This window comes from Zonotrichia leucophrys, chromosome 7, assembly GCF_028769735.1.
Source record: "Zonotrichia leucophrys gambelii isolate GWCS_2022_RI chromosome 7, RI_Zleu_2.0, whole genome shotgun sequence".
Lineage (NCBI taxonomy): Eukaryota > Metazoa > Chordata > Aves > Passeriformes > Passerellidae > Zonotrichia > Zonotrichia leucophrys.
The window spans coordinates 12,715,245-13,178,475 of record NC_088177.1 but is presented as its reverse complement, the minus strand read 5'-3'; the positions used below and the strand labels follow the sequence as shown (position 1 = coordinate 13,178,475).

At 43.1% G+C, this 463,231-nt stretch overlaps 14 protein-coding genes and 1 long non-coding RNA gene across 49 annotated transcripts in view; 7 read left to right on the top strand and 8 right to left on the bottom strand.

Moving 5' to 3' along the window:
* The window catches only part of LOC135450711 (maestro heat-like repeat-containing protein family member 6), a 10,309-nt gene extending 3,490 nt beyond the window's left edge, over positions 1–6,819 (bottom strand). For 2 of the 7 annotated variants that reach the window (XM_064719138.1, XM_064719145.1), the window contains exons 1-5: positions 1,391–1,834; positions 1,092–1,156; positions 854–1,000; positions 546–694; positions 1–288 (exon numbers count right to left, since the gene is read on the bottom strand). The exon at positions 1–288 is cut by the window's left edge and continues 288 nt beyond it. In XM_064719138.1, coding sequence (XP_064575208.1) covers positions 1–288; positions 546–694; positions 854–1,000; positions 1,092–1,156; positions 1,391–1,496 — 755 coding nt within the window. In that variant the 5' untranslated portion in view covers positions 1,497–1,834. Of the gene's footprint in view, positions 289–545; positions 695–853; positions 1,001–1,091; positions 1,157–1,390; positions 1,835–2,377; positions 3,277–6,720 lie in introns of those variants that run through there. The other 5 variants (XM_064719139.1, XM_064719140.1, XM_064719141.1 and 2 more) reach the window with 5 other exon arrangements.
* Positions 6,820–41,422: 34,603 nt separating this feature from the next.
* Positions 41,423–106,278, bottom strand: ADARB1 (adenosine deaminase RNA specific B1). Of its 2 annotated transcripts, none has more exons than XM_064719136.1 (11): positions 106,174–106,278; positions 88,282–88,318; positions 79,798–79,872; positions 73,186–74,117; positions 66,469–66,583; positions 64,489–64,657; positions 63,834–63,982; positions 63,054–63,222; positions 54,132–54,313; positions 48,767–48,945; positions 41,423–47,258 (listed from the first exon to the last, which is right to left on the bottom strand). In XM_064719136.1, exons 3-11 carry the CDS (start codon positions 79,823–79,825, stop codon positions 47,082–47,084), a joined length of 2,100 nt encoding a protein of 699 aa, XP_064575206.1. In that variant the 5' UTR covers positions 79,826–79,872; positions 88,282–88,318; positions 106,174–106,278; the 3' UTR covers positions 41,423–47,081. The 2 variants fall into 2 exon arrangements, with proteins under 2 accessions (XP_064575206.1, XP_064575207.1); XM_064719137.1 differs by having other exon boundaries at positions 79,798–79,868; positions 106,174–106,257.
* Positions 106,279–116,495: 10,217 nt separating this feature from the next.
* On the bottom strand, positions 116,496–156,359 carry SLX9 (SLX9 ribosome biogenesis factor). Of its 2 annotated transcripts, none has more exons than XM_064718722.1 (6): positions 156,286–156,359; positions 154,222–154,327; positions 124,069–124,137; positions 120,925–121,078; positions 118,439–118,507; positions 116,496–117,088 (listed from the first exon to the last, which is right to left on the bottom strand). In XM_064718722.1, the coding sequence occupies exons 1-6, from the start codon at positions 156,334–156,336 to the stop codon at positions 116,962–116,964; spliced, it is 576 nt and encodes a 191-aa protein (XP_064574792.1). In that variant the 5' UTR covers positions 156,337–156,359; the 3' UTR covers positions 116,496–116,961. The 2 variants fall into 2 exon arrangements, with proteins under 2 accessions (XP_064574792.1, XP_064574793.1); XM_064718723.1 differs by lacking the exon at positions 156,286–156,359 and adding an exon at positions 155,693–155,842.
* A 3,983-nt stretch (positions 156,360–160,342) lies between these two features.
* Positions 160,343–172,170, top strand: ITGB2 (integrin subunit beta 2). Its single transcript, XM_064718832.1, has 16 exons — positions 160,343–160,449; positions 164,829–164,974; positions 165,285–165,373; positions 165,677–165,860; positions 166,058–166,228; positions 166,799–167,040; positions 167,364–167,519; positions 167,739–167,834; positions 167,973–168,062; positions 168,234–168,374; positions 168,610–168,794; positions 169,465–169,709; positions 169,932–170,151; positions 170,284–170,498; positions 170,590–170,756; positions 171,045–172,170. Exons 2-16 carry the CDS (start codon positions 164,890–164,892, stop codon positions 171,105–171,107), a joined length of 2,349 nt encoding a protein of 782 aa, XP_064574902.1. The 5' UTR covers positions 160,343–160,449; positions 164,829–164,889; the 3' UTR covers positions 171,108–172,170.
* Positions 172,171–172,974: 804 nt separating this feature from the next.
* Positions 172,975–182,364, bottom strand: KMO (kynurenine 3-monooxygenase). The gene is made up of 15 exons (XM_064718253.1): positions 182,234–182,364; positions 181,075–181,144; positions 179,580–179,677; positions 178,255–178,344; positions 178,028–178,076; positions 177,376–177,463; positions 176,410–176,575; positions 175,918–175,989; positions 175,121–175,242; positions 174,497–174,644; positions 174,017–174,074; positions 173,823–173,905; positions 173,482–173,583; positions 173,338–173,397; positions 172,975–173,185 (listed from the first exon to the last, which is right to left on the bottom strand). The coding sequence occupies exons 1-15, from the start codon at positions 182,285–182,287 to the stop codon at positions 173,018–173,020; spliced, it is 1,428 nt and encodes a 475-aa protein (XP_064574323.1). The 5' UTR covers positions 182,288–182,364; the 3' UTR covers positions 172,975–173,017.
* A 1,370-nt stretch (positions 182,365–183,734) lies between these two features.
* C7H21orf58 (chromosome 7 C21orf58 homolog) lies at positions 183,735–192,837 on the bottom strand. 4 transcript variants are annotated; one of them, XM_064718663.1, is made up of 9 exons: positions 192,790–192,837; positions 192,483–192,548; positions 191,739–191,796; positions 190,288–190,355; positions 189,165–189,308; positions 188,221–188,335; positions 186,429–186,559; positions 184,876–185,015; positions 183,735–183,824 (listed from the first exon to the last, which is right to left on the bottom strand). In XM_064718663.1, exons 2-9 carry the CDS (start codon positions 192,543–192,545, stop codon positions 183,809–183,811), a joined length of 735 nt encoding a protein of 244 aa, XP_064574733.1. In that variant the 5' UTR covers positions 192,546–192,548; positions 192,790–192,837; the 3' UTR covers positions 183,735–183,808. The 4 variants fall into 4 exon arrangements, with proteins under 4 accessions (XP_064574733.1, XP_064574736.1, XP_064574735.1 ...); XM_064718666.1 differs by having other exon boundaries at positions 184,876–185,012; XM_064718665.1 differs by lacking the exon at positions 192,790–192,837 and adding an exon at positions 192,698–192,769.
* Positions 192,838–195,305: 2,468 nt separating this feature from the next.
* Positions 195,306–265,404, top strand: PCNT (pericentrin). 12 transcript variants are annotated; one of them, XM_064717662.1, is made up of 54 exons: positions 195,306–195,449; positions 200,987–201,184; positions 202,642–202,692; positions 203,475–203,651; positions 204,386–204,529; positions 206,785–206,949; positions 207,237–209,672; positions 209,782–209,874; positions 210,086–210,262; positions 211,229–211,484; positions 213,255–213,313; positions 213,489–213,663; positions 214,233–214,369; positions 214,898–215,009; positions 215,942–215,974; positions 217,576–217,840; positions 218,083–218,170; positions 218,715–218,931; positions 219,813–220,051; positions 220,946–221,412; positions 222,527–223,103; positions 223,737–223,970; positions 224,900–225,064; positions 226,678–226,824; positions 227,367–227,518; positions 228,821–229,035; positions 229,455–229,681; positions 231,309–231,471; positions 231,931–232,074; positions 236,142–236,371; positions 236,836–236,955; positions 237,479–237,499; positions 239,552–239,779; positions 240,990–241,160; positions 242,325–242,477; positions 242,868–243,038; positions 243,300–244,400; positions 246,216–246,743; positions 247,431–247,527; positions 247,987–248,141; positions 250,951–251,148; positions 251,390–251,563; positions 252,184–252,379; positions 253,426–253,639; positions 254,134–254,284; positions 256,437–257,153; positions 257,738–258,015; positions 258,271–258,370; positions 259,901–260,065; positions 260,793–261,028; positions 262,145–262,233; positions 262,932–263,094; positions 263,589–263,716; positions 265,021–265,404. In XM_064717662.1, the coding sequence occupies exons 1-54, from the start codon at positions 195,396–195,398 to the stop codon at positions 265,062–265,064; spliced, it is 13,395 nt and encodes a 4,464-aa protein (XP_064573732.1). In that variant the 5' UTR covers positions 195,306–195,395; the 3' UTR covers positions 265,065–265,404. The 12 variants fall into 12 exon arrangements, with proteins under 12 accessions (XP_064573732.1, XP_064573734.1, XP_064573730.1 ...); XM_064717664.1 differs by having other exon boundaries at positions 207,237–209,696; positions 211,292–211,484; XM_064717660.1 differs by having other exon boundaries at positions 207,237–209,696; positions 229,470–229,681.
* Positions 265,405–267,910: 2,506 nt separating this feature from the next.
* On the top strand, positions 267,911–345,317 carry DIP2A (disco interacting protein 2 homolog A). Of its 6 annotated transcripts, none has more exons than XM_064718381.1 (39): positions 267,934–268,171; positions 290,920–290,991; positions 298,880–298,999; positions 305,160–305,279; positions 309,388–309,633; positions 313,035–313,163; positions 313,727–313,846; positions 314,732–314,929; positions 315,786–315,877; positions 316,154–316,264; positions 316,997–317,120; positions 317,367–317,476; positions 317,928–318,030; positions 319,025–319,089; positions 319,404–319,497; positions 319,925–320,044; positions 320,769–320,883; positions 321,770–321,909; positions 327,996–328,132; positions 328,594–328,674; positions 328,873–329,000; positions 330,066–330,180; positions 331,325–331,526; positions 331,702–331,802; positions 331,934–332,014; positions 333,043–333,166; positions 333,429–333,550; positions 333,864–333,975; positions 334,180–334,289; positions 334,394–334,524; positions 335,035–335,203; positions 336,416–336,586; positions 338,645–338,674; positions 339,081–339,142; positions 339,757–339,814; positions 340,514–340,588; positions 341,113–341,287; positions 342,829–342,952; positions 343,320–345,317. In XM_064718381.1, exons 1-39 carry the CDS (start codon positions 268,075–268,077, stop codon positions 343,570–343,572), a joined length of 4,737 nt encoding a protein of 1,578 aa, XP_064574451.1. In that variant the 5' UTR covers positions 267,934–268,074; the 3' UTR covers positions 343,573–345,317. The 6 variants fall into 6 exon arrangements, with proteins under 6 accessions (XP_064574453.1, XP_064574455.1, XP_064574454.1 ...); XM_064718380.1 differs by having other exon boundaries at positions 267,935–268,171; positions 331,702–331,811; XM_064718383.1 differs by lacking the exon at positions 309,388–309,633 and having other exon boundaries at positions 267,911–268,171; positions 331,702–331,811.
* Positions 342,535–353,521, bottom strand: S100B (S100 calcium binding protein B). 5 transcript variants are annotated; one of them, XM_064718390.1, is made up of 4 exons: positions 353,414–353,521; positions 352,363–352,515; positions 351,744–351,899; positions 342,535–343,559 (listed from the first exon to the last, which is right to left on the bottom strand). In XM_064718390.1, exons 2-3 carry the CDS (start codon positions 352,498–352,500, stop codon positions 351,759–351,761), a joined length of 279 nt encoding a protein of 92 aa, XP_064574460.1. In that variant the 5' UTR covers positions 352,501–352,515; positions 353,414–353,521; the 3' UTR covers positions 342,535–343,559; positions 351,744–351,758. The 5 variants fall into 5 exon arrangements, with proteins under 5 accessions (XP_064574460.1, XP_064574458.1, XP_064574461.1 ...); XM_064718388.1 differs by lacking the exon at positions 353,414–353,521 and adding an exon at positions 353,275–353,407; XM_064718391.1 differs by lacking the exon at positions 342,535–343,559 and adding an exon at positions 347,842–347,981.
* Positions 353,522–357,744: 4,223 nt separating this feature from the next.
* On the top strand, positions 357,745–367,217 carry LSS (lanosterol synthase). Its single transcript, XM_064718624.1, has 22 exons — positions 357,745–357,822; positions 357,926–358,103; positions 358,178–358,316; positions 358,394–358,502; positions 358,895–359,016; positions 359,307–359,403; positions 360,152–360,287; positions 360,470–360,578; positions 360,861–360,979; positions 361,356–361,453; positions 361,562–361,589; positions 362,143–362,199; positions 362,382–362,453; positions 363,463–363,513; positions 363,648–363,797; positions 364,121–364,217; positions 364,396–364,501; positions 364,727–364,792; positions 365,197–365,277; positions 365,562–365,732; positions 366,036–366,114; positions 366,201–367,217. Exons 1-22 carry the CDS (start codon positions 357,806–357,808, stop codon positions 366,390–366,392), a joined length of 2,274 nt encoding a protein of 757 aa, XP_064574694.1. The 5' UTR covers positions 357,745–357,805; the 3' UTR covers positions 366,393–367,217.
* A 4,996-nt stretch (positions 367,218–372,213) lies between these two features.
* LOC135450308 (maestro heat-like repeat-containing protein family member 6) lies at positions 372,214–377,171 on the top strand. Its single transcript, XM_064718353.1, has 14 exons — positions 372,214–372,296; positions 372,388–372,534; positions 372,694–372,842; positions 373,100–373,247; positions 373,445–373,632; positions 373,722–373,859; positions 374,208–374,322; positions 374,496–374,633; positions 374,887–375,063; positions 375,190–375,345; positions 375,500–375,601; positions 375,872–375,974; positions 376,062–376,118; positions 376,854–377,171. Exons 2-14 carry the CDS (start codon positions 372,418–372,420, stop codon positions 377,057–377,059), a joined length of 1,794 nt encoding a protein of 597 aa, XP_064574423.1. The 5' UTR covers positions 372,214–372,296; positions 372,388–372,417; the 3' UTR covers positions 377,060–377,171.
* A 1,853-nt stretch (positions 377,172–379,024) lies between these two features.
* Positions 379,025–386,464, bottom strand: NUP35 (nucleoporin 35). Its single transcript, XM_064718867.1, has 9 exons — positions 386,364–386,464; positions 385,484–385,654; positions 383,426–383,553; positions 382,073–382,133; positions 381,329–381,470; positions 380,895–380,964; positions 380,676–380,804; positions 379,675–379,842; positions 379,025–379,320 (listed from the first exon to the last, which is right to left on the bottom strand). The coding sequence occupies exons 1-9, from the start codon at positions 386,395–386,397 to the stop codon at positions 379,243–379,245; spliced, it is 981 nt and encodes a 326-aa protein (XP_064574937.1). The 5' UTR covers positions 386,398–386,464; the 3' UTR covers positions 379,025–379,242.
* Positions 386,465–387,257: 793 nt separating this feature from the next.
* On the bottom strand, positions 387,258–394,189 carry DUSP19 (dual specificity phosphatase 19). The gene is made up of 4 exons (XM_064718761.1): positions 393,874–394,189; positions 393,739–393,785; positions 392,302–392,454; positions 387,258–388,419 (listed from the first exon to the last, which is right to left on the bottom strand). Exons 1-4 carry the CDS (start codon positions 394,091–394,093, stop codon positions 388,198–388,200), a joined length of 642 nt encoding a protein of 213 aa, XP_064574831.1. The 5' UTR covers positions 394,094–394,189; the 3' UTR covers positions 387,258–388,197.
* A 4,699-nt stretch (positions 394,190–398,888) lies between these two features.
* Positions 398,889–401,533, top strand: LOC135450427 (uncharacterized). The gene is made up of 2 exons (XR_010441069.1): positions 398,889–399,098; positions 401,166–401,533. It is a non-coding gene; the product is annotated as an uncharacterized LOC135450427 (long non-coding RNA).
* A 7,545-nt stretch (positions 401,534–409,078) lies between these two features.
* NCKAP1 (NCK associated protein 1) lies at positions 409,079–462,518 on the top strand. 4 transcript variants are annotated; one of them, XM_064718232.1, is made up of 32 exons: positions 409,079–409,289; positions 419,711–419,728; positions 420,867–420,977; positions 430,545–430,631; positions 430,830–430,886; positions 431,874–432,016; positions 432,103–432,193; positions 434,211–434,348; positions 435,000–435,048; positions 435,530–435,686; positions 436,322–436,378; positions 436,995–437,091; positions 437,353–437,459; positions 438,532–438,664; positions 439,938–440,019; positions 440,415–440,473; positions 441,056–441,201; positions 441,707–441,839; positions 443,492–443,611; positions 443,868–444,007; positions 444,709–444,840; positions 447,089–447,307; positions 447,789–447,919; positions 448,344–448,441; positions 449,467–449,560; positions 450,178–450,260; positions 450,727–450,807; positions 451,617–451,710; positions 453,263–453,379; positions 457,237–457,346; positions 460,135–460,224; positions 460,866–462,518. In XM_064718232.1, the coding sequence occupies exons 1-32, from the start codon at positions 409,182–409,184 to the stop codon at positions 460,980–460,982; spliced, it is 3,399 nt and encodes a 1,132-aa protein (XP_064574302.1). In that variant the 5' UTR covers positions 409,079–409,181; the 3' UTR covers positions 460,983–462,518. The 4 variants fall into 4 exon arrangements, with proteins under 4 accessions (XP_064574302.1, XP_064574300.1, XP_064574304.1 ...); XM_064718230.1 differs by having other exon boundaries at positions 430,539–430,631; XM_064718234.1 differs by lacking the exon at positions 419,711–419,728.
* The last annotated feature ends 713 nt before the right edge of the window (positions 462,519–463,231 follow it).

Sequence of the window (463,231 nt, the reverse complement as noted above, 5' to 3'; positions counted from 1 at the left end):
CTGGTGCCCCTGAACCCTGCCCCCAAGGCAGGTGTCAGCCCAGTGCCTGAGGCAGGCAGATACGTTGCAGTGGGGGAGAGGATGGAGAGGCACTGGAGCAGCAACCTGCGTACAAGCAAAGGCCAGCTATGGAAACTCACAGCCAGGGCAAAGACATCCTTGTTGTCCCCATCAGCTGTGTACATTTTCTGCATGGGCCAGCCGTCCATCACACACAGCAGTGTGGGCAGCACCTTTTCCGTTGACGTTCCTGACGAGGCAATGGTCTTCCACATGATTGCAGCAGCTCTGCAGGACCAGAGCTGGGTGTCACGGGGGTCTCAGCCGGGGCACTCTGGCCTGGGCAGCCACAAGGGCCCAGATGGCAGAGCCACAGTGCCCTGAGGGGTAGGCAGGGAGCACGTCAGGAGGCTTGTGGGCTGGCAAGGCAGGGCTGGGAAATGGAGGCTCCAGTGGCTCCTGCACCTCTCTGCCTGTCCAGCAGAGCCCGTTGCACTGGCTGTACCGGGCTAGGCCTGAGTCCCCAAGGAAGGTGGGCCCTGTACCTGTCACATGTTGGGGCGCACCGCAGCAGGGTCACTGCCACATCAGTGGGCTGTTCCTCGGTCAGCCGCAGGATGTCCATGAACAGCCAGTCGTCTGGAGGCTCGTTGGACGCCAGCCTCTGGTGCATGTTCCTAACAAAGCCTGGCACCTGCACGAGGTACAGGGAGACTTGCAGAGCTGCCAGAGCAGCAACTTGCCCAGCTTCCCCTGAGAGTGCTTCCCTTGCCACCACACTGGGCCGGGCCTCAAAGGCTTGAGGCGCCACGGCACTGCTGGGGACACCCAGCCCTGGCCACGGGCTGCTTACTTGACTGGGAGTGGAGACAACTCTCTCCCCAAACTGATCCAGGCTGGGAGCAGGAGGTATGCTCTGAGGGGCTGTGGGGCCAGCCTCTGCTGCACCCTTGGTGAACATGCTGATCATCTCTCGACACCAAGTGAAGTTTGTGAGCTTCTGCAAAAGAAGGAACAGGGAAGAGAGGCCTGATCCATGCAGTGCTGCAGTGCTGATGCTCAGCTCAGAAGGAGGGGATGGCTCTCAGTACCTGGCGTACAGAGTGCCAGCAGCTACGGGCAGGATCCAGCCCTTGTGCCGGGTCCTTGGCTGCATCTGGCAAAGAGCAAGGAATGCCAGAGCTGAGGAGCTGCAGGAGAGGCCAGAGAGCACAGCCCAGCCCTGCAGTCTCCCCAGGCAGGGACAGCCCCAGGATGCCCCAGGCTACCAGGGGGTCCAGCCCCAGCCCCTCTTCTGCCCTATCCATGGGCATGTCCGCAGGGAAGGGACGGGATGGGGCAGGGTGGAGCTGGCTGCAGGCCAGCCCTGTGGCCCAGCTCTTTCACTCACTCTTCTGCAGCAGCTGCAGCTGCTCCAGGTCAGCACGTCGCTGGAGTGCAGCACCACAAGGGCAATTCTCCACCTTCTTGGGTGGGGTGGGAGGTCTCTCTGCCATGTCTATGTCGGGATTAAGGGCAAGTGGCAGGACAGAGGCCTTGGGAAAGCTGCAGGGCAGCGAGGGCTGCAGCTGTGCCTTGAAGAGAGCTACAATAGGGAAGGCTTAGAACAGCTGCAGGACACTAAGTCCTGCAGCCTGGCCTGAAGGCCTCCTGCCACAGTGACAAGAAACATTTTGTAAAGGCTCTGGTCAGCAAATCTGATACACTGCCCTTCAGGGCACCTGCAGCGGAGAAACCTTGGGAAGGCTCTGGGTCACCGAGACCCCCAGTGTGGCCTCAAGGTGACCTCCACAGAGAACGCCTGGAAAAGCGAGGAACAACGTGGCTGTGTGGGGACTCCTCACAGCACTGCTCTGTTCCACAGCGTGCTCCGAGCACTGTGGCGTGGCCGTGGCGTCACCAGCACCTACAGCACGACGTGTCACAAAGGGTCACCCTTGCACACTCTGTCCTGTTCCATCCCACGGTGACCACGGTGCACTGTGTTACAGAGAGCCCCAGGACACACCTCCACGTGCCCTGGGGACACCCCCACCCCACTGCGTGCTCTGAACAGTCTTTATAAATATCAACTCATGGAATATAAACTTATGGAATATAAACTTTTTCACTTATGCCTAACCAAAGATTAATGGCTGCAATTCACAAACAAAATGCACATATTTCATCAGCAAACAAATACACCATACTGAATGATAGAGCTACTCTGTCCCCCGCTCCCACTGCTGGTTTAATAATTCTCTTCTTCTTTTTACAGTTCTTTGTTGTATTAGTTGGTCACTGCAGGCCTCTCTTGCCTTGATCTCTTTTCCATGTAGATGAAACAATCTATTCTTCACTTGGTATGTTCTTTCCCATTGTGTCCCCAGTGGCTCACCTGTGCTCCAGGTGTTGAAATCTGTCAGGTCTGGACCAGGCAGCCTCCCCTGCTGCTCTCAGTGCTGCGCTGGGCTCCGTCTCCAGCTGCACCTCGCCCTACAGCCCAGTCCCCAATCACTTCGGGTTACTGTGCACATGCCCACTACACAATTCTAGAGGGCTTCTCTTACATATTGTCTGTGCAGTTCTGACTCTGCCTCTCAGAGCTCCATGCTGCTTTTGTTCCAGTGCTCATGGAGCAGCAACTTAGCAAAGCTCCCCCCGTACTCCTCGGGGGCCATGCCATTGCTGAGGCACCAGCTGCTGCTGCTGCTGTGGCCAGGCCGTTTCCCACTTCCATCATGCCACTCCTGTGTCCTGCTGCACACCCTGCCCTTCAGGGGGAACCTGGCACCGTCCTGGGTTCCCTCTGGGCTGTGGCCATACCTTGGCAGGGGCTACAGGGCTTGCTCCAATGCACCAAATAAGCAAAGCGTACAGTGTCCGCTCCTCATATCCAGCACTCTTCTTCTTGGGGGTGGTGTCTCATACATTGTCCAGGTTTCTAGGCTCTCAGGTCTGCTTGGCTATGATTGATCTGGATTTTTAGGCTCTCTCTACAGTTCTCTACCTGAATCACCATGGGATCACGTCGGGTTCACCCACTGTTTTCATCTTATTGTGAAGCTCCCATACCTTCTGGGTGATTTCTCATGGACAGCCCCTCGCAGCACTGACTCCTTCTCCTTCACAGCACAGCCAACAAACTCCAAGTCTCTTCTCAGCACAAGCAACCAACTCCAACTCTCTTCTCACCCAGCTCACCCACTCTTGTAGCACTCTTCTTATTGGACACAGCTGTGGCCTATGAAGGGCAGGCCTGTTCCTAATCTTTGCTGATGAGTACAGCTACAGCTCCTCAAAAAATAAGGAATGGGTTAGACCTCAGGAACATAATTTATTTTTACTATTTTAAAAATCCTTGCTGGTCTACTAAAATCCCTGTGTTTTAGCATATATATGAATGTAGACATTTTAGTAAGGTTCTTTACAGTCCATGATGGGGCAAGTGTCTCGGGAAACCTTCAGTCTGGTACAAGAGGATAATTTGGATTAGTTTTATCACAAAGAGGAATTCAGCATGAACTACTGGGTGCTGTCAAAACTGCTGGCAGTTGATAACCAAATCCCATATAGTGTAATTGCAGGGTATTGTTTTGGCCAAAGGTCCTTATAACCACTCTAATGATGGCATTCCTTTCACAATGGCATTTATTTAAAATACCACAACAAAATGTGCCCAGTTAGAGAAGAAAAAGATTCTCACTTCTCTTTACCACAAATCAAGTCCTCGCAAGAACTTTCTGATAAGGAATGACATGTTTCAAATGCATTCTTCCCAGCCAGAAGTCAGGATGGAAATTCTGAATGCATTTAGGCACTGCTTCAGGACAACAAGTATTGGGGGTTTTGTTGGTTTTGGTGTAGTTTTTTTTTTGTTTGCTTGGGGGTTTTTGGGTGAGTTTTTTGGTTGGTTTGTTAGTTGGTTTTTGGTTTGGTTTGGATTTTTTTTGTCAATTTGAGGATAGAAACTTTTTGGACTGGTTCAATATTTCTTGTATAATTAAGCATTTTTGAGGCAGGTACAGCCCCCAGCCAACCTCCCCCACTGCTCTATGCACTGTAAAGAGCCCACATGTGGAGCAGGACTTGCCCACTGTCACTTTAACCAAGATATTCACCCTATTTGTACCAGTGGACTCTCAGAGTCAGCATTAAATAAAGTACTTGAGAGATTATTGTGGAGGAGAGACTTTTGCAATGCCAAAAGCAGACAGATTAAAAGACAGAAAATGTCTTTCAAACTCAGCTGCTGTGGGACTTAATCTTTACCCATTTTACATTCTCCTTATGCATTGTCTTTTACAGCTTCTCAGCAGATATAAAAAACTTTGATGATTTGATAGAAATACACACACACACACACACATATATATATATGTAAAATCAGGCTGAGGCCAAAGGTGGGTGAGCTTTGAGTGATGAGAAGACTTTGGTTCCAGTAGAGAAATTCCAAAATTGTCTTTAATGGATCTATTTCAGAATTAAAGTACCTAAGATATTGGAGATACCCATGGACTTAATTTGAACTTCAGTATATGGTTTGAATCTATGCTGGAAACTTTTTTGATAACAGAACCTCTCTTCCCTCTTACATCTTCTTAAATGACAATACTTGTAAGTATTTGTTTATTTATTGATCCCTAGGAAACAAGGGATCACTAAATAACTACTTAAAATAAAATTTTAAGTTCTCGGGCACTAAGTGCCCAAGGGTTAATTCAGTAACTATTGCTCACTGGGTGACCTGATTTCAGCATCTAACCAGGAGAATCACAATTGTTTTGTCACTGAGGCAGGGTTTACTTCTGAAAGGCCAGCAAGCGTGTCACACCCAGCATACTCAATTTCAGAAGACAGCAAAGAGAAAAATCAGATTGTGCATCAAGGCAAGATTTTGAAGCTTTTTGTCTTGGTTAAAAGAGAGAACAAGTGAAAGGGACTCCAGCACAGAAAATTACATGATCGTGCAACACCACCAGACTCAGAGGTCACAGCAGGACCTGTGCTTCATATCTGCCCCTTGACAGGGGTGTCAGTTTTTAACAAGAGCTGTGAGAGATGGCTTAGCAGCAGGTTAGTCTCATGAATTCTTATGCAGCCTGCTGTTGTAAAGGAATAGCAGCAGGCCTGAAATCAGAAGGGTGAGTCAAATTGCCTGCTCTTTTTGTATTTTTTTCTGCCTGGGGAGTATGGTATTTCTCATGGTTCAGCCTGGTCACTGCCTTCACTGAACGCTGAATTGTAAATCCAGATACCCCACAAACAAGGCTCACTGTGCACTTCCTCCACAATGCCATCTCCCCTACACACTGTCCCTGTATCCTTTGTCTTTCAGTTCTGTTAAAGTTGGTAACAAACATCCCTGTCTTAGAGCCCCTCACAGCCAGGACAAAGTGCCTGAGCTCAGCAGAGCAGTTTTCAGCAACTGGTGTTCTGGAACAGGTCATCTGCTGCTTCTGCAGCTCTTGACCATCCCGAGGGTGCTCAGGGGCTGCAGCACCACTGTGCTCCATTTTCACTGAAGGAATTGACACAAGAACAGATTCATGTCATGCCACTTGCTGCTCTCACAGCCTTTGACTGAAAAACCAAGGCTCAAGTGCCACTGTGCTTGTACTCTATCTCATTTGCCAGGAAATTGGTAGAAAGGCACAAACTTTCAGTTTTCCCCATGTTCTGCAGTTTGATTCTTGCCAGTTTTGAAGGGTTTGGTTTTTTAATACAAGGAGAGGAGAAATAGTAATCAGAAGGAAATAAAGATATCACAGCACTTTGCACATGAAGGTATTACAGCAGTCACGAGAAGAAAGATTACTCTGGTAGAGAGTGGGGGAAAAAATAGAAATCCCAAAATTGTCTTGAATGGATCTATTTCAGAATTAAAGTACCTAAGACATTGGGGTTACCCATGGACTTTGTTTGAACTTCAGTATGGGGCTGAATCTGTGCTGGAAGTATTTTTGATTACAGAACTCGTCTTCCCTCCTACATCTTCTTAAATGTAAAATATTGTAAGTATTGTTTTATAAAAACCATTATATATGCATAAAAACCATTGTTATCAAGGAATCTCACTCTAAAACCATAGTTGACATTCAATGCTTAGCCTTTACATGCTGCCAAACCAAGACAGGAATGTAGTCCATTAGCTTTCTCAATCACTAGTATAATAAGGACCAAGGTATAATTAGCTGACATTCCAAATCAATAGCTGGACTATGAGCAATTTATGCTCTACTAATTCAAGAAAAAAATAACTAAAATTTACTCAGATTTATGCTCTGAATGAACCAAACCGCTGAAGAGCATTGGAGTGTGAGTTGTTCATAGACCAAGACCAGACAGGCAAATTTTAACCAAAATAAATGAGAGGCATTCATTCATGCAAAGCAGGATTTAGAATGGAAACAAGAACAAGGCCTCAGAAGATGGGCACTGTAACTAGTGGAGCTCAATATGGCACTGATGGGATCAAATTCTACCAGGGCACTCTTCAGCATTAGCCAAAATTAAAACCTCCACAGGATGGTCAGAGGACTGTGCACTGCATTTTAATTCCATTGCAGGAATTGTTGCTGACTGGTACAAAGTCTTTGTTCCTGTGGATTGCCAGGGTGAAGGAGAAAGAAGCTGGCAACGATTCTGTTTCCCCATTTTATCCAAAAGACCCATCAGGGTCTCTCAGACCCAAAGCTGCCATTTTACAGGAGCAGATGTAAAAACCCTACACCAGCTTACCTGGAATCCACACAACCCACTGCACCTGCCTTCACCTTCCCTTACTCATTCCTCTTGCTTGCTTGTAGATATTTTTGTTTCTTTCTTCACTGGTTCTCAGAATAGTCAAGATTGCATGCCAGCCTCAAATATTTACTTTCAGAATAACCTTGAGGAGAAGGGAAAAAAAAAAAACTCCAGACATTTTGTGGACAAAAAGATTTTTAAAACTTTTCACAATAGTTTGCATTGAGCTTACTGAATCCACTCTCTCTCATGTGATTGACTCATTATTCCCCATCAGTTTCATCAGTGAAAATGATTTCCGATATTTTTCAGGAAAAAACCACAATGTCAGTAGGGCACAGTCAAACACACAATCGCTGTGAGTAGCTCAATAGACTGAATTACTCTTGCACGATTCTCTTTGCCCTGCAAAGAGACATTTTGCAGCATCAATTAGGTTCAGCAAGCATTTCATTTAAAGTCAAGAGCTGGGAGAATAATGAATTTCTTTGAAGTCTGATGACAGCCTAGGCAATAGCACAAGCAGAAAGAGAAACAATCTGGAAAACTCATTTACATAAGAAATTGTACCAGCTGACCTTTTATTAGATTTGATCTTGTGAAAGATATCACTAGATGAATTTATCATTCTCACAAGCAATTTCTCATTTAATAAGGGCTATTTGCTGCAAATTATGACACTGGGCTCAGTAACTCCCTAGTAAGGGTCAGTGAGAACAGAAATGATGAATGTAATGGACAAGTGCAGAGTGCTCAGGTCCAGTGAATTTCACACCTCATCTATATTTAGTGTTAATTTGCAAAAGGAAATGTCTGCTTGCTACCTGGAAATATCAGAACACCAACAGACTTGCCAAAATCTCTCTGAGTACCTTCAGTAGTTTTTGGATTTTCATTTTGCACAGAGCTACCCAAAACATGAGGAAATTGAAGATGCATACATGTATAGTCACATATCTCTGGTTCTTACAGGTGCCACAGGACCCTCAAACAATGATTTTTTAGGGGCATTGATGTACAGCTTTCCAAGAAAGTTTAAGTAAGGAATATGCCAGGAAATGGTAACAAATATCAATGTGGAAAGTTTATATTGTTACTCTTCAGCATTTGGAAGGAATAGCACAGAGATACTGGAAAAAAAACCAAAGGTGGGTAAAGTGAGCAGCAAATTTAGGGGTAATCTGAAGAAAGAAGTCATGGGAGTGACAAAGAATAATTTGACTCAATGGTACAAAACAGATGTCTTAAAGTTACTGGGGGAAAAAAGAACCTGATAGCAGTGAAACAGAAACATTTTATTTCCAAGATAGTCAAAATATACCCTTTTGCAGCAATCTCCTTGTGGGTCTTTAGCATGTTAAGTTGCAACACGAGCAGATATTTCTTCTGTGATTTCATTGCGGCTTTCAGTAGCCTTAAAATGAAATAATTTTTTCTTCACAATAGCATAATTCTGTGACTATGCCAACAACTTCAGCTGAAAACAGCTTTCCAGACACTGCCACATCCAAAATGCCGTTGTCAATAAAGGATGAAACCAACTAGCACTGATTTGTTTCTCCAAAAAACATCAAAGGGCTTCCCAATTAATGTGCCAACTCTTGAGAAAAATAAATTTCCATTATTCAGAACAATTGCATGTTGTAAACTTATCTTTTTTCCCCAATCAGTTTATATTGTCTTGACAATGAAACATAGTCATTAATGAGTATTTCTGGAACAAAAAGAAAAAATTAAACCTTTGAGCATGTTTTTATAATATAGCATATACAGACATATAAATAGAAATAATATTTGCTCTTGTTTTTAGTTTTCAGATTACAGAGCATTTGGTAATAGTTATTAGTGTTGAGGACCTTCTTGCTTTGCAGCTTGAGATGTTTTGGTCCTGTTTCTTGGGAGACTGTGTGCAAAACCTTTTTTCCCTTGTTTTTTTTTTTTTTTTTGGGGGGGGGGGTTGGTTTTTTTGGGGTTTTTTGGTTTTTTTTGTTTTGTTTTGTTTTTTTTGTTTTTTTTTTTAAGGGGAAAGAGAGAGTGAAAGTACTTTTGTTGCACCAGGAGTAGAGGCACTTTTCTATCATGCTTCCAGCATGGAATACTCATAAGCAAGATGAATCCTAGTTTCATGAGGGTATGAGTACATATTTCCTATGTACTATTCAATCCCCTTTCCAAACATCTTGATGCTATTTGCCATTCATCTCCAGCTGAACTGTAGAAACTACATCACATCATGAATGATCTTGCACCCCATCCTGTGATTTTTGCAGTTTGTTAAAACAGTTTATTTTCTGTTTTATTGAAGCAGTTTGTTTTGACTTGATTAAAAGCACCTGCAGATCCAGATATTATTTGTATTAAGTTAAATAATAATAATTTAATGTTTATTTTTAATATTTATCAGGAACAATAAAAAGCTTATGAGAGTATTTATATATATTTATATTCACACTTTGCTGTGTATTTCCAGCATTCATATGAAAGTGGCAGATCAGTTACCCTGCAAACTCATCCAGACCAGTTTTACAACTTCAACAGTAGCCAATTATTTGTCACAACCAACTTGGTTTTGAGACTAAACAAATGAGAAATAAATTAATTAAATTATAAGAGTGGTCAGAAATGCTACATCCCCTAAACCTGAGATTCTGGGAAAAAAATCACAGAAAAAATTGTTTCTACAGAAAACGGAACACTCGTCTGAAAGCCCACAGCTGCCAGAATGGTTTGTTTTCTTGAACCACTATCACAAATGATTTTTACAATTCCTAGGAAAGCTTAGCAAAGTTTGGGTGAATATTCAGCTCTGCCTTCCAATAGAAGAGTTGACAAATATGCAGCCTGGACACACACACACATATCTATGTATGTGTACATTTATGTGCATCTTTCACCAGAGAGATGAATCCTGCAGTCATAGGGGCCAGCACTGCCATTCCAGCCACAGGAACCAGACATCAGACCCCTCTTTGGCCACAGTTTCCACTCATAAAACTGCTCCTATTGCAGATGCCAGCACCAACAGAGTGTTCAGAAATGTTAATAAATACACTGAATTAGAAAATGTCCCTATATGAACAATGCATCTGAGCTAGACAGATTAGAGGATTAAGTTTCCCACTGCAGCAGTTCATATTATGGTGACACAGAAATGTCAAGGATGACAGAAGTTACTACTGAAGCATTTGAAAAACTGAATATAAAAACCATGAGTTTAAAGCAAGAGGAAAAAAAAATAATAGATTCACAAATCAAATTAAGCAAAACAGTGAAGTAAATAAATTATGAGTAGAAATTATTCAACTCTATTGATAAAACTCATTAAAAGGTCAAGTCTCAAACAATTCTGTGTGATACACCAAAACCAGGGGATTCATTTCCTAACCTGCTGAAAGGGGCATATGGGATAAATTTCATCAATTTACCTCTTAGCAATTCAGAGCTTTCTGGAAGTATGTTTGCATCTTGTAAAAGCTGAAGAATGTTTCTGTATGAGAAATCTAGTTATTTCTCTTGCTTCCAAAGGATTAGAGGTGGCATGGGGGGTGTCCATCAGAGAGATCTTCATGTAAAACAAACTCAATTGCCCAAACACAGAAATATCCTGTTTTAAAACCTCATCTTAATTCCTGAAATTGCCTTCCTGTTTGTTTTCATTGTCTTTACAGTAAAGCTAGTGTTTATTCTGTCCTGAAATTAGTTTTTAAGTACTAAATAACTATAAAATTAATTGCACATTAAATTAACCACATTGGAAGTAAAGTCTCATGTTTTCCCAGTATCACCCATGTAATGGAAAGAAAATCCTGCATGGATTATTCTTCTTGTTGGTTATTGCACCTGTGAGGCTGGAGAAACACTTGTGACCTTCAGGATACTAAAGATACTTGATGTCAAACCCAGGGAAAAAGGTAAATTCGCTGCTGATGTGGAAAAGGGGATGAAAAATTGCAGTTAATGGAGTCAGTTCCCTCTGAATCGGTCCCTTTGCACTTGCCAATGTTTTTCTGTCAGGTAGAAGAATGAATTTTAGTCTACAATAAATCATGAGATGCCTGATATCTTCTTGAGGGTCAAGTGTTGCTGTTTGTAGAGGCAAGTTGGAAAGAAGTTTTCATTTTAAATGCATCTTTAAATGCAGCCCCTCACGTGCACCACCAGCACAGGCTCAGTGTTCAACTTTCCAACCGGAGGTATCAGCACCTTCTCCAAAATTCAGAACCCAGCTCCAAAACTGAGGTTTTGCCACTAATATTTCACATTGCTTTGGGGAATTACATCCCAAGAGAAAATAAAATATAAACATAGCCTTTATAAGCTCCTGCAGTAAAGGCAAATGATAAAAATACTTCCTCAGCATCCTTTTCACACACACAAACAAACAGCTATTTCCAGCTCCCCCTTGACACAGGCAGTGCCTGAAACCCACCAGCTGTAATTCTGCCAGATCCCTGAACTGTGCCCTCCTCTGGCTTGGTGAGTCAGCACCTGCTGTTCAAGGTAAAGAATTACACAAGAGGTTGTTTTCTTCCAAGTCTGAAAAGGAGATGGAGTGAGTGGGTAGCTGTGAATTTTGGGTTGGTCTAAGTTTTGTTAAAATTTTTGCTTATGATGGATTTGGTTTGGTTTTGTTTGCTTGCTTTGTAGGGGGGTGTTGCTGGGTTTTTTTCCCACATAATGAAAAAATTAATGTTTTTCCCTTGAACTGATGTCTCTGCACTCTCTGGTCTTTTTGTTTATTTATCTTTGATTAAAGAGTATGTGCAGTATCAGATAAGAACTGATTTTTTTTCAAAAAAGTCCAATAAACAGGCATTTAGAATGCAGATGTTTCTGAGCCACCCTGTTGAGCACCATTAAATTCACCTTTATGCTGCAAATCCACCATACCAAACAAGCAGGGATGTGCCAGTAAACTGAACCACAAAGGATTTGCTGTCAAACCTGGCCTAATGACTGTTATTTATATTTTAAATCTTTGGAAGGCATAAACCAAACTTACTTGATGCTATATATGCAAATGTGCTATCAAATACTGGTGCCTTTTAGATTACAAAGCACTTATTTTCCTGTGGTGTTTTCCCCATAATCTAGCCTCAAATAAAGACATCAGTAATTTTGACTTGATTACACTATAATTATTTAAATATCTTTAATTTCATACACTGGACTAATTATTGTATCTGTTGTTATCATTAAAAGAGATTGTTACAGATGATGTATCTCATATATTCTCCCTAATTGAAAAATGCAGTTCTTGAACAATAACAGTTGTGAAAACAACAGCAATTCTGTTTAAAGGCTACCCTGGCAGTACAGCTGGAATTATTGCAAACAAACTGCAGTGAGGCACCACAATTAACAGCAGAGCTCAGGGACAAGCTGCTGACAGCTGACTTGGTCCTTTTGCCAAATTTCTTTTTCTTTACAATGATCCAATAGACAACATTGGGATTTTGCCAGGCAGCCCCCAATGCTTATTATTTATAAAAGTGTAAAATATCCAGGTTTTATCCCAAGTAAATTCTGTATAGTTGTCTTGTACTGAAGCCTCTCCAGATCCAGGCCCCCCAGAAATGGTGAGCAGAGGGGCAGGATCACTTCCCCCGGCCTGCTGGCAATGCAATCACCTTCTCTATTAAAAGGTGTGCTTTCTCCACATGACCTTTTCCTGTTGGCAGATTCTTGCTGGATATGGGAAGTGAAGATGATGCCTCAGGTTTTAGCTTTTATATGTTTCAGATTCTGTGCTGCTTTAATGTGTAGTTCTGAGCTCCATATTAGGGGATGGTGAGCTCTCTTCACAGAGCGGGGAGACAAAACAATTCCTTCTCTAGCTGGGGACCAAGGACAAATGACCCAAATCTCAGGCCCAAGAGCATAAACAATGTGGAATGAAGACAGAAAAACAAGAAGGATGGGACTTCATAACCTAAAGCTATAATTGGACAATTAACTCCAATATGCAAATGGACCAGAACTTCTATAAGGGAGAGACCCCATGACCAGTTGTCCCTTTTGTGACCATTTGGGTTCATCTTGGGTGCAGCCCTGGCTGGGCTCTTGTGCTGCCCAAGGTGCATCCACTGAGGCCTTTTAATAAATCCCTGCTTTATTCTTTAACTCTGCCTAGTCTCTGTTCTAGATCATCCTTGACAAGGCACCAAAGAGGGATAGAACAATTTGCCAGAAAAAGAACAATTCACTCACCTTTGGACAGATGATGGCAGAAGTTGTTTTTTCACAGATCTCCCTAAGGGAGAACCAAGAGGGAAAATGTCAGACAAAAAAGCTTCCATGGAAAATATGAGAGAATTGTGACAAAGTTTTAAAAATGGAGACCTAGACAATACAAGCAATTGCAGAAAATGAGTGAAGGAAATAAGAGAATGGGAATGTTAACTGTGAGAAGAAGAACCACTGAGGAGAGGGAGCCCAAACACTAGGCAGACATAAAAGTGAAGATGGATGAATTTCAGATTTGCCAAACACCAGCACAGCTCTGAGAAAGAAGTTCAGGTGCTGTGTACCAGAATAAAAGAGGATGGAAATACCAGATGAAATGATGATCACTGTGAATATAGAGTGGCATTAAGACTGAAAGCTCTTCAGGGGAGAGATTGCCTTTTTATTGTGTGCTTTAGCAGAAGTCAGGAGGATTTTTAGCATAACTCTTTTCTCCAAGTGCTACTTCAGTACAAATAATTAATAACAATAACAGTCAAAATAATTCATAATACTAATGACTTTACAAATTATCTTGTGCAGTTCTCAAGGGCAAGTGCTCCCTTCCCTCAACTCACTCCCCAAAATTCACCAGTGAATGTAGCTACTTCCCTTGACAGCTCATCTTATCTCTCTCTTTTCCTTATTTCAGCTTGAATTATGGACCAATTAATATACTTTCTACCTTATAAGTGGAGCCACAGTCGGCTCTGTGCTGAAGCTGACTGCATGTTGCATTGAATTTGTAAAGAATATCCTTCTGGCTGGCACTCAGCACTGCTTTTCCAAAGCAAAGTTTTTTGGATAGGTAAATAACAAATGCTGGGTTTGTCAGATCTCTGGAACGTTGTCATTCTACCATGGATATTGCAGTGTCTGATTACCACACTCGTGTTAATATCTCTTTTTAAATGTAAGCTCTCAAGAAAATGAGTTTCCCTAGGAGCACATTTGATCATTAACTTATACTTACAATTATGGACCAGCTCCAGTCTACTCACTCTTCCTCCACGCTGGTGTTCCTTCCCAACACACACTTTGGGCAGGAACAAAACCTTTTAGATTCCTGCTATCTTGATTTCTAAGTGAAAACATTCTTAAGGTGCAATTTCTCAATAGAAAAAAAAACAACAAAAAACAAACCACCAAACACCAGAGCATATCATCACCTTCCCCTGCAGCCCTTTTGAAGTGAAGTGGACAAGCAAGGATTTCTCTTTCTTTGCTGTAGTCATGCCCCTGTGTGAATGAGTGTCTTCCCAAAAGCCACTTGTCAGAGAGCACTGTTGTATTTCATCAGAGCAATTTTCACTTCTGTAGATGAAATTATTGTAATTGAAACAGAATCCATGCAGATTAAAGGGCAGGCAGGCTGATCCTCTCCAAGATCCTTCTTCATGGTTCTCTCCACCCTCCATTCTTGCTATCTATTGACTAAGATGTAAGATTAGATTCAAGGGGAAAAAGGAAATTGGTATTTCCAGAAAATAAGGGTTTTTCTTTGCTGCTGCATTTTCTAACATTGCAGCCTCTCAATTCTTGAAAAACAGGTGGACACATTAGAAGAGAACCAGGGAAGAGAAACTAATTCATGTCAGCTTTCAACTGGTCTGTTGCTATTTCACCTTTCTGCTAACTGTGACACCAGCACAGAGATATTTAGAGGCTTTAGTGGTTTTTGGTAAGGCTAGAAAAGGGTCTGGTATTTCTCCAGCTCTATTTATCAGCACAAGCAGAAACAATAGATGAGACATCCATCTGTAGACAGAGCTTCCTTAACAGAAGTGACTTGAAGAGACTGAAGGAATGTCACTGTGCTGAAATTCTGTTGCCACCTCTGCAGTTCTGGGGCCACTGCCACCACATTTGGAATTTAATGTACATGCTTTTAAGCCACAGATTCATTATTTCAAAGTAAAACCTCACCACTGTCTCTAATGAATGCATTTTTGTGCTAGCAGCAGCTTCACTGCAATACTATTAACTTTCACTTGTGTGCAAACTGATCCTGTCTCAGCATATTTGAATGAGCAAGGCTACCCTGTAACTGCAGTTTTGTTATAAATCTAATAAATAATAATGCAAGGTGAAATTACATTTGCTCTTTATGCTGTCATATCACATCCATCCCATATGGAATTATTTGTCTGCTCTCAAACGAGAGAGCAGCACTCATCAAGCTGCTCTCCAGTTTTTCCCTTCTGTACTTCTAAGTAGTATTCCCTAATACTGTTGGGAGAGCTAAAAATGGGGTTGGGGGGGAAGTGTGTTGCCTAGGAGGCAAAACATCTTCAATGTTCATTAAAAAATAAGTGAAAACAACAAATCTGCGTCAACTTTCCTAAAATAACAGCAGGGTGCCAAGGCAGGCAGGAGTGCTCAGAGACAGCTGGGCCTTGTTGGAAAGGGAGGGGGGAGAGACAAAAACCAAAATCAGCATTCCTGTGCACCGAGAGGATTAATTTTGCACATTGTAAACATCTCAAAACAGGTCCCACAGTGTAGAACACCATTTTAGACTGACCTATGATACAAAAACATTTCCTACACCAGGAGAAACATGACCTGGTAGCATGTTCTAGCAGGTAACTACAGCAAAGCCAGGCTGACAAGTCAAGAGGGACCTTTCAGCTGCAAGGAGGAATGCTTCTATTTCGGGAATATTCTCAACACAGGATCTGCTACATCACTTCCAAAACCAGCGTGTGATGCAAGCCTCCAGTGTGTGATTGATTTGAGACCAGGTCAAAGCTGTCCATGGCAGCCTCCCAGGTGCACTGGAGGCACTGAGCAGCCCCTGGCTACTCTTCAAAGGCTCAACAATTAACAATACATCTGATAATGCCACATTAACACCTGTAATAAAAAAAGGAATACCAGAAGCTGAAAAGTGAGGGACAAAACGAAACCAAAAAAGCAGCAAAACAACCCAAAGGAGCAAGTTCCTTCGGAAAAGGGCAGGTTGGTAATCCAGGGCTGAATATGGGGATAAAGAGAAAGAGAAGCAGTATTGCAAACATTTTTATGGAAAATCCTTTCCTTGGGATTTTTCCTCCTGAGAAGCTGAAAGGCCTCAGGAAATAAATGTAAACAATGGTTATCTGCTGCTGTGGAATGCAACAGGTGCATCTGTGTTTGGCCCGTGTTGGTTGTTTTTAATTAATGGCCAGTCACAGTCAGCTGGCTCAGACTTTCTATCCGAGACAGAAGATTTTGTTATCATCCTTTCTTTTTCTATTCTTAGCTACCCTTCTGATGAAATCCTTTCTTCTATTCTTTTAGTGTAGTTTTAATATAATTTTAATTTAATATATATAATAAAATAATAAATCAGCCTTCTGAAACATGGAGTCAGATCCTCATCTCTTCCCTCATCCAAACCAGCGAATTCTGGGAACAGTTGAGATCAACACCTCACTTAACAGGAGACACAAACACAGAGGGGTGATTTTTACATATAGGACCACTGCAGGAACTTCTTTAAAATACAGATGTCCAGTATCCTCAGCTCACAGCAGAACTCTGCAAGCATTCTCATCATTTTTTCTCATCCTGAAATACTGGAAATTATCCATGCAGGCCAAACTGAACCCAAGTGATCTGCTGTGCAAATAAGGGAGGTGAAGGCCATGTTCCAGAAGAAAAGGTTCTAGCTGGTTAGCTAAATTACCTGATTAAATACTTGTCTCCAAAGATTCTATGCTTAATCCTGTTGATATTTGCATGGTGATAGCTGGGTTTTAAGATTTAATCTGTCTGAAATAAAGTGAATAAAATTGGGTGATAAATCTTTAAAAATCAAGCTGCAACTTCTATCTCAGTGATTTTATCCTTCCTTTGGGACTCAATGCTATTTGATTAAATACTTGCCCTTTTCTCTCTAGTTCATATTATACTCAATTCATTATGACGATTGCTACAATCTGTGTAGCCCTAACTGTAAAAAAAAGCCTCCTCAATAAATCTTCTCTGCATTGTTTGTGCCAGGTTCTGTAGTGCCTTCAGGACATGCAGGAGAGGACAGTCTCAAGCACGACCCAGCTTGTGAGACCACTGCCCATCCCACCCCTGCTCCAGTTCTGGGAGAGTCAAGGAGCCACCTGTGGTGAAGGCTATGAAAATGACAGCAAGGAAAAGGCTCTGAGCCAAGGGAACAACAACCACCTGTGAAAAACCCGCAGAGGTCATTAATAACTCACTGTTCTACAATTTATGGTGAATGCCCGTTTCCTGCTGCATGGGAAAGAAGGAAAAGGGAGGAGGACTTCTAGAATACAGTAGATATTTCAGTTGGAATGAATCAGGTATATAAAAAAAATAGAGTTTCAGAAAGAGAAATCTTGGAATATTTACCCTGAAAATTTAGTTCAGATTTATTTAAATAAAAGAGACAGAAGAAGTCCTACTGAGTCCTGCAGCAGTGCTGCTTAGCCAAAGCATTCAAAATTCAAATCAAACCATTAAAAGGATAAAGAATAATGTACAACAATGACTTTTGTTCACTGCTTCAGCTTTGCTCAACAGATTTGAAATAGACTTAAACAGCTGGTATTCCATTATCTCTTAAGTTACTTCTTTTTTATGGTGAATATGTTTTCCTAACCATAACTGGGATGTGGTAGAAAGTTGAGCTTGAGTGCATGCATTTTATCAGGAAATAGTGGGCTGCATACACCTCTCCCTCTCCTTTTCTCAACAGATACATCAGCTGTGCTGCTCCTTAACAGGAAAATCAAATAAGTAAATAATCTGATTAATTTAGTAATGCCGCAGGCTTTAATATGTGAGATTAAAAGACTTGATTTCTTAATATTAGGAGAGTATCAAATAAGTAGGACAACTCTGCAAGCCTCTGGCTTGATTTCACTCTTCCTAACTAACTTTAATCAATCTCTGCAGCCACTGATCCATGATTGCTGCACTGTGGGTGAAACAGCAAGAGCCTTTTGCCTTGCTCAAAGTGTGGGAAAAGATCCTGTGCACCAGAGGAGTCCGTAAACATCCCGTGGGCTTGCTGCAAACTTGGTGGAGGAGTTGAAAATCAGGGCTGTGCAAACTAATTGGTCTGTACTGACTGCTCCAAACACAGTGTGCTCCAATTCCAAGGAAGAGCATGGAATAAAACAATTCCCTGAGTGATCATTCCCAAAAGAGGAATCTGCAGCAGCAGCATCCCAGAGTTGTGCTGGCCCAGGGACTGCCAGCCAAGGGGCAAAATGGCAAGGAAAGACAGGACTTGGCTCCCAAGGATCAAGCAAGGAAGGAGGGCAGGCTCATCCAGACACCAGGCAGCCCAGCTAGGCACTGAATGCCAAGTGAGCCATCACCTTGATATTCCTTATTAACCTATACAGGGCAAGAGGAAGATGGGAGGATTTTAAAGTATTTTCATAATTTTTTAAGTATTTTCAATTCAAAGTATTGATTTGAATTTTTAAGTATTTTCAATTCAAAAATTCCAGCATTATGGACTAATGCCTCTTGGGCCTTCAACAACTGTGGGAAAGCTTAGCCTGAAAATCCACCAGAAATCCAGCCTATCCATCCTAAAAGTCATTCAACTGTACACTTGTAGCACTCTGTCCCTCACCAAAGATGATTGGTTTAAACAAAGCCTTGTGCCCAAAGCAACTACAAAGTTCCCAGTTTAGACCAGTTCTGTGCCTGAAGGCTTAAATTGCAAGCATAACAACCTGAAAAAAACAGGTCTTTAAGGTCTTGCACATGTAAATTAGTCAAAAGTACAAAAAAAATCAACTCAGCTAGGGAGGACTAATTTTTCTTTGCCTTCATATATTTTATTAATCAGAGCCAGTTTAGCAGGGAAACACTTCCAGAAAGCACATCAGTCAGCAAATCTGACACTGCCTCTCAGTGAAAGGCCAGCTGATGTCATGCTGCAAATTAACCCCTTGTATCACAAGCAAGAAGTTGCCTCACTTGGAGGTGGTCAGGGCCTTAAAGGCTGAAGGAGAGCCATCCAAACCCCAAACCCTTCACACGTTCTGTAACAGCCCACAGGAACACAATTTAAGGAGATTTTTAATATTTATAGACTGTGGTTTCATGATTACAATAAAACCTATTGCACTTTTGGGCCATCTCCATTGTTGAGGTCTTCAAGTTCTATGAGGACTTGACTGCATCTCTTCCTGAACAGGGATTAAGCAAAGTCACAGCTTCCCTAAAAAACTGGTTCTGTTTGTAAGGACATAAAGAACTGTTTCATCCATGTGTATCAAATCCAGCTGCTTCCTTCAGCAAAAATACACATTACCTCTGCAATTATTGTAAAAATTCCATTTCTTAAAATTCTAGCTTCTGATCAGAGCATATAAAATTACTTGATTTAATTTAAACCCAAAGGAAACCTCAAGATCTCAGCATTTCTGTAGCCAAAACCAACACCATGGCACCATCTTCTGGGCACTTGATAAAGCAAGCTCTGGAAAAGCCAACACTGCCCACAGGTACAGGCTCTTCCATCCTTGAGCTCATACCGAAGCACTGTGTCAAAAAAGGTTTTTAAATCTGAAATTCTTCATATCCAGCTGTTTAGGAAAATATTTTACAAGTTCCACAGCAGGCTTAGGAGAATTTATATACATTTTCAGTACAATTGTATCACCAAAAAATCCTAAAAATAAAATAAAATAAAATAAAATAAAATAAAATAAAATAAAATGCTCAAACCCTGCAGGTAACATGAATCTCCACAAGATCCTCAATGTGAATCCTAAATGAGACACATGGATATATGGATATACATCCTGCCTTCAGGAGTAAAAACCCCTACTGTCTTGAAGGCTTTTTTGTTTTAGCACAAAAAAAAAAAATCTGATTTCTAGCCCATGTTTTGATGCTGGTTTTAACCACAAAACCATATCTGGCTTGAAACTCCAAGTCCTGACACAGTGACACACTACATCAATCTATCCAAAATGCAAAAGAAGGGGAAGCGGAGTAGGATACTTTTACATTTAAATTTGTCTGCTCTTCCATTTGGGTTAGCAGTTCTTTTCATATACAACTTTTCTGCTGACAGAAGGAAACAACTGCACTTGGAATTCCATAAAAAAAAATGCCTGTTACCTGCTTGTTCATTTTGTGTCTTTTCTATCCCTGAATGTTCTGTCAGCAAGTCTGTAAAGACATGAAGAAAGTAATTCCTATATTCAGAGATTTTACATTTCAGTTTGGACTTTTGAGGAGCAGGAGTGGGCACAATTACGGAGGATGAAGAGCAGAAAAATCTGTTGAAGACCTTCCAAAGACCACACCATAAAGACTGAATTTCCCTGTAAAATAATTTAGGGATCACAGCAATTGAGGCTACAAATGAAGCAGTAATAGTTGGGATTTCGTGCAAGTTCTTGTTTGTATTTGTCTGTCTTGTCCCTAAGCCAGAAGTTGGTTATGATGGTGTTCACAAGGGTCTGAAGTTGAGGGCACAGATGAGGATCTGACTCCATGTTTCACAAGGCTGATTTATTATTTTATGATATATATTATAGTCAAACTATACTGAAAGAATAGAAGAAAAGATTTCCTCTAAAGGCTAGCTAAGAATAGAAAAAGAAGGAATGATCACAAAAGCTTCTGTCTTGGACAGAGAGTCTGTGCCAGCTGACTGTGATTGGCCATTAATTAGAAACACCCACATGAGACCAATCCCAGACCCACCTGTTGCATTCCACAGCAGCAGATGATCATTGTTTATATTTCGTTTCTGAGGCCTCTCAGCTTCTCGGGAGGAAAAATCCCAAGGAAAGGATTTTTCATAAAAGATATCTGCGCCTGTCAGTGGCTCAGATAAAATCAATTTTGCTCCAGCACCCTGGAATTCCCTTCTGGTCTCTGGGGAAGCCATTCTTGGACCAAAGCCACAGCTATCAAACTCACAATCTCTGCACAGTGCTAGCCAGGGGAACGATTGCACAGTGTGAAGGGGCATCTCACACCATTTCTCAGGGACAATAGACCTGAAAACTACATTCCATTTGCTCTTGGTGAGAAGGGTTCTGAACAGGGAGAAAAGCACCCTGCCTGGCAATTCCAGGCTATTGTAACAGATGTCACTGAAAATAATCTCCTGCAGTTCTCCTGACACTGCTGCCCTGGATTCCTCCTCCTTGTTAGAGATTAAAATGGCTGAAGTCAAACTGAAATATCACACTATTGCAAAAATCTGTTTGGGAATTCAAAACCCAGGGATGACTGCACTCTGCAACAGCTCTGATGCCCTACTGACACTTGAACATCCTTCCTTCCCTCCAATCTCAGCAGTAAAACCAGCTCTAGGACTTTGCTGTGTTTTTGTTGTAGCTGACTGATTTCTGCTGAGTGTCTTTGCCCTCTCCTCCCCTCCTCCTTCAGTTGCACCAAGCTCACAGGCAGAAAAAGAAATTTAAAACAAGGAGAAAACTGAGATCCTGGCTCACCCTGCCTCACGCAGGCAAGGCAGGCATGAAAATCACCCTGAAAATTCCAGTCTCCACAATCTTTCAAGTGCCTCCTTGAGAAACTCTCCAGTGACCAAATTGTTCCTAGACCTGCTGAAGCTTATTAAGAAACACCTCTGTAAGCAGAAACAAGACTGCTCTGCCAACTGCTTCATCTCAGTGGAGAATTTGTTGGGGATGGATCCTAATTGGCTTCTCCATAATTCAGTCCTGACACTGGCAGCACACATGGAGAGGTCTCCAGAGGCTGAGCCCCTGCTGCTGCTGATAGCACAAAGAAGGGACTTGAACATCCAACCAAAGCTGCACAGCACTGAGTCAGCTAGTTCAGGACCTCTACAAAATAAACTGGATAGAAAATCAAGCCATTCCCACTTTCTGTGTATATCTGAATTCACGGTGCACACCAAACACCAACACGATGCATGTTGAAATCAGAGCCAGAAAGAATAAAAAAGCAAATAATAAGTACAAATAATAACAACTTCTTATAAGAATAAAATACAAAGTGGTTTTGGCTTCTCTGAGCTGGCATAGCATCAGTTTGGGCTTGTTAAGTGCTCAGCTGAGAGGCTGGAGAGCTGGGCTCACTGCTCCTGCCCCTGACATCATGCTCTAAAACAAAACCATTAAACATTGTAAGCATTATATTTCATTACAGGAGGCATCATCATGGGCATAGGTGTAAAAAGCCCCCTGGACTCTCAGCATGCAGCACTGCTGCTGGGAGACAAATTTAGAGTTAAGGATAATGGGGAAACACATGGAGTTACAGCTCTACTGCATGCAAGTGCATCCCTAAGTACCCAGGAGAGACCCAGGTACCAAACACTGCCCGAGCTCACTGGGGAAAAAAAAAATCCTAATTTTCTCTTACATTTGCTCTGGCTGCTTGCCAAGGGGTTGGAAGCAATTCCTGCATGGATTTCCAGACTTTCTAGACTTTTTATGTTCATATATATGCATATAAAATCTCAGAGCACTCAGTAAGGTGCTTGGAGTGTGATCAGCACAGACTGGGAAGGAAGCCAGCTCCCAGAGGCCACAGTACATGCAAAGCAGACCCATTTAAACAGAGATTTCATTCTTCATCTGCTTAAGATAGGGCTCCATTTAGCTGTATTTCTCTATTGGACTTTTATATAGACATAATATACACAAATATCTACAATACATATATTAAACAGTTATGGCTTGAAACACAGAACTGGCATTCTCAGCAGAAGAAAAAAATACTGCTCATCAACTGAATTCTTCCAAAGAAAAATAAAATATACTCAAAGGCATGCAAAGGCCATTGAAATAATGACAGAAATCTCAAAGTGGTTACCAGAGGAGATGTACCAAGTGCTGAGTGAACACAGGTTTGGACCCTGTTTCATCCCCAGGGCACGTGGGCATTGCCACACTCTTGGCAGGTTGAGCTGCCTTGAGTGGCACAGATGAAATTCCCAAGTTTCACCTCCTCTGCTTTCCTACTAGACTTTAGAGTATGTTATATCCACACTATGACATTATAGTATTCTCTTTAACATGCACAAAATTGTCTTGCACAAAGTTATTCTGATCCTCTTGCACCAAAGCAGAAAATTAACTCCTCTAAGAAGCTGCACTGCTCTGTTGTTGAAGTCATCTTTTTATGATAAATCCTTTCCTTAAGATTTTTACTCCTGAGAAGCTGAGAGGCCTCAGGAACAAAATGTAAACAATGATTATCTGCTGCTGTGGAATGAAACAGGTGGATCTGTGATTGGTCTCATTTGGGTGTTTCTAATTAATGACCAATCACAGAGAGCTGGCTCGGACAGAGAGTCTGAGCCACAAACCTTTGTTATCATTCTTTCTTTTTCTGTTCCTAGCTAGCCTTCTGAGGAAATCCTTTCTTCTATTCTTTTAGTATCGTTTTAATGTAATATATATCATAAAATAATAAATCAGCCTTCTGAAACATGGAGTCAACATTGTCATCTCTTTCCTCATCCAAGAACCCCTGTGAACACCGTCACACTCTGTGACTGTTTCAAGCCTACAATATCTAGAAGTTTGTAAGAGCAAGATGCTTAGGAACCCCATAACCAGCTTATGACTTGCCAGAGAGAAGAGGAACTCAACCCTCAGCTTGAGGGAACAGTTCTGCAAGATCATCCCCAGCAAATACACCCCAAAACACAACAGAGGAACCTTGGTGTAGGAGACAATCACAAATTTACCCATCTCAGAATTCACTTTCCTCCCACACTCTGCCAAAGGCCAGCAACACCTCAAACTGCCGCAGCTGCCCACTGTGTGAGCATGAGTCCTAAATCTTTCCAAAGCATCTCCAGGATTAGTCCAGCTTTACCACTACATTGTCCAAGCCAGGTTAATTCACTCCTTTACATCTTTACACACCTCCACCCCATCCCCTCTGTACCTCTCATGCATTTTGATAACTAAAAATGTAGAGTTTAATATCTTCTTATCCATTGCTCTATTACCCAACATGAATCATATCTACTTGTTGTACTGAAGGGAGGAAATTTGGTCAAAGAATAACCTAGGTATGAATTTCTGCTCTTTTATATGCAGCTGAGTCCCCGAGTGCAATAGAGAAACAGCTAAGAGAGATACTCAACCACAAACCCATTATTTCATGGAGTTCTCTACACCCAATTCCTTTGCAGCTACAAAAAATGATATTTTATTTTAACTGGAAGGGCAACAAAATTCAGAGCAGCATCCTTCAAATACCACCATGGGGATTTGTTCTCTGAATCAGGAAGAGGAGGGGCAGTAGAGAGAGGCAACAGCCTGTGTTTCTTTTTCCTTAAACACCTAGAAAGAAAAATAAATGGCCCCAATGGCCAGTAATTTTCCTCTTTTCCAAGGAACTCGGAGACTAATATGTCACTTTGAGACAAAAGAGGCTTTGGCTGCAGGCTCGTTCAACACACAGAAAATTAGTCTTATTTCTGGGACTCTGTTAAGAAAGCAGCCTGCCTCTGCTCATTTCTCTCAATTTTGCTGTTTCCAAACACACAAGCAAAGAAACAATTAGCTCAATGGGCTACTACTGATTGATGAAACTTAGAAATTAAGTTGTACTGCGAAGAAGATACTCTCACAACCCAAAGCTTAAAACTGAGGAAGGTTCAAGGTGAATTTATGCTAAAATATATCATATTTCAAAAACCAGAACCCTAGGTTTTGCCACAGATTATTACAGTTCATTAAGAGCATTTTCATAGGACAGCAAAGATGAAACATGGAGAAGAGTCACTGATTGAATGAGTATAGATCCCTGACCCAGCTATCCATAAAAAATAAAAAAAACCACATCAAGGCCTTCATGCTGCCCAAAAAACAATCAACTCCCAAGCTCTTATTTATCTAATTAGCCTAGAGAAAAATTATCCAACTATAACTATTGGATTTGGGCTGCATGGGTCTTGAAAATTTAGACATTAAGTTGTGCTTTGAAGGAGATACTCACACAACCCAAAGCTAAGAACTGAGGAAGGTTCCACCATCTTCACGGGGAGTTTATGCTAAAATATATCATATTTCAAAATGAGAAACCTAGGTTTTGCCACACAGTTTATTAAAATTTTATTCCAATTATTAAATTAGTTATTAAATAATTAAATTGGTGTTATTAAAGTTGTGAGGGAAAGGTGCTCGGTGCTTTCACCAGCTGCTATCCCTTCCTGTGCCCAATGCAGAGCGCTGGGAGAGCGTTCATGGAAGGAGCTCCCTTGGCAACTCCTGGCAGATCCCATTGCAGCAGGAGCAAGAGTGTTTCAGGCTTAGATGGAGGGGCTTTTGTAGCCTCCATGTTTGCAGAGCAGAACAGGGGGTGAATTGATTAATCTTCATCAAACAAGCAAACAAAAGGACTGGATAACCTCAATTTTAAAGCTGATTGTTTTTCCTGGCTTTGTTATAAACTAGCTACTCCTAACCCAAGGAAAATAATGAGATCATCTGCTGTCAAGCTTTAATGAGAATGCTTTATAATAGTCATTTATTTAAAACTTTATTAAAGTTTAATTAAAATTGGTTTTCTGCACCCATGTTTCTGCAGAGCAAGCATCTGGATTTGTGTTCACATGCACAAAATGGGAAAATAAGCTTTGGAAAGAATGGCTGTGGGATTGCATCTACCCAAGTACATTCCAAGTTTGCAGGAGGTGGATTTGTTTTCCTCCAGATAAACTAGACAGAAAGTACACAGCATGAATTGCATTGTGAAAAATATCCATACAGTTCTTGCTACCCCTACCCATATAAATAGCCTGTTCCCTGGCTATTTATATGTACCATATTCTGTTTCTTACTAATGATCCAAGAGAAAGTTTAAATGGGTACACTGAGCACCTCCATTTTGTGGCTCATATTGCAACAAAATGAGAATTTTACTCTGCAAGCAACAGTCACACCAGTACAACTTTTTACTGCTCTCTGTTCAGAGCCTCATAATTCCTGGCATCCATCACCGCAAGATTTTGGATGCTCCCAAAAGCATCCTGAAGGTCACTATTGACACATTGCTGAAGCTCAAGTATTCTGTCTTTGGCAAGCACAGAATCACAGAATCAGTGCAGTGCAACAACCAGCAACACTCATAAAACCCAACTAAATCTTTAATTCTTTCTCAAACAAAAGCAGGAAGGAGGCTGAGGGGTTTAGGATTCACAACACAAGCTGCAGAACTCTTTGCAAGCTGCCAAAAGGTGACACAGACACAGACTCCATGCAGGGGCTGAGTTTCATCAGCACTCCTAAAGCTGCTCTGAATTTTATAGAGTCAGATCCTAACCCAAAGTCCTAAAGCAAATCTAAGGGACTTGTTCAAATTTATTCACTTGTTCAAATTTATTCCTTTGGGAATAAATCCATTTGTTCCCTGGGCCCCAGCTGCCTTTAGTGGATATTTCTGGTTTCCACAGCTCTGCTGGCAAGTTGGTCACATTTTCAAGGAGTACCTCAAAGGGATTTTTATTTAAAATTACCATTATTTCATCCAGTGCTACAGATCTGCCTCGAGTGGCACAGATGAAATCCTCCAGTTTCATCCACTCTGCTTTCCTTTCATACTTTAGACTATGCTGTATTTAAAATATAATATTATAATATATATAACTCAGTACAGCTGTTTTTACAGTTCTGACAACCTCTGCTCCCTCAGTTGTATCACTCTCTAACTTGCATGTTAATATAATTTTTTTTGCTTTCTTTTTTTTCTGATATATTTTATTTTTTGTATACAACCAAGCCATTTTTACCCAAGCTGGCAAGAGAAGTGGAATGGGAAGTAAATTCCTTTTCAAAGCAATTAGGACATACCAAAAATAGTAAGGAAAAAGGTGGCAAAGTGCAGCACTGTAAGATTTTGCTTCAGTAGAAAGACAGAAAAACAGTGGCTGCTCGTAAAAATGCCAAGTGAATTAATGTTTCATTAAAGAAAAAAAAATTCCAGTGGCACAAAAGACTAATTTAGGTGTTTAGATGCCACACAGTCACTGTTGGCTATTCCCACAGATAAAGGGTAAAATAAATTCATGGTCCGGTTGCCTGTACATGTATTTATTGCACTTAAGGCAGCTGCTCTGGGATACTCAGTGCCCTTTAGAAAACAGCTACAGCAAAAACAATTCCCTTCTCTCCAAACAAAGTTACTTGAGAACCAAGAAGCATAATAAATACTAATCTTCATGACCCATAGTCCTGACCTAAAGACAAGTAATGTAGGGCACGAAAAACATTCATCTCTTGATTTTCCTAACTCAGACGCTTTGTTCATGACGTATGGATTGTCACTTTACCTAAAATATATTTCTGTGTTGTTTGAAAGACCTTGGAAAGTGGGATAGCTGTTTCAGAAAAATTTAAAAAACTAAGAAAGAACAAAAGGCATGGGATGGGATGAGAGTTATTTTGCTCTGCTCTTTTTCTGGGCTACAGATGAGCACCCAAAGTGCTGAAGGGCAGTATTTTAATACAAGACAACAGCTGTAGCATTCCCTGACCTGTTTCCAGGCTGCTCAGCACAGCCCAGCCCTTATTTATCAAGCAGGTCACCCTTTCCTCCAGTTTAATAAAGACTTACAGGGCAATTTATGGACCTGCATGAGAGCTTTGTATCAGTAGTGTTTCCATTTGTGCCTAGAAACTTCCAGGACAGCAACACCCTCACAGGGCCATGGTAAAACCTTTTGGTCTCATGAATTTATCTGTTTGGTTGACAATTACAATTTGGTCTGGAATTACATCACCCACTTTTGAAAAATAAATCAGAAAAAAAGAAAGCCAAGTAACCCCTGTGGTACTAGGAAGCCACAGGATATGAAAGGATGTGCTGTACACACAGAACATTTCAAATTCTTCCCCCACCCAGGTCATCACACTTCCACTCTAATTTTCAGGCTTTTTCTCTAAAGAGGTCTGGGTCAGGACTAACTTCTCCACAGAAGCAGGCTCATAAAATAGCAACAAGGAATATGAAAAGGGAAAGCATGAAATGGAAATTTGCAGTCATCTCTCACATCAGTAGCTCACCTCTCAGTTTTCTCAGCCCTACTTCCCCATTAAAGGAATTTTCCTCCCCTGTCTACACATAATTTATACACTTATTATGCACGTAATTATGTGCATAAATTATAATGATTTTAATTGCTCTATCTTCTTCAAAAAAAGACATACACACTATTTATGCATGCTCTCTCTCCATGTAAGCAAAGTGTTTCTCAGCTCTGGAATTAGTTACAAACAACTTGAAGTTGTACTGTCGAGTGAGAGAATGCTAAGTGTGAGAGAACTTGAATGGCTTTGAGGCTGATTTCACCTGCACACAGCAAACAGGTTTGCATTAAAGTAGATGGGTAAATCTTTGTTCAAGGAATTCTTTATGATGCTTCAACTTTTACCAAAGTTACCAAACTTTTTTCCATTCACTTCCCCCCACGCGCTGTTTTAGCAAACGCTTTGCAATCTCAAATCAATCCTGGATCTCAATAGTTATTCACAAAGCCATGCAGGAAAAAACACGGTGAATTTTCACTTTGAGAGTTTGCAGATGTGATTTCCCCATAGAAATCAGTGTCTGAGAACTGCAGGGGTCAAACCCCACAGGAGTCAGTGATTTACCCATTATTACTTTCAGTGGGGGATGAATTTTTTGCTCTGTTTAAAAAACACTGTGTTTGAGCAAAGAGTATTTCAGGAAATAAATATTGCTGGAACTGTTGGAAATTAAACTCTTTTTTTTCCCTTCTCCTTCATTTTACATTTGACACATATTACTTTTTCTAATGTTACTCCCTTTTTATCATTGTAGCAATCTATAAAATTAGAGGGTTTTGGGAAAGCTGCAAAAGGCAGGCCTCAGAGACAGCAAAACTGGGGTTAGAGCTAAGCAGCAGCCATGAGATAGGTCAGCAGAAAAATTATGTAAAATGTAGAAAAGTAGGACAGATAGAACAATGGTCTGTGTATTAAAGCTTGTCTAGAATAACTCCCTAAACTGCAGAAAAGTTTAGCTAGTGAGATATGAGGAAGTTCTAAGCTTAATAATGGAGCTCCATGCATGGTGTTTTAAGGTTTACAAGCAGATATTGCATTCAAAATAAAGCAAACATTATTATACCCAGAAATACATGTTCTTATAGTAGTTAAATAAAACTACTGTCAACATGCTTTTGCGTAGTCAAAAAACTTATAAAGTAAGTTGTAACATCAAATTCTTAATCTGCTACCTAAAAATGTAAGTTAATAACATCTTCCCATTATCATAACCATGTAATAAAACTAATGCTAAAAAATAAAACAACTCAAAACACATTCCTAACAATCCCATCCCATTCATAATTTATACATGACCCCAAACCAACAATATATCATGACTATTTTTGTCAAACACTGTTGGTATAGCCATAGGATTCATGTAGGGCCAGAACTTTGCTGGTAAGCACAAGCTCAAGTTGGTCTTCCAAAAATAAGTTCTAAAAATCTTAATTTTTTTTTTATTCTGTACTGATCTGTTATAGAGAACAAACTATTTGAATTGTTTCCCACCTCACAAAATACATTCCAGAGATTCCAATTTCACTTTCTATTTTAAGAAATGCACAGGATTTGTTTAGAGATCATTTTGTTTCAACACCCCAGTTGAGGACTGCCACTTAGAAAAGTGGGCAACTGTTGACAGGAGCCACTTAAGCTGTCACACACACACTAATGAACAGCTGTGTGCTGTAAACCTGATGAATACTCGGTTTCTTTTTATAAGTATTGATTCCTGAAGCTCACAGTGTTTCCAGCTGATGAAGGCACAGCAACAGTTTTCCCTCCCAGGACCTGCATCAGTGGGCTGCACCACTGGTGGAGATCCAGGCATGTAGTCAGGCTGTTTCCTGGCTCCTGGCTCTGCACATGGAATGGGAATTATGTGTTTGCCACCCGTGCCAGCCTGCAGCCCTTGGGGGAGAATGGCAGAGTCAGCACCAGGAGAGAAAACACTGCAGAAAATAACCCTGGTGAGGATTTCCATTCTGATCCCAAATGCTGGAACTAATGGATCATAAAGAGCTAAAGATGGGACAGAGTTTGTTTCTACAGTCTGACCTGGTCAACTTAAAACATTGTTGGATGCATTTTAAAAGTAATTAGCTTGAGAACAGACCCTGTTCCGTGCCCTTTAGGTGTAACAACCTTGTACTCAGATTGCAGACATGAAAAAAAATGAAACACACTTGAGTTTCAACACAAACCACTTTTATGCTGATTTTCACTCAAGACTGTGTGTCACAGACATCTTTTATGGAAAATCCTTTCCTTAGGATTTTTCCTCCTGAGAAGCTGAGAGGCCTCAGGAAATAAATGTAAACAATGGTTATCTGCTGCTGTGGAATGCAACAGCTGGATCTGTGATTGGTCTCATGTGGGTGTTTCTAATTAATGGCCAATCACAGTGAGCTGGCTCAGACAGAGAGTCTGAGCCACAAACCTTTGTTATCATTCTTTGCTTTTCTATTCTTAGCCAGCCTTCTGATGAAATCCTTTCTTCTATTCTTTTAGTACAGTTTTAATATAATATATATCATAAAATAATAAATCAGCCTTCTGAAACATGGAGTCAGATCTCGTCTCTTCCCTCATCCCCTCACATCCCTGTGATCACCGTCACACCTGTGATAAAATCTCTGCTTCACATGCATTACTTTGCATATTTGCAAACAAGTTTTCACATCTGAAAACCACGAAAGGACAGGTTAATTCTGCACATGAGTGCATGCAAGCACACGCAGGTTTTGTAATACCAGTACAGGTAGCACAATATGCACCAAAAAAATTTAAAACCTTTATATCTATTTTCTTATCAAAAGATTATATTCTAATATTCACTGGTGGTTTTTTCTATTCACCAAGACATTGATGCCTAAAGTAAGCTCCAGGCTTTCTATGAAGCCTACACTAAAGTCCATATTATTTAAACCTGTCATCTCAAAGCAGCATATCCCTGAATAATTGGCTAAATGAGGATACCCTAAGAAATTACACATTAATAATAAAGCATTTAATAATAATAAAAAGTATTATCTGAGACAGTTGTCAGTCTGTTCCACACTACAAGTGCAAAGCAAAAATAAAGAAATACATAAGCAGTATCCAAGGGATCCTTTAAAAGAGTGCTAATGGACAAAATAACCTAAAGATTTAATTTGTTAGTACAAGAATATATTAAAAGAAAGTCCTCAATGAAATAACTATGAAGCACTGGAACTAAGGCCCCTCCAGCAAACCAGCCCAACTCAGTATTTGCAAACTGGTGAAGGCAGAAACAAGGTAACAGAACACAAACCACATTTTGAATTATAGGTTTTTCTATTCTCTTGAACACTGAAATGTTTTAGAACTCAATAAGTGAAGATTCTATTTTTATAAATGTACTCTGCATTTCCATGAATAGAAGGATTCTCCCTGCAGCACCAGCAGGACAAGCAATTAAGGAATGAGCTGATCAACCCCATTATGTGACAAGGGACAACATGAGACACTAATTAGGTCAGCCCCACTTCATTTGTCCCCAATAAAACTGTCTGGTAGGCAAGGGGTTACAAGTTGTAATTAACATCAATTATTAATTAACCCATTACCCAGCTTCTCATTTGGGCCAAATGTAGGTTTCCCATTTTAAAACAAAATACTGAATTTTGTATTTCATCACTAGCAATACTGAGACATTTTCTTGATTTTTCTAATACAAAAACCAGAGGGTTTTTATTTTCATCATAAAATAAGAACAAAACAACTGCTTGTTTTTTTAAGTTGCATCCATTGCAGCTTGCATCAATTTTGTGAATCAACTTGAGATACCCTGTTGCTCTGTTTTAGGGTTTTGTAGAAGGAAATGCAGAAGGAAAAAAAAAGCTTAAACTGCCAAAATCTCATGAAAGAAAATATAAACCTAAATGGCATCACTGAAGTGATGGCTAAAGGAGTCTAACAATACAGAGATAAGGATACAGAGATAAGGAGACTAAAGGATACACACACAGCTTATATTACTAAGCCCAATATTGTAAAAAAACTTAATTTCATCACCACAAATATCCTAATTATCACTCCCAAGCCAACTTTTTCATTTTGCAATCTTTAAAATTTATTTTTAGAAAGAATGTTTTAGCTGGATCTGACTCTTTATCTCTTCCCAATTACCTAGGACCTGCAGTCCAAAATCAATCTAATATGACCACTTTCAATAGCACCTAAATCTTTAATCAGAATTTTTTGGAGTGACCATTGGATGACACCCTTTGTTCCACTCATACTTTAGTGGGCAGAAGCAAAGCTTAATCTACGTGACCAAAAAATGCCAGGGGGAAAAATGTGTGAGCAGGCACTCAGCTGGTCAGGTTACCCCAACCTCTGGTGCCTTTTTTACCTCTCAGAAAGTTCTTTCTCATCCTGAGACCCTTCTGCAGAGCTCTGTGTTTGAAACCACACTGCCTGAGCAGAGACCATGGGAAATCTCACCTGCAGCCACCACTTTTAACATTCCAGGCAAACACATTTGGATCAATACCTGGGACAGTGTGCCAAGCCCTGCAAAGACTTTGGTGGCAGAGATGCACACTTGGATTTTCTACAGGCCATACTCCTTCCACCAAGGTGCTAATTTTAAGCTTACACTCCTTATCTTTGGGAAGAAAAAATATTTATATAGTAATTTAGAAGAAAAAATATTTACATAGTAATTCAGAAGAAAAAATATTTATATAGTAATTTATACATATTATTAAAACCTGAGGAGGAAAAAAAGGAAAAAAAATTAGAGATTTTGGTGTATTGCTTCTATTTATCACCAAAATCACAATCAACCAAATCATTCCTACCTAAGTTGGGAGGTTTTTTTAAATAAAAAATAGATTTTTCATACATGTATTAGGATAAGTCTGGTTTTTGTTGAGTAGCTAAGCATTTAAATCTCAATCTGACAGGACCTCTGTTGGGAGGGAAAAACCAAGTTTCTCTTCCCCTCACTGGGAGAAGCTGCAGTGTGCAGTTGACACTTCAGATGCAGGAGGATTTCACCGTCTCCTCTGTGTAATACAATATTTCCTTGTTGTCTTTTACTGAGAGATCTCTATTGCTTCTACAGGAGACTGGGATTTAACTTTCATGTATGTAATACCTGCTGCCACCCCATAACTCACCAGCCCCTTCTTTGCTATTTCTATTCTCATCTTGGCTATTTCTATTCCCCTTTTTGCTGTTATGGCACAAACCCGGCTGCACTGGAGTGACAACACTTGTGTACAGCTCTTGGTGCTGTCTCATTTGAAGGTGACAAGGTAAAACATCATTTCCACCCCTCTCAACACACTTGGGCTCCTGTTTGCAAAATCAGGGGGAGCACAAAGTAGGGGAGCAGGCCCCTCCAGCTCTGTGTGTCCCAAAGGAAAAAGTGCACTGACACAGCCTTGGCCACAGCTTTATAGCAGAAGATGCTCAACACCAAGCTCTCTTCAAATAAAATTAATTTGCTTGTTCCATAGTGACATCAGCAAGAAGGGAAGAATGTTTTTTGGTGCAGTGCTAAACCAGACTCTGATCCACACGTGCCACTCTAGATCCACCCTGTAATTCTTGTGAAGGCTGACCTAGAACAGAGGCTGGGCAGAGTTAAAGAATAAAGCAGGGATTTATTAAAAGGCTTCAGTGGATGCACCTTGGGCAGCACAAGAGCCCAGCCAGGGCTGCACCTGAGATGAACCAAAATGGTCACAAAAGGGACAACTGGTCACTGGGTCTCTCACTTCTATAAGTTCTGGTCCATTTGCATATTGGAGTTAATTTTCCAAATACAGCTTTAGGTTATGAAGTCCCATCCTCCTTGTTTTTCTCTCTTCAGTCCCCATTGTTTGTGCTCTCGGGCCTGAGATTTGGATCATTTGTCCTTGGTCCCCAGCTAGAGAAGGAATTGTTTTGTCTCCCTACTCTGTGCAGAGAGCTCACCATGCCCTAATATGAAGCTCAGACCCACACACTAAAGCAGCACAGAACCTGAACAATATAAAAGCTAAAACCTGAGGCATCCCCCTGGCTCCAGCGCCTTGACCTTTCAGCCCAATCATTCCCATGTCTGTAAAAGGAAGAGCCCCATCTCCATCAGTCCCACCAATCTCCATCAGTCCCACATTTCCAGCCCTGCAGGCAGTGCCTCCTCCCAGAGTCTCTGCAGTGCTCACCACAGGCATGGGGACAGGAGTGGCAGCCCAAACCAGTGTGACAGCAAGTGCTGGAACAAACCATTCGGTGCTCCGCAAGGTCAGGTCCTCCACACGGGATTTGGAAGGTTTAAATTTTCAGATTTTGAATATTCCTACTGAAGACATCCTTCAGCAAATAAGAGAGGAGGTGCCTGGATTCCAGAGATTCTCCTACAAGAGCAAGACCCTCCCCACACAAGAGTGAAGCTCTCAAAACCCAGGTTTTAATGGTATTATTAAAACAATAAAATGTACCCACAATTCATTTAACACTCTGTCAAACTCACCAGCCTATTTTAGTCCTGTCATTTCATAGCTGGAGATTTCAATTTTAAGATTCTCACTGATTTCAGGAGACAAAAGTTTGAGAAAATTAAACCCACAGAATATGAAATAAAATACTGTAAGGCTTCAGAAAAGAACAATTACACTTAGAGGTGAAATATAATGATTTTTTTTGGCTCTTAGTGACAGCAGAGAAAAAAACCAATATAGATGTATATATGGAGTTAATATCTAATGATCCAGTGAATCATTAGTCCCTACCTGAAAATTGAAGTCTATATATGCAAAAAAAAAAAAAAAAAATTAGGCATTGCCCTGTCAAACACATCCCATGAGCTTCCACTCAGGGCAAAGAAACAGAGAGGGCAATTTTGATCATCTTTCTTTAATAGCACCACAAAAAGGGGCACTAGAAAAATGCTGAGAAAATGTTCTTGAGCCCTTTCTCGCATATGCGGTGATAAGGCTGAAAGCGAGTAAATTGATGCAACCTCATTTTCCCCATGCAAGGCATCAAGGTTCAGAGCTGAGTGCCCCCTTGTTATATGCCAAAGCTAAATTTAAAGGCAGAATTTTAAACTGCTTTGGGGTAGGTCTCTCTCTCAGTGAATTTCTTCTGAAAAGATGCTTGGCAGGTGGGAAACTTCTGTTACTGTGCTGTTGTTTGCTCTGTGTTATATAAATACACACACACAGAGATATCCTAAATAAAGAACTGTTGTTCCTTTTCCTTCATTTTTGCCTGGACCAATGATTCCCTGACTCTCTCACACACAAAAATCATTTATCAATGTTCATTAAATGCCCATCCAGGGCCAGATGCCACAAAAGCCTCCTAGAAATAAATGCATCTACACAGCTGCTCCTGCATCACAATTTGTTTTGCCACTACAGCTTTAGTTCTCCTAAATAAATTTGGATTTTTTTTCCTAGGGCTCAGAATGCCACCACCACCACAGTAAAAATAGGAGTGAGTTAAAACAGGTACCAGTGCCATAACTGTGGTGACAGGAGCTGGGAGATGTGGTCCTTATGGATCCCTTCCAGCTTGGGATAATTTATTATTTTCTACCTTCAGGACTTTTCCCAGTGGGAACTCTGCTTAGATCTGGGGAAAAAACCCAAATATTTCAAGGCTCAGCTAGGAAGATGATCAGAAACATCTAAATTTGACCATCACTAGCTGAAGGGAGAGTGAAAACTGTCACCCACTGCACTAAAACACCCATTTTCCAGTTACTCATTGTGTGTCTATTAGGCTAGCTGTCTCCATAACAACATAATTAAAAGTACATTTTAAATTCTTCATTTTGCCCATGTTCATGAACAAGATTAATTTTTAGAAAGATGCTCTTGCAATGGCTGACTTTTGTTGCAGTCTGGATTGATAACTATTTTTGAGCAGGAGACAAAAATTAATCTAGTTGAATTAATAATATATGTTATTAATGTATTGAAAGATCTAAGCAGCTTTAAAATTTGATTTTACAGTGGGTTTTTTTGTCATTACAGACAACTTTGTAATTCAAATTCTTTCAAGCCAACCATACAGGAGTTTTGGCAAAAGAACAACACCATTTAAGTGTTAACACTATTTAAGTGTTACAGTATTTAACACTATAACACTCACCAGCACCTAAAAATTACATGGCTGAGATACACAACAGAAAAGAAAAACAAATATTGAAAAGTTCTCAGTTTTTCATACTCAAACATTATTTCATCCTTGCAATGAATATGTTGATTGACAGATTTCTGCAGTAAACTATACCAAAACCTGACGCAATAAACAATTGAAACCATGAAACAAAGGCTGCTCAGGACAATTTCTCACTTTCCTGCTGCTCCTAAGGAAAAGAGACTCCAGCTTCAGGCAAAGAACTGGAATGAACAAAACCTCACAATTCATCTGTAGAGATCAGAATTTTGGGGTCACTTTAGCTGCACCTGAATACAGCAGCAATAAATTCTTTATTGAAGCTGAATAAATTTATTTATTAATTTATTTCCACTTACAAGGCTGACAAACTTGAGAAACCAAGATATCTGCCGACATGGAGAACAACAGAATTTAGAGTGAAAAATTCAAAACATCACTTTGTTGGTAGAAGAGCAGCTCATGGACATTACAACATATCTGAGTCAAAGCATTCCTTAATAAAGGCAAAAAGCATTTTACAAAGCTTTTATTCTAAGATGTTTAATCCTGAGCCTTCTCACCTGCAGTCTGAAATGCAATAAACCAGCTCCCAAATCCAATTTTTTTCTGGACTAGCTGATCAGCCTAGTGTTCCTAAACACAGTTAAGCAGCACTTTTTTAAGGCTCATCTGTGAATTAAAAGAAATTTATGCAAGTTTTGTATTTTTACACATGCACACAGACTGCCAGAAAATAGATAATTATGTTTATACAAAAAAAAAATTTATGGTATATTCTGCTGAAATATCATTTGGTCAATGCACCCATCTCAAAATGGAGATGAGCGACCACTGGTGAGATTTTAAGAATGTTTGAGAATTTTAAGAATGACTTCATTGAAGCAATATTTAGAAGCCTGAATTAACCCATTTAGTAAACTCATCTTTGTCCTTTTTTCTACTTCTGTGCAAAAGCAGTTCTGAAGAGCTGCCACACGGTGGAGGCAAAAGCCAATAATTTAAAAATGAGAGGCACACACGGGTCACTGTAACATTCTCTCTCCCTTTATGTTGGTGAAAGTGAATTACCAAAATAATCACTCCCTTTGAAAGTGACCAGAAAGCTGAACTGAGAAGAGGTAGAAGGGAAAAATAATAAATAAACCCCAAGATTTTACCCAAATAATCACTTCAATAGTAGGGAAATCACCGTTGAAACAATTGAACAATCCCTTTTTCAAATTAAAACCTGCACAGATCTCTGTACCAAAGAATGGTACAGAGGCTCTGGGGAACATGTTTGTGAAACAGACAACAGAAAATAAATATTCATAATATTCCTTTCAAACTGAAGCCATAATACTACAACAAGTGTCCTGGGCAGTCTTACAAGAAACTCCATGTAAGTAAAATCAGAACTGCCTTTCCTGAGCATGCTCCCAGCACCAGCTGAAGCCCTTAATTTTGGTTTTAATTGATAAATTAAATCACATCCAGCCACAGGCAGAAGAGAATCCTTCCTGCAAAGCAGCAGGTACACTGTTAAACTGTAAAAACTGAATTTTTAAATGCAATTCTACCTGCCACCAGTAGCTATCCTAGAAAAAGTTGGCTTGAAGAGCTTCCAAGCACTGCAGAGATTTTACACAGGTGTACACTTGTCAACACATGGACATTTGGGTAATTAATAACAATCTCAATGAAATTTAAAAAACAAACAAACAAACACCAAACAAAAAAAAAAAAGAAAGAAAACAAACTGGCCTTTTTGGGGAGCAAAGGGCCCAATCTGTTGGCCAAACTCTCCTTTTAGAGAATTTTTCTACCTCCTTGGGGCTCAGGATGAGACATTACCAGTAAACTTGAACAACCAATAGAGGCTTGGGGTTATTATTATTATTGGCTGTAATTTTTCTGTGCATACCAACAAAGTCCCAAGGAGAAGGCCAAGGGTGGTGGGGAGATATTTAAAGGCTTTAGGAGGGAAGGTGCTGTTTTCTTCCATCCTCCCAGCTGCAGAGAATGACACCAACAGGAACAGTGGAAGCCGTTTATCCAAATCTGGCTCTGAGAATGGCAACTTCTTGTGGGTTTGGACCACATCTGTGCAATGCCAGGACTATTTGTGCCCAGCAGGATTCACCTTTATCAGTGAGGAAAATAACTTTAGCCTCCTAAGTTGGCAGGATCCATCAAAAGAGCACCACTGTGTTATTATTCCATAGGTTATTCAGGAAAATCTCTGGATCCTTACCTTGATGGATAATTTCAGCTTCCCAGCTGTTAGCTGGGACTGTCACAAACAGACTCAAAGCAGCTGCAGCAGATTGAGGTAAAATTCAGCTGGCAGCCTGAATGTGGCTCAGAGTTGACCCAGTGATAACAGATTAGAAGGAACAATTAATTCCCATGGGGATCCAGAGTTCATTACAGAGAGATCCTGAGGGATCAGTGCACTCCAGAAATCGCCAACCAAGTGAAATCTAGCAAGGAGAAATGCTGGATTTCTGCTCTTAAAATGCTGCAATTCTAGATTTACACCCAGATTGAAGGACAAGATCCTCACCAAGAGGAACTGGAACACACAGGCTGCACTGGGTTTGGCTGGCAGAGTTTATATTTGTTCACAGGAGCTGCTTTTGCAGATTTGAGCCCAAAGCAGCGTTGACAAGAGAGCAATGCTTTGCTGTTGCTGAGCAGCACTTGCACAGCATCAGGGCCTTCTGTTTCTCACTCTGCACCTGCAGGAGAGTGGGTGGCTTTGTTGGGATGCTGAAGGAACAGAGGCTGATAAGATCATCATTATCTTTCCATCAGGTGTCCTGTCCTGCTGTAAGAGCAGTCAGGGAGGATTATTTTTTATATTCCTCAGGTGAAAATAAAGCACAAATGTGGCAGTATTGTATCTGAGAACCTGAGAATTCTCTCTATCTGAGAATTTACCATTGCAAAATGTCTCTGCAGAAGAGGGAATAGGAAAGAGAGAAGGGAAAATTGTGGAAGCTTTGTCAGGTGAAACCTCCCTGGTACAGGGCTCCCCTCTATTTTCTGTCTCCTTAACACGTGGCACATGTCAGGGCTTTCAGCATAACCCCTAGAGTAATTTTCCATCCCGTGTTACAAAATAGATTCTTAACATGTTGAGGCATAAATAAAACTCAAATTAGCCCCTCTCATCAGGGTCTGGTGTGTAATACAAACATTTGTCCTGCCACAGTCCTGTCCAATGATCCAAGGGCTCTCCCTGTCCCAGGGCTGTAGAAGCCAGCCCCTGCTACCACACAGGGCTGCTGCTGAACCCCACCTTTTTGGATGGTTCATCTTTTGTTGTTGTGTGGTACAAACATCCACAAGTGACAGCTGCCAGAAGATTCCCACTGCAGTGCTTGAAACATCCATGGAAAAAGCACATGTCCCTTAAAAAGCAGCCTGGCAGCCTGCACAGCCATCCAAGGAGGACAATGTCTCTTGAGGCTCACCCCTCTGTGGCTCACGGGAGGTTTCACTATTTCCAGCCATGCACCTGATGCACTGAAGAGAGGGGGATGAATATCCTTTTATTTTCCTGCTGTGGCCTAGGAAGGCTCAGTGCTGTGGGGCCGTGCGAGCAGAGGCCTCAGTGAATTGAGAGGCGCCTGTGCAGCCACACATCTCGCCCTCTGCTGTCCTCTCAGAGTGTGCAAATCTCCTGGTTTCAGTTCAGCACAGGCTCTGGGAAGGAGATAATTGGCATTTTCAGCAGCTGAAGTGCTCGTGTCTGGGCTGATCTCTCAGTGGGAAGAGCTGAATCAGCAGCAGCACCAGCAGGTCCCACCTCTGCGTTACCACTGTGGCAGGGCAAACTGCAGACATTCTGGCCATTTCCAAAGCCTTGAACTGAAATTCAGAGCCCAACTTGTCCATGAGAGTGACAAAAAACTCCATTTAAACTTACCTCGGTACCCACAGGCTTCCAATAGTGCTTCCAATAATTCACCACTCAGCTCTCCCATAATCTTCCCATCTGCTACAAATGACAGATTTCCAAGCAAAACAGAATAATCACAACTTGACCTGCAGGGGAAGAGCTCCTGCGCCCTCCCTGTGCTGCCCCTGGAGATCACTGCCCTGCACCAAGCACCAACAGCTGAACTGGTGCCATTAACCCTGGTGGGCTTTGTCACCTGGCTGTGCCACAGCCTGGGGGAACATCCCTCAGCCAGGAGCTGCTCTTGGCACTGCTGCCTCTCCATGTGGTGGCCTCATCCATCATCCTCCAAACTGTGGCTGTGCAAGTGCTCAGTGACAGCACCACAGGTGCAGTCAGGTTGGAAAAGGCCTCTGAAGTCACCAAGTCCAGCCTAACCCCATCAAGCCAGAAACCACTTTGATGCTGACAGAGTTTCCTTTAGGACATTCCTTGCTGTTGTTCCTAGGAAAGGTCACAGAATCCCAGAATATTCCAAGTTGAAAGGACCCACAAGGATCATGGGAGATTACAAGGGGCCTTTACTAAACAGGTGCATCACCCATGCAAGGATCTCCCATCTTACCCCTGCTCCCAATCAGGAACTGATCTGATAAGCTAGATGATGGCTGAAGGCTTCTCTCCATGATAGCCCCACAAGCAGCAGGCTGAGGAGCAGAACTCTCTTGGATTTGACTCTTTTTTAAGATGTATTTGTTCTATGCAAGGTAAGTTGGTGCCCCTGCTTCCAGGGTGACAGATCCAGAGGGGCCATGTGTCCATGGCTCCCTGCCCCTCCTCAGGCAGTGCTGCAGCCCTGGATCTGAGCTGGCATTCCTGACTGAAAACTGAGAGCAGGATTCTCCAGAGGCGTTCCTGAGCAGGATCCAAGGGTAGCACGTTTGGAGCAGAGCTTCCTGCTCTGCTGAGAGGTGCTGCTGAAGGTGACCACCAGGTGTTGGGGCTCCTGCTGTCCCAGCACTGAGGAGCAGTGTCCCAAGCTGTGTCCCCTCCTTGGGCAGTGGCAGTGCTGGCACCCACAGGGCTCACCAGCTCAGGGTCCAAACCCAACAGCAGACACGAGCTGGGGTGATAACCCTGGTGAGCACCTACAGGTTTTGGGGATCCCATTTGGGATTTGAGTGCAAAATGCCACTTTTGAAACACACCAGAGGTGGCACAGCCCTTCTCAGACCCTGCCACAGGCCATGTGTCCCCACTGGAGTCACAGACCTGTCACTTGCCCTCCCCTCTCCCATGCTCCTAGCAGCTCTTCAGGACATAACCAAAACCACCACCTTTAGGGCATGCCCAGTACCTTGTGACATTTCACTCATAGCTTTGCTGTCACTAGCAACACTGACATGAAAAAAATAATAATGAAACTTAGCAATTATATAGCTCTTTATATTTTGAAATCTCTGTACAAACATTACTTAAACAAAGCAAGGTAGTATGCAAAACAGTCATTGCTTAAAATAATCGACCAAGGGGTTGTGCTTCAGCAGTGACACTGGGAGGACAGAAATGCTGGAAGGAAAGTGACAAACCAGAGGTATAACAAGGTCTCCTCTTCAAATTTGGGGTTATGAATGGAGAAAGTGTCAAGGACAGTATCTGAAAGTGTTCTTTAATAACCTTACACCAGGCAGGTAAAGCTGATGTGTTTGCACTGTCACACAGGGAAGAGTAACTGCTCAATGCAAATAATATACAGCAATATTATACACAGGGATGTATAAATACATATTCACATACACACACATTGCATCTTAAACCTGTTGAGGACATCTCAGCCAAACTGCAACAGAAATGATACTGGTATGATAGTGATGAAGATATTACAAACATAAAAACACGGCAGTGACACCAACTGTGGAGCTTCCCCTCCAGAGAACAGGTATTACTTAAACTGCTCTATCTGCTGAGGTGGCTGCAAACACAGCAGATTTCTCAATTCCTCTCTTCTGGAATGACTGAAGAAAACAAAGCACAGCTACCCACAAAACTCATTGCTGCAAACACAGACGCTGTGGGTGCAATTAATTACCCATTCTAGTGGGAGAGGCCTTTGGCTGAAAGGTGCAGAAAAACACAGAACATGGACATGATCCAACAAGGAATGTGGGCCCTCCCTGGGCCCCACAGCCCGGCCAGCTCCAGAACTCCAGCCCCAGCTCAGTTCCTGCAGCCCCTGATGATTGCTTTGCATTATTCCCAGGAAAAGCAGTTTTATGGGAAGCCCTGTGTGGGCTCGAGCACACGATGCCAGTGGATGCACTGAGGAGGGAAAACTGCCAGAGTCCATCCCATTTTAGGGACAAACACCTGCCTAGGGATGAACCCCCCATCCTGCAGCTCCAAACACCAAGCCTGCCTGCCCAGAGACCCACACAACTTCTCCTACAGGGAATCAACCCAAAATTGCTGCAAATCCTCCAGCTGTTTGCACAAAGGAAGAACAGCAGGCCCAACGAGCCTCAGATGGACACACAGAAACCTCTGTGCCTCTGCTAGCTCCAGCCCCAGGATAAACACAACCTCCTCTGCCAACAGGAGCACACAAAGTCCAGGTGGAAACATTGAAGCTCAACTGAAAACACTTAGTAATAGAAAACAAATTAAAAAATGGACAAAGAAACCCAACAAAACCCAGGCAGTGATTCTGAGACAGAATAGTTATATTTTATACATTTTATTTCTGTGGAGTCTTAGGTTGTAAATAACATGACAGATTTTGGTTCTGACTCTCTACCTGAATTGCAGCTCTCCTTCCTTTTCAGTAAACTTTGGGATAATTTTCACAGTGGACAGTTAATGATGATGAAATTGGAAAGAATTCAAAGTGCAGCTTCTCTGCAAGCATGAGCCTTCCAAACAATAATTTAAGGAATGGACATAAAACTATTTTGAAAACTACTGATATCTAAAAACCTCAACATTTTACTTATGTGGTGACCATGACTAAGCAGTTCTTAGAACACATTCTCAATTCCTAGCTAGTAATTCTTCTAAAACCAGAGCTTGGTTTCCAAAGGCAGCACTACTCCCTGACACAGGCTCTGCCTCATGCTCCCAAACACTCAGAACCAACAGCTTTCACTTGAGCACATATCACTGAGAGCACAGGGAGTTCTGGGGTGTTCCTTGGCTACATGCACTCTTGGGCATCACAAAATCATGGAATGGTTTGCAAGAACCTTACAGCTCATCCAGTTCCAGCCCCCTGCCATGGATAGACACATCTCTCACTGTCCCAGGCTGCTCCAAGCCCCATCCAATCTGACCTTGAACACTTCCAGGGATGGGGCAGCTTCTCTGGGCACCCTGTGCCAGGGCCTCCCCACCCTCCCAGGGAAAAAATTCTTCCCAATATCCAGCCAAAATCTAATGTCCATTAGTTTGTAGCCATGCCTGTTACCCTGGCACTCCAGGTGCTCTCCAGCTCTCCTAGAGCCCCTCTGGAAGGAGCTCCAAGGCCTCCCCTGAGATTCTCTTTTGGTGAACAGCCCTGTCTCAGCACATGCCACTGCAATGTCACAGTGAGACAGCCACCACACACAGAGTATCACCACACAATATCAGAAAGCTTCAGAGTAACTCCTTACCCCTTCTGAAGGCTTCAGGCACCTGCCCATACAGAAAAACACCACACCTCTTCAGCAGGCTCCAGGCATGTGCCCTTCTTGTCCTTCAGCCCAGCCTTTTATCCCCTGCTGTTGCTGCCCTGCCCCTGTGTGCCCTCTGTTCCCTTTGGTGGTTGGTCAGTGCCCCTGGGCACTCCATGGCTCGTTCCCTTCAACAGCATTCACCTGTCCTGCACAGCTGTGCCCGCTGGGGATGAGGCTGGGCCAGCCCCAATCACCACAAACTGTGTGCCTGCACAGACATTGCAGCTCTCCCAGCCCATCTCCAGAGCTGCACTGATGAAAAGCAATCCCAGTTCCCTGACCCTGAGCCTTTCAGCTGCTAGTTCTCTTACATTTAGAGGAACTGCACACAAAAATCTTCCTCTCCAGAGCTGCCTGTGCAGTGACCAGCCATGAAAAGATTTCTCCAAGACAAGGAGAAAATGGAAATTGCCAGCTGTACAGAAACCTCACTGCTGTGCATCCCTAAGGCAGCAGAGCCCCTGTTCCCATCTCCAGGTGCTGCAGGGGCAGAGCCAGCTGGACACCCCCACTGCTAACAAGCTCCTACACAACAACACTCACACAATCAGTAAATAATCTACAGTTATCACCAGTCCTGAGTACAGCCATAAGCAAGATTTCAAGTGTTAACCTTTAGGCCCAGATTTTCTTACAATGATCCTGCAGAACATATACATATAATTTTTTTTAAACATCTATATTTAAAATTATCTATTTACCTAACCTATAAAACTTTACTACAAGCCAGACTGCCATCTGGAGAAAAAAACACCTTAAATTCAATTTCAAGTATTCATCAACATTAAAGTTGTTACTCTAAGTCCTTTGAAGATCCTGAGACAAATACTCAATTATGCAAATATTCAATCAAAATAATTATATAAATATTCAATCAAATATAAGGGAAAAAAATAAAAAGTAAAAGAATAGAAGCAGCTCCCAGAGCAGCAGTACAACCTCCCTGTGCAGGCCAGCTCCCACCTACCCAGCCCAGGCTTTCCAGAGCCTCAGTCTCCAAAAGCTGGTTTCCTACAAAACCTGGCAGCTGCCAGAGGCTGAGGTGTCTGATCTTTATTGCAGCCACTTGAGATTACCTACATGGCCATCCTTCCTTGCCCAGTAACACTGATTTCCAGGGAGCTCTCCCTACTTCCTTCCACTGTGAGCTGCACAAGAAGGAACAAGGGATTGAAGGAAGCCAAGCAGTTTTTATTGACTCCTACAAGACAGACTACCCTGGACAGCTTCTTTTTAAAATCCCAGAATTACCAACAAGAGAACTTTTCCTCACAAATAACCTGGCACAACTCCTTTGTCAAAAGATTCTGGCATGGAATATATTTCCATTATAGTTTAATGTTAATAGTTCATTCCAACAGCTAAAAATCTAGGTCTATAATACTATTTAAATATTTTGTTCATATTTCTGACTTAATAAAAAAAATAGTTTGAGCTACTACTTTCCTAGTCCTCGAAAAAAATCAGAGAGATGCCAACTTCTGAATGAGTCCCTTAAAAATGTGTATTTCACCTGAGAGCAGCAATGACTCCAAGGAAACACACACAGTTTGACCACCTTTTCCTCAGAAAAAGAAACACGTTCACACACCCAGTTACAGCCCCAAACAGAACTTCTGCAGGGTGACCAAGACAAGGTCAATCCCAAGATTGGTGCCCCAGATCTTGCAGAATCTGACCACATGTAACTGAATTCCTTTGTTTTGGAAGAGGTCAGTCTGCACCTGGATTGGATGATGTCTCCAAGGGCCTTGCTGGCCTGCAGAGGCCACAGGAGTGCTCTCAGCTTTAATGAGAAGCTCAATGAGGTGACTGAAGCCATCACAAAGGTGAATTAATCCAGCCCTTCTATTGCAGCTTCCTCCCCAGCATCTGGAAAAGGCAATAACCTCCAGAAACACCAATTCCCTGAGGGAGCCCTGGGTCACAGCCTCTCTTGTCTTCCCAGAGGAATGCTTGCTTTTCCACAGCAGCACCCCAATGCACTGTCTGCACCTCAGTGTCTTCCTCCCAGGACATGAACCTAGAGACTCCAACTCATGCACAAGTGATTTTCAGGTCCTGAAAGCTGAGAACAGGCTCCTACTCAAGCAGAAATGCCTTTGGATTCATGATTGGTGTAAACCCACTTCTGGCTAAAGTCTTCAGCACCCCAAGGACTTGCTGGCCCCAGGGGCAGTTCATCAAACCTCAGTATCTCGCTTCCATCTTACATTTTTACATAAAGCACAAGTGTCCACACCTCCAGGAAAAACACTTGTTAAAGGAACAGTCAGAACAGATGAACACACGTTTGAGGGCAACCTACCTAATTAGCTTCATGATGCCCATCACACATGTAAAGCCCAAAGGCAAAAGGGAATCTCAGACACAACAATTTGGCTGAAAGCAGATATAACTCACAGGAAATAAGTTTTAAGAATTGGTTTCTCTGTTACAAGAGTTTCTAGAGGAGAGCAATTAATACCCAACAAGTAGTCACTGGTTTTGGCAACTCAGGCTTGGTGCCCTTAAAATGAGCAGATTTCTTTAAAGCTGTTACATTGCTGTTACAGTTAAGATTGTATTCAGATGAGTTCCTGGGAGACACAAATCATCTACTTCTAAACAGGCTTCTGCATGTGATAGACTAAACTTTTTAACTTACAAATAATTATTTTGATGTTTCCAGTTTACAATGGTAAAAAAAATGAAGACTTCACAATGGGTATAAATGGGAGGTAAATGTATTTTTAAAAACAGAATAAAAAGCTGCATGTTAAAAACTGGCTCACAGACTAATAAATACATACATCAAAGACATGAAATTTTCAGCAGCTGGTTTTAAAGAGCAAGGAATTGGGAAAAAAAACTAGCTGTCCAGACTCCATTCCGCCTCTGTGGTCTATGTACTAAAAATATCTGCAGTTGAAAAACAAGTTAACAGAGGAGTAGAATCAGCTTTGTCACCTATCTTCTTTTTTAAAAATTAAGCTACTTCCTAAAAGTGTGGTGTAAAACCTAGAGAAACTATTAATTTCTTCATGCACTTGATGACATTGAATTATAAAAGAAATTATTTTAACCCAGAAAAAATGAGTCATTGTATACAGTAAGGACAGCCTTACTGCAAGTTTTCTACAGTAAAAGTATTTCTAGAAATACACCAGAAATTACTTTCCTATAACAAAATATACAATTATGTGTTGCATCATCATTGAGTTTCAATACTTAGGCAAAACAGAAACAGCTACTGTGAAGTTTCAAAGAAAACCCAAAGAAACCCAACTCCAAAGAGCAGAGGGATGTTTTGACGGCTGTGGAGATGCCAGAAAGCAACGCTGGACACCAGGAATCTCCAGAACAACTCCCCTTCCTCAGTGATGTGCAGTTTGTCAATCAGACTGTGAGAGAAAACTGATCCTGTTCTATGGGCTTCTCCACCCAGGCTCCCAGTCCTGCCTTCAGGAATGCTTTAAACAAACACTCTTTAGCAGTTTGGTACTCCGTGGCTCCTTGCTTGGTGTCGTGGTACAGGTTGGGCTTGAGGACCTTGGAGCGCAAGCTGGAGGAAAGCTGTGGGGTCAGAGACAAGACAAGGAGAGAGACAAGACCCCATTAGGCCAAACAGCACCAGAGTGACTGAGTATTTAAACAGCTAATATGAAAACAAGGTAAAGATCCATCAAACAAAACCCTGAGGCCAAAAAGCCACAGGCATAATTACTGGAAGTTTTCTTCCTGAGAGTAAAGAGTGAAACTTCAGTAGTGAAAATGAGATTATCCTTCCAAATAAATTAAAATGCAAATGCAAGCTCAAAGGAAACAGCATCCTTCGCCTACTCAGCAATAAACCAAGGAATATGCATTTTGGACCAGACAGCATCACATTAAAAACTAAGTTAACAAACACATTGTTCTTCTCTGTTACTGCATGAGGCAGCAGCTACCTGGCCTCAAGTTGCACCAGAGGTTTAGATAAGATATTAGGGAAAAAAAAATCGCTGGAAGGGTTGTAAAGCATTGGAACAGGCTGCCCAGGGAAGTAGAGGGCTCACCATCCCTGGAAATGTCCAAACAACATGTGGATGTGGTGCTAGAGGACATGGTGTAACGTGAAAATGGTGGTGGTGCTGTGTTGATGGCTGGACTTGACCATCTTAAGGGTCTTTTCCAGCCTTAATCATTCTGTGGCTCAGCTTAAAACAAGCTGAGATACTAGGGAATTCATTAGATATTGGGGAATCAGGTATTAGGGAATTCATTAGATATTGGGGAATTAGATATTAGGGAAAACACGAGGCTCAGCTTAAAACAGGCTGAGATATTAGAGAACTCATTAGATATTACAGAATTAGATATTAGGGATTTCATTAGATATTAGGGGAAAAAATTCACTGAAAGGGTTGTAAAGCATTGGAACAGGCTGCCCAGGGAAGCAGTGGGCTCTCCATCCCTGGTGATGTGGTGCTGGAGGGCATGGTTTAACGTGAACATGGTGGTGGTGCTGCATTGATGGCTGGACTTGACCACTTTAAGGGCCCTTCCCAGCCTTAGTGATTCTGTGGCTCAGCTTAAAACAGAGATACTAGGGAATTTATTAGATATTAAGGAATGAGATATTAGGGAATTCATTAGACACTAGGGAATTAAATACTAGGGAATACATTAGATATTAGGGAAAACACAAGACTCAGCTTAAAACAGGCTGAGATATTAGGGAACTCATTAGATATTAGAGAATTAGATACAAGGAAAAAAAACATTAACTGAAAGTGTTGTGAAGCAACAGGGTGCCCAAGGAAGCAGTGGGTTCGCCATCCCTGGAAGTGTTCCAATAACATTTGATGTGGATGTGGTGTTAGAGGGCATGGTTGAACATGAACATGGTAGTGGTGTGTTGATGGGTGAACTTGACCATCTTAAGGGTCTTTTCCAGCTGTAATGATTGTGTGGCTCTGGCAGGAGGCTCAGCTAGTAACAGGCTGAGGAAGGCCAGAAGCACAGCACTTTTCTGAGTTCCCAAAGCCCACGCAGGTGTTCCCCTCAGCCCTGAGCAGTGTCAGGGTGCCCCGGGGCCGTACCTTGGCGTGGATGCGCATCCAGCGGCTGTAGAAGGCGTGCTTGCAGAGGCGCGACGCGCGCCCCATCTCGTCCTTGCCCGTGGTGGCATTAATGACCTCCAGGCCTGAGTCTCCCACTGTCCAGTTCACACTGAAGTTGGGGGCTTTCCCTGGCTGGCGGGCCTCTGCGTTGCTGATACCTGAAAGAAAAGTGGTGTTTAATGATGACAATAAATACAAATGCTTGGCTTTTGGTTTTGGGTTGGAGGGTGAACAGTCTTAGAAGCAGATCTTATATTTTGAGGGTTTTCTCCTGCAGATTTCTCCCTCACTGACAGAGTGACATCTCACTCTCATTCTGGCTAAAGTGGTCTCTAGTTCTGTCCCTCCCAGCAGGGCAAGTGTGCACTGCTGGAAGAAGCAGCCTCCTTGGCAGGGGAGGTCATGGAGAGCTCTGTGGCAGGAGTTCATGGGGTTCACCTCACTCCCAAATGGATGTGAAGCTATGAACCCTGGAAATGTTCATGGCCAGGTTGGATGGGGCTTGGAGCAACCTGGGATAGGGGAAGGTGTCCCTGCCCATGGCAGGGGGTGGAAGGAGATGGGCTTTACAGTCCTTTCCAACACAAACCATCCTGTGATTCCACTGCAAGCAAGCCCCATGCTCAGCACCCTCCACAAAGCCAGAGCTGGCAGACATTTGGGTCTTCCAGCACAAATCCACCGTGTTCCAGCTGACTCCCCACTCCACAGGCCCAGTGCTGCACACTGAGCCCAGAGACAGGGAACCACAGGATTCCAAACAGGACTCAAATCACTTTGCTCAGGTGTTAAATTAGGTAAACATCTTCCAACTATGGCTCTACCTGCAGGGATGAAGAAGCAAAGCCACCACAATCCAACCCAAGTGCAAATCGAGTCTGGCCGCCTGCCCAGGGCAGGATTTATTCCCCACAACACCCCAAACAAAGATGGACTATACAAAATGAAGGTCACAGAAGCTGCTGCCATGCATGTGTAACTCCTCAGACATTGCAGGGGTGGCAAAACTCTGTTTAAGATGTCTCAGTCACCTCACCAGGAGAGAACAAAGCACCAGGGCAATTTGTTCTTTCTAGTAAATATAAATCCCACTTTTACTTTAAGGCAGCTCCCACTGAGAACTTATTTCACTGTTAGGCCAGGTCCTACACTTAATAAAATCTAAAGAATTTGTGGAAACTGAACATGAGCAACACAGCAGGATGCACTTCTGGCTGCTATCTGGAACACAACCCAATTAAGCTGGACACCTGGGAGCAGGACTGGCTCACCTGGCTCAGTCCCATGGCACCTCTGGCCCAGCACTGAGAGTGGACAAGGTCAGAATGACCCAGCAAAATGCAGTTTGCTCCCTATCATCAATTCCTCATTTAATGAACAAAGAAACCCTCTGAAATATAAACTACTGAAGCTGTTGTATTTTTAGCCTTGGTTTGGATCAATCTTGTCACTATGACTGATGAGAAATAATTAACTGAATAATAACAGAAAATAACTACTATTCCCCATTTTCTTAAAATATAAGCTGAAAAATGAGAATTGGCACAAAAGTTGGTTTCACCAAAAGTACTGAGGCAAAAGTGCTAAGAAATTGATGCCACATGACAATTTTTTTGTCTTTTTTTTTCTTGAATCACATCTGTGCTACTACCTTTTCTTTCATTCCATACACTATTAAACAAGTACGGGCATCAGACAGAGGTCATCAAGTACTCCAAAACGCTTTGTGGTATCACAACCAGTCCCACAAACAAATCAAATAAAGATGAGAAAGCTGAACATCCAGCATGCACTACATTTCCACTGCAATTATATGATTCTATTCCTTGGTTTTTGATGAATTAATTAAATGTTTTTAAAAACCACCAAAACCAACCCAGATTTAGAATTTCAAATAGATTTAATTAATAACAACCCATTCAGCTGCTTGTTTGCATGCAAGAACCCTGGAGAGATGTCATTGTGATGGTGGATCACAAGTAGCAGGGGCAGCGAATAAAGGTCATCTCAAAATCAACGCATTTGATAAACTTTTAGGTGGGTCCTATCTTCCCCATCAAAATCTAGACATGAATACAGCACAATATGCTTAGATTAGAAACAGAAAGTTAGGATAGAAAATCAAATATTTTACTCTTCTTTCAAAACTCATAGAACTAAAGCTATTTAGAGAACCTTGCTCAGAACTTATTGTTGAGTATTATTACAAAGGGATATAATAAACAAAAGCAAAGGTCACAGCTCTTGGTGCCACTGCTTATATAAATAATAAAGTTTGACAGTTCTTTGAGGAGAGAGCTAAAACAAGCTTCATGAAAAAGGACACAGGAAGCTGAAAAACACCAATGTGAACAGGAGGATAAGGTACCAAGGGAACAGGCAAATAAAAAATCACCAGAAGTCCTGCTGAAGGATTTATTTTTGTCTACCTTAAAAACAAATTCACTAACTTGGATAAAGATGATCTCTTTGGGAAGAGTGAACACAGCTGGGAGAGCCTCCAGCTCAGGGCAGACCTGGGATATGTGGGGGGGAAAAATGGAGGTAGGATCATTAATGATACTAAATTATTTTTAAACAGCAAATAAGAGGAGCAACGGCAAAAAGTAGCAGAAAAAACCTGCCATACTGGGTGTCTAGGCAATAAAAAGAGATATTAAAATTATTCACAGATAAATATAAAGCAACGCATATTAAGAAAAAAACCCAAAGCAATCTTTGACAAGGAGTGCAGGACTTGGAGCTCTATATTAGAATTCAGGAATGAGATTTTAGTTTCTAATATTCAGCCCTACCAAAAGGTCAGGCCAGTCACCAACAGCAATCAAAGTGAAGGTCAGGAATTATCAGTGAAGGATCAGGGAAGTGAACAGAATATATGCCAGTACAGGGAATAGTATTGCTGCTTTACCCTGAATTTCAGTTACTGCCCTGGTCTCACTAGCACAAAAATGATCACAAAAATGTGAAAGGATCTCTGTGCAAGGAACAACAAAGCAGACTAAGACACTTCAGCTTCCTTTATGTAGGAAGGAATATCTGAGAGGTACAGAAAACTGAGTGTCATGACCACTGCTTATGGCCTGGATCTCACAGAGCACTGAGGAACATCTAATTGAGGAAATTAGCAGAAAGGAAATTCCTCTGCACAAACCTTGGCACATTCCACAGTTCTCTTTACTCAAGGAGGCAAAAAGTTGACAGCATTTTTAAAAAAAATGGGACTAGGAATGAACAAATGAAAGGTGTGTTAGGGATTTCTAAACACAAAGATCTCAGTACCTGACTCAGATTTCAGCCCAGGTGAAGTCCTCCATGCCCACCTCCCACAGTGGCTCCCCCTCAAAAAGAGTTTGTGCAGGTCACCCTGCAGGTGGGAAACTTGATATTGGCTGATTTATCCAACCACCCTCACTCTGACTGAGAAATCAAATTTTTTTTCAGATTATTCTACAAATTTACAAGATTCAAACCTGTCTTCTCTTCAAGCCACCTCTCAGGGGAGAGCTCAACTGCCCTCAAAAGCTGAATCCTGCAACCAAGGCTGCCAAGAGTCAGCACAGGAGGGAGTTTTCTATGAACAGACAGATTTCCTGCATCCCTCAGGTGAAAAACATCTGCTCTGGTATGCCTGTTCCCCACTGGAACTGAATATATGGGGATGTGTTAGTGCTGGACAGGGCATTTCTGGGCTCATGGTTGCATTCAATGATCTTGGGGTCTTTTACAACCTTAATGATTCTAGGATTCAATCTGCTGCCAAAAGGGCCACATAAAAGTCTCTTATAAACAAACAAAGATTATAAAAAGACAGTTTTTAGCAGTACAAATAGTATCTCAAAATAATTTTCACTTAATGCAGGTGACCCAGCAGACATGAAATTTGCTTTATTAGAGGAAGAAAATCTGTTTTTACAGTACTTTCTCAGCTAAACAGGCAGGACAGTGGGGCAACACAGGTATTTCTGTTCTAGCTCATCCCCCTGGTGGAAATAAATCTCAGAGGGGTGTGTGTGTGATACAAGAAAGAACACAGAACTGCAGACAGGTATTTCTGCCATGCTTCTTCTAGGTAAAAATACACTGAAACATATGTGAATCCAAGAGCACATGGGGAGCTACACAAATGCCCCAGATGAAACCAACAGCAGAGGTCAGAAAATCACCTTTCCAGACTGAACCAGTAAAAGAAAATACATCAACATAGTTCTCTGCCCAAGCTCCTAAAGAACCTTGCTGTACATTTTTGAGATGTGTATTTTTGTGAAAACTCCACAGCTGAGAACATTTCCAGACTCTCTCTGCTGCACAGCAAGTCCTGGCTCAACTGTTTAAACAGATGGTTCTCTTTCATGGGAAATAGATGATAGCACCATTGCAGAAAGATGATTTTCAAGACGACAAGGTACTGTTACATGCTGTGAAAAGGATAACAAAAATGCTTCTCACCCTGCCACAAACCTGCTGTCTTGAAGGACTGATAAAAATTCCCCAAAATCAGGCAGAAACAGTCCATACACCAACTACTATGCCCATAAAACTCTTAGATATTTGGTACAGTGTTGCAACTGTTACTTACTTGCTAATATAAGGACAAATACATTATTTAACATTTTTATACATCCTAGTTCAGAGAATTCTTACCAAAAATTATCTTTCTTACCTAAAGAAATCCTCATTGTTCACAATGCTTTTTTCCCCACTCCCTCCCTAAATTTTTTTTAAAAATTCATGTCAAGCTTTAAACATGCTTTAAAATTATGAGCTGCTTTTTTCTTCCCTGGAAAATAAACACATGCCAAAAGCTAACCTCTACAGAACAAAGCAATAAACACAGTGAGTGAGAGGGAGGACGAGATTTCAGTTTTAAAGCTTTCAGAGCATTACTGAAACAAGCCATTTTTGAAATTAAGACAGGTGAGGTGTTATCTCTGTCCATTCTGAATTGTGAATCACGTTGGCATACTGAGAGATGAAGGGACCACTCAACAAAAATGTGCAGTGCAGGAGAAGTGACAGTGAATGCTAACACACTATTCCACAGGTGGAAGGAGATTTCCCTAAGCCCTCAACTCTGCTCACATCTCCCTGGGCATGCTCCAGACAGGCATGGTGTGAAAACTCACCCCAAGTTTCAACCCCCAGCTCTTCCCAACTTTTAAAGGTCCTTGCTATGGTATTTCTAACTGGGTGTCTGTATTATATTTTGACCACAACTTCGCTATTGCAAGCAGCAAGCAGTTTACTCACAGCACACAGTTTGCAAGGTTTTGAGAACTACAAAATCACAAAGCTACTGGAACAGACTTAGTTACCGGCACGGCCTTCTCCATTAGATACTTGCCACTAAGTAAAGGTCTGTTGAGTGTATAAAGAGGTGGTAGATCTTCTATCTCTGCTATCCTCTGGTAAACGGCTCTGGATAGATGATCCCCATGATATAAACTCCCCAAGATGATGCTAGAGAAGTAAATTGGCTCCACAAAGAGGCTAAGTAAGGCTCCTTGAATACCCAATACGTTCCACCTAAGAGGGAGGGAAAAACAAAACAAAACAAAAAACAAAAAAACACTTTCTTTTTAATGAAACAAGTAACATCTGCCAGACATAACAGCAGTTAATCACAATGGACCAGACTTTCAACCCTTCCTCCTGACTAGCACATGACCATGGTAGATAAGCTGTGACACCTGCCAGAATTTCAGAGATCAGCTTAGGGGACACTCAGTGTAATCCTGAGTAAAATGACCTTAAACAGGAGCAGATTCTATAACTTGTACCCCTGCTGACATGTCTGGTGATGCATTTTACAGCACTCTAATGCCAGAGACGGACAGGACCATTCAATGGGAGAAAGCCAAACTGAGAAATTATCCATCAGGAACAGCAGCTGATAGCTGCAGAAGACACCTGGCAGGGAGAAGAGCATCCTTCCCAGAGCACAACAAGGATTCTCTGCAAGACCTCCATACCTCACCACCACAAGGAAAAGCCTGTCCTTCAAACCCTGGCCCAATGGCAACACCCTGCTGACAGAAAGGGCATGTGCACTGGCTTGCCATAGCCATGGGCAGGGACAAAATTGAATATGAAAACTGAAAACACAAAGAATGCATACAGTCCTTGCTCCCCTTAGATACTTCACAGACTCCAAACATAAATCCCTGTCTGAGCACTGGGATTTACACTGCATCAAGTCTGGGATATAGAATGCCTAGGGGTAAAATACTGATTGTGATAATTTTTTTAAATTGTGCTCATTTCATAAAGTTTTGGCTCTCAGTGTCTCTGTAACTGTCACACAAAATACTTTTGAAAACCTCAGCATCTCCTGCAGAGTATTTTCACTGCCTTGCTCTGAGGAATACTGAGGCACAATGAAAATAGCATAACTCAGTCTTGGAATCTCAGAATGGTCTGGCTTGGAAGGGACCTTAAACACAATCTAGTTTAAACACTGCCATGGGCAGGGACACCTTCCACTACCCCAGGCTGCTCCAAGCCCTGTCCAACCTGGAGCTGGAGTCCAACTGCAAAAGCCAGACACAAGCAGCAGGACAAGTTTCCTTTGGTGCTTGGATCAAACAGAGGAGCACAGAATGGTTGCCCTCATTAAAAAGCCCATGCTACAGCAGGCTGCAAGGTTCTCCTAGGGAAACAGGGAATTCAGATGCTGCTGACAGTGTTTCCTGCAGCCTGTGGTGGGCAGGATACACTTCAGCATCCTTTTAGGCTAGGAACTCCACACCACAACTGTTTCACTACTGCAGTAACTGAACTACACTTCAGGACTTGCAACATGCTTCTTTTTTTAATATAAAAATGGTAAAACAAAGATTATCATCCAAAGAAATGATTTCTTTGCATATCTTTAGTGATGATGAAAAAGGAGGCAATATTCATTAATTTACTCACCCATCATTAAAAACCTGGCCTTAATAAGTGAATAAAAATACTGTGCTAAAATATGAAGTGCATTTTACACAGAATAAAGCCATATTTTTTAGAAGACTGAGAACACAATCAACAACCAAGTGTCAGAGGAAAGATATCAAGTGAAAATTTTTGCTTCCCAGGACCAATATGCCTTTCTGACTGCTACAGACACAGGTAATGCTATGGAAAAAACATCTGGAAAGAGAAATCAAGACAGCGTTGCAAAGACAAGGCACATCCCATTTTACATTACATGATCAGTGCTCAAGTGATGATAGACATTTTAAAATAGGCCAAATCACTCCTCTGGCAAGCCCTTACTTCCTAAATAATCCCTCAGCCAGACCCTTTCCCTTACTTCTGACTTCAGTATTTCCAGAGCTCATGTTTTGCTGCTTCCTCCCACAGCTGGTGACCTTCTATGGTGCAGAAAATGCAAGCTGACATTTGTCTTGTCAAGTTCTGGTTAGAGGAGGACAAGGAGTGAGGAGAGCTGAGCGAGGCTCTGCAGAGAGGCCTGCATGAACTGATGTTATATATCAAGTGTATGAACTGTTTTTCTGGGCTGTGCTGAATCCCCTCTGGCCCCCAGCACACACTTGTGCTGGGCTCAGAGCAGCGGGGCTGTGCCAGCACTGCACAAACCACTCACACAACCAAAACTCTTCATACTCAGTAGGCAGGGCTGGGTGGTGGTCAGGTTTATAAAACTAGCTTTAAATCTCATGGTTATAGCAGAAGAAAATTTACTTCTCTACAGAAATGTATTGTTGTATCAGGAACTGGTTATAGTGCAGAGACAAACATGAAACCCAAAAGAATCCCATAATCACTAAGGCTGGACAAGCCCTGTAAAATCATCAAGTCCAACCACTAACCCTGTCCAGCACCATCCTGCTCACCTCTGTTCCCAGTTGCCACACACCTTCCAGGGACACTCCAGCACTTCCCTGGGCACCCTGTTCCAGTGCCTGGCCAAACATTTCCCCAATATCCAACCTGAGCCTCACCTGGCACAGCTTGAGGCCATTTCTTCTGGTCCTGTCCCTTGAGACCAACCCTCAGCTAACTCTGCCTCCCACCAGGGAGCTGTGGAGAGCAAGAAAAGCACCCCTGAGCCTTATTTCCTGCAGGATGAGCTCCCTCAGATCCCTCAGCCTCTCCCTGGCAGATTCTTGGTTGTGTGCTGCAGATCACAGCAGAGTGAAAGTCTCCCTGCAGTCCTTTCCTTCTTTCTTCTTGTTCCTTTTTTATCCTGTACTTCTGTCAAGCAGTAATATCTCACTTCCATCAGCATGTACACTCCAACAACTTTTATGAATATAAACTGAGAAGGAACCACCACCACACATCAGTTTTCAAAAGGCCACAGGCATCACCTCCAGAAGTGGTAAAACTGCCTCATCCTCCAGCTTACAAACACAGACTGTCAGAACTCACACCAACAACTGCTGCCAAAATAGCATTAACCTTTACTGAAAGCAACATTGCTTTTGGAATTAAGGGGCCAAATGCTGTATTTCACTACAAACCATGCAGTGCAGAGCAGAAAAAGAAAAATGCACTGCAGAAAACTTCAAGTCAGTGTTGTCTTTCCAGTGGAGCATTTAAACAATTGAATTTCTTTTTCTTCACATTAAAAATAGCATCAGAGAAGAGTTAAGTGAAGTGACCCAAGTCTAGCTTACAAACCCAACCCTGGGTGCTAAAGAACGAGCATGAACAGAACACAGGAATGCTGCATCACATCCACAGATACTGAAATGCCTAAAGTAAGGCATGTAAAGCAGAGTTACAGATGGGAAAGAACACTCAGGGAAATTCTCCCAATGTAAACCTTCTCACTGGAAACACCTGCAATGCTTGTCTAAGGTAAGCAAAAAAAAAAAATTGTCTTATGACAGTATTTAGCATATTCTGAGTGTTCTGGTTTTAAGTTACTACAAGAATTTTCTCTGACAACCTCCAAAAACTTTACCTTAAAGTAATGACATTTAAAGTGCAAGCTCTTGGATGGGTATAAATAGCCACAAGATTTACATTCCAACTGCTAACATTTAAACAGAGGTGCCCTGATCTGAGCTGGGGTACAGCTAACTGTGATTCTTTCACTGTTGGAGTAGAAGGACAGTGTGGGGAAATGCTCCTTCAGACCAGTACATCCCAACACCTTTGCAGATCAATGCACATGGGCTGTGTTCAACTCCTGTCCATTTACACAGAGGGATTTATTTACTCTGTGTACTGTGCCCACCTGATGCCTTATAGATGAGCACCTCAGTGGAAAAAATCTGAATTTTAAATATTTTTCACACTCACTGGTTTTCTTATTCTATATGCACTGCTGTATATCTTGTTCATAACAATCTGGAGGACGGATGCACTTTCTCAACCTTTCTGCTGTTCTCTAGCACACTGCACTAAAAAAGAAGGTGGAGAAAGCAGAAACCAACACCAAACCAAGAGGAGTCCTCTCCTCCTTGCAATGTTGGACCACCACCTGCTCAGGGGTGTCTACAGTGGATTCCTAAAAGGTCTGTGGATTTCTTCATGAAATGCAGCTGATTTCACAGCTCTTGACACATGAGAAGGTAAGCAAAATTTAACTCTCAGCAACCCTTTCACAGCATGCTGGTAGCACCTCTTGCCAAAAATAAAACCAGTTAAAAACAAATGTGCAAGATAAAAACTCTCCTCTGAACTTTCCAAATGCAAGAGGTACAGAAATTCTGTTATTCACATTATTTTGACAAAAGGCAGAATTGAGGGAGGCCTAACAGGAGTAAGTCATACATCTTGATGTTAAAATCAAACATTTTAGTTACTGATTTTCATGCAGAGAGGAGCATAGGGCAGGGGAGTCACTATGTGTGACCCACAATGGTGTCCAGTGGAACTGGTGCCAAAATTCATCTCAGCAAAATAAAAGTCCTGCAGCTACTCAAACAAAGGCAAAACCTGACAAGTGTTTACAGTTCAAAGAGCTTCCATATCAATATTATTTATAAACAACAATTACTATGAAGATATGAATATTATTTAGTTGCCATTTCATTTATCACAAGTTTTTACTTGCAGCTGATGGCAAGTGAGAGAAAGTGACACTGTGGAAGATTTAGCACTATCCCAGAAACCACTTCTTCTGGTATGCAGAAGGCACAACTTGAAACCTGATTTCTCTCTGTCTCCTAAAGAGATTAATTCTGTGACCACTGCTCTTCAAGAGCCACAATTGTAAACAGGCAGCAGTATCTTGACAAGGAGTGAGAGCTTCTCTTAAATCAAGTGGCTGGGTCAGCAGCCCACACTACAAAGCATAAGTGCAGGAAGTCTCTGGTCTTTGACAGCAGCTCTTCTCACAAACACCATTCAGATTTGCAGTTACAGGCAGGAAAAGTCCTCCCCTTGTAGCTGCACTGAGGCAGGCAACCACACAGCTCTGACTTGTCCCAGCTTTTCTGGCATTGCCTGGATTTGCTGCCTGCATGCTGTTGGAGACTGAAGTGTTATAGTTTATGACTTCAACATCTTCATGAAGGACCTTTGCCTATTACAGCAAATTGTGTAAAAACTGAGAGAAAACCACCAAAACCCTGAATGGGGGCCTGGAGTGCGTGTTGATAAGATAAAGTGACTCAGGTCTGGGCTGGGGGATGAAGAATACATTCCCAGAGGAATGGATCAAGGTCAGCACAGCTTGGGGGTGGAGAGCACAGCCCTGGGGCCATCAGCTGCCAGGCTGGCACACACCCTGCACCCAAGGCAGGAGGGAGGAGAGGTTTGGGTGCGTGGTGACAAAGCCTCTGCTCGGAGGCAGCAATGCCATCCTCTGCTGTGCAGAGCTCAGCTGTGGAGCCCTTCCCCCCAGGAGAAGCTGCAGGACAGCTGAGGGGTGTCATGGCCCATCAAAGCCCCCCAGACCCTGCACCAGACCCTGCACATGCTGCAACACACCCAGAGTCCTGCAAGGGACAGTGTCCAGCTGGCCCCCTGCAAGGGAGGCACCTGGGCATCCCCACCTGCCCCAAACTGACATTCACCCACTGCATTCTGTACCTCTCAGGGCTGCAGGGGACCCTCACCACCAAGACCAGATGGAGGGGAGCAACAAGGCATCACTGGGACCCTCAGAAGGGTGATACACTCCTACCTAACCCCTGTCACTCTCCCCCCACCCCCCATACACACTTCTTTCTCTATTTCTTTCTTTCCTCTTTCTTTCTCATTGCCTCTTCTACTATTAAATAAAACATAGCTATTTTCTGGCACCAAGATCTAACCTCATTTGGTTTTAATCACTTTTTTGGGTATTTTTAGAACGTTCAAAGTTCTGCTCCTTTTACACTCAGAGACTTAGTTTTCTTTGTTCTTCTTGGTTTAAACCAAATTGTAACACATGTGAGCTTAGCTGAGAGGTTCCATAATGGTACACCTTGGGTAGTCATTTCTCACCACCTGCCCTCAGGTATTTCACCCCAGTGCCACAAAGCCACCATGCACTGCAATTCACATCAGCTACTGCACCTGGGTTAAGAACTGGCAAGGAGAAATGCTCACTTTTGGGGGAAAAAAAAGAGAAAGACTGAGTTACAAATGTCTGTTTGGATTTCCCAAATCTCTGAATGAGCACAAAAGGCCAGTGAATGGGTATGTGATGTTCTTTTACACAAAAATTTATCAGAAAAATATTTTCTCTTTTTTTAAGTAGAAGAGAAACAATGACTCCCCTTTTAACAACTCAACTGAGACAAGTTTTTCTCAGCTCCTAGAGCTTTTCTAAGAACCTGTGATAAGGAATTTTGTGCTTCTCAGCAGGACATTAGCCATTAACTGGAATGTTTACTGAGAAGGCAAGTAGTTATGTGAAACCAAAAACATGGGCAGAAAAACACATCAAAAGAAAAATGACAAAAGTCAACATTGTGAAGTAGCATGGCAGCAGGCCAGGATAATTTAAAACAAATGCATGTGTATTAATGTTAACTCTGGTTAGAAACCACCCTAACACCTTAGTGCAGAGCCACCAAGCTCTAACACACCAGGACAAGAGTACAATTAGGAAAAGAGTATCTTGTTTTAATGAAAATAAAATCCTGCTTCCAGTCCAAGTGGGATTACACTCATGGCCCTCCCACATTTCTTACAACTGTTCCTGGATGTTCCTAGCAGGTCTAGGAGGGTGCTGGGCAGCACACTGCAGCAAAGCACCCAAAGGCTGCAAACAGCAACTTGGATTATCCAGGTAATCCACACAGATGAAGCACAAGTGGTTTGATACAACTGCAATCCCACACCCCAAATTCATCCACGTCTTTCCCAGGCTGTGACTTGTGAACCTCCGGGAAAGCTCAGTGGAAATTCCAGTGTCTGAGGCATTCTGCAGGACTGACTGCTGGACACTATGGAGCAAGGCATTCTTTCAAATGCAAATGGACAAAACATGTCAGGGCAATGTTTAAAAAAAAAAAAAAAAGGAAAATTTGGGCCTCCTTACCCGTGATAGAGTCTTTGTTCTGTGTCAAGGGGTTCTATTTGCTTCCTTCACTGGCACAAACAAAATTATTCCCATTAGCCCCAAGGACAGGAGACAGCTAGCTATGGAAGCGAGAGATGGATTCTGTTCTGCATCACACAAAATCAACAAAAGAGTCAAATGTGCTCTAGCCCAACAACTGGCTTCTTTTAAATATAGTTGCAATGACAATGTGATAAAAGAATGTGGTTGGGAAAAGCCCCTGGCATGAAATAGGGGATTTATTTGGTGAATTTTACTGAAAGTATTATAAAATAGGCCAAAATTTGTAGAATTATCTTTCCCCAGCTGCCTGTCCTACCTTCTGAAAGGCACTATTCGATTATGTTAGGGGTATTTAAACTAAAATAAAATGTCTTTCTTCAGTAGAGATGCTGATTACTTGAGACAAGACTAAGTGAACAAAGCCATTATATAACTTTCCTCCTCTATTTTTCATTTGGCATACGCAGTTCACAAGAATAGTTCCAACTTAATATCTTTATTAAACTTTAAATCAGGCTAACAGTGACTTGAGAAAACAGTAAAGCTCTTTTAATTAAAACAGATATAGCATACATATCAATGAAAATAACCAAAGTATCATTAGCTGGAGAATTTGGCATTCCTCATCTACTCTGCAAGAGCACAAAGGCTGCAAACATGCAGACTCATTTAAAAAATTATGATGTTGCAACTCTCCCATCCTTCCAATGCTTGTTAAAGCTACTGCTGATTTTTTTTTGTCCATTTATGATTTTGAAAACAAACAAGAAAAATCTTTCAATCTTTGTCAAAAAGAACAAAGGAATTTGGAAAAATTCCAAAAAAGGAATTTGATGAAATATAAATTAAAATAACGATCTGGAAACAAAATATTTAATTTCAATAAAATATCTAAACTAGATATAAAATTCTAGAGTAAGAACTAGAAGAGCCCATCAATTAGGATTTTTTTAACAGGGACACTTTTCACCATAGAAAATAATAAAAATCTAAACTATGCACGGAAAATGTAGCAATCTTTAATATCATGGAATGGTTTGGGTTGAAAGGGACTTTAAAGCTTGTCTCTTCCATCCCTGTGCCATGAGCAGGGACACTTTCAACTAGACCAGGTTGCTCCAAGCTCCATCCAACCTGACTTTGAACATTTCCAATGATGGGGCAAGGGCATGTATCATCTGAGGAAGTTATCCAAATATAAGTAATGCAATAGACTTATTGTACTGTTTTCCTAATGCTATACTACTTTAGGGGGAAAAAATCTAAACCATTCCTCTGCTATTCCCCAGTGACAGAAATACAAAACAAAGTTGTCATGACTTGATGTGGCTGGAATGGTACAGAGTGACTACACCTTGCCTCTGACACCAACTTCGGGTGAAGAATGAGAGCTTTATCACAGGGGTGACAGCCACCCTCACACTGTGTCCAAGCAGTGAGATAAGCCCATCAATTCCCTGCACATCCACTGTGGGTACCAAGCACCCCTCCTCGGAACCACAGGATGGTTTTGGATTGGAAGGACCTTAAAGATTTCTCTTATTCCACCCCTCTGTCACAGGCAGGGACACCTTCCACTAGTCCAGGTTGCTCCAAGCCTCATCCAGCCTTGGCCTTGAGCACTTCCAGGGATCCAGGGACAGCCACAGCTTCTCTGGGCACCCTGTGCCAGGGCCTCAGCACCCTCACAGGGAAGAATTTCTTTCCAATATCCCACCCAACCCAGCCCTGCTTCAGCTTAAGGCCATACCCCCTTGTCCCATGCCCTCCTCCAACAATAACAGCAACAAACCCAAGCATTCAGAGTCTCACCTGGCTATCTTGTCACTGCAGGACATGGTGAGCAGCCTCTCCCCTTGCAGCACCCCATCCCAGGTCTGGATGGTGGTGGTGGAGCGCACAGGGATGGTTCCTTCCCCAGACTCGATTTTGGTCCGGAGCTGCCCTCTGGCTTTGCGGTTTGGATGTCTGTCCCCTTGGTCTGAAGGGCAAAAAACACTGAGCATCAGCTGAGGAACCTTCTCCAAGGGTTTGACATTAAAATCACAGTAAGAAGGACTGACTTGAGGGCTCTGCCTGCAGTTACTGCTGGTTTGCACCACAGTTCCTACTGCTCTTGGCAACTTAGCTACAGCACCAGACACCTCTCACAAGTACTGCCTTCCAAAACACACCTGCAGTTAAACCAAGCTTTCACCAAAGGAGCAGTAGGAAGCAGGCAGCTCTGGAGCTCTGTTCTGTGTGTTACAGAGTTAAAATGAAGTTAATGGGCAGACTGCGGAAGGGGCAGGCAGAGAACTGCTGTTAGGGATGGAAACAGGGAAAGGGGATGGTTAGTTCTGTAGGAATACTTGCTGACTCACTGGCTTATCTCAGTTAGCATCAGCCTCTTCAAGACCACAGGGCTCATCACTCTATACTGAACTTCTACCACAGAGGAAGAACAGCTCAGAATTTTTTGGAAGAGATCTTTGTCTAACACACTTCTATGCTAAAAGGAAAGAAGACACCTAAATTTTAACCGTGCCACTTGTACATGCCCCAAGAATAATTCAAGCTCCCTTGGGTGGAAGAGGAGGACTGCTGCCATACCCTCTTGTGCTGCCTCATGGGGTGAGAAAATCCGAGCATCACCACAAGGAGATGTGCTGATATAGAGGTGGAACTGCACATTCTCCTTCAGCTTAAACCCGCCTTGCTCTGACCTGATGAAAATGGATTTTTGCTGATCTTCTTTATTGCTGAAACAGAGAAGAAAGCTGGAGTCAAAACTGACATTAACATGGAAATAGGCATAAGCTGGGCAGACTTAGCAGGCACTAAAAACAAACACAGGATGGCTGAAATTTCTATTATATAAATCTAACAGTTGTGACAATTAAAAAATTAAAGGACCATCGAGACAGGAAAAAAGAGCCTGTGGCAATCACAGATGTCAAGAGTTTTCAGACACTTAAATGAAACATCAGCAACCTTTAGCTCACTTCATATTATTCTGATTTATACATTTACAGCTTACAAAATGATTGCCAATTATTTTCCTTGTCCTCCCCTCTCATGATTGACACCTCACTGAATAAATGTTTTGTTCAACTCAAACTTCAGGGCAAAGGGCACGAGTTCTAAATTCAACATCCTAATGCAACAGGACAAGTGCTTTACACTGAAATGATGAAGACACATGTTTTCCACAGAGACCTTTTCAGCTCTGTGGGATCAGCTCATCATCTTTTCCCCTCCAGCTCACCTTAGGTAAAGCTCAAGTTGTGTGTACAGAAATTTCAGCAGACACCGCCGAGCTATGATTTCTGCATGGCAATCATTTAATGCAAGACCACGATCACTCATGTATTCACCATTGATGCATTTTGTTCCTGTAGAAACACTTATTACCAGGGCATCTTTCACATCTGTACCTGCAAAATAAAATTTCAGAAAGGAGAGGCAATTAACATCACAATTAATGCACTGAGTGATCTTCTTGCAAAACCCAAACAAGGCTTTTTTTCTTGGTGGTTTGCTTCTTTAAAAAAAAAAAAGAAATGTTTTCTCTTCTGATAATTTATTTAAAAACAAAAGCTTCACTCAGCCATACCTCCCTGCACCAGCACCATCAGTGGTTTTATGAGAACTACTCTTTTCGTGTTGGAGCTCAGACAAGTTAAAAATTGAAAACCTGCAGGTAGAAAGAGCTGCTTCAAGAAGAATTATTAAAGCCTGAGATCCAAAATGCTTTTTTTCCTGAGACTCAGGCAGACAAAACTTTCAGCTTTACCTTCTGGTCACCTATGCAGATATTCACAACCACTTGAGAAATCTGAAGGGCACTGGTTTATTAAAGCAGCAAAATATTATGGAAGGGTATTGAGCCAAATACAGGAAAAGCAAGACTAGGGGAAAAAGAAATATAAATGCTTAAATCACTGTAAAGATTACCAGTATAATGCGTAGTTCTTGGTATTAAACCATTCCATGCAAAAGTATGTTGGGTAGGTGTCTTCTAAGCAGAGAAGTGCCTTTATCACTCAAAAAACCCAGCTGGATGAAGGACTAAGAAAGATGGGTCAAAATGCCACTTAGCAAAACACTCAGGGTTAAAAAAAAAAGCCCAACAATTTAAATGAACCTGAGCCCAGCTGGGCCCTCCTGCCCACAGGCCAGAGGAGAAGCACCAAGCTGTAACACAAGGCTGTGCCATGGAATCATTGAATTCCAGGTGTTCCCCAGACACACGTTCATGGCAACATATTTTCTCATTCTGTGTAAAGCTATTTCTTCAGTTTATCTAAAGGCATCCACATGTTTAGTTAAGCTTTAATTCTTTGGCACATGACTCTTCTTGGAATTGCACATACAGGGCTGTAAATAGCATAAAAACCTGTTAAATATCACAGAACACAAATAAATGTCACAAAATAAAATAAACAAAACTACAGCATGTCCCTCATGTATTTGGGGCTAAACCAGTGTTAATAGCAGATGGAGGTGTGGCTGTTGCTCAACAGAGATTGAGGAACATCAAGGCTTCCCAAACCTCCCAAAAGCCTGTGTGAGTGGGAAGGCAAGAGACGAGGAGGGGACACAGCAGGGACAGCCCCAAAATGAACATTGCACCAAGGGTTCACATGGATTGAAGACCAAGAGAAACCTTAATGTGAGGAAAATCAGCAGCAGCACGGCCACAGATTAGCTTAGGGCAGAACTTCACTGTTTTGGGTGATCTGGACAAGCAGAGATCTCGTGTCAGCCACGACACCACTGCTGACACGTGCACACCCCTGCCATCTGCCAAAACATCAACTGCTCTCTTCAGATATTTTTGCTAAAATGACTAACATAGAGCACTAAGAATAAAATGGAGCAAGAATAACAAGTGCAAAATCTTAAAACCTTGAAAAGAAGTGTAATTCTTACATAATGTGCCCAAATCAGGAATACCAATGGGGAATTTCATTTATTTTCCCAAAGCTTCATGATTAACTTTAAAACCTGAATTTTGTGAGCTACTCAGATGTCTCAGGCAGAGGACAGGAATTCTGTGGAAAAACAAGTATTTGCAGGTCTAATTTTCCTGTAAGTACCTGAGATTTAATGACTATATTTAGTCCACCTTCAAGATTTAACAGTAAAAATACATTTCAATACTGCTTGACTGAAAAGAGTTTACTAGATGCAAACAGAGCTTTCATATTTAAGCATTCAAGATATTACTTTTTTTTTAATTTACCTGTTGTCATGACAATTCCAGCAAGGACTTTTCGACGTGCATGTGGAGATGAGAAATTTTCTGTCAAATCACTGAATTTATCTACAACCAAGCGTGCAACAGCATCAGCTAACACCTGTAGGACCACACAGAAATGCACATTAAAAAAAAATTAAGATGAATTTTAAAGTTATAGGAGCATTAAGTTATAAAGATTTACATTTTTAAAGGATTGTACAAAGCAAATGAAGTGAGTTTTTATTGTTCACTTCAAAAATTGACATTGAGGTGTCCCTTGCAAGTGGAAGCAGAGGTTTGAGTGCTCCATGTCTACCAAAACAAGGTCAGACAGTGCTAAGCAAAGCACTGAAGCACCTAATGCCATGATCCTGATGAACATTTGAGGCTTGAGAGAACAACTGGATAGACAGATAAATCTATCCTCTCATGCTCAAACCTCAAAACTCATCATTTCTGTATCCTCAACATTGAACTTGACAATAAGATTGAAGTAAAAATCCATGTCCCTCAAATGAACTTTTTATAACAATCTAATTCCTTATCTAAGTATTATATAAACAAGGACAATTTTGTTTCCAACCCTAGTGTAATGCTTCCTATTTTTACAAGACCTCTACAAAGTTAGGAATAGAAAATACCAGTGCATAACCCCAAATAAGCTATCTCAAAATTAGGAAAGATTTCTGTCTTTCAGGAAAACTTGAACTTTAGGTCAGGCTGTAAGTGGGGCTAACTTCCAAAAGGAAGGAGAACTTTGAAATAGCAGTCCTGCTCCTGTTGACAGACAATTCAGTTCAGCACTTGCAGCCAATCTCACCTGCTGTTTTCAAGGCAACTGGAACTGTAACTGCTAGAAAAAATGAGTGAAGACCAAATTATTGAATTTTCACCTGAAAAGAAGCTGAAGCCAAGGCAACCACACATTGATAACCAGCAGTATCTGAGATGTCCTAGGTGTGCACACCTGGCCCACAGCTGCACGTGCCACAGAACACAGGAATTGTGTCACACCCACCAGTGCCATTCACATGTCCAATGTGAGGCACTGGAACTCTGGAACTGAGAAGCTGTGGCAACTCAGAAACTCTATATATTTTTCAGGAACACAATTTAGCTCAGACATCATGAACATGTCTGGTCAGGCACTGATTTTCAAACACAGTCTTTTTGTTGCTGGACCCAAAATTGGGTTAGTCCATGTTCTGCCAGCACCACAACCACACAGCTAAAATCAGCATTTAATTGTCCTAGTACTTACCTAATGCAGAAAGATGAACTTTAAGGTAAATACACAAAAGAAAAGGCAAAACATTGAGTGGTTTTTAATCACCCTGGTCTTAGAAATGGAAAATTAATACACAAAAGGCCTAAATTAAGCTCCCTGCAGCCATGAGGGCAGATCACTGTATAGTCAAGACACAAATTCCCCATTGCAGTGTTTTATCCCTAACCTCACTGTGTAGTGATGGATATTTGTTTCCCAGTTGCAAGTTTCACGCTCTCACTTCTGTAATCCATGTATTTTCTGCTCTGCCCTACACTGTGATGTGCTGGACAGCACACAGTAAAATCATGCTGAATGACACTGTGATGGAATTTAGATACTACAGAAACAAACTATTCCTGATAGCAAATGCTTCAGGTCACTTCCAACCCAAACTATGCTATGATTCTATGCTTAATAGATGCTTCAAACCTGCTGGCATCCAGGAATAAACCATGTGATTGACCTTTTCTAAAGAAGTGGTGGTGACTGGTACCTGGAGGTTCCAAGTCTGGGAACTGAAACTGCCCTGTGTTTCTGGGATGCAACCCCAGGCCACTGTGCCTGCTAATGCCACTGACAAAAGGCTCCCTGAGCAGCAGCTGGATAGTGAGCCTGCATACAGGCTGCATCCATGAGCTTCCTCCAGAAGGAGCTGCTTTTTTTTTCACAAAACAAGCAAAGCAGAGCAAACTGTGGTGTTGGTACACAAAGGAGCACGCAGTGAGTTCCTCCAGGAGGATAGAAGCTGGCACTGCAGAACAGGAGCTGCATCTCACAGGGCCTGGAGCTAAGCTGCTGGCAAGGAAACCTAAAAATGCTTGGATGAACTTGGAGCTGGACACTGGGGAGGACTCATAAGAAGAACTAAGCAGAAGTCAAGCAATACAAAATGAATCTTGGAGATCCAAACAATCCAGGATGAACTGGAGAGCAGAAAAAAAAACACTGCCTAAAAACAGGCACATATGTTAAAGTTTTCTTATTTCTATTTGATACACAAATTTCGTGACAACAGCTGGGCAGTGAGGAATAAACACTGTTAAATGCCTACAGATGTAGTCACTGAGATTGTGGTCTTTGGTAAGAACACTCCCCCAAGAAATCACAAAAATTATCCCTCTCTCCCAGGCAGTCCATTACATTGCCATAGTTAAGGGCATGGAAGAGAAGGGAATAATGCAGCACCAGGAACAAGACTTCCTGGCCAGAAATGACATCCTGCTGTCCCCATCTCAAAACCATGGACTTGAAGCTGAGTAGGGATCTTTCACATCACATTCTGCTCTACTGCCTTTGATATAAATAAATGTTAATTGGAACAGAAATTGAACTCATGTCTCACCTTCCCTGTGAATGCCCTAACATCTGACACACAGTTTCTCTACCCCCGCTTCTGCATTAAATCATTATTCCAAGTTGAGTAATTCAAAAAAGGAAAGACCCAAAATAGCTGACAGTTGGCTCAGTAAGGCATGTGAGCTCCAAATTATTTTGGGTGCGTTGCTCCCTTCTCTGATGAATTTACAGTAAATCCACTCCTTTTCTACACACACACACAGGGCTGGTTAAATACAGATGTTGCAGCAATGCTGTAGCAGAACCACCCTGATCCTTCACATCTGAAAAATATCCAGGAGCTGATGAAGTTCATGTCAATCTGGAGCTGAAGAAGACCTTGGAGACCACCCAAGATGAATGCTGGTGATGCCCTGAATGGTGGCAGAGGCAGCAGTGATAGCTCACAGCTCTCACAGGAACTGACTCAAAACATCTCAGTCCTTTGTGCTCTTCTTGGATCTCCAGGGACCCTTCTCAAGCAGAAATACTCTCCCTTGGTTTGTTTTAGTTTTTTTTCTTATCCTCACAGTTTATGGCTTATGTAAACTTCTCACTGTGGGTAAAATCAAGGTCCTCCTTTTTTAACAGTGACCAGCACACACAATTCAGAGAAGTTTCCTGTAATGATTTAAACAAACTTCTGCCTGGTTGTAGAGTCTTTCACTGTTTATGCTGATGCATCTTGTATATTTCTTCCAACTCCACAGCAATTATTCTAACATATACTGTATGATATTCCCATAATTATATTCAAAGTATCTTTTTCCCAGATTTGAATCCATCTCATTCTTATTCTCCTGTACACACTCAGCAATCCACTGCTATGAACTGCCTAGAACTCCTCAGTACCTCTCCAGAAGCAGCTTCCCCAGATCTCCAATCATGCTCATAACTATTTGTCTATCTTTTATAAATTTGAATAATTTTTCATACTTCCCCTTGCCCCACATGGAACCAGGACTAAAAAACCACAACAAGTAGAAGTAGACATTCAGAACTGGTTCTCACCCCATTTCTCCTGCTTAACATTTTGTTTCAATGTCTGCCCACAACTACAGAAAGGATAAATTGAATTAGGTGAATGATTAAAAACACTTTCTCTAGTCATGTTTTTCAAACTGATCTCATTTGCAGCTACACTGCTCACTTGTGCAGCTCAACTTGCTTTCTCTCACCACAGTCAAGCTTTCTAATTTAAATGAATGTTTTTAAACTTCCATGCATACGACTTCCACTTCCAGCTCTCTGCCCACCTTGACTAATCATTTATCTTTTTAAGTAAACAGAGGAAACACCATCAGGAAAACCTCCATATCAGCTTTCTAACATAAGCCATTAGTGTCCTCAAGAGGTGATCCCTCCAAGCAGCAGGATCCCAGTGTCTGATGGAAACTGTGCCTGAGTGACCCCAGCAGCCTGGACTGCTGCAGCTTTGAAGCATTTACTGGGAATTACTGCTACCAATGTGTTCTTCTCTCAGTTTTACACCAAAGCACTTGGTACTGGCCTGAGAACTTCTTTTAGGGACAGCACCATGCCATCTTTGCCAGAGGTGTGAGACCCCTCCAGAGAAGGCCACCAAGATGCTCCAAGGCTGGAGCCCCTCTGCTCTGGAGCCAGGCTGGGAGAGCTGGGGTGCTCACCTGGAGGAGAGAAGGCTCTGGGGGACCTCAGAGACCCTTCCAGTGCATAAAGGGGCTCCAGGAGAGCTGGAGAGGGACTTCAGGCAAGGGCCTGGAGTGAAGGAGAAGGGGAAATGGCTTCCCATTGACAAAGGGCAGCTTTAGATGGGATATTGGGAAGAAATTCTTCCCTGTGAGGGTGGTGAGGCCATGGCACTGAGAGGCTGTGGCTGGCCCATCCCTGGAAGTGTTCAAGGGCAGGTTGGACAGGGCTTGGAGCATCCCGGGACAGTGGAAGGTGTCTGTGCCCATGGTAGGGGGTGGGAATAAGATAATCTTTAAGGTTTCTTACAACCCAAACTATTTTGTTGTTCCTTGATTTTTTTTTTGATCAGTTCACAAAGCAGAGCTAATCATAAAAATATTTCCTTTGTTTTGGAGAGGCAAACCCCTATAATGCAAGTGTGACAACCTGTTCAATACCAACACACTCACTGCCAAGGTGCATCAAATGCACAACTGCTGAGTTTCTCATTGGGACATTTCTACCCACTCTGAGGCACACGTTGAGTGTGTTCCTGGGTTTAACTCACTTTGCCAGCACAGAGATGTTCCTGACTGCAGGGAACCTTCCCTCATTCCATCTTCACTGGCAAAACCACACTGTACTTCTTTTATTTCCCCTAAGCACTTGGTATTTGGTTTTCTCCTCCCCTCACATATTTCTACTTTTCATTTTTTCCAACCCCATCAATATTTTATTTTTTCCACTGGTTGTATCAAAACCTATCCTCATTTGCATCATTCCTGCACTCTCCAGTTTTTGTGATTTCACTCATTTTAGGATTATCTCTGAACCTAACACTTTTTTTTTACACAGTAAACAATGTCTAAAGTAATTAAACAACTCACAGACTTCCAAAAGAAGATAAATCAAGCAGGATCTGAAAACAGCACAAATGCTTAAATCATTAAATACATACCAGACCAAAATCACTAATATGCAAAAGACCTAATGTAATTCACTAACAACTAATTATAATTCAAAGCAAAGCAACACAGTGAAGTGCCTGATGACATCCTGATGACAAGCTGATCAAAAGCCCCTGAATAAAAAATTACTTGAAATAGGGTCTAAGTGAGGCAGCACCCGTGTATCATCTTTTTCCCAGCTCAGCTTGGGTTTTTCACACTTTCCTCTTCCAGTTTCAGTTTTCACCATTTTACTGATGCAAGAACTAAAAACACATGAATTAGCAGCAGTGAAATTTTGTCTGGGGTCAAATCTACTTTTAAAAGCAGAGAACGCAGTCTAAAATCACTGAATCTACTCAAGATATTGTAAGTACCCAAAGCAGCGTGATCCTGGATTTGAAAATGAAAGAGACATTTATCAGTAACACGGTAAGTGTGGAATATTAAAATGAAACCATATAGCAAGCTCTAAAACATGAATAATGTCCATATATTTTGAAAAAACAACATACTCAAAATAGTCTCATTTACTTATACTCTTTGACCCCACATTATCAAATTAGAACACTATGTTAGAATTTTAATGAAATCTACAACACTGGTTTTGAGATAGGAAAGGTCAAAGCCTCGAAATTCCCATAATAAACAGAAAGTTGAAAAGAATTCACAGACAAATATTTTAATTTACATGGGCATATAGTATCATTAAAAAGACCCAAGAGATGCAGTAGAAAGACAGCAGTCAAACAATTATTAGTGTCGTTAGACTGGGAAGAAACAAAAACAAGAAGAGGAAGAATTTTTCAGCATTTAAAAACCTCAAAATTAGTCCATTCTAGTGACTTCAAATTTCTGATCTGTGTCTGGTATGTTGGATACTTGCCCTCAAATAGTTCATTAGCTATTTGAATTCAATTATTTCTTAGCTATATTTACTTGCCTAAGTAACTTCCATATGCATATTAATTCATTTGCCTAGAGCACAACCCTTCAGATGAGAGCCATTTAACCACACATCCTGGATACAAGCACATGGAAATCAGTGGCAGTTGCAACAGACTCACTAAATCTGACCTTGACTCACAATAATTTTTGTTTGCAGGAGAGAATGATTTTCTTCTCTGCTAAAAACCATTGTACCAAATAATAACTTTACTTAAAGCAGTGATTCTCACTTGAAACCCATCTAAGTCTTGCTGCCTGAGATGAGCAAGATGTGATTCAATCTTTCCCCAGCACAAACCGTAATTCAGGCTGGCACTGGTGCTCTCTTACACAACAGAATCAAGGCTGAAAACATCAGAAACAAAGCCTCTGGTCTGTGCAAGAGAATACAAATTGTCAGCAGCTGTAATAGTATAAATCACATCATGCAGATACACACACATATATATAGACACACATATCTACAGAAGCAGAAATGCTGTTCAAACTGATTCAATACACAATCTGACTTCTCTTGGTCGTTAGCCAAAGCCATCACAACACAACACAAACACCCAAAGGGGTTCTCACCTGTGGCAAGTGTAACTGCAGCCCCTCGCTGGGAATGGGCTGCCGAGAGGGAGTCTGGTCCAGCTGCATGTTGAACAGGGAAGCCAGGGCTGACTGAGCAGCCCGAGCTTTCGCCAGCTTTTTGTTCCTTCCCGACCCTTCGAAAGTCTGTCCGTCCACGGCCACGGCCATGACAAAGTTCTTGGCGTGGCTCTCCCCGCTCTCCGACAGGAACTCGTACTTGAGCCCGGGGCGCAGCTCGTTGAGGATCATGACGGGGTTCTTGCCGCTGGCCGTGGGGTAGGGGGAGGCCGGGGGCAGGGGGGACTGGGACAGGCTGCTGGCCACGGCGCACGATGGCAGCCCGTAGTCGCCGCCCGAGCCGAAGGAGCCGTCCCCGTTGGAGCCCAGGTAGAAGGGAGCGTCGGAAGGGACGGGCGTCTCGAAGCCGTTGAAGAGGGTGTCGGGGAAATCGGCCTGGTCGGACGTGAAGTCCGTGTTGACCGACAGAGTCCTGCCCATGGCCAGGTGGGCCTCCGAGGCGTTGGGGAACTGCACGAAGGAGCGCAGCGCCTTTTCGGCAGCGTGGAGCTTGGCTTTCTTTTTTGTCGGGCCAGACCCCTCGAACACCTGCCCGTTGACTTCCACCGCCATCACAAACATGGGGGCGTGCACCGGCCCCGTCTGCGAGAGCAGTTTGTATTGTAAACCGGGTTTGATCTCGTTAAGCTGCATCAGGGCGTTCTTTGGCAGAACGGGGCCGGGCGTTTTCTTCCTCTTCTTGGGGCGGAATTTGGAGTGGCCATTGTTGCCCTCCTCCAGAGGCCTCTTCCTGCTGCTGCTGCTGCCGCCGTTGGAGAGCGGGGTCCCCTCGCCAAGGCCCTGCCCGGCGCTGTCCTTGGGGGGAACGTTGTCCACATTGCGGTTTTCTTTAATGTCGGTGCTGCTCGAACCTGCGGTGCCCAGAAAGAGTAACTTACAATGCCTTCGGTGCAGGATCTTGTAAATGCAAAATTTATAGATTCCTTTATCTCTCTTTGTAACTGGTTAAGTGATGTGTGCTCGCAGGTTAAATATTTTTGGCAATGCAACTGGACATGATGATAATGTAACACAACCTCTCAATAATTCAAGAAATAACACACTCAGTCTTCAAACCACACACCTGATACAACTGCACAGCAAAAAATCACTACAACTTTTTTTTTCATTTTAATTATGCTAGAACCTAACTTTTACTTCTAAGTTATATTCAGCCTCAAAAATACTTTAAATCAACAATATAAGCTATAAGAACACATGCCCACAAAACAAACAACTACCATTAGTAAAGTAAAAATGGATGCCTAAGACCACAACTCTGAGCCAGATATTTAATCCTAGTCCATCATCAGTTTAGTCATGTCATTTTTTCCCCACAGTAATTTTAGTTGCTTAAACTGAAAAACTACATAAATAAAACCTTTGTTCAGAGCAATGAAAAATTAGGCAGCTCTTTCATAGGTACCATGACCGAAGAGTGTTTGAATGCTTTTATTTCTCTTTAGCTATTCCATACTTTTCAAATTCAGTGAGTTGTTTATGTCTTTTCTAAACATTCATTTCATCTCATCTCATCCCAATTTTCTCAGGAACTACAGCTGCCCACTGTGCCAGCAGGACCACAAGACCATATATTTCCATACAGCCTTCTATTTAAAAAAATCTCTAATTCATCATTTACAAGCATAATTCCTTGTCAAGGAAACTGCTTTCATGGAGTTACAAACCCAAAAATTGCTAGAGATTCTCTCTAAGGCCATGTAGAACAGAAGTGTGACCAAAGCTGCACACTCATTGTGTCATTAAAATTAATATTTTAATGGGAGTGCAGGGAAGACAATATAATAATAATGTAATGATTTGTTTTCAAAAAATGTAAGTTGGGGTAATGATATGTCAGAGATATATATAAGGAATTGAATTTGCTCTAAGTTCAAAGACCTCATCTTCACCCTGATAAAGAAACTAAGGAAATTAACTATTGGTGTTTTCTACTGGCATTTGTGAATGAAAAGGCAAATGTAATAGACCAATTATTTTTAAATCTCCTGTTCCAAAACTTGAATTTATCTCTATTATATCTACACTGACTCAAGGTGGTAAATGGTCATTGAAATTAGAGCAAACCAGGTGGAAGCTCTCTCTCAGTGATAAATTCCAGTCATGCTTTCAGGCTTCCCTAAAAATCCCCTACCATGCACACATCACTTCACCCAGGTTACAAAGCTGATGGAATGGTTACTAAATTTTCATTTATAACATCCTCCAGCAAAAGCTCGATAGGTTACTCCTTTCGGTGCTCCAAGAGAAAAAAAGGAAGGAAAAAAAAAAAGATCAAAACAAAAAGCCAAAACAGGAACACATTTTGTTAAATCACAGCAGCACAACAAAGAATTGTACAGTACTGATTATGCAATTAAGTCAATTAAATTGTCAAGAATCAAAATTCTGAAGCATTTCATTGCTAGAAATCTTCTACATTTAATCTAGTATCTCTTGTTCAGCAATATACATATTGCCTGGAGAATGAAGGCTATAAGGCCACAACTGTCAATACACAGTGTCCATGCATATATTCTTTATAGAAATATGTATTTATGGTAGAGGAGTCTAAGGACAACAGAAGAAATTTTTAAATCTTTCCTTACAGTGAGTTTCTCATCTAAAACGCTGCTTTTACTGGTGGCACCAGATATTTGTTATCAATCACCAAGACTTTCAGGCTTAACAGAAATCATTGACTTAACACTAATTAATGCTCTCTGGTTTCACTACTTTTCATATGAAAACCACTACCAGTGCCTGTGGAGGAAAACAGGAGTTGAACAGACTTCAGCTGCACATTAAAAGCTTTTCCATGTAAGCATGTCAGCTGGAGGAACTCATTCATCAGGCAGGGGAAACAATCTCCTGACAGAGAGGAGGGACTTGGAGGGAGCAGGAAATAAACTTGCAGGCTTACCTGGAATTATTAAGAGAGAAGGGAAGAAAACTACTCCTTGCCTGAGAGCTACTAGGCTTTGCTAGCTTTGGAGAACCTGCAGGGTGGAAGAAGCTTGGAGAGGAAGAACACAGGGAGCTGATCTGAGTCAAACCAAGAGACCAGGAAAGGAGCGAACTGTGGAGCTGATCCAAATCCAAATTTGTGATGGAAAGGGAAGGACTTTCTGTGCAAACCAAAACGAATGTGCTTGTTTCAACCCACAGAGCTGCAACACTGCAAGGGAAGGTCCCTCCCTCTCTCAAGGGTGAAGGTGTGCTTTTGGTCCTTTTGGTCAACCTGTCCAGCCCAGGTTGGGGCGAATTACCTGAGGGTTTGGGAAGATTAGTCAAAACGTAACCTGTCCAATCAGAGATGCCACCTCCCATCTTGCAGTTACATGCAGTAACTCCTCCAACTCATCTCCCTGGATGCCTTTTCCAGGCATGCCACCCTTCCAGGGAAGTCAGGAATGGCCCTCCAGGCTCTTGCTCACCTTGCCCCGTTCCCCACAGGTGACAGGGCCACCAACAGACCCCAGGAGAGGGCATCACACCAGTATAAGGACACTTAAGTGACCATGCCCATGATGGCAGGGAGCCACATGAGCTTTTTTTCCCCCAAAAAAAAGTTTTCTAATGGCTTTGAAAGACCCCATAAACCTGAGGTATCCACCATGTCCTGAGCAAGGTGCTTCACCACTTCATCACAAATGAAAACATCTCCCGTTTCTTTCTTTGATCCTCCACCTGCTAGTCTGACTGCATCTACTGGGGTTTATTTGCTATTTTTTAAAGTTTGATGATTCTAACATTAAACACCCCATGTTGTGCATGATTTTACAGAAATCTCAAATATTTCCATTCTTTAAATATAATTCTTCAAGGAATTAATGCTTTAGAGAGCCCTTTGAAGTCCATCACATCTGCTGTGTATTTAAAGCAGCATAAGCACATACATAAACACTTAATGGCTGAGATCCTGTTTTCTTAAACATTTATACAACCCATGATTTTAAAACTGGGTATTTTTCATGAGATTGGTGTATTTCCTAGACATTAAAAACAACTGGCAGCTTCAACTATTTGACTTATGTCTGTGGAGGCCACCTTAGTAAAAATCATAGCTGACATCAACAATTTGAGCAGAAGGACAGCCCTGACCTTCAGATTTCAGCTGGGCACTTACAAACCCAAGGACATTTGAAGCAGGAAAAAGGCATGGGAAATTCTTCATGCCAGTAAAGAAATAAATCTTCTGTGGTGGTGCTCTGGTTTACTTTTGGGTTTATTCCCTGTAATTAAAAGGTGTCTGCCATTAAGATGCTTTATCCATTTGGGATCTTCCATTTCTGCTTTCTGAGAGGCAACACTCCCCCTGCTCTGTCTGATCTGGAACACAATTAATTAAATTTAACTCTTAGCTGAACCAAAAGATGGTTCTAGCCACCCCTTATACTGCTGCTTTCATTTAGTGGCCTGAGGAAATTCTAAATAAGTAATTTTTTTCATTCAAAAACAAGCAGAAAAAAACCACATACTCTCTTCACAGCACCCTTTAAAAAAAGGAGCAAATACATCAAAGATAAAGGTCAGGAGAGTCACATGCTTGTGTTCCAAGTGTCCAGAGTGCAGCCACACAAAGCAACAAAAAACAAATAACAACATTCTAAATAACCATCTCTTTCCCCAAATATCTTGTAGCGTCTCTATGACCAAAGGTTAAAGAAGGAAAACACTAGAAATTGAAGTCTGAAACACTGTTTTCTCAGGGATATTAATTTATTAATGTAAGACATCATCACTGTCTTATATTTCATCTGAACCCAAAAAGAAAATCATCTTAATTCTGGTTCTGCAGAAGAATTCTTGTTATGCAACCACAGGCTACAAAGACTGCATAGCCCACCTTCCTTTCCTTCAAGAACCTTTTCCCAAAAGCAGTTACATAAAATAATAAAAAATTAAATAGGCTATTTCTAACATGCCGCTTCACAATTTTAAGAGATATAAAAGTAAAGAGAGATAAAAAGTAAAAAAATATATCTCTGCACAAATCAAAGCAAAGAATTTAAGAATTGAAACTTTGATTTCTGACCTCCCCAAATCAGATGATTTAACATTTCCAATTCATGATGTTTGTGTGGGCACACAAAGGAAGGTCATCTTGCACTTGAAATAAACTGGGCTCAGCCAAGGTTCTGACATCTCAAAACTGAAGTCATACAAATGCATTCCCTAAACAGTTCCATGGAGCCAAGCTCCTGACAAAATAACAAATTCCTTGAATGGCTTCCCATATTGATGCACTAACACACAAAAAAACCCAGAAGCAGACAAAAAGTTTAGTGTTTTTCTTAATGACACAGAATTAAAGAATGCCACTATACAAAGAAATTATATTTCTCCAGCTTAGGAAGGCATCTTCCATTCATTCTCAGCTGTACCACTATTGAGCAAAGGGATGTTTTATCAAAAAACCATGAGAATTATCTAATTACACTTTCTGAAGGCCTCTATAGGGAAGGCACCTTTAGAAGCAGTTAAAATATCCATGTGAAGTAATTTGTTATCAGGGAAAAGAAAATTATAGCAAGCATATTGCAGTTGAGTTCACTGTTTCACTAAAGAAAAAAAGATTGATTCTATTTCAGGTATTTTTTGCTTTGGTTTTGGGTTTGATTGGTTTATTTTAACATAATGATCTAACTTTCTCATCTCCTTATAAAATTCCTCTAACTTGTCCAGACTGAACTACAACTCTTCTGCTCCAAAGCCAGTGCTGAGCTTTGTCACCTTTGCCAGATGCACTCTTTAGCCACTGTCACTTGGGGGAAAAAGAAGCATATTTGTTATAACATAATGTACAATTATTTACAGTCAGGCACAGCACAGCAGCAACAGAACAATTCTGTGAGTCACAGGAAAAACAGACAGCTGAAAAGCAAATAACAGTAAAAATATTTCAGAACAGTTCAAGAAGAACACTTTTCTCATAAGTTATTGGATCTTAATTATACCCCAGAGTTAGCAGTCTCACATACTTGGCTGCATCAAGTACACACCAAGATGATCACTTTGGCTATTTTTGTGCTTTACAATCACTTCAGTAATTCAGCAGCTCAGGGTTGGGACCATCACCATCTAAAAAGAATCATCAGCCCATGTGAGACCTGCACAGAGCTTTTCCAGCTCCACCTTTGCTTTCTCCTTTCTCCTTTTCTGCTCTCCCTTGTTTATACTGTACTCTTCAACTCCATCTCCTTCATCTCACCTCTCACTCCCTACTGGTACTTTACCCTTGGCATGGGCACTACTGATATTATCCCTCCCTTCTTCACTGCTGGTTCAAGAGAGGGAAATATTTTGATTAGTCAGCTGCTGTAGGAAAAAATACAAGGTATAAAGTATAATACAGAAGGTATAACTATATTAGCACATTAAAAACACTGTTAATGCAAAAGCTCTAATTCACTCTTCTTCACTGAAATTTAAAGCATCTTCAATTCTGCACCTGAGGTTTCTTTGCAACTGCCCCTGTGCTTGAGAGAAAAAAATGACTTTCAGAAATTATTAGAGAGTTTATTACTGTGTAAAATAAACACATCTTACTCATGTTTTCTTCATCGTCTACATCCATTGTGAAATATCTTTGCTGGTTTCTTGGCTGGCAGAGACGGCTTCTGTCTGGAAAACAGGGAAGAGGATATTCAGGCTTTAAGGTACCAACTTACTAGGTTTAAAACTTATTGTTAATAAGTTTAAAACATCCTTTAAAAGCAGCAGCCCAGGCCCTGGCTTAGCATTGGGCTGTTTAGGTAAATCCTGACCAAAACTGGATTTACCCAGCTGATCCTTCGTAAAACTGCGATGTTCATCAGTGACTGAAATAAGCAGCCCCAATCTGCCAAAGGCCAGAGTGGGATGATGAAGACCACAATGAGATCTCCCCACAGTCTCCTCCAGGCTGAACAAGGAGAGCCTGGAGGAGATGGCTTCCTATGGCTTCCCCTCCAGACTCTTCACTTTGTTCACAGACTCCTTTGGACAATCTCGAACATCTTCATGGTTTTTTTCCATTGTAGTTCTCAAACCTGTCCCGGGGACTCGAGGTGAGGCCATGCCAGCCCAGAGCAAAGTGGGACAATCTCCTCCCTTGCCCAAATGGGGATGCTGTGCCTGATGTCCCTCCTGGCTGCCAGGGGACTGCTGACTCCTGCTCAATTTGCCATCTAACAGGACCCCACAGGTCCCTGTCCACAGCACTGCTCTCCAGCCTCTCATTCCTCTCATGGCCTGGTCTAAACACACTCAGAATCCAGCATTTCCCCTTGTTATTGAACTTCCTATGACTGGGGACTGCCCACCCCTAAAATTCATCAAGGTCTCTCTATAGGGCCCCTATGCCCTCAAGGCAGACAACAGCTCCTTCCAATTTAGCACTGGCAGCAAACGTATTTAGTATTCCTTTGATTCCTGCCTCCAGGCTGCTTATCAAGATGTTGAAGAGCACAGGGACAAGGACAGAACCATGTGGAACCCCACTGAGACTGAACACACACCTGATGTCACCCCATCTACTTATAACCCCTTGTGCCCAACCCAAGGCAGCACAACATCAGCCCACTCCACTGTAACAAGAGGAAATTTGTTGACTGTAATCAACAGGACTTGTAAATAATTATCACCTCAATTAGCACATCACAGCAGCTCCAGTTACTCCTGCAGCACCACTTTGTACTCAAGGATTAAGGACTTGACAAATTGCTGGTTTAACTTCTACCAAGGAGATCAGTGAGCTCTCTAAGCCAAGCTAGAAGGGAAAAAAGCGGTAGAGCTGCCCCACACTTCCACACCGTGCACAAACCCTCCTGAGGAGCTGGGTTATCAGCCTGGGCTCAGTACCTCGCCCACAGCCTGAAGGAGAGAAAAGGCAAGCTCCTGCCTGCTAAAAGCAGAGGCAAACAGAAACGCTACTTGCATTTTTTTAATCATTTCAGTAACTGTGCTGAAACAGATTCTGAAAGCAGCGAGGAAGATAAACAGCCAAAGATAGCTGACAGAAGAGCCCTAAGGCACCTAAGAGATGCAATCCTACAGTGTTACTGCAGCCAAATGACACTAACACTCTGTTTTAAGCTTTAACCACGTGTGTTTAGGAGTAGACTACTCTTGGCATATAAAGAATGATCACTTTTTTTTCTAATCTTTTCTTTATAAAAAAAATGCACGAGTCCAGTTAGCAGCACTCAGTCCTCCCTCCAGTCCCCACAACTGCACCAGCACATCACTCTGGTAAAGAACAGCAGAGTCACAGAACCACTAACTTCAAGACATTCAAGATCAAGTCCACCCTGTGACTGAATATGAGCATGTCCACTGAACCAAAGCATGAAATGTCTGTTTGTCTCCTGAGCAATTCTAGGGATGGTGATTCCACCACTTGGCAAAGCTAAGCCTCCCTTACTCTAGCACTACAAGACTCTGTGTGTTTCATACAAGTAACTGATTTCCATTATAATTAATTTCTAACAACCACCCACTGCAAATCAAAAATAGTTGGAAGAGAATGAATCAGGTATTTAAAGAGTATGAAATGACGTGCATGTCCCAACCCCAGCACTGTTCAAGGCCAGGCTGGCGAAGACCTTGAGTAACCTGGTGTAAATGGAGGTGTCCCTGCCCACAGCTGGTACTGCATGATCTGTAAGGTTCATTCCAATCCTTAACTTTCTACAATTCTGTGAATCATGTGTAAGGGACAATACTGAGCTGGGCAGACAGAATGAACGCAGTACACACACCTATCTTCCAAACGTCCTCTCACTGTAATCCATAGGTTTCTCCTTTTTTTCACCTGGCTAGAGGTGAAAAAGGTAGAGGAATTGATAGTAAGAAAAAAGGTTTTTCAAATCCTTCCATATAAAATAGGAGCTATGTATGCCCTCAGAAAGACAGGGGAGATGTTTTCACCAAATGGACTGAGCCCAGGCTGCTCACTACAAAAAAAGCCTCCTCTCCTGCCAAGGCATGCTTGATTATTCTGCAGTCATTAGTGATTCAGTTATCATTTCACTTTGAAAAATGAACAGCATTTCAGGCTTCTTTGACCTTCCAAACTTTTATTCAAGCAGCAAAACTGCATAAATAAACACATTCCCTGCCTGTAAATAACCCACTTAGTAAGTGACATCCAGGAACATCTCAGGTCCTACAGACACAAAGACACCTCACGAGGCTGGGTAATGGTCAGTGGCATCTGAGCAAGGACAGCTTCCAAAAGGACTCCACTGAAGCTTAGACACCAAGCATGATAAAATCCTGACATTCATTCCTAAAATCCTGCTATAGGATAAGGGATACAACTACACGAACACTCTCAGCACTGGAAAAAACTTTTATTTGGGCAAAAAAAGTCTAAGAGTAAAGGCAAAAGTTTAATTGCTGCTCAGAGATAAACAAAGCTTTCAAGAACAGCAATAAGGAATCAGTGCCATAAATACAAAGGGATTTGGGTCAGTGTATTTACAGCAGGTTATGTGTAGAATGGAACTGTGGCAGAAGCCAGCTCCATGGTTACAGGGACTGTTTTCTCCCAGGTATACTGGTAAAATAAATTGAGGGTTTGACTGCATGTTTGTTTTGTTCATAACACAGAGCAACAAACCTGCACCCAACTCTCCCCTAAATTCACTCACTGAAGCCAGGGGAATCTGCATAGCACACCCTGAAATGCTCTGACTACAAAAACCTCTTTTCCTAGGTGCATTAAAAGCCAGCCATGTCAAACAGGAAAACAGTATGTACATGTATGCTAATTTAACTGGAGCCAGGAAAAAGTAAACTATTAATCCTCTCCTGGTTTTGAAGTCTTTCATTCCTGTAGAGTATTTCCAAAGATAGAAAGAACATCAGAAGTACTTAAAAATGCAGCAGCAAACACAACAGAATTTGCCTGTATTTCCACAGGAGACTACTTGAGAGATTTTTAGGTAAATGTTAGCTATAGCAAGTACACAGTACACAGGAACTTAGAGAAAACCTGTTTTTCTTCTGTCTGAATACCCTAGGTATTAACTGCATGCAAAAAAGAGTTGAGAAAGACCTTAAGAGTTATCTTGGTTTATTCTCATTACTGAGAAAAAACCTAAATATGTCTTGAAAGGGAAATTTAGCAGCTAACAACACTTTACATTCAGCAAATGGCATATATGGAAAAAATCCCATTAACCTGAGAGATGACACAGAGCTGTTAGAAAACAGCCTAAGTCAGAAAGCTGCAGTTTTAGCAAGTTCCATATTTGTTCAAAAGTCCCCTCCTGCCAAACTTTGAAAGTCAAGTGAAATAAAACATTGGAAAATGGATTTGCTCAAAGTATTTCCGACAAACTGGATTTCTTATGATTCCAAAGTGCAAACAGTGAAGTTGCACTTAGCAAAGAGTTTCAAACCTCACCTGAAAACTACATTTACAACACCACCAAGTCTTTTGTTCCAGCATTTAAATGCAGCAATTAAAGCCCTACCTTTCCTCTCAGATCGCCTCATCCTCCTGCGCTTCCTGTGCGCTCGGGCCACGCTGCAGAGGCTCCCCATGCCCAGAGCCATGGCTTGATGTGATGCCATGCACCCCTGGCACCTGTGCCACCCCTCACCCTTCCCAAAGCACCAACTAGCTATTCCCAAAAGGAGATTATCCCTGGGCTTCCTCTCCCAGCCCTGGAAGCCTGGAGCGCACTGATGCACAGCCCAGTGAACAACATGAGCAGAGGATGCAGCTCACCCTCACCCACTGCCAGAGGCACGTGTGACAATTAACCCTTGGTCGCACAAGGGGCAAGGAAGGACAGTGCTCTGAGAAGGACTAGATCAAAGGCATCCTTACTCCTAGGTGTGGAAAGGCACAATTCATTTTAGTTTGTTATTAATAAAGGAGGGCAACTCTTCAGTCTTGTAGCTCAGAAACAAGGAGAGACATAAGCAAGGAAATATTTACACAGCCCAGTGAATGAAACAAGATGCTTTCAGCATCCTTTACAACCACTTCTCAGGTTCCCATTTCATCCACTGCCTCAAAAGGCACAGAATGCAGTTGGAAATAGTAGGAATACAAAAATATACCAATCTCAAATACACTTTAGTCACAGATTTTCCATACAAAGGTTTCCATCAGGCCAACCAAGAAGCCTCCCATTGTCAACATTATCTGTGATATTTTCCAGCTTTTTCATAAACTAAAAAGTAACATGTCACATTATGGGATAATCATCCGGTTTCCCCATTTGAGTGACCAACAAAGATATGTTGATCCTGTAGATCCCACAGATCATTAGCACTGGCTGAGGATATTTTATGGATATGCAGAGGATATTTTAGGATATTTAGATAATTTGATGTTTTTAATATATTTTAGATATTTAGATTATTTGAGGATATTTTAGGACATGTAGATCATCAGTACAGGCTGAGGGTTGCAGCTACCCTTTAATCCTGCCCTCAGATTAAACTTCACAGGACAAAAAGCACTTTGCAGCAGGGAATGCCTGCAGCGGCAAGCTCCAGTCTGTTACTGCAGTGATGAGACCTCTCTGACCAGACACCTCCAGCTGCTCTCAGACCTTCATTTCTCAGTACATCAGGAACACAGCTCATGACTGAATCTAGATGATCTCTGGTACATGACTTACATGCACCATCCTATTTTGACAACTATCCAGACTGGCATTTTTTGAAAAACACTGCCAATGGCATCTTAAAGTAGGAGTACTTCACTAGCCAAGCCCAACACGCTCCAGCTCACCACTGGAACTGGGCTGATGTGCTACCAGGGAGCTCTACCTGCTGGCACTCATTCCCAGATCCCAGATAACACCTTTTACATCTCCAGACTGTGATGGAAAGCACAGACTGAGTGACTGTAATTATTTCTGTCTGAAGCCTAAGCACTAAAAGCTTCCAACTTCCCCACTACAAAGGAACTGAAGTTCTACTTCAGCATCCATGTTATTAGACACTACTTCTCATTCTGAGAATGAGGAAAGAGTGAGAGGATTATTTGAGCTCAGTTTAGACTGAATTTAGAAAGAAGAACTAACCACGGAGGAACAAGCCAGAGTCATGGCACAGTCACATGATCACCACTAAGAAAATCAGGAGGAAATGAGTCCCATCAAAGAGCAACTCCCAAAACTAGTGCTGTGCCTAATTTGGTGTGCTAATTAACTGGTTTTGTATGCTAATTAACAGTTTCAGGCCCAGTTTCACATTTCAATACACAATAAGCTGTGTGCGGCAGACCAAGGACATGGAGAGTGAGGTATCTACATCTACACAGCTCTGAAGGAACAGCAACACTGACAAAGAGAGAAAGGGAAAAAACACCCCTGAGGGGCATGAGAATTCATTCTGCATCTTTGAGAAAACAGCACAATTTGTAAAATGCAAAGAGCAGCCTGTGCAACTACTGAGTCTTTTACCATAATTCCTTCAGCTGCTCAAACTTTTACCACCTTGTTCTCGGCACAGCAAAGCTTGAGATACATAGAAATGTGTATTTCTCCTTCCTTTTGGGGGAAGAGTTGCTCCATTAGCTATCTGAAGTCAAAAGTGATTTTGCTTTTAATAATTACTTTATCTGTCCTAAATTATCAGAGATTTGATTCACAAAATTTGGTGTAAAGACTGAAAAGAGACTTCTTCAGGTCACCTTTGTAGCTCCTAACTCTACCAACACCTGCTCCTCAAGGCAGTGACTCTGGGCTATGACACTCAGGAAGGAGGCCTAGGACAAGGCCTTGAAGGATGACAGCTTTGAGGAGAGAAAAGCTCTCTAAAATCTGACTATTGGCTAAAGAACATAGACAATGCCCTTGGGAAAGAAACTTGGTGACCTGTTGCAGGTGTAACATGAATAACAGTTTCAGGAAATAAAAAATATCATAGCACTAAACCATAGAGAGTGGTTTGAGTTGGAAGGGACCTTAAAGTTCACCTCTTTCCAGCTCCTGCCATGGGCAGGGACACCTTCCACTATCCCAGGCTGCTCCAAGCCTATTCAACCTGCTCTTGAACAATTCTACTGATGGGGCAGCCACAGCTTCTCTGGGCCTCACCACCCTCACAGAGAAAAATTTCCTTTTAACTTCTAATCTAAATGTATCCTAGCTTAAAACTATTTCCTCCTCTTTTATCACTGTCTGCCCACATGAAAAGTAATTCTTCCTCTTTTTATAAGCTTTTTTGGAAGTTCACAATGAGGTCTCCCAGAGTCTTCTGCAGGCTGAACTACCCTGTAATAACCAATCTGTAACATGCATGAAGTTAAATACTCAATATCCTTAAATATCTTATAATGTCCACATGATTAGACAAAAGCAGGTTGAAAACCAAGTGCAAGGAAGTAAATGCTGCACACAGAACAAAACTGTGGCATTCAGTGTTCCTGTGTGTGCTGGAAGCAGTAAATCCTGTAATATCTTGTATTTCACAGATCTGACACCCACTGAGGCATCAAGGAGAAAATGGGCTGCCTTCTCTCTAAAGAAAAAGCAGTTCCCAGGTGGAGTTTGGGACTTACCCATCTCCAATACTCCCATTTCACCTGCATCCCTGAACCAGGAGTGCTGAGACACTAAACAACTCAAGCATATTCCACCCAAATTCCAGAGATAAACCAACCCAGGCAAGATCAGAAGCAACACAGCAAGACTGATGGAAAACTTCAGCACCTCTTCAATTCTCCTTTTTAAACAGGTATCACGTGAAAATCTCCAAGCACCAAAACATCCTTGAAACTCTCATTTACTTATAGATTTGGTACCCATTATCAGCTTACTTTTCATACTCTTTGAAGAAATGCTCATACACTGTATTTTTTAAGTGCTTTTAAAGATTTTTTTAAATTTTTTGCTCCCACAAGCAAACTGGGTATTTTTAAGCACAAGGACAATATTACAGGCCAACAGCAGTTTTCCTTTTAGTTTTGTGCACTTCAGCAAGAGGAAATATAAATTAGCATCAACTGCTAGAATTAGTAGGAGCTAAAGTACATCCTGAAAAGCTGCTCTGCACAGAAAATTCCAGATCCAGAGCTGCTGGCTGGATCATACTGGGAGCCCCAAGAGCTCTGACATAAACCCATACTGGAGTTTATTGGTGAGCTTGGAGTCTATTCCTCACGTGATTAAATCCATCCCAACAGCACCATCTGCTGTTACAGAAATTATTGGGGTTGCATCTATTGACCCCTCAACCAAGGAAGTTTAGAGCTCTGCTCCCAGTTAGAAATAACTTAGGAAATTTGCAGATTTTTCCTTTTTACCAGATTACTGTTAGGACTGAATGCCTCATTTTTCACAATTTTTTTTTCTGAAGGACTCCTCAAGTACCTGCAACTGTCAGAAATGTATTTATGACGTGCTACCAAGGCAAAAGTTATAAGTATTCAGAGAGGAAAACTGAGTAGCCTGGACCTCCCAATAAGTAATATTAATATTTTCAACATCATTTAAAAGATAATTGATACAGCTACCCAGTGCTAAGGAAAACAATAACTAATTGGAAGAAAAATCTAAAATAGTTTTAAAGGAGGTCAAAAGAGACTCAGATATCTTGAAGCTGTTTCATAAAAAGAAAAAAAAAAACAGTCATGGAGGTAGACTGATGTTTGGGATTAGGAGATACACTTACAATTTGGGCTTATTTCCCCTTTTCCCACCAAAATCAGTTTTTAAGCTTTGCTCAAACACTCTGCAAACCTGCAAGTCCTACATGCCAGCTCTGCCTATTTACTTTAATAAATAATTACTTTAATAATTAATATGCATTGGATACAAACTTGCAGCCAGAGGGGTAACTAAATTTTTGTAATATCAACTTGTAAACCAATATCCTGTCTATTTTCAAGCTGCTGGTCCAGTAATTGTGAAACTATTTAAGAATCCAAACATTAATAAATGTTATAGATAAAACAAGAAAGTACTAAACAAGTGTTCAAATACATTAAAATGAAGTTTCTCCTCCTCCAAGTTATGAGCCAAATGCATCAATGAGAAAACAGAGAATCCTGCTGCATGTTTGCAAATACAGTGTGCTTACCTTTTTAACTATTGGAGAGACATGCTGATTCTGCAACCTGCAAGAAGAAGAAATCCAGTCAATTGCTTGGTTCTTTAACAATTTGTGCATTACAAATAGTAACTCCTGACCTTAAAAAGGGACACATTTCTGATTCTCTAAAAATAAATAATCCATACTACAGATACACAGTCCCAGACCCAAGTCTTATGTAACCCCCTGACCATTCTGGACACTCCTGGTTGGAAAAAAAGAAAAATTTAAAAAGAAATCAAGACTCAAGATGTCTAATTCTGGATGTCAGAAAAAACATCCCTAAGGTACAAGCAGTTATGTAGCAGAATCCAATCTGCAATCTCTGCACCTTCTAGGAGAGAGGATCGGCAAAAAAGTGGTAAATAATGGTGTAAAAACAAAATAAACATTTGTATTATCACACCCAACTTATCCTGAAACCAAATCCAGAATTCTCATCTTGTTAGATTTTTTTTTTTAATTTAGATCTTTGGTTCTTATTTTTAGGGAATGACTTTAATCCATAGAAAAGGCCCCTCATACAACAACCCCCTTTCCAAACACCACTTTCTTGATCCCACTGACATCAGGCTGCATTTTCCTGCACAAAAGGAAAATCCCACAACTACCAGCAGTGAGGTGGAAAACAACTGGCAGATGTAGGGTAAAACACACACACACCACCACTTTTAAGGTCTCTTCCAACCTAAGGTCTCTTGCAACCCAAACCATTTTGTGATTCTGATTCTGAGGATGATACAGGATAACAGGGATGATGTGAGCAATTTTATTTCCACAAACAAGCACAGCTGTTGGACCAGGCACAGACAGCTTTAATTTAACACACCATCTCCTAATTCTAAAAAAACACTGAAGGGGCCATAGCAGTGTGAAGCTAAGACTATTCTAAAACAGTTCCAAAATCACAATCACACAGCCCACGAGAGGGTGCTGGTACCCTGCAGAATCCTGCACTGAATTCAAGTTACACAGAGCACAGCTACACAACACAACCCAATAGCTACACATCTCTTAGTCAAAAAGGGATCTGACATAATATTTAAAGTCCATAAACTAGCATATTGCATTCATTTGACCCCAGCTTTTAAGACATTTCAATGTCAACACTTCATAGTGGCATTTTCCTATAAAAATAAAAAGATTCATGTAAATACTACATTGGTCTTATGATAAAGCAGGAAAAACACCCAGAATACTGAGTTCAGAGTCAAAGTCACAACCTTGTGTTCCCATACCCACAATAAAAAATTCCAAACTCTTGGAATATGAGCTATAAATTAAGTGTGATGTGAAAATGTATTTGGAGCAACAACCACCAAAAATGGGTTTTAAAAACAAGGTTTGATAATTCTCTTCCTATGTGAGCATTGCTTAAAGTTACAATTAATCCTGAGAAAACACACTGCTAGTAGTTTTTATATTAGAATATCCTTGAGTTAATTTAGATTTCAAATTATCTTCCTTATACACAACATTACTCCAGTCGATAATTCCTTAAACTAAAAACAATCCATGAAAATTGAGACTTGAAGTTCACCACTGAGTACCAAAAGTCCTTACATATTGACAGGTGCAGTGAATTTTACAGAGAAAGAATCACCCAGGGTAAGAACTAGGGAAAAAAGGCTTATCTTAGTAATTCTTTTTGTTATACTGTGAGCAGTAAAGACAGGTGGAGCAAAAACAGACTTGTAACACCTTAAACCAGTAAAAACTATAAAAAGCAAAGAAACCAAAAAAAAAAACCCCAAAAAAATCCAATTCTTTGTCCCTTACTTGTGAGTTAATTTATCCTAAAAAGTTCAGAAACATGTCCATGATTTCTCCCGGGGCAGCAAAGGATACTTGAAAATCATCTGAAGAACACGACATGCTGGCCATTTAGGAATATTTTCAAACACTGACTTTTTAAAGATCAGCTGAAAATATTTCAAGGCAATGAGAATCACAACAGACATCTGAGGTACCACCTCAAGACATAAACCTGCAAAACCCACCCAAACACAAGGCAACAACTTGGAGGCACTCAGCACCAGCCCTATAGTCAGGATAAAAAAACCACCACTTCCAATCTTTCTGTATTTATTTTCCTATTTATTTTACTTCTCACATGTTGAAAAAGCAAAGTAATCTGCTGAGCCATCTCAACTGCTGATGCATGTTTTTTCATACACCAAGCATGAGTCTCCACCCTAGACTATAAATGCAGTTCAACAGCACAACTGCAGAACTGGGATTTCCTCTGAAAACATTTTCCATCTAAACATGAAGAAACAATTTGACATCTATGATGTACTTACTTCAGTTTATCAGTCTGAATCAAAGAAATAATAGCCCAAATCCAACCCACACTCCCTACAGCCCTTTTGAACTGCTCATTTAAAATTCTAAAGTAAACTAAGAAAGACTAACAACTGAGCAGCACAATTAAAAATAAAAAAGTTTATGGAAAGAAAGGACATGTATGTTGCAACTGGAAAAAGAAGTACAGCTTATACACAATACAAGCTGTCAGCTGCTTCTCCTTCCCTTGATATAAAACAAACTCTTTTGGAACTTACAAACAGGTACACAGGACACTGAAACAAAGTTCACTGACACTTCAAAAGCTATGAAAAGTCAGCAGCTATTAAGCAACAGGAATCCATGGATAAAATAAAAAACAGAACGCTACTCCATCAAGTATTATCCAAGCTTTTACTGCAGCAAACAAACAAAAGGATGTTCATCATTTATTCTAAAACACACAGTTACCCAAAAAATGTTAAGGAAGAAACACAGTATTTTTCAAACATTCTCTCACCAAAAATAATTTCACATATTTGCATAGTATCAGCAAGAAAGTCTAACTTTTAATTTTGCCATCTCCTATATCTGAAAAATCATATTCACTAGTGTGCTGGTACATTTGGCATCCTAAAGCCTCAGTAATAAATTTTGATAGTGAAACAACATTATTTCAAAACTAAAGGTTTTAATGCCACTCCTCTTTTCACAGGATCATCCCATGGATAAGAGCAGTTACCTTAGAAGAGAAGGTGACTGAAGCCAAAGGAATCATTAACATAAGCAAAATTACCATAAATGTCTTCAGGGGAGCTGAGGCTTTAATCTTGTTGTTGATGTTTTCACTATAGCTAGTGTTTAAATATTTACATTACTCATTTAGCTGCTTTAAACATTACTCAAACTGTAACAGTCCAAAAGTGCAACCTCCAGACTAAGCAGCAGCTTTTAAAAAGCAACAGAATTTAAGAAGTCAGTTGTAATTTCTCTGTTTGGTATTAGCAGCTTTTAGACAACAGCTAAAATAGAAAAGTAAGTTATTTTTTACTACAGACAAACTGTAGATAAGAATTTAAGCTACGGGAGTAGCAGAGACAGGACAACCCACCCATCCCACCACATTGACCACTTCTGACACTGGAAGATGCCCCACTTTGGAGCAGATGTTGCTGCACCAACTTGATAAAACTGCTGAAAGCTCTTCTCAATGCTACAGTGATCAACCAGAGTTTTCAGCTTAAAAAAAAAAAACAAACCTGTAAAACGCCCTTTCATTCAAAAAAAATACCTGTAAAACTTCCTTCAAGCTTGTTCTACATATGTGCAGCACCTACTAGAGGAATGCAAATCTTTCTTCCTTTGAACAGCGGCAATATTTCCCAGCCTTCACAACAAGGCAGATTTGATTGTTTTCAGTCCTAGGGCAAAGATTAGATTCATGTGAACACTTTGTACTTAGCATTAGTCTTCAGAAAAATGCCTCAGAAATCAATGTTTAATAAAAGATGCCAAATAATTATCACTCAGTTTAACAGTGCTCAAACCCAGGAGATTATGTTGTGCATTGAGGATGTGTATTTTCTCTGGCTGGTGCCTGGGAAGTCACTCTCCATAGTCTTTATTTGAAGTTTATCACTTCAGGAGTGCCAGAAGAAGGCACTTTATTCCCAAAACAGGTTGGGATGGCTGTGCCACTGCCTCCAGCCTCCTGGTGTGACAGAGGCTGCTGACAAAGCTGGGAGACAGACTGGCAATCAGCAATGGTGGGACCAAGTGTGCATGCTAAGCCATGCCTAAAGTGATACTCCCTTCACTGGGAGCTCCCAGACCATGCCCACAACCCCAAGAACCAATGTGATTTAATCCTGGACTTAAAACAGGACACCAAGAGAGGCCAAGTGTTACCTCTCAGCACCTGACAGAATACCAGTGACATGACAGAGATTTAAACCACCTCCCCTGCTGAAAAGATCCAAGAGGCAAAGACACAGCCACACTTAAATCACTGCAGGAAAAAAGATCCAATCCAGACAACAAATTTCTTCCATTTTGTTGACCAGAGGCAACTTGACTGCAGTATTGCCCTGAGATGAAGATAAAACAGTAGAAGAGGGTGTTGCAATTTCAGTAAAGAGTTCACCAAGGTAAAATACACAAGCTGGAAACAAGGCTTAACACAGCCACTGATTGTGCGCATTTCATACAGTGTCAGAACGGTTTGGGTTGCAAGGGACCTTAAGACAATCTTGTTCCAGCCCCTGCCACCAGTGGGGAGACCTTCCAGGGCAGGGACACCTTCCACTATCCCAGGCTGCTCCAAGCCCTGTCCAACCTGCCTTGGACACTCCCAGACATGGGGCAGCCACAGTTTCTCTGGGCACCCTGTGTCAGGGCCTCTCCACCCTCAGAGCCAAGAATTTCTTCCCAATATCCCATCTAAAGCTGCCCTTTGTCAATGGGAAGCCATTCCCCCTTCTCCTTCACTCCAGGCCCTTGCCTGAAGTCCCTCTCCAGCTCTCCTGGAGCCCCTTTATGCACTGGAAGGGTCTCTGAGGTCCCCCAGAGCCTTCTCTCCTCCAGGTGAGCACCCCAGCTCTCCCAGCCTGGCTCCAGAGCAGAGGGGCTCCAACCTTGGAACATCTTGGTGGCCTTCTCTGGACCCACTCTAACTGGCCCATGTCTTCCTTGTGCTGAGGAGCCCAAACCAGGACACAGCACTCCAGCTGGACACTCATGAGGACAAAGGGGGAATTGTGGATTTATCCTCTGACTCCCATTCTCCAGCAGACTGCAGCTCAGCAAAAGCTTCCCCATGGGAGATACAGCACAAACTGCATCTGCTGTGCACAAAATGCCAGAAAGCACAAACTACACCAGGGGAAAAAATAATGGATTGCACAAGTGCACCCACCAACAGCCTTTTTAACAGGCTTAATATTATTTTTAAAATAAATGTTATGCAAGTAACGTGGATGAGCTTTAGAGCTCTTTATTCCTTTAGCTTTAACCGGCACCTTACAGGAACTCCATGTACAGGGAATTTAAAGACTGTGAAAAAAACCCTGAATCACGCTGTTTTCCCAACAAAGGACTGGGTTAGCTGGAAAACATATTTCCAGGTCAGTTGTTTTCTTGCTGCTTCTCTATGGACATTCATTCTGTGCTCTGGGCAGAGCTGGAGACTGCAGAGGAGAGATGCAGGGATGGGATCAGACCACAGCAAGGACTCTGGGCACGTGGTGCTCTCACCCCACCACAATGGACCAGGAAAAGACACCAAGTGTCCCAGTGCAGCAGGAGGCCAAAATAACAGTGGCTGCATCTTACACTGTGTTTTCTCCTCCAGAGAGGCAAACTCTGAGGCTGTCCCAGAGAACAGCATGGCAGCAGCAAGCTGAACTAGAAGCACCCCATGTTTGTGACTCATGTCTCACTGACAGTCTGCATCTCCACAGTGGGGACTTCCAGGATTTTGATATCTGTCTCATCCCTGCAAGGTTTTAGGAAGAACAAGCCACTGGACTTCTAAGACTATGAAGGTGTTAGATTTCACTTTTACAGTCACATTTCTGCTTTTCTCCTACAAAAATATGAGCAGATTTGAAGGACTTCAAGCTAACTTTTGATGCACCTTGACTCCCCGCCAGTCTTCTGAGATCCTGGAAGCTTTTCCTCAGGATTGGCCTGCAACTGGCTGTCAGGGATCTCTCTTGCAAAAGACTGACTCAAACTGCCCCTTCCTGAGCAGTTCCTTGAGTTATTCAACAGCAAGTTATTTTATGTGAAAGAAAGAAAAAATAAAAACAAAAAAATCCCAAAACAAAACAAAAAAACCCCAGCACCAACCACACTTGTGATGTAAAATCTGAGTGCCATCACCGCTCGGCTGTGTGGGCAGAGTGTTTGCCATCACAGAATATTAGACATTTTTCAGCCACGTTGTGCAGAAATGGGACTTACCACCTTCATATTCAAGAAACTGTAATACATCCCAGAGCTTGACAAGACAAGCAAGGAAAACACCCAGAAGATTTTGGATAGGGCAGGAGCAAAGTGAGAGAGAAGGAAGATACTGGCATGACCAGCATGCTCAGGACCTGGGGTCTATGGTACTCACACATGGAATCACAGAAGCACTAAAGTTGGAAAATACCTCTAAGATCATGGAGCCCAGCCCTTAAGACAGAACCTCCACATTCACAAATGAATCTGTTCCCAGGTGCCACATCTACACAACTTCTGAACGCTTCCATGGGTGGTGACTGCAGCCTGTGCCAGTGCCTGGCCACCCTTCCAGTGAAGAAGTTTTTCCTCCTAGTCAATCTAAACGTGCTCTGGCACAACTTGAGGCCATTTCCTCTGGCCCTGTCTCCTGCTGTCTGAGAGAAGAGATCTATCCCTACCTGGCTACAACCTGCTGTGAAGGAGTTGCAGGAACAAATAAGATCCCCCTTGAACAAAAATCACATAAGAGGACAACTGGATCAAAATTTGGAGGGTGTCAAGACTCAAGACTACATCAGAGAGTTTTGATGTATTCCCCCTAAGGGCTGAGATGCTGGGAGGTAACTCACACATTAATTTTCATTAGCCTTTTTGAGTTCAGATAAAAATTGATAAATAACAAATGATGTTCGGTTACCTGAAAAGCTGAGTATTAAAGTTGTTCCTGATAGCCAAAGGAAACAAATGGGAGTTGAAATACTTACACCTATTTTATCTACTAAGTTATTTATACAAAATAGCCCCAAAGAATCTCCCAGCAAGACAAACCTGAAAATACTTAGAGAGGAAGAATTCATGAATAAGTGATGAAAGTTGCAGATCATAGAATCCCAGACTGGTTTGGGTTGGAAAGGACCTTAAAGCTCATCTCATTCCAAATCCTGCCATGGGCAGGAACACCTTCAAGTATTCCAGGCTGCTCCAAGCCCTGTCCAACCTGGCCTTGAACACATCCAGGGATGGAGCAGCCACAGCTTCTCTGGGAATCCTGTGCAAACATGACCCTGCCCAACATTGCTACCCTTTGCAAACCAGCATCACATCACAGCAGAAGGCAAACAGAAGGACTACAGGGTGACACATGGCACAGGGAGCTTGAGAGAAGCACCCTAAAGAGCTGCTCAGTCAAGAAGAACAAATCAGAGTCTGCCTGTACAAATGCAGGAGAAAAGGGAAACAGTTATCAGTGCTGGAAGGGAGCACAGCACAGAATCAAAGGCAAGAAACACTGGATGCTTTTCAGGCAGAATTGATACATGCTGCAAATGCTGGCAGAGCAAGGACACTGGACTAGCCCCAAGCACATCTATCCTCCACACCCCTCAGAAAGCACATCTGGGTGCCCCAGGAGAAGGGCAGAGCTGGCAGCCTCCCACGTGTGCCACAGGCAGCCAGCACCCACCACCAAGCAGCCAGCAGCTGCGGAGGAAGGATGGCAACTCCAAGAGACACCAGCCCTCACCTGGGACATGGGTGAAGGACTGAAGAAATCACTTGCCTGGGATTTTGCTGGACACCAGAGAGCTGTGTTTTCCCTTCTCAGCTGTATTTCCACTCCAGGCAAAAGTGGAGCCACCCTGGATGCCTGCTGCCATCCCCCCATCCCACAGGGCACACACACACCTGGAGCAGCACCACCACACCCTTGCTCTGTCTCTGCTGCTCCCAACGCCTACAGCAGCACAGCCATAAGGCACAAGGATGACACCACCAGAGAAACCACCAAGACTTTAAAGCAGCAGAAGATTTCCAAGGAGACCAGCACTGCTTCTGCACAGCCTGTGATGCACCTGCCCCAGGTAAGAGGATGGAAAACCCCCATTCCCTGGCACACCAACCCAGGGGGGCAATTAACTCAAGACATAGCATTACCTTCAGGTTCAGGACAACAAAACCACAGAGACAAAGAGCCATTTAAGGCCATCAAGAATATTTAAGAGAGCTCAGCCACAGAAGCAAAGAGTCCATCAGTTCACATGCCATAAAAACTCCATGTTGAGTGGAATTTGGTGACCTTTTACTATAGTTATTTTTAGACTGAAGGTTTTATTCTGGACAAAGTACTGAAGATAAAGTATTATACATATGCATGTATCTTTAATATATGCACATACTGCGTGCATTTTCTGTGAAGTAAAGAAGCAGCTACTGATTCAGAAATGCAGGCAGTTGGCTGTTCCCTCAAGGATAACCTATGCACTGTGAACATGCACTTTACAAGAAACCAGGTCTTAGCTCCAGGAGGTGAAATTCTGCAATAAGAACATCAGCAGCTTCCTAAGATAGATCCAAAAGTCATTTATTCAAAACCACCCAACTGCATACATACTAAAGTAGTATTCACTAGCAATGCTGCCAGGACAACTGCTGGAGCAAGAGGTGTTTGGATACATTTTAAGTACCACTGGAAGTAAAAATACCCATTAATACAATTTTTGTATTATTTTTTATTTTTACAATTTATGTCCAATTTGGACTACAGCAACATGCCAAACCTAGGCAAAAAACCCCATCAGAAGATAGTAAGGAAGGTCTGTGACCCAGGGAGATGCAAAAATACCCAAGCTAAAGCCATAAATAATGCTGAGGAGCTCTGCTGTACTGAAAGCTACCAGCAGAAAAATTCCTTTCCCTACTTTCTACCACAGCATTCTAAAAGCTATAACCTTGAAAATATTGGCTATTTCTCTTCAGCTTTAAAAGCAGCCTGCTTCAGCTAAGCTGTCCTGCAGGTCAGGTGATGCTCTGGCAAGAAAGCAACAGTCAATAGCCATATTCCTCAACAGAGCTTTTATTACAATAATCAAATGTACTTCTAGTTCCTTCCACACTCACTGAAAGCCATCAAGAGCAGTTACTTAGAAAATGTTCTCACAGCCATTGGGGAGCCTCGCTTAAGTCTGGAAAGCAAACTTTAAAAGAAAGCAAATCTATCGAACAAAGGACTGAAGAAAGAAAATATTGAAAGGAGAACAAGCCACAGCTCTTCTTGAGGTTGTCCTGTGACAGGGCCAGGAGCTGGACTCAATAATCCTTGTGGGATCCTTACAACACTGGCTATTCTATGAGCCCTGAATCTGAAAAAAGGCTGCAAGCCAGCAAGGGCATCACAGATGCTGAGAGAAGCTGGGGGTGTTCACAGCCAGGCTGGGCAAGTGGCCCCAACAGAGTCGTGGCCCACCTTCAGCTGAGCTGCTGACTGAAACCTGACTGAGCTACTGAGAAAAAGCATACAAGGAGGCCAAGGGAGATGGAAAATAATCAGCGGGGTTGGGAACACTACCCAGTAGCACTGGGTATTATCTGGGCTGCAAAAAAAAGCCAGCTAGCCATCGTGATCTGAAACACAGTGATGAGAGAAACAACAGTACAGAGTTATAGGAACACTAGCTATATTTGCTGAAGTTGTTTATCTAGACCCATCCAATATAATAATATTTACAAAATCTATGGAATACAGTCTGTATGGTGTGTTATGTACCGGGGATGCGGCAGGAGCAGGAGCAGGACGAGCCCGTCCCTCCCTCCCCGCGGCACCACCGCCCGCAGCCCGGCGGCCCCGGCCCCGCTCGGTACCACGGAGAGCTCCTTCCCTCCCTCCTTCCTAAGCACCAAAGCTTGCCCACCAAACAAGCGCTCTCCCTTCCAAGCAGGGCAAAAAAAACAACAAAACCATCGCACAGGCTGTATCTGAGGAATCTGCACATCTGCACGCAGAAAAAGTTCTATTGACAGCACAGAAGTTATGTGCATAGGAATGATGTTGCTGTCCAAATATATGAATAAATTACCATCTTGGCAATAAACACAAGCCAAAGCTCAAAAGAAGTATTTCATTTCCAGGCAAGTTCATTCATAGATCTTACTAATAGTGAACCTGATTCCTTCAGAAACTCAGGAGCAGCAGAAGGAAAAGCATATAAGAAGATTAGGTTAATACTATATTTAAACATATGTAAGGACAGTGAATGAAATTGTGATTATTCACTCATTTAATTCAAGAAAAACAACCCCTTACTAAGAATAGCTTTCAGGGGATAAAAGAAGATAAACTAGGCTGCACCAAGGAAAAAAAAACAACAGAGCTACAGTAGTACTCACTATCCCTCATTATCCATATTTGTCAGCACTGAGGTCTGGGGAAATCAACTTGGATACAAAAGCATCAAACAGAGACAAACTACCCAAAGGTTTCCAGACTAATGCACCCTTTCCCCCAGTTGGGAAGCTTGCCCAGCTCATTATCATCCTCAGGGAAAACAGCAGAGTTGCAAAAATCTGCTATGTTAAATGCAAGAGTTTCGAAGACACGAGAAAAAGCAGATTTTGCTGATTTGATGGAAGGACCTGACAGTCCTCGTGAAAGAGAGGGGGGAGCTCCCACCAATTCCAGCATGTGTGGTAGATTATGGAGTGAAGACAGGATTTTCTCCACTTTCACAAAAGATTTTCCGGGAGACTGCACCCCTTTGGCAGAACTTTGCCAAAAGCACAGGCACACACTCCCAAGCAGCCCTTGCTGCTTTGGCTCACATCAGCTGAGCTTTTCTGTCTCATGCTCTTGAGAGCTGCTAATGCAGTGAAGGGCCCCGATTTAGCTTCTTATTAATCAAACTCTGAACAGCCATTAGCAACAGAAGCACAACCCAATCACAACCTTAGAGCAGTGGACATTCCCCTTAGAGCTCATCTCTGCACTCGCCCTCCTCCAAAGGGAGCCTGTGCAAGCTGTCCCCCCTCAAGCACAGAGGCAAAGACAGGCAGGATTGTCACAGAACCATGGAACTGTCAAGTCTGGAAAAGCCTCAGACCATTGAGTCTAACCAGGTTCACCACTAAGCTGTGTCCCTGTGGGCCACATCTACATGTCTTTATGGACTCAGAAGCATGTTCCCAGCTCCAATTAAAACACTGGCATACACACCCGAGCCACAACTGCCAGGATCACTGGTTTGAGTTAAGCATTAATTTCCAGCTCCTCTTTGTTATCAAAACAGAGTATCACATGACATCAAACTGCAGAACACCACTTGGCACTGGTGAGCGGCGGGAGACAAAAAGCATCTGTAAAAATATCACTACAAGAAGGTCTGTATAATACACAGTAAATCCCAGGAAAGCCTATCTGCTGCCAGCACTGCAAGGATGGTTTTGCTGGCTGTACAAGTGCTTCTAAACCAAGAGAGGGGCCGCAGCCCCAGAGAAGACATCAAAGCCACCACGGCTGAGAAAATACAAAAATCGTGCCACAGAGCTGCTCTGAAAAGTTTACAGGTAAAAAAAAACAGGAATATGTTCTAGTCCAGCTGGAAAAAAAAACTCTGGTTTAACAAAGAGTAATGATTCTGCAGTTGCCTGTGGCTCCACACCTGTGAACAACACCCAGACTTTGTGCAGACTCCACAGGCAATAGGTCCAAGGGGCTGCACAGAGTCAGCATCCCAAAGGTGCTGCTCAATCAGCTCACCAGTTTCAGCTACCAAAACTACCAAAATTTAAAGGAGAAGGCCACTATTTGTGCTCTAGATCCAGAAGCTATGGCAAAGGAGTTCTCTCCCTACTTGATACACCTTGGTAATTTCCATACTGCGGGAAACACCCATACTACAAAGTGCCTTCCAGGCGTAAACTTGGCCAAAGGCTATCATGGTTATAAAAGTGAGTAAGCACCCAACAAAAGAAGTTATCTCCTCCTCCTTTGATCTCCCAGAACGATCTACTCGTGCATATCAAGAGCAAGCTTTAAAACCTGGGCAGTGGAGGAGGGCTGTAAGCCTGGTTCCCTCACAGAGCCAGTTTTTTTACAAGTTCCTCGCAAACAAAGCAGTTCAGCCATCGGCTTATATTAATTCTTCTCATTTTTTAGATATTTAAAAATACCAGCACTGATCCTTTAGCTGTGAAAAACATGGCAACTCTAAGGCCAAAAGCAGCATTCAAATGTGTTATCTTAGTCCAGTTTTGATCAGAATGTTTTAATTAGAGATCCTACTGTGTTCTTACTGGGAGCCATCTAAAGAGTTTTAGAGTTGTTTTATTAAGTACTCGGTATCTGTGCTCAGTGTTTGAGGTGAAAAAGCACCATCTGACAAAGAAGGGCCTCTGTAAATAAGCTTTTATAAAATTTGCATCTAAAGAAAGTCAAAGGTATCTTCCCCCTCTAATAGGTTTCCAGTAGATGATGTACACACACTAGAGCATAACTAAGCAAGGAAAAAGAGAGTGAAACCTTAAACTTAAAGGCTCCTTTGCTAATAAAGTTGAAGAGCTGAGTTAATCTACTTAAATCAAAATTAACCTCATTTTAGACACACTGAACACTTTCAGGAGAAGCCTTCAGAATGGCAGAGACAAGTATTAACTACCTTTGCAAACCTCAAAACCTACACAGACCACATGAGAAAAAAAAAATCCTCCTGGTTGAGGCTGCCTGACAATTCCTATGTAAAAACTTCATATTCACATTACATGTGACAAATGAAAGAAACTGGTGTTTAGCATACATGCTTGTTCTCTTTTTGATCAAATTTTAAGTAGTTCATCTCTTTTCAGAGTTGATATGACAAAACTAATAGCAGAAAGGAGGAGCCACTGGTAAATTGAGTTTGGAACAAAGACAAATAGACATTGGTATAGTACTCACATATAATTTTACCCAAGGCCCATCATAAAATTATTTATGCAACTTAAAAGTACCATAATAACAAAAGCACCAGGAAGCAAAGTAATCAGAAAGTACCTTCTGCCATGTAGCACCAAACTCACCCCCAAATGAGGAATATTTCTACTTTAAATTCAAAATATGGTATATTCCTCACATGTTTTCTCCAAATGAGGATACTCAGGATACTCTTCACCTTACCTAGGTCCAAGAAGTCCATTCTGTTAAAATCTCTGTAAAATTAACTAAACCCAAAAATTCCTCTGCAATCTGCTGAGCAGCCCTTCCTTTTGCACCTCTGCCAAAAGCACTCTGCATGGAAAAATCCTGACCCCAGTGCTTTCCTACACCTATAAAAGGACTTTATTCCAAACAACTGCAGGAGCCTTTACAGGGAAATTTAAAATCTTTGCTGTCTCCCTCATGCTTCAGCCCCCAGGGGCAGGGTGAGGGACTGTACCCAAACCTTTTGTTTTGTTCCATCACCTATGATGATTCACGACTGCTCCTTAGATCACTCATCTCCGCTTTCACCAAGGAAAACAAGGGATACTTAGGGAAATAAGGACCTACCTTTTACTGGAACTACTTATGAAACTTGATTTCCTGTTTGTCTCAGAGCTACCACAGAGCTCCTCTGATGTCCAATAATATCTGCACTTCAGCAACAGCTTTTCTTCCAGCAGAGCACTCATCTGAGATTTCCCTCCTCACAGGTTCTTGTGCTCTCACAACTCAGTACTTACCTGGGACAAATCCACTCTCCTGCCAAATCTGATGGACTTTTCAAGGTGTTAACTAATTTCATTCAAGGGCACTAACCATGCCAGGCAATGGGAAATTGAGCTTTGAAGCACAGGAAGATAGCCAGAGTTCCCAATAAAGACAATTTTCATGAAGCAAACCTGAGTTAGAAGTATAGACAGCTCTCAACCACAAAGAGACCTACCCTTGGAGCATCAGGGAAGACATTTCTCCAAAACAAAAACAAAGCACCCTTCCTCTTCAAGCACATAAAGCTTAAAAAAAAATAATTTAAAAAATAAAGTGTAAAGAAGGAACACAAGCCACAAAGACGGAATTATAATACTGCACACAGGAGAAGCTCCCTGGCACTTCCACAGATGCTCGGCATTGCACAGAAAAAACCTCAGCAACAACCAACTTGTACCAGCACCACCAACTGAGGAAAGCAGTGCAGCACTCCCAAAGCCCTGTAAGCAGGTGATACTCACAGAGGAAGCTCTGGAATGGGGTTACAGGCACAGGCTGGCTGTGCATGCAGGGGACAGCAGTGAGTCAGAGCCCCGGGCAGGCAGCACTGACTCAGCCCGTGCTCCTGCTGGGAACAGAAGCTCAAGGTAACCCCGGCAGCTTTTGTGCAGGAGATGGATTCCCTTGCCTTGGGGACAGACACACAGCACAGCTGACCCACAGGCAGGGAACAGGAAAGGATCCTGAATCCTCTGCAACCAGACATTCCTAAGAGGATGACTGTACCGAGCATCCTCTGAGCTCACACAGTAACAGCAGTTACATTAATTTCTTTGGTGATTTTTTTACCTTTATTATTGCCTAAATGGACTCATGTGCTGCTGCTTTGGTCAGCTACAGCCTCAAATAGTCATATCTGGTTCCTACTAGCTCCCACAGCCTGCTGATGACCTCTTTAAGGACTTAAATTGCAAAAACAACTATTTCTCATACCTACCATACAAAAAACATTCACTAAAAGGATTTAAAAAATGTTAAACAGCAGGAAAGAGAAAAAAACCCAGCCACGCTGTCTCCAAACAGGAAAGAAACTTTTGCTTTAGAATGCCATTTCACTTGCTTACATAATCATTTCACCAAGGTTTTTTTTGGGCTTTTTTTTTTTTTTCTGGTCAGGCAGCATTTCTACTATAAAGGTATTTCCTTTCAAACCAAGATACATACATAACAGCATCCACTGATAAATACAACCCAAACATACAGTTTCAATGTTCAGTACTTCAACATAAGCTGAAATCCACACTGCAGCAGCTGGATGGCTTGAGTTTCAAACGTGCCAAGCACCTACCAGCTCCAGAAGCTGCAGGAACAGCAAGAGCTCTGGTTTGTCTTCACCAGAGCAGATATCTCAGGCATCCAAGCAAAGACCCTCAGGTTCCTGATTTTGAGTGCAAGAGCCTAACAAGGCACTCACTGCAGGCACCTGGGGACAACCCACCTGAAACCACCCTGGCACCAACACCCAGCCCAGGGAAACATTGCAGCCAGGGGAACATTCCCCACCTGAAACACAGCCAGCACTGCCATCCCCAAAACCTCCTCAGGGCACAGGTGACACTGGCAGCACGGACTGCTGAGAGGGCATGGCACACTCAGGGTCTGTCCAGGGCTCTCTCACAGCAGTGTTGGCCAGCATCTCTGACTGGGTGACTGGGAACAACTACCGGCAGCAGCCTGGGGTTTGCCACGTGTAGGCATCAGTTTGCTAGGGAATGGAAGAGCCTCACCTGGTCCCAGTCCCAAACTGTCTGAACTGGTAAGCCCAGCCACTTAGGCTTTACTCACTTAAACCTCTTAAAAGAGAAAAAAGTCCCTTTTAGTTAAAAGTTCTCCAGAAGACCTTTGTGCTCACAGCAAGCAGAGGCCTGCCACTGAGGGCTTATGGGACTGCACTTCCATTCCCAAAACACAGTCCACCCACAAAAGGGCACTCAGCTTCTAACTGAGCAGATAAATCTGGATAACTGGGGGCAGCATCAAAGGGGGTTGGGGTCCATGAGCAGTGTGAGCAAAGCTATGAGACACTCCTGTTCCCAACACTGAGCACAGTGGTACTTTCTCAGAAAACACAGAGCAAGCACTCCTCCTGCTGAAAAAGTTGGCTATTTTTTCTCTCTCGAGCTGAGGAGCCAGTGCTCCTCAACGTCAGCAACACAGCAAGCTGGCAGCTGAAAACACACCCCAAAAAGCACGTGAGAGCCTGGGCTCTGACAAAGCACCCAGCAAAATGTGGGAACACTCCTCGTGCCACCCTCGCTCCTGACTCCTGACAGCAAGAACAGTGTGCTCACACAGCTGCACCCTGAGACACTTGGAAGGCACCCCAGGCAGGAGCAGCACAACCAGGATCACACCCGAGCCGCTCTGTCCCTGTGGAGTCAGAGCACAGATGAACGGGGCTCTGTGCTGAATTCATGATGGGCAGTGCCCCAGAGTGCCATCAGCAGTGATGCAGTCACCTGGCAGAGCCCACTGCTTGCCATCTCCACCTGAGCATGGATTTCATGGGAAAACCAGGACTGCTCAACCTTGGGAAGCTTCTCTGTGCAGCTGTGCCAGCCCTGAACAGCAAGAGTTACTGAGCCTTGCCTCTGGTCAGTGCATACAACTGCATGGAGTAAGGGCCAAGAAACATAGCTCACTGCAGAGGGAAAAAAAAAAGTTAGAAGATTTGGCAAAACCCCCAAAGGCATCTATCTTGGACATCCCAAAAGTAACAACAGTCATTCAAGATATGACTTGTTTATACTACGAGGCTCATTACACAGAGGCCTGCCTATTTTTAGAGGTAGATATTGCTACAACTGAGTGCTAGATAAACCCAAACAATTATTTTCAAGGGGTATTCCATCACTAATTATTCTAAACATCTTGTGCGTCCAGGAAGGTTGGCCTGCTGCCACTCTCCAGCATAAAACAGCTCCAAGAACAATGCTACAACTTCACTCTCAGGAGTGACAATAACTCACAGAGCAAGCAGGGAGCCTGGGAGAGCCCAACAGCTCCAGTAAGCTCACCACCACTTGGATAAAAAAAAAAAAAACAGTAAGAAATGAGACCCTGATAGTGTTTATGCTAAAAAATTACATGAAGTTGGTTTTTCCTTTATATATCACCAAAAAAAGGAGATAAAATTTTAAAAATTAAAAAGAAAACATTTACGCCCAGGCCAAGCATGGCTGATGGTGGCTTATCCATCAATTCTGTGCATTCACCAGCCTGAGCACAGAGTCCTGAATGCTCTGTAGACCTCTCTGCCACGACCAGTGCTTCCCTACCTGAGTCCTGAGAGGTGCAAGGTGAAGATGGGCAGAGAGCAGGAGCAGCCCAGACCAGCAGTGTCCCTCGGGCACCAGACAGGCGCCTTTTGGAAGCCTTTTATCTCTGTTTTTTTAAGCAAACCAGACTTTGAAAAGCACAACCACACGTATCACGACTGCAGTTTTGCTCCGAGAACAGCACAGATCCAACCGAATCCCAAAGGACCAAGGAAACCCACCGGGGGCCAGGGCAACAGATGGAGAAGGGCTCTGCGGGGTTATCCAGCCGGGAAGCAAAGGCGCTGGGATGTGCAGCCGCGTTTCACGCCCGAGCTGCTCTCCAAGGACGCGCCGCCTCCCCACTGCAGAGGGCGGGCGGCGGTGCCGGGGGCGGCCGGACCGGGCGCCGCCGGAGGAGCCCGGCGAGGAGGGAACACCGGGAGAAGGGCAGGGCGGAGGAGCACGGCGAGAAGGGAACACCGGGAGAAGGGCAGGCACCCCCCGCGGCAGCGCCTGCCGCGCACAGCGGCTCTCCGCTCCCCGCGGCCCCGGGTTGCCGTGACGAGCGGCCAGTGACGCTGGGGAGCTGCCCCCGGCTCGGGCGGCCGGGGCCAAACTTCCCGTGGTGCCGCCACCCCCAAAATGGCCCCAACGCCGCCGCGGCCGCTGCCCGGGGGAGCCCGCCCGGGCGCCCGCCCCCGCCGGGAACGGCCGGGCCCCGCTCCGCGCCGCACTGCGCCCCCGCATCGGTACCTCTGCCGCGGCCCGGCCCCTGCCGTCCTCAACAGGTGCGGGGCGGCCGGGCCGGCAACCACCGGCACCTGCCACCGCGTCAGGACCTGGACAGGTCCCGCGGGGCGCTCCCGCCCCGCCGCCGCAGCCCGGGCTCACCTGTGTCCGCGCCGCTGCCGGGCCCCGCCGCCGCCGCCGCCGCTCCGCCATGCGCGGTCCCGGCCGAGCCCCGCGGCGGCCCCGCTGCGCCGCCGCCGCGGCTCCGTGCGCGCGCCGCCGCCGCCGCCGCCGACGTGCAGGCCGCGCCGGGCCCGCCAGCGGCGCGAGCCCCGCGCGCGCGGGGGCGGGGCCCCGCGGGCGGCTCCGTCGTTCCCATTGGCGGGGCCGAGAGCGAGCGGGGGTGGGGCCGAGGGCGCTCGCGCGCGGCGGAGATGGCAACGGGGAGGTGAGGGGCGGGGCCGGGCGCCGGGAGGAGCGGCGCTGATTGGACATGGGGGGGCGGGGCCGACGCGAGGGCGGGGCCGCGCGGTGCACGGTTCGCGCCCCACCCCCCCCCGCCGTCCTGCACCCACAGCCCGTCCCGGCCGGGCCCCCCCGCACCCCGCACCGCACACCCCGCACCAGCCTCCACTGCCGGGACACCCAGCACCGCCCACGGGGCCCAAGCACCCAGCCTCTGCCATTCCAGCGTCATCCTGGATGCGGTGTCCGTGTCCGAGCGCATCCCTGCGCGCCAAGACGAGAAGGCCAAACAGTGTTTTCCAGAAGGGAGGGAGATCGCCACCCAAACACCGTCAGTAAAGTTCATCAGTGCTCCCACCGCGTGTATGGCTCTTGATGTGTGGTAGGGCATCAGCCTCCTGCGGAGCAGGGACTCCGGAAAGGATTAAATAACTGCGTTAAACCTGGGCTGTTTGTGACAGCAGGCTTGTGGCCACCTAGGGAGCAGCTTTCTGACCTGCATTCTGCCCTTGACATACAGTCATTATAATGGATTGGGTTGGACAGGACCTTAAAGCTCATCCCATTCCACCCTCTGCCACGGGCAGGGGCACCTTCCACTATTTGCACCAAGCCCTGTCCAAACTGGCTGGAACACTATAGGGATGGGACAGCCACATCTTCTCTGGGCAACCTGTGCCAGGGCCTGACTACCCTCACAGGGACGAATTTTGTCCCAAAATCCAATTTAAACCTACTCTCTGTCAGTTTAAAACCACTGCAGGCCATTGCAGTTTAAAGACATGTGCAGGTGCTGAGCCCAGCTCAGCCTGTGGGATGCTGCAGGACACACAGGAATGCAATTCTGGTCTTGCTCTCCCCAGTGTTTGTGGCTCAGCATCTTTACCCCACCAGGGACTGGGATTCAGGCTTGCAAAAGCCAATTCAGGCTTGCAGACTGATACCACTGCTCATCTGTGCCCTTCAGAGCACTTTCATCATGTCCCAAAGTCTCATTCCTGGCCACAGTTGACTACAGACATCAACTGGTCAGAGAAATCTTAACCTTCCCACCTCTCTGCCCCTTTGAGGTTACCTGGCCACCTTTTCAGTGAAGGAATTTTTCCCAATATCCAATCTAAACCTCCCCAGGTACAGTTTGAGGCCTTTTCCTATGGGCCTAGATATGTGCTGACACGTGTTGCTGCATCAACCACCTTGGCATTGCTAAACCTTTGTGCTGAGAAGATTTCTCACTGTTTCTCCAGAGTGTTTAGGTCCCTTCAGTGCCCAGCACAGGCTCCAGGAGCAGCTTCATGGCTTCTTCCTTCTCTCCCAGTTCCTGGTGAGGTAGAGATCCATGCAGGCAGAGGGTAAAGAGGAGCAGACAAAAGCCAGTGCTGGGAACAACAACCTATTTTTATACTTCCTTCTCTCAAGGCACCGCCCTTCACCTCTGCCCTGCTCAGGAGCAGCAGGAAAAACGGGCAGGCAGCTTTTGGCTGCTGAAGCCTTCACCTCTGGGAATGCCTTGGGAATGCCTGTCTGTGTTTTCTTACCCCATTTTACACTCAGGAAATGTAACACCAACTATTGCATTTTCCCCCTGCCTTAGGATCAGCACTGAAGCCAAGAAACAAAACCACGTTCCTCAGTTCCTCCTGTGTGTCACCAAAGTGGTTGTGTCCCACCAGGATGTTGGGAAAATCACTGCCAGACACAATCCTGTGCTGTGTGCTCTGGGATGACCCTGCCTGAGCTGGGAGGTTGGACTGGGTCACTTATTGTGGTCCCTTCTAACTTGACCCCAAAATGTGGCAGGGACAAGGCTGGGGTGGGAGGGAGAGTAGGTTCCCAAGCTCCTCATCCCACTCAGTGGATCCCACCATGGATTAGCTGGCTTCCTGCCACTGTGGAATGAAAGGGGCTCCCTCCCCAGACAGCACTGTCCTTGCTGAGCTGAGCCACTGTGACTCAGCTGCTGGTGCTTATGAAACACCACAGTTTTCCAAGTAATTCAAACCTTGGTGTGGGTTTGTTGGGTTTTTTTATTGGTCGGGGTTTTTTGGCTTGGTTTGTTTTCTGTAAACCCACTTTATTAAATGAATGGCTCTTTAACAATGGCTTTTTCATCCAAGTCGTGGGAAATTGGAAATATTAGGCTGTCACTTGTAGAAGTGAGCACAGCACATTTCAAACTCCATAAGTCAAAAGCAGCTCCACGGTTTCCACCACTCTGACAGAGATTTTCCACCTCGGAGAAACCTGATTTGCAAACTGGTTTTGCTCCTTGGAGTCCCCACATGTGCTGAATACATCCCTATGTGCTGAACATATCCCTGTGTGCTGGTCCTGGTGCACAGTTGAGCAAGGATTTGGACTGATTCTCCATCCCATACCCACCAAACTGGAGACACACCTTCCATCCAGCATGCCAGCTCATACATGGTTAAGGTCTCCAGACTTCTGGAGTCCTTAACCTCACCTGAGGATGTGCTGGATGCACTGCCAGACCCAGCACCTCCTCCACCATTCTGTGCCACCAACCCAGCAGAAGCTGCATCCCTGAAAAGCCCTGGCAGCAGATCCAAGCTTAGGAGTTTCTCCCTGCTGTCGCCATATGATCCTCAGCGGGGCAGCTGCCAAGCCTGGGGAACCTGTTTCCAAATCCATGCTGCAGAAAGGAGGAGGGAGGATGTTTAACCCACTCCTTGCTGAATGGCAAGCTGGCAGGGCTGTGGAAGGACAATGGCATTGTCACCAGGGTGGTGGCTGCTGCTGCAGGACAGCTGGGGAGCACAGCTGCCTAATGAGAGATTCAGCTGCTTCACAGATGGTGTCAAACAGGAATTTCTAAGGCCAGCACATGCTTCAAGGCAGTCTGGCAGCTCCTCCTGCAGTAACCTGCTTGTGTAGACCCCTGAACAATGCTGAGGTGTGTCTTCAATGCCTACACAGTGTCCTGAGGTGGGTCTACAGGCAGGATGCTGGTGCCAGACTGCCTGTGAGCAGGCACATCAGGTGACAGCCAAGCAGAGTGCCCTGCCTGATGGCATCCATGGGAAGAGCTGGATCAGGGTAGCCCCAAGACAGAGAGGTCCCACACTAGGCTGGGAACACATCCTAAAGACAGGGATCTCCATATCCACAGGGAACTCCATCCTCGGGGCTGGAGAAAGAGTGACATCCAATGCAATGTCACATGAGCACCAAGGGTTCTGGTCTTTTCACCCCACCTGCAGGGACCCCACTGCGGTACAGGGCAGAGGAAGGACTCTGGCTCCTCCTCATCCTCTCACACCCATAGACATAGGGCTGTGGGGTGCCACCCATGGCAAAATGTGCCCTTGGGGTCACAGTGGGCAGCCAGGACCGGACACCAAAATGCAGACCTGCCTTGGGGACAGTCTGAGCACTGCCCAGCAACAGGTCATGAACCAACCTGCTCAGTGACCAATACAAAGCCAATTTTTAAACCATGAGCATCCAGGGAGGTTCTGGTCACAGCAGATGAGCTCCAGTGTAGGCTGGCTGTTACTGCTCAGCTGCAATGCCCTGGCACCAAGACAGAGAGAGCTGACCTTTTATAGAATTGTGACAAGGAGTGGTCAAAAAAAAAAAAAAAAAGTAAAGTTAACATTGGGAATTAGTAGGAGGAAAAACTGGAAGCAAGATCCAGAAAATGCTATTCAAGTACAAAAACATCTCTGGCTCAAAAATCCCAAGACACATGAGAAGCTGGAAGATGCATGGAAAAGGATTACTTGAATTGGTTCACCACTTCTGTTTACACTGCTCACCAGCAGCAGCAGCATCCAGAGCTCACCCCAGGTGCCTGCAGCATCCACTGCTTGTCTGATGCACCTGCACTGCACACTGAGCAATGATGAGCATCCCCGTGTTCTCTTGGAGCCCACCTCCAACATCAGCATCGTGGGCACAGCACCCCTAAAGCAGCACGAGCTCTATTTTTACAAAGAGGGCCAAAAGGTGGGTGCAGGAACACCAACAGAGTTGATGTGTCTTCCCACAGTCGAGTGGGAAGAGTTAAGTGTCTTCCCACAGTAACACCTCCTGCTCCCAAAGCAAAGGGATTCATGAGGCACTGTTCTGCCAGTGAAGTGGAAGGTGTTTAGATGAACCATCACACTGGTGAGCAGTGATTACATGTACTCAGGACAGCTGTTAATGTATCCAAAACAGCTGTAAACACAGCCAGGGAGCACCAACACTGCTTCCAGCCTGGAGGCACCAGCACAGCTCCAGGCCGTGGCAGCAGGGATGTGGGTGTGCTCATAAACCCACCAGGCTGTCTGGGCTGACAGCTGGGACACTGATGTCCCCATGGCCCTGTCCCACAGCAGGGCTCTGAGCTCCTGCCGAGCCTGGGGACAGCAGGGAGCAGGAGTAGCAGCATCCCCCAGGGATGCAGCTCTTCTTGCCTCTCCCCTTCCATGGGTTGGCTTTTGTCCATTGACCCCTCAAACAGTTCCTGCTGAAGGCAGACACACCACACTTTAAACACAGATGCAGTGTTCAGCTGAGAATGGTCCGTCCATCCCCCCAGCCCCGGGCTGGCTGAGCTGGAACAAAGAGGTGCCTGCCCAGGGCTGATTATCTCTGCCTTCATCTCCTTCACTTGGGAGGATATCCTGGTATCATCTGCTTTTACCTGCTCAAGGCCTGACATTTGTTCCCTTTCTAGCACCTTCCTGTTTGGGACATTTCTTTGTCTAAGCTTCCTCTCCTTGCTGAAACCAAGTCCAGCGAGCATCAGGCAAACAATGTGTTGTACACCACTGTCAACATCCTGCAAAGCAAACTGCATCCCACCCACTCCTTGAGCAGATAGACCAGCAGCAACCCCCTAGCTATGGCTTACTCAGTCTCAAAAAGAACGTGCACTGCATCAAACCACAGAAATTCTCAGTTTAGGAACACTGAGCATGGATCCAGACCCCACCCACCATCAGGACAACTGTGGCTCCCCACACGTTTGGGGATGATGAGCCACAAGGAGCAGATGCAGGCAGACCTGTGTGGTTCACGTACAAATCACACTGAGTTCAAACAAGGTCACCAACACACCCCATCTGATACAGAACACCGAGTGTTAAAGCACAGAGAAACCCTTAGATAACATTTTATGCATCCTACTTGTAATCAAGAAGTCTGGAAAATCTCAGAGAATCCAGATGCAAAGATCTAAATCTTAAAAACGCTGCTAGCAAGGCACTGTGTTTTGTTTGCACTATTTAAATATGTTTGCACATATTTAACTTATTTCATAAGGAAAATTGAATTGGTTAGGGGAAAAAGAAAGCCACCACAAAAATCCTTGTCCTGCTGTCAGCAACATCACTCCTGATGCCAGTCCCAGTTTGGGTTGCCAGAGCACCCAATGAGGCATCAGGACCAGACAGAGAGAAACCACAGAGCCACACACCAGCTGCCTCTCCCAGCAAAAAATGTCTGGCCGGCATTAAATTGCTCATCAAACTAAAAACACAAAGCCAGGTTTAACAAAGCAACCATGGTGCAGAGCACAATCAGCAGATCCCAGATAATTATCTCATTGGGAAGAGTCAGCATGCAGGGCATGGCTTTTCCTTGCAAGGAAATGGTGAGTATGGAGATAAGGGTGATCCAATTAACTGGACTTTATGGGGATTTCAAAATGGTGTGTGGCAATGCTCTTAAGCACTTAAAGAATACCCAAAAGCTCTTAAAGAAACTCAGCTGCCATGGGATAAGAGGTAGAGCCCTCCTGGGATTAGTGACTGGTGAAAGGTGAGGAAGCAAAGAGCAGGAACGGCTCTCAAGGGAAGAGAGAGCAGCCCACCTGAGTGCTCTGAGAAGGCCAGGACACAGCACTGACAGCACATCCATGCAGCATAGCCACCAAGGGCAGGGCTGCCAATAGGCAAAAATGGTGAAACCTGTTCTTCTGGCCAGGAACAAGTGGGGCTGAGCTCTGAAGAAAAAGCTGGATCAAGTGATTCACCTCTGTGCCTCTCTTATGCAACACCTAAATGAAAGGAGCTGCTGGTGCCAATCTCATCTGCTTCCAAACCATCTCACAGCTCAAATTTGCATGCAGTTGCATTTCCTTGGGCTCCCTCAGGCTGCTCCTGCAAGCACCCACCTGGGTTGGTTTCAGGGGGTGAATAAAATGCAAAAGAAACAGATACAACTGTGGGAAATGTAAGGACGAGCCAGGGAAGAGGGCATTTGGGAAAGGAAATAACCCCACACAGGGAAAGCGCTCACTGCACATGCTGGAGCACGCAAGAGTGGCAGGACGTCCATAGTGCCAAGTCTCCGCTCTGCCAGCCCTTTCTGGGTCAGAAAGAGCAGGAGACACTGGAGTTTCAGCTGTCTGGAGCTCCCTGAGTGCTGCTCAGCAACACTGCCCACAGTACGATTGTTGAGGAATGTCACTGTGCCTGGAGGGGTGTGCTGGCACCTACAGGCACATCCCTGGCAAGGTGCCCCAGGCAGACTCTTCTGTGACTGGTGACATGCAGGGTTATGGAAGGGTAAGCAGTGCAGGTCATTTTTGTGAGCTGGGAGACAACTCCTCACCCCCAGACACCAAACCTACAGATACACCCCTGAATGACCCACGGGGCCTCAAAGCTCAGACTGAGCAGTGGCTGTGGTGAGGAAATGCATGGGGAGGCAGTCAGTCCTGCTGTGCCCTAGCCAGGGAGCAGAGGAGAGCAACCATACTGCAGCACAGACCCAATGCTCCCAATATTCCCACTGTTCCTCACCAGCTGCCACTGGCCCCCCAAGTACAGAGTAAGAAGTGTAGCTGAGGGCTGGAGTTGCAACAGGTCATGAAGTAACCTGCTCAGTGACCAATACAAGGTCAGTTTTTAAACCATGAGCATCCAGGGAGGTTCTGGTCATGGCAGATGAGCTCCAGTGTAGGCTGGCTGTTACTGCTCTCTGCTCTAAGCTGGACAACCTGGGAGTCACCTCAAGGAGCCCATTGGGACAAGCCATGTGGAGCCCAGAAGCCACAAGGTGTCCGTGGCAGCCTGGGAGGCAGCCAGCTCCACCCCAATATCCACAGCAGCAGCAGTGCCTCAGTGCCGGGGCTGGCAAGGCTGGCAAAAGCCATCTCACATGCTTAGTTAGCTCCAGGGTTTAAAGAAAGCCATGGGCACATAAGGCAGCTCGCGGCTTCAAACCAAAGGTGCTCTCAGCCCAGCAAAAGCCACATTTTCCACAGGCAAAGGGGACTTGGATGAGGTGTGTAAGGAAAACTCTCCAGGGCAGCCAAGGCCGCAAGCGGAAGGAAGAAGGACGTAGGCTATGTGCTCACAACCCAAGGGATTTCCTAGGGCTGGACTGCGTCTGAGTGACTCACTGCACCTTTCCAGGCTGTGCTGCTGCCCTGATGCAAGCCCTGCTCCAGCAGCAACCAGCCAATGGGCCATCACAGGTACCATGGAGAAACGTGGGAGTAGAAGAGCAGGGATATTAAAAACTATCCCTGCACACCAACAACACTACCCAGGAGCTGATGGGAAGGGAGAATCCCCTTCCACCCACTGCTTTGTGTGTAGCTGAAAATACCCACTGGCACCACCAGATGGACAGGATACCCTGGCTCCCACTTGCAGGCACAGCCTTCAAAGGCAAAATCCCCAACAAGAAAGAGAACAGCTCAAAAAAGTAGCCCCAAATTTCTGCAGAGCTGAGCTGAGATGCATTCACTGCTTACTCACTTCTTGCCAAGTCTGGAACTGCCGGGTTGGGCCCCCACCCACCCCTCTGGCACAACTACTCCTTACAGCTTGGAAGCTATTTTTTTCCCACCCTGCTATCTAAAAAAGAAAAAAAAAGGCGTGAAAGCTTTTATCATGCTGAAAACACGCCAACTGCGAAGGCGACTCTGTGTCTCAGACGCCTGTTTCCTGGCAGATTTTAAGTCCTTTGCTCAACTGCTCGGATGGCGGGGGCAGGAGATGCCTGCAGCAGCAGCAGGCTGTGAACTGGAGCTCTAAACACTCACATGTTTAACTGCTGCTAAATTCCTGGGGGACCAACAACTCCAAACACAGGGCTCAGAGCTACACACACAGCCAAGTGGGTGCCAGCCCATCAAGGGCCACCAGGCTGGGTACAGGAGGCACTGAGGGGGGTCACTGGCCCAACATCTCCATGTGGGGACAGCCACCAGGCAGTAAAAGGTTGGGGGTCACCTTGCTCAGCACCTCCACCAGATCAGTCACCCCTTTGCTTCCCACATCGTGAGGCTTCAGCTCTGTTGGCTCCCAGGGGTTTGATGGGAAACAATGGGACCCAGCAAGCAGGATGAGCAAGGAAAAAGTGCTGGACAACTCCACTGCTGGTGTCCAAATTTCCAGTGACCAGCTCTGGCTGTAGCCACCTAAAGGCGCTGGGAAATCCACCAGCAGCCCAAGGGGTGAGGACCCTACATTGCTGCCACCCCAGAGAGACCTACCCACACAGAGCCTTTGATGGCAGTGATGCCTGGAGTGCTTGGAGCTGGTTTTGCAGAGGTGTATCCAAGTTTTGACTAGGACCCAGGGATTTTTTCCATACCACCTCATGTGGGACTGGCTTGGAGTCAATGAAAAACATAGCAGCATTGTCTGTCCTCATTTATTGTCTCAGGGTCTGGGTGAGCATTGCTGCACATCAATCACCCCCCCTCTTTTGTACTCTTTTATTAACATTGTTGCTGTTCCCATTCCTTTTCTTATCTCATTGCTGTTTCCAGTTTTCCATCTTCCTTTGTACTTAGAATCACAGAATGAGAGAATTATACTATGGTTGGGTTGGAAAGAGCCTTAAAGTTCATCCAGTGGTCTATGGGCAGGAACTCTTTCCACTGTCCCAGGTTGCTCCAAGCCCTGTCCAAACTGACCTGAAACACTTGCAGGGATGGGGCAGCCACAGCTTCTCTAGGCAACCTGTGCCAGTGCCTCAGCAGCCTCACAGGGAACAATTTCTTCCCAATATCACAATATCTTACCCAACCCTCTGGCAGTGTGAAGCCATTGCCCCTTGTCCTGCTCCTCTCCTGCCTTCTTTGAAGCCCCTGTAGACACTGAGGGAGGGGGGTGCAGGCTCAGTCTTCCCCAAGTTTTGTCTTGTCCAGGCTGAACAATCTCAATTCTTGGATGTCTTTGCCTTCTTCGTCTCCCTTTCTGCACAAGAATGGCTGTACCAGGGGCTGGCCAGCCTGAGAGCCACAGAATGGAGGATGGGCAGAGTCAGCATCTCTCTCCCCGTGGCCTGTGCCAGCAGGAAGCTGCTGCCAGGCCCTGTGGGAAGAGGAGTGGCATTGCTCTAACAGGCAGAGTCAGCAACAGCGCCCGCACTGCCAGAGCCAAGAGGCACCAGACAAAGCCTTTGTTCAGCAGTGCCAGCCTGGAGACAGAACACAGCAGCACTGCTACTGAGGCAAGGCATGTAGGATCAAGGTGCCAGCCACCTCCAGTGAAGCTGGTTTCAGGCACTAACCTGGGGCAGAGTCAACTGCAGCAGGCTGCTTTCCCAAGGTTAACAAGCATCAGTAAACTTTTTTTACAGTGCAAAAGACAGCACTGGTATTTTTGGGTGTGAAATCAGGATCATCTCTAATAAGGAATGGCCCTGCCTTCAGCTGTGCCCCACAAAAATTCACTGGGGTTTTTTGAACATTGGTGTTTGGTAAAGGAAAAGCCTTTACCAAAGGCTCCAGAGGTTCCCAATCCCAAAAATGACTGGCTGAAGTTCACAGCCTGCAGGCTGGACATGTATTGGGATGCCTCCTACAGGGCAGGCTAAACAAGGCTCAAAGGCCAAAAGGGATGAGCATCACTCACAGGAAGCCCCTCCAGGGCAGGAGGAAGGCAAGTCCCTGATCTAGACATGATCTGTAGTCATTTGTCATTGCTTGCAGCAGTCTCCTGATCCACTGTACACATGGAAACAACAATCATTTTACATCATTTTTCCGGAGAAAGAAACTCATATTTCAATTCCTATTTACCAAAACAAGAGCCAGACAAATTCAGTGCTGTATCAAAGTATGTTTTATTCCAAAGTCAAATTTCTCACAGAAAACAATCTCCATGAACAGCAGCACTGGTCATGACAAACTCCAAAAGCCTCCAGGGCTCGGGGTCCTGAACAGAGCAAGCAAGAACCTCTTCTCAAAGTTGTCAGGGAGAGAGGGGGAATGACAGAAAACAGACACATGGCCATTGGGCACAATTTCAGAAACCATACCTGCTCCCAAGAAGAGCAAATGTACCAAGACACTTTGCAGGGAGATTACTGCCTGCCCAAGAATGTCTCAGAACACCCTGTGAAGGAGCAGCTGCCCCTGTCAGGAGAGAGCTGCATTATTCCTGCAGACAGAAAGCAGGGCTCTTGGTTTTCATCATCTGCTGAACCGCTTCCAAGGAGCCAAGAGGCTGGGATGTGGTGCCAGCGATGTGCTCCACTGCAGCCTGTGCATGTCCGGGCCCAGCTGGAGCTCTACAGGGCTTCCCCTGCTCCCCCCTGCCCCAGCCTCTCAGAGAGGTGCTTGCTGATGGCCACGAGGGGGTTGGCTCTGTACTGGGGATCGCTGATAACCTCTTGAAACCGAGCCACTTCCTCCTCTCTGAGGAAAGAAAAATAACACACCAGTTCTCTAAGTGCCTCGTGTGAAAGGAACTGAGCAGATAAGGACCCACTCATAAAGTAGCAGATTTCTGCTGAGACAGAGTGATCCTGAGCGTACATCTCAGAGAAAGACAGTGCGAGAATAAACCTCATTTAGCCAAGGGCAAAGCTCAAATTGCTGCCAGCTTCATGGGAGCCAGGGACTTTGATCTCATGCCACAGAGACACAAACAATCCTGACAGTGTCCAGCATCACTTGGGAATGGGGTTTTTTTTAGAGCTTTTCCCTAGTAAACTAGAAACAAGAGATTGTGGATCTGGTCAATCACCAGGAATGAAAATTACTTCAGATTGCACCAGCACAACACCAAATTCTCTTTCGAGAGCCCCTCTACTGACTCTATTGCTGAACATTGAGCCTTGGTAATCCTACATGCACCACTAGCTGGACACCATGACAGAATTCCCTCTGCATGCCTGGTCACAGCTGCTTCCTGGGGAAATGGCCTCGTCTCAAAAAGCAAGCACACAGGGAGGGATAAGAACAGAGCAGGAGTATAAAACAAAACCCTGTGAGTTTTCACACAGCCACATCCACTAGAGCATCCTCATCTCCCTCAGACTGCCAGGCTCTCCACAGCCCTGCCAGACAAACACTTGGTAGTGCTCAGCTACTTCCCTCCCCTTCACAGCTCCTGCCAGAGAAGCAGAGAGAGGAGCCAATGCTCCTGAAGCTTGGCTTGGGGTATTAAGGTGAAGCTTAGGGAACCTCTCATCCAAACTATTACCTTGGGAAAGAAACCTCAAGATGTTCCTCCAAACTTTTTCTCTCCCAAGAAGCACAGACTTGCCAGGCCACCAAAAGCAAAGCAAGGCAGAACTGAGTGAGAAAGGCAACCAGCACCAGCACTGGGTGTTTCTGACAGAGAAGGTATTCATGGACAGCAGTGCTGCATCTGTAGCCTGACTGTTCAGCCTCAGTTTGCAGCTGAATGGCTCAAAACTGACAGAAATCCAAGAAATAGTAAAGCAAACACTGCCAGATCACAGAGCCTAGTCCCAGAAGAGCTGTGCTGAGGGAAAACTAAGTTATTGGTGGCAGTATAAACTATCCAACAGATAGTCTGGCAACTCCTTATTCCTTAAGTCCAGGAGTTACTTGGACACATTTCAGTTCTCCATCCTTGTTGATATTCAAAAGCCATGTGGACTTAGGTTTTGAGCAACCAGTTCTAGGTGACCCTGCCTGAGCACAAGGGTTGGACCAGGTGACCCCCACAGATCCCTTCCAGTCTCAACCATTCCCTGAGGCTCAGCAGGAACTGGACACTGACAAATGGGTACTTACAGGAGCTGATGTTTCTGAGCTTGTTTCATCAGACAGAAGTCTGCTGGTGCTGCCTTGGCTTTTATGTGGCTATGGAGAGAAGAAACAAAACAAGTGAGTGTTAGGGCATTAATTTAGCAATGGCTGTGTGGATGGAAAGAGTCCAGGGATTCTGCATCTGCCTCTCCAGAAAGAGCAGCTAATTAATTATCCTGCATGGAAATTCTCCTGAAAGGCAATTATTTCCATAGCCAGGCATTGCAGGGAAATGCAAACTCCTTCCACCTGAGGCTGAGAGAGCAGGAGGCATTACAGGAAAACCAGACCTCTCAGAGCCAGCACTGGTCATTAGCTGTCCATGCCCAGATCCCTTTCTGCTTATCACTGACCTCCAGGTCAAACCGATCCCATTGCTTAGAGCCAAGATTCCATGGAACCTCCCCTCCCCAGCACACATGTCACCTCTGCATAGCTCATGTTCCCTCCTGCTGACTCTGCAGAGCTCCAGCCTCCACAGCCACCCTGGCAGCACCAGGGATGCTCAGCAAGAGGAGGGAGCTGCCACCTCTGCTATGTGCTAGAATGCAGGATGGTGCACTGTGTGCAGAAGAGGCACAGCAGCAGGTACAGATCTGCCACCTCTCCATGCATTCCTTATCCCTGGGCAAAGTCCAAGGGGACCAGGGGTGTAATGCCATCCCTCGTGACGCCCGATGCCAAGCAGCAGTGGAGATTTACCACAAAGCCAGCACTAAGCCCCAGCAAGGGACACACAGGAAGCACAGAGAATGTTTTGGGGACTTGTGGTGCACAACAGGAGCTGCTGGTAGAACTGGACATTAAGGAAAGGAGAAGAAATTGCCATTTTTCAGGATTACACAGATACAAAAATTAAAAGAAGAAAGAGCCTGGGGACCCCAATTTGCCCTGAAGTAGAGGCCCAGCACACAGGCCAAGGGGGAGAAAGAGGGCCTGAATCCCACCTCTCTGTTGGAGCAGGAATCAAGGAGGAATATTCCCATACTGGTGGGTGCTGGGGGTTATGGCCACCCCCACCTGAACTGCCCCAAAGGTCAGAAAACAACAATTTCCCACTTCCTGTTCAAAACAGCAGGATCTGTCTCTTGTTACAGGGACCTCCTCTTCCTACTTCTCTCTCTGGCATACTACCCTCCATCCTCTTATATTGCCTTTTTTTCCCCCTATTCTTTCTTTCTTCTTACTCCCCTTGCCTCAACATTGCTTCATGTCACTCATTTCCATCACCCACTTCTAATTCAATCAGTTCCTGCTCATTTTCCTCTCCTCTCCCTCCCCTCGTTCTTAAAAGCTCAGCACAGGAACAACTTCTGGTCCTAGTTTTCCTGGAATGGTCAGGAAAATCCTTTCTCAAGCTGGATGGCAGCCCTTGGTCACCAGAGCAGGGCTTGCCAAATCTGTGTGTGCCACCAAGTCACCATGGCAGTCCCTTCAGAGATGAGCAGCTCTGCACAGGGTGGCAAAGCCTAAAGAAAAGTCATCCTGGGGTACATTTCCTGCTGGATTTCCCCTCAAAATCACCAGCATGCTGCCTGTTCACTTGGACCCTGTTAGCAGCTCAGCTTCATTACACTTCATTGCCTTCATTCATTATAAAGCAGAATAAAAACCTCCCTGTAATGCGCTTTTACCCTGCAGGAGATCAAATTCCTGGAGAATCTAATCTTTTATTAATACTGCTGACAAATCACCAGAGTATTACCCTTCCTTTCTGTAATGATTCAAATCCTATAAAGGCCTCCTCTGATTATTTCAAACACTCCTCTACAGACATTTGGGCAGCCAGAAGGCAGCAAGGGGAAGAAGAGCCTGTGGCTCCTCCATGCCAGTACCAAGGGGGGCTGGTTTGGGGTTAGCAGGTCACAGGCAGGGTAAGTGACATCAGCCCATGTCAAATTCCCACCTCCACCGTGCCAACTTGGGTTTCTCAAAGGAGAGGCTTTTGGCAAAGGTCTGGGACAGGGAGAGAGAGAGCTGACAGTGCACTGGGAACAGCCAGCTCAGCCATGCTCTTGGCCAAAGTCACACTACAAAACAAAGATTCTGGTCACAGCACAAAGGGCACTGCTCAAAGGCTTGAAGTGCCTCAGGATAATGCCTGGATGGAGGCCTGGAAGGATGGAATGCCAGCCTGCAACACCACAAGATGAGGTTATCAGGTGAGCTCAGCAACATGACAACATGGACACCCACGTGCCACTCCTGCAGCTCCCAGGACATCTGGATGCTCCCAGTCTGTCTCATGCCAAGCTCCATCCAAGCAATATGGCTCCCCTACCAGCTTTGGGTTCAGAAGACACATTTCATCTTTTTCTCTTGTGCCAAGTAAAGCATAAAGATGGTTAAAACAGAGTTGCCAATGAGACCCTGTTTTCCTGACCATGGCCTGCAGCTACAAGCTGAGCTGAAGGCCCCTCCACCCTGCAGGAAGAAGGGAAACACACAACCCATCCCCAAATGGCACCAACCTTTTGAGAGGCTTCCTTGCCCTGCCTCCTGTGGTCAGGTAGGAGAGCTCAGGCAGGGCTTCCAACAAGGGCTGCATGTCTCCCACCACAGGCGTTGCTTTCCGCTTCGCTTCAGCTTTTTGCTTTTTCTTGGCCATCTTCACACTCTCTATTTCTGCATCACAAACAAGGCATTACTGCAAGAAGGGGAAACACCTGCAGGAGATAACCCCTGAGCTAAGAAATTCATAAGTTGTTCCACCATTTACAACAGGCCAGAAGTGATTTAAACCAGAGAAAAAATGAACAAAATGCAGCTGGGTCACGCCCTCCATTGATGCATTTGCTTGTAACTACACACATCCATTCTGACATTGCAATGGGGAGTGAAATTCACAGACTGTGTTTCCATCCTTTACACTGTTCATTGCTCACAGCAAAACAGCACAGGAGTCCTGGTGTGGCAAAAACCACACTGATCTTGCATGGAATTGGGAAACAAGAGGGGAAGAGACAACCCAAATACAGTGAACTCCAAATCTGGCCTTAAACAGGCACAGCCCCCTCTCTGTTGCTGTTGGGACCAAACAGTCTCCTAGGAGAGGCAGGAAAGATGGACTAAATGTCAGTTGTTTACTTAGTTTGAAAAGAGTCAAGGCTCCACCTCAATGACTCATGGTGGAGTACAGGCAGACAGATGCTGGATAAACTGGACCCTTGGAAAAGCACTGCACCAAGTGGCAGATGCACATAGCCTTTCTCAGGACCACGTTTCCTGGTCTCTCAGCAGCAGCTCTGACAAGGGTGTGGGCACAGAGAGCTGCACAAATGTTCTATCTGGCTCCTTCTTTGTCTTAAGAGGTGAACATTAGAAGCCACAGGCTTCTGCCTCAGTCCTTGAGGCTCCCTGATGTGACAAAGTCCCACAGCTGCCCACGCTTCCCAAAGCCAGCAGTTTCCAGGGTGAGCACCAGCAGACTATGTCCTTTAGGACAGCCCACAAAAGCCCAGCACTGCTACAGGCCTCCAGCTGAACTCCAAGATGCCCCACCTAACCCACAAGTCCCTTGGACAACTGCAAAGATAAGATACAAACTCCTTGTGTGGATGTGACAGTGTGCCAGAAGCCATGGGGCAGAGCTGGTGACACAGGGAGGCCAACAGAAGCCAGAAGTATTTTTGGTGGGAGCACAAAAGCAGCCAGTTCCACTTACAGACCACAAGCCTGGGTCTAATCCTGCTCCCACAGTCAAGGAAACAGAACTCCAATTCAGTGGCTGCTCCTTTAATACCTTTGTCTTGCTCATTCTCCAGCTCAGCTGAGTAGAAGAGCAACAGTTTTTCATGAACTGCAGCTCTGCTGCACATGGATGTTTGTGACAAATCAGGATTGGAAACACTTCTCCTCACAGCAATCCCTGCCAAGAACACAGCTTTCTGTTCTGCACGACTTCTTTTTTTGGTCTGGCTTTATGAAGCTGACTACTTCAGTGCTTTCATAAACAGTATGTGCTGAAAATTTTCAGACACCTGATTCTGCGCAAACATCCTAAATTCTTTTCCTATGAAGTCTTGTTCAGATGAGGAGCCATGCAATATATGTATTTTTAAATGTGCATACTTCTAATGTCTGAAGCATTACTTAAGTTTTTTCCCCTCTCTAGTCTCTCCAAAGATTACTTATTGGAATGGGAGAAAGTTTTGCATTTGCACTACTGGCTGATCTTTGGTTCCCAGGGTCTTGGCATCCAGTGTCACAAAAGCAGCCCCGGGACAAGAAGAAACAACAAACTCTGATTTAGGAAAACAGAGATGTAGTGATAACTTCAGCAGTCCAAGCTGGCTTCTCTTTTTGGGGGACAAAAAGCTCTTTCTCCACAAAGAACTGGCAGAGTTTTTAGGTACTACTGTGCCTGTAAAGCACTTTTAACATCAAATATCTGCCAAGACAGGTAATTTAGCCTGGAGTTTACTGTCTTGGTGTTCTCCCCAGAGCAAAGTCTCCGCATTTCACTTCCAATCCCTCATCTTAGTAATTTCAAAGCCAAGAGAAAGGGAAAGAGGCCACAGCAGGGCTAAAATAGCACACAGGCTCTTGGGAGAGACTGATGCTACAAAGGCGTCAGGGAGGGCTGGAATAAGACCCTGTAGGGATCCTGCTCCTGGGCTTTTCCACAGCAGCTGAACTTGACTAGCAAAGCCATCTGTGTTTTGTGTCCAAGCAAGATGTCCAGGCACTCAGAAGCTGTTGGCTGGTTGTTTGGGAGGAGGCTTCCTTCCACTCATGTGTGTTAAATTCATACCATTTTATCCAAGAAGAGTCAGACACACCTTCAGTGCAGCTGGTGAAATCAAAGGTTAACGAACTTGGGCTCAGAGCTCAGGCACAGAGATCATGAGGTGTAGCAGAAAGCCACATCCCTCTGCCCCAAAAATAGTCTGTGTCCAACTCTGTTGGGCAAGAAGGTGTTAGGAGCAAAGCCTGTCCCAAGAACAGCTTCAGGTGACACAAGGAACCCCTCTGCCACACTGGGTACAACTGCACAGTCCCCTCCTGTGTTAAGACACCCAGAGCAAAAATAGGCAAAGAGAAGCATTTCTGCCATGGGCTGGGTTTGTTTAGCTCATATTTCAGTGCCTCGAGACAGGCCAGACTGTCTAAGTGGGTTCACTGACCTGCAGCATGTGGGAAAGAGCAGTAACACAGCCAGCAGTGTCCACAGCTCTCCCCTACTGAGGGGGCAGGGGAGCCCACTGCAGGGTCTCTCCAGAGGTCTGGGATTAGCTGATGGCAGCACAGAGCTCAGCTCCAGCCTCTCCTGCATCCCCACAGCTCCTGGGTGAGGAGGAGCTCCACCAGACAGCTACTCACATCTGTACCAGAGTTTTAAAAGAGAAAAATATGCTCAACTTATATGGGCACAGTGCCTTTCTGCATAAACAAAGGGTTTATGTAGTCACATGTATTACACATGGTAAAAATCAAAAGCAGAACTGAGGCAATGACTAAGTCTTGGTGCTAAACACTGAGAAACAATACCTGGAACTTTTATGCCAGTGCTGGGGAGGGACAAAGATTTCTGAGAAGCATTCTGTCACCCAAACCCAGAGTACAGAGATCCATCAGAACTATGTTTTATAATCCTGTGTCACAGGAATACTCACTCTGCAGCCATCTTTCCCTCCTCAGCTTCATCTTCTCTTTTTTAGAAAGTATTGTTTTTTCTTGCAAACCTAGAAGAGAAGAGACATGAGATTGAGCCTGGCTCCTGCACAACAGATTCTGTTCAACCCTTGAAGCTTTTGAACTTGCTGCCACAGCAGGCAGATCCAGAGGCTACCCTGCACCCCAACTTCTAGCCAAACAAATCAAATCTGCCTTGCTGTGAGTTAAAAAACAACAAACAAATAAGCCAATCAGATCACCAGCATAGGATCACAGAATGGTATTGATTGGAAAGGACCTCAGACCTCATCCCATTTCAAACCCCCCTGCTGTGGGCCCCAGAGCAGCTTGTTCCAAGCCCCATCTAACCTGGCCTTGGGCACTTCCAAGGATAGGGCAGCCAGTTTCAGCCTGTGCCAGGGCCTGCCCACCCTCACAAGGAGAAATTTCTGAAATATATCCAGGGTAGCCCTAAGGAGGAGCTGGTCACTAGCAACCAGTAAAATAGACTAGTACCTACTATTTACCAAATTCAGTATTTGGAAAGCAGCTGTTGAGCACAGATATCCAATATAAAGTAAACTATCATCACAAATGTTTTTACTGGAGATCTGTTGCAAGTGCTATAAAATTGTATCTTATCTCACACATTTAACCTAAATTGAATTGAGCCAACTTTTCTCCTGAAATGTGCTGGAAATACCAGAATTCCTATAGAGTAACAAGCTCCCTAAAGATCCCACCATTCACCTTAGCTTATTCTTAAATGTGGAAAAGAAAAAGCACCCCTTTTTTCCCTTCCCAAAGAAAGGAATTCAATACAATTATGAAAACAACTCACTGAGGATAACTTCTCTGAAGCTACAGATCCTTTGGGATGATTTGAACAAAAGCATCCTTTAATAATTTCTTAAGAACAGAACAAACCTGCTGGGGCTAAGGCGACCTTCCCACAAAACCAACAATCACCACCATGTTTTGAGTTTCTAAGACAGGGAGAAAGAAGCTGGAGCTTCCACAGCCTCATTTCCCAGAAAAATAAATTCCCAAACAGCACTTAGTAAAACCACATTTGTTGTGGTATCAAAGCAGATGCTGAAAGAATAAACTGCATGATCCAATAACCAACTCTGAGTTATGCCCACCCCCATCACCCCACATTTCTGTGGTTTCAGGGGAAAAAAGGATGAATGACAGTCAATTATCACACACATATTATTATAATGGAATTATTATCCTCCCCAGTCATCTGCAGAAGGCTGCCTGCACAGGACACCACAGCTGCTCCAGCCTGCCCAAATTTCAGCCATGGCAATGCTGGGAAGATCTGCCCCTCATCTGGAAACACACTCATGACTTCACTGGAAAAACATGGCCTGGCAGCATTTGTTAATGAAAATAAAAAGGCCCAATTCAGCAAGCTGGCCAACTCTAGTAATAACAGCAATTCAGGTTTGGGTTGGTGTTTTTTTCCCCAAAACAGTAGTGGAAATACTGAAGGAAACACAAAAGCTGTTTTCCTGGCAGGAACCCAACCTTGCTGCTGGCCAGAGCAGGGGGGAAGGCGGCCACAGACAACCAGAGAGTGCCTGAGGGAAAGGAGCTGCATCCCTCCTCTGCCAGCAGCCAGTTCCTGCCCTTTTCCATCACTTGGCTCCCTAGACACTCCAATTTCCATATCCCAGCCTGCCCTCAGAAGGCTGCTCAGCTGCTTGAGGGTGCAAAGTTGTGTTTGGCAGCTTCCAGTTGTGATGTCGAGTGCCAAAACCGCTGCAAAGCCACTGGAGGACAGTGAAGGCAGAATTCAGCTGGTTAATTAACAGCACAGGCTGTCCCCAAGGCAGCCTTTTGTTTTTATTTAGCTTGCAAGCACCTCTGAGATCAAGCCAAACCACAGCTCCATTTTAATTATTTTCCTGTGAAATCAGAAGGGTTTGAATCCCCCTCTCCAGCCCATTCCACAGGTAATTTAACAACAGTTGCCCCTTTGAAACCCTATGAATGAAGGAAAGGTGAGCAAACCCCATTACATTAACTAAGGATAATTTCCATGCTGCAAACTTGACAATTATTTGTTTTAGCAAGAACATGCTTTCTTCTTTCTTCCCTCTGATCCGTGCAGTACAAGACATGCCAGATACAAAGAGGTTAAAAGAAAACCACAATAGCTTCTTGCCACCTACATCAAGCATTTGGTACTACTCCTGGCAATCCTCAGGATACTGCTTTCATGATAGAGAAGCAGATTTTTGAGGATGGCTTCCTTAATTTCAGAAATCTTGAGGGTTTTTGGTAAAGGATTCAGACTAAAAACAAAAATAGAATATATATATATATATACAGACACATAAATATGTGACTATTTTTCATAAAGAACTCCTTAGACTAAATACATCTATAAATCCTACCTTAGAAATCCCCATTTTATCCTTTCTAGGCATTCAGAAAGAAGCTGGAGTGAGTTAAAACTGTAACACTAGAGGCTTCCCTGCCCCAAGATCCCACTATTTAATTTTGGCTCTGCAGCCAGGAAGGTTTGACAGTTCCAGGAAACTCCATTACTTGGAGCATTTGGCCATTACCAGAAATATTCAATAAACCTGTGCAATGCCACATGGACAGAGGAGGGTCCTTCAGCACCAGGCATTTGCAAAGCTCCACCTGGGCTATGAGACATTAAGAAACAACATGTAACATTAATTAATATTCCAAAGCCCCAATGATACATAACAGTAAAGCTGTTGCTGCTCAAAACAGTACAAAACTACTCAAAACTACAAAATAGTATTTTGGCAAACTCAAGTTAAATAACAACAGATGTTTTAATTTTAGCCTCAGTTGTGTAATAGCAAGAATGAGCATATGCCTACAGCTGTGGGATGAGTTAATGAAGAAAGTCAGACTATATCCAAAAGCAGATATTGGGTGTGGCTTGGGGTTGTTTTCTTAAATTACATAGTGTCACTTGTAAATGGTGCACTGCTCTTGTCCAATGAGGAGCCTGGGAAATGGTAAGGACAGTCTCCTGGGGCACAGGCAACAGTGCTGTGACCTGGCAGCTGTCACTGCATGACCCCTGAGGTGTTCCTGTTCCTCTAGGGCTGAGGGACAACACTGGCCAGGCAAAAGGCCAGCCAAGATGTCCTCTGGCAGAGAGAATGCTCCACAGCTCCCTGCCCTCATCCCACTGACAGCTCCCAATCCGTGACCTCCCACTCCCAAAAGCTGACCCATTGATACCCGTTGCTGACCAAGGCTTGGGGGTGGAAGGACGCTGTACCCAAAGTCTTTGCCCTCCTGCTGTTAGGGGAGACCCCAGGGACAGCTTGGTACCTGTATGTAAGGGGCACAGAAAACACATCTGGGTTTTGCCCAGTCCCAGCCCTGCTGCACCCTGAGCAGGCCTGGGATCAGTGTTGGAAGAAAAGGTGCCAGCTCCTGCTGGGCCAGGGCAGGTTTCTCCATGGATACAGCATTTGCTTTTCATGATCTAAAACAAGCTCCATTATTTTCGTTCACACTTAATTATACCAGCATGCACGTATTCTCCCTGCCCCAATGTGGAAGGTGCGAGAAATGACCCTCACTTTTAAAATTTAATTACAACAAAGGACTGAATAAGGAAAAATCACAGTGCTGGGAGCCCCCACACCATGACTACCAGCCATGTGGCTCCTCTACAAAATAGATGCTCTGCCTTTTATATCTTTAGTTCCTCTGAAAGTTTTGTCAGTCTACTCTTTCCCTGCCATCCATTGGTGGAGACCACTTTAACATCTTGATTAGAGGTCAGGTGTTATGTTAGCTCCTGGTAACAAGCCAGCCTCCTCTAAATGTCATGACTACCATGGCTATTACAAGGGGGGAAGAAGGAAAGGACTATGGAATGACATATTACAACAACATCACTATACACCTATAAAATATCTGTCTCTTAATTGTGAGAGCCAACAATTACATGACTTATTCATAACAACGGCATCCTACAAGAAGTGGGATCTACCTTCTCTGCCCCTTCAGATGCCCTGGTTATCTGAAGCACAGCCTACTTCCAAGCCTGGCTTCCCCCTGGAAGCCCAGAGCAGCGGTGCAGCTCGTGTCCTCACAGCAAGGTCATGGCTCTGCCAGGCTGGGTAAACATCCCCAGGCTCCAAGCAGCCCCAGCACGGACACAAGGCCTCCCAGGCAGCCCAGCTCAGCCTCAGCTCACAGGGGCACTCAGGGATGCTCCATTAGAGGGGGAGCACATCCCCTCAGGAGGGGACTGGCAAGGCACAATGTGCACAGCAGGCTGTGAAAGGCGACCTCAGAGACAAAGGCTGTCCTTACACACGCTGTCTAAAGTGCTGCTGCCACACTCAGCCCCTTGCACAAGGTAAAATCATCTCCGTCTCCTCCTCTGCCCAAGGCCTTGTCCATTTTAGCTCCTCATCCTTCATGCTCTCAGCAGCCCCTCCTAGAAGAGATTCAGCCCCAGTCACAGACAGGCACACAGAGGATGCTCAAGGTGGCCCAGTGTGTCACTGCTCCTAAAGCCACTTGTGCAGCTGAAGGTTATTTTTATAACCAAGGCTGAAATGCCACAGGGAACCCGGGTTTCTGAGCCAAGAATCACAGAGTCTAAGACAGGAGCTTGGTGTTGCTATTTCAGGCTCAGGGAAACAAAGAAATCATAGAATGGTTTGGGCTAGAAGGGACCTTACAGACTAACTCATCACAAACTCCTGCCATGGGGACAAGTAAAAAGAAGAAAGGAAAATAAAAGGACAGGTGTCAGTATTCCCTGACATGGAAAACTTCAAAGTCCACAAAACAAATGCAGAAAGGCTCACCCACAGAAAGGTGCCCTGGGAAACACACGCCATGTCAGGGACACTCCAAGATCAGGTGTGATCCCCTTCAAATATTCTCATTTGTCAAGGAATGGCATGGCAAAAAAGTTGACTTTTTCCTTGCTATCACTGGCATGTATTTCCTCTCTGTGTAGCCCCATAAACAACTTAAATACCTGTGATCACAGTGAATTTAATTTTATGCCCAGCAGCTCTCAGCAAGCTCTGCTGCAGCTTCCAGCCTTACAAAAGGCGACTCAGCCACAAGAGCAGCAGAACCCACAGCATCAGCCTGGGAAACACTCAAAAGGTGTGGATGTGGCACTTGGGGACATGGCTTAGGGGCACACCTGGCAGTGCAGGGGGAACGGTGGGATTCAGTCTTACAGAGTTTTCCTAACCTTAACAATTCTATGACTGTACGAATGGCAAAGCCTTCCTTCAGTCAAGCTGGTACGGGCAGTTGTAGATGTGCAGCATCAGATTTTGCACACAGACAAGAAACCTGACTATTCCAACATCTTGTCTGAACACTGAGCAGAGAAACCCCACCAGAGGCTTGTGAGAGCAACTCCACAGCCCCAGCCCCATCAAGAGAGGTGAATCAACAAAGTTTTCTTTGCTTCCACCACCCCATATATAAGCCCAAGAGAAACATCTCCAGGAAGTGCAGACAGTGGAGCTGAGGCCAAATGCTCCTTCAGGCAGCACCAGGGAAGCCTGGACCCTCCCTCACCCAGAAGAAACAATACTGACTGGCTCAAGATAACCAACAAGAGTTGGTGAGCTTGTTCAGAGGCATTCAGCATTGCCATCCAGTTAAAGCAACTTCCTCTGCTGCAATTCAGACACAGGGGAAGCTGCAGGAATACCTATATATAAAAAAGGATATTTACTCCTCAAGATGAGACTCCTGGGGGAAAGCTTCCCTGGGAGCACAGGCAATCCTCACTTCCCCAAAGAGCAGCCTTGCCAAAGGTGCAGCACCCGCCCTGGCAGAAGTTTTGCAGATACGCAACACGTGACCCTCCTTGGGATTGCAGCCACTATACCTGCTTCCCTGCTCCTGCAGGTCTGACAGCATCTGCAGTGCCTCTGCCCCACATCTGGATGAGTGAGGCCACATCTGGAGTGACAGGTCCCCTCCTGGGCTCCCCAGGATAAGGGGGACACACACTTGGGGGAGTTAATCCAGGTAAGGGCCACTAAGATGATTAAGGAACTGGAGTGTCTTTTACTTGAAGAAAGGCTGGAAAAGAGGCCTCAAAGGAAATCCTATAAATGTGCATAATACCTGGCGGAAAGGAACAGGAGGAGGGAGACACACTATTCCCAATGGTGCCCAGTGACAAGCAGCACACAGTTTTCAGGATAACTTTCATGATTTTTTTAAATTGTCAGGAGGTTATAGAGCCCCCAGGTCTCCACCCATGGAAATATTCAAAACCTGACTAGACACAGCCCTAAACAACCTGCTTTATCTGGTCAAAGTGGACTGCCAAAGTGTGCTCCAGTGACTCTGCAGCACAATTTGAACTGGCAACAGTCCTTTCACAGAGGATAAAAATGTGTATTTTAGCAACAGAGATACAGACACCTTAGCTATCTGTGTGGATGTTGCACTTAATAAAGGGCAGTGAGAAGAACACAGCACCATTTCTATAAAAGCCAGAGCAGCAGCCAATCTCTGGAATGAGATTTATTCTGAGACCAGGAGTAATTCATGTTTACCAATGGGTAAAGTCTCTCCTTAGGGCTTACTGAGGGAGGCAGAACACTGAAACATTACTATGCTTTTTGACAATGCCTTGCGGGCCTGCATTTGAAAGAGATTTTCCCCAAAATATCTTTTCCTTTCCTGCTAATAAGATTACCTTTGACTATCCTGTCCTTTGAGAAGCTTTAAAAATCAGTAGTTCAGTATCTCTGCAGTATTATCACAGTGAAAGATCTAGATCTGAAATAGTTACACTACTGGATTTTATCTGGTGCTTATTTACCCAAAAAGCACTAACAGTTTACCTTAATTTCCTTGTCTTTTAACTGCATATTAACTAGCAGACAATTAAACTGGCATTCCCTAGGCAAGTTTTCCAGCCACTGGTTCCTATAACCCCTCTCATACTGTTTTGGCACCTGGTGTTTCTTTTACCTATGCCTTTCAGCACCTTAGGGGAGGCAGCTCTGCTCAGCTGTACTTGTTATTACATTCCCAGTGGATGGATTCAGTGGAGACACTGCATTTTATCACAGAATGATTTGGGCTGGAAGGGCCCTTAAAGATCATCCAGCTCCAGCCATGCCTGCCTCAGGCAGCATTTTATGCTGCATTTCCCCTCAAAGCCAAAGCAGGGGCCTGATGGGGTGCTGGGGAAAGGGGAGAGAGCAGACAAAAATAGGGAAGAGAGGGAAAGAAAATATGGATTTAAAGATGCTCAGAGGACAGAGGGACAAAAGCACAGAGGGACAGACTTGCAAGGCAGACAGACAAATATGTCACTGTCAGCTGGCACTGCAGCACTGGCAGCAGACCAGCTGCACACAGGAGGGGGTATGAGACATCACCCAGAACGAGATGCGGAGTTGTTTGTTTCTCAGCAATTACAGCAAACACCAGGATCTGTTAGTGCACAGCCCCACCTTCCCCCACTCCTACACACAATACATTCCATGGATTCATTAGTTTGTTTGTAGATGTACCCAGTTTTCCTCAATTCTTGGAGCCAGGTTTAGCATTCAAAGCCACCTTCCTGGGAAAAACAGGCCATGGAGGGATTCAGACAGATTGCATCATCTGGAATCATTTCTTTGACTGAAATGAGGAAGGACAGGCAACCAGACCATGCTCACTGTGCAGCTTGGTGAAACAAGTGCCTGCAGGAACCACTCCCTGCATCATCTGACAAGGCAGGGATGCAGCCAGTAGCAAGAGCTACAGCTGGACCTTTCCTCAGATGGAGATGGAAACAAGAGAGGCAGGAGCAATCCCATGGCTCAGCCTTTCCATCCTACTAAGCAGACAGTGCACACTTGACCTGGTGGCAAAGTGATACCTTGGGGAAAGAAGAGAAACTAATAAAACAAATAAAATAACGCAGCATTTTCAGCTGGTCAAAGGAAGGGATTGTCCTACTCTGCTTGGCACTGCTGTGGCCTCACCTCAAGTCCTGCGTGCAGTTTTGGGCACCAGGGCACCAAAAAAGACATCAGGCTGATACAGAGTTTCCAAAGAGGGATGCCAAGGATGGGAAAGGTCTGGAGGGGAAGCCTCATGAGGAGGGCTCAGGTCACTTTGTTCAGCCTGACAAGACTGAGGAGAGACTGCACTGTGGTCTTCAACATGCTCCTGAGGGCAAGCAGAGGGGCAGACACTGACCTCTTCACTCTTGTGACCAGTGACAGGACTCGAGGAAAGGGCAAGGAGCTGAGTCAGGGGAAATATAGGTTGGATAGCAGGAAAAGACCTCAAAGATCATCAAATCCAACCACCAGTGCATCTTCCACCATTAGGCCATGTCCTTAAGCACCACACACATGTTCTCAACACTTCCAGGGATGTGAGTCTACTACTGCCCTGGGCAGCACCTTCCAATGCCTGATCACCCTTTCAGTGAAGAACTTGTCCCAGTATCCAACCTAAACTCCCCCAGTGCAACATGAGGCCATTTCCTCTGGTCCCTTGCTCCCTGGAAGTAGAGCCCAAGCCTCACCTGGCTGCACCCTCCTGTCAGGGAGGTGTAGAGAGTGACAAGGTCCTTCCTGAGCCTCTTCTTCTCCAGGCTGAGTCTCCCCCAGCTCCTCCCCATCAGCCTTTTGCTCCAGACCCTTCCCCACCTCCACTGCCCTTCTCTGGACACATGAACAATCTCTCCCCACACACGCTGAGGTCAGGCTTTATGATGTTTTACACCACTTGTGGCATGGGGGAAGCTGGCAGGGACTGTTTCAGGGTAATCACACAGCTCCTATAAAAAGCTGCCTTTGGCCAGAGGTTTTCAAAGCATTTTAATGGACAGAATCCAATGTGTACTGGTAGCAAGACATTGCAACAGAGAAACATTTTTTTCCATATTAAGCCACATATCCACAATGGATCCCCTCTGTAGGGCTAAGGGTGGGGTGGGAGTCAGAGCAGTGAAGAACACCAGGGAGCAAGGAGCACAAGGTGGAATTTTTTGCACTCTCTGTGATGTGGAGGCTTGGCACACACACACATCTTCCAGCCAGCAGCTACTCAGCTCCTCAATCAAGTCAACCACTGGCAGATAGTCCAGAAGCAAGATGTTAACTGGGATTAGTCCAGCCTGGCTGCCCTCAGAATTGACCACTGAGGTAGTGTAAGGCTTCTGAAAATTTATTATCAGCAGAGAACGACGAGCAGGAACAGGCAAGAAACAACAGCTCCAGCAAAAGAGCAATGCCCAGAGCACCACTGGTCAAGGGATTCATAACCACTAAAAGGCAAAAGGAACACCACTCCAAGGTCCATGTACACCCTTCCTCTCAAGACACACACTATGACAGCCAGTAGGTAACAAACATTACTGGAATGACACACTCTTACACATAATTAATATGTTAACTCATTTGACTGCTGAATGCTCAGTGATCAATATTTAATTATATTTCCAGGCAACAGTGCCAGCCAGAAACTGCCCTGAGTAGACTCTGCAGATATGTAACTCCAGGATAAAAAACAAAACAACCACAAGATCAGCAATAAGTGGGAGTTACATACAGGAGCTTCAGCAGCACAGAGAGGAGAGAAAAGATCACATCACAAATGTCTCCACAGCAAAAGAGGAAGAATTAAGCATGAAGGTCAAGAGAAGACTGTCAAAACTGGCTGAAATCATAGTTTCAAATGACAGGAACATAATGATGAAGCTCTTGCAGAGAGAAAAAGGAGAGAAGTAGGAACAGCAAGGGAAGGGGCAGAAACAAGGATATTACAGGAAGGTGGACACCCACAGGACACCATTAAGTGTTCAGAGAGGTTTGTCTTCCAGTAGAGAGGTCAGAGCAAAACCAAAGCCCATCTGGGCAGACAGGGAGAAGAGGAGGAGGATCATTTCTGTTCCTAGCCTGGTGACCCGAAGCACCTACTCACTAAGCCCTCTCTTCTCCACAGGGCACATGAGGCACAGATTGCACAGATGCTCTCCTTCCATCAGCTGAGCAGGAATAAGCATTCAGGAGCACAGCAGAAGGCAGAGAAGAGCTGGGAGAAGAGAGAACTCCCCCCTAGCATTACTTCCTCAGTGTCTAGTTTGCTAGAAGGGCATCAAGTACTTCAGCAACTTCCATTTGAGAAGCAATTGTGCTTATGCCAATCAGTGTTTTCCAGAAAAATCTAAACCTATGACTTTTGAAACGTGACAGCTGATCCAAAAGTAACATCCAAGCCTGATCTCTGCACCCCTCTATCTCCTGTGGTAACAACTCTTCCAACAGCAATATGGACTTGGACAAAGTAGGAAAAGACTAAAAAGTCTCAAATTTATTCCTGAAGTCTTCCCTTCTTCACAAGTGTCCAGAAACACAAGGATACAATGAAAGCACATGGGCAAAACCATGAGAAATCCTTTGAAGAGCCACAGAAGTATTCTGCCCAGCTAACAGTTTCCCTGCCTCTTCTTGGAAGATTTGCTAAATTAGCACCTAAAGGGTGTACTGCAATCCAGACCTGAGGAAAAGGATTTTCTGGATGGCCCTGAATGCACCCTTCTAACACTGGCAAGCAGCTATTCTCAGGCTGCCTTTTCAGCAGAGAGGATACTCCATCAGTAGGAAGGACCACCCTGCCACCACTGTTCAGAGAGCTGCACAGCTCAAGGACAAGGAGGCTGAAATGTCACAGCTCTGCTTCCCTCCCACCTCCTCAAAAAAAGTTGCATTAATCAGAAATAGTGATTCAGCATCCACAGTCAAGCTGGGATTTAACCAAAACACCTATTAAGTAAAAAAAAGTCAGCAGTCAAAAAGCCTGAGAGTATTCAGCCACACCTATATAGGCAGCCCTCACCCTTGGCTGGGTGAGGAGGAAGGAGCCCTCATTTCATTTACTAAATTCTCTGTTCAGTAAATCTGTTTTCTTGGCAAACTGGCAGCCTCTTCCACCACATGCCTGTACAGGCAACACCTCCAGAACACCACTCCAAGGTCTCTGTGTGCCAGTGCTAAAGGGATTGCAGACACACTCTCAGCTCCTGCAGTGATGCTGCCAGGATGCTTGGGGGATGCTTTGGGGAGCAGGGAAGGGGTCTGCAAAGCGCTGACTTGCCCCAGGGAATACTGAATGCAATATTGGATTGCTTGGCTCTAATGGAACTAAAGTAAAAAAAAAAATCAACTGTAATTGACTTCCATGTTAATGACACAGAGGCAGGGCTGCTTCCCCTGGAAAGATCGACATGGAATGTGAAGCAGTATCAATACCATGGGCAGTATCAACACATGACATCTGGAAACTTGGCACGGAGACAGCAGCAAGCAAACTCCACAGCAGCTCAGGGTGCTGGTAAATGAGAGCTTAGCTTAGCTTATCCAAGCATTTGTTGTTGGTTCTTCCACCCTGCGTCCTGCACACAAACCCAACTCTCCTGCACCAGGTAATTTTCCTGCTTCTTTAACAAGCTGAGCCAAACCAAGGGAGATGTGGTCAGGAGCACAGGGAGCTCTGGGAGACAGCTGGACTGATCTCTCAGCCTTCAGTCCCCAGGTCTAAAGTACCCACAGCCTCTTTCAGACAGAAGTTAAAATTCACCAGTAGCAGCATATCTCTAGGGCAGCTGATGCCCCATTCCAGCCTGACATCAATGAGCACACAAGCACTCCCAAGTCCTCAGGACAGGTTCACAAGCAAGGACAGAGGGAATGTCTGCAGAAGCTCTCACAGCTGGAGGAACAGGGGCACTCAAGGGATTTGGACCTGGTGGTACCTACAGCTCTCTACCTGTGCAGTTCACTAGTTTTTTGTAATAGTTATTAGGCCCTGGATGCTTTAAGTACCAGCTAAGCATTTTGAGGAAGGTGCTGCTTTATACTCCCAAGGTTTTCCCTGCTGGCTGCTGTGAAAAGATGGGAGTGCCCAGTTTGGATCCTATTTTTGCTCTGACACAGCACACCAGCTCCTGTGCCAAGCCTTCTGGGTGGGTAGGGATGATCTTGTCACAGTAAGAGATTCAGCAGTGACAGCACCAACCAAGCCATGAGAAACGAGAGAAATGTGAAAATCATTGGTAGACTCACCCCAACCCTCACCCTGTAAACACAGTTCTCCCACACACAGAAACCATAGAGAAATAAATGTCTGACCATCAGCACCAATTCTTACTCTGATTGCAGCAAAAAAACAGAAGCAGCTTCAGAAATAGCTCAGGGGTCAACATCAAGCAGCAGGTTTTGACCTGCTCTAACACCAGCTCATCAACAGCCTGAAAAATCTTCCTTCCTCCCCTATTTCACCTTCTCCTTTAGCTACAGATTTCTTAGCTGGGTTCTGCCTCTTCCCAAGGACCTAATTAGAAGAACAGCCAGCCAAAATGCAGAGGCCACAGCTCCAATGGGAAAAAGGCAGCATGTGGCATGGGAGAGAGGAGATGACCAGAGGCAGGACTTGGCACAACACCTCAACTCTGACTTTTTGATTTCCCAGCCACACTCAGACATAGGACTCCAGAAAAGCCCCTGTTGCTAGACAGAAGTAAAGGAGGGGAGCAGCTAGCAGAGGACTCCTACATAGAAACCGGGATGCACACCGAATAAAAAGCTCTGGGAGTGAATTCTGTGTCTCCCACATCTGTCTGTTAAACAGTTACCATGAACACTGCTACAGCATCTTTTCCTTCTCTTCTTCCCCACAGACTGAGTTAAAGCTGTATAGTTCAGCCTGCTGTGCCTCCCCTCTCCTCCTGAGGTCCCATAACTGTTGCAGGAATGAGCTTTCCACCATGCCTACAGTCCTCTCATTTTCCTACTCACTCTATAGGGGTACTGGGATGTCAACACCTCTGCCCAAAACCCAGAAGGGAGAGCTTGGTAAAAGGTTAGCCCACCAAGACTACACAACAAAAACTATCATCTCTGGACTATCAGAAAGCTGGGGGTAAGAAGCTGTTCAAGGCCATCAAGGATGCAACAGCTTTCAGACACATATAACCACAAAGTGCCTGAAATGGCTCCTGGAGAGATGCTGACATGAAAAAATCATGCAGAGATGTCTGGACACTAGACTTTCCCCCACAGGGACCTCAAGAAAAAGAAGAAAATACAGCAGATATGCATAAGATTTGGAGACACACATCTCTGTACCCTGATTGCCACAGCCCTACAAGCTACATGTTGTGTTTGCCAACAGCAAATTGCTGACTGGTCCCAGGCACATGACAGGGCATAGGATACACATAAAACCAGTGTCACTCCCTCAGCCACTGCTCTGCCCTGTGTGGCCCAGAGCACACAGCCAGGGAGGAATATGTGCCTCTAAATGCAAGATGCAAACATGACAGAAACTTTCCTTCAGAGCTGCACACGGGAATTTTACAGGAATAAACAGGCACAGCTTGAACTGCAGCGTAAGCAAACAAACAGAAGAAAACAGAATTAGAAGAGAAACCCAGGAGAGGACTCAGTGCACTGGTCTGCTTTATGAACGGGCATGAGGCGAGAAGGAAGGCTTGGGGGAACCCTGCAGTGTGCAGAGACCTGGCTCCAGTCAGACCCAAGCCAGGAGCACAGACAGTGTCTTTGCTGGGACAAAGGGGTAGAAACAAAAGTTCCAGCTTCTTCTAAGGAGTTCCCAGTGCTTGACCCTGGGCAAGAACAATGGCAAGTTTAAAAAAGCCTTGCCCCACCTTGCTTTCTTTTGGATGAGCTTTCAGTGCTGCCCTAGTTAATCCAATCAGTCCCTGACCTTTCTAACAGATCCCTGCCTCTGCTTTCCAAACAGTGGCATCCCAACCACTTGGGCTCAAGTTACCCTTTCCTGAAGGCAGCAGAGTCAGCATTTCTACTGCTTACTGTATTCTTGCCCTTGTTTGCTTGTTGAACTGTAATCTCTCCTCCCCAGGGCTAAGAAGCCAACATTTCCAGTCTTGGCCATAGGCCTTATTTTCCAGACAAAACCTGCATATTCTGTTTTGAAGCAAGAAACACAGAGCAAATGCCTGGTAGCTTAAAGAAAAAAAAAAAAAAAAAAAAAAAAAACCATGTTACAATTCTGTACTTAACCTGAGATAGCATTGCCAGCAAATTCCTGCCATGTGCAGTGGACACATTTCTTTCCCTGATCTTTTTCCCCCACCAATTAATTCCATGATGGATCTGAAGGACAGCAGGAAGCACAGCAAAGAAGAAAGTCAGTACAAACTAATGACTTCAGAACAGACTGGGAAGATATACCAGTTTTCTGGCAGTTGCAAAAACGTTACAGGCAGAATAGGCAAAAAAACCCAAAGCTTAACTTGTACCCTGTAAGTTGTACTCAGTTCCAGCAGGTCTGCCATAGAATTGTATTAAATGCATCTACAAGGTCAAATTCTTAACACTTTCATTCCAGTTTTTAAATTGCAACAGAAATACTGCAATGACATCTTTATGCTAAAATAGTCAAGGGGCAGGGTGACTGCATGAATGTATTTGGGACTGGGATCAGGGCAGAAACAGAAAATTCCACTTTGGCACTACTTAGCTGTAGCACTGGCAGCCTCTCTGCCCCATCTCCAGCTGTAGCATCAGGAGACAAAAAAGAGCCATTTTTTAGCACTTCCAGCCCAAAACTGCAGCACCCATTGGCAGCCCCCTGGCGCTGCACCTTGTGTGGCCAGCCACAGGCAGAGGCTGCACACCAACACCTCACCAGGCACTAACAGAAGGCACTTTGAGGGCTTGAACTGCAGCCTGCTGTCCAGCAAAGAGCACCACTGAGCTAAGAACATACCAGGCCTGACCACAGCTGGGTGTAATGCCCAAGTAGAGAGTGCCTGCATGCAGCACCTCCAAGGAATTTTTATTTTGGAGGATCTGCTTCCAATCCACGTGGGCACCAGAAATTCAGAACAACCATGTGCAAGGGGGTCCTCCAGCTTCACTGCCATTTTACTGAAAGATCTCTGCCCACCTTGAACCCAGCATCTTCCTATTTGCTTTTTCCCCACTTATCTTACTGGAAGACACTGGGAACAAGTTTAATCTCTGGGGCAAACCTATTTGATTAAACTTCATCAGCTCCTCTTTTTCTCAATTGATCAGAGCTCTTTTCCAAGCAAAAGAGCTCTGATCAATTGAGTCATTGCTCATATTTCACACTTTTGGCATCAATGCCAAAAACTTGATCTGCAGATAAATGTGAAAGCTCAGGAAGGCCAGCACTGGCTGCAGACACTGTGTGAGCTCCTATACCTCCTCTGAGGTGAGGTACATGGGCTTTTCCTGCCCCTGTGCTAAGGAAGCTCAGTGAACCTGGCATCAAGCTCACAGTCACAAGGACCTGGGCAATGCCTACACACAGCAGAAAGAAAAGCAGAAGGAGAGCTTCTAGAGACACTTCCTGACTGCTCCAATCAATTCCTTTTATGCAGTAATTAATCTGAACCTTACTCAGAGCTTTAGGACCATGGCAAAATCTCCACTGGGTTATTTTAACTGTTGATTAATTCTCCTCTCCTGGCACTCCTCCTTGGATTCTCTAACACGCCTGGTCTCAGGCTCCCTGTGGCATGAGTTACTTTTCCCCACTCACAACACTCCATGCATTGACAGTGAAATGAAAAAAGTAATCACATGTCAGAGCTTGCCCTCGATTGTTAAGTCTGTGTGGCAGATTAGCGCGGTGTGGTCCCCTCCCCATGCTGCCCTATCTATTGCACAAGCATACGTCAAGGAGTTAATCCCACCATCTGCAGCTGTCAGGGCTCCTACACTCCAGGAAAGCCACACACCTGCACTCTGGGAGCCCTGAGGAAACAAAGTCCAGCCACATCTTCTACCACTGAGCAGACACATATTAAATATAATCATACTCCTTTCTTTTACCCAATAGTCTGTTTAGGCAATATATACAAAGTAATTTTAGATTTAGACATAGAAAAGAGCAGCACAACTCAACCAGTATAACACCAGCAGACTCTCATTATTTACATCATTTAAGAATTATTAGCTCGATCCAGTCACATTCTGATCAGTCAGATCAAACATCACTTGCACCATAAGTGGTTTTATAAACTGCTGCACACACAGAGGATAAAACACTAACAAAGTAAGGAGGGTGAGAATACCCAGGAAAACTTCCCAAATAGCTCGTGCCAAGCATATGTTTGATCTGCAGCTCCCAGCTCAGTTGGGCAACACCTGACACACAGGATTAGCAATGCAGAACACTTCCCATTCTTCCCTTTTTTAGGGACACGTAGAGCAGATTTCAAAATTGGGAAATATTTCAAGAATAGAGCTGGAAAAACAACCACCTGGAGAAGCACAAGGCATAATATCCTTGCTCTTCTGGTCTGTGATTGGGGGGGAGATGGAACTCAAGTCTACTTTCAGAATCTCTTGCAGCTCAGCATCTGCTGAAGGCAGGCACCCCCTCCTGCCCCAAGGAGCACACAGCCTCCCTGCTCAGAGGGTTTATGCCTAGACCAGAAACAAGATGGCTTTTCTACCACAGCACTGCACAACTGAGTACCATGGATAAGGAACTGTTCCACCACAAGGTCAAGACTGAAGCTGCCAAGCAGGAGCCCCTAAAGGACAGATCAAGGTGATCCTATGACTGCATGAAGCCTCTGTGGGATCATAATGGCACCTGGATCTTGAAAGGGTCTCACTAGCTCTAGCATTCAAACATGACACAGTGAGCTACCAGTTCTGATGAGGTTTTTTTTTTCACAGCGGTGATGTTGATTAAACAGTTCAACAAGCCTAACCCATGGAAACACTCATTCCAGGTGGTGCCCAAGCATGTCAGGTCTCCTTCCCTCTTCCTGGGAGCGCAGTTCCCTGTAAGTGGAACTGGTCCAAACACTGCTTCACATCTCTTCTGGCTGCTACTGCCACTTCTGGTGGCTGCTGCTTTCGTGCTGTCTCAACTGCTCTTCTGCTTCAGCTGACAATTCAGAGCTCCCAAAAGCCCTGAGGCAGCAACAGGATCACCAGCTCTGTCATCTTACACAACACAGACACACAGCATCCTCCCCCCTGGACAGACCCACATCCACACCCTGCTCCCACTCCAGGAACACGGGGCACCATCCCATCACCAACAGACCCCTGGGACCCTCACCTCACTGCAGACCTCCCACAGAACTCTTCATCTCCTGACAAAGTAGGCTTCCCCCTATCAGGGAGCTCTTTGACCCACAATGACTCTCACACAAGACTTGTTTTTCAGTAAAGGTCTTAGAGCAAGTCTCTCTACTCCAATATACCCATTTGGCTCAGTTAAATGCAGAAGAAATCTTTTAAAAAAGGAAAAGGTGTGATCCCCTCTAAAAGAGGTAGAAGCTGTTTTGTTGGGTTTTTCCCCTCCAGCCCATCACCTCTTCACCTTTACTTGATTTCAGCCCTGAAGGTCAGCACCAGTACCCCAACTTGGAATGATATTTTCCTGGCAGAACCTATTTTAAAGCAAGCCAAATTTTAAAGAAGTGACAGGGCTCTGCCACTTGGTACTTGATGCTCTTGCCTGCCAGCAGCACAGGCAGACAATAAAGTCTCATTTACACTGTCGGCACTGGCATCAATGGGTCCCAGCCCCATCCACCCCACACAGATGAGATCAGCAGCTGCCAGCACAGAGCTGTGCAGAGAACACCCAGGAGGTTAAAAGAAATAACAGGGGATGGCAAAGGAACAAAGTACCATGAGTAGGTGCTTCTCTGACACTCCTTGTCTGCTTTCAGAGCTGCCAGACATTTGGCATTGCCTTGATCACCTCAGGTCTGGGACTGCAGCAGCAAACCTTGAGATTGCCCATAGATGCCCTCACCTCTCATTCAGTGTCCCCATGCTTACAGGGCAACAAGGACTGGCATCCCTCATGAGAAGAAAGAGCTCCCTGAACCAAAGAGCTACACACCCTTTACCAAGCACTATCTGCAATACTTAGGCTCACCACACCCAAAAAACCCACCTATTAAGAACACCTATAACCCCAACAAAATAGCATGTTAGCTCCCAGGAGAGACTTCCATTATATGAGGGAAGGCAGCAATCTTCCTGCATTGCACAGAAGATGCTGGCAGGAAGAGTGCTGCTCTGCATGAAGAAGGCTGTGGCATGAGCACTGTGCCTGCTAATTTCCTAATATGGATCACAGTCCAACGGAGTTAAATCCACACGCCCACAGACTCATCATGTTTCTCACTTGGTGTAAGACTGAGTTTCATCTTTTTACCCTGCTGACAGGATATTAATTTTACCTAATGGCCCAAGAGCTGCCAAGAGCTATGAGCCATTGTTCACATTTTTATGGCTTTGTTCAGCTTTGCTTCCCTGATGAGGAGCTCCCCATTAGCCCTGACTTTGCTGAGGTGTCGCAGCATGACGTGAAGAAATGCCAGCTACATGGTGGATCCCAAACCAGGAGTGCAAAGCACAATCTGGACATCTCCAGGAGGCAGGACTGATTCAAGCTACTGTGCCAGGAACAACATTTTGACAGTATCAAGAAGGTTGTTCCATCTCAGCAGTTTGTGGGTTTGGATACTGCCACCCTAAAAATAATTCAGGGCAGAATTGTGCCACAAAACCGTCAGCAGCCAAGTACATCTTGCTTTGGTAGAGCCCCCATGCATGTGAAGAACACGAGGCACTCACAAACTCCTGAGGGACCTGTCCCTTTGCACCTCTGGGTAGAGAATAGGGAGATGAAGAAGCCTGCAGGATGGCAAAACACACTGTGGGTAAGAGAGAAAGGTGTTGTGTCTCCCCCTGCCAACCCAACCTGCTCCACCATGTCAGGCCAAGGAGCAAAAATTAGTTAATGAAGCTTTGCTTCCACTGAGGACCTTCCAAAATCAGTCAGCTGTTGGAAACCAATGTCTGACGCTGCTAAACCTAAAAAACAAAACAAAAATTCCTGCCATTCCCGCTGTCTTGAACCACCTTCCCTCTCCCAAAAGTCAACAACATGCCAAACATCTCCAGTAAGATGTGCATGGGAGATGCTCACTCCTAGCCAGGACTTGCACCCAGCTCTTCCAGAGGCCTGAAACACCCTGGCTACAAAGTCAGTGCTACAGCCGCCTTCTATGAATGTTACATAATAAATAATGCATTTTAAGTATTGTGATGTTGGACTCCAAATCCCAGCCCCACTTAGCCTTTAAAGACAGTGCCACAATTATTTATAGTATTTACATTCCAGAGGATGGTGGGGGGTGGACTATCAGATCTCATTTAAAGATTACTTTTGGATGAAGCAAGACTGGTTCTTTAGCATTTTCTTCAAGCAGAAAAAGGTGGCAGCAACAGCTGGAGTGCAGCAAATAAATCCATAAATGCATATGGACATATAGGTCAAATAAGAATTAAGCTGAGCAAAAAACAAGTTAGCTGTGAAATATTCTTTTGGCTGTTTTTCCACATACTGTGCTGACCATTTGTGGTTTAATTTTAGAGAAGCTCTCTCTCATATAAGCCTGCAAGCCCCCTAAGCTTCAAAGAAGCAACTTTTACTATAAATATTCCATATCTCTTTATATGGGCTAAGGTTTTCATATGGGCATTGTTGTTTTGTACACTTAATGCACCAGGAAAAACTGAAGTAGGAACTGGAAAATTTTGTTCTATGCCCTGCAGAGATGAAAAATAATCAAAAATATAGACCTGACCTAGAAAAAGGAAGAGTTATTCTGCTGCCCTCTAATGAGCACATCTAACATCTGAAAAAGAACACTCTCAAAAGAGATCTGTTCTGCTCTGCCACAGCTATGTCCTCTTGTGCTACAACACTGTCAGCAATGCAGACACAGCTGGAGCAGCACCTCCTACACTGCAAGGACAGGCAGAAGAAACACCTAGATGGGCCCACCTAGATGTTCTGTACTTCCCTGAATTCAAACTGGAGTCTGTGGCTGTGTCCTGCTCTGCTCCCTTTCCTTGCCTGAAGAGAAGGAGGGGAGCAGTTCCTAATTCTGACCTTCAGGACACAAATGCCTGTGACTTGATAGAGGCACACACCTGACCTTGTTACAGGTGTACAGGTACCACAGACATGTGGAAAAATGACTTGCTTCAACACCTGTGAGCCTTTCCTAAAAGCGAAGGAATTCAGTTTTCTACAAGAGTGTCCCTGCATCTGCACAATGCTCAGAAGACTTGCAGTTGAAAAATGCAGTAAGGAACCACCACGGGGCAAGGTCTACCTGGTACTGAGTTTCATCTCAGTTTTTACTGAGCTACTGTGATGCTGTGGGCTGACCTTGGCCAGCTGCCCACCCAGCTGCTCCCTCCCTCCTCAAAAGAGCAGGGGAGAAAAATAAGATGAGAAGTCTGTGGGCTGAGGTAAACAACAGGGAGATCACTCAGCGATTTCCATCACAGGCAAAACAGACTTGACCTGGGGGAAATTAATGTAATGTATTGCCAACTGAAGCAGAATCGGATGATGAAAAGCCAACACTCAAACACCTTTCCCCCACCCATTCCCTTCTCACCTCCACTCCTTCATTCTGGCTTTTTCATTCCCAGCTCCCTTGAGCAGAGCATAGAGCCAGGGAATGGCATTACAGTCACTTTCTGCTGCTCCCTCCTCCTCACGCTCACCCACTGGGGTCCTGGTGACTGGAGCACCTCCTCTCCTCCTTTTCTGACCCTGGTTTTTATAGGGCTCTCTCACTTTATTCCTCCTCCTTAATCATGTTTTCCCAGAGACAGCACCACTGTGCCTGGCAGGCTCAGCTGTGGCTGCACTGGGTGCACTTCAGCTCTTTGGGCCTGGCTGTGCTCAGAATGTGACAGCTCTGGCTTCTGTCCTGCCACCAAAACCCTGCCACTTACACCCAATACAGGCAAACAGGCCAATGTCCTCTATTTTGGAGAGCTGAAGAACTTATTATAACTCCCACACAAACAGTATCTAGACATCTGCATGCTATTTGCATAAATAAAAACCCACTCAGGTACAGACACTAAAACAACAAGCACACCTGCAGCTGCAGAGGAGCACACCCAAGCCCAGCCCTACCCAAGCCCAGCCCTGCAGTCACAAATTACTGGCAGGAACCAAAAGCAATAGCCAGAGGCTCTGCTGAGCAAAATGCAGAAGTGTCGCTGAACAAAGCAATTCTGAAATTGTGATTTCTGACAAGAGAATTCCTGCAGTGTGCTAAAACCTTCCCATGTCTCCCTGTTGACAGGCACACCAGGTTATTTCAACTCCAACCACATTGTGAAATAACTGCTGCGTGCACAGACACAGCCTGTACCCACTGCAGCTGGGAATGTCCTCTCCATGCTAAAGAAGCCCGTTCCTGTTATATAAGAACACTCAGTGACCTGAATTTACAAATAACCTTGGAGAGGAAAATAGACATAAGGAAAAACAAAGTGAAAAAGCCATGGAGCTAGGAAATGCAGCAGAAATCAGCCCAGAGCATGGACGTGCACAGCCACACCAGGCACAAACAGCCACGATCATAGGAGCCAAAATTCTCTACATAGATCTATTGATTTGCTGTGGGTTCTCCAAGCAACCAAAAACACAGCACACATGGGCCAGGGAACAAGTTTGTATGCCCCATTTTCCCTCAAATTTCCTGCCTGGGACTCTGCAACACCACATTTCATTGGAGCTGGTTATCACTATCACTATGTGCCTTCCAGCACACAGTCCCTTCTTGTCTGAAGAACTGCCTGGACAGCCTGTTCTCCTGCAGCAGGATTTTCCCCAGAATTTTCTGTGGTTTGCCTTATGGAACATTTGCAGTACTGCTAGTTCAATCTAAATCTGTCCAAATTATCATATCAAACAACCCAGAATATTCCAGTACCCACTGTATTCAATCCTTGCATAGCTGTGTTTCCCACATTTAGCTCAGAGAATGTATATTTACTGTGTTAAAAGCTTCATTAAAAAAAAAAAAACCACCCTTTCTACAAGCCACTGACTAAAAACCTAAGCCCAAATGAGATGTTATTACTAGTTATGCCACATATGAGCATCAGCAGTGCCACTCTGAAATGCTGAAGGGAATAAACAGATCTTCAGCTGACATGTACATTTTCACCCAAGCATAAAGAAAACCTCAGTCCATAAACTGCTCACAAAGACCAGAATAAAGGATAACTTGCAGGAAAGAGAAAAACACTAGAGATCCCACTAGGTCTGAATGACAGACATGAGATTTTGAGATGTCCCTGTAACACAGCCTGTAACTCAGACCCACATTAGCAGGGCAGAGATTTAACTCAGTAAATCAGAAATGTGATTTATATAGCATAGAAGTAAAAAAAAAAAAAGAAAAAAAAAGAAAAAGCAGCTTTTCACATTGGCATTTCCCAGAGGGGTAAGGAGAAAGCTCACTTATTCCTGCACCTCAGAAACATAACAAGTCAGAAGGGGCAACTCAGAAGAAGGAAACCTCTCATGCCATCCACTCTTCACCAATTTCCTAACCAGAGTATTTATTAAACTCCCAGGACACATATTTCAGAGAGACATTTGACAGCTTGACACAGCACCATACCACTGCTGGTGACAAGAAAATGGCTTCTAAAGCTATCAACCTGCCCTTTCCACAAGTACTTCCTCACTCCTCTTCAGATTTGCTTTCTCAATTCCTGCAGTGCTGAGCCAGCCCTCTCCCATCCCACAAGAGGTTTGCACTATTGGAACTCGTGCTGGGAGGCCCTTTTGGCACCAGTGCAGAGCCATTCCACCTCTCTCTTTGTAGAATTCATCATTTTATAACTTAATTATGTTAAAGCTTTAACATTAGTCCAGCAAAGATAGGGATTTCAGTTCATAACCCTCTTTTGTAACACCACAGCTGCAGCACTCTCCTGAGCAGCGCTGATCTATTTTTGTGTAAGGATGTCCAACCATTTTAAATTCATTTCACAGGAGAATACCAGGCTAGATCAGCATCTTTTTAAAGCTCCAGGAATCATGATCACCCAGAGCAGGACAAGGCATGACATGCAACTGCCATGCCCCACCACTGCTGGCCAGGAAAGCAAAGGGGCACCCTGGCCTCAAATTCAGCAACCCTTCAGTGGCACAAGGCACTGCTAAGTTTGATTTAAAAAACTCATGTTTGAGCACCCAACTTTCACAAAGCCTGGAAGAAAACTTAGCAGAACAACAGAGCAGCACTGCAGGAGCTTCTCCAAAGAAGTCTCCAATCCCTCACTGAGCCATTATCCTCCTCTCCATCCATCCAGCAGCATGGAAAGGCTGCTCCAGGGCAGGCATGTACCTTCCACCAGTGCTACTGGTGAGCATGAACCAGCAGGCACAGCCAAGGAACCAACCATAATAAGAAACTAGAGCAATCTGACACATCCTTCAAACTGCTAGGACTCATTTCAAGCTCTTCCCACTGACAGCCTCCTCCCCTGGAGCAGCCTGCAGAACATTTTGGAAGGCTTGGGCTCCCTGGAAAAATGTTTGTGTTTGTGTAGTGCTCAACCACGAGCTAATTGGAGTCTTTTGGTTTTTTAATGTTGATTTCAAGAACAGAGACTTAGCCACAGCTAGAGGGAGGGAAAGAAAACAAAAAATTTAATTGGTTCCATAAATATTAGCACAACTGATTCCTGTGATCTGGCAGAAGGCACTCACAACATGGAAAGGCTCTGTTTGCAGAAGGGAAGCAGAAGCACTGAAAACAGTGCAAGCTTCATAGGCTCATTTACTGCTTCTCAATTAATTGCATTTACTTTAATTAAAGTGGAGCTTCCCACAGCTATTCTCACAGCCAGCACCACACTGCACAGACAAATTGTTAAAGCAACATTAAACAGCACAGATTTTTAACCTTTTTTTAAAAATTATTCTTTAAGGCATCAATGTTTTTAGCTTTCAGTAGGATCCCCAGTCCACAGCAGGTCTGTTCTCCATTTCAGCCAAGCCCCACAGCTGTTCACCACTGATACAGAATTTGCTCAATCTGACTGCTGAAGGAAGACCCCACTGACTTCAATCCTTTGGACCACAGGAACAGAAAAACCTCCCAGCACTGAGGCAGGTTGTTGGGAGCTACAGAATCTGTCTGAGGTGTCCTGCAGGACTGAGGCCATCTGACCTCACTGGAGAGGCTTCCCAGATGACAAACCACTACCTCAGCTCCTCCCAAACACAGTGCAGCTTTCTAACAGCCTGTCACAAAACTCTCAGACACCAAATCTGCCCTTAAAAGGTGATCTGGCATTGTCAAGATGAAAGCAGCTCCTAATGATGCAGTCAAAAAAAAAATAAATTTCAGCTGAACAGCAAGGCAGAAGCAATGTACAGTAATTTGCTACCCAAAGCAATTTACCCAGATAAGGTAAACTGCCATCTGTCACTTCATCAAGATACCAGGGTGGCCAGCCTTGAGCCTGAAGGAGAGGTAAAGAGTTTAATCCCCACACAGCATTTTCCCTTCCCTGGGACCTTTTCCTTTCTTGCAAATTCCATTACTGGAGGTTTCAAACACGCTCACACACAATGTCAGAAGCAACACCAGCTTGTGCAGGGAAGGTTTCCCTTTGAGCTGAGACCTGCACATTCAGTCCTGGGACACATCCTGGACTGACAGGATGACACAAAGGTGACTGCAGGTGACACAAAGGACACAGGCACACTGCAGAAGGAAGGGGGTGGAGGGAGGAGGGAGCTAAAGCAGGAATTCCCAGCTCAAACACCACACCAACAGCTGCTCCTTCCAGGGCAGCACCCACACACCCATCAGGTATTTCCAAAGGCATTAAAATGCTGTCAGTGCTACACCACCAAGGGCATCACTGGCAGCACCAGGGAGAGCATTTCAGCCCTCCCCAAATTGACAGAGCCCAAAGCTTGGGCAGCTAATAACAAAGCCAGATGGAGGAGGAACACCTCATCACTTGGGTCTAGCACAGCACTCAGGCATTTCCCAGGGAGCTCTCAGCAACACGTTGGAGGTGCTGCAGGCACTCCCTGCCATCCCCAGTGCGAGGAGCAGCCCATTTACACCCTCCTATCCCATCTGAGCTGTGTTACTGTGGGGAACAGCTTGAGGAAGGCGTTCTGCACAAAACAAACACAAGGCAGGCCTGACAACTGCCAGCACAGATTGAAAAGCTGAAGAAAAGCAGCAGCAGCAGAATTGTGAGGATCCAGCAGATTTCCACACCAGAGACGTGAATGACCAGCACAAGCAGATTTCAAAAGCCCGCAAGCATGCATTAAAAAAAAGCAGCAGAAGTTTAGAACTAATATTCAGAACAGATGCATTCATTACAACAAACAGGATTGATTTTTATTTTATACATCCAAGTATGCCAGAATAGTAAAAAAAACAAACAAGACATCAAATCTAAACAGATGAGGGATGAGGACAAAAGAGGAGGAACCTTAACATTTGAAGCTAATAAACATGCAGAAATCCAATAAACAGACAGGAATAAACTATAGGACACAAAGATTGGCATCCTGTCAAGAGCTCCAGAAGAATAATGGGGGCCTGGTCATGTCTGCAATTTTTCCACTTCAGGGGTAACCACAAGTCTAGACACTGCAGGAACAGCAATACTGTCAGAGGAGAGGTCTTACAGGGACTCTATAACATTCTGGTACAACATCTATTAAAAAAATACTCAAAACTGGACAGTAAATCATGCTGCACGAAGCTAAGGCAGGTCCTACCAACCTACCAACCACAGCTTTGCTGCTTCTCTTGGAGGCTACAAAAGGAGAACAGAATTGGACAAGTGGGTGCAGAGCCCAAGCAGAAGCAGATAAGGTGACAGACCCAGCAGATCTGGAACTCCAGAGCAGAAGATGAGGTACAAACCAGAAGGGATCTGTCAGTGACTCTGCAAACAGAGGCTTGGTATCAAAAAAAACTCACAGAAAACCTCAGAAGGGAGCAAAGCAAGGCTGTACATAGCCTGCAGACCCCAGAAATTCACTGCTGTCAGTGAATTCCTGCTTAGTCTAATTTGATCATCTCCCATCTCCACATTTCTTTGGGAGGAGAAGGGAATTCTTTCTTTGTCAGATGCTCAGTCATTTCCCTCCTCTACATCCCTGTGGGCCCCTGACAGTGCTGCAAGGCAGTCCTGGTCTTCAGAGCTGCTCAGGCTCATCACCTACCTCACTCTGTGCTTCACACCCTGCTATAGAATCACAGACCCACAGGGTGGCCTGGGTTGGAAGAAACCTGCAGAGAGCATGTATTTAAATCCCCTCTTTCATCTGTCATTATCTCGGGTTGCTCCAAGCCCCATCCAACCTAGCTTTGAACACTTCCAGGGATGGGGCAGGCACAGCTTCTCTGGGCATCCTGTGACAGGGCCTCATCACCCTCCCTGTAAAATGAGAAGTCTGCATGTCCAACCTCAGAAATCAGGATGATTTTGCAGCAGGTTTTGCAAATGTTTATGAACTTGCTGTCGTTGCCCTTTTGTTTTCTCAACAACACAGCCTGTCACCGTTCCCTTCAGGAGCAGCTGAAAATAAAGCAGGAAGCTACCAATCCAGTTGTTCATATCATTCCACAAGTGCTTCATCACCCACTCCAAAAAAAGAGACATTCACAGGCAACTGCTCAGCCAGAGCCGAGCTTGAATAGGCCCTTACTTCAAGGAGCAAACGCTGACGAAGGAAAGCTAAAGAAAACAAGAACAAATGAGCAGCAGCAGCAACCCTGATATGACAGGCCATTACTTCTGACTTGGTAGGAAACATTTAATTCCCACGCCACAGAGGCTCACCCAAATGAGATTTATCCTCTCACTGGAGGCACAGAGGTCCCTGCATGGATTAGATTACGCAAAGCCTCTGGTTTACATGACGTCAGTGGCTAAGTAAACTACACTGACAGGAAGCAATCGCTGAGCACAGGGGAACTCACGGAATGAACTCCAGCATTCCCAGGGATGGCACTGGCTCCTGGTACCTACACACCAGTGGAAATCACCTGCAAGCTGGTGTTAAGCTGAGCTAATGATTCAAGACAAAAAGCAGAGCAGGGGAAAGCAGTTGCAGCAGGTCTGCTTCACAGCACAACACAGCTCAGAGCTACCATTTATTAAAGTACTTTCCTTTTTAGACCACTGGCTTTTTATATCCCAGAACGCAAGGCTCACCTACAATGAATTCCATTTTGGTGACATTTTTCATTACAGTTCCACCCTCTCCTTCTCCTGCCACAAGGATTACTGATGCCAGAACAGCCTGTGCTGGTACCTCACACTAATCACAAGCACACTGAATCAGCCTTGTACCTAAAGGCAGCAACACACCACTACCATGAGCAGCAGATCCTTCCACAGGGCACCCTGCCTCAACAGTCCTCAGAAACCCCCAGAAAAGCCAGGCCTTCAGCCAACAAGAGCCAACACCACCAGTTTATCCTCCCACAAAAAGGGCCTCACTCCTTTCAGCCCCAGCACACACAAGCACATGTGTTAACTGGGATAACCCTGCTAGAGACTCTGGGCTTGGCAATTCACACATCATGTTCCTCCCTGTTCCCTCAAAACCACCACAGCCAAAAGAGCAGCAAAAGCTGCTCACTTACAAACTGAGGAAAACTGTAAGGAAAAAAAATGTAGAGAGAGGTGTCCTCTCTTGGTGGCAACCACAAACAGCCCTCAAGGCCCAGCACAGCAGTGGATTGGTTTCCCACAGGACTGCAGCCCTTTGGCTCTGACACATCAAAACAGCTGTTCCAGGTGAAGCCTTTAATCTCATTAGTCACCATGCTCTGCTGTTGGTTAGTTAGCCCCTGAGATGGTACACATAGCATCAGAGACCTGCCTACACCATGGGTTTATTTAGAGCACAACAATGCTCTCCATGTTTTCTTTTCCTCCTACTTTCCAACATCCAACTGGCTTTTTTGACTGCTGTCGAGCTCGATGCTGACATCCCCTAAAACCTAATCCAATTCCAAGATCTTCCTCAGACTTGGTTTTATTTGGAAGAGAGTCACAGCTTAAGACCAGATCTAAACACAAAACACAGATACCAGCAACCTTGGACAATGTGAATATATCTCACATTATCTCATGGGTAATCTGAGATATATACACACACACAGGACAAATACCTGTTTTCCCAACTGCCACACAGCAGCCTTGGCAGAAAAAAAAAAATCTTCTGTAGCTGTGAAAAGCACAGGAGATAGTGAGCCCACCTACAGTCTGCCAACTTGACCTTCTCAGAGCTTGAAAAGCAAGTGGGAGGGAAGCATGCTTTTGTCTTGTTATTAAATCTTAAAATAGCAACGTGTAGGAGAATCCTACCCTCCTGCCCTGTGCACTAGGCTGAGGGGGAAAGGGAGGAAGAGGTGGAGGGAGGGTTAGAGTCAAGTTGAACTTACTGCAGAACAGGCTCTGAGCTGACCAGAGACGCCAGGAGACAAAGGACAACTGTCTAGAATCTCTTTTCTAACTCAGTGGTGTCTGCCATTGTATGCACAGCCTAGTTACAGTTCACTGAATTAACATTAAAAAATGAACTGATTTCCATAACGAAAAAAACCTCTACGTGGCCCCAGAGTGCAACAACAAGAAAGGACACAGCAGCTTGGGGAGGTAAAAAAACCACTCAAATCCCTTTTTGCCTGGTTGAATTGCAGTTTGGAGCCCCCAAACGAGCAGTTATTTTTAGCTGATCATCTGGAGGGCGCCGAGCAGCAGGGTCAGCAGGGCTGTGAGCAGGAAGGCAGCACAGAGCCCCCAGAGAGGCAGGCAGGCACTGCACATCTGCAGCATCAGCACTGCACGGGGACCAGCAGCACAGCTCTATTTATAACCCAGACATGGAGCCTGCAATGAAAGGCTGGGGCTGCAGCTGCCAGCCCCCAACAACACGCTGTCTGATTTAATTAAAGAGATGGAAACGTGCACACACACACACATATAAATGCATACATGTCCTTTTCCCAGGAGAGTGACCAACAATGAGCCCAGTGTTTCAAGAACAATGTGTTTTGGCCAAGGTTCCTGCGCAGAGAGCTGGCAAATGTGTCCTCACACAACCTCCCCACTTCCTCACTCTGTGCCCAAATGTCACTGAGGGGCAGGGTAGCTCAGGCAACCACTTGCCCTTGTGTGATTGATTTGTTTATGGCCCTGGACAGGAAAACAAAGTCAATGCAGTATCTAGCCACACAAACAAAATAAATTAATTAGCAAAGAAGGTATTTGGGAGTCACATGCACTTTCTGCACCAGGACAGCTTGCTGTGCTACCAGGCTCTGTCTGGTAGTTTGTTCCTTCTGGGATTTTTTTAAACATTTACATGCAGTTTCTGGGGGGCTGGGATTCAGGTTTCAGAGAAATTTTTTGAGACCTTGCAGACATTTAGAAGTGAAAACTGCTTTCAGGTACAAAGCTCTGTCTCACAGTGAGCAGTCAAAGAGAGCATTTCCTTCTTGTGGAACTGGAAATCAAAGGGCTCTATCATGCCCTCCCTTTCCCCCCCCTCTCACTTTCCATACTCCCTGTGAGTTAAGATGCTCCTGCCTGGGAACCCACAGGCCACAGACCCCACAACAGCAAAGGGCAGAAGACTTGCTGCAGTCAGGCTGCTCTGAGTGAAGCACTGCTGGCACACAAGGAGAACTGGCTGACAAAGTACTGGGTTACCAACAGCAGCTGCCCACTTGCAAATTGAGGAAAACTATGAGGAAAAACTGCAGAGAGAGGTGTCTCCTCTTGTTGGCAACCACAGGGAACAGCCCTCAAGGCCCAGCACAGCAGTGGAATGGTTTCCTACAGGACAGCAGCCCTTTGACACATCCAAACAGCTGTTCCAGGTGAAGCCTTTAATCTCATTGCAGTAACCACACTCTGCTGTTGGTTAGTTAGCTGTTGGCTGGTGGTAAAGCAAAAGCAGGCACAGAGCAAGCCCAGAGCTCAGGGTAAATCCCTGGCCCTGCTGTGCTCTCAGCCCTGGCAGTCTCTGGCTGCACCAGGATATCCCACAGGGATAACTAAGCACATCCATGCAGAAGCCCAAACAAAAACAAACCTCTCCTAAGAACCTTCAGAGGAACACAGGAAGCAATGTTTGCATTGTAGCTCCCTGAGCTTTCTGGGACAGACACTAAAAGCCACTGCAAATACAGTCCCCAGTGTCTTGGCTCACAACATAAAGCAGCACTCATTCAAAATACAACAAACCTGTTCTGGAGGAAATGATGCTTCTGGAGTCCAAGTCAAGCTTCTGTACTAGGGTATCAGGGTCAATTTTCAGCCCAGAAAATACACCAGAAGACAAGTCCCAGTCCTAATGCAAAAGAAACAAAACAGGAATCAGTACATATACAACAAGGCAGCACTTGTCTAAAATAATTAAAAACCAAACATAGCACCATCGAGATAAGAACAGTGGTAGTGAGCAGGTGTCTCTCTTGAGCAGGCAAGGGCACAAAGGCACCCTGCTCCCCCCAGCTCTTCCACACAAAAGGAAGTTTCAAAAAGTCTCATTTTGAACTGTTCTGTTCCTAAAATATTCCTGCCTCAAGTCAACCTTGCGTCACTCAAGTGCATTCACTTCCATGAGGAACAGCATCCTTAGGAAAAGACAGATTTATTACAGGTACTGAACAATACAGATAAGCAACAAATGAGAGGATTAGGGGATTAAAGCCTAGATCAATGGACATTAGGCAGATCCAGTAACTACTAGCAACTCACCAAATCTTCAGCATCATGCTTTAGGCATGCAACGCCTCCCTAAGATCTGCAGTAGCTACTCTGTTTGGATTGGAATTTATTACTTTAGCCAACAGTATCTACCATCACCAACACTTAACTTCAGTGGTATAAACCCAGCTGTATTCAGCACAGGCAATTTCCACAAGAAAAGCTCAGGCACATAAAAAACATTTACTGGTGTTGTGTCCTTGCTGTGAGGGGGTGGCACCTAATCCATGTACTCAAAACACAGCTGGGGAAAACAAAATATCCTAAACAATTCAGTATAAACAGCTCCATCTATGCTAAACTAAAATGGAAGGCACGCACTGCAAGACTCCCCTTCTCTCCCACTACTTGTTGATAACAATTCCCACTGCTCCACACATGGCAAGGCAGCCCAGGCATCCAGGAGCAGCAGCAGCAGTGCTGAGACACCCGCATCACTGTGGGGACATTTTAATGCTGCTGCTCCGGACCAGTGGCACTGCAGACTGGCACTGCCATGGTGCCCTGTGCTGGAGCAGCCCCTGGCTCCGTCACCTCCGCGCCGTGCCTTGCCACATGCTGCTAGGCTGAGGGCAGCGTGGGGAACAGCGGCTGCCCAGCAGCACCAGGGCTTCCTTCCACTGCCCAGCAGCACCAGGGCTGCCACAGGGCCTCCTTCCACTGCCCGGCAGCACCAGGGCTGCCACAGGGCCTCCTTCCACTGCCCGGCAGCACCAGGGCTTCCATGGCCCACAGGGACCCGGCCTGTGCCATCTCCTCAGCCGCCGCATCACCGCGGCAGGCACGGAGCTACCGACGGACACCCCCGCAGCCAGGCCAGACCCACAGCAGCCCCAGTGGGGTTTGGGCCCTGCGGGGACCGGTCCTTTACGCAGGGGGAAGGCAGAGGAGTCACTGCGAAGCAGCCGCCGCCAGCCCCCACCCCGCGTGTCCCCGCCCCCGGTACCTTCCCGGCCGCCGCGCTCCATCCGCCCGCGGCAGGGCCGAGCCCGGGCCCGGGGAGCGGCGGCGGCGGGTCCCGGGCGGGCCGGGGGGCAGCGCGGTGCAGCCGCGGGCGCTTGGCTTTGCCCACCATGGCGGCGCGGGACGGAAAGGGCCGGGCCGGGCGGGACCTTCCGGCTGCGCCCTCACGGCGCCCGGCGCCCCGGGAAATTCGCCTTCCTCCGCTGCACGGGTGGAGCTCCGGAATGGCCTCCTCCGCTGCCCGGGCCGGCCCCGCAGCCACGGCTTGTGCACTCCGGGGCGTAAAGGTGGCAGCGTGCGGATAATCGCCCTATAGTCAGTTGCCTCCTGTCAATTGCCGTCCTCTGGTCAGTTGCCCTCTGGCCAATTGCAGCCTGCCCAGGTGGTTCCTGTGAGCAGCCTGAGCGTGTTCAGCGGGCTCAGGTTAAACCCAAACACTCTGCCACGCATCTTTATACGCCTCTGTAAGAGCTGAGAGCTCTTGGTAGTGTTGGGTATTATACAATTAAACTCGTTTTATTTTGTTGATCTGTTGTCATTATAGTGCAAGAGTTCCATATTTCTAGAGTTTTGTACCTCCTCGATGTTTCTTGCAAGCAGCTGCTCTAGGCGCTGACTCTGACACATCCTCTCAGTAGCAAACCAACTCTGATTCCCCCTCAAGCAACCAATCCACCCTTTTATAACACTCTTCTGAGTGGGTACAGCTGTAGCCTGTTAAAGTCAGGCCTGCTCCTAAACTTTAACAAACCCAGCTGCAACTCTTTAGGGAATAAGATTACTTGCTATACTACCTTTATTTACCTATATTCTATTCCCCTACGTCGATCAATTACTTGTAAGCAACGCCCACTTTTTAAGTTTCTTCACAGGCTCTTTCTTAATGTTACTTCAATCATTAAATCACTGAAACCTTTAGTTGTTTAATCTTGACAAGCGCCAATAAGCAGAGCTAAAGTGAGCTGAAGATTGGACCTCTGAGATCTTAAATTTGTGGCCCTTCAAGGACATGAGTAACCAGAAGATACCAGAGGACATAGAAGCCTGGAAAGTTGGAGAGTCCCTGTCCGAGAAACAGATGGAGGACTAAAGAATGTGACCAAATTAGCATGAAGGGCAGGAAACCACTAAGCAATACAGGATAGAATACTAATTAATGAAAATTATGTAATTTACATCAATTTCTATAATGTATTTATATATAGATAAATAATATTATCTATAATGTATTTGTATATATATATCTGTATATGTATGTAATGTATAAATAAGTGAAAAAAGTTTTGTACTGGGGTAAGTGTGAAATGTTTTTAGCCCCACACATTTCCTCCTGGCAAGGAATAAAGCCTTACTCACTAACACTAAAAAGACAGTTTTACAGTGAGTCTTATTTATCTCAACAATTTTGGAGGTTTCTTGGTAACAGTAGCACCAGCTAGCGACCAGACTGCTGCAGTAGGACAAAAAACAACTCTAAAACTTCCTGCCAGGTATTATTTCTACAGTTGAAACAGTAGAAAATACCCAGCAAGCCCCTAGGGAGGGCCAACACCTGCCAGACTGCAGTCATGGGCCCAGGTGGGCACCACAACAAAGCAACCCAAGCCTCAGCTGCATGTTTCCACACACAGGAGGGGGTGAAATGCAAAGCTGCTTCTCCTTGCTGCAAGATGAATAAAAAGCTCCAAGCCTGGAGCCACAGCATGTTTGATCTTAACAAGCCCTGACAAGTGCTCCCCGGTTAATGCATTTTCGTTTTCCACATCCTCTGCCCTCCCCATTTTCCTCCAGGCTGTGTTTCCCAGGGCCTGATACTGGGCCACAGAAGTGCACAGCTGTAAGTGCACTCATTCCTTGTGGGTGCAAAGGAAATGAAGGGAGAGGCCTCTGGGAAGGTACTTGGAAAGATCATGGGACCGTGGAATATGCTGAGCTGGAAGGAACACATCAGCATCATTGAGTCCAACTCCTGGCCTTGCACAGACACCCCAACAATCTCACCCTATGACTCAGAGTGGTGTCCAGCTCTCCTGGAGCTCTGGCAGCCTTGGGACTGTCCAGTGCCCCACCACCCTCTGGGAGAAGAACCTTGGAAGATCCAACCTAAATCTTGCCTGACAGAAGTCCCTGCCATTTCCTCAAGTCCTGTCACTGGTCACGAGAGAGAAGAGGTCAGTGTCTGGCCCTCTGCTTCCCCTTGAGAGGATGTTGAAGACACGGAATCAGCACATCAGCATCATTGAGTCCAACTCCTGGCCTTGCACAGACACCCCAACAATCTCACCCTGTGACTCAGAGCGGTGTCCAGCTCTCCTGGAGCTCTGACAGCCTTGGGGCTGTGACCATTCCCTGGGGAGCCTGCCCAGTGCCCCACCACCCTCTGGGAGAAGAACCTTGGAAGATCCAACCTAAATCTTGCCTGACAGAAGTCCCTGTCATTTCCTCAAGTCCTGTCACTGGTCACGAGAGAGAAGAGGTCAGTGTCTGGCCCTCTGCTTCCCCTTGAGAGGATGTTGAAGACACGGAATCACGTAATGGTTTGGGTTGAAAGGAGCCTTAAAGATCGTCTGGTCCCACTCCCCTGCCTCTAGATCAGGTTGCTCCAAGCCTAGTCCAGCCTGATGTGGAACACTTCCAGAGATGAGGCATCCACAAGATTTAATATTCATCAGGGATAGAAAGATTTCATGTCCATGGGGAATAGAAAATAACAATAGGAAAAATTCCCTTACCCTGCTCTAGACTGGGTGAGCATCATTTAGGCCCAAAATGACAACTCTGATCATCAAAATCCATGACTTTGGGGAAAAACCACTGTGACGGTGCCCAGGTGGATGCCCAGCTCCCCACCCCAGCTGCTCAGGTGCATCCTGTATAAACCACAGCAGTCCTGCGGTTAGTGGTGGGGGGAAACACAATCCACGCTAGTAAAAATAAAAAGATGAACCAATAAAAATAAAGGCAATTAAAATAGGAAAGGGAATGTTTAGCAGCTTAAAATGCTTACAAAACAGGCTGGGAAGCATATGTGCTGTGCCCAAGCATATCCCCAAAGGCTGCCCACCCCCTTTACCTGCAGCATTGGAGGCCAAAGCTGCAGCAGAGCCTGAGGAGCAGCTGGAAGGGACTGGGATATGCCAGCAAGCTTCAGCGTTGGCTGCAAGGACCCATGGAACACCCTCTCTGCTCCCACTGTTCCGGCTCCAAGGGCTCACAGCTCTCCTATCCCCTTCCTGCAACCTTGAGTGAGTTGAAGCAAAGTGGTTGGACAAACCCCCTGAAACAACTGAGGAGAAAAGACCCGCACATTCAGGGCCTCATGCAACACAAGAGGAAAATTTCGGCAGTTCATCTCAGTCAACCACACTTCCTTCCCCCAGATCTGCAACCCCCATCAGTGGCAGGAAGCTCCACCAACCTTCCCAGCTTCATCTACCGCAGCTCACGCACTCCAGGCCTGGGGAGTGCTCTGCAGCATCCAGCCTCAGCCCTCCAGGCTGGGTGAGCATCCCAGCTCCAGCTGGCTCGCTCGCAGGGTCCATCCCCACCATATCCTGCATCAGATGCTCCCATGCTCCTCTCCCACTGCCAGGACTGCTGTGATGCTTTCCTGCTGCACCTGGCTGTGATGAAAGCAAGCCAGGACTGTGATGGTTTCTTTAATAAAAGCACCAATCCACAGAGCATCCATCCAGGCTGGGAAATTTTCTGCTGGCACTGCAATCTCTCTTCTTGCTGCAAAAATAAACCCATAACTGTAACACAGCAGCAGGAGAACAGCATCAGCATCTTATAAAGCCTCAGGTTGCCCTTACCATGGCAGAGAATTGAAACAACATGGTCTGTCATGTCCTTTCCAACACAAACTCTTCTGGGATTCCATGATAATGCAGAATGGTGATTCAACATCAGCTTGCTTGGAAGGAGAACATACAAAACTATTAATAAAGACTGGCGTTAATTAGTTTTTAAAAAACTCTACAATCCTGTATGTTTTCTAAATTACTTCCTTTTTTTTTTTTTTTTTTTTTTACCATAGTGCTTTGAAGAGGTTAAGAGAAAAATGCCAGGAGCTGGTTCCTCTCTGCTCAGGGAAATGCTGCTGCTTGGAGGAGTTATTGAAACTGGCACAAAATCTATAAAAGGCTGCTTAAAAAAAATTCCCCACACAGCCCTGATCTTTGTCAGAGGACAGTGCCTGCATCCTCCTGTCATGTAAGGGGGCCTCACAAACATTTCAGAGCCCAGCCCACAGTCTGAGAGGAGCTCCCCATCTTCTCCACACCCAAAGGCTGCCAGTAGCTCCCAAATGAAGTGGTTGCCCCCACTCCCAGCAGGAGTGTTTTGCTGTTTGCCCTGAGGTCAGCGCTGGTCCCCCGCAGGGCTGTGAAAGGTGAAAAGTTCTCGTAAAGCGTGAGGTTTTGGGTGGGTGCCTTTCCTACGTGCGGTGGGAGGGCTGCAAGCCCTGCGTGTCCCACGCAGACCAGTAGGGCAGGTTGCTGTGGGTTTTCCAGGTTGAGTGGGGCTGGCTGGGGTGTTTGGGAAACACCCCCTCCCACAGGCACCACTCTTGACTTCCTCTTCCCCTTGCTACTGCAAGGCAGAAGTAGGAAGGAAAGACTGGCGTACGTCACAGAGCTAGCTCCTGATGCCCAGCTACGTTTCCCAGCCGAAATTGAGAAGCTGAGACCCTCCTCATCCCAGCCCAAGTAGGGAACAGAGACGAGGGCTGGAGGCCAGGCAAGTACAGCATCTCAACTTTTATGCTTCTGTTCCTCCTTTCTTGGGGGGAGGCAGGTAGGCAACAAAGGGGGTTTGTAGTTCTGGTGTTTCAATGGCATATTTTTATTATTCCTGATCTAATCTTCGGCCACTTGAGTTGAGGGAGCTTCAGGGAGCTTGGCACGGCACCCCTGCCTGAGGCGGGTCAGTCTGGTCTGTACCAGCTTTGCCTTTGGAGGTAGCACTGAGCCTGGAAATGCAGGTGGTTATGGTGAGGATGCCAGACCTCCAAAACTCCCTTTCCTCAGCAGTCCATGGGCTCAGAGAGGGTGCAGTGTGCCCTTCCCACGGCCTGACACATGGCACTGGGCAGGCTGGCACGGGCTGGGTGCTCACCTGCAGCACCAGGGCTGGCGCTGCCACCTTCCCGCCCCCTCCCTCTTGCTAAGGAGATCTCCACCCCTGCCAGCTGCTGTTGCCGTGGAAAGGAGGGAAGTGGGGTGGCAACATGGCATGGATGGCTGCCTGGAGGGCTCAGCGCAGTGTCCCCGCTTCCCGGGTGTCCCTGCACCCCTGTGAGCCTGGGGGAATGGCTGGGACAGGCAGTGAGACCCTCGCTCTTCACCCCCATCCCTGTGTGCTGTGCACATCAAATACTCTGCAGGCATGTGAGCCTGGGGAGGGCAGGTCCTTCCCAGCAACTCAGAGGCTCCTGGATGCAGACGGAATGCAGGGCCCACGCCAGGTGTCAGGGAAGGCAGCCTGCTCCCTGGTTTTGATGCTTTTCCAAGTGTCACAGCTACAATTCCCAGGCTCCTGGCAGGTGAGGAGCAAAGGGAAGATCACATGTGGTAACATCATATCCTGTGGCCAGTATGGGCGCTGCAACAAGCTGTGGGAAATATCTAAATGGTGCATTTTGCTCTCCTAGCTGTCACATCCTGCTTCGCAGTGGTTTTGCGCTTTCTTTCTGCTGCCGCTGCTGCTGAGTGATTTCAGCAGGTTGGAGGGTGTGGTGTCCCCAGGGCGGGCAGCCCCTTCCCACCCGGGACCCTGATCCTGACAGACCCAGCAGCACAAATCCCCTCCTTCCTTCCTCCTGGGGCAGGGCCAGGCTCACAGGGGCACCTCTGGGACCTCAGAGCCAAGGGATGCCACAGACCAGGCAGGGGCTTGGTGCTCATGGGAGAGAGCTCACCCCACAGATGTGTCCTCTGCAGGCACTGGAGGCTGCTGGAAGGAAATATATATAAAATAGATTCATATTTCCTATAACAGGACATGGGAATAGATATAGATATAGATATAGATATAGATATAGATATAGATATAGATGATATAGATATAGATACAGATATAGATAGATATAGATAGATATAGATAGATAGATAGATATAGATATAGATACAGATATAGATATATCTACTTATGTATACTTTTTATTTATTTAATTGTATTTATTCTTTACCTATTTAAAATAAGTTTTTATATATTTATTTTTATATTTTCCCTGAAATTTTCCCATACAAAATATGTATAAAAAGACATATACGCGCACACTGAGTGTGATATTCTGCATGAACTGGGAAAGACCTGTCTGTGACCACCTGGGTGGGATCTGTCTGCATCACACAACTGAGTGACAGAAAAATCAGCCTCAGACAACTGATATCTACTCTCCCATCCTCAGCATATCCCACTCCTCTAATTTCCCTTCTGTGCTTGGGGTCTGGAGCTGGTCAGATTGCAGGGGTGGAAAGGAGCAGCTCTGCTGGGTGCAATCAATACCTGGCATCTCTGTCACAGCATGATGGTGACCAGGGATGCTTGGCAGTGTGGAGGAAGCACCCATGGGCTCTGGCACTAGTGGAACTTCCCTATTACATGTGGATGATGCAAACACCCCCTAGGATACTGGGCATGGGTGCATATCCTCCCTTTTTAGCAAAGCCCTGATGGGAACTTGTGGCTAACAGACTTCAAGACTCATCTCTGCTGTTGAGCACTTGTTTTATTTATGACAACAGGATCACTGCTGGCATCAACACTTCCCCTTCAGCCCTATTTATAACTCCCAGCTTGCTCCTCCGTGCAGCACAGCATCCAGCTCCATCCCAACACTGCAGCCCCCAGCACGTCCTGAGTGCCAGAGTGCCCAGATCTGCACCCTGCCCACGGGCAGGGCAGCAAGGACAGCACCCAGCATTTAACCTATGCACCTTCCCCGAGGCCACCCTAACATCTTCTGGCACACAGAGCCCGGGGGGACATCTTGCCCTAAGGCAGAAGGTGGAATATCCTGGTGGCTTCTGCAGAAGGCTCTTGCTGAGGAACAGGCTTGATCCCGAGCCACCCAAGGCATGTGGTGAGGAGATCAGAGCTCAGGGCCAAGAAGGACCCTGCTCCTGAGGTGCAGCTTTGTCCCCCTGATGCCACCATGCAGCCCTGGCCAGGAAGCAGAGCCTGGTGGCAATGTGTCCTGCCCTTAGCTGGGTTGCTCCATCTTGGCGCCCCACTCCCCACCACGGGATGAAAGTGGTTGTGAAGTTCTGCAGTTCTGCTCCTTCACACCAGGGCTGGAGGATGGGCTGTGTGCACCCCTCTGCTTGCCTGAATTTGTGGGAAAGAAGGAGAAAAAAGGAACTTCACAGGCAGAGCACATGCAGGAGATGAGGGGTTGGTGGTGACTGTAAGTCTGGCATGAGCTGAAGGGATCATCAAGGGGGTTGGAGGAAATGCTGCTGAGGCCCATGTCAGCACCCTGCTCTGTAGAGTCAGGCTGAAAACCTGCTTTGGCCTCCTCTGAAGGCTGTAAGGAGGCAGACAAAGGCAGAAGCCCCATTTGTTCTCTTTCAAAGCCCTGTGCTCGCCTGCCCACACACCACAGAGTAATTTCCCTCCGTGGCAGAAGAGAAGAACTGTTGAACTTCCTGTTGTTGCCCTCTCCAAGTGTAAGGATGTGCTTCACACTCTTGTGACAAAAGCAAGAAGCCACTGTGAGGGTGAAAAAGGCATCCAAATGCAGCTTACAACATGAACCCTACTTCACAACACTTTATAGCAGCTAGCACTGGGGGTGTGTTGAGAGTATTTCTGGAGTTTGGGAGCTTTTTTTAAGCCAGTTTTAGGGTTGCTCTATTTTACAAGATGAGCCTGTAAGCAGGAAACTCTAACCTCCAGCAAGAACAAGGAGCTCACAGAGCTCTATCCCATCACCACTGCACACTTTGGCATGGCAGCAGGAATTGAATGCTTGGAAACACTGGGCAGGTGGAAAAGCAGGAGCTCATTGAGTCCATGGGTTTGTTCCTTCCTTGAACTTCTGGTTTTTAGCAGAATCGGAGCCTAATTAGGCACATTTGGGGTGTCAGTCACTGAGTTCTACAGGAAACAAAGGCAGGACCCCCTTTTCTTTCCTGCAAGCTCAAACTCTGCAGGCAGGATCTGGAGGTGACAGGAATGTGTTGGGCCAGTTAAGCACGGGGCATGTGTGACACACAGACAGGGACATTGCAGCTGTGACAATAAATTATGCCCTTAAAATCTTACCATGGGGGACTGTGGTGGTGGAGAGCAACTTGCAGAGCTCTTTGTCCAGAAGGGCTCTGGCCGCCCACCACAGGATGGTCTTGTGCAGATGTGGCACAGTGAACTCCCAGGCCATGTCTCCCCAAGGGTTTGGCTGGGTGACCTCAGCAGTGCCCCTTGTTGGCTGTGGAGCTCTGACAGGGACTGGATCCAGGGCAGGGTGGGCTTCCAGATGGTCCCAGCTGTAATCAGTGATGGCCACCACCCTTAGGGTCCTGCCACATCTCAAAATCTACAGCACAGCTGGGCACCAAACCTCACTGTGCAAACATCACCCTCTGACCTACCTAGACTGTCTCTCTGCCCTTGGGAGGAGACCAGACATCCTTTCAAGGCTGTCCAGTGTCATCCTCAGCTGGGGTGGTGTCCTGGAGAGCTGATGAGCTAAGACAGCACACGCTGATGCCTCAGAAGGGCATCTGAGCAGCCCTCACATACAACCTGCCTCAGTGTGTTCTGACGGTTTCTCTTGTGCTCTCATTTCCACATCTCTCTGATCTGTTTTATTTGGTGAGCTGACAGGAAGGGGTGATGGCAGGAGCCAAGGAGTGGTTCTTGTCTTACTCAGGGCAGCTATCAGAGCTATTTTGAAACTGATGACCTGGTTTCCAGACACTGTGTCTAGTATTGCTATAAAACGCAATGTCTGTTGTTCCTTTTACTTTTTTATTCCTTTTTCTTCTTTTAACAAATTCCTCTTTTCTGACTTCCCCATGTTCCATGTTGCAAGGCCATTGCACGGTCAGGGTTTGCTCTGCTGGGGAAAGGTGTGACACGTGACAGTGTTAATGAGTGTGATCTCAACACAGGTTGCCCAGAGAGAAACTGTGGCTGCCCCGTCCCTGGGGCACATCCCAGGTGGTCTCAAGGATGCCTTTTGTCCTGCAGAAAATGCCTCGGGGCTGCTGCCTCCTGCTGCCAGCAGCGACCTGGGTGCTGCTGCTGGTGACAACAGGTGAGCCCGACCTGCTTCCTCCCAGCACCTTTCATGGGCAGTGAAAAAATGGGGGGATCCAAAATGCTGCCCAACAGCAGGGGGAACACAGCATTGAGAGGTGTGCAAAGGCCATGTCCTTACACTTCCAGGAATCTGGAGTTAACACCACCAGCCCAGCTTAAGGACAGCAAGGCAGCTGAGGGCCCTTCCAGAGCCCCCAGCATTGGTTTGAGAGGCAGGGCAGGCTCAGGATAGCATGGATGTCTGGTGTTGGTGTCTCAACACCCCCAGCTATCCCCACACCAACTCTGTCTTCTTGCCTTTCTAGCCTTTCCCATGGAGTGCCCCAAGATGAAGGTGGGGACGTGCAAGGACTGCATTCAGTCTGGTCCTGGCTGTGCCTGGTGCAAGAAGCTGGTAGGTCCATGTAGCCTGTCTGGTTGTCACCCCTCAGCAGTCAGCTAACGGGCATCAAGCCAGTCACCCTGCCTGCCTGGCTCTTCCTGGCTTTACTGTGGGAGTGTTTCATGTCCTGAATGGAGGATGGGGCCAGGAGGGATCCACCAGCCATGACCTGTCTCTGTAAATACCCGTCAAAGCTTTTCTTTTCTCCATCAATGCCCTGGAGACCTGCTTTGGGGGCCAGGTAAATCTTGTAAGGTCCCTGTTCACCCCCTGCTGCTCTGATTTCTGTTTTCCTGCTGGTGTTGTCACACACAGAATTTCACCAAAGCTGGCGAGCCCGACTCCATCCGCTGTGACACCATTGAGCAGCTGGAGCAGAGGGGGTGCCCAGCCAGTGAGATTGAGTTTCCAGGCAATGAGATCAGAAAAACACAGGACAAGCCCTTAAGCAGTGAAACACAGCTGACTCCACAGGAGGTGCACCTGAAGCTGAGGATAGGTATGCTCTGCCTGGTGTTCCCAACTCCCTTCTTCTTGTGGCTTGCCAGCCCTTCCACTCATCCCCAGAGTCACCTGAGACACAGAAGCAGGTTGCAGCCTGCATTTCCACCCCTTTTCTTCCAAGAGAGAGGAGGGGTGGGTGATGGCACAAGCTGGCACAACACAGCAGCTGATCCTGCCATCCCTGTCCCTCAGGCCAGCCTGCTGTGTTTGAGGTGAAGTTTCGCCGTGCCATGGGGTATCCCATTGATCTCTACTACCTCATGGACCTCTCCTACTCCATGCTGGATGACCTGGAGAACGTGAAGAAGCTGGGAGGGAAGCTGCTCAGGGCGCTGGAGAGCACCACCCCTTCTCGGCGCATTGGTGAGTGGCGTGGTGTTCACAGGGCTCCCAGGGGGAGGGAAGAGATGAGAATGTTGACTCCATGTTTCAGAAGGCTTGATTTATTATTTTATGATATATAATGTGTTAAATTTATACTAAAATTATACTAAAGAAGAGAAGAAAGGATTTCATCAGAAGGTTAGCTAAGAATAGAAAAAGAATGATAACAAAGGCTTGTGACTGACTGAGACAGTCAGGACAGCTCACTGTGATTGGCCATTAATTAGAAACAACCACATGAGCCCAATCACAGATCCACCTGTTGTATTCCACAGCAGCAGATAATCATTGTTTACATTTTGTTTCCGAGGCTTCTCAGCTTCTCAGGAGAAAAAATTTTAAGGAAAGGATTTTTCGTAAAACATATCTGTGACAGGTGAGCCTGTCTTCAGCCTGGCACATCTGTTTGGGAAGAGCTGCAGGGCTGGAGGGGGATGCAGGGAGTGGACAGCAGGTTGTCCTCTGCAGGGCAAGGGACATGGGCATGTACACTGGGGCCAGCAGATTGCCCTGTGCCCTGTCCCTAAAACTCTGGTCTGGCTGCCCTAGGGTTTGGCTCCTTTGTGGACAAGACAGTGCTGCCGTTCGTGAACACGCACCCTGAGAAGCTGAAGAACCCCTGCCCCACTAAGGGCACCAAGTGCCAGCCTCCCTTCGCCTTCAAGCACATCCTGTCGCTGACGGACAACGCCCAGCAGTTTGAGAGTGAAGTGGGCAAGCAGTTCATCTCAGGGAACCTGGATGCCCCAGAGGGAGGGCTGGATGCCATGATGCAGGCGGCAGTGTGCGGGGTGAGTCCTGCACCTGCCCTCTTCCAGCAGCTGTGCTCAGGCAGGAGGGCTGCTGCCCACACACACTCTGGAGAGGGCTGCTTTTCCCCTGTCCAGGTGGGCTCTGGAAGCACATCCTGCCTGAGTTCTGATCTGGCAGCAGGGCAGGTCACTCCAGAGAGCATCTTACCCCAGAGCCTCCTAACCCTGATCTCCCTTTACCCACCTTCCTCCTGCCTCCTGCCCCACACTGTGGCTGACACAAGAGTGTGGAAAGGGTGCCCGCTGGCACTGTCCTGCCAGCCTTGCTCAGGGACAGGGGCCACTCTGTGTGCCACTTGCAGGACCAGATTGGCTGGCGCAACGTGACCCGCTTGCTGGTGTTTGCTACTGATGACGGATTCCACTTTGCTGGAGATGGCAAGCTTGCAGGCATCCTGACCCCCAATGATGGCAAGTGCCACCTGGAGGACAACATGTACAAAAAGAGCAACGAGTTTGTAAGTACCCGGGGGCTGTTCAGCATCTCCAGCACCCCCCACCTCCCTCCCTCAGGCAGAAAAGACAATGTCATGTAAAACAGCCTGTTACAGAGACCAAAACATCACCTCAATCACCACAAGTTGTGCTGCCACACCCAAAGTGTGTGGTGTGGTCCCCCACCCTCTTCTGCTGGTGGGGGAGGTTGTGCTGAATGTGATATCCTTCTCCCCATCCAGGACTACCCATCTGTTGGCCAGCTGGTCCAGAAACTTGCCGAAAACAACATTCAGCCCATTTTTGCTGTCACCAGTAGGGTGGTGGATGTTTACAAGGTGAGAATATGTCAGATGGTCCAGGTGCCTCCATCCCCTTCCCAGGAGGATGGACACAGCTGTGTGTGTCTCCTGGTACTGTCTCCTGCTCTGCAGTCACATGGTGGGAAGTGCTCACCTCTTTGCTCTCCACTGCAGAAACTCAGTGAGATGATCCCAAAGTCGGCAGTGGGAGAGCTGAACCAGGACTCCAGCAACATCATTGAGCTCATCCAGGTGGCCTACAATGTAAGTGCTGGAGTTCCCACCTCTCCAATGACATCACCTGCATTTCCAGAACCATCCCAGGCAGCTGAGATCCTGACCTGTGGTGCTCTCTGGCTCTTTTTCCTGACCCCATACCCTCTTGGTTCGGTCTGGTTTTCGACTGATGGCACTTTCTCCACCATTTTTCCAAAGAACCTCTCCTCGCGGATCATCTTGGACCATTCCACCTTGCTGGACACTCTGGATGTCAAATATGACTCCAAATGCAAAAATGACAAGGACTCCGTGGATGAAGCAAGAGGCAAATGTGACAATGTCAAGATCAATGAAGAGGTATGCTGTCCTGTACCGGGAACAGAAGCTTGCACAGCTTCTGTTGCCCATCCTGTTTAGTGACAGGAACCCTGGTTGCTCTTCCAGGCTTTTTGTTTATATTAATTTAATGCCAAGAGTGTCCAAAATGCTGTGGAATGTGAGAGATCCTCCGTTGTTCTGGGTGTACATGTCCTCAGCCTAGGTCAAATACCACACTGACAGCTGGACCTCTGTCCTACTCTGCCCTTTCTAGGTCACCTTCACAGTGAAGGTCACAGCCAAGGCATGCATTCCAAACTATTCCTTTGCCATCCGGCCCCTGGGCTTCACAGACACCCTCACTGTCCACGTGTCCAGCAACTGCGACTGCCACTGCAATGACCAGCCTGACCCAGCTGCTTGCAGTGGGCAAGGCAGCCTCGAATGTGGCATCTGCAGGTATGTGCTGTCCACCCAAAACACGAGTTCAAATTCTGCCAGAGCTGGGGAATTGCTGGGAGAGGGATTTTCGGCCAAGCCAGGGCTGGGCTCTGTGGCTTTGCACAAATTTTTTTTGTTCAGAGAGGTGGATTTGTGCATTCCCCTTGCAACTGTCCCCTGTGTACACAGAGGCAGGGACACAATGAGCTGGCTCTTCTCTTGGTGCTGTTTTCCTAAGGGCCTCAATCTATCCAACGATCCACCCATCCATCCCAGTATCAAATTATCCACCAATCCATCCACTGAGCAGACACAGATTTCTGTAGAAATCTCTCAAAATCCCATTTCTTGGCTGCAGTTCTCGCAGGTCTTTAAATGTAATTATTGCTTCATGGCCTCTCAGTGACAAGGAGAGGAAAAGACTGGGTTTCCTCAGGAAATACTCACATCTCCTTGGCAAGCGCTTAGAAATTATAAATGTAACAATAATTTATTTGGTGTTGTGAATATGACTTGTGGAAAAGCAGCATTTCTGAGGTTTGCTCCCTGCTCCAGCATGGCATTAGCACCAACATGCTGTCATCGCTTTTTGGTGAGGCTGTCCCAGATTTGCTGCACTTTTGCAGAGGTCTGGGCCCTGTGCATGGCACATCACTGACCCAAGCTTGCTCCCCTCCTCTGGCGGCAGCTGCAACTCGAGGTACACAGGGAAGAACTGCGAGTGCGACACCAAAGGCAAGAGCAGCAAGGAGCTGGAGAGCAGCTGCCACAGGGACAACAGCTCGGTGCCCTGCTCGGGGCAGGGGGACTGCGTGTGCGGGCAGTGCGTGTGCCACACCAGCGACGTGCCTGGCAAGTACATCTACGGCACCTTCTGCCAGTGTGACAACATGAACTGCGAGTTCTTCAACGGCTCCCTCTGCGGCGGCCCAGGTGATGCACCAGGGACGGCTTCTGCACTGCTCACAAGAGTTCAGTGCCCAGGGAGATGTGGCCTTTGTGTGCCATAACCCCAGTGGGAGGGTTTGGGGCTGCTGGGTCACACCACACCAGCCTGTAGGGCCTCCTTGAGGTCCTCAAATGGACTCTGGTGTCGTGAGCGCAGGGTGGGTGGCCTGGCTGTCTGCAGGACCTGAAGGATCTCTTCCTCTGCAGCACGTGGGCAATGCGACTGTGGGGCCTGCAAGTGCCAGCCTGGCTATGAGGGCAGCGCCTGCCAGTGCCAGCAATCCACGGAGAACTGCCTCAATGCCCGCAGAAATGTGTGCAGCCTCCGTGGGACCTGCCACTGCAACCGCTGCCAGTGCACGGGGGGGTACCAGCCCCCCTTCTGCCAGGAGTGCCCAGGCTGCCCTTCTCCCTGTGGCAGATACATGTGAGTGATGGGCACGGGGGCCATGGGGATCCCCAATATCCCAGGGATGCACAGGCAGGGTCCAAAATGCCCAAACCCAGGTGAGAGGGTCTCTGCCCCTGCAGATGTGAGCTCCAGCTGCTTGTTTTACAGCTCCTGTGTGGAGTGCAAGTTCTTCGGCAGCGGTCCCTTTGAGAAGAACTGCACCCAGGCTTGTGCCAACATCCATCTGCCTACAAACTCAAAAGACATGAGCACAAATGATAGGAAATGCAGGGAAAAGGATTCCCAGAACTGCTGGATGTCCTTCCATATGGTGCAGGAGGATGGAGAGGAGATATATACCATCATCGTTGATCCTGAGAGAGGTATCCCATCCCCGCTCCTCCTGCTCTGCCACAGACAGGCTGCCAACAGGGCTGCAGCCTGACACCATCTGTCTTTCTGTCTGTCCCACAGAGTGCCCACAGCCTCCCAATATCCCACTGATTGTGGGTGGCACCATTGCTGGCGTGCTCCTCATTGGCATTCTGGTCCTGGTCATCTGGCGGTTCCTGATGGAGCTGCTTGACCGCCGGGAATACCGCCGGTTTGAGAAGGAGAAGACCAAAGCCAAGTGGAATGATGTAAGAGAGCCCATCCGTGCCAGTGGGGGTTCTGGGGTGCCCAGATCCACTGGGGAGGGGACAGCAGGGGGGGACATCCTTTCCATGTAGATCTGAGCCCTCCCCACTGCTCATTTTTCAGCCCAGCTGGATTTTGCCATTTAGGGGCCTAAATATCCTGTGGATAAATGTCCTACAGCCTAAATATCCTTCTTCCAATGCTCTCTGTGCTGTTGGCATTGGGATGGGTGGGATGGGTAGTGCTCTGCTGGAAAGCCCAACACAAGCCTCTCTCTTCTCTCCCTCCAGGCTGATAATCCCCTCTTCAAGAGTGCCACCACCACTGTCGTCAACCCCAGGTTTACTGAATGAGGCAATACCTGGCAGCACTGGGATGCACTGTTAAATAAGGAAATGCCAAGCTAAGGAAAGCTCAAACTAAGGAAAACAAACAAAAGCCCCCACCCCTTCTTGTTTATCCTCATGGTTTCATCCCTTCTTCCAAGAGGCCCCCATCATGTCAGGTGCTGCCTGAGGGACTGCGCCCATGCCAGCCTCCTGGCCCACTGCTTGATGATTGTGTTGGTGGAGCTGGTAGAGGGGAACACCACAGGATTATGCAGTGGCTTCTGTCCCATCTCCTGATGCTAACTTTGCTTTCTGGCAGCAGTCTTGGACACTGAGCCCCAAAGCCAGCTGAGAGCGCAGAGTGCTTCCAGCTTTGATTTTGAGCTGGGATTTCAAAACTGCCATCTCTCTTCTGCTGCAGCAGGATCTGCCTCCAGGATCTGCTCCATGCCTTCCCCTGCTGCATTGGTCTCCACCACTGTGCAATGTTTTCCAGAGAACTCACTGCTGAGTAGGACAGAAGGGGTCCAAGCAGCTGCTCCAGAGGCTGCAGGGATATTATGGGCCCTGAGGGCTGGTCAGCACCTCTGCCTTGTCATGAAGAGCAGCTGGAGAACATGCACTGGATCTTTTTCCCAAATCACCAACTGCTTCCTGACACCACTCAGATCTACCTCAGGCAAGGTTCTGCCTGGGCTTCTGCATGCTTGTCTCACCTCCATCATGCCTTGAAGTCCTCTGCACTGTAAGGAGCCACTGTTTGATCTATGACACTTGATCTGTGATCTGTGAGCACCTGGAAAATGAAGGTTGGAGGTCAACCATAGCTTCTTCCACCCCTTGGGGCATGATCTTCTCCCTGCTTTGCCAGCGTGTCAGACATACCAGGAGCCAGCTGTGCAAAACACCTGGCAGTGCCCAGAGCATCTCCAGCACTTATCCCAAGCACACAACATAGTGCGTCATTCCTGTGAAATGGTGGTACAATTCCTTGTCTGCTGTAAGTTTGGGATTAATTTACAAAGAGTTGTATTGTGTTGCATCTTTGTTTGCTCTCTGAATCAGTTTAATAAAGATTAATATATAAATTAAATACATCTGTCCTGCTAAGAATTAGGTGCAAGGGCAGCAGCTAAAGCATTCATTGGAGAAACTGCAGTCCCACCTTGTCATTGCTGCCACTGTTTTCCATAAATAGAGTGCCTGGGAAAGATCCCAGCTAGAGAAGCAAACTGTTTTCTACACAATTTGCCATCTGTGCCATGAATGGTATTCCCACTGCAATCCAAAACTGACTCACTGAATAGTGCAGAGCAGTGTTTGTCCCTGCCCTTGTGCTGGCAGCTGTACACAGACCACCTCAAATGAGATTGGCAGTGCCACATCAGACCAGGGGTCAATTTGGGCCATTTTATTGTTCTTAAGCAGTGACTGTGAGGGTCTAGGGCAAAATAAGAAGAAAGGAAGTGTGTCTGATAATCCTTCTAGTACTATCCCAGGCTGCAGCTATTTTTGGCTTCAGGACCCTCAAAATGTCGTCTTGTTTTTGCTAAGAGCAGCAGTTTGCAGGCTGGGACACACTGGTCAGGTCACAGAATCATCAGATCATTAAGGTTGGGAAAAAACTCTAAGATGACTGACCATCTAACCACTAACCCAGCACTGCCAGGTCCAACACTAAACCATAATTTCTAAGTGCCACATCTACACACCACATCCCTGAAGGCCAGGCTGCCAAGGGTACACACCTGAGCCCTGGAGAGGCTTTCTGGGCACTGTGCCTGCCAGGCTCCTCTCAGCTGGCAAAGGGAGAAAGGCCAAACTGCTTCCAAGGGGCTGCAGGAGCCAAACCACATCCCAAGAGAAACAAAATCACCCAGCCGAGCCAACAGTCCGTGCCTTCATTTTTATTACAGCAAGGAGCTCCCATACATTTAATCCACTCGTGTGCCAAAGGGAAGATTTCCAATATTCTTCAGATAACGGGGCCAGCCCCACAAGTCTTCCAGGCAGAAGTTCAGGTTCCGTGCCAGATACTTTATCAGCAGGTAGGTGCCACCCAGCCCTGCTGCCCCCACTACAAACAGCCCTCTGTTAATCACCTGCAAGTGCAAAGAGAAACCCCAGCATCGTCACAGGCTGGCCCCTACCCTGCACCAGCAAAGTCATCACTGATGAAAACATCCCACCACCAAAGCTGAGCAGTGCTGGTGTGCAGGTAGCCTGGGGAGGGTGGGCACCAGCCCTGACCAACCTTTGTCTGCCATTTCCAGCGCTGAAGGGCCTCGTGGTAGCGAATTCTGGTGAAGGTCACCTGGCAGGGGGTGCAGGACAATGTCACCAGCCCAAAGCCAGGCAGGAGGAGCTCACAGAGGTGGGGAATGACAGGCTGGCTTACCATGGTGTACAGAGGGACGATGGTGGAGGGCATGAGGGCGTGCAGGAGGTTGTCCACGCGCTTGCGGAAGATGAACCACGTGGAATTGACGTGCTCGCGCATCTGCAACAGAGCAGCAGTCACCCCTGTGCAACAGCTTCTGTCAGAGCTCCCTGTGCTTTGCCAGCTCTCCTGCTGTCCTGGAGGGGATGCAGGGCCTCCTTAGCCCCAGTGACATTCCCAAGGAGCTCTGAGGGTACAGCCTGGCAGGGTGACAGCCCAGCCCTGCCTGCTGCGCGCATCCTGAGAGCTCTGCTGTGTGCCTGGCCCTGGAACCACAGGCCTGTGTGGGGCTCACCTACCTCTATGTAATTGTACATGGCTAAATCTGAGATTGCATGGTCATCTGGCACCCTCAGTCTGGAGAACTCGGGGAGGCAGGCAGCTGGGAGAAGAAATAAACAGTTCACAGGCAGCTCCCTGTAGGGTACCCAGCTGCCCTCAGGTGCAGAGGGATGTTCCTCTGCTCCCTCACGTCCCCAGCCACATCACTTACCGAGGTCATTGTTGAACTGGTCCATCAATTCATCAAAGACCAGACAATCTTCAAAGCCCTGGGAGGAATATTCGGGGGTTACCAGGCATAAAGGACCCATACATTCAGGAGAAGTGCTCTCATGGATGCTTAGCTGGTGTAGCTGTTCGGTCCCACTGACCACAGCTTCAGAGCAGGAGTTTTACTCCAGGCCCCTCTGACAGGGGTCTTGATAGAAATTGAGGGGCTTGCCCTTCCCAGCTGCCTGGACCCCCCTCCCATATAATCCTCTGCTCCATGGGAAGGTGGCATCACCACTCTGTCCCCTGTCCTTCCCAGGAGCACATACTGATGGGAGCTCAACCCCTGCCAGTGCAGAGGACATCAGGCTGTGGGACAGGCCAGCCCATGAACTCTGCAAAGTTAAACACTAAAACCAGGCATTTGTGGGTGAAAGGAGTGGGATCCCCACCAAGAGGGACAGGCCAGCCATGAACTTACTGCATTCATGCCCTGTCCATAGAAGGGCACAACAGCATGAGCAGCATCTCCCATCAGCACGCACCGGGAGGAGAGGTGGTAGGAGGAGCACTTCACAGAGATCATGGCCTGGGCTGGCAGCAAAAAGTAATCGTGCTTCAGCTCTTGCCTTCAGGTAAAACAACAGATTTTGGTGTGTGGGACCACGAGAGAGAAGAGCAAGCTGTGCCCCCAGCCAAGCTGAGGAGGCCAGGCCACAGACACTGTCAGCTCTGCTGTGCAATCCCCAAGCCTGTGCACTAGGCTGTTTGTGCTGGGAAAAATGTGGAAGTCAGCATCCCCACTGTGGACCAGACATTTTGTCTGCAAGTTTTAAGTTCTGCACACAAGTTAATTAATATTAAATCAATAACTTGATTACTGACATCTTGGTCCTCTCACTACTGTGAGTAGTGGTAGATGTTGGTCAATGTGGGAAGGACATACCAGAGAATATCAGAGTTTCTCAGTTAATATGAAGTCCTGGGATAATTCATTTTAAGAGGAAAGGAAACTGCCTCATACTGTTGATATCATCCAAGAAAAAGCCCATCCCATAATAGATACCTGTGTTGATGGGTGAAAAGGGGAGATGGGAGCACTTACTCTCCGATGAGGGGAATGGCATCTGGGAAGTAGGTCTGGAAAAACCCCAGCACTTGTTCTCCTGTTGTGAGCTTCTCAAACTCCTCAAAGGGCATGAAGAGCGTGCAGGTGAAGGACTTGTCCTGCCAGACAGGAAAAAGGGTCAGTCAGAAGCCCAGAGGGCAGAGAGAACACCTGAAGCAGCAGCTCAGTGCCCAGCCTGCCACCTGGCAATCACAGTGACCCACTGGCACAGCAAGGGATGAATGTCTGGCCACCCCTTTTTCATGGTGGGCAGGCAGAAGGGTCTCAAGGGTCTGGAGCACAAGTCCTGTGAGGAACAGCTGAGGGAGCTGGGGGTGTTTAGCCTGGAGAAAAGGAGGCTCAGTGGAGACCTCACCACTCTCTACAACACTGACAGGGGGATGTAGCCAGGTGGGGTCAGGCTCTGCTCCCAGGTAACAAGGGACAAGAGAGGACACAGCATTAAACTGCACAAGGGGAGGTTTAGACTGAGCATTAGGAAGAATTTCTCCACAGAAGGTGTGATCAGACATTGGAGTGGGCTGCCCAGGGAGCTGGTGGGGTCACTGTCCCTGCAGGTTTTTAAGGAAAGACTGGATGTGGCGCTCAGCACCCATGGTCTGGCTGACAAGGTGGTATTGGGTTAGGGTTGGACTCTGTGACCTCAGAGGCATTTTCCACTCTAATTGATTCTGTGTTTTGGTTATCCTGACCCTCCCAATCCCTGCCACCACAGCCATTCATCCCCACCAGCCCCGTGCTGTGCCCCAGGAGAGCGTGGCCTGGGTTAGCACCATGTTGGGCAGTGCAATCATCATGAAGGTGTTCCTCGGCCAGATGTGGAGGTAGTTTGGTTCCATGGCAAACTGAAAGAGAAAGAGAATAAAAAAGAATTGTATCCTTGAGCAGCCCAGGCTCTGGCTCCCCTCCACACCACCACAACAGTTCCCATGAGAAGATGCAACAACAGGGACCCTTTCTGGTCCCTGGTGCTTTAGGGAGACACAGAGCAAGGGAAAGAGAAAAGGGTAAGAAATATGGGCAAAAAAATCTGATGTTTTGCAATCTGATGTTTTGCACTCCAGGACAGGCTCTCTAGGATTTTTGCATGCAGGTACCCACGCTGGCCCACTTTTGGAAGAGGAAGAGATCCCTGCCTTATCTCAGTAAAAGGTTTGATCCCCTGCCTGAACCCCAGGTGAGAAAAGAACTCTCCCAAAGCTGCTGCAGCAGAGCCACAGTGAGAAGGGGGTGGGATATCCAGCCTGTGGGACAGGCACACTCACATCTCCATCCTTGGGAGGGATGGTCAGCTCCATGTAGCCATGAGGAATGTACTCGTGGCTGTAGTTGAAGCGTGTTTGCCTCATGAACTGTTTCCTCACTGTTGAGAAGGCTCCATCACACCCCACGATGAGATCATAGGTCACCTCCAAGGTCTGCTGGTCAGATCTGAAAGCAGGACAGTACCTTGGATCAATCTGCTCCTTAGGGCCCCTTCCCACCCTATCCATTCCATGATTCTGTGGTTAATCCTCTGGTAACTCCAGGCCAGCTCAGCACCACTGTGCCCAGAGGATCTGCCTTTTGCAAAATGTATTAATTAAATAAATTAATTAAAATGTATTAACAATCTTATTGGATGGGGGGAAGGTGGGATCTCACTGCCTGGGAAGCACAGCATTAGGAGGAATAATTATCCTGTTGTTTATCAAAAGCATAACTGTGCCAGGTCAACTCAGCAATGCACTTTTGGGATGCAGAGCCTGCAGCACCCTCCAGGAGGATGAGGGCAGGACCAGAACCTCTGTGAAAGGCTGTGGAACAAGCACATGGAACCTCAGAATGGTTTGGGTTTGAAGGGACCTTAAAGCTCAGCCCGTTCCAGCCCCTGCCATGGGCAGAGACACAACACCAGGGCCTGGAACATTCCCAGGGATGGGGCATCAGCAATTGTCCACCCTCCCTGATGAGCAATCTGTCCCTGAACCCAGAGCCATGGCGTCTGGTAGTTTATCCCTGCACAGGTCAGGAAGTGTGTGCCTGCTGCCAGCCTGGGGGTGAGGGAATTGCTTAAACCTTCCTCAGTTTCCCCATGAGGGAATGCTGCCTTCATGTCTCTCCTTTCCAAAGCTTTGCCTGCACAGTGGTTTCAAAACTGAGATTGCTCAATTGTTTGAGGTTTTATGAATGATTAAGCAGAAACCAACTGAGCACAGTTAGTGCTTGATCCCACTCTTGCCCGGGATTACCTTTTTATGGATAATGTCCCCAGCTCTGCATTGCACCCGAGGAGCTTGTGTCCAAAGAACAGTTTGGTGTTGGAGTACTTCTCAGCAGCTGTGAAAAGAAAGGACAGCTAAATGTAGAGGGGTTTACTGTGACTGCAAAAAATATTACCAAGAGATCCCTAAATTATGGGGATTTTTGCCATTACAGCAAATAATTTGCATGTTGCATGAGGGCCAGCAGGCAGGGCACACTGGGACTGGTCAACCATGGTATAAACTACATGAAAAATGCAAGGAATCCTGCAAAGATCTTTTTCTTCCCCACAGTGACATGAGTCGTTGACTGCTTTACACCATCAAGTTCAGGATGGGATGAGGTGCCTGCAGTCAGTGGGGAATTTGCATAAATTTGGTCTGGTCTGATTGGCCACAGAGCTCCAATTTCTGTTTGTCTCTGTACAATCAGGGGTTATGGAAAATGCCCCAGTCCATGACAAGGCTGAGGAGGTCTCTGCTGCTCAGCTGGGAACCAGCGCAGGTTTTCCTCTGCTCGTTCAGGTTTGCACTTTGTGAGATCTGGGTAAGGCAGCTTGGGGCTCAAAGTCTTCTAATCACCATAAATCCCCAGCAAAAAGTGTGTTAGAAGAATTTGCAAACAGAAGTGACCACCCACCTGTCAGCAGCTCTTTGTTTAAGTTTGCTCTGTCCACAGAGAGAATGTACTGCAAGGCAAGCAAGCAGAAAGCTTTGCTGAAGGACACTCTGCGTGCCCAGAGAGGAAATCATTCCCTTCCCTCATTCTCCCCAGCCTCTCCACATCCATGAGCCCCACGCTGTCCATGACATAAAGACACAAGTGCTAACAAAGTCCTCCTGTGCTCTGCAAAGCAGCTCCAGTACCTGGTCCTTCTTCCCATAAGGGATGGAGTATTTTTTCCCTGAAGGCGTGTGTATCCTCCTTGCCCTCATGGGAATGCCCTTGGCCACAATCTGAAACAGAAGGAAACACAACCCACACTTCTGGTCAAAACTGTGGGGTTTTAGTGCAAATTACAAAGCAACATCCCCTCCAGGGAGAATGGGGGGGGCTTTCCTCACACATTTCCAAACCACCAGGGAAATCTTGAGCAGGGCTGTCATGTCAATTCACTACACTTTACTGAGATTACTTATAAGCTCATGCTCATAAAAATCAGAGGGAAATTGTTTTTGGATAGAGGGGACATGAAAAATTCCAGAGTGCTGGACAGGGCAGGGGATGAAAGCCAAATGATACCCTGGGACTGGGATGTGTGTTGTCAAAGTGTCCTGGATCTCTGCAGGGATCTGGGAGCAAGAGATCCCACCAGTGCCAGCAGCTGGATGTTAAATGGCAGCCAGTACCCTGCAGGAGAGTGCTGGGCTCCCAGCCAGGCGTGCTGGGCAGAAAGCAGCGCGGATGGATTTCAGGGGTCAGCCCAAAGATCAAGGATTTCTGGGAAAACACAAATCCGGGCATGCCAGTGGGGAAAACAGCTGCCTTTATTGCATCCTGCTGCATTGCATCAGCTCTTTTGGGAGCCCATCTACACCTGCCCTGCTTGCCCTCTGCTCCAGCAGGGAGGGGAGCAGCAGGGAGGAAAACACTGGAAGGAGCTTGGTGTCCCAGGGGTGGGCAGGATCCTGCTGCAGATGTGCTGTGAAGCAGGGGAGAGTGAGACAGAGTGGAAATTCTCCAGAGTGGAAATCCATTTTGATTTAGGTGAAATGTACATCTTTGAGTCTGTGGCTAGAAAACAGAGCTATGTAACCTGACTGCAAAGCCTAGGCTCAGAGAAACTGATTCCGTGAAGGACAGAGATAAGAGAGGAGGGACAGAGGGTGATAGAGAGAGACAGAGACTCTGCTGTGAGAGCAGGTCAACCTGACCTAGGAATTCTTTGGGATAAAGAAGAACTAGCAGCAAATGTCACTCGAAATTCATAAAAATGAATATGTATGAACCTATGGTGAAATTGTATGCATATGTATTTGAGAGGGGGATAAAAAGAGACCTGAAATTCCCAGAGGTACTCATGGGTTTTAAGGAGAGTAATCTCCACATGCATCCGGCACTGTAATAAACATGCCGGCCTGACAACTTTCACAAAGTTGAGGAGTTTTTAGTTATCTCCGCAAAACAAGAGCCAGACTGCAGTGGCAGAGGGACAAGAAAGGACAGAGAGCAAGAGAAGGTGGCAGAGTACCTGCTCCTCCATGCCCACGGCTCGCAGGGCTTGGCGTCCCCGGTGGGACAGGGCCAGGTTGATGCTCCTGCCCCGGGCAAAGCTGGATACTCGGATATCTGCAGAGAGACACAAAGCTGGACACTGGGATATCTGCAGGAAGAGACATGGAGCCACTGACAGCACAGCCTGCTGGGGGGGAAACATCTCCCAAACCCCCTGCAGCAGCAGCAGGAGGGGTACGGGGAGTCCAGCCTGGACCCGCCGTGCCCCTCTAGCCTGGAAGAAGCAGCAGCTCCAATCCAGCAAAGGGAATGGAGGATACCAACTATTGTCACAGACATCTTTTATGAAAAATCCTTTCTTTAGGATTTTTCCTCCTGAGAAGCTGAGAGGCCTCAGGAACAAGATGTAAGCAATGGTTATCTGCTGCTGTGGAATGCAACAGGTGGGTCTGTGATTGGTCTCATGTGGTTGTTTCTAATTAATGGCCAATCACAGTCAGCTGGCTCTGACAGAGAGTCTGAGCCACAAACCTTTGTTATCATTCTTTCTATTCTATTCTTAGCTAGCCTTCTGATGAAATCCTTTCTTCTATTCTTTTAGTATAGTTTCAATATAATATATATAATAATAAATCAAGCCTTCTGAAACTCAGAGTCAGATCCTCATCTCTTCCCTCAACCTGAGACCCCTGTGAACACGGTCACAACTTTGTTCATGGCTGATCAGATGGAAATGTCTGGGCATTGGCTTGTTCCTTCTGCCATTTGCCTCATTTGGACTTGCTGGGATGTCTGGCCAGTGCATGGGGCAGAGCCTGCTCATCCCAGTACGTGTATCAGTGTAAGCAAAGGGCCAAAAGCTGGACAAGGGCAGTAGGATCCATCCAGCCCAGAAGGCAGGTAAGAGCAATCAGAGGCTTTTTGAAGCTGTGGAACTTCTGGCAGCATTAAGCTGTGCAGCAGAACTGCCTGTTCTGATGTCTATCAGGGCAGGAAGAGTTACCACAGGGTGTCAGGCACGGCTCCTCCCTCCCTGCACAGCACAACTTGAGTTATTTCCATGGTATCATTCCCACCTGCCCCTTGGCTTGCCACCTCTGCCCAGGTCTTTTTTGTCTGCCAGCTGGCAGATACTGAAGATGAACAATTTCTCTGCCTTTGAGCCAGTGGCTTGGCTCCAAATCCAAATTTCTCTTTTGTGGTGCCTCATGGATCTGGAGGCTCCATCTCTTCTTCTGACCCAGCACTGTGCTATAATGCTTTCTGCAGAGACTAGGCTTCAAAAGTGGAGATCTGAATCAGTGTTTAAGCCAAGAACATAAAAAGGGCATAATTTCAGCAGCTAAAAAGTGGGTTCCCTCCACACAAGATGAACTTCAAATAAGTGCTCCTCCCTACCATTGGAGTTCAAGGGGAGAGAGAAAAGAATATCCCCAAAGTGCCACTCTTAGCTTTCATTATTTTCTTACCGTTCCAGTGAGCTCCCACAGTAATGACCAGGCTGACCTTACCTTCTCTGGCTTCATAAACATCAACGTGGAAACCTCTTCTGGCAAAGAAGCAGGCATTCAATGCACCCACCTGCAAGACAGGGATCAGGAGGGGTGGATGAAGTATCTCAGGGGTCCCTGCTGAGATGCACCAAAGGAAAGAAGTGATCAGAGGATGCAGTTCAGCATAGACAGGGATGTCCTTTGAGCAAGAAACTCAGATTTTTTACTGGAGAGCAGTCCTCTGCCAGCCCTGTGTGTTTGCAGAGTCTCCAAGGCAAAAGCCATCCATGAAAACTCTTTTTATAAAGTCATACCAAGCTCAGGCTTGTTTACACACAGCAACTGAATGCAGCAGGGCTCACCTCTTCAGCCAGAGACAACAGGAGCTGGTGCAGGCAACTCCAGCTCCTCTCTGGACTGTGTTTACCTCCCTCACCGGTATTCAGGGCACAGCAGCATTCCCTTGGGAACACAGTGAGGGAGAACACTACAAATATATCCTGTTTGTAATTTAAATGATTTTTAAAAATTTAATTTCCACTATGAATTGTTGTCAGCACTACAGCCTCTTCAGTCATCACTCTTTTCCAAGAAGCTAATGGCCAAAAAGTCCAGGGAGAGATGTGGGTGCTGCGATGCCCCAGGCTGTCATAAAATCATTCATAGAATGGTTTGGGCTGGGAAGGATGCTAAGGACCATCTTGTCACAGCCCCCTGCCATGGGCAGGGACACCTTCCACCAGCCCAGCTCACTCAGAGCCCCATCCAGCCTGGCCTTTAGTGTCACACCCCTCTGCAATTAGCAGTGGATGAAAACCATCCCCAAACAAAAGTGGGCAGAGGAAAGCATTTCCTCTTAGACTGGCATTTACTGGTTTCAGCTCTTGCCAAGCATTTCACATCAGAGCTTTGGTTATAGCCAAAATCAGCCTAGGGACAGGGCAGCCCAAAGAAGGATTGGAGTTTAGGGTACCTGGGCACCACTGCTCCAGCCACCCCCAAACCCTTCACCCAAGAGAAGAACAGGAGCCTCCCACAGCAGGAACTCCCTCAACACCCCATCATCTGACTGAGGAATGACTTGAAGGAAAAGCATTCACCCCCACACCCAAGCAGTGTTTTCACAGCCCCAGCTCCCCAGCAAACAGCCATGCAGCAGCCAAAAGGCATTTCCTACCAGACCACCACCAACAACAGCAACTCTCTTCCCTCGTGGGTCCCAGGGCTCCATGCTGGCTCAGCCCCTGAGGCTCAGCTCCTGCTCTGTCTCTGATCCCTGTGCTTCTCCCCAGCCCCAGTGCCCTTGCCAGCGGGGAGGGGAAGGGAAGGGAAGGAATATGGGTGGCTGAGTCATGCCTGGGCTCTTCTCCCCCCCAATTCCCATTAAAGTTTAACTCCCAGCCCAGGGACTGTCAGGGAGTCAGCCTGGGGTGTTGAGATGGCAAAGTCAGGCAGTCAGGCTGCTTTGGAAATCGCAAAGCAATCCTGCAGTCTCCAAGGAATGCACACAGAGCAGGAGGAGAACTTGCATGGGCCAGGCTTTTGCTGGTGCTTCACTGGGATACAGTGACTGCAGAAGCACTGGTGGGACAATGTGGGGTGACTTCTGGAACCTCTGCTGAGGGTGAGATGTGAGCCACGCTGCTTTCCCCGGAGCCTCATCCCATCTTTGAGGACATCTTTGATCCAAGGAAGCTGTGTGTGTGTGTGGCTCAGGGTTTTGGGGTGGGATGCTCAGAAGAGGCTCCATGCCTGCTCTGCAGAAGCTTTCCAGGGTTTAAACAAGGCTGTGAGGAGCCATCTCTGCAGGCATCATTTCACATGGAAATGCTCTGCTGAGCCAATGCAGTAAACATTGCAAAGGGAGGAGCCAGTTAAAGCCAAATACAATAATTAAACAGCAGACAGTGAAACTGCAGACATTTGTATCACCAAGTAGAATTTATCGCTAAACCTGCCAGGCCCCAGCAGATTTGGCTCAGGGAATCACTAAGGTAGAAAAAGTAGAAAAACCCTCTAAGAACATCACCCCCATGACCCTAAATGCCACATCCATGTGGCTAACACAGACCTACAGGGATGGGGCAGCACTCAAATGCTTCCCTGGGCAGCCTCTTCCAATGTTTTCAGTCAAGAATTTCTCCCTAATATTCAATCCAAACTCACAACTTGAGGCCATTCCCTCTGTCAGGTAGAGAAGTTGTAGAGAGCAGTAAGAACCTCAAAGACAACAGAGCAGAGAGGGCAAAGAGCAAGGCAGGCTTTACATAGTAAATAAATTATTCATTAATTGTTTTTGGAACACAGACAGCTTCCAGCAGTGATAGTTACTATCTTTTCTTCATTCCAAAATGAAGAATTGAGGTCCCTGGGTTTTCTTAATCAGGCTCACTCACAAACTGCAGCAGGCAAACCCAGTGTACAGATGTTCTCCACTCTAAAAACAGAAGGTGGGAATATATTGACAAAGTGCTATAAAATCATCATTCATCTTTCTATATTAAGCAACACCAGGCTGCTGAGAGCATGAAAAAGTGTTGCCTGATAAAAACTCCATGTGAGCCTTTCAAGAAGTCATAAATAAAACTAAAAAGAACAGGATAACATGGGCATGGATTAAAGCCTGTCCTCTGGGGAAAAGTAAAGGAGGGAAAAGTGCTCAAGAATAAGACATGTCAATGGCTGAGGAAGAACAGCAGGATTTTATTGGTTTTAGAAAGGCTCTGGTCCACTTGCAGAGGGTCCTGTACTGTCAGTATGTGGGCCACCTGCAACAAGAAAAATGGAGTTATTGTGTTTAGTAACAGCCTGTAGTGCTGCAACTGCAAAAAAACCAAAGTGTTTGGTCTCATACCTTGTGGTGGCAGGCAGCTGAAGAAGAGGAAGAGCAAAGTTTAAAGGCCATGACAAGGCCATGACAAGCCCTACTGATTCCTGCAGGGAATTGCACTGATCCTGACAGGAGGCAGGGGTTCTTTACTGGCTCAGATTACAAACCCGTGCCAAGGGGAAATAGGTAGAAATGCTCATCCCTTGTAATCCCATTAGGGAAATAATCTGTTCAGGAATTCAAATCCCCTGCTAAAGAGGGCTGTGCAGACACCCCTGCCAGCAGGTCACCCGTGCCCTGTTCTCCTGTTCACTGAGGCTCTGAAAGAGCCATGGACAGGAATAAAGGTGGAGCTCTCAGCGTGTCCCCATGTCACCCCCACCTTCCAGGGTCTAGAAAGGGGCATTTCTTCACCAGCCTTGGCATGTAAGGACTTCCCAGCACCTAGGAAGCCAAGCAGGGCAGGCTCAGAGGAAGCACAAAGCAAGTGAGCCCCTGGAGGAGCTGGCTGTGCACAAGGCTCAAGGGCTCTATGGATTTGGGAGCATCCTGGGGAGAAGTTCAAGGCAGAATTCATCCATTTCTGCACTTTAAACCCACCCCCTCCAGCTGCAAGCATGAATTTATGGCAAAGGCTCAGCACGATTTCTGATACTCCCCTCCCTCTGCACCATTTCTCTTAGCTGGTGGTTTGGGTTTTTTTTTAATTTTCCCAGGAATCTCTGATTAGCAAATGTCCCAGCAGTGCTTGGAGAACATAAACCCTGCTGGGACCTTTAGGACTTCCCCATTCCCTCCCCATCCCCGATTTATGTGGCAGGTGAATGCTGGGTTCACAGGGACACCCAAAAGGCAGGGTGGGAGACACAAAAGGCAGGGTGGGGGATCTCTGTGATGCTCCCCCTTGTCAGATGCCCACATTTATCCCCCAGACTGCCCTGGCAGCCCAGCTGGGCAGGGGAAAGGGCTGCAGGAGCATGTTGACTCACAGAGGCTGGGCAGAGGTGCTGCTCCAGGGCTGTTCTGTGCTGGGGGGCACTGGGAACACCCCCGTGGGAGGGTAATGGTGGTGGTGGTGCACCACAGGCACCTTGGGCCTCTCTGCTTTCATAGCAAGCTGCAGGTCCTTCTTGGAGAGAGACAGACAAAGGGTGGCTTGGGAATGGAGAAAAATGCATTGGCAATATCCATAGAGGCCATACTACTTTGCTGGTTTGGATTTAAGTTTGCATAAGAGTTTTGTCATCCTGATTTTTTAAGATTTTCCAAGCCTTCTGATGTTTACATTCTTGTAACAAACTTTCTCACACGCTTTCTGTAAATAACTCATTGTTTTGCATTCTTTTATAGAAGAGGAGAAATTTGATAGACTGCTGGTTTGTCCAGCGTCATTGGAGAGGTGGCACTTTCTCCCTCCAATCCACTGTCACTTTTGGAAATCTATAAATGTTGAAGTGAGAAAATAAACTTCCCTTTTTTCACCTTGATAACAGCAGTGTTGTTTTGTTTCCTATAGTGACAGTTTTAGTATGTTTGGTACAGCAGTGCTTAGTGGTGGAGTTATTTTATTTAATGCACAGTAGTCTACAGTTAATTTTTATTATTTTAGACTTTTAATTTTTTTTATTATTTAGATTTATGCACAGGTAAAATGAGGCTGTTGAAGGGTGAGTGGGTTTTGCTGACTATCTTTTGCTTTTTTAGCTTATGGATTATTTTGTAGGTGGGGATTACACCATCTGGATTTGTTTGGTATTGTTGGCAGTGCATTGTTGAGGTGGCAATCGGCATTTGTTGGTTTTTATTTTTAGGAGCTTTATTGTAGATGGATTTTTTGATAGTTTGGGTAAGGGGTTTAATTGCTTGGCGTTTTTTGTTTTTACAGTTATATAAATATTATGTATTTATATATAATATTTATATAACTATAAAGTTATATATTATAATATAATAATATTATAAATAGTATATGTTATATTATATATATTAATATATATTATAATAATGTGATATATAAATATAATATAATATAATTTATATATATAGACATATATTTATATATAATATTTATATAACTATAAAACTATAACTATATAACTGTTACATATAAAATTATATATATATATCTAACAGTTATATGTAACTATATATAACTATACATGTAGTTATTTTAAATGTTTATTTGAGGTTTTTTGGGGCAGAAACCTGTGCCCCTCATGGAGGGGGGCAGGGTTCCACTCAGCCACCCCTTGTGAAAGGAAGATTTTTGGGTATGTCTGGAAAAGAGTCTGCAGGTTCCACTACAGAAGGTCCAAGAACACTTGGTGACTTCAATTTTCACCTGATCCTCAGACCCCAGTCCCCCCAGTTTATTCCATTAGTCAATGCCAGGGAAATGCAGCATGCCAGGATGGCCTGCAGAGGAAGGTGGGCATCAGGGCATGCTCTGCCATCTTTCCTAAGGTGCAGTGTCCTCCCCAGTGCTCTCCTCTCCCAGCTCTCCCCCTGTGTGCTTTGGCCAGGCCTGGGTGTTGTTTGTTACCTGCTGGGGGACATGAGCCATTGCCCCCCCAGGCTGTGTGAGCAGGGCTGGCGGCAGAGCCTTCAGCATCATGTTCTGCATCATGATCTGGTGCATCTGAGCGTTCTGCATCAGCATCATCTCCACCATGTCTGGGAAGAGAAAAGAGTAAGAGCTTTATCCACAGCTGACAAGCAGCATAGGCAAAATTATAGAGTCCTTCAGCACAGAGTGGGCACTGCCACAGAGGCAGAGCAGCTGAAAGGGGGCACATTGTCCTGAGCTGTAAGGTGTGTGTGTATTTTATTTGCCATCTATTAGGAGTAGGGCAGTTCTCTTCTGTTCATTGGGCAGTTTCTTTTATCTCTTCCACAACCCATCCTCCCTCCAGAGAGATCTCTTCTATTAATAGGCCACTGAGTGTCCCTGCACGGCTGATAAAAATTACATCACCCCATTGTAAGGTGCTCCACCCAGAAAGAAGAGCCAAACATCCCTACCTAAATATAATCTGAGACTTACAACAACAGAGATAACCTTTTCCCACTAAATTCCCAAAAGAACAACTTATCTCCTCCACTAGATTCCCAGAAAAATACCAAACCCATCTACACCACCACCAGACATTCAAAAACAAACCTACACCCTTCTACAGAATCACTGCTTTGACAAAACCACATCTGTCACTCCAAGAAAACTACAGCCACCATTTAATCAAAACTCCTACCAACACCCTAACCAACAGTGCCAAGTCATATTCTACCTCTGTCAGTAGCTTCTTTTCTAGTCTTTTTGTACTATTATTTTAATTTTCCTAGTAAAAATCTGTTATTCCTATTCCCATGTCTTATGTGATAGTGCAGTGCCACCTTGAGTGAGAGCCCACTGGCTCATGGAATAGAAAAGTTTGGAAAAGACCACTAACATCATCAAGCCCAAGCCTCAATCACTCATTTCACACACATCAAATCTCCTTACAGGATCTCTGGGATACAAAGGACTTGTGCAGTGTAACTAATTCACGTGGGGAGGAGTGAAGAGGGAGAGGGGAGAAAAAAAGAAGGGAAAAAATAATGAAGGCAACTCTCATTTTCCTTTTTACTGATCATACAAAAAGTAGTTCATATGTAGCAGCTTTAGAGAAGTCATGAGTGGATTTGGACTATTTTGGTAACGGAAATATAAACTCTGATTCAAAAACCCAGACACTTGGATGTAGTATGGGCTGGGAAATACTGCAGTTCCATGACTGGAGATTGCTGGGTGGGATGAAACTTTGGCTGAAGGCTGAGCCAGGGAAATTGTCCCAGGTTTTATTTCATGTATCGTTTCACAGTAGCATCCACCTATGTTTAGAAACAAACTTTTATTGGCATTGCACTATATTTAGAGCAACACTTTCAGATGTTGTGTCTTGTTTCCAAACACAGGGTACAAACAAAAGCCTGAGGAGATTGGACAGCAGGTTAGGAAGGAACAAAAGAATAAAACCAGATTTTAGAAGCCTGTTTGCCCATTCCGGAGTCACCCCTGTGAATGTCTTTGACTTTGTTCATATTTCTCAGTGCCACGTGTTGAGCTGTTCTGCTTTCCCAATCTCCCCTAGAGTTTGCAGTTCCTTTTTCTTTAGTTTTAGCGATAAGAGTTTCACAACTGAATGCTTTCACAACTGCTACCCATCCCACTTAGGAAGCACAACTCCCCAATCTCCAGCAGCTCATTAAACAGCACATCCCTAACGAGCTTGGAGCCCATGCCATGTCCCCTGCCAGGCCTGGTGGCAGGAGCTGCTGCTCTATGGAGCGTTTCTCACCTTCCTTGATGCTCCCAGGACGGGGGGCTGCCAAGGGCTGGGCTGGGGGGATCTGGGTGATCACAGGGGAGGGCTGAGGCAGCTGCTGGATGATGGTGGCAGGCTGAGCTGGCATCTGCAACAGGAAGGGAAAACGGACAAGTCAGGCTTGGTTCTGGCCAGCTCCCCTGTGACGGTGTTCACAGGGGTCCCAGGATGAGGGAAGAGATGAGGATCTGATTCCATGTTTCACAAGGCTGATTTATTATTTTATGATATATATTATATTAAAACTATACTAAAAGAATAGAAGAAAGGCTTTCATCAGAAGGCTAGCTAAGAATAGAAAAAGAAAGAATGATAACAAAGACTTGTGTCTCAGAGTCCAAACCAGCTGACTGTGATTGGCCATTAATTACAAACACCCACATGAGACCAATCACAGATCCACCTGTTGCATCCCACAGCAGCAGATAACCATTGTTTACATTTTGTTCCTGAGGCCTCTCAGTTTCTCAGCAGGAAAAACCCTAAGGAAAGGATTTTTCATAAAAGATGTTTGTGACACTCCCCCAGCTATGGGAATAGCAGTCATCTGCCCAGGCTTCAGGAAAACTCTGGGATCCTCATGGAGAAGCTGTTGGGGCTGTGGGCTGCCTGAGCAGGCAGTGATGTGCATTAGAAAGCGGCTGGATGCTCAGGCTGGAGTGTGGGCAGCCCTGCCACTCCTTTTGCCATCTTGCTCCAAGAGAAAACCACTCCCATTGTTAATTTTGGGGATTATTTGCAAGACAGCAAATAAGGTTTTCCCTTTTTTACCTTTAGGTTTCACTGCAAGGGTCCCATCAAAGAGCAAGAGGGATGTCTTCCCTTTTTGTGGGATGAGCAATCCCATCCAGCTCCCAAATGATTGCCAGCTCAGACTGGCACAGTGCTGGTGGTGTTTTCTAGGAGCCAATCCTTACTGTCTGCTGGATAATCCTTGGTGGCTCCACTGGAGAAGCTGGAAAAGGGATCTGGTAGATTTGTGGCAGGGCAGCTCTGTGGTCATGGCAGTGTCCCCCATCTGGTGCAGGTGGCTGTGAAAGCTCTTCCAGAAGGTGCTGCTCCTGCAAAGTCATGTATTTTTTTTTTATTTTTTTAAGGAAAACCTGGACACAGCAAGGCAGACATTATGGTTATGCTCCCTGGACTAAATGGGATCAGCCCCTAGGAACCTGCAACAAGGACACTGCCAATGCCTGCAAAAGCGTAAAGAAAGTTTTCCTTGCCACAGATCTTGAAACATAAGCAAAAAGGATTGGGGGGGGGAATGCACAGCACAAGCTGCCAAAAGTCTGGGAAAACATTTCAATAATAGTTGGTGATGGTGTTCACAGGGTTGAGAGAAGAGACGAGGATCTGACTCCATGTTTCAGAAGGCTGATTTATTATTTTATGATATATATTATATTAAAACTATACTAAAAGAATAGAAAAAAAGGATTTCATCAGAAGGCTAGCTAAGAACAGAATAGGGAAAAATGATAACAAAGGTTTGTGTCTTGGACACAGTCTGAGCCAGCTCACTGTGATTGGCCATTAATTAGAAACATCCAATATGGGCCAATCACAGATGCACCTGTTGCATTCCACAGCAGCAGATAATCATTGTTCCTGAGGCTGATAAACATTTTGTTCCTGAGGCCTCTCAGCTTCTCAGGAGGAAGAACCCTAAGGAAAGGATTTTTCATAAAAGATGCCTGTGACAATAGTTGGTATCCTCCACAAGCTAGGAATAAATAGCAACTACTGTTGTGTCTATTTGGCATCACTAAAAATCCCTTCTTTGCCTTCTGGCACAGAAAGTTTATGGTGCAGCAGCTCAGGAGAAGCAGAATGACCCCACTGCAGTGCCTGGAGCAGGTGCAAGCTCCCTCAGCTGTAGTGAGCAAAGCCAAGCTGCTCTCCAGGCTCCTTCCCTGATTAGCTGGCCCAGCCTTTATATCCCAAAGCAGCAGAGCACTAAACCCTGCCCAGCCCCAGAATTAAAGGCCAGGACAACCCTGAACCCACATCAGCAGTGGGTGTGCAGGGAATTGCTCTTACCCTGAGCTCCTGCAGCAGATTTCTCCTTTGCCTCAGGGCACTTTGGAGCAGGTCCTGAAGTCTGTTCCCTGGAAGAGGAAGAGTCTCCATTATCTCCCCAAAGGATCACAAAGACAGAGCTATTACAGCACCTGTGTTATGATACCAATGTGGAAAATGTGTTATTGGATAGCTGGGTGTTGCATATGGGTAAAAACCTTACAAAACAAGAGCTTGTTACCTTTTTAAAATCATGGCTCAGGAATGCTACTTGGCTAAGCAGAAAAGGACTGTGGGAAAGTGACTGAGCTGAATCAGGGGTAGAAAATGAAGTTAGATAACCATGATGTGCTCACACTGTGGTGCATGGTGGTTGGTTGGATTATGTTTGTTATAATTTTAAACTATGTAAAGTAAAGGCCTAACTGCTCACAAAGATCTGGTTTTTGCAATAAAGGGACTCTCCTTTGCACCTGCCTGGGGACTCAGTGTTGCTCTGCTTCAGCAGCTTGAGTTCCTCCACAAAGGGCTTGGGCTGCTTTTCTTGTTCAAATACATGTGTGGATAATGACTTTATGCCATGTGCAGCCACAGCTGCTCAGCAGCTCTACAAAGGCAAAACCCCTCTGAAAAGAAACTCTTAAGATTGCTCTTTAAAGCCTTCTTTTAACCTCCTGGTTTAGGAATCCATTTCAGGCTGAAGGTTTCTAGATGTGCCCTGTGCATGCAGAGGATGCCTGTCTGTAGTAAAAGCTCCATCAAATCTGGTTTGAATATCAACTTTTCTGGTTCCATTTTGTTCTGCATCAACTACCTTTTCAGTTCATGCCACACCATGGCTGATTTTGAAATGAAGATAAGCAAGAATGTTCTCATATACCTTGGAGCCACGCCCGGCATCTGCTCTGGAAAGCACCATTTTGTATTTTGAAACTGTAAATTGTTACAGGGGATTTTTAAAAGTGTTTGGCCAGAGCATGAGAAAATTCCAAGTACCTGTGCATCACATCAATGAATGGGAACACACAGTACAGTCCAGAAATATCACAGAGCTTCTCTTGGTGGCCTTGAATCCATGGACAATATAAACAGTGCATGTGCCATGCAAAAAAATTAAGCGTTCCTCTTGCCTTTTCAGAGTCACCCAAGCCAAGGAAATTACAACAGGGTGTACTCCTAGGTGTAAGAGCTAGGACAAACTGGATCCACATCACTTTGCTCCAGCTGAGAGGCTAAACAGGATAAGATGAGCCTTTGCTGGGCAGGAAGGCATCTGATGTGAGTGCTCAGCTGGTTGTTCACTGCCCTTGGTCAGGAGAAAAAAAAATAGCTGAAGAAACTCAAAAGATAAAAAGCAGTTAGCTCACAGATGAAGGGAAGAGAGGGGATCATCTCCTGAGGAACTCATGCCTGAGAACATAAGCAAGCCCTTTCCAAAATATGCCTAAAATTAGAAGAAATGCTTCTCTTACTTGCAGCTGGGAGAGACAAATCCATCTTCTCTAGGTTCTCCTGTTCATTTTCTAGTCTCTGTTGGCAGAACCATAACCAGAACTGGTTATAAGTCAGGCAGAAGAGCTCACAAGGATTCCCAAGCCTATGGCATGGGCTTGGGATGGAGGAAATAGAGCAGGAGTGGAGAAAAATGGTAGTTCTTAAAGAAATATGAAATGTTTAATTACAAATCCAGTTACAGTAAAGAAGAGTGATGCTTCCAACTGTCCAGGCCATTTCAGACCTTAAAATTGATAGCATAGTGAATCAGGAGACAATTTATTTTGAAGGGCAGAGAGCTGCATCATATGAAGAACTTGATAATGTTGAGTTTGGGCTTCCAAGATCTGGACTCCTGATTCAACAAAGGTCTGACCAGGCAACACATCTTATGTGAAAGCAGCCATGAAATTGCCTTAAAATAATCTGAGATTTTCTTTACCCAAGATTTACTCCTAAACTTTGCCTGTCCCAGCTCAAACTGGCTTTGAGCTGACTGGTGACATCTGCCATAAAATCAAAGCCAATTTAATTTACTGTAGGTCCATGTAAACTTGCAGAATGTTATTTATGAAAGTGACAGTGAGTAGTAGCACTCCTCAGAGTATCTCAATAGAGTTAGACTATAACATAATAAATTTATGTTAAAATTTAGTGTTAATGCTTCAACATGCAAGAGCAGAAAGCAGAGCAAAGGTGACCCTGCAGAATGGTTCCCTTACCTTTTCCAGGAGTTTGAGTTTCAGCCGTGTCAGCTGATCCAGCACTGAGGGATCTGCCATCATCTCCTGGAAGAGCAGGCAGGCAAATCAGGTTAAAAAGCTAAACAGAGGCAGATGGGTTTTCAGCATTCATTTTTTCCCCTCCAGAATCTTCACAGAATAATTCCATTATTAAAAACCAATAACACAAGATGAGTAGAAACTGAGAGAAGCACCTAAAAGCTTCAGCTTCACTCCCAGGCCAGAATGACTACAGGCTTTCACAAAATCACACACACAGCTTTTCCTGCCATTTCTCCCCACATACTTCTGTGCTGCAGGTTGTGATGCTCACAGGAAGGCAAGCTGAGACTGAATATTTATTTTTCTGTTCCTGATGGTTGCTATCCTTCCCCTGGCAGCATCACTAAGCCTGTGCTCTGTGTTGTTAGAGACTTTTAATTAGCACAGAGTGTCTTGCCTGGTTGCTAAGTTTATAGTGTCAACAGGTAACATAAACAATTTCATCTCCAGGCACAGGAGCTTGTGTACCTTGGGTAAAGCAAATGCTCGGCACATTAGTGGACAAGAGAAAAAAAGAGAAATAAAAGCCTATGGTTCTTTGAAACAAGGCCAGAAAATCCTCTCACGTGCCAGCAGCTCTCCTGGGAAACATCTCTGAGCCCATTTCTGTACTTGCAAAACCCAACAAAATTTTTCTCTGACATCTCTGACCCTGCCATCTGAGCAGCTGCAGCAGCCTTTGACAAGGCGTTTCCTATGTTATGCCTGCAAACTGCATCAATGTAGTTTGTTTCTGTGCTTCTGGGAAAGAAACCCATCCCTTTTTGATTGCTGCTGAATATTGAGCTGATTATTTTACCACCAACTGGTTTAGTGCAGTGCCCCTAAAAGCTGAATTTCTAGAGCCTTCATTGCAGTATGAATGGAAGGCCACAAAATAGTTTGGCAAAAAGAACCAGTTATGAGTGTTGCATTAAAAGTATAGCACCATATACTGTGTGTATGTAAGTATATACACATATATATGTGTATATAAGTATAGTGTGAAGCAGCTGAATTTACTAAAGAGGAAATGAAGAGAAGTTTGTGCTTGATGTGACAGGTATCCCAGAGGAAATCCAATACTGGGGAAAAAAAAATTAAAAAAATTAAATTAAAAGGCACTTTGCAGCAATCCTGCTAAAGGATCTCTCTTTCCCTTCTTTTCTCTTTTTTCCACACTTGGTCACATTGTGATCCTCGCTCTTGGGATATCTTACAACCTTTTAATTAATGTGGTGCCAGGAATGTGCCAGCCACACACAAAATCTGGCTGGAAGGGATCTGGAGCTAACACTGAATCCCAGAGAAGGGATCACACTGGAGAATGAAAACTCAAAAGAGCAAAACCAGACAAATGTAATCCTACAAAAGAATAACAGGTGTGTTACATGCCCCTCACAGGACATCATTATTCTGCTCTATTTAGCAGGGCTGAAGTCACAGTTTGGACACCATGCTCATTTTTGGACATGGTGGTTTAAGAGGGAAAGAGAGTCCAGGAAATAAAAAATAAAAAAGGGTGCATTTAAAAAATGTAGCATCTAAGGAAGGCTTTAAAGAACTGGCTTTGTTTAATTAGTAAGTAGATGGTGAAAAGAGGACAGGCCAGCGGGTTTTAAATAAATGAGAGGATACAATCAAAGAACAGGATGGAGGTGGGGGAGAGGGGTTTGTCTGGAAAAACACAAGCATTTGGCTTAATGAGGAAGAGAAAACCTGATAAAAAAATCTTCAAGAAAAGAAAGAAAAAAAAGAAATGAAAGAAATCCTCATTAGCCACTAAGGGAAATGATGGAGCAGCCATTGAAACAAAAAAAACTTTCACACAGGTTGTTTATGAACAATTCACTAAGACATTTAATCATTCAGACTTTGTCTTTTGGTACTGCCCTCGAGGCAGACAGGCTTTTTAATGCTTGCCAATCCAGCCCACTGCTCTGAGTAACACTTTTGACTAAAGCCTGTGTTTTTATAATTCAATTATTTCAAAATACAAAAAAGCCAGCAGTGTTGTAGCTTCAATAAAGAGAGGAAAAGGGAGTTGGTACATTTGGACATCTGGGGTCTTAAATTTATGGCCCTTCAAGGACGTTGGAGGAGATAGAAGATTCCAGAGGAGACAGAAGCCTGGAAAGTTTGAGACAACTCATGTGCAAGGAAATCATAAAGAGATTAAAGAATGACAACCAAATCAGCATGAAATCAATAACCAATACAGCACAGAACACTGATTACTGAAGAGAATCATGCACCTTAGAACCAATGAACATTAATTTATTTATTCGCTGAAAATTTACAAATAAACAAAAAGGCGGGAAGGAAGCCACCAACCCTCCCAACACGTTATTGGCTGCCCTTAGCCCCGCCTCCATTTGCTACAGCCCTTAGCCCCGCCCCATTACCCTCCCTAGCCCCGCCTCCATTGGCCACTGCCCTTAGCCCCGCCCCTCCATTGAGCACCGCCCCTAGCCCCCGCCTCCATTGCCCGCTTCCAAATCCGCGCTCTCCATTGGCTGTCTCCCGCGCTGGGCGTAGCCGGCGGCCCTTTTGAAAAGGCGCTGGACGCTCCCATTGGTGGCTGCAGCGGGAGAGGGCGGGGCCAGCGATTCGCGCCGGCTAGCCCGGGGTATCCCAGCAGCCACTTAGCGGGAGCGGGCGGAGCCCAGCTGAGAAAAGCCGTCGCCATTGGCCGGTAGCCTTGGCGCGTCATGATCTGCGGCCAATGGGCGCGGCGCCCCGCCCCGCGCGGTGCGGCTGGCGCGGCGGCGGGCGGGGAGCGGCCCGGGGCGGCCATGACCGACGCTGCGCTGCTGCGGCCGCCGCCGGCGCCGTGAGGGCGCGGGGGGCACCGACCGGCCCGGCCGCCGCATGGAGGCGCAGGAGGAGGCGCGGAGGCGCAAGCTGGAAGCAGGCAGGGCTAAGGTGAGGGGAAGGGGTCCCGGTGAGGCGGAGGCTGAGCCCGCCCCGGTGCGCTGAGAGCGCTGTCGGGCCCTGCCTGCTTGGCCTCAGCCCGGCCCGGGTCTCTCCGCTCCCCTGTGACTCGGAGCTGGGAGCGGGGTGCCGGCCTGGGGGTCTCCCCGGTTGGGCTCCACGGGAGAAGCCGTGCCCAGCGCCTGCGGGGCAAATCCCGCTGCACAGGCATGGGAACATTCCCTCGGGTCAGCACGGAGCAGCTGTGAGCTGTGCATGTGCATTCAGCCTCTGCTCTCGTTGTTTCTCCTCCCAGCTCTCCCATTTTTGCCCAGGATTCAGTGTTTGTGCTTGGGATATGTAATATTGCACTGGGGATTGAGGATCCCGAAGAACAGGTGTTGTGTTATTGCTCGGCTGGCTCACTCCCTTGCCTTGGTGTCCGCAGGGAGGGCAGAGAGCTGGACTCGCTTTGGTGCCTTCCAGTCACGCCAGCAGCAAACACTTCATGAGCCTTGAACATTCAGGTGTAGTGTAGGGACTTGTGTGGAGCTCCCAGGATGAAGCTGATACATAAAGATAATATTTAGCGACTTGTGTAGAGTTATGAGGCTGATACATAAAGATAACATTCTCCGAGTAATTGTTACCTGCAGCCACGTGTTTAGCGCTGGTTGTGTGCTAACCCGGTTAGATCAACACTTCTTTGTTTTGGTAATGATGTTCAAGGAACTGATTGGAAATGCTTGCTTACTTTCAACATTTCTGCTGAGTTTTGAGCTGGTTTTGTCATGTTTCCCTTCTGGCTGTCCCGGCTGAATAAGGCTTTTTAGTTTTCACCATTTCAGTAAGAGTGGAATGGGAGCTATAGACAGGGTAGGGGGAAGTTTGCACCCATCAGATCTTTTCAGATCCTGCCTTTTCTGCAGGGACCCTGCCTGGATATCTGGCCAGGTGGCTTGGAGCTGTCCTGTGTTTGTGTTTCAGCTGCTTTCCACCAGCGCTGTGCACAAAAAAATCCAAGAGAGCTTTTGTGGAAGGCAGCAGAGCTGGAGCTGCAGCCTGGTGCTGGGCAGTGCAGCTCCTCCATCCCTGGCCTGGCCCTCCCTGATGCTGCCATGGATTGCACACTGCCTGCTCCTGCTCAGCAGCTTCTCATCTGCCTGCCTTGCCAGCCTTGTGCTGTGCTGTGAAAACAGCTGCTCAAGACAGAGCTCTGAGAGCAGGCGTTCCTAAGGTTGAAAAGTTACCTTAGTGTGGCCCAACCTGGTTAACATTTCTGTTAACCTACAATAATTCCAGGTGCAGGACCTCTTTGTGATTAGAAAAATGTGGCAGACTTGGCTTGAGTAAGTTATCAGCTCCCACCTGTTGGAAAACTGTTGTTTGCCATTAAAAAACAAAAAAGCAGAGACTTGCCTTATGTTTCAAGTTATACCTGCAGAGCCAGGATTTAATATACTATATTTATACTATATTTATACTATATTTATACTATATTTATACTATATTTATACTATATTTATACTATATTTATACTATATTTATACTATATTTATACTATATTTATACTATATTTATACTATATTTATACTATATTTATACTATATTTATACTATATTTATACTATATTTATACTATATTTATACTAATTATATAACTATATTATACTATATTTATACTATATTTATACTATATTTATACTATATTTATATTATATTTATACTATATTTATACTATATTTATACTATATTTATACTATATTTATACCATATTTATACTATATTTATACTATATTTATACTATATTTATACTATAATGTTATACTATATTATACATATTATACTATTTATACTATATTTATACTATATTATACTATATTTATACTATATTTATACTATATTATACTTTATACATATTTATACTATATTTATCTATTTATACTATTTTATACTATATTTATACTATATTTATACTATATTTATACTATATTTATACTATATTTATACTATATTTATACTATATTTATACTATATTTATACTATATTTATACTATATTTATACTATATTTATACTATATTTATACTATATTTATACTATATTTATACTATATTTATACTATATTTATACTAGTGCCAAATCTCTCTCTTCCCATTAAAAAACAAAGCCATCATTAGCAGCCCCATCAGTGCTGCTGCTGCACAGAATGCTGAGAGGAGAGGGAGAGTTGCAGAGAGGCAGAGATAGATGTGGTGCTTCCTCTGCTGATGAAAATATCACAGAGATCTATTCCCTGGCTGGCAGACTGTGGGCACCAGACAGCTTCCAAAAAGCTCCCAGGTGACATTTCCCCTTTTTGATTCCTCTCCTTCTCATTTTTCTAGTTTTCTCTGTGCTCCCCTCCTCATGGATGCAGCACAGTTGGAAAGGGAAGAAGCACCATGAGCAAGTGCAGGTTGTCTCTCCTAGAGCAGCTTAAGGTGATGCCATCCCTGGTGTGACCCAGGGGTGTTCAGTGCCCACCAGATCAGCTTTCTGAGCCATCTCTGGAGGAGCTGCTGGCAGCAGGGGACAGAGTGAGGCTGGCTTGTGTGAGAGAGGCCTCTGTTGTGGCAACCTGTGCAGTGATGTAACTGCAGTTGGATGCTGCTTCATCAGGAGGTGGGAAGCCTTGAGGGGCCCCTCCAGAAAATGAATTATTTCATCTTTAGCATCCTTAGATTTTAGTCTGCTAAGCAATGACTTGGCAGAGAAATTGTTATTATAATTATCTAGATGTTTTCCTTTTACCTGCACTTGCATGATTCTGTTTCATATAGGAATTTAAAATTCCATTTTTGAGATGCATTTAAGTTATCGCCTAATAATTTTAATAATAATGCCAACTGTTGTATTTATTGGAGATTGTAATTGGCAGCTAAGTGCTGACTGTGTCAGATCCCTCAGATTGCTGTTTGTAACAAATGCACTGCTGATAGCCAGGGCAGTAATTGAGAAACACAACAAGCTATTCAGAGCTGCTTTTTTCTCCTTGTTTGTTTCTACCTCACCTTAATTAGTCTGCATGTTGATCACCTGTGCCTCTCATTACAGAGTTCCCTGTGCCATACCTCAGGTGTGGGAAGTTTTGCTCTGCTTCCATTTTACAGTTGGGACCTGAAAAATGAGTGCAGGTTTTCCAGGAAGTTTTCTCACCTCATCATTTTGAGGGAGGTTTAGAAAATACTTCTTGGTTTTGTCTAAGAGCATTTCTTGTTTGTGTTTGCTGTATCCAGGAGCTGGGCTAAGGTTTATTTGAACAACCTGTTTCTGTTTGGTGCTGATGTGGTTTTCTGCTGTGTTCTCTCTGGGTGTTGGTTTTGGTACTAATTTCTGAAGCACATAAAGTAATACATCAAATTTTAACTGTCTGGTGCTGGTGAAATGGAGTTGCAGTGCTTTGGTACCTGCAGAAAGGTGTCCTTGTGGGGGACAGTGCTCTCAGGGTTCCTGTGGCAATGCTACATCTTGGCCAGAAGTGAAGCTTTCACCTTTGCATGTGCTTCTAGAGAGCAAAAGGAAAGCTAAATCATTCAAAACAGACAATGAGATCTCACTGTGCTGAGGCAGAGGCTGTTGTGTCTTGCTTTCTTCGCATTCACACTCAGTCCTTGGTGCTGGCTGTGAATTTGAGATTCTCTTACAACAACACTTAATTTCATGTAGCAGATGAAAGGCTTTGGAAACCTGATGTTGCTCTAAATAGAACTTTTCCCATAAATCTGGAGCGTGCCACTCGACACACTCCAATAGTTCCATAAAGTTTTGGTGTAGTGAGATATTTTTGCATGGCATGTATTATCATTTTAAATGTTTAGTGCATGTGAATGGGACAAAGTAAGTTTTATTTTCTTTGGCCTGTGCATTTAAAAATGTAGAGTGTTTAGGTGTTCAGTCATGCCAAGTCTTGATATTTTAATGTGAGATTCTTGGTCTCCCTTCCTGAATCAGTAGCTGCTCTCTGTAATTCCCAGTCTCTCTGCCTTTCCTCTTTTCTCCTTGTTTTACTCCTGTTTTCCCTTTTTCCCTGCTTCAGCAGTTTCCTGTACTCTCCATTTTCCTGCAGGTTTCCTGCTGCCCCGTTTCCCCATGTTATCAGGTTAATGAGTGCTGTAGCTATTTCTGACACACATTGCCATCAGTAAGTGCTGGAGCTGACACCTGGTTTCAGAGGATAGTATTTGTGTCTCACTGCAGCTTTGTGGTCTCTTCATTCTGCTTGTTAGCAAAGGCACAAGTCTGGCAACCTTCACTTAATCTGCATTTCAGTGTTACTAACCATAGGAATTACAGAAGGTAACCTTAAAAATTAAGTTTTTGTACATAAGAATTTTATCAGCTGGTAAGAAATTGATGTTTTTCTGCAAATGAGCCATTTAAACAGGCTGCTGGGTGTAGCAGATGTGTAACTGTGCACTTGTTGAATAGCCAAGCTGTCAGCTAGAAGTTCCTGTAAGGAGAGGGGACTGAACTGGATCCTTTTCACAAACTGAATGAGAAGAATGGAACAAGATTTTTCTGCAAGGTGGCTGTTTGACAGGAAAACCAAACTTTTAAGCTGTGGCTTTTCATATGAATTGCAGGTAGAACTTGGCAGTGATGTTTACATCCAGTCATCAGTTAACACTGTTTTGTCTCATCACAAGGATATTACACTGCTCTTGATAACCTGTGGTTTTAACCTTGAAGTCTTTTTCCTTATCAGAAGGATGTCTGGATTTCTGCTGTGTGGGAGATGTTACTTGGAAATGCTGCCTAAACACAATACTAGAGTTGAAAATAACAATAATCCTTTTTAAGCTGTTTAGGGTGTTAGGGAGAGTTGGGTAATAAATTGTCAGTGACATTCTTTACAAGTCCCTGGGGCTTTGTAGAGCTGTGATAGCCTGATAAAGTAGAGCATCTGATTCTTCAACAGAAGAAATTAAAATGACCTGGCTTAATTGATTTTCTATTTATGTACTGGAGGCTGCTTTCTGGCGAAGAAGTTTTGCTGTGTTCTCTTAAGGGGGTGGCAGGGAAGGAGCATTAAAATCAGCGGAAGTGAATCCTCATCTCAAAGCTTACGCTGGCTAAGACCTGTTTAGATGTATCTGTAGGGGTGTGCTGGTGCTGGCACCATGACAAGGGGCTCCTTGTTTTTGCTGGTCTTGCAGAAAAGCTGCTCAATTCTTATTTTTTCCTAATGCTTCTATTATATTGATAAGTCGTTCATTTACTAATTTGTCTTGCTGTAATTCTGGGTTCTTATTGACACACAAAGTTTCACTGAGTAAAACTTTGATTCTTGTGTGGAAATGAGCCTTTAGTGCTGGTGTGAGATTTGTTGCTTGATGGCACAGTTATCCAGTATGTTGTGAGTTATCCAGGCAGATAAAGCAGTTTTTCTGCAGATGTATATAATTTCTCAAGACAGGAGCTCTGTCACCCATGACTGTGTTAATCTTGTGGTCCTGCTACTTTTTCCTTGCTTACCTCTCCCTGTACCTCTTGCAATCTTTCCTGAACAGTTTGCTCACTTCAGACAGCGAAAAGCAAAGGGCGACGTCGCGCAGCCGCAGAAAAAGGCGGCGAAGAGGAAGGGCTCGGCTGTCCACACGCATGACCTTCCGAAGGAAGAGCACCCAGTAGCAGCCAGACATGCTGGGAAGGGCTTAGAGGCTCAGGCTGGAGACACCAGCCTGCCAGAGGCACCAACAGAGGCACAGGTAAATTTTAGTATTTCTTGCCTTCACTCTGCTCCATTTGCAGGTGGTTGTTTGACTCCATTGAGTGTTAGCTCATGGGCCGCTAGCTGCTCCTGAGAGGTAAGGGAACTGCTGTTATTTTCACTTAGAAAAGTTCACTCTCTAACAAAGTCATCTCATTTAGTAAGACATTACATGGCCTGGGCAGCTGTTATTGCCCAGGAGCTGTTAGCCTGCTAAATTCAAGTTTTTACTGCCATGGACTCCTCTTTGGGCAGACCTGCGGTTATGTGGCTGTGAATTCATCAAATGGCAAATCTGGATTGGGAGATCAACAGATTAAAAACTGCCAGGACCTTGTAATGCAGAGGATTAATTTGGTTTTGTATCATTTGGCTGGCTCAAATATGTTTAAATGTTTTCCGAAAAACTATCTTTTATTCCAGCAATTGTAAAGCCAGCATAGATGTTATTTCTACAGATTTAAGGTGTGGCTTTTCTTGTGTCTGATGCATTTTGGTATGTATGTACTGATGGCTCTCTAAAGGTAGTCATGTTCTCTGTGGAAAGAATTTTGTGCCTTCTGCACCAAAAAACACCTTTCCAGATGTTGGTGTGTTTCCACAACATACCACAATAGCACCAAACTAAAGTGTTTGCAAGCCTGCAATGATGTGGGATAAAATTTGTGTGTTATCTTGCTTTCTGTTGTGAGGGTATCCCTGATGCTTTCAGGATACCTTCAACAAAATGTTAGCATTGCAAGGGCTTTTATGAAGCTACACACTGAGGAAAAGCATGTTGTTTTGTCACTCAGCCATAGCAGTGTCCTTGCTGCATTTGTGTGAACTTAAATTAAAAAAACAAAAATCACTTACTGCTGCTAAGCAGCTTTTTTCAAAATAGCTGGCTGGTAAAGCAGCTGGAATTCTAGGTTACCTGGAGAGGGTGCCTCCAGGGAGACAGTGATCATTGGGAACTACTTCCAGCAGACTCAAAATGCAGGGAGAGCTGTGGACTGCCTTTTCCAAATAATGCCAAAATAGTCATTTTGGTCTTGTTCTGACTAGGTATCAAACTGTTAAATCTGTGTGTCAGAAAAAGGTGTTGCTTTTGTGGTTACCTGAATGGTTTTAGCATGTTTGTTAATCTATCTCCTGTCAGTTTACTAATTTTTAGTACTAGATTAAAGGTTGCTCACATATTTACCAGCTCCAACAGCAGAGGATCAAGTATTGAATCAGTGTTGAGGCTTAGCCCTAAATTTAAGTGGATATTTAAATACTTGTGTTTGTTTTTTTGCAGTTTAGTTCATTTCACCATGAAAGACCAGCTGGATTTACCATAAAGTCAGTTTCTCACAACACAGACCTTTCTGGCTCATACTTAAGATGCTTCCAAAATTATTCTGTTTTTCCTTATTTTTATTTAAAATAGCTATGATTTAGTGTTTGGGGTTTTTTTTGTTTATTTACCAGGGCAGCACTGATTTGTCTAGCTGGGAGTCACTGGATGATCATGCAACTGAAGTAAGTGTGAAAAGGTGTATCTTTAGTAAAAGGTCCTGAATAGCTGAAAAAGACTGATAATTGGCTGCTAAAATGATTAATTGAACATGGTTATCAAATATGATGAAACTGATGTGATTTCACTATTTTATAGTATAAACCAGGCATTTCTCTGTGTGTGCATTTACTGGCTGTGAAAATTGGGTTTTGTAAAATCAAAGCCTTAGCCCAGAGAAGTGGGAATGTTTCAATGCTTCCAATTGATACATGGGTTCATTTTTCATTGTTTCATACAATACAAACAAAATGTATTCAAAATGAAGCACAAGATACTGTGTTCTCTGTGGTGATTGTAACAGTGTTGCTCCTAAGAAACTACAGAAATTTCATTTTAGTTGAAGAGCTTTACATTGTTTCTCATTTGGGTGGACTGTTCTCCAGCCAGATGGATGTAAAGGCTTTGTTTAAATTAGTAATATTCTGCTTCCTTCCTCACAACTGGAGGCATTTAAATCCCAATACATGTCAAAATGGCATGTTGCCTTCATTTGGTGCTATAGAATCACAACACTTTACTTTTGTGCCTTAAGCTATCATTAAATGTATGATCATTTTTAATTCAAAGTTTTTAAATCTTAAGGATTTTGTATATATAATGTTTCTATTAGATACAAAGTCCCAGCATTGAGTTAATTTTAAAGTAGAATTTGCCCAGGACTTAACCTTGAAGCTGAATTTGTTTTCAGATGAATCACAAAATGATGTTTTTAGTGAATAAATGCATTTCTGTTTCCTTGATGAAGAACGCTGGGATAAATCCTGCAGAGTACAGCGAGGCTGATGCTCAGGTGTGCCAGGGGAGGATAGCTGAGCTGGAGAGCAGGCTGCTGGAGAAACAGGAGGCAGTGGAGAGACTCACTGTGCAGATGGATGAGCTGCAGGACCAACTCACCCAGCACAACGATTCCATGCAGCTCCAGGTGTGTTCAACAGAGCTGGAGAATGGCATAATGGTACCTTTTTTGAATCCTAAAAATATTTCAATCTCAAAAATCTGTTAGTGGGAAGTACTTCACCTGGCTAACATGTACTGCAAAAAGAAGCGTCCTCTTCCAGAATATTAAAAAAATATTTTGCATTCCCTTTCTCTAACAATTCTGTGTAAAGGTAAATTATTACCATATGCTTTTTAACACTAGTTATTTTCCCCTTTATATGTTCTTTTTCTCATTCTAGTATTGGGAAATCAAGACATTTCCTGTTGGTAAGAAATAAATTGCAAAGATAAATGTGATTAACATAAAATAGGATTAATGTATCCCATCTCATTGGCCTCCTCTCACATGACTGAAGGGAATTGCAGATAGGAAACAATTTAGGGGGTACTAAATATTCATTGTGTCCTTTTTGAAAACTTGATTGCTTTTTACATCAATGAGAGCTACAAATTTGGAAGTAAAAATACCAAATTCATTGCTGGCACCCCATAATTTGTTTTTAAAATCACTTTTGGTTAGGTTTGTCATCTCTGAGATCAGTTTAAGACTACTCTTCCTTCATGCCTGCCATCATCTTTGGACACAAAGATTTCTTTGGTTAAAACAGAAATGTGACTATGGACTCTGTAATGGCTCTGCTTCAAGAAAACCTACTTGGTTCCAAATGTGTTAAGAATATCTTAATGTCAAAAGTGCCCTTCTTGTGACCCCTGTAGGAAAGCACAGTTCAGGAGCAGAATGAAATCATCAGGAAGTTAACCAGCTGCCTCCAGCAGGCCAAGAAGGACCGGGATGAGCTGCAGGAGGAGGCTGCACGTGTGGCTGGCCAGATCCACGATTTACAGCTCCAGTTACATCAGGTGTGCCTCTCCTCCAGTTTGCATGTCATTACAGAGACTGCAAGAACAACTTGAGACTGTGAATGTAAAAACCTTGAGCTGGTCATGTAGCTCCTTGTAGTTCAGTTTGTAGCACAGCAGTGAAAGTGGTTTCAGGGCAGGGCAGGGTTTTTTCCTGGTTGCTACAGAGAAGTCCTGGAAATAACCTCAGATTTTCCACTTGCTTGTGTAATGTTTTGAAGGTCATTGCACTTCTTTGTTCATCACATAAGCCCTTGTTAGGGAATTTTGCACAGTGTTGTTGGTGGTATTATGGGTTGAGTGAAAGCGTTAGACAAGCCCTGCCTTAGGTTCAGATTTTTGGCAGCAGCTTGAATTCAGGTGAAGCACACCTAAACAGCTCTGGCTGATGAGTTTGTAAGAAGTGCAGATCAGGTTTGTCATTAATTGAGTTATTTACTGAGTAGGCAGAAGATTAACAGACAAATGGCCTTAAACAGGTTAAAACAACTACTAGAAGATTACATTAAGCAGTGCAGAACATAAAGGTATCTCTATTATAGCTAGCAAAGAAATACTATAGATTAGGAGTCAGTGTAACTTATCACTGAACTGATGAAGTACAGAGATTGCTTTCCCTCAACCCCCAAGAGAGTGACCACAAAGTGGCATCCCAGCTTTGGGGAAGGCCCCACACATTTCTACACAATGTGCACAAGACTTCTGCCTTCTGAAAATTTGGTGTAGCTTTAAGGGTCTGTGAAGTAAAGTGTCTGTCAGTCAGAAATTCAAACTCATCTTCCTTAAACCTCTCTCCCCAAACAAGATGTTTATTGTCAGCTGGGAATGCCACCTCCATAGTGCCAGAAATATCTCACTACCAGACAGATGTCTGGCCTGAAATATTTCACCAATTAGCAAATTCTTGTGAGGGGGGAGATGCCCTGAGCTCTTGCACCAGCTGATAGGCAGAACAGATAAGCCCTTCTGTGGTGGGGGAATGTCCTGCCACAAGTGGTTGGTGGCCTGTGCACAACTGCTGCTATACAGTTTGGGCTTGCATGTGATCATTTGTCCTTTGCCAGAGAAATGTGTGAGTTTCTGCTTGGGCAACTGGAACATCTCAGCTGTTAGACAGAAACTTGCTCTGCTGAGGCCATGTGACTTGGCTCAAAAAAAGAAATTTAAAATGACACAGTTCAAGCAGCCTCTCTGACACATAGGAACCTGCTTCAGTGCAACAGGTTGATTATGGATCTAATCTATGTATACTGCAGCCTTTCTCTGCTTTAACATGTATTTTTTAAAGTGCTTTATTCTTTCTTGGTGATACTCAGCGTTCCAGTAGCTATTCTCTTTGAACCTATGTATTTGTTGTCCTTGGAGCTTTGTAGTATATGCCAAAGAGAAATGTTTCTGTGTATTAACTGTTTCAGGGTTGCAGGATATGGGATTACAAATCTTAAAAATTTTAAAAATAAGAACTGAGACTTTTGAGTCTGGATTATTTTAATGGAGTTTCTTATGCCCTGAAAAATGCCTGCTAAATGAAATTTAGTAAAATAACAAAAAATACTGCTTTCTATCTACAGTTCTGGTTGCAACAGCAAAATATAGTAAAAGTTAAGGCTACTCAACAGATGTTTGGGATTTGCACCATAAGCCATTGAAAGACAAGGATCAAGCCTCAATAGCATTTCAGGCATATTTTAAATAAGTTTAGTGAGATGATGCACATTGTGGAAGGATGTCAACTTTGATATCAGATGAAAGCACTAATACTGTCTTACATATTCTTTCTTGGTTTTAGCAACATACTGAGAAAAACATATTAAATAAAACATATTTTATGTTATCCTGACTGGAGAAATGTTTTCCTTTGATTTCAAGGGATGTGGAAAGGAAAAAACAACCTTTAGTAATGAGCTGTAAATCCTTTGCAGAGAAGGTTTTGCTCATTTTCCTCTTCATGGCATGTCCAGTCCATTGGGAGTTCTGCTTTGTATTGGAGGAATTCAATATGATTTATTATGCTAGATTTATAGGTTCATCATGTTAGAAAAGTCACCACAGGGATGAATTATCTAACATTTGCATCTTTTCAGTAGGTAATAGTATCTAAAACATGACAAGTGTTGTCTGCCTTTTTAGGATGATTTTTATTCCTTGAGAATGAAAGATTTACGGTAAATAAATAGATTTGTTTACAGTGAGTCTTCTGTATGGGTTGTTTGGATACAAACTTTCTCCTGACTGTGAGTGCCTTTTGTGTCCAGGTTACTGAGCTGCTGAGGAGTAAAGGTCTCAGGAAAAAGGAAGGATTAGAAGCCCAGCAGCAAATGTCCTTGTTTCAGGATCGTCTCAGAGAGCAGAATGCGCACTTGGAGAGTCTGCGTGAGAAAGCACATGACCTGCAAGTACAGCTGGAGTCTTCCCAAAAGGTAGAATCTTCATTTTTTAAAAATTATTTCAAATTTGATGATAACTTGAATTTGCTGTACTGACATATTTTTAAAAAAAACATTTTTTTTATAGAAATTTAGAGAGATTGTGATGACTGCCATATATAATTGAAACAGCTTAATGTCTTGTTCCTTTAAGAGTGTAACTGGTAGTGCCATAAATAGAAACCTTAAACTTAAATGTTATTTCTGAATGCAAATTAAAAACATGAAGCTTAAGGAAATGAAATCATCATACACTTTATATGTAATATTTTCTTTTTAAGAATACCAAAGATAAAGAAAATCTGCTTGCCCAAATGGAAGAGGATATGAAAGATACAGTGCAAAAGCTACACAAAAGCATAGATGAAAAAGAGCAATTTATTAAAAGTCTTCAAGATCTACTGACATCAGAAAGATCTGGCTTGTCTGTACTACAGCACACACTTTCTCTTCAGGACTCAGAAATAACAGAATTAAAAAAAGAAATTGCTTTATCCAAAGTGAAAGAACAGCAACATATTGAAGAACTGAGAATCAGTCATGAGAAGGATATTTGCAGACAGTTGGATAACTTGAGGAATGAGCTGGAGATGTGCCACAGAAGAGAGATTGCCGAAGCCAAGCAGATCTATGAAAAAGAAATTATTTTAAAATATAAAAATGAACTTGAGCAGTTCAAGAAGGAACTCTATGCTTTGAATTCTGATGAAAACATTCAGAATTTGAATGGCATAATAATTGACTTAAATGTAAGGCTTCAAGAATCTGAAATTGGTAAGGAAAGTTTGAGGAAGAAACTAGAAAACCAACGGGAAGACTTTCAGAGGGAAAAATCTGAAATAGAGACTAAATACAAGGATGTAATTGATGACCTTAAGTATCAACTTTCTTCTGCAGAAGAGAAAGCAAAGGAAGCCCAGCGATATAAAAAAGAAAAACAGTCCTTGAATGAAGAGATTCAGAAGCTGAATTCCTACATCCAGGAATTAAGTGAAAAGCAACTTTATGAGGCTAAAAAATGTATAGGTGTAAGGCAAAATCATGATGGAGAGATTGTCTCCAATAAACAGTTACTGGAATTGAGGGAAAAGCAGGTTTTATCAGGGAGGTGTCAGCTGCAGGGAGTGGGTCTGGAGGAGGTTTGGGACAGAGCATGCCAGCTGGAAGGCAGGGATGAGCCAGTGTATCAGCCAGAAGTGGAGTTCCAGTCTGACTCCTCAAGGGATCAGTTAGAAGAAACAAGGAATTTAGAGATCATGAGGGATAATGGAGGTGGTGAGGGGGAGAACCTGTCTGAAGAACCCTTGTCAGAGCTGGGGCTTCTCAGTGGTGATGAGGGTATATTGGATAAATACCTCATTGCCACAGAAACTCCAGAGGACTCCTATGGCTCCAGCTCTTGGGAGGGCCCTGCCATTGAGGAGGGCAGATGCAATATGTGTGGGTTAGACAGCAGTGTGCTCCTAGAACCCAGCAGAGAGTTTGTGTCTTCTTCATTAAACTGTAGCCTTGAGGAGGGGACCTGTCTCAGTGCCTTGGCTCAGGACCTTTCTGGAGAGGCAGAGGTGGGAGCAGAGGCCTTTGTTTCACGTGTGTCAGATGGCTCCCTGCAGCAAAACAAAACTGGGGAGCACGGTGACACAGAGGATGAGATGATGTGTTTGGCAGAGAGACATCTGAAGCCAGCTGAGCTGCTCCATCAGGAGGCAGCCTTGGAAATGCCTTATCAGGACACCCAAGGAGCTGTTGGAAACTGGGAAGAAGCCATGTCTGAGCTCTCTCATAGGCATGCAGAACTGGAGGAAGAACATGAAGCACAGATCTGTTGTGAAAAAGCACTTCAGAGAATGGAGAAGGAGAAAGAACTTGCAAACAAACACATGCTTCTACTAAAGCAGCAGGGTGAGGGTGGAGGCCAGCCATCCCTAACCCAAGGGTCAAACCCCTCTGTCTGGCTAGAAATGGTGAAGGACCTCCAGGAGGAAAGGGACATGTTGGTGATGCAGCTGCGAGCTCAGGAGCAGTCAGTGAGAGATGCTCAGGGGCAGAACACAGCTGCTGGTTCTGGGACAGGCCAAGGGCAGGCTCCTTTTGGCCATCAGCTGGCAGCTCTGCAAAGCCAAAGGGATGGGATGCAAAGCCAGCTTGATGCTCAAAGGGCTAAGAATCAGAGAATAGCAGAGCTGTTGAGTCAGAAAACCATATCTGAAGAGACATTGCTAAAAGAACTGGAGTTGCTCAAAGCTGAAATCAGTAATAAAGAAGAAAATTTAATGCTTTTGTTGAAGGAAAAAACAGCCTTAAGAGAGAGACTATCCAATGTGGAGGAGGATCTGTTGAAAGCAGAAAAAGCATTAGCAGAGAATGCTGGCATCATTGAGGACCTTGAGAAAAACATCCATGAGCTTAATGCTGAAATGAAAAACATCAAAGAAATACAGCGGCGTGAAAGACTGAGCTATGAGGACAGGTTGAACCTCAGCAACCAAGAAATTACTAAACTAACTGCTGAAATAAAGGAAAAGATTACTGAATACAGTGAGGAAAAAAACCAGTTGACTGAAGAAATTACCCAGTTGAAAAAGGCTCATTTGGAGCTTGAGGCTCGCTTGCAGGAGTCCTGTCAGGCTGCCCAGGAGGCTCAGTCCAAGCTGGAGAAGCATTACAAGGAGGAAATGGATAAGATGGAGACTCAGCACCTTGCTGAATTAACTGAAGTGAGTTTGGCACATGAGAGAGAGGTAGGAAACCCTGGTAACTGCAGGAGTCGTGGGATTTCTGAATGCTTAAGGTAGCCATTGCAAATGTTTGTATGCCTGTTTTCAGATTAAAGAGTTAAATGCTGAAATAAAAGACAAAGTGGAAGAGCAACAGAAGTTGGAAGAAAAAAGAAAGGAAGAGATTGCTGTGATAAAAAAGGTACATGCTGTAATTTGGTTTATTTTGGAAAAATCAAATAATTTTGCATTATCATGTAAGCAGTGTAAACACTTTAGAGATGTGAAATTCTATTTATGGGGTTTTTTAATGTTTTTGATTTGGGGGCAGGAGGATAGAGAATTCTTGCTCCATAATTAGGGCTCAACAATCATATTTTGAAGGAAGCTTTTCATCAGAGCGTTCTCTGCAGGTTCATGAACGGGAGCACGATCGGGAGATCGCTGAGCTGGCTGCCAAACACGCAGAGCAAATGGAGAAGCTCCGTGCTGAGCTCAGGGAGGAGCAGAGGCACCTTTTAGATGAACTCCAGCAGCAAATGGCAGCCACACACAGAGCAGAGCAGGAGCAGGCTCAGCTCCAGTCCCAGGTAAAACCAGGAGATCTCACAGTGATTAATACAGTTCTTAGCTGGCTTGATGAGCTCCAGCATAGACAGAAATCAGGGAGCCTTCTCCTTAATTTCTGTGGCTATTACACATGGTGCTGCAACCAAAGGAAAAGCAGTTTTCTCTTGGCAGGTGGTAGTAGATATATTTTAGAGGAGTTCTCCAGAATCCTCGCTTTATATTATATTTCAAGTATTTAATATATATTTTAATATATATATTAATATATAATTATGTCTTAACATTCATTCTGAAGAAAACTGGTTGTTTAAATTGATGATTTTAAGAGAAAAAACAGCTTTGTGATTTTTTGTCTTGGCAAGTTTAACAAGCTAATTTTATAAAGGATATAAACCCCTCCCACTTGTTAATTATCCCACTATTAATAATTAGGAATGCTACAGTGTGAAAACCTGACTTTTACTTCTATATATTTCTTGTGTTTTTGAACGTTTTCACTAAATGAAAGTGGAAATGGAAAGAATGGTCTAGTGTTAGGTGTGATTACAACCTGTTGGTACACTGGGCAGTTGACTTAAGATTGAGAAGTGGTGAATTTTATTTCTACTTCTGCAGTATCACTTAGAACTTTACTTTGCTAACAAATTACAACCAAGAGCAACCATAAGGAATTCTTTCAATAGACAGTGACTTCGTGGGGTGAGCTCGTGTTCTGCTTTGATGTGAGGAAGTGGACAGGTACAGGATATTTTGTAGGAAATGAAGAGGCAGATAAAAAGCCTTTTCACATTGCACTGAAAACTTTAAAATATTATAGTAGCTTATTTTAAGGGTTCCTTTAAGGGTCCCCTTGCACAAAGAAACCCTCTCCGAGTACAGAAAGGCAAAACTTAGCTGTGTTTAACAGTGAAAACTGGAACTAGTGATGAAAAAGCGAGCACATGTCATTAGAGGGGAGGGAGAAACCCTTTTTTACTCCACTGCAGACACTGCACAGCCTTGAACTGGAAGCTTTACGCCTGACCTTAAACAATATGCACACCTCTCAGCTGGAGCTTACACAGTCCAACCTGAGGAAAGAGAAGGAGACTGCCCTCATGGAGCTGCGCGAGATGCTCAATGACAAGCGTGCTCAGGAGGTCGCCCTTCTGCAGAGCCGCCACCAGCTGGAGTGGGAGAGGATCAAAGAGCAGTGTCTGAAGGAAAAAGAAGACCTTGAGTCCAAGTATCAGCAAGAGCTAGGTATTAAAAGTGGGGAATAAGTGTTTTCTTACTGCACAGGTTCCTGTCTTGGTGTGGAGCTGGCCTGTGAATCTTGCCCTCTAATGTGGGCAAGAGTGCATGTTTTATATATGAAAATGAAGCTGTGCAGACCCAAGTTGAATTGTTCTTAATCTATGAATTAGTGCTAAACTGAGCTACTTTCTTTCAGGAGGCTTTAAACCAAGTTCTCATAAAGAACTTGTTCAGTGCAGAGAATAGGCTTATCCCTTATGTTTTTTAAGGTTTTTCTTGCCCTAAGTCAGCACTCTGTTATCTTTGAGAAGGTATGTGAATGCTTCCTGGCTTACCCTCTCAGTGTTAGGAAGGAGTTGGGAAGGAGCTGAAAGGCTCAGTGAGAACCTTTGACCTGCACTTCATAAGACTGTATTTTGGCATAAGCAAGAAGCAATTGCACCTCATAGAACTGAAGGCCTGCTGAGGATGCTCTTGGCATTGTTTGGGAAATTTCCCTCTTTGCAGGTCAGACCTTTTTTGACCTGTATGGCAGAGCTTGAGGAATTTCTGGAGGAAGGTGAATCTTGCAGCACCTCACTGAAGAAGTTGACAGAATCACAAGCTGGTTGGGGTGGAAGGGCTCTCTGGAGATCATCAAACCCCCTACTAGTGCAAGTTCCCCCAGAGCAATTTGCACAGGATTGTGTCCAGGCATGTTTTGAATATCTGCAGAGAAAAAGGCTCCACAGCCTCTCTGGGCAGCCTGTTATGGGACTCTGTCACCCTCTCAGTAAAGAACTTTTTCCTTGTGTTTAGATGGATCCATGGGGAACACTGCTAGTTTCAGGCCTCCAGCCAGACTCTGCACTGCTCATCACACCCTTCTGAGCTCTGAAATTAGGTTTAGAAACCATTCCTTTAGTTGTCCTTCCCAAAGAGAAAGAAAACATTCATTTAAGGGCGTCTCTTTTTGACCTGAAAGTAGGAAACCATTTGTTACCACCAGTAGTGCAGTGAAGGGACAGCACAGTGGGATCTGGGAGCAGGAGGAGGTCAAGATGCTGTTCTTTATATCAATGCTCTTAAACTATATTTTAGTATTGTAACTTAATACCAGTTTTAATCTAAGTTTTTCTTTCCCCTGGAAAAACTTGAAATAATGGTTGCATATTATAAACTATTAATTATAAATAAATCTAGGTAATGTTGCTGATAGGCCTTTACAGGGTTCCTTCAATTCAAAAAAGGGGCCAAACAAGAAGCTGGAATTATTCAGGGGAGAACTTGAAAGGAAGAATCTGTTGGTGTCAGTGATAACTGAGCAGAGAGTGACATCTGTCTTGCAGTCTTTTTTACTAGACATTTGTAGAAGAAATTCTTAAGTTTTCTACCTGCTGCTGCTGCATGCTACTACTTCTGTCTTTTCTGTGCTCATGGTGGTGTGCAGTGAAATGTTAAAATGACATCAATATTCCTTTGAATCTTTAGAGTTATTTTTCTTTTTAGTATCATGTTCTCTGTAGACTTAAGCAGCCTTTACTAATTAAATTGAACTTTACTTTCTGAGTTGTCTTTGCAGCTGTAAGTTCTAGAATGCTTGTTTTCTAAAATGAAAGTGAACTAGTGGGATAGAACATAGCAGCAGGTGTGGCTAGAACCCAGCATCTTATCCTGCTCTATGCCTGCCCATTTAAGTCCTGAGTTTAATGTTGAAAATTGTAATCTCATTCATATTTCTACTTACTATTTAACACTGTTTTATGTAAACTTATTAATAAGTATTTTATTTCACAGTTGACCAGAGAAAGAAAATAGAATTGGAAATGGAAGAGACACATGTCCAGGCATTAGAGGTACAAATTCTGTTCTTTATATGAGAAAAAAAGAAAGGTCCTTTCAGAAAGCAAGAGCTGGTACAAGTCCCAGATCTGCTACAGATTTATTGCCAAGGACAAATAAATGGAGAAAAAGAATCATGAATTTACTAAACGTGTTTGCTTTAATATAATGCATGTTTTACTCTCTTAGATTCTCAAAAGAGACTGGGAATTGGAGTCTGATAGACGTTTACAAAGTGTGTGTGAGGAGCTGTGTGGAAAACATCAGGCTGAGATGATTGCACTGCAGAAATCTCTGGAAATGGATCTGGAGAAAGTCAGAGCAGAGCTGGGGCTTCTTTCTGTAGAGAATGTGCAATCTAAAAGTAAGTATCATGCTCTGGGAGGCAGCTGTTTTATTGAGCAGAGACATTGATTTTACAACCTGTATGAAAGCAAATACAAGCTGTATTTATGTAGCCTTATTTAAAAACTGGGAGAGTGGTATGAGACTGTCTAGACCAAGTTGTAAATTAAAAATTATTTAAAACCTGCATAGCATTGTTGCATTTCCACAAGGTGAACATTAAAGGGAGGTGCTGTTTTGTTCCCATCTGAAAACCTGTTCTGACAGTTGCTGAGTTAATCAAAACTGTGGTTAATATTAATAGAAGCTTTTTCTAACAAAAAAATACATTTGGATTGTGGAAAGTTAAGGCTTAATGGAACAAATGGTTGTCTCTTGGCTGACTAACAGTGTGGGATGCACAGAACAAGAAAGCAGTGCATGGAAATATTTAACTTGCAAATACTTTACTGTTCAAGCATTTCTGTGATTCCCTGAAAGCTTATGCTGAAGCTAGAGAGAATACATTTCTGTTTTTGTTGCACAGAAGTTGTGCAGGTTATTCATTAGCTGAGATGAGGGAGTAACAGAACTAATTTTGAATTTTAGTGAAATGTATAGAATTGGAGAGGCAACACCAGTTAGCCATCTCAAAGTTACAAGAACAGCTGCAGGCTGAACATAATCAACTCCTAGAAGACATAAAGATGAAAAGCCAAGAAAAAGAACAGGATCTTCAGAAGGAAGTAAGTTACATTTCTTGAGCAGTTCAGAGTAGTTGATTTCTCTTTGTTACAAAAACTAGATCCTATGCATATTGTTTGGGTGACCTGTTTGTATTTAGGGATGTTACTGAAAAAGCAAAATGCATCATGAAGCAGGTAAATACTCTGGGAGTTTGTGTAAGAGTTCAAAACCTTTGGAATGCAGTTGCCTTGGTGCCATTGTGTGCCATCTCTTTATCTAGATTTATTTGCCTAAATTTATGGTTCTCATATTTTATTTTTATCTGGCTAATGCCTTATTTTTTTTGCCAGTGGAGATACTTATGGCAGCAGGAACAAATTCTTCCCTCTCAGAGGAGTGGGTGTAAGAGTTGAGATGCTGCTACTCAGTATCTGATACTGTCAGGAGCTGAGTGGTGTTGTCACTGTTTCCACCTAGTTCTGACAGAAGTGTCTCTTCAGTGTAAAATAAGCCCTGAGAACAGAATTGTTTAACAAGTTGTGGTGGAATGGTTGTTTTTTTTTTTTTAACATGTTTTTTTTTTGTAGCTGGACCAGCTTCAGGTCAAGCATGAGCAACTCAAGGTTCAGTCACAAGAAGAAATGAGGCAGCTTTGGTCTCAGCTTGACAGCACCCGAGCAAATCGGCAAGAGCTAAGTGGTATGTTCATAACTGACACATTTTATTTGATTTTTTGCCTCTTCATACAGAAGGACACATGATTGACACAAAATGCTTTTAGCTGTTTTACCAGAAACACACAGGAAGGCCACAGTGTCAGTGGGTTGTAGCCCAGTGATGTGTCTGTAGGTTGAGGTGAGTTGGTGTCAGATAACAGGTTCTGCAGTGTGAAAAAGCATGGTATGACTGTGGGGGAAAAGCTTACTCCTGTGCTTTTCCTTTCCCTTCTCACTCCATTCCTGCACACTGTAAAAATACTTCATGAAAATGAGAGGTTTTTCATTGAAATGTCAAATTAAGTATCATGTAATTAAAAACTGGAGAAAATGCTGGTCAGTGCAGTAACATGCTCCTGTTTGTATTTCTGTTTCAAGAGTCAGGTGTATTAAATAAAACAGCCTGTTTTGCAGTGTAGTGGTTGGAGATGACATGCACTTCTGACATAAAATATAACATGTCTTAGATATATGTGCCCAGACATTTATAACACATGAAAAAACTTGTGTGGAAAAGGAAAACCTAGAGACCATGACTCTGCCAGTGTTCTTGTGTTGAGCCTCTAAAATGAGGTTCTTGAGTTCTGCTGGAGTAGTTAGAACAGAAGGCACATGTAACATACTTCAAATCCTGTTTCAGATTTTCTGAATAATATAACTTTAAGTAGCTTTTGAGCTGTATTAGGGTTTGGTTTGGTCATACATGAAATAAGTAGCTTTTTCTGTTAGGCAGACTTTACCTTGACTGTTTCATCTTTTTGTTTTGGTATTACAGAATTATAGTACATAGCATTTCATAGTATTGGCTTGAATTGTTCTCTGTAGCCCTGACCTTTAACATTTCATGTTTTTCTGTGTTACTAACCATTCACAATCCCATTCTTTGGACCCTTTCTGTTTTCATCTTTCATCAAGGTGGGGAGACCAGAATGCAGGCCCATGGCCCAGGTGAGGATTTCTTGGTGTGTGAGATCTTAAAGGTGTTTTGTTTTGCCCTGCTGCTCTTTGAGTGCTGATTTGACCATGCATTTGGGTTGATGGTGGGATTCAACCAAAGCAGCTGCATGATGGGATTGCTGCTCTGGTGTAAGAATGCCATGCCAGTTCAAAACAATGAAACATTTTTTTGGGTTAATTTTGTGCTAGTAGACTTTGCTGGTTTGGCAAAACCTACCTATGTCAGATTGGACTTCCCCTGCCAACCTCATTGATGGTGTCACTTCCTGTCATTTGATTCCTTTGGTCCCTGTGCCTGGCAGCTTCTCCCTTTGGAAGCAGGCTTGAACCATGGATTTACTTTACAGAATCATGGAGTGGTTTGGGTTGGAAGAGACTTAAAGATCATCTCATTCCAACACCTACCATAGGCAAGGACACTTTCCACTGTCCAATCCCCATCCAACCTGGCCTTGAACACTTATTTCTTCTCTTACTCTTTCTGTTGGCGTTTGCATTGTGAGCATTTTTTCACGCCACAGATGCATTTTCTGGTTTGGTACACAAAACTACGTTGTGACAATCAGTTGTGTTGCTCCTGCATGGCATCCTCTGTTTCCATCAACTTTTCTAAGTTTATCTTGTGTAACATAAGCAACTGCTTTTCTCTGGGAAAGTTGTTTCTTTTCAAGGAACTTCTCAAAATTTCTTCTTCTTGAAATGTATTTCCCTGCTCAGTTGATTGTTTGGGGATTTAACTAACTTGAATTTTTTGGAGACTTGAGCTATTGGGAAAGCTTATCTCTCTTGAGATTTTTTTCCCCTGTTACCTTTTAACTTAGCTAAATGCTACTGCTGCTTTAATACAGAGGTGGGAAAGAAAGCTCCCAGAGGGCTAATGAATGAAAAGGATGCAGTTCTCACTCTCTGGAAGGAGGGCAGCTTGCTGAACCACCCTTGGTAGCTGCTTTTTACTGCATTCCTGTTGTATTGGTTGATTCTTTTAATCCAGTCAGTTCAGCCTCTGAGCACATGATGGGTAGCAAACCATCATTAAAGTATCATTTTATTTTCCTTCCTGTGATTTTTGGTTTTCTGCATAGTTTATGCTCAATTTGGTTTTGTTTGGGTAGTTTTGCCTGGAGCAAATTAAATGCTCTTGAATAATTTATTGTTTCTGGGTGCTACAGCATCAAGATGTGAAGATGAAGCAACAGTGCAGGACTCTGCTTGTTACCAGCCTAGTCCTGGACTGCAAGAAAATGAGGAGAGCTAGCTGTGCTGGTGATTTTGATTCTTAGCATGAGGATGGTTTCTCTGAATGCAGTGTAACTGAGAATGTCTTCTGAGGAAGGAATTTTTGTCTGTCACAAGTTCATTTTTCCTTTCTCATTGCTGTTTGCAGTGAATGGTTCTTACCTCAACCTGTGATCTCTGCCTTTTGTGACTCCCATTGAGAAAGGGAGTAGCTTGTGGTGTTTTTAGTGGAAAAATAATGGGACAATACCATTCCTAAACCACTGACACTTGGCAAATAAACCTGATCTTCACAGAATGACTTGGCCTAAAGAGATGTGTTCTTAGTGCTTGTGTTGGTTTTGCCTCTGTTCCAGAGCTAAAAGAGCAGCTCCTGGCTCGAGCAGCACAGGTAGAAGAAATAGAGTGTTTAAAACAGGAGTTTGAACAGCAGCTTCAGCAGAGAAACAGGGAGCACAAAGCTGAATTGGAACAACTGAGACTTCATTTTGAAAACAAGTTAAATGTTGCTGAGGAAAACTACAAAAAGGAATTGACTTTGTTGCATCAGAAGCCACAAGAGCTGTCAGACTCTTCGCTGCCAGAGTTGGAAATGAGTCAAGATCAAGCAGGGGACAGCAGGTGATCTGTTCTTTTTCCTTCCATTTTGTGACAGCATGCTTCCATTTTATTTTTCTTTGGCATAAAAGATGATATTAGCATCTATTGGGATAGAGCATTAGGTGATGGCCCAGTCCTGAGCAGTTGTTCGAGTGGCTCTTTGCCTACTTTGAGTACTTTGCCTACTACACCATAAATCATCAAGTAAATTTCACTTGATCCATGACATACCATAGTCTGAAACTTTCAAACCCTTTTCTCAGGTCTTCTGTCGCACTTTTTGAAGAGACTGCTGAGAAAGAGACAAGTGTTGCACTTGACCAGCTAAACCAACAACTTGAACAACAACAGGTAAGATTTTTGATATATTAAAAGTTCTACCGTTCTTTACATTACCTGTATGAAAATTGATATCTAAATCCTAGCTCTTGCAAAGAGAAAATTAATTATAGGTGTTTAGTAGGGCTTAATTATTTTTGACAAGAATGTTGTGAATTACCAACTTGAAATAGTTCTCAGCCTCAGTGAGGCTGTAGAGTAGAACAGCTACAACAGTGCTCTGGAATTTTATGTTCTGTTTGTGTTATCCTGTGCTGGGTAAGGAACTTAGCAGTTCTTCTACACCAGTGCAGAATTTGTGGTGTTTGTTTTTTATCATGCTGTTAGTAATTGTTCCTGTCCTGTTCTCTTCAAGCCAAGATGCTAACTGACCCCTCTTACATTTATGCCTCTGTTTTCATGCACCTTGCTGTAACTGAAGATCTCAACACTTTTGCTCAACTTGTTTCAACTTGACTAAGAGTTTGGAAAAGGAATTTTGCTTTCTCTTATTGAAAGATTCTCATCATGGTTGCTTAGAAGCTAAAGATCTCTTCCTAACCCTTTATTTCTGTAGGAAGAACTTGCCTGTTTGCAGCTACAACTTACAGAACAACACAGGCATGAATTGGATTCCTTGAGATCCTCCCTTGCACTTCAGTATAAAGAGGACCTGATGAAAATGAAGATGGATCTGTCAGACAAATATGCCACAGAAATTGAGGCCTTGAAAAGAAAGCATGGTTTAGAACTTGAGCAGCTCCATGCCCAACTTTCAGAACAACAGTCTAAAGGTAAGATGGCCTGACAGACTGGGAAGGGAAACAGTAAGCTGCTTGTGTGGCATATATTTTTCTTTAAATAGGCTTATCTGAGGAAGTTTGCAACTGGTTAGTTTACCCTAAACTCTGGGGAACATTTAACAGATGTGTTAATCCCTTTTCATCGAGCGCTTGTGGGCACATTGAGGTCACTTCTGAAGATGTGGTCATCTGAAGTTGTTTACTCTATGGTAAAAGCTACTAGAACTGGGGAGCAGTTCCTAAAAGGAGTTGATCAGGTTTCATTTTGGATGCCTAGAAGGGCACTGTCACACAAACATTTGGACTAACAATAAAAACTTAGTTAGCTAATTTAACACAGATGATTATAATTGTGTTCCACAGTATGTTGGTTAAAAGGATTAGTAGAGCTGTTTTAATTTGCACTTATATTTCTTATCTTAAATTATTTCTTTTTAATACTTGAGAGGATGTCAAAACTGCTTAAATTAGAATGTTCAGAGATTTGTCCCATCTGACTTCTGGGGAAGTGCCTTGTATAAATATGATGTGCAAAAAGAGGAGATAAAACTTCCATAAATCTGCCATTACGTTGCCCAGAAAGAAGTTCTGCTTCTCTGGCAGCTGCAGATAAGGAGGGAGGTCCTGCCACAGGCTTTATGACTATTCTGTGTATGTTAATACTGGTGAATTCCCAGGGTGGTGATGAAATGGAACAGAGTATAAAATCATCCAGCTAAGGGGTTCTCCTTGTCCTGTATTTAACTTGGTTACTGATAAATTGCAGAGCCAAAACCATTCAGCTTTATTTCTATGCTTCAATAGGAGCTGTTAAAATAAATTCCAGCATGTCATTTTATTGTGTGGCTTGGATTTTTTGTTTTTCTTTCCAGAAATCACCAAACTGTGTCTGCAGAGTGTTCAAGATGTAGCACGCCAGGTTGAGGTGGAGGTGGCTGAGCGAGTGTCTGTGCTGGAGGAAGAGCACAAAGCCAAGCTTGCTCTCTTCAAATCTGAGCAACAGCACATTGCAGAGCTCTCAGAGGAAATAAGGCACTTAAAGGAAGAGCTTACAAAACAAAAAGATTGTTCTGAGCAGAATGAAAAGCATCTGAAAGAAGAAATGGAGAAGGTAATTTGTACTGCAGAACTGTTTTGTGTAGAGTTGGGCAAGCTCCAGCCTGGTGGGAAGGCCAAGGGAGGGAGAAGCAGCACTTGAATTTCAAAGTCCCTGGTTTGGGGATAGCAGCTAAAACTTTAAATGGACTTGTCTGGATAGACATAAATGTTGGAATACACTTCTGTTCTGGGGTGTCTCTTGTACCTCACAGTTTAGGAGTTGAGGCAGTCATACATGGTAACGTCACTCTTACATGTTAAATCAGCTGCTCCAGCTGAGGATAAACTTGGAATAAATGTTAATTGATTGCTTAAATTGCTCCATATTTGAATGCTTATGAGAATTAGATTGGTGAAGCTCTTATTTATCAAGTCCTCCTTTCCACCTTCTTTAAAGAGGCATGGATATATGATATGTATCTTTTTCCAGGCTTATCAACTGTTGGAGAAAGCCAGAGACAGTCTTTTTTTGCTTTCTCTAATGGAGCAATCATTTGCTGCTTTGGCTTCTGTTTTTGTGCTATATGTTTATGTGGCTTTTAAAACAAGTTTAAAAGTTTTTATTCATGCCTAATATAAACACCTAAGATGCCCATAGCTGTATAAGTTGAACTCCTGAAAAGAAGATAAGTGACCTCAAGAGAAATCAACATAGAGTACCATATTAATTCTAGATTTCTGCCTTAATTTTTTCTTATCTTCATAACCCAAATTAATTATTAATAAAGCATTGAATTTAATCCATGTCAGTTTATAAATGGTCATTTCAGCCTTACTTTCATTAGGAACGAGTAGTTCAATACAAGAATTTAATCTTTTCAAGACCTTAAATGCCTGAGAGTGTTCACACACTTCAATTTGGTTTTGGTGGTTTATTCTTTTTTCTTTGGAATAATTGTCTTCACAGGTAAAATGTAAAATTGCTGAGGATCACAAAAAGGAATTAAGAGAAGAAGTCCAGAAAATAGAGACTATGTACAAAGAAAAAGAGAAGAAATGGCAATGTGAAAGTGAGGCCCAGAGAATCCTAGCAGAAGAGAAGTTAGCACTATTGCACACAGAACTGCAAACCAGAGCAGAATCTGAGAAGCAGAACTTACAAAAACAGTTTGAACTCCGTGAAGCTGAAATGATTCAACTTCAAGATCAGCAAGCTGCCAAAATTCTGGAGCTGGAGAAGCTGGTGAAGGAGCAGCAAAACAACTTGCAGCAGCTGGAGGACAGCCTTGCAGGTGCCCAGGCTGTGCAGAAAGCTCAGCAGCAATATGAAGCTGATCTGGAGGCAGCCAAAGCCCTCATGGCAAAAGAAATGGAAAAGGCCACACTCTGCCTGCAGGAAGAATGTGCACTGAAACTCCTGGAAGCACAAAACAAGTAAGTTTCGCTTAGAACTTCCCTCATTGTTAGAGCTGCTTTGTCTTTAGACTTCATGAGTGATAGTGCAAGGTTGTCACTTGATGGCACTATCTGTAAAGGCATTTCATCTAGTCTAGCAAATAAAATGTAGTCAAGTTTTGCCTGCTAGGAGTACAACAAAGCTGGAAATCAAATACCAGCCTTCAAAGAGAAGTGTAGTAGGATATATAAGTGGAAAAAATCTCTAAATGTTTTTAAACAATTGGAATCAAAGTCAACAAGCTTTTCCTGGTGAATTAAGCTTGTGCTAACCATTGAATGCTGAGGTTGATGGGGCCCCCTTTGGTATTCTTAGTTCTGGTTAGATGCCTGGAACTCCTGTTTTTCTTCCCCTTCCTACACCTGTTGTTTCAAGTGAATCAAGGGAAGTAAACAACCACTTGTTGGTATTTGAATGCATTGCTTCAAATTTATCCCTTCTTCCCTCCCCAAAAATATGTTCACAGAACAAGACTGGAGAAATAATGACTGTAAGAAAGCACTGAGAGCAGCAACTTAACTTTTAGATAACTGGGATTTTTAGTTATTCGTGTCTGCATGCTAAAATACTGTAGTCACTGATTGCAGTAAAATGCAGATACTAAATTTTCTGCATCAAGCTTTAGGCAGAACTCAGCTGGGTTTGGAGGAGCCCCCAGCTGTCCCACATAGACCTCCACAGTGGTTTTGTGTCTGTCTTTACCAGATGTTTTTAGAGGTGTTGGTTATGACAGTTCATTTATTTGCAGACAACACATTTGAGATGTACTGCCATGACAGTATCTCATGGTGTATACATTGCTACTTCTCAAATATATTTCTTTGTATTTGTAAGTTAATAGAGATGCCAGTTTCTGTAGTAATAACCAGCTTCTCCCAAGTGACATTGCAGAAACCTTTAATTATGTGGCTATGAAATCATCATTGTGGTTTGCTTTGAATTTAGTTCTGCATTTGAAGCATCAAGTAAAACTGGTGGAGACTAAGTGAGGTCTATTTATTTTCCTTGGGCTATTATTTATTAGCTCAGTTATTTAAAAAAAAAAGTTACTTTTTTGATAATATTTTCTTAATTTTCTTGGAAATAATACAGGTTTATGGAGGAGCACAAAGCAATGGCTCAGAAATTCACGACTGAGCAAGAGATTCTTCTCCAAAAGCTGAAAGAGAAACATGTGGATGAGCTGGAACACCAAAGTCAGCAGTTAGAGGAGAAGCATAAGCAGCAGATTTTGTCTTTGACAGCGGATTTGCAGGCAAAACACCAAGCTGAAATTGAGACACTTAAATCTACACTGGAAAGCAAACAGCAGATTCAGCTTGAAAGTTGTGTTGCTGAACTACAGGCGAAGCATCAGGCCCAAATTGATGAGCTGGAGGTTAAACACTTATCAAATCTGGATTCCTTGGAGTCTTCCTACCTATCTGAAATTCAGACCATAAGAGATGAGCACTGTAGGGCTCTGCAGAAGCTACAGCTGCAGCACAGGGAGCAGCTCCAAGAGCAGGATAAAATCCATCAGGCACAGCTGCTTCGGGAGATTGAGATGCTGAAATTGAAGCATGCTGAAGAACTTCAGCTGTCCCAAAATAATTTGAAAATTGAGCTGGCTACTGCTAATATGGAAAAGCTTAAAACCATGGCTCTTGAAGCAGAAGAAGCTCATAAGGTGAGTGAGAAAGAAAACCTGGCATAGGAGGTGAAATTTCAGGACACATTGTGTGGGATCAGCTTTTCCTTTGCTCCCAGGGGATTTTTTCACAACCTCTTTGTGCCAGCACTGACACATTGTGTGGGGCCATATTATGAGCTGAAACAGGAAACCCCAGCTGAAAATCAAATCCATCTGTTGATTCCTGCCCCAAATGCTCAGCCTAACGAATTTTCTATATCATTTGTGGAAAGGGCACAAATGAGGTGTGTCTTTTAATGTGTTTAAAATTGGAGGATCTCCATTTTGTTGCTCAGACCTTCTCTCCCTGGTAGAGCTGTTGTGTAATTCTTCAGAAAGTGATTAGACCAAAGTCAATTCAATTCTGGAGTTTAAGTCACATCTCTAGGAATCTAAAGATTCTTCCAAATAAGGAAGGATTTACAGAACTTTTGCTAGGTAAGAAAAATAAACCCATTTAAATGTTTTAGAGAGTATGTATCTATATGTATGCTCATCCTTCATGAAACAATGTTGTTCCTGTTTATTGTAAAAGCCTTGATACTGCAGGACATGTGCTTGACAAGTGGGTTGCAAAGATAATTGTACTTCTTTTTTTCCCTGCCCTTTTTTAAATTGCTGCTTACACAGGATGATCTGAACACAGCTCTTCGAAACCAAAGGCAGTTGCTGGAAGAGGAAAAACGTCTGGCTCTGGATCTGTTACGTGAGCAGGTGTTGCAGATGGAGGAGAGGCACAGGAAAGCACTCCAGGAGCTTCAGGAGCTTCATGAGGCAGATATTAGCAAACATAAGGAACAGTTTTCCAAGGAGCTGGAAGAAGAACTGGGGAAACTGAAAGCACAGCATGAACGAGAGCAAGAGGTCAGAATGCTGCTAATACCTAAACCCAAAACAATCCATGTTTTACCATTAAAAATTTTCCATTTTATTCAACTTAGAAATAAGACTGTACATCTAGATGGTTTTGGAATATTTTTTGAACAGTGCTAACAATAAGAAGACACAATGTGACTTGTGCAGATGCAAGGGCCCACTGGTGTTATATTACACTCCTATAGTAGGAAAAGTCACAAACAAAACGAGCTTTATCCAGCTAGAACCACAGAATACATTAAGTTAAAATATTACTAACTTGTGCTTTTTCACTTACTAAATGGAAAATTTGATAATGTTCCTAATAACTCTTAAATAATTTAAAAAGAAGAGATTGCCTGGGGAGGAAGTTTCATTAGTTTCCTGGGAGGTTCTCTAGGTCATTTGGTCTTCAAGCACATCATCCTAGAAACAGGATTTGTGTTCTGATGACTGCAGTGACTTAGAGAAAACAGTAGGAAAAGACCCCTAGATGACCAAAAATGTCTCAAACCTTTCATTATTGTATCCCAGGACAATTGCATTAGAGATGTATAATGCTCCCATTTGAGTAAGGGAAATCACATCTTAACAAAATATGCTCTCCCTGTGTTTCTCCCCCCCAGTTTCTCCTATTTTTTTTAATTTCTTTTAGAGCAGTGTCTGTTGGAAAGACTAAGTCAGGAATACTTTGTTAGTCTGACCTGATGGTCTCATGAATACAGGAGATACTTGATACCCAATGCCTGCTTGCTTATCTATTTTTATCAACTGCTTTTTTTTCTATACTCAGCATGGTGACAGACAGCAGCCCTGTATGACCTTGAGGATTGTGAATGTACCCTTCAGAATTTGGTTTAGCATGATGGATTTGGTTGTATTTTTCCTTAATTCTAACACTGTGGCGAAAATATTTTATATTCCTTCCTTGTCTGCAGCTGTATGCTTCTGCATCAGCCTCTGAAGTAAAATCTGTGAGAACAGCTCTTCTGGCTCAATTTGAGGAGGTAAAATTGAAGCAGCAGCTCCAGTTCCAGGAGGAGATTGAGCTGTTGAAGTGTCAGTCAGAGTTGCTGCTGGAACAGCAGATTGCACAGCTGAAGGTAGGCTCTGGTGAAAATGCTCTTCTGAGTAAGCTCTGGGAGTGTGTTTTAGTGAAAAAAGAGCATTTGGTGTAAGATTTTTGTTCTTCAGCCTCTAAAATGGAGTCTGAGCGAGATCTCTCCCATGCTTCACAATGTTAGAACTAGAAAAACAGCATTGGAAATCAAGCAGTGTTCTGTGAGCCATTGTCTTTACCTCAGGGTTGTCTTCAAGTCCTGAACTGCATGTGAAGTGTCCTTCTGCCAAAACCAAAACAATCAGTGGAGCATGCTCTAAGCACCTTTCCTTGTGTACATGTTCAGTTGGTCATTTGAGACTTTTGCTTCTTAGTGTCTGCAGAGACTGTGCCCTTCAATCATCCCACATCTACTGCACACACTGTGTCTATGTGGCAAAATATTCAGTATTATCTAAGCTTTTACCAACTGTGTGATGACAATCAACTCTGTATGTGAGGTACTTTGTTGGTGCTCTTGCTGTTACTCTCTGCTTTCATGATAAATATCATGATGAGCATTTTCAATGTGTTTCCTGCCTCTGGCCCTCTGTGTAGTCCTGATCAGTGTTTGACCTCTCTCTACTTGGTGCAGCTGTCTTTGGAAGCAGAGGGCACAAGTGTGTCCTGAAAAGCTGCTGCAGGTATATTTGGCACTGCTGTCCTCAGCTGAACCCCAGAAGCTGGGACTGGACTGAGGGTTATGCAGAAACTCCAGAAATGATCCCTGCTTTTTTCTCTTATGCTGCCTTAATTAGCATTTGCAACACCAGAAATTTCACTTGCTGTTGCAGCTGTCTGTGGATTCAGGGTTTTTTGCCTCATGTACTTGCTAACCAGTGTTTTGTCCCAGAAGAGAGTGGCTGGATCTCCTTGCAGTGTCAGACTGAGCTGTGCTGTGGGCTGATACAGATTTTTACAGCAAGCCTTTCCCTTCCCACTCCCCTGTGCTGCTTGTGCAGTTCTCTTCATGCCAGCCTGTTCCCTTGGTTTCTTCCCTCTGCCTCCCTGGCAGATTTGAGGTATTCAAAATTGCTGTCTGTGCTCTCTTAAGTGTTTCTGAGAAGAACAAGCAGGCTGCTTAAGAGATTTTGTCCACAAATGCCATTTTCTAGGTCAAGGAACCTAGAAGGAAGGACACAAGGAACCTTTGTGTCAGCCCATTTTTATCTTCCTAAGTGCATTGGACTGGCTCAGTCTTCTGCAAAGGATCCATGTCATCTTGGTAGACTGCAGGTCTTCTGCTCTGAAATCTTATTTCTTGCCATGGGGAAAAACTATTTTCTTGACTTGCCAATGCAAAAATAGGTGGCCATCACGTTGGAGTGTATTGGTGTTCATAGATAAAATTGTGCCTCATCAGTGCTGAGTACAGAGGGACAGTCACTGCCCTGGCTCTGCTGGCCACACTATTTTTGATTTTGATCACAGTTTCAGCATAATTTTGTTGTTTGGAGGTGTTGATGTCTAAGTTACTGCTTATATTCTGAGAGGCAAAATGTGTGCTTCTAAACAATACAGAAAAAATACAGGGGATGTTTGAGGTTTTTTTGGAGGATGGTGGTGGTGTTTGGTTTTTCTTCTCTCAGTAAATCCAAGTATATGTGGTTTCTGCAGGAAGAATTTGAAGCTGAAAAGAAGGCATCACTACATGACCAGGAGCAGATGTTGATTCAGGAAAGGGAGAAGGCACAGGCTGCTCACCAAAAGGAACAAGAAATGTTGTCAGCCCAGCTGCAGGAAAGAGCAGCAATAATTAACCAGGTAGGGAGAAGATACTTTAAAACTAGATTTTAAATGTGCTTTTAGGGTTGTATTTTTGCATAGGGCTCTCTGCCTCAATGTGTGTAGAGATTGAAGGTATAATTCTTGTGGTATGTTAGACTAGGGGGAAACAGTAACACTGAGAATTTCCTGACTGGGAATGCTTTACTCTTTCAAGCTCTTCTTGTAGACTTGGTGAGGGTTGAGGATGTTGGTATGGGCACAGAATGCTTTTCTCTCTTGGTAGTTTTCTCCCAAATAGATATTTTGACTTATTTCCTAGTTTACTGATGAGACAGAGTTTCTGACAATGGCAGTAATTTGTTTGGCAGCAAAATCTGGAGGTGGGGTAGGTATACACATACAAATATGTATTTTTATTTATGTATAGTCATATGTTTTAATCTGATATAGATATCATCTGAAAAAATAAATGTAAGGAGAGAAGTAATTTTTCTAGAAACTCATTTTCAAGTAGAGTTTATAAAGCAAAGTTGAGGTGAAATTGTTGACTCTGTTGTGTTTTCACTGTACTTCCACAGCTGGAAAAGGAAGTGGCCTCTTTCAAGCATGAAATAGAGGAGACCAAGTCTGAACTGAAGACACTCCTTCAGTGGCAGGGCAGGGAAAACCAAGAAGGAGAAAATTTGCTGGCCTTGCTGAGGTCTGATATTGAGCACTCTAAGGAGGAAAGGTTTGTTCATCTTCGGTTACATAATGCTTAGTGCTTTTCTATTTGCTTGTTTTCCTACTTCTCTTAAAGAAATCAATAAGTAGGCAAAATTAAGCCAGCTCACAATAGTGTTGGAGAATGATATATTGCTTTTATTTGCAAATTATTTTGAGGGTTTTTTATATTATCAACCTATTCTGACATTAAGAGCAAGTTGGGTTTTGTCTTGCTCTTTTTCTTTCAGCGTAATGAAGACCTTGGTGTTTTGGGGTTTCTGCTGTCTCTAGTCTTGGACAAATCTAAAAAAATGGAGAGAGGTTCTGTGACCAAGAGGCTTTCAGATGGAGTGGATTGGTTTGACATGTCATGGGGATTAGAGAAGCTGTCATGTTGAATAAGCTTCTAGAATTCCCTCTCTCAGAAACTGGCTTAGTGTTAATCTTAAACTAAAATAATTTCATAAATAGAAATAGATAGAATAGAAACATTTTCATAAATAGAAGTTTTGTTGTCAGGTCTGCCAGAACACCCTCTAGTTGTTTGATGTCACTGCTACTGTAGTAGTAGACTCCTTGCTCCTCCTGCTGTAGTAGTGTCTTCCTTGCTGGTGCTTCCACAGGTATGAAAGGCTGAGATGCTTATGACCGTAGTGTGATCTGCCTGTGGAGATGACAAAGGTGTTTTGCTGTGATGCCTGAAGTTTTAGCTTTTATATTTTTCAGGTTCTGTGCTGCTTTAGTGTGTGGGTCTGAGCTTCATATTAGGGGATGGTGAGCTCTCTTCACAGAGTAGGGAGACAAAACAATTCCTTCTCTGGCTGGGGACCAAGGACAAATGATCCAAATTTCATGCCCAAGAGTAGAGACAACATGGACTGAAGAGAGAAAAACAAGGATGGCACTTCATGACCTAAAACTGTAACTGGACAATTATCTCCAATATGCAAATGGACCAGAACTTATAAAAGTGTGAGACCCCATGACCAGTTGTCCATTTTGTGACCATTTTGATCCATCTTGGGTGCAGCCCTGGCTGGGCTCTTGTGCTGCCCAAGGTGGATCCATTGAGGCCTATTAGTAAATCCCTACTTTATTCTTTAACTCTGCCCAGCATCTGCAGGGTAGGTCAGCCTGCACAAGGCATCAGCTGTGCCAGCTCTCTAAAAATGACCTGGTTTTTGTGAGTCATCTGAGTGATCTTCACTGGTAACTGCCCAACCATGGCAGATACCCATTTTACACTGTCAGGCTTAGAGTAGGTTCAAAGTGTCTTCCAAATCAAGTGTGTGCAATTTTTCAAATGTTCAATATGTTTTTGTTCTAGGGAAAAACTGCGTGAGTCTTATCAGCACGTTTTGAAACTGCTGATGGAAGTGGTGAAGGCCACAGTAGTTATTGAGGACCTTATCTGTAGCAAGATTGGGCTTTGCCTTGATGACAGTCTGGCTTCTGGAGATTCTAAAGAAGCTCAGAGTATGATGGAAGAAATGGGATTCATGCAGTATTTCAAAGCCAAAGAAAACCATCACCTAGAAAAGGGTGAGTACAAATCACCAAACATGGATGTAGATATTGCATTCTTGAAAACTGCCTGTTGTATGGATGAGAATATCTCTTTTTGCAATGTTTGTGTTTTTCAAAGCAGGTCCACAGTTAAGATAGTGTCTACCAGTGTTCTCTCAGTTTAATTCTTTTGCAGCTACCTATAATGTTGTTTGAAAAGCTTGGCTAGATCATGGGGCAGGAAAGATGGACTTGGTGAATGCAGAGTTCCTGTGTTGTACAGCACAAGATTGCCAAACCTTGTGGAAAACCCTCATGATTTTTCATAACTTGGACACATCAACAGTTCAGTGTTCATCTTGTGGTGCATGTCCAGGACCGTGTCGCTGCCTGATGTCAGTCATCTGTGTGACCACTTTTGTGGCCAGCTGTCACTCTTCTGTGTTTCCCAATAGCTTCCTTGTTTGCAGTAGAGGAGCTGCTTGATGAGACTCTCACAGAAGACAACCAGCAGTCTCCAGGGACTGGTGAGGTGTCTGAGTTGAGCCAATACTTATGTGAAAGCGTTTTTGCAAAGCCAGAATTGGCGTGTGAAAGTGAAGAAGCGATACTGAAAATTTGTCATCGTTTGCGCACTGCAGTGGAGAGACTTCTGGAACTGGTTACAGAGTCAACTAAACAAGTAAAGCTTTTCATCTTTTAAAAGTGATTTAGAGTTGACCTAGTCTGGTGGGAGATGTCCCTGCTCAGGGCAGGGGTTTGGAACTAACTGGTCTTTAAAGGTCCCTTTCAAATCAAACCATTCCATAGTTTTGCGTATAACACTGGAAATGTGAATTCAGTTTTCAGGCTGCATTTTTAACCTTTTAACAGATCCTGTGGGAGGGCAATAGATTGGTCACCTTAAGTAAATTTAAACTGGTATTTAAATTCATTTGGTAACTTCAGGAGACCAGGAGTTTTTTTGAGGGTCTTTTATCACACTTCTCATTGATGCCTTTTCAAAACTGATAAGTAGGTTCAGGAAAACTCAGTCCCATGTCAAAATGCTTGGGCAATATGTAGATAGCAGCAAACAAATGTCCTTGTAATGATATGCTGCTTTAATTGTGGCAAAAGGAGACGCACTATTTCCATACTGACTTTTGCTATGTCTAAACTGCACATCTGGGGTAGATTCACAAGCGCTGTATGCATCTGAGGATTTAACTTAGTGTGACAGTAATTAGTTTGTTGGGTAAGGAAGTCCCTAATTGAAGAGAAGATGGGAAGGGGAAAAACATGTCTGAAATTACCCTACTCATTAGGTATTTAGGGAAACCCAGAGATGTGTCTGTGTGAAATTTATATTCACCATCTTCAAAAACCCCTCCTAGAATGAGGTGCATACATTTCCTTTTAGGTACTGATGATGCTTCCACTGATACATAGCTAACTTGTGCTTAAAGTACTTGCCCAAGCCATGGCAGATCTGGGTTCTAGGTGACCCTCATCAGCTGTGATCCAGCATGCTTTGCTTGCTGGGGGTGTTCCTTGGAAACCTGATGATATTTGGACTTCACTGTCTATTAGACATGACTGAATCTATTGAAGAATTTAAGTGTAAGGATGCTTTGAATTTTAAGTGGCTCAGCAAGTGTCAAGCTAAGCAGTTTAGCCAATAGGGAGGTGTGACAGTGTTCACAGGGGTCCGAGGATGAGGGAAGAGATGAGGATGACTCCATGTTTCAGAAGGCTTGATTTATTATTTTATTGTCTATATTATATTAAAACTATGCTAAAAGAATAGAAGAAAGGATTTCATCAGAAGGCTAGCTAAGAGTAAAAAAGAATGAATAACAAAGGCTTGTGTCTTGGACAGAGAGTCTGAGCCAGCTGACTGTGATTGGCCATTAATTAAAAACAGCCACATGAGACCAATCACAGATGCACCTGTTGCATTCCACAGCAGCAGATAACCATTGTTTACATTTTGTTTCTGAGGCCTCTCAGCTTCTCAGGAGAAAAAATCCTAAGGAAAGAATTTTTCATAAAACATGTCTGTGACGGGGAGGTATTTCTTTTTATGCACAGTGAAGAAACTTAGGTTCCTAAGCAAGACTTGTGGCAAAAATACTGCTATGTAAGCACAGGGATTCACCCAAGTGTCCAGAGGTGTTGGGTAAAGTCAGCTTAGTACTAAAATGAAAGTTCAAAACTTGGAACTTAATGCATAAATTTTATTAAAAATTTGGGAGTTTTGTTGCAATGTCTCTAGTATTATTACCTTGCATCTGAGGTCTGATGCTGGGGCAATTATTGGCTTGCAGCTGGAGAAGATGCATGAAAACCACGCTCAGTTTGAGGAGGAGTTCAGCCGCCGCAATCGCGAGACGGCGCAGGTGGTGAGCCAGCACCAGGAGCTGATGGAGTGCCTCAGTGAGGAGAGTGAGGCCAAGAACCAGCTGGCACTGGAGCTCCATAAGGCAGAGGGTAGGAAATGGATTGCAGTGTCATTTTCTCACAGCTTGTTCCTCCCTACATTTATCATATGCTTTCTGTTTCCTGTATTTCTTGGGCTCTAAATCTAACATTTGATCTTACTTTCTGGAGATGGTTTCTTGAAACATCAGCTCTTAGCAGAGGATGTGTTGGAAGCTCATCCCAGGCCATCAAAGCTTAATGATCCCCGTTTGAATCCTGCAGATTTAGAGATTTCGTCATGTGTCATCCTCATAAAATCTTGATAATCTTAGAATACATTAACTAGTATGTTTTATTCCTTAAGGTAGTCAAAAGCCTAGCTACAGTATAAAGATAAATCAACTTTTACTTCCTCCTTTTTATGTCACCTTCCATTGTCTGGCAAAAATTTAGTCATGTTTTCAAGCTGCTTTTTCCCAGTGGATGAGTTTGTCTATGGCTTTATTTGCATTCTTACTTGGCTTCCAGGCATTATTGAAGGCTACGTTGCAGAAAAAGCTGCGTTGGAAGAGGCCTTAAACCTGAAAGAGGAATCTGAGCGTCGCCTTGTTGTGGAGCTGGAGAACATGAGGGAACGCTTCCAGGAGCTCACCCAGGAGCAGGCAATTCTTGGTGAGTAGAGAGTACAACATTCTTAACTTAAAACAAAGTTGTCTTCACTCAAGGCACATTGCAGTGTCCCCCTGTCATGGATCAGAGGTTGGCTCTATGACCTAATGAGCAGCTCAGACTGGTACACAGGTGAGAAGGGTCTTCCTGTAAAGGCAGAAAGCTCTACAGACATGGATCAAGGTCTTCAGGAGCTTTGGAGCACAATAAAGATGAAATACCTAAAGGCTGGCACTCTGTGTATTCCATGCACTTCTCTGTATTCCATATGTGTTTTAGTTGGTCTAGAAGATAAAATGGATCACAGTGCCCTCCCTATTCATCTTGTCAATGTGTCTGTGTTTTGATTTCCAGGAGCACCTGTTGCTAATGTAGCACAAAAAGAAGGTTCAGGTTTGTAATGACAAGTGTGGATTTTTTTTCTTGCTGTGTTGCTGTAACGCTGACTGAATGAGTTGATAACTTTTATTTTAACAATGAGGAATAGTACTTAATAATTAGGCCTGACAGGTTACTGGGTTTATAATTATCTTGGCCATAAAAAGCTGTGACTTCTGTGATGCAAAATTAGGAATATTCAATTCAATAATGACCATTTGAAGTGACAAAGATGTTTTGCTGCCATCAGGCTTAAAGTGCATTGTGCCATTGTCTTTGTTTTTGCCAGCTTCATTTTTTTTTAGAGGATGGGGTGTGTTGCAAGCTGGCTGTGAGCTTCTAGTGATACAAAGTCAGCTGTCAAAATGAGTAAATTAAGTTAAAGGGAGGGGAAAAAGAAAAATATTTGAGGTGATGTAAAACTGTGCGAAAAAAAGTACAGCAAGAGCTGAAGACATCTAAGGGAGGTGAAAGAAATGTAACTGAATGGATTGATAGGTCAAAGTGAAAAAATAAAAAGCAGAATGGTAGGGAAGGCTAGTAAAGAAATGAAAGAAGAAACCAGAAATAAGTAGGAAGGATCCTTAGAGTTATACACTGATTTTGGAAGTCAAGTGCTGTAATCGAATTTCTAGACGCTAAATTGAAAGTGAAATGCTTTATCCTCCTGAACTGAAGTTTGCCTACTTAGCTCCTGAGTGGCTAACATTTAGATCTGATAAATTCATAGTTGACATGCTTTTGTGGTCTACTCAAAATATAATTCTCCTGTTTTTTAGATTCATTTTATTTATACACATGTGTATATTCATAGATTCTTGCATATTCACTGTCTCTTATTTCTGGACTTTTTCTTTTCCCCAGAGAGTGTGAGCTGAGTAAACCAAATCACTCAGGTGAATAAAAAGTTATGTAGGTAAATTCCTGTTAGAGTCCAAAAGCTGCACTGAGCTTTCTTATCCATTACTGTATCTTTATTCCTTCTGTCCATTCAGATCCCCCTCAAGCACTATTTTTAATTTAACCTATTTTTGGTGTCCACCTCATTGTCCTGCAATTTGCTGCTGCCCGCTGTAGAACAGAGTTGTATTTTAGGATTGACATTCTCCCAGGAGCTGCAGCCCAGCCCTTGCCAGCAGCTCCTTAGAACTTGAACAGTTACTTTTGCTGCAAGGGCCAAGTCCTGAAATCCATCCCCTTTCCCCCACCCCAGCCATCTGTAGTACTTTTCCTCAGGTTTGGAATTGTTTGTAGTATGTGGAAAACGTGATAAGTACAAATCATATTGCTTGGAGCTGATTGACATGGGCTTATTCCTTGAAAAGCTGACATCTCCTGTTTTTCATGTGGAGTACTAATGTGAGTAGAATGGCCTTGCTAATTAAAACTCTTTTGGAATGGAGCTTGGCATTTGCTGCTGATCTGGGGAGTGGGAAGGAGTGTGCTGGGGCCTTTCCCAAGGGGAATTGCATGATGTGCAATAGCATTAATAAAATAGGTTTGTCTCTACAAAGAAACAAATCTGTGAGCTGACGATCTGTTGGTGTGTTGCTTGAAATTCTATTTATACACTTGGGGAACATGTGCTTAAAAAATTTTTAAAATTTGTCAGAAAGTTTAGAGGTTGCCAAAATTTGATACTTGCTTTCTATGAAATACTGCTGATTGCAGGTAAAATCTGCTTGTCTGATTATTTTTTTCAATTAATTTACATTTCTGTCTGAAGAGGTGACTGCGTAGGTCGGTGTTATCTAATCAGTATTTTGTTCCTCATAAAGCACTGGTGTTCCTCTGGAAGCTAAAGAAGCCATCACTGTTTGTTAGGATATAGCAGGCAAATTTCTTGTGCTTGTTTTCCCAAATACCAGTTCTGTTCTCTCAGGGTCAGTCTGAATTCCTTTGGGTGTCCAAATATCTCCATCATCATAAATATCTCTAGCACCTGACCTTGCCCTCCTCTCTGCACCATGTGTTAGTAAATACACTATAGAGTGCTATTTTATTCACATTATTCCCATCTCTTGGCAGTAGACACTCTGTCATGCAGCTGTGGCTGCGATTGGAAGTCCTAATAGAATTCAGATATTGTTGGATTTTGTGGGGTTTTTTCTGTTGCATTGTGTGATACAGATAATAGATGGTATGTACAATACAGCTCCCAGGGGACTGGGAGAGAAATTAGGGCAGAGCCTTCACTTCATGCATCTGCCAGAGCCTGAGTTACATCCACAACCAAATGAACTTGTGATTATTTAAAAATATAATAAGAAGTAGGGAGTGTGGCACAGTGACTGCTCTGTGGTTATTATGTAGGCTATAATTAGTGCTTGGAGTGAAATGTAGTTGGAGTGTAACTGTAACCCACAACAGGATTGCTGTGGAGCTCAGGAGCTCATGTAGTCCATGTTTGTGTCCCAAACTTTCCTTGTTGCTCTTTGTCTGGCTTTTTGATTTCCAGAGCCAGTGAAGGCACAGACTCTTCACATGGTTTTCCATTATCCTCACTGTGGTGACATTTTCCCCAATGTGTACTGTGGTTATTGTTGCATTATTCCAAGCCTGTCACACTTATCTTTTCATACATGAACATGGAAATATTAATCATTTTTTGCTTAGTATCAAGTGTCTAGAAATGTCATTAAATATCTGTGGATAATGAAGCCCTAGAAAAAATGTTGTAGGTAGGCTGTGGTAGTTTTCTGTAATAGCAGCTTGTAATGACATTATGTCAGAAATCACATGCATTATATTGGTCATACTTCAAAAAGGTAATTGTCCATTCTGGAAATTTGGCTGGATCTTTTCTTAAGGTCCTTGTTGCATCACAGACTTAGCTTTAACTTGTCACCAAAAACATTTGAGGTAAGTAATAGAACATGTGAAAAGTAAAATCAGAAGCTCTTGCAGGACCTTGCTTTGATACAAAATAGACAGGTTTCTTTTCCTGCTCAGGTTACTAACTATATTCACAATGGAAGTAGCTTTTGTCCAAGAGTGTTCACAGTAAAGTCTTCAATTTTGGTCTCCTAAACAGTGTATTCAGTGCATCCATCTGATTGAAAATGCAATTTGTAGCTGTAAATTAACTCTTGATAACTTGAACCATTTCAGCTGTGTACACTTCCCTTTTTGGTATTTCTTTTTTTGCACAGGGAAAATATGTGCCATCTTTTTCCCAGGTGTTTTCTTCCCTTGATAACCTCAGAGCTGGACTGATTTTCTGTCAGCATGATTTTTCTCTGGGTTTGAATCCCCACTCAGGTTCAGAGGAATGCAGTAACTTTGTTTTTACATAGCAGCTGGCTTCAGGGTCAGGCTGGGCACCAGTGGCCACTGGCAAGGTGCTCTGGGTGCTGCCTCACCAGTACAGAGGGCAGCAGCAGTGTCCAGCATGGCACAAGGCAGGAGCCATGGAGAAACCAGCCCAAGACTGGATGTTGGATGGGGACAGGAGGATCTTGGCATCAGAGTTTAGAGGAACTGAGAATTCTTGATTAAGGAGAGATTTGGGACAGAAGGGTGGCAAGGATTTAGGGTAGAGCAGTATAGGATGTCTCTTACAGCCTACCTCAGGAATAAATATTTTTATTTGTTTTGATGCTGTCCAAAATACTCAAATGTAATCTCATCTGAAATACTTGACTTTTTTACCCTTCACTGACAGCTTTTATGATTTTTGTCTTCTTACTCAGGTCTTCTCAAGGAAGTAGAATTTTTGTCAAAGGAGAAACTTGAGCTTCAGTGTCAGGCAGAGAAGGACCATTCCAACCTACGCTCTCAGATGAAGGTGTTGGAGGTGGAACTGGAGGAGCAGGTGCAAAGTAACCAAGACCTGGCTACAAAGTTACTGGAGATTACTGAATTAAAACAGCAAATTGAAGTGCTTGAAAAGCAGCTCAAAAACCAGCGACAGTTCATGGATGTGAGTAAGAGACATTTCCATGGGTTTGGAGGTGGTAAATTCTCAATTCTGGTTTGAGACATGCAAGGTGGCTCCCAAAATGGACTTTATTTTCAGTTTTGGTTGAAAATAAGACCTTAGTGTACTAGTCTCATTAAAGAAAAAACAAAGTTAATTTTTTCAGTTCAGTTTTTGTAGTATTGCAGGGTAATTTTTCCTTTTTATTAAATGATAATTGTACTTTACATGTATGTTGTAGTCAAAAAGATGCTTTCTCTTTATTTTATTTCCCTGTCACTATAGATATGCTTTCAGGACTACTAGAAGGTAGTCCTGATTAATTATTAATTATAAGATTATAATTAAATTATAATTTTTTAAATTAACAGTTTCTTCACCACAAAAACAAAACCCAATTATTCTTGTACTCAAGATTGTAATGCAATCTTCAAAAATATTTTGATTCTCTCTGCCTGGGTTTACAGGAACAAGCCATAGAAAGGGAACACGAACGCGATGATTTTCAGCAGGAAATTCAAAAATTGGAAGAACAGTTAAAACTGTCAGCAAAATCACAGACTTCAGGACAGTCCAGAGAGCAGAGGGTGAGTAAAATCAGACTTGGTGGCCAACAGAGTTTATTACTATTGAATACCAAACTGTATGTTCTTGATGGTCTGGCTCATGGGAGAGATTTTTGCTCTGTTACCCAGAGAGCAGATTTTTCCCCAGCTGATTGAACTACATTTAGGCAATGAGGGTACATTTATATTATTTGTTATGGAGGTGGGAAGAACTGTTTCAGGTGCTGTACATTCAAGTTTGAGTCTGGTCTAAAGGAACCTCTGAGCCTGGTTTAAATGAACAAGGAAGACAATATTACAGAAACTCCACTCTAAAAAGTTCATCTGAGAAATTACTTTTGAGTTTGAAATGTGTTTATTTTTTCCACTTAAACAATTGTAATAGAGATGTCATTTGTCTGCATGCCTCATCCTATTTAAGTTTATAAATGAGTCCTTGTTTACACAGTTTTGTTTGTTTGATGCTTGGCTTCAAAGATTAACTTTTGCCTTTTTTTTCTTTTTGATTGGTTGGTTTTTTTTCACATAAATGAACATTATACAGAACTATGAATTGATTCTACAGGTATGGAAAACAGCATGAATGTCTCTTAACTTTTCTCTCCTTTTCCTTTCAATCCCTTCTAGATATGCTTTAGCTTTTTTCCTCTTCTTGGTATGTCAAGGCATGACTTGGAGCTGAGAATACAGGTTTTAGGGTGGCAGAATTCTTGCAGGGAATGAATGACTGCTTTCAATTTCATTTCCTCTACATAAGTACTCAGCTCTCCTGGCTTATTGCTCAGAGGTGTTACAGGCAGTTATTCACTGAAACAGCCTTTTGGTATAAAAGGAGAAGTTTAGGTTTGGAGCATGAAACCAAGATATTGGAATGGTGATGATAAAACTGTGCCTTTTGTTTGTGGCCTGGCTCTTATCAGAACTTGTCAAGTAGTTCATTTCATTTCCATCTATTTGTGTATAGTTATGGAATTGTGTGCCTCAGTGTTAGAGTTGCACATCCATATCTTCAATATGAATGAATTTCCAGGGAATGGATTTTCCATGCTGGAGGGCATAGCTGAAAAAATGAATGCTGTAGCTTTGCAACCTCTCTCAGAAAGGATGAAAACTTATTGGAGAAAAACACATAAGGATGGTAACTAAGCAAGTGACATTTGTAGGGTAGGGTGAGAGATGCAGGCATTCTGTGCTAGGAATGTCAGTATTTCAGTTGTTTAATGCAGCTGTAACAGCTTAACTCACTCCAGACCAGCTCAAGTGCACTCCTGATTTCTGCGGGTAGCAGTTATAACAAGTTTCCCCCTCTGGTGTTTATTAGGTACAAGGTATGCACCTAATAAAGTGGGATTATTTTGTGAAAAGAGTCCTCGCTGGTTCTTGGGAGCTGCACGTGAGAGTGAAGGTTATGTGGAAGGGTTTCTCAGCTACAGGATTGCAGCACCAGCTTTCTAACTTTTTATGTCTCAAGTGTCATAGTTTGAGGAATCTGATGCCAAAATCTTGTAGCATTAGAAAGATTAGACTTCTAGATGATTTTTCTATACCCAAAATCTTTTCTGTAAGACCTGTGTTATGGTTAGCAGTGGTGAGTTGCTGGTGAGATGAGAAGGGAGTAAGATACACAGTCAAGGAAATGTTAGTGCCTGTAGGCAGCTTGAAAATGTAATTTTCATAATTTTTGGTTTTCTTAATCAGTCTCCTACACTCTCCTTGTTTATTATTTGACTTTTTGGTTTGCTCAAGCGTGTTTTCTTGCTTTAGTAATATCTGCAAAATACTTAGAAGGTGTAAAGATCTATGTTAATGCAAAGATTTTTCATTTCATAATGTTAATGGGATTTACACCAATTCAGACACTTTTTGATGAACAAAAAATTTTAGTGAAATCCCATCTTCCTTGCTCATGAGTGTTGACCAAATTATTTCTCCACTCCCACTGCTTTCCTGCAGCTTGCTTTCACTATGCTGAATGACTTTATCACACCCTGAGATAGTCTGTCTGTCACACCAAAGCTCCTAGCCTTGCCTTCACCTTGGTTACTGGGATCAATGAATGACTGTTTTCCTGCAGCTAAAATTCCAAACTTGTATCCTCTTCCTATTGAAATGATTTTTGGAAAGCGAATTACCTGTCCTATGTTGGCTCCTGGGAGTCTGTCTGTTTGCATATTTATCCTTCAGATCTTTGCATCTTCCTCTGAATTGGAGGAATTCATTGGAATACTGGAAGAGAGTTCTGAAGTTACAGAGATAAATGCAATGCTGCTAATAATAACTCATGTCATCTTGGTGGGTTTTTAATCTGATTGCCAACCAACCCCATCACCAAAAGGCTTCTTTGGGAGTATTCCTTCATCTAGTACTCTGAGAGTACTGCAGATGTTGAGACAGTAATCAAACATGTGTTTAAGAGCTGCTGCATTTGGAAAACAAGATTTCAGAAAGCTAACTTTTTCTTACTTTCTATGCATATTTAGTTCTATTTTCACCTGAGATTTTAGCACCACTTTAATCCGTAGTAAAACCTCCTTCAGTGTGAAATGACTCTTGCTTTCAACTGGCAGGAGATCTGTTCCAATTGCCTGAATATCTGTATACTGTGATTTCTGTGTAGGTAGAATCTTTGCAAGCAGAAATCAAAGAGAAGATGGATGATTACAATAAACTGTTACTAGAAAAGGAGCGAAAACACCAAGAAATTGCAGCTCGTGATAAAGAGATAGAAAATCTGATGGCACAGATCCAAGAGCTGAAGCTCAGTGGTGCTGAGGTCTCCAAGACTGTACACAACTTGGAACAACAGCTGCAGAAAATGAAGAAAGTGGAAACTGAACTGAAACAGGTAATTTTGAAATCCTTATTTAAATGGGGTTGGCATTACATGACAGTGGCTTTATGGGGGTGTCAGTAGTGTTTGTGATGCTGTCTGGCACCCAGTGGTGTATTAATTGCACATATCACAGGTTTCCATCATCTCTGGTTCTACAAACTCTATGTCCACTATAAAGACTTGCATACTACTTGGAAGTGGTATGTACTTAGATATTACTTATGAGATTTAAATAAGACTCCAAGTCCTACTATGAAATCTGCTTTTAACAGTTGTCATGTTTGCAGCTTCAGAGCTGCTCCTGAGCTTGTCTGGAAGCTTCTGAGAAGGTGCTGTTACTGAATATCAAACACTGAGGGTCTTTAATAACTACCTGTGTTTAAAATCGAATTATCTTAATCTGTAGCCCTTCTTGCTCTGGGTCTGAAGCCAGATCTGTTTGCCATAGTCCAAAACTTCCAGCACTTTGTTACTACTACAGAGTTAATCACAGCCTGGAGTTAAGAATTACAGTCCATTTAGCAAAAGTTTGCTGTTGGACAGCAGAGGCAATTACTGCCTGTGGTTTCTTGTCAAGCTTTACTGTATTAAGTACATGTTTGTATGGTTATTCTTTGGATAATTCCTAAGTGAACCTTTCTTCCTTGGACTGACCCAGCTCCTGAGAAGGATTGTGAGAGAAGGAGGATCAAACCCCAATTTTTTTCTCAATAAAATAAGATGTGGTAGCTTGGCGGATCACAGGCTGGACAAACTTAGTGCTGCTTTATCACGTTCTGACTGAACTTGATGTGTTTTTGAGTAGGTTTTGATCTACCCAGAACTCTTCATTTCTTAAACTGTGTCCATCTATCAAATTTAGTTTGGCACATCTATGGTATCATATCAAATTTGGAAATGGCTAGAAGAACAAGATGTTATGTTCTTAAACATATAAAGTGTTGTGTAACTGAGAAAGTGTAATTTATCACTGAATGCTAAATTTTCTGAAGTTGCTAAACTTGGATTTCAAAAAGTAAAAGGGTAAAAACTTAAATGAGCTTAAAAAAGCATTCAGTTGTTTTGGGTTTTTATTTCTTTATAGGCCACTGGGATTACCTACTGCTCTTTTTGTACTGGGTGTGTCAGGGTCAATGAAGTATTTCAGCAAGATTGTTCTGGTTTAGTAGGTTTGTATATTGACAGCAATTAATTTTCACACCTAAAAAAAATCATTTTTCAGGATAAAGAGGCATTGCAACAGCAGCAGTACAATAACCTGATCCAGATCTCTGCCCTGCAGTCGAAGCTGGATGAAGCAAGGCACCGAGTGCCTGTGGATGGCAGCTCTGCCCCAGTGCTGAAGGAGCAGCTGCAGGCAGAGCAGGAAGCACTGCAGGCCAAGGAGAGAGAGGTGAGGGCTTTGGGAGGCTTCTACCAACTTTGAGTTTCCTTGGCCTCAGCGAACCTTCCTTTTTCTTCTTTGTTCTGTGCTCATCTCCCTTCCTGCTGGAAACCATCTTGTGATGATTCACATCACTTTGAGACTGATCACTGTCAGTTGTAAACTGATTTTCCTTTCCTTCCAATGTTGAAACAGGCAGATAAGTTTTTGAAGTGAGAGATAATGATTATATAATTTTTATATTTATTTATATATAATATAATTTGATTTTAGATTATTATATATTCTTACACCATGATGGTGTAATTTAACGTGTTTTGAGAGAATGTTTGTGGTGAATTTTTGTTTCAAGCTAAGAAGAAACACAGAGAAAATTGCTGCCAATACCTGGAACTTTTATTGGATTTACAGTATAAATGTATACACAAACCCTCTGTATTATTATATTATAACATCTGTGATATAGAAGCATAGTCCAGTTAAGGATGTGTAAAAAAGAAAAAACAGGAGTGAGCCTTTAGTCAATTGTATACCATTCTTTCAAGAGCAGAACAAGATAAAAAAAATTAATTTCTTCAAGATGGAATTTCCATTTCTCTTATGAAGCCTGATTTCAACAGTCATAATTCCCAAAGCCACTATACCTTGCTACTCATAAGGCAAGAGGCGATGAAAACAGTGGATGGCAACATCACACTGCAGAGAGAAGTGTGGTTATTGAATATTCTATTTGTTGTTTGTGTTATTGGGATTGGCACTGCAAGGCTCATTTCTGGCTTCTGGGAGGACAAGGGTGGTGTTTATATTGACTGCTTGTCTTTGTTGCACATCAAATGCTAATTTGTCTCATATTGTTGCATCCAATGACACCAAAGCCTTGATTGCTCACAATACAGATTAATGCATCTTTTGTGAGCAGGTAGATTTTTTTTTTAAAAAAGGAAAGCAGAAACTCACCTTTGCAGTGTTTTGGTTTTGCAGATGAGGAGCTAGAACACAAGCTTCTCACTCTTTGTATATTTATTTATTTCTATTTGAATAATGCAAGCCGATTAGAGTTTAAATCATTGAATTTGCTGATGTTGCTTCTTGTCATTAAATAATACAATGAATGAAGTTTTAACTTAGAGTATTTAACTGAAACAGCTCTGCATCTTTTCTTTGTTTTTTTAGATTGCAAGCTTGCTAGACCAAGTGGAACAATATAAAGACAACCTGAGCAAGAAAGATGAGGAGATATTGCAGCTGAACTTGCAGTTAGAGATACAAAAAAACTTGAGTACTTCCAACATCATGCAGCTTCAGGCAGAGAATGCACACTTGCAGGTGGGTTCCTCTAGCTGTAGTGCACTGCCTAAAATGTCAGGGACCTTCTTGCTTGAGTGCTGAGGTCTTCATCTCATGATGTTGTAAACAGATTTTGGGTTGTTTCGCTTGCCATCAGAATGTTGCATTACCTTTACAAGACTAATGCTGGGTATCATAGAACCAGAGCCTCCCAGTATTCTAGATTCATGCTTGTGGCATTGTCTTGTGCAGTGATTTGATTTAAATCAAAAGCTGGGGTTATTTTCTGGGTTGGGGCAGTCTAACACAGTGATGTGAACCTGTAGGAGAAGCTGTAGTTGTGTTCCTGAGCTCTTCACCATTTACAGTGAGTAAGAGAATGTTTAAATCAAGTTCCCTTCTAATGAGATTTTTGTTTTCTCTGGTCAGGAGGATCTAACAAAACTTCATGTGAAGCAAAGCCAGGACCTGGGCATTAGTGATTCCTCAGCTTTGTCATTCCCACAAGCACTGCTTGAAGAAAAGAATCAAGAAATTGATCACTTGAATGAGCAGATCAAGAGACTTGAGCATGAGCTGCAGAATGCTCTGGAGAACAAAGTAAGAGTGCTTACTATATGTTCATTGCTTGATTTTTGGGGGAAGCAAGGTGTGCAGATTCTTATTGTAAATTGAATCCATGTGATAATTCTCTTAGCAAAGTAGAGATTATTTTGAGAATTTACCAGCTGAAATGTGTGGTTGTTCTTGTTGTTAAATGGGTGGTTTAATGCCTGTGTGATTCAGAAGAGAAATATAAACTCTGTGTGCAATAATCATTGCCTACATACAGTAATATTCAGTCCTTTTCCTTGTGCTTAGGTTGCAGAAGACCAAAAAGCTGAAATGGAAGAGCTCAGGTCACTGGTGGAGCACCTTCGCCTTGACCAGGAGAGGCTGCACAAGGACAAGGAGGAAGAGGTGGAGCAGCTCCATGGGGTCATTGAGAAGCTTCAAAAAGAGCTGTCACAATTTGGACCAGTATGTCATGAGGATAGTGACAACCCAGTTTATTTCTATGAAAATGCCTTGGAAAAGTCAGTGGAAAACCTTCAGAATGAGCTGAAGAAAGGACTGGTGGCTTGTCAAGGTGATGCTGATCCAAACAGAAGAAACTCATCAGTACACTCCAAAGTGAGAGAGCTTCAGGAGGAGCTGGAGCTTGTCTCAGCTTCTAAAGAAGCTCTGCAGCAGCAGCTGGAAAAAAAGGAATTGCAGCTCAAAACAGAAGTGGAAATTTTGGAGAAAAAATGCCAACAGCTGCGAGAGTCATCAGAGCAGTCTGCTGCAGAGCTCACCTCCCTGAGAATCCAGCACCAGGCACTTCAGGAAGAATACAAGGTTTCCCAGAGTCTTTTGTCTCAGAGAGAGGCTGAGACAAAGATCACTACATCTCGAGTTCAAGAACTTGAAGACAAGGTGAGAGAAAGGGAAGCAAATATTCTAGAGAAAGAGATGCAAATTAAGACAATGGCAGATCAAAGAGAAGCTGACACAACTGAGCTGCAGTACTTAACAGAAAAAGCAGCAGAGCTCCAAACAGAGTTGGAAAAGAGAGGTGCAAGTCAGGCACAAGATGTTTACAGTCTTCAATTAGAAGTTTCTAGGCTTGATTTGCAGGTGCAAGCACTGAATCAGAAAGAAGTAGCTTACCTGAGAGAAATCAAGGAACTGCAGGGGAGCACTGCAAAACTGAAAGGTGAAATCAAGGCCCACAGGAAAGAGCTCGAAGCCCTACGGTTGGAAAGAGCTGAAATTCTTTCACAGTTGGAGTCTTGCAAGAAAGGTCATGAAGAGACTCAATTTCTCAAGCCATTCTGCCAGAGTAAAAGAAAAGATGTAGCCCTTAAAAATGGAATGCAGGAATTAGAAGCAAGTATTGATCAGTCAGTTGGAGTACTGGCTTCCCCTACTGCTAGACAGGTACATGATTTGATTTTTAATAGCATTATTTGTTGTGGAGGTTTTTTTTTTTTTAGTAATACACTTCTAGATTAATAGGTTTAATGCATTTTCCTCATTTTACTCTATTTTGCCTGCAAGAGTAGTTAGTAGGTGATATCCCTTCTTGCTTTCCCCCTGTGAGTTCTTTCCAGCTTATTTTTTGTTCCTCCTGATCTATTGAGGATGGAGAATGAGAGGATGGGCACCTGCAAGCCAAACAATGAGCCCACCATGAGCTACCAAGACTGTTTGCCATTTTTCATGGAATGGAGAACTGCTTGAAAACACTTGATCATGTCTCCTTTCAGAAATTCTTATTTACTGTGACTCTTGTAATTATTCAGAATCTTCTCTAGAACCATTTGCTCCAAGTAACCTAATCTTAAATTCTTTTTGAATCACTCAGTTTTAGAAAGCAGTAGGACCCTTTTTTCAGAGAGCTATAGAAATCTGTCATACACCAATTTACTGTGTTTAAAGGCTGCCTTACAGAGGTGATAAGTGCTAGTTAAGAGGGTTTATATGAAGAGTTGGAGTGTACAGGAAAGGAAAAACATTCAGTGTCAGGCTTATGTGGATTTTCAGGGCCCTGCTTGGCAGTATGTTCCAGTAATCATCCAAGGTAGATGAATTATTTCAAGAAGTGACAGGATAATTGCTGTATCTAATGACATGTTTATTTTTAAAGCAGAAATGAAGAGCGTAGCTATGCAAAACATGTGATCATTCCTGGTGTTTGTGTTTTTATTTGCCTGGAAGATCAAGTTTGGAGTGGTGCCATCAGTGCCTGGGTGACTCTGGACATTCAGGGGCTGCCCCAGAAATCTCTCAGGAAAAGGAAATAGCTGGAAAAAATGTTAAATGGCCCATGGAGATTGATGCACTTCACACCATGGGATGTGTCTGTACAAGGCAGCAGACTTCCAGTCCAGTGCCTGCTGGCCCTTGTTGTTTATACAGGCAGGGATTGTCAGATCCCTGTTTAAAAAACAAAATTAATTTAGGATCCAGTGAAGAGACAATTGGTAACATTTTGAAGGATATCAGGCAGTGCTGACACGCTGGGGACAGTTTTTAAAATAATTTTTCAAGTAGAAACTTGGACTATGAAAGGTTTAAATTGATGTTTGTGTCAGTACACGTATTTTATTTCCATGTTTAAGAGGAGGTTTCTAAGTAGGCTGAGGAGGGGTGATTATCAAAATTGGAGAATATGTTGAATCAAAGTAAATAAACTGCCATGTCTTCAAGCATTCATTACAATAGAATTTTTTCCCATGGATCTAGCTCATCCAGGTATTAGGAAAAGGATAATTTTGCAGTCTTTAAGGAGCAGAGTCTCTCCTACATTTATGCTTGGGTTCCAAAGGGGAAACAATGTGAAAATTAGGAAATTTATTAAAATCAAAGCTGGAGGAGCAGCAAAATGAGTAAAGTCCTGGTACTGGGCTTATAACAGATGATTAAGAGGGATGATTAACACAAAAGGATTAAGGTAATGGTCTAAAATGAGAAGGATAACAATTATTCACTGTATCTGACAAACTAACGGGTATGGAGGATGAAATGAAATTTCCATGTTGACAGGTTTAAAATAAACTAAAGTATCTTCTCAAATAGTGCATTATTTAGACTCAGTCACAGAATCTCAGGTGAAATGAGTCATTTTATCTTAAAACTACTTAAAGTGAAGGGAAAATCTATCAATTCTAAAAGGTCTTTAAGTGCATGTTTCTCAGTTTGGAAAATCATACTCAAATTCCATTAAATAATTATTGTGTTATTTCATTCCAGGAAAAAGATGAAGTTATGTTTGACTTGACAATTCACAATAAAAATCCAAAAGCACAGATGAAGCAATCACAAGAAAATAACTTGTGCCAGGAGTTGGACATGATCCACAGCTCTGAAGGGGATCAAGATTTGAAAAAGCATTGCCAGCAAATGTTGGAAATTCATCCAACTCCTGATTCACCAAAATACAATTTGAGCACAGACAAGGAGACTCCAAAACATTTCCAGAATTTAATTGCAAGTTTGTCTTCATGGGGCTCGCCTGAGATCATGAGAAAGCAAGACCTGAGCATGGAACTTCAGCCAGTGCTTCACCTGACCCCCTTCTCAGAAGCTGAGAACACAAATTTTCAAATTGTGCACTCAAGGTCATCCCTGCAAGGAGAGAATTCCATATCACTGGGATATTCTAACCTGGATGAAAATGGCAGTGGGGATGCAGCAATGAGAGTAGGTAGAAAATCTCCAGCTTTCTCTGAAAGTACTTATTCTGTTGATGGTGATGAAGATATGGAGAAGAGGCTTCTGGTAAGTGATATTTTATGTCTGATTTAGTTCTTTAGTTGTGATTTAATTCAAAAAATGCTCAGCCCTGTCCCCCTGGGATCATTGAGGAGCCATGGGCTCCAAGTAATAGAAACCTACACACTGCTGGGAGTAGGTCCAGTAAAGTTCTGGACACAGAATTATTAATTCCTCTCTTACTGTGGTAAAAACTGATAAATTTGTGACACTTCATGTGTCAGTAATTGAGCTAAACATGTAAAACCTCAGTGTACTCTAACAGCTCCCCACTTCTTCAACAATCTGTTGAGTGTTCAAAGGAACTTTCAAAACTGGATTTGAGGCTTTAATGGCAGTATTTTATATATTGTATACATATATAAATATATATTGACAGTATTCTCTAATTTCACAGGAAGATAAAGTCTATACTGTAGAAAATTTCTCTTTGGCCATATATTTTCGTGCCTTGCTTTGATGGGTAATTAAATGTAAATTCATGTATCTTAAAACTACTAAAAGAGGAAAAAATGGAGATGGAATGGCTTCCAGAGAGCACCAGTGTTGCATTAATCATGATATTTGCCATGTCTAACACTTGGATCAAGTAGGCCTTTGCTAAAATCTGCACTAATAAAAAAGTTGTCATAAATGCTGAAACTGACACCTACTTTCAGAAAACCAAAGTAATGTGAAAAATTTCTTGTCAAGCAGATGAGAGAAGCTGATAATCTGACTTTAACCCCTTCTGATTTACAAGATGATGAAAGATCAAGAGCATCTGCCATGAGTGATGGAAGTGACAGCAGTAAGTTGAACTTTGTCGACTCCTTTTACCTTTTGTTAACTTCAATATTAAAACATGTTTCTCCTTTCTCCCATTTTCTTTTACTGTGGGTCTTATTAGAGAGCTAGGCCTTAGGCAGGTGGTTCTTTGTTAAGAATTACACATATATGTATATACACACATATATAAATATATATATAAATGTGTGTTGTGCCTGCTTTTACCTTTTCATCTGCATACAGGACATAGGCAGGAGGTTTGAGTCCTGACTTAAATACTTGGCTACTTTTCTCATTCTAAAGGCAACTTAATGATTTTTAACTTGTGTAAGTTAATTGAAATCTCAACCACCAACTCCATCTGACCCCGCATTCATACAAGCAGAAGAAATCATGGTTGTTTTGCAAGTGGTTGTTGTAGTTTCAAGTTCTTTCCATTTTTATAGCACTTTGTGGGGATGGGGGTTGTCTCTTCCTTCAGATACCAGCTCAAATTTGGCAGCTAATCTAAAGCAGGAGCTCCAAACATCAGATCACCTGGATGCCAATGTCATGGCTTACCTGCGGTACCGAGGGATAATTCCAGATATTATGGAATCAATGAAAGAAAAGGAAATACTTTCACCACAGATGAAGGTAATGTATGATTCATGTGAGCATACCAGCAAATTAAAACTGGATAGCAAAAAGGAAATGGTAATATAAAATAGCTGCTACATTTACACTGAAAAGTGGTCTGTAATGATTTAAACTGCAAGTTGATGATGGTTCTTGTCCTTGCATTTCTGGTGACAAAATTACTGACATTTGCTTTTACTTGCTAGAAGTGAACTAGTTTTGCCAGGACAGCACTGATGCTGTTTCAGAATGTGGGGGTACAAGGACTGTTTATTCTGCTTTATGGGTTTGCCTTGGAGGCTTCACAGAAAGTTGTTTCAGAAGCAGCCACAGCTGGCTGACATCATGCTCCTCTGCCTGTTCTTGTCATCCTGATGTGATGGACAGCTGTGGAAACACCAGTGCAAGGTGTGCAGGGATAGGTCAGAGCCAGTTCAAGCAACGTGAGGAATATACAGAAGGCTGAGCAGTGAGTGCCCACTCTAGTCAGTAATTAAAGTTGAAGAAAGGATATGCCTAGAACTCTTTGCTTTGCTGAGCAAGCTCTCAGCCATTTCAAAAATTCCAGCTACAGAAAGGGAGAAATTCTCATCTCTGAGAGAATACAGGTGGTTACAGTGAGTTCTCAAGTAGTAAGAAGCTAGAAGAAATACCTTTCCTATAAAGTGAATCCTGCCTCCTGATATGCTTAGCAGGTTCTTTCAACTTGCCCAGCAAATGGGAGGAAGGAAAGCCTGAATTCAAACTCACTCAAGCTACCTGGCACAGGTAACTCACAAGATGAAGAAGGCTGGGCCTTTATGGCTGCTCAAGTCAGAGCAAAGATCCTTCCCCTACCCATCTGCCCCTAATAAGAGACATGATGCTCTAGGGCTGGAGAAGGAAGAGCACATGGAATAACTGATGTGATCCAGGAAAAGCCAAACATGCAAAGCTGCTGAAACCATCTGCTGGCATTAGAACCAGTGCTACCAGAGAAGCACATCAGGTGGTAGTAATTGGAGATTCCTTACTGAGGGCCCTGAAGCACCCTCCTGCCATCCATTTTCTCTAGAGACGCTTGTTGCTTACCTGCAGCTTGTGTTTGTGGTGTCCTTGAGGCTGCCAAGCTGAGTGAGCCCTACAGGTTATCACTGTGTAGGGTCTAAGAGCACTGCAACAGGACAGTCCCAGGGTTTGGGACCATGGGTGATATTCTCTATCCTCCCAGTCAGAGGAAGGGGACCAGGATAGAATCCCTGGCTATGCAGCTGGTGCAATACTCAAGGTTTTCATTTTTATTACCATGGATTTACCTTTGAGAAGCCAGAAATATTGGGAGCTCATGCAAGTCACTCAAGTGAGACAAGATGTCTCCACCAATAACATGGCCAAACCTATAAGGAAAGCTTTAAATTAGATGAGGGAAGGACTGGAGGAATGAAGTCCCTCCTATTATGAGAAAAAGATCAGATTCAAGACCAACAGAGGAACCTGGACATAGCTAAGTCAGTGGGACCCCAAGATTTGAATCCCAGGGTCCTGAGGAAATTCTGCACTTGCAATTGCCAAGGCAGTTTCCATTGTTTCTGAAAAGTCACAGCAGTCAGATAAAGTCCCCAGTGACTGAAGAAAAGGGAATCATAGCAGCCTTTTTTAAAAAGCTTAATAACAAGCACCCTGGAAACTACTGATCTTTCAGCCTCACCTCAGTGCCCAGTAAGTTCATGAAATGGATTGGACATGAGTACAGAATTTCTTGTGATGACACACTGGCACGGAGAGGTGGTGAATCCCTAGGTGTCCATCCCAGAATCCATTCAACATGAGGTTGGATGGGGCTTTGTGCAACCTGAAATAATAGAAGATATTCCTCATGCCTGTCACAGCAGAGCTGGACTAGATGTGGTCTTGAAAGGTCCCTTCCAACTGAAAACCATTCTGTGTCTAAAAAATTGTGTGTCAGAGACTTCATGGAAAAGGTGATTTTTATTTTACCTTAAGAAACAGATTTTTTTTTTTTGGTTTTTTTTCAAGCTTCTTTAGTGGGGTATCCATCTAGACTTTACTGTCTGTAAGATCTGAGTGCATAATCCAGTACTAAATGTTTAGTTTTAACACTTTACTGTGCTTTTGATGTTCATGTTTACTAAAGGTTTTCACTGATTATTGAAGTAATCACTACTTTGATTCCAGTGACAGAAAAGCAACTTAAGTTTTTTTAAAAGTAATTTTAAAACTGTGCAAGGAAAGAATGTAAGGAGTTAAGTAAAAGTACTCTGTGTTGTTTTTAAAGTGCATAGCAATGAGGAACAGCTCCACATGGAGGCTGGGATATTTCTGATGAGATGTGTGTAAGAAAAGGATTTAAATCTCCAGTGACCTTCCTTGAAAAGAGGCCAGGAAACATCTGTGCATGATGTAATAGTTTGTGAACAGGGAATTTATTTAAAATGCATTATTTGGCCTGACAGTGTCAGAGGAAACAATTTCCACTGTGTAAATGATTAGAACTGGTTATTTTGGGAGTTGATATTTGTACATAATTTGCTAAATTAAGCCAAGGTTGTCCAAATACATAATTCTGTTTTCTGGCATCACTGGAGTTGAGTAACATAGCTTCAGACTTGATAGAATTGAATTGATTTCCAGGAAAGTTAGCTGAATGCTTCAGAGACAAAGGTGAAGTACAGCCCTTTGGCATAAATAATAATTCATGTTTAATTGCATCTTAGTGTGCTGATACAGACACCTTGCTTCTGTTGCCCAATACTATCCCATCCTACTCTTACACTGCCAGGATGCTGATGCCTGTTTCCTAATATTATCCTTTTTTTCTGTTTCTCAGGCTGTGCTGAAGATGGTGTATGAGGAGAGCCACAAAATCTTGGCTTTGTCAGAGCATCCCTTGGCTTTGAGGGAGCTGAAGAACATCCATCAGAGCCAAGTGGCAATGGAGGGCTGGCAGAACGAGGGATTATCCCTGCTGGATGCTATCCAGTCACTCAAGGATTACCTCAGCAAGGTGGCAGACAGAGGAGACAAGGTATGGCTATGAAATACACTGTAAAGCAAAGGAACCAGGTTGTGTATATAAATATAAATATGTGTTGTATATATAATATGTTATGAGGCATGTCTGTGTGTATATCTATGTTTAAGGAGTAAGGGACAGTAACCTTTAAATACTTCTAAAAGTGCTTAAATTTACAGATACACTCTTATGGTATGAAAGATGCTGCGTTAGAAGTTGAGAGATGCCATTTAAAAAAAATATATTTTAACAGGAAACATCAGGTGTTGCTGTTGACTGGAGAGGAGAACTTCTGCAGGCAGTACAGAGTGTGTTTGAGAAGGAGAGAAATGTGTTGCAAATCGACTTGAAGTCTCACTTCTCCAATCCTGCATCTGGTGACACAAGTTCATTAGAGGAAAAGCTGGAGTATATAATCAAGCAACAAGTATGAAAAGCTCTTAGTGTGCTGCTCCTAAATCACTTCTTTATTCTCTTTAAATTTTAATTTTTTTCAGTTTTATTTTATTGCTTCTGTTGTTAAATCTTTGTATTAAATCTGTATAAAATCTGTGTATTATATTATCTTTTATGTCTTGTATAATGCAGATGGTGTGGGATCAGTAGCTGAGTTGCTGTTGTGGTAGCATTTTTCTTGAACTTTTTCCGTAGTGTTACAAAACCTATTGATTATTTTAGCTGGCATCAAGAAACACTGTGGTAGTAAAAGGAAATACTTGGTTGAAATCTTGCCATCCTTCCCATTTATCTAGAACTTCAGACCTCTGTTGTAAAGGGTCTATATTGAGCTAACTCTGAAGCTGGGGGCTTTTTGCCAATAATATTTAGTTTCTATGTTGTAGTAGTTATGTATAAACGCAACAAGGCAAGTGAAGTGGGGTTTTTCTTTTTTACATCATGTTAACGTTTTGCATTAATGTGAAGCACAAACTCAGTCATTTGAGTGCTTCAGTACCAAACTTGTACTGCAGGAGTTTGCTTAGTATTTATCCTTGCAGAAGATATGGAAATGGCCTTGTAGTTTGAATAGGCCTTGCTTTGTTTCAGGAGGAGCAGAGGCAGATGGTTGTGGAGCACCTCTTCTCCTCAGACAGGAACAGCCTGCTGTCAGAAATCCAGGAGCTGCGGGCTCAGCTCCGCATGGCACACCTGCAGAGCCAGGAGAAGCTGCAGCAGCTGCAGGAAACCCTCACCAAGGCTGAGGATCATGGCAACAAACAGGAGCACCAGCTCCGGAGGAAAGGTAATTCTTACTGGCTTGGTCAGCTCTTTCTGTCTTCTGCAGCAGTTCCTTTTTGCCTCAAAGGTAAAAGGCAAAAAGAAAAAGGTGTCCTGCAATTAGCAGAGGCTGTACAATTCCTCAGTTTTACTGAATGCACTCAGGCTGCCTAGGATGAGAGCAGTTCTTTTTCCTATCAGTAGTTAAGATAAATCTATGAGAAACAAAGATAAGCTGTGAAATAACCCCAAAGCAATGGAACTGAAGCAGTAAATACATGGAGAAAACCCAGCAAGGACAGTAAAACCCTGCTTGTTTGCAGAGAATTATTTATCTTGTGTTTGCTAGTTTAGAATCAAAGAATCATTTAGGTTGGACAAGACCTTTAACACTGAAGTCTCACCATAAACAGTGCCAAGGCCACTGCTAAACCATGTTCCTGACTAAATAAGCAAGCCTTGGTTTTCACAGCAGGGTCCCTTTATGTAATAAGGAAACAAGTGCAAGTGACCTTGATCAAAAATAAACACTGCTTTTTCCTTCTTTTTGTTTTCCCATCACTGTCACTCAGGATTCAGCCATTTTATAGCACATGCACTAGTCCAATAGAGGAAAATTTTCTGGACATTCAGAAGTTTATTACTAATTTTATTTACATAATGCTGTAGACATAGGTACATTAATTATTTTTAAGTACTTATCAAACAGGAACCTCCAAATTTAGGGGGAGTTGTTTCGCTTAACTCACTGGCCTGAGCAGAGCTGGCAAAACAGGTTCTATATAGTGATTCCTGTTATAAGGAATGTAAGGAAACTTATCCATATGTAAGTGGATAAGTTTGTTAATGAGTTTTAAAATCCATTAATGATATTACAGAATATCACAAGGATAGAATCACATTGTTTATACATGCTTTTGCTGATTCCTCTTATGTTTGAAAAGAGATTAATTCTTCAGACAAGAACACTTCAGTACAGCTGACTTTTTCTAATTTAAATTAGTGTGAGTGATACCATATTGTCAAAGTCACTGTAATGTAAATAATTGTAACACTATTTTCTTGTTCTAGTTGAATTATTGGAATATAAACTTCAGCAGGAAAAATCTATTGTAAGTGACTTGCACAGCACTCTCTCTGAGGAGCAGAAAAGATCCTCTGAAACCTGTGATCTCCTGAATCAAGAAAAAGCATCCCTGAAATCAGAGCTTTCTGGAAGCAAGCAAGAGAATGAAAGGTTGCAGAAATCTCTGGAAGAGCTTCAGAGGGAAATAAATCATTTACGGTGAGAAGTAGATTTATTTATTCATTTACTTGATTTATCAGCAGGTAAAGCTCTGGAAGAGCTTTGTACTAATTGGTTCCATAAAGCACTTGGAAACACAGGGAGGAAAACCATGGTCTCTCACTTTTAAGGGTTATGTTTTCTTTACTAAATTGTCATCTTGGGTTTGTTCCTTTCCCACTCCCTTCTGAGTGTATGCCAATATTTTGCTTTCCTCTCACAGGACAACAACTTTGCTCTGCCAGAATAAATAACCTATCTCTTCATTGTTACTAAATCGAGCAATTCTAGTTTGGCTTGCAGGGAGGTAAATGTTTTCAGCTGCTAACTAGCTGTGACTTGAAAACTGACCCTCTTTAGAAAGAATAGAGACCACTTGAAAGAAACAAAAATCATAGCTAGAACTCAGAGAAACCAACCCAAAATGTCTTGCTTGTGATGCTGGTGAAGGATGTTCTGTTCTGAACACAGAAATGTCGTTTTGAACTTTGCAGTGTTGAATTGGAAAAAAAAGAGAAGGATTTGGCAGCTGCACTTGAAGGCTTGCAGGCTGAGCAGCTGAAGGGCTCTGAGCTGCGAGCTTGGTTTGAGGAACAGCAGCGTCAGCAGAGGAGAGCAGAGGATGAAAAGACAAAGGCCATGGAGGTAACGCCCAGCTCCCCCGGGGCATGACGTTAGCTAGGAGTTATTTGTGCAGTCTTCACCTCCTCTGTTCTTTGTTTAGGAACTGTTAAAAACCCCAAACCTTTTCTGAACGTGTCTTTTTTCACCCAGTTAAAGCTTTCAGTTACTTTCACTAATTGCACATGCAGAAATAAACCAAGGTTGAATGCCATGGTTTTTTTTTTCCACATCTTCTTAATGTTTTTTCCTCTCCCGTTTTCCCCTGTGGTGTACTGCCCCTTGCTGAGTAGGGACAGCCAGATCCTGCAGCTGTGTGACTGCACCCTTAATTCCAGAGCAAACTTAGCATGAGGGTGTGAGATGTATGATGTCTGAGATTATAAAGAAAGCCACCCAATGATAAATAGGTTTGGCAGAGAGTAAGTGGAGCCTTTTCAATATAAAATGTGTTTTTGGAAGTTGACCAAAGTTGTTCTGTTCCCTTCTAAATTGAACAGAAAACAAGTGAACAACTTTCTCTCCAAGACTATAATAGCAATGACTCAGTGCTTGTAAAAGGCCCACAGTAAATGGAGAAGGAGGAAGATTTAACATAAACCATTTCTTAAACCCCAAAACTAAACTCTCTCAAAGAATTCCAAAGGATCCTTAAATTCCCTAAGTGAGGAAAAACAATTCTGACTATTTCCATGTAGTCTGGCTTCTCCTGTCACCTTCTTGGTAGTTGTTTAAGTTTGAGAGTGATTTTTGTTGAGGTGTTTGTTACTGCTACATGGTTAGGAGATGTTGCTACCATGTTCCTCCTTTTCAAAAACCTGCTCATGCAGGGAGGATAGAGTAGCCAAGGCCAGGAGAAAAGTGCTTTGCCCTGGGGATACCTGTTGGACAGATTAGTCTGGCATTCACCAATCTTTTTTGATGCCCCATTATGGAAAGCTTCTGCCATTTAGCATCTGAGCTGGCTTTCTAGGAGATAACAAATGGTGCTGGCTATGTGCAGGGCAGGGTGGACCTCCCTACTGTGACAGCAGTGCCCCACACTGCCCCTTCAGTGCCTGCCATTCCTTCTGAAGAAAGACTGGCTCCCAGAATGGACCTAGGGATGGATTTTAAACAGAAAGAGAGTAGATTTAGACTAGATGTAAGGAAAAAATTCTTTCCTGTAAGAGTGGTGAGGCCCTGGCACCCAGATTACCCAGAGCAGCTGTGGCTGGCCCATCCCTGGAAGTTTCCCCAGGCCAGGGCTTGGAGCAACCTGGGATAGTGGAAGGTCTCTGGCCATGGCAGGGGGTGGGAATGAGATGAACTTCAACATCCTTTCCAACCCAGACCATTCTGTGATTATTTTTTTCAGTCTCTACTCTGTGCTTTGAAGAGATGGGCTGCCAAGTCCTGAAGCTTTACATCTACTCTTACTGCTTAGATTTTTCTTTTAAAAGCAACGGAGTTATTGCTGTTGCAGATGTTACTTGTTAATGGGACTGAGTGATGGAAAAAGCAGTGATTTCCTAATGAGGGTCTTACTAACTGAATAAGAAATAATGTACTGGCGTGTGGTGGTGTTTGCAGAGGTCCCAGGATGAGGCAAGAGATAAGAATCTTGACTCCATGTTTCAGAAGGCTGATTTTTTATTTTATATATTATATTAAAAGACAATGATATATTAAAACTATACTAAAAAATAGAAGAAAGGATTTCATCAGAAGGCTTGAATGGAATAGAAATGGAATGGTAATAAAATCGTGTGACTGACCAGAGAGTCTGAGACAGCTGGACTGTGATTGGCCATTAATTAAAAACAACCACGTGAGACCAATCACAGATGCACCTGTTGCATTCCACAGCAGCAGGCAATTATTGTTTACATTCCATTTCTGAGGCTTCTCAGCTTCTCAGGAAAAAAATCCTTGCAAAAGGATTTTTCATAAAATATGTCCATGACACTGGCAGATACATTAACATGATAATTTTTGGTTTTATTGCTTGGTGCCATATTGCTAAAGAGCATTTTTCTGTCACCTGTAATTTTAAATTACACTTTTTAATACCTGAACTGCTCTAGTTAAGTCTTGAACATCTTTCTGGATAAAATAGGAGGTTGAAAAAGGCTAAATGCCAGCCAGTGCCACAGGTGTTTGTGCTGGAATCAGTGTGCTTTCCCCTTGTGCCCAGGAGCTGCAGGCTGCCCTGGATGTGCAGTCGGTGCAGAAGTGCCAGCTGGCCGTGTCCCTGGAGCACGAGAGGACAGTGGCAGACAACCTGCGCAAGGAGCTGCAGATCGAGCACTCCCGCTGCGAAGCCCTGCTGGCCCAGGAGCACAACAAGCTGAGGGAGCTGCAGAAAAACCTGGAAGCTGAGAAAAAGCGGTCCTTGGAGCTCCTGGATTCCCTGAACCACGAGCGTGTTCTGACAGAGCAGCTGAGCATGAGGGTGAAGGAAGGGGCTTCCTGCCAGCACAGGGAGTCCCTGCTGGAGCAGGCCTTTGTCCGAGAGCTCCAAGCCCAGCTGGAAGAGGAGAGGAGCAGAACTATGGAGCTTGCTGCTGTTATTGAGAAAATGCACCAGAAGGCCATCCTGTCCCAAAGGCAGCTGGAGGCTGAGGTACAGATGTGCTGTGAGGAAACCCAGAAGGAGAGGGAGGTCAGTGACAAACTGAGAGCCACCCTGGAGTCTCTTCAGACGCAAAAGCAAGAGGTGATCCGTTCCTTGGAGGCCCAGAGGGAGAGAGAGGTCAAGCTCAAAGTGGACTGGGAACAACTGCAGTCACTCTTCACACTGCTTAAAGAGCAAGATAAGAACAGGAAAGAGGAGAGAGAAAGAGAGCAGAAACAGCAGCAACAGACAGAGCTACAGAAACAGAAGGACTGGCAGAGAGATCAGGAGAGACTGGTGAGAATGCTCTGCCTGCCACTGAAATAGCCACACACTGAAATGTTACGTCCCCACACACTGGGTTTTACCCCTCTGGATGGTATTCTTTGATTGGAATGTTCCCTTCTGTTAAAGCATTCTGCAAAATGCATTAAATGAGCTCTTGTCCTGCTTTTGTGAAATGTAGCTATTTTCAAGGGATTGTCTGGGTTTGTTGTTGATGGGAGTTGATCTTTAAAGATTTAAAGTTGGTCTTTAAATTTTTGCCTCTGCTAGTTGTTCACAGGTGGGGATGAACATGGGTTAAATGCAGGATGGAACCAAACTAACTTTCATGTCATTGCCCTTACTTTGAGCTAGGATCCCAATCATGGCTTGAGACATTGGTTTCACCCTGAGTTTCTCTTTGGATGGAGGCAATGGCCACTCCAGTGTGATTAAATGCCTTCCTGGTGGCCCTGGGAAGCAGTGCTCCCAGCCTTCCCCAAAAGTGGTCTGTCAGTTCAGGAACACCCAGAGGGATGTGCTGATTAGGTGGGTGGCACTTACATAAGTGGGTATATATAACAAGCAATTAACTAATCCTTATTTTATTCAAACAGCAAAACTTGCAACAGCAACACCAAAGGGATGAACAACGAATCAAAGAACTGCAGGAAATGCTGTCAGTTTTAAGAGAAAAAGAAAGAAATCCTCCAACTCCAAACTGTCAGGAGGAACTGTTGTGTACCTCAAGCAAAGATGGAAGTGCCACACAGCCTGTGACAAAGCAAACTGAAAAACCCCACTTGCAGCAGCAGCAACAGCTGGAGAAGATAAGGCAGCAGTTGCTCTTTGTGGTTATGCACCTGAATGAGTTCATACATAAAACTCTGGATAAGTGAGTTCATAAAACAGCACTTTGCTTTTCATCCTGCTTATTAACTTGTGTGTGTCATGGCTGAGAGCTTTTTTAATTCTTAAAAATTAACAGAACTTGCTAATTTCTCTGCGTATTTGTAGTAATTTGTGTGGTAAATATTGCATAAGTAAAGCCTGAGAACCTTAAAGGTCAAGTTGGGGGAAGAAGCAATTAAATGTGTGTCAACATTCTTACAAATCAGCCTGATACTGAAAAGGTGTTTCTGTCTAACAGAACGGTTAATGACTGGTCTGCATCAAATGATGAAGCTGTGGCCTCTTTACTGCAGACATTAAGGGAGCTAAAATCAGATTTGTCTCCTGCTACAACTCAGGTAAGGAAAATATTAACTTATTTTCATGTCCCACTCTGTTTTGTCATATTGCAGAGTCTGCTTCTGAGAACATTTTTTCCCTAGATATGTAATGTGTCCAAGGATCACCAGCTTTGGGATGTGTTGCTGTAGATGGCTGTTTTTCACCAAAATGCCAAGTACTTTTTTTTTCAAAAAGCACCATAGTGGTTTGTCATCTCAGGAGGGCTGTTCTGACCCAAGTTTGCAGTATTGCAAATATTTTACACAAGCCCAGGGATTACCCAAGATCAAGGTCTATTGATACAAAATACATAAATGCATTACTTTTAGATTCCATCTGATTGCCCAGATAACTGCAGTTTTATGTCTTTCTCTTGAAATAGACAGAGATCTATGACTGATTTTTTTAATTAATAAAAGTGTTCAGCAGAGCACTTTAAAGTCACATGCCTTTCTAGAGATTAGGAGCAAACACTCTACCTCAATAGCTTTTTTGTTTTCTGTGGGCACCAACAATTCCTCCTCTCTGCCCTCTTTTCAGGCTTTGATTCTTTTTTTTTCCAGAATCATCTTTTCCTTCAGTCTCCTCTCTGAATTTCTCCTTCCTTTAGGTAGTGAACCACATGCTTAGGACACCAAAGGAATTTTCTGCTGTTTCCCCCTTGAGTTGCAATAAATTGGGGAATATTGGACAGGGAACCTGGCAAAATGTCAGCATGGGAGATCTCTGCCAAATGGAGCTGTCTGGTCAATCAGCTGCCAAGTGGTGCAGTAGAAGTCAAGGACATGGATGAGTCATGTAGAATCTTTCAGATACTACAGACTGTACTGAAATAAGTTGCAAGGAGAAACAGGGGTCAGTTGTTTGTACTGGCTTCTGTAATGTATGGATTTTAATTCAAGGGATAAAACATCAACTACCTTTAAAAAAATCTATTTGTTTTGTGATCTACTGCATCATGCACTGATTTAACTGATGACCAGTAAATTTGTAGTTGATGCAAAGAGGGTTACAAAGGCAGAACTTCCATGAAGAATTGGAGCTGGAGTCCTGGGTCTCATTCCTTACCACAAAACTCAGTTTCACAGAATCTCAGCATGGTTTGGGCTGAAAGGGACCTTAGAGCCCATCTTGTTCCACCCCTTGCCATGGGCTGGGAACCTTCCACTAGACCAGATTGTTCCAAACCCTGTCCAACCTGACCTTGGACACTTCCAGGGATGGGCCAGCCACAGCTTCTCTGGACAACAGAGTCTCAGAATTGAATGTGGGATTTTTCACAATTTTTCACTTATTTTTGCATGTACACAGACATCTTCACTATTTCTGTGCTGCCTGTGGATACAGATGAAAGTCAGAAGGGTTTTTCATGCATTTCAGTTTCCCATTGTGCTGTTCAACACTTGAATACATACCATTGCTGGTTTTCAGGTTTATTATGTTTTAATTTGTCTTAAATTTGGGTTATTACTCAGTTTGAGGTGTTTGATTGTGAAAACATTGTGCCAAACCCATTGTGGCTCACTTCCTTTAGGTTTGTGTTTTAGGTGAGATCTACAGGTGATGCTGCCCCTGTTCAAGAGCTGGAAAGAGAGGCTTGGCAACGAGAGAGGAACATGCTGCAGAACATGCTGAAACAGGCAGAATCCCAGCTGGCTAAAGCCAATGCTGAAATTGAAAACAAACCAGTACCAGAAACTTCCAATCCTAAGGTAAAATCATGGGGATAGCCAGCACAGGGGGTCTCTGGAGCTTGGAGAGCCAGGAGCTTACATTTGAAACTAATCTGCTCGAGAAAAAAAGGATCTGTTAGATTATGGCATTCATCTTCCACTTACTGCTGTCATCTTCAGTTGCTATTTTAAAAGGTTGATTTTCTAGACAAACAGCTTGATATATTATTTGAAATTAGAAGCTTCCCCCATATGTACCTCATCAGAGAAGTTCCTCTGGAACTTTCTCAGTGTTAGGAACTTGCATCAAAAGGGATCTGGATCTTTGGAATTTCTTTCCTCTCTTAAATGAGAGGGAGACTTGGATTTTTTGTCTAATCATGAAAATAGAAAACCTCATTTTTAATCCCTGCTGACTAAATAAATAATTATTTTTCTGACACTTTGATTGTAATCAAATCTGATAGGCATCTCTCCCACCATGTGTTCTGGCTTATATTTTTTAAGCAGATGTTCTTTTTTATTAAAGAGTTAAACTGTTTTAGAGTTTTGAGTATGACAATTTTGCTTGAAAACATCCAGGAGATTTAAAGAGGTTTGACACTCCAAATTTGGGTGGGTTTTAGCAGTGAACAGAATTGTTTTGGCTGCCCTTGTGTGCTCAGTCTGGCCATTTGACCTGAAGACACCTTGTCTGTGGCTGGCTCTTTGTAACAGCTACTATGAAAAAAACTACCTTTTTAAAACTTTTTTTTTCTTTCTGCAGTTGCAGAGATTATATCGAAAATATATTCGAGCAGAGAGCTTTAGAAAGGCTCTGGTTTATCAGAAGAAATACCTCTTGCTGCTGCTGGGTGGCTTTCAGGACTGTGAGCAGGCAACTCTGTCTCTCATTGCCCGCATGGGAATCTATCCTTCTGCAGACCTGCAGCTCTCTGCATCCCACTCCCGGCCCTTCACCAAGTTCAGGTGTGCAGCCAGAGCCATCATTGCCATCTCCAGGTAAAGCCAAAACACTCCCTTGTCTCTTATTGGTGATGTTTCCCTGGAAGCTTAAAAAAATTGATAGTTCCTGTGGCTTATCCTACATTAGTATTAAGCAGAAGCAATCTCCAGGACTGGTTCAAGCATGACTTGCCAGCTGAGTTTGATCTGTACTAAAGATTTGTAAAAAACATCTTTAAAATGAAGGAGGGTTGATTTAGATGGGATATTGGGAAGAATTTTTTCCTTGTGAGGGTGGTGGGGCCTGGCAGAGGTTGCCCAGAGAAGCTGTGGCTGCCCCATCCCTGGGAGTGTTCAAGGGCAGGTTGGACAGGGCTTGGAGCAGCCTGGGATGGTGCAAAGTGTCCCAGCTCATGGCAGGAGGGTGGAACAAGGTAGGGTTCCTTACAATCCCTTCCAGCCCAAACCATTCCATAATTCTAGGAAAAAGCTACTTGAGTGATACCCAGCTGCAATATATTTGGGAGCCAGTGCACAGCATTACAAACTGGGGTCCTTTGGGGTTCACCCTTATCTCCTTGGACTGGACTGTCTGTCCTGTATCAGAATGAGATCTGTCAGGAATGATTCTCTGGAATCCAGTAGTGTGTGTTTCACTGGGTGTGATTTTATCATGCTGTGTCACTATCAAATGGGTTTTGCTAGCTGTACCTAGGACAACATGCTGTCATTAAGCCCATTGAATGAAAAAAAGAAAAAGGCAGTTTTAAATGTAACACGTGGTTATTTCTGAGCAATTTCATAGTTAAAATGATCACTAGCAAGTTTCCAGCAGGAGATGACGCAGAGTCTTTGACATGAGTACCATAATTACAGCAAAGGCTGCAGCACCTCCAGATTTGTACAGTAACCTCCAAACTGCTCCTCTCAGGTAGGAAGAGCTCTCTGGAGATCAGAAGCAGACCCAAAACAAGCAAGTCTTTTCAGCAGTTCAAAGATCATTACAGGGTAAAATGGGATAAGCCAGCATTGCAAAAACTGAATTTGAAGATTTCTCCTGTCATTCCCACAATAATCATTGCTTATGTCACTTAATCAGCTCTCTACCAAGAAATAATATTAAAGTATTTCTGCTTATTTTTAATGCTTGTACAAATTTGTTTTCTTACCAAGGTTAAAGTTTTTGGTGAAGAAGTGGAACAAAGTTGGCAGGAAGAGCACACAGGGTGAAAGCATTTCTCACAGTATAGGAGGTAACACAGGTATTTGTTTGGATAATTACATTGTTTTCTTTGTAGTTTCTCTTCAGAGATGTGTTTAATTTAAAAACAAAACCCAAGTGGGAAAATCTGTTTATTTTGCCACTATCCATCTGTAGAGTAGATGGATAGATGGTCTGATGCAGGTCAATAAGGACTTGAGTTACTTGAGGAACATTTGAGTGTTCATTTGAGTTGCTGATGAGTGCCTTTGTAAGAATTCCAGCAAACATCTTAATGCAGCACCTAATATTGGGGAGCTGTTGCCCTTTGTGTAAAATTCCCTTGTGTCTTTTCAATGCTAAACAAAATTCAGATTAAATTCAGTGTATTGTTCATTACCTGGTACTATATAATTTTCACTGTTTCTAAGTTGCTGGAAATACTTATTTTATAAGACAACACCACCTTTGTACATAAACTCACTGTTGTATGAATCCTAAGAAACTTGAATCCCCAAATGCTGAACTTTCTACTTCAGTACAAAATAGCATCACAATTCCGTTAAATACAGTTAAACCAAAAAAACCCTCATAAAAATAAAAAAAAGCAGTTAGCTGTTAAAAGTGTATTTACCTGCATTTAAAACCAAACTTAAGCCCACTCTGCTGTCATTTTCATGGGTTTATTGGATGTGTTTATGACAGCCTGTTCTCAATGGTTCCTAGTGTACATTTTTTAACCCTCCATATTTACTACAGCCTCTGGTGCTAGAACAGAAGTGCTGAAGGAGCAGCAGCCCCCAGCTGGCCCTGTGAGCTCTCCCCCTACGCAGGACAGGGAGCCAGGGCTGTGCCTCAGACCCAGCTGTGCTGCAAGGTTCACCAGCCTCTCCCCACGGTCCTCCCACCGCTCACACAACAGGTCAGTCTGCAGAGATGGGAGATGCTGCAGGTTATTGTAAGGGTTTTTGAACTTTGAGTGCTTTGTCACAAACATCCAGGTGGTGTTCTGGTTTGCATGGAATTCAGCAAAATGTTTTTGGAGAGTTTGAGACCTGCAAGAACTTGCAAAAGACTTAATTCTAGCCCACCTTATTCCTCTGTCATGGGATGTGTCTATTTGTGACAGCCCTGCTGAAAAGTCACCTGTGTAGTATGGAACAGGATATTGATAACAGCAGCCCTGACTGGTGCTGAGTGTGACTGGATTAGTGGTGGCTCAGGCCTGATGTAGATCCAGGCTAGGCTAAATGATGCCTCTTGCTGCTCCTGTTTCCAGGAACAATTATTTTAATGTGAAGGGTGGTGATGGTTCCAGTTTTCTTTGCCCAGAATTCCTGACTGTACGAATGTAACTTCTGGATATATTTGAGAGCATAGCATGAGAAGGAGAAAATAATTTGTTTTCTTTTACAGATTACACACATCCCCAAGTTCAGCTGCAGACAAGTCCCTTGTGCCACCTCAGGATGCTGAACAGTCACTCACAGAATACATCCATCGCTTGGAGATGATTCAGCAAAGGCTGCGAGGGCTGCAGCCAGGTGAGAACCCCCTGCTCACCCCTCACAGCTCCTGCAAGGCTGGGCTGCTTTTCACAAGGTTCTTTCTACACATTGCCAATAAAGAGCATCATTTCAAGGAGTAATTATCATTATTGGGGGGTAACCAAGTCATTCTCCAAAAGGAAACCTTTCCAAGTTGTATCTAAAATTCCTCCAAGTGTGGCATTTCTCTAAGTGCATAGTAAAAGAGATAAGATGGATTAACTTCATGTGATTTCTGCCCCCTCCTCCCATTCCCAAATCTAAACAAGCAAGTATTGCAATTTAAATGAAGCTGTGTGTGGAGTTAATTTGCTTTAAAGTCAAACATAGCTGTTGTAATTGCTGAGCAGGGCTTTCTCTGCAGCACAAACTGTAATGCTTCCCTTAATTATCACTTCCTTATGTTCATAACAGATTTTTAAAAAAGATTTGGAGGCTGGTAAATGCAGCCATCTCGTTCTAAGATTTCTCAAAGAGCACACAAAGGACTATAGTGGTACTTAGCTTTGCTATTTAAAACAGTTCCACCTAATTTCTAGACCAGATTTACTTTGTTTAATTAGTCTAATTACCTCCTCTTGTTACATGTTGGCTATAGCACAGAAACACCTTATCCTCAGGAGGAACTTGCAACCTGTCATCACATCATCCTGAAATCTGAAGAGTTTGGGAACTTTGACATTGTTCTCAGCAAGACTTTACCTAGAAACTTTATTACTCTGACTTTGTGGGTTTGTTTGTTTGTTTTGGGGATTTTCCCCAAATACTGCAGCTGCATGGCTGATCAGATAGATAAACAGATTTTAGACTTGAAAGCTGTCAGCCTTTATGGAAGTAACACCTTTTGCTTCATTCCAAGTGTGGAATAAGTACTGCACAGCTGGGACACCATAAACACTTCTGTGAAAAGTGTATATGATTTGTCATCTCCATATTACCAGGATGATGATGTCCAGAATTACAGAATGATGCTGCAATCTTTAGGACAGTGCTGTCAGCCAAGGGATTTCCCAGCTCCCAGTGAACTAAGGAATCACCACAGGAGTGACAGAATGGAGCTGTCACTGGGGTAAAGCAGGCCTGTGATGGAGCACTGCTCCCAGGGTATGAGGGTTTGCTTTGGCAGATGTTTAGGCTTTCAAATCCTGTTTGGGATTGCTCCTAGGTGGCTTGTGAAAATTGGAATTGCTTTCAGTGCAGCTCATATGAAGTGCTTTGAGGAAATAACATGCTGCTAATTGTACACTGTTGCTTCATAACACAAGCACTTTGCTAATATTGATCTTTTTTTTTTAATTTAGGACAAGTGCTAGGTTCACCTCATCAGAGAAACCTAAGAAAGTGATGGGAACACCTAGAAAATCTGTCCTGCAAGTTCCTGCTTCCTCTGAGTTGGTCCTCACTCAACAGATGCACTTGCAATCTGCCATGCAACTGAATAAAGGGCAGTGCTTTTAAAGCAGATTTTTATATGACTCTTTTTATTATATTTTAGTACTTTAAGAGGGACTTACTTTTCACTAAGAACAATGTTTTACATTCTCATGTGAAATTAAGTCAACAGCTGAAGTGTGGCTGCATCGCTGTATTGTAAGCTGCAAAAAGTCTCTGTGGTGTTTATTTTTCTATAGTGTATAGGTGGATTCCTTGTAAAAAAAAGTTATTAAAATGGCATTTTATTAGTGAATTTTACATTGTGTTGTTGTTTATTTCAGTCATACCTTTTTTTTTTTTTTGCTGTTCCTAAAATTGTTAGGGTTTTAGTATTTCTGTGGGATCATTCCAATTAAATGAATAGCTCAAATACTCTCAAAAATATCAAAGATACCTGTAGCTTTCTGTGAATTTAGGGTTTTCTCTTCTGGTTTTTCACTACATAAATTCTCCCTCAGTCTGTCCTATTTGGTCTGGACACTTTTAGTTTCATTTTTCTGGTTCAAAAGGCCCATAGTTTTAAGTCTTTTGTAGCAAACAAAACCTGTGAACTCTTATCTACATCCAATGTAAGTGATCCTGCCTGTGTCTGGTATCTTGTGCTGTAGCTGTCTTCAGGGGGGCAGTTCCAAATGTGCAGGAACTTGCTGGCTGGAGAAGAGGAAAGAGGTGCTCTGGTGGTACATCCATTTCCAGTCACAATGTCTGGGAGAGATCCAAGTATCATGCTGAATAAGACTTTTCTGTGATGTTTCTATATTTCTTTAGAAAAGGCATAGGAAGAATTCTAATGCCAGAATATTTTAAATCTCTGGACATGTGAAATCTCTACTTTTGAAGCAGTTGTGGTTTTTAACTTTGGAGCATGAGAGAAATCACTTCTGGAGGCAAATTGTTCTGCTGCAGCCTATTAAAAGATTTTTCTCTACTGGGTATTGAGAATTGTATCATGGCATTCACCTGAGATCATTTTATTACTTATTTTACTGCCTTTGTCTTGGTAAACTCATATTTATCTGTCAGGTATATCACCATTTTGTTCTCTGGAAAAAAAAGTGTTAGAGATAGATCTTGGCACATGTACAGATTTATTACCCCCTGACAGCTATAGGAGAACCCTTGAACTGATTGGGCATAAATTTAAGAGAGCTGTGAACAAACCTTACTTGATTTGGTGTAAAAGCCTGGCAAAAGTGACTGAACTTGTCTGGAGTTCCAAACCAATTTGAAATAAGTTTATGCTGGCTCAGTGACTGCATCATATTTCTTTTAAAAATGAGATTCTGAGAGTCCTAACGCTTGAAAAGAAATCTGCACAGAAATGGTGCCTTGAGAGGCTGCCTAGAACAGGGGCTTGGCAGTGTTAAAGGAATAAAGCAGGGATTTATTAAAAGGCCTTTAGAGGGTACACCTTGGGCTGTACAAGAGCCTGGCCAAGGCTACAGCCAGTATGGGTGACAGGTTAGATGTTTTCACACTTTTATTAGTTTTGGTCCATTTACATGTTGGGGTTAATTGTCCAATTACAGCTTCAGGTTATGCAGTCCCATCCTCCCAGACTGCTCTCCTCAGTTTGCTGTTATTTATACTTCTTGGGCCTGAAGCTGCACTGGTATCCTTGGTTCTCAGGCTGCAAAAGGATTGTTTTGTCTACCTAAACTGTGATGAGAACTTGCTAACACTTTACATGAAGCTCAGAGTTATATAATAATGCAGTACAGAAATCAGGAAAATATGAAAGCTAAAACTTATGTCATCAAAGGAACCCAACCCAGTAGGATCTGAGCTGCAGGTAATGTGTTCCCTGTGGCTACATCCACATCAGCTCCCTGATACCCACAGACAGCTTTCTGGAGGGGAGTGGAAGCACAAGTGTTTGTCTAGAAAATCAACCTTTTAAAATAGTGACTGAAGATTACAGCAGTAAGTGAAAGAAGTGTTTCTGCCCAGTGTAAAGGATGACATTTTAAGCAGCATGGATTTTTAGTGCTGGTGTGGTGTGTCTATGCCGTTGGAAGGGCAGCCCTATGGGACACCCTCTCCTGTGATGTGTTAACCTCAGTAATGTGAGTAGCGAAATTGGAAACCCCGGCATGAACCCAATGAGCAGTGTTTTGGACAGAAGCAGTTGTCAGCAGAAGACTACTCCCCAGCTTTCCCTATTTTCTAGTTCTAGGGAAGTTGCTACTGGCAGAGCAGTTTGGGGGATCAGGAGCACTGACAAGGTCCTGGATTTGCCTTTGCCCGAGCCTCTGGGAGGCTGCAGGAATGGCAGAACATCAGGCTGTGGTGCTCTGCCTCACACTTACCCTGGAACCTCCAGCTGAACCGGGAAAAGCTGCTGCTGCCTCAACCCAAACGCTTCCTCCTGTCTTTTGAGAGGTGGTTGGTTTTAAAAAATACACTCTTACTAGTTTGTTTGTTTGTTTTTTTTAATACAGTCCCAGGCACCACTTTACATCCAGGCTCTCACGGTGGAATTCCGTGCCATGAAAATGTCCCTGGTCTATCCTGGTACACCAGGTGGGCCCAGGCTGGGTCACAGTTCCTATTTTCCGTCGGGAGGAAGAAGCGGGGAGGGAAAGGGCACATTCGGTGTTTACAGGAAAGGGGCCTCAGCGCGGCAGGTGCCAAGGCAACGAGAAGGGTGGGAAAAGGAAGGGAGCACGAGCAAGGCAGCGCCGGCCCGGGAGCGGGCGGGCCGCGCTGAGGCCCCTCCCCGGCGGCCCGGCCCCGTCCCGGCTGCGGCAGCGGCAGCGGCTGCGCGGGGCGGCGGGGCCGGCAGCACCTCCTCCTTGCCTGCCTGCCTGCCTGCCGGCCCGGGACCGCCGCTGCCCGCCTCCGGCCCGCCCCCGGCCCCACCTGCGGCAGCGCTGGGCGGTGGCTCCGCCGGGCCCGCTCGCTGCTCGCCCGGCCGCGCCATGGCGGCGGAGCGCGGGGGCTGCGCGCTGGAGGCCGTGCCGCTGCCGCCCGAGGTGCGCGAGAGCCTGGCCGAGCTGGAGCTGGAGCTGTCCGAGGGTGAGTGGGGCCGCCTCTGGGGCGGGCATGGCCGCGGCACGGCAGCAAGGCCGCGCTGCCGCCCGGGGGCCTGGGGACGGCGGCGGCTTCGCCTCCCGGTGCAGCTCTGGGCGGGCCCGGGCTCCGCTCCTGCCGGAGCCCTCAGCCGGGAGCGGGGAGAGGGGAGCCGGGAGCGGGCGGGCCTGCGCCGTCCCCGCGGCTGCACCGACCGCCCGCGGCCGCTGCGGCCGGCGCCTGGTGGAGGCCCCGCAGGAACTCCTCCGAACGGGCAGTTAGTGATACTCTGAAAAGGCAATTTTATTTGAGTTTTAATATCTGTTCCTCACTGCAGGTACAACCTTAAATTGCTCTCTCTGTATGTATCGTTAATTTCTAACTTTTTTGTGCTTCACTGTATATACAGTCAGGAATATGATGATGCTCACTCAATTTTTATAGAGCCACAGAGTCATAGAATGGTTTGTGTTGGAATATTAAAGCTCGTCCAGTTCCATTCTCCTGCCGTGGGCAAGGACACCTTCACTATTCCAGGCTGTTCCAAGCCCCATCCAGCTTGGCCTTGGAACACTTGCAGGGATGGGGCAGCCACGGCTGCTCTGGGCAGCCTGTGCCAGGGCCTCAGCACCTTCCAGGGAAGAATTTCTCCCCAGTATCCCATCTAACCCTGCCTTGTTGTCAGTGGGAAGCCATTCTCCCTTGTCTTGTCACTCCAGGCCCTTGTCCAAAATCCCTCCAGCTTTCTTGGAGCACTTCCAGGCACTGGAAGGGCCTCTAGGGTCTCCTTAGAGTTTTCTCTTCTCCCAAACACCCCCAGCTCTCCCTGCCTGTCTCCAGAGCAGAGGGGCTCCAGCCCTGTGCATTAATGAGCCCAGAGGTGACAATATGCAGTGCACAGGGTCACTGTGAGCATGTGATGGATTTTCAGCCCCCAAAAGGAGACATCCCTGCCACCTCCAGGTCAATGTGTGCTGATAACAGCCCTGTGGGTGTCAGTCGTGGTGTCTGTGTTAAGGAGCTGGGGAAGGACTTTTTGCATACTGATTCTCTGGCCTGGCCTGTCCTGCAGACAGGCAGGTATCAGCACTTGGCACAGCAGGGCATGCTGGGGTGGAGGTGACATAGGCACCATGTTCTGCAAGCAGTTACCCCTTGCGTTCTCCCCAGTTACACTGTCAAGCTGCACCCTTGAGCTAAAAACCTGTTAACACCACCTGTGCTTTTGGGATTAGGAGCATTCAGTGTGCTCCTCAGATGCTGCAGTTTTCAGATCAGCACGTTCAGGTGGGCACGGCTGGGGCTAATTCACCTGAAGATGTGCTGCCTGATTCAGGTCACGCTTTCAGAAGTTATTCACAGCTCTGCTGCCGTCATTTCCAGTGTGGAAGTTTTGGTACAGGGGAGAAGTGTAGGATGGGTGACTGCTGTCCAAGTGTAACCTGTTGCTGCATGCCTGCTGGCACAGGCAGGAGCAGTGTCTGGCATGGCCTGTTGCATGTGCCAGATGAATTCCTGAGTGTGTGAGCTGGGACCGTGTGCTCCGTGGCCCTGCTGGTGCAGTGGCTCTTCCTGTGTGCCTGCTGACACGTGGAGGGATATCCTGGGGCCGGCTCCTCTGCTCTGCAGTTCCTGTCTGTGTGTTTGTTTAACTGATAAAATACTTTTTTATAGGGGGATCTGCAGTATGTTAGAGCTGAAGTGATTGCACGCTGTCCTGGTGCTGTGGCTCTGATGTGGAATGTGGATTTCTGTGTAGCTGCTGGGTTAATGGAGTGATTGGGTAAAGTGAGCTTGAATTCCTTGGTCACTCTGATGTGACTCCTTTTCTGTGTTTCCTAAACTGGAAAACGTTGTTAGTAGTTCTTCAACATCTGGTAATATGTTATGTACTCGTATCCTGCCATTGCTTGATGTTTCTATGGGATGTTTTAATGGGGCCCTCCATCATTAATGCTCAGAACTTGCTTTCTTGGAGAGGAAGGAACAGCAGTCTGAGATTTCTTACACTGAATATGCCTCAGGTTGGAGATGGTCAGTACTTGGGTGGATGTTCCCATCATCTGAGAGGAACTGTGAAGGGAGAAAGAGAAAAGGAGAAATGTGAGAGCAAGTTCCTTTCTAGTTTGTCTGTGTACTTTGTTAATTGAAATATTTGTGTGTTGTGATGCGGCAGGAGTAATGTCTGTTCTCTTTGATTACATTATTTTCACCTGTAAAATATAAGTCAGGAAGATGATTAATCTCCTCCTTTGGTTTTGCTTCAGATGATCACAGCAAAAGTTGGGAAAAGTGCTTGTGTTGAGGTGTAGAGAAGAATGGAGACATGAGTACGTTGGCACTTTCTAAAGATAACTCAAAATCCTAAGTAGAGCATTCAGCTGAGAAGAATTTTGGATGGGGATGGAATGCCAGCTCATGCTACAATTCCAGTCTTATGCACTGTTAGAAATCCTTCAGCTTTACAAGATCCTCCTAATCTCTTGCTTGACATTGTTTGTATTCTTCATGAAATAGAAAAATAATAATTCAGGATAAAAAGTGACCCTACTATGATGCTACTGTGTTGCTTTGTTGTAGCAACACCAATTTATTTCTTGTTGAAAAAAATTTGTGAAACCAGTAAAGAAAACTGAGAGATCTTCCCACAACCTTTTGGGGAGATAAGCGCACTTTTGAGACCATGCCTGCACCTAAGCTGAGTTTCAGCTGATGGATCTGTGGGCTAGGCTTGCTTATCTTAAGACTCAAAGATGCTGCAGCTTTCTGATGTAATGGAAATATGCAGAGCTGCCTAATCACACTGGCAGGATCTGTGTCAGAGTATGATGGGGATGCTGTAAGCTCCAGTACTTCAGGTTGTTTATTAGTAACTATAAAACATTGGTGTTTGGTGGTTTGGTTGTTTGTGGGTTGGTTTGTTTGTTTGTTTTGGAGGTTTGGTGTAATTTTTTCTTCCCTGCACTGAAAGAGAGCTAAGGTTATAAACAGTTCTTTGAAAAATTCTTATCTGCAGTGGAGATTCTGTAGGAAAGTCATTAATGTGCATTTTAAAACCTGTACTTTTTCTGTGATATGGCATCGTGTATATGTATATATTTTTATGTACCTAAATGTACTTGTACACCACCTTGGAATTCAGTTGTTTTTTGCTTTTTCTGGGTTATCTGTGCAGGAAGGTGCTTCACTTGTTCCTTGATCATCTAAGGACAAGATATGTAGAAGTAGTCCAAGATAAAATTGTGTGATGTGTTCATGTAGCAACGAGGACCTGGTGTCACCTTGTGTTGGCTTTGTCTTCTAGGACTGGTGGTGGTGGCAGTGTCCTCAGCCAGCAGTTCAGGGACTTACCAAGAATATATGACTATGTTTGTTAATTTTCTTGCCAATTCTTGATGCTTGTTGCTACCTGGATCCAGTTAGTGTGGCCCATTTGGATGCACAGCACTGGAATTGCTTTCAGTAAAAATCAGATAAAATCTGGGAGAGGAAAAACACAGTTGTACCAACTTTGAGGTGGTGTTTGACCAGTGTGTGAATGGTACAACATTTCTTGGTCTGAATTTCTGCAGCTTGAAACATTAAGTTTATGGATTTGGGTTTTCTTCTGTTTGCTAGGAATTTGTAGATTGGTTTTACTTTGGAGGTCTTTTCCAGCGCTAATGATTCTGTGAGCTGAGCTGAAGCTCCAGGGATTACCTGCACTAAAGAGGCTGAAGGGATTTTTTTGCTAGTTCAGATCTATTCTATTACTCCACAGATTGACAGATGGGGAACTCTGCTCTCAGTGGCTTCCATCAAAGAGGCTGTAGGATTAGTTCAGAGATAAAAAAGTATTTCATGTAGCTTACCATCTTAATTATAACCTCAGTTATTCTCTGTTGGTTTGGGGAGGAGCATTTTCTGCTTCCTGCCACATTGCTCCCAGGTTTCTCCTGAGCTTTAGTTTCCAAGGATGCAGCTCATGTGGAGTGGTCAGTGGGCTGCTTGCTCTGCTTCCCCTCCAAGTGTTTACATCTGCCTGGACTGAAAGCGCACTCTCAATGTGATTTCTATTTCAATTTTTTATTTCTCTTTTAAGAAAGGAAGAAATTGTGTGTATGAGAAGGAAGCTTTCTCTGAAGTTTTATTGTTTTGGGGGTTGTTTTGCAAGGGTTGGGGTTTTTTGGCACATTTTGAGGCACTGCCGGTAATTTCTGAGAGGGAGATACCAGCTATGAAGTATTTCCTGAAAAAAGTAAAGGTATTTCATGTCTGACATCTTTGGCTACTGCAAATATTCCAGCAATAGTTCAGCAAACACTTTTATAGTTAGTTTGATTGGGCTTTTTGAAAAATTGATACAAGAACACCTTTCTTATAAAACCTAAAGGCAGTGGTCAGACCTGAAAACTTTAGATCCTTTTGTTACACCAACCACAGTGATGTGGTATTTAATTTCTTTGTGTGAAATCAGGTGAGGGTGAGACATCCACAAACACTTGCACCTGTTTTTCTTGTGATAAATCATGGTATTTGGGAGTTAAGTTTTTTCTGGTTTTAAAATGGTAGGAGGTAGAACATAGGACAGTGTTCAATGCTAATTTTATAAAGGTCTATTTACTTCATACATGTGCATTCATAATTTTAAGGGAAGCTTATTTTTACACAAGAACATCTGGTAGTTTGCTGTTAAGGAAGTCTTGGAAATACTTGGAAATAAATCTGATCTGAGGCTATCAGTGGGAAGAACTGTTGTCACTGGGGGGACAGATGGCAGTCTGTGAAACTTCACCTACAGCATCTTTCTTTCTTAATTTCTGGGCTCTCCAGCAGAATCTGTTAATTGTGTGCACCTTTCTGTACCTTTCCCCCTCCTCCTTGGCTGCATCTTTTGTCCCTCTTAAGTACGAGTTGTTATCGTCTCTTAGGCAGCAGATGGAGAAAATTCCCTGAGAGGGAAAAAACCAAAATCCTAATCTCTAACATTATCCACTCTGAATTTTTTTCCCATACCAACATGTTACATTAAATTTAAACTTTTAAAGTATATAAATACATGCATTACCCCGATTATATATATGTATACATCTAGATTTAGGTACAGGCAGAGTGTGACAGGCAGTTCACCCTAAAACAAGGACCCTTTGAGGATGCATTGTGTCTCTCCATCCTTTTGCACCACCAGGTGCAGCCTGGTCCCTGAGCAGAGACAACCCCACAGATGGGTTTGTGTTTGCTTGAGGCAGAATTAATCCAAACAGTTTTTCCCAGGATACCTCTCATGTGTACCTCCAGAACTTTATCTCTGTTGTTCACAAGGGTTCAGATTGGGCAGGTGCAGCTCAGGTAGTGGAGCCCCTGGTGTTAAATAACCAGGTGCTAAATGGAGCTCCCAGTTTTTCAGTCTCCCTGCCCAGTGCCTTCAAGGTGGTTTTAGGCAATCTGTTCCACCTGTCAATATTCCCAGCAGCTGGTGCATGGGAAGGAATATATGGTGTACACCCACTCAGTGCCTTATTCTCTAGCCCAGGTGTTCCTAAGGGTGTTCTTGAAGTTAGACTGTTGTCAGACTCAGTCCTCATGGGGATACCTTGCCTCCAAAGGACTTGTTTTTCCAGGCCCAGGATGGTGTCCAGGCAGTGGTGTGAGGCACAGGGTAGGTCTCCAGCCACCCCATGGTGGTTTTTACCATCATGACCATGTAGTGCTTGCCTTGGCAGGTTTGAGGCAGTGTGATATAATTAATCTTATATTTGGACCCCTGCCCAGCATACCATAGGGATTTTACCTGCTTGATCTCAGCACACATCTCACAATTGTGGATAACCTGGGAGATGCTGGTCATGGTTAAATCTGCCCCTCGGTCTCCTGCCTGCTTGTGGGTGGCATCTCTGCCCTGGTGGCCTGGGGCATCATGGGCCCATCGAGCCAGGAACAGCTCTCCCTTGTGTTGCCAGTCCACATCTATCTGTGACACCTCTATTTTTGCTGCCTGATCTGCCCTCTCATTGTTTCAGTGTTCCTCATTAGTCTGACTCTTGGGGACATGGGCATCCACATGGCAGACTTGCACAGGTAACTTCTCTGCTGAGTGGCAATGTCCTGCCATTCTTCAGCAGCCCAGATTGGCCTTCCTCCATGCTGCCAGCTGGCCTTTTCCCCCTTCCTTGAGCCAAAGCCTTGTGCCAACCAAACCAGGCTAGGCTAGACCACATGGTGCTGCTTAGTGATGCTTCTGTATTCAGCACAAAAACCAGGTTACCAGGAGCTGTTACTCCTTTTTCACCCTTTCCCCTCAGTGCCCTCAGGCCTCACACTGGGCACCAAGAGTCCTCTGAACCTTTCTACATTGGGAGGGTAAAACAAATTGAACCATTTTCTTTTCCTTGCCATGTCTGATGTGCTGGATGATCAGAGGAGATTTTTTTTTATTCTCCTCTCTGTTTTGGAAGGTAATAAGCTGGTTAAGAGGTTCTTGTTGAGTTGACCTGAAATGTTAGCAGCCATGTTAGAAAGCACTGTTGTAGCAGTGGAACAGTACTTTTGGCAATGGTTTTCATCTGCAACGTGCCTTCCCTTTTGTTCTCACTCCCACTCCCCCATCATACTCATTTTCCATCATTGTTATTCTGCTGTCCCTCCCTCCTCTGTTCTCTTTCCTGCCTTCTGGAACATAGAAGGATAAACAAGGTCTCTACTCTTTTCTGAGAGCATCCTTACACTCCTTACCTTTTGCTGTTTCTAATGAAACAATTTTGTGAGCAGTGAGCACATCCAGGCTTATTTTGCTGGCTTTGGCTTCCAGCTTAAGAAGGATGGTGATGCACTGAAAGGCTTGCAGAAAAAAAGACTAAATGTAGTATTCTGTTACCTTTATCACTGTGAGGAAACAGAAGATTCTGAACCAGGAAAACTGGGATTGCTAGGTCATCAGCTTCCTTTCCTATCAAAGCAGAATTTCAAACTCAACCACTTGGGTGCCTGGGGCTTTTATTGGTTGTCTTCTGGGTTTCTGCTGTAGTTAGCCAGTGTTTAAATTAATCCCTTCCTTGTATTTCAGTAGAAGTCTTGTTACTCTTTTGTATGTTGCATTGGCAAGGAATGTCAAAACCTGGTGAGGAACAAAAGTATGATGGCAACCTGTACATTAAGAAGATTAAAGGAAATACATTTTCTTTCAGATGTTCTTGTGTAAAAATAAGCTTCCCTTAAAATTATGAATGCACATGTATGAAGTAAATAGACCTTTATAAAATTAGCATTGAACACGGTCCTATGTTCTACCCCTAAACCTAAATTAAACTCTGCCAATCTTGAGATCATGAAGTGATTTTTTCTTTTCCATTTGCTAGTTAAAATGCTGTTGGGGATATTTTTTTTATTTTGGTTAGTTTGGGATTTTTGAAAGGAATAGGTTATTCTGAAATGTGATTTTATGAAGATGGGCTGTGGCATCTCTTGGACTAAAGAAGGTGCCTGCTTGGTGATATTTCATGCAGTTACAGATGGATCACCCAGTTCTGTTACTGAAAGACAGACTTTAATGTACCTGTGTGTAAGTGGGAGGGAAAACATGTCAGTCTCTTGATTACATGCCAGTCATTTGGTTATTAAGAACCCTTGTATTTACCTTGGAATAAGTATCAAAGTATTTGACAGTTTCTTGGCATGAGGTTTGTAGCTCTTGAGGAAACACAAACTTGGTGCATTCACCTGAGTTTTCTTGATGTGATGATTGCAGACCCAGCTTCAAAGATCATAGAATCATTTAGGCTGGAAAAAACCTCAGAGTTCATGGAGTCCAGCTGTTACCCCGCCATTATATGCAGTGAAATAGAGTGTATGATTTTCCTGTGCAGAGGTCTCACAAAGCAGTTCTGCAATGCAGAATTCAGGGGACCAAGTTGAAATGTGATTGAATAATTAAAGCCTCCAAATCAACATCATCACATCCTTCTATCACTTTCTCATTGCTTTATTATGACCTTTCTTCTTTCTCAAGGAGGTGTTTCCCCAGCAGTGCTCCAGAGGACACAAAGATTTAAAGCTTCTGTGGGTTTTTGTTGCTGTTGTTTTCCTGTGTGGAACCTTGTGCCTTGTGGTTGGTGTCTGCAATTTACAATTCAGCAAAGAAAGAAGCCGCTTGTAATCTTCTGGGTCTGTTGTTACCTTTTAAAGGTCAAGACCTTTCTATTTAATTATCTCTGTGTACATCCCTTTGAGAGCTTGAAGAGAATTCCAACACCTGGTGAAGCCAGTTGGGCTTCATCCCTCAACTAGCAGGGAGGTTTTGTTCAGTGTTCTGCTGGATAAAAATCTGCCTCTTGTAGGATTTGCTATTTATGGACACTGAAAAGATACTAATAGCTGGTGTTGTGATGTTATGAAGATGGATGCAAAGAATCTTTTTTTCTGGCTTTTTGTTATAATTCACTGTGGCTCAAATTTGTGATTTGTTTTATTTTTCCTTTTCCCTACTTACAGCCATATGGCTTCAGAGCTGGATTGGGTTGAGGGCAGAAGAGTGAAAGAGGGTGCCAGTACTTCATCTTAGCTGCAACATGAATCCATACCCAAAATAAATTCTTCAGTGTCTGCCTGTATGTGTACGGCTGTTCCTTCAATCTGTTGTGGATCCAGCCTCAAATGAAATGTAGGACTTGCTGGTTGTAGCAGCATTTTATCCTAGAACTTGGAATATGAAAGCTCCCATAAATCATAATCAATATGTTTGTGTCCCGCAGATCTGGGATTCATCAGATACAGGGAAAATACCAGGCAACTCAGCATTTTATCAAATAGTGTTTGAGAAGTTATTTGCTTATGGAGCAGTGAAAACCTGTGTTGGGAGGTGGGTTGGATATAAGTGGAGGGTTTCCAGCTCCATATGTACCAGCTGCCTGTGTATTAAGATGGAATTCTGTCCAAGTCCCACATTATGAGATTTCTGCCGTGCATTATAAGGAGTAAGAAATGTTAATTAAGTGCCAGAATGTGTGGTTGCACAGAAATCATGTCAGACAGGCCATGTTGGGAAATCACAGTTTGGTAGGGTTGGGAAAAGGCATTGTGACCACAAAACATTTGTTGGCAATTATGTGTTGTCTGACAAAATTACTGAAGTTTCTCATTTCAGATATTTGTGTATAATTTGTATTTGGTGAGAGTTACTTCAGCTTGCAAAGAATATTCACTGTTTTCAGAGATGGCAGCTCAGTAAAGACTTTTTCCTTCATTTTTCTTTCAGAAACATTATTTGAAAAGAGCAAATTTAGGTGTGAGCATATTTTCTAATTTTTTTTACCTGTGTAAGTAAAAATCATGAAGAAGCTTAAACTTTATGAGCCAGCTAGTTGAGACTGTGTGGTACATGTTGTAGGAATTAAAATGGTTGTACTTGGGGATGCTCATTCTTGCCCTTTGCCTTTTTTTACTAGTGCTTCTGGGTTACAGGTTTGTGTAGTAAAATGTATGACCTTGAAACTTGTTCACAGTCAATCAGATGACCCCAGAGTCACTCCTGGCAGGAGCTTGAGGTCCTTTTCCCTGCCTTCCCTGAGGTCTAGTGCAAGCATGTCAAGAGTTTCACTCTGGAGATCCTCCCAGTTCCATTCTGCAAAGCCTCAGTTGCCTGCGTGCGCAGAAGCACCAGTGAGGTCAGGATTAGTTTGGCTGCTGTGGGTTTGTGTATTGTATTTTTGCCACGTGTTTGTCTGCCTTGAGCATTTGGGAAACTGAGAAATGATATATTCTATGGTGTTCAGATGCAGATCCATGGCTGGACAGTTTGAGCAATAGCACAGGAATCAAGGGGATGGGTGCTGTTGTCCCTGTGCTCACTTTCCATCCACGGCCTCCTTGTTAGAGAGGGTTTGGGTTACTTTTCATGCATAATTGAATTAACCAGTCTGTTTCCAAGTATTACTTACTGTCATCAACCAGATCGTGCTACAGATGAAGGAATGTGTTAAGGAAATGGGTATTTTTAAACAGGAAATTCTTCTGATGAGCTTAGTGGTTAGAACAAATTATATTTGTGATTCTAGACTTTTCACAGCTATGAAGCCAAGATTAGATACATCAGCAACTATTGCCTAAATAAGTGCAAAGTCGTAGTTTTCTTCAGATTTGGGTTTTAGCAGATTTTGGCAGGGCTCTGATTTGATTTGATTTCCACAGGACACCAATTTATCAGTGCCTAAGACTGAGCATTAACAAATGAGGCTCTTCCCTTCCTAGCAGAAGGTTTTTCACGTGCCCTTCAGAGTGTTTTGATTCTGCTAATTGAAAAAAAGCACTTCAGGTGTTGGGAATACCTGTAAAACGGGTGTTTACAGAAGGCAAAGATCTACAAAAGGTGTCACTATGGATATTGCCCTTTTCCAGTGAAATTGATTTTTATTTGATTTTTACTTCATTGTTGCTTACAATACAAGTAACTTGGGGCACAGCCCCAACAAAACTATAAAAACCTCCCTTGACACACATATTCCTGCAGCTGTGGCTCAATATTCTAATCTTAAATTACTGTTAAGATTATAAATCATGATTTAAATTATAAAATGTCTGTGTATAAATCCTTGTATGTGTTACTTTTATCCTAGCAAGTTATATGGGCCTTAAACAGTGAGATAAGTCTGTGTAGCCGGGTAGTTGGGATGAGGTGATTACAGGCTGGTTTGAGACAGAGGAGGAGTAGCAGAATGTTTAGTGAAACCAGAAAATGGTAGATAGTAGTAAGAAATAAATAGTCTTGTGTTTTTATTTAAAATGGAAGCCATATAAATTAGATTTGACAAACTCAGGATGTACTTACACAACTGCTGTATGGCTGCTCCTTCCTCCTGGCAGGACCAGTGTTCCCTGGACTGCATCCAGAGGGAAAAAATTTAAAATAATTTTAAACATATGAAACTTGTGAATAGCTAATAATTAACAACTTGTTCTTGTGATCATTGCATGTTTTCTGTGCCCTACAGCACCTCACTGCATCTTCCATGGGCAAGATCTTGCTTGTACAATTTATTTGGGTTGTTCTCTTTTTGGGTCAGGGCCTTTTAGCCACTGTTGTGCTACAAACAGGTAGATTTTTCCTCACTGTGGAATGAGCCTTTTCTTGGTTTTATGCACTTCTCTCCAAAATATTCAGCACTAATAACAAGCCATGAGATTTTTTGGAGGCTTTTCCTTTCTTGAGTGAATATTTGTAAGTAGTGAAGTGACAGAGACTTTGTGCTTAGCTTGGAGCTGAACTCTGCAGGGCTTCAGTCACATGTTGGTGCAGCTGGTGCAGTTTGGGAGGCCCAACAAACTGACTCATGGCAAGAGGTGGCCTTGCTGTGTTCAAACAAGCAATGTTTTGACACTGGCAAATAAAGAGAGATTCTGAATGGCTGTGAGATAATTCCCTGGGGTGATTGAAGGGGACTGTGGGATAGATTGGTGACTCATCCACTACTGATGCTATCAAAATTGTGTTCATCACATGAAATAGGTTCTCAGTGCCCTTTCAGAAGGGAAGCTATGAGCTGCAAAAGTTGAGAACTTGCTTTGTGGTCCTCACAGTGGGTGTCATATTTGGAATTGCAGTGAAATTGTTACCTGATGCTGTGAGATAAGTCACATCAATTGTTACCTGATGCTGTGTAAAGAGCCTTGCCTGATTTGGGGCTAGAAGGAAGGTATGACAGTTCACTTGAAGTTAATGTTGCTGGTTTGTAATCAGTAAAAGTATCTTCAGCAAAACATGGTTCAGATTAATTCAAATAAAGATATTTCTGTAAGCACAATGCTTTAACACTGTGACCAGAGGAGGGTGACCTGCCCAACCCTATCCCACCCCAACCCCCAAAAAACCTTTGTAACATACTCCATTCAGATGATAAACCTGGTGATGGTGTAGTAACTTCTGCAGATTTGTCAGTTTGTACACATTATTAGTGAAATAATATGTATTTAGTGGAATTAGCAATTGCTGCTTTATGGTAAATACAAATGGGTTGCATTTTGAGACTGAGGAAAACTTAGGTTTAAAGGAAATCCAGTTGCTGTCTTTATAGGAATTGGTGTTATGCCTTTGAGAATGATCTTCAGGATTTTATAGGTGTTTCAGGAAAGTCCTTGACTGAGGGCTACTCAAAGTGAGGCATAAACATAGATATAAATATAGAATCTGTAATATGACAGAAGAATGTTGTGTTGATGCCTTTAACCTCCTTTTTGTCATTCAGTACATGTTACTGGATCTTGACACAATGTTAATAACATTGCTGATTTCCAGCTTCTGCAGAAAGAGCCTTCACTGGTGGCTTTTGTAAGGATTTTTTTTGCTCACAACAGAGAAAGTAACAACGGGATTCCAAGGAAAATCTGTATGCAGAGTTATTGACTTCAAATTTGCTTCTTTTATTTTTTTATTTTCCAGCTGCAGTGACTTGGAGATTTTTTTAGGGATGTTGTATTAGCCTGACATGAGTAGAATTTCTTGAGATTTCTTGAGAATTTCTTGATTTCAGTCTCATTCTTTTGGGGCTGTCTTGCCAAGCTCTTCTCGGAGCTTGGCATCTTCTTTTGTCTCTCCTCAGTACCTGGTCATTATTGTCTCCTGATAACACATGGGAGAAAATTCCCTAAAAGAAAGGAACAAAAGGAAAAATCCTAAACCCCAACAGGAATCTTTCTAGAATCTTTAGGAGAGCAAACCATAGCAAGTGTAAAAGCTTTCAAATCTTAAATGTTTAAAGTATCTTTAAGAATTTGGGAATTAAAGTTACTTTCTAAATTTATTAATAAATCAGTTGAGCTGTTGAAAGAGCACTTAAGCATTTTAATAGAAATATATAGGAATTTGAAATTATTATCCACTTGTGTCAGGTTTAGAGTGTTTTAAACTCATGGTTTATGGGTTAAGTCGTGTACACTGGAAAAGTTGCAAGATAATTAAGGAAAAGTAGAATAACATTGGTCTTAAGAGAAGTAAATTTCTGGGGGATTGTCTAATTTCTGAAGCACTGGAGGATTTAGCCATGCAGCTGTAGACAATATAGGATTACTGGGATTCAGTGGTTTTCTCAAGACCACAGTACATCCTAAGAAGATATATATATAAAAATCAAAAAAGGTCTGCAGTTTGGAGGTATTGGAAAGTTGAAAACTGAAGAATTTTGGCTAAAAACTAGAGCTATTAATAATGGCATCCCAGATGGTTTTCTCGGGAAAGGAGTTGCATTTCTGAAAGGAAAGTTTTGTTCATGTACATTCAGATGTGTGTGTGTATATGTATGTGTGTATATGTATATATAAATTGATGATTTAGAGCTCTCTTACCAGACAGCTGCAAAGTCTTAATTTTTCATGGAATAAAAACTGAAATGCTCATTAATTAATAAAAGATATGGTAAAGATGTGATTTTTTTTCCTGGTCTTAATCAAGACTGGGGAAAGAGAAGACTGGGGAACTTGAGAAACCCAGTCTACATGAATGGGCAGAGGAAGTGGAGCAGCATTTGTGCAGGTCCACATCAGCAGCTTCTACATATTAGATTAACAGGAATCGAATTGTTTCAGAATTCACAGCTGTTTATGAAATGCAGCAAGGCCATTAAAGTGTCCTCTGATCATCAGTTCAAATGAAGGGACTGATTATAGCTATTTGAAATCCTGAACTCTGAGTATCTGCATCTTCTGTGTTAGCCATGTGAGGAGTTCTTTATCTAAAAGTAATGTAGATGCCTGAACAAGAACTGCTTTGTCTTAGGAATGTTTAAACTGATTATTCAAACAATTTAAACATGGTGTGGGGTGTCAATTTAAAAAATGCTGCTATATTCCACTTATCACAGACATTGTCTAAGTCTTGGTAATTGAAACAGCCACTGCCATAAGAGATGGAAAAAGCAAGCAGTAATCCCTTGAAACTCAGGGAACTAGGTTTCCTGAAGGAAAACTAGGTTTGCTGAAGTGGCTCTGGTCATTTTAATGTTTAATTAATTTTTTAAATAATAAATAATAAATTGCAGTTTTATGTGCTGCTTTTCAACAACACCTTTCAATTGTCTGAGAAGGGGTTTCTGTAGCAGAGCATTTGGAAGGATAATGTCAGTGGTGCTGGGGCTTTTGGAGACAAGTTTGTTGTCTATTGCTTTGAACTCAGTTTCATTGCTAATGAGGTTCTTGTGTGGAGACTTTTATATTCCAATTGCCTCCGTTTAAATGCAGGAGATTGAATAAAAACCAACTTAACAGTAGTTAGCTTGGTTCTGCATGTATCTTGAAACCTTTTAAATGCAGTTTTATACAAGGTGTTAGCAGATCTCTGAAGGTACTGACTTCCATGTGAACAGTAGCATCTCTTGTTGGGTTTTAGGTGACTTTTCATACTGTGGCATGACTGAATAAGACTGTTTTGAGTATAAGCAAGTATGGATTCTCTGCTTTAGGATTAAAAAGCTGAAACAGGTGGTGACTTCTCCTTCCCAAGTACTGCCAATCTGTCCCTTCATCCATGACCTTCCTGTTCATGAGCTCCTGCATTCTGAAGCCTTTTGTCTCTTGGCAAAAGAATTAAGAAACAAAACAGATACCTATTCAATATTCTGTTTATTGAACAATGTCTCTTCAGTGCCCTGAATGAGTCACAGGTCTTGTTGAAAAATAAATGCAGTCATGTAAATTTTCCCAGCAGTTGCATGCCAAGGGTGTTTGTTGGACTGAATGGATAAACTTAAATCTGATATTTTTGTGCTCCAGTATTTGTCTTTGTAAATGTAATAGTTTGTCTGAGCTTGCATTCTGGACACTCAGTGTGGTGTGTTTGTTCTGGGTAGCACTGCATTGGTGGGTTTTTGTACTGGGCTTCGCTGTTAAGGCATCAAATATGTGAACTTCCCAAACTTCAGAGATGAATATTGTTTTAAGGGAATTGCTTGCAATCTATTTATTTTAATAAAGAGATTCCAAGTGATTAGATGATTTGTAGTTACTTAAGAGTGCTCAGTGTTAAGGAGCTGTGCTGGTAAAAGCTGCTTATAATGGAAGAGCTTGTGGAAAGCAGAACTGGTCGGTGTCAAGTGGAAGAACTTTGTTATTTTGTTGCTTCCTTGAAACCAGGTTTTGTTGAAACTTTTTGTTTCATTGGAGCTTTGTTGTGTTGTGGGTTTTTGAGGGGCCTGGTGCAGGATGTGTCCTGGGCAGTTGTGTTTGGGGCATCCAGAGGGAGCAGGTCCCTCTCTTCCCATTGCAATCCTGCCTTGTGCATCTGCACCCTTTGCCTCCCTGCCTCTGTTTCCCAGCTCTGCTGCTGCACTCCTCCCCAGCCACCCTCGTGATGGACAGAGTGTTCAGCACACCTAAGTGACCTTTTCATGTTCCTGCCATTAATGACAGCACCAAAGCTGCACCCCAGATTTAAGGTGAGCCCTCAGTGAATCTCCATGGCGTGGACATGGCGAGATCACGTATTAGAGAAAGAATACAAAAACCTAAAGTTGAGTTGCCTGTCTGACATTCATGGTTGTTCTAGTACAGATTTTATTGGTATTTTTCTGTCTCCTGTCTGTTTCCCAGACTCAAAAAAGTAAGGAATTGGCCACCGGAAAACCAGGGGAATAATTTGGCAGGAAATAGATGAGCATATCCTAGGACAGAAGGAGGTCAGTCTGTGTGAAAAGGGAAGACTTGAGAACACAGCTTTTTGGATGGACCAAAATCTTCTGTTAATAAATCCCATGGGGGAATCCTGGAAAAAAATAGAGGTTGTGGAGTTAGTGATGTGCTGGTAGGAAGCTGAAAAGATAAGTCACTATGAATGAATTGAAAAGCAGTTTAATGATATGACCTTAACAAGGTAATTATAAATTAATTATATCATCATAATTGTAAATTATAACTTTGCTAACATTGTGGGTATTATAACACTCATTGTATAACTATAAATTATAATTAATCACCTGGTTTAGTGTAAGTTGTGCCTGACCATAGAAGGGTATTGAAACTAGAGGAGCCTTAAGGTCCCTTCTGTCCAAACCATTCTCTGATTCTGTAAATGTGACCACCTCCCAAATGGCAGCATTTTTAGTAGATTTCTCAGGTTTGGTCCAGTTAAAGGAGCTTTGTATTTCTCATGCAATTGACAATCAAATACTTTTTATCATACAGTAGGATTAGTAAAGGTAAATAATGAAGTAGCTTGGTAAGGACATTCAGAGGCAATGCTATCAAATACATGGATTCAGGATCAAAAGGTGCAGGACAGAATCCATATCCATATTTTGGGAAACAGCAATTGCAAAGATTAGGCAGATGTGGTAAGGAAGAATAAGTGACTAAAGGTACTGCCAACCTGTCTCTTCCAGATAATCATTAATGTTGGTAAGGATCTGTTACTGCAAAAGAGTATTTTTCAGGCCTTTGATTTTGGTTGTCACTGCATAGTAGGTTCTGGAAATGTTTGGTAAGTACTGGAGTTGATTCATCTTTTTTCCCTGACATGCTTTGTTCTTAAACAGCTGATTTAAAAATTATTCTTCTGTTCAACACTTTATTGTGATAAAGATGCATTTCACAAATAATGTTTTAACAAACCTTAGTTCATAGGAAATTCTGCTGCTGAGCGTGTGCCTTGGCAGCAGCCTGGGATCAGCATGTTACATTCAACCTCAAACAGGTGCTGCCTGGGGGCTTGAGCATCTGAGCCTGCAGACACCAAACCTGCCTTGCCTTGGGCTGCTTTTAACAGATAAACAGGGAAAAAGGTGCAGTTGGCAGGAACCACAGGTTTCTGTGGAGCCAGGTTGGAAGGGACCACCGTGGGTCATCTGGTCCAACCTCCCTGCTCAACATTTCGTTGCCAGTGTTTGATTCATGCTGTTCAGGGAGAGCTCCACTTCATCAGAAAATACACTTAATGAGTAGTGTTGCAACTGGAAAGAAATTGTAAATAAGTTTAGCCAGCACAGGGACCCATGCTGGGGCGTCCCAAATGTGCAGGCACCGAACTGTTCTGCTCCTAATAGGGATTGATGGGTTTTTTTCCCTGCCATGAGAGGATGTCTGTGTGCACCAGCTGGCTTGCTTTGCTGCCTCCTTCTGTGAATAATTCAGCTGGTTTCTTTTTTCTTTTTTTTCAGTTTATCATTCTGTAGTTGAGCCAGGATCTCTGAATCATTCATCTGATTCTTTGTGATGGTGTCAGATGACTTATGTGCACCCAATATATCAGTGAGGTCTGATTTCTTAGTAAAATTATATTGTATTATGTTATTTATGTAGCTTTAGCATGAATACTGATGAGGTTTGTTTTTTTAAATATTCCAATATTTTATTTTAAGAAGTCAAAGTGTCTGCATTCACCATAAAATTTTGCCCTGTAGCCACCCCCTTCACCTGTTATGTCAAGATTAACTGTAAATCTTTTCCTAAAAACATGGTTTTACATGTGAGGACATGGTAATGCTGTGTCAGGAAACTAATCAAATCTGAAACTGAGACCTAGAAATTCATTGAAAAAGTTTCATAATTTACAAATTGAAATAACTTGTGTATGGAGTAGACACTGCAGGTTACAGACCTTCTCATTGTATGTTTTTAACATACTTGGTGAATTTGAATGTTGTGCTGCTGTTGGAGTGATTTGGGGTTTGCTAGTGGGTTTTTTAATTATTTTCATGGTCTCATAAATGAGTTGGATATTGTCATGGATTTTTTAATCAGTCTACTTCAGTCTTTAGTGTGGTGCATCATGCCTAAATGGCACCTTTGCTCTGATCTTTGTGATGACTACCAAAGTTTAAATATGAGCTTTGTGATCTTTGTGATTGCTGCCAGAGTTTAAATATGAGCTTTTTGCAAGTAATAAATATGAAATGCTCTCTTTCCTGTAAAATATCTGTGGCTGTTGGGGTAACTTTTTGCATATTAGTAGGGGGAGGAAAAAAAAATCAATGTTGCTGACATCCAAAAACACACCATAAAAATAAAGTTTCATACCAGTTTAATGTAAAGGATCTTCATTGTGTTAGTGACTATGCATTATATAATGAGTCTGTGAAGGATGTGAAAGGAAAAGAAGCTGTGCTTTAGAAAGGCTTTTCTTTGATTTCTTCATACCTGGTTGTTTCTAGATTTGTATCTTCAGGCAAATTTAGAGACAGTTTTCATGGAATTTTTGGGGATACCATAGAATGACTTAGTTCAGATAATTATTTCTGGCCTTATTCATTATAATAGTTGGTTACTACATATCAGACACTTATTCTACTTTGATATTTTGTCCTTGGTACAGCTAGGAAGTGACAAACAGAAGCTCTGAGTGTTTTCATTTCTATAGTACACTGAGATTTTGATTGTTTTGAAATGGCATTTCCATGATGGGGAGCACATTGCATGTGTACAGGATTCTTTCTAAAGCTTTTAACTTTGGAATCTTACCAAAATATTCGTGTCAGAGTTATTCATAAGTAAACATCAAGCCCTAATTTTTACTTGAAGTGTAAAGATCCTGTCCATTGATCTGCCTCACCACTCCTAGTTTGTTTTTTCCCAACTTCTTTTGTTGGCCTTTGTGGAAGCAGACAGGACATTCCCTATGGGCCAGAGGATTCCCATTCCTTCCTCCCCAGGTTTGTAGCTTTCCTCAGCCTTCTGGAGGGGATGGCAAAGTCACTGATCTCCATCCTAATGAGAACTGGAAGTGGTGCCTGGTGTGATAGATGTTGTTCACCCACAGGTGTACACATAGCTGGCATCTGTCAGTCTGTCTGTGTTCTGCAGGGAGCTCCAGCAGCATGGAAGGGAAGGGCAGAGTTGCAGCTTTTCCTGTCTCCCTGTGGACCAAGCTTAAGGATTTGCTGCAGCAGGGGAAGGAACCATTCATTAATTTGGCTTAGCTGAGCCTAGAAACTGCTGCTGAGGCTGCTTTTGTGATCTGGTTATTTAACCTTATTCTGCACTGTCAGATGCTGACTCCTGGCAGATGAAGCAAATAAGTGTTTAAGCCAGGCAGAGTTGAAAAGGAGCAGCTCTCTCTTCTCCCTGCCTACACTCACCCTTCCCAAGTCTGTATGGAACAGAATCACCTGGAATGCACTGACTTTGCACATCCTCTCTGAACTGCAGGATTCACCCACCTTTGGCTTTTTAAACTTGTAAAATACAAGTGGGGCCTTTGTCCTGCATCTCCTTTGAACTTCAAGGTGCGAATGTGTCAGAATAAAATTTTCTTATTCTAATTTCAAATTTTCTAATTCTAAATGTTACTTTGGATTGCTTTGTCAATTGCAAAATTCCTAATGGCCTGATCAAACTAAGTTTATTGGTGTTGATAATTCCTTCTATAATTTATTAGGCAATCAATGGTATTGTAAAATATAGTGTGCACTCCCACTGTGTAATTGTGAACAGAGTGGAAGACCAAATCTTTGCTATTAGCATATTGGTCAAATTCCTTCCCTTTCTATCATTAAGATGCATATAATTAGCTGGTCAGTGTTTACCTACTATCTAGAACTTGATGTGTCAGTGATTCTGTTGTGTGTGCAAAGATTTAATGAAATTCTGCGTTTATATAGTTGGGTATCTCCATGCTGCTGCTTTTATATCAGACAAGTTTTATATTTCAATAACTTAAATTCCCTCAAAGGGGTGCAAGTCCTGCTGCAAATTAGGAATTACCAGTACCATGCATTTTCAGTGAAGTCGTGCTAAACTTCTAATGCTCCTTTAAAGTCATGGTGATGCTCTCAGGATGTTTCAAATAGGGTCTTTGAAATAGAATTTCTAATGGCTTAGTCAGATGTATCACCATATGAAATGATCAGATGTCATTTCCATTTTAAAGAGATTCCTGTAATATGAAAGATTCCAATCAAGATGTTTTCACACTTCACTTAGCTCATCATATGCAAACTAAATTAAGGTATCAGTCGACCTACCAGATGTGGTAGGCACAGAACTATCAGAGCCCATATTTCAGGGATGGCAGCAAGTCTTGGCTGCTGTACAGTTTGGAGATCCAAAACTTTCTTTGATTGCAAGTAATGATTTTCATCTTTTAGTTCCTTTATTGCCTGTTGATGAGTTTGGCTTTTGCCTGATTTACATGAGTGTAGTGTCTGGGAGAACATGTGCCAGGTAAGCCTTGGAATGGGTACTAGTTGTAGGTTTGGAGGAGCTGTTCTGGTTCCTAGATTTAGGTGATGATAAAAGCTTGTGTGTTAAATAAAAATGATTGTGAACTGTCATGGGTAGAATCTTCTGAGGGCACACCTGTGTGTGTCCCAGCTTGGAGCTCACAGGTGTGCATATGGAGAAAATATGTCCCAAACCACTTCCAGTTTTCTTTAGACTGTTTAATTTCTACCCTTGTTTCCTAACCTTCTCCCATCTTTTCCAATGTTTCTATAGTTTATCTTAAAGGATTTGTATTTTGACCTTTGGTTCATCTTCAGGGTCTTTTTAAAAAAGGTTAAGACATAGAATTAGCAATGATGTCTGCTGAATTGGTACTTCCACCAACTTTTCAAATACAGTGACAGCCTTTACAGAAACATGGGGGATATGCTTTAAGTATTTCTACAGATGACATGTGAGTTATGTTTTAGATTGGCAACTTGCCTGCCTTTCCAAGCCACCCAGGAGCCACCTCTGAGGCAGAAGCCGGTGTTGGTGCCCATGACTTTATCCTGAAGGAACTGGAGGTTTCTGCAGCCAAGGTGATGGACCTGCAATTGTGGCTGTGCTCACCAGTTCCCAAACAGTGCAGTTATTAAAGGTTCCATCTTGCAGAGCTGATATCCAGCTGGTTAGGCTCACCCATGTTTCGTGTACAATCAGCTCAATTAGAAATGTTTCTGCTCTTGACCTCTGCAAACTGGAGACCAGGAGCCATTTCCCTGTTTTTAGCAAGTGCCAGGCTCTCAGAGATCCATTCTCAGTTCCATTTAGTGAATTTGGCATTAAGATTCTCTTAGGTCTAGTGCTAACATGGTGGAATAGAACCACAGTAACTACATGACAGATTCTTGTGTGCACTAATGAAGAATATATTTTTATAGATCATTTTAAGAAATGCTACCACTTTCATTTCTGTCTAGATTAATTTTCTTGATACCTCTGACATATCTTATGATGTATAGTTTATGATACTTCAGACATTTCAAGTGAAGATCTCTTCCCAACAGAGCTCTCACAGTGTCTGGCTCTATGCAGGCTTCCCAGCTGCCTTGCTGAGGCAGAGGAACCTCAGATTGCTTTTGTGTAACGCTGTAACTCAGGAGAAAGTGAGGCTAAATGCCAGCAGCTGTGGCCCCGGTGTAGCAGTGTGGCAAAGTGGCTCTTTTTGGAAGCAATGAGGGATCACAAAAAGCCCATCTGATGGGTGAATCCCCCGAGGCTCTGGGGACAAGCGGGAACAGTTGTTAGGAGGAGCCCCACCCCCAGGCCTTGGAGAAAGGAACAAAGCCCAGCCCGCCCTGCCACGGCGCTGCAGAAAGGGACAGGGATGCTTCTGACTCTGTCCTGTGCTTCACCTCATCCAGGGAAAGTCCTTCAAGTCAGCATTCCAGCCAAATGAAAGAATTGCAAGTGCAGCAGGATGCCAGCTGTGCAGTGCTCTGGTTTGAGCAGGACTCTCTCTTGAACCCTGCCTTTTGATCCTGGCTTACCTGTGCCCTTGGGTGGTACCTGGCACAGGCTGAGCGCACACAGGCTGGGGATAAGGATTACATGGAGCGTTTATGAAGCTGTGCAAGTTGGTGTCTTCTCTGAGCTTACAGTGCAGCACTTTTGTGTAAGGTACAGTTTGGATCCTTAAAGAATTTGCTGCACTTCAGTCTTCCAAATTACTTCTGGTTTGAGAAAAACTGTTCTTCTTACTGGTGCTTCTTGTCTATTGGATTGGGTTTTTTATTTCTTCCATAATTGGTAATAGTGCATCTCTTCTTCTGAAAGATCTGATATCCTTTTCTTTTTTTTTCATAAAAAGTGTAGTTTGTCATTTTGACCACATGTTCCCAGGCAGACAAATCTGCTCGGGCATTTGTAGTGCTGTGGTTTAGTTTGATCTAATTCTCATTTTGATATAATAATACTATATATATATATATATATATATATATATAAAAATTATATTTTTGTGTATTTCTTCTGCCAATTTTTTTCCTTCTCAAGAAAAATGGTAATTTCTGTGTTGTGCCCAAATTTTGTACATAATATTTACATGGTTTTATGAAGAAAAACTGGTGGACTGCATTTTGAAATGCCTGCAATAATTGAAGCACTCCAGGATGTGCATTTGTTTTTCTTACCTGTTTTGAACAATGTCTTTGAATTCCCATTGCTGGTTTTGGGAGAGTGTCAATAGCTTGAAATTACGCATATTCACAGGGATGGAGGTTGGGGATGGCAGAATGAAATGACTTTTTGTCTGTTAGTGTTCTCTGATATAGGGATGAGGCAGATATTTGAGGAAATGAAGACTATTAAGCAAAAAATTAAACACAGTCCTTATGGATTAAGGAAAGTACTTGAGAATCATTTTAAAATACAGAGTAAGAACTTTTATGTGGAAAATCTGACTGAGTAAAAGGGGTTCTACTTGGCCAGAGGTAGGCTGAATCCATATATACATATAATTAATGCCTTTTTTGTTGTATTTTTCCCTGCATAGTTTGCTTTGTTAAACTCTTTCACCAATATGTGCTGACAGAATGTGCTTGATGCAAAGATTTAAATGTAGAATTTCCAAACAACATGTGTTTATTTCTTCTTTTCTTTAGGAGACATCACTCAGAAAGGATATGAAAAGAAGAGGGCAAAGCTGCTAGCACGGTACATACCACTAATTCAAGGTGAGAAACTGCCTGGAAATTACACCTTTGTGCCAAATTTGTGGAAATATAAAATGCAAAACTTCTCACTAAATAGACTGGATGAATTATAATAGTGTTTGATATGGCATCTAAGCAGCAGGGGGAAATGGCTGTCACAGAGAAGTGCAGAGCAAGGAAAAAGCCTGAAATAGATATTTTTTTATAGTTTTATATGAAATGTTAAATGGTAACATTTTTGTCAGCAAACTTCAGTTTGACAACTGCATCTGAAACTTTAAGATAACTTTAGAAATTAATAAAGTTATTGCTGAAAGCAAAGTGGCTGCTTTCATTAGATGAAAATACTCAGTGCTTCTCACTCTCATGCTTTAATGTGCTGGTTTTTGCATTCCCTGTACCTCACCCATTTCCACACACTCCCTCACCCCCTCTGTTTCTTCAAAGTACTGACTTTTTTATATATAAACTATTACTTCTGAAGCTGGTTAGTATCAGACTTCATCATCCACAGCCAAAACCCGAGTGCCCAGCTTTATAAAATTTATTTTTATGCTAGGACACTGAAATCAATCAGGGTTTAGGACTGTTATGCTGCCACTGAGATTTAGTTTTCTGTAGTCCCCCAATTTTCCATAGCTTGACAGATTTTAAGATAAGGGGAAATGAGAAGAAAACTAAGGAGAGTGGAAGCAATAATGAGACACTGTAAAGTGAGACGGTGTTAAACAGTCACAATGTGATCTGGTGTTTCATCATGGGGGTTCTTAGCAAATGTTTCTTTTTTGTGGTTTTGGTTCTTATTTGGATTTGGGGCTTTATTTAAGAATAGATGTAGGTTTTCCCTAAGCAAATTTGTAATCTCTGTAGGCCAGGCAGAACCAAACTCATCTCTTTAAAATGGCTTGTTCCTTGCAAAGATGGAGTTTGGATTTTTAGGATGACTGACAGTCAACAGCAAACTCTGGCCTCGGCTGCCACAGCTTCTCCTCCTTACACCATTTTTCTGGAAAGAGCTGTCTCAGTTTTCTGTTCAAAATACCCTGTCCTCTAACTCAGCTTGGTTAAAGATTCTGAGACCAGGTGAGGTATGGATTTTGACTGAGGATTCACAATTACTAGAAATATTCTGTCAGTGCACTTTGTCTCCTAGAAAGTCATGTCTTTGGATTTCTGTCTCATTATCTTTGATTTACTCTGCCTTCACTCCTTTCTATTGACAGTGGGGGTTTTACTTGATATTTTTTCCTTCTCAGCTCTCACAAGGCTGTTTGCACAAATACTCAAGTACTGAGCTCTCAGGCATAGCTTAAACAACTCCAGTACTTTGTCTGCCATACTCCTTAAAGTAAGTTTAGATTTTCAGCTGCTGAAAGGTTTTTCTCCTTGTTCAGCTATATTTCCCTAATCGCCTTAAGCAGTAGTTTAATGAGTCAGCAAAGCCTGTGGTTTGTCCTACTTGCTTGAGACCACATTTTCTAAGAAGTACCAGATTACCTGATCTTTTTTTACCACTTCTGCCTAGATTAGCATTAAGCTGACAGGAATCTAGCTTTAATGTGCTAAAAAATGAATAGACTGTCTGCCTCTGAGCACAGAGAATGATGCTCTGGCAAAAAGATAAAATTTGCTTAAAACATTAAGCTAACTGCCTGGTTCAGTTTCCTGACATATGCTCCATTAACCCAGTTCTAACTTGAAATTTCCTTAATTGACACAGCTCCAGCATGGCTCAGAATAGTGTGTGGGAGTCCCAAAGGCTTTGAGCCTGCAGAAATTTTTTATCATTAACAATTTAATTGTAGCATTGCTGATAAAATTCATAAGGTTCAGTATCTATCACGTCTTTGCAGACTGATGAATGTCAGCATTTTACATTTATTGACTTCTTGCTCTATGATTTGACATCCCCAGGACCACTAAATCATATCTTTGTACAGCTTTATGTCTTAAAAGTACACTTGTATGATCATAGGTTTGGGTTCTGAAGTTTAACTTTGCCTGTTGCACCTCATCAAGTGCTGCCTACAAACTAATCATGTGCAAACCCCTCTCTCTCAATACCATCTAAATGGTTTGGGCTGTGTTCTGCTGCACTCTGTGGCTGAATCTGTGGGGAGCCAAATCATTACCCAGACACTGTTAAACAACCCCACAGAGGGCTTGGGGAACAAGAAAAAGACACAAGTGGCTGCAAAGCACATTTTCAATTAACAGGAAAATTAAGCAGAACATCCCGTGATTCGAGGGTCTCATTCCTGTATGAGCTTTGTATTCTAAATGTTTTGTGTTCTAAAGTTCTAAATCTGAAATGATGAAGAGTTAGTGGAAATGTAAAGATTTTGCTTAGGAACCATAAAACTCTGTAATTATATGGAAATAATAACTAGAATGAGTTATTTTTCACTGATCCAACCAAGTGCACTGTGCAAAATCAAAAACAAGTGTTGAGTAATAGCAAGCATTAAACAGTAATTAATTATTTTAATGAAGTAAAATTTAACAGTCAGTAATTGGCTTCCTCAGTCAACCTCTGCATGCAAATTACAGATAAAAACTCTGAGGAAATAATTAATTATATCTGTAGGCAATCTGGCATGCTGCATGATGAAGCTTCTGAGTGATGGATAACATCAGATACATGGCAGAGGGTGATTTTGAATGTGGATAAAGCTGGGATGCAAAAACATTCAGAAATAACAGAATAAAATAAGCAGCATTTACAGTGAGCATCCTCTCCTGATGGGCAGGTGATGGTCTAAGCTTCCTTTCTAACACCTCAAGTAAAACTCCTGCCTTGTGATGGTTGTTTCCTGATTATCCTGATTTCTTACTGATATTTTTACAGTATTACTGGTTATTTTCAATTTGCCTCTTATGAGGTTGCAATTGCAGTTAGTGTCCTGGTGCTGCTTTGCAGAGCAGTCCCTGGAAATTATTTCACTGGATTTAGTTAGTGCTGGAAGAACACCTTGGTGAGTGACTTCATTTCTCCTCTGGGGTCAGAGTGATTCCACTCTAAAATGATTTTTTTTTATTATTTTCTTCCTTAGCGGTTCTGCTTCAGCAAAATTGAAATGCTAGCCATTTTCAATTTTTTATTTTAATGGAAAATTATGATGACATTTTCTCTAATTTTGGTTGAGGCTGGCATGTCCCATACTTCTATTTTTCTTAAGTTTTCATGGGTTTTTGTCTCTGAAAAATGTTTCTGCTGCTACCAGGAATATGTGTGCTTTCTGTTCCTGGTTGCACCAGGTGATCTTCAAAGTCTCTCCAACCTGGGTTACTCTGTGATTCTGTATTACTGTGATTTTTGTTTTTGCATCTTTGTGGTTAAGAGGTACCCACAAATCAGCCTCTCATTCAATTAGCTTGGGAGTTTTACATACCCCTATAGCATTTAGTACCTGTAGTTCCATTTTTAAGGAATATGCAACTTACTCTGGTGTCTTGGAGTCAACAAAAGCTTGATAATTTCTTATAATTTAAGGAAAAAACATATAAGTACCTTTCTTGGTGCTGTGGAGTTAAAATTCCCACTTTATACCATGGATATAATGGCTGTGATTAAAGGATGTCCAAATTTTAATTGGCTAATTTGGTTGGATCTTGGTGTACTTGGTTTAAATGAGGTATGTGAAAATGTAAGGTGTTCACATGGGCTAGTTGAAAAAGCAGTTTATAGCTTCATTGCTCAGTTTCTCAAAATATCAAGAGATTGCTGTTCCTGTGCCTTTTCAATTCAGTGCACATCCTTGTACATTAGGAGTGCTGGGCTGCTTGTGAAGCACCTCCTGAACTGCTGCTTAAAATGGACTATTATTTTGAGAAATTTAGACTCTAGCTAATGCCCTGTGGGTGTTCTGCTTACCAGTGTGTCATAGAGTCTAAATAAAGTGTCTGTCTTACTTGTGAGTAAGTAACACTTTTTATTTTTATTGAGGTGGTTTAGTCAGTGTTTGGGTTCTCTGAATTGGATCCAAATCCTGGCTTGTATTTGGTTTCATTGAGTTTATAACAAGTGTCTTCTGTGCTTTTGTATTCTTTGCTGCTGTTCCATGCTTCCTTGAACGGAAAGTGTTAATGCCCTTAAAATGGTTTCATAGATTCCAAGTGTAAGCTGAGGAGGTGGAATTTACTTCCTTGAGTAGAAGAAAATGTTACAGAATCATGGAAGATTGTCAAATGTGTATGATACCTTTTGTTATCGTTATTATATCTAATCTCTTGAATTTCTGATACCATATGCTGGGTTATAAATTACATTGGGTAAACCCTTGTTCAGTCCCTCTAATCTGGAAGTTGTGAACACTTCCAAAACTGGATGTTGAAGGTAAAAAATGTGTGTACAGCAGGTAATATGTTCTGAGATGGGATGTGACAGTAAAGGATGGTACCATTGAACTTGAGTGAGGACTGGATGCTCAGTAACTGCCCCAGAGCCAGACCTCCACTTTTTGTACTTTTTTGCCTTGTCATACCTTTTCCTTTCTTTATGCACTTTGAACCTGGCTGCTGTCATTTGTTCCTTTCTTATTTCCAGCCCCAGTTCAGTAGCTGCAGAAAGACTTGATAATGTACAAAGAGTCTGGAGTTTGCTCTTTGGCCTCCCTCTTCCCCTCTCTTCTCTACAGAGCTCTTTAATACATTATGTTTTGAAAATTTTATCTCTCCCCACCTAATGACTTTAGCTGTTCATCCTCCCCACTGATGCCAGCAGAGAATCTGCCTTGTCCTGGCAGCTCTTCCCTGCTCTTACAGTAAAATCATTTTTGCTTCTATAAATGCAAATTGCTTGAAATGCCAGCATTAGTCTTGATTCTCCTGTGCTTGTGGATGGAGAAATACAGGAATAAATAAAACATTATTTTTAATTTCATCCTGTAGAAGCAAATTGTTCCCTTAGTTGACTTCATTCTTGCTAGCTTTGGGCAAGTAAAAAATAGAGAAAATACAGTGAATAGTGGATCAAGTGCCTTTAGTGTATGTCTTTTCTGTGAAGGTGTTGGTGTGAGTGGGGAGACTTCACCTAATTACCCATCTGCTTTTGCTGAAGGCTAAGGTAGTGATTTGCATAGTAGGGGAATAAATGAACGAGCTCACCAGGCTTGTGGAACAGCATTTTACTGGCACATAGTTATGCAGCCTGAGTCAGATGCACTATCTTACTATTTTTACCAAAAAGTGATATTCTTCAGATTCATTGTTGCTATTTTTGCACTGTGATATGAAACCTACTTTGAGAAAACAAGAAGGGAGACTTAATCTGAAGAAATGGAGTTGTGATTTCTAACAGTGCCAAGGATTTCATGCCTCATCCTAATTTACAAGGAACTTCTAAGGTTCACTGGTACATACTTCATCACAATAACTGATTCACAAAAATCTGATTTTGACCTTGAGAGGAGGAGAGTGTTCTGGAGTTGGAGGTGGTCATGGACTCCTGTAGTTATGTGTGGTCACTTCTTCCCTGTTCTTCCTGCCCCCAGGGCTGGTGTGGCCAAACAGCCGTGCATGACTCAGGGTATAACCCATACTCCTGATGGGTTACACCAGTCAGCTCATTTTCCAGATTGTTCTCCTCCCACAGGGCATCACAGAGTGGAACATGGGCTCTTACAAGTCCTGATTTCAGGGCTCTGTAGTTACTACAAGACTGCAAATGGGAAGAGTAAGGAATTGGGAGGAACATGAATCTCTTTTTCTGCTTACAACTAACAACCCTCCTGGAGGAAAAGAAATGGCACACCAAAAAAAAGTTCTGGTTTTCTTTTGCCATCTCTTTCACCAAAGATTTCTTTTGACAAAATTACACAAAAATGATGTAGGTATGATGTTTTCTGAGAATTTCTTACGTAGTCTTAGTTGAGGGAGGCTCCCAGCCCTGCTGCCTGTTGTCTTTTGTACCATCATAGTTCTCCCTTTGCCTTGGCTGTTTGCTTGGCTCAGGCTTAAGGAGATGACTTGCCTCAATCTTTGTAACAAAATCTGAAGTTGCTGTTTATTGTTTCCAGATCAACCAGTTCCCCTGGACTGTTGACCTGTGGTTATGGAAAACTTGTGTTCAAGTGAAATGGGGAATAGAATTCTGCAGTGTTTCCACCACTTATCAGATCTGTTGAATCAATTCAGTTGGCAGACTACATTTATTTTTCTCTTATAAAATTACAAAATTCTGCTTAAGTGTTTCAAAGAGCGTTAGGTGTGTATGTTGGTAAACAGACATTCTGTTCTGCTCCACTGAGGACACTTTGGTTTCTTTGCTGGGCTGACTCCATATATCCCATTGGGGAATGCAGTTGATGTTAGATATTTTGTCATCTGTTTAAAAAACTTGACTTTTGGAAAGCAGGAAAAATTAGGTGAGAGTGTGTTTGTTCTTTATTCCAAACTGTAAAAGAGAAAGGAGCATATCTCTGGAGTCAGACTAATTTCTTAAAACTTAGGTCTGTGTGAATTATTAAATGTTCCTTTGTTTTTCTATTATTTAGGCTCATTTTTCCCGCACCCTGAACTCATATCTAGCTCAGAGGTGCTCACTGTTAGCTGCAAAGGGGTTGGCAAAGGGATTATGGAGTGCATTCATCCAAAGGTCTTAACAGATACCCAAGAAGGCTGGTATATAGTAATTTACCTTGTCATGAAGATGATAAAACACTTTCCCTGAGGATATTACATTTAAATGGAGCATTTGAAAGCTCTTTTTCATCAATTGAGGTAGAAATGGGATATTTAATCCAATTACACTCCTAATGTAAAGACTATATCTCACTGAAACGCCTTCATAAAAGTGTCTTGTAATTCCTAGATTTTTTAGTAGCTGCCAATTTCTTTACTGATACTCACTTTGTGACAATGGGAAGAGAAGCCCCATGAGAGAGAAGTGAACCTTTTCTTACTTTTTCAAGTGAGACCTTTCCTTGCAAACGAACTGACCCAGATTCCTCTGGGATGATGTCTTCAGTTCAGTGGGAGCTGCTTTTGGTAAATATTTGCATTTTGAAAATGTTGTGTTCAAATACTTTGTTTCCAAAATGTGTTGTTTTCAAAAGACTTGGGGCCAGGTAGGAAAGCAGAAGCTCCTCAAGGGAAGAAAGGAGTGAAATGAAAGATATATTCAGCCCTGTGTGGTACAAGGGCTGAGGAAATACAGTGACCTTGATGCAGCCATGTAAGTTTGTTGTAAAACACAGCACTAAGCTATATTTATGTTAGGATTGTGCAAAAAAACCCTCCAGCTGCATTGGAATTTTTACATTACATTTTGAAGTGTGGATGTATAATAAAACTGCAAATGGAAGTTCCTAGTCCAAATTTATATAGTCCTTGATGGATCAAGAGCCAGGAGAGTGTCTCCTCATTTTGGTGATGGGGAAGGGATAGTGGATATTTAATGGTTACTGTCCACCCCTTTGATTTTTTAATTCCTGTTGTGCTACAATGTAGAGTTCAGATTCATCTTCCTGAATATTAGCCAGCCTAAACATAAGCAACTGCTCTGGCTTATCTGGAGCCCTGTTCTAATATGGTGCTGAGCAACCAACTAGAGAATGGTTCAGTTCCTCTTATTTTTATTACCTTGTGTGGGGCTGGGAAGGTCTGTCATCGTTTCAGGAGCACATGAAGCAACCAGACCTGGATTACAGCAGGAGCTTTTACACCCGTGAAACTGACAGTAATTCTGCATTAATATCTGCACAGGTCTTACTAGAGAATTGCAGCATTTTTGTAAAATGTGAATCTTTTGAGTTAAATTGGCATAGATTAAATTGGATTGAAATGCAGGTAGAAGATGAGCTCTTTTTTAAGATACTGTCTTGCACCAGTTGTAGTGAAACAGTGTAGACGTGGGGAGCAGATATTATGTTTGTAAGCTGAGTTTGGACTAAAATAAACTATGTTTCAGGTGTGGATCCATCCCTGCAAGCAGAGAACAGAGTCCCAGGCTCTTCCCAAGCCACTGCTGGGGTAGCAAAGCAGCAGAAATCCCGATCCACCAACTCGAGGGACGAGCGCTTCCGATCCGGTAAGGGACACCGAGACAGCTGAGGCACCTCATGTCCTCAGAGGAAAATATCCCTGTGAAATGGGACCTGCACCCACACAGAAAGGTGCAGTGCTTTGGAAGGAGGGAAGACATAATGAATGTTTTCCAAGTATCTTGTTTTGTTACAAGAGTGGTTTTGTTTGAATGCTGCCTGCAGGAAACGCAAGCAGTGAGACTGTAGACCTGTCTTCTGATCTGTTTCTTGTTGTGAATTTTACCATGCTCAACAGGTTTTTCATATTTGCTGAGAAAACAAAACTGGGTTTCTAGTCTGTATAACAGTTACTTTAAAATTTTGGGGACTAGAGTGTGTGAATTTGGAGGATTTTTTGCTTGCTTGTTTGGGTTATTTTGTTAAAGCAAGGTTATATATTTGTTGTAGCTTTCTTTCTTATATTTCCTGGTTTAAAGCAAATGCACAAAAAAGGGAAATATCACAATGGATATTCTACTTCATTTTAAATGGACACTACAGAGACAAACCTGTTTTGGAAAATTGTGTGAAAATACTGATATCCTCATTGCATCCTGTTGCCATTGTTACTTTTCAGGTGGTCGAAGTGCACCATTTCCCTGTGAAATTCCTTGTCACAATAGTCAGGAAAAACAGGTGTTGGAAAGGTTTTCTCTCCTATATACTTTTGGACTTGTAGCTGGTTATTTTTCTGTTTGTTGAGCAGAGTAATTCCACATCCTGGGTTTGGGGATGAGAAGTGCAAGTGATGGCCTGCACTGTATATCATGAACAGGAGGCTGCTCTTGGGTCACCTTGTCTTGCCACTGCTTGGGCAGAGTTATATTGCATCCTATTTGCCCTGCCGATAAGTAAAACCTTGCTCCAGAGTTGGAGCAGATGTGCCTTGTACATTCCTTAGGGCTAACTGAATGATGAATGAGACTTCCTAAATATTCTCTGGATATAGACAGAGAAACCTACACAGAGAAGAAACTTCTGAATGCCAGGGAATATTGCACAGTGTTGTAATTAGCTAAATGACACGTTTAAAATATTTTTTAAATTATTAAATTATAGAAATATGTTATAGAAAATTATATTATAGAAAATAATTAGAGTAAGATGTGCCATTGTTAAACTAACAGAAATAAAAATCTGCAAGAAGAGCACAACTGCAGCAGGAAAGCCTTGGGAGGTAGTCCTTGGTGGGGACTGCCATGTCCTGCTGTGGTTTCCTGTCACAGCTCCCCAGACTAATTTTTCAGTAAATATTTCTGCCTAGAACAATTCTTTACTTGGAAATTTGCTAAGTTCTTAGTTACAACACACATAATTGGATTTCTTTCTCTCATTAGTGATATATGAGAACGCTTAATGTGCTCAGATGGTATCAAAACCAAATGGTGACAGTTTTGTTTGACTTGGTTTAGGTTAAACTTTCTTAGGTCTGTGCAAGGAAATGTAGATATGGTTTTTGGATACCCATATCTATTCTCCTTTCTCCTCTGTAATTAAAAAAAAAATTCTTCAGATTTACCTGTCAGCAAAGAGATATTGGTGCCTTTTTTGGCTTCCCTGTGTGCTGACACACATTGGTTGTTGTGAGGGATTACCAGCTTCAGCCTCCTTCCCTCAATGTCACACCTTAGTTTAGACTGTTATGGGGAAGGGAGGGTGTATTGTTTCTTCTTCTTTCTTTCTTTCCAGTCTTTAGTTCTTGTTTTCCTTGCTTCAGATCTCATCAGTTCTCCTATGTCTTTTTCAAGAGAATTTGATGAGGGGAGAATGCAGCTTTTCCTGGAACAGGATCTCTTTCTGGAGCAATTATAGGTGCTTTACAACCATCAACATAAATTACTGAAAATAAGCAAGGAAGTGAAACAATTTTGTCTTTTCATACAATTGATCTGTCATTTACTCCCTGTAAGAATAGTTTCACAGAAGAGTTGTGTATTTAAATCAACTGTATGTTGATTTTTATCATCATCTGATAACTTCTCTTCAAACAACAAATATCCAAAAAATTCCAGCAGTGAATACTGTTAATAAATACAAGCCTGCTGTCCTGTTTCAGCTGTAATAGTGTTAATTTTCTTCTTAATAGCTGGTACAATACTCTGTTTTGGATTTACAATGAGAATAATGCTCACATCTTATTATTCTTGTTCTAACTCTATTATTATTGTTTTTATTATGATCATCATCATTATTATTACATTTTAATTTACTTCAGATGTTATTGTTCATATCTCAACCCATGGATTTTGCCTTTTTCCAGGTCCTCTCCCCATCCCACCTACATAGTGCTTATTGCTTTGCCTGTTTGTATTTTGAAATCCATGAGCAGCAGGGATACTGGTCAGGTTATAAATGTCATTTTTTTCTTCAGCCAGCTGTAGAAATTCTTCCTTCTGTGCCTGAGGCAGGGAGAAGGATCAGAGTCTGATAAATGAGCAGGGGCTGCAAATAGGAAAAAGTGCTCTTCTAATAGCTGAACAGTTTAGGGGCTGTAAGAGTATAGGTGATTTATAGTCCACAAATTATTTTAGTTCTCCTCCTTAATCCTTTTTTAAGGACATGTGGAAAGAAAGAAAATGAAAATAGATACAAAGAACTGGAGAGAAGATTATGTGGTTTACTACAGCAGAAGGAGAAAATGTTTAAAAGTTATTAATTGTTGATGGTTGTATCCAGCTTAATTAAGTGCAGAAGCCTAGAAATACTTCTCCAAGACTTTCTTCTGCTTTTTGGATGGCAGTATATGGGTTTTTTCCCTCACTTTGGTACATATATTCTTTGTGTTAATAAAATGCTGGGCTTGCTGTTCATCACTTCCAGTGATCACTGTTGAGCATTTGTGATCCCTGTTCTCAAAAGTGTGGCACATTTGGTCTGATTATGAGTGATGAATTCCCTGAAGAAAACTGAACTCCACAGTTCTTACGTGGTGAATCACTTTCACAGTAAATTTTGAAGAATTTAAGTAACAGACAGTGGGAGAGAGCTTCTTTTTGCAATTCCAGTATCCAGTTAAAATTTAATTTATACTAATGAATGAATTTTTGTACCATAAGTGTTCTGCTTCTTTAAAATAATTTCATTCCTTTTACTTGTTTTATTGAAATGTGTTTCATCATGTAGAAAAGCTCTTAAAGCCAAAGTGGAATAGGAACAAAGTGTTCCAGGGAAGTGAAAGCAATTACTTCATTGATTTGGATGAGAGAGGATGTTCCTACTCAGCTGATGTCCAAGGACAAGATATTACAGGAAAGATTTCAAGCCAGGAATAGATTTTAATGAGTGTAGAGGGAATGATGAGTTAAATTGGCGCTGTAAAAATAAAACACGGAACAGAATAAAAATTCATCCTGGCTGTCTCCTGGTTGCATTTTTATCAGTTAATCTAGTCTGTTCCAGGTTTTGGGGTGGGAATTAGGGCTAGAGGATGAGGTGGTAGTGATTTTGCCCTCTGGAAATGGAATAAAAAGTAGTTCCCATGCTTGTTCTCACAAATCTGTGTGATGTTATAACCTGCCCTGCTCTGCTTTGTTAAGAAGCCCCAGCACACCCTTGCCTCCAACTAGGCCTTTCCATTCCCAAAATGCACAACTGTCTAAGAATGCTTTCATTTTTCATCTGCCACATTATTTAATGGCTTCATATATTTATATACAGACTACAAATATAATGTGTTATTTTGCTCTTTGGAAAACCTTTTCTGGAGAACAATTTATGTTCCCCTGCTTCCTATGAGATGTTAATGTAACAAAAATCTTTTAAATTGTCTGTAGATGTAGGCATGGTGGAGGTGACTCCATCTCAGAGTTATTGTCTCTTTCTAGGAATATCCCAGCTTGGTTTTGGCTGGAAGTTCTGCCAAGGAAATGTGTCCTGCAGAATGGACATTTTCCCCCTCCTTTTAAGGCTCCAAAAACAACCTTGATGTTGAATTCTGCTTAAACTGTCTGGAATTTGGGGACATAAAAAGTTTGCTTCTGGATAACTATGGGAATAATCTTCATTATTATCAGTGGACAATTATAGCTAAAACTAAGGATCAGGAGAAACCAAGACTTGACAAAAAGCCTACATGTGGAAATGGAGAAGGAGGCAGGCAGACATAAGCAATGTGGAATTTTTAATTTATAAAACATCTATTATTAAGTCCTTGGTGTGAAGGAAAGGAGCAAAAATCTGACAGGAGGACCAGGACAAAAAAATTACTGTATTAAAGAGTAGAGGTTTTACTGAGGGCTTTCTTTTCTTTTTCCTCCTTAATATTTTTTCTCTCATAACAACATCATCTTTGAACCTCCCATGCTGGTTGCACAAAAAGTTCTTCTTTGAGATAAGCATCTACTTAGTACATTCCTGAGTCTTGTAGGAACACACAGGTGGGATAGCATATTTGCATGTATACATATTTTAAAACTGCTCTGAACAGATTATCTGCAGGGAGCTGCAGACTGAAAAGTGATGTTATTGCTGTGAGGAACTGGTTGGTGTCTGGGACCATATCCTCAGGGATTCTTGTGATTTTGTAGAATCCATTTGGCCAGACTGAAGGGCATGGTCCTTAGGAAGGGCCCTGTGCTGGGCATGACCCAAGAGGGTTCAGGGCCAGTACAAAAATGTTACTTTTTAAATTAAAAAAAGAGATGATACTGTAAAATACTGATACTGTAATCTTCACCGAGATAAATCCCTGTAGGTACAGGGATATAGTTACATTGTATATTATATGTACAAAATTATATGTACAATTATGTTCCATTGTATATTATGTCTAAGTTGTGTAAGTATATGTCTGTCACACACATTTACATACCTACAAATAGTTTCATACCCTCAAATTTGTCTACCTGTTACATATTTAAATCATAGCCAAAGAGTAGATGGATACTTACTGAAAGAATGTGTTTTCTTTCAAATTGAATAGTTAAATTCTGAAAACCTTGTGCAGCAGTTTCCACATAGAAGAAATGTGGTCAGCCCAGTGCAGAATCATGTACTCTCTCCTGGGCTGTGTCCTGTTTTGGGTTCTGTCTATTGACAGGGGTTGCCACACTCAGCAATAGCAATTCCTTCCTTGTACCCTCTGTCATTAGTCTTGCTGTTACTGTTCATTTTTGTATCTCATTGCTTTTTTCAGTAAATTGTTCTTACCTCAACCCATGGTCTTTGCCTTTTGTAAGTAATTCTCCTCTCCATCCTGCCACTGAGAGCAGGGAGAGGGGGAAGAGAGTGAGCAGTGCCTGTCTTGAATTGTTTTTAGAGAGAATACTAAATTGGAGAAGGCCATTCCTAAACCACAATCAGTCCATTGTACCTATGTTTAAGTGTGTATATGTTGTATTGTGCTTTTCATGAGTTTGAGTCTTGGTGGTAAGTCAAAGTATATTTTTGGTCTGCCTCATTCCTCCTCAACATCTGTTCACTTCTTATGAATTTTCTTCCTGCATAAGTTTTAGCTTTTGACACCATTGGAATGTAGATGTCAAAGAGAAAAAAAGCTGCTGAAAAATCACTGGAATACATTAAATTTTATCTGCAGCAAAGTCTTGATTGAACACTGAATTCCTCTTTAATCTCAGTTTTGGCTTAAAAATTAGAAAAGTTGAAATACAGCCCTTGAGCCTCTTAGGACAATTTTTGCTTTCAGGAAAGTGAAAGCTCTGTGTGTCTTTTCCCTTCTTCATATAGAATCATGGAATTTGGTTAGAGTTGGAAAATAGCTCTAAAATCATTGAGTTCATTAGTCTCTTTTTTTCTAGTTTTTTATTACTTACATTGTTTTGTGAGAATTTCTAGTATGCATGTACTTGCACTTCTTTTCCCTTCCTGGATTTTGAGGATGAGTCAAATGCTGTTGCAAATTTACAGGATCTCCATTGGAATTTCCCCCCAAATGAAAATTACTGATAGTTCAAAACCAACATACTGGGTACTTTATAACTGCAGTGTTTATTTCAGGGGGGTTTTCATAATGCTACTCACAGCATTTTCAGGCTGATTTTATGAGGAAAATACATCAATTTGCCCCTGCTTATTTTCTCCCTTAGCTTTGGAAACCATTGCTTCTGCAATTGGAGCCTCCAGCTGGATTGGAGCTGGGGGCAGTGGTGTTGATTCATTGCTCCTGACTGAAATTCTGACCTTTTTGTTTGTTTGTTTTCTATCTAGATGTCCACACTGAAGCAGTACAAGCAGCACTTGCAAAATACAAAGAGAGGAAGATGCCCATGCCCTCGAAGAGACGCTCTGTCCTGGTGCACTCTTCAGTAGAGACCTACACCCCCCCAGGTACGTGTGAGTGAACACAGAGGGTTAACAGAGCTGCCCAGACAAGCTGTGGCTGTCCCATCCCAGCAAATGTCCAAAGCCAGGCTGGACAGGGCAGCCTGGGATTCCTGAAGGTGTCCCTGCCCTAAGTTTTTAGTTGGTTGCACTGAAGTTCTATATCAAAGCCTCTAATCAGGTTTTCGTTGGATTTATGCTGTGATGTTTTTCCTCATGGTTTTTAGTCTCATCTAGAGATGTGTCCACATGAAAGCAGTCATAGAGAGCAGGTGCCCTTTATGCATTAAGTATGTTCTCTTACATCCTATCTCACTCAGAGGAGATAATCTAGGCAAGCATGTCAGAGCTGAAAATAACCTCATTTCACACTGTGGAAGATGCTTCTTTTAAAAGCTGAAGAAAATAGCAGAGCATTAAGTTGCTACATCAGTTGCAGAGCACTCATCAGATGGTTTCAGCTATTCAGTGGTGAGCAGATTGAAACAGTCAAAGTCATACATTGTAATTGCTCAGATTGGTTGTGGCAGAACACCTTCTTTAATTTTAGGAGGAAAAGGTAATCTTCTGTTATCTTACAATGAATTTTCTGAAGGTTAAGAAAGTCCTACAACATATTGTGCTAGCAAGCCAAGTGGTTTGAGGCCAGTGTCTTGTATGCAAAGAGGGATTACCTAAGATGTTTTATTTTGAGAATGTGCACGTGTCTTTTGTAATGTGACCCAGGAGCAGAAGCACTCTGACTTCTACTGCCCTTCTCCATCATTTCCGGTTCTTAACCCCCTTCTCTAAAAGAAGAGTTCAGGTATGCTGCCCTCCTGCCTTCTGAGATGTATTTCTTCTTTCTGTTCTTCCCATTTAAAGAGAATCCCACTTTAGTTTGCTAGTCACACACTTAAGTATATTATTTTTGTGGGTTCTCCAATTATTTCATTAGTTAGTAAACAATAATCCTCTGGACTCTTATATATGATCTTTCTTGACCCTTAATGTTTTTGCCTAGAAGATATGCTAAGTATTTTTATTAAAGTATCTTTTTTTCTGAGCAACTTAAAAAGAGTCTGAGATGCTGTGGAGGGAATATGTGATAAAAGCTGCCCTGCTCACCTGCAGAGGAGCCTGGGGCATGGCAGGTGAGGCACCAGCCCCATCTGCACAAGCCCAGAGGGACCCTGGAACAGCAACAGGCAGGAAGGCAAGTTCAGGACTCTGAGAAGGGTCACCCATCCAGGCCTGTCCCTGCAGAGCCTCAGCCCTCCTGGCCAGGTGTGAGGGCCATCAAGAGCACTCAGCAGTAGAGCATCTTCTGGACTGGATGAGGGACACAGTGTGGGATGCAGAGCAAGAGTGTCTCAGAACTGTGTCAGTCTTGTTATGGGATGTTAAGGTGAGCAAGGGCAGACCAGAGGGAGGAACAAGTGTGGAGAGAACAGCAGGATATAGGATCAGAAAGGGCTGGAGGTGTGGAAATGGAACATGTCCCTGGCCATGCCCCTGATCCTGCACTCCATGCTGTCTGTGTGTGTACAGAGCAAGATGAGGCCGTGGGATCTGCATGTTTTTGTGTGTTTGTGCTGCTGGAGTAACACGCCTGTGCAGGTGGTCAGCAAAGAAGCCATGTGTGCTCACACTGGGATTGAGCAGGGTGCAGAAGCACCTAAAATAATAGGAGCTGAAAGCTCCTGGTGGTCATGGCCACAAGCCCTGCTGGAGTTCATGAACTATTTGGACAATGCTCCCAGGCACGTGGTGTCATTGTTTAGGTACTCCTGTGGAGTTGGACTCAGTATTCCTCATGAGTCCCTTCCAACTCAGGATATTCCTACTCAAACCATTCTGTGAGTCCATGGTTCTCAGCACAGTGTTAAATTGAAATCCAGCTCCTGGCTGGCAGTAAAGGAACTATATTTATCAGTCATCCTTCCAAAAATGTGAACGCGCTTCTGGTTTTGTCCTATTTGAGTCTCTGATCCTTCCCACACGAATTTCCTGTGATCAGAGCTGGAGCTGAGCCTTCATGCAAATCTGGCTCAAAGAGGGGTGGCTTCTGTGCCTGTCTTGGGTCAGCTCCCAGGCAGGAAGAGCTGGAAGCCAAGCACACAGTATTCTGTCACTGGTCTGTCACCACACACCAGCATCCATGGATTAACCCCTGCCACTGCCACAGGGCTCCTGCTGGGGTGACCTTGCTACTTCATGGTGTAATTATGTTTTGATATTAGAATGCTTTTACCCTGGATCCTCCGTTTTTGTACACAGACTTCATTTGTCTTGAATCTGGGTAAGGAGACGTTATCAGAGTGTGTATTCTGTGAGAAACCTGCTTTTTCTGTAGTTCTATTTCTTCCTCTGAAGTGATTAGAAATGCCAGACATGGTGGTTTGGTTTGATTTGTTTTTTTTTTTTTTAATTCCTGGCTGTTCATAATCCCATCCTCTTTCATATTCCTGGGATTATTTATTTTTGCTTTCTGCCTAAAAGAAAGGGAAGATTCCAAGCAATATAGGACAGGTTTGGCTTCTCTCCAGGAGCAAATGGAGTCAGCTTCCAAAAACTCCAAATGTGGCAGCAGGCTGGAAGTATCACATGGACCCAGGAATGGGGATGCACCACAGCTGAATCTTCTCAGAGATCTATTGTTTGGGTGTTTTCATTCAAAATTGTCATTTTTGATAAGAGAGGTCAAATAATGAGATATCTACAATTTTAACATTGAAAATGCTATCAAGATAATGGGGTTCTTATGAAATGTTTTTTTAGTTTTTATGATTTTAGACTCCTAAGAGAAATTAGTTTGAAGTTATTGGAAATGCACATATTCTTGAGAATGAGAAAATTAAAGAGCTGGTAACTGAAATGTGTTGCCCAAGATGAGGAGTAGCTTTTTTAATGTTACTTCAAGAAATGTATATGGAATTGTGTCTAGATGGACAATTGTATCTAGATGGACAATTGTATCTAGATGAACAATTCTGTGTCCAGAGGATTAAGAATACAGCCAAAATTAAAGTTGCAGAATTCCTGGTGCAACCAACTCCAAATTTCCCTGTCTGGGACTCTTAGAGCGTAGTAACAGACGCCCTACCTTATATAAAGCATGTAACAGATCAAGTCATTAAAATTCAGCAATCTCTTTGTGAGGGCAAGATTTTTTTCTGTAATAAGAAGACTTCCTGGTTTTCTCTCAAAATCACAAGGGATGTATTTTCTTCATATTTAGAATTACCTTTTTATTTTTTCTTGGATGGAGAATAAATAAGGAAGGATTTCAAAGGGAAACATCTGGAAAGTTGTAAGTAACTGGATGGTAATTAAATTAGGAGTCCTTTGTCAGAATTCTAACAGCAACAAATATACATCTAGAATGAAAAGATGCTTTACTAAGCATTTCTGTGTATTACTCATTCATATCAGTTTATGTGGTTAAAATACATGCTTTGTAGTAACTGTTTCATTGAACTTCAGAGCACCATGGTTTTTTTCGAAATTAGTTCTCAAAACAATCGGAAAGTGAAGAATTCCCTTCCCCTCAAAAAGAGTAAAAAAGGAAATCAACAACAACAAAATAAAAAGAGCTTTATTCAGGTGTGATGAGATAATATTTACCTGTTCAAGACAGAAATATCTTTTCAGTGGAACAGGAATGGGATGAGATGCCCGTAGATCTTCTGCTATAGGTAGAAGCCTTCTTTAACTCTCATGTCATTCCAAATGTTGGAGGTAACTGAAACTTCACTCCAGGTGTGTTCTGGCCCTAATGTGTAGAAGTTGTTGTCTTAACCCAACAAACAGCAAGAGGGATTTGTGTGTGTGAATATCCCATTGCTTTGGTACAGGCTTGGAAACTTGGCTCCAAGTGTGTTGTGGCCCTAATGTGTAGAAGTTGGAGGTAACTGAAACTTCTCTCCAGGTGTGTTCTGGCCCCAATGTGTAGAAGTTGTTCCCCATACCCAACAAGAGGGATTTGTGTGTGGATATCCCATTCCTTGGTACGCGCCCCTCGCGTGTTGCACGCAACAAAGCTGCACGTGGAGCACGGCCCAGTGCCATGTTCCTGGTGCTGGGTCACTGCCATTCCCCCATTACAGGCCTGTCATCATTATTTTGACCACAGACACATCGTCAGCATCAGAAGATGAGGGCTCGTTGCGGCGGCAAGGGCGGATCAGCTCCACTCCGTTCCAGAGCCATTCCAACGTAGAGCCCTGGCTTAACCGGGTCATTCAGGGCTCCTCCACCTCATCCTCTGCATCCTCCACCTCATCTCATCCTGGAGGGAAACCTGCTGCTGCTTCCAATACAGCTCCTGCCACCACTGCTGCCACTGTGCTTGCAGATCTCATGGCACACACGCAGATAGGTCAGTAAACCTGCCGGTGTGGTTGGAATGAAAATCAGATTACAAATCCCAAAGCAGGGCTAAACACAAAGGTCTTCACCAGGAGATAGCTGTGAATGGCCTTAAAATGTGCAATTCACAGACCAGGTAGGTATGTGTATGTATTTAACCCAAGCCAGTTGCTCATGAGATCTGAACATGCATTCTTCTTGGTAAAATGCTTGCTTTACCAAGAAATTAAGGTTCAGTTTTAGTGGATTCCAAAGCAGAATTTCAAAGGAATCCTGGTTTTGGTGCATGCTTTCCAGTCTGCATGTATTTACCCTAAACAATGTCAGATTGTGGATTTCAGATATGATTCAGTTGGTAAGCATCCAAAAGACAGAAAAACACACAGAATCTTTGGGAAGGTTACAAAATCAGAGGTACTAATCATTAGGGAATTTTTTTGCTGTTTGTACAAAACCTTTAAAGAAACCTAGTTTTTCATATTCCCATTTCCAAGCTTATTTATAATAAGAAATTTGCAATTTGGTAGATGTAAGAAATAGGTAATCTGTCACCACTTCACTTTGAGCCATTCTTGATTTCATATTATGGATTAATAGAAATTATGTTTAACTCCTTTAAAATACAAAGTCAATTATGGCTCACCTTTTAAGCTTAACTGGGATTGATGAAATTCTTAATATAGCTGTAAAAACTTGCAAGATACCCAAAATATAGCACAGCATCTTGTTATGTCTCATGCCCCAGGCCAGATAGACCTGTCTGTCAGGACTGTTTAATCAACAACTTACAGAATCAATACCTTGTATGCAAAATCAAGGCCTTACTAAAGAGTTCAAAGTCCAGCGTTTAAGCAGCTGAATGTTTGGCTGTATGCAGGTTTAAAATTTCATTATTGGGAAATAATTATAGTATCTAGAAGGAAGGAAGCTCAGGGATCTTTAAGAGCTGATCTACTAAAAATACTTATAAAGATAAAAGTTCCAGTGCCTTTGACCAAAAAAAAAAAAAAAAGGTGCATTTTCACATAAGAATGTTCTTCCTCATTCCTGCAATGCTTGGCATGTTCTATCAGTTTTCATTCCTAGCTTGGTAACATTCATGCATGGCCAATATCAGTTCAGCTGGGTCATTTTTCCTGTCTGCATGTATTTTCCTAGCTCATAAGAATATGAAAACTGACTCAGTTCTTACACTGCAAACTTTTATGACTCTTGATAAATACTCACATACTTTCTAAAAGGGGCTTTGATTTGTCCTAGGGCATAGAAGATGAGTTTATTTATTTTTCAGATAGTGTGCTGATATCAGCAATCTGAAGGCATCTTACATATCTTAATTGCCATGCCCTACTGAAATATTCTGTGTTTTGGTTGTGTACTGAATAGCTATTCACAGTTTTGAGATGTTGGAGAATTTAAATTTAGCAGCTTGTTCCTTACAGCTCATCTTCTCCAGCCTGCATTTTTAATGGTGAGCTCAAACTAAGTTCCCAGGCAGTAAACTGCACTGTTGGAAGTGCAAGGTTACAATATTTAGTGCAGTCAGATACAAATGTGCATTATTTTCAAGATGTTTGTCTTTCACTTAATTAGCAGCAAGGACAACCCTTTGTGCAGGGGGGATTTTTTTTTTCTTTTGTGTAATATTTTTTTTTTTTTAATTAATAAGGCTGGTGGTTTGTCCTGGTTTTTTTTCAAGGTCACTATATCAACTGTGGAGTATTTCCCACCTTAGCTCTTAGAGCAGCTGGAAGTGCAGATCATCATGGCTTTTAATTCTCTGTCATATCCCATTTGTTCTTCCTTTGGACACTACTCTCTTGCATTTATCTCTGTCTTGTCATCACTAATGGAAAGGTCCTTCAGTCTGAATCCAATTAACCTTTCTTCCTGAAGTCATAAGTCTGCTCACACTTTCTTTTTGAACTGCTCACCACTTGTCTTACCCTGCTGTGCCATGGTATTTCTGGATGATACAAGCTAATAGCATGGGGTCTCATGGGCATTGATTAATAAAATGCTCAAATTCTTAATTAAGCTAATGTGGTTTTTATCTGAGCATAAATCCTGAAAATTGAACTTCTTTTTCTCTTCATATATTGCTAGTTCCTGGAGGATTTCTCAGGTGGGAGTGGGAACCAGGTACACTTGTCTCTGTGGCCAGGTTGTGTGCTGCAGGAAGCCTCTGGGTTGGTACTTTGGGAAACCTAAGAGAAAAAGAAAAAAAAAACAGCCAAAAAGCAACTTCAAAAATAGATAGAGTGAGAACATATAGATAAGGCAGGTGTATACACGGGCTCTCCATGGGTCCTGTGCAGTGGTTATACAGGTCAGCTTTACACAGTTGTCATCTTTGTGGTTACTGAATCCACAGCATTTTTGTGACAGATTAAGTAACACTTTCTCCTTCGTGTACCTCACCCACATGGAAGGAATTTAGTCTCTGCAATGCAAGCATTGGCATTGCAGCGAGTTCCAGTGGAAAGGATGGGAATGGATTTCAATTTTTCTCCTGGTGATCCCTCTAAAACCACTTAGAGCTGGGCTTGTGGCTTGTGTATCAGCTCTGGAAATGTGGGAGCAGTGCAAGAAGCACTTGCTATCTTGGAGCTGATCAGTGCCTCATAGTGGGGGACTATGTATGTATTTCACAGCACTGCCCAGATCTCCCTCTGCCTGCCGTTTTTCTGGCAGGATTTGTGACATGCTGAGTTCCTCCAAGGGCTGTTGGCAGCTCCAGCCCTGGGCAGCAGGGTTTTCTCCAGCTCTTCCCTGCTGCATTCCTGTTTTTACTCATCAGAATTCTGCATATTTCAGTCTTCCTGTTCTTGTTGTCTGTTGTTTAAACACTTCTCAGAAATACTGCCATTTCCTAAACCATTCCATCCAAAACCATTCTATAACCATGGTTACATTTTTGGAATGATGGTAGCAGCTTCTTACAGGGACAGTTAGTGATAGGACGAGGGGGAATGGTTTTAAATTAAAAAAGAAGAGAGACTCAGATGAGGAAAAAATTGTTCCCTGTGAGAGTAGTGAGGCCCTGGCTGGCACAGGGTGCCCAGAGCAGCTGTGGCTGCCCCATCCCTGGAAGTGTCCAAGGCCAGGCTGGATGGGGCATGGAGCAAGCTGGTCTGGTGGCAGGTGTCCCTGCCCATGGCAGGGGATGGGACCAGATGAGCTTTGAGGTCCCTTCCAACCTGAACCATTCTGTGATATTCCCTAAGCATTGCTGTACAGCCAGGAAATGGGGCACAGCTCCAAGCAAAGCAGGCTTGTACCTCCAGGTTGTAAGGAGATTCTCAAGCCCCTGTGAGGATTTGTGAAATACCCTCATGCAAGAAGCAGTGTTGGTTCTGTTGATTCTTAATGTGGCTGATGAGCTCCTGTGTCTGTGTTGCATTTCTGCAGAGAACCACTCTGCCCCCCCTGACGTGACCACTGGCCTGGTGGAATACCTGCACCACGAGCGCCCGCAGGTCGCCTCCGTGCGAGGAGTGCCCAGAGGCTACAGCAGCAGCATTCTGGAAACTGCAGATGGTGATTGCATTACAGACCTTTCCATCTGTGTCCCCTCTTGTGTATATAAATCTCTTCGTATGCATCTTCATTTTATATTGCCTCAGAGCTGTAAATTTTGACAAATATAAATACATATATTTACATTTAATTTAACATACACAAATGAAAATCAGCATTTAACATGTTTTGTGTTGTGATTGTTTTTACAAGCCCCATAAAATATTGAAAGATACACTCATTTTTTTTTCCAAGCATTCTGATGCTTTCGGAATGGAATGAATGTTAAGGTGTAGTAAATATCTAGATTGCTGGAGAAAAGGACATTGTTCATGTTTCAGCTGAAATCTCATGAAGGGATCAGTGGTTTGAAAAGCTAAAATAGAGCATGAGAAGGTGTCTATGTCAGCCAGGTAATAGCATTATTGGAAAGCAAATAAATCCATTGTGGAAACTCTTACTAGTAAAAGCTGTTTTCTTCCAAACAAGGTACTCATCCTGAATGACTGTTCCACCTGAAAGTTGTGTGTTTTAGTGTATTTTGGTTAATATATGTTAAATAATAAATCTTTTCCATTTGGCAGGTGTCCCAGTGAACAGCAGAGTGTCCTCTAAAATCCAGCAGCTGCTAAATACTTTGAAAAGACCGAAGCGCCCGCCTCTGAAGGAGTTTTTTGTGGATGATTTTGAAGAATTGCTTGAAGGTTAATTTTCTTTCAGATACATTTTTTACTCCTTATGTAAGTGGTTCATGACAGAACTGATTCTTAGCAAGTGTTGGTTTCTCTTCTCAATAGGAAACTAGTCATGGTAAAATTAGTACAGTGGAGCAAGAAAGGTCATTATGTTATCATAAGTGGAAGATAATCTTAAATTCAACCTTCTTACTCAGTGTGACATTTCTGAGCAGCTGCCACTAGAGTTCCCGTACTGTTGGTTTGATACTTGTAAGATACAATGGTTTTGTGATTCTAGTCTTTTGCTGAAGTTTCTCCAGGTGAATTTCCATTGATGTGCATGTAATTGTGGAAAGCATCACTTGGAACCATTCATTTTGCTGGTTATCTACATTGAACATTTGCTAACTTCAGCCAGGACTTTGCTAACTAAGACCAAGATACTTCACTTTCTGGAGCAGCTTGGAGCAGGATTTCAAGAGAAGGCCTTTCTTTAAAAATATATTGTTAGCCAGGCACAGTGTCATTTTTCATCACCTGTTGAGAATTCAGTGCAGCAAAAATCAGTGTCCAGAAGTCACTGAAGCTGTTGTCTCTGATAGCCCTTCTTGACTTAAGGTGGTTCTCATTGAAATAGATGTGGAGAACAAGGAGCAGAAAACAGTAACTTTTCTAAGTAGAGAGAAGTGGGCTAGAGATGCAAATTCTGGTATTTTGATAATGTGGAATCACAACTCTGAAGTGATGGTCACTGTTTTTTTGGGAAGCCAACAGCTGATTAGCATCATAAAGCAAAGGAGAAGTAGTGATAACTGTGAGGAAGAGGTGAATGGTTCATAGAACAACCTGTGAAGTGTAACTTACACATCTTGTACAGATTGACATTTCCCTTTTCCTGTGCTCTGCTTTTAGTGCAACAGCCTGACCCGAATCAACCAAAGCCTGAAGGAAACCAAGTGAATGTACTCAAAGGGGAGCCCCTGGGGGTGGTGACCAACTGGCCCCCCTCCCTGCTGGCTGCCCTGCAGCGCTGGGGAACCACCCAGTCCAAAGCCCCCTGTCTGACAGCGCTGGACACCACTGGGAAAGCAGTTTATACCCTCACCTATGGTACGTGTTGGAGCCAGCTGAGAGGAGCAGTTGGGTGTTCTCCATGAAACAAGTTTGCCTTGCTTCAGAGGGACTGCCTGTGCTTGTAACACATGGCTGGAGGTTGCTGTAGGAATGTAAATTATAAATTCATTGTATATGAAAAACGGGTTTTTTCGTAAGAAGTTAAGGAAGAGAAAATATGTTTTGTTATTGCAAAGCATATTGGTTCTTTCCTAGTGGCTATTTGTAAATCTCTTAGAATTGTGTGGGGTTTTTTCATAATAGAACACTAAAAATAGCCCAGTGTAAACTGGGAGGTAGAAACAGATTACTAATAATGCACTCTTCACATTCCCAGAGGAGACATTTCATTTTAACATCCTCTTGCACAGCCTTATAGAGAAGACTCATACCTCAGGAGCATAATCAGGATGTTAATGGTGGGAAGTGAAACTTGCCTGTATTAATGACCTGGAAGTATTATAGTAAATTGCATTTTTGGGGAAAATAACTCTGTCCTTCAGGATAGCTCACTGCAGCATTTCCTTGTATAATATGTTAGAATGTTGAACTTTATTGTTTGCATTCTCACAAATGAAGGATGCTGGAAATATAGCTCAGCAGCTGCAGTAATTTAATTACTCTGCAGTGGGGCTTTGAGTGTTGTTTAGAATAGCATGTTTAGTTTTACATTTAAAATTTGAAAAAAAAAAGAAAGAGGTAAACCAAAAAGAGGCCAAGTTCTAAATTCTACTTGGACTTGGCCAACTGTTCTGATACCCTCATGCTTAGTGCATGTGTGAGGCACTGAGATCTGCCAATTAAGTGTTAAAATTTTAGCTTCTTCCTCCTAATTTCTTCTTTTATTCTTCAGGCAAGCTATGGAGTCGAAGCTTGAAGTTAGCCTATACCCTGCTAAACAAGTTAACCACTAAGAATGAGCCCCTGCTGAAGCCTGGAGACCGGGTAGGCTGCTGTTGGAAGTGGTCCCTATGGATGGCATAGTGAGGAACAGCTTTAGCTGAAAAAAGCCTTGTAATAAATTATTGTAATAATGTATTGTGAAATAATCATTACTGTGGCTTATAAAAATACACTGTCTCAATACTTAGTATTTCTCTGCCTGGTTATCTGTGAACCTGGACATTGTTGTGAAAATTTTGTTCTACAAATTAAAAAGCAGCCCCCCCTCCTCTGCCAAATAACAAAAAAAAAAATTCTTATTTTACTTTATTTTTGTAGGTAGCTCTGGTATTTCCTAATAGTGATCCAGTTATGTTTATGGTGGCATTTTATGGATGTCTCCTGGCAGAACTTATTCCTGTCCCAATAGAAGTTCCACTGACAAGAAAGGTAGGCAGATTCGTTCAACATTTTTATGGTTTGATAAATGAAGTGTTTGTCTCTGTGTTCATATATCTAAATCCTGCAGTCTTTACATGGGGTCCTTCAGAGCCTGCTCTTTGAAAGCATCAGGTGGACTGTTCAGTGTACATTCTGTGCATTATATTCAATATTCATTTAAGGAAAGGAGGAAGTAATATTAAACTAGTAATTTAAGTATTTTAGGGAATGTAATTGTAGAAATTATTTTCATTCAGTATTTTCAAAAATATGTGTGGAAGTATTTGAGTTTATCAGAGAGAGGTTGTTTTTTCAGCTCTGATGCTGAGTATGAGGCAGGCAGAGACACCATAGTCTGAAATACAGGTATAATCCTTCACACCTGGAGATTGTTAGGGAAGAGCTAAAAAGCTATAGGCTCTGCTCCTTGATGTGTCAGGACTCAGAAACAGCATCAAACCAATTTTCTGTTTTAGCAGAATTTATAAAAATCCTATTGGGTTGTGGAGGGATGTACAGTCATTGCTTCTGACACTGCTTTTCTTACTAGATCTGCTGCAAATCTTAGCTAGCACTAAGCAAAACTTAATTTTCTCAGTCTTCTAAAGGTCTTATGGGATTGACTTTTGTTTTTTCCTGTGATATAAATTGACTTAATGTTTTCTAAACATGAAGAAGTTACAACAAACTGTCCAAGAGTTTTGTTATTTGTAATTTTGCTATTTCCTTGTTTCTCTACAGGATGCTGGCAGCCAGCAGATTGGATTTCTTTTGGGCAGCTGTGGAGTCACATTAGCTTTAACCACTGATGCCTGCCAGAAAGGCCTCCCAAAAGCTCAGACTGGAGAGGTGGTGACGTTCAAAGGTGTGGGTTTAGTTTTTATGGGATGGATAAAAAGCAGGTATACTCATTGTTGCTGTCAAGCTTCAGTTTTTGGGTTTCCTTGCATGGTTCTTACACACAAAGAGCTGCTTTGATTATCATGGCAGTGCTCTGTGCTGTGTCTTCCTCTCCAGCAGGGGATTTTGCTTTTGCTTGCCTCCTGAATACTGGGGAAAAAACTCTGATGTTTGGAACACTGGTGACAGGAGCTTTTCTTTTTCTTTGAAGGCTGGCCTCGTCTCATGTGGTTTGTGATTGATGGGAAGCACCTGGCAAAGCCAGCCAAGGATTGGCATCCCCAGGTCCGGGATGCCAGCGCCGAGATCGCTTACATCGAGGTGATGCAGGGGCATGTGATGAATTCTCTGATTCCTCTGTCCTAGTTTATCTGATCTTTTCTTCCTCTAAACTCTGCATACAATAAAAGATACATATATTTATATATTTATATGTATAATGTTTTCTATTATTTTATATATAATGTTTTAAACTGTGAAACAAGAATGTTTCCATCAGGCTGCCAGGCAGACTCTCAGTTGAGTGACTGTGTGGAGTCAGGTTGAAGATTGGGAATAATCAGCATTTTGGGACCCCCAGGACAATTTGATTGGACTAGAGAAACAGACTTTTTACCATAGTAGTGTATTTTGTGGATGTAAATATATTTTTATGCTAGCTTTTTGAATTAAAAAAGCTGGGTTTGTTTTTGTAATATGTTTTCAATTCGCTGCTGTAAATATTCTTGGTTTTGCTGTTAATATAATGCTTGCATACACTTTGTCTTCTCAGTACAAAACAAGTAAAGAGGGCAGCACAGTGGGCATTACTGTATCTCATGCCTCCATGCTGGCACACTGTCATGCACTGACTCAGGCCTGTGGGTATTCAGAAGGTAAGTTAGATAGGTGTAACTTTAAAATTGTATTGCATTTAAATTTGATGCATTTGTTCTAAAATGCATTTTTAAAATGCATTTATTTTTAAATTATGCTGCATTTGCATCTTCAGACAATTCATGTTGCATAATCATGTCTGCTGTCTCCAGAGAACTTTAGATACAGAATAGTCACTTCAACTGCAAAGGGAAAGACAAATTTCCTCATTTATAAAGGGTGTGATGTGTGAAATAACGTTAAGCCACCTGTGAAAATGTAATCAAGGAGGGAATCTTCCTCTTACCTAATCAAGTCCCAGAAAAGAATATCTCCCCAGGGATCTGCTTGTTTGCAGCCATTCTTCCAATGAACAGCCAAGAGCTGCACTTGGTTCTGACCATCTGTATCAATTTAATCTGTGCTACCATTTAACCAAGTACTTTCCTGCATACATCCATCCTACATCAGTGATAAGCAAGTTTTACCTAATCAATACAAGATATCCCTCAAAAATCATCAATTGAATTGATGATTCATCAATTGAATCCTTGACTTAAAGTCTTTGATTCTTATTTGCTTTGTTGAAACACATAAGATACTCAAATTCCTCAGAGAAAATATTCAAGAAAATTTAGTAGAGCCGTGCTGATATTTCTTACTGGCTTTAATTCTTTCAAATACAGATTAACTTTTTCAGTTCAGCTGAAGAAGTTTGCTTCAAGACTAAATTTTCAGTCTGCATAGTTCATTGGCAGATGGAAAGGGTATTATAATGAATATAGATGTTAAATACCTTGTAATATTCTAGTCTAGTAATCATAATTCAAAGATTATTGCACTAAGTAAAACAAGTCACTTGGAGCTTAAGCAGCCTGTTTGTCATAGGCAAGAGAGCTTTGGTTTCTTAGCAGTCATGGATATTTCAGAGTTGCTTGAACAAATATTTGTAGTTCTTAAGTATTTTTATAAATATGCTTTTTAAATCTGGTATTTTTTTTCCTTTGCTTTCAGCTGAAACACTAACAAATGTCTTGGATTTCAAAAGAGAGGCTGGCCTTTGGCATGGAGTGTTAACGGTGAGTATCACAGGAAAGGCAAAAAACTGCAACAGTTTGCTTCTTTCATTGGTAGTGTACTGGTATCAGAATGAGGCTATAAATTCATCATTTCTCTCAAATGGTTTTTGTTTCAGTATTTATATTTTTCAGAATAAACTGTTGCTTTTGCTGTACCTTGTGTATTTTTTCAGAGTATTCACATAGTTTTAACTACCAGTTAACTGTCAGAGTTATGCTGCAGCTGTGATGATGGGGAGGTTTATTTAAGCATTGTTACATGTTCTGTATTTTTAAGCCACTTGGAAATTTATTTTTGAATCTCTTTCTTGTAGAGTGTTATGAACAGGATGCACGTCATCAGTATTCCCTATGCATTAATGAAGGTTAATCCACTTTCCTGGATACAGAAAGTCTGCTCATACAAAGGTACCCTAAAGGTTGTTTTAATTCACCCATCTCTTTTTGGGTTATTGAAAACAAATTAAATTGTTTGTGCTAAATGCCTTGTATCACACTGATTACCCCATTTCAGTATTTGTGTGCTCACAGTTTCACTGATCAGTGATGTTGATGGCTTCTTCTGAGAGACCTTTAAAGAAACTGTCGTTCTTAGTATTTGAATTTATAGCAAGCATTCAAATTCTATGATGAAGTCCATCTGGAGATATTGTGTATACATGTGTTATAGTAGTTGAATATTTGGCATTTGTATTTGTTTTCTACATTTAAAGTGTCATAAATTTTGTGTGTAGTTCCATAGACTTGTGTAAATACACAAGAATATTTAGATAATTTTATAATTGGTCTTTATTTTGTTGTGCACATGCAGTATAATGATTGTTTTGGCTTGCAGCCCGTGTGGCAGTAGTAAAATCCCGTGATATGCACTGGTCACTTTTGGCTCAGAGGGATCAGAGAGATGTCAGCCTGAGCTCCTTGCGGATGTTGATAGTGGCAGATGGAGCCAATCCATGTGAGTATGGATGTGTTTCATGAGTGTCAGTCTGGCCAAGATTCTCTTTGTTGTAAGCCCTGTGTCAGAGCTGATGCCTGGGGAGTTAAGCAGTTTCTTCTGTAGTAAAACACTGTTTGTGTGCCAGTGATGCCACTGCTTTTTCATTACACTCATTTGCACTTCTTGGCTATAATTACCAGTGTAAATTCATGTTTTGCACTTTATGTTTTCATTAGTGCTATACGCTTCCATGAATTGACTTGAATTGATACCTACAAGATATAAATATAGATATAATCCACTCTGGGCCAAGTGCTAGAGGCCTGGTAGGTGAAGGTATGTCAGAATTTGATAAATATTTAAGTGCTGTGACCTCTGTAAGAAACAATCAGATAGGAGCTGTATAAGAGGTTGACATAAAGCTACCTTTAGTGACAAAGGATTCTGATCCCTGAAGGATTTCCCATGATACTATGTGCTGCCCAGTGCTGCCACAGGAGGAGTACACAGTTGGGAATTTCATTGTCTAGTTGTTAATCACTAGGAGTTCTTTTTCCAAATCTACTCTCTTACAGTGAACTGGAATGCCTTTCAGAGAGTTTGCAAGAGTATTTGGTTTGTACATGAATGCCACAGTATTCATATAACTGAGCTGAGAGCGAGCACACACTTTGAATTCCTGCAGCTCATGCTTTCCTGCTCTTAGGAAAAATGTTTCTGATTATGTGATGGTTCTTTCTAGGGTCAATATCTTCCTGTGATGCATTCCTGAATGTATTTCAATCCAGAGGTTTGAGACCAGAAGTAATCTGTCCCTGTGCTAGTTCTTCAGAGGCACTAACTGTTGCTATTCGCAGGTAATTCCCTTTTCTGAGAAGTGAACTGAAGCTTTGCTTGACTATTGCAATGTGTCCTAGAATCACAGAATGCTTTGGTTTGAAGGAGTTCAAACCCCCTGCCATAGGCAGGGATACCTTCCACTACACCAGGTTACTCCAAGCCCCATCCAGCCTGGCCTTAAACACTTGCAGGGATGGGGAATCTCGTGTTAAGGTGATAGTCAGAAAATACCATAACCCACATAGGGATGCCCAAAGACCTAGGCAGAGGAAATATGAAGTTCACAGGTCCCTCCTTCACTAAAGGATGGGTGATTTTTGTTTCTTTTCTTAAAAAAGTTTAATATTTTCTAAGAATAGTCAGGCAGAAGGTGTTTTTTTGTGCTTTGGGAAAGTTAGGTCTCATCCTCACTTGAAGGTATTGAAGGGCCTTTTAAAATGCCCCCAAAACAAGACTTAGTTATTTGGGAGGAAGAAGATGGTGAATCCTCAATCAATTGCTTATGTACAGTGATTTGTAAACAGGGGCCTAAAATTAAAACAAAAATATTTGTAGCTGGTCTGAGAAATGCCATTGGATTTCTGGAGATAGCAAGGGATGCTCTGAGAAAAAGAAGTACTTTATTTATTAATAGACAAATAGATGGGATATGCTGGATTTTTTTGATAGCAGTTCTGATCAAAATGTGCCTTTTCAGAAAGTCAACTTCAAGAAAACTTGAAACAAAAAACTTTGACATTTTGGAGAGTATAAGTCTTGAACTCTTGTTTGTTCAAAGTGAAGTGAGAAACCATTCTTTTTCTTAACCTTACCAAACCTGAGAAACCAGCAGAATGTTTTTAGTGCCCCTCTCACCAGTATTGGTCTGTTGATTCATATCTAACTGGACTTTCTGTCTTCCAGACCTTCTGAACTGGGTGGCCCCCCTCCAGGAAAAGCAGTGTTATCCATGAATTGCCTGAGTTTCGGCGTGATCAGAGTGGACACAGAGGAGAAGCTGTCAGTGTTAACTGTGCAGGATGTTGGGCAGATTATGCCTGGAGGTAGGAAAACATTTTGTGTAGGTTTCAGAATATTCCAAATAAGTTATCTTTGTGTGCATGGAATAAATAAAAGTGTTAAATGCCTTTAAGGTAGTATGAGTTATGTTTTGACACATTACCTAAACACATCGTGGATTAGAGATTCATGCACAATAAAACTGAATTACTGTAGATTTTGGTATGGGCAAATGCTTTTGGCTTGTTACATAATTGTTTGTGTAGTGGAATAGAATAGAATATTTCAGTTGAAAGGGACCTCATCTCAGACCCTCCAAAGGTGATGGAACAACTAATTCTGGTAACTATTTTCTCATGCCCATGGAGAGCAAGAAAGGGATCAGGAGTAACCTGGATGAACCTATTTCCTAATGACATCTGTTTGTAACACTGTGGTTCCTGAGCTAGGTAGAGCTGGGTATTGTTCCTCAGCCCATTAATTGAAGCCAAGAGACTTTGTCTCATCCTTATTGTTCTCATTTGAGATCCAGCTGCCTTTGGAGAGGAGAGCACTCTGAAGAAGGTTAGTAAAGGTAGGGTGCCAAAGCAGACCTAAGACTGTGAACAGTGGGATGAAGGACGGGACACTTGGTGCCATCTACTCCAGCTTTTAGGCTGGCAGTTTCATGGCACTGTCTGTCTGCTCTGGTGTGCTTGGAGAGGATAAAATGCAGATTTTTTGGAACTCTCCTCACCCCTCACGTTTATTATGTAGTTACCAAAGAACGTGATTGATTCTGGTTATGCACTTGGCACATTTGGCTTTGCTATTCTTGGTCTCCTTATGAACTTCCTGCCTTGCAGAGCTGTGGTTCTAAAGCCCTGTGGTTCTAAAGCCCTGCTCTCTGTGGAACATTTACTCAAAGTGAAGATAAAGTGGAGACTCAACTTGTGTGATTTCAGCAACAGCCTCTACTCTGTACACCAAAGTCCCTGATACAAATAAGATGAGGTAGACAGCTTCCCACTCTGCTGATGAGAATTTCAGCTATTGTGTGCAAGTCTCATTGGTGTTGTTTAATTTTCCCTATTACCCCCAGAAGCCTTCTGCAACCCCTGAAATTAATGGTTGAGTTGTTGTTATTAAACTTAAATTCAGAAGAGCTTCCTTTTGCTGAAGGCCGAGCAGAAGCTCTGCACTTCCACACCAAAACGAAGCAGAGAAGTCACTTGGTTGTTGTGTAGCTTCTGTCAAATTTTTCTTTTGTATTAAGACCATTTGAAGTTGATTTGAAAGTCCATAATAAATTCCGAAAAATAGTGATTTTTCTGCTTTGACTTGAATACAGATGGCATCTGCTGCTATTGCTATCTGTTTGGAGTGTGTATACTGCTGCTGTCCCCTTGAAACCTCACTGAAATTCACCTGTGCTCTCAATATTTTCTCTAGATTATGGGTTAGATACAGGGACATGAAGGGAGCGAGTTTGCATGCCCTTGAGGTAGTCATGAATCCTTGGTGAACTTACTGAGCTTAAACTCAATCTTGCTGCTGTTCAAGAAAGTGGTATTAGATGCAGGATTAATCGAAATCTTTCTTTGGATCACTTTATCTCGTTTGGCTCCACCTCTGTGGCCCCCCTGCTAAAAAACCAGGCCATACAAAACCAACACAGGGATGCTCCTGGCTTTGCTGTAGGCTTGCTCTCACAGCAAATTATGCTTGACTACAGTAAGATACACAGCTGCCTGCAGCTGCTCTTCATATTCAATTGTTGGAGCTGTAAGTCCCCTGGGTTAATTTTCCACAGAGCATCTGCTCAGTGGCATCTTCAAGTCTGCCTTAGGATGCTGGAAAATTTCCCTGTATGCTTATGGCTAAGTAATTTTACCTCATGAGTTGTCAAAACGTTGTGAGTTTCACCTTATGAGTTGTCAAAAAATCCATTTCTGTCCTTGTGAAATGCCTGATGGAGCAGTCAGAGGGATGTGTGAAAAAACCCTTCCCCTTTGTCAAAATTCCTTGGAGCATTGTCTGGCAGATCTGGGGGACCCCTCTGGATTAGGGGGCCACTGGCAGGCCGTGATACTGCTGCCATTACTTTCTACATGAGTAAGAAGCATCAAGTGACTTGTCTGATTGTGTGTGATTGTGTGAGGGGAGAACTGTTAAATGTGCACTATTCAGTGTCTCAGAGTGATGTGACTTCTAATTGATGGCTGTTGCTAGTTAAAAATACAATATCAAGTGATTAAACTATTGGTAGGTTAAGCAGAATTTGCGAAACTTAATTCATTAACTCCTTTAAAGCTCTGACTAGCACTGAGCTGTCAGAATCTGGGGCAGATTTACTTCAGTTTATCCACATATTAAGAATTCCAGCAGAAGTTTCCCTGTACATTCCTTAAGTCAGAATATACATTATAGATTTCATTATAAAGGATAAGTGATAACTTTTGTCTCTTAAAAAATCCTCTGGAGTACGAAGGAAGTCACAAGACTAGCAGCTACTTACAGGGGTCTGCTAAATGAAAAAAATTAATGATTTAAGTAAATGAATGACTTAGTTTCAAATGAGTCTGCATGTACATTCTAACAGTGGAGATACTTGTGTCTTGGTAAGATTTATGCTTTCTCCTGTGTAATACTGGAGGGTGTGCCCTTGTCCATCCTGGCTTGGTGTTTGGCATACAGGAGAGAGCATACCACCACCTGTTCATTGCCCCTCTGCTGCCTGATGAGTCTTGCTCTTGATCTGCTTTTGGTTTTGTTTCTTTCTGAAGGCTTCATTCCATCTTCTGATCCCCACTGAACTTGGAAGTCTGCCCTAGCCTTTCAAATACTTTGTGACATAGGAGCTCACATTCCTGAATTTCATTTGGAAATGATCAAGCCAAATGGTTTTGATCTCATTACCTGTGAAGGTTTCTGGCATGCTTTATTCAGGAACTACCTGGTTAAAAAGGCACGGATAAAATGTCCACTCGTACCCTCCTTTTCTTCAGATCTTGCTTTTTTTTTCTGAGATGCTGAGCCCACCTGCTCAGGGGATCTTACTCAACAGAGCCATCAGCACCAGGGTCATGTCACATGTCACTGCTGTTTAACCCATAGGCCATTCTTGATGCCACATTCCCTTTACATTCATCATCTACCATGAATGCCCATCATGAGACCCTCAAGGGAAGTGCCAACATCCACAGAGAAATCTTCTCTTCAAAGATAGCATGGGAATTCTTAAGAGAAAATCTGCTATGCATTCCCATGGAATCCTGTTCTGGAGGAATGATGTTTTACCCCACCTGTTGACCATCTTGGGCGGTTTTACATAGTGTCTGTCTGGGATTGGCCAATTGCTAAATTTGGCTCCTCACCAACATTCAGTTGATTTTTTCAAATTGGACTGGTAAAGATGGTAGGGAGAATGCCAAACCTTTTCTTCTGCCCATTTTCAGCCTCCAGCTTTCACATCAACTGGAATGTGATTGCTGTGTTATCTGTCATCTTGAAAGCATGTTATACCTTAAGTGTGAGCCTGGATATGTTGCTTAGTGGATATGTTAAATACAGTTAAGTTTGTCTCCTTTCTACTTCCCAACCAATCCTTTCCATTCTTTTACTGGGATTCTTCTCATGTTCTTTCTTTGACAAGAGCTAACAGTCTTGAACCCAAAAGTTGTAAATCCCTATAGCCTCTAATCATACAAAGGCTGGCTCCTAGAAACAATGCTGCTGCAGCAGCTACTCTGTTACACTCAAGCAGAAAACTTCACTTTGGCATCAAATCTTGGGCCTTCTGCAAGATCTTCTGCAATGAACAGAATCATGTTCTGTATTGGGACTGCATTCAGTATCTTTTCTAGAAATTTAGGGAGATGGTTCTAATTTCCTTAATGTTGGGATGCTTACATTGTTTCCAGCCCATGGATGTCTTGTATGTCATTGTTTCCTCTGTCCATATCTGAGCAAACATTTGCCAAGATTCTTGTAGTTACCACAATTGATCTTCACTGTAGAGGGGTCTGGTTCCTTTACTTCAGTGGAAAGAGTTGTTACAGAACAACTTGGTGAAGCTTTCAGGTTTTTTTCTTTAGATTGTGGGTTAACAGCACCTCTTTTCCACTCAGCCCTTAGAATTTATCATAATCATCAGATCTGTGTTCCTCAGGGCTTCAGTCTGTCACACAGTGGCACAACAGCCACTGCAAAACAGCTTCTCTTGGAGACCTGTGCCTGTGTGCACTTGGGATGAGATTCCAGATTAAATGTTACACTTTGGGTGCTCATGATCATCTCCAGAGTCTAGATTTATGTTCATCCTCATCTGGGAAGTTGGCTTGCTTTATGCCTATTTCCCTTTCCAGAAGAGCAGGAAGAGATTCAAGTCTGCTTTTGATGTCCCCATATGCTGTTTTTCTCAAGGATGAGGTTTCTCTGGAAGCCCTGGAAATGCCTTTCACAGTGATTTTAGAGGCATTTTATCCTGGTGTTTTAGTAGTTTTCCTAAGGCTTCGTGCTTCTAGAAGAGAAGTTCTTCCTGAAGAGTGTAATGCAAGGGTAGCCATTGTGTATGGATCCATTATAAAATGCTGGAAATGCAAGAGGAGAGCACTTCCTGACCCTCATCAGTACCTTTGGTCACAGCCTTCTGCTGTACAGCCCCTGGCATTCTTCTTGCATTCCTGCTGTGCTGGTCTTGAAACATCCAGAGCTGCATCCACTCTTTGGTAGGGCATCAGCATCATCCTTTGCACAGCAGGATTCTGTCTCCTGCCAGGATACTCCTTGGCAGGTTTGACTGCTGCGAGTCACCATCTGTCAGAATGTACATGTGGACTCATTTGAAGGAAGCAAGCTTTCCTAGCAGGAATCTGTGTTCTTCGTGACGTGCAGTCCACATGTACATTCCTCTCCCATCTGCTTTTCCCTTCTCTTTAATTCTTTTTCAGATGCAATGCTGTTGAGAGACTGAAATGGTGGTAGATGCACTCTCTTGTATGTCACACATGGAGCAGGAACAGGAGGAGAAACGAGAGTAGAGGCTCCACAGATACTGCAGAAGGGCAGCCTTGCAGTATAACCTGGCAGGACAGAACTGTGCCTGCTGTTAGAATGTACCTGTAGGCTACCTGTATCATACATTGGTTACTGGTAAGTATTTTTCTTTACTTGATCAGGGTCATAGGGTTGTTCTCTGGCTTCGTGGATGGAGCATCATTTAGGGACTGCAGGCTGATCCTTTGGTTTTTCCATGTTTGTGGATGCAGTGAGGGCTGTACATTTGTTAATGCCCACAAACTGTTTTTTCTCCAGTTACTAACACTTCTCTTTGCATCATTGTTTGAGTGTTACATACAGAGTTCTGATGTTTGCTCAAGTTATTTTCTGTAGTAATAAACCATTTTGTCAGTTCCAATTTACCACTGAGTTTCATTTTTCCCTCCTAAATTGCAATATGTGGAGTTTTGCATGACTGATAGTTCATACTGTAGTTTGTAATTCCAGACATCTAGTTCACACATAAAATATCTAAAAACTGTACCAGAATTTGAGTAACATCTCTTTACTTGGTTACCCAAGGTTATCATTACATGGTTCCAAACAATTACTAATAACTGATAGTTTTCTGATAGGTAATTTTTATGAAACCAAGACAATTTAGAGGTTGATCTATTGGTAGGGTGAATAATGGTCTCACCGTTTCATACCTAGGATGTTGGCAATTGAAAGACTTCTCTAAGGTTTGAAAATGTACCCACAGATCTATTTCACCAGTGTTCCTTGGTCTATGCAGGCAGCAGAGTTGGCTTTGCCATGTTTATTTTGTGTTGACCTGGGTAGATTTACTGATTTCTTTCTTGATCTTGAGTCTTACACTCCCTCAGTCCATTGTGCCTTGGATTCAGCTCAGCTGATGTGGAGGCTGTGAAGTGCTGTAAGAAAAAAGCACTGCATTTGTGAACTTAATCTTGGAGAACAGATTGCACAGGCTGTCAGGAAGCTCAAGTGAGCTCTCTTACATGCTATGCTTTTGCTGTAGCTGATGAATAATTGATACTAAAATCTTTATCTGTCAGTGGCAGAGCACCATGTGTGTCAGCTGCTGGAGCAGACTAACACTGTGATTCTGTGTTCTTCTTTCATGCAGCCAGCATGTGTGTTGTAAAGGTGGATGGGACCCCTTATCTGTGTAAAGCTGATGAGGTTGGAGAAATATGTGTGAATTCAGGAGCAACTGGCACAGCATATTTTGGCCTCCTCGGAATCACCAAGAATGTATTTGAGGTTTGGATTTCTTTCTATTTGTTATATTTCTACTGTTTCTTCTTGTAAATAGAGTTATTTTTTCCTTAAAGGTCTTTTTTGTGTGTGTGGTTTATGGTTTGGTTTGGTTTGGTTTGGTTTTTTAGTTAGTTAGAAAAAAAGCCCTGGCCAGGTACACTTTGCTTCATTCATAGAATCATTACAAGACATTCTGTCTCTTACAACCAAAAATAGCAAGTGTCATCTGCAGTCAGTCAGCTGCTTCTGTATTCCACAGTCCAAAGTAGTGCCTATGTGAGCATTTAAATTTATCCTAGCTCTGAATTAACACTGTGGTCTTACGCGTAGTTACCTGAAGGCATTTCAGTCTTTCTGCCCATATTTTTCCTTGCAGTGGTACCTCATTTCATGTATTCTGGCAGTAAAGGAGTGAAAATTCTTGTCAGTCCAGTGAGTGTCTGAATCCTTCTGTGTTCTTCCAGGCCATCCCAGTGACGGCAGCTGGCATTCCTGTATCAGACCAGCCCTTCACAAGGACAGGATTGCTTGGCTTTGTGGGTCCTGTAAGTGTGAACAAGCCCTCAGGGCCCTTCTTTGTCCTGACTCCCAACTCTAAAGTGATGCCCCTGAATTCAGCAGGACTTTGTCTCAGGGCACTGACCTGCTAAAGGTCACGAGAGTGTTGTTGGCTTAAGTCAGGCCTGTATTGCCAGGTGTGAGGAGGTTTTTCTGCTCTGTTTCTAACCCTTCCTTCTTTTCAGGACTATCTGGTGTTTGTGGTGGGGAAATTGGATGGCTTGATGACAGTCAGTGGCCGCAGGCACAATGCAGATGACGTGGTGGCCACCGCGTTGGCAGTTGAACCCATGAAGTTTGTCTATCGGGGAAGGTGAGTGCATTAAAAACTTCATCACTGCTGGCTGGGCCTTGTTGCTGTTTTTAACCCACAGACAGTCACCAAGTGACACAGCATACACAGGAGCAATGCATGTGAACTTTTTCATGTGTGTTTTGTAGGAAAGTTAGCTCTAGGTTGTGAATTTGGTTGTTGAAAGGTAAATATTCACACCCTGCTTCATGCATAATAGATTTTAAATTACTTTCACACAGTATAAAGGTAGATCCCAAAGTGTCTGTTTAAAACTTATTTCAAAGCTTCTCTTAAGGCTCTCAAAAGAAGCTCATATGCTGGATGTAAAACACTTGTGTCCCCTGAGTCTTTTGGGTGGCTGAGGGAGGAACTGTGCAGCCTGTTCTAAAGACCAAACCAGGGAAGGACCCTCAGAGATAGGTCTCTGAGAAGAGATGTTAGCCAGCTGGAGGACAATGACCAGGCAAGAAAGCTGACACTGGGGTCCTGGCATTATTAAATATTTGAATTAGCTTATTCAGAATGAGAGAAGACCAGGTGTTGTATCACCAGCCTGAGTGCTCTTCAGTGGTCCATGGCTCCATGTCCAGATGGAGATCAATGACAAGTGGAGTCTCTCAGGGTTCAGACTGGGACCAGTCCAGGCTGAGGCATTATTAATATTTTATCCTAAGCCTAAAACTAAGGTAATTCCCCAAGGGGAGTTAAGTTTTTCAGTCCAAGCACCTGGTGATCAGTAATTTGGCATAGTTGACTTCCTGAAGGGACATTGTATGTAGAGGCTACAAGTCCAGTGTGCATGATGGAGTTCTGTAGGCAAGGTTTGCACAGCCCCTACATGTATGGAACTATCAGACATGTGCTACATGGGTGACTGACCCACCTAACCCCAGCAGAAAGCAGTTACAGCAAGGATCCCACATGTGTTCTAAATCTTTGTGATTTTGTGATGATCTGGCATGAATAATGCTTGTGTGTGTGAAGCAGTGCCATGAGAGGTTGCAGCCATGCCCATGTGATGATGAGCCATGCTGTGTTCAGCCTGTGTTGCATCCTATCATTCTTCTGTCCTTTGTGTTTTAGGATAGCAGTGTTTTCTGTGCCCGTTTTGCATGATGATCGGATAGTGCTTGTGGCAGAGCAACGCCCTGACGCCTCAGAGGAGGATAGTTTTCAGTGGATGAGCAGGGTTCTACAGGTAGTCAGTCTGTCCTTTTCTCTTTCCAGGTGAATAAGGCTGATGCATGAAATGAGAATATTAGAGCTTTTCTCTTTTTTTTTTTTTTTTCCATAAGCAAAACCTATCAGTATAACCACAGAGAGCTGTACTAAGATAATTTTTTCAGGGTTCAGAATTAACAGAATTTTGTAAAAAGTAAGATTTTTCTCTCAGAATGTATTTTTAACTTCCTACTACTGGAATTCTCAAAGGCCTAAAGGTGATGTGTTTTGTTTGGGTCAATGCAACATGTCTCTTCTGATTTCATACTGAGAGTTACCTCTGAAAATATTCACAAGTATGCTGCCAAGTATCACAACTTCCCCAAAAGCTTTTTTATCATTAACAACCTTAGTTTGGATCTGCAACAAGAAGTATTAAAAACTTTTCCCCTTAATTAATTTACTGCCTTTTCCTGGAGATGAAGGACAGGGGGAAGGGGAACTGTGGTAGATCTGCATTTGCAGATTTTAGAATTAATCAGTTCTCAGGAAGTGAAAAAGGAGAGATCAATTATGGAAGACTCTGGGGACAGCTGAAGGGAAGGATCCAAAGAACAACTTAAAGGAAGTTTGCTCTTAAGAGTAAGGCAGTTTAGTAATAATGGTTTCTGTCTAATTTCAGCCTTCTTATCTTTTTGGAGAGAATATCTGGTATTGGGACGAAATATTTTTGTTTCTCTTTTTAGAAGTGTCATAGCTAAAAGAGACACTTAAGATTTAGGCAGCAAAGATGCTTCCCTCCTAAATTTTGTGAGTTTTATGTTCTACTGCGCTTTTGTGATTGTGCCATACATGCTAAATTTGCTGTGATATAACTTTGGCTTTTGAAAATCTCTGCACTTTTTGCCCACTTTTAAGAGACTTTCCTAATCCCTGATGTGCAGGTGGCATCCCCTTGATAGAGGGCACAAGCAAAGTCCTGGGTCTGCTCCTGCTCCCATTGAAGTCATGGCACAGCTTCTATGAGTTCAGTGAGTGCAGAATTGGACCCTTTATTTGCAAATTGTGGTGCAAGTAAAAATTTTAATGTTATAAATTAATTGAATTCAATTCTTGCTCTAGCTACATCCCAGTTGATAATGTGGAATGTTTGTCTGTTTTTTTATTTAATTTCTGTGAAGGCAATTGATAGCATTCACCAAGTAGGTGTGTACTGCCTTGCCTTGGTGCCAGCCAACACTCTGCCAAAGGCTCCCCTCGGAGGAATTCATATTTCAGAAACCAAGCAGCGCTTTTTGGAGGGGGCTCTGCATCCTTGCAACGTCCTGATGTGTCCCCACACCTGTGTCACCAACCTGCCCAAGCCTCGGCAGAAACAGCCAGGTGAGGAAAGCAGAGTGTGTGCTGCTTCTGCCACACCTGGCACCTGCAGGCTGCATTGCTGCTTGTTCCCCAGGTTGTTTTTCATCTTTTTGCACTGTTCTTTCAAAATGCAGATGTTGTCCTGCATTTCCTAGGTTGTTTTTCCTCATTTTGCACTGCTCTTTTCAAAATGCAGATGTTGGTCCTGCATCAATGATTGTGGGAAACCTCGTAGCTGGCAAGAGGATCGCACAAGCCTCGGGCAGAGATGTTAGCCAGCTGGAGGACAATGACCAGGCAAGAAAGGTGACACTGGGGTCCTGGCATTATTAACTATTTGAATTAGCTTATTCAGAATGAGAGAAGGCCAGAAATAAACCTGAGGTGCTTTGAGTGAATTTGAGTGTCTCCTTTTTCTTCCCTTTCAGTTCCTGTATTTAGCAGATGTTCTTCAGTGGCGAGCTCAGACAACTCCAGATCATCCCCTCTTCCTTCTGTTGAATTCCAAGGTAAGATGCAACTTGGAGACTAAAACCAAAGCAAAAGATTATTAGATTCTAAGAAAATACCTTCTGGAAGTCTTTTCCTGAAATGCTGCACATTATTTTAATGAAGCAGACAAAAATTGCTAGTTAGTAAGTAGCATAAATTTTTCCACTTCTGGAATTGTATGCCATATGTTTTATTCCACTTCTAGAATTTCAGTATGCATTCTGCCTAGCTTAAAACATTGCAGTAATTGCATTTCCTGCCAGAATACAGCTTTTGTCATATTAATGGAAGCCATGATTCTGTCTTCATTCGTGAGCACAAGGGTAAACTTAAAGTCAGAAATGGAGAATTTCCTGATAAGAAGCTCTACAGCGTAAGTAGAGAGCCCTTGGGACAGCTTTGGAATCAAATTTTCCAGGAGCACTGTCACATCCTGCAGAGAATACTGATGCCTTGCCCTGGGCTAGGCTCTGCCCTCAAAAAGGATGGCACATAGAGTGACAGTAAGAGCCCAGGGACAAATTGGATCTGCCTTGTGCTGTGCTCTACTGCAGACAGGAGTCTTCCAGAAAGTCCAGCAGCAGGCTTTGGGAAGTGAAGGATTTGTAGGTCTCATTCAGAAGGGCAAAAGAGTTTAGGACATAGTTCAAACTTTCCAACTTTTCTTTTAAGACTGTGTTTTAGCAAAAGAAATTGTTTCAACATTGTTACTGTTAAATGGGTTTATTCTCTCAGAGTAAAGATTTTGAGGGAGGTTTTCTAGTATGAAGCAGCCTTTCCCAGGTCACTTTGTTCAGGCAAGTGTTACCCTTGACATGTAGACTCTGCAAAAGTAAACACAAAACTTGGGCACAAAGAAAAATTACCTCTTGGTGAGCACCTTTCCTAAATAGCTGAGGACTAATGAGCTACTGTGCTCTATGTTGGTGTGTTCACATGTCTCCAGGAGAAACCTTTTGGTTTTCCCCTTTTCATGTCAATGTCCAAGTGACTGAGCTGCTGCTGTTCCTGTAAAGGTTTCTGCTGTCCCTTGTCTCCTGTGCAGGGTACTGTAGCCAGCACTGCCTCGTGCATCCAGCTGCACAAGAGGGCAGAGAGAGTGGCAGTGGCGCTGATGGAGAAGGGACGGCTGAACGTTGGTGACCACGTGGCTCTGGTTTACCCTCCAGGTAAAGCAACACAGCAAAACCCACAATCACACAGCACAAGAAAAGAAGTTCTGTCTGTTAATTGGGTTGGGATAATTTTTGCTAGCTCTTAAATGCAAAACATTTTAAACTGGGTGTGGAACAGACTGTTGATTTGAACAGACACTTGTGACAAATCCTTCTGTCTTAATAACACAAATCAGTGTGTATTTTGATTTTGGTGAAAGAATTTGGCCTATTGATCTGATAAAAATGGCTTTACTTTCACAAATATCCTTTCCAGGAGTAGACTTGATAGCAACTTTCTATGGCTGTTTGTACGCTGGCTGTGTTCCCATCACTGTCCGCCCGCCTCATCCACAGAACCTTGCTACCACTCTGCCCACTGTCAAAATGATTGTAGAGGTAGGTGAGACATTCCTCTCCCTGTGCTTTTGGGGAGTGGGGAATGCTTATTGAAGCCTGATGAATTGCTTTGCCACAGTCAGTGGAAAATAAGATAGAAAATAAATATTCAGTGTGCTGTGGCTGAGTCAGTAATGAATTCTGCAGAAACTTATTTAAAATGGTCTTTTATTGTTGTGATCTATTTTGCTTTGTTTCTAATTACTCTCTTCATCTCTTCATCTTACTGGTTATCTCATCTGATGCATATGGCATGACTTTGAGCATGCACTCCTTGGTTTTAACAATGGTCTTAATGCTTTGCCTTTTGCAGGTCAGTAAGTCTGCATGTATATTGACCACCCAAGCTATAATGAAACTGCTCAGGTCCAAGGAGGCTGCAGCAGCTGTAGATATTAAAACGTGGCCCACTATTTTGGATACAGGTAGGATAGCCAAAATGGAAATAGTTTGAAGAGTGATACATTAATTTTGCCTCACCACAACTGCCTGATTGAGTGGATGTGTTCTGCCTTGCATTAAAATAGCTGTCTAGAAACTATAGGGAGAGTTCTGATGATAATGCTATAAAGATAAATTTTTTTCCCAAAATAATATGGTTCTCTCCTGTACTTATGTATTTTAAATAGATGATATGCCTAAAAAGAAGCTGGCTAGTGTTTTCAGACCTACATCTCCAGATATGTTGGCATACTTGGACTTCAGTGTGTCTACTACTGGAATATTAGCAGGAGTGAAGGTACAGTAACAAGAGATAATCATGTTTTATTCCTTTAAGTTGATAAGTAAATATGTGAAACCCTTTTTCTAAGGTCCCTGAGAGGTTGTGTTTTCCTCGTGCAGATGTCACACGCAGCTACAAGTGCCTTATGTCGCTCGATAAAGCTGCAGTGTGAGCTGTACCCATCCCGACAGATCGCCATCTGCCTGGACCCCTACTGCGGCTTGGGCTTTGCTCTGTGGTGCTTGTGCAGGTATGCTCTGGAGCTCTGCCTCTGCTCACCTCTTCTCAGCCCTCTCTAGAACCCCAGGGAGGAACTGTCAAAGAAACCCAAACTAACCTTTTTATCAGTCATTCAGAAAACACCTTTTGTGATAAGAAAATCCATTTAAGTCAGTTAGTTACTGGAGTAATGTTGGGTTTGCAAATGGAATTAATTGCATATCAAATTCAAGGGAGGGAAAAAAGGACTTATCTGTCTGTTTCACATTGATTAAGTAAATCCTTTTAAAGTATTTTGAGATTAAACCATATGTTTTGACAAGACCTTTAAGGTGTTCACTGCAAGATTAGTGTGCAGTAAGAAATACTGCTAAAGGAAGCAGTTACATGTTTCTTAAAATGAGTGAATCTTGACTTGATTCAACCAGATACCTACTCTAATGCAGCACATCCCACAAAGCTACAATTTTTTTGCCTTTTAAAGCATGCTGTATACATTAATTAATTAAATTTTCCTGTTCCTCTTGCTTCCTCTCCCCAGCATATATTCAGGTCACCAGTCCATCCTGGTGCCCCCTCTGGAGCTGGAGAGCAATGTGTCTCTGTGGCTGTCTGCTGTCAGCCAGTACAAAGTGCGTGTCACCTTCTGCTCCTACTCTGTGATGGAGATATGCACCAAGGGCCTTGGCACACAGACTGATGTTCTCCGGGTGAGTGGGCTTCATGTTCCCACATTCTGACATCAACACACCTGTATCTTCCCAAAAATACTTCAGTATCTTCCCAAAAATACTTCATTTGGGCTGGAAGAAGATGAGGCTTTAAGTGTTCCATTATGACTTGATTTTTGGGGAGTTTTGAGACTGCTGGAATATTCAGCTTCCATGTTTCTGTTGGAGGAAAAAAAGTCTTATATTTTCTGTTTTAGTTATTTGTGCAAGCTTCTGTGCTGCTGGATGTTTCTGAGATTTTGGGCGAAATACATAGCAAGCCTATCAACTTGGTTGTGTCTGAGACAAGAAATAAACCCAGCACCAAATAAAAAAAATCCCAGACAAATCACACACCAACATAAGGAAAAATCCCAAACCCCCACCAAATACAAAAAAACCTCACCCAGAACAGCCAAAAGAATATGCTCCCCAGAGCTCACCATGTGTCACTTAGTTTCAGATATCACTTGATAGCAAAAGTGTTAAGTTCTAAAATGGATATAATCTTCCCTGTCCTGGAAGTGTTCCAGGCCAGGTTGGATAGTGCTAGGAGCAGCCTGATCTAGAGGAAGGCGTCCCTGCTCATGCAGAGGGGCTGGAATGAGATGATCTTTAAAGTCCTTTCCTTCCCACCCAAAGCATATGCTATATGACTTTGACTTCTAACAACATCAGTTACATTCTAGTACATCTATTTATTTTTGAGGGAAATCTCTCAACTCAGATTTAAATTTCCTTAAAGAGAAAGAAGCATTCCCACAGCTGTAGTAACTCAGCTGCCCAGGACTTCCACTGGGAATGTGTGGCAGCTCCTTCACAAAAAATGATTGTATTATGTGCTGTCAATAAAGACAAAAAAAATCTTGTTCCACTGGAACAAGGAATTTCCTCACCAAAGGAAATCCTGGCCCACAGCCAGTTGCTCCAGGTTCACATTCACGTTGAGAGGAGCTGATGATATCTGGGACACCTGAACTGTGCAGTGCTGGGAGCCAGTAGGTCCCTGCCCCCCCAGCCCTGTAGCAAAATGACATTTTGAGGGTTTTCAGCTCAAAATGCTGAGTGACTGTGTTGCAGCTACACCATGCCTGTAGTGTTAAAGAGCTCATGTCTTACTCTATTGCTTTTAAAGTATAAAAGCTAAACCAGTTTCTCTCTGGAGCTGGTGCCTTTGCAGTGACAGTGTTTGTTGTGTCCCCGCCGTGGCAGATGAAGGGGGTGAACCTGTCGTGTGTGCGCACCTGCATGGTGGTGGCCGAGGAGAGACCCAGGATCAGCCTCACCCAGTCTTTCTCCAAGCTCTTCAAGGACCTGGGCCTGTCTGCCCGTGCAGTCAGCACCACCTTTGGCTGCAGGGTCAACGTAGCAATTTGCTTACAGGTGAGGTTAAACTGCTGCTTGCTTGCACAGAATCTCTGGGGACCTGGTAGAAAATCATCTTCAGGTGAATACATTCCTTTTTGTAATGAACTGGAGCTCCATTCCTTGCTTGCTTCATCACTAAGTTAAGCTTTTTAATAAGATGTTTAATATGATGTTGATTATGATAATTTCACTTTTCTGTACTAATTGATCAATTGATTTGCTTTTCTAATCCAGAGGTCAGTACTAAGAAACTTGTTTCCTTCCTACTATGCATTAAATAAACAGCTTCCTGTACATAAATATTATATGTTACAAGCAATGCTGTTTCAGCTTTTGTGTGATTCAGATTTTGTCTTGTTTTGTATAGTGTGGAATTAAATGGAAGACAGAATTTCACAAATAAGACTCAAGAAAATTAACACAGGGGTTTTTTTTAATTTTTAAAGATCTCAAATGAGTATTAGCAACATGCAAATATTTTTGTCTCACCTTGTGTGAGAGCTGGACTGGTTCTTTTTTACTTTTAAGTTGTGAAATTGGAAGCTTTGAGAGGGAGGATATGCCCATAAAGTACTCAGCCATGCCTCACAGTCTGGAGATAATGACATTCTGTTGGCCAGAACCACCTTTGATAGTTTAGCATTTAGCTGATAATAATCTTTAATGTGTAATTTAATCAGATGAAATCTAACTTTTCTTAATGAGGTATTTGTTTTCCAGTCAGGAGATTAAAAAAAACATACATACATAATGAACATATATATTTATATTCCAAAATTTACCTGAAAAATCAGCTATTAAATAAGCATGGACTACAAAGTGGGAAAAACACCCTGGAGTTTGGAGGATGCTTGAGTTAGTAAATAAGTGCTCAGGTTTCAGATGAGGCACTATGTAGCTTTGTACATGGGGAATATCTTAGGGGACACATGGATTTAGTATGTGTAATTGTAAATTTAATTTCCAATTTTATTACTATGGATTACACTTAGTAAAATAGGATTCTATAAAAATTGCTACTGTATTTCTACAAGACTTCTTTCTTCCTCTTTTTGTTTTTTTCCTTGGTGCCCACTAGATGAAGAAAAGCCTTTTTATCTCTCAGAATATGTTACAGTGTTCTGGTTTTCCTACAAGAGAGATATTCTGGGGCATGAGTTACTTCAATATGTTGCCATTCACAATTGTTTCCTTAGTTTCTATAGTTTCTTTCACAATTAAAGAAGAAAGGATTTTTAACAAGACCAAGCTAAATGGTTATAAAGAAATGTCAGAGTGATTTTTATAAATCAATAGGTGGAAAAACAGGAAGGATACACATGAAATCAAGATGACAGCAAATTAAGATTTTAACATTGAATAAAGCTGCCAACTGTGAAAGAATAGCTTTCCAAATTGCCTGTGTGAATAAAAATTTCAAAAGCCAGTTTGGGATAAATGGGTGAGAAACAGTTTTTCTGCAAAATACTGAATGGCAACATAAAAAGTCCTCCAAAAAAAACCCAGTGTAGAATACAGGACTGCTGGGCAGTTAAACTTCCCATTCATTTTATGCCTTTTTCATCTCTGTTTTCCATTCTTGAGACCCTTTTTAGTGGGTTTTCTACCCCTTTTTCCCCATTTTTCCCCCATTCCTCCATTAGACTTTTTAAATTGGATTTAAATGAATGTAAATGAATGACCTAACTTCTGATACAAATTAGCAGGCTTAAATACATGTCTTCCAGCCCTGCTGAACTGGTTCACTGAGGTGTTTCTGAAGCTGCAAACAGCCTTACACAGGGAGAATGGGTTTATTATAAAGCAGTGTATGAGTTGCTGTAGCCTTCTTTTGTTACATGATCTGAGATTTGCATGTTTCCAAAAGAACTACCTAATAGTGCCAAGCTCTTAAATAATCTGAAATGGAAATTTTCTTTTCATTCTAAAACAGTGTAAGTTTTGTTTTCTGTCTTACTGTGTGTATCTTATGTTTCCAGTGGCTCTTTGTTTGTATTTTCTTTTTTTCCCCTTTCTCTCTGTTTCCCACACTTTGATGGCCTCTGTTACTTCTGTTTGTGGTCCTGCTGTCAGCCAAACAGGCTGGGCAAGCTGGCTGAACAGGTATAGTGATGCATGTGTGCTTGTCACGTCCTAAAGTCCATCTGCTTCTGCTGTGTTAGGGACTAGGCCCACACAGGTTTGTGCTTGCATCCTTTTGCACTGCCTATGTGGGTTACAGAGCAGGTGCTTACTCAAATAAAATCCTAAAAGCTGAATTTTAAATCTAAAAATTGGGCAGACTTAGACTTACCTGTACTACATATGTCACCTGTGCATTTATTGACTGATTCCATAAAAAGCAAAGGCTCTACAGTAGTCACTGTAGAATGGGGGGCTACTTTATTTCTTGAGCATTAGGGAAGTGCTTTCTAAGTGTCTGTAAAAAAGAGAGAGGAAATATGTGAATTTATGTGCCTGTGAGAATGAAAGCAGGGTGTTGAATTTGTTTCTTCCTCCTTATTCTTAGGGAACAGCAGGACCAGATCCAACAACAGTCTATGTAGATATGAGAGCCCTCCGACATGACAGGTACAGTCTGTGTTACAGCATTAACCCTTCAATGTCTGTGGAGAATAAACTTCAGCCTCATTGCATTGCTCTGTTGAACTATCCTTGGCAGCAGCCAGCTGACTCCCTGCCATATTATATCCTCGTGCTGTGCATTTCCAAGAAACCTGCTCCCTAACAATCCTTTAGGTAGTGATAGCACAGTTAGAATCTCCTATAGTCCTTTTTTTTTTTTTTCTTCCTTCAAACCAAAACAACTCTGTTCCTCAGCCTTCCCTGAGTGGCAAACAGAACACAGCAGGAACTCTGCAGCTGTAACAGGAACCTTGGGGTGTACTGGTGGGCAAAAGATGCTGGGTTGAAGTGTAAGGGAAGAGCCCAAAGCAGCAGCAGAAGACAGCAGGGCTGTCTCCCAAGAGAAAGCCCCTCAGCTACAGGAGTGCAGCCAGCTGCACCTTTCCCCCTCCTTGGCTGCATCTTTTGTCTCTCTTAAATACAGTCATTATCATCTCTTAGGCAGCAGATGGGAGAAAATTCCCTGAGAGAAAAAGCGGAAAAAAAAGAAGAAAAAAATCCTAATCTCCAGCAGTTCTTAAAGCCATGTACAAATGTGTTCATTCCTCTTATTTTCTCAGGGTGCGTTTGGTAGAGAGAGGTTCTCCTCACAGTCTGCCACTTATGGAGTCTGGCAAGGTGAGAGACAGTGTGTCAGCCTTTCTTCTCACAGAATCATGGAGTGTTTGGGTTGGAAAGGGCTTCAAAGCTCATCTCATTCCAGTCCCTCTCTGCCATGGGTGGGGGGACACCTTCCCCTAGACCAGGTTGCTCCAAGCTTTGTCCAGCCTGGCCTTGGACACTTCCAGGGGTGAGGTAGCCACAGCCTTTACCAGCCAGGGCCTCACCACCCTCAAAGGGTGGAATTATTCCCAACACCTACTCTAAACCTCCTGTTTCAGTTCAAAGCCATTATGACACTCGTTGTGTCCTCATGGCCCTCACCTGGGTGTGGAGCTGCATCACCTGGATCTCATTAAATATGTGGGATGAGATTGGCTAATCACAGTGTGGCCAGGAGAACAGGTTGTGAGTGAGTAGTCAAGTGAAACCAGGTGCGTGACATGAAGCAATAGGATAAATTGCTGCCACCAAAACAAATCTGAGGCCTTGATATGGAAGGCATGTTCTAGGTGTGAAACCAAAGCTGAAGCTGCAAAACAGCTGCTCAGAGTTAGGATTATTTAACAAGTTAAACAACTGTAGTAGGAAGAGATGGTTGGTGTGTGTGGTGCAGAAAGGAGTAGAAAGGGAAGCACAGACTGTTGACTTTTGATTAACATTTCTTTTAATGAATTTCTTGTCATTTTCTTAACTTCTGTTTGCTTCTTATTCAAGATTCTTCCAGGAGTCAAGGTCATCATAGCACACACAGAAACCAAGGGACCTCTGGGAGACTCCCATTTAGGAGAGGTAAAGCTTTGGTGCTGTTGTACTGTATTTGTGGGCAGTGATGTGATGCATGGATACCTCCTGGTAGATAAATGCCTTCCTTCCCCTGAGTGGGGTGTGAATGAGCCCCACAGAGAGCTGGCACTGTGTGCACTCCTGCACGTGTGGCTGCACAGTCTGTGTCTGCCCAGCAGCTAGAACAGCTAGGGGTACCCCATCAGTGGGCAGCAGGAGTAGGTAATTTGCAGCTTGGCATGACCTTTGTTTTATAGGCTTCTTTTTTTGTGTAATAAGATGCCCAGCTAATAGGTCAGCAGGTCCTTTTCAATAAGCCAAATGCCTGGTTCAGTTTTTTATGGCCTTTACCATCTCTCAATTGCATGTATCTAAAACTCCTTTTCTCTAGTCAGAAGTTAATGCTTTCAATAAAACTGCAATCAAAATGGTCAGTGAAACAGATCTTTTAAATGAATTAACGATGCTCTCCGTGCCTGGCACAACAACCTGTGTTCATTGCAGCTAGATTTGGTTTGGTTTATCCCCAGATCTGGGTGAGCAGCCCCCACAATGCCACTGGTTACTACACGGTGTATGGAGAGGAGGCGCTGCACGCCGATCACTTCACGGCCCGCCTGAGCTTCGGGGACACGCAGACGCTGTGGGCGCGCACCGGCTACCTGGGCTTCCTGCGCAGGACCGAGCTCACCGACGCCAGCGGGGGTAGGGGAGCACTGCACCTGCTCCTGGGGGCTGCCCAGCTGGGTTAGGCTGACTTCCACCACAGAACACTCCTGAGTTAAGGGGAAGGTGGTCTGTCATTCAGCAGGTTGAGGGCATGCACTGACACCGGTGATTTTGCAGTCTTTCAGAAGTTAAAGGTCTACAGGAGAATGTTGTCATCTTATTGCAGGGTTCCACACTGCTGTCTCCTTATCACAAAAGTTTCACACCTTCTTGGCATTTCTCTTGGGCAGCTCTCAGAGCATTGACTCTTTCATCTTCACAAAGCAGCCACCTCACTCCAGTTCCCTTCTCACCCAGCCACCCCACTCTTTTGTAGCACTCTTCTTCTCATCCCTGGCCTGTTAAAGTCAGGCTGTTCCTAATCTTTGATAATTGGCCCAGGTGTAACCCCTTAGGGGTAAGATTACTTTCCACACTATCTTTATTTTCTTATATTCTATCCCCCTACAGGAGAAACTTTCCAGTATATAAAATAAATTGTTAATCTCGGGATTTTTTTAATCTAAGCCAAGATGTCTAAATTTGGGAAGAGTTTATCTTCTGTCTGCTCTGTTTTCTGTTGAGACAGAGTACAAAGGAGATACAACTCTTAGTTATCATATATGTAAAGAAATAACTCTCTGAACATTCTAAGGAAAGGAGTGTGAATGCTTGTAACTTAGTAACAAATGTGTATTGATGGTTTTCTGTGATTGGACTTCAATGAATGGTGTCAGTGTCCTGACTGCTGCCACTGAATCCCAATAGCAAGTTTTTGTGCCTTGTAACTTTCTGAAAAATGGCATTTCACAGAGATTTTTATCACCATGGAACAATGTCAGTTGTCCTTTAGTTTTTAAGAGGCTTTGAGCAGTAAATTTGCAGTATACAAGAAATACAACTTGCCAGCATGATTTTCACCTCCAGTAACACAAGTGAGCAAAACTATAAAATAGTTAACAAAGAAAAAGCAAAATTAACTGAACAGAGTTAGAAGGATGAATGTTGAGAGTAGGGTAGGGTCTTCAGGTCAGGTCTAGGAGAGCTTTGCTTATTTAACCTGGCAAAGTGGAGGCTGGGGAGAGGACAGAGTTGTTCTTACTTGGTAAACTGAGATCTTAAGAAACTGAGTAGAATTGCACTGGCATGAGAACAAGTGGGTATAAGCTGTAAAAAAAGAAGTTAAATTTGGGAATTGGAAAAGTGGTTGTGTTCATCAAAGAAGAAAAGTTCTTTGGTAAGAATAGTGGAACAAAAAGATGTTTTAATGGTGGTTTATCAACAGAGGTTACATTGCATGAGAGAAAGGACAGACTGGATGACCCAGAAATGCTTTTCATTGTGATTTTAGTTGCTTGGAGTCATAGGCAGAAGTGCTGCATGAGCTCTTAATTCTCTCAAATGCTGGAGCTTGCATTATAGACTCTTTCCCCTGGGAAGCACTGGGAACATCTAAGAACATCAGGAATAAGCACCAACAAGTGACTGTGTTTGTCCTGCAGCTGTGATGATGTTGAAATGTGTGTGCTGTGTTGCAGAGAGGCACGATGCCTTGTATGTGGTGGGCTCTTTGGATGAAACACTGGAACTCAGAGGAATGAGGTACCACCCCATCGACATCGAGACCTCTGTCATCAGGGCACACAAGAGCATTGCAGAATGGTAAGGACCACAGCATTATTTCTTCCAAAGCAGAAGAACTTTAAAGTTCCTTGGCAGTGTCAGAATGTACACCTGTGGGTGTGGTAAACACATCTCAGGGATTTCATGGATGATGTCTTGTCACGTGTGTTATTCCCATTTGGTCCTAATGAGTTATGTATATAACTGAGTTTTCTATATACATAATATACTGAGTTATATGTATATAATGAGTTATGTATATCATTGGCTGTAGGTCCTTTCCAGCCTCAAAGCATTCAGGTTTAGTTGTAAGCTTTGGGAGGCCTTGTCTTTCTTTTAATAATCTCTTTTAGTGACTTGTCCAGGTGTTTTTTCCCCCCCATTAACACGTGTGTCGTGCCAACAGTGCTGTGTTTACGTGGACAAACCTGCTGGTGGTGGTGGTGGAGCTGGAAGGCTCAGAGCAGGAAGCACTGGACCTGGTGGCACTGGTGACCAACGTGGTCCTGGAAGAGCATTATCTCATTGTTGGTGTCGTGGTCATCGTGGATCCCGGGGTCATTCCCATCAACTCCCGCGGCGAGAAACAACGGATGCACTTGAGAGACGGATTTTTAGCTGATCAGTTGGATCCTATTTATGTTGCCTACAACATGTGAAAACAGCAAATAACATCAAGGCTAAAGCACCAAAATCCATGGGGCTTTCCTCATAATAACATTGGAATCCATGCTCTTGTTTTTACAAGCTGTTGAAGACCCTAGGAAAATGGAGATACTTCTCTTTACGTGCAGCCCTTCATCTCCCAGACTGCATTTGCTTTCATAAACCCATTGTAACAGTCACAGCTGTCTTAGGATGGAGAGTTTACTGGAATTCCTGAAGGAAGCTTATTAGAACTATCATGGACCAATTTTATTTTAGGAGGGGGGGGCAGAGGGGAGAGAATAATTATGAATGTCAGTACTTGATGCACTGCATAAAAGGACACAGAGTGGGGTGGGGAGAGAGCACCAGCTGTGAGGAGGACTCCTGGAAACAGCACCCAAAGTCGTGAGTACCCATCCAGAGTTCACCCTCCACGTGACTGCAGTATATGGGCAGTATGGGGTTGGGGCATACCCTTCCACATTGCACACACCTCTGCCACATTCTCTACTGAAAGGCATTTTGCACATATTTGAGATTTAAAAATGCAGCCTTTTTATTTTAAAACACTGATTCATCCCTATTCAGAAGAAGCCAACCCCTTCCAGTCCTGGATTCAGTGTAACAGTTATGCTGCTGATCAGCTTTTTTGTACCAAGCAAAAACAAATGCTGTAACAAGGTTACTGATGGTGCCATGTGGACTCTGTAACGCTATAAACTTTATAATAAAATACAAAGTAATACCCAGTTTTAAGTACTTGATGCAGGAGCCTTCAGTGCTCTTGCTCTTCTAACTCCATGTCAAAGTTGCTTGTTTTCATAGTGTGAGCTGTTAATTCCTGCCCTGCACAATGCCAAGGATTTGAAAATCCATTCCAAAGCCACTCTGAATGATTTGTATAAATGTTTACAAAGCATAGGCTTACAGAACGTTTTCCCTGAATATTCTGTGCTAAAACTTGAAATAGTAACTTTTTTTTTTTCCCCACCATGGAAAACTCATTCAGTGTTAGTTAGCTTGAGCTGTTGTGGTACAAACTGTTTGTTTTCTTTGGAGTTGCATTTAAACTCTTTTGTTCAGGCTAAAATATCCAGTTGGTTGGGTCACAGTTGGACTAATTAGGATTCTGAAGTTTCTGCCTGCTCTAATACTGCAGTGAACCTAATGCAGAAAGAGAATATGAAGTTATTCAAGTAATTCTGTGTTTGAAGGTAGGCACAAGACTAGCAAATAATTATTTTTATAAATTTGTTAAAGACTTGAGAGCTACATAAATTTTTTTTAAATAATGCATAAGTTTGCAAAAGAGCCAGTTTTTTCTGCAAGGCAATTCTGCCTGGATCAGTGCCTAAGAAAGATGGATGTCAGTCCCCTGATAGATTAGATGTATCCATGGTCAAATAAACTCTGAAATCTTCAAGAAAAAGCTCTCCTTTATAGTAGGGATGGGCCCTGGTGGTGTTTACCTGTGGTGTATAATACAGCTGCATACTCTGACTGTAATTATGTACAGAACTTGTGTAACTTATTGTTTGAGTCCAGCAGCCTCCAGCAGCAGCAGGCTGTGGGACGGCCCTCCTCCCAAAACAGCTGGCAAAAGGAGACAACTCCCTAACCCCCAGTTCCATGTTGTAGTTTTTTAGCAAACAAAGCATTGTAAGACTTTTGTATTGAGATACTGATGAAAGTGATACAAGTTGCCTTGTAAAGTAAATCTTAAAACAAAAAGCTTATTAAACATTTCAGAACAGCTCTTGCCAATCTGACTTGATGAATGTTGAAACTCAAGCTGTTAGGTCAAAACCTTGGCTTAGCACAGTTCTCACTCATATATCAGACAGTTTAATGCATTAAGAGCTTTTTCTGCAAAACCTCACTGCAATTGCTTTGCAGGTAAAACAGCTGTAAAGCCTGGATGCTCCTGAATTTCCTGCTTTGAGCCCCTGCCAAGCTGCACTGCTGTCATCACTGTGTCAGGTATGACATCTCTGCCGTGGGGCTGGCAGGGCTGGCAGGATGTCACTGCCATGCTGCAGCAAAGCAGCTGCTCCATGCATGGCTGAGCCTCTCCAGGCCTCTGGGCTCCAGCTGCAGGCACAGACTGGCCCTGGCCCTGTTGGTTTGCAGCCAGACATCCACTGAAGTTTATCCCCTTGGAGACATTGCAGAAGGCACCAGCTGGACAGAAAGGCCTGAAGCCAGATCCAGGCTGCTGACTGCCAGGGAGGAAGCACTGGCTGAAAAGGAAAAGCACAAACTGCAGCACTGGGATGATGCCCTCCAGCAACTTCATCAGGCTGTGCTTCTGAATTCTCCAGAGCTGTCAGGGTAAAGAAGGTTCTCTCTGCAGGCCAGGAATCCCTTGGGCCCTGTGTCCCCTGGGAAGGAAAGATGAGAATGAGAGGGGGTGTTGGGCATGAGAAGGGTTGGGGAGGGCAAGGGCCATACTCTTAGGATTCCCTGAATGACCAAGGATGCCCTGGAAAGCAACAGCTCAGGAGGTGAACATATCCCTGCCAGCCAGGGGAGTTAGGATGGCATGGCATGGCATGGTATCTCCAGCCAAAGCAAGGATAGTGCACTTTACCAGGGATACACACACAGGAGACAGCAGTGACCCTGCCAGCTGCTGAGACTCCCCCAGCACAGGGAGCAGGGCAGCAGAGGTGGGCTCAGGGAGCAGGCAGAGCCATGGGAAGAACCCACTGTGCAGCAGTAAAGCCAAGGGACACCCTTACTCACTGGCTGCCCACTGATGCCCTCACCTTGCCCAGCATAGCTCAGGCTGTAGTCCTGGGGGGACTCAAGAAGGAAGGCTGGTGCAGACAGGATAGCCAGGAGGTCATTTGTGGGGGGATGGACAGTCTGGCACCCAGCACTGTCAGCACCTGTGCCCCTCAGGGAGGAGGATGGGGCCCATACCCAGCAGGTGCAGGAAGCCCCCCAACTCGTGCACATTCTGTGTGACACATCAATGTCACCAGTGTGTCCAGTAGCTTGAAATAACCAACACAGAAAGTGTCAGTAGGCACTGAGGCCACAGGGATCAGCTCTCTGCGTGGTCCTTCTCAGCTCAAAGGAACGCTGTGCACATTGCAGCTTCATAAGGATTAAAGGTTCCAATAGAAGTCTCACACAAAAATGTGCCAGGGTAAAAACGTGTTTCATGTCTCCTTCTCTTCACCCAGATGGTGCTGCTGTGCTAAAAGTGTTGCCAGTTAGATTGAGATGACAAGAGAGGCAGAATACAGGGCTGTGTAGCAGTGAGAAGCTAAGGGCATGGTGTAGCCCAGCAAGACATTTCTGAGTAGGAGCCATTGTTGGACACAGTCAGTGCTGGACGTGGTACACAACTTCTGCTTGGTGAGTTCCTGAATGAGAATGGCAGTGCTTTCTCATGGGAAGGAAAGCAAGTAGCCCCAGTGTTTAGGTGCAGCTAAGAAGCTGCATTGTGCAGCTCAAGGGTGGCAGCAACTTTCTCTCCTGGTATATTTTGTTTGGAAGCACTGACTCAATTTGTGCAATCATGGAGTCAGTGTCCATCTTTGGAAGGCAGTCTCCCTCCTGAAAGATTCAATTTGGCATGTGCTTTCCACTTCTCAGAGGCAGCCTTCTTGAAATTGTGCCAGCACACTTCTTTTGGACAAGGTAAGCAGCTACACCGAGTGTTGGTGAGCATCTGATCTAGTGCCCCGTGCAGGTAATGCCCAATACCTGTGTTCTGACATCTTTGTAGGGGATCAGTCCCTGGATGTTTTGGATTTTGGAGGAGTGAATGCCATTTCTTTTGAGATGGAGTTCTAGTTGCGCTCTGGCAAAGAAAGCAAATTTGGATGAGCACTTTGGGTGATCTCAGTGAATTTAGAGGCTTTTCCCAAGTTCTCTGGCTTAGAGCTGTTGAACTGTCAGTGGAATGCAGATGCCAAGCTGTTGAGTTTTTGTCCTTGTAGCTTTAGTGTGTGACCAGTCTGTGGTGCCATTCCATTTGGATCCTGACTCTGAGACTGAAGGCTTAGGATGGTACCCAGAGCTGAGAAGGAAAGGGGCTATAGCAGGGGGTGTGTTTGTAGTTTGATGGGGGCAGTTGAAATTGTAGGCAGCAAAGAGCTTTCTCCACTGACACTTTCATGAGCCCTGATTTTGGCAGATGTTTCAAGTTTGTTACTGGACTCTGTGAGAGTGAACAGGTTTGTTAGGGCAGAGGAGTTCACGTTGCCATTTGAATGTGCTGCAAGGAAGAGTTTGTACTTGGAAGGGGAAGATCAGCCAAACCTTTTTGTTCTGACAGAGGTGATTTGAGAGCAGGGACGTTTCTGACTCAGCTCTGTCCTGGAGGTGGTTTTGAGCTTGGTGCATGTCCTTGTTTTGTGAGTCAACAGCGCTATCGTGTGGTTGTGTTGGCTGTGCAGTTCATAGGCTGCAAAAGAAAAGGCAATTGCAGCACAGCCTCTTCCTTTTAGAGCCTTTTCTGTGCCACCAGCTGCTCAACATGTAACTCACACCCACTGAGCTGCATCCAGCTCCCTGGAGATATGCTCTTTCCCTCAAGATCTGTGTGCCATCTTGCACTCTAACTCTCACAGATCCCAGACCCCTTCAAAATGTCCAGCAGCTGCTCACAAAGGAAAAATTCTACAACAGAAAGCCACTGCTGGCCTTTAGAGTCCCTTTGCAGTCTGTAAGCTAGACAAAACGCACTGGTGATGAACATTTTCCTCCTTAACTGTACATATAGCATCAGCACATTCTCTCAAAGTGGCTGAGTCCATTGTTAGAGCAAAGTGTTTCCAGCTGCAGTTCTGACTGACAGATGTGCCAGGACAGAAGGCATTTGCCAACCTACCCTCTTCCTTTGCAACCTGGGAAGATCACTTTCACGTACTTTCAATGGCACTGTGTCCAAGCAGGTAAAGCTCACAGAGATGGAAGTGTCAAGACAGATGTTCTCAAAGTACCTCCTTCTCTTACTAACAACATTTAAACTGCACACAATGCTCTGTATCTTCTTTCCCAGACAGACTTGCCATCACTTTTTTCACTCTCACATCTTCACTGCAAAGTCCAGCAGTTGCTCCCATAGAAGAAGGCTCTAGAAGTAAAAGCCAGTGCAGGGCTGCACCTTCCCCTTGCTGCACATAAACCACATCACACCAGTGCACTCTGTCCTTCCCTTCTCCACTGCCTCTACCATTGTGTTCTCTGGATCTCAGAGCCTCAAGGTAGGCACAGGTGTTCCCACAGAAGGGCTGGAAGAGGAACAGGTAGCAGCACAAGTAGCTCTTGTTTAACTTCACCCTCAAGACTGCCAGCTTAGGACTGGGAATTCAGCTGGCAGGCTGGTGGCAGCCACGCTCCTTTCCCAGCCGGGACGCTGCACCCAGCTCAGAGAGCTGTGCCAGGACAACGAGCTTGCCCTGAATTTGCCCCTGAAACTTGTGAAATGCTGTCTAAACTTTTGGAAACTTGCATTTGAACCACATTCAAGGGGAAGCCCCCTCTCTATAAAAACCTTCAAGAAGCACAGTGCTCTCTGCACAGTCCTTTTCAGCTCAAAGTACCACCATGCACATTACAGCCTCGCAAGGACTGAAGATTGGATAGACGTCTCGTACAGAAAACTGTGCAAGGACAAAAATGTGTTCTTCATGTCCTCTAATAGTGTCTTTGTAGTGCTGGAGAGTGAGGAAGTTCTTTATTCCTGGCCAGGGTTTGTAAATGGCTGACAAAATTCCAGCCTCTACACAGGCACAGATACAAAACTTTTCCATCTATTTCTACATTTTAAGCAAACAAATTAATGTTCATTGGTTCTAAATTGCATAATTATATTTTATTTCTTAGTATACTCTCCTCTATTAGTTATTGATTCCTCACTGTTCATGCTAATCAGTCCATATTTTTAGGGGTTTTAGTATCTGTTTTCTCCAGTAAGGACTTTTCAACACACAGACACAGTCTTTGTTAGTCTCTACTGGTTTCTGTAAAATGTCCTTGTAGTCCCTAAATTCTGCATTCCAGATGTCCAGCTTCAACAATACATCTTTATCTCCCAGGCCTTGTTCATTGAAGCATATCAGATTCAGTTTATCAAAACTTAATGTGTCAGAAATTTTCCCAAGCTGTGTTCCCATAAAAGTAACTTTAGACAGCTTTGCTAAATGCTGGCTTTAAATGATACAAGACTAACGTACTGCTTATCATTAATATACTGGTTCTGATTAATTAAAACAAAATTTAATAAAGCCATTAATTTTTTTAAGTTATGTCACTTCTAACAGCTACAGCATTTTGGAAAGCCTGTAAAAAAATTCCAAAAAGAACTCTTCCTGTCCTTCTTGCAATGTGGCTTATGGGAGATAGGGTGTCTGGATTAACTTCTATCTAGACAAAATGATGTGCTGCACCAGCATTACTCCCAAGTGGTTCCTTTTTCTGACACAAAGTTCAATGCAAACACTTCTTGAGGTGCAGCAATGGGTCAGACTGCTGGGCCCACAGGCAGCTCACAGTGTGCAGAACGCTCTGTGCTTACAGGGCATTCCACCTTGGAAAGGAGCCCTGGGAGGTCTTTTCCTGTCATCTGCATTTTTTAACCCAGACTTTCACGGGTTCCTGACCAAACCACCTGCTTTTACTTAGATCCTTGTTTATGGAAGTAATTTAAGTTATAGTCTTTAAAAGAAGGCAAGTGTTTTGTTTGAAAAGGCAAGAGAGGTGAGGCACTTAGAGAAACCATTTGTACTGACAGTAGATTTAGGAAACAAACAAAGAACTGATCCTGCAAAATGTGTTTTGTGTTTAAAAGCACTGCAGACAATGGCATCTTCTTCTGGGCCTGGCTCTGCCTGAGCGTCCCCTTGCACAACCTGGGGGAGGCTGATCAGAATAGCAAGATGGTCCCTGTCCTAAGATGTCATTTTGTGCATAAAACTATTATCATTTGTGGAATGAGGTAAAACCAGTAGCATCTGAGAGCATCTTTGCTGTGAATCTGACACAGCAGGAGCTGCAGGAAGGCCCAGTTCAGGGTGTTGCTGAGCTGGATGGCAGGTGCAGACTGGAAAGGCAGAAGCTCAGGCCTTGGGGGGGTTATTCTGGGTTTAGCTGAGGCTTTGCAAGGGCTCACCACTGCACACCCCTGATGTCCCCAGTAGCAGCAGTGACATCCTGCAGAGGGCCCCTGTGTTCCTGTGTCCTGGCAGGTACAGCTGGCAGTGTGGGCAGCCAGCTGGAACTCGGTGCTGGTGCCGGTGGAGGTTGTCTGGCCAGTCACAATGACACCAGGGAAGGGAAGAGGGGTCAGTGCCCAACGAGAACCCCAGGGCATGAGCTGTAGCAGTGCCTCAGGCCTGATTCCCCAGCCTTTCTCTCTCAGTGCAGAGCAGCCTGGCATAAAAGGACACGTTTCTCACCACAGGCCAAACCAATGTTTTATTCCTTGTCATTTCCACACACTCAGGAGGCTGTGCCTGGTCTGTGGTCACACTGGGCCGCTCCCACTTCCCTTCTGACTGAGCCTGGACACCTTGTCAAGGCATATCCCAGGCCAGGAGCTGACCCCAGTGCAGGAGCCTCATATGCTGCTGCTTCCAGTTCTGCAGGCTGCTAAAGCAGGATTGATCAACAAGTGAAAGCCTGAGCTGTCAGATGGTTATGCTTTTAGATTGTTACACTTTGCCTGGCAAGCCAAGGGTGTCTCAATGTACCAAGAAATGGCTGGGCTCTGTGAGCACCTGTGATGGGACAGGAGCTGGTTTCTAATGCCATGCCCAGAGCCCACAGGAATCACTGGGAGCCTTCTGGGGCTCAGCAGCAAGATTCCAAATCCAGCCCCTCTGCATCACCTCTTCCTTCAACCCCTGAATTTCCTTTTTTCCTTCACAAGCAAGCTTGGATCACAGCATCCCTCTGCTTCTAGCCCCATGCACATTCCTGACTTAAAACAGCAGGGAAGGAACTTGAGGCAAGGCACTCTCACTGCACCCAGCCCAATGGGCACCAGCCAACAGCCTCTCCTGAGCCACACAAGTGTTTCTTGTTCACAAAGCCACAGCACTTTTAATAAGCTGCTTAAGTCTAGCATAAGCTGAATTCTAAGGTGTCTGTAGTGACAGCCAGTCCTTTTCCTGGAGGAGCAATGCTGCCTTGCCTCTCTCCAGCATGAGCAGAAGGGGCTCACCTGCTTCCCCCCAGTTCACTCCTCCTCAAAGAACTCGTGGCAAGCAGTAGTGACCATTGCAATGAAGGCCACGAACTCCTGGAAGTCACACTCTGCATCCCCATCGCCGTCCAGTGCCTCCATGACTTTGTCCACAGTCTCCTGGTCTTTGATTTCCTGAGGGGATAGAAACAGGCAGCCAAAGCTGGGGAGGACCACAGCGTGGCCCAGACAGTAACATGTCCACGTTTTCCAAGTGCTCTCATGGCTGAATCTGTGCTCAGACACATCCCAAAGATCTTGTGGCTGTTCCCAGTCTGGTGGGGCACTGTCCTGTGCCCTGGGGAATTGCAGCCACAGCTGTGCTGCTGGGAAGGGACATTTGAGCCCCCCGGGGCAAGGCTGTACCCCGTGTCAGGGAAGGTCATTTCCCTAGTATCCAACCCACACCCCAGTCTGCCATATAGGCTGTTCCCCTCATCCTGCTGCTCTGTAGAGCTGGGGCAAAGGATTTAATGCCCTGCTGTGTAAATAAACCTCTTCATCTGTGCTGGCTTCCAATGGGGGACAGAGCTGGGGGAGTGTGGGGCTGTTGGATGGCCCCTGAGCCCAGCCAGGCTGCGGGGAGGGCAGTGCTTACCCCGAGGAAGTGGCTCAGCTCGTTGTTGATGAGCTCCTTCAGCTCGGATTTCTTCAGCTTGTGCTTGTCTCCCTCCTTCCCAGAGTACTGGTGGAAGGCCTCGATGATGGCGATCATCGCCTTCTCCAGCTCAGACATGGTCGTGGCGCGGCCCTGAGGTCAGAGGGGATGGTGGGAGCACCAGCCTGGGCAAGCTGCAGCAATTCCCATTGATTGGGAAGCACGGCCACCCCAGGGCCCCACTCATGGATCAGCAAGGTCAGACCTACGTTCAGGGCATTCTGCTGGGAGGCGCTGGCAGCAGCTCTGGCTTTGGGGGAAGGTCATGAGAGACCAAAACTCTGCTGCCAGGGGCTCTCAATGACGGCAGAGCCACAGGATGAGGAGAGGGGCAGGCATGGGGTCGGCTCCGGAGCTTCAGGAAGGTTTTGCTGTGCCTGCTGTCACAGGTCCCTTGGCTGTGCCTCTGCCTGGAGCCCTGTCTCCAGCCCAGCAGTCAGGGGAGCCCGCTAGGAACCGGTTTGGATGGGTGCCAGCAGGTCAAAATGAGCACCTCCCGAACCTCCCTCTTGGGTAATGGGTTGCGGAGACCCTCTTAGGATATGATAATAATTCGGATTGCAGCGTTCCCTGCAGACTTCACAAACGGACAAACCAAAGAGACTCTAATCTCCTTGGCTGAGAGGGAGAGCTGCCAACCCAAAGCTGGGAAAATAAAGCAGCCTTATTGCCCGGCACTCACTTCGTTCATATCCCATCGGTAAATGTCTCCTGCCCTGCGACCTGGCTCCTGTTTCTCCACCACAAGCTACTGAATCTGATCCCGCAGCTGATGTCCTCCCCGCTCAGCACTCAGTGCCCGAACGGAAAGACTGTTACCAGACACGGCAGAAAACATCCTAACAAAAATACCCTTTCCATGCAGCAGCCCTGCGTGCAGCCCGTCCGCAAGGCTGAGGAGCGCTCCCGAGCAGAGGCGATGCGGAGCGGTGCTTCTGCCCTGACAGCACCCACCATCCCCCGGGCAGGGCCATCCCCCGGCCACTCTCACCTCCGTGCTGCCGGCGGGGCTGTGGCTCGGCGATGCGGCGTGGCCAGGCTCCCCCGGCGGGGACCGCTGCCCTCTTATGGCCGCGGGGCCGGGGCGGGGTGTCCGGGCCGGGCGCTGTGCCCGCTCCGCAGCGCCGCCCGCGGGGAGCGAGCCCAGCGCACACGGGAGCCCTTGGGAAGCCGCCCTTGGGACCGGGAAACACCGCCTGCTTCGCTGGTTTCGTTTGTTTTCCTTTTCACCTGCTTCTACTGCACTTACAGTCGGCCAATTTTATAAGTACATAGGGATTTATCCCGTTTCAAAATGTATTGCAGTAAACGGAGATCATCCCTAGATGCAGTTGTTACACATTACCAATAAATCTGTTATGGTACCATTTATTTGTTCATATTTTTCAAAGATAGAATGCCTGCTCTCTGTTCATTTGATTCACAGATGAATCAAATTCACAGAACATTCTGTGAATCCAGCTGGCAATTCAAAGATGTGAATGCTTTCTTTAAAGCTGCTGTTCTGCTCTGAACAGTGAGTATGCAAAAATAGCAATTCCTTGTATGTCTGATCTTTTCACTCTGTTTACTGCATGCTATTAATATTGAACACACTTTTTCTGCTTTCTACTGTTTTAAGATTGTAGAGTACTGTTTTAAGATTGTAGAGTCAGGCCAGACAGAGGAAATAAAGTTATTTCAATTCACTCAGCTTCACCAAACATACCACCCAACAAAATTAAACCATTGCTGCTTGTGCAAAACCATTTATACCATGGGACTCAAAGCATCAATGAAAATACATTTTGCAGTCAGTATGAGCATAAGATTTATACTTTTTTCTGTGTGTTGTTCAAGAAATGTTGAAATGTTCAAGAAATATCTGCCTAACACCAGAGACAAGTGAAACTGCAAATATTTTGAACCAATTCTGAGAAGGGAAGTGTAAATCAACATGCAAAACTCAGGAAAAAAGATGAGTTATTGTATGTGTACTGATTCACACTAGAAAAAGAATCTTTTCTTTTTAGAAACTTTGAAAAGTTATCTCGAACTTTTTTTAAAATGAGATCTTGATACAAAACTTGTTCACATGTACCCTGCCAGCCCAGTGGCCACCATGAACTGGCCTTAAATGCACTTTTATTTAAACCCTGTTGCTGGACAGACATATTCCCTACCAGATCCTGTGTTCCCAAATCTACTCATACAACACCAACCATGTTACTTAAAAATTTTTTCACATACTGATGTAAAAAAACCCCCATCTACTTTGATAATTTCCTTACATTACCTCATGAAAGTTTTTGTAACAGGCTCAAACACTGGTTTGGGGAAAAATAATTTCCCTGGCATTCAGGTTGAGTATGTTGACTCTAAATATTTGCCTGACCACCGAAATTCTTGCATTTAGGGCATTGCAAACTCCAGTTTGCAGTTATCTGTGCTCTGGTGGGACTAGCAGGGACAGCAGGGATGCTTTTAGGTAGTTTCTAGTGTGAAGGTAGTTTGTCAGCAATTTTGCACTATTTGATTTTTTCCAAGAGGACTTGCATTCCTGTAAGAGCTGGCTATAAATGGGGCTCTCTGTCAGCAGGAAAGACACAGCATTTTTCTGTTGGTAGCAATTTGATCTGGTAGATCTCTAGCTCAGACCTCAGCCAAGAAATGCATTAAAGCAAACCTTTTCTAGTCAGAGACAAGGTCCTAGCCCATCTCCTTAAACCCTATTCTGATGTCATTCTGGAAAGTGACCTTGCCTTAAAATGGAACAGAAAATGTTGCATTTGACAGATCAAAACTTGAAGAGTCTTGAAATTCTCTTTCCTGGTGGTTCTTGCTGTCCATTTCACCCCAAATCATTCTGACTCCTGTATTTTACAGGTAATGATCTGGAATTATGTCCTGATAGGATGGGAAGGAGCAGCAGGATCAGATGTGAACACCAGAAACCTTGACCATCTTCTGCCTCTGCTAATGAGCAGCTCCAAGAGACTTTCCTGATCCTTGTCCAGGCTCATATCCTTTGCAAAGACTGCTCTCCTGGCCTGGATCATCCCTAACCCAGCCTGTGACAGTCCAGGAGGTCTGGATATGAGTGTGGGGCTGTGAGCTGTGCTTTCAGTGCTGCCCAAAGAGCTGCTTCTGCTATTTTAAAAGTCATGTTCTGATCTTCGAACAGGAGGGTGCAGCCTTGGGGCTCCTTTCCTCAGGGTCAGAGCTTTGGGCTGATATGTTTAAAGAAGCAAGGGGGTTTTTCAGTGCCCAAGGCTGAGCAAAACACTTGAGCCCTCTGCCTGTCTCCCTCACAATGTGGGCTCCTCATTCCAGGAGAAAAGACAGCTTATTTCTTTGTCTCTCGGGTGTGTGTGGCGCCAGGCTCTGCCAGACCATGAGACAAACGCCAGCGGTCATTGAACTGGGACAAAAAAAGTCATGAAAGCAGAGGAATTTGGGTGGGAGGGCAAGAAACTGCCTCTGCAGGGCTGCACTCGCAGTGCCAGCACACACAGCAGCTTTGCAGGGAGCAGGTTCCCTGGCACCTCCAAACACAGCAGCCAGAGGTGAATCAAGCTTGCAATTCAAAGATTAATTGCAAGCTGTCTGAATCCAGCTCAGATTCAGACACAGAAAAACAAAAAATGGATGAAAACAATGCCTAAGGAACAGGAATGTGGCAATTATTAAAAATGTCTGGTGCACGTCTCTTGTTTAGAGACAGAAAATTAAAAACAAGTTGTTCATCCTCCATCACACTCCCCTTAGGCAAATATTACCATAAATTATCTTAAGATTTTGGCAGTCATGGACAAGTGGATACTTTCATGAACCTTATTTCAGGCAGAGTCATCATGGCAATTTTTTTTTCTTAACCCAAAAATAAATAGACTATTAACCCTCAAATACAACACCCATGTCAGTGAACTGCTAGAGTTCTCTCTGTTCGTATAAACTGTGCAAGAGAAGCAGCACAGCTCTCCCTACTGAGGACCAGTGGGATCAGCCACAAGTCAAAGATATTATCCCCATCCATTCTCCCTCCAGGGGAAGTCCAGACACATCCAAAAAACATTTTTGTTTTTGCCTAGTTTATGAAATAAATAAAAAATTAATTCTTTAATTCTCAAATAAAATCACTGTATCCTCTCCAGATAATCCCTGACGTTATTCTGGGCACGAGTGAAGACCTGTTTGTTAGAAGAGGAGTACTTTAATTAATTAAACTTCTACTGTGCATGATATACTGTAAGTATTAATAATTATAGAAGTATTAATAGACAGGCGTTTTTCTGTCCTGGGGTGTTGATGGATGCCACATTTGTGAGTAGCTCTTTTGTCCCTGGGCACTGCACAGACATGGAGGGGCTTTTCTGCCAGTTTAACTTGGTCTGGTGCCACCTCTGTGGGAGGAGAGAAACCAGGTCACTGTGAAAGGCTGAAAGGAATTTATCACTCCATTTAAACAAGTGTAAATGTCCACCCAGCCCTTCCAACAGCAAGTACAGCATCTGGGATTTACAATCCCTGTGTGCCTCCTTTTGGGGAGCCTTCTTTAGCCAAGGGGCTTTGAAGGGCTGAAACTCTTGCTCACAGGCCTGGGAAGGCAGTGATGGGTGTCAGGAGAGAGATGGGGACATGTCACTAGGAGCGGATAGGAGGAGCTCTGCCATCTCCTCATGGACTGCTGTCCCACGGCATTACCTGCACGAAGGTGACACCCCCGGACCGTGCTGGAGGGACCAGGGCAGGGTTCATAGTGAGGGTACCTGACTCACCTGTAGAGCACAACACGGTGTTTTATTGGTGTCAGCCCTGCCAGCCACAGCCCTCCTCACCGGGCTGGGCCCCGGTGTTTAGAGTGCCTGACACCCGGGAAAGCAGAGCTGAGGACGCTGAGTCAGCAGTGGGGAACGGGGGCACAGGAGCGTGGGCACACCGGGTCAGGGTGCGCTGTGCCCGTGGCTGGCACCGCTCCCTGACACATCTCCCGGCGTTGTTTTCTTATTTCCATTAACGATGGAAACCACACGCCTGGACTTTGGCGAGGCACGGAGGCGGGGACAGCCGTTCCAGGCGCTGGCGCTGTCACCCAAAGGGACGGCTCGGCTGTCGGGGTCTGTGAGGGGGATGGCACTCCTGTGCCGCGGGCAGACGGAGTGGGAGTGAGATGTCGGGCCCCGGCAACTGACGGGGTGGCGTCCCATGGCAGGAGGGGACGGGAGAGATGGGGCGGGACGGGACCGGGAGATGGGGCGGGCCGAGAGGAGATGGGGCGGGCCGGGGCCGGGAGATGGGGCGGGCCGGGGCCGGCCGGGGCGGGCCGGGGGCCGCCATTGGCTGCCGGCCGTGAGGCGATGTGGGACCAGCCGGTGCGGCCGCGGTGCTGGGATCGATAGCGGCGATGGCGGCGGACGGCATGTGAGTCCCGGCTGGGATGGAGAGCGGGGGGCACTGGGTGGATCCCGGCGGTGGGGTCGGGAGCGGCGTGGCGGCCGCCGCTCACGGTGCCCGTGTCCCGCAGGGCGGTTCGGCGGCGCGGCGGCCCTCGGCGCTCGGCAGCGGCCACTGAGCTGCCGGCCTGGCGGCTGCGCTGCGAGGGTGGGCGGCAGCTCTGGCGCTACCTGGGCGATGGCGAAGGCGATGTCGCGGAGCGGCGAGCGCAGACGGCGCTGGAGCAGCACAGCCTCGGGCTGGACACGGTGCGGGGGGCCCGGGCCGGGGCGGCGGGGCCGTGCCCGGGCCGCAGCGCTGAGGTGCCCCTGTCTCCCCACAGGGCGCGACGCTGCGGACGCTGCCGGCGGCCGGCTCGGCCCGGGACGCGGCCCGCAACGGGATGCGGTTCTACGCGGCGCTGCAGGCCGAGGATGGGCACTGGGCGGGCGATTACGGCGGGCCGCTGTTCCTGCTGCCAGGTGAGCCTGAGCACCTGCCCAGGGGTGAGTGCCCTGGGGCTCGGCTCTCTACACTGCCGCCCTGTCTGGTCCTCCAGGTCTCCTCATCACCTGCCACACGGCCAAAATCCAGCTGCCCGAGGGGTTCCGGAAGGAGATGGTGCGCTACCTGCGCTCCGTGCAGCTCCCGGACGGAGGCTGGGGCTTGTGAGTACCAAGGATGCTTCTCTGGGTGATGGCAGCTCCAAGGGCAGGATTTGGAGCTGCTGTCAGACCTGCCCAGGCTCAGGGAGGGGGACTCAGCATGTGTGGGAGCTGTTGTGGGGATGGTTGGAGTTGCTTGTGCAGCACTCCACATATGCTGTTTGTCACAGAGGTGGCCATAGCATCAAGTCTGGCCACATCTCCTCTGGGACACTCTATCCCAAAGCATCATGTGGGACAGGGTAGTGCAGAGCAGTGTTTATTCCTGTATTAGTCAATCCCTCTTTTCCAAAGTCACCTCTGGCATCCCACTTCACCCTAGCAAAGAGCCCTGTGTCTGGCTAACAGCAGTAGCTGACTAATGGATGTGGTGTTTCTGTGTATGCCCTTGACAGACACGTGGAAGATAAATCAACAGTGTTTGGCACAGCCCTCAACTACGTAGCCTTGAGGATCCTGGGGCTCGGGCCAGATGACCCTGACGTTGTGCGGGCCCGTGTCAACCTGCACAGCAAAGGTCAGCCATGGGGCTGGTGCACTGCTGAGAGAGGTCCAGCCACACCTGGGGGCTGCAGGGAGTGCTGGGGACTGCCAGGCAGTGGAAGAACTGTTGTTCTTACTTGCCTTTCGTGGCAACTGCGTTTTCAATTAATGATGGGAAGCTGTGTTGCATTTTTGTGCCGTTACCTGCTTGCCCTGCTTTGGGACATGTGTCCCAGCCTGAGTAGTGTGCTCCCAAACATGGGGAAAAAAGGTGGGAGCTGGCATGGCTGTGTTAACCCTGAAAGCTGCTACTGTTCTGTGCAGGAGGTGCTGTGGGAATCCCTTCCTGGGGCAAGTTTTGGCTGGCTGTCTTGAACGTTTACAGCTGGGAGGGAATGAACACGCTTCTCCCAGAGATGTGGTATGTGCCCCCCTCACTGTGGAGAGAGGAGCTAGTGTCAGTCCTGCCACCAGCCTCCACCCAGAACTGTCCCAGGCGCTGGTGATGGCTGGGATAACTCCAGCTACAGCCAGGAACTGGAGGTGCCCAGGCTGCTTGTCAGCTGGGAGCCAGCAGCAGGCCCAGGCACTGAACACTCCATCCAAGGGAGATGCCAGAGCACAGCCCTGTTAGCATTCCACACAGGGTCCCTAACACATTCATGTGCTCCCTGCCTGCCACCAGCATCTTCCAGCAGCCAGAACTGGGCCCTAGCAGGAAGGGACAGCCACTTGTGAGGCTGCCAGCCCTAAACCCTTGCTTGTACCCTCTCTGAATACTCAGAGGGCTGCTGGGTGTCAGAGAGGGGAAGTGTCTGGAGGGAATTGGGGGCTGCACAGTACCAAGGGCTGCTGGTGCTTTGTCAGCAAATGCCATTAACTATCAGTGCAGTCCTCTGCCTTCAGTGTCCCATGTATGTCCCAACTAGCATCTCTCCTTCCTCTTTGAGCTTGAGGTCCTCCCTGCCCTGTGTCAGCTGGGAGTATCAGGTGTCAGGAGGGAGTATCCCTGCTGGAGGGGGAATCTGAGCAGGGCCAGGCTGTGTGTATATCCCCTAGTGCAGGAGACAAGGAAAGGCTGCCCTGCTCTGGGCATTTCACACAACATCTCTCCAGTGGCCCTTGGCCTTCCTTGTTCCTCAGAGCAGCACTTTCTCTGTTGCAACCAGGCTGCTTCCCACGTGGTTTCCAGCGCATCCGTCGCGGCTCTGGTGTCACTGCCGCCAGGTTTACCTTCCCATGAGCTACTGCTATGCCAAGCGTCTGTCAGCAGAGGAGGACGAGCTCATACGGAGCTTGAGGCAGGTAAGGAGGGAGCTGATCCCCCACTGTGACATGGACACATGGCTCTGTGGCCAGCTGCTGTGCTGGCCATGCTCCTGTGAGCCAGCCTCTCATAAGCTGCACGGTGTGTGAGGCAGCTGCCAGCAGTGCCTGCCCCAGTGCTGCTCCTGGCTGGCCAGGCTGCCCTTTGCTCTCTCCTGCAGGAGCTGTACGTGCAGGACTACGGCAGCATAGACTGGCCAGCACAGAGGAACAACGTGGCTGCCTGTGACGTGTACACCCCGCACAGCTGGCTGCTGGGTGCTGCCTACGGTGAGTGCAGGGGCTGCTGCCAGCAACACTGAGGCTTAGGGACTACTACCAGCTACTGGTGTGCACCTTGCAGCTGGGATGGAGACTGGAACTATGTGATCCATGGGATTCTCCCTCCCTTGTGCCCATGTCCTCAGGCCACTCTGGGGCAGAGCTTTGCTCCGTGCTGATGCTTGTTGGTCGATGGTTGATGTGTGAGTTGGGGTGCAGCCTGCCACAGCAAGTGAATGTGGCTGCACAGGGTGGGGTTTGTTCACTGCATGTCCCTTTCTTCTCCTGCAGCCATCATGAACGTGTATGAAGCTCACCACAGCAGCCACCTGCGGCAGCGAGCCGTCACAGAGCTGTACGACCACATCAAGGCCGATGACAGATTCACCAAGTGCATCAGCATTGGCCCGGTAGGACACGTGCTCTTAACCCTTTAGTGTCTCTTTGTTCTTGAAGGACAGCTTGTGCAGGTGTGGCATGTAATAATCACCACATCTTGCTCAACTCCTCCTGCTCCTGATGGCTCAAGAGCTTCAGGCCAGCAGGGCATGGGAGATGCAGAGGGCATGGGGACAGCTGAGGCCCTGGTGTGGGGTATCTCTCCTTGAGGTCCGGGGAGATGATCTCATGGCACCTGCCCTGCTAACTCAGCTATGCTGGGCGATGTCACATTGGGATCAAGGCTGAGACAACCTCTGGATGGCTTTGTGTTGAGTGGGTTGGGATGTGTGTTTCTGGGGCTGGAAGAAGCTCTATCCAGAGCAGTGACAGTGCTCCTCTTGGCAGATCTCCAAGACAATCAACATGCTGGTTCGCTGGTTCGTGGAAGGGAAGGACTCCCCAGCTTTCCAGGAGCATGTTTCCAGGATCCCTGACTATCTCTGGTAAGGGCTGAGTGTGTCCCATCTGGCACAGCACACCATGACTCCTGATGTACCTCCCAGTGCTCCCACTGTGCCTGTGCTGCAGCACTGTGCTCTCTCCCCCTACAGGCTGGGCCTCGACGGCATGAAGATGCAGGTGAAGTGCTGTAGGAGTTCAGCTGTGACTGAAGGGACCCTGGTGTGCTGGGGCAACCTGTGGAGTAATGGGATAGTGTGTTCATCCCAGGCCTGAGCTCCTGGCATCTCACCTCTGGTGCCTGGTGGCCTTCTCACTGCCATTTCCCCCAGCTGTGCCAGGAGGGAGTACTGTCTGTCCTGCTAGTTTGCCTCCCTGTGGCATTCTGTCCATCCTCATGAGTCCTGGGAGAAGGGCAGGAGAAAGCCAGGGCCCAGATTCTCAGTGTGGGCTGAGCTCTGCTTCTCTCAGAGCCATTGTGTCCTGCTGTTCCTTGATGCTAGCCACCTCTCCTGCCTTGGCTGTGCACAGAGCAGACTGAAGCAGCTGTGTCATTTTGTGCTCCCTTGCTGTCCCTTGGCTTGCTGCATCTGTCCTCTCTGTGCCAGCACAGGATGACACAGGAAGGAGCTGTTGAGGGTAATGAGGGAGGGATGTGCTGTCCCATAGTCCCCACAGCTGGGTCAGGCTGCTCCTAGCACCTGCCTCTCACTATCTGTTTTCTCTCTTCCAGGGCACAAACGGATCCCAGCTCTGGGATACTGCTTTTGCCATCCAAGCCTTCCTGGAGGTAATGCACCCTTCAGAGCTGCCTTGGGAAAATGATCTCTGCTCATGAGTCCCCAAGTACCAGAGCTCCTGCTGTGCAGCCCCTTGGAGCTCTGTTCTGGCCTGGCATGCTGTGACTGAGCTGGGATAACATGGCTGGCTACAGCCCCTTGCTGACTGTTCACTGTGCATCTCTGTTTCCAGGCAGAAGCCCAGGAGATGCCTGAATTCACCTCCTGCCTCCAGAACGCCCATGGGTTCCTCCAGTTCTCCCAGGTGAGCAGAGCTGGTCAGTGGTGTCTCACACACTGCCTGTGCAGGCCTGGCTGTTGCTCAGAACCCTGTTGCCTTCTCAAGAGAGCTTCTGAAGGGCTGACTAGCAAAGTCCCAGGCCCAGCCTCCTGTTTGCTACTCCCTGTTTTCAGGGAACCATCTTTGAAGCTTGGAGAGGGCCTTAGCAAGGCTCAGGATTGCTTGGGTTGTCTGCCTGAGCTTAGAGGGGCTGGAAAACGGAGAGCTTAGACTTATTTGCCCTTCATCTTTGAAGCATCATTCTGGGAAACCCAGGACCATTGGATAGTGACTGTATGAGCTCAGCTTCTGCTGGCCAGGCCAGCAGTGGCTCAAGGTGAGGGTCATTGTCACCAATAGCTTGATGCATAGGGCTTCAAGGATGAGGGACTTCATGTTTCAGAAGGCTGATTTATTATTTTACGATATATATTGTATTAAAACTATACTAAAAGAATAGAAGAAAGGATTTAATCAGAAGGCTGGCTAAGAATAGAAAAAGAAGGAATGATAACAAAGGCTTGTGGCTTGGACAGAGAGTCTGAGCCAGCTCACTGTGATTTGCCATTAATTAGAAACAACTGCATGAGACCAATCACAGATGCACCTGTTTCATTCTACAGCAGCAGATAATCATTGTTTACATTTTGTTCCTGAGGCTTCTCAGGAGGAAAAATCTTAAGGAAAGGATTTTTTATAAAAGATGTCTGTGACACATAGGCAGTCACTGGTCTTGTTTGTGGTGCTGCTGCATTGAAAGCAGATGGTTCCCTGGCAGGCAAGCTCCCAAAGGGGGCTTTAGCAACACTTGCTGAAATCAGACAAAAAGGTGATTTCTCCCTGCTCCAGAGGTGACCTCTTTCCTGTCTACTTCCCTCAGTGGAAGGCAGGTACTGTGCACTTCCACATGGAAAAACAACCTGCAATGGTTTTAGCCCATGGTCCTGCAGCCAGGCACCTCCAGGCTGCCCTCACTGTCTCTTGTCTCCTGCAGATCCCCGAGAACCCACCTGACTACCAGAAATATTACCGCCATATGAACAAGGTACGATGGCTGGCACTGGGGCAGGGATTTGGGCAGAGGGAACAGCAATCAGGAGCAGCACCTGCTCTCTTCCAACAACAGAGTGGCTGAGGGAAAGTGATCCTGCTGCCTAAGCTCACCTGATCCTTTTCCAGGGTGGCTTCCCCTTCAGCACGCGGGACTGCGGCTGGATCGTGGCAGACTGCACAGCAGAGGGGCTGAAGGCAGTAATGCTGCTGCAGGAGAAGTGTCCCTTCATAGCCAAGCCTGTGCCTGCTGAGCGCCTCTTTGATGCTGTGAATGTGGTAAGAGCTGCAAAAATTAGGCCAAGGAGCATGCAGGACTGTAAGAGAAGCAAGGCCCAAGAATTGTTAGATCTGGTATTAGATATGAGCTAGTGTGAGGCCTGGTGTGGCAGCACTCTGTTGTGACTCAGAGCTGCCTGTGTCACCTAATGTCGTGTGATGGCCCAGGTTGGGCTTGCTTTGTCACAGTGGTTTGGGACCTGGGTTTTCTGCCTGCCCCATAGACCTATAGGTCTGACTTTATGCTCACAGCTGGCTTGGGGCCAGACTGGAGTAGTGCTGCCCATGAGGTTGTACCACCCTCTCTCTGCTTGTCTGGGCAGCTGCTGAGCATGAGGAACCCGGATGGAGGCTTTGCCACATATGAAACCAAGCGAGGAGGCCACTTACTGGAGCTGCTGAACCCCTCAGAGGTGTTTGGTAAGGGGGTTGGTTGTCCTGCCCACTGAGAAGGGACAGAGTGGCCTGGGCTCACCGTGCCCAGTGGGTGCCTGGCAGGGGATCAGTGTGCCCTGGGTCAGGGACCGGCTGGCAGTGGCTGGCCTGCAGGCTTGCCCATACAGGGGCTGTGGCACTGATACCCACTGCCTGCTGGCAGGTGACATCATGATTGACTACACGTATGTGGAATGCACATCAGCTGTCATGCAGGCACTGAGACACTTCCAGAGCCAGTTCCCTGAGCACCGAGCTGTGGAGATCAGGTGAGGCACTGCGATGGGAGCTGGGCAGGGGAGAAGGCAGGTTCACTGTCCCAAGCTGCCTGCCATGGCCTCCTGAACAATGGAGCTGCCTGTCTGCATGCTCTTGTCTCTTGTGCCCTCCAATAATGAGACCCATCCAAGCCTCAGAGGGGCTGATGGAGCCCCCAGTGAAGCAAACACTGAGTTTGAGCTGCTTCTGAAGTGGATGACTTCTTTCCTGTCCAGGGAGACTCTGCAGAAGGGCCTGGATTTCTGTCGCAAGAAGCAGCGAGCAGATGGGTCCTGGGAAGGGTAGGTGGTGTTCCCAGCACCCCATTTTCTTCTGGCTGCCCCAGTGTGAGAGGGATGATCATGGCAAGTGTTCCTGGCTGGCAGGATCTGTGGGAGGGAAAGGAAGGGCTGATCCTCCTCTAGCTGCTGTGCTTTGCTCTCAGTTACTCTCCCTCCAGCCCAGGTAGAACAGGTACAAGACCCAAACAAGGTTGGGGTGGTCCCAGCTGCTGTGGTCCCAGTTCTGCTGACACTTGAGTTAGCTGGGAGCAGGTGCTGGTGGGACTGGGCATGGTTGGGCCATAGGGGAAGGCAGGCTGCAGCTCTGTGCCTGGCTCTGCTCTTCTGTGAGCACAGCTGTGTTGCAGCCTGCCTCTCTCTGGGGCACTGCACCCCTGACAGTGCTGCTCTCCTTTTCTTCCTAGGAGCTGGGGGGTTTGTTTCACCTATGGCACCTGGTTTGGTCTGGAGGCATTTGCCAGCATGCAGCACACATACCACAACGGGTGAGAAGGGAATGTCTGGGTGCCCTAGCCCTACCTGCCTCCTGGGCCAGGGTAGGACTCTGTGGTGGGGCTGGATGGATCCCTGGCTGTGCATGGACTCTCCTGCCTCAGGGACTGCTCCTCCCAAATCCTGTGCCTGCACTATGGCCATGGCACTTGCTGCCTCACCCTCAAACTCAGGGCAGCCCCAGCCATGGGCACTGCTTCTCTTTGCAGCTGAGAGCTGTGGGCATCCAAACACACTGTCCCCAGTCCTGTCTTGATTCTGGCCCCCATCCCTGCAGGACTGTGTGCCAAGAGGTTGCCCAGGCCTGCCAGTTCCTGATCTCCAAGCAGATGGCAGATGGAGGATGGGGAGAGGATTTCGAGTCCTGCGAGCAGCGCACATACGTGCAGAGTGCCGAGTCACAGATCCACAACACCTGCTGGGCCCTGCTGGGGCTCATGGCTGTCAGGTAAGAGTAGCCCCAGTCCTCAGGGAAAAGAGATCAAACTGAGCTGGGTGGCCTTGGGTCTGGCTGGTGTGACCCAGTGCAAAGCAAAGCTTTTGAGCATGACTGCAGGCCTCCAGCCTGGGAAAATGGTGCCATATTCATAATATTTAGTGTCTTGGGGTTGTGGGGAGCCCTTCCCAAAGCAGTCAGCATGCCTGGGGCAAGCTCAGGGCAGCCTGGAGGTGGTTGAGCTCCCCAGACACGTGGATGAGGGTTTGCAGATGGTTTGGATAAAGATGCTTCCATTTCCCTTGTGCTTTGTAGGTACCCTGACATCAGTGTGCTGGAAAGGGGCATTAAACTGTTGATGGATAAGCAGCTGCCCAACGGGGACTGGCCTCAGGTACATCTTAAGTCTTTCCAAAAAGTTCCTGAACATGCAGCAGTCCCCTGCCACTCATGCCATTCTGCTCTCTGCTTGTATCCCAGGAGAACATCGCTGGGGTGTTCAACAAGTCGTGTGCCATCAGTTACACCGCGTACCGCAACGTCTTCCCCATCTGGACGCTGGGGCGCTTCTGCCGCCTGCATCCCAAGAGCCCCCTGGCTGGGCAGCTGCCAGCCAGAGCCAGCCCCTCGGCTGGGGCAGGCCAGGAGGGGCAGGGAGCCCTGTCTGCCTGAACCTGGGACGCTGCTGGGGATGCCACGGCCCCGGACTTGTCTTGAACTGGAGTCTGCATGGGGCTGTGTGTGTTGCATGGGACAGCTCCATGCTGACCTTAGCATGTGGACTGCTGCCTCTGCCAGGGAAGGGTGCTGTGCCGGTGCTGCAGAGCCTCTGCTTGCTGTTGAACCTCTTCTAAACATTCCCTTTCTAAGGTTTTTTCCAGGTATGTTGTCCATCCCCAGATGGGGAGTGAAGTGCCTTTTCAGACCATTTTGAAGATCAGATGGAGCTGGCAAGCTGTGTTGTATTCCACATTTGGACATACTCTCATCCTGGGTTGCAAGGCTGCCTTTATTGTCACAGGCTGTCTGTCTATACCAAGAGTGGGGTTTGGGGTCTCCCCTGTGCCCACCATTGGGGCTTGGGGGGAGCTGCACAATCCCTGCTGAGCTGACCTCTGTACTGTGGGTGCCAGCGATGGCCTTTGAGTTACTTGCTCTACTCTGGAGCCCACGGTGGTGGGGAAGGACACCTGTCCTCCCCCAGATGTGTGAGAAAAGGAGTGCTTTGCTTAATTTTCTTATTCCTTTGCTTAATTTTCTTATTGTTCTGTCCCCCAGCTGGTGGCACCTAGCTTCCCCAGGTGAAGTCACCACCAGCCCTTGCAGAAGGGGCAGCTGAAGCAGAAAGCTGTGAGGTGGTTGGCATCATGGCACAGCCTGAGCCCCAGAGCTCCAGGCTTCCCCCAACTCAGACCATGGTGCTGTGGGGCATTCCCAGGTCATTGTCAGAGCTGGAAATCAGATGGGGTAATAAATTGCTAAGGGTGATGCAAGAGGAACTTCACTGTGTTCTCCTTTCTGTCTGCTAGTGTGTGTCCCAGGCAGAGGGGAGCTGGCACAGCAGCCTCATGTCCTTGGGTTGCCTGTGCCCAGATGTATGAGCAGCCTATCCACCAAACCATGCTGGGAGCCTGTGCCTCCTCTAATGCATTTAGCCTCAGAAAAATGGAACCAAGGAAGCAGCTTGCTAAAGGAGAATGATCACTTCCTTCATCCTGCTGTTTACGCTCATGCAGATGAGCAAGACAGAAAAACATATTTATTTAAGAAGATTCAGCTCAGGCTGTCTCAACTCAGCCCTGTTTGCCTTTTCCAAATTATGGACATCTTTACACCTGTCTGTGATATTACTCTGCATTTAAATTCCTTCTTGCTGAAACTGAATTATTCAAATGGCATGCAGTGATGTGTCTTGAAAGGACATGGCTGTGTGGATTTCACCTATTGTCAAAATCTGCTCCAAGCTGCAATTTTGGATTGGGCACATGCAGAAGAGATCAAGGAGATACAGGATATATTTAGTACAATTCTTATTTGATAGAAACTGCTTCTTCCAGGAGTCCTCTGACACTCTTCCCAGGGATCTTCTAGAGTGCTTTGATCTCTGATTTAGGAGATCCCAAGTGTCAGTCCTAGACTACTCCCAGGATGTTACCTGAATTGATTTTTCTCCTTTGGAGAAACTCTCAGCTCTGTGATCTATTCAAGATTTATCCCAGGCATCTGGAGTCTTTTGATCTATGGTTTTGGGACCTGACATCCTGAGTGGCAGCCCCAGACTCTTCCAAGAAAACTTTCTGAGATTATTTTTCTGGTTTGGAGGAAATCTGTTTCTGTTTCTCAGGAGTTGCAGCACATGAAAAGAGAGATACAAATGCAGACTGGATTTTTTGCATGCAGTAAAAAGAGATCCAAGATTTAGCCATGACCATGGTGAGCCTAAGCACTGTCTCTTGACATGATGCCACTCACTTTGTCCCATATGGACTTCCAGTGTCATGGTACACTTAGGAGAAGGCAAGTGACCCTCAGGGTCTGTACAGGGATCAATACTGTGTAATATTTTTATGAATGACATGAATGAAAGGATCGAGAACACCCTCAGCCAGTTTGCAGATGACTCCAAGCTGAGGGTGCAATGTCCCACCTGAAGGACTGAATGATGCAGAGGGACCTGGGACCTGGACAAGCTCAGCAAGTGGCCCATGGAAGCCTCATGAGGTTCAGCAAGGGCAAATGCTGATGCTGCACCTGGGTGAGGGCAACCCCAGCATCAAGCCAGCTTGGGGGAAGAAGGGATTGAGAGCAGCCCTGCCAAGGAGGGCTGTGGGTACTGGTGGGTGAGAGCTGGACATAGCTCGGCCATGTGTGCTCACCCCCAGAAACCAACCCTGTGCTGGGCTGATCCCACAGCGTAGGCAGAAGGATGGGGGTTCAGGGTGAGACCTGGACACCTGCAAAGCTGTAGGAACACAGTTTGTGGTGACTGGGAGTTGGGCTGGGGCCCAGCCTCATCCCCAATAGGTACAGCTGTGAGCAGCAGGTGAGCAGCACTGACAGCAATGAGCCATGGAGTGCCCAGGGGCACTGAGCAACCACCACAGGGAACAGAGGGCACACAGGTGCAGTGAGTGCATTAACAGGAGGGTATAGAAGGTTGGGTTAAAGAACAAGAAGGGCAGATGCTTGCAGCCTGCTGAAGAGGTGAGGTGTTACTCTGTATGGGTTGGAACTTTCTGAAATTGTGTGGTGATGCTCTGTGTATGGTGGCTGTCTCAGCTGCTGTATGTGCTGTGACACAGAGCTGCCTCCAGCCCTGGGACTCAGCACAGGAAGGACATGGAGCTGTTGGAGCAAATCCAGAGGAGACCACAGAGATATTCCAAGTGCTTGAGCCCTCTCCTGTGAGGAAATGGTGAGAGCTGAGGGTGTTCCGCTTGGAGAAGGAAAGGCTCCAGTGAGACCTTAGAGCCTCTTCCAGTGCCTAAAGGGCTTCCAAGAGAGACTGAGAGGGGCTTTGGACAAGTGCCTGGAGGGCAAGGACAACAGGGGAATGGTTTCACGCTGCCAAAGGGCAAGGTTAGATGGGATTAGGAAGAAATTCTTCCCTATTAGAGTGCTGCGGCCCTGGCACAGGCTGCCCAGAGAAGCTGTGGCTGCCCTGGATCCCTGGAAGTGTCCAAGGGCAGGTTGGATGGGGCTTGGAGCAGCCTGGTCTGGTGGAAGGTGTCCTTGTCTGTGGCAGGGGGGTGCAATGACTGTCACTTGATGACCTACCACTGCTGAGCATGTGGCACTGCCAAGCACTGGGAGAAACAATGAGGAAGCAATGGCCTGAGAATGGGGATGTGCTTCAGGCTTCAGTTCTCTGAGGGGGAAGATGAGGCAGGAGCCTGCTGACTGCTCACATCTTCTGCACAACACCATCCTGAGACGGAAGGCTCCCTCCAAAACAGAAGAAGACTCCTGGCTGTCTATCCCTATATCCTACCTAACCCCCCAACAGCATCCTCTCTGGGACAAAGGCTTCTCTCCTCTCAGGACAGAAGGAAACTGCTGATCCTTTGTAGGGTTTGACCCTACAAAACCCCTCCTGGGCAGGAAGGCTCCTGTCCCTCCAGAACAGGCACTGAGATTGTGGGCAGGAAGGAACAGAAGACTTGTGGCTAACTGTAGCATCTCAGGTGGGTGAGGGGGAAAGCGGGATGCCATGGGAGGACACCCTTGTTTGAGAAACATCCTGAAACTCTTCCCCACAGTCCTCTGGTTTCTTCTGGTTCTGTATGTTAATAATCTCAGAGACATCATCCCTGTTCTCCTCCCCAGTTCTGGAAAGTTCACTGTTTCTAGCTTCCCCATTGGCATGCCCTTGGCTTGAGGATACAGTGGAGGCTTGACGCTCCTGCACTGTATCCCCGTTGATTGTTTCCTCCTTACTCTGCCTTCCTTCTACCACTAGTCCCTTTAGCCATTGGCCCTAAGACTGTGCTACCCCACCTACTCCTGACTGTTTATAAACCCTGCACCCTTCTCTAGTCGGGGCTCTTCTATCCCTGAATTCTTTCAGTGTGCTTGTTATTGAACCACCCACAGAACTGGAACTTGCATACAAAGAGCCCATCCTGCTTTCTCCATTGGCCTGTGTTTATCAACTGACTGTGTGAGGGCCTGGTGCCTGCCTGAGCTATCCACCTTCTCCAGAGGAAGATGCTCTCGGGGAGGGCGACTGTCCAGGCATCATCTGCCATGCAGTCACAGCTAACCACCCCTTCTACCCAAAAAGGGCAGGGAGCAGCCATGGACAGCATCAGCCTGTACCAGCTGTTGGACTCTGCTATCGAAGGCGAGGCTGGCATCAACTTTGCAGTCCTGTGAAAACTTCTGCAGGCCATGCTGGAACAGCAGGAGCCCCTACTCATGGTCTCCCCACTTCCTTAGCAGTGCTTGTCACTGTCCTCCCTGCACAGGCATTGTTTGAACCTGTGGCAGCAGGTCTTTGCCACTAAGATGGGATTCCATGATCCAGCACGGAGCCTGCCTTGGGCAGGAGGTGCTGGATCCATCCCGGCTGACCTGGCTGTGTGATGGACTGCACAGGGCAGGATGAGGGATCCTAAGCCATGGGTTGTGCTAGGGTCTCCACGAGGAGGTGGGCAAGATGAACACAGAACAATCCAGCATGGAGCAGGACATAAAGATGATACAGCAAAGACTTGGCCAGCTGAGCTGCCACCTGTTCCCCCAGGAGGCAGTTGAAGGCCCGACCCCTCCTCAGGGACTCTGCCACAGCTCCTGCTGCCAGTGCTGCCCAGGGGACAGAGCAGCATTGGTGCTCTGGGCCACACATCCCATGCCTGTGTCACACCCCTGTGAGTGTGCCAGCCACCCAGCACCGGGACTGGTCCCAAAGAGGCCGTGGCAGGGCCTGTGGAAGGCCCCGGTGCCCTTCCTGCTCTGCTGCGCTGGCAGCCGTGGGGGCTCATTCTGCTGCCCTGAGCAGGCAGAGCAGAGGAGCAGCTGCTTCTTCTTGGGCTGTTGCTAAAGTTCGTGCTGGTCTGTGCCTTCAACACTTGGGGCAAGGTCTTGCCTGCAAGCTGGGGCAGTTTGGGTGGGGTGGGGGTGTCCCCAGGGCACGTGGAGGTGTGTCCTGGGGCTCTCTGTAACACAGTGCACCGTGGTCACCGTGGGATGGAACAGGACAGAGTGTGCAAGGGTGACCCTTTGTGACACGTCGTGCTGTAGGTGCTGGTGACGCCACGGCCACGCCACAGTGCTCGGTGCACGCTGTGGAACAGAGCAGTGCTGTGAGGAGTCCCCACACAGCCACGTTGTTCCTTGCTTTTCCAGGCGTTCTCTGTGGAGGTCACCTTGAGGCCACACTGGGGGTCTCGGTGACCCAGAGCCTTCCCAAGGTTTCTCCGCTGCAGGTGCCCTGAAGGGCAGTGTGTCAGACTTGCTAACCAGAGCCTTTACAAAATGTTTCTTGTCACTGTGGCAGGAGGCCTTCAGGCCAGGCTGCAGGACTTAGTGTCCTGCAGCTGTTCTAAGCCTTCCCTATTGTAGCTCTCTTCAAGGCACAGCTGCAGCCCTCGCTGCCCTGCAGCTTTCCCAAGGCCTCTGTCCTGCAACTTGCCCTTAATCCCGACATAGACATGGCAGAGAGACCTCCCACCCCACCCAAGAAGGTGGAGAATTGCCCTTGTGGTGCTGCACTCCAGCGACGTGCTGACTTGGAGCAGCTGCAGCTGCTGCAGAAGAGTGAGTGAAAGAGCTGGGCCACAGGGCTGGCCTGGGCCACAGGGCTGGCCTGCAGCCAGCTCCACCCTGCCCCATCCCGTCCCTTCCCTGCGGACATGCCCATGGATAGGGCAGAAGAGGGGCTGGGGCTGGGACCCCCTGGTAGCCTGGGGCATCCTGGGGCTGTCCCTGCCTGGGGAGACTGCAGGGCTGGGCTGTGCTCTCTGGCCTCTCCTGCAGCTCCTCAGCTCTGGCATTCCTTGCTCTTTGCCAGATGCAGCCAAGGACCCGGCACAAGGGCTGGATCCTGCCCGTAGCTGCTGGCACTCTGTAAGCCAGGTACTGAGAGCCATCCCCTCCTTCTGAGCCGAGCATCAGCACTGCAGCACTGCATGGATCAGGCCTCTCTTCCCTGTTCCTTCTTTTGCAGAAGCTCACAAACTTCACTTGGTGTCGAGAGATGATCAGCATGTTCACCAAGGGTGCAGCAGAGGCTGGCCCCACAGCCCCTCAGAGCATACCTCCTGCTCCCAGCCTGGATCAGTTTGGGGAGAGAGTTGTCTCCACTCCCAGTCAAGTAAGCAGCCCGTGGCCAGGGCTGGGTGTCCCCAGCAGTGCCGTGGCGCCTCAAGCCTTTGAGGCCCGGCCCAGTGTGGTGGCAAGGGAAGCACTCTCAGGGGAAGCTGGGCAAGTTGCTGCTCTGGCAGCTCTGCAAGTCTCCCTGTGCCTCGTGCAGGTGCCAGGCTTTGTTAGGAACATGCACCAGAGGCTGGCGTCCAACGAGCCTCCAGACGACTGGCTGTTCATGGACATCCTGCGGCTGACCGAGGAACAGCCCACTGATGTGGCAGTGACCCTGCTGCGGTGCGCCCCAACATGTGACAGGTACAGGGCCCACCTTCCTTGGGGACTCAGGCCTAGCCCGGTACAGCCAGTGCAACGGGCTCTGCTGGACAGGCAGAGAGGTGCAGGAGCCACTGGAGCCTCCATTTCCCAGCGCTGGCTTGTCAGCCCACAAGCCTCCTGACGTGCTCCCTGCCTACCCCTCAGGGCACTGTGGCTCTGCCATCTGGGCCCTTGTGGCTGCCCAGGCCAGAGTGCCCCGGCTGAGACCCCCGTGACACCCAGCTCTGGTCCTGCAGAGCTGCTGCAATCATGTGGAAGACCATTGCCTCGTCAGGAACGTCAACGGAAAAGGTGCTGCCCACACTGCTGTGTGTGATGGACGGCTGGCCCATGCAGAAAATGTACACAGCTGATGGGGACAACAAGGATGTCTTTGCCCTGGCTGTGAGTTTCCATAGCTGGCCTTTGCTTGTACGCAGGTTGCTGCTCCAGTGCCTCTCCATCCTCTCCCCCACTGCAACGTATCTGCCTGCCTCAGGCACTGGGCTGACACCTGCCTTGGGGGCAGGGTTCAGGGGCACCAGGCCGGCTGCTCCCCACTCCATGTTGAGTGCTGTCTCTGGATGGTTTATCCTTTGCAGGCAACCAGGGTGATTTGGGAGATTCTCCGCCTGCCCTGGTGCCCAGAGCCATTTGTGGAATATTCCCCCCATCTCCTTGTGGCTCTGCTGTACCAAGTTTACGCCAGTACAGAGCAGATGTCAGAAGAAGTAAATACTTTCTGGAAGAAATGTCAGGAGGAAAAGGGCATTACTGCCAACCCCAACAGGTGCTCCGTGCCAGTCCTCCTGTCACTCCCACGTCCCCAGGGCTGCAGGCTGGGGTCCCAGCATAACCTGCGCTTTGCTCTGCACACAGCTTTGTAGTGGGCACTGTGAAGTCGTTCCTGTACCACCTGCAATGTGTGAATTTACTGATGGCTCTGGAACGGAAGTGTGCCTGGGACACGCTGCTGCGTGCTGAAACCCACCACTATGCAATGGGTCTGCTGGCCAGGTGAGACCTCGTTCTGCCCACCGCCCCTCTCCTTTGTGCCCGCATGGCCCCGCGCAGTCCCCGCGGTCATGGGCGCAGGGGCCTTGTCCCCAAGGGAGGGATGAGCGGACTGGAAAAGGCCGGCACAGGAGGGGGCCCGGGAACAGCCGCCTCCCAAAGCGGCAGGGCCTTGTCCCCAAGGGAGGGATGAGCAGACTGGAAAAGGCCGGCACAGGAGGGGGCCCGGGAACAGCCGCCTCCCAAAGCGCCCCCGGGCTGCTCGGGAGCAGACCTGAGCTCTGTGAGTCGGCCCTGGGACAGGTTTGCCCACCTGGCCCCGGAGCACCCGTGCCTTTTTCTCCCCTCCAGGGAGATGCGCCGTGTCTGCCAACCTTTCTGCTCCTGCGTCGCACTCCGCCTGCTCTGCCGGCTCAGCCGGGAGGAGCCAAGCTGGGAAATGGCCTCCCTGGCGTTCCTGGTGGAGGTGAGCGCCACGGCCAGCGCTGCCTGGCTGAGCTGCCTCCCAGCCCTCTGCCCTCTCGGAGCCGCAGCTGCCTGGGACGCTGCCCGTGCCCTGTGCTGCTGCCTGGGCTGGGCCCTGTGCACTTCTGAGCTCCTGCCAGCTGGGCACCTCTGTGCCTGCTCTGTGCCTTTCAGGTCCTGGATTGCCTAGATTTGAATGAATGGGGTAACAACATCCTGGAGATCTTGACCAAGCACCTGCTGAGCGAGTCCATGGAGATGCGACGCCTGGCCCTCAGAGGCCTCGTGATGCTCAGCAAAGACCCCTCAATGGTGAGAAGGAGGCAGCAGCTGAAGCTGTGCTGGCAGCGTGGGGCTGGGGCAAGCAGCCCCTTGGGCTTGGCTGGGCTTTGGCAGCTGTGGCAGCTGCTCCCAGCTCTCCAGGGTCGCTGTTCAGCTGCCTGAGTGCTTTGGGACAGCCATTGGCCTTTAGACTCCATGGCAGGCGGGTGGGGTTGCGCTGCTGGAGCAGCGCTGGTGGTGAAGCTTTTAATGGATTCACAGCACAGCCTTGTGTTCCACATAGGCCAAAAAAATGTGCAGCCTGTCTGAACCCCTCATGGATTTCCTGAGGAATGAAGACATAGAGGTGGTCAAGATGAGTCTGTCTGTGTTCACAAATATACTCGTGAACAAGGATATCCTAACATCCTGCCCCACAGCCCCCAAACTGGCTGCCGCGCTCCGGCCCCTCTTTGACAGTGTAAGGCTCTGTGCCCCCAGCCATGGCCCCTGGCTGCTGCCCACAAGTGGGGTGCCCTGTGGCCTGTTGGGCCTGTGCACAGGGGGGCCTGGAGAATCCAGTGCTGAGCTTTTTCCTTTCCAACAGGACAACAATCAAGTGCAGTGGCTCTCCATTGGCCTCTACAAAGATGTGATGGAATCAGTAGTGGAAAGGGGAAAACAGGCCCTGAAGCCTCTTGTGAACGAGAGCCTGCTTCCTCTCTTCTTCCACTGCTACGACGAGAACCGGCGTGTGGCACAGGTGAGGCCTCCTGGGTGTCCCCTTGGGAGAGGCTCAGCTGTCTGCCCAGCCCCTGGCACCTGACGGGCTCCAGCCTCCTCCCAGCCCTGGCACAGAGATGCGGCTCCTGTGCCCTGGGCCGCGGTGCCATCTCTGGCTCTCTGCTGCCCTGCAGACCTCTCGGGAAACGCTGCTCTCTGCAGTAAAGTTCCTGAAGAGAAGGGATCTCAGACAGCTGCTCAAGTTGGATGACCCGTGGAGCTTCGCCGAGCACGTGGTAAGGACAGGCTGGAATCCCCAGGCCAATGCCTGGAGAAGCCGCCTGCCCAGGGCACGCAGTGCCGCGGGCAGGGCCACCAGCCTGCGCCCACACGCCGCTCCCTTCCCTGGGCCGTGCGGGCTCTTCTCCGGACCCCTCTGGCCCCCAGGCCGGTGCCGACCAGCCGGGCCTCAGGGCTCGGTGGGCAGGGGGGGCCGTAGGGAGCGCCCGGCCCGGGGGCAGGGCCCGCATCAACCCTTTCCCTCCGTGCCCTGCCGCTCTCTGCAGCTGGCAGAGGACAGGAGCCGAGCGGCCGAGCACCTGCGCCAGGCCCTGCCCTACCTACAGAGCCCACAGGAGCCCGTGCGGGAGGCGGCCGTCAGATCCATTGGTGAGCCACCAAGGCGGCTCTCGCTCCCTCCCGTCCCCGTGGCCTCGGGGTCCGGGCCAGGGGCCGTGACGGGCTCTGTGTTCCTAGGGACCGCCGGGATGCTCATGAGAGGACAGCGGGAGGAGCTGCAGCTCATCTGTGAGGGTGAGTGAGGCCGGCGGGGTGTCTGTCTGTCTGTCCGTGGGAGCTGCCAGGGGAAGCTGCACGGGGTGTCTGTCTGTCTGTCCGTGGGAGCTGCCAGGGGAAGCTGCACGGGGTGTCTGTCTGTCGGTCTGTCCGTGGGAGCTGCCAGGGGAAGCTGCACGGGGTTGTCTGTCTGTCTGTCTGTCTGTCTGTCCGTGGGAGCTGCCAGGGGAAGCTGCACGGGGTGTCTGTCTGTCTGTCTGTCCGTGGGAGCTGCCAGGGGAAGCTGCACGGGGTGTCTGTCTGTCGGTCTGTCCGTGGGAGCTGCCAGGGGAAGCTGCACGGGGTGTCTGTCTGTCTGCCCGTGGGAGCTGCCAGGGGAAGCTGCACGGGGTGTCTGTCTGTCTGTCTGCCCGTGGGAGCTGCCAGGGGAAGCTGCACGGGGTGTCTGTCTGTCTGTCTGTCTGTCCGTGGGAGCTGCCAGGGGAAGCTGCACGGGGTGTCTGTCTGTCTGTCTGTCCGTGGGAACTGCCAGGGGAAGCTGCAATCCCTGCCCCGGCTGCGGCGGCTCCGCTCCTTGTGCGCACGAGGGGCAGCGTCGGGAGAGCACGGAGCCTTTTCAGAGATGTCATTTGTGGCCAGCACCCTCCAGCTGATCCTTGTTGTGTCCTGCTTCCTCCAGGCCGTGGCAAGAGCTGAGTGGGCCGGTCCTTTCAGGGGCTTTCCTCACTCTGGCCATGGCTCTGTTTCTTTCAGCCCTTCAAGCCCTTAACACAGATGAGAGCCCTTCCAACACAAACCTGATTGTTCAAGTCATGTTGGATGAAAGAGCTACATCACTAAGTTCATCTTCTGGATCGAAACAACCAGGACAGCAGCAGATGCCATGCAGGAGGAAACAAGCTGGAGATCAGAGGGGAGAAGCTGGAGCTCCAGGCCCAGCTAATGCTGGGCAAGTCTGAGCTCACCTTCCCTCTTTACTGGTCCTGCTGCCCTCAGAACCTGCCTGTTCCCTTCTCCCAAGCTTTGCCATTAATAAACATTTCAGCTTCTTCACCTCATTGGTATCTTTGTGGAGCTGAAGTGGATCAAAACCTGAGCCCTGGAGCACACAGGCCCCGTCCTGCCGTTCTTTTCTGTGCTGCGTTCTGTGCAGAGAAGCAAAGCACATCAGGCTGGAAAGGTCCCTGCCCTGGAGGTCTGGTTTCACAACACTGTGAAAGGCCTAAGGGTCTTGCTGAGCACACTGAAGGTCAGCAGTAGGACACAGAGCCTGGATTTTAGAAGAGTCAACTTCAGTATTTTCTGAATCCAGCCATGAGGGATTCAATGGCAAGCATCCACTGGGGGCAAAGGAGCTTGGAATGCTCTAAGTTAATTCAAGAACAGGTTCCTTGGAAGCACAGCAGTGGTCCTTCCCTACAAAAGGGAGAGGAAGAGGGCAGAAGCAGAGACCCCCCTGATTTCCAGTGAGCTTTGGGTGTGCTAAAAGTGAAGCAAATCAAGCAGCAGTACAGGGGCTGACACGACTGCCCCACTGTACTGAGCGCTGTCTGGCAGTGCTGGGATCCTGGGTGCAGTTTTGGTCCCCACAACTGAGGAATTACAGCTCCTGCCTCGTACGCAGTCAGAAACCCAACCAAGTGAGACCAGAGGGGGGAGGCCCTTCCAGTCTCTCTTGGGCATATGGCTGCCAAACAGCTGCTGCTTCTTCCTCCTCCTGTGTTTGGGGTTTGCTAATCCCAGAGCCAGGTCGGGCTCTGTTTTCCAAAGACTGTTCAGAACAGGCATGAGAAGTGCTCTGTGCAGTGGGGAGCCCTGCAAGGTGCTTACAAGAGCATCTAACCCAAATCTACCCTTTTGCAGTTTAAATGTGTGGTTTTCTCCAGTAAGACAGAGCTCCTCTGGCTCTGCCAGTGCCTGTTCTGCTGCCTTTGGGCTACCTAATGTTGGGATAAGGAACTTGCTCCAATTCCAGGGTCTGCAGTGACAACAAAGATGCTGAATTTGAGACTGGTAAGTTGGTATTGTGACTATATAAGGCTAAGCTGGAGTCCTAAAACTCCTTTGATGCTGTGAAGTTTGCTCAGCAGTTGAGAACTTGAGTACAATTGTAGTTTTTCTCTCAGCTTTGAGAGTCACAGAATCCCCCACCAGTTTGTGTTGGAAAGTATTTTAAAGATCCTGTAGTTCCAGTTGCCTGGCTCTGGGCAGGGACACCTTCCATTAGAATTGGACTAATCCATCTTTACCTTCCCTCTTCTGGGTTTGGATCTAATGTGGCTATATCAGCTGATTAGATTTTGTAGCTCAAAGAAATAGGAGCAGGACTTTCCCAATATCCCATCTAAAGGCACCCTCTGCAAGTGGGAAGCCATTCCCTCAGTCCCTCCAGGCTCTTGCCCAAAGTTCCTTTCCAGCTCTCTTGGAGCCCCTTTAGGCACTGAAAAGGGCTCTAAGGACTCCCTGGAGCCTTCTTTAGGCTGAACAGTCCCAGTTCTCCCAGCCTACGAGTGAAATGCTCCAGTTCTTGGACCACTTCCTGGTCCTTGCTGGCCTCTTCTGGACTTCCTGGAGGTCCCAAAGCCAGCACAGCTTGCACAGACAGAAGCTGCCCTCAGCTGCCTTAAGGGAAGAGCACACACAAACCTGCTGTTGGCAACAGGGAGTTGGGGAAGAGCAGCCTGGCCTCCCAGTGCTGCTAGAAAACTTCTCAGCTGAGGAATGAGTTTTGTTTCACTGAAGCCAGCAGCTCCCCCTTTGGCTTTAAACACAACCAAAGGCACAGTCATTGATTAGAGGCTGAATAAAATGATGTATTCCAGTCCTGCCCACATCTCCCTCAGGGAACTGACAGGCTGCTGGGTTCAGACAGCTTTTCTTAATGAGACAGAATATTTTCACAATGATGCCATCAGAGAATAAACTGGGGTAAAGCACTTTTATTTACACTTACTCAATTTGTAAAACCATGTGTCCACTGCCATCATTTAAAGTGCAAGCTACATGTCTTCTGAATAAACCGAAGGCATACCAGGTGCTATGTAAGGTAAAATACTGCCACCAGTAGTTATACAACTAACTACAAATGCCAGTAGCATGGTTCAAACCCTGACCAGCTTAGTGTCTTACTTCCTCTTGAATATTACCAGCCAAAAACATATTCCATTGCTTTGGATACAATACTTTCATCTTTCCTAGGAGTTTGTCTGTCAGAAACCACCTAGAAGGCAGGGAGAAAAACAAAAAGAGAAAATACAGAGCATCAGTCAACATGTAGTTAATAGTTTTTACACTAAGCATTTATTTCTTCTTTTCCTAAGTCCTACTATATTTTGACAAAATATGTTTGAATGTTCAAAACAAGCCCTTAATCCCTGGAAAAGTGCCAAGTCAATAATTAAGTATTTTTTAATTATTATTTTAGAGACTGAACAGACTGAGCTTGTACTGGAACCACGTCATTAAAGAACTGACAGCAAAAGGTAAAGGTCACATTGAAGTTCATGTCTGCAAAGGCTCATAGAGGTAAGGGGAGACAACACAAAACCAAATGTTTCTATTTCCCTTCAAGTACCTGATAGTCACTAGTGGAAGCCTTATATGCTGTTGCCAGAGGTCTCATGGTAGAAATCCTTGCACTGTTATTTGCAAGTTGTGTTGGTGTGCCAGCAGATTTTGTAGGTGGAGTGAAAATCGAAGACATTGAGGATGTAGAGCTTCTTTCATAGTTTTCCATCAGACTCTTAAATAGAGGGTTAATATGATGTAAACAAATACTGAAAAGCAGTATTCCAACCTTTATAATCTAAAATTATCTACTATTTGAATTTTTTTGATAAAACATATTTGGATCCCATTACTCTTTAGTATCATATATCCTTAAAGGAGACAAAAAAAAAATCTGTGGAGAATGACTGAGGAATGACTGTTATTTTCTTAAGCTAATGTACAGTACTCAGTGCAAAGGGCTGCAAGTATTAAAGGTCAGGATATTGCCAATACCTAGACACTAATAACTCATGGTAATATTAAGACTACAAAACAGCCATGTCTACCCCCAACTACTGCTTACAAGTGAGTGATCATGTTTTTGTAGGAGCAGGTAGGAAACAGGATTGGGATTTCTTTGCTAACAAATTTTCAATCCAAAGTACTAAGATCAATTCAAGAGCCAGAAGCACAAAGTCACATAAAAAATAGAGAGGTACAATTAGGAGCAGCCACAGTCTTAATCTGCCATTAGGTATCTACTGCAGGCCCTAAATTCCAGTCAGGAAACTTATCTCAATTGTGTTTTATATTATGGTTTCACTTCCTTGTCTCATACAGCAACATAATTGTGTGCATTGTAACTTCCAAGGAGCACAGAGATTGCTCATAATGGTCTTTCTCAGCAGGAAATGTGGACAAGTATTTAAGAAAAAACTTATGTAAATGTGTAACAGACTATATCTATATAGATGATCTACCTACAATTTGCAATTCCAAAAGAAAAAAAAATTAAACACATCAGGGAAAATAAAAAGCAAGGCCAAAAGCAGAGTGCCTTTGAACTAAAAGCAACTATTAACTTACTTTATCTATACAAGGCTTGACACCAATCATGATAGATTCACCAAAAATTTTTCCATCTTTGCTTAAGGCTTTCCGGGCTTGAAGCTTAGACTGATATCGAATATGCATCCAGTTTCCTGCATTGGACATCTGAATGAGATGAAGTGAAAATTGTGAAATGTAGTTTTTAAAATGCTTAATTCACAATGTTTCTGATTTAAGTGGCAAACTAAGACATACCACATGCTTTAATATGTTTCCATACTGAGCAAACTGTAGTAGAATATAGGAAGCTGATGCTTGAGGAAATCTGGAAGACAGAAAAAAGTACTCAAAAAATTATGAGTGGTTTAGGAATTCAGGTGTTGAGAGACAACCCTATGAAGTCTTCACAGAGATGCAGAAGAGAGCACTGTAATATCAGAAGCAGTGACTTGATATAAAATACCACCTTCAGCACACACCCCAACTGCAGAATGGTGCCTTTGTAACTAGAAAAAATCATGTGTAGCTCAATCTAAGATGCCTAACTTAAATGTATCTGTTGGCTTGCTTTAACCATAGCTGTAATTGCAGCACATACCAATGCCAGACAACACCAATGCCCAAGGATTTTTCTCATATGCTCTAAAGACTTCACCCAGGTTTTTCTGATACTTTGGAAATCAACTTACCCAAATACAGTTACCCATGTGTCATCAAGCTGATCTTCTGAAGTAAGGGAATCTCCTTGAGTATAAAAAGGATCCAGCTGAGCAGGAGATAGAGTAGTCTTCTTAGGCTGCCCAATGCTTGCAGGGCTGAACATGCTTGAAGCTGTTAAATTGAAATGGCATTGCGGAACAAATTTCTTTTGCAAGACAGAGGTTTATTGGAAAATAATAAATTCAGTGTCAAGCATTTCACTTGTATATGGAAGAGTTTGATGGGGATTTACTCACAGACAGAACAAGTAAATCAATCATAACTTCACATCTGCAAACACACTAGGAAGTTTTTATAACTAGCAACCTAGTGTTCTCTTTGACTTCAAAACACCAATAGCTTAATACAGTTGCCAAATAGGAACAGGCCAACAGAATAAAGCTTAGCAAGAAGCCACCAGTTCATACACAAGATATCAAACCTTGTGAAGATGGAAGGCAATCCATCAATCTCCGCTTCTTCACTCAATTCCAACCACCTCTGTGCTCAGTTCAACACCACATTTGGAACAGGGAACACGAAAAGCTGCTTGAAACTCAGTCTCAGAGTGAATAATTATTTCCTACTCACACCCATGCACCTTTTGAAAAGCTAACCAATACACCACCTCTTCATAAACTAGCAAGGAACTGATGTAGCTTGAACAGTGATGATTTTTCTGTATTAAAGAAAGCAGTAAGAAAAGAGAATAGAAATTTTGACAGGACATCTACCTGCTCCTGGAGTTGATGGCAGAATTCCAGTGGATGGGCTCTGTGATAAAGTAAAGCTGGCCTGCATTAATATACAGAAAGTAACAAATTATTCTTATAGGTATACTGCCCATATCAAGTGATTTAAACATTCAGGTAATAATATTAATTATTTGCCTTAAATTATTCCTAACTTTTCAGAGAACAGATATTTGCATGTATATTTAACAAAAAGCTTACCAAGAGCTATTAAAGAAAAGTTATTTGACAGCATATTTGACATATGCTTTGTGAAACAAAGTAGCTTTAAGTATCAATAATCAGAAGCATTCTTAAAATAGTTCATGTCACTACTGCTGCACTGTAATAATTCACACATTGATGTGCATCCTGATGGGAAGGATATTAGTATCCTAATTTTATCAGCCTTTTCACTGCCTAAAGGGTTCAGAAATCATGGGAACTTTTCAGAAGGCAACACTCAGTACAAAGACTGCTCATTCAGTTTAAAGTGTTCTCCTTGCATCAGAAGAGTTCAGTGAAAAAGGACCTAGTATTGCTTCATTAGTTAGTTAAGCAGCAGAGATTATTATAAAATTTAGCTCACAGAAAGTTCAGTGTTTCTCCTTCAAAATTAACCCCAACTGTTTGATTAGATATTTTATTCAGAAAAAAATTCTTTCTGTTTCCCTAAGTGCCTCTATTGCCTTCTAAGAGGTAATCACAGAAACCTGGAATTATTAAGGTTGGAAAAGATCTCTGAGATCGAGTCCAACCATTAACTTGACCCCTAAGCTGTGTCCCCAAGTGCCACTTGCACACATTTTTAAACACTTTGAAAGATGGCAATTCTAACACTTCCCTAGGTGTCCTTTTCCAGTGCCTGCCCACCCTTTCAGTGAAGGAATTTTTCCTGATATCCAATCTAAACTTCTTCTGGTGCAACCTGAGGCCATTTTCTCTTGTCCTATTACTCGCTACCTGGGAGAAGAGACCAGCCTGTACCTTGCTACAACCTCCTTTCAGGTTGTGGAAGGGTCCTTCTGGCAATCAGCAGCCCAATAAACTTATGAGAAAGTGCAAAGCTGATAAACAAAGCTGAATTTGAGAACATAACCAGCTTGCATAACTGAGGATCACTCGCATTTTTCACTTCAGGCTGAACTGAAAATTGGCAATAACAGCAAACTGCTTCATGACCACAGCTCTTGTTTGAACAGGTACACCAAACAACCTGGTCTAAGCAACAGCATGATCTCTAGGCTCAAAACTCATTTTCTACAGCAGTTTATACAGCTAAGTCTGAGAATTCACTGAGGCAGTAAGCTGCTTCACATTTTCTGCTAAGAACAGGCCAGTGCTGAAGACACTTACTGTTCTTCTTAAGGTCAGAGGTGTTGATCCAAGCCCAGGACTAGATAACTCCTCATATATGCTTCTAACTGGTGGAGCACCACCTTTATCCTTATGTGAAGGGACTACTGGTTGTGGGGGAGACCCTCCTGCAATTCAAAGGAACAAGAGAAGAGCATGAGAAAACTTCTAATTTTGCTTTGGTGCTACTTGTTCTTGAAATTTCAGTAATACATTGAGCCATGCCCTCATGTTCATTGTTGTTGAGATTTGATTGTTTCACTGGAGGTTTGCAGAACCATCTGTCCTACCAAACTGCTCAGGTTTGAATGTTCATAATACAGAAGTCTGATTTAGAACTTTCAGACCTCTTTATTAACCCATTATATTCGCTGTTTACATGTTCTTTCTCTGAAGTCCTCAGCATGGCTGTATCTTTCAATTTTAAGCCAGGCTAGAAATCTATTTTAATTGTTTCAGAGACTAACCTGCCTATAGTACAGATGCAACAGCAAGATGTATAAAAATTGAGATGAGATTTATAAAAATTGAACCATACCAAAATGTACAGAGACATTGCAAATTACTGTCACATTCCCACTGTCCAAATTCCTTAGCTTCTCATCTAATTTCATATTAAATAAAAATTGTAAGCTCTTGAGAGCAAGGACTAGCTTGCATATAGACAGGATGAAATTAAACCAGCCAGGATGAAGTTAAACCAGCTGCCCTCCCATTTTGTAAACTTTGGGACTTCCAGTAGAACAGAGAATTAAATTTCTTGAAATAACTTGATGTATCTTAAATCTTTGTGTGGATTTACCCAGGGGAAAAAAAATAGTTTGCATCAAGTTTTCACATGCAAAACGTTTGGAAACCAAGCTTTTCCAATCCTAAATGCTGAGCTTTAAGGCTCTACTCTGAACTGTTTAACACATACAAGAACTGCTACTGTTACATGGAATCATGTGGATTGTGGAAAGCACTCTCCCATCAAGGTTTGCAGTTTTTTAAGTGATGTACTTGATCACTTCCTTTGGGAAGTTTGTGTTAGTATCTTACTGGTCACCTTTTCCTAAAATTGATACTCTGAGGCTATAAAAACCCCTTTAAAAACCCATTTGGTGAAATTCACATGATTACTTTCAATTTCATAAATATTTTCCTAAGAGGTTTGTTCCCAGATGTGTAAGGGCAGGCAGACAAGAGCAAGAAGCAGAAGACCAACAAACCTCCAACTATGGAACATTTTAATTTGGAAGGGACCTGGAAAGATCATTGAGTCCAATCCAGCCTGACATTCAAAGAAGAGAATATCTTATTAAGAAAAATTCTTGCAGTAATTTAATCCTCAGTTTTTCCTTCAAAATGACTTCAAAATATTAACACCATCAGATGTTAAATAATGCCAACTGATTTAGTACAAAAGCCAAGTTCACCCATGGCATGTCAATTACTCTTTCATTCTTTTCAGAGAAGAAAATAGATGTACAATACTAACATGGGTAAGAACTTCTCCTAGTCTGATCAATTAGGTGGCTGAAGAGAAATGAGCATCTACAGCTAGGAAAAGTCACTATTCCAGTCTAATGACAGCAGACATCAAGTTTAGCTACAACCATTAGATACTAATTAAGAAGTTTATTTTCAGTTTTTCTCCCCCCAGTTTTTGTAAGTTTGATAACCTGTAAGTTTCCTTTTAGAATTCAAAGAAATAGAAAAATTTCTGCAAAGAAATCAGCAGTTTGCACAAGCTGCATTTCCTTTGCCAGCAGGTATCTCTGTTTTCAACATCAGTGTATGTGCAATTGACTTGTAATAAGTCATATAAATTGGTTCTGTATTAGGAGAGGTTTATTGCCTTCCCTGTAAAACAAACTTTTCCTGATACCAGAACTGTCACATTTAAAATATTTATTATAATTGAATACAGAGTTCACCACTTACTCAATTAGTGGAGTTTGCTTACAGAAAGATCTAAAACTATAAGGATTCAAGTCTGCAGCAGTCACGCAGAACAATGAGACAAACCAATTTTATGCTTTCAGGACAATTTTCCAACACTGAACAAATTCTGACCTGCGAGTAGTGGAGACCTTGTTTCCATGACACCGACTGAAGGGCCGTATAAAGCACGTGGCTGCGGAGTCACTGGTGCAGGTAAGTCACCCATCAAAAACCCAGGGAGGAACTGAGCACTAGTTCCTTGTTTTGGAGATGTCGGGGAGCCAAGAGTCATTGGTTCAGCTCCTGAAAACAAAAGTGAAAGACAAGGCAGCTTTTTCCATTGTGGGCTCCATGAAAGAAACATAACACAAGATACAGGAAGTGATTAAGATCACAGAATCCCAGAACTGTTAGGCTTGGAAGGGACCTCTGGAGATCATCTACTCCAAACCCTGTGCCAAGGCAGGGTCACCCAGAGCAGGTACACAGAAACGTCCCCAGGTGAATTTGGAATATTCTGGAGGCTCCACAGCCTCCCTGGGTAGGCTGTTCCAGTGCTCGGCTACAAGAAGCTCCTCCTGACGCTGAGCCAGAACTTCTTGTTTTGATTTACGGCCATAACTCCTCTCTGTCCCTGGGCATCACCGAAAAGAGCGTGGCCCCACCGCCTCTGAGATATTTACTTGTATCGATGAGACCAAAGCCGGTTTAATCATTCATTTTACAAGTAAGCCGAGTTCATCACAATGTTGCATTTTTCGCAATTTTAAGTGGCGGCCGATCGATCTGACCCCGCTCCCCTTTCGCGAACCGCCCCTTCCCTGCGCCGTGTCCCACCCCGGCTCAGCAGCATCCAACCCCCGCCCAGCGCAGGGGCTCGGTCCCGGCCCCACAGCCCTCACAGCGGCGCGGGAACCCGCGGGGCGCCCCCGGCCGGCCCGGGCAGCGCAGCCCCCGAAGGGCGCCCGGCAGAGCCGGAGCCCGGCCCGGGGCAGCCGCGGGCCCAGTTCACCTGCGGGCGGCAGCTCCATGGCGAAGGCGGCCATGTCGGCCCGGAGGGCGGGAAAGAGGCGGCGGCGGTGGCTCCGCCGGGCGCTTTCAAACCGGACGGAGCTTCCTGCCGCCGTCACTTCCGACCCAGCCCATGAGGACAAAGCGGGGCGGGCGGAGCCCCGTCATGGGGTGAGGGTGTCGGGGTCCGGCATCGGTTTGTGCCGGCCGGTCCCCTCAGGGCTGCCTGGCAAACGGTCCCTCAGGGACGGGCGGGTTGCGAACGGAGCTGAGGGAGCCGCGGGCGCTGTTACCAAGGGCTGGTCCTGGGCTGCTCCCGCGGGCTGGGAACTCGGAGCGGCCTCCCCACCCTGCCTTCCCCAGGGAAAGGGTGTCAGTCAGTGCCAGGCTGCCGGCGGCCGCCGGGACAAGGCAGTGAGCTGCTCCCCCGCCGACACGGGGGTCGGTGACCACGGACAGCGATGGTTGCCTGATCCCCGCATTAACGTTTAGCATAGAATCATGGAATGGCTTGGCTTCCAAGGGATCTTAAAGCTCATCCAGCTCCACCCGCTGCCGTGGGCAGAAACACCTTCCACTATCCCGGTGAGCCCTGTCCAACCTGGCCTTGGGCACTTCCAGGGATGGGGCGGCCACAGCTTCTCTGGGCAGCCTGTGCCAGGTCTCCCCACCCTCGGGGTAAATAATCCAATCTCAACCTACTCCCTCTCTTTGAATCCATTCCCCCTTGTCCTGTCACTACAACTGCTCCTATAAATTCCTGTTCTTGAGCAATTCATGCTGAGAACAAGAGAGGTCTTGGTTCAAACACAACAATGTCCTACAGTTAAACTACTGGTACCAGGACAGAACACCAATCTTGAAACCAAAAATTTAAAATCACTTTAGCACACAATTTATCCAAACACAGTGATCTCTTTATTTTGTTGCATATTAATATATCAAATCATTAAGAGCTGGCATGAAGGCCACAAAATACTATTAAAATCTTGTCAATATTTTTTAAAAGCATATTAAGACAGTAATTTCAGCCTGGGATCTCTCAGGAAGACAAAATCACACATCCTGTGATCTGTTCTTTACATATGATGTGGAATGGAGTGAGGGGACAGCACCAGATGTAAGAAAAGCCAGTAGCATGAGCAGAGACAAATCATTATTAACATTTTTTGTATCTCTACTGAAAGGATGTACAGGAAAGAAAACCCTGCTAGGTCCAAGCCTGGACTCATCATGTTAGTGCACTTCAAATCACTACTAGATGAGAAACAATAAAAATATACAAAGCATTAAAGCACCCTATGCATTTTGAGCATCCTCAAAAGACCATAGTTTTAATTAAAAAAGAATAATGGCTGGCTGGCCCACAAAATTCAGTAATATCATCTATAGTTGCAATATAATTTTAAAATCCAATCAGGGTACTTCATTTTATGAACATTGTATTACCTTGATTTTACAACCAACTAGGAATGCACGGATTTGGAAAGAAAGCAACTTACCTCAGTTATTTTACTTCCTTTCTCTATTACCTGCATTTTCTGATGGTTCAGTAAGCAAACCATCATTCTATTGTTTTCTAATATTTCAAGGAAAACTGAACTGTATCTTTTTATTAGTGCTCTTGTTGTAGGCAAAACTTCTCTGAAGTCACTACAACACCATTTGGCCTTTTGATGACATGTTGGAAAAAACAGAGTCAAAGGAGGGTAAGAAAAAAAATATATAAAGACTTGAAAATGCACATGTGAAAGGGGATTTCAAAATGATATTAAAATACATCCAATATCTCTTCCTGTATAGTCAATACACATCATTTCACTTCTCCCTTTGGATCAGTCATGATTGTTTATGCTTCCATTTGTCTTTAAAATCTGTTCTTGGTACTTGTGGAGCTGCTCCATGAAGCCAGGGTTTGGACAAGCTGCAGGCCTCGCATTTTTCACCAAGGAAAAGGCTCTGGCAAAGCTCAGTCTTTCTGAATTCATGAGAAAACCAATGACTACAGCTGCTGCACGGGAGACTCCTGCATTACAGTGAACCAGCACCACTCCATCCTCCAGGAAAGAAATTAAATGTAAGTTATTAACATAAGGATATTCATTAGGTAGATTACAGGTGGAAGAAACTTTACATAAAATTCTTGTAAGACTTATTGAAAGCTGCTTGCTGAGCTTAAAGCAAATATTTACACATATAAGTAAGTCCAAACAAAAATATAAGCATGATATAAGCATGAAATTAAGTATTTTTCTACCCAAAAGTGCTTTATTATTACCAAACTTGTCAAACTTAATTCAAACCACAGTACTAAAACACATCCTCTGTGTTTCTTCCTGAGGCCTTTACAGCAGCCTGTTAATGTAAAAACCAAATCACAGATAGACACCTGGGATACTGAAGTATCTGATCTAATTGAGTGCCAGTTTTGAAATAGATTTTATTTGCAATATGGAAAGGAACTTGACAGTATCTTGTTAAAGGTTAAAAACACAGCAAGGCAGCAAAGAGCTGGGCACAGAGGCAGATTTTAGAACATCTTGTAATCCCAGTTGCATGTTCCTTGTGCTCTCTGCAGGGAGGACTCTGGGTAACAGGGATCATGCACAGGAACAGAAAAATTAGAAAAGACATCGTGTGATTTCTAACAGATCTCTCCCTTCCCACCACACCACTGGTACAACTCAGGCCCCTTAACTGGGAACTAGGGTGCAAAATCCAAAACTACTCAACCTCAAATAAACTCACAAATGCTTTTTCTGAGGTTTGAATTCAGGCTTATCCTGAATCATATATAAAATTAATGGGTTTTATCCTTCTTAAACATTTCCCTCACAACCTTTGAGACACCTGAATGGCTCTTTTTAGATTTTGTTGAGAAATAACAAGCCCAAATTAACACAAAGACTACTAGGCAATCTAGCAAGCCTTAAGCAAGGCCTAGGCTTTGTGATATTGTCTTGTTTGTGAGTCACACTATGACCTGAAAAAGCCCCTCTGACACAAAAAGAAACCTCCAAACCCTCAATACTTCCATATTCTGAATGACAATACTCAAACATGGCATGATGTGCTCAGATACTTGAGCTCAACAAAATTATTCTAGTTTTAAACAGCCTGTTCTGTCTACCCTTAACAGATACAAGTTACTTAATGGCAATTTTACCCAGAGACAAAAAGGTCTTGTAAGCACCAGGGTTGCTTTCCAGGAACTTAATAGTTTAGGTTTCAGATTTGGGAGCTACAATTATCTGGTATTTTAACAGACACACAGACCAGAAAATGGTTTCTGCTCCAAAAATCTTCCAGTTTAAATAACAAGACAAAGAGGTATGAAATGGAATATTATGATCCTTGTTGGAGAAATTCCAAGCTGAGACTAGAAGAATGAGACACAACATTATGACAGAGCTAGGAACAGTCTAAGCTCCTGCATCCCAGCACAGCAAATAATAACAGCCTTCCTTACAATGGAAATCACATCTCCTGTGCACTGCCTGCTGGAAATTGCTCTCTTGATTTTTTTTCTTTTCCTTTGTACAGTTTATTCTTTACTTCCCTCTTTCACATTTAAGTCTGATGTGTCTTTTTAAGTAACTGGTTTGTTTTACGCTGCCAAAAATTATTTAATGATACTCACTAATCCTGAAAATTATTGAACATGAAGGAATCTGGGCCATAATATGAAACCAACTTTAATACTGACAATATTTATATTTCCTTCCTAAACTCCATTGTTTACAGTTCATACAAAAATGAATTTGCTTGTCATTCTTAACTAATTTTGTATTAGCTGTAAATACAGAATAAAATTGAGGAACAGATGGCAAACAGGAAATTCATCTCTATTTACCAAGAACTCCTTGCTTTGATGCTGATGCTCTGAAATGGTCTGTGGACTTGCAAGAATCAAGTAAGATTCAAGACCAGGTTGGGTTTTTTAAAATCTTTATGGAGAGAGAAACAAAATCACCTTCCACCAGCAGAAAAGGTGATCATACAATGGTTCTACACAGTGAGCAAAAAGCCTCATCAAGGGAAGAAATTGGAAAGAAGCATAAAGATTTCAGTGCAGTTGAAGGCTAATGAAATTACTTTCAGATCCATCTTACTTTGCAGTGAACTGAGGTGTTTTCCTTAGGAAAGATAGGGGGAGCAATAAGGAGTGATGTTCATGAATAAGCAAAGATTTTCTCTTTGGAAACACAAGATTTCAAAAGTTTTATTATCAGATATTAAAGATATAACAAAAGGATCCCTCATCCACAGTATTATGACTTGACATGGGTCACTGAACATGTAATGGAAAATATACCTGCCAAGTTGGAGCCTAGAAGAAAAGTTGAGCTCTGATCAGTATCAGAATTTGTGCCATGGTGTCTAGAGACTTGAGCCATTACAGTTTTAGAAAAGTGAATCCTATTACAAGTAGCCAGCTGGCAATGAACAGTGCAGCCTTCACTTGCATCCTCAAACTCACATGCTCTCATACTTCGTTCATGGACTTAACCATGTTCTAGAAATAGTTTCTCATATATCATGTTCTCTCACAGTAAACATCTCTTCCTCCCCCATTTTAGGAGATGAAACAGGAGTGTCTCTGTGGTTACTTAAGCAGAAGAACACTTCATGACATAATTTATCAGAAGCTCTTTTGACACTATTTTGACAAAGCAACTAAAGTAATTTAAACCACCTAGAGATCTGCCTTTGTATACCACTACCATGTGCTTTTTGAATTGATCCTGGAGAACTATTCCACCAATTACCTTCTCTTTCATCCACCTCTTTCATCAGAAAACTACTAATGTTGTAAAAGTTTTCCTGTAAACTCCTTACCTACAAAGCAGTAACTGAGATACAAACACCAGAGGCAGAAAGCAAAATTGTGCAGTAGTGAATGGCAACTCTCATTTAGAAATGAACTGGAAACTGTAATTAGAAACCTTGAAAAGGTCATTTAGTGATAATACGTTATCACGTAGCTTGTAAATTATAAATGAGAGAAGGAAAGAACACTGAGACACAAAGAAAACTGGGGCAAGATCATCTTTTATCCCAATCTACATATACAATGAACCTGATAGATATGATAGAAAAACACCCAATAATGTTTGGTTGTTGAGTTAGAGTTTAGATACCAAAACAATGGTTGTTGTGAATTACACACTAAGCCTGAATTGAACAGCTCTGAGTTGGGCTACAGATAACTCTGCAAGCAGCCCCACAAGGGTTTTTCAGGTTTTTTTCTACATCACATCCTTTCAGGATTTTGTGAGCAGTTAAATCACTTTTGGTTCCAAGATTACTAACACATTCTGATATTCTTGGTATGTATGTGGATTCACAGCATCTTCTTGGAGCAACCTGGTGTCCCTGCCCATGGCAGGGGGTTGGAACTAGATAATCTTTAAGGGCCCTTCCACCCCAAACCCTTCAGGGATTCTATAATGAAAAGCACAAGGATGGTGAGCAGCTGATGATAAACCACACAGAACTGTAAAAGCTCTGTTTCTTGCTCCTAATCCAGGCTGGTTTCTAATCCAAAACAGCATTCCCAATGGAGAAATAAATTTTCTTAATTTCCTTCCTTTAGGGATAGTGACTTGGATTTAGGATGCAGTTGTGTAATCTCAAATTAAGCCCTGGTCCAACTGTTTTAAAGATGCATTTCTCTAAAATGCAAGACTGTCATTCTGAAAAAGCAGTGCTGGAGGGGATGAAGATTAACAGCAGTGCTATGCTTCTAGGAATGCTTAGAAATTACTTGGAATTTCTATCTAAAACTTAAAAAGACATTTAAAAATTTAAAAATACTTTAAAACTATTCATTTGGTACCATATTTTCTTTTAACAAAAGAAGGTGCTTTAGTTCTTACATAGTGTTATAAATAATCTACACAGGATAACTACTAACATAAATTATTAATAAACCATACCTGGATCCTGGCTTTCTCAATAAACTCAAAACATTCAGGGAAATAGGAGGTAATATCAGTTTCTGGGAGGTCCAGAATGGAAATGGTCTTGTATATAAAGTCATCAAGAAAGGCATTTTGGACTCCATATGCCACATTTAAAACGTGAGTGACCTAGGTCAAAAAAAAAAAAAGAAAAAAAGAGAAAAAGGCATTTTCTGAAGATAGCAAGCAAAACAAGCAGTAACAAAAGTGCATTAATCTTTAGGCATACACAGACTCTACCTTACACTGATGCAAAGTTCAGTTTTACATACATATGTTGTCTGTGGTATGCTTTTCTCCAAGCAAATTTTGAAGTGTGCTAATATATACTGTGATAAATCTCAGGGTTTTTCTGAGAGGGAATGAAAAGATCAGTGCTCAAACACAGACTAAAAAATGGATTTTCAACAGAAAAGGGAGTTCTCATCACATGGTTGGAAGAGAAAGCAGTAGGAATGAAAGCACAGAGCACCCAGCAATTACCCAAATTTCAAGCCTGCTCTAACCCATCATCTTAACGTTCCTTCTGGTTAGTGAGCAGAAACATTTGGTGAAGCAGGAGGATTCAGAGTAAACTACACCTGTTCTTGGCAGGCGACACCACCTCTGGCCTCCTGCCATCTCTGCTCTGTCCAGCCTATAACCAGGTTGTGGATTATTTAAGGTTACAGTAAAATGACATTTAGATGGCACCAGATGCCAACCTGGTGCATGCCCTGTTCTGCACAACCACCACTGTCCAAAGGCCTTATCAGCCCATTACTGCAACAGAGAAGAGTAAAAAGACAAAATTGTGGGACAGACTTAGAGAAGCTGTTTTGTTTTTCTAGTTTCATCAATCCACGTAAGGCAACGGGGAATGGTGCTGCTTAGTGTCTGAAATGAAATATCAATGGCAGTGTAGGAATCTGTTCCATTAAACAGCTCTAAACAATCATCACTCTTGCAGGGAAGCAAGCTTCTTTTCAGTGGCACCTAGCAACAGGATGCTAAGCAATTGCCATGAACCAAAACGTAACAAGTTCCACCTCAGCATGAGCAAGGATTTCTTTAGATTGAGGGTGGCCAAGCACTGGAACAGGTGCCCAGGAAGGTCACAGGGTCTCCCTGTCTGGAGATATTCCAAAGCCACCTGGACACGTCCCTGTGCCACGTGCTCGGGGTGACCCTGCCTTGGCAGGGGGTTTGCACTAGAGAATCTCCAGAAGTGCCTTGGAAGATTCTGGGATGCTCTGAAAGCATTTCAGCTTCTCGTGAAGCCAACAGAAACCCATCCACCTGCTAACGGAGCAGCCTCTTGAAAATACAAGCAGAATACATTTTTCCTGAGGTTCGCTAGAGGATATTCCAGAATTTTTAATGTACAGGAGAAACGCGCTGCGCGCATGATGCGAGATGCCCACGAAACGCTACCTTGTGCTTCCTCATCGTCTCCAGGTCGTGAGCAGCATCCTGCGACCCTGCGGAGAGAGACAGAGCGTGCCCGTGTCTGCACCGAGCCCCGGCCCGCCCGGCTGGAGCATCGCTCCCCTGTCCCAGCGCACTCACCCAGCAGCAGCCAGGGCTTCACCACGCCGACCTGCAGGTCAGCGCTCAGGTCCTGCACGAAGCCGCCGCCGGGCGCCGCCTCCTCCTCCTCCTCCATGTGCAGGCAGGCGCCGCGCCACGTCTCGACGATCCTGCGGCCGGTCAGCGTGGTGACGCGGGTGCGCTGCTTGCGCAGGTTGGCCCTGGAGAAGCTGCGGATCTCCTGGGCGAGGGAGTGCATGGCGCGACTGCCGGCAGTGCCGTGCCGTGCCGTGCCGCGCCGTGCCGTGCCGTGCCGTGCAGCGCCGGCCGCCCGTGACGCGGCCCCGGGGGCGGTACCGCGGTGCCTCGGGTGCCACGGCCCCCCCGGGCCGTCCTGGCGTAACTGAAGGAGCCTTTAAATAGAAAAGGCGTCTTTGCAGGCCATGCAGCAGCGCCTGTCTGGCTCTAAGAGAGACCTGCTTGTCGGGAAGTGTGGGAAAAGATTGGAAAAACCTAAATGGAAAATATTAGAGTTAAATATATATGTTGGGTTTATTTTTTCCAAAAAGGTAAAATGAAGGAAAGGGAGAAAAGGTGAGGTTGCTTCTCCCTTATTCCCAAACTAAATGCCCATGTTTTCATGTATTCTCTTCAGTGTACCATTTGCAGTGTTCCACAGCTGGTACACAGTCAGAGAATCACAGCCTGGTTTGGGTTGGAAGAGACCTTAAAGACCATCTCATTCCAAGCCCCCTGATATGTGCATGGACACCTTGCATTAGACCAGGTTGTTCCAAGCCCCATCTTGGCTTTCAGCGCTTCCAGAGATGGGGAATCCACAGCTTCTCTGGGCAACCTGTTCCAGTGCCTCACCACCTCCACAGTAAAGAATTTCTTCCAGATATCTATTTCCCCTCTTTCATTTTGAACCTCTTCTTTCTTGTCCTATCACTGAGGCTCCTGATGAAGAATCCTCTTTCTTGTAGGTCCCTTCAGACAATGGAAGCCTACGTAAGTGTGTGAAACATTTGTTTGCAACATGAGATGGTAACACTCTTAACTTAAATTCTGCCAGAAGTGCTTTTCAGTTTGCTAACAATCCTCTGTGCTGGCTTATAGAATAAGAAGATACTACTATGATACTTCTCCTCTTGTGTTATTCCTCAAACTTATGCTGGAGAGATCTGATGACTCTGAGAAGATCCTCCTGATAGTCCCCCAGAATGCAGCACAGACCAAAGGCAGCCACGTAAAGAGGTCTACAAATGCCTTGGCAGTTCAAGAAGCAGAGAATGCTGTTAGGAACTGCAAGAGCTTGAGTTATTTCTGGGAATGCCAGAGGCAGTTTTCTAACAGGAATGAGATGTAAAATCGAGGTAATCTAAAAAAGGTAGAATACCCCACACACCACCTGCAGCTGATGGGGTGGTAGGAGTGTGGACAGCAGCACTGCAGCTGAGCCAGCCAAGGTGTGCCCTCTTTCTGTTAAGTTCTCTTAGGCCTCGGTTTGGTTTGGGTTGTGTCTGGTGGAAATTAAGAGCATAAACAGGGATTGATTTCTGGCAATAAAGGGATCTTATTCAGAGGTAAAGGGAGGTCTTTGAGTCTTTGTTCCCCATGGCTAGAAGTGGACTGGGCTTCATAGCAGTTACCTTAAAACAATAATGATGCAGAAGTTGATTAATTTGTTCTTTGTTAAAGCCTTATCAGTTATTTTGATGAAGTTGACCACAAAGGAAGCGATGGAGAGCTTTAGGTCTGTGGCCCAGACCAGCAATTACATAAAATTTCATGGCTGTTTTCAAGCTGTATTGGCTCCCTGTAGCTGCCTCTGTGAAAGACAAGCTCTTAGGGTATCTTGCAAGAATGCCGAGCGCCTTGAAAGTGTTAAAAGCATCATGCCTAGGCATACTTGGGCAAGAACAAGAAGCATTATAACAAATGTAGAAGCTAGATGAGACTTGGCAAGAAATAGAGAACAAAACTTGCAAAAAATGAAGGACAAACCTTGCCAAAACTTTGCAAACAAGTTTCAAGCAAGTTTTTCCAGTGAGGAAATCAATAGAACAGCTAACAGATTGCACATGCCTAAAGGAGAAAGGTGAAAAGGGCACGGTGATGAAGACATCCAGCCTTCATCAGGAGACCCCCGAAGAAGACACAGAGCCTTCCTCAGTGCCACCATCGGGATTCACTGTGCCTCGCATATGCTAATGATAGTGATGAGTTTTAGGAAATAATTTTCATAACTGTGGAAAATGGATTGATAGAAAATTCTCAAAACCTAACAGAAAGCTCACACAGTGTGCATCTCTATGCAAACCTTGAGATAAGAAATGCTGACTTAGAAATGCCATGGAATGGGACAGACATTGTTAAGAGAGAAATAGAACTAGAAACAAGTTTCAAAGAGGGGGCTTAAAAATAAGACTAGATAGTTTGGAGAAATAGAACTATCAAAAATGCATTTTAGTGAGACCCACATGGGGTAATTTAAGGTTATTAACTATTAAGGCATTTACAACATAGTGTAGCAAAAGCTGATAGACCAAGAAACGCTTGTAGTGTATTGTAATTAAGAAATATTGTGATTAAGACTAGTTTTTCCTTAGAAAACCCTTTTCTAAGGAAAACTATGAATGTAGCCATATATTGTGATTTGCTGTGTGCCCAGGTGTGCACTGTTAGGAGCAGTGATCTCCACCACCCAGTGCACTGAATAGAACAAATACTAATTTCTTGGACTTTGTCTCAGAAGTGTCTCTTGGCCCAGTTTGGGGGGATTCAGTCTCATATCAGGAGATTTGCAAGCCTTACAAAAATTTGCTTGCAGACAAGCCCCAGCATCCTCCCCTTAGAATAACCATGTGCTTTGTTCCAGCTTCTGGTCCATATGAGTATGGGGTGTGCTGTGTAAGCTTTTGCAAGACTAAGACAAATCTGTAAGACACTTGCAATTAAACTTAATAATACAGCTAGGTATTGTTCCTTGGTCTCAAAGGAGGAAGATGCAATAGGTGTGGATGCAGAAAGGAAGCTGACTCCACAGTAATAAATTCATTTTCTTCTAGGGATGTTGATCCTTGTTATAGCTGCCTTAAACACCAGGGGTCCCTACTGGACAAAAAAATCTGTGCTGCTCTTTTCTCCCTGAAATCTAAACACACTGCAGATGTTTATATGCAGAATTATTATCTTTATATATATATATCTATATATCTTATTTAGTGTGTCCATTTGTGTCATAAGCATTAGATCTAGCTTGAATATTCATAGACACTATTTCTTATAAAGCAGGCATTTCCATGATGATGTCAAGTTGTTAATACTGCTCATTACAGGGTGGAAGAGAAGATAATTGTGAATTAGAGATTTAAACTGGGATTTCAGCTCACAGATGATTTCCTGTATTTGTCTTGCATGCTTTGCTGAGAGTAGAAGGCTTTAAAGGTGTGGCAGGAGCTGGATGTTTTCTCTACTTCCTTGGCTGAAAGTATTTATGGTATTTCTGGATCTTCAGGTTTTGAATACATATCAATGCAAATGCAGTGAAGTAATTTTTAATGTTATGATTCTTCTGTTTTGTCTCTCAAGAAATTCAGCAGAACCTGTTCTATGGGTATACAGTAAGAAATGTGTACTGTAATTACTAATTATTGCACAAAGCAGCTTGTACATATTCAAAGAGCTTATAAGGCAGTACATCACTGTATCTATTTCCTTCCACTATGATTTTTGTCTAGGTACTGCCTGTACTTATTGATGCAAAAGAGCTGGCTCCCATCTGAAAAGTGATAACCAGACATTCCAGATAGCTGACTTTGAGAAACCAGCCTTGCTCTCTGAAAGATGCATATATTAGAGGGTTGAGCTAGATTGTAAAATGCACTGAAAATTGGTAGTTGATTCTTAGGTTGGTAATTTAACTGAAGTGGAGAACTGAAGCTTAATTAATGCGCTAATTACATCACATTTCAAACTGCATTTACCAGATGACTTTGAGGAGTAAGAGAAATGGGGGAGAAAATCAAAGTATTGTGAGCTAATATCTAACTCTGATAATGCCTCTGCTTCAAGCTCTATGTTCTGTGGTTGAAAATAACAGAGAAGTTGGAAATAACTCTGTGCACCAGTTGGTGACTGGATGACTGTGAATCATGAATGTAGTGTGGTGATGAGAAATGCAAGTGTGACAGTGAAATGCATGAGGAGGTATTTAAAACAGAGAGGGGGAAATAATAATGCCATTGTGTGAAGTTCTACTAAGCCTTTTTGGAAGTGCATTTTGCTATTTGGGGACAATGGGATTCGGGAGAGTTGATCTCATACTTGACACAAGTGCAGAGAATAGTTTAAAGCTTAAATGGCACTGCATATGTCAGATTCTTATCAAAGCACTCTGTGCTACATGAGCCCCTTGGAACAGGCAGCTCCTGTCCATGCTGACTTGGGAGGGAGCAGTGTCCTGCAGGGGGACTATTTCACCACCATTTGTGCCAAAACACACTTAAACCCTTCTGAGTGTATGTAATGCTTCATGCATTACAGGATGCTGTCTCCTACACAGCCTGGAGACCCTCAGCTGGAGGAGAATCTTGGTTTCAGCTTTGCAAAGCTGTCAAGACATGATGCCTACTCCTGTAGGCACAGTTTGTGGTGATTGGGAGTGGGGCTGTGGCTGAGCCTCATCCCCAATTGGTTACAGCTGTGAGAAGCAGGTGAGCAGCATTGAAGGCAATGAGACACAGGGCACTGACCAACCACCAAAGGGAGCAGAGGGCACACAGGTGCAGGGCATCAACAGGAGGGGATAAAGGCTGGGCTGAAGAGCAAGGGCAGATGCTTCCAGCCTGCTGAAGGGGTAAGGTGTTTTTCTTTATGGGCTGAAGCTTTCTGAAATTGTGTGATGTTACTGTGTGTCTAGTGGCTGCCTCAGCTGCTGCATGTGCTGTGGCATTTACTGTACAAACTCCTGGTGCTTTTCCCTTTCTGAAGCAGTTAGAAGTCACAAGCTCAGAGTAATTCACACCCTGAGCAATAAGGCAAGATACTCCAGCCATCCTGCCATGGACTATGACTTGCTCCCATTTCCCTTCACTGGCATATATTTCTGTGTCATGCCATTACCTTCATGTGGAGAGGTTTTGGCTGAAAGACAACTACTCCTTTCTTCTCATCAGTTTGTTTTTCCTCCTTTAGACTTGCTAGTGTCTGGTGGGGGAGGAATATTCTGGAAGAAAAATAGAGTCTCAGCAATGCTGATGGTGAGTGATTGGTTCTCTTTTCCAGCCTGCTTGTGTACCTGTGTCCCACATCCTGAATGAGGATGCAGATATTAATTCCTTTGCTCTCATATTCAATAACATCCCAGGAAAATCTATCATAAGTGGAATCCTGACTGGAAAGTGAGACTTTAAAAAGCTAGCGAAGTTCAGACAAAATCTTGGAATGCTATTTTGTGAAGAAGAATGAATTTCCAGCAAGGCCTCTTCAAGAACTTAATGTAGTGAAGTGTGTTGAGTCCACAAAGATTCACAGTTTTGTGTACTAAGCTCATTGCTGAGATCAACTGTGAAGGCCTAAGGAATTTTCAGTTTGCCAATTATTGTGGGTTTTGAGGGATTTTCCTAGGATGGCAGGATTAAGGGGTGAAGGCAGGGGCACATTAGGTGAATAGCATTTTAAATGCGTTGCTGTAGTAGTTGGACTAAATGGGAAGCAGGACCATGCTGAAGGCTGTGTACAGCAAGCTAACAGGTCATTCCTGCCCAAAGTGCTGCAGTTACACACATGCTGTGACCTGGTTGTTAGTGAGCCAAGCTTTGCTGGAGGGTGTCAGTTTGCTCTGAATTTCTGCATCTGCCAGTTTGTAACACGTTGGAAGTGCTAGACCCTATTGGCCAAATGAAGTGCAGTTACTTGTGTGTGGGAATAGGGTGAAGCCAGAGGTGCTGGGAGTCATCTGTACATATTTTGTTGCCTTGTTTCTTCAGAACTGTGCTGCTGCAGAGGGCTTTCCACTGTAAGGGGAAGTATATATCCTAAGCACACATTTGCATAGAATTTCTTCCTGTATTCCTTTGGCATACAAATCAAAGCATCCATTCAAGCCATGCTGCATCCTTCTTGACCAGCTTTATCTATGCAGTGTGTTAGGTAAGAACAGAGGATGCATGATGGTCAAGCCCAGAAACAGAGCCAGTTCCTCAGCTCTTTGGAGTTTGGGGGACTGAGTTAGTGATCTAACTCTGATAAGGTGTAATATGGAAGCCCAGTCCAGACTGCTAAAGACGGCAAACAGAGGACAAATGGTTGCTCCTAATAATATTATTAAGTCTGTGAACCTTTTTCAAACTCTGCCTTTTATCCCTGGCCTGAAGGGTAGGCAGCTGCTCCTTGTTTAATATTTTATTTCAAGCAGCATAATTTGCTGGTGTCTCTAAAGCTATGCTGAGCCAGTGGTGTTTCCACTGGCATATCTTGTTAAATTGCTGCAGGGAAATCTCCTCAGAAGTGAAGTCATGCCCAAGGCCAAAGGCATGGCCCTACAAACACCAGGGCATTCCTCTCTGCTCTCACTGCACTTTGTGAGCAATCCATATAAATGAGCAGACAGGCTCACTGATCTAAAGCTGTGTGCTTTTATAGTGTGTCAGGGATTGTGCTTAATGAAGAGCACTGAGGAACAGGGACTGAAATATTTAGTAGCCAAAGGCACTACCCCTGGGGACTGGTATGAGGAAGATCTGGCAGTACTTGTGTCTGTGTTACATAAGTAGGATTTGAATTTCTCTCCCATTTGTGCCCAGGTTTCTGTTCTCCAGGACTTGCTTCTCTGCAGTCATGTGGTAGCAAAAGTAGACAAAGATATACACACACATATATATGTTGTTCATGTAGCTTGGTGTAAAACCAAGTATGTCAGCTCAGTAGGAGTTAGGCAAAGTTAATCAGGGAAAGGAGCAATATCAAGAGACTATAAGAACTTTTTAACAAAAATGCATGTGTATGAGACATGCAATTCTATTCAGACTGGCTGCTCTGCTGAGGAGTGATGAGTAACTATGCAGTTAGCATAGACCATCAGTCACCAAAGGCAGTTTTTCTCCTCCACTTGTGTGTTATTTCCTTTTAAGTATGCCTTCACTTCAGGAAAACCAACCTGAGAGAAGTTAACCTTTCAGTAAAACCTGAAAAAAGCCTTTAAGGGTCAGGATTCTCAAAAATAAATAAGAAAATCTGAGCTCCTCTTTGAGAGATGTTAATGTGAGTTTCTGTAATGCTTTCAAGTTCATTGAAACCTGACTTGTGGTTTTCTCTCTTTATTTTAGGTGGCAGATGTGAAGTAAAAGGTTATGATTTTTCAGTGGTTATTACGACTGCTCCTAATTTGTTGGGGTTTTTTTTTTGGTCAGAATAATCAAATATCCATTTTGTACCTCAGCTTTTAACAGTCTACTGCAAAAATGCAGTTGATGTGTCTCACAGCTTTTTCTCTACAGGTTTGTTTCAGTGGTCATTCAGGAGAGCTACTTTAAAAAAAAGCACAAAAATTTCTCTGCAAATGCCAAGCCTACAGCCTCAAAAATTAAAATCAAAAAATGTAAAAGTCAAATTTTATTTCAGAGTTTTTGTAGCATCTTATGTATAGTTTTTGTTAATGTGTCAGTTCCACATGTGTAATAAAATGTTAATGTTACCATTTGTGCCAGGAAGCATTGCAAGGGGTTTTTTTTGTTTCACAGAGTCCAGGAACGAAACAATTATAAATTCTAGTCAGGATCATAAAACAGCAAATAGAGTAGGAAAATTGTTTTATAGATTAGTGTAGGTAGGCTTGTGAGTAGTACCTGCTTTTACTGCTCATCATGAAGAGATGCCTTCTGTAAGTAGGGTAAAGATGAAGTGGAACATGATGAACACAGAATCCCACATTCTGAAAAAAAATACTGGAAAATGCTGTTCCTCTTCATGCTCTTTTTTTGCCTTACCCATTGCCTTGTACTTGATATTTGTGTGCTGGAAGCAGTTCCCTAAAGGAAGGGAAGGAAAATTATGCTGTCCAAGCCCTGTCTCTTTTTATGTCTTTAGTTTGACTCAACCAGCCCAGAGCTGCCTAATAACTTCAATTCCACTCACAAGGAGAGACCAAACTTTCCTTATTCTCTCAAAATATAGAGGCTGGATGTGACCTTTGTTATTCCTTTGAATTCCTGTGTACAAGGCACAGTTAAGCTAAGTGAGCCTTTGCTGCAGGACCCTAGAAATTTGCAGAGCTTCAGATTTCTGACACATTCATAAAAGAGAAAGTAGATAACAGGTATTAAATGCAAGACCATGTCCCTGAGCTGCAGCTGTTGGGGTGTGAGTGTGCACTCTGCAGAAGCAGTGAGATGTGCTCATCCTCATGTTCTTCCTCAGCACTCCATTCTTTGGCCAGAGGATGGAGAGAGACAGGATACTGGACTTGATGGCTTTTAATCTGCCCAGGTTCTTAGGTTTTTATTTTCCTTCTGGTCAAGTGAATAATAAAAATTAGTAAGATCAGCCTGATGAAGTTAAAAAATTCCATACGATATTTCATTTACATCAAGCCCTGCCTCCAGAGGCTACATCTGTGAAGTGGGAGAGAATGCAAATTGCAGGTCACAGAGTAAAGTGAACTTGTAAATAATGTGGATGGGAAAGAACTATGTTATCCAGGTTTGTAATGAGGTATTATATGTGTCAGCAAAGAAAATGGGACTTTTGGGATTTTTTTTTTTTTTTTGCTGTGAGGACTGAGATGCATCAACATTTAAAGGATAGCTGAAATTATTTGAAAACCAGGGCTTCAAAAAGTAGAGAGACTTCTCTAGAAAAAGAGGTGGCATCCTGGAATATACCCACATAGGCACGCTCAGAAAAAAACTTTTTTTTTAATGGTATACTCCAGAGTCAAAGAACGACCCAGATTGACCTAGACTGTCTCTTCAATGTGTTTAATTCTTTTTTTCTTCAATAACAAGGCAGACCGAAAGCTTAGGGGATTCTTTAATCATATTTTCTCTTTGCTTCTGTACATTTTTTACTGAAATACCCATTCTGCTTGAACTCAAAAGCTGTTCCTAAGCTTTTAGTGCTCCTTTATCACTACTTTTAAAGTAGCCAAAAGTTTCCATTCTGATTGCCTATTAAAGTAATTGATTAATTATTTTACATGAAATTAATTTCTATATGTGGACCATAAATGAGGTTCAGGATGATGCAGCCACGTTTTCTAATTTACTTTAGGAAAAAAACTTGTATATCATTTAAACTAATGGTTGAAAACTAGATTTGAATGTCATTATTAATAGATTTGATGTAATTAATTTACTATCTTTCTAACATCTTAATTAGGAAGATTTCTTTCCTTTGTCTTGTAAAAACAAGTCCTTTCTTCCTTTTCCATTCCACATTCTTAAACACAATTTCAAAATCACCTAAAGCTCACTGAAGAACAGCTCTCAAGTGTTGAAGATTTCCATTTCATTTCCATTCAAGTTTGACTGACAGGATGAATGTCCTACCAAAAAGGCCATCTAGTGTTTGGAGTACCAGGCAATGACTCTTTGTGACCAGCACTGAGTGTTCTTGGCTTCGTCTTAATATTAAAACTTCACAATTTTTTATAAGATGTAATGGCTGTTTTCTGTCCAACTCTAAACAATGAGCTTCGTTAATTGAAGCAGATAAAATCTCTGATGCTACTTTGCTAATGGCATTCCTTGTTAATTCCTTGTTAATTCAGCAAGATAAACAAGAGACTACTTTTGACACGAACACTATGAAGGGAAAAGATTTTTCTGGATTAGGCATGATTATTTTGTTGTGAGTAACACTTGCCTAATCATTAACAATTTTGTTATCAAGGTCAAAAAATGTCACAGGGAAAACAAAACAAACCTGGAAGATTTTTATATATAAAATATACAATGAGTTATGTCTATAAGCCAAACTTTTTTCAACTATGTTAAAAGGTATTGATGCTATGTGAACATCCTTAAAAAAATTAAAAATAGCTAAACATTACAACAACAACTTCAACAACCCCAGCAAACCCCTAAACATTTTATCACTAAAAAAATGTATGTGGAAAGTTGTAAATGCAGTAGAACTAATCTGTGTAAGGAAATCTGCTGGTAATGATTGATATAGGTCTTCTGATAAATGGTTTTGTTACCTGTTAGAAATCCTAAAAATTGTGGCTTTATTTCACATTCTGCTTTATAACTCTTAACAGTAGTACTTAAGTTGAAAAAACAAATTTTAAATACACAAAATCCAAGTTGCTTGACTCATCTATAGAAGGAAATTCTTTGCTGTCTAGTCTTCTGCTTCAGCAAAGGAAGTCATGCACTGTTTACCTAGAGAGCAAATAATTAGGAAATAAGTACCTTTTAAGTACTCAGGCTTCCTGTAGGAAAACTATTGTACCAGGTTTCCCTAAAAGCAAAGTTTTCTGCATTTTATTTCAAAGAAGAACTCAAATTAGGCTACTTAAACAGCTAAAGTTAAAATGCAGATTCATCAAAACAAATATTTTTGTTGTGTCATGTAAGTTTGGCTGCACATAATTTTTATTGTGGCAACCTTAATAACCACTGAACTTCAGTTCTTAGCTGCAGTTATTTGAAGTAGTTATTTGAACATTCCTTAGTGTTCACAGCCTTGTCCTGTCCTTCTGCCTTTCTCCACACACATGATTTCCCACAGCATATTGGGATAGAATTTTGTCATATCATATTCCATCTCTGGTCTAAGTTATGTATTTCTGTGCTGTGTGAAACAACTGGGGGTTTTTACACCCTCAAAAAATTCATATGTCTTTGTCAAATGTAAACAAAACATTACAGATGGAAATGTGGAAGAAAACTGTAGTGGTTTTTCAACCTTTTCCCCAGTTTGATCATATGTGTGACAATTTGGGTGGTACTCATGTCATTCTTCTCCACTAGCTTGCTTTTTGGCACACATTTTATTTACAAAAATATACCATTTCACTCTTGTCACATGTAAACCTCTAACTTGCATGAGTATATTGTATTAAAGATCCCCACTGACTGGTAAATGTGATTCCTAGAATGGGGGAAACCCCTTCATTCTTTGGATGTTCCTTGATTCGAATTTTCTGATTTTTAAGGTAAGTTTGGGCAAGAATTTTCTTTTTCTTTAGTCTTTAATGGATGGATTGTAAAAGCTGTTGTATTTAAAGAGGGACTTGCTATTCCCCTGGGCTCTCATGCCAGAAAGGGAGAAGACAAAGCAACCTCTAATAGGTTATTTTTGTACATTTGCAACTGTAGCCACTGGTGCTACCCCGTTTATCTAGGACAGAAGTGTAACACAGGCTGTAGAAAGTAGATCAGAGCCCTGGATCTTGTGCACACCTGCCAAAAAAAGGCTCTGTAGGTACACAAAGATAGTTAAACTTAAAGCCCAACAGAAGCCCTACAGCTGTCTTGGTTTGAAAATACAGGTGTCTGCTAAGGAAGGCAGGAGCCTCCCTTGAAATGGAAGTTGTAAACTCCTTCCAAATTATTGCAATTTTGAAATTAAGGAGCTCTCAGGCAAAGGTATGGGAGTAGGAATAACAATTTATTTTACTTGGAAAATTAAAAATACCAGTGCAATAGTACAGGCTGCCCAAAGAAGCTGTGGATGCCCCATCTCTGAAGTGTTCAAGGCCAGGTTGGATGGAGCTCTGAGCAACCTCACTAGTGCAAAGTGTTTCTTGCCCGTGGCAGGGGCTTGGAACATGATGATCTTTAGGGTCCCTTCCAACCCAAATAATTTTGTGGTTTTCATTCCTGTCTGAAAGCCCTATAGTGATTAGTAAATTAAACTCTGTACTGAACAGAGAATTGGCTTTAAAAGAACCAGAGCTGAGCTTGACCCAAGTCTGAAGTGCTTCTTAAGTGTTTCTTACCCTAAACTTGTATTTTGGAATAAATATACAAAGCTGTTTAAATCTTAATCATTAATAAATTATTGGGCAAATAGAAGTTGTGTGTTTTAAAAATAATTCTTAGCCTTACTTTCTTGTTCATTTCCTTTTGCCGCACCTGTAAGAGCTGTGCTGTTCCTGACAAAACTTGAATTTCAATGTTATTGTTATGCTTGCTGTTAGATTGGTGAATGCAGACACTTTTATAATCTAATATGCAATAAATCTTCCTGCTGGGAAATCTACCTATATTCCTGAAGTTGCTATATAAAGTTGCAGCAAAAGTGGTGTGACAACAGGAGCTTAATACTGCTGTCATTAAAATTGGTGACAAAACTGTGGGGTGCTTTAGTACATGCATTGATATTGACCAAGAGCTTTGTTAAAAGTCTGTGTGTAACCTCATTACAGTAATAATTCAGATAATGCAAGTACACACAACACACAAAAACTCACTAACTGGCTCAGTGACATCATTCCACTTGCTTGGCTGTATATAAATTCCAAATTCTGTGATTGTTACTGATTGAAACTTCTAGAACATCTAATATGGCTGAAAATAATGAACATGAAATTAAAAATGGGATGCTTTTGTGTTAGCTGTAGGTGTGTAGGTGAGGAACAAAAAAAGTAGTAGTATTTGTTCTTAAATGGCTTTAAGCTGAAGGAGGATAAGTTTAGATCAGATATTAGAGGGAAATTCTTTACTGTGCAAGTGGTGAGGTACTGGAGCAGGCTGTTCAGAGGGACTGTGGATTCCCCATCCCTGGAAGTGTTCAAGGCCAGGCTGGACAGAGTTCTTGCTCTAGTGGAAGGTGTCCCTACTCAGGTCAGGGGTTTGGAATGAGATTTAAGGTCTCTTCCAACCCAAACCATTCTATGATTCTTATTTTGCAGCGCAACTACATGAGAAACATCTTTGCTTTGAGTAGAAATATTACATTTGATATTTAAAAAAAATATATATAATGGAAGGCAGATACTTTGTGTAGGATATTGCTATAGATGTATAATTAAATCACCTAGCATTTTATGCTTTATCAATTTAAATAGCAATCTGAATACTTCTGATGTTTTCCAGTAGACTCCAGTAATGAAAAGTCAGGTCTAACCTAATTAACCTTTACAACATTGTTTCTAGGTAGTCCTGACTTTTGGACACAAAGCTAAGAAATTAAATCATCTGGTAAAGGCCAATGGGTGAATCAATAGCAGACTTGAGATTGGAACTCTAGGTTCTTGCTTCCTAGTTTTATTCTGAATCATAAATTGTCTTGTAATGGCTAAAGTGGAGAGATCAGTCAGAAACAATTTAACTACATTCTGGCTTCTCACATTCATTTCTATGCTTTCTAAAATAGATTAGTTTAAAATCTCTGAAAGACAGTCTAAGTCTGATTTCTAATGCAATAATGTGAACTGAAAATTAAATACTTGTATTTGTATGCAAAAAAAGGCACAGATGGTAGTGCCACTATAAAAAAAATTAGATTAGAAGGTTAATTCTTAAGCCTGTCTCTCATTCCCTAGTCTGGGGATCCCTGCATCCCAGCTGGTTATGCTGGCCTCTCAGTGCTGAAATCATCTTTCTAAGGCATCACAACAAGGGATGGTCTCCTGGAGGTCTGTTGGTGACATTTGTACTGCAGAAATCTCACCATTCCTTAAAAATATGTCCTTTTAATTCCTGTGCTTCAAGTGAAAAAAAACCCCAGCAGTGATGTGACTCATCTAGCTGGTGATATGGTGCTTGTCAGAATTTGCTGTACACTGGTCTGGAACAACAGCTTAGGGGGATGGTGTGAGCCATGAGTGGGGCAGAGGGGCTGCAGGCAGCACCTCCATGGGTATCCCTGGGTTCTTCTCACTTCCCAGGTGGGTGTGATGCTCTGGTGGAAGTGCCCTCAGAAAACAAGGGGCACCAGCAGTGACAGTGTGCCACTGTGACACTGCTTTAATCCATGCAGTGTTCTGCTGGGCCCTAGCTCTTAATATTAGTTGGTTAAGTAAAACAAAATCACAGACTCATCAAGGCTGGAATAGACCTTTAATGTGACCAGTCTAGCACTGCCACTGTAGCTCCTAAACCACATCATCCTGTGCCCGATCCAGATGCCTCTTAAATATCTCCAGGTGTGGTGACTCCACCACCTCCCTGAGCAGCCTATTGCAATGCCTGACCACCTGAACAGTGAAAAAAGTTTTCTGATATTTAATCTGACTATCCCCTGTCTCAGCTCAAGGTCATTTCCTCTCATCCTCTCACTGGCATGGCAGAAGAGACTGGCTCCCACCTCACTCCACCCTTTTGTCAGGGATGTCTAGAGGGTGTTGAGATCCCCCATGGAGTCTCTTCTTCTCCAGAGCAGCTCCCTCAGCTGCTCCTCATAGGAATATGAGCAAGAAGCTTTGCCAGCTTCCCTGGAAAGTTTCAGCCCCTCAATATCTCTCCTGAGCTGAGGGGCTCAGGACTGGACACTGCACTTGAGCTGTGGCCTCACCAGTACCAAGTACAAAGGGATGTCAGCTTCCCTGGCCCTGCTGGCCACATAATTTCTGACATGGGCCAGGTGCCACTGGCCTTCTTGTTCCCCTGGGCTGCCTCAGGTTTAGCTTTTGCTGACCAGCTGTTTTCCATTGAGCACATTTCCAGCCACTCTGCTCCCAATCTTTAGTGCTGCAGGGAGATATTGCAGCCAACATGCAGCACTTTTGTTGTTTAAGTAAAAAAACTGAGCCGATTAAATAAAAAGTGAAGGTGATGAAGTAAAAAAATGGGGCTTTCATAGCCTCACAGAATGGTTTGTCTTGGCAGGGAGATACTGTGGCCAATATGCAGGACTTGCATTGTTTAAGGTAAAAAATGGAGTCGATTAAATAAAAAGTGAAGATGATGAAGTAGAAAAAAAATGGAGCTTTCACAGCCTCACAGAATGGTTTGGAAGGGGCTATAATGACCATTTTGTTCCAATTCCCCACCAGGGACAGCGACAGATTCCACTAGACCAGCTTGCTCAAAGCTCCATCCAACCAACACCTCCATGGATGCGGCAACCATAATTTTATTTTTATTTAAGGTGTAGTATTTATTTAAGGTGTAAACCTGTCAGAAAGACAAGCATTCTTTACGGTTCCGCCGCCCACCTCGGTGCTGTGCCCGAGCCCCCTCACGGACCCTCAGGGACCCCGGGACCGGGCCGAGCCGAGCCCTGCGCTGCCGCCGCCCGCCCGCCGGGGACGCCCGAGCGCCGCGCCACGTGACCGTGCCCACGCCCCGCGGAGGCACCGAGCGCCGGGCCGGGCGGACAGGGAGCGCCGCGCCGGGCCAGGCCGGCGGCCGCGGGGCTCACAGCGGCGGGGCGGCCACCGGAGCGCCAGGATGTCGCGGTCCGTTCTGCAGCCCAGCCAGCAGAAGCTGGCCGAGAAGCTCACCATCCTCAACGACCGCGGCGTCGGCATGCTTACCCGGCTCTACAACATCAAGAAGGTGCGGGGGGCCCCGGCCGAGAGGGGGGGTGGACGGGGAGCCGCCCCGGCGCGATCCTCAGCGCCGCTCGGGCCGGCGCTCCGCTGAGCTTGCGGCTGTGCCGGCTGCGCCGCGGCCTAGCGGCGGGGCCCGGGAGGCTGGGCGGGAGCCGCCCGGCCCGGGAATGGGGGCCCGGGGCTTCGGTGCGGCCGCCGCATCGATCCCGGGAGAGAAGGATGGAGGAATGGAGGAGGCCGGGCCGATCCCGGCGGCGGCCGCAGGAGCGGGGCCTGGGCCCGGCGCAGCCCCCGGAGCCGCTGCCGCCCCGCTGCCGTGCGTGACTCACACGAGCCGCGAGTGGGCAGCGCCGCGGGGCTTTTCCCACGCCAAAACCTGTCGCTACCGGAGGCAAAAAGGGGCTCGGGGTAAAATTAGTAAGTTTAATTTCGATAAGTTCGAGTGCGCGGTTGCTTAGCAGCTCTTTGCGTGAGATGGAGAGGGTGCTTGGGGCAGCTCCCCGGCTGCCCAGGGGAGTGGGTCGGTGCTGGCCTGGTGAGGTGTCTGGGCCGTGCACGAAACTCCGGGTCTGGGTGTTGGGAGAAGGATGGGTCACGCCTCTTGTTAATTTCTTCGGTGCTCGGTTAATTTCTCTTCTGGGGGTAATCGTTGAGCTTTGCTGTAGGAAAGAATGTAGTTCATGGCCGCAGAATCGTAAAATTATTTGGGTTGGAAGGGGACCTTGAAGCATGTAGTTCTGACCCCTGCGCTGGGTGCTTGTGTCCTTCCCAGCTTCATTTTCCTCATGAGTGATAGACCGTCTGAAAGTGTATGGCCCCTCAACCCACTTCCAGTAATGAATACTCGTCAGTGTTTTATTACTTTGCCTTGAACACAATTATTTGAGAGGTTTTTCTTATTTCAAAGAAAATGCTAGTTAGTACCTTTGAGCAGCGAGTACACCTTGGTGGGTTCAGCCCATTAAAATTTCGGTGCTGTTCCCATGCAGGCTTCACCTGTAATGGCAAAGGGAGTTTGAGAGTTCTAGGTGCTTTCTTGGTCCTCTGACTTCTGCACCCAGGTTTATGTCAGGAATGACCCTGCCTGACTGATCTGAGGTAAAGGATGTGTTTTGTCAACGTTTTTTTCTCATATGGGAAGAAGTAAGAACTACCAGAAGAAGTAATGACTATCAAGTGCAATGTTGATTTTAATTAAGGTGTTTTTTCAGGGAAAAAAGCCCAACAAATCAAGTGGTTAAAGTATTTAAAAGTCAGTGTTCATCCAAAGCCATTTCGCTATTTGATGTTCACTTTTATGTTTCTACAAATCTTCACTGACATAAATAAGGCATTCTGACTTGATGATTGCAAATTCCTGTCTTTCTGAAAGGTTCCTTTTAGTCCGTAGTTTTGTACATTGGAAAATCCCTTCAGTTAAATATAATTACACTTGTAACAAACAGAAATCCACAATTTATGGGGAAAACCATCCAAATGAGGAAGTTGTTTGTGTGTGTGCTTGTTGAGCTTTGAGATAAATATCCCAGGTGAAAAATGAGCAAAGGGAATTTCTCCTGAGTGCAGCCCTGCGTTGCAGGGCAGGAAACAGGAGAAATGAAACCTCTCCTTGGTAGCTCTGCCTTAGCCACTGTGAGTCTGGGCTCTGTTTTCATTCCCAGTGGTCTAATTCAGGGACATTTACCCCTGTTCAATGCTCCAGTGCCTACAGCCATGTTTCTGCTTGGCATGTGTGCATGGCAGAGTCCTGTTGGCCCATATGGTGGTAGCTCTGCTGATCTCCTGTTTAGGAAGTGATGCAGATGGACAGGCTCTCTGTAGGGGAGCAGCAGCACTGGGGGTGACACCACTTTTTCCTGAAATGCCAGGTGCTGAATCCAAAATTGCTAGGTCTTGCTTGCAGAGGGAGAGCAGGCATCATTAAGTGGCTTGATTATTGTGTCATGTGTAGTTTTGCAAATGTGGAGGTGTCCCAGGCACAACTCTTGTGTATTCATGTAGTGATTTGTGAATTCAAATAGTAATTTCCTTCAGCTGCAGACAGCACTGCTTGACAGGGGGAACTGGCCAGCTCAGAGGGTGAGCCCAGAAGTCTTGGGACTGATTATTGTATTTTATTGTGAGTCTCTCTTCAGCCCAGCTGCAGCATCGCTCACTGCTTGGAACACTTTATTTTTGTTTATTTATTTTTTTCCTTTCTTTAAGCTGTTAATTCCAAAACTGCTGTTTAAGATTCTGTCATAGCTCTGCTGAAGATGATATTGAAACTGAAAACCACACAATATGTGGGTTTGCGGTTAAAGGAAATGGTTTAGACTTTTTTTAATAAGAGGAAGTGAGAGATTGAAATGTGTGCAGCAGCAGTCGAGATTGTTGTAGATGCTGTCTGGAGAGTACAGATTTTCAAGGATTAAGAGTTTTTTCAACTGTTAGAAACAAAGCAGGAAAATTTTACTTCCCAAAGCATCTCAGAAGTTGTTAAAAGCAGTTAGTAACAATGATTCTTTGTCTCATCTTCCTATACAAAGTTCAGTTTTGTTGCTGTTTGCTTATAGCTGATAATTGTTCATAGTTTCCTGTTTACTGACCTTCTGTGCCCCTGTTGTCTTTTGAAACAGTTAAAAGTTTGTTGTTTTTAAAACAGACTGTCTGTTTGGGTTTTTTGCCTCTGAAAGTGACATGGAAATTAGGAAGAGGGAAGTTACTAAGGTAATAGCGGCTGATGAGACAGAACTTAGATTTGCAGCCTGCAGGGAGGTGGATTTTTTGTTGCTGTTGGTATTTTGAAGGATGGCTCTTTGCTTGCTGCATTGGGACTGGTATTAGTAATGCATTTGGAACTCTTTCACTTGTGCTTTCTCTCTTGGTTTGTTCCTTCTTTTTTAAAAAAAATTTATCCACAGTTGTCTAGGTTATTGTCTACCCTGTAACTTTGGTCATTACTTGCCTACAGCTACACCTGTGTGAATCAAAGACAGCAGGGTTTTTTCCATGCCATCCTGGCTCAGGTGAAGCTTGGATTTCATTATTACCTTCCAGTCTTGTGTTGGTGCAAATGCTGCCATTACTGTTGACTGTTTTGTTTGAGAGTTGTGGCAGCAGAGAATAATATTTTTTTGGGCCTTTTGTTTGTTTATAAAACCCTTGGATACCAGGATGTATTTATAGTAAGAGATTTGATCTTGAAATACCTGAAGTAGAGATTTAGGCACAGCCAGTCAAGGGGGTGTGATTTTGGTGAGTGTATAAGTAGGACTAAAGTAAACAGAACTGCTAGGGGTAGTAGTTAAGGTTTTGAATTATTTAGACTATATGTTAATCAAACATGAGTTTGCTATTTAGCATGAATTGCTTTGCTAGCCGTGTTCTGCTGTTCTTCACAGTATAAGTTTTACCTTTGTTCACAAGATGTTTTTTAAATGTTATTAACAGAACAAATTCTTTTGAGTTTTCAAACTTGGTTACACAGTATCTGAAAAATGAGGATCTTCAACCAAATCTTAGATGTGAACTGCATCAACAAACTGAAGTCATAGATGAGGGACTTAACTGTTTGCAGAGGGTTTAGCTGACTTTGTTTTCTTTAAAGGTGTAGTAGTGGAAATACTGGATTTTTACCTATATTGAGGATGTTACTACTTGAATTTAAAAGTTGTAAAAGCTAGTTGATTGTTTTATTAGTAGAACTAGTCGATAAGTGCTCAGTTTTGCTCAGGCACTAGAGCAGTTCTTCAGGAAACAGTGGAAGAGATTTTAGATGATTTTAGGAAGACCATGGGGAAGTTTGCAATCTGCAGAGCTCTGAAGTTTGGAATGGTGTAGGATTAGATCACTCTTTGGACACAGAGCTCTGTGCTGGAGTGCAGACCTTTGAGCTGAGAGAAAAAGCTCACCAATAATTTAGTTTTGAATTGTAAGGTTGGTGTTGAACAGATAATGTCAGGTAATGTTTTCAGGTCACTGGGAAGTGTCCCAGGGTGGGGCAGCATTGCTTCCACAGATGTCAGCAGTTCTTTAGAGGTTAAAATGGCAGTGAGTGTTTCTGTCTGTGATCTTGGAGCAATGGCTTGTAATACTGTCTTATTGATAAGCAGAGGAGTAAGCCCCAAACTAACTCACAGTGCTGGCAATTAAAAAAAAATCCCTTTGCTCAGGAAGCAAACACTTAACTGATGACACCATGTCATACTATTTATTTTCACTCAGAAGAGCAATTAAATTTGTAAAGAAACAGACTTTATAATAAAATTAAAATGTCCCAAAAATATAGAGAGTGGATTTTTCCTTTTGCTTCAAGAGTAGATGCCCAGAATTATCTTGTTTCTTGGCTTACAGGTTACCTTGCCCGCTGCAATCGCTGTTTGTTTTGTGTCAACACAAAACCAAATCCAGTTTTAGTTCCAGGAGATTTTTAAAGTGGTGTGCAGAGGAGATAGACCTAAAAAGTAATAACAGTTCCTGTTTGAGGTTCAGAATAGACAGGGCTTTCTCATTGCCTTGCTTCTTTTTATTAAGATGTTATTTTATGGACTACATTGAGGAAAAGTTTGTGTCAGTGAAACTTCTCTTGCTTTTTTTTTCTCCTTTGCATTTCACCTGCCCCATATTTGATTAATAGAACCAAGCCTTAAAGGGGTGCTGCAAACACAAGAGGACACTGTGAATTTATCCCTGTACAGACAGTGTCAAACCCAGTGTATTTCATTCATTCACAAGGTGATGGGTCACTCCAGTATGGACAGCTTAGAAGATATTTCACATGTTGACTTTAGCAAGGCTGCTGATGTGACCTCATCTGATTGTTCTCATGAACAATCTGAGGAAGTGCAGTCTGGATGAAGCTGTGATGATGAAAGCAGATGCATCACCATATTAGGGAATGACTGTGAGGATCTCAATGTCAGCTGGGGATCAGCAGGGTCTTGTTGGGGTGTGTGTTGCCTCTGCTTCCAGTCACTCTTGGATTCAACAACCTAGATGATGCCTACAGTGTGCTTAATAAATTTATATGTAGGAAACTGGGACAAGCTACAGAATCTAATTGAAATTCAGCTTGAGCTTAGAAATTGTAGGTATGGTCTAACAGGCTTGGAGGTGGCTGAGCAAGTATGGTTGTGAGCTATTTTGTGCTTAGTGGAATTTAAAGGACAAAATGAGATTTAAAGTATGCAGAAAATAGCTGGGAAAGGTTAGGGACATCCCAGGACAAAGAAGAGCCAGGTAAGTTTTGCTGCAAAAAATCAGGGGTGACATGAGGTTATGTAAATGTGAGCAAGATAATCTGAAGAAAAAGTAAGTAATTTTTTTCCTCTACATCTCCTTCATTGAGATTCATTGAAAACATATCTGATTGACCACTCTTTTCAAGGAAGATGTGGACAAAATGGAGGAAGTTCAGGGCAAAATAATAAGGACAAGTAGTGCAGAAAATTGCACCCGTTAAAAAAAAGGGAATGTGCTTTCAAGTCAGCCTATAAGTAATACAAATTTGTAAAAAATTAAGACAGCAGTAGAGAGATGGGGAATAGTTTATGCCATCCAGTGTGACCACCAGAGATCAAGAAGTGATGGATTGAATTAAATATTGCAAAACTGAATTGAATATTTGAGAAGATTTTGAGAATGTTTTTGAATGTAGCCTTTTTGAGACCTGAAAGTAAAGATGTGGCAGACATATCCCAGGAGCAACACAGATACAGTTGATCCTGCCTTGGAACAGGAGAGGTAGGTAGGCAATTTCTTGTGGTCCTTTCTGGCCTTTTCTTCTCATTTTACATGAATTTACGTTTTACTTAATCGAATTTCTGGGTAGTGATACACTAGGATTTAAAGTAAGGTGTGTACTTGGGGTTCAGCACACACCAAATAATGAGTAAACACAGGGAAGATGTCTTGCTTAGATCTAGGAAACACTGGGCTGACTGTAACACCTTCAGTTGTAATTTTGAATTGATATGAAGGTACACTATATTTCCAGTTTGGAACCCTAGTAAATAGAAAGTGCAACAGCTGCTAAATTTCTAATAATTTTGTGCAATATTTTGGGTATGTCCAAGGCCATTAGAGACTCTTCATAAAGCAGTTACATGGAGATTTTCTTCTGCTTCCATATCTTGGTTGAAACTGTAAGCATAATGTGTATCAAGAGGCAGGTTTACCTTTCATCAAGGTAACTGCAAGCATAAGAAATGTAATTTACTTAGTACAAAGTCACTCTAGCATGCTGGTGTAGGACAGTTAAATTTTAGCCATCAAAAGTATTAAACTATAATAATTTGTCAATGTGTTCCCAGCTAATTCTTGCATCTTGTTGGATAGACTTTACAAGGACAAGGCTTTATTCACAAAACTTAGCTGGGACCAACCTGTTTAATAATGAACTTAGGCTTCCACAACCTAAAATACAGGCAAGGAGTTGTGGTGGGCTTAATGAGAGATATTAAAGCAAATGTGGTGTGAACCACTATTCAAAGCAGCTCTGTATTGTTTATTCCACTCTCTTTCCTTCTCAGTAGTTTTACTTTTTCAGAATTAGAGATTGTGAGTTCATAATATTAATTATTTTAAATACATGGCAGAAACAAGGATGATGTAATAGGTTTTATCCTACAGAAATATAATTAGTGGTGAAAATATTTTTTAATGTTATATTTAGTGTAATTTACAGGCTACACAGCTGGAAATTGGGCATGCAAACTTAGAGATATGTCTTAGCATGAAGCCTTTAATGCCAGCAGCTCTTCCAAGGCAAGAACAGTTTTACTGTGCTGCCTTTCAAAAGAAAGTGCTGTAGTAAACTGTAAATGGGAAATGCAGGAGCTTTTCCTGGTTTTGGGTCTGAGGCATCCTGAATTTCTGTTTACTAATTCCAAGTTACTAACTTGGGGAATGGCAAAGGTTTTACTGTCATTGAAATTCCATCAATTTCCTTGTTAAATTCAGAGTTTTGTTGTGCAGATTCATCTGTAAATGGAATTTAAAGGTGAAGTGATTTGTTGACTGAGATTATTTCAGTGTATGTTGTCACAGTCAAGTGGAGCTGTGCTTAGCAGTGTTTTATCTCAACTCTGCACTAACAGAAAATCTCTTGAAGTAATAAATACATTAAATTGCTGCAAAGTGTGGTTTATGATAATCTGCTGGCGTAGGAGGTTTGGGGGATGAAAATACAAAATTTTTAATTCAAATGTCCCTGTTTCTCTTTTACTGGGAGACAGCCCTGCCGCTAATTTAGAATAGTTTGGTTTAGCAGCAACAAAAGAAAATAAATTATAGGTGTTTCCATAATACAATAAATATTTAGGCTTTATTTTTTTACCATCCTTAGCCATATAATTCAGGTGATACTTCTCAGTGTTCTTATTCAAGGGCACGTAACAGGTTGGTGTGAATGAGTGGCATGAGTGAAGTTCAGGGGTTTTAAATGCAAGTTTGGGACACTGACTACTGACACTGGTTGTACCTGAACATAAACTTCCTTTTATTCTTGCCACTTCAGCTGCATGTATATAGTCATTTTGTTGATTAATGGTTTTTTCTTCTCCTTCAACATCCTCTGCCCTCAAGTAGGAAGTCAAATGTTAAACTTAGATTTTTGCAGTGAGAGCTGTGACAGTATTGGGGCAAAAGGTCTCTTTGCTGTATATTGGTGTTGGTGTGTTCTGGGCCAAAGGCAGCTGAACTGGATTGTTTTCCTTTTAGAGGCCACTTGCCTTACATGTAGGCCTTAAGCAGATTTTTGTAGTTGGCTGCTTCTCAATAAGTACAACACAGAAAATATAGATATATGTAGTATTCTTAATTTTCAAAGTGAAATTAGAATAGAAGAACCTAATAGCACCAAGTGAAGAACAGAATCTGAATTTTGTGTAATAATAATAGAATTATTTACCTCAGTAGGACAGGTAGGAAAATGCTGCTTTAATTCCAAACATATGGCCTGAACATGTGCAAACAGTGCAGGTAGTCTGATCTCTCTGAAGCTTGAGAACTGTGCAGATGATAACAAATCAGTATTGTAAATAGTGAACGTCTTAGCTACAAAAATCATGTTATTCTTGTTGGTAGCTGCACAGAATGCCTTTACTTAGTTGAGAGCTTATCATAGCAGGCTACCATTCTAAAGATCTGTGAAATGCTGCGTAACTTGAAGAAATCCAGCATCTGAATACATTAATTTTTTTTAAGAATTATGTAGATTAGTTTCTAACCATAACTTAGCACGATCTTTTTCAGCATAGCTGCTTATCAGCAGTTCAGTAATATACAAAGGAATTCAGAGTTGACTGCTGGGAGATTCTTTGAGTATATTATTTTGGGGCTGAAGCAGCTGGGATCTCATAGCTTCAGAATTGTATTCTGTGAATGCTACACTAGTAAGAACATTTTTAATTGGTGAAGTTCTTTTCATTGCTCAAAATTGCAGTAATTCTGTGTTGTGGGGTTTTTCCTAATAAGAAAAACTTGGTTTTGGCTGGTGCTTGGAATTCCGGGTGAATACTGGAGAGCTGTATTTGGGAAATGGCCTTTGTATGTTCTACCACAATGTTCCTACCCATTACAGTACTCACAAAGGATTTTGTATTGACTAATACAAGTATTAAAAGAAAAAACTGTATTTCTTAGCTACATTCTAAGATATTGCCCTCAATGTCTTTGATTTTTTTTTTACAGCAAAATTCTGTTCATGTGTCTTACCACGATTTCATGCTTGTGCAAAAGTGCTAGGATTGGACTTTGCATATTAATTCTTCTGTGCTTTGTAGAGTAAACTATGGGGAGTTTGAAGTCCCTTCACCATTTTGGGAGAGGTTTAACTTATGGACACTGTTTTACCTGTGATGCTGAATGCAGGTAACTGTGTGGATGAAAACTGTTGATGCAACAACAGCTGGTTCTAAGATCTGTAAATATCTTAGAAAGGAGTTGAGCTGCTGTGGAACAGGGGAGAGTGAAGGAAAAGCATTGACCCAGTCATTCAGTGACATCTCTTGTCCCCTTTCAATTCAGCCTAGGTAGGCTGGTGCAGCTTTCTAGAAGCTGGAATTGTGTGTGTGAGGGATGCCTCTAATATCTTGCAGGAATTTTCTTATTTATCAATCAGTCTGGTGTAGTTCATTAGTAGGAAGAGTTAGAATCACTTCAAGTGTGATGCCAGCTAACTAATGACGGGGGAAGCATAATATTCCCAGATATTGAGAGGATTGCCAGTTAGACTGGGGAGAACACTTCTGTTTTCTGGGGGCTGAGTTCCTGAAGGCACAGGAGGATGTGCATGTTGATGTTTTCAGATCTCTGTTTCCTTCTGAGTGTGTGTGTAAGGGCTGGGGTAGAACACAAGTTTTAGTAAACATTTTGAAGAGCTGATTTATAGGAAGGAAAACATCTGTTTGTAGCAAAAATAAGGAGTGTGTGTGGAAGGAGTGTTTGAATTCAGACTGAAAAATTTATGAGGTCAACAGTGGCAGATTTCTTGTCTTCTATATAACAGCAACCATGCTGAAATTTAACAGGGCACTAACAGTACACAGGGCATGAATATAAGTCAGTTAACTTGTTTTCTTAGTAATCCTTCTAGTAGAGCAAGTTACATGTTTTGTGGCAAGAACAACAAATTGAAATAATTTGACAAAGGTTCTGACACCCATGACACGGAGTTAATTGAAACTTCATAAATTTGAAGCTCTCTGTTGACTATTTAATGCCTTTTTACAGTATATAGCTTGTACTTTTGAATTGCATAGACTTTAAGGTGTGTACAGAACAGCTCTTTTTTGACATGTGTGGTTTGCTGCTCTAAGGAGATTGAAGCAACAATTTAATATCCAACATACTGTGGATGTTGCTGAATTGATTTTCATTATCAATTCCTGTTATATTATAGATATGATGCTGTAACAAAGTTTAGTACCTTTGTGGGAAATTTAGCAAATATGAGCATTTAGATATCAGAATAGTACATGAGTATACATCATGATGGTCATGTACTACTACTGGTAGGTGTTTTAGAAACTTTCAATAATGACTCTTTTGTTTGTTTTTTTTTCTTGGCTACCGTTTCTTTTTCAGGTATGTAAAACTTCACTGAGTTTCTCTCCTTTTTCCCCTGTAGTTGCATGTGATGTTTGTTAACTTTTTTCCCTCTCCACCTGAACTTAGTTTGGAAGTACTATTAGTAGTTACATGTCTCAGTATATTCACAGTGCTTTGCACAATAGTTAAATTCTAATAAGTGTAAAGTTGTTTGTGAGTATTAGAATAATCAACATTCAGTAGAAAGTGTGCTGACTAGAGTAACAGATGGTTGTCATGTTCTCTTGGTTGTAGGTAATAGTCTATTAGTTCACATAAATGTAATACTTTAGAATTTAAGAGTAATTTGTTCATATGTAATTTTTCTCTCTTTTTATTACACTGCTTTCCCAGCAAGGACAAGTTTGGAAGGTTTGCAAAGCTTTTCACCTTCCCTTTGCCCGCTTGCCCGCTTTCAGAATCGGTCTCATACTCCATGACTTCTGTCTCTACAGTCCACAACTCGGTCATAGAAATCAATGTGGAAAAGTTTTTTAAATGAGTTGTCATTTGAGTTCACTCTGTTGTGTAGAAACGCCTAGCATGTAATTTAGTTTTGCATGAGACGTGAAACTCCTTTGCAAACCCCTCTGAGGAAAACAAAACTAGATGAATATTTGAGAGAAACACGGTTTGAGCGCATATTTTGTCATGTAAGTAACGCTGCTTGTAGTGTGTTAGTCCCAATGAAGTGGTGTGGCATGGCTCCCTAGTCAGAGTAGCAGAGCAGTGTCTGGCAGCATGCACTGTAGCTGGCAACAAACTAAAAACAAAGGAGGTGCTTCCCCAGGTGTCTGTCCACAGAAGCTGTGCTGATCCGTCTACGTAAGTTATTGAACAGACCTAACACTTAGCTCTGACTCGGCATCAAAATTTAGTGGAACTTTTAGATTGCTGCTTTTAAAGCTCAGCCTATGCTGCTGTAGGAATAAAGAACACGAGTAAAACTTCAGTTGAAGGAAATAGACTGTGTTAGGCAAATATTGGTGGTTTGATTGTGGGATGGAAAGTTGTCTTACAGTTACAAGTGGGAAAAAAATCAAATGCAGATTGGTGGTGGGGTGTTTAGTTTTGTTTCACAAAGGATAGTTTAATCATTTCATGTGCCCAGCACTGTCCTCCACAGATGATGACATGATCGAGTTCTCTAACAGTTTGTTAACTCCAGATGAATACAATACTACCTCAAACCAGCAATAGCATTAAAAGGAAACATTTTTTTTTTCTCCTTCTTTTAGGACTGAGTTTTTTCCCTCACTGCTGTTCTGCACTAACTGCTTTGATACTTCCATGCATCTTTTTCAGTAGAAGAGCATCTCTGTACTGTTTCCCATTGCATATTTCAGCTGTGACAGTCCCTGCACTTTGCCTTTCATTTTATCACCTGCTCACTAAAAGCAAACAAACGAAAAGAGGAATCTTTCTAGTTTGTCTTCAGATTTGCAACTATCACTTAGCTTTACAGGGATGATTGTGTTTCTACTTCATTTTGTATTGTATTTTTTTATAGGCATGTGGTGACCCCAAAGCCAAACCATCCTATCTTATTGACAAAAACCTGGAATCTGCTGTCAAATTCATAGTCAGGAAGTTTCCAGCAGTAGAAACACGCAACAACAATGTAAGTATCAAATGGCTGTGTAACTATTTTTCTTACTACCCTCTCAGCACCATCTGGGAGGTTTACATTTTCTTATACAGCATCTGATGCTGACAGTTGCAGTTGGAACATAGTTGTTGATTCAAATGTCTGACAGGATACTTGAGAAGGAGTTATCTTTAAGGAGAGACTATGAAACTGTAATTCTGGATGGGTTTTGTTTGGATAGGACTCTTTCTGGTTTTCTTTTTGCCTGCTCTCTTCCATGCCATTTCAAAGAGTTGTCAATGGGAAGAAATCCTTGGAAAAATCATGCCTTACTTATTAGAAAATCCTGGTGACCAGACTGATTGCAGAAGATGAAAGTTGCATAACTTTATTTGAGATGTGTCCTAACCAGCAGATCAGTAAAAAAACACGTCTGCAAAGTGGGAAGAAGTGTTTGTACTTTACAGGTACCTGTGCTTACGGAGCCAGTCCCTGTGGGAATAAAGAATGCTTTAGTACATAAGGAGAAACATTGTGAAGTACAAAAATATGGAAATAAAATTGTTTCCTTCTCATGTAGTAAGTTCAGTTGCAGAAGTAAATTATATTTTGCCTTTGAGTGGCTCAGTATCGCTGAATTCAACTTGAAGCCTTTTTTAAGGTAATTGTTAGGCTAGAGGCAGGCATTTTGGCAGGTGATGTACTCTTGTTTCTCTGTTTCAATTTGAAACACAAGGGCCCTTCAGATGTTTGTTTTACCTGCTTAGATTTCTTTCCAAAGGTGGGAAGTGGAGGTAGGTGTTGGGTTTGCATGTTCCCTGCATGCAAGTGCCTGCCTGTTTGGGAAGTTTCTGCAGAATGATAGGGGTGATAGCAATGAGAATAATTAATTTCTTTTATATTGCCATCTCAAATTTGTATGTAATGTCTCCAGTAATACCAATGGAGAAAAAACCCAAAGAAATCAGAAGAAAACTTTACCTTATGAAGGAAACAATTTCATTAACAATGTGCTTTTTCACTTTAAAACTTGTACATTTGCTTTGCACTCTTTAATATTGCTTATCTCTGTATTGAATTTGTGTTAGTAACAAATATAGAAATTCTTTATCAAATTAATGTGAAAATAGTAAATCTGTTAAACCATGTTTGGTAAATGCTTCTCTATTCTCTAACCTTGGGTGGCAGATCAACTATTAAAAGATAATGTACATAGAATTTACTTACTGCAGCTGCGTGTATGCTTCAAATGTCTTCCAGTTGTTGATTATCAGTTTGGAGCTTAACTAATGATAGACATTTAAGGATTTGTTGCTGTGAAGTTTATGGAAAGAGATCAAAGAAAATTTGCTATATTTTGACAATCACAGTTTCTAAAATAGGACACACTCACAATATTTTGTCATTGCTGTATGTTTATTTACTATGAGCCAGGCAGGCCTGTGTTTATTAAACACAGTTGACAAAAGCCTACCCTCCTTATGGATGAGCACTCTTTAAAGCAGGATTTTAAGCTCTAGCAGTAGGCAGCTGGGGTGTCTGTCCTGCAGTCACAGCTGATGGCATTTCACTTAGTTATTTGCAGGTGTTTCCCACAGCGTGTTGTGACTCCCAAGAAAAAAGGGTGTTCAGAGATTTAAAAGGGCAAGAAGCTAATTGGAACAGGGGCACATTGATTAAAGAAATATCACAAAGGATTACTGCAGTGGAAATAGCTAAGAAATCATAAGTTGCATTTCTTCCTTGCAGTGGAAATTCCAGAAAACCCTTTCAGGGAGAGGTTTTGGATTTTGTATATTTGAGTGCAGCAGTTGCCACTGCCTAGCACTGTGTACCTTTGCTTTCAACATGTCAGCAGGTGATGGTGCTGAACAAGCTTGCATTCAGTTTTAGAGAGTAGATAGTGCCACCTTTTTTGATTTTTCTTTTTTTAACCTATTTTAGATGGTTTTTCTCAGGTATTGTCATCTGCAGTGTTTTGTGTCTTAGAAATGAGCAGCACGTTTGATCGAGGTTTCTAAGCAGTGTTTGCTGTAATCAGATTATCTTGAAAAGCATGAATTTTCATTCTGTTGAAACAAGTAATTCTGTTATATTTGCTATTGGTATCTTTTACATCTTTGTCCATGGAAAACCAAGTTCCTGGTTTGTTCCTCCTTCAGTGTTTGACGTGCTGAGTCATCAGAGCAAAGTCTGACAGTTGCTGGTTTTCAATATTGTACTGAGAGTGAAAGCTTGTGGGCAGTTCAAACAGGGAAGTGGCTGATGAATCCTTGCTGATCAGGCTGGAAAATTAAATTAAGTAGTTAATTTTCCAGAAGATTAATTATAGACAACTCTGCACCTTATCAGTTCATAACTCTGTCTCCCATTGTTCGAGGGCAGTCCCTGTGATGTCTTACACCTGCCCTTTCTTTCCCAATAACCATTGTCAATCACATAATCTTGAAATTGTGCAGTTTGAAGACCAGGCTCTTAAACTGTTAATGAAATGGGCCACCAGGGTAGTACTGCTGCACACTGTATGAAATAACCTGCAAAGGAAGGAATAAACAAAGATATCACATAAGCAAAAATATAATATAAGCAAAAATATAATACAAGCAAAAATTTGAAGGATTCAGAAAGTGAGGAACAAACAAGATGGAGTCCTGTTTGAAAGGAAAGTTTCTTCTGTGTTTGGGAGAGGTTTACTATTTATAATTATTATAAATTGACTGAAATTTTGTTATGAAAAAGCCTTCTAAGCTGCAGATGGCTTCCAAAAACTTTTTAGCACCATTGTTCTTGGTCAGGTGTGTGATCTGATTGTGTTTGCATTGACTCAGAGTAGCATTTATTGTTACTGAATTTCCTGGCCTGGCTTCAGAAGGAAAGTTCCAAAGTAAGGGATGCAGAAGCAGCCAGATTTTTCTGATGGCTATTTAGACTTCATCCTCTTGTAAGGGGGTACATGTGAGGTTCTTGTCACAATGAACTCAAAAAAAAATGTTCTAGGACCTAAAAGTTACTCTGTTCTCAGTAAATGCTAATACTTAATACCTTTTAAAACCAGAATAAAATACTTCACAATGGGGAACTGGAGGTGCAGAGAGAAAAGACAGAATTTTTTTGTTTAGCTTCTGAGTAGGATTTGATAAATCTGATGCCTGTGCAGGTACAGCTCCATGTCTTTGTGTGATGAAGTTGTAGCCCCCCTTCTGTTGTCCCAAACACCACCTAGAACAAGTAGTGAGAATATCTGCCTTCTTTCTTGAACATGTCTTTTTCTTGGTTTGTTCCTCAGCAATTTCCTTGTAGAAAAACTTATTTTTTTACATGTCTCTTGAAAAAAATGATGTTCAACCATTGCTTAGCACAAAGCAGACCAGTGAAGCATCACTTTGAAATTTCTAAGTGTATGGTTAGTGAGGGAAAGATCTGTTTTCCAAATAATGCTAGTTTTCATCACCTAGTAGGTATGTTCATATCAATTCCATTTTTGTTTTGTATTGACTAATTTTCTGCTGTATTGTGTCTGTGGAAATAAGATCACTGGGAGCAGAGGATAAGCTGTGTGAGCATTTCCAGTCTACCTGGGTTAGGATCTATAGTTTTGAATTAGTTCAATTTATTGTTTTGAATTTTTGCCTTTTCCCTTTTAGATCCCAATGTGTGTTTGGTTTGCCTTTTGTGTCTTTTACAGTTTCACTTCACAACAAGCTGGTCACATACAAATTAGATGGGTGTGGGCACAGAGTCCCACACCCTGCATTAGAAGTCATTAATGCAGGCTTTTATTAAATGCTTTCTTCTATTAAAAAAAACTTAAACCCCACACTTTATAACCAGTCTTGATTTTTAATTTGTGATGGGTGCTTCCACTAATAATTTTTTTTCAGAACACTTAATACAAATAATAACCTGATTTTCAAAGTTTTTTCTTTTGGCCCTGCAAGTGCTACAGGTTGTCAAGGAAAATGTCATTTGTTTGCTTGTTTCTAATGAAGCATTTAGTACTGTAATTTTCCTAGCTCTAGTGAAGATAATTTAGAAATTATCATCTCTGGAAAAGTAACTTTGGAGTCTCAGCTCTGCTGCCTCATGTATTGGTAATCCCTTTTCACTAATCATTTATTTTTGAGGAAATGATATGGTCATTAAAGCTATCACTGCTGTTTTCTTAAGTCTAACTTAAATATTACCATTTACTGAATATGAGAATAATTTTTCTCCACCTTTCTGGGGTCTTAGATCTCTTGCATGGGGGACTTGACTTTCCAGATAACTTCCAAGTTGCTTAAGCAAAAAACCCCAAATTCCCCCATAAAACTCAAGTGGCCTTTTCCATGAAGGTTAAAACCTTTTCCAGGTAATGAGGTTCCATGCACAGCTGCTTTTTCACCTCTGCTCTTGCTCAGGGAGCTGATAGTGGCAAAGAGATAAATTTTCCACAAGTCACTGAGGCAGCAGTTTAGGTTATGGATGTTCCTCTGCATGAGTGAAGTCAGATGATGAGCAATTACTCTCTGTTCAGCTTTGTATGAACAGTTAAAATGTAATGCTTGAGAATATAATATATTAATAATAGTTTATTTCACAAGAAAATGCAAAACATCTACAAATAATAAAATTTTATCTACATTTTTACTAAAAAGTCATTCAAAATTGAAATTGTTCAGCCTTGCTTTGATACTACCATACTTACTGGATGCTGGTTTTGTATGCTGGAGTGTGTCTGATGTCTTCAGTTGTTAGAGATGTAAGACTGACTTAAAATGAAGTATCCTCTGTAACAGAATATAGTATGTAAAGTTTTTCAGTCTAACAGTCATTTGTGAGTGAGCATTTTTTTCACAGCAGTTCTAAGAGGTAATGTGAAATCCTAAAATCTCTTCAAAATGTTTCACCAAACAGAATTCTCATAATGTAACATCTTTTTTCAAAATAGTAAGTGCTGTCAGCTACAAAGTTTATTTTCTTGGTTTGACCTTTGACTGGGCCTGAATTAAAGATAGAATAACATCCAAACAGTGTATTTTTTATGATTATTTGTAATAAATCACTGTAGAACACTGCTGTAAGTCATGTAAATCCATACAAGTCACTTGCCAAGGTAAATCAATTTTGCTCATTGCCTCATAGTGTCTGCAGTACCTGCAGAGGAGTGAATGTGTGTAATACTTTACTTTCTCCTTCATCCATTAAAACTCCCTTTGCTTTAATGATTGACATTTTAAGAGCTTGGCCCTTAAAAACCAAGAAAACAAACAAAAAACCCCACTGAGATGGCATTCAAAAAATTGTGTGACTTGTAAAAATATTGCAAAAATTGTAAATGAAGGTGAGAGAATGGGGAAACTGTTTCTTACAGCTGAGAGGCAGATCAGTTTTTAAACAGAAGCCTCCCTGCTCCACTTTCTGCCCTTATTAATTCCCTGGGAATGGTAAAGTTAGGGAGCATGACAGGTGGCTGTTTCCTTTTCCAAACAGTTAACTTAGTGCTAGAAACTTGAAAACAAACTAAAATAGATCTTGTAGGTAGACATACATTAGTTAGTAAACATGTAAAATATTCTATTTTATCTTTTATATGCAGCATAGTACTTCAGAAACTGCTTTTATTTGGAAATAAGAAAACCAAGGACACATCCATCATTCTAGAGTTAATTTACAGAATTTAAAACTATTTTTCTTTCCCTGCTGTTCTGCTGTGGATTTTGTAGACACAGAGCTTTGTTCAAATTAATTGAGTTTTTCAAATGTTCATCTAAAGACTCTATAGGTGACAAGCATAGTGAGTATAACAAATGAGAGTAAGAATACTGGCAGTGATGATTTATCTCTCTCTCCAAGAAATTTAACAGTCAGAATTTGTAATAGTGCTTTTTGGGGCTTATATTCCAGCTGGTGAGATTGAGTAGATGGTATTTTTGCTGAGGACATGGTAATATTTATGCTGTTGGATTGTAGAAAGCAAATATAAGTGTTTAATGATCAGACTTGCAGGAAAAATATCACACTGATATAAGCAGAAAATTCACCTTTGTACTGTCTATTTCCAGATCATGAAATAAGACATTTATTCACATACTGCTGCTGCCAGTCAAATAAACATGATAAAAAATTGCAGGACTAGGGGTACCATTTGTTTTTTACACACATAAGACTCTGAGCAACCTCTTCTAGTTGTCTCATATTTTTTGTGTGCTATTGTATTAAATTGGTATTTATTCACATGATCAGTATGCCAGGCTTGCATCATTTCTCCCTTGTCTGAGCCATTCATATAAGCTTTAAGTGAGACTGTCTTGCACTTTTCAGGTTTTTTTCTTCTCTTAATGTACTTTCTCTGACATAATTGACTGTGTAAGGATCTTTGGGATTTAATACAAAGAAGGAAAAGTACAAGTTAAAGATCAGTTCCTTCTCCTGTAGGTACCATATTCACAAAGAGCTACCTTCACTCTTTCTTATTTATAAATAATATTCAAACATCATCAGAGGTGTGGTATTTTGTTAATAGACAAAATAAATAGTCTCAGATTAATTATTTGAGAGGTTTTTTTGATCTTGCCATGTTATGCTGAAATTTCTACAGGTTTTTCTAGGTCTTAAATCTAATTCACCTCATTCAACAAAAATACTTTTATAATTTGTCCTTCAAATTCTCTAAGAATCAATAAACCACTTTCAGTCTACAAGGCAGTCAGCTATAGTAAAAATAATCTTTTGATGTTTAAAGAGATATTTCTTCAGTTTATCCTATTTTAGGATATACCTTATTTTGTTGGTCATTGGAAACTTTCAATAATGAATTGTAGGCTAAGGAAAAAAGCCTCAAACCAAATACAAATCAATATAGCGCCAGCAACTTCTAAACAGATGTTTAGAAGTTAGTGATTAGTAATAGAAATTAGTAATGGAAAGTTTTAATGCTGTGGTTGTGCAAAGAGTTACACCCACATTCTTGAATGATAAAAAAGCAAATAAACATCCAAGACACTGCATTCTTGCTTGTAAGCTGTTCTTCCGAACATCACTGATCAGGCTGTGCTCCATAAATTGAACTATTTGCCCTGTACTGACATAACAGTTAGTTTATATATTATTTTGGTACTACTATTTTAAATAAAAGTTTACTGACCCCCTCAGCACTCAAAGAATCATCATCTCAACTCTAGGAAATTTTTAACATCACTTATGTGTAAATATTTATGGGAATATAGGTAATAAGATGAGAATGCACAGCAGTGATTCCGTAATCCTTAGCTGAGTGTGGCAAATACCTCCTTATACTTTGTACAGCTTCACAGAATTTCTGATAATTTATTATTTCTTTTGTGATCATAGTTCCCAGCACCATCTCCCTTTTTGCCATATCTCCCCATTTCACATGTTGTGGCTTGAAATTGAATGTCCTGCAGGAGTGGCCATTCAGTTGCTATTTGTTATACCAAAAATAGGTGTACAGCAAGCTATAATTTTGAGTCTCCTTTAGCATTGTACCTTGCTTACTATGATTTAGGATTGCAGTGGAGAAAATGCTGTTAAGGGGGTGTGCAGTGGTAGTGAGTTCTGGTTTTGTTTTTTCTCTGCACTAGAAATAATCTTACTTGTGGATCACACCCTGTCATCTCTTTCTGAAAATTCTTGAAAGGAGTTCTCAGCTTCATCTGGGTCACACTTGTATTAGCTCCACAGAAAAAAACTATTTCTGCTTAGTCTTCTACAAACTGGCAAGAAATGCTTGAAGGGCCAGGGCCAGGGTGCAAAATTAAAACCACTCAATTTAACTGAATTTTCATTGTGTAAGAACTGTTGAGTGATGGAGCAGTCCTGAATATACAAAGCAGATTTTTCTCTGGAGTGGTTCCAGTTGTAGGCACAAGCTGAAGGTGTGCTGGAGCTGCACAGCCATCCTGGAGCTCTGGAGTTTGTGTAATGATGCTGCATCCTTCATTTTCTGAGCTCGAGGAAGTTGAAGTTAAAGCTGTATGCTGGAAAAACTCCAACTTTAATCCCCATGCTGAGGATCAAAATACAAATCTTGTGATTTGAAAACAAGTTTTTGTACAGCAGCACATTAAATGGAAATAACTTATTTCCTGGTGCATGACATTTATCAGGACAAGTTACAAAATGAACACATGTACTTGCACCTCTTTCAATTAAGCCTCAGCTGATGTCTCTATGAAAAACACTTAAATAATACATAGGCAGGAATTCAAAGTCCAATCCTTTGCCATAGTTTAAGAGTTGTCAGGAGTATTTTATAATGTAGCCATTCTGATTTGCTCATAACTGAGTATTCCACTCTTCCTTGGCAATAATGAAGCCTTGTTATGGCTCAAGACTTCTAAAAAATCTTCATCACCTCTGAAAATTCAGAGGAGGGAAACGAAATCTTATCTCACATTTGTGATCCAGACAGTTTGTTCTATGAATTGAGAAGAATTTTGATGCTTTAATAAAACTGATAATACAGAGCACAGCTTTATAAAAGAGAGTGAGCTGAAGCAGCATACTCAGGTCTAACCTCTCATGAAAATAAGCTAATCAATTTGAAGCAACTTTTTAATCTGTCTTATAATTGATTGCTCTTGTTGAGAAAAAGATATTACTTAACTTGATCATCTTTAATTTAAAATCTTGCAGATATTTGGAGGGCACTTTTTCCTATTGTTCCTGTGCTTTAACTCATTTCAATTCCTGTATCAGGAAGGAGATATAACTTGTAGCTGGATATTGCCAGTTAAATATTTGGATACTTGCAGTGCTGTGAGACTGTCATACATAGATAAACAGAATGGCTGTTCACTAACAGCTGGTTTTTTATGTTCTTAATTGTCTAAGTGATCAATCTTGTTCCTTCAGAAAATCTTTAAAAATAAATAGTATCTCATTGTCTGTTTAAAATATATATAAAAATAAATCCATGTGAATTATTTTACCTTTGTATTCACGTTTGCCTCTTCCATTTTATCCACAAGTGTCTAATGCTAGTGTTTGGCTTCTTTTATGTTTCTTTATTTTGTTGCTTTTGTTTGAATGTATTATTGTGTTTATATGGAACTGGTCAAAGAACCGTTACTGTATTTTATGTTTGTATCTACATTTTATTTTGCATGCTTAACGTGGCTTTGCCTGGATATTCTTTTTGGTAAGTTCAGAATTTAAAAGCATAATGTTTTTCTGTAGTAAAGTTTGTAACCTGCCACCTTATTTTCTTCCACCTCAAGTAACATAATTATTTTGGTTTTGGCATACTGATTTGTGCTCATGTACTGTTCTGCTTTTGCAAATTATACATATGTGATAACATAACACTTCTCCTGACTACCATTTTCATCTCTAGCTGAGCTAAACAATATGACTCTGGTACTAATGTGTACTAATGTAACTTTTATCTTCAAAATGTAGTGGGCAGCTGTTAAAATGATCAGTGCTGAGAACTCTGTGTATTTGACACACACAGAGCCTCAGGCTTAGAAAAACCATGTTCCAGCTTCTTTGCATAGCCTGGTGGTTTCTCTGCGCTTCACAGGGATTACTTTGCAGCAGTCTTCTCAAGATCTTCTAAGAACAGTGGGCATGTTTATGTTTCTCTTGTAGCAACAGCTTGCTCAGCTCCAGAAAGAAAAATCAGAGATTTTGAAGAACCTGGCATTATACTACTTCACGTTCGTCGATGTTATGGAATTTAAGGTAAGGCATTAATAATGTGTAACTTGTTCTGCCACATTGGGTTTCTGTAATTTTATTGGTGAATTAACACTATATAATGAAATAGCTGAACTTGAAACTCTGTTCTTCAAACAAAAAAAAATGAAGCTCCATCACTAATCGTAGTAACGTGATTTAATTCTATCTTTCTAAACTAAAGTTATTCCTTTGTTTTTCAAGGACCATGTCTGTGAGCTGCTAAACACTATTGATGTTTGCCAAGTCTTCTTTGATATTGTAAGTTTCTAGATTTAAACTTTCAAAAATGTTTATATCCAGAGTGGTGGGAGAAGGACTTGTGATATTTCTTGAACTAACAAAAACATCTCCAGTTATAAATGCAAAAGAAATAAAACCAACATAGGGTTCACATTTCTAACTTTTATAATAGAGAAATAGACTTTTCTTAGTAGGCTTCTTCTGGACAGTAGTAACAGTATTATTACCAATCATAAAAACTTTTCAGTAATTTTTGATTTATTGGATCTGCAAGTTAACTCCTAGTCATCTGTATGCTTATGCCTTGTGAGGCTCACAAGACAAGACTGTTACTTGTGTCCACCTAAGCTATGTGAGGAAGTTATTTTTGGGGTTGACTAAAGCAACTACAAAAGCATCTAAAAGTCTTATATTTAAACCCCCAAAAACACAGCAAAACCCAACAAAAAAACAAAACAAAAACCACCACCGAACAAACACAGGAAAAAAAAAGCACCCAAAAGAAAATCTCCCAACACCTTTTCCTGTTGGTTTCAACTTTCTTAATGTTCTTAATGTCACCTTGTTAGTTTTTGTCATTATTTTAAATTTGGCCAATTTAGATTCATAATATGAAAAAGGAACAGGTGTGTATTCTGTTACAAGGAAGGTGGGATATGTGATAGTCTTTTACATTTGGGTCTTATTAAAATACAGTTCATAGGCATGGCACTGCTGGCTGCTTAGTAACCAAGAAAAGTTTTCCTGTCTGTCAGGTAATCTGTGACACTTAAGCCTGGAAGGATTTATTTGGATGCTTTAATTTCATGAGTGCAAACAGTTCTGGGAATCTGAATGAATAAATTAAGGTTATAGAGAGTCACATGCCGCCAGAACAAGAACTTTGTTCAAAAGACAGCCCATTATATTAAAAAATGCTGAAAATTGGTGGAAATGTAAGGGGAAAATGTGTTATGCTTGTTTCTAAAAGTTTTTAAGTGATAATTTACTGGTTTTCATTTCTAGACTGTAAACTTTGATTTAACAAAGAACTACCTAGATTTGATTATAACCTACACAACTCTAATGATACTGCTGTCCCGAATTGAAGAAAGGAAGGCTATCATTGGACTGTATAACTATGCCCATGAAATGACACATGGAGCAAGGTAAAAAACTGATTGTATAAAAGATGTGTGTGATGTTGATGATAGCAACAGCTTCACCCCAGTGAATTGTTTGTTGTTGCTTTTAGTGACAGAGAATATCCACGCCTTGGCCAGATGATTGTGGATTATGAAAATCCTCTAAAGAAAATGATGGAGGAATTTGTACCTCACAGTAAAGTATGTAACTACTTTTCACAGGCATGCAGTAACCTTAATTGGGAGAAACAGAGATAAAAACTAAATGTGCAGGGGTTTGTTTTGTTGAAGGCCATTTGGAATAAATTTTACCTATCTGCTTACATTGAATGTCTAGGGCTGGGGATTACCTATTAAAAAGCACAACCTGCAGAAATACAGGAATTTAAATATCTGTTAATAAGGTGCTATTCTATTCACTAAGCATTAGAAATGTATTAAAAATCACTTGTGGATCATCTGAGAATAGTTACTTTTGTGTTTTGTGTTGGCTTGTAGCTTGAAGTTAGAGATTCACAATGTTTCTGTGAAGTTGATTGTTTTGCTCTGTGGCCATCCTAGATAAATGTGGTTTTCTGTTTTGTAACCTAAGGGACTTTGCTTTGGATTGTCCTTAAACTGGGAATCCTGGAGATCACTGTGTCTTTAACAGTAGCTCCTGTGCTCAAAAGCTGGCACTTTGCTGAGTTGCCTGCACTGAGTTAAAGGAGCTCAATTCCTTTGGTTCTTTCTGTACAGATGTTTCTAAGTTTCTGTTCTTACACAGTTGGTTGTGTTGCAGTTCCATGGTGTTTTATCTAGGCTGTATTTTCCTGTAAGAATACCTTGGAAAAGTTACAGAAGCCTCAACAAAATCAAAGTATTATATCTTGTTTTATCACTTCCCATTTGTTCACTAGATATGCTATTCTGTCGAAGCAAACTAAATTTCTCTGATCAGGACTGACCGACAATTATAAAGACATTACTTTCTAGGTGCTTGCAAATTATTTGCCTAACAATTACAACTTTGGAATCTTCAGAAGTAGCTTAAGTTAAATTTTAAGGTATTACCTAAAGTTTTTAAGGTTTGGGTTTTTCTTTACCTATTTTAAAGTTTAGGTACTGGTTGTGTTTTCCTTCTCTAGTTACTTTTCTAGATTTTTCTCAATTTCCTTAAACTTTTCAGTACTATCACTAGGAAGAGCTTTCCAGCTACTTTCCTAAGTGCTCTGAAGTGAAATAGTTTCCAATACTTCTAACTTGTCTGTAATCTTATTGGTGTTACACTTTCCATGATTCCTACCTTGTTAAGACTTACTTAGCTAAGGATCTCATTTACAAATAATCATTTCTGGTGCACATTTTAGCAAAGATGCTTTACTTCTCAGTATTATCTTTGTTTATGCTCTTGTATGTAATAGTGGATCAGTCCTTTCCATTGACACATTTGTAAAGATGCCTTTCAGTCCAATTTTTGCTCTTGTGATTATTCTGTGCTAGAAGCACAAATTGGGGTCAGGGATCTTTTCAGGTGCTGTACTACAGAAACATTCTTGGGCTGTGCTCTTGTGGAACTGCACCCTGAAGTTGTCAATGTAATCCCAGTTTGCAATCCCTACTGCTTTGCAGCAAACTAGTCCTTTGTATTTGTTTAGTCCTTTACATTTAGCTTTGGCAGGTGGCTTTGGTTTTTTTGCCTGCGTGACCTCCTCTACTCTCACACTACTGTTCTGGCTCCCTGAGGATTCGTTCAAGCACCAGTATTGATAAAAAAAGTCAGGGAAAAGACTTAGGATACACTTTCCCAGATAAGCTTACTTTGCTACAAAGATATTCCTGCAGACAGTGTCTGCTCAAAAGAATTACAATTTGCTACCATGGGGAAAGCCATACTAAAGGAAGTGGCAGGGAAGGGGCCAACACAACAACTGGGATGCTTGAATAAGTAATTAACAACTTCCAGTTGTGTATGAGAGGGCTTTTGTGCCTTATTTTATACCTTACTTTTTCCAAGTCCTCTAATTCTGAACTCAGAATTTTGTAACTCTAACTAAAATAATAGAAATCAAACTCTAGCCTGGAGTAGTCTTTTATGTGTCAAATAAGCTAGGTGCAATGGGGTTTATCCTTATGTTTAATTTCAAAACTAGTTCACTAAAATGTTTTGATGGCTGTTAGTAATAATGCTGAGGAAACAGTACTGACCATTGCCACTAATCATTAGCCTGCTTTCTAGTCCCTTTCAGATGCTCTGATCTCACTCCAGATGGTCTATCCTCGACGGAATCTCTCAGCTGACCAGTGGAGAAACGCACAACTGCTGAGCCTCATCAGTGCCCCCAGCACAATGCTCAATCCTGCACAGTCTGACACAGTATGCTCTTTTAATTTACATTATGGTAGAGTTAAGTAGGGTTTTCTGTAAAATAATTGTTGGATTACCTCTATGTGACTTTTAATCAGAGAAGTAAATATGCTGGTTAGAACACAGGGAAAGTTTTCTCTCCTTAAGTAAAGTTTCTATTACATTAACTTGTGCCTTCAGCTTCAGTAATTTGTTGACCAGAAAATGAGATGTTAACTTCTGCAGTTGTAAAGGGGAGGAATCCTGAGTACCCTCTCAGGTGTTTGTGTGCCAGGAGACTGGAAATCAGAGCTGGTCCTTCCTTTAAAATTTATATTTGCACTTGCTGCCTCAGCTGTGATAGGAATGGTTATCTTTCTGAAAAAAATTGAGGCTTTAATGGCTGTCAGGTTGTGATTAGTATCCATCAAAAGCCTTTCATTCTAGAATATTGTTAAATACAGTGTTTATTGAAAAGAAATATTTGTCAAAATTTGTTCAAGGTGTTGGAGGGTATGGAAGCTCACTTAATATTCTAACCCCCAGTTCTGAAGTGCTGAAACACTGAATCACTGTTAGTGGTCAGTGACCTTCTATGATCAGCATTTAAGGCTTTGTTTGTGCCTTTTTGCTAAGAAGTTCTTGTAACTAGTGTGCTACAAATTACTGTTTTTTTAACAGATGCCATGTGAATACCTATCTCTGGATGCAATGGAAAAATGGATCATTTGTGAGTAAAATATTCTGAAACAGCTCATGGTTGCATTAAAAAAATTGTTTAACATTTAAAAGACTACTTGCTTTCTGTACTGTGTAACAGCTGTGTTAATTACAGCTATTAATTACAATTAATAGCTTGATTAAATTTCATTTCTACTAATATGCAGTGAAGCTAGAATTTAGCATGTGCTGCTGGAATAGAGTGTGTCATCAGTTTGTTCCAGACTGACTGGAAGCGAGGGCTTCAGTAATTCTGATGAAAGTAGTCAAGTAGTATCAGCATAATGTAATTAATTTTACACAAATATTGCAAAAATACTTCCATTAGAAGTGGGGAGGGAGGAATTTTTAATATATTAGAGAATGTTATACATTAAAGAGTTTATTAATGATCTATGCAAACTATTTATACAAAGTACATAACCATCTCTTTGTTCTCTTATTTCTTTGTGCATCTGACTTGTGACATACATCAATGTGAACTTTTGAAGTTGGATTTATTTTGTGCCATGGAATCCTAAATAGTGATGCTACAGCTTTGAATCTTTGGAAACTTGCACTTCAAAGCAGCTCTTGCTTGGCTCTGTTTCGAGACGAAGTGTTCCATATTCACAAAGCTGCAGAAGATTTGTTTGTAAACATAAGAGGGTAAGTTTTTGTTCTTCTTTCAGAATCTTTGCTGAAAATGCCATATTTCTTGAAGGACTGTTTCAAACAGATTACTTCTGTTTCATATAAGTTCTGCTTAGGTACACAAACATTTCTGCTTGATATCTTGACTGTTTCTTTAATGCATAAGTTTTAGGGGCCTGATTTTATAACCACTACACCTTTTTTTATCTCAGTTCTGAAAGCCTGGTGAATCAGTCTCTAAAATGGCAAGTCTCTAAGATTGATGATCTCACCCACAAATCTCAATTTATTGAAGGGAAATGATGTTATGGATGTGGAGTTTGCTTGAAAAATTGCATCTTGCTGCCACTGTTTCTGCAGTACATTATATGAAAACTCAAAAATAAAGGAACAAAATTGCATCTTGCTACTGGAGATCTTAACTTTCTGAGTTTTCATATAATGTAGTGCAGAACCAGGAGCACTTCAGTAGAATGTATTTTTGGTTTGGGGATCTAGTTTTGGCATTTAGCTCTGCTCAGGAGCTGGTGTGTGTTTTCTGCTCTATCCTGCTTGCTATAATAACCTTGTAGCTCCTCCCAAGTCCCACTCAGATTTTCTAAAATGTGCTGCTGATTCTTATACCACACGTGATTGCTTTTTACTTGCAGCTACAACAAGCGTATTAATGACATCAGAGAGTGCAAAGAAGCTGCTGTTTCACATGCGTAAGTGTCTAAAAAGTTCTTCTGACAGATTTTAGGATTGGTTTTCTTAAAGCAAAATGATAAAGATTGTACAAACAGAATTTGTCAAATGCAGAATTAGTCATGCAGTTTTTCTGACAGATTTTAGGATTGGTTTTCTTAAAGCAAAATGATAAAGATTGTACAAACAGAATTTGTTAAATGTAGAATTAGTCATGCATTTTCAAATGAATCATTTACTGATTGTTCTTTTAAATCCGTACTTGCTTAATGTTACTATGGATTTAACTTCCCAAGTTCTGGATTATTTTTCAAATTATCAGGATGATAGTATTTAGTTTATTCAATAGTTATGTTTTGTCTGATTACAAAATGTGAAAGATTAAAAAGAAATGTTTTAATGTAGTCCAATTCACATCAGAGAGAGAGGGCAGAGAACTTGGGATTCAAGTTTAATGATGCTCCAAGAATATATGGTGTTGGTGATGAGGATGCCAATTTTTTGAACCACATTCTTCAAAATTCTGAACTTTTGCAGTTGGTATAATATAATCTGGCTATGCTTGGTGTTGAATGCTTTTGCAAATCAGGTATTCAGTGTCTGGCATAGTGGATAATGTATGTTCTTTCGATGCAGTGGTTCAATGCATAGAGAGAGACGCAAGTTTTTACGTTCTGCACTCAAAGAACTTGCCACTGTCCTGTCTGACCAGCCAGGCCTCTTGGGTCCCAAGGTAATGACAGCTTTTTTGGCTTGCATTTCTGCAAATACCAGCGTGTTTCTCAATGGTAAATGCAATATTTCTTTTCTTTTGGGGAAAAAACTCCTCTCTTCACTCCGAGAAAACCTACTTAGTTTTTTAAGTTCTTGGGTTTTAGAGACTCGTTGCCTCTTGAGTGCACAAACTATTCAGCTGTTGTGTGTATTGATAAGCTTGTGAACAATTGTGATAGGCAGTTGTTCACAAAAATTGTTTAAACAATTTGTTTTTCAGGCACTTTTTGTATTTATGGCATTATCCTTTGCTCGCGATGAAATTATTTGGCTTCTTCGTCATGCAGACAATATGCCAAAGAAGAGCGCAGATGATTTCATAGATAAGTATGTGCATTTTTAATGCAGTTCCTTCAATAATAGAATTACACAGACAAAATAGATGAAGGCAGTGGAATCTCAGAAAAGGTTGGCTATATGGAACAGCTGGGAATGTTCAGAAAATTTTTATTTGGGAATATTAAGTGTCCCATCAAAACAGAAAACTAGAAAGACTTGTCCTAGAAATTGGAGCACATCAGTGAAAATTCATATATAAAATAGAAATATTTTATGTAGGTTTTGGTTTTTTAACTGTGAATAGGCAAAAATAAAGGTTTTTTCCACATGTCTTCATTGATTTTTGCGTTGATAAAATCAATGAAGGATGCAAGAAAACTTTCAAAAAACTTTATTTCTTGATTTGTAGATTGTCTCTTGTAGCAAAACTGTCTTTTAAATCAGCTACACTTTAGTTATGTAATACATCTTTAGTGTCACCATAAGCAGATGGTAAAAATGAGAAATATGATTGCAAGATCTTACAAGTGTGGATAGGCAGGAGATTTCTCAAGATTGTTGGACACAAGGTTGAAATGAAAGACTGCAGGATTTTAAACAAGTAACAATCACAAGGCCATTTATAGAGCTGGAGTGGGAAAATCTTGGATTCTCTTCACTGGATTTAGGTGCTAAGGAAAGATGGAGGTTCCAGAGCCTCTCTGAAACAACCTGTGCTAGTATTTCACCATCCTCATGGCTTGGGAAAAAAAAAAACAAAAAACAAACAGAAAAGTAGTTTTTACACTTGTATTTTCCAGGTTTAACTACTTTTTGAGAAAAATGTTTTTGCAAATAGAGCTGTACAGAAGGCTTCTTATTCAGAAAAAGAACTGAATAGTTATACAAACCTTTGAGGATTACTATGGTGATATCCTGCTAACTTATGTCCTGTTGAGTGGATTTGAGCTTGCAGAGAAAATTACCTATGCAAGCTCCTTTTACAACATTAACAAATGCTTTTCTAATTAGCTATTGATAATTGCTTTAAAAGCAAGGTATAGGAGGAAATTCCCATGATAGAAATTTGTTTGAATATTTTTAGTGACATTTCTAAGCTTTTCCTTGGTTTTTTGTCCAGGCACATAGCTGAGCTGATATTCTACATGGAGGAGCTCAGGGCACACGTGCGGAAATACGGACCAGTGATGCAGAGATATTATGTACAGTATCTCTCTGGCTTTGATGCAGTGGTCTTAAATGAGCTGGTGCAGGTAAGGCAGCATCATGGTTCTGTCTTCTCAAATGTAAATTTTAACAAGGGCTTTTTGTCCAAAATGACATGATAAAATGCATCCCAGTTTGTGGAATTTGGTGAACGTTACGGAGTAAAACAGATTAACTTACTGTTTAATTCTGGGATTTAGACTTATATAAAAACAGGTTGATTTTATATAGAATCACAGAATATCCAGAATTGGAAGAGACCCACAGGGCTCATCAAAGTCCAGCTCCTGGCCCTGCACAGCACACCCCAACAATCCCAGCCTGTGCCTGAGAGCATTGTCCAAATGCTCCTGGAGCTCTGGCAGCCTTGGGGCTGTGACCCAAGCCCTGGCGATCCAACCACTCTCTGGGGGAGGAACCTTTTCCTAACATTTCCCTTTCCTTTTCCTAATATCCAACCTAACCCTCCCCTGACACAGCTTCAGACCATTACAAGTGGTATGAATTTATACACTTCAGTATTCATATATGACTGTTATAAGCACTGTTATGTTTAGAGACTGTAGAACAGGTACTGTCACTGAAGGAGTGTAGAAACCTTTTCTTATTTAGCCCAACCAAGAAAGGATAAACTTTCTGAAGTGCTTTGGTTTTATTCCCTGGTGACCCCACTAGATGGAGCCCAAGCTGAAATGAGGGGAAAAATGGGTTTGAATTTTAGTTGTCATTCATTCATAACAGCTGTCAAGCACCAGATTAGACAAGTGATTGAGAGGTAATTTGGATTTTTTCAGCCTTTAGGTTTCAATATTAGTTTTTTCTAGAATTATGAGGAACCTCTGCATTGCATTACTTAACAGAAGTGTGGTTTTTAGTAAAACTACAAAGATTTTTGTTACATTTTGTAAAATTTGAATGTTTAGTAAAATAAATTTGAATTTTTTTTAAACAAAAATTTTGAGGGAAGGGTTTTTTGGACGTAAAGCAATGCTGATGTGGGCTCCATTATATTGTGCAATAACCCAATTTTCATTGCAGACAGGACAGAAAATGTAGTGTAACTACATTTACTGACAGGTTTTCCCATTTTGAGCTGATATTGGTTTGGAAGCAATCTTTTCTAAGTATTTGTCATCAGGCAATCAATTAAAAAGTGAAAGCTATTAAATAGCACTATTTGAAATATTCCGTTGATTAAGTTACCTCTTGTAGGTTTTTGAACATTTCAGAGTATAGCTGATAAATGGGGCATAGATATTGACATTATTTCATAAACCAAGTTCAAAATAATAATAATAATAGACACAACATTTCTTTTAGAATCTTTCAGTGTGCCCAGAAGATGAATCAATCATCATGTCCTCTTTTGTAAACACAATGACTTCACTAAGTGTGAAACAAGGTAAGTTTAAATGATCTTTGGAAGATTGGCAGATTCCTCTGAAAAGTTTAATCACTTTTGTTTCATGTAATCAGTAGGAGGAGACAAACTGATTTTGTTCCCTTGTTTCTCTTTCATTTTTGTATCTGCTTCTTGTGGTGTCTCCCTTTTTCAAAGGATGCTATTGGGTAGTAATCCAACCTTTTAATACAGAAAACATTACACATATTGTCCTCTAGATATGTTACTTCCTTTTACTGCAACTGTACTGGATCAAAATTCCTGGGTAAAAACATGAGGTTCACTATCCAAATAATTCTTTAGTACTTTGGGGTTTTTAGAAGGTCTGATATAGCATATCTCAATTTGTTATTGTTTTCTAAGGGTTTTCTGTTTTATATTTTTTCCTGATGCAGTTGAAGATGGAGAGGTGTTTGACTTCAGAGGAATGAGATTAGATTGGTTCAGATTGCAGGTAAGAATTGGTAAATATGCAGGATGTTTCACTAACTTAAAACCAAAATGTTTCATAGATTACTGCTGTTCTAGGTTACTCTCACACTGCAAGTGGGTAACAGGCTATCTAAAAACAACCTACTCTTAAAATCAAACAAATACTTCAAGAGATAATTTGCTATGTTTTGATATAACTTTGTCTGCTTTGAGTACTTTTTGCAAATCATCCCTTGGGGTGTTTATAACAGTTCAGAAATAGAATGTGTTGAGGCTGAGCTGTTTGGTGGGTGTGCAGGGTGTGATTCAACGTGCCTACACTGCTGAGGGAGACATTACAAATTTGTGTTTTGCCAATACATTTGTTCAGTAGTTTGTCTGTGAATTAGTGCCATATCCAGTGGTTCTTTAGAGATTTCACTGAAAGGCAGTTTGCTGATTTTTAAGCTCTAGTGGAAAGAGAAGAAATCCCTGCATAGTCTTTAAATACACAGGTGTCCTATGCATAGCACAAATATTATTTAACACTGATATTGAGCAATAGCAATGGAATTTGCACAAAAGCTGCTGCAGATTTAACACAGAAATTGTGTTTTCTTTCCAGGCCTACACCAGCGTTTCTAAAGCTTCACTTGGCCTTGCAGACCATAGAGAACTGGGAAAAATGATGAACACAATCATTTTCCACACAAAAATGGTAGATTCTTTGGTGGAGATGTTGGTGGAAACCTCAGACCTTTCTATCTTTTGGTATGCTACTAACATAACTGTACAAGTTTTTTATTATTTATTGTTTGGTTTGTCCTTGAAAGTGTGATTTTTAAATAGCACACTTTGTAGGAAGATAGGCCAGTGGAAGAACCAATTGGAATTTCTGGTTTCTAGCAGAATTAGTTTGAAAAAGATATTTATGAACATTTGTCAGACTTATTCTGACAATCATATAATTGATCAGGAATCGTTTGCAGATTTTTTCTTAATACTTCTTCGCAAAAAGTGCAAGTTTTACAGTCCCTATGTGGCACACATCAGAATAAAAAATTATTATGATAATAATGTAAAATAGATGTGCCAATAAAATGCATAGCAAGTGAATGTAGAAAACAACCCAAACTTCCCTATACTTTCATCATTTTTTGGTATACCAAATGTGTTTATGATGACATTTGGTTTGTGTGAAGTAACCCTTATTTGCAGCAAAAAATATACATATTGCATTTAAATGTCTGATTAATAACTGATGAATTCTGTTCAGTTTTTATAGTCGTGCTTTTGAGAAGATGTTTCAGCAGTGTTTGGAGCTTCCCTCTCAATCCAGATACTCAATTGCATTCCCACTGCTTTGCACTCACTTTATGAGCTGTACCCATGAACTGTGCCCTGAAGAGGTAATTTTTCAATTTTAGTTATTTTCATCTCTTATTCAACCAAGAGTGAACTAGAGCTAAACACTGCAAGAAGGTGTTTGTTATGGCAATTTGACATTTGAGGGAGGAGAGTGCTAAAAATGTAAAAATGGAGGTAAAACAAGTAGATACCTTGTTAGCTGATTCTTCATGCATGGATCTCTAAATCCTTTTCTCAAGTGAGAAAGAATTTTGATCTCTGCTTTAAAGAGGGATTAGCTAGGGTACAAAAATTAGATGACTTTTCAGGCTTAGATGCTAATAAATCCTCTCTGCCTGTTAAAACTTAGAAGCAACAGTTTTCCTCTGAAATGATTTATACAGTCATGGCTGGGAGAAGGAAATAGGAAGCTGGGAGTTCTATATGGCTTGCTGCATTTTTCTTCAGTAAGAAAAAAAAAGTGATATACAGTATAATGCAAGCATTTGCTTTGGTCAGAACTGGGTAATGGAAACCTTGTTGGTTGGAGTTAGAATTTAAAAAATACTCTGGTGCTTGAAGAAATGGACTCTTTGTTAAAGGAAGCAGTTAGAATCTGAGGAAATTCTTTCTATTTTTGTTGTAAGGGCATAAATCCTTTAGTACATTTCCTGTATGTCCATTCACTTTGAAATTAGTTTGGGAGTTAACTTGGCCATTGTTATCTAGTACTTATGAAAATGTTGTTTTCATTGCTAACAGTGCTCATCTGAAACAATTAGTTGAGTAAGATTTATTGTAATATACACAATATGGAGTTTTCTTCTTTGAAAATAAAATTATTTTCTGCTAAACTTCATTACAGTATGCATCTATATAGATATTTTCCTTGTATGCTTTGCTTTAAATAGCAGACAATGCTATTTATATTAGACAAGCATTAAAAAGTTTCCAAGAAAGCTGAACCCTTCAGGACAAGAAGCATCTTTGAGAACAATTATAATAACAGTAAGAAATCAGTAGCCAAATTCCACTGGACACTAGTTACTGTGCATTCAGCTGCAGCAAGCACATTTGTCACAGCCAGCAGAACTTGAAATTCAATATCTGAATTGTATTCCTCAGTAACTATTATAATTTTGGAAAAATAATCTTTGCTGTGCTGCATACAGTGTGTCATAGTGTGGCTGATAGAAAGTAAACATCAGTGGTGAAAGGAGGATTTCAGCAAGACAGAGGCTGGGCTTGTGCAGATCCAGTGAGAAAGGAACAGAATCCAGAAATTAATGCAGCAGGGCTTTATTATTGACTTTCTCAGTGATCTGAAGGACACTGCTTTCTCTATAGCTTGAGTTGCATGCTCTTTTCCCCCTAGACTTAGTATTGGCACATACTAATGAAGAGGACATTCACAGAGACCTTGGAATATTGGACACATTAAAGCAGACTTGGTCCAAAATTAAATGTGAAAACCTATTCTTCAAACTTTTTTTTGCCTTTTTTTTACAAAGAATATTTTTAATGGTGACTTTGAAAATTTCATGGTTCAAATTGCTTCCAAAAACAAAAAAACAGCCAGGAGTCAAGATTATTGAGGACTAAATAATTTATTATTTCCCATATCCTAGTTCTATGATTAGTGAACTGTTCTCTGCAGTTCTATAGGACTGATGGGAGACTGAAAATCCTGTTTGCTTTTCTCCCTTTTGAACAGCGACATCACATTGGGGATCGAAGCCTTTCCTTGTGTAACATGTTCTTGGATGAAATGGCCAAGCAGGCTCGAAATCTCATCACAGACATTTGCACAGAACAGTGTACCCTGAGTGACCAAGTGAGTATGGTTATGTCTGTTTTAATATTTTATTTTATTTTAATTTGAGATTTTCTCCATTCAGCTTTCTGGGTATTTTCTGTTCGCTTTTTTCTCTGTGTTTTTGGGTAAGCTTTGTTTATAAAATTGAAGGTGGTTTGAGCAAGAATTTTTAATACTAGAATTGTGTCAAAGGAAGAATGTGTTATTTGTGTGATGAAATGTGCTAAAAAAACGGGATTTTAATTTGGAGGGGCTGTTTCTTTTTGTTTACTAGTTGTTGCCAAAACATTGTGCCAAAACCATCAGTCAAGCAGTGAACAAGAAGTCAAAAAAACAGACTGGAAAGAAAGGAGAACCTGAAAGGGAGAAACCAGGAGTAGAAAGCATGAGGAAAAACAGATTGGTTGTGACAAAGTAAGCTGTTTCTTCTGTTCTTTTCACCTTGAATCCCAAGTCAAAATGTGTTTCACACATTTCAATATGTTTTACATATGAGTGCTTCTTGCTTAATTTGTTTGAATAAATTTAATTGGCTGTAAGTTTGACAGCTTTGCAGTTTGTAAGCTTATGATGCTTGGGTGGCTTGTAGAGAGACTGAATTTTGTTACATAAGTAATAGGAATTTTTGTCACTTGAATTTATCCCTTGGCTGTTTCCTTTCCTGAGCAGAAAGAACCCCTGTGCTGTAGCTAGACTTTCTGAATAGTCATGTTAACTGTGGGCATGTGAGCCCAAGGACTGGGTGGCATCTTGGATTTTACCATGCTTTAGCTCTCTTAATTACAGCCTGGACAGGAAGTTCCTTCTGCCTTGTTAGTCACTTAAACATTTTTTCTTTTTTGGAGGGGTAAAAAAATACATATCTATATGTAGATTAAAAAAATATATCTCACATCACTGTATGCAGTGCAGATCAATATCCAGTTGTAGGATGTGTTCTTGGCCAAAATATTTGTTTTTAAATATGCTAGGAAAGTCTCAAAGCAGAACATGATAATGAAGAGTTAAACCTGTACTTGCTTTTGAAGCATTATCCATTCAGTATGTGCCTTCCAAGATAGTATACACTTCTGTTACATTAAATATTTTTATTAATTTCTTGTCTATTTTTAAAGCCTGGACAAACTGCATACTGCACTTTCTGAGCTCTGCTTCTCAATCAATTATGTACCAAACATGGTGGTTTGGGAGCACACGTTTACTCCAAGAGAATATTTGACATCTCACCTGGAAATCCGCTTTACCAAGTAAGAAACATTGATATACAAGATAAGTCTTTGCCAGTTTGTTGGAAATATTGTGTACTTGCTACATTAAACTAGGTTTTAAGGGTGGATTGTGAAACCTGTGAGTAGAATCCCAACAAAATGATTGTTAATTTTCATGTGCAGACATACACAGTAGTCAATTCTTGTTTTAAAATAAAATATGTTGAAATCCATATAATCTATTTAACAACCAGGTCCTGCATTTCCAATCCTGTGTATTTTGTAGAAGCTGATTGTTTTTAGGCATGTATGAAGATATGTATTCCCACCATTCTTGAGTATTGGAGTCCACTGCCTTGCTAAAAGGAAGTCTAAAAATCAGAAGTCAAGATCTGACAAAGCCAACTGAGAAATATATACTTTTTTTTTTTTAATAATAAGGTGTTGATGTTTGATATTCCTGTCTGTTCTAACCTTGATCTTCCCATAATTTTTTACAGTAATAGGCAAATGGCAACTTCTGTAGGGGACTTCATATAAAACCAGCCAGTTATCCTACTATTTTATACCAAAGATTACTGGTTATGTATTTCAAGCAGGGTATAAGGCTTAATCAGTTTAATCATTAAGACATAATATTAGGTCATTGGAGCATTCCATCAGTAAGATAAGGTGGCATAAAAATCAAGATAACTTCATGATGATTTAAGAAGTCAGCTCTTCAGGTTTATGAATTTAGACCAGTGTTGGTCACTTGTGCTTATTATTTTGATTTGGGGGGAGGTCAGCTTTTGGATTTGGGCTGAAGCAACAAGCACATTATTTTCAGAGACTACTTTCCTTTTTTTTGCTTCATTAAAGAAATGAAACTTGTAGGCAGAGCATAATAGATATGCAATTTATAATTATTTTCAGACCTTCAAGTGGTATTTCTTTCAGAGGCTTGCAGTGTTCCTTAAAAGAAGTGTTAGTGTCTCACTGTTGGGGTTTCTTTACTGTTTTAAGCTCCTCTGTGTCAGGTGTGATTGGACTGGAGCTTGTTATTATGCCACTTAATCTTGTTATTGTATCAATTTTGATTTTTTTTTTAAATAAGAGACTACTTCAGAAGCAAACTGTTGAAAATACTTAACAACAACAAAAAAGTTACTCTAAATAAAGTGTTCTTCTCCAGAGTAACTCATCCTGTTTACCTGTGATGTTGTTATCTACCAATTTCTTTTTTTTTAATTGCTGTTCTGTCTTTGAAAAGTACATATTACTTAAAAGCTTGGCTCTTAGAAGTCTGACACCATTATAAATTGAAAATAACCACTACAACAGGTATTTGTTTACTAAGGCTGCTTTTAAGGATCCCCTGGCACAGTTTGTTTGAGGACCTGGTTCCAGTGACATACTGGGTAAGGTCCATGTCCATCTATGTTAAAATGCAATATACAGTTCTGCTCTAGCTTGAAAGCCAGCCTATGAACATCTGTTATTAAAAACCTGGTTTTATTTATAGTGAGAATTTGAGCAAATTAAAGTTTGTCCTGCAGTTTCTTGGTTCCTTGATTAAAAATAGAAGTCACTGTGTTAGCTGAAGGGAGATTTATTTTTCATAATAGGTTTTTTATTTATTTACTTTATATATATTGGATATATTTTTCCATTCATACTATACTATAGCTATGTTGTTTTTTAAAAGATATTTCAAACTGTAACAGCAGCTTTGGTCAAATAATTTTTTTTGTTAATATGCTTTGAACACTTCAATACATGATTGCTCTTGCATTTCCAGGAAGTTCTAAAAGACTTCAACAAAATTAATTTATTTGCTGAAGTAGTTGTTACATAAGCCTTGCACAGTGTGGGTTGCTCATATGGGGGGGAAAAAACTTTATTTAAAAAGGGCTTGGTGAGTATTCTTAGTCTCATTAAATTTTTACTGGAACCACAGATACAGTTGTCTTTGGAATCCAGAAGAGTTTTTAAAAGTGCTGGTGTAGCATGTGCATTGATGAGAGTTTTATACTTGAGGATTTGAGAAGTATTCAAGTAAAGTGAATATTTTCCATGCTTGGAACTGTTTCAGACCAGGTTGGATGGAGTTCTTGAGCCACCTGGTCTAGTGGAAGGTGTCCCTGTCCATGACAGGTGGGGTCAAACTGGTTGGTCTTTAAGGTCCCTTCCAACCCAGGCCATTCTGTGAAAATCTGTGGACATAAAATCATCTTTATAGCTGCATCTTCATTGAATTTTACTAAGAAATTAATTTTTTTTCTTCCTATCCTTTTGTTTCCAAAAGGTCAATTGTTGGAATGACAATGTATAATCAAGCAACACAAGAGATTGCAAAGCCTTCAGAGCTGTTGACCAGTGTCAGAGCCTATATGACAGTGCTGCAGTCAATAGAAAATTATGTACAAATTGACATTACACGAGTGTTTAACAACGTTCTGCTTCAGCAAACCCAGCATTTAGATAGCCATGGTGAGCCAACCATTACCAGTCTCTACACAAACTGGTAAGTATTGCATCAATGCTTGTTACAAATTTTTTAGAGATTTTTATTGTTGCTGTTGTTTAATGAAAAATCTGGAATTGGAAAAGTGGAGTTACATTAAATTTTCTTAAGTTTCCAACATCATATGTTTATTTGTCTCTGTACCTGTTAAAAGCAGCTTGAAATTCACCTGTTGGCAAACTCCTTATACTTGTTATAGGGATGAGATATAGAGTGGAGTTATTTTAAATTTTCTTAAGTTTCCAACATCACATGTTTACTTCTCTCTGTACCTGTTAAAAGCAGCTTGAAATTTGCCTGTTGGCAAACTTATACTTTTTGTAAGGACAAGACATAGAGTAAAACCAGTTGAACTAGGAAAATAAAGCTTTGGTGTATGGGCTTTGCTGTCCCTTGTCACACAGCTGTGTGACATTTCATCTGCATAGAGTATCCATGAAGATGTGCATTTTCATCTAAAATATTTCTCTTTTCTGGTAAGGTATTTGGAGACTTTGCTACGGCAGGTCAGCAATGGTCACATAGCCTATTTCCCAGCTATGAAAGCATTTGTGAATTTGCCTACAGAAAATGAATTGACATTCAATGCTGAGGAATACTCTGATATATCAGGTAAACTTTGATGCTTCTGCTCAGTATTTGTGAAGGACAATTATTGTATTGCTTGAGTAATTGGAATAACAGCAACTCTCAGAGCAACTGTTACTGAAATAACAGCTAACTCTTAGAGTTAACAGTTGTTATCCTTCAGTAGTATTTTAAGTACTTTTTATTCATGCTGCCTCTTGTCTCACTTTTTCTGGTTTTGCTCAAAGTAGCATTGCATTTAAGCTAAAGAGATGGGTATATTATGTGTTGGTGACTTCTGCTTCAGTTTACTACCATACAAATTACAAATTCTTGTCTTTAAAATTATACTCTGGGGTAAAATATCTTTTATTAAAACACCATGCTGGGGTTTTAATAAAACACATGATGGGCTGCAAATAAATGAAGATGCAATGTTGGAAGTTTAAGAGTTTCTTTTATTTCTCAGAAATGAGAGCCCTTTCTGAACTTCTGGGACCATATGGCATGAAGTTCTTGAGTGAAAGTCTGATGTGGCACATCTCTTCACAGGTTGCTGAGCTTAAGGTAACCTTGGAAGCTGGTGGGTGGGAACATTAATTGAAGTCTATTTAAACACAAGGAGCTTCAATGTTCAGAAGAACACAAGGGATCTGCATTTTCTTAGCTGTTGATTGTCCTCTACATAGTCACTTTTTCCTTCCTGAAATAGCGTGCTTAGCACTGAGACTGCAAAAATATTTTTATAAGAATGAGCTCTCTATTTTTTGCTTGAAGAGAGTTTAAAAATACAGCTTGGCACAGCCTAAGTTCCTCAGCTAGCAGGAAATTTGGATCTGACATTTTAGAGATGTGATTATGCAATCTCTAATTTAAATTTTAATCTGTTAAATATTTGGAGAATGATTTCAGGAAAGTTATTACATGTACTCTAATCTTACAAGTTGCTTGTATGAGAGCTGTTAAAAATTAGAAACAGACACATTTTCTTTTCTTCTGGCCAAACCGAAATGCAAACTACTGCACTTGAGTTTAACTGTTTCAGGCTAAGGTGTTGGGACTTGGAACTATGTCTTTGCTTTCTCATATTATAGTGGAAGAAAATTTCAAGTAAATAGCATCAAGGTTTCACAGTCAACTTCCACTCTTGATTCCATTTTTCAGTTTTACCAACATAAAATTTCAGCATAATTAGTGAAAGCAACAATCCCAAAGAATTGATTACTTTGTGAATTTATATTTTTATTGTAACATCTCTGCTTTTCTTCTAAAAAGCTGAGTGGCATAAGGACCCATTGTCTGATTTTCACAGAGTTAAATTCCTTTGCTTTAGGATGTGGTACACATTGCTCAATACAAAAATCATGTTCTAAGGGGTATCTAAATCCTCTGCTTTTTGATTCAGTGCTTGCTTTTGTGTATAGTAGTGACTGATAATGATATTGATATTGGAGTCCCATTAAGAACAGTGGATACATCTGTATTCCCTGGGGTTAGTTGTTTTTCTGCCAAGTTGAAATGTCCTAAATCAGGCATTTGTGCAGTTGACATGCTGAAATCCATAGCTGACATGGATCTTTGCTTCTTTATAGAAACTTGTGGTGGAGAATGTTGAAGTTCTAACACAAATGAGGACCAGCTTTGACAAGCCAGACCAGATGGCAGCACTCTTTAAAAGATTATCATGTGAGTATCTAACAAGACCCTACTAAAGATACACAGATATTTCCTGTATTTGTCTTTGTAAAAAAAATGGGAAAAATTAATTTCTCTGCATTGAATATCTGTAAGCAGCAAAATGTACATGAGCTCATATAAACTGATGGATCATTTTGAACTTTTCCAATCTTCTCATGTACAAAGTGAGATTTCAGTGTTATTTAGTGCACAGGCACAATATTAGTGATGAATTTTGAGCATCATTTCAGGGATGGTAATACCTAGCTGTAGCAGCAGTAATGTGGAAGCCTGATACATAGCTTAATGTGAAACAAAAAATAATTACAGTAGAGAAGCATTTTTGTCCTCAAGAAAGCACAGAACCAGTGCTAGAATCCAGGACTGCCAGCTGTGTATACTAGGTTTCATTCCAGGAAGTGGTAAATGTGATAGTCTTCTACTGAAAATCCCATTGTGGATTCAGCTATAAAAACCTGCTTTAGCACTGCTTATTTTGGCTCTTTTAAGGAAGGGCTTTGTTTCAGTACCTTGTTGCTTTCAATATTTTGTGTAATATTTTGTTTCTCTTATTTAAAGAATTGAGCTTGTAAACTTCAACACTTTGTCCATTGTTCTCTTTTCAGCTGTTGACAGTGTTTTGAAGAGAATGACAATTATTGGTGTTATCTTGTCTTTTCGGTCGTTGGCCCAGGAAGCACTTAGAGATGTAAGAAAGAACTGAACATGTTCTGAATCATTTTCATTGTGTTTAACTTAATGGAATGGTAGGATATTTGAACCTTAACTGTTCAGGAATGCTTAAAACATTGTCATCTTAAAAAGTTGATGACATGTGGGTAAAATGGCAATACTCAGTTGTAACTGAACTTGGAATTGCAACTTGGGTTGAGGGAGTCTGTTTTTTGAGTACTGTTCAGAGAACTGTTGCATTAAAACATCAAATTTAGTTTAAAACGTGTTTTCTGTGTTTACTCATTTTAAAGGGTTTTATTTCCATTTTTTATTGCAAACATTTATTAGGCTTTAATGTGTTAAATCTACAAACAAATACAAATGTGTAAAATAAAACCCATTAAAAAGGAAAATAAGCCCAGTAAAATAATGGTAGTGTCTAACTCATAATTAACTTGGGAAGCAATTTTTCTCATTTTGTGCATATTTGTGTCTCTTAGGTCTTATCATACCACATTCCTTTCCTTGTAAGTTCCATTGAGGACTTCAAAGATCACATTCCAAGAGAGACTGACATGAAGGTAATGTTTGGCTGAAAGGCTGCTAGAGTAATTTTGGAGTTTACTGAAAATACATAAGCAACAAGACTTTCATGTTTAGTGTTGAACATCCAGAAACAAAAAACACCCTTTTTCTTTTTTTTTCCCCCATTTTTCCCCCCTCTAAGAGCTTAGTAAATGTGGATCTGCAGCTTCTTAATGTTCTAGGGAAAAAATCACAACCAACTGATAGAATAAGTACAAGTCTCTCTCTGCCTGTGATCACATTTGAGAACTTTGATAGACTTATAAAGTGTTAAAACAAGGCAAAGGGAAGAATGCTGAGCTGCTCCACACTGTGAGCATTACAATATTTCAACACTGTCTGTGTGGTTGGAGTTCTGTGCATGTAATAGTGATAAGTCTGATTTTTACCTAAATTGAAATTTTTGGTAAACCCACTGTATGAAATGCTTGTTTAAAAATGCTGTATTTGTAGATGTTGGCTGATGCTTTAGATCTGGTAGAGAAAATATGTCAGTTTGTTTTGAACATTAAAGAAAGATGTAGAAACAGCTAATTGGAAGTCAGGGTGTTGCTTTGGAGGTAATGTGGGAACATATATGACTTTTGTTTGGCTTGACACAACAAAATTACCATCTGGTTCACAAAGTACAGACACAGCTGCTCAGTGGAGGTTAGAAACAAACAAAATCTACAGTCTCTGTCTAACATTTGCCAAATCTCTGAAATTCCTTAGTGCCTCAAACTCATTTTAAGCATGACAGCAAAAACTTGCTTCATCATCTTGACATGAAAGCCTTCAGTGTTGTCTTTCTTCTGGTCCTCAGGTGGCAATGAATGTATATGAACTGTCATCAGCTGCTGGATTGCCTTGTGAGATTGATCCTGCCTTGGTAGTAGCACTGTCTTCCCAAAAATCAGGTAACAAGTTCCAACTTCAAAACTGAAAATGTTAAAAAGAGAAAAGAAGTGTTTAAAGTGCTGGGATGGAACTTGTATATCTTGACTTCTTTGTTTTCCTTCAATAAACTTGGTAAATGGCATAAGAGGATGAATTACTTGTGCCTGCTGTTTGTTGGTGTTAGCTTGAGAATCTTTTCAAATATGCATGAATGGATGTGCTGACCTAGAAAAGGATACCAGGTAGTTGTAGAAGGAATTTAATGGTGAACACTGCTGTAATTCACCAATGACAGTAAGAGTGTCTTGTGAACAGCTTGATCAGTTCTGTTGCACAGATGTGTGACAAATCTGTCAGCTAAGTGAGCATTAGCAGCTGAATACAGCTTGTGAATTTCACAGTATTTTGTTGCCAGTGTACCCTACAAGTGTTAACATGAAGTTTACAAGGGAAAACAGTAAAATAAACATGTTAGAGAATTAACATGTATCACTCTTCCACTTTGTTGCTTTAAGGCACTGCTGTGTAAGCTTTTCAGTTTTGTTTTCTCTGGCATGTTCAAAGACATGAATTAAGACTCCTGAGTGTTTTTTGATGGTCTTCAGCTTTTTTCCTATCTTCCTTACTGAGCATTTCATTACTCTTTTTCCTCCTTGTGTGTTCTGGATAGTTGATGTTAGAATGAGACCATGAATATTTAAAATGGTACATAAGTTGTTTTTTCTTACTTCAATTGTAGTTATTTTGAGAGGGGAAATTTGAGAGGGGAAATATTTGAATTTAAGTCCCAAGCACAATTTCTTTGTGCACTTAGAAAAAAGGCAACCCAAAGTGTATTTGTTCTATATACATTATATGTAAAACATACAAAAGTATACTATTGTTAGGTATCTGGTATCTAAAATGCCATTTTAAATAGATTGTTTTCATTGTGATATAGCTATGAAATGTTTAAGCTAGGTCATCAAAGAGAATTTCTGTATATTCTCATAATGGTTTATGATCTTGGGTTTTGATTGTTACTTTTGGAGTTTGAAATGTTTTGCTTTTATTCAGTTTTCATAGAGATAAATTCTGCCTGTCAGTAATTGCTGACTTTTAAAAAACTAATCTTAGGCGAATGTGTGATCATGCTGTCATTTTTGTAAGCACAAGGTTTTAGTGTGAATTGACATGAGTGCACCATCACCTTCTGTCTTTTGCCAAAGGGAGGTGCAAGAGAAGTTCTTCCTAGCCTACAGCAATAACTGGCTTTATACCAGCATGAAAAGATCACTCTTGTGTTCATCATATTAAAGGCTTACTAACTAAATCATGAGAAGTAATAACATGGCAGTGGCTTGTTTTTCTTCTCCTAGATAACAGACTGGACATTTTGCAGCTCTGCTCTGTTTCTTTTGGCAAAATTGACATTAATATTCCTCTTTTCACAATACAAACATTGAATTTGTTGGATTTTGCTTTAAATTTCAATTTGGTCAAACAATTTACGTTCTAATCTACCTGCAGCTGAAAGGAAATATTTCAAGATTACTTCTTTAATTAAAGAACTTTCTTATTTATGTTTTTTAGAAAACATTAGTCCAGAAGAAGAATATAAAATTGCTTGCCTTCTAATGGTCTTCGTGGCTGTGTCCTTGCCCACTTTGGCTAGCAATGTGATGTCTCAGTACAGCCCTGCCATTGAAGGTAATGTAGAATCAGCTCAATATTTGCTGGGAATGCTGTCTTCAAGTAGTTCTGGAAGTGTCTTGAATAGATTCACCTTTAATATTTAATTTAATTATATTTAATTTTATATTTGTATATATTATGTATTTTTATATTTAGATATAAAGATATTATATATAAAATCTATTTTATTATATATATTTATATTTAATTTTATATTTAATTATAGTGAACAAATTAAAAAAGCAGTTAGCCTTAATTCAGGCAAGTTCTTCTGAAAGTACTTTAAAAAGCATTTTCTTAACTCTTGTCTGAGATGACTTTCTGTGAAAAATTAGTTTGGTACTTGAAATTTTCAGAATAGTTCAGACACTGCAGGGGGCAATCTTGTCCTAACATGGAATCATTCAAGCACACATTCTGCATTAATGAGTGTGACACTATTCAATATAATATATTCTAGTAAGTACTAATGTTTTAGTAATCTTTACATTGGCCTTGGGCCAGTCACACAAGGTGTTCTTTCTATATTTTATGTGCTGTGTTCATGTTGCCAAGCATAAAATTTTGGAAACAGAATCTGGAAGGTATAAGTGGCGAACAGAATTATTTCCTACACAATAGTTCAACTTTCTTATTTAAGAAAAAATAATCTTTGCCTCAACAAAATTCTTTGCATGTAATCCACAGTTTTCTTTCTCTTTTTAAGTTGAAAAAAGACAGACAGTGCTGTTCAAACACACACAAAAGTCACCTTTTGGCTCTTCAAGCTGTTTCCTTTGTAATGTATAACATGACTCACATAAAGACCATGTTTATACTGCTTCCATTCACTGGGATGCATGTTTTCTTTAATTAGTTTTGAAACTTGCATTATTTTTAATTTGCTCAAAATTGTAATTTACAAAGTAAGTGTAACCTGGCTTCTGAATCTTTAAAGTACCAGGAAGATACTAAAAGTTAGAAATCTTTCCATATCACTTAATGTAATGTGCAAATCATGTTTTTTTAGAGACCCAAGGTTGTTGTTTTACATGGAATTAATCAGCCTTTTCTTCAGTTTTGAATTATTAGGGATCTGAACTATTAGGGATCTGCATTTAAAATGCAACTGACTCTAGTTGCATTTTAAAACCGATAGCATAGACTTCTCCAGTTGTTGAAAACGTTAGATAAATCTGATGTATGAGTAGAACTTGAATATTGCTTTGAAAATCAGTGAATTTTCAAGTTAAAAGGTTTTTCTGATGAATGGGGAGAGCAATCTGTAACCTGTTTTCTGTTATTTGTGCTCTTGTACTATTTCTATTGCTCTTTGCAAACTTTTTCCAAGTCACGACACTTGAATAAAAATCTTGGAATACAGGTGAGAGCAGGCAACATCTAATGTGGTGCATGGGTAGAAACTTCCTTGTTTGAAGACTTGTCAGGTTGACTGTCTTTACTCAATCCAAATGAACTTGTTTATATGTATGTAAGATCACATCTCTTTAAAAATTACCTATAGTTTTGTAAAAGAAATCCTCTGGGAGCACTTCCTGCTACCAGTTTCTCCTTCAAAGGATCTTACCAACTCTAGAGTCTCAAAACCTGCATGGCTTGCCAGGGGGGCAGTACTAAAAGTTTTACTGGTGTTTATATTTTCACATTTACCCTCTGCAAATTAATTGCTAAGAAAATGTCAAGCTTGCTGGATGTTCTCCAGCAGGTTAAATCTCAGGTGGGTTTGGCTTCCTCAAATTTCCTCTCTTCCCAAAACCCTCAACATGCTAAAAACATGACTATCATGTTTTTAGCAGGCTGAAACAATAATGTTAATTCTTGTGTTGAAGATAAGCAGATATTCTTCTGCCTGTTTTATATCATGTAGCTTAAAAATTCCGGTTTATGTGGTTTCATTTACATTAAATAACTCTTTAAGATGAAGTCAGGCAAAGCCTTGTTTCAAAGTGAGCTCTTAAAATATAGTTAATAGATGACATGAAGGTGTGGCTGTAGAGAAGTTACATCTTGCACTCAAGTAAGTCCATATTTAAGAGTTGCTACTGATCCTGTGTGCTGTGACCGGTGTATTACATAATTTTTTACTGAGTGGACTCTTTGAGAAGAAAATGTACCAAAAGGTATACTTAAAAAAAAAATGTTCGCACTACAAAAATAACTGAACAAACAGAACAGACTTTGTCATTCCTGCCTTCCCTGTATAATACTGCTTTTTCTTGGGTTCTACCCTTATTGTAGAACATCTGGCTTGAAACACTTAATATAAATGGTATTTCCAGAATGTGAACTTAATAAATTCTGCTTTATGAAGTAAATTCCCTGGACAAATCCTGAATTAATCCATCAACGAGTCACAGATTTGAAGGAGTTTCAGCTTTCTAATCTGGCAAGGCATATCTCCCAAATACAGCCAGTGCTTGGACAGCTGTAGCAATGTCTGTATTCCCTCTGTCTGCTTCAAGATCAAGTCTGTTTCTTCCACTAGTTCCAGATAAAGGCTCAAAGTCTTAACAGACCTTCACTTTTATTTCCAGTACAGGAACTGCTAGTCAAATACCAGGCTAGAGATCTAATTTGTCAACTAGAGGGTAGAATAGAATACTAGTCTGCAAGAGCCCTGGTTCTTTTCTAAATACTTAAACCTGTTGTGAGTTGGAGCACAGCAGTTCTTTTGCTGAATTCCCTTGTTCATGCTTTTTCTACAGCCTGAGACATAAAAATGAAATCTCTTGAATAAAATGAGCCTCTTCAAAGACAAATACATATTTGAATCAGAGTTTAGCAGAACAGATTTTCTTGACTGATGCTCGTGTAAAAATAGGAGACAAAGTTTGGAGTATCAAATGTGGGGGCCCTGCTGAAGGAGATCCACAGGGATCTTCTCTGGGACCTACAGGTCAGCATATTCACAGACCACCTGGATAGGGGGCTGAAGAGGGAGGTGAGAAAATCTATGTATCATGTGAAGCTGTTGAGGGTAATATAGGAGTGAAGAGCTGCAGAGAAGTATGATACTGAGTAAACTGGGCAATACAATGACAGCTAAAAGTAATTTTAGGTAACAATAGTGATGTGCACAGAGAAAAAATTGATTTTTCTCATGTGGAGTGATGGGGTCCAGCTGACCTCACCATTCAAGCATGAACTTGGAGTGACTGAATGAAAAGATGAGCTCATTGTTCAACAATGGTCAAAAAACAAGAATCAGCATGCTTGAGTACTTGTTAACTCCTTCAAAGACCACCTCCTTTTCATATGCTCACTCTTGCCTAAGATACTTGCTCAAGTGTATATTAATTTTGTATTAAAGTGATATATTTGGCTTAATTTGCCTGGAAGAAATATCAGGTTTGCTGCTTTCTGTAAAAACTGGTGTCGTTTAAGCACCTTCCAGGGCTCTGAAGCCCGGGTGAATTTTAGGCAAATGTTACATATGAAATTGAGCAATAGAACACCTTTGTACTTGAGTACCTGCAGATCTCTCTGAGTGATACTGTCTGGGCACGAGATGTTCATTTACACAGAGGAGAAATAGTCAATTAGCTTATGAAAATCCTGTCTTTTTGGCCTAGTCAAGTGTTAACACCTCAAAGTTTTGTAGAAACCAAATAAACTTCCAATATATCCCTTATTTCTAAAAGGCCCAGGTTGTTTCTCAGGTTGCTGTGACCATTAGGAGATGAAGGCAGAGCTGTATTCTGGGGACTTTCCTGATAGCAAGTTGAGTGGAAGAGTTTCTTGCTCTCATTATGGAAGATGATAAAAGTCCTTCTTTCATTGCCACAAATCTCTTTACTATTTGGTGGTATTTTCCAAAGAGTTCTGTCTTTTCCAACATGGTGCTGAGGTGATTTGAATGTTTTTTGTTTTAGGGCATTGCAACAACATTCACTGCTTGGCAAAAGCTATCAATCAGATTGCTGCAGCTCTGTTCACCATCCACAAGGGAAGCATTGAAGACCGTCTCAAAGAGTTTTTGGCTGTATGTATAACTTTATTCCATTTATTAAAATGTACTGTTGGTTTGGGATGCAATGCAATTGATTTAATAGAAACTGCTTTTGGTGCACAACAGGCTATTTTCTATATGTTTCTATATACAAGTCTATACATAGATTAAATTTTGCAATAGTTCTTTATAAACACCTCTGTGTGATGTTGGAAAGTTAGAGGAGCAAATCAGTGGCAAACGTCATAATTTTTTTCACTACAATCTTTAGTATTTTAGCACATACCATTTCTCACATTGTGTGGCCCATGAGTGGGCAAAAAATATTCAATGCATATAAAATCAAAATTCTGTCTAGCTGATTTTCCCCATGATATACTGGATACTTTATTTAGTTACCTTCTTTGAAATAGTAGGATAAACTTCAGGTTTGAATTTTATCCCTCAAAAGGTATTGTACCTTTTGACATGTCTGCTCTTCTTAAACATGAACAACCAGGTAGCAACATGTTGCAGGGTAGTTGGGAAGAGGAAATTTTTTTATGCCTCAGAGTAGATTGAAGTTGAAAGCTACTGAAATCCTTAGTGATGCTTAGGAAAAAAAGATCAGAAGTTTTTAGGTCATGATGACCAGTTTTAAATACATTTTGGTGTGCTGCTTGAGTAAAAATATTTTTTTTAAATTACTCTTAATTAGCCAGTACTTAAAGGAAATGAAAGGCTAAAACAGCAGCATCACTTGAATTACAAAAAAATTACTACTGATTTTGAGTGGGTTTTGATTTTTCTGTTTGGCATTAAAATGTGTGGAGAAAAAGCCCCTCCCTCTTTATTTTAGGTAACCTTTTGTAACTAGAAGTTAGCAGAAACAATTTTTCTTCTTCTTTTTTTTTTCCGTAAAAGCATCTTTCACTTGTGGAAATTCATTGCATTTTGTAAAACAGAAAAAACCCCTATGGCCATTGACCTTGTCTAATGCAAGTGCTGGATGTAAAACATGAAAGAGAAATGGTTGTATCAAGTTGCATACATTTGACAAGTGAAGAAAACCAGTGTAGTTTCATGTGATAAAAACACTTTTGGTATGAGGTTTGCATTCTTTCAGTGTTTATGGACTCCTTTCAGACCACTGCTTTTACTGCACAGACTATGACTTGATGGTTCAGATATTTTGTTAATCTTTCTTTTTTAACACTTACTGTTAGTCTGAAAGAAAAACAGTTCTCTTAAGAAGAAAGTTACTGCTGATGATGATCTGCTTTCCTGTCCAAGTTAATTAAATATGAAAAAAACCTTAGGAGGTTCTTTAATGCTGATGAGTATGTACTATGTATCTTTTGAAGTATACATATTAACTTCATATGAAAAATTGATTCAGGACAGCTTTTTCAAGAAGAAGGTTGTGAAAAAGCTATTTTTAAAGTTAGTATTTTAATTTAAAATCCTTTTCTGGTAAACATGTTGTTTAGGAATGTTGTGAAGGCCAAAATGATGATTGTACATCTGAAAGTTGGAAGGGGTTTTTTTCAGATTTCTGTAAGGCATAAAAGCATGGTGTATCAAGGCATCTATAAATTAAATATTTTACTATATTTTGTGATCTTGAGCTAGTAAATACCTAAATACATCTTAGAAGTTTCTAGGATATTTTCTAAAACTAGGATAACATGGTTGCTTATGGCAATGCCATTTTCAACCTAGAGATAATATTGTTATGGGGGGTAATATAAAAGTGGATCTTTATTGGAGCTGCAGGGACAGTTATGGAAAAATGTCCCCAAAAGCCCACAGAGGGTGAATACAGTTTGTATAACTTTAGCAAATTAGCATAATTGACTAAAAGCATCAATTAGGAGGACAAATAGTGAAGCAATTCTCCCTACCAAGGTTGAGCCCCTTCTCTGGAGCCCTACCCTTGGTACTAGCTGTCCTTTGTTTATGAAAATGTGTCTCAAAAAATTGTTCTCAACCCTGGTAGCCAAGAAGAACCATGATAGCAAAGGGCCTTGTGCCCCCAGGGCTTGGAGCTCTGGAATAAGTTTTCTGCCTGGGGAAAGGGCATGGAAAAGAACTGGGAAAATGAGCTAGAATACAATAATAGGCTACAGAACTCCAAACATATGTGAAGAATAGAGACAATACATAAGAGAAAAAAAACCAAAAATCAATAGTCATCATTTTCCCCCTTTTTAGAGACTAACAAGACTCTACCTTGTCTAGTCTCTACTCCATATTTAATCATACCACCAGTTTACACAACTGCTATACAGATGCTAACTATAACTACAGCTACTATGAATATTTTTTCATCCAGGCCCAGTTTGGTAACAATGAAGTGAGTGTATACTGAAGGTATATTGATAAAGTATTATTCATTGACAGTTAAGATGACATTTCTTCAAAGCTACTTCTGTTGCAAAATGGGTAAAATTTCAAGCAAGAAAAATTCCTATCACTTTAAACCTTACAAAAATGTAGTAAGTTGAAGTGTATATTGAGAAGGACAGAAGTGAGATCTTGATCCCCTGATTTCAGGAGACATCGTAATTGTCAACCAGTGATTACAACAAAAAGTTCTCTGCAATGAATTAATTCACTTTTTATATTAAAATAGCATGTGTCATTAATTAAACACTATTAGGAATAAGCCAGTATGGCACATTGAGACTAAAGGCCAGTGATGGTTCATGTGCTCAGGATTATTTGCTTTCCTTTGTCATTATTAGTACAACGATGAGTCCATTGGCTTTGTGTAACAAAACAGCAGAAGCTCATCAATGCTTTGTTTTATTTATGGCTTTGAAATACTCATTTTGTATAGCTTGCATCATCCAGTCTACTGAAGATTGGCCAGGAGACAGACAAAACTACTACAAGGAACCGAGAATCAGTTTACCTACTACTAGACATGGTGAGCATTTGTGTGTTTTATTTGTAGCTCACAAACCAATGGGAATCATTTTATGTTGTTCTTCCTGGCATTCTAATGTCAGTATTTTTTTTTCATTCCCCCAATGTGCATTTGTTCCTGCCATCATCCTTTATTGCTCAGAACATTTTATCACGTTCAGATAATTTTCACTGTTTGCTTAGTACTTACCATACATGTAAGAATCAGTGTTCAGAGTGTGTAGGAGAGAATCCTCTCTGCTCAGAGGATTTGCTCTCAGTATTCAGTATCTTTTGGAAGATAACTACTTACATAGGAAAGCTAAATTCTTGCTTTGAGAAGCAGTGAGTTTAAATGTAGGGAGTTGAACTTTAAGGGGTTTTCTAAGTTGTTTTTTTCATATGTTAGTTTGTACTATAGTTATATGTAAAGGTGTGTTTAGTTTATTATAAGTAGATAGTATCTGGGGAAATACTATCCCCAAAAATATACTATACATATACTAGGGAGAAGCACTACTATAAACTTGGTGCAATTTATTTTCACTGTGAAATATGTGAGTCATAATGGGATGCAGGCTGGAAGGATCTAAATGGAACAGACTGTCAGTAGCAGGCAGCAGAAGGTGCTCTGCAAAACCTTGTGTTTCTGGTATTTTTCAGATTGTGCAGGAGTCTCCATTCCTGACAATGGATCTCTTGGAGTCTTGTTTCCCTTATGTCTTGCTGAGAAATGCATACCATGCTGTCTACAAACAAAGTGTTACATCCTCTGCCTAAGTATCTACTTACTGGAGATAAGACATAGCACGCATCTGTGTGGCCTCAGTTTTATCTGTAAACTGTGGAGCTATTTTACTCTATGGCCTGATGAACAGTTTTGTGAATTATAAACTTTTTCCATAAAGTTGTATTCCTAAACAGTGGTTTCTTAATATGGTTGTACTACAATATAAGCTTGGTTGATTTTAGGTTGCACACTTACGGAAAATTTCTTTTCTCATTCCTTTCTTTATTTTATTTTTTTTTTAACTTTAGAGCACCAGTTATGTTTTAAAAATACTACTTCTGCTATATGTTTTTTGATATTGATCATGCAAAACAAAAATTGCTTGTTTATTTCCCAGAAGAAAAATGTATGTAGTGATTATTTTACATAGAGTAGCTTTCATCTGTGTGTAAATTATTTCAAATAGGGAGAGTTATAAACTTGTACCTATTGTTCTTATTGAAAACAAATATTGGATGTGCATTTCTGTGAAGTAATTACAGCATTTCTAGTTTTATTTTGAAATGTTCACCAATCTACGTACTATGACACTATCTAACATTAAAAATGTTATAGGACTGCTTATCCTACAGACAGTGATCCTCTCCCAATTCTCTTAAACAACTGCAAGTGGTGGTGTTTGTATAAAGCATAGTGGAAATTTTTTTTAAACTAACTTCTGTGGTGCCCTGTTGGCATTAACACTACCATTGTACCCTGCTGTATAATAAACATTCTTACACATTTATCATATATTGATAAAATGTTAGCCCTTAACCACTTTTTATATGTTTTAAATTTTTGAAATTCAAGTGTACCTTCCATAACATACAATAAACACTAGACTGTATTATCTGTAGGTGAATTATTTTTAATATAAATGTTATCCTAGTATTTTAAGCTTTAACTGTGCTGTTGTGCATTGATTTACATCTCACAGTTCATTAAATATCAATCCTTAGAGCTTTTATGTGAAGACTTCTTTTAATCCTTCACCTTTTGCCTTTTGCGATAGCGAATCTTGTAAAAGGATGGAAGAAGGAATTAAAAACAATGTTAAAAATGTCACTTTAGTGCCATTATCCTTTAAATCTTATTTTTACATAATAAAGCAAGAAAAGCATTTATATAGTATGTAGCTATGCCAGTTGTACCCATAGAAATAAGTGTATTGTTAAAGTATGAAACTTGAAATAATCCTGGAAGGGGTGAATGTTGCTAAAACCATAACATCAGGCATGACTGAGACAGATGTATAATAGTCCCTTTTTTATCAGTCATGCAAATTGGCCTTGCAGGGTAGCATGGGCTCATTTAGCCTGAAAGCTGACCAGATGGTTGTGCTCTGTAATCCCTGATGTATAAAGCTGTGTGTTCCTCAACAGGCTCTGGACATTGTATAGAGCCCCTGTTCTTGGTGCAACTTCTGTGCATGCTGGTAACTTTTTCTGTTATGAAAGAGCTGTTGTGTGCTCAGTTACAATAGCTTCCTCTGTCCAGAGGAAAAAAGTACTGGAATAAAATTGTCCTAAGGAAGTAAGACAGTACATCTATATTTTTCCTAATTATGCATTTTATGTTCTAACTATGGAAGTGTTTTTAAGTTGATAAGTTAGTACCATAATGAAGAAGTTGTTCATAAAGTAATTAGGTTGAATGCAACACTTATGAGTTCTTAAATATTACCCTGTAATATTTATAGTCTAATACATTCAAATGTTCTGATTTCAATTAAGATTTTGATTTTGATGTAGCCTTTTGTGGGAAAACAATGCCTATTTTCAAGATGGATTCTTGAAAAACTCAAGTTAAAGAAATAACTTTTGTGCCTTTAATATTTTAACAAAACAATTGTATGTGTCCATTTGCCTCAGATCCCAGATTTCTGCTGTCTGTGGTGTTAGTGAACCAGCAGAAAACAGGTAATCAGTGACAAACAGGTAATGAGTTGAGTATCTCTGCAAGAAGCTGCTTCTGACACAGTTGGATTAGATTTAGGCATGAACCTTTTACACATGGCAGTTTCTGTGGGAGTCCCATGAGTCTGGCACACAAATCCCTCAGGTGATGCCTCTTTAACTACACTGCTCCTTTTTAACTTGGGCAAGATCAGAACCAACTACACAAGGGAAAAGCTGAGGAAGAATCATGTGGACTCATCCATATGTTGGTTGGATTTGGGCAGGGCTGGAAGAGTTTCCTTGTTTTGTTCTTGCTGTGTTTCTGTTGTTCCTGCTTTCAGCTGAGCAGCCGCAGGACT

What these genes read in the sequence shown, in the direction of transcription:
- ADARB1 (XM_064719136.1), bottom strand. Translation starts at nt 79,825, where the DNA reads ATGGATGTAGACGATGAAGAAAACATGA. An exon ending in TGCAGTTACACTTGCCACAG is followed by an intron (nt 66,584 to 73,185) that starts GTGAGAACCCCT and finishes GTGGTCCTACAG; the next exon opens with GTGTTAGCTGATGCTGTTGC. An exon ending in TGGAATTGTCATGACAACAG is followed by an intron (nt 64,658 to 66,468) that starts GTAAATTAAAAA and finishes TTTATTTTGCAG; the next exon opens with GTACAGATGTGAAAGATGCC.
- SLX9 (XM_064718723.1), bottom strand. Translation starts at nt 155,821, where the DNA reads ATGGTGGGCAAAGCCAAGCGCCCGCGGCTGCACCGCGCTGCCCCCCGG. An exon ending in CATCATTTCCTCCAGAACAG is followed by an intron (nt 124,138 to 154,221) that starts GTTTGTTGTATT and finishes CTTCTCTTCTAG; the next exon opens with GTTTGCAAGAAAAAACAATA. An exon ending in GCTCAGAAACATCAGCTCCT is followed by an intron (nt 117,089 to 118,438) that starts GTAAGTACCCAT and finishes TTCTTTCCTCAG; the next exon opens with AGAGGAGGAAGTGGCTCGGT.
- ITGB2 (XM_064718832.1), top strand. Translation starts at nt 164,890, where the DNA reads ATGCCTTTTGTCCTGCAGAAAATGCCTCGGGGCTGCTGCCTCCTGCTG. An exon ending in TCTCCCTGTGGCAGATACAT is followed by an intron (nt 170,152 to 170,283) that starts GTGAGTGATGGG and finishes CTTGTTTTACAG; the next exon opens with CTCCTGTGTGGAGTGCAAGT. An exon ending in CATCGTTGATCCTGAGAGAG is followed by an intron (nt 170,499 to 170,589) that starts GTATCCCATCCC and finishes TCTGTCCCACAG; the next exon opens with AGTGCCCACAGCCTCCCAAT.
- KMO (XM_064718253.1), bottom strand. Translation starts at nt 182,287, where the DNA reads ATGGAGCCCTGGGACCCACGAGGGAAGAGAGTTGCTGTTGTTGGTGGT. An exon ending in AAACAAAGAGCTGCTGACAG is followed by an intron (nt 177,464 to 178,027) that starts GTGGGTGGTCAC and finishes TTCTTTTCACAG; the next exon opens with CTGCTGAGAAGTACTCCAAC. An exon ending in CCAGTTCAACAATGACCTCG is followed by an intron (nt 173,906 to 174,016) that starts GTAAGTGATGTG and finishes TTCTTCTCCCAG; the next exon opens with CTGCCTGCCTCCCCGAGTTC.
- C7H21orf58 (XM_064718663.1), bottom strand. Translation starts at nt 192,545, where the DNA reads ATGATGGCAGATCCCTCAGTGCTGGATCAGCTGACACGGCTGAAACTC. An exon ending in AACTCAAACTCCTGGAAAAG is followed by an intron (nt 191,797 to 192,482) that starts GTAAGGGAACCA and finishes TTCTGCCAACAG; the next exon opens with AGACTAGAAAATGAACAGGA. An exon ending in TGGCTCATGTCCCCCAGCAG is followed by an intron (nt 185,016 to 186,428) that starts GTAACAAACAAC and finishes TCTCTCTCCAAG; the next exon opens with AAGGACCTGCAGCTTGCTAT.
- PCNT (XM_064717657.1), top strand. Translation starts at nt 195,396, where the DNA reads ATGGAGGCGCAGGAGGAGGCGCGGAGGCGCAAGCTGGAAGCAGGCAGG. An exon ending in TGAAAGAAGAAATGGAGAAG is followed by an intron (nt 220,052 to 220,945) that starts GTAATTTGTACT and finishes TTGTCTTCACAG; the next exon opens with GTAAAATGTAAAATTGCTGA. An exon ending in ATATGGAGAAGAGGCTTCTG is followed by an intron (nt 246,744 to 247,430) that starts GTAAGTGATATT and finishes TTTCTTGTCAAG; the next exon opens with CAGATGAGAGAAGCTGATAA.
- DIP2A (XM_064718380.1), top strand. Translation starts at nt 268,075, where the DNA reads ATGGCGGCGGAGCGCGGGGGCTGCGCGCTGGAGGCCGTGCCGCTGCCG. An exon ending in GGAGCTGGAGCTGTCCGAGG is followed by an intron (nt 268,172 to 290,919) that starts GTGAGTGGGGCC and finishes TCTTTTCTTTAG; the next exon opens with GAGACATCACTCAGAAAGGA. An exon ending in GGACGAGCGCTTCCGATCCG is followed by an intron (nt 299,000 to 305,159) that starts GTAAGGGACACC and finishes TTTTCTATCTAG; the next exon opens with ATGTCCACACTGAAGCAGTA.
- S100B (XM_064718386.1), bottom strand. Translation starts at nt 353,379, where the DNA reads ATGGTGGGTGCTGTCAGGGCAGAAGCACCGCTCCGCATCGCCTCTGCT. An exon ending in AGGGCTGCTGCATGGAAAGG is followed by an intron (nt 352,516 to 353,274) that starts GTATTTTTGTTA and finishes CTCTGACCTCAG; the next exon opens with GGCCGCGCCACGACCATGTC. An exon ending in AGCTGAGCCACTTCCTCGGG is followed by an intron (nt 351,900 to 352,362) that starts GTAAGCACTGCC and finishes CTATCCCCTCAG; the next exon opens with GAAATCAAAGACCAGGAGAC.
- LSS (XM_064718624.1), top strand. An exon ending in GGTTCCTCCAGTTCTCCCAG is followed by an intron (nt 362,454 to 363,462) that starts GTGAGCAGAGCT and finishes TGTCTCCTGCAG; the next exon opens with ATCCCCGAGAACCCACCTGA. An exon ending in GCAGATGGGTCCTGGGAAGG is followed by an intron (nt 364,793 to 365,196) that starts GTAGGTGGTGTT and finishes TTTTCTTCCTAG; the next exon opens with GAGCTGGGGGGTTTGTTTCA.
- LOC135450308 (XM_064718353.1), top strand. Translation starts at nt 372,418, where the DNA reads ATGATCAGCATGTTCACCAAGGGTGCAGCAGAGGCTGGCCCCACAGCC. An exon ending in AGGATGTCTTTGCCCTGGCT is followed by an intron (nt 373,248 to 373,444) that starts GTGAGTTTCCAT and finishes TATCCTTTGCAG; the next exon opens with GCAACCAGGGTGATTTGGGA. An exon ending in CCCTGGCGTTCCTGGTGGAG is followed by an intron (nt 374,323 to 374,495) that starts GTGAGCGCCACG and finishes TGTGCCTTTCAG; the next exon opens with GTCCTGGATTGCCTAGATTT.
- NUP35 (XM_064718867.1), bottom strand. Translation starts at nt 386,397, where the DNA reads ATGGCCGCCTTCGCCATGGAGCTGCCGCCCGCAG. An exon ending in CATGGAGCTGCCGCCCGCAG is followed by an intron (nt 385,655 to 386,363) that starts GTGAACTGGGCC and finishes TTTTGTTTTCAG; the next exon opens with GAGCTGAACCAATGACTCTT. An exon ending in ACATGGGTAACTGTATTTGG is followed by an intron (nt 380,965 to 381,328) that starts GTAAGTTGATTT and finishes TCTGTCTTCCAG; the next exon opens with ATTTCCTCAAGCATCAGCTT.
- DUSP19 (XM_064718761.1), bottom strand. Translation starts at nt 394,093, where the DNA reads ATGCACTCCCTCGCCCAGGAGATCCGCAGCTTCTCCAGGGCCAACCTG. An exon ending in AGACGATGAGGAAGCACAAG is followed by an intron (nt 392,455 to 393,738) that starts GTAGCGTTTCGT and finishes TTTTTGACCTAG; the next exon opens with GTCACTCACGTTTTAAATGT. An exon ending in TTGAGAAAGCCAGGATCCAG is followed by an intron (nt 388,420 to 392,301) that starts GTATGGTTTATT and finishes TCTTTCCTGGAG; the next exon opens with GATGGAGTGGTGCTGGTTCA.
- NCKAP1 (XM_064718230.1), top strand. Translation starts at nt 409,182, where the DNA reads ATGTCGCGGTCCGTTCTGCAGCCCAGCCAGCAGAAGCTGGCCGAGAAG. An exon ending in ATGAACTGTGCCCTGAAGAG is followed by an intron (nt 441,840 to 443,491) that starts GTAATTTTTCAA and finishes CCTTTTGAACAG; the next exon opens with CGACATCACATTGGGGATCG. An exon ending in CTGGAAATCCGCTTTACCAA is followed by an intron (nt 444,841 to 447,088) that starts GTAAGAAACATT and finishes TGTTTCCAAAAG; the next exon opens with GTCAATTGTTGGAATGACAA.